This window comes from Dermatophagoides farinae, chromosome 3, assembly GCF_024713945.1.
Source record: "Dermatophagoides farinae isolate YC_2012a chromosome 3, ASM2471394v1, whole genome shotgun sequence".
In the NCBI taxonomy this organism is placed as follows: Eukaryota; Metazoa; Arthropoda; class Arachnida; order Sarcoptiformes; family Pyroglyphidae; genus Dermatophagoides; species Dermatophagoides farinae.
This window is the reverse complement of record NC_134679.1, coordinates 3,217,313-3,780,092: the sequence shown is the minus strand read 5'-3', so window position 1 is coordinate 3,780,092 and position 562,780 is coordinate 3,217,313. Positions and strand designations below refer to the sequence as shown.

Sequence of the window (562,780 nt, the reverse complement as noted above, 5' to 3'; positions counted from 1 at the left end):
CCGGTTGCATAAATTTCTTTGTTCGGATTGCTCAAACAAACATGTCGATATTGTTGAACGAATATCCTCAAGTATTAAACAAATTGACAGAATATTGTCGACAACAACGAGCCGGCAATACCGAGCTTCAATTACTGGCCATAGAATCAGCAGCTTTTCTTTGTCAACAAAGCGAAGGAAAATCTAGTTTAGCTGATAGAATGCCAATTTTTTTGGATACCATCATTATGATGATCAACGGTGGTCATAATGATTTGAAGAGTCGTGCAATCAGTGCTTTGAATGGAATCATGCAGATCAATGGAGGTGATCCCGGCAATAAAGCAACTGAATTGACCCAAACCTGGTATGACCATTTAGATTCATCCGGTTGTGGATTGGATCGATTCATGAAACTTGTGCTCGAACCTTTCATCGATGTTCGAATCTCAGCCATCAATTTTATCCGAATTCTATCTACGTCACTTTGGGGTCAAAAATTGCTATCTGAATATTCAGGATTCCTCGATTACCTACTTGATCGTAGCACAGAGACCTGCAAACAAGGTCGTGAAGCTAAATTTGAAATTGTCTGTGAATTGGCCATGTCTCCTTTCATAAGGCTTTCGTTTCCACCAGAATCGGTTTTACGAATTCGTGGTTATTTGAAAGATGGGCCAATCAACAAAGAAGTTAATGTTGCTTTCGAAAGTTCATAATTTCTGTTTTTGATTTTGATTTTTGTACAAATGTATTTTTTATTATAAAAATAAAAATAAAAAACAAATATAAAGTTTGAATTCTATATTTTTTAATCGCTGCTACTAGCATCATCTATTGGCAAGAATAGTTACAACGCGGGCAATTTCTTTAAAATGTTGCAAGTTATATTTATGGAATTTTTTCAGAAATTTTTTCTATTTATGTTTTGAGCTGTTTATGGTTGCGACAAACTAATTTATTCAAATGTTGTTTAATTATTCACATAAAGTATATTGTTATTGTTATTATTAATTTTTAAGATTCTTCAGAAAGCAAAACAATTCAACGCTTCGCCAAATGCAGTGAATTTTTGTGCACATGAATCAAACGAAATGTGGTATGACAAGATTTGATGAATAAATTACTCATAATCATCTTGTGGTTTTTTTTGCAAAAATTTTAGGCTGAATCGAAATTCTTGAATACGAATACCATAAATATTGAAGTAATATTTTAAATATTCATAGCAAACATAACGAATTAATCATTTGCTTTCTATTAAAATTATATGCAACAATAGTGTAATTTAAGCCACGTCTTGACGCCTCAATAAACATAAACTAACAAGAATCTCGATTAGCTGACCTGTTTTCGATTTTAATCTCAACAAGATTTGTCATCAGCCTCTTTAAACAATAAAGCGATCACTAAGGCAGATTGTTTGGAGATTCATTGGGCTGTTTAAAATTTTTGTATACTTATAATCAAATGATCACGTTTTAGAAAATCTTGTGCAAGAATTGTGGAAATATTTTGTTTTCTATAAGAGGCCAAAAATAGAACAACAATAATTACATGAATAGCAATAAAAATAAAAGTTTTATTTATAATTCACGATTTTCTGGCTTGATGACGATATTGCTCTCGTAAGTTGTTGAACAGAAAAAAAACGCCAGCTATCTTTTATCGCCATCATTCATTATTCAGCAAATATGTACATTGCGTTAAATCGTCTTCAAAGAGTTGTTGATCTTCAATGCATATACACAGAACACAGAACGGTCAGCATTAAACATGGCATCATCATCATTGATCAACGTGAATTCATTTAAATTTATGGTCATCATACCGGCAGCCGGTTCAAGTGAACGTTTTTGTGCTTCCAATTCTTCATCGATGATTACCAATGAAGCATCGACAAAAAATAGAACTCGATCACAATCGTTGCCACCATTTTTCAACAAAAAATCAACATCATCATCTTCGACGGAAAAACAATATACGGTCATCTGTAATAAGCCACTCATCTATCACACAGTGGCCGCTTTTCTAAAGTTCGTCCATTCATTGGTATTGGCTTTTCATCTCTGACTTTTTTCAATTCAAGGTTAAAATGGATCGATCACATTTTGGTGATGACAGCACAGAATTCCATGCCTCAAATGCAAGAGATTCTGTTATCGTTGGCTAAACAACAGCAAAAACGATTCAATATAGTACCCGGTGGTTCAAGTCGTCATCGTTCGATTAAATTTGGCCTTGACTTTATCGAAGCAAAACGAATACAACCCGATTTTATCATCGTACATGATGGAGCGCGACCTTACCTAGATGAACAGGTTCTCCATCGTTTAGTCAGCGAATGTTATCAGCACGGTGTGGCAGGTGTATTTTGTCCTCTCACATCGACAATCATTGAGCCACAAAAGGAAACATTCATGTTGAATCGAGTTCTGGATCGTTCTCGATATGTGGCGAGTGAAACGCCACAAGCTTTTCGTTATAATTTATTGGTCAATGCATATCAGAAATGTTCGACCGATGATCTGGATAATAATACGGAATGCTTAGATCTAGTCAAACGATATTGCAAATTTGATGCTAAACTAATACCAGTCGAACCTTCTCTTTATTTTAAAGTCACATACCGAAAAGATATTTATGCAGCTGATCATATCTTGAAAGAACAGCGAAATATTCTACTCCATTGCGATTTTGATTGTGAAAAGCCTAATGTTAATTATAAATTCATCAAGGAACTTAAAGATGATCTGATATCTAGCTTTGTCAATGTAAGAAATGATTATTCATCACTTGGATCTTTTGAATATTGGATTTTATAATTAATCTGACATTTTTTTTGTGACAGGTGAAATATTTTTCTGATTCTGTAAAGCTCAAAAATACATTGGTTGCTCATTCTCCTGGAACGGTTCACGTATTGTTACATTATTGTGAAAATTGGAGCCGAGTTATCGAACAAAATTTGGCTGCATATGAAAATCTGGTCTATATTGTGGTCAATTCAGATACCGATGAGCATAATCTCAATGATTATGCCTCTAACCGTTTGTTAAAATGGGCTCGTTCAGCTAAATCGAAAGAAATTCGAAATTTCTATCTAATATTCGCTCATCTAAAGGTTCGTGATAAACATTTATAGCAACCTAATCGTTCTCATATGATATTTCGCCATAGGATTTGGACCAGGAAAGTTCACGAATTCGTAATATTGCCGTCTACCTGAGCAAAGAGCTACCATTTGAATTTTCAGGGCAAACTTTTTTCATCTAACATTGAAAACAAAAAAAAACAATTAACACAGACAGAACATTCCAGAATGAAACATTTTTTAATTCCCATCAAATCAATTTTTCTGTTTTTTTTTGTTGATTCACAGGAGAAACAAATATTAATTTAATAAATATAAATAGAATCATACATTTGATTGTGATGTGTAAGTGATAAAGTGAGATAAAAAAAACAAATACATAGATGTCTATGGATTAAATTGAAATGAAAAATGTAATGATGGCTATCTGAATTATTTTTTTTTGTCAGATATCAGATATACAAGTGTAAGTTCGAAATGTTTTCATGAATCAAAATGTGACTGAAAATTACTCTATATAGTTCTATATGGCAATCAAATTTATTTTGAATTTTGAAAAAAAACAAAGATGTTTAGTGATAGGAGAAAAAAAATGATAAAATTTAATAAATCCTAAATGGATATGGATGTGTAAAACAAAAGAACGTTGAGCTACAGCTATGTCTCATGATAATGAGTACGATGATTTTTTTATATTAATGATGATAAGCGATAGATTGATTAGATCATATCATTGGATGATAATGGTAATGAATTATCATCATAAATAGTGTTCATTTATGTCGCATCTTCGGATTCCATTATGTTTGATTTTATAGATTCAGATACTGCAACTTTGTTGAGTTCAGCAATATCGGTAGAAACATTAGCTGGTATTTCACGCTGTTGTTTTTGTTGAGTACGTAATATTTCTTCCAATTCGACCAATTGTCCCATAAAATTTAAATTGGGTGAGATGATGGGTCTTCGTGATTTAACATAGCTATATGCTTCGGATAAAGTCATGTACAGATGACGCATAATGTAAGCAATAGTTATCGTAGCTGAACGAGAAATACCGGCTTGACAATGTACCAGTACGCGATGGCCTTTTTGTCGGGCTTCATCTGTGATCATGAAAAGAAAAAAGAGAGAGAGAATGAATAACGGTAAAGTCAAATTAGTCAAACAAACAAATGAAATAAAATGCCCAGAGCACGATTAAGAGCAAATTCAATTTGTCATATTATTTACATCGCAAGGCCGTTGTCCAGTATGTAAACAATTCTGAAATTGCACACACACAAAACAAACTTGCACTTAACTCTTTGACTCTTTTATTTGTTCACAATGAATGATGATTGGCTTGCTCACTTGGGAAATTCTCCAAACACTTAGCAAGTCCATTCAAATAATTAAAATTCAAATGCAAAAAGCAATAAAATTGTTTAAAACTTTCAATGAGATCATTGTGTTCCGCTAATGTCAAGCTGTTGCCCAAAGAGGGAAGAAAGAAACCAGATTCTATTTAAAAAAAAGAAAATCCAAGTACCAGTCAAAAAGTCATAATTTGGACTTTTATGAAGAGAGAAAGAAAGAAAAGAGGACAAGTGGGTTATTGAATGGCACAGATGCCAACTAGAATTCGTGTTGGTATACTAGAGGTCATCATATCCAATGAGATGTTACCAATAATTTTGACAATAACATCTGTCACGCATCGAAATTTATGGAAAAGGAAAATGTGGTGCAAATAGGCCTATTTCTTGTCCATAATACACATCATCATCATTAATGATATTGGCCATACAAAAAATGATTGATTCATTATGTCCACCCATTAAACAAGTAGCGTAAACCACACACACGTTTGGTGACCAGAAAAATCAAAAGTAAAACAAAAGAAATCTTTTTCTAACGAATTGAATATCGAACGAGCATGCCATTAATTTACCACCTGGATGACTAAATAAAACAAATGGCCAGGTGTTAGAATTCCAATCAATTTATTGATGACAAATAGGTAGAAAATCCAAAGCGTACACATTAAAATCAAACAACACGCAAACATCGAATCCAAAATGAGTCATGCTAAATCCCAATGATATCGAAACAATCGATGATGATGAGGATGATGGGAAAGTTTCCCAAGGCCTGAGGCCTATGTATAAATTGAAACGCTGAATGAGTCATCATTACCACAATTGTTCTGATTGTTGTTTGGCAACCAACATCACCGCCAACAACAAACAGACATACACACACACACACACTCACACACAGACTTTTACACTCGATCAACGAGCATCAATAGATCAAATAACGTGCATTCAATTGCATTCATTGAAAGATTTTATGAACCCAAATAAATCAGAGCACATGCTAGGCCTTGGATCCGATATTAGGGGGACATTATTACTCATCATCATAAATGTCGCATATACCGAAACGAAGCCAGAGACAGATGGACCTTAGATGGTTGGTCACACGTGCGGCTTGCCTTGCTTTTGGTCCCTAGATTTCTGGTCCAACATGTGTGTGTGTGTGTGAAGTTGAAAAAAGCGGCTGAGATTCAATATAGATCTTTCTGGGTGTAATGTGTGAGTCATATGACCTAATAGCTATAGAATATGCACATCTTGTGACCTAGAAGCGGAAACAGTAAGCAAAGGCAAACTATTGATCTCAAACACTTTCAGCAAGCAGGAAGACAAAAAAAATATAGTGGCCAGTCAATCATCATCACCACAAACATTGAATTAATCGGTCGAAATGTACACAATTTTTAACTGTGAGGATGTTTCAAACGGTCTTGACATGACTGATGAATGATGTTAGTCATTCAAAGGTCACGCGTTTTATTGAATGTAGTTCTATCAGATTTGTGTCATCAAATGAACACACAGCCGCGCACATTTAAAGAGACAGATTGATTCATATAATTGAGTAAATGGAAAAAAACTAACTAAAGCTAGAGGTTGATCAGATTCTGCATTTATGGTGATGATTCAACATATGAAACAACAATTGCAGCATTATGGTTCAATGAATCGATTCGAATGCATTATGTATAGAAAAAGCAAAAGAGAATAAAACACTCACCGATAAACTGGAAAGCTTCTTCAAAATATTGTTTTAAATTCTGTTGATAATTATCTGATGCTGGTAGCCACTTATAAAAACGATTCATAGTTTTGGATGATGGCAAATGTTTGGCAGAATCAGATTCATAGCATTCTGGTTCTTCATAATTGGTGGTATTATCGATATTTTTATTTTTTCTATCACAGTGATTAGATTGACTATGGAATTGTGATGATGAATCATCATGACTAGATTGATAAGAAAATGATTCATTCACATTTCCGGCTACTTTACTATGATCATTAGTGGTTGTCGATGATGGTTGAGATGTTACATTTAAAACATATGATATAGAAAGCTCATCTAAACGTTTGACATCGTTGGCATTACGTTCATTACCCAAATACAGGAAAGGCAGTATAGGTGTTGCATTTGCTTCCATTACTGATGATGAGGAGCCAATTCCTCCATCACCTTCATCACCGAAGCCTGAGGGCGTTTCATCAAAAGTAAATGATGATGATGTAGCCATATTATCCAGTGGATCAGTTGCCGCCATCAATAGACTACGTCTGGTACGTTTGAATGCGGATGAACCACCACAGAATAATGATGAAGGCGATACTATTGATGACATAGATGACGATGATGAGGAACTTGAAAGAAATGAAGATGGTGACATTGATGATACCGAAGATGAACAAGATGATGATGATGATGAGATCATAAGATTACAACAAGAATTGACTGAATTCAATAGCAGAGAATTCTTTGAAGACTGTTCATCATCATCGCCCGTCAATATTGGTGCACTTGATGGATTGGAATTATAATCTGGATCTATAGTTTCAAGAATGTCCATTTTGAATTGTGATTGTTGTTGTGGCTGCTGCTGCTGCTGTTGTTGTTGAAACGAATTTTGACGACAAAATTGTATCCGACAAGTTTTACAACATGGGGATTGCTGTAATTTTAAATTTAAAGCAAAATTTTCAATAGAAACATTTTTCAAAAACAAATGAAACGATAATCTTACCGATTTTCCAATTTTCAATTTTCGACTATTATGTTCTGCATTGGCCATTGTGATTACCATTGGACTTGCATGATGATGGTTATGATGGTGATTGTAGTGATGATGATTTATTCCATTCATATCCAATGAAAGTCGAACTTTTTGTGACAATAACGATGATGAATTGACTGTTGTTATGTCTAATTTGGGACGACGTTGTTGCCGCCGCTGAACAATAGATTGGAGGTGGTGAACATTATTATTATTATTACTGGAAGTGATCATTATATCAGCGGTTGTTTTACTACTATTCAAAGATGGTGATGATGATGGTGGCAACGGTGGTAGCAATAACATCGATGTTGTTTGTGTTTGTGGACAAGATGATGATATTGAATCCATCATGATGAGATCATGAGAATCATTTGATGATGATGAAGAGGTAGATAATAATAAATCATCGGCAGCAGTATTTACGTCAACTGATGTTGTAGCTAACGACGATGATGATGGTGATGGTGATGATGATGATGATAACGAACTAACAAAAGAATCGACCACTAAATGTCCGTTCGTGGCACCTGAATCCAAACTGACCATTGCCACTGCCATGATAATATGTTGTAGAGCAAATTAATGAAATTGTCGAAAAAAGGTCACAGAAAATTTTTTCATCAATTTCCTATAACAAGATAAAAAAAATTCAAACGATTCATCATTATATATAAATATAAGAAAAAAAATCAAAAATTTTCAATTTCAATTTTGACTAGCGACGATTATACACAAACTCTGGATTACAATAAAATTAACGATTTCCATGTGTCATACGGCATTTATATACGCGCGTGTAATATTTGTATATGGGGTGTTGTAACCGATATCATTCGTCATATACCATCATTACATCAAGGAACCAGTTTTTAGTAACAGACGATCATCAGAGAATAGTTAGAGTAATAGTAAACCAACACATAAAATAACAATGGTCAAGTCATCGTCATCGTAATATATAAGAAAAAGTGCAATAACCAAAAATCATTTACAATGGTGGAAAATCAAATACAATACAAGTTATTATTATAACTGTTTGTTTGGGTTATTCCTTGTCAAAAATATCCAAACATGAATGAATAACATTCGACTAGCGGCTATACTAAGAAATTATGATGAATGAAATGACTCAATATCAATGACTATGAATATTTTTTAAAGTTCATTTAATTATCTAATCAATCATTTTCAGTATCGGATCTTTGTTATTGATGATAGATATGAAAAAAAAATCATATGATAGACTAAAAACAATCTTTATCAATAAATAATTACCAATATTGGACTTGGAAATTCGAACAAAGTTAAAAATTAGATTACAATCATCAATCGTTTAGATGATGATGATGATGATGAGTAATAAAACGATCAAAACGAAAGCATTTTCAAGAATACAATCAAGATTTTAAATAAAAAAAATTATAACTACTCACCAATGGTGGTTAAAACAAATAGTGGCATGATGCAAATGGTATTGATTGTTACAATATCGCTATCACAAATGGATAGAGGTTATGACTAATTAAAAAAAAAACTTTTTTTACCTCTTAAATACCATTTCTCGATATGATAAATTATATTGCCATTAATGATGATATGTGATTCTTGTTGACCAAAGAATTGATATGTTAGATGCACAGATACACATAAAGATATTGCACACAAAAATTTTAGTTCAAAAAAGACACCGACAAGAATTGTCGTCGAATGCCGAGGAGAATAAACGAATATAAGAATGACTCAGACATATAGACCCAAATATATTGAGAATACCATAAGCAGTTTCAGAAACAGAATTCAAGAAGCTTCATATATATACACACACAACCACCACCACTATTTCGTTGATGACTAAGAGTCGATCGGTGACGACATTCGTGAGTCATTTGTATATTTTATTGTGATAAAGTCAAGGTGTATCCACAAATATTGGTATAGTATAGTTTCAAGGCGATTTCTATATATAATGATGGTACCATCTTTTAGGGCCACCACTACCAACAATAATAAAATGTTTGAAAATCGTGTTTCATTGGGATCAATTCAATGTTCATGTATTTTCATTCTCATTCAATTGGTCATTCTTAGTCGGCGGGCGTCATGTTAACCACGAATAACCAAGGTGCCTACGAATTAGTCATTCAATTCCATAGCGATACATGAACCTTTAAACTGACGCCGCATGCGTGAGTATGTGCCAATTTTTCACAAGAGATTCTGAAACTCAAAGAATCTAATGTAAATGTGTAAACCGTTTGGTTGTAGTGGTTCAATGGAACAATGTTCAATGTCGAAAAGTGTGGATTTGGCGCCTTGAACACCAGTTTGTGCATATGTATGTACATGGATCAGAGAGGACTGAATGATTATTAATACAAAATAACTGACTGGTCCAAGATGGGCGTCTGGATTTAGCATAAATAACCACCACCATGATCAAACGATAAAAGAACATTAGTGGTCATGGGGGGGGAAAATTCTCTTCAATTCTCATGGATGACTCATCCAATTCATAAGATAATCATAGGATTCGTGATATGATTAGAGCTTTCTAACTATGTGTTCCAAGTGGAATATCGAAAACAATTCTATTGCTAAAAATAAATATTTTTCTTGTTTTGTCCATTTTTGTTGCTAGAATTCCATGAAATCAAAATGGAATACAAAACAACAATGCAAAATACTACATTTATGATCAAATGCACACACAACAACATGAAATTGGAAAACTAAAGAGCAAATATTCTAAAATTTATTATTGAGAATGAATCCAAAAACACGTGCATCCGAGAAAAAATTAATGAAAATAAGGCCATAATGGATACAAATGATGATGATCATCATTATTCATCTGATAGAAAATAAAAAATCAAAGATCAGGTATCAGATTACAAGCTGATTCTTTTTGTATTTTTTCTCAACAAAAAAAAAACATAAATCATCATTGTTAAAAACAGAAAAAACACACAGTGAAAAAATGAAATACCAGTTCCATGTTGAATATATATAGTTTCAATCAAGTAAATTACTATTTTGCTTCAAAAAAAAGACTGGTTCCACAAAAGTTCCAAAAAAAAAATTCCTTTTCTCTTCCATAACAACAATATCAAATGATTTGAAAGAATAAAAAAAGCCAGGTCAAGAGCAACTTTGTTTCATTAAATTACTGAACAATATATAATGGCCATGATCATTATATATTATTCAATTCTTAGAAAACAAACAAAAACTATGACAATCAAGAATATTTTTGGCAATAAAATCATAAGCCAAAAATATCATCTACACAATAACAACAACAATCTCTAAAGATGGATAGAATGAGAGGCGCATGGAATTATTATTATTTAGTTACAAATATAGAACGCTTCTTTTGATCTTCATATAGACTTGACTTGATGTAAACCAAATATTTGTGAGTCACCAACACACCAGATTCCTATCATATGACCTGACCACATATATATTACCATTAAGTGACGTGTCTACAGGCAGTCTAATGTTAATGGAATTTTTTTTTCAATTCTATAATTGTTCAAGTTTTTTTTGTTTGTCTTATTTCGTCACTTTTCACTTTCACAATAAAATTCCTGTGCGGTGATTTGAATCATTTCATTTGAATGATTATGATGATGATGATGATGATGATTGGCTTGAATTAAGATCTCAACCAAACTAGTCAACCTTCAAAAGAAATTATGACTCATATCCTTGACATTGTCTAAGACATGATGATGATGGTAATCAGTGATCATTAAAAAAACAAAGAAACCCGATATCCGGGGGTCAATTTGAATCGTAACCGAAACGTTCAAGCTCAATGATGAGATGAATCATCATCATCAAGGAAATCAAATACATCATTTATTAAACGGATCGACCTAGTCATCATGGTGATGGTCAAAAGAATACAAACGACAATCGGAAATGATAGGATGTTTGTCATGCCATGACAACCCGATGAATAAGTTATTATTCTGTGGTGAATGACCTGGTATCGTGACAATAGACAAATCATCATTGCAGATCACTATAGTGAATGATGATTTCAACACATCATAGATGATTGCATGGAATTTTTTTTTATATTTTTTGGTTTAAATGAATGAAATCATATAGTCATGGAAAACCGAGTTACTATACCCGAATATGGATGAATCACACCTAACCTAAATGGAGTAATTGAATAATAACAAAAAGAAAGAAGAGAGTGTGTCTTCTATGCAACTCATTACTAAAACAAACAACCAAAGGTAGGCGGCATACTCATACACACACACACACACAAACACACAGGCAAACAAATACAGGATGTCTTATGTATAGGATTATGAGGTAAGTAGTAGGCTAGCTGCAATAACATCGTATTTAACAACTTTGAATTTAATGACATTTCAATGGAAATGCCCATTCACATAATAATAATATTGATTATTATTAAGTGAAAGGCTAAGGAAAAAAAGAGGAAATAAACCGATTGTGAGTCATAATATATTCAACACAAAAGAAGGGTTAATAATCTATCATTTCCGTTCAAAATGTTTTTTTAATTAATTATTAAAAGTGCCTAAAGATTAAAGCTTGTATTATTATATATGAACAACAAGTTGAGAATTGAATTTGAATATAGTCTGTAGAAATATATTGATAGGAATGAGATTCATTCCAACTTCAGTGTTGTGTATCATCAATTACTTGAAAATTTTTTTTCAAATTTCTCCTTCATACACATATGTATTTGCACCATCATTTTACCAAATGCATTCATTTTCATACAATATAAAACGAAAAATGTACCAACAATTTTATGAAACCGTTTATCAAATAATACAACAACAACAACAAAAAAACAAGCCAAGGACAAATTGGGGCGTCATATCATCAACATTATCATTAATAGGTAATACATACACACACACACACATACATTATATCGACTTAAGGCATATTACATTAAAAGAGAAATTAAATAGTAGTATATATCGAGAGAAATTTAAAAAAAAAGACCGACAGGTGAATGAGTCATATGAGTTGTGTCACTAAATTTAAAAAAAAACAATTGATCCTTACAGTTATACAAAAAAAATAATGGATCGCATATTTAACATTTTCATTTTCAACAAAAAATCATCAATGAGGAATGTAACATCAATTCTTATAAGAAACGTATGGAAAAAAAAGAATATCTAGAATCTAGATCCAAAACTTACTTTTCATTGAAGTTTTAATAGTTTTATTACCGTTCAAAGTGAATTGTAATTGTATAATAATTAAGTTATTAGTGGATTCCAGAGGCAATAACGGTTTTATTTTGAAAGCTTCAAACTTTTATCCAGAGATTCGAAGATATTTTGAAGAAATTTTTTTTTTGTTTTATTTGATATGTATTCAGTATGAGATGATTGATTATCATTAATTTTGGTCGATAAATAGCCAGTATATATTAATCAGTGAAGTACAACATTGATTCACACATAGATTATGGCAATGATGAATGGGAATGTGACCAGAAGAACAGAATGCAGGTGTCGCAATGAACAAAATTAAAAAAAAACACTCTAAAAAGGAACAATTTTGGTTGGCAAAATAATAGACCAGAATCGAATTTAATGAATCAAAATAAGATGATGATGACGAAATTGAATGAATAAATGAATTTATTGTAAATGGATTAAAGTATATATGAAGATATGAAGATGATGAATCCCCGATTGATGTCGTCAAATTCTTAGAATTCGACGTAGTCGTTTATAATGTTTTATTATTATTATATACAGACGATTATATTATGTCCATGTCAAGTTTATGTGTATGGTTTGCGTATGCAACAATTTTGAATTGGCAAAAATGCCAGCATAATATATAACAGAATCGAATTGAATCGAATCGAATCAAATGAAACCGATGCCAAAATGTTTACTTGTCGCGTATTATGCGCGCGACTACAAAATGACTTTATGTTAGTGAGTTGTATATTTGATGACATCAATGTGCATTTTTTTTTCTAATTGATGATGCTGGTTCTCAGTCACAGTGGTAGTGGTAGTGGTAGTGTTCAATGTAACTCAACAGGTCTAATATATATATATATATTGTATTTACGTCACTTGTGTATGTGATAGAGAGAAGGACATATTTCAATGTGGTCATTCTCATTGATGACTCATACGAGCATTTGTTTATATAAGTAGCGGTAAAGAAAAGAAAGGAAACCATTGATAAAATACAGTATATGCACGAATCATGATAATTTGGTTCTGATTTTTTTTTGGCTAGCTAAAGTGATGATTCACTGTATATTTGTCGTAATCGTAGTTGCAATATAGTTCATATATATATTGAAAAAGAATCCGCGGATCGGAATTTTTTTTTAAAAGCCAAAAATATCATCTACACAATAACGTTTGTACTAATTATGATTTTTTTTTCATCATCATTACGCAGACTAAAATAGAATTTTGCATATCGGGATTTTTTACTGTATATATTTATAGCAGATGTGTGAATATCCCTCAAGCAAAGAAATCAAAGAAAGAAAGCCGGGTGTTGAAAAAAAAATTGAAATTCAGTGCCAAGTCTATAGGTTTTTTTTTATTGTCTAGTCAAGCATCAAGAGTGGTCGGTTAATTTTGTTGGATATTTACCAGCTGGCAATAGCCTGTGAAATACAGAATTTTTTCTATTATTGTCAAGAAAAGTACTTGAACCTGATAAAAAAAGGGTTCAATCCTGGAATAGATTCCATCGAAGCAATCGTGCGGAATTATAAGAGAATTTTTTAATCGTATCATCATAGATTCGGTTTATCACAATAAGAAAATATTTCAAAACGGGTTAGATTTTTTTTTTAGATATACGAATGGAATTCTATTGTTCGATGATGATGGTTGCAATGCAATGATGCATGTAATAATAATAATAACAATTGTAGAATTCCACGTGCTAAAAAACTTTTATTAGAAAAAAAAGAATTTGTATTTTTTTTCCTAAATAAATAAATTCAATAAAAATTATAAAACCTTTTTCTCATTGATTCTATATTATATTTTAGTGGTAGTTTGCTCTCCATTCATGAGGTGTTCAACCATCGAATCGATTCAAGAGAGTGGGATTGAAATGATGCGATTTGATGATGATGATGATGATGGAACAAATGTTACAATTCACATTTGAAATGAAACCAAATGTGTGTGTGTGGGATGAAAAACGAACATTTTGGCAATAATAATTTTCATTCGAAAAAAGAATTATTGCTGACACAATCATATGAATGGTATAGGTTTTCGTCAATTCATCAATAAGCGGCTTTTTTTCTGGCTAATTCTCCATGTTATATATACACAACAGTCGTGTGTAAATATTTGACAATCCGTTATTCCAATATTGTGTGTATTTCAAACACACAAAAAAAGTGATTGTTTAACCAACGGTAATGTATGTTTGTATCATTTTAATTTGTTTGCTGTCCAAAATGAATAGAGGGATGAATTTTATTCTATATTATTTGTTTGCCTGTATATCTAGAAATTGAATCGATTCCAAACATTTTGCAAAATTTTTTTTCTCTGGCCATCAATTCCCTTGATGTTAGTGAAGAGTTGTTCATCACCCCTTTTTTCCCTGCTACATTGATTGAAACAATCATTATAAAACCATGGTGTAGGTTAATTTGATTAGAATTCCAAATAGTAAAAACATCCATTGTTCAATATTTAAAATTAATATAATGACAAATGCTAGGAATGTGGATATAATTTGATTAAATACCAAAAAAAAGTAAAGTTTTATAACAACTTTGATGATATAACATTTATTTATTTATTTATTTATACAAAAAGTAAACTATGTTAGCCAAGCAGAATTTTATATTGGATTTTTTTTCAGAATTTCAATTAGATTCATTTTGTTTACGCTATATCTTTGTCATGTATGTGGACATTCAAAATAAAATCCAAGTTAATTTGTCAACTCAATGTCTTTGTGTGTGTGTGTGTGTATTCGATTTTACCAATGATTATCATCATGTTTCTTATGATGATATTCAAATTGTTAAAGCTTAGCACGTACCATCATAATACAATGTTGGACAACGGATGAACACGCGTTTGTTATAATCATTGAGCCAGACAATCCAATTATTTCTGAATATCATGGTTTTAATTTCGTCACACACACACACACACACACACACACATGCAAAGTCCATCATATTGGCACAGATGTCAATCAATCGTACATACATACACACACAAATAAATACATGACATTGACAAATAAATCCGCTTCGGTTATTTTTGATGTATGTTTTTTTTTGGATAGTCGAAAATCTAAATTAAATTTTTCATTCGAGTCCCATACATAAACCTATAATAAAAGATGAAAAAAGAAGAGAGCATGCCATTTCCGTTACTCCATAGGTAGTAATGATAATAAAAAAAACCTAACCACAATCGAATTGTGAAAACCAACCAAAACCGGAAACATCTTGACTCTCTCCTTCTCTCAATCATTCATTCAGTCTTGTAGGTTTCCCATGTATGGGTCATTCAACCATTTTGGATTTGAAGAGATGGATTGTTGTTGTTGTTGTTGTTGATGTTGTTGTTTCAGAAACTTTTCACAACAACAGCAGGGTTCTTCTCATATAAAAACAAAACAAATTTGTTTGACCTATAGGATATCGATTTCCATTCATTCTGTGTGAATTTGTATTTATTTGTCCATGTGCTTTTGTGTGTGTGTGTGTGTGTGTGAATATTCTGTATGATAAAGATAATGGTGAGTGTGGCCGGAAATCGGATTCAATAGAATTTAACAAAAAAAAAAAGAAAAAGAAATCATGTGTTTGCAATATGAATGAGTCATTCAAATTCATTTTCTTTCAACATTAGTACAACCAATGGTCAACAAAAACAACAACAACAACAATCCGATTCTGAAAATCTAAACGATAGAATTGTGAATTGAAAATTACGAACAAATTTTCAATCATGTACATATAAATACAACATGTCAACAACATAACCAAAATGACGGCAATATAACATATATAGAGCATGCAAGCATTATAACGATCAGATCAAATCAAACAAAAATAAATTCAACACAACAACAACCAATGACAATGATGACAATGACAATAGTAGCAGACACGTGGCCATTTTTTTAAGAACAAAACGGCAAAAAAAAATCCCATTCGAACGAAAATGACAATCTAATGAAAATGACAATTAGTTTCAAATATATATGGCATGAATTTTATGTGAGAACGAATCTAAACAATTTTAAAATTGAAATTTTTTAATAAAATTCTAAACTAATTTTAAAATATTTGATTCTTACAGCATTTTTTTTGCCTTTAGGGCGTTTAATAATATTCCTGAAATTCGTTTTAACCATAAATGGAGAGAAATTCCGAAAAGAATCTCAAATAACTAACTCAATCATCAAATAAATGAAATGATGATGATGATGATGACCTCTGAATTGTATGTACGAAATAAAAAGAACGTTCCAAATTTGTATCTATGATTCAAGTGCATAGGAAAAAAAATTGGCCAGATTTTTTTTTCACTTTCATGTCGATCTAAAATTGAATTTGTGTAAATTAGAAATTCGATTATTTCGAATCAACAAGACTACGAGAGAGAGAGTGTCCACATTGAATGAACAATCGAAAATTTTGTCAAAAAAAAAAAAAAAAAAAATAGTGACAGATTATATTGTTGTTGGCAATGGTGATGATGGTGAAACAAGCCGTCTGTCCATTGAACGTTTTTCTTCAACAATACTGAAATTCAGATTCAGATGTTTTTTTTGTGGTTGAATGATGTGATCAATTTCATTGTCGAGGCCATTATCATGTCTGTCCTACACACACACACACATACACATTTGACGATTCGTTTTCAACTAGTTTTAATTGAATTGTCTACAATCTCTTCTCGAGATCTGGATCATCATCATCCCAAACACAATGAATGAATGAATGAATAGTGATTGTCTCTTTTGAACCGTGTATATTTATAAATGTGTGTGTGTGTGTGTGTATTATACGTAACGCGTGAATCATCCTTGATGATCGTATATATACGATGACGAATCAAAATTACAGACAATTTGATCCATGATATGGAGAGAGGAAAAAAAACTTTGTCGCACTATATCTAGCTTTATCATTTTGCTTGTTTAATTCGTTTAGTTATTTGGTTCGGTTCATTTAGTATCATACACCCTTGCTGCTTGTTTTTTTTTTTGGTTGTCATCATCATGATCATCATCATTGAAAACAGACAAAAGCAATATACAAAGTTGAAACGATGGATCACTTCTCTTTATAGGATGATGATCATGATGATGATGGACTATAAATTCTATGTGAATCATGTGATTATCCATTTTAAAAACATTGAATACACACACAAAAAGATATTTTTGGTTGTTGTTTTTTTTTGCCTTTAGGCCAAAAGAAAAAAAAATGGGCTGATGCATTTACAATGTTTATTGCAGATTTGGAAAAAAAACCAGATGGATGACTAATTCTAATTGAATAAATGGATTCAAAATGACAATAGAATTGAAATGATGATTCTTTTTAATTTAAATAAATTAAGAAACAAAAGTTTTTACGTGCATTTATGATTTGCTAAATGGAAACAAAGCCTCGCGCACACACACACATATTGTAGACGAATCGATTTTTTAAATTAAAAACTCTAATATATATACCATATTATAATTGAGCTAATTTTGACTACTAAATGTGAAAGATTGCCATAGATTCATTCAACTATATAGATGGAATATAGAATATTTCCTTGCATTCATATTAACATCCATATTTCGAATATATCCAAGTAAAATAAGGCCAATTGTAACGAGTTTTTTTCTGGAAAGAATTTTTTTTTTCAAAATTCTTTCCATTAAAACACACAAAACACTTGATAAGATATTGCCTGGTTCAACACATGAATTGCCGATTCTAGAACGAAGCTTGATCCAAAAAATGTGGATGAATGAATGAATGAATGAATGTGATGACAGAAAAGCCCACTTGAATTTTTTTTTTCATTAGAACAAACAAATAAAATAGGAAATATTTACCGTTAGCATTGCACACACACACACACACACACAAACATGAACACCATTATTATTAAGGTCCTCTTTATTGAGCTGGTTCGGTTGGATGGCTGATTTTGTCGTTCAGGATGTTCAAGTGGTTTTGTTATAATTCAATTTAGATTGTTTCGTTTCATATTATTCTGAAGGATTCTATTCTTTCAATGTTTAAACACAATTGCTGCTGCAGATGATTTGCATAACATCACAAACTTACTAACCATCGTTGATCAAAGAATATTTGTTTTTCGTTGGTATTTCACCGTCAACATTAAACCAAAAATAAAAGCTCTGCATCTGTTTGTCTGTCGGTTTGTTTGTTTATGCTGAAAAAAAAATTGAAACCAAATCTGAATGATTCATCACTCATTGTGAATGACATTTTTCATCCTGGAAACATGTAATAAAAACAAAACAAAAACTACTACAATCACGGCAAAAACCTATATATGAATGAAAACAAGAATATTAAACTAGAACATCACTAACAAATATTTTGAATAAATCTTACAGGCATGGCAAATTCTCAAGAGAGAGAGAGAGAGCTAAGCAAAATCAGTGGATAGAACCCAGGATCCAGGAAAACTTTTGTTTCAAGGACAAGGACCTAATGTTTTAGATTTTAGCCTTGAATATTATATTATATATGCTTAGATTCAATAAATGGATTCATCGATGATGATGATGATGATAATAGTGATGATAACAATTTCATAAGTGGGCGATAATGGTTTCGCTAATAAATTGTTACCGATATATACACACACATACACACTATAATCATGGATGTTTGATGAAGCCAACAATCCTAACAAACTTCTGTATGTATATGTTTACGTTAGCAATTATCTTTGTTGTATATGTGGGTATACATGGTCGTCGAATATCACAAGGGAACCGACCACCAGGGACCTTGACAAATGGATCCGAATATATGAATGTTTGTATAAGTGGGTGATGTATGAAAAGGCGTGCACATATAATTTAAAGGCACATCCATTATTATGGACTATGAACAAAATGATCCACAGTGCAACCATTTTAATACAGGGTTAATGTTCGCCAATGTATCTTGAAAGTTTTATATTGAAACAAAAAAAAATTGATGAAGTGGCTGATGGTTGTTGAATAGAAAACGGATGTATACGGTATTTGGAATCGTAGGTGTATTGAAGTTCATATATACAAAACTTAACGCACTATTCGATTCTCGAATATTGAAAGTTGCCACTAGAGAATTTCCTAATTTATAGCATTTCTAATGAAAAGTTATTCTTCATGGTACGTTTTCAACAAGACTATTATGATCATCAAGAATAAAAAAAAATCTTGACCTCGAACACAATCACTGGGTATTCTTTAAAAAAAAAAAATTCATTCTTTATGGTAAAATTCTATTTTATTGCCAAAAGCAAAAAAAAAATCTAACAACAACAGTAGAATCGACAAAAAGCCAAAAAATTGACAATTCAATTTGTGAATAAAGTTGATGATGTTGACAATAAGGATTACAAGAATTCGATTAACTAATATTCAATTTTGTGTGTATGTATTCATTTTCCAATTCCAATGGTATCGTCAGAATTCTATGAATCACAGAATGTGAGTAATTGAATTTTCCTAATGAAATGATGATCATTGACATTGACAATGATGATTGCAATATCGTTAAGAATTTAATTTGTTTCACAACTGAACGCAGTGATTTTCGTCAAATAATAATGAAAAAAGAATGCTAACAAAAAAAAGTCGGTGTTCAATTTTTTCCTTATCATTTTCAAATATTTGCTCAATCAAAACATTAAACATCATACAAGAAAAAATGCATGTTTTATGTCTAAAATAGTCATAGATTTTGGCTGTTTTTGTCAAAATCATTTTTTTTTTGGATTTTTTTCTCGAAAATAATTGTTGACACAAACACGCACATATATAATCTTTATGTTTACAGTATATCTTAAGGATAAACAACCATGATGAAAAAAAAATAATGAAAGAAATGTGAAACGAGAAAAAAAACTAGAAAGAAAAGAATAAAACTTTGGACATATGAATATTTTTTTTTTTTTTTGGAATATAATACAACCACCAGAAATCTACAGATGTAAACATGAATGATGATGAATCATCATTGCGTTCTTTTTCAATTTATTTGGTTTTTTTTTGGATTTTCTTTTATATTTTATAATAATATCCATATGGTTTGTCCATTTTTGTTGTTGTTGAACGAATCGAATATACAGAAAAAAACAGCTTCGAGCGATGAATTACACGCCGATTATATATATATGGAAAACAGAAAGTGATCTAAAGCAAAAAAAGAGAAGAATATCAAATGGAATCGAAACCAAAAAAAATGGTAGAATCCCCCGGCGGCATTTGCGATTGATGACGGAAATTTGAAAATTCTATTTTTTTTTTTTTTGCTTATGCACTTATGTTCTAGTCATTTTCATTGCCACAATCTGAAAAACAACAAAATCAAATTCAAACATTACTTTTTTTGTTATTATTAGATAAAAATCCATGCCTTTCCTTTTTGGTTAATCTCAATGGTACAGATTTTTTTCCGTTGTTGTTGTTGTTGTTGTTCCATGTCACAATAATACTTTTGGGATATGAAGAGGGAAAAAAATGGTTTCTTTCACTTGTGACAAGTTGAAATCATTTTATCAACATTCGAACATCTACAAATTCTATATGTTTATATTCATTTGTCACAGTCCATTTTATTACAAGTGCAAGCAAAAAAAAAAAAAAAAAGACAAATGGATCATTCTGGTTCATGATCACACATAAATACAATCACTTTTTTTCGCACTCATTTTACAGATTCTTTTCATCATTATGTTAGTGATAGATAATTGGAATATTATTGCAAAATAATGGATCTATAGTATTTATGGCAAAAAAAAGAGGAGTGAGCCATTTGTCGAAAATTTTCAGGGAATTATTATCCAATGTCGATATACAGAATATATAAAAAGCAGAGACAATGAAAATTGAGGAATTATCATTATAGGCTATATCTATAGTATACTGACTGGTGGTGATAATAATCGCTATGCGAATATAATTTATGAACTTCAATACAAAACAATGTGTATATGATGGTAGTAGTTAGTAGTGGATTAGAAACACGCGTAAAGAAAAAAAAAATTTTCTCGTATTTCCAATGTGATAATAATAAATGATGATTGGCTGATGCGTTTTTTGGATCTCAATTCTAAAAGTTGTCACTGTGTTTTTCTATGATTTTTTTTTCGTAAATCACTTGCATGATTATCATGAGACCAGATTTTTTTTTCTTTATTTTCACACAAATTATCTATAGCTTATTGCTATTAGAAGTGCAAATTATTTCTTCCTTATCCATAACGTTTTTCATTCGAATGAAAGAGTTTCCATTGTCATTGATCATTAGCGGCCATTTTTTTTTCGTTGTTGAAAAAATTGAAATTGTAAACACTGATCATTATGGCCTAATGATGTTGATGATGATGATGATGATGAATCAATAATTTTTAGACAAAATGAAATCAACATTGATGATTCAAACATTTGAAATGCATGCATGCATACTTTTGTGATATAGTCATCCTATTAAACTTAAAATAACACATAATGATATAATATAACTCAATAGATGAAAATATCCGCATGAATCATCAATATAATCATCATTTTATTCTATATAATAGTTGTTTTATGATCTCAAATTACCATTCCATGATGATTGAATGATTTACGGAAAAACGGAAATGACTTTAAAAAATATTATTTTTATTTTTTTTGATTGTTTGTTTGTATCCAATTTTTTCAATTCGGAAATACTGTTTATACGATAAAACGTGCAAGTTTTTTTACATGAAATTCATCATATACAAGATCAAGTTACCTGAATGGAAAAAATATTTTTTTTTTGGTCCGTATAGATGCTTTATAGGAAACTATCATTGCATTGAATGAATCATTCTGGTGTAGAATATTCAGCAAAAAAAAAAAATCAAAATAAACAACTTTTTTCTTCTTGTTTCATGGTAAAGGCGTATCATTTTTTGCTTGTGCATCATGTCGAACATTTTCAATTGGACAATGTCCATTGAATTTTTTTTCGACATGTGTCACATTGTATGTATGCTATAAATATGAACGGAAATGTTGCTAAAATGTTGTGTTGTAAATAATTGGATAACGTAACATAGTTGTGATTAGAGTTTGTCGCTAGTTTGTAGATTTTATCTCCATACATCCATTCATCTATCCATGTTTCTTATCCCTCATCATCATATACCGTTTGTATAATGTATTTCATTGTTCACAGTCATCAACCTATTGTCTGTTAATGTCATTTTCATTGACAATTACAAAAGGAAAATAATGGTGAATGGAAATCAAAATGACATTTTCTGCTTTTTGTAAAATGTCATCGATCGTTTGTATATCTCGAATATAATAATGATCATCATGATGATGACTAATATCTACCGCTTGTTTTTTTTCTGGATTTCAATATAGAAAAAAAAATCGAGCAAACTATACAATAGAATTTCATTTTGAAATGGCATTAAATTTCATAACCACCATCACAACCATTTGACGATCATTCACTTATTCATTCAATTGTTTGGTCATTTATTGTTCATACTCTTGTCATTCGGGAAATGTTTTTTTTTCTTCTGTGCTCTTCACATACAGAAGCCAGATTCAATTTAAGCTTCTTGTTTTGCAACAATCCTTGCCATGAAATACTACATTCGATTGCGTGACTATATGAAAGGGACAAATTTTCATATATTTCCATTCTTTTTATATGAATATGAATGATGAAATTCTAAATTCTCAATTGTAATTCGAATCGATTTTCAATAATTATTTTCGATAAATAATAAGGTCATTTTTTTATTAATTCTTTTCGTTCATAATATTCTGCAATATTTGGATTATTCATGGTTTTAATCTTTATGACATGATTATTATTGGTAATGATGAAAAGTTGATCCACAAGTTCGTATCAGTGTTAGACACACACACACACACACACATTGGTTCAAAGTCGACACGTTGTAGCATTTTTTTTTTTTTCGTTTTGCTTGTCAACAAACTCACACACATTCATTCATTCTAAATCGAATTGATCCTGTAGAATAAATCGAATCATAATGAATGCCCCGTTATCTATTCGCATGATAGGATTGTTTGATTTGTTTCGAAAAAAAACATCAAAAAAAAGAGAGATTTTCCTAAGTCCATTCGTGTGTGCATTTGTTGTGTGTGTGTCTTATAATAATAATAATAATCAGTGCATCAGTTCAGCTAGTCATTCAGTTATTTGTTTCGTCTGGGAATAATCTCGGATGACCGAACAAATACCAATCAATGTGAATGTGTTTTCTGGAAATAAATTGGACGCGTGTCATGCGTTTGTCTCTCTCTATCTTTTTTTTGAAAAAAAGAAACGAAGGGCGAAGGTGAACACAAACGTACGGCGGAACAAACAAACAAACAAACACAAACACACAGAATACAAACATAGAAGCGATAAGATAGAGCGGAAAATCAAGAGAATTTTTCAAATGGAAAAAAAGAACTAACCGTGTCATTAGTGAACAAGAATTATTGTTAGCTTTCATCATCATCATAATCATAATTATCATCAGAATGCATCCATCATTATTTTGGATAACAAAAACCCGATTATATGTTAACGAAAAATTCTAGAATGTACACATAGGATAAAATAATAATAATGATGACCTTCAGGACAGATGCCTTTTTCCCCAATTTGAGATAAATAGAATAAGAGAATAAAAGCTTACTAGCAATCATAAATAATCCACTTATGATCGTCACAAAAATGAATGCTCATCATCATCATTATAATCGGCATTGACAAGTTTGAATGACTCAAATCCTAGCTGGTACGTCTGTTTTTTGTTTTGTTTTGTTTCATTTCAACATTGTTTACATCTTTGAAATTCTGTAATTGTTTTTTATTTTCAAATTCATTTTCTATATAAACATAGTACAACCAATTTCACGATACATTGTTTCATCATGTAGAATCTAAGTAGAATCTGTCATTGAAGTTGATCATCGATGGGAGAATCTTTTTTTATTCGTCATTATTCTGATTTCAAGTTAATCTTGTTAACTTTTATGTGCTATTTTTATTTTTGTTATTCAATCATCAAAGGAAATTGTTTTTCATTCAAATGACGACATGGACAAAAAAAAACACACACACACATAGATGAATGGTTCCATTTGAAAGAATGAATCGTTTTATTATTTTCATTTGTTTGTTTGACGATTTTGTTATTGTCAAATTTAATAAATTCAAGCACATTCTATCTCTCCCTAAGATTATTGTATCCGGTTCCCTAGGTTTTTTTTTCTCGAAAACTTGAAATGATAATGTTTGTAATAATAAAATCTCGATTATATGTATACATTTTTCTGGTCGCCCAGACAATAATGTTCGGCTGTCAAGTTAATGATATTGAATGACACTTTATGAACGTGTTGCTGCTATACGGGATACACACGAACATATATACTTGACCCGAACATTATTTCTCTGAATCCATGGAATTATTACTTTTCTACCTTTTAAAAACAATATTGTCTTGGTGTTCATGAACTCATTATTTTTCATGGTCACGTACTAATCAGATGCTAAGTTAGATTTAGTGATTGTTTTTTTTTTGACATTAAACTTTGTTTTGACATTTTGTTACAACGAAAAATGACATTATATTAGTGCATGCATCGAAATCGAAATCGTTATATAGCACGAAGCGGGAAAATTATCGATAGTATTCGTCCATCACTTTACCGGCTCACATGCTTCTGAGTTTGTTTCTTTGTGTTGTGTTTTTGTTTCAAAATTATTTCAAACGATTCATTCTGATTTTCTTTGATTTGTTTTTTTTTTGTTTATAAGATAAAAAAAACTTTATTAAAAATGTCTGGACGTCAAAAAATCCAAAAAGTGATGGTTCAACCCATCAATCTGATTTTTCGATATCTACAGAATCGAGCACGAATTCAAGTTTGGCTTAACGAAAATATCAATCTTCGAATCGAAGGTCATATTATTGGTTTCGATGAATATATGAACCTGGTGCTTGATGATGCCTACGAAGTGAATCAAAAAAGTAATACGAGAAAAAAAATTGGTTGTATCCTGCTCAAAGGCGAAAATATAACGTTGATTATGAATACCGAACAGGCCAACTAGCATCACATTGGTATTGGATCCAAGATTATCATCAATATTTTCTCATGTTTATTTCGATTAACAATTTGATGACCTCATCCACATCAATAACCCATCTTCATATTATTGTCATTGTAATCGTATTTCATTTTACATACATCTTTCAAAATTCAAATAAATTTTTTTTTCTTTGTAACTTTTATTGATGAATGATTGCACTTATATTTGATCAAAAAAAATCCACATTTTTTTCTTTCTGTCAATTCCATCCAACACCATTATGATTATGATTGATTATGTGATATGATGATGATGATAGCAAAGAAAAATTGGTCACAGATGTATAATAAGTTCATGATGATGAGTTGTTCCAATTTTGATTCATTTAATTTCTTTGACATACAATATCTAGTGTCAATTTAAATTTAAAATTTTCCTCTTAAAAAAATTTAACTTTCAAACATTAAATATTCATCATGATGATAACTAGATGTTGACATTCTTTTTTTTTTATTCGTCTTGGCAGTAATTTTTATGAAATTCTCAAAATAAATTAAACCCATATAGTCTATTAAACTGCCTGTTTGTTCGTTCGAAAATAATAATTATATAACAGCTATAACATTGCTATCCGATATAGAATGCGTAGACGATTCATTGACATGATGATTTCAATCAATTTTAATTTGGATCCATTTTGTCTTGTTTCAAGTTATCAACAATGAAAACACGTATCCCTATCATACATCAGTCAATATGTGAATTTCGAACGAACAAATTTTTTTGTTTGTTTCAATAATGATATGATAGTTTAAATGTGTGTGTGTGTGTGTGCGTATTTGTGTTCTCGACATAATTTGATGGATGCTATAGTTCATATTGATGAAACATTTGGATTCGAATTGGAAACAATTGTTGGAACAAATAACAAATACACACGTGTGCCATAGCAATTTTTCTTTGAACCCAAAATTACTTTTGATTGGATCCAAATAGATTCAAGGATCCTTAATTTATTTCATTGCTGGTGGCAACCAGCTGGCGACCAGTAACTTACTACTATAACCAATGACATTTTGAGTAAAAATGATCGATCGTTGGCCATATAACAGAATGTTTCCGAAACAGTTGAATGAACGTTCGTTCATTTGACTGGTGGTGGTGGATGGCTGGTTACTGCATTGGTTAATTGGAAATGAACGGGCAAGCAAAATTTGAACTCAATAACGAAAAAATAAAACGAACAGCATTTGTTTCAGGTAAATGTTTCAGGATGAGACAAAAAAAAATTCAAATGTAATTCATCTAATGAATACAAAATTGTATTCACTTGGTTCAAATTGATTAATTTTAATGATCAGATAAAAATAGGTTCCAAAAAAAAGTCGCGTGCACTGGTAACGGAGTAAAATAACAGTTAGATTCGAATATTCTATTCAAAAATGAAGATGATGCTACCACCACCACTAATTATCTGGGACTGTTTTATCGGAGAGAATGTCTGGATTTCTATATTAATGACAGAAACTTGAGCAATTTTTATGTCTATGTTCCATAGAGTCTTATCGAATGAAATATCGAAAAAAAAATTCGGGCCGTATGTAAGAATAAAAAAGCATTTGCACAACTGATAATTTAGTCTAAAAGAATAAAAAATGAAAACCATTATTCAAATTAGATTCTCTTGTGTTTGTGTACATAGCAATCATTGCTCTGAAAAATAAATGAAACGATGACTGTGATTTTTTTTCCACTCAAATTCAAACACCAAATTATCATAATCATCATGTCATTTGATCCATAATCCAAATATTTCAATGCTGGTGATGATGATGATGATATTCAATCATCGATTGATGCATCGAAACGACGCATAGGATTATCGAAACTGTGTTTTCAAAAATAAATTTCAAAATTATTTATTTAAAAAAAAAATTAAAACTTTTGTCATTATTTCAAAGAATTATCATATTTCCATAATAATATTATCATTTGAATAAAGTTTTTCTAAAATTATGGAATATGAATATCCGACAGTCGATAGTCGAAACTTTTTTATGATGTGGTAAAAAAAAAAAATAAAAATAAATAATGAATGTGCCAACATCACATCAACACAATAGCCACACATACACAGAACACAGAATACAACAAACATCTCTTATCTCTGTGTGGTTGATTCCTGAATATATTTTCATTTAATTGAATTTTTCGTTTTTTGTTGTTGTTGTCATCTTCTATTTCTTTTATACAAAAGCAACGAATCAGTCTAGATTAGGACACGTGTCTGCTGTATCCATTGTATTTTTTTTTATTTTTTTTTGCTGTTTGTGTGTGTGTTTGTGAATAGAGAATTTTCCGTTAGGTATATCGCTTTAGTGTGATATCATCAATAAAAAAAATTATTTTCATTCATTAGCAATTGAAGAAGAATACACAAAATAGACAAGACCACAAATGAGCCAACGATTTTATTTTGCGATTCGATAAAAAAAAACGAAATTCCAGAAAAAAATTTTGGCTTTTGACAATATATGTGTAATGCATTTTTGATCAATCATCACTAAGCATTTTTTTTTTGTTCGTTACCTTGACATTGGCATCATCAAATCCCAAGTGATTTTTATTTCATTTTTAAAATTTGCTCTCCACCTTGGTTTGTATCCATCATAATCCATCAATGGTTCAGTATTTTCTATTCAATTCATCGATATAAATAATGTAAATCAAATGATGATGATTATTATTATTATTATGATGAGGCTGTTTGATAATCGACGTATTCGATCTATCTACACAATGATGATATGATGAATTCTAAATTAACAGTGGACACGTGTCTAGATATGATGATGATGGCGAAAATGTCGATCATCGTCATCGTCATCGTCATAGTCATCATCATAGTTGGATGAAATAAATGGATCGATCCGAAAAAAATGAATTAGAGATCGGTATGAAAAAAAATATGTTCACTATCGTTCTCTTACTATGCAAAGAATATAATTAAAAAAAATAAAAAAAATACCAGGGAGATCAATGTGCCTGTCAAAACAAACATGGCCCCTATTCTATTCATGCTTTTCATTTTGATATGACATAATATCCAACACAGTGTATGGAGAGATTGGTGCATATATGCATCATTGTAAAATCAAACTATTCGGTTGTCAATGACGTATATTTACGAATTTTTATCAAACATACAATGACAATGACAATGTCAACATCATATATATATCTCGTCGTATACGTCAATCAAATATATATAAAAAAAAGAATTTTTCCAAATTTTGACAGCAAAAAAATTTTTTTTTGTTTGAAAGAAAAATGTCAGTTTTTTTTCTGGATTAATTCGCCTATATCCTGAACTAATAATAATAAGTAATCATATCTTGAATGTGAATGAATTAATTATGAAAATTGTATTGTCCAACCGATGATTGGTTGAATGAGAATGCATGCACGGTTAGCATCCATAATCCAATTAATCCTTTGAGACAAAGCACTAACACACACACACACATATACACAAACGAACAAACCAACAGAATTATCCATTATATATGGATTCGAAAACATCTGGTGATATATACAAGTGTGTCTTTGGATAAAAAGTAATTTTTTTTTTTTGAAAAAAAAGTTGCAAAAAAAACAATTTTCACAATAGTTTTAATTTACAATTTCGAATTTCAATGTGACACGCGTTGCTGACTGACTGTTGTTGAATAAAAAAAAAAAAAAGAATTTCAAATATATTCAGAGAAATTCATCGGTCTGTGACCGATTTTGGAAGCTTATCAGTATTCGAACATTCACACAGATCTAACACTAAACACACGAGTCATATACAAGAAAAAAAAATAGAAATTCCCAAAAATATTCAATCCAGTTATTTTTGTTATTTTAATTTTCAATTAAATCAAATTTTATCAAGTGTTATTATTTAACATTTAATATAACAAAATAAAAAAAAATCGAAATTAAAATTTAAATTTAATAACTCAAAATTCCAGCATATCATTGGCCAGAAATTTTATTTGATCACCATCGGCTATGATTAATGTATCACCTTTGATTTTTGGTTGCGATTGTCGATCAGGAATACTTGCATCATACAAAGAAAAATCTTTAGCAAAATAAGCTTGTCGAAGACGATAATCATTATTCGTACCAAAATAGTCGGCTTCATTCAGATTTAAACAATAACATAATTGGCCATTATCAATGTTCCAAAATCGGACAATATCATCCGAACCTGAGCTTATGATTAAATTTCTTTTTCGATCAATATTGATTTGATGAAAATGACTAGTGTTGTAATGTTTTCCATATTCGACGACAGGTTTAGCCTTGCGACCAAACATTCGTTTGTCATATTGTGCTAGATAATGATTGGTAGCGGATATAATCATTCGATTCTCGTCTAGTTTACATATGTCGAGTATTCTTGAATTTTTTCGAGGTTGATGTGAATTTCTCCATTTTGGACGACCATTGCGTGCCCAATTAAGACTGACAAATTCGATTATTCCACCAGGATAACCTATGACAGCACAATCATCGTTGGAATTTGGATCGCTTTCAAAATCTATACAACAAGCATTTTTAGGATGTGCTGCCTGCAGAACCAGATGTCCAATCGTGCAATGACAACATGTGTAAGGATTTGTGCCCAATCTAATACGATTTGACGACTTTGAAACTAATCTATCATCAATAATTTCGTATAGATCATGCCTAGAAAAACTTGATACGTCTTTATATGTTTCAATTAAATTGATCGTATTGAATTGTGTGACAGGATCATAATAAGGCTTCAACAGATATGAAAAATATTCATCATCATCATCATAAGGAATAGTAATGTTCATTTGAGGTTTTATATGAATTAAATTTTGATTATTATAGACGGCCACTAGTTGAGAATTTTTCGGTCCAGAATCGGTTGATTTAGGATTGAAATGAAAAAATCTTCGATGTCTACAATTGTCAAATGCATTATCCAATGAACGATTAGAGACAACAGAACAAAATCTAGAGTGAAGATAAGTGTTCACACCGGCAAGTTCGAATGTACGACGTTTTTTTGGATAGTACTGAGATTCATAAAAAGTTTGTGCTAATGGTTTCAAGTTCGATATGATTGTTTGACGATAATATTGCATGAATTCACGAGCACGTCGTTCACGTTCCAAACGTTTGAATCGTTCACGTTGATCTGGCGTCATCCTTGATTGATCAATATTGTACCAATGTGGTTGATCACCTTCCATAATCATATGATAATTATACCTGGTTAGATCGGTCATTTTAAAATTTAATTTCGAAGTTTATTCTTAATTTTCATACGCAATCACTTGAACTTTACGCATGTGAGTCAAGAATCCAAAACAATTATCACTGCCATCTATGTTCGACTATCTATATTGTTTATGATTGCAATATGTTTCCATTCTGTTTATTGAAAACAAACTATGTGCATCACAGGTGTATTAATTATGTTGTTAAATCGTTTTTGAAATTTTTATCATTAATCTAGTTCATATGTCTTTAAATGAATGTTGGCTTTATATGCATAATATATGGACACTTCGGTGTTGGAGAATGAAACGAATTTTGATCTTTTCATTGATCATAATGTTCATCATTATAATCATTTATTTAGCTATAGTGTTGAATAGCAAGAATAAAAACTCAATTTCAGAACATTCAACCACAATTACTTATGAACGACAAGATAGTGGTGATAGTGAGATAAATGATGATGGATTTTCATCTTTACGTCGTCAACATCGATTGAAAGAAACAAATTCGAATTTGGGAGATGATGAACAAATTAATAGGCCTTCATTGAACATTGATCAATCTTTGAGAAATTCCACGTCAAAAGCCAAACATTTGGTTGTTGGCAATGGTGACAGCAAGATCTTTTCTCGAATTAAATGCCGCAATTCGGCACAAGGAAAACTTTTAATCACTGATGATCGTGGTCATGTTTGTCAACGTCAACATATAATCATCAATGGTTGTTGTGATGATCTACATTTTGAAACAAAGAAATTTGTTTGTGATACATGTCAGGTATGTTCTACAATTGAATATTTTTGAAACATTTTTTAAATTATGTTTGTTCAACATTCAGACTAACGGATGTTGTGAGATTTACGAACATTGTGTATCATGTTGTATGGCACCTGAAAATCGTGATCACTTGAATCGAATGATTAACGGCGATGCTGATTTCGATGAAGAAGAAAAGAAAATGCGTGAATCATTGCAAATATTTTTTTCATCCATAACTGATTTGTTTGAGTTATGTTTAATCAAATGTCGTACATCATCTGCTTCGGTTCGACATGAGAATACATATAAGAATCATCGAACAAAACATTGCTATACACTCATGGTAACAGTTAATCATTAGCGGGTGTCAAAGTTCTGTAAATCAATTATTTACTTACATAATAATCAAATTAAAACGAGAAATGGAAGTATTTATGATTGCTCCACTAAATAATAGCAAGTTAGCAAACTGAAAGTTTCAATGTCACGAAATTCTCATTACATTTCCGGTGCTGGTAGTAAAAAAGGTACCAGCACCAATGTGTCCTGTTCGTGTTCATGCTCAACATCAGGTTCACAATCAGGCAAAAGTTGTTCGTATTGTTCATCTGTAACTCAAAGTAAAGGGAAATCTTCGGCGTCAACATCTTATACGACGACAACCGATTTTGAAGAAGGAATTGAATCTACTATTGGTTCGAAAATATTTCATGCCGTTGACGACATGGTAGATGTGGCATTGTCGCAGGCAAATCAACTTGATACTCAATATGTTTCCGGGTCAGGAACAGCAAGCTCTTCATTTCAGTCTAAACAGCAATCATTGAACACGACATATGTCTCTGGATCGAGTGCGATATCGAATCAACATTCATCGTTAGTGAAAAATGGCCAAAGTGGCCGCAATTTCAGTCAACTAGGACTACAATCAACATCAAGTAATCAGGGTTTACCAAGTATATTCGGTCATTCGTCTGCTAAAAAATCTTCAATTAACACTACCTATATTTCTGGTTCGAGTGCAGTAAAATCTACTAATCCAGCTTCAAAAGTTCAATCGAGAACAGCATCATGTAGTGGCTTTAAATCAAGTAATAAATCAACAACGCCGACCACATCCGGTATGAACGAGAACAAAAACAGAATGCATACAACAACTGGCCGAAGATCATTTCACAAATAAAACCGGTCAAACTTTATTTTAAAATTTTTAGTAATTAGATAAATTGTCAGCTAATTGATATTTCTAGAAATATACTGCACACCACAAATATGACATGAAGTAGAAAACAAATGAATGAAAATCTTTTAGATATTTTCCAATCGCATTGTCGAAATGTCAAATATAAAAGAGCAACGATGACCAACAATAATATGGATGTATAGGGCAACGCACTACTCTGTAATGTAATCAAAGATTTCTGATAGTTGCCAGTTTTAATCCAATTCAAAGAGAATTGTATGGCCCATGGTAGACCTAGACCTAATAGAATAGCGAAAATATTTGAAGCTATAGCTGCACATATTCCCATGGAAGCTTGGCCAGTTTTTTTGATGACAATAATCGATGTTACAAGATCAGGTACAGCAGAACCAGCAGCTAAAATGGTCATCCCCGAAATGGTCGATGGTATAGAGATCATATCACCTATAAGAAAATTTCAAAGTTATAGATTGAATGAATGATGAAAAATCATTATAAAAATACATACTTAGACCGCTTATTGACCATACGGTTACATATGATAAAAGTGATAACCAAATAATAGAGAAAAAGAATGTGACTACAGGCAATTTTGCTGGCATTGAAATTGAATATATCAATATGAATGGCATTAATAATATACGAAGTATAATATTATCAGTAAATCCAACACCATTATCATCGCATTCATCGCCAAGTTTTTCATAATCAGATTTTGATTTGGTAAATTTCGCATTCTGTTGCTGTTGTTGATGAATAAGGTCTTCGATAAATATTTCAAACATGAATTTATCATCGAATTTGTCATTGCCATCAGATTGTTGATGATTGTGATTGCTTATTCGATTATCTTTAATCAGCAATTTGTTAATCATTGCAATTTCATTACATTTGTTTAGGTACTCTTTCATGATCTTATTTTTGCCATTTTTCGAGAGTGACGATTTCTCAATTTTAGAACTATGATCGAAATTGATTGTTAGATTAGGAAGTTGGCCACCACCGAGAAACAATGTTTGATGCTGTTGATTATTGTTATTTTGTATATATTTTCGATCCTTTTCAATAGGTTGCCGTTGCATCTGTAACGACTTTTCATCCGATTGAATTGGTGTCTGATTTTGTGATTTTGTCTTATCAGATTGTTCATCAGGGCCACTAGCAGCACTGTAGAACATAACACCAATATATACCACGAATAATATCGTGAATAGTAATGAATCAATACTATATATTCATATGATAATCAAAAGTAAATGAATGAACGTTGATAAAATTGAAATAAAATAACTTACAAATCGACAGTGTTGTCTTTAATAGCCAATATCAGGACAATAATTGAAATAAAATAGAAAGTAAGGTCACGAAGTACGGCACTTTGTTCCAATCGGATCGATTGGCCAATGAAATATGCAGCAGCCAAGCCAGATGCTGCCGGTATTGCCAATATATTAAATACACCGCTACCAATGATGGCTCCAGTACCAATATCATTTTCGGTGAAAAATACACCGATAGCAGAAGAGAAAATTTCAGGACCAGATGTACCAAATGGTATAAGTATAGCACCGATAAGGTCGTCTCGTAAATTTAATGCTGTAAAAAAATGAAAAAATTAAAAATTGTAAATAACAGAACAATAAAATTATCAATGAACGTACTTTGACCGATGCTATTTAATGAAGGAACAAAATATTCGTCACAAAGATAACCAATAACCAAGCAGCAATAAATGAATATGACGATTCTTAGCAAAATTTCGATTATAAATAAAGCCTTTTTAAAATCGACCAAGAAAATAAAAAAAAATATACTTTATCACGAATCAATGAGAATCAAATTTACCTTTGAGTTATCATCTTTTTTTAAATTGCTGCCAACAACTATTGGTGATGAATTATGAATGACCGAATTTGTGTTTTCTTTGCTTTTATCGGCAATGATATGATGATGATGAATGTCGTTATTTATGGTGTTCACTTTTGATGGAATCGAATCATTCGATTTGACGACGAATCGATGATTGTTATTCGGCGCCAAAAGAAGTGTTTGGATTACATTTGTAATTTCATTTGATGAAGGCGTTTCCTTAATAAATTGCGATTCCTCTTTTGATGATACGATCGATCGATTCACCGATCCACTGGTCGAATTAAATTGATTGACAATAAAATGATCAACAAGTTGCAAGCCAATGGGTAATGCTTGCACCGTAGACAATTCAGGACATCGATTCACGAAAAATGGCGATGGCAACAACAAAAGCAGAGCAATAATTATCACTCTGAATATTGGTGCACGGAATTGAGAAGAATAGTTCAAAAACTGTTGGTCTTTTGTTTGCCAACCGTTAAAGGCTTTGGCCATCACTTGGTATACCAATTGTAATTGGTTAGAGTAAATCCGATACTGTTATTTACCAATCAATATATACTGAAAATGAAATGAACACGGAATGTATTTTAAGAACATATCAGCAACTGATATGGCAATAATCAGTAAAAAAATAAACTTCTTATATATATTGCCTGTTCGTTCATCATGATTGTATTCCATTATTAATGTTCATCATACACTCATACAATAGTGGACAGTTCAAGCCCACTAGATGGCAATAAGATTTTATATTGTAAGAATTACCGTTTATCGTTCGTTTTCCGCTTGGACATTAAAATGATGAAAATTTTTTTTGCGAACCAATTTGGATGCCATTTCCGTGATTCGATGATCATGCCACCTAGGTCTGATGATGATCCGTGGTTATTTCTAAAATCAAATGTTTGTGTTTTTCATGTCATATCAATGTTCTTCAAAACGGCAGTGAAATGCAGTGATTTGAATTGATGTGAAAAATTTCCATCGAATCCAAAGCTCTGTTTTATCTTCTGAATGAATGATCAAAACAAAACAATTCAATCCCTCTCAAAAATGATTGACAGCTCACACATATATGCATGGCATCGATTTTGATGATGATGCCGCTATGTGGATACATTATTAGTTGGTTCCATCATGATTGATAGATGAAATGGTTGTTCAACATTTTTTTTCCTTGAAATTGGCTCGCGATCATACATTGTCGTGTGCCGATCAGATGTGATGAGATTATTGAAAAAAGTACAAAGTTTAAAAGATGAGAAAGAGTACAATAGGCAAAAATGAATTTATCCTGCTGACCTTCGTTGTCGTTGATATTTGTTTTTTTTTGTTCACATAAATCCACAGATTCATAGTCATGCATCATGTATCAATTGTAAATCGCATCAATATCATTTTCTATCAATCGCTACTCTTTTTTTTACTATGTGGATAATGATGATATTAATCATCATTTAAATTGAAAAAATGGAAGTTTAGGAGAGAGAGAGAGCGATTGATCGATTCAAACAATGGATGGCAATCAATTGACCCCATATACTCATCATTTGTAAATGATTCGACTACAACGATGGTTGACAATGTCAAATCAATGTCATCATTGTATTGCTTTAACATTTCCATTATCTTATCTATCAGAAAAAAAGTGTAAAATTCCATTAAACATCAATGTTCATGTTTGTTTGTTTTTTAATGTATAAAAATCATTCATAATGTTTATTTGATTGATTGATATTTGTTGGATAAAGATCCTATATGGATAAATCGAGAAAAAAAAGAGAGATAAATATATGTGTTGAGAAACCCTGCTTGTTAATAGTAGTGGTGGAAGGAAAAAATTTTTTTTTGCTTCCAACAACAATCCACGTGACAATATTGTTGATCATCATCAATATATTTAAACACTTTGTAGTGTATGACGTGGTAACGTCAATTTGATTATTTATTTTGATGAAATGGATCCATGTTTGTAATCAATCGTATTCAAGTGAAAGATACAATATTTTTTTTCCATTGGCGATAATTCATCAACACAACAAAACTTGACCAATCATTCGATTAGATGTTTGTTTGAATATAATTGTAATTTGAGAAAAAAAATAAAAGTTTTTACCAAAGAACAAAAAAAAACAAAACTTTAAAAAAAATGAAAAAATTCATAATTCACGTCGGAAAAAAATATACGGAAATGTAATAAAACACACAATACATATATTAATGGATGCATTTGTAATAGATGTACACACTTGCATCGTTTTTTTTTCTTCTTCTTCAAGTACAAACAAGTTTCAAGTTTTTTCAAAGCTGTTCAACTTGAAGAGAGAGAGAGAGAGAGAGAGAGAGAGAGAGAGAGAGAGAGAGAGAGAGAGAGAAAAGAAACTGAGTTTCATTCTATTCTTTTTCACAGTTAATCTTTCTGAAATAATCTGAAGCTTTTAGCCACCTTGTTCATTACATTTCGGACAAACGACGAAACGACTGACTTTTTTTTCATTCTAGTGGCCCGACAACAATTGAATTGTCTTTTTTTTTCTTTTTTTACATTTCACCATCATCATTCATCATTTGGACCAATGAAACAATACTGATATCTATGAAATGTGTGTACAAAAGATGTTGGCAATTATTTTGTTTTGATTTAATAATTTCAACTTGTCGATTAGAGATATACTGAAACAGACATACATTCAGCTACTTTAATTATTATTATTAAGGGCGGATAAATGTTCAACATGTTCTACAATGAAACAATTCATTCATTCTATCTATTAAAAAAATGTTGCCATTTCAAAGATCAATCAAGATTGAATTAAATTAAATTATTATTCGAAATGAAAAATATTTCAAAAATGCAGCAAAATTGATTATAATCAGAAGTATATTTATTGATTTTAAATTTTCAATATGGCGCCATCTTGTGATTGTGATTATTTAAAAACAAATAACCGATTATATAAATTGTTGTTGCCCGTTCGGCCAAGTGTACTATTTGTTGTTTTATTAAACCCGAACAACCTTTTTATTATATCGGCGAATAATTTAAAACATTGATAGCTGTCAAGGCTCAAAACAACCACCACTCTCTATAGAGCTCAACAGGTGAGTCAACGAATGAGTGAATGAATGAATGCTGCATAATGTTGATGATGATGATGATGATGATCGAATCGAATATCAATCCATGCAAGAAGAGAAATAGATTCGCACGAGGCGAGAAAAAGAGAAAAACATAACAATATAATAGAGTAGTAGAAAAAAGTTCACTTTTAGCTTGAATCAGATCTTTGAAGGATCAGTTAGTGTTTTCATTTAGTCTCAAGGTTTTTGTTAGATTGCTACATTGATCCATCATCATCATCATCATTATGAACATCGTTAACACGATATACGAGTCATTGCAGCAACACAGACATACACACAACACACACACACGCATTTCATCATCATGTTTTATGAGCATCGTATATGACAAGATTATTGTTTCAAATTGTTTTACAATGAATGTTCCATCATTTGATTCTGCTTACAATATATCTGTGCTCTAATTTTATCTTATACAAATATTCAAACAGACCGATCCCTGACAACGATAGTTGTATCTGGGTGAGTAATAGGAAGTAAATGTTTGTATTGTCTACCTACCTCAAACAATACCCATCTCGATCAGTCAAGAAACTGTGTGTTTGTAATTATGTGTGTGTCTGTGTGTTTTTGTTGTGATATACCGTCGTAGAGATGTGTTTCAACTCAAATAAACACAACCACGATCAAAACAACAAAAGCTCAATGATCATTATAATAACGAAAGAAACACAACGACCATGATGCCAACACCAACAATATCTTTGGCGGCCACTGCATATTCGGCTAACAATAACAATAACATGGCCACCACCAACGCGAACAACAACCACGAAAAAAATAATCGAATCATAACACAAAATAATCATCTTGGTTCGATGATAATAACAAAATCGAACGGTAATAATAATGACCATTCCGACCAAAAATCAGTGATGGCCCAATCTTCGATCGATTCAACAAATGGTGGTCCACAGATTATGAATAATGATCATCAATCTCGTTTACGGCGACATATGACTGAAGAAATTAATGAAGATTCAATCTACAACGTATATCTGAAAAAGATAACCTATACTTTCAATAATGTTCTTAATAAACAACAAAAGTTAAAAAATGATAATTTCATCACCCGTTGTGATCAGGTGGATTATTCGTCATCAACTAAAGAACAACAAGAAATAAAAAAGAATGGTGGCAATAAATGGAATCATCATCAACAACAACAAGAAGATCAACAGGTAATTTTTTTAAAAATATTTTGAATGGTAATGTTTTATTTAGTTTAATGATGAAAACTGTCATTATTAACACCATCCAAATCGATTGGCCGAGATTTGAATTTAGAAAATAATTTATTTGATGATCCAGTTTTTTTTCTGAATGTTGTTTATTTATTTTTTTTCTCTCTGACCTGAATGTCTTCTATTTGCATTAACGTTCGAATAGTATATTATGTGTGTATCTATGATTATAAATAAAAATAATCGGTCAGAAGCTAAGATGAAAGTGTTTAGATGAGTCTTTTAGCATTAGCAGCGACGGCATTATACAGATGAATATTCTCAGGTAATAAAAATAATCAATATGGATAGCTATTAATATCATATATCGATGATTTTAAAGCAATAAAGCGCCCAAAGGGCTTTTTTGATGTTAAATAACAATGTACAGTTTAAATATGCTTGTCCTAAACGTCATTCATATTTCAATTGAACCCATCAATTCACCACAGTTATTTTATTTTATTTTTAATTTTTGGTCTGCTCGGTTATTTTTTTTTGTGGTGGTGATGATGGTTGATAAGAATGGATACACTTATCACAGAGAAAAAAAGAGAGAAAAGAAAAATAATCATCATCGAACAAAAATGCTATTTTTAGCAATTTTATTAATCAAATCAATCCTGTTATTATAAGAAACAAGTTATGTTGGCACGGTTCTCCAATTGATCAGTAGGTTTACCTATGATTGAAAAAAACGATCCATATGGATCACGTAATTGTTTGATCCATTGTAATTTTTACCATATACCATTATAAATGGTTTTTTAAGTTAACATTATATGACCGCACTATAACTATGATGATGTAGTCATCATCATCATCATTTGCCAACTTTTTTTTTAACTACATTCACCTTAACTAAACATCCGATAACGAGCTATTCAAAAGTTTATTTTAATTGCCAAGAAAAAAAATGTGATCATTTCCCGAACATAAACATTCACACAAACTCATCTGTCTTGAGAATGAAACCATAGCAAATAGTTAACAGCTTGTTGAAAATTTCAAATTTACGACTTCCGTTTGTTTAAATTTTAAAATGAGAAAAAACTTTTTCTAAAAAATAATTGCACTTATTGCTTTGATGGCTGTATTGATTTTTTTTTCTTTTTATTTTTCGAAATGTGTTTTTTTTGTCACATAACTCTAATATGTATAGAGTTTACAATGGGAAACAAGACAATTACGACAGATCAAAGCTGCCACTTTGGAACACTTAGTTCAATACATTCTACTACAAACTGAATATCAACAACAGCATCATAATCATTCGAAATCTAGTCAACATCATCATCACAGCGATCATAGCGATAGTGATGAAGAATCCCAGCTGGAATCAAGCGATTTGATAGAGGAAAGGAATAACGTTGCCCATGTAATGCATGTATTATTCGCAACTTATCGGCAATTCTGCTATCCATGGCAATTATTTACCGAGATCATCAGACAAAAACCGTTTGCTAGTTCGAAACAATTCAATTTTATTCTATTCTATTGGCTCAACAATTATCCCGAAGACTTCTGGACTCCATGTCAACCATCGATGACCAATCCGAATACGAATTACATAGATGATCACACCTGTAGTCCTGATCATGGCAATCAAATCCATGATGATCAATCTTCATTGTGTAGTGAATACGCATCTTCGTCATCATTGTCATCGAATCTCGTTAGCTACACGGCAACAAGTCTATCATTGTCATCCACATCAAACAATGTATCCACCGATTCATCCCAATCATCAACATCATCATCATCATTATCAAGATTCTCGCCATTAACTTTAGCCGATCAATTGATTTCCATGCGACATATCGATGAAGAGGTGAAAAAACATTGCCTTCATTTGCTTGATATGAAAAAAGAGAATACATTCAATTCATCCACACTCAATCATCATCCTTATTCTTCCATACATGTAAGTGTTCCTTTTTTTATTATTATTTAAAATGAATCGAAATTGAATCCTATCGTGTTGTCCGATAGTGGATTTTAACTCTCCAGTTACTCGTCTACATTGTTTTTCAAAATCGATTCTTAACCTATTTGTAGCAATAGTCTAAAAATAGAATTTCTGATCTAATCGTTTTTGTTGTTTTCGTTGTTGTTGTCGATCTAAAGAAATCGGTAAATAAATCATCATCTATCATTGAATTGGACGCCAAATTCGTAGCTCAGCAATTGACCGCCATCGATCTGGTTTGTGATGCAAATCATCATGATGAGTATTCGTTCGCTAAATTTTATTATTTTTTCCTGTTTTAAATAGGAAAATTTTTTAGCATTAAAACCATATACATTATTGTCAAGTGTAAGAACTAAAACAAAAATCGAAACAATGATTCGCAATTTTAACCTATTATCTCGACATGTGATCATCACTATCCTGCAACATTCAACGTAAGTATTGCCCACTTAAACTAATTTGCATCATAATACTCTGATAAATAAATATAACCACTTGTGTAGACCTCATCTCGTCACAGTACATTGGATCGAGATAGCACAACAACTTAGAAAAATGAGAAATTTTAATTCATTAAAAGTAAGTTTGTTTATTGTGATCGTGATTGATAGTCTATATCAATTCATTTACATAGGCCATCATAGCCGGTTTGACTAATGAATCCATATATCGATTGAAAACAACTGTCTGGAATAGATTGTCTCGCAATTCAATGACAACTTTTCAAAATATGTCTTCGATTGTCGACGATGTGAATAATCAGACTATGTTGCGTCATACACAATTATTCATTGAGGGCACATCCAAAGTCAGGTTTGTGTGGTTTTATTTTGATTATAGTTATCATTAATCAATCATTATTACAATTCATCATTATCATCAAAATTCATAAAAAAAAATTCGTTCATTCAGTCTCGAAGATTCATTCGGTACAGTGCCATATCTGGGAACATTTTTGACCGATATAACCATGATCAACACACGATATGACAATTATATTAAGGTAAATTATTCAACCGAATAGTTATTTGAAAATAACCTTTTCTTGTTTTGTTTTGTAGATTGAAAAGGGCAAAAAATTGATCAATTTTGAAAAATGCGCTAAACAATATGAAATTCTTATGCAAATGCATTTATTACAAAAGAATGCAATCGCCGCCCTACAACAACAGCAACAACAAAACTATCAGCATCAAATCTATAGCCTCAATCATTATCTGTCATTACGATCACAATCGGTACCATCTATACCTCGTGTGGCAAGGATTTTTCGAAATTGGTTCCAGCTCAACGAATCCGATCTACCCAGTGATCGTGAATGGTAATAATAAGAAATGTATATCTTAATGGCAAATAAATAACCTTTTGTTTCTCTATCAGCTATCAGATATCCCTTGGAATTGAAAGCCCAGCAACGAAGAATGGCAAAAAATGATCACCAACAGCAAAAAAAAAATTTTATTAAGAAAATCACACTTGTCACAAACAAAGTCTAAGTCACACATATTATGTTTTTTTGTAATCGTTTTTTTTATTATTTTCTGTTATTTTTCAATAAATCTAAAGCTAACTAAAATCATTGAGTTTATCAAGAAAATTCAGGTATTGTGGTCGAAATGATGTTTGTGATGGAATGGTGTGACCACCCGCATGTTTGATTATGAATGGACAATAAAAATAATCGTTTGCTAACGATTCAGAACGATCGTGATCCACCACTTGATCATTTTCACCGATTATATGTAACGAGGGAATACGTATCTTTTGATCTGCTAATCTATCAAACATGGCCACATGACTTGATGTCAGACTTTTGAATCCAGAACATAAGATAACAAATTTAAAATCGTATGGAAATTCTGGTTGCATTTATACAATCGGCTTAGAAATTATAAAAATTTTTAAAAAATTGAATCATTTACCATTAAAATGTTTGAGAATACATATTAAAGCAACCAATGATGCCCCTTGACTGAATCCCAATAGACCATCAAATGGTCCCTATTTTCAAAATGAATAATCATTAGGATTTGCGATAGAGATTTCGATTAAAAACTGACCATTTTTTCAAAAGAATCACATATTTTCTTCATCGATTCATCATACCCTTTAACATAATTGGATAAGTGTTTAGAACTAAAATAATCGGGATTTTCACCAGAAAACCACCAGCTTAGACAATCTTGTTCATTGTTGGGATTTTGTTCACCTAATGGTATTTGATGTGGCGCATCGATGATGACTTGAAAAAAAATAAAATTAAAATTCACATCATGAACAAAAAAAAAAGATAACACATGTTCTTAAAAACTTACCAAACTCGAAATGATTTTTGAGAACTTTACGAAATCCTCCCGATTTAGCCTTGAATGATTGTGAATTTTGCCTGTATCCATGAAGGCATAAAATCTTTTCAACAGGAACAATAAATCAGAAAGAATGAAATTTTTTAAAATTCCAATGAAAAACACTTACTTTGAGACAATTTTTATCGGACATATGAATGATTTGTTGGAAAACAAAAATAAAAAACAGTTTCACACATTGTTTCAGTTGATTGATGCACGTGTAGTCATCGTGTTCAAAGTATACGTATACGATAAAATATGAATTTGAATTTTTAATAGCGCGCGTCAATATAAAAAAAATGCCGTTATAAAGCAATCATAAGGCTGTCCATATTATTATTAGCCCATATTAGATTTCTGTTCATTTAAAATGATTGAAAAGATGTTTTTTTTATCGTAACCTGAAGATCAACTGTCAATATAATAATGTACGAAGAAGCAGAGTGGAAATACAAGTTTTTATTTTGTGATAAAAATCAAATCATTGAATGTGATTTGATTGCAAATGTCTTGTTGGAAAGTAAAATATTTGCTTATCAAACATTAACACATACACACATACACACACATATATATATAGACAACTTACAATTTGAAAAAACGAAACATTCCGGTCAATATTGTTTTGTTGATTTGATTTCAATTAGATTTTCTTGAAAGTTTGTGTTTATTCAACGCTAGAACATTAGATACGCTAAAAAAAATGTTGATCGGTTTTATTGGATCAGGCAAAATTGCTCAGGCTTTGATTAAGGGTTTCACCAGTGCCGGAATATGTCGTGTTGAAAGTATATTGGCAAGTGCTCCAAAAGAGGATTATACAAATCATTATAAAACTCGTGTAAGTAAAATGAATCCAAAATTTCGAATAAAATCACATCGGTTTATTTGTTTGTGCATGGCCAGGACATTGGCTGCCGTACTACATATGAGAACAAAGATGTGCTCAAACATTCGGACATAGTGATTTTAGCTGTAAAACCACCGATTGTACCTCAAGTATTGGCTGACATTAGTAGTTTTGTCACACCTAAGCATCTGATGATTTCGATTGCTGCTGGCATTAAATCGAATTCGATTGAAAAATTATTACCGGAACAATCCAAAGTGGTTCGAGTGATGCCAAACACCCCAGTATTAATCAAAGAAGGTGCAAGCGTATTTTCATTAGGACGTAATGCACAGAAATCCGATGGAGATGTAGTAAAAAAATTGTTTGAAAGCGTTGGTATTTGTGACCAGGTACCAGAAAATTTGATCGATGCATGCACGGCTCTGAGTGGCTCTGGACCTGCTTACGTAAGTCAAGACTATAGTGTTTAATCGCTCAATTCTCAAATTATCTTTTGATCATAGACTTATATGTTTTTGGAGGCATTGGCTGATGCTGGTGTACTGCAAGGATTGTCTCGTGAACTTTCCTACAATCTGGCTGCTCATACTTTGATTGGGTAATAAAATTTTTTTTTTTTTTAATCAAATCTAATCGATAAAAAACAATGGCTCAAATTTATAGTGCAGCTAAAATGGTTTTGGAAACAAAAAAACATCCAGCTGGATTAAAGGTAAGTCATATTGATTTATCGAAAATCATCATTGATATTAAATTTTTATCGACAAGGATGATGTATGTTCACCATCTGGCTGTACGATTAATGCCATGTATAGTTTGGAAAAGAATGGTTTCCGAACAGTACTTATGGATGCTGTTGGTGTAGCCACAGAAGTAGCACGAAAAGATGAACAATAATTTTGGTTAATAAATCAATTATATAAATAATGACTAACAAAATGTACTTAGATTGATCGATCAGACAATTTTATTTTTGCATACTTTGCAAAACTGATACGATTATCAACAATAATATATATTCACACACACACACACACACATACACAAAGACAAGTAAGCAAACAAAGGAGCCATTTATTTTAATTATTAAATCAAAAATATTACATAATAAATAATCTTGATCTTTTTTTTTGGCGATTAAATTTACTTGTGGACGTCATCGAAAGAAAAAGCAATGCTGTTTTTTTCTTGTATTTCGTCAATTCGTAGTCAAGAAGTGGTTCAACAACAGTCTAAAAATTTTAAATTTGTTTACAAAAGATTTTGTCAACTTGTTCCATGATGAATATTTACAAAATAAAATAAAATAAAATAATCGAATAGAAAATTATCTTTAGATTTGAAATTTATATTTCGAATGAGAAGCTTGATGATGAAAATAGAAAATAAAATGTGACAATTATTCAAAAATGGATAAAAACATAAAAGGATTGAACAAAAGAAAAAACTTGTACAATTTATTCGGCTGTTAATGACTGATTGGAAAATTGAAATTAAAATCGACAATCATGAAAAAAACTTAGCAGAGAATGACATTTTTTTTAATCATCATCCAAGTCTAAGTGTGATAATTCGTCCAAAATTGCTTGAATGCGATCGATTTTTTTTTATCGAAATAAAGCTATCTGTTGGTTTTTGTTGCGAAAAAGAGAATTTTTTTTTTGATTCAGTTTATGGTTGTGGGCAAATTGGTCATCAATTATGAATGAGACCAGAGTGATTAGTGAATATGAAGTTATCACACCGAAAAAGCAAGAAAGAAAACATATCACTAGTGAAATCAAGTAAATTCAAATCAAACAAAGATTTGTTGAATGAACAGGAAATGATTGATTGGTATGATTCTTGCATTATCGTTGGGTTGATTGATTAATGTCTGATTTAAGAAATGGATGATACTACGTGGTTGCTGGTCGATTCGGATAGGCATTGACACCAATCGATGACGATGAAAGGAATGGAAACAAATCCAATACGTATAGACAATTATCATAGAGTTTTTGTCTCGTCCACATATCCAATTCCGGCCAATGTTGAAAGACGAATGTGAACATTATGATTACAAATACGCTGGTAAATATTCGAGCTCTGTACCAAATTATAATGAAAAATGATCAATCAAAATAGGAAATAAACATAACAATGCTCACCGTGTCTGTAAAAATGGTGCCAAAATGTTAGCTACGGTAGCGACCAGCAATAGAATAACTTGTAAAACGGTCAACAGAACGTTGATCAATTTAAGTACGAGTGCTCGGGCATTCGAATTATCCAATGAGTCAAGATTGACCAATTGCTGTAAATGTTGATGTTGTTGATGCTCCATTCGTGATATCTGATGTATGAACAGAATTTATAATTGGATTTATCTCTAGAAATCGACTATCAAACATACCCTTGTCTGGAAGCTTTCCAACATTTCATGTACATCCCTATGTCGTTCATCGGTTTGATATTGAATCTTTTCCTCGAGATCTGAAATTGTTTGTTTGAGATTTTCAATCTCCTTCTGGTGGAGCTCGGTTAAATCATTAAGCTGCTCTTCTAATCGCTATAATGGCCATATGATACGAAACAAAATGTTTAGATTATCGAATAAAAAGACAAAAGTGGAAAGTAAACATCATTATTATATATGATACCTCGACACGATATTTTTCATCCTGAAGCGTTTGATTGAATAGCAAACATTCGGATTGGAATTGATTTTTTAGCGTATCAATTTCTTCACCAAAACGTAAACAATCTTGTGTTCGTTCATCGATACGATTTCTTAGCTGATCAATATCTGCAACAGTATAATATCCTATAGGATGGTGCCAATTTTTCAAGGATAAATGAACATTATTATTACTATTGTGAATTATCATATTCAAAGATCTTACGTTTAAATGGTTTCATTCGTAATGGACTGCTACTGTAATGAGCACTATTAGTATGGCTATTCATACCACCCAATTGACCAGATTCCGATGTAATACTTGAACTATCATCATCATCATCTGATGTACATTTCGTACTATGACTATGTGAATGACTATTCGAATTGAGCATCCCGGAATTACCACCTACCCCGCCAGAAACAGTTGTTGGCTGTTGTGACATTTCCGGATCAATTAAATATGTGACAAAAGTACTGGTTGGTTCTTGTTCCATGCTATTCTCTGTATTATAAAAATATAATAAACTTTTAAGTTTATTGTCCAAGAAGATAGGGCAAAAACATACTCTCTGCATTATCGGCAGTGGTTCGTTTGAAAAATTCTTTCGGTTTTGTAATCACAGTCCTAAATAAAGTGAAATTGGTTAAAATTAATGAGAAAATTTGTGTTGAAAACTTACTCTCCGGCCGTATGTATACCCGATTTGATGCCTTCGATTACACCACCGGAAAGACCACTGATACCTTCTTTGATATTTGTTCCAACATCACGAAGTCGTTCTTTCGGATGGCGATGATAGATGCCGCCGTTCTTTATCCGTTCAAGTTCCTGATCCAAACGATTCATCTTTTTCTGACAACGAGCAATTTTTTGTGAAGATTTTTGATTTTTCTTTTCAAACACTGTTTTCAAACGTTGACTTTGATTTGGCTGGGCACTCGATGTCAACTTGAGATATTCATTTACATTATCATTACAATTGATTTGTTCTTGAGCGATTTTTTTCTTAAATTTCCGAATTTTCTGTTCGATTTCGGCGATGGCACGTTTAGTTTCATCATTCGGGGTCAGAGTAGTCGATGGCAGAGCAGCTGTTTGTGACGGAAGTTCAGCACCTGAATCGACTTGTTCACTTGAACTAGATTTCATAATCGATCCGGATATTGCTGTGGTCACTTCCGAGGGATTTAATAAAAAATTTCGATTTCGGGTATCACTAATGTACGACGATTCTAACAAATTGTTATGTGCACGTCCTAGCGATAAGTAATTGGATTGTGGGGTTGGTGGTGGTAGATGAGAATGATGGTGATTCGTACTAGTCGAAGATGAGGACATAATATCTCTAATGGATTGGGGGTTTAGCGTACTAAATGAACCATGGCTGTATCCACGGCGATGTGTCGGCTTCAACCCTGCTGCTGCTGATGAGGATATTGTTGTCGTCGATGCGGTCGAATGATGTGAATGCGTGGGCGATGGTTTCGGCTGCTGTGATAACAACTGAAATTGAGCATGACTAGCATTCATAGTATTCGATCGTTCATTATCACTAGTCGATTGTTTATGGATGATGATATTATTCCTATCATCATTACCATCATCATCAACAACAATTTTATTAGTTTTATCATTATTAAATATTCGATTATGATCAACGGACAATGTACTTGGCGATATGGTGGTATCGATATTTGTTATTTGATGATCCGATGTGCATACAAAGGCCTTAACAGCAGCAGCAGTTCGAGTATTATTATTGTCGTTCGAGTTTCGTAACATTATATATGATGCTAATGATGAGCAGCCACAACATGACACAACGACGATTATGATGAATCAAATCAGTATACCAGCTTAAACACCGGATTAAAGAAGATTCATACATCAAATATATTTATGATATGCGCACAAGTACAAGTCAACGTATACAAGAGATCGATTGGTTTTTTGGAATTTTTTGCTTCATTACAGACCAATCGATCGGTTATGTGTTGGATGAGAATGAATACGATCAATCAATATAACATTAATTTATCATGACTGATAACACATTGATTTATGATAAAAAAAACAAATAGGCAGGTGAATATGGAGCCAAATGATATATATTTTTTTCTGCTTTTAATCAATGATTATTATTATAACACATTGACAAAATGAACGCAACATCATATAAACAAGCACAAACACGATGTATTTTGTATTGAGTGGAATTAGGATGCTGTGATATGATTTCGATGATGATGGATGAATATTTTACAAACGAATCAAAGCCAAATGCAATTGCACATTTGAAATGAGGGGGGCTAGTAAAACTTGACTACGGGCAAAGACAGTAGCATTTGGACTTAAATCAGAACGTGTTGGATTTTAGCTATAAAGAAAAAAAAATGAAAACGTCATATATAAATATAAGAGAGCAGAAATAAACAAATAAAATAATAATAGTTTAAAATATATAGCAATTAATACTGTCAATCAACATTGAAATCAATTAATTATGTGTGTGTGTGTGTGCATGCATGATGAAAGAGAGTTTACCGGAGATTTTGAACCGGAAATACGTTTCTGGAACTGTCAAAAGAGAAAATTGGATCGTCATTATTTTTCTCCAACAAATAAATACGCATCAGTAACGTCAAATGAATGCAAGAGATACTGAAGAGTTTTATCATGCACTTAATATATGAGTCATGCACATTGTATCATCATTATACAGAGTCTCTTTTATTTCGATTAAGAAAGTTTGGAAAATTGGCCACCAACTTTTTTTTATATATAAAGGACAAGGACAACTTCACAACGATAATGACGAAAAAAACATACACACACACACATAATCATATGTAAGCATACAAGAATAAGTTATCAAAATAAAAAGTCATTTCATTTCATTAGTCATACCTGTTTGGTCATCAACATCAGAGTGAGATCAGATGATATTATATACCATTGTGATGTATGGTGTAACGGTGGTGCAGGGTTGAGCAACACCGAAAAGAGATTGATGAGAAAAACACCGGAAAAAATAGGGACTAATTAATTATATCACTAGAGGACAATGAGATAGAATAAATATGACTTATGGATAGTAAAAAAATCATGCAGTATGAAGAAAGTATGGTCAAATAAAAACAACAATAACAAAAAACAAAATCGAAATATTGACGATGATCGAAAAGATTGGAATAACTGGCAACAACAAATGTAGCCATCCAATCCTCCAATATACACAGTTATAGACTATCGGTTGTTTAAATACATCGTATGTATACGATATATGGCATGCAATGTCTGCTCGAACTCAGCTCACTTTAGTTCATATACACACAACAGAGTTGTGCATTTTTCTTTCATTTCTGTCAGCCCCAACATATTACAATACACCCCCCTGATCACTTACTAATTGTGAATTGAATGAATCAATGAGTTACTCCAAGATACCACACTGTGGCGTTCTTGCTAGAGTTTTTTTTCTGGTTTCGTTCGAATAAACGAAATTATGCGCAGGTACTATTTTTTTTTTATTTAGTTTGTTTTGGATACATTCGATCTTTGTTTTTTGAAAATGACGCCCAAACAAACAAATGTACCAAGAGGGAAAAAAACTTTTTCCATTTATGCTTAGAAAAATAATGTAATGATTTTTCCTCAAACCAATCAATGAGCATGAATAAAATGTGCATATTAAATTAAAATGTCGATTTATTTTAAGTATAATAATAATCATGGATGGAATGTTTGCTATGGCATGGTGGTGCACCAGAGAAGAGAAAGAAGCAACCGTAATAAAAACAATATAACTATACGTTAATTACCATGATTTATTGTTATAGATTGTCAATAGTATTGTTGTTGTTCATCAAGCGATTATCGTGAAAAAAATTGACTTGGCTGTCCATCATTATCGTTATTTCAAGCTGTTTAGAAATTTCATCTCTTCACCTCGAACTAATAAATTATCGACAAGTTTAGTCTCAGTTTTGACCTATAAAATATGAAAGAAAAAAATTAAATTATTAGAAATTGAACGATGAGTATTTTATAAAATTTTCTCACACACATTGATCATTGATGTACGTTCGAATGAACTAGCTCCACAATGTTGACATTGATTGACCGGAAATAACGAATCATATGTAAAACGACGTTTTTTGCAATGTTTGCATTGGAAAAATCTTTTTTTTACCTCATGAAATCGTACCAAATGATTACGAGATTTACACAAGTCACTTTGTGATGGAGCCGTATATTCACACATTCGACAAGTAACAACTTTGACCATCATTTCAGTTATTTCAGCCAATCGATTTTCATATCGTTCACGTTTTTCTAAGGCCTGAAAATGTTTCTCACAAGCAATACGTTCGATTAAATCTACAGCACCACTGTTGATTGATTTCCGTTGCATAGCAGTTTCGATCAATCGAGATTTTTCCTTGTCAGTTTCTGCCTGTTCTTTTTTCAATTCTTCATTCGATTCGTCGAGACTTGCGTTAACTTTTTTCAGAATTCGTTCAAGTTTTTCATTCTTGCTCGTAATCGATTTTGTACTTTGTGCTTGTTGTTTCTTTTTAAATATTTCAATCGCGCGTTGTTTAGTTACATCAAGTTGCTTTTGGTTGTTAGAAATCTTTAAATCAATCATTTGTCCAGGTTTATATCCTTTTGCCAACAAGGGTGAATCACTTTTGCAATTTTTTGTATTTGGTAATTTGGTTTGAGAATTTTTTAGCTGCATAAAAATATCTTGAGGACAGATTGGTTTATTTGGTTCTGCTTGTACACTAGTTAGTGGTAATGATGACATTTTTTTCGATAATGAGCTTTTTGGATTAGTTTGTTGTAAACTTGAAATTACAGCCAAACTTTTGGCTGATCGTGACAATGGATTGAGCATTACTTTTTTAAGATTCTCCTTTTCAACTTGCTTTTTATCCTGCAATTGAGATCGATTCACTTTTGTCATTTCTAGTACAATATTATTCTGATTTAATGTAGCATTCGGTACGAAATTATTGGCAAAATGATATTGTTCAGGTTCTTTATCGGAAAACGTCGATTGAATTTCGGCTCGTTTCGAGCTAAATTTTCTAAATGCATTCTTAATATGATATAAACAAAATTCATCATCCGCTTTCATAATTAAACTGCCACAAATATCTCCATTCTTTTTAATCGCTTTACAATGGCCCAAATCCTTGGAAGTACCAATATGCAATAATTTATCAGGATCATCAATGGTTAAAGGACCAATTTCTGAACCTTTTTGATTTTTATTGTTCTTGTCCATGAAAGATGCATTCAATAGACCGATGACAGCTCCGACCGGTAGCTTCCAATGTTTTTCGTGTGTCTTTCCAAATAGGAAAAAACTAAAAGTAGACTTTTCTGAACTGAGATCGCTTAGGTTCCAAATGGAATATTCTTTGCCGTTTCTGCTTGTCTTGGTCATTTTGTTTAAAACGACGCCGATTGTAACCCAATCACCATCGATATCATGAGTAGATTTATTTATGGCAGATTTAATCTGTGACAACTTGATCATTTTACGACCACGCATCGATTCACGAAGCTCATCACTTGATACTAATGGCTTGGTCATGCGAATTCCCGAATACAGCTCTTTCACTACAGTTTCATCTTTCGAATGAGACTGATTAGTGCTGGAGTTTTTGGATTTCCAGTTGTCTAATGAAATTTAAAAAAAAATTAAACAATTATCATCAAATTGCGACATATACCTCGACGTATTTTCTTATTCGAGTAAAAACCACCGACATCATCATGATTGTATGATTGGAAATTCTGTTTACGTTTGCTAGTGGCACCAGCCAAATTATCATCATCACTGAATCCATCTAGATCGTCAATATTACCAAATAAATCTTCAGCTGAGAAAGACATAGTCTGAAATTTTTTTTATGAAAAATCAATCACGATCACCATAAAATTTGGGCGGCAAATTTTTTCATGCACACATTTCGACCATTTTAACGTTTGTATGTGCATGCGTCAAAATGGAAAAAATCAACAATTTTCTTGTTTTGTTGTCTTGTTTGTGATTCTGATATTAATATCTGTAGAAATTTGAGGATTCATTGAATCGATACGAATTTCTTTGATCCAAATCCAAATATTTTTTTTTGTTGAGTTAATTTTCTTGTTTAGAGTTCTTCTCTTTGTTTTTTTTTTTTTGGCCTTCATTTTCCCATTAAATCCGTTCTCAATTTCATTGCTTTTTTTATCATCATTATTGGCCCAAAATTATCACCGTCATTGCCCTCGTACATATTTGTGGCGCGTTGGCCTTGTAATTTACAAATTTTTTTTCATCTCCAAAATAAAATGAATGCATTGTTGATGAAATGAAAAAATCTAATTGTAATGAATTTGTATATTATAATTATATCGCGTTGATAGAACAATGATTTGCATGAAACAATATGTTTAGTTTGACCGAAAAATCAACAAATTTTCAATGAAAGGTAAGTGAGATTTATATGATGGTATATGCAAGTTAATTTTGTATTCAATTTTTGTACAGAATAGGCGTAAATATTTCGTGATATCATATTTTGATCTTCATCATCGTGATGATATATTTTTATATTAATTTTCCTCACTCACAATACATTCAACTCAATAATCAATGGCCATTCGTTCAATATGAATATTGCAAATAGTCAACAATCATTATTCGTTACAAAAAATGGATCCATTGATACAACGACAGATCGTCAAATGGATGATGGTGAAAGTAAAAACAAGAGCAAAGAAAAATCAGAAACCGAAATGATGATATGTAGACCTCAAACGCCAATGCAACAATCGTGGCTTCTTAGGCTTTTTGAGTCAGAATTATTCAACATGAATATTGCAATTACGTATCTATTTAATTCCAAGGAATCCGGTGTATTATCCTACTTGGGTAATCGAATGTTCACATTTCCGCCAGATGATGTAGATTTTTTTCTACCACAATTAATTGTTTTATATATCCACAATAACAACATTGCTGATGCTATACATCCCTATCTGATACATCGATGTCGTCACAGTGTATATGCATCGACTAAATGTATATGGCTTTTAAATGCATTTTGTCCAGAAACACAGACATCAACAATAACCCCGATGTTACATTCCCGTAAGAATAAATCCCTGGGACATAGATTACGAAAGTCGATTCTCAACGAAGAGTTCCGATTATCAACTGCTGCTAAAGCTGATGCTAACCTATCAAACGACATGAACAATAGTAATAATTTAAATCATTCCTTGGCCAATGCAAAAATTGGCCACAATCATCTTCGTACACATTACCGATCATTTAGTGATGCAATGACCAAATCACAATTATCCGGTACCAATCTGAACCAAACGGTATCAACAATCGGTTGTATCCATCATCAACAGAATCAAAAGAATCGTTTTCTACGTATTCCGTCGACGACTACAAACGTAATAATGAAAAATTCAAATCCTAATGAGCAAGATAATAATCTGAAACAAGCATTTCCAAGCTGTCTTTGTGCAGCTCTAAGAATTAAACCTGAATATGAATTTATACGTTGTCTGATGAACATTGGATTGAAAATGCAATCGGTTCCTAGCAAAGAAATAAAATCACAACTTTTGATTAGCGAATTATCCACCTTGAACATTCAACTACCTGCTCGTGTTTGGATACCAACTTATACAAAACATTCGCATATGATTGTACGAATACCGCCACATGCAGCAGTCGTGTTGAATTCTAAAGACAAAGCACCATATTTGATTTATTTCGAGATATGTGAATGTGATGACATAGAAAAATCGCCAGTTCCAGTGAAACAAGCACTAAATAATAGCAGAAATAGTCTCAATGGCAGCAGTAATAGCATCAATTTTTTAATGATGACAAACCATAATCATGGTGGTAATTTCAATTTGAATCAGCAGCAAAAATGTCCATTAGAATCACAATCATCTTCACAAACTCATTCGACATCTATCATTCGACAGACGAAATCTGAAGAGAATCTTATCGAATTTTCTATAAAACATGGAACAACGGCTACGCTCAACAATAATCTTGATCAAAAATTTCCAATTCCATGTGAAGATTCTGGCAACAGCAAAAGCAACGCTGTTGTTGTTGTAGTTGGTGGAGATGATGAAGAGGAAGAAATGCTGATGGCAAGGCAATATGGTGCATTTAATGTTTTCCGACGGTTGCAAAATCAGCAACAAGCCAATGATAATTTATCACAATTTTCCACGGATTCTACGGCTAGCAGTGAAGGTATATTGATAGCTGCTGGTGATATTCGCCGTCGTTTGAATGAATCAGTCGCTTCAAAGGATAACAATTTCAATCGATTTTGTCCTGAAGATCCATCCGCTGCTGCATTAAAAGAACCATGGGACGAAAAAGTGTCCAGAATCCGTGAATCGTCTCCATATGGCCATATCAAATCTTGGCATCTTGTTGCTGCTATAATCAAGTGTGGCGATGATTTACGACAAGAAATGATGGTATATCAGGTGTTGGAAACATTGAAATCAATATGGGAACAGGAACGGGTTCCATTATGGCTGAAACCATATGCCATTCTTTCTACGTCGCCGGATAGTGGTATTATTGAACCGATTCTCAATTCTATTTCATTACATCAGATCAAAAAACATTGCCAAATTTCATTGCTCGAATATTTTGTCCGAGAATTTGGGGGTGGTTCGATGAGTTCAGAATTATTTCTAACAGCTAGAAATAATTTCGTACAAAGTTGTGCCGCTTATAGTATCGTTTCTTATTTGATGCAAGTAAAAGATCGGTAAGTAGTAGTGTCTGAATGATGTGATTGTTTGTGCTTTTACTAATCGTGTATTTATCTTTTTGGTTAGACATAATGGCAACATTCTTCTCGACAATGAAGGCCATTTAATTCATATAGATTTTGGTTTCATACTGTCAAATTCTCCACGAAATTTGGGCTTTGAAAATTCCCCATTCAAATTAACTCAAGAATTTGTTGATGTAAGTAAATATTCCAGATAATGACATTTCTTTTTAAAATATCATCTCGACTATAGGTGATGGGCGGCAACAAAAGTGATATGTTTGAATATTTCAAGATTCTCATACTACAAGGTTTAGTAGCTGCACGTAAACATACGGAGCGTTTGGTGACTTTGATCGAAATTCTCATAACTAGTCCATCGATGTCGGCTTGTTTTTCCAACACGGCATCGATCTTACGTTCATTTCGTGATCGTTTTCATATGAATATGACTGAACAACAATTGCAACAGCATGTCGATACCTTGGTTGATACTAGTATCCATTCGATAACGACCAAACTCTATGATGGTTTCCAGTATTTCACCAACGGTATCTTCTGATGATTATACCCACTTGCGGCGATCATAAAAGCCAGCCGAGAAGCCAAAAACGAAAATTTTTCGATCCTATTTTTGTTATCAGATTATTTACATTGTTAATTATTTTATACATGAAATATTTATCATTAGAATATTTGAATTACTCAAATGAAAATTATCATTAAATTTGAGTTGCTACATTATGTATTTTCGCGCTACTCACATTTTGTCACGTTCTTTATTGATGGCATCTTTAGGCGGTGAAAAACAGGGGTTGCCCGATGTTTTGCCGATTGTTTTTGTCTCGGTTTTTTTTGCATTTGTAATTGTTGTATACAAAATAAAAACATTGGAAAATTAATGTTTTTTTGCTTTTATCAGAATTCACTTTAGCCCTTTCTGTAGTGATTAAACTTTGAAATTCTGAAAATGATTTTGAAAACTATTATTTATCCTGTTTCCTGCATGAGCCGTCATTTCTTCTGAATTATTTGGCATTATCGTTGAATACTTTTATTCATCATAATTTTTGCATTTATTGTGTATGAGAACACTCATCTAGGCTTTATTGTCGTTCGTAATTTCAAGTTTCAAGTTCTGTGATAAAATACAAAAATTTACATGAAAGATTTGTTATAAAAAATTAATCGGAATCGAATGCAAATTTTCATTCTTATTTTTTGACGTCAACTTTGTTTTCTCATCAAAAAATGCCTCCCGATCATTCTTTTAATGTCAAAGACTTTATAAATGAAGCCAAAGATGATTTTCATTCACCAACAACATCGACATTTTATTCAAATATTTCCTATTGTAAACAATTGGTCAACTCTATTGAAGAGGTTCGACTGCTAAACCGCTTAAGCACTGTTTATTATTATTTTATTTTTTCCAATCCTTAGGGCCTTGATCTTGATCGAAATGGATTGTCCAAGATGAAAAAATCTGTTAAAGCTATACATAATGGAGGATGTGGTAAGCATTTTTTTCGATTTGAATTTTCAGATTTTATTTTTTAATTCTTTATTCTTTATAATCGAATAGCTAATTATGGAAATAAAATCATATTGTCCGAATCTTTAGAAAAATTGGGTATCAATTCGTCAAATTTACGTGAAAAGGAAGAATTTATTGGAGCTGCATTTGTGAAATTTTCATTCATCGTAAAAGAATTGGCCGCTTTGGAAAAAACTTTAGTATGTCATTTTTTTATTTGTAGTTTAATGATTGTTTTACAATGTTTATCTTTGATATCAAGATGCAAAGCTTATGCAATATAATTATGTTTCCCGTGGATAACGTTCTCAAAGGTGATCTTAAAGGTGTGAAGAATGAGTTGAAAAAACCCGTCGATAAAGCGTTAAAAGAATATGAAATTAAAATGAGCAAACTTGAAAAAGAGAAAAAAGCTCAGGCCAAAGAAGCCGGATTAATACGGACTGAAATAACCGGAGCTGAAATGGCAGAAGAAATGGACCGTGAAAGGAAACAGCTCCAATATCAGATGTGTGAATATTTGATTAAAGCGAATGATATTGAGATGAAGAAATCTTTTGATTTGCTACTGCATTATATCGAATATTTTAATGCTCAATGTAAATATTTTCGTGCTGGTCTTGAAGCAATTGAACAATTTCAATCATTTATCAATGATTGTACAGTACAGATACAGCAAGCACGACAACGAAAAGAGGAAGAGAAACGAGAATTGTTCGAACTTAGATCATTGCTTAAATCATCCAATGCATTATTTGATACTTATTCGATGAATACTAGTTCAATAATGAATGATTCGCATCATTCGGATCAATCAAATAGGCGATCGGTTGGCTATTATTCTTTACACCAACCTCAAGGTAACAAACAATATGGGTGTTATAAATCGGGATATTTGCTGAAAAAATCCGAGAGTAAAATGCGTGTCAAAGTATGGCAAAAACGTAAATGTGAAGTCAAAGACGGATTCCTTTACATTTGGCATTCGGATGAATCAAAACCACCTACTAAAGTAAATTTGTTGACATGTCAGATTAAAACTTGTCAGCAACAACAGAATGTGCAATCACAATCGATAACAGGTGATGATAGAGCACAATCATCATTGTCACAAACATCCAATCTGACCAATCCGGCTAATAATCAACTTAAAAATTTTGGAACTAATTTTGATCTCATCTCCTATAATCGTACTTATCATTTTCAAGTAGAAGATGAACATGATGCCGAAGCCTGGATATCCGTTCTAATTAACAACAAGGAAGGTGCTCTTAAAAAAGAGTTTGATAACTCCACGTCTGATAAAGTTGCAAATTCTGAGCTAGCATATTCATCGATGGCAATGACCAATTCTAATAATCGAATAATAGATTCATCAAATGATCCAAATTCCAATCTTCCTAAACTTCGTCAAAACATAATTGAACATATACGAAAACTGCCTGGTAATGACTGCTGTGTAGATTGTGGTTCAACCCAAGAACCAACTTGGCTGGCTACCAATTTCGGTGTATTAACTGTAAGTTTTTTTTTACCTAAATGAACATATTTTTATTTCAAGTTTTTATAGTGCATTGAATGTTCTGGAATTCATCGTGAAATGGGAGTCCATGTTTCACGGATACAATCACTAACATTGGATAATATTGGTACATCACAGCTGCTGATTGCAGCAACAATGAGTAATAATGGCTTCAATGATATTATGGAAGCCAGCTGTAATATTCAAACATTCAAACCTAAACCAAATAGCACAATGGATGAACGAAATCAATTCATTAGGAATAAATATCTACATCGCAAATATATTATTAAAACATGTACATCCGAATTGGAATTGCTAAATGATCTCGAACAGGCTGTTCACTCCAAAGATATATACTTTCTGTTACAGGTTTGGGCAGAAGGTGCTAATCTTAGTGCGCCATTACCATCAAATACTTTGATGGAAACGGCATTACATCAGTCGATTATGCGGGAATATGATGGCAGTTCCCTTTATATCGTTGATTTTTTAATCCAAAATTCGCCCGATCTCGATGTGATAACTAGGCCGGATGGCAATACGGCTCTACATTATTGTGTCATATATAATCGACCAGAATGTATGAAACTATTGCTTCGCTCAAAGGCCAATTATTCTCTAAAAAATAAAATGAACAAAACCCCAATGGATTTAGCTCGAGATGATCAGAATATATTTTTGATCCAATTGGTGAGTTGAATTCTTTCGATTTAGGGAATTTTAATTGATTGTTTCTTGGTTAGCTGGAATGTGCGGAAAAGAATCAAAAATCATTGTTTGAGAACATTATCATTCACTATAGTGTCCAGACGGAAGATCCATCCACCGATTTTTCCGATGATGATCTCGATGAAAAGGTTTCTATTCGAGTGCTTTAACATTATGTAGTCTTTTAATAATTTTGTTGTCATTCCTCTTAGAATGGTGCAATCAGAAATGCTGATGAAATTCGCCGTGTGAATCAATTGATGTTCAATCAGAATGAACAATCATTGACAAATAATCGAATTCGTTCTAGTAATCGAAAATTTTCATTTCGCTATCAAACTGAAAGCGAATCGGATTCCAATGAATTGGTAATTCTTATATCATTCAATTTTTGGCTGATTTATTAACAATATCATCATTTAATATATATAATTGCAGAAGAGTAATGCTCAGACATCAAAATCATCTCTTTACAACAATTATTCTACAGCCAATCATACAGCAGGAACATTTACTTCCTCAGCTCAAAATTCTCGACCATCAAGTGTAGTTGGAGATTTTTATTCAACTGTAGTGAATATTGATACTTCAAATACAAAAGCCACAACTATTGTTAACAGTTCAGATCCAGATTCACTTGTTCGTGGTAATGTAGTTAGAAATAGCCGACTTAGGTTTTCGGCCGAATCACAGCAGCCTCAAATACCGAATAAAGATGGTATGTCGAAAATTATTGTCGATACGAACATGTATGAAGAAAAATATAACATTTCCGGCTCACGACCGTTTTTGGCAGGTCATTCTCGAGCAGCATCAGCTGATATAAGCTCCAATTCAAATTCCTTAAATTCAACCTCTATAACCACTCACAACAATCTGCAACAAGTGATGACATCAAAAATGAGTCAACACATACGTAACAATTCTGTTGATAATTCACTTGTCACTTCCGTATTTTCCACTCCTGGTTTATCTGTTAAACAATCAAGTACACTGTCTACCAATAATAATCAGCCACAACCAAACAAACCTGCTGTCCCTCTTAAACCAGCAGGGATAGTTTCAGTCTTTGTTCCAGGATCGAATACAACAGCTGCAGGAACAGCGTCATCAACTACGAATACCTGTAAAAAAGTTGGAATATCAAACATTTATGGAAAAGTGATGACCACCACTCCTGCTATTCCAGCAAAAACAGACAATTCAGACGTTGCTCGATATCCAAATGAAATGTCCGTACAATTACAACAAATGAGTGAAAGCAGCGTTAATCATCCCGTACCACCACCTCGGAAGGTAAAATTTTAACAATCGTTTGAAATATTGATTCTAATTTCTTTTTCAGAAAATTCACGATTCTCATGGAACACCTGGAAAATTCCGTCGATGCTTAGCTCTTTACGATTGTGATGCGGATCAATCTGATGAGATTTCATTTAAATCTGGAGAAATAATCACAGTCATCAACGAAGTGACCAATGACGATGACTGGATGGAAGGAATGATTGAAGGCGATCCTTCCAGGCGTGGATTATTTCCAGCCATTTTTGTTCAATTCATTGAATAATAATGCAGTCCTCGATCATCGTATACCAAAAAGACCGTCATCCTGTTATTTAATGATTATATTTGTTTAATTCCTACTAATGTTATTTTCTAGTCACTTTTGAATTTTTTTCAAATAATTAGAATTTGTCAATTTATTGCTTTGCTATATCTTAAAATTTTCATCTTGGGTTCAAATCACTGACGCATTTATAAACAAACTCATCAATTGAAAATGATTTTTTTTTTTTGAATTTATTAAAATTTGATTTTTGTGGTAAATAAATTTATGCGGATAATTTGAATTAACCAACACATCAAATTTTTAAAAAATGCGGTATAGAATGCATCCTCTTCATAGAGAACGTATTCGCGCGTTTGAGGCATGTTGTTGTTGATTTCTGGAGTGTTTTCAATTTCATTTATATTTATCTAATTTTGAAAATAAAAATGAAACGTAATTTTGAATCCATGCCGGTAGCGATCTTTGAAAAAAGATCAAGAAAAGAATTGTCAGTCATCGATAACGAACCTGGAAATGGACAACTTATATCTGTAAGCATATTCAATTGAAATTATTGATTTAAATTCTATAACCGGCATACTTCATTAATTAGACCGTGAATCGAACTTCTAAACTTGAATCACCTATCATGTTATTGACTGGACACGAATCCGAAATAAACACTTGTAAATTCCACCCTAATGGCGAAACAATTTTATCTGCTGGTTTTGATCGAAACATATGTAAGTGTTTAATAATTTGTTCATTCCTTTCGTATATTATTACCATTCTATGATTGATAGTTTTATGGAATACATACGGTGAATGTAAAAACTATGCTTTACTGTCTGGCGGGCATAAAGGAGCCGTTTTGGATGCTCATTTTTCGGGTGCCGGCGATTATATTTATTCAACTTCGACTGATAAAAATTTGATTATTTGGGATTCAAAAACTGGAGCTCGAATGAAAAAACTCACTGGACATCAGAGTATTGTCAACGCTTGTTGCCCTTGTCGTGACCAATCCAAAGCATTGCTATGTAGTGTTTCGGATGATAAAACAATTAGGATATGGGATACCAGAAAACGACAAGTTTCATCCGTCCTCAAGGAAGAATATCAATTAACCGCTTGTACTTTCAACGATTCAGCTGATCAAATTATTGTTGGAGGCATCGAAAATTTAATTAAAGTGTACGATCTCCGTAAAAATAAACTATTGTATTCAATGTCTGGACATTTTGACACCATCACTGGTTTGTCTCTTAGTCCGAACGGAAATTTCGTTCTTTCGAATTCGATGGATAATTCACGTAAGTGTCTTTTTATATCCTTTGATATTACATTCAATTCATTTGAACTTGGATCGTTTTTTTCACAGTATGCATCTGGGATATTCGTCCATTTGTACAATCGGATCGTTGCTCGAAAACATTGACTGGACATCAACATAATTTCGAAAAAAACCTTTTACGTTGTTCATGGTCACCCAACGGAGATCGTGTAACAGCCGGTTCGGCCGATCGGAATGTTTATATTTGGAATGCTTATGACAAACGAATCATATATAAATTACCGGGCCATAATGGTTCAGTCAACGAAGTTGTTTTCCATCCAAACGAACCTATTAGTAAGTTATATTAAATGTTTTTTGTTGCTTATTTTTAATCAAATTAAATTTTTATGACAGTTTTATCATGTTCAAGCGATCGACAATTGTTTCTTGGTGAAATTGATCCATAATCATATTTCCTCATAATGGAATATTTTATCTTATTTTCATTCTTTTGTTTAAATATAATTGATGACACAACCATAATAAAAAATGTATTCATGATTAAATTCTTTTGGTTTTAAGACGCATGCGTTATTTTTGTTCTGTATTGTTTAGGAGACATTTTATCATTTATTTGTTCTCACATTGAAATTGACATATTGATACATTGAATGAATGTGATCGATTATTATTATGTAAACAAAAGATGCGTCCATTAAAATTATGGTCAATCTATCAATTCATTTGTAGATATGGTCTTTATCGAATAATCAAAGAAAATAATGTCATTCTATATCTAACTGTTATATTCATCATCATCATTTTTTGGTACATAACTGGCTGCCTCATCACTTTTTTATTGTTATTTTCTTGTTTTATCTGTAAGTTTTGTTGAAACGATGCTTATCAATTCACTTATCGATTACATGATATAGATTATATTTACAATCTATGTGATAGATTATTGTATAGCCCACACAATCCCGAGGATAGCCGTGTCAATGTTCCAACGCCTAAATCTTATGGTCTTGATTATGACAACTTATTCATTAATGCTCAGGATGGGACGAAAATTCACATGCAATTCATTAAACAGCCAGTGACTGCTACTAATTGTGCTACATTGATTTATTTACACGGAAATGCTGGTAATATTGGCCACCGGTTAATCAACGCAATCGAATTTTATAAACAATTTCAGTGTAACCTTTTGATGGTTGAATACCGTGGCTATGGCCTTTCCGAAGGCCAACCTTCTGAAAGTGGCCTTTATCAAGATGCATTAGCCGCGATTCAATTTCTAAATAGTTGTAGACAAATTGATTCTTCAAAAATTGTTCTATTCGGTCGTTCATTAGGAGCTGCTGTAGCGATTGGTTTAGCAGATCAAATCAATAACGATTCTCGAATTGCTCATCTTCGGCCTATGGCCATGGTGATCGAAAATACTTTTACCAGCGTGCCTGATATTTCTCGCCATTTATTTGCCCATCATACACATAATAGTCCATTGTGGTTCACCCGTTTTCTTCAATTCGTACCGGATTGGTTTTACAAAAGTCGTTTCAATTCCATTGACAAGATTTCGCGAATAACTGTACCGACTATTTTCATCTCTGGACTATCAGACGAATTGATTCCACCGAAGATGATGATACAATTATTTAAAGTTAGTTTTAATTCAATTTTTGTAACTGATTGAAAAAAAAATTTACTTTTATTTTAGAACTCTCCAGCCGTTTATAAAGAATTGCACACATTTGAATCTGGAACGCACAACTTCACTTGGAAATGTCCTACTTATTACGAAACGATTGGCAATTTTTTAAAAATTGTCCACGAGAATAAACCCATGATGATGTCAAGCGGAAGCAATATTAATGAAACTGCCACCGATACTTCTTGTCTGGATTATCAATGCATTGATTTAGAAGAAATCGAAAAAATGCCTTTGATTGCTTCTCAAAAGCAAGATAAAAATGATGATGATTCTTCTCATAATACGTCTAATTTAAATGTAATTTAGATTTAGAATTCTAAGAAAAAATAGTTTTTGTTTTATTTAATTCACAAACCGCTTATTGTCGTTTGACCGTACTATTCAAAAGATAGCGCCACTAGCAACAACTTGTAGAATGCAAAAAAAAAATCAGGATACAATGTCGACATCTAGTGTTTAATAAAACTTATAATTTTTAAATTTGATTAGAAATTGATTTTCATCATTCAATGAAAAATTTTAATTTAAAATTTAATGGAAATCAAGATTGAAATTTTTTGAGCTTTTGTGCTTTATTTAAATTCCTTTGTTTTTTTTCGTAATTTTTCCACTAATTACCCAACAATTTGACGGTCCTACAAATACAAAATCAAAGTGATTAGAAATGTTTTTTTTACATTTGAATTATAAATGAAATTTTTTTTTTTTTTGAGACGAAATCTTATTGCAAAGTGCTGAAATCATTTTATTCATTTATATATATATGAATTGCGTTATCATCATCATCATCATAAATCATAAAACATTGTTCAAGATAATGATAGAGAGCAAGAATATCTAGATGTCAAATTACAATTAAAATGATAATTGGAATGATTCAAGTTCTGGACATTAATATGTGTGTGTGTGTATGTGTGTGTATATATGAATGAGTGTGATTGATAGATTATTAATGGTACATCTAATAGTAAAAACATTTATTCAGACGATTGATATTGGTAATGATGCACAATATAAAAGATGTATCATGGTTTTAGTTTTTGCATTATTTTTTTTTTTTGGTCATATTCGAATTATTTTCAAAGTTTCAATTCAGCCTTAAATTTATTTGACCATTATGATTGAAACTTACAAAAAAAAAGAGAATATCGTCATGAAAATTGCATTCATCGTGAATACGAATTGATAAGTATGTATTAATGATTAAGGATAAGACGAAGATAAATATAGGGACAGAGCAAGAGCTCAACAATTGTGCAAATTGCAACATTCTAAAAGTGAAAATTCAGACCTAAAAGTAAAATAAATGGTAAGTGATATCATGTGTCAACTATGCAACATTATGATCATCAAAATCATGAATCAATACATCTATATAAGTGTTTGCGTTTTTTGTTGTTGTTGAAAAAGTGTACTTTTTGGACATGTTGGAATCACAATTTATCTTGAAAAGGTGAGTTATCTGAGATTGCCATTTGTAAGAATCTAAAGAACTTGGTAGTTGGTTTAAATCAGATAAAAGATCGAAGATCAATATTCAAGATGTTGAATATTATTTACAAATGATGAATTGATACAGAATTCATTGATGTATCGATTTGTTGTCATTTTGTTTGTATTTCCAAAATAGAGGACTAGTGTATGCGTGTGTGTGTGTGTGTAAAATATACAAAATATAATCAAAATTGAATATTAAGTAAAGATTCGGTAATTTTAATCTAATTATCATATATTATTAATCAAATAGAATAACGGGACAACTTGCATTGAATGTCAACGTTTTCAAAATGATCAATAAGAAGAATTGTTTGTGTGTGTGTGTGTGTGTGTGAATAATGCTGATACTATAGTAATGATATAATAATTTAATAAATAATTAAAAAATAGAAAAAACAGGACATTCATATTTTACTTGGGTGTAAATTGTGTGTGTGTGTGTGTTAAAAAAAATTGTGGAAATAATAATTTTCAGGTAATAAGGATATGTTATTGATCAAGTTATTTTGATATATTTGAGTGATGTGTGTGTGTGTGTGTGTGTGTGTGTGTATTGTATAAGTGAATTGAAAAATTATTTTTTGGTTCATAATGTATAGTTTCAAAAGTCAAATGAGGGGAATGTATTCAGTGAATGATTTTTATCAATTTGTGATGACAATTATTTTTCAAATACACAATCACTGTTTTTTTTTTTGCTATTTGTTACAAAATAGATAATGAAATAAAGCTTAGTATTAATGAGAATGAAAACAATTGTTTTTTTTTTGGTGGACAACAATGTACGATGACAGTATTTGGTATTTGTGATGATGATTAGTGCAAAACCCTGTTTGGTGAAAAAAAAAATTAAAATCAGCAGCGCTGATCGTGCAAATATCAGAGTGAAACAATAAGTGGATTCGGAAGGAATTAAAATCTGAAGAGAAAGCAACGATTCTATCATTGATGTCATTGAATGAATTGTAGATGCAACCAATCTGCAACGATCATGACAGCAGCATTATCATGTATTTATCATCATTAAAATCAATGAGCATTGATCAAACGTTCGATATTCAATGCAGATGAATTATGAATTGATGCATTAGAAAGTGATGGACTTGTACCAGATGCATTAGAGGCAGCCGATGATGTTACAACTGCCGAATTCGTTGACAGATTCATGGTTAAGGTATTCATACCCGATGTTCGTTTAAATTTAGCCCGTCGATTTTTGAACCAGAATTGAATGTTTTTTGGCTCAAGTTTAGGGAATTTTTGTCTATAAGGCATTTTATTCAATTCGTCTGTGTATCGTACGATTTGACTATGAGCTGGATGTGTATTGCTCATGAACCAGCTTTCTAGTCTGGGAACCTATTCAGAGAATATTTTTAACATTAAAGACAAAAATGATAAAAATAGATAAATAACAATCATACCTCAGACATTGGATCAATGAAAGTACGACTTCTTCGAGTTCTACGCCCTTCAGGACTTTCTGGATTATGTGATGAATTGCCGCTATTGTTATTGTGATTGAGGGCTGAAAACGAACTGGCTAAACTATGCGATGTCATTGAATTATTATGCCCACAATTATTATTATTGTGTGTCGCTTCAGTATCATCATCGCTTTCGTCGTCGATTGAATTACAGTCACTACCGTTACCGCTTACAGCACTACCACCATATTCGCGAGGTTCTATTTTAAGTTGTACATCCGGTTCTAGTCGTAAATCACTAATGTCGTTCAAATCATGGCGTTTTAGGTCGTCGACAAATTTGAAATCATCACAATCATCACCATCATCAGGCATTTTATCTTCTAATGGTTGATGGGGACTATCGGACAATTTTGTTGACATGCATAATGGATTACGAATGGACAAATCAAGTGTCTGAGTCTCTTCATGTGAATCATTATCTTCATCAAAGCTATAATAATCATCGAGATTGGAGCCGTTTCGAGATGTATTTGACATGGGCTCGTCATTACATTTACCACTAACGCTTGCATCTGAACTGGCTTTACCTGGGCTGTGATTACCACCATTGAGAAAAAATTCTGTAGCCAATGCATTTGCAAACGAATGATTGCTTAAATTCGAATCATTTGAAACAAATTTTAATTCGGCTCTTTTATGGGCAGCACGGGCATTCTTGAACCAATACACCACATTGTTCATATCCAATGGTTTTCGACCTTTTCGAGATTCCAGCGAATTAAGCTCGTTTACGTATTCTTGTACTTGAATACGAGAAGGATGACGATTCTCTGCAAACCATTTATGCAATTTGGGAAGTTCCAATTCGGGATCAAATGAAGTACGGATTCGTGTTCGAGAGCTGGTGCCCGATGAATGGTGATGGCCTGATTGGGAATTTTGATTTCCAGAACTATTCTTGCTATGTCCAAAGGGTTTATCCTGGCTAGAACAGCTATTGCCACTAGGACCACCGATATTTCCATTTACGGCTGAGGGACGAACTCCAGCAGTGGCAGCTGCTGCTGCTGCAGCGGCCAGCGATGGATGTAGACCAGCAGCGGCCGCTGCCGCTAATGTTGTATCATTTCCATTGGCTAGATTATTTATGTCCATAAATAATGGATGATTAGCAGCAGCAGTTGACGCAGCTCCTGGAGAAGGATTTCCAGATCGTAATCCAGATACCGAGACTGAATGCTGTTGAGCTGCCAATGCAAATTGTCGATACTGGTTAAATACTTGTTGCAGATACCATTGATCGAATCGGCGGCGAGCATCTTCATTTAATTCTTGCTGTTGTTGTTGTTGTTGTTGATCACGCCCTCTTATCAATGAAGATAGTATTTGCTATTTTATGCAATGATAAAAAAGAATGAAAAAATGACGAAATTAGTAAAAATTCACAAGAAAATATTTTTAAAAATGGAAAAATTTCATTTATACACAGAATAATAAAAGAACAAACAAAGCTTGTGTCAAGGGCAACAAAGTTTGTGAAATATGCAAATTATTTTGAACATTTCTACAATATAATTTGATTGCTTTAAATTTCAAGATTATAAAATCAGATTTATGATCATCGATCGAACAAAAAAGGTTGAATACATTTACAAGTTCATCATTAACAATATCCGATTCCATCGCACTGAAGGTAATGAAGATTGACAAATATGATATTTTTAACAAGAAAAGATTGATTGCTCAAATTCGTTTGAACTAATAGTTAAAAAAAATGTCGAAATGATGATTGTTCGTTGTATGAGAAAAATATGAGCAAACACAATTGGCTCCAATATATATGCACATGGATACGGATAAATCAATGTTTGTTTAATGTTTTCAGGCCATGATGATGATGGTTATTATTATCATCATAACAAAGTAATAAAATAAAATGAAAATGAAAATAGACTTCGATGTTGAATTAAGTGAGTGTGAATATTGTGATCATCCAGAAACAAAAATGATCTATATGAGGAAATTTTCATTTTATTTATATCAAACAAATCTTAACAAAAAAAAAATTCAAGTTGTAAACATTACAAAAAACGACACAGGTGACAAGAACATTTTTTTTTTTTTTTAAAGCTTAGCTTGTGAGATTAGCATTACTATTCGTTTGTCTATTTGTATATCGTATATTATGCAGATGATAAAATGCAAGGTTTACATACAAAGCAAGGTGTGAAGATAATTTGAAAGCACATGTACACACACACATACATACAAACATACTACCGACCATGACCACTGTGATCATGGAATTGTAAAATCAATTCGAATCGATCAGGAAATTTTTTTTTTTTTTTTTTGCATGAAGAAAAAAAGAAGACATGATTGCATTGCAATTGCATTCGAGGTCGAAAAGATAACGAACGATAATGAACATCATTGTAGAACACAAACATACATACACACACACACACACACACACACAATGAGATTATATCGCGCGACCTGTATTTGTCTATTTATTGACTTGTTTGAATTTTTTCTTTTTTTATTATTATTATTTCATTTTATGGATCGGCTCGAATTGAAGAGTCAAGGTAAATGAAAAAAAAAGATGGGAAGAAAAAAAAATTTTCACTTTTCATTCGATTGAATAGCAATTGTCTTTTGTAAACAAAAAAAAAATATTATACGTGTATATACCAATCATGTAATTAAAATTTATTATTGAAAAAATATTTCTGTGAAAAATTTTCCTTTCCCATTGTTAAAAGAACGAACGCATCATCATCGGATATATAAGATTTCTGGTGGTGTGCTTTGCCTTTTGGTTTGAATCACACAATAACAACGAATGAAAAGGCAAACATTAATATGAGATTATAAAGATGATGAGTTATGATTATCATTCAAACACACACACACATACACACAAATAAATAAATGAAGCAACCATTTAGAGAGAATCGGGAATCATATGTAATAAATATAAGAAAAAAAAGAGTTAACAATCCTATTAGGTTTTTTCTGTGCTTCAATACATGAAAACAAAAATCATAATTACGTTCATCATAATAGAAAAAAAACGACAAGGTTTTATCCATCATCAAGAAAACCAAGTACTATAAAGCTATATGGCTTTGAGCCAAATAACTGCCCGAAACAACAAATAAGAAAGACCGGATTTGTGTGTTTGAATGCATTTTTGTTGTTGTTGTTGTTGTTATCGTTAATTGTACGATAGTGTAGTTTAAAACCAAATTCAAGACAAATAAGCGAGTAGAAGAACATTAAATTTTCAAGTTTTTTTTGCCAAAGATTTTGTTCAATAAGGTATTAGACTACAGCCAATGATTATGATGAAAAACAACATAAGCCCAATGAGTGAATCCATTCATCCATCCCATCATCATAAAAATAGAAATCATAAAAAAAAAACCCAATTTCATTTACCAACAAAGACTTTCACTATCACAGTAAACAAGAGATTCAAGGCAACCGTTTTACTTTTATTTTTTTTCATTCTCAATATGTATAAGCAAAAAGAGAGAGAGAGAGAATTGAAAAAAAATCCGCAGAATTTGCAATTTGGTTTGGTTTTAACTTTGATTAAAATGATTAATATTTGATCAATATCTAGTATTTTGTTATGTACATTGTTTCAAATAAATTTGAAGCAAAATGTTTCGAACATGGAAACAACAATCAGAAATGAGACTCCGAGATAGATCATAGAAACCAGAAAAAACAATATTCGAATTCAAAATTGAATTTTTTTTTCTTTTTTTTTGGAAAAAAAGATGCTTTTTTTCTAATAACAATAATGGAATTGATTTCTGATTTAAGATGATGATATTGTTTTTTGTGTGATCATCCACATGGAAAGGCTGAAAAGTCATGTACTACAATGATGATGATGGTGATGAGAACAAACAAATCGACAAAGGTGTGAGAATATATATATATTTTTTTTTTGTAAAGAGAAAAATTGAAAAAAAAAACAAAATCAAAACAAACCTAAACACACACAATATTCGAATATAATAATTTTGTTGAAAGCAAATCGTTTTTCATTCAATCACACATCTTTTTGAAATTAAAGTGTTTTGAAAAATGGTTCGTGATTTTTCGATCAGAAGAGAAATGGAGGGAGATGGAGAGAGAGAGATAGAGAAAGAACAATAGATTTATGGTGAAACGAATGATTTATTGATTTCGATCAATCGGATTGAAATTTCAATATTTCTAATTGAAAAAATATTATTTGTTAGTTTTGAAAAAAAACATTCTTTTATATGGAAAATCGGGATTTCCTAATTAAAATCTCGAATGATGATAAATAATAATAATAATAATAATGATGTCATCACACAGTGTTCATCAAAAAGGGCTCATCATTTTGCATTTTGCCCGCCAGTACTCTGTGTGTGTGTGTGTGTAAAAAGATTCATTGAACGGAACATATTATTGGTAATAATAATATTTTTTGTTGTTGTTGTTGTTTCCATCTTTATCATTCCAGTTATTATTATTGTTATTATTATTATTATCGATAATAAGCAGGATTCTCTATGATGGTCGTGTGTCTATTTTGAGCAGAGAAAAATCATCATCATCATCATCATCATAATCAATTGTTTGTGAAAGAAAATGTAAAGAGACAAACAACAAATGTTCCAACTAATTTATTGACAAATTTTGAACATTTGGATCGATCATCAATGAAAAAAAATTGCAGAAAACGGGCTCTTGTCAATTTTTCTGAATTTTCGGTTTAATTAGAAATCCTGGAATCAATCGGAAAAAAACGGAATAGAATGCTTGAACTTGAATCTAGTGAAAAAAAACATCATCATGATAATGATGGAGAACATCATCATCATCATCATCATCATTATCATCATTTAGCGGGCAATGATTATAGCAAATAAAATAAAAATTGAATGATTCTTGTGAAAAGCATATTGTTTGTTGGTTGTTTAGCATTTGAAAATGAGTATAATGATTGGAATTGACAAAAATAGAATGAAAACAACATTATGATCAACATTAAATATAATAGACGGAAAATTTTTATTAAAAAAAATAGACCGAATAGGTGAATTTTCAATGAAAACTAAAATCAAAAAAACAAGATAAAATATTAAATCTACAGGTGTTTGCACACATACAAATCGGATATATTTCGAATAATCTTTATTCCTTTCACTTGTAAAAAGAAAAAATAAAAATAAATCATAATGAATGACGAAATATGTACAAATAAAATTCATTTTTGATAACACTCATTGGATAAACTACTGCTTGCAAAAAAAATCTTGATGATGATGATTATTGATCAGATTGATTGAAAGTTTTAAAGATGTGAGAATTGTTGTTTACTTTTTAATTTTTTTTATATACATATTCGAATCGATGTGCTAAGAAAAAAAAGTCACACACACACACACACACATAGTTAAACAAAAAAGAGAGACTAAAGAAGAATAAAAAAAAATTTACCGCCAAAGTATTTACGAGAGAATTGATATTATCGTTTTGTTCAATCTTTCAGATTTTAGAAGATAAACGTTTTGATTATCAATAACCAAAAAAAAAAAACACATAGAAAAAAATGTTGGATCATTGCTGCTGCTGCTCATCATTATCATTTTAGAATTTCTCGAATAATAATAATAATAATGATAATATGATTGCTAATAAAAAAAATGAATGTTTTGAAGAGAGCAAGCAAGAGAACGAAATTTTTTTTTCCTCTATCCCTTATTACTATATACTCTTATGATGATGATTATGAAGATATTGAATGTGGCTTCCTTCGAACCAAAAAAGCCATGTGAATTTTTTTTTTCTTTTTTTGTTGTTGAAAAGTATATGTTGATGGCGATCAAAAAGCAAACAAATTTATCTGATTTTGTTTTTTTTTTACCATCATCATAATAATCATCGCCATAGAATTGCCGCCATCAATGATGATCATTTTTTTTGTTGTTGTTGTCGTCATCATCATCATCATCATCATCATCAACATCGCATCATAGCATCGATCGATTGAGGACGACCGACAGAAAAAGAAATTATTATATCCGAATTATCATACCGACAGAGTCATACAAAAAAAACACACACACACATGTGTGAGAGGATAAAAAAGAATGTAATGAAAATGTACATTACACATAATGCTATGGTCAATTTATATAATTTTTTTCTCTCATTTTTTTTGGTGTGAAAATGATGATGAAAAGATTAGAATAATCTAGATATAATTAATATTTAGTAAAAGCAAACACAAAAAGGCAAATGATGGTGGGAACTGCTAGATTCTATATTATATATATATGTTCATTATATTCATTGCATTTTTTTTTATTCAATCTGGCTTGACTAGTCATGATTAATTCTTGTGATAAAGTTTTAATCAACAATTTTTTTCCATTTAAATAGATTAAGAAAGACAATGAGAAAAAAAAAGTGAAAAAAAAATTAAAAATCATTCACTTACCTGATCGATGGAAGATCCGGAATTATTGGTGGTCAGCAAATTGTAAGAATGTGCTAGTAGCACTTGAAGAAGTTTATCCTTAAGCTCGTGTGCAGCACTCATTCGTGGCCTACAAAAATTAAAGCAATTAAACAATTACATCGTATATATCGACACAAAATTTAATTGTTGAGGGTGTATGGTTTATATCGATTCATATTATTGAAATAGTGTAAGAAAAATCATTAAGAAAAACCATATGTCAACGATTTGTTCATTATGACATCACGAGCAGTTTTGGTATGAAGTAACTAATATCAAATTTGCGAAATAACGGATATTATAGAAATTGATAAACTATATATATTGTTCTATTTAATAGTCTGCTAATGATTCCATTATAGACAAAGATTCGTGATAATAGAAATGACAGTAAATTGAAAATTTTTTTTATCTTTAAAGAGGCTGTTAGTAGTTAATCTTCAATCAATTACTGTCAATTATTGTGGTGCTTTGTGGCCCATTACAAATCTAACACTCAATCGATGCTAATAGCGGACAAGCACAATAGGTCAAATTATTATGGAGAATTTTATATTTTCATTTAGAATGACAGCATAAATTAATTGGCCTAATTATCAATTAATTGTTAATTTATGCACAATTAAGCAATGGATGGCTGCTATGAATGCTATATGTTATGTGATAATGGTTATTAATACTACTACCACCACTATGGAACTGTTTGATGAAAAGAAGCTAGAATTCCGTGTCAAAATAAGGCCATAGCTATTTTTTTTTTTTTTTTTTTTGGTAATTTTGGTGCGTGCGACCGATAATCGTCGACTCGTTTCGCATGGGTGACGATAGATACAACCTTTTCTTAATTAACTCATCATCAAGCATTTTACCAAAAATTCATTTGAGGGAGAATAAAAAAAAGAATAAAACCAAAAAGACACGTACCTAAATAGACGAATTCGTAATGTGATGAATGAACAGATATCACCGAATAGATCGCCAATCGTGATTTCGTTGTTGGCCAGATCGCTTATTTGATCCAATGTTAATGGTTTCCAATTACGAAGTTGTATGAAAGCTGAAGGATCGTAAAGAAGAGAGAAAAAAAGGATGTGAATGATGAGTGTTTAAAATGATTATCCAATCGATTTAATTGTGGTTGTAATCATAAACAATGAAAGTGATGGTTTCATTATATAATAATAATAATAATATAACTTAATTATCGATGCGATATTTGGATAACATTCGTTTACATATAATCGATCGATCATTAGCTAACTGGCAAGGTTTAGATCATCATTATAAACAACAATGACATTGATGTGATGCAATTTTAGCGTGATGTCAATCATAGAAACACTGTTGGTCATCACGTTGAAACGAGCAATAAATATGCAATTGTGGATTTACTAACTAACTAACCTGGAATAATGATGATGATGTCTAGATTGATAGAAAACTCATTTAACAATAAAATAGAACACGAGCAATGATTGAATCGACAATGGGCAGAACATTCGAAATGGCGAATATCCACACAGAGTAAATGGAATGAAAGATTGACTTGGATATTTGCGCGCTTTTTACATTCAAACAGACATGTATTGAATCTCGATCGAGAAGTTGGAAAAAAAGTATTTAAATCAACCTCAAAACTTTAGCCTGTATGCTGCTAATGCATTTTTTTTGTCTTTCCTATGCCATCCATGTTAAATTTGGAAAAAAGGCGGGCAGGTAAGGTATCAGATGATGATGATGATGATGATGAGACATAAAAATGAGAGAGAGAAAAAGACAGGAGTTAGCATCATTCGTATAGCTTTCCTTTCTAAATTCGCTTCGTCGCCGATGGTATAGCCACATCAACTCAAGTTGAATCGATACACACGCAAATACGAGAAAAAAAACAACTTTACAACCAGCCTTCTTGTTGTGGCTGTAGTATGAATGAATGAATGAATGAATGAATGAAATGAGATGAGATGAGATGAGATGCTAAAGCCAAGAAAAACGAAACAGGAAACATTTTATGTTTTAGGGCAATGTAATGTAAAAAACCATTGGATGCTCTTTCTCTTCATTCATTCATTTCGTTTGGCTCATTCTTTATCGATCACACATACACATAAAGACATATACACATTTAGTAGAAGAAGGCACACCTCTTCATCCATGTCTATGCGTATACAATAATCATTATCATCACCACAGCCACAGCCTCTCATTCTCTCTCTCACAGTCAAACACAAACACCAGAAATAAAAATGATCGTTTTAGACGCCGGGCGCCATACAAAAGCAAAATAAATGTAGGTGTGCATGTGTGTGTGTGAAAGAGCATCAAGTGTAATATCAGCTTCAAACAACACCCATAAAGATCCTGGCATTATAAAAGCATTTGGTTACAGGGTTTTAGGTGTGTGTGTGTGTATATGTGTTTGTTTTCGTTTTTTATATCATTTCAAATCTGATCGATATACAACAACATTACATGCATATTTGGATCGTATTTAGGAATGGAAAAGAAAATAGAAAAATTCAACACCAAAAAGAAAAAAAATGTCTGATTTTGACGAATAAACAAATAAACAAATGGTGGCCACCAAGTGCCACTTTTGACACACTGTGTGTGATGAAAGTGAAAACACACACACACACACACACACACAACAAAAACGGATATTTTTCTGCTAATTTGGCATATTCTCGATTCGCATTATGTCAATAATAATAATAATAAAGGGACAAATCGACAACGGAAAAAAAGGCCAATGGAAATAAAAGGTGAAAAATATGTATAGCATCATCGAACAATCAATTAGATGGTGAATAGCATAAAAAGTCATATATACACACACATAAACACACGGGTAGCATTTGGTCGTCATTGAGCAATCGAACAAAACAAAACGACAAACAAAAAAAAACCACAACAACAGAAAAACAAACGACGCCATTTAATTTCATCAAATGGTTTGCATAATGAAAGAAAAAAAAAATACATGAATGTTCCAACAACAAATGTATGTCCTTTCTCTCTCTCTCTCACTCTCATTTGGTTGGTAAACAAAAAAAAAACGAACAATACAACACCACAAACATATACCAAAAACAAATCTTGATCAAGTTTTCGGTATGGTTTATGGTCAATGGAAACGCTTGGTAAGTATGTGTAACTATGTGTGAATTGAAAACAAAAAAAAAATTGAAATTGTTCCAACATATCACATTGTCACAATAATAATTTTTTTTATATTGGCATCAATGTATTATTATTGTTATATCATATTCAGCCATTTGTATGTTTGCATGTTTGTGTGTGTGTGTGTGATAGCATATCAAACATCATTTAAAGATCAATATGGCTACAACAACAACAACAAAAAAAAAAATTTGATTCATTGGTCTAAATTCATTGAATGAATGAATAACTAAAAAGGTCATTTTGTTCATTAACACAATTTTTATTTAGACTGCTGTTGTTGTTGATGATGAGGTTAAATTAAATTATCATCAAATGATGATGATGATGATGATGATGAAATTCATTCATTTATTCAATCGGTTAAAAATGGAAATAAATTTACAATAATAACAAAAAATAAAAATAAAAATTATTGTCACATTAATTGTCACACACATAGGACATAGATTTAAGTGAAAGTTGTTGATTTGATTTGATTTTTTTTTATTCAAGAGAATAGCTTATTTTTTTTTGTTTTGTTATTGTTGTTGTTGAGCTAGTGATTCTGTATGGCTTTTTTTATGCAATTGTTGTTTCAATTGTGGTCGGTATTGTGTGTGTGTGTATATATGGATGTATTTATTATTTGCCAGACAAGTATATGAAGTCATACAACTATCAATTTGTTGCTCATTGATTTTCAACCAAACAATGTATTACATTGTTGCCATAGGATTTGATAGTAAAAAAAAAAATTTGGGGGAAAAAAATGTCATAAATAAATGATTCAGAATAGTCTATTGAATCAAAATGAAAAAAAAATGAACGATCCGCATCAATTGCAAACAGGCAAGCATCGGCCATCAAATGAAAAAAAAAACCGAAACGAAACGAAATCAAACACTGAATAAAACATAAATGAATTTAGTCATTACAATTGAATGAATGGCTGAATAATCCTATCTGTCCATTATTATTTTCATGTCCTTTGTTTTGTCTATTCAAACCATTAATAGGAGAATGATAATTGTAAAAAAGAGAGATTGATGGAAAATGACAAAACAAAAATTTTCCTCGATTGACAATCAAAACAAAACAAAACAAAACAAAAAATTGTGTTTTTTGTTATTTTCCCTTGTTCAACTGAAATATATGAATGAAATAAACCAAAGTGTGTGTGTGTGTGTAGTGACGGAATATTAGCTTGGATTTTTGTTTTCTTCTGTCTACTATTTTTTTTTTTTTTTAGTGGCCAAACATTCATTCGCTATTCCGGATCATTCGCCATTAATCATTGTGATATTGACCCGAGAATGACAATAGTAACATGTCGTAAAGTTTGGATTGTCTTGAGTGTCGAAAACTTGTGGCTTTTTCATTTTATTTTATATATGTTCGAATCCTACAGTAGACAATGTAAATATCATTCTTATCATTTTATATATACAACAAAGATAGAGATCAAGTGTGCAATAAATGATTTCGGTTATATGTTTCCAAAATGGTTTTCATAGATTACAATCACATTTAGTTAGGGAAAAAGAGAAAAAAAACATCAAAAAAAAACTCATTGCCAATGTCCGGCAGGATATGCACGAGCCATCATCATCATCATCATCATATCGCGCGTATCAGCAGTGTGGGTGACCCGAATAAATGACCGATTCATTCATTGGGAAAATATCAATCATAATTGTCTCGTTTGATCATAAGATTGTAATTGAAAAAAAAATATTACCAAGATGACGATTGACGACAAATCGATCGATCGATCGAATGAACAGGATTTCGAGTTAATTTACTTTGATAATAATGGTTAGTGTTCGATGGCCATACATCTTTCAATTTCAATTTTTTTGTTTCTTTTTGGTTTTTTTCATAAACGTTAACAGCATTTGTCAATCAGATCAAAAACTTTTTTTTTTGTTTCGAGAAAAAAAAATCACACAGATTGATCATCATCGTTGTCGGATAGCAAGAAATGGACAATAAAAAAAAAATATATTAGACATGTGCATGTTTATAAATGCCAACAAGATATTAGTAGATGGTTTTTACAATCTCTCTCCCATTCTCTTTTTTTTCAATTCATATAAAATTGTAATTGTAATAATAATAAAATTATAGCCTATAGGCCTACCATTGTCATTTCGATTTACTCTTATCGATATCATTTACTTCCATCCATCCATCCATTTGCCATTGGAATTTGTGAATATTTTTGTTTTCTGATCACATTGAGAAAAAAAAATCTCATCGATTGCGGCAATAACCATAGTTATTTTTATTTTGTTGATAAATAAAAGATTTTTTTTTCATTTTGACCAAAAATCTATTTATCTGTGTGTGTGTGTATATTGTACGATCGCAAAGAAATTGATTCATCTTTTTCGTATTCATACGCACGGTTTAATTATGACGACGATCAAAACAATACAATGATTCACGATTGGCAACAACAACAACAGAAAAAAATCAGTCCATTTCAACCAAAATTTTTATATCTATTCATCTATCTATTAAATCTATATATTCAAATGAATAGTGGACATCAGACATCATTGGAAAAAAAATGATGATCAAGAATGAGAACAACAACAAGAAATAGTTTCTTTTTTTTTCTTGGTCGAACAACTAAATGTTATTGTTTAGAATATACTTTTTTTTTGATTGATAATATTATCAATCCAATAATGGCGATAACAACAAATGAAACGAAACGAAACGAAACAAAAACAAAAAAGAAACAAAAAAAAATGAATAAAATAATGAGATTGTTCTCATCATCATCATCGCTCTGTTGTAGTGAATGAAAATGAAAGATGTAAATGTGGTGGACAAGTCCAATCAAACAAATGTCAAATGATGAAGAAAAAAAGAAACACTATAAATAGATTAGAATTTACCAATATAAAGACAATATAATATATAACAACAACGACTTTATTCGATGGCCATCATTTTGTCCACACAGACCCCACTCAATTAAAAATGACCAGTGAAAAAAAAGTGATACGTTTTTTGTTGTTGTTGTTGTTGTTGTTATCAACATCAATGAATGTGTATGAATGAATATATGAACAAAGAAAAGACAAAAATTCAAATTTTTTTTTTCATTTTCGTTTTGTTGATGATCATTATAATCAATGTATATATATTGTCAACATAAACACACACACACACACACACATACACATATGACAAGAATATTATGATGATGGACTGAGGAATAAGAAGAAGAAGAAGAGGATTTATGACAACTTGTGAAATGAAGAAAGAAAAAATGAAAAAAAAGATTCAAAAAAAAAATTCGTTTCACTTTCATCAACAACAACAACTACAACAACAACAACAACAACAACATCAGAATAATAATGAATAGTTTTGGATATTTTTGACTATTCGAATGACAAAAGTTTTATTTTTATTTTTTTTTGTTCATCTATATACAAACACAAAAAGTCTTCATAGTAATGAATTGTTTATGACTGGATTCGCGTTCGTCTTTGTCAATAATAATAATTCTACCTAAGCCGAGAATGAACAACAATTCTTTTTTTTCTTATTTTTTTTTTTTTTTTTTTTTTGTTCAAAAATACAAGGCCAGACACAATTCTATTCTAAAGCTATAGAAATGACGAACGACCGCCAATGATGATGATGATGGTGATGATGATGATGAAAATGAACGGATTATTCATTCATTCATCACAAATTCTAATAGGAATCGAATCAGGAATATAAGTTGTTTATATATGTGTTTTTCAAAGTTGAATGAAAAGTTTGATAATGTTTTCATATAATACATGAATACGATAAGAATAAAATGGAAAACAAAACAAAAAGAATAAAAGTTATATAATAATAATAATAATAATAATGGAATAATTCTAAAGTTTAAAATTCGATGAAGCTAGAAATTGAATTTTTTTTTTGTTTCCATCGGATTTGAAAAGAAATAGACATACGAATGAATGAATGAATGAATTCAAAGGGTTTTTTTTGTCTGTTGCGAAACTTAGCTATGAAAATAAGATGAACAAAATGAATGGATTTTTTTTCCTGTTTAATAAGAATTTTTTCCCCTTTTTTGTTTGTTGTTCAATGATTGACAAACAACAAAAACATGAGATTTTATTTTAAAGAATCGAAACGAAAAATAAATAAATAAATAAAAGAATAGATAATGTGCAAATATGCAAATGATTACGATAAAACTAAAGCTAAGTATAAAAAAGAAAAGAAGATAGAGAGAGAAAAAGAAAAGAATATGTATGGCAAAATGTCATAATAAGTAGATCTAGATGCCAAGAAGAGTTGTGTGTTGTGTATGTCTTCAATGATAAAAAAAATTAGTCACATTGTATCAGAAAATATGTCTATGGGGTAGGTAGGGAAAATAGCAAAAAAAATGGCATCAGAATCCATAAGTAGAGAGTTCATTCGGATTTTTGTGCGTCGTTTCCATTTGACAACAACAATAACAACAACAACAACAACAACAACAACAACAATAACAACAACAACAACAACAATAACAATGACAATCAATAGAATAATAAGAATATTCAGGTTTGTTCAATGGAGGAGGCAATGAAAGTAGTTATCGTTACACACACACACACACACATTGATAAATTATAAGAGCATTAGCCCCAACATATATCTATGGAATTCGTTTTTATGCATTTGTTTTTCGATTTTTTTTGCATTTTTTTTTCATTTTTATTCTGATTCACAATAGATGGTTATTAAGAATTAGAACTGCTGCATCTCTACTGATTTGGATATATAATAATAATAATATTTCGATTGAAACATTGAAAAAAAACATTCACTCTATTGTTCACTGAAATATTTTTTTTTTGAAAAATCAAATTTCAATGGAAAGAAATCAAACAAACTGAATTAGACAAAAACAAAACCATTAAATTTTTAAATCCAAAAATGATTTTAAAAAAATTTTTTTGCATTCATTTTCCAAACATTTGGTAACAACAAAAACAGAAAAAACTCATCGTTCCAAGGGTTAATGGTATGGTAAAAAATTATTTATCTGATTAACAACAAAGGATGTCCTATTACATTTCTAATCGACATTTGACTTTTTCATTAGCTTTTAATCAATAGATAATTATTAAAAGTCTTGTGCCATGTTTTTATTTGAACACATTGATCCAAAAAAGAAAAACTTTATTCTTTTGATTTTGGTTCGAGTTCAGATAATTAATTGAACGTATAATTGCAACAACAAAGTGGATTCATCATTACAATGAGCATATATGTACTGAATATAACGAAAAGAATCATGTACGCTTGCTTGAGTAAATGGTAGATAATTTGGTGTTTAGTTGTCTGGTGCTAACTGAATATATATATCCCATTGAGAGTATTATAATATGTTGAAGAATGAGATTCAAATTAGCTGCCAAAAAATGCTGTTATACTGATGTTGCTGCAGTCTGTCTATCCATTGCCTGTTAACGGAGTTCCAACAGAACCCATAGAGCAATGTTCCAGAAATGAATGTAATTATTACAAGCTCAATGATAATGTTTATTATTAAGCATCACTTTTTGAACTATTCAAAAAAAAAGACAGCACACACACACACAAGCTGACAGTGAATATAAACAACGGTGATCATGATTATATCATCATCAAGATTTTGGTCTGATGGAATGATGATGGTGATATAAGGAAAATAAATTCGTTATTAGAATGCCAGAATAAAAAAAACAGTGTATACAAGTTTGTGTTGTAAAATGAGAAAGAGACAGTGGCATTTCAAAATTTATATACACTATATTTTTTTCATTTCAAAGAAAAGGGTTGATGATTGAAAAAAGAAAAAAAATTTACTTATTTATACCCCTTGAAAATAAATAGAGGAAAAAAATGAAGAGATAATTCAAATTCATTTAAATTCATTTTTTTCACATAAACACACACACACACACACACATATTTATTTTTCGTTTTCAATGAATGGGAAGGGGAAAAAAGATTGAGCTAGATTGGATGGATACACACAACATGGCATAGGCTGAATCCGTAACAAACTAGCTACTGGAGAAACTGGAGGGTTTGTTGATATGTTGAAAAAGATATTTCTCATTTCTCATTTTTTTTTTGCTATTTACCCAAACACACACGCACGCACATCATCATCATCATCATCATCCGTTGGTAATACACACATGAATGAGTTAATAATGAGAATCGATGTAAATATATGAACAATAAGTATAAACACAATCAAAAAATGTGTGAATGAATGACTGACGTTTTTTTCCCTTTTTTCCCAAAATATCAATTCTATATTCACATACACACAAACACACACACACACACATACATACATTATGACTATGATAACAATAATGATGACGATGACGACAATTGAAAATGAAACGAATAAATATAATATCATTATACAGTTATTATTATTATTATGATTATGATTAAATACAATTTTGATAAATTTTAAATTTGATATTTTACACTTGATAGTCGTCGTTGTTTTGTTGATTCGTTTCAAATTTTTTTTTCTTCTACATGCCATATTCTTATATCATCATCATCAACAACAACATCAGTGAAATCGAAATTTTTCATTTCTTATTCTCGATATATACTTTTATATGGAAAATGTTTGAATATGATATGCATAAATCTCATTGGGAATGGGTGGTAGACTGTTGTGTGTGTGTGTGTGTGTGTGTGTGTGTGTATTGTATGTATTTGATAGACAAACACACACACACACACACATAGTGATCATAGTGGAAAAAATAAAATAAAATAAAATCTCAGTACTATACTACTGAATGCAAATTGTGGTCGATATAATAATGATGATCAACATCATCATCATCATCATCATACACATTGATTCAGTAAAGTAACGAGAAAAAAAAGTGAATACTTTTGGCAAGTGAAATTAGATTTATCATTTTCATCATCAACACCACCGCCAACATCCATAACCAAGAAACATCAACACGACACACACACACATACACACGATTCTCTCATTTACGAATTTTTAGTTTGATGTTGTTGTCATTGTTATAAATGAAATTTCAATTGTGAAATAATTCATAAATTCGGGTTTCAATGGCGTGTGTGTGTGTGTGTATGTTTGTAGGAATTATATAATTTTTGAATACGATACAATTGAAATTCATATATAGAATCATGAAGAGAAAAAAAATGTGAAAAAAAAGTTTTATTTGATTATTTTAATGTTTTTTCTCCATGAATTCAACCCAATAATAAATGAGAAGGAGGTTTATTTGATGAGCAAAGAACTATGAATCGAATCGATTGAAAAACGAGAGGCGATTCTTGTTAATAAGATGATTAAATGATGTGTAGCTCTATCAAATGGATGTATGAATTGAGAAAATGTGAAAATAATAAGTGTGTTCAGCGTTATGTGAACATGCACATGCCTATTGTAACTTGAGATCATCAAGTATTATTCTCATTATCACATTGTGTTTGTTAACTATAGCATTGATTTCAATCTTATTTATCATATACTCTCTCTCTCTCTCTCTCTTCTTAATGACACATTGATATAGTGTGACGATTTAGGCCGCTTGATTTTTTTCACAAAATTCCATAGATCCATTTTTCCAAAAAAAAAAAAATTATCACACCATTGACCCCTCAAAGTAATTGTGACCTAGACATTGATTTTTTTTAAGATAAATTTTTCTTATAGATGTGACTGTTTATTTTCAATTCAATTCTGACCATGATCTAATTAATGACCTATGATGACGGCATTGAAGGAGATTGTTTATTGGCAGAAAGTTTCAATAAATTTCAATATCGCAAGAAATCTCTAATATGAAAATCTATCTCTATATTTGTCCATTCATAGATGGTGGTGAGTACAAATAAAAACAGAATAAAAATGCAATATTTGAGTAAAATAAAAATATTTGATTATTTCGAGTCAAAGAAAATCGTACGAATCGAATCAAATGGAAATCTAAATCATTCAGCCTTTACATTGAATGATTGTGTGACATATGGTAAAGAATCACACGGTATCGACAAACCTGACTAATGATGATAATGATGAAGTCAAGTTGAATATTTGACTCTAGAATCGATCGATACTAATCAACTATAGCGGCAGTCATTACGATTTATGAATGTTTTTTCATGGACAACAACAACATATCAAAACTTGGTTGAGAAATGGAGGGCAAAAAATGAAACAAAAAAAAAGTTGATTGCACGGCAAACACTAACAATCGCTTTTTCAAATAGACTGATGAATGAATGAACTAACTGAAACCAATGACAATCAAAATCTAATGCAAGTCTAAGGATTCAAGAATCTAGATCTTTTATTTTTTTTTGTTGTTGTCTGTAATGAAATGTTGAAAAAAAACTTTTGCATTGCCGATTCAAACCAGTAGGAATTAAAGACTAAAATGGATCGAAAATCTTGAAACCAACCAGCAGAAAAAAGAACGTTTTGTGGGAGCAAGACAAGAACAGCAATAGAGAAAAAGAGAGCCTTCATAATAAGAAAATGGATGAAAATTTTTTCTGTGGTAACCCAGAAACGATTTAGAAATTTGGATATTTGAATATGAAATAAAGGAATGAATGTATGTGAGAGAGAGAATGTCACACTAAATGACGTTCAAATTTTTGGAAAGAGTCGAAATAACTAGAAATCATTAGGAATTAACTTATCATTATTGTGTGTGTGTGTGTATACGATTACTGTTGGATCGTATTGGATCAGATCGGGAGGGTGAGAAAATTGAGAGAGAAGATCAAAATCGAAAAAAATGTTGCGCATATGAATAATGATCAAATATTCTAATAATAAACCTTAGTTAATTACGCTTGCGTAACGTAAATTTTTTTTTTCGTGGGGGGATAAGATCAAGGTTTTGAATATTATCAGTAAAAAAAATGAAGAACAAATAGACAATGATTATCTATATTATTGAATCTGTTTAGATCATTTTCTACCCTGGTATATTAGAATTACCAATTCATTTTATTCATTAATTCATCATCATCATCAGCATCAGAACCAATATACATATATGGATTGGGAAAGATCTTTTTTTTTGGCTGCATTTATTCGTAAATATTTACTATTCATGGTCGTCATTGGACACGAAAGAAAAAGAATACTAAAATTGGAATAATATTATCAGAGTTTTGGTTCGTTGATCGCAATACCATACGATCGATTCAATATTCAAAACCATTTGAATGAATAGAAAATTTTCTTTTTTTTTCCCTTCCTTAGCTTTAGATCGAGTGCTATTAAGCGTGATTAAAATTAATGGATATAACATAATATACATATATACAAGCTATTATGGATCATAATCTGGAATCAACATTCATCATGAATGGCAATCATCGATCTTTCGTCGTTTGTCAAAGAGGAATAAACAAGAAAGAAAAAAAAATTTCTTCTATTATGAATATAGAAAAAAAAGTTTAAAAAATCGATTCAATTTTCATCATCATTATTATTATCATCATCAAAATAATCGTAATAATCATCGACACGAATAAGAAAAAAAAGAATGATATGAGTCATCATTGCCAAGTGAGGAATAAAAAAAAATTCAAACAAAAAAAAAGAATCGTGAAAAAATGTCCAAAAACAGCAGCAGCAGCAGCAGCAGTAACAACAACAAGAACACTCCAAAGACACTTGATGCTGTGTGTGTGAGTATGATTGCTGCTCAAGAAAAAAACAAGCCGATCAAATCTTATTGTTCAAACATTTACCGAATATATTGGTTAAAATGATGAAAATGGGAAAAAAAATTTGTATAATTCTATAAAACAACAGTAAAATCAGAACAGAACCGAAAAAAAATCATAAAAAGAAGAAGTGGGGAGAAAAATTCGTCCAAGAATTGAAAAAAGCTAATCCCAAATGATGATTCATGCGAAGACGGTGAGAAAAGGTAAAATTAATTTGCCAACAACAATGTGAAAGAATTCATCATCATCATCATCATAAAAAGGGTGTCGTGGCCAAACACCCATAATCGTTTTTTTATTTTTTTTTTCCAAATGAAATATGAATCAAGAATGATTCATACAGAAAATAATTTCTGTTTTTTAACGTTGTATGAATATAGACAAAATATGAAACGGAGACAAAATTTAAATCTATAATAATAATAATAAAAACGAGTTCTCCAAGTTTTCTCAATTAATATTCGTAGCACATACATAAATCGTAGTAGAAGAATCATCAACATCATCATAGATTGGTTCTATCCAAGAAAAAAAAATGGAAAATGATTATTTTTATCATCGTCAATGTGATTTTGACAAAATGAAAAAAAAATAATTTTTAATGTTCAAATCAAATCGCCCACTGTCTAGTGTGTGAAATTGTAATGAATAATTATCATTATTCATTGAGAATAAAACATTCGCATTTACGTCTGAATTTCAAATCTGAAAGAAACATTTTTTTTTTGTTTGTTTGATGAAAAATAAAAAATCGGAAACCATGATGGCCGTGATTCAGCATACATGGAATCAAATATCATTCAGGTGATATTGTGTTAGTTTTTATCGTGTTATCGATGATTAGGATAGCCATATATTAGAGTGAGAAAGATCAATTATTTTTCATTTTTTATTTGTTTTGTGTTATTTTTGGTACTACCAAATTTCATCACCTATCCAATTGTGAATAAATGAAGTGTATGAATCCAGAATGAAGTCGTTGGTAAATGACTTGACAATTTTTTTTTTATCTATAGACAAACAATAATCAAATGCATACTCAACAAAATTAAATCAATCGAAAAAAAACTTTTTTTTGTGATAATTTGATCATCGTGAAAATATTGTTGATGGATTCGTTCAAAAAAAAATTGTCACGAACATAGAAAAATTGAATTCATCAATCCAACAAGATGCCTGATGGTCTAATCCATATTTACTCATTGACGATATATGACTGATCAGGAAAGCTATTCTGCCTGGATTCGGATTTGGAGTACATCCATTCATTGATGAAAAAAAAGAAAAGATAATAGCTTTTAATGGGATTTGAATTGTTGTCTTTACACATTCGATTTTGGACAGATTAAATGGCTCGAACACACAAACATAAGGCCGATCGAATAAATTTGGGAAATTATTGCCAACAACATCGTGTCAGTATACAATAATGCATTGATTGCTGAGTTTATAATTTCAAAACTGTTTCAAAATCAGTTTATCAGCAGTAGCATGGAAAAAAGGATAAGAAGGGGTGGTAAATGGGAAAAAAATAACATTATCTGTTTGTATATGAGGGGTATTGACAATCAACATATATAGATCCATAATGTATTTCACATTAGTTAAAATGCAGATTTATCCGCACGCAATCATTATCTCATCGTTATCATCAACGTAAGTCGACATCAATGAAAAAATTACAATATGAACAGGATCGTCATATGAATCAAAAAAAAAAAAAAAATAGAATTCGATTATGGATAGGGTTTTTTCAATGATGGATGCATTGTTGATGTTGCAAGAATAATAAACGCAGGTAAAAATCAAACGGGAAATGGTTAGACATCGATATGGATTCCATATAGCAGAATTGAAGAAAAGCAAAAAAAAAACAACAACAAGCTGTAAATGGAATGTATTTATGTAGAATTTTTTTTTTCATGAAAAAAAAATAAAACATTGTATATATTTCAAAAACGATATATATATTAGTTGCTAAGGCTACAATTAAAAGTTTGCATTTCAAGTAGCAAAGAATTAGATAAAAGGGAGGCAAAGAAAAAAAAACATTTTGCTTCAAGGCAAAAAAATTGGCTGAAAATTGAAGCTTTTCATTAATATTTCACAATGAATGAATCAACCATCAATTCCGATTCCATCTACCTACTAAATACATAGCAATATGCATTTGCATGATGCACAACATTTGATTGTTGCTTTCATGATTTTATTTTATAGAAAAAAAAACGAAAAAAAACTCCTAATCATTACGTACTTTGATAATAATGACAACATAAGAATCAAAGAAAAAAAATGAAATTTTGTTGTATGGCCAAAATAAAAAAAAAATTGATGCACGGATCACATATATTTATTTAAAATTCGTTCCAAACAAAGTCATTGATAACGAGCATTTCCAAAAAGATTTAGTGATATAAAGAAGAGATGCATGTGTAGGAAAAACTATGTTATGATGATGTGACAATTATTTAGAAAAATGTTATAGTTTTTACTCAGGAATTGTTTTCATTTTCACTTTATGTGGATGGTAAGAGAAAAAAAAATAAAAAAGAAAAATCTTGTCGAATTGACGGACCGATCTTGATTTGCATAAATTGATTCGCTGATTCATTTCATTGAAAAATGGAGAAAAGAATCGTTTTTTTCTGACAATCACCAAGATAAAAACGATGATAAACAGGCAAAACAAAGCGATTTTCATAACGAATATAGAGAAAAAAGATAAGGCAGTTTTGTTTAGGATTCTTATTCGTTTATTCGTTTATATATGTGTGTGTTTGTGTGTGTGTAATATATTAGATTCTTCATCGATTCAACCATTTTTTTTCTTTCGTTTCAGAATCGTCGTCGTCGTTGTCGTATCAATTATGGCATTGTCAAATTGAGAGGTGGCACATACCAAAAAAAAATCATAGCCAAATCTGATGTGCATCTGTCGGTCGGTCGGTTCGTTGGCTGGTTACCACACTGGAAAATTGACACAAACAAATGGACAAAAACATAAAAACTTTTCTTTTTTCTACTGTCTACCATTATCGGGTTGCGTTTTTTTTTGGCTATTGTTGTTGTTATGCCAAGTTGAAAAAAAATGAATATTATTTGGCAATCTACAATTCTGATATACAAATGCTTGCATTAAATTTCATTTCATCTTTTTTTTTCCTTGGTCCAGAATTACATTTCTCTCTCTCTCCTTTTCCCTCTGTTGTTACATTCAAGAGATGAGCCACCAGAACTGTATTTCAAAATCAAATTCATCTTTGTTTTTTATCGAGCCGGTCGAATAACTGTGAGAGACTTACTAATGCCAACTAACAAAGAATAAAAAAAAATTGATAGACAAGTCAACCTAAAAACAATCAATTCTTCGGTTTCAGCACTACTGTTGTCGTACTGGACCGTATACCACAAACCTATTATTTATCTGTTCACAAGGGAATTAACTAAAAGAATCTCGATGACCGTAACAAAATGCAATGCTTTAATAGGAACACTGAAAATCTTATATTTTTTAAGGACAAAAAAGATGTGAAAACATTTTTTCGTTATACCAAAGGAAACAAAACTATGACGAATATTCTAATCGATTCAAAATGAATACCGTTTTCTCCCTCTCTCGTTTGTGTGAACCACATCAAAGATTGGAGAATAAAAAAAAATTGAAAATTCATAAAAGAAAAAAAAATCATGTTATCATCTATTACAACGCACACATACACATTGTTATAGTGGAAATAAAAAAAAATTCATTTCAAAATGAAGAGCCCAATAGTAATTGTTATTAATTACAAATAGTCTTATTGTTGTACAAATCACAGTCTGAGTTTTCAGTAATCGTACAGGCAAAAAAAAATTCTAAAAGTTATTGAAAGTGAACGAGGCTATCATTTAACAACAAATGACACAAATTTACAGAACATTACAGATAAATAGATAAAAGAAATAGAATTGGAAATGGAGAGAAAACAAAAAAAAGACATCATCATCATTTTAATGAATATGAACTGATGTTCGTACAAACGTCATTACCAAACAAAACAAAACAAAAAAGTTGTCATCCGATTTCACAAGATTTTCGACCAAAAATCAAAATCCATTTGAAATAAAATCAAAATGGACAAAATGGACAAAATAAAAAGCGAAAAAGGACAAAAGTAAATGAGAAGGTAAACAATAATCAATATTGATTCATTTGATTTTTGTTGTTGTTTTCTTGTTTTTACAATAAAAAAAAAAATTTACTCGTTAAAAGAAAGTAAAGTGATCATCATCTATTTCAGATACTGATAGCGTGCATCGATACAATGAAAACAAATACAAGCGGCGATTCAGTCTTGTTGTTGTTGTTGCAGTCGTTGTTATCCCATCAAAAGAATCAAGAGGAAAAAAAATCAGCGACGAATTCCAAATTAAACATACACGCACACCATTTACACACACAAAAAAAATGTTGTAGTTGATCTTATTGTAAATGAAGAATTAATGAAAATAAATTAAAAGTTTCCTATTACGATTGGAGTTAGTTATGTTTGAATTAATGCCCAGACATACGACACAATGAACAAACAAACCAAACAAACCTGGACTGGACATATATGATTCTGTTTTTGGTTTGATTATCTCTCGTGAGATATAGTAATTAAGAGTCAAATTTATACTGTAAAGATGATCTCAATCAATGAATTCAATATTTTCCCATTGATTTTTAATGGATGTTACAACTTTTGTGAACAAATGAAAAAAAAATCCAAAATCATTTGAAAAATATTGTATTGTCCACATGAATTGTAATTGTTTCTCGTGATCAATTTTTATTACAATATGATGATGATGATGATGATGATGAATGTTAAGAACGATAGATGATTGAAAAAATTTGATAGCATAATCTCGATTCGATATCGAAATCATCAAAGACTGATAATACTAATCATCATGGCCATTATTTGTCGTCATTAATACCGTTATTATTATAAATGTATGTACAGATTTCAATAACAAACAAATGATGATGGAATAATCGAATTCGAATAAAGAATATACGAATTATGGAATCCAAATAAAGCAAAGCAGCAATCATCGAAACGAAAAAAAGGAAAGAAAAAAAAATGCGAAGATGCGTCTATATTAATGACAAACACATACACACACACACACACGAAATATAGAATATAATACAATAATGTTATTATTAATAAAGTAGAAAACGGTCATCATCATCATCATCATGACGACATCGAAAAGAAAAAAATAATAGATCTTATATTCTCAGATTTAGCAAAAGACATATTATACATACACATTCACTTGTAATGGAATAGAGCGATTAGCATCATCATCATCATCAAAATGAGATGAGATATTTTTTTTTCTTCATAAAAATTCAGTAGCTCATCATCATCGTCATCATTTCTTTAATATCATCATGTATGTATTACTGGTCCTAAATGGCCCATAGATTCAACATGCCCGATAATGGTATGTTTGTCGTGGTGTGTATTTTGACGACTACTAAGACGATGATGCTGATGAGAAGAATATAGTCTCAAAGAAATCGAAAGTGGATCAAATGAATGTGAAAGAAAGAAAGAAGAAACAAGAGTAGAGATTCTTAAAGATTTAACTAACTACTCTACATGTACATGAAAATGATACAAGCATGATTTTTTTTTCTCCTGAATGTAATAACATTAATCTTAATGTTCCGACATTTAACTAATCCACATTAATTTATTAAATTAAATACAAATAATATACACGATGAACAAATAACGAAGAAATAGAGAAAAAAAAGATTGCAATGTACTCTAAACAACCATAGAAATCGGCCAACAACAACAACAACAACAAGAGATTAGCAGCTTAACATGTAGATGCATGTCATGAATTGAAATAAAGAAAGAGAGAGAGAGAAAAAAAAAGAGAGAAAATGGGATGGGATTCGATTCTAGAAACACAATATTCCATATTGAATGAATCGATCGTTCCATTAGTTGTTTATTGCTAATCATCTAAATTGAATATCTCAATTTGGCCATCATAATGATAATTATACCCATATAATATATAAATAGAAATTTTTCCATTGAAATAAGCTAACATTAAAAAATGGCGATGATCTCAAATTGCAAAGCAAAATTACATTATAATTCGTGTACTAATTAACAATCGATAAAGGATTCTAATGAAATGAATACCGATTAACGAAAAGAGAGAAAGAGAGAAAGGGAGAATAATTTTTTTTCTTAAGTAAAAATTTAGGACTAAACAACAGTCATAAACAGAGCGAGAAACGATATTTGTAACATACATTTTGGATCGATTTGTTCATTTTGTTGCAGTTGTTTTTTTTCCACAACAATAATGACATGAGTGAGGGATAAAGTTCATCATGACGAGGATGATGATGATAATGATGATCCTAAACACGAAACAATACGAATCGTGTGTTTGTGCATGATACGAATGTATCGATTGATCTAACGGTTGTTAAGACGAAAAGCAATATAAATTCAGATAAACAACAAAAGAAAAAAAACATCGATTGATTGATTCATCATCATCTTAGGGACAATAATTATGAGATTCAAAGCAAAGATGATGAAAAAAATAAAAATAAAATTCATTGTTTAAGAAAGTAGAAAGATAGAGATTTGTAATAGAATGCACAAATGACAACAACAACAACAATCCGTCAGTAACAAATTAGATCAAGACTAATTAATGAATCGATCAAATTGTACCGGAACCGTGATTAGATTTTTCCATTTCAATTCTTTTGCTATCCAGTTTATCCATTTGAATTGGAAATTACAATCGATTAGTTTCATTTGATTATTATTATGACAAAAAATTTGCCACTATAAATAAGCCAATAAGAAAAGTAATGAATGCTTATGCTTTATTGAATGAATCGTATCAATTTAAATTTACTAAAAATCACAAATTCGATCAATAGTCAATTTGATTTGAGAAATGTGAGAAAAAAGCTTCGATTGACAGAGTATCAATGTTTTTTTTTTTTTTGGTTCCGGCAAATTGCTACCGATTGCATTTGATTTATTGAACTGAATGAAATAAACAGAAAACAACAACAACAAAAATAACAAAAGAAAACAAGACAGAATGAACTAAACGAATGAATAAAAAGAATTAGTTAAAGCCCAAAAACAAGTAGTAGAATCGAATGTTAGAAAACAAATTAACATGAATGAACTGAATTGATCACATTGACGGAACAAAACAAAGTGCGAACAAAAAAAAAATCCAAAGACAAATTGAGTGTTAATCAAAATCATGTTTCACCATCATCATCATAGATAATGTATCTCTGAACCAAAGGGACCATATATAGAAAGTAAGTCTGAAAAAATTGAAAATATTGCAAACATCAATTCTCTTTTTTTTCAAAGATCAGTATAAAAAATTGAACTTTGCTTTGATATATACCAATTTATTTCGATAAATTGTAAATTGTAGCTATAGAATTTGATAGAATTTTTATTCTTTGCTCATCGGATTGGAATCGAATTGTGTGTGAATATATATTTTTTTTTCATTTCGTTTATTTTCACTCCATTCATGCATGTGTAGTATATTATGTGATGGATTGTTGATCATCATTTGATGATGATGGATAAAACAAAGCCAATTTACACAATTGTTGTTTGATAAAATCAAACATTGACAAATTCGAATCGAATAAATTCACTTTTTTCAGCCATTCTTTGTGATAACATTATTCTTTTCCGATTTTTTTTGTGAAAAAAATAACAGTCGGATTAAGCTGAAATAGATTTTTTTTCTGTTTCTACTAAATCGAATTTTTTTTCGTCAAGTTTAAATGTTTTATGAAAGAATTCAATGTCGAAAAAGTATCGATAATCATGATTTCTACCTATATTGATAAATGTAAGATAGTTGCAAAAAGATTTTTTTTGCTTCTCGATGAAAAAAAGTAGTTTTCATTTTTTTTAATTGCATAGGCAATCAAAAAAAAAAAAAAAACAGATTGGATCAAGATCAGTAGAAGAAGAATAGGCAAACATCATTATCAGTAGAGCATCAGTAGTAACGAAAAAAAAATAACTTCCACTTGAAGAAAAAAATTTAATAAATCCAAATGTGTCATTCATTTTGTTACTGTTTCGGTGAACAGTATATGTGACCATGGAAAAAAAATATATGAAAAGAGATCATTTTTTTAAGTGCTAACAAAACAAAACAAAAAAGCATAGTTTCACTATCTATCTATACTGGATTGATCTTTGACCAAGAATGAAGAAGATAACAGGAAAAAAAAGTTGAGCTTTTTTTTCGAAAACACTTTTATGAATAGAAATGTTATATATATTTTTTTATTATTAATTTCAGAATCAAGTGTAGAATCAGAATGAAAGTTGATAAAATCAATAAAATAAGGATTGTGTGTAATTCAGATATGATGATCACCATCTCTATATGATGATGATTTATATAGATATCGATATTTTGTCCACTTTTTTTTCCGTTCAAATATTGTCAACCTTTTTATTCTTTATGGATGAGATTTTTTTATTTATTTATTTGTACGAATACACTAAACACTATCCAAGCCCTTACTTTGTTACATCAAGCTATAGAAAGTTAATATGAAAAAAAAAATAATTTTGCTCATAGAAAAAAAAATTTATCATTTTCAATAGCCAATGATGAACAAAAACAATGGACAAAAGTGAAGAGTCTCTTAACTGTGTGTGTGTGTGTGTTTTTTTTTTTTTTGTTTTCCCCTTTCTCTCTCGGTACCTGTCTTTATTTTATTTTATTCTTTTTCATATAACGTGGCCACCACACTCAAATCTTAAGTGGAGCCTACCCAATTTTTTTTTTTTTTTGATTTGGCCAAATGCCAAATATATAAATTGTTGTTAGAGTAAGAAAATGATTTTTTTTCATTTCATACAAACAACAAATCAAGTAAAATTTTGTTTTTTTTTCTACCATTTGAATTCAAATTGTTTTGACAGAGATCAAGTCAAGCAAAAATAGACAAATCATAGCGATTAATTTGTCTAAAAGTAATCAATCTAAATGTCATTTATATATATATGGAATCTAAAGTTATAATTATTAAAAGATCACAAATCGCGTATCAGTCATCACTTGGTTAGATGGATGAAAAGGCAAAAAAAAAATTAGCATAAATCCGCCTAGTCGTCGAATCAGATTTTTTTTGTGATCAAATCGAATCGAATTGTCAAGCCAGAAAAAAAAACGAGCAAATGAAATGGCAATTAAGCTCGATGTTGATGAATCGGGTAGTTTTTTTTTTGGGTTCATTCTATTTTTTTTCCTTAAATAACTTGAAAAAATCGATTAGATTTGTCAGTGATCACAATTAAATAACAAGTAAAAAAAAAATTGATTTTAGTACATTTTGTAATGATGATTACAAGTTACTACTGGTTTTTTTTTTGTCTATGTTCAACGAACAAAGATATATATGGAAGAGATTGAGATTGATCATCATAATCATTGCGCTCGAATGATTATGTGTGTGTGTGTGTGTGTCTTCATGTATATATCAATGAATATGGATTATCAACTTGATGATTGCTTACTTGGGCATCCCGGTTATTATAAGTGATATAAAATGAATGAATCCATAGGATATTAAATGCACAAACACATACACACACATATATCCAACAAAACAGCTAAATCATTAATTCATCAATAATAATGAAAATGTTAATATTGATGAGATTTGATTAAATTACCTTTTTTTGAAAATCCAAAAAAAATATATCTAGACATGACAACAATTTGAGCAAAAACCTTAAAATCATTATTATTCGGTTGCTTGTACTTCAAGGTACGAATGTTATTGATTCATATATACAATATACAATTATAGAAATGATGATGATGATAACAAATAAATCCATTCGATATATTTTCATTTCATTTTAGCCTTTAAAATTGTTTTTTTTCATATTTAAAAACATTTTTCTCTTTTTTGTGTTGTGTTGTTCAAATATTATTAACGAAAAAAAAACTACTAAGTGAATGAAAATTTTTTTTTTCAAGTTCTTGTCAGCTAATATCCTTCATCACTAAAAATGGTGGAAAAAAAAGTAAAATACATTTTTAATAACTGTCAAATACCTATTTAGTCATTTCATTTCTTTTCTTTTTTTTCATTTTCTCTCTTTCGCTTTATCAACATCTTTTTTTGTTACTATTCAAAGTTGAAATTTAATGAAGAATGAAATAAACAAAATTTATGTTTATAATAAAAAAAGAGGGAAGAAAGACCCTAATGTAAAATTCATCTACAATAGCATTTGATCATCAACATCACCGTTCCATCATCGCTAGAATCGTAGGAAATGTAAAAAAAAATGAAAGAAAGAAAGAAAAAAAAATCTTTTCTTCTCACTACTGAAAACTGGTAGTTATCAATGAGCACTACAATAATTAAGAAATTTGACAGGCAATATGCGACATATTTTCTGAAATATAAAAATCACTCTGGGCATATAACTATGACAAATATAAATATATAAAGAATGATGATTCGGATACGTGAATGTATAATGTTGTCTAGAAAAAAAAAGAAAATATTGAATCGAGAAAAAAAAATTTGAGATCGTTAAAAACTTAATATATCTCGAATACAACCTGACCACTAGAAAGGATTCTATAGTTGATTACAAGTGTGTAAAATATTCAAAAAAAAAAATGAATATCATTGCCAAAATAAAATAATCAGAAAAAAAGAGAAAAATGAGGCCGGTCAAAATGAATAATAATGATGATATATGAATGGCACTTGAATAATTGTTTGAAAAAATTAAATATCCTGGACAATATTATCCCGGATTCATCATTTTCTTCATCTTCATAATCATATCCGTCCTTGGAACAGAATATCAAACCCCATTCACTGAATATTATAATGAAAATCATCTCACATTACCAAAAATGTTCACAGTTTTTTTTCTGGTTGCTCAAATTTCTTTCGGTTATTTTTCATATTCTTTCATTCAATCACGAGATGAGAATATAACATATTATTTAGCAAACAAATCTAGTCATCATCATCAACAAGATTTTGATGACTTTATTTTTTTTTTATTTGTTTGTGCGTGTGACTTTGTAGCATCATTCGAACAAACAAACGAAATCTTGAGATATGAGCGAACAAAGAATCCATGGAATTGTCTTTCTGATTGTCTGTATCTGTGTGTTATTGTATTTAATGTGGTATGACTATGAGAATTGTATTGCTATCTAATTTTATTCTTAGTCCAATAAATTCATTCATGGTCATATAGTCGTAATCATAACCCCTGTGAATACAGAATATTCAGTATTTGTTTGCACAGGACTAACATGACGAAAGAGAGAATCTTCTCATTGAATATAATTCGTTTCTTCATTTATGTCTTACAGATATATTTGAGAAAGAGACAAAGAAAAAAAATCGTCCCTAGTGAGATAAATTCAAAGATGAAATGTTACAAAAAAAAAGTAAATTTTGATTTCACTTTTACGTTTTTCTTCCCTCTATAAGTTCGTTTTTGTTTTGTTTTGTTTCTTTTTTTTCAGTATTCACATCGAATCAACTATGTATGAATTGAATTGAATGGAATGAATAGATGGATGGATGGATGGATAGATAGATGAATGGAAAAGAATAAAATTTCTATATGTTGAGGGGAAAAAAGAAGAAGGAATGGGAATATTATCCAGATAGATAGACCAAACTAAAAATTTGAAAGCAAAATAAGAATTTTTTGTGGTGGAGTGCAACCAAGACAAGCGGACAATACATATACAAAGTATACATAATACATTGTTCAGACAACCGACCGATAGACCGAGGGAATAAGAATATATAAAAAAAAAATAAAGCAAGCAAACGAAATTAGTTTAAATTCTCGTTTTCGAGTTCTGTGATTCTTTTTTTTTTTGTTGACTTCCTCCCCCCATCACCAACCATGTTTCTGTATTTTCCCGATATCTCATTGTTTCAAATTTGCTTGGTTTGTCTTTTATAATCATTCTTTATTCTTTTTTTTTCTTTTCATTTCCACATCTCAATTTTTCGTTTCATTTGGTCTTTGTCTTCGGCATTCGTTTTTTTTCCTCGATTTTTTTTTTTGGGCATCGCTTGATTCGAATTTGTTTCAGAAAAAAAATCATTGAAAGAATAAAGAAAGGAAGAAAAAAAACGAGAGAAAAAAATCCAAGTCTCATTAGAAAAAATAAAGTCAGAATATTGAGTATAGTGATTGTAATATCATGACCGTCGTCGTCGTCATCATCGTCATCATCATAGGCTTCTAATAATAATAATAATAATAATAACAATAATAGTCATTCAGAATAGAGAATATTCTATCTTCCGCTCTCAAAGAAAACAACGAAATCAAAGTGATGAGAAAAATTCACCTCCATCTGTGATTTGTTCTATTTGTCTTTTGTCTTTCATTTTACCTTCTTTTCTGTTTGCTATGTTGAAATGATTCTTTCTCATGTTAAAGTCTTTTTTTGTAGAATTTGGTTGCTTTTCTCTGAGTTACACATGTTTTTTGTCTTTTATTCAATTCAATTCAATTCAATTCATTGGATTTCAACAAGACCAAGATCAACACGTCAGTACACATTTCATTTTTTTCAATGGACCAGGTGAATTCTGTACACTAATTTTTTTTTTCGATTTTATCATTCAGTATTGCGGCAACAAACATGGATCGAATTTTTTCACATTAATAATAGTTAGTAAACCTAGTTTAAGAGGGGAAAAGAATTTCTAACTTGAGTTAATCGATCTTGATTTTCGATTACAATTCACTTCGTCAAGAATCAACTTTAAGAATTGTTTTGTGCCAAAGAATAAAAAATAAATTTCGAGTAGCAATTATTATCACATTAATAATGGCTGTCAAATCTACATGGTAATAGTTCACATTCTCGATTATATGAGAGAGAGAGAGAGAGAGATATCTCATTCACTAGATGAAAACCGAAATGAATCGAAATTTCGTAACAATTAAAAAACCCAAGGTGAAGCAGAAAAAAAGCGGTTAATTACAGTTTTCAATCGAAAATTAAGTCACTCAAAATATAGTGCTTAAGAATATAACTACGCATATGGTTTATGATTCTAACTTTTTGAGAAAAAAAAACTTGGAAGAATAAAAAAAAATTTCAACTTGTCATTCAGTAGATTCTTATTTGAATAACAATGACTTGACTCAAAACTGCCGATACACACACATAGGAAAGGGAGAGAAAAAAGCCGCAACTCAAATTCTGATTAGGAGCTTTCTCTTGCACTTACACACATATTCTTACAGTCATATATAAATAAAAAAAAGGAAATAAAAGTTGAAAAATAATAGAGAAAAAAGTTAGCTTCGTTTCCTTTATTTATTATATCTGTCATTTATCTGCTTGTTTTCTATCCACATTCCCACCCCTTCTCTTGTTTCTGATTGGACAGAATGTTAGTTCGAAACGAAAAGTTAAAGTCAAGAATATTATAGATTCTTAAGGCTCACATTCTATTCATTTGTATTTAGTTGATGATGATGATGATGATGATGCTGATTATGATTCATTATTCGAAATTCTTTATGTGGAAAAAAATTAAATCGATTTGAGTTTTTTTTTGCTTTGCTATTTTTTTCTGTCATGGCAGAAAAAAAGAGGGGATAGAAACTGTGGACAGGATAGATAATAGATCCCGGTTTGGTGAAAATATGGCAAAAAAAGAAAAAAAAATTGGCACAATACAATGATGAAGGAATGATGATGATGATGATGATGAATTTATTAATAATGGCTTCAATTCAATGAATGTTTTAAACGGTGAACAAGAGTGTGAGAGAGAGACAAATGGTTTTGGATATGAAATATAAAAACAGAAAATATGCTTCTTGTCATACATTGAACAATGATGATGAAATGATTCAAAGCAAAAAATAAAAAAAAAATAAAATGAGACAAAAAATATATAAAGTGAGCTTATTATGATGAACAAGTGGGCCATGTGTTTAAATTGGCCCGTATACTCTATATATATATTACATATTCTGTGTTAGGGAATATATTTTTTTTTCTCGGCTCGTAATTAGCCGACTAGAATATATATTTTTTCTTTTTTTATTGTTGTATATAATAGGTTGCTGTCGCCGCTGCCATCGTCATCTTCATCCGAGGTAATGGTCTGTAAGAGAATCATCATCATTATCATCAAACTTCAAAGAAAAAAAAAGAAAAAGATCATTTTATGCTAGGATGGAACAACAACAACAACAAGCAAAACGGTTCCAAAATAAACATATATATATAGACGACATATTATTTGGTCACGTGTGATCAACCAATTGCCATTGCATTTCATTGCATTCATTGCATTCATTCATTCATTTATTCGAATCGATATTTGTTTTACTCACTCTTTTTTCTTTCACACACACACATGACATAACATAATATATAATTTTTTTTATGATGATGAATGGATAAAAAATGTTTTGTTTCGACATTTTCATTTTATATTTGTTTCATTAATAAAAGATCTCTCTAACTATATATACATCTGTATCATATTGATGTCAATCATCTGAATATATAAGAAAATGGAAAATGAATCACAAAAAATGATCCATTCATTGAATGTGAATTTTTTTTTTTTTAGTTTATTTGAACAACAACAATAAAAACAGTCATCATCATCATCATCATCATCATCAATATATACTGACTGACTGACTGATAGATGATCTTACATTAAAAGCTAGAAATATCTTTTGTTTGTGGTGAATAAATATGTTGCTATTAGGAATCTAATAGTTGAAAAAAAATACACAATTAGGTAAACTATGACAATGATGATCAATAAATTCATAGTCATTCAGTCAAATGTAATTTGAAGAGAATATATAATCAGCAGACTAAAATGAACTTTGCCAAAAAAAAGCCTGATTTAAAAGCCAAGATAATTAAAGCAATAACTTTCATCATCATCATCATCATCATCATCAGTTAGTATTGATTATGGTACATTTTTTTTTTATTCACGAAAACTTAATGATTATATGAACTAATGCAAATAATGAAGAAATGAATAAACGAAATGTTTTGAAACCAACAATAATTATGGTTATGATTATGATTATGTATGATGAAAATATTTATGAAATAAAAAAAGAAAAAGAAAATGGTCATCTACCTTTGGCGCCAACCATTTCTTGTGATGCATATCCCAGTTTAGTAAGTACGGCTCGTATTATATCCGCATATGGAATGGTTGATGGTAGAATAGCATAGGTATCCTGTTCTATTATAGTCCCGGCTGCAAGTGTTGATGATGATGATGATGTTGATGAATTCGATAAGTTTCCTGCCGTTGTTGAAGTATTGGATGCGGAAACAGATAAGCTAGTTGTGGTTGTTGATGTTGGATTGGTCATCTGAGAGAGATCGTTTGTATTCGATTGATTTGAAATATTAACATTTAATGGTGGTGGTGTTGATGATGAAGATGAAGTTGATTGTTGATGGCAAGATCCAGATCCGGTTACTTGTTGTTGTTGTTGATGTTGTTGACCCGATGATGATCCATTGGTCGATATTGTGCTATTCATTCGTTCAATTATACAATGAATGGGTAACGTGTTTCGAGCTACAAATATAAAAACAGAATAAAAAAGAATGACATTAATTCAATACAAGCGTCTTAATGAATATATAATAGTAGAATAGGAGATGTAACAGAATATTTTGATTGATGAGAAACAAGAAAAAAATGATCAAACAAGTATTGCCATCTATCGGCCAACTATTTTGCTACAATGATTTTTTTGCATCATTTGGACAAAAAAAAAAAAATTTTACCATCATTATTATTTAGATGAAACCAATTTAATTTTTAATATCATGATGATTAACGTGTAGAAATTGTAAAAAAAAATTGAACCGATAAAACAAAAATAGAATCGGATAATCAAATATGCATCTAATCTTTGTGAGAAAATATTTAATATTGATTTTTTTTTCGATAATCATCAATTGATATTTCATCGTGTTAAATTTTCGATTCGATTTTCATTTGTTGTTAAATGAAATTTTCCAAAAAAAAATAAAATCAAAATTCGAAAATTTTAAATTTATTTTAAATTAATGCGATGAAAAATTTCAATAAATTTTTTTATTTTCAATTTTTTTTGTTGTTGTTTTTCTTAACAAACAGGCTTCATGATCTTTGATTTCAACAATTGAAATCGAATCAATTGAAAAAAATCGGCAACAATCAAAATTGCCGGCTCTTATGATCAAAGTGTTTCTGTGTGTGTGTGTGTGTGTTTCTTACAAAAAAAACAACAACAACAACAACAACAACAACCACAACACAACAACAATAACAGAAGAGACAAAATGAAAAAGTAAATAAACTAAAGGCGGTAAAGTAATAAGACAACAAACGAGAGATAATCGACAACGACAACAATAAATGGAGACAGATTGAAAAAAAAATGTGTAAGATCATTATATAATCGGCTATGAAAAGTGATCATATTGAAGCGGTTCATACGAATACGATCGTGTTCGATACTCAAATTCTTGTATCGTATTCTTTTTTCTTTTTCTTTTTTTTCTGTTGAAAAGTTATCATCATCGGGTTTTATCAACCAAACAACATATTAGTGTGTGTGTGGTGGATAGATTTGTTTGATTTATTCGTAATTGTTGTATGTTTGAGTGTGTGATGTACTAGTTAGTGAATAAGCTTGGAATCATCGTCATCATCATCATCATCATCATCATCATTAGGATGATCATCATTGGAAAGAAAAAAAAACTGTCATTAGTGTCACTTCATTTTCACTTCTTACTTATATATCATCAACACATACATTAATGTATATAGAGAAAGAAGATTCTTATTCTTTAATATGTTGGCACCAAAACAGACCACTGAAATAACAAATTGTAACAACAACCAAATACACACACGTACACATATATATACATATAGAACGGTTTGCATCATTTTACAATAGTAAAAAGTATCATTATACATACAATACAGAAGGACAGTTATTATTATCATCACCATCATCATCATCATCAACAACAACACGGCTCTGATACATCTGATTTTTTGGGTTTTTTTTCTATTATCCATTTAAGTTCTATTGAAGATATTTGAGTGTTTTTTTTGTTCGTTTCTCTCTCTCTCTCTTTTTCTCTATCAACTAATAATATTCGTTTGAATCTTGAATCTAATCGTTCTAACACAAAAATGCATTACTGCTGCGTGTTAGTGCTAATCATCATTAGTAACAAACACACACACACACACACCACTCAAACAAGAAGATGTTTGTGGATTTCAATATAGAAAAATCAACAACAAAAGCAAAAATAAAAACCGGACAGACCAGAAAAAAAATCTGGTATCTGTGGAGAAAAAAAGGATAAAAATATCATGGAACTATCATTTATTCATTTGAAACAAAAAAGATAGACATATTAGACAAGTGTGCTAATAACCAACAATAACGGAGAAAATGAAAAAACTACCGATTGCTGATGGCTAAAAAAAAAGATTGAAAATATCAAAAATGGTGGTGGTGGTGGTGGTGATTATATTCTCTTGCGATCCATATGGCTTTCTTTTCTCGTTTGTTTCAATTGGTTTTTCTCAATTCTATACTCTGTTCTGTTGATGTGGATCACATCATCATCATCAATGATTATGATGATGATGATGTGTCTGATGTGACTATGTTTCTATAATAAAAATAATAATCACCAATGACAAGCAAACAAGATTGAAACAGGAATATCATAATCATCATCATCATCACAGTCATGATGATGGCGATCATCATCATTACACAATTGCCTATGTTTGTCATTGTCGTTTTGAGGCAAAAAAAGAAGCAATGACAAAAAGAAAAAATAAAGGAAAAAAAACGCATTTGGCGATGACAATTTAAATTGTATACGAAAAAAAAACTCATCCACAGATCTTATTAGAGCAAGAAAAAAAAAAAAAAGAATCAATGCCTAGGATATATGACGGGAAAGAGGAGAAACGAAAAAATTTAATTTAAAACACATCCATTAAAATATATCTATATGCGTTTCATTTTCATTCAAACATCAAGATTGTTGTTGTTGTTTCTACACACTCATTTCTTTTTTTTTCTGAAAAAAAAGCAAAAAAAAAACTTGTCAATTTTGTCTTACAAAGAATTCTCTCTCTCCCTTTGATGATGATTATTATTATTATTTCAAAACGTTAGCTTGAAACTTCCGAAACCCCAGAAAAAAAGCAAAGAGAAAAGGAAAGCAAATAATCATCATTAAAATCGTTTATTATTATTAAAAATATGCATATGAAAATTATTATATAAGACTGCCACCAATGATGATGATGATGATGATGATGATGTTGATGAGCATCCATTGGGTAACAAATGGAATGGAATTTTCTTCTTGCAATGATCAACCAATTAATATCCATCAGAAAAAAAGAAGCAAAAACAAGAATGAATCAAACAAAATTCAACAAGAATGTTGTCTCTCACACTTCAAATGCAACGAAAATTGACGAGAGAGAAAAAAAAAATCTAATCGTCACCATAACCAGAAAAAAACACCAAAAAAAACGAAGAAAAAAGTAACCAGAACCATTTCCGTTATGATTCGGAAAGAAATTTTATGAAAAAAAATTTGATAAAAAAATCATTAATAATGAAGTAATCAGGATAAATTTCAATATGCTTTCATAAATGAAATCATCACAATTTTTATTCAAAACAACAAAAAAAAATGTCATCTGGTTAATCTTGATCATTGATTTATAATAAATTCCACAAACAAAGAATCCGTAAAAGACATTTGTGTAAAAATCTATTACTAGACATAGACACTACTGACACAGAGACATGGCATTTATTTTATCATTCATCAACGTTGGTAATGGCTATAATGATGATGATGATGATGAGCTAATTATTCATCCCGGGTAATTAAATCAACACCAATTGTTTGTGTGTGTGTGTGCAAATAGTAGCCGCCGTTTTTTGTTTGTTTGTTTACAGATACAGCTCATTTTTTGCTTTTCTTTTTCGCTTTATTTCATTCTCTATGTTGTTTGCTGTCTTTATCCGAATTGAATACATACATGAAATAGAAAAAAAAGAATGTGTGTGTGTGTCCTCGAAAAAAAAACACCAAATAACATAAATATAGACTAGACGGGAAAATCCCGGGTTATGGGCTTTCATTTATTCAACAAACCGGCAACAACAACAACAGACATTGGATATATACACAAACACATATAGACTAACATATATGATGATGATGATGATGATGACGGCGGCTATAGTCTCGTTGTTGCCGTCGTGCTCCCGAAATTATGGGAGCCATTAATCTTGACACACAAAAAAACATACTAAATATTTCAATGTGTGTGTGTGTGTGTGTGTATGTGTGTGTGTTTGTATGTTGATAATAATCACACATAAAGACATTTATATTACATAACAACAACAAAACGATTATGACAATAGTGACGACAGATAGATTGATACTGATGAGATGGATATAATCATCATAGACAGATAGACCAATCTTTATCAATATATATCGAGTAATCAAAAGGAAAAATTTTCAAACGAAAAAAAAAACAAAACGAATTCACGAATCAACCGGATGATGGTGAAAAAAAAAATTATTATTAGCCTTCTCTGTTCTCACTATAAAGAGAATCTTTTTGCTTGATGATGAAGGCTGTAAAGATTGGTGAATGAAAAAAAAAGAAAGAGAGAAAAACAAAACTTTTCAATTTACAAATCGTTAATTATTTAGACACACAATACACACAATGAGCTCAAAGATTTCAAAGAAATAAGAAATAAAGACAGCTATCAGTTGAATGTATGTCTATAAAATACAGAATGGCAACAACAACAACAAAAAAAAAACAAGACCAGGTGTCGACAACGAATTGGGGGGGCGGCAAGAATTCATTTGTTCAATGATTTCAAACACATCCATAAGAGAAAAAAAAGATGTTTTTGTATTTACCGGATTTGAAAAGCTGCTCATTAGTTGCCTTTTAATTAATACCCATAAAACGAAAAAAAAAGCAAAATAAAAACAACTTTCAGCCGAAAATATCATTCCACATTCTTGACATTTAACATTGGCAAGTCGATAAAATGTGTGCATGTGGAATCTTTATAAAAAGATTGTCCAAATCGGTAATTAAAAGATGGAACCCTTGGAAGAAAACAAACTTTTTTTTTATTTGGAATCAATTTCAATGTTGCCATTGATGATTGTCTTTTCAAACATTGTATTTGGTTTTGACATTTATCTGGGAAAGAAAAATCAACGATGATGGTAAACGATATAAAACCGTGGATAATTTTGTGAATGTGACTTATCAACATTTAAACACAAATCAAAAAAAAAGAAAAAGAAAAATATGATCCTATCCAGATAAATACTGTAAAAATGAAAATATCCACGCATCATCAGTGCCGCGGGGGGATATATCAAAAAGTAAGGATCTAAGAATATCTAAAAGCGATTCGCATTTTCGATCGTTCGGGTTCTTTTCGCTAACGAAAAAAAACCGTATATCGAATGTGTAAATGTTTACGCTAGTATGTTTGTGTGTGTGTGTGTGTGTATGTGAAGAAATCTGAACAGCTAAAGATATTATATATGGTCAAGAGTTTACAATCTAAAACCCAACCAATAATGATGATGAGAACAATGAAGCAAATAAGATGGTTTCGGTATTTTGGTAGCCATGTGTGTGTGTGTGTGTGTTGTGTGTTGTGTGTGTGTGTTTGGTCGAGCGATCAAGTTGATCGAGTATGAGACAAGAATTAATAAATGAATTTTTGTCTATTCTACTTTCATTTATTCGTATCGATGGGCTGCCAACAAACAAAAAAAAATGTTAGCATAGTCCATAAGAATCGTTTTGATTTACTTTTTTTCTTTCTATTTTTGGTCGGCAACTGGCTGGCTGGTGAATAAAGCAATAGAAGAGCCACAGTCACTAAATTCTGTAAATCTTTCCAAGTCAAGATAAGAATAATTCATAAATTTTATAGCTTATAGCTTATAGTCAGTAAAGCAATAGTTGTTGCTGTTTCTAGTTCGGTGGTGTTCAATCTATTTTTTTTTTGTTCGATATCTTATATTGTTTATTGTTGTTGCTTTCCATTTTCATAGATCTTTTCGTCGTCATCGTTTGCTTGTCGAGATCGAAAGAATCGAGAAGAATAAAATATCGAAAACAATAGTGAAATTAGAAAAATGATAAAACGATGCTACCGTCGTCATCGACAATGAAACGTCAGTGAAATGAGAGAGAGAAAAAAAAGATGAGAGATGAAGCTTGAAAGGCTTCCATAGGCTTGTTGTATATATTCTTTTTTTACATTGGCCAATGTTGGATATATTATGGTTTTGGGCCTATGAAGAGCCCGTCAATAGATCGTTAATCATCGAACGAATACGCCAAGTCAACACACACACACACACACACACACTATTCAGATTAATGTAAGAAAAAATACGGCACGGCTAGAGAAAAAGATTTACAGGCCCAAATGAAAACGATGAAAACGGAACTTAACAATGGAAAGTTTCAATGAAACATTGGTAATATTTGTGAAAAAAAGGAAGATGAAGAATAAAACTCCCTCAAAGTAATATTCGTTGTTTGTATGTGTGTGTGTGTGTGTGTGTGTGTGTATGGAACATCATCATCGTCAAATATACATACAACATACGTAAGAGAAAAAAAAATTGTAGGGGAAGAAAAAAGTTGTTGTCGTTTTTAGTTGAAAGAAAAAGTTTATTTAGTCTAATTTCTGTAAATGTTCAAGCTAAACAGCAACAGCAGCCTGTAATACGGTTTTGTGTTCATCAACATCATTCGACATCAACATCATCATCATCATCATCATTTTCGAGTTTTCGGTCTGTCGGTCTTTTTCAGCAGTCGGTGTATGTGTATCAATAATAGATCGTAAGAGTGAAAAAGTGATCATCATATATACATAGAATGAGAGAGAGAGAGAGAGAAAAAAGAAGAGTAAACTACTATTCAATAATAAGTATTATACCGATCGAAAGAATTTTTTTTTTTGCTTATTCTCTTTCTTTACGGATTCGCTTCTTGAATCAAACCGTCAATCGGACAACCGAAACGCAGCAATAATAGTATGTATGGAAAATGTAGAGAAAAAGAAAACGAAAAAAAAGTGAAAAATAATGATTCAAACATTAATAATATTCACTTGACTACTACGGTATGTAATAACGGTGTCTAGGCCAGTGTGTGTGTGTGTGTGGTGAGAATTGTTACAAATATTTTTGCCTTACATTATTGTACATCTTACATATTGGATAATATAATTCGATCATACATGCATCGAGGATGCAAAATGCAATGAACACAATAACAACAAAAACTTGTCCTCACATTGAATCACTTCCTCTCTCTCTCAATCTCTCTAGAGGATAATAATCAAAGTGTTACACCTTCTATAATATAGTTTCTATTAAAATCCAAAGACGATGCTCATAAAAGTAGAAAAAATGGTCCATAGAGAACCAAATGGAAAATTTATCCAAAATAATCTAATGTTGAAGAATCAAACAGAAAAATGTTCAAAATTTTGAGTCATTTGTTTCAATGAACCGAATCAGTCGGAAAGAGAGAGAGAGAGAGTGAGAGAGAAAAAAAAATATTAAATTCAACGGTATTCTTCCGTTCAGCCAAATAACCCAACATGAAAACAATTATGTCAATTTAGAACAGTTAAATCAACTTCGAATTTGAGAGTCACCATATCAAAAATGGAATATTCGGGTTATCTGCCTGTCATCAATAACTTGTATATTTGTTCAGTATATGTCAATAAATTTTTCGTCCAGAAAATAAGTTTTGAATAAGAAGTTAGAAAGGAAATATTTTTTTTTCGTGATAAACTTCATCGCTTTTATTTGGTCAGGAAAATTGTTGTAATGAAATTGGTCGATCGAAATGGCAGAAAAAAAATTGATGATGCCCACACTACTCGAATCAAAGATGGATGGCAGCAGGTGTGTAAATGATTGGCGATTGGTTCCGACCAAATTCCCTGATTCAATTGGAAGATTATTCGATCGTGAAAATAAGAGACGAATTTTTTTCTTCACACACACATACACACACACAAGCACTAAGCAAGGATAGAGATGATTTTAATGATTCCAATGAAAAAAAAGAACTAGAAAAGAAGAATACTTTCTGCTGAATGTCACCCAATAAGTTGGAACTAAGGTATTTTTACACTTAGCTTGCAAATTTATAAACTGTATGGTAAATCAAAAAACATAAAGCAGACAAACAAGATGAAGTTTCCGCCACCATCATCTTTGCCGATTGATTTGGATGTTGACATTTCAGTTGGACAAAGGTATAGGGACAAATAAAATGCCGACATCATTTATCGAATTCTGTTATCAATAACAACATCGACAAAATTGAAAACTATCTTGATTTGAAAATAAAGATGACCAGCCAACATGATCGCATACATACACAAACATTGAATAATATTTGAAAACTTTGATTTGCACTTGATTAACAACGCGTAAATAGAGATAATGATAAACATAAGCCGGATGGTCACACTTTAATTATTATTGTCATTATATTTACAAAGAGGATATGATAGAGACAAACATATAGGGATTAAATTGAGATATGAAATTATTGTCATGTCAAATGACATATGAACATTATTATTATTATTATTATTGTGGGTCACAATAACATCACCACTACAACGAACAAGAACAAAAATATCTTTCTCTCTGTGTCACTTCAGTGATGATAGAGGGGCCAGATTAATTTTAATGGGTATTACTACAAGAATAAGAAAAAAATCAACAGACCAAAAAGAAAAGCTAGTAATAATGAAAAATCTCATCGAAACGATTGATTGGTGACATCTCATTGATTCGATGGAATGGCATCATCATTGTATTCATCAATGAATAGCTAAAGAATGAATTTTTTTTTTTTTTTTTTGCTTATAGACAACGAATCTCCATCAAATGAATGAATGAGAATGTTTGAAACTGAAGTAAAAATTGATATTTCACATCTAGCTGGATATCACATTTATACACACACCCACACCCATGAAATCTACAAGACAGAAATGATGGTGAAAAAAAATTTAGAACGGAAAATGATGATTACAAATGTGAATAATTGAATAATTTTTTTCTTCTATCGAAAATCTTGTTGTTATCATGATCAATTGTGTGGTTTTTCTCCTTCATAGAAATTGAATGATAGCCATTCGATGAACAAAAGCTGCACATTGAATAAAACTTTTTGTATTCATACACATTCACAAGAACCGGAATCTCTTTTCTGCCTTTGAGAATGAATGAAGATATTTTAATTATTCTGAAAATATTCGATCAAGTTTAATACTTATACTAGTGAATAGACAAAAGGATTATGTAAAAAAAAGCCCGCGAATCGATTGTGATTAATCAATCAATCAATCAATCAAAATCAACCAACAAGAGTCATATTGTTACAGTAAAACTCTATCCGACTAATTAATCTGGAATCTAACAAATCTGTTTGATACGAACAACAATAGAAGTATTCTCAAAGTAATCGAATAAACATTGTACAATTTTTGTCTAATCTAATTATACCCAAAACCAAAAGAATCAACCACCAATATAAACCAAAATTGGAAATCGGTAATCTATCAAAAGGCAAATGTGAACATCATGTGTGAGTGTGAGTGTGTGTGTATGCGTGCATTAAGGGTAAAATAGATTGTCTGTTTGATGTATGAAAGTTTTTTCTTTTGGTTTTGTGTGAAGAAGTGAAAATTGTCATACCCACATACACACACACACACCCATCAAAGCAATGTATACATCCAAGTTATTTAAATTAATTAAACAAAAAACTGAATGTGAATTATTCAAAATAATAATTGTAGAATTTCGATTGATGATTGAGTGAAGAAATGATAAAAAAACAAAACTTGTTTCTCAGAACATCAGATTTAATAATAAGCTATGTATTACATAACATTATAAATCTAAACTGTCCAGGAAAGGAAAGAAAATGTAAAGAAAAAATATCGATACATACACTACTAGGCATGATTAGTGAAGAATGAAACTCAAAAACCATAGACAGAATCGATTGAAAATGGTGACAACTATGATTGTTTGATGATAAAAAAGGAAAAAAGGAAAACCAGTATTGTTTTTTTTTTGTTGTAAGCAGAGATCGGGAATTGAAATAAGTATGAATAAAGCGAACAGAATAGAGTTTTGATTTGTTTTTAATTAATATGATACGATTGAAATGTATTGAAAGAATTGAAAAGAAAATGTATTAAGCTCGATCCAAATACAATGAATGAAGAAACAGAATCTTTGAATACCCAATTTCTCATTCTTTCTATCTTCAAATTGTGAGCAGTCAGCCAGCCAGTCAGCCATCCAGCGGAACTGCAGCACATATATCATCATTCTCAAATGATTCTTTTTTGAAACAAAAACTATGCATCCATACATTCATCAGTCCATAGTATTATTATTATTATTATTATCATTATCATTATTTTCCAAATACTGGAATTAAATTTTTTTCCCCACAATCTTTGATTTGATGATACTTTGATTCAAATATTGAAACAATAGTATAAGCCAAGCAGCAGGCTCTGTTACAAAACCATTAGTAATGAGGCTAAATACATTCTATATATAATAAATATGAGATTAGATCCAAGGCAACCGCGCGGTTGAAACTCAAAGAATCATCAATCGAAATTTCAAACCAAAAAAAAAAAAAAACCAAGAGGAAGAATATAAAGAATAAAGTGAAATGATAGGAACAAAAATCAAGATAGAGACAATAGATAAATGAAAGAAAAAGAGAGAGAGAAATGGAGAAATAGAAAAAGAAAAAAATTATTAATGTATTAATTCATGAAAAAAATTCGTTAGCGTTCCAACAATCTATCTATCTATCTATCTATCTATAGCCATCCATCCATCCATCTAGTATCTATCTATCTATTTCAACTTTTCGGGTCTTTTTCAGGCTTTTCAATCTTAGCGTGTGTGTGTGTGTGTGTGTTCACTATGCTGCAATCTGATCTATTTAATAGACGAATGGAATGCTATACTAGACTCACTTGAAGAATCTCTCTCTCTCTCTCAATGGTTGGTTGGCATTAGTGAACGAAATGAGCAAGAAAATATTGAGAACGGAAAAGCATCGCTATCCTTCATTCATCATTGGTCACATCGAATTAAGGGGAGAATCTTTTCCCTATCTTACTTCCCCAATTCAACCAATTTTTTCTGGTATTTAACAATTGAGACAAGCAACCAAAAAAACCATAAACCAAGAAATAAAGCATCCAAATGAAAAAGAAAAATATCATCATGAAAACAAAGACAATGAAAATGAAAATGACATTCATAGTAAAGAAGAAAAGAGAGAGAGAGAGAGAGAGCAAAAAGATTAGTGTTGTGACAGCTCTCAATGCTCTGCATGGCAGCAAACAATATTGTTATTAATAAACGGAGACGATGACGGCGACAACTAAAAAAGGCCAGAGATCCCAAAGACCAATTATTATTAAAGAATCAAAAAAAAAAAAAAAAAAAAAAAAAAAGAAACAAACATACACGCACACACATAGACACATCTTCGGAATTCATTTTCAACAATTCTCATCCAATTTTATCATTATTCTTCTTTCTTTCATTCATGGTATATAAATAAAAGAATGGAATACAAGTAACGACAAAAAAAAAAGAAAAAACATTCAGCTATTGGAGAGTGAGAAATAATTGTAATTGATAAACCTAGAAAAAGAGAAAACAATTAATCTCTCCACTTGTGATGACGATAGCGGCAAACACTATTCGATAATAGATTGTAAATGGTAATTCTTGACACACACACACACACACACACACACACACACACACACACACACACACACACACACAGAGATTACATTTAAGAAATATTTGCTATGAGAATCATAGAACCGTTCAGAAAAAGGCTTATTCCAAAACCGATCAAATAAACACTCAAAAAAAAAAAAAAAATAAGTAACACTTAACTAACTTCGAACTATGCCGCTACTTCTTAAAAACCAGGGTTTTTTTTTGTTCGATCTAGGTAAATTGAAAAACACCATAATTATTAATCAATAAAGCAAATATAAATCATCAATCCTGGTCAATGTTTTCAAATGTTATACACACATTGAATGAATGGAGAGAAAAAAAAATTTGCCACAATTTATGATATTCTTCAATTTCAAATTGGAACAACTTCTGCTACGTACACAAGTGTTGTTTGTGGTTCCAAAATGAAATGAAATGAAAATACAATTTTAAATTGTAATGAACTCAACTTATCCAGTGATGAATGATCGATTCAATTTTCCTTTTCATCTGGGTGCATGTAGAAAAAATGAAATGGAAAAAAATTTGTTTGTGTTTTGAAGGTAGCATAAATTGAAATTCAATGACCATAGTGATGACGATTAATAACTTTCAAATGATATTATAAGGAATAGTAAAGAAGCTAATTTTATTCTTTTTGATCAAATCAAAGGGAAAAAATGTAGACTTTCAATAGGAATAAAAGAAGCAATTAAAATGAATCTGTATACAGGAAAGAACCATCAAAAAAATCACCGATTAAATTTGGGCATAACAAAAAAAAACAAAAATAGATAAAATTAGATTTGTTACCAAGCAAGTAATAGGTTTGGTTTTCATTTTATAGATTGATTGATTGATCGAATCTCATTGGAAAGCATCCATTTTGACATGCAAGAATTTCGAATGGAATCCAAGCAAAAAAAAATTGGCAATAACAACAAAAAAGAGAATTGTTGAAGTTCATCATCATCATCACATTGAATTTGAATTCAATGATGGCATTCAACACCATCACCATATTATTGAGAAAGATGATAAAGTCAAACCAAACAAAACAAAACAAAACAAATAAACGACCGACCACAAGCAAGACGATTAAAAAGCAATTAAAAATATAGCAAGAAAAAGATTCATGTCAAGAGATCTATCTGCTCGCGATAGTAATGGCAACAACAGACATAATAATAATGGCGATGATGATGATGATGATGGAAGCTGCCAAGAATTTGTTCAAAAGTGAATCTACCATCATCATTTGTATAGCTAAAAAAAATCACTGAAAGGAATTGAAAGATAATCGTTTTGCATTTTAAATAATAAAAAATAGTCGTATTGTTTTTTCTGTTGTTGTTGTTGTTATGCTTTTCTAATCTTGCCATAATTAAAAGTAGCTAATTACTACCCCTTAAATCGTTGAGAAAATAAATATATGCATGTGATATGGTTCATAGTATTTGTTTTCAAAGTATTAGAAATAGCAAAAAAAAGAAGCTTTGAAACGTTATCGAAAAAGCCGAAAGCAGCAATGAAAAAAACAATGGGCCATCTTAAATTTGTTTTAAAAAAACAAGCAAAACAGCAGAAAAAAATGGATCAGAATCGATAAATTTTTTTCTGCTGCTGCTGCTGTTGTTGTTGTTGTTGTTGTACGACTATTAAAAAGAGATTTTCCCAATAATTCATGTTGTTTGCTATCAATAGAAATTCGAACCAATTTTCCTTCTTTCGCATAACATAATCATATAACAAGTTAGCCATCGAATGGGTTATTATCATCATCATTATGAATGGCAACGAATGAACAAAAAAAAATTTGGCGATGGATGGATGGATGAAATGTAATAAACAATTAAATAATAGATGGTGATGAGGAGGCTTGCTGATCGCTTATTGGAAAATATCGACATTTTGCTTGAGACTTGGAATTATCTATTCAAAAATGATGATGATGACTACCAACAATAACAAGGCCGACACAGCTGCCTTAATAGATAAATCTGGATGCAACTTGACCACCACCACCACCACCATCACCACTACAATCAACTTCATCATCATAGGTTGTGTCATAATCAACATATGTGTTTTTAAAGACAAATACATGTCTATCAGATATGAACGCCATAATGATGGTGACTCAACTTTTGGTTATATTTAAGCCAAATATAAAAAAAAATTGGGGAATAAACATCGTAAATAACATTTGGTCCTGCCATAAGACAATACTTAAAATAAAAAAGAACAGAGAAAATCTGTGGCCTTATTCATTGGAATGGCCGCCACATAGCTATCGCCACCGCCGACGTCGATAATTACGTAATGACATTAAAACAATAACTGCCTGATCATCATCAAATGTTCGTCCTTGGTAAGCCAAGACAATCCAACAACGAAGGATCTCCAATCCACCGACAATCTAAAATCTTGGTCTCTAAATTAAAAACTTCAAACAAAACAAAAAAAAATTCTTAACCAGTCATTCAGTCGGCTTTTTATTATATTAACCTCCCTCTCTAGCTTGGTTTGTCTGTGTTTGTGTGTTTGTTAACGACCTGACTTTAAGAACCCCAAAAAAAAACGTTTGAAGGCACAGAACATTTTTTTTGTTTTTTCATTCATGCCAAAGAAATGTGCAATTACCGGTGGTGATTGGCGTATTTTGTAGGCGAGGTTTTCCTTCTATTTTTTTTTGATGATAATCACTTTGAATAAGATGGACAACAATCAAATAAGGAAAAAATTAGATCTTTACTTATAATATGTGATCTATTGAGTTGTACATCATCATACATCATCATTGTCCATAATCATCATTGTTCACCAGAAAAAAAAATCGGAAGAAAAGGTTTAATTAAGGGATTTCAAAGTCGTTCTTAGTTATGGTTGAGAAAACAGCCAACGACAACCAGACCTTAAAGCTAAACCAAACATTATTCAAACAGAAATGGATTTTCAAATGAAAATTTATATTATCATTGAAATTATTTATGATGAATCAACCATCAACAAGTTAAATTAGGGCTGTAAAAATTTTTTTCAATTGAAAACAACAAAAATATTGAATTAGGCAAATGTAAAACTTTAACAATATTGCCTCTTGTTGTGTACGTTAAAAAAAAAATTTCTAGTTCTGCCCATCTGATTCACCTAGAAAAATTCAGGAATCTTTTTTGGATCATATTTTTTACAATCTAAAAAAAATCAGAATACAGTGCAGAGGCAGAAGTAGAAAACGAAAAAAAATCAATCAAACATTTGTATTTGAAGTTGGAAAAAAAACTGCTTTCAACTTAGCCGTTTTCATTGATTAGTCAGTTAAATTGAAAAAGCTAAAACGAAACGTAACGAAAATGGAATGGAAAATGAAATGGAGAATGGAGAATGGAGAAAAAAACAAAAACAAAAAGGCCATAAATCGTTTAGTTAAAGTTTATCAAAATCTAATAGTGTGTTCATAAGAATCTACTAGAGATTTTTTTTTCTTAAAAATACAAAAAAAAACGCGAATGGTAATGATGATGACGAAGGCAGAAAATTTGAAGCAATCAAAAAAAAAAACGAAATAAACAGAATGTCTGTCTGTATTTTGTGTCGCTGTATTTGTATCTCAGGCCTTAATCTTGTAACTAAATAATAAAAATTTTTCAACATTCAAACATCATTGCAACAACTTTAATATATAGCAACAGGAAAAAGCTAATTCTGAAGTGGAAAACCATTGAGACGATTTAGGGAAAGAGAGAGAGAGAGAGAGAAAGAGATTGTGATTAAAAAAAAATATACAGACATTTGGCAATTTTTATGGCAATAAATCTCAACGACCAAGACCTTAGAATTGAAGAAAAAACATTTTTTTTTGTCCACAACATTCTATCATACTAGGTAAAATTCAATGAAAGAAGCAAAGAAATTTCGATTTCATTTCTAATCTAGAAGGATTGAAAAAATTAAAAAAGTCATTCGATGAGTAAAGCTTAAGATAAAACTCTATCAATTCATCCGATATATCTTACATCATAATATCCATCGATTTTGGGTGTTTTTTTTTGATTATTCATATGCCGATCGAATCAAAGTGATAATTGAGTAACTGTATTACTGAATGAATGAATCGATGCCACTGTAACTATTTAGCTTTTTATTCTCAAATATAATCATTAATCGAAAAAAAAATTGTAGAAAAAACCCAAACGACAAGACAAGAAAAAATGATGGTCATATTGACAATATTGTTTTCATTAAAGCCAAGAGGATTGATTTACGTTTATGATGGCTGACGATGATCATCTCACAGGAGAAAAAGACATTGAAAAGGGAGTCGTCCAAAAAGCAATTTATCTAACATTAAAGATACTTTTTTGAAAGATGAATAATCAAGTGGATAATGACGATTGAAAATGAGATATATATTTGATAGATAAAATTAATCTCTTTTTAACACACAAACACACACACACACACACACACAGAAAAAGAGATAGATAGAAAAAAATTCAGCCATATACAGGGAAAAGATCAAATAGCTTTTTTTCTGGATTTTTAGCTCTATCTTTTTGTGTGATCATCCTCATCATCATCATCATCATCATGAGCTAATCTGGTAATGAATCAGATGACAAGTTTGAATTGAATAATGGATAAATGGCAAGATGGTATTAAATCAAATGATAATGATGATGATGATGATCATTTGATCAATATGAGAACCAAAACTAAACTAGTCATCGTCGCTACCATCGTCGCTAGATAGATGTAAACGAAAAAATAAACGACCGACGACCATGAACATCAAATAAGCCACTCATTAATAATAATATTGATTATATATGGTTTTCAAATAGTTCTGATGGATTTCCTACAAGGCGTATGTGTATGTGATCGACTAGAAAATGATGGCCACAGTGAAAAAAAAATCAAACAATCGGTAGTTTTATTTAAAAAAAAAAATCTTTTTTTTTCTAATGAATCATCAATCAATCCTGAACACATAAATGACTTTGATATATTATATATATACTCTAGCCGGTGCTGTTTATGTTTATTGAAAAAAAATTAAGTTTACTCCAAATCCCCTGTAAATCGGCGATTGATTGGCCATTGTACTCGTGGTGGAAAAAAAAATTCATAAAATCAACAATAAGAGAAATTTTTGAAAAAAAAATTCATCATCAAAGTGATGGAGATGAGCATGAAAAGTTTCCTTTTCCCCCCCTATCATTGGAATATGAATAGAATTTTCTCACATTTTTTCATCTTTTCATCTTGCACAGTGTTTAGTAAAGTGATTTTTCAATACTAAAGTAAATAATGTGTGTTCGGTGTATATTTCAAATCAAATAATAATAATAATAATAATAAAGGCCAAGATCAAATCAGATTAGATAATATGATGATGATGATGATGATGATATTCATAACTATCATACACACACACACAAACATCAGGATGATCAATCGAACCACACAAGAGACAAGATATTATCATCATCATCATCATCATCGTTGATTTCAGGGGAAAAGCTTGCGCTTTATTTTTCATTTATTTTTTTTCCAACAATTTTTAATCACGACTAATCTTCAGTGTTTGTATAAAGCAAAACATACGATAATGATTAGATGAACTTTTTTTAAGGTTTTGAAAAAAAATCAAGAATTTAGACGAATGTACTATTGATGTAATACATATAAACGATAATCTCTTCATCATCATCGAAACAACAACAACAACAAAAAAAAAAATACCGAGATCACCTGGTGAAAAAAAAATTATTCGAGTTTCCATATTCAACTGGATGATCAACAACTAAAAATGAAATTTTTTTTTCAATATTTAAATATTTTTCAAAGCTTAAGATTGAATGGCCTCTAAAAAGTCTCTAAGTATGTGTTGTGATAAATCTTGTCGGGCTAACATAACACAACAAAGATGCTCGATGACATTCTGCGACAACATCACAACGACAATCATCATAATCATCATGGTCATAATGATGATATTAATTAACCCATCAACCATGATGATGATTTTTTTAATTTTTTTTCTTCTTTGCTTTTTTTTCGTCTTTACGTACTCCTTTTTTTTCATTATCCGAGGTCGTTTAGATGATTATCCAAGCATATGAAAAATGAGAGAGAAGAATAAAATATTTTTCTAGGCTTTCGGTTTGATTTGTCTCATTATAATTTGAAAGGTAGTCTCGTAGTTGTTCCAATGTACACTTGTCTTTTGAATTGATTTCTTTTTTCCGTCTTTTTTTTTATACCTGGATGACCGATTTGATTTTGTTGTCGTCGTCATCGATGAAGCAAATATATCTATTCATTAGCACCTAACCATCGACTTAGTAGGAAAAAAAACCAGAACAACAACAAAAAAAAAACTCTGGTCTAAAGATCCAAAATTGAAAGTCACTGCAATAGTTTTTTTTATGACAAGCCAAAAAGAAAAAAAAGACATTCATGCATTCATTCATTCATTCATTGATAATTCGTCTTGGAAATCAAATACGAACAAATGTATAGTATAATAATTTGATGGTAGGTGAATCAAGAAAATAAGCCAGGTAACATAACAAACATGAATGATCCGATATGAAACAGTGATCATTAATTCAATGGGGTGGCTAAGCTAAAATCTATGCATATTGATTTGTCCACAAAATCATTCTTATTGTGTTAAATCGTTATTTTTTTTTACTAGCTTAGGCCGATACAAAGATGAAATTGCTTATTTCAATGGCTCATAGACTGACGATAAGCTACTTGGAGCCCTTATTCATATATATTATGTGCATGCACCCAAAGATGTAGGTTTCGGTTTTTTTTCTCATAGCCAATTTTTTTAATGTCGTACACATTTCCATTGAAGCTAAATACGATATAAAATAAAAATATTTACATTCTGCAGCAAACAAAAAGGAAATGACAAAGCAATTGAGAGAGAGAGAGAAAGAGACTAGAGCTAGATTCAACATCTAATACCAAGACCTATGAAAAATACCACTAATAGCCGTCATGATTGGACTTTATTGGCTTGAGATTTTCTTTTTCTTCTTCTTCTCCTCCTCTTCGGTGACAACAACAACGGGCCACAAATCCACTATGGTCAATGAAATACATACACACACACACACACAAGGAAAGTATATTTATTACTATTATTAAACACGAGACACAGATATACGTTATTATCGATTCCATTCGACGACAGACGACAAAAAAAAAGAAAGAAAGAAATCAAAGCTGTCTTTCCTCGAATTCGAATATCAATAGCAATCATAATAATAATAATAATAATAACCAGAGACGACGACGACGACAACGACAACATACAATGAATATTACTTTTCCTAGAAACGACAAAAATGATGAAGGAAAAATACGATAATATTGATTTGAAGATTGAGGACAAATAATCGAATAATCAACTGTCAAATCGAATAATGCTAATCGCGAGAAAGAGAGAGAGAGAGAAAAGAATAAAAGACCTTCGTTTTGATTGCTTATGGAAACTATTTATATAACGGTTTTGGTCAAACAAACAGATTTTCGATGACAGACTAAAATAAACCCCCCACGACAACATTGAGATGAATATTAATATTCTAAAAAAATAGGAAAAAGGGGCAGGAACAGTGGTGAAAACGATCATAAAATTGAGATTATCATAATGCAAAAAAAAAAATCTTATTGCATTAGCCAATAGGATATAGCTTTGAATGTGGATAACATCACAAACACACAGATACACCTTTTCTTCTCACCAATGATCATAATCATCATTGTGTGTACCATTCATATTCATATATGAAAATGGTTGATACACATTTGATTTTCCCTACTACTTATAACAGCGAAAATGATCATCATCCATCTTAATACTCTCACATTCATGCAAAGATGAGTCAAGTGAACAATAATAATAATAATACTGATGATGATGATGATGAGGGGTGGTCATCGAAGAATGGTTCAAACTACAAAAAGCTAGATAATGATGATCTTTGATTTCATTATAATCATCAACTTATATCGATCAATGAATCTATTCTAATTATGTAATCGTGTAATGTAGCATCTTTTGATGCATGTATTTAGTGTGTATAAGATATATGTAGAAAACATCAATTTATCATATAATAATAATAATTGGTAGTTGTAATATATACCATAATAATGTTGTTGACTGATACTATTTTTTTTTGTTTGCTGGTCAATCCGATAGTTTCAGTTCAATTCAAATGCTTGAAATGGAAAAAATCTGGATTGAACACACACATACACACACAGTCAATAGTGGTTACAATTTTTTTTGTTTCGTTTCGTTTCATTTTTTTCAGTGAATAAATGAGAACAATTATCAGCTATAAATGGATATTTGAATCGTTCTTGAAACACAAACAACAACAACAATCCAGAACAGTGATAATGAAAAATTTTTTTGTGAAAAAAAAATCAAAAATGAAATCTCTATAAACGCCATGGGCAGCAAATAAAACAACAACAACAAAAAAAAAATGAAAACGATCCAGGAACACAAGTAAAGAACATAGTTAAAAGCAAAGCAAAAAAAAAAACGAAAGACCATAGAGATTGAACTAATCAGATTGTCATTAACAGCAGATTCTTGTTTTGTCGAACAGCCACCACTTTCAAACATTTAGTGAGTGAATCAAAAGAAAAAAAAATTCGTTTCATTGTCATTTTACACAACCAGTAAAAAACAGGCAATTTTCACGATTCTCGATGGTGAAAAAAAAATTGAAAATTTAGAAATTCGGATTTTTTTTATCTTTTTTTTCATTTCATTCTATTTTTTTTATCAACATCATCATCGACATCATTATTATTATTGTTTGCAGTATGTGTTAACGAATTCTCAAAAAAAAAAAAAAATTTCACTTACTTAAGGATTTAGACCATTTCCATCTACTATCTATCTATCTATATATAGAAAATGTTAACAAAATAAAAAAAGTTCCATACAGATTGGCATCATCATCATAATGATGATGATAATCACCTCATATCATATCGGTGACTGACATCATCATCATCATCATCATTTTCATCGACACTACATATTATTATTATTACAATGGATATATATCTAAAACACATAAACTGCCCTCCAGTTAGAATCATATATTAGTAATAGTAGTAGTAGTATATTTAGTATAAGGGGATAAAGAATTTACCGTTTAAAAGATATGATCTTCATCTGATGACTGATTCGTATTCTATTCTTTTTATTATTATTATTATTATTCTCTATCTCATTTCGAAGAGCTAACCAAATCATACCCCTTAAGGCTATACATACACAATGGATTTTAAAAAAAAAACGAAATGGAAAACTTTTCTATTCGTCTTCGATTCAACAAAAAAAAATCGCCATCATTGTAGTTGTTTCGAATTTAAGCTCATCACACCTCACTAAACATTTCTCTTTCCTAAACATTGATGTGATATGTGATATTTGATCTTAATACTTTATGATATTAGAAAGTGGAAGCGTTTAATACATTGCAGCTTTCAAGCTCTCAGACATAAACACACCGAATTGGTAACCGAAAAACCGTCTTTGGCAATCTAGAAAAAAAACGACAAATATAGGAAGTAAGCAAAAAAAGAATAATGAAAAAAGAACACTATTTTCGATGCTATTTTGGATCGTTTGGCACATGGCGTTGATGCCTTTTGCCATTGCTAAAGCTGAATGAGTTGCCGTTTTTTTTACAATTCTGGCTAAAAATTGTGAGAAGGAAACGAGGGAGGATTCAAGTGAGAGAGAAAGCCGTCAAAATTAATAAAGTGCAAATCAGATTAGGGAGAGAATGATGAGATGAGTAGAGTAGTATAAGCAAAAGAAATGAAATGAGAAAAAAAAGCAAAAAAAAAATTTGTTCAAATATCGCGAAAATGAGCTTGAATGAATCCAAATCCTTTCGAGTCGTCGTCGTCGTCATATTCATCATAGTGATCTTCATATATGACTATAAAAGGATGATGATGATGGTACATCTTTCGTATTTGTATTTATACATTTTCAATAACAATATCATCCATATGACACTATTGTAATACACAGATTTATTGGATTCTATCTATTCGATGGGGGGATGGAAAAAAGATTCGATTCTTATTCTTAATGGAATCAGAACCTAAAAAAAATAATGATCATCTTAATATTAGGGCACACACACATATACATCTATTGTCACTTGTGCGTGATAATATGTTCATGTTCTTCTTTTCTTTTTCGATTGGATGGCATCAAATTTTATTTTTTTTTTGCCATCCATAAATCCATTTATGCTAAATAATATAATGAAAAAAAATACTCTTTGGCATGAGAATCAATGAATGAATGAGAATCTTTCACTATCAATTTTCTTTCTCTTTTGCAATCAACCAGGATCATAACGGGCTACTAACAATGACCAAAAATGGATGGATCCAGAATCCGAATCATTATTCATTAATAAATAAGCAGCTCATGAATAGTTAGGAAAAAAAAGCGGCCGGATTTTCAAAATGTGCTATGATATAAAATCTGGTTAAATGAAAGAAGTTTTTTCTTTTGATGATGAGAGGGGAGAGGGAGAACATTGAGCAATTGGAGAATGCTGAATAAAAATAAAATTGAAATTTATACAAACTCTTACACAAAATGTACGCGTACATAAATACCAAACGCACACACACACACACACACCATAGTATGGCTGAAGTAGCGGTCAAGTCCAGTCTAGAATGGCCAAATAATAATGAAAATGATGACAATAAAATTTTTTTGACAATTAAAATGCAACCAACTTGGAACTTGAGCTCATATATATATAGATTAGTATATTCAATCTCCTCTTTCATTCATTTTCAATTGTATTACACACAGCAAGGAGCAGCCATCCATTCGGATATTGGCACATGCATCGTGGATATCATAGAATCGGATCATTGAGAATCATTATCATTATCATCATCATTGACGCAATCACAATTAATGATGAGCAAATGAGTATCTATAAAATAAAAATGAAATGATACGATATTATATTGAAAATTCATTACGGAAAGCTGAAAAAGCAATGGTTGTTTTTTTTTATCAACCATTAATTTAATAGATGAAAAAGGCCTTGAAGAAGGTGATAGCTGCTATAGCTAATCTCAAATCAATCACTAGATTTATCTAAATGAGCTGGCTGGCTCATTCATTGAAATCATTCAACCAGCCAATCGAACGATCGACCAACCGGACACAGGATTGTGGCAAGATGTTCAGATGATTTGTTCCAATGACATAGGGAAAAAAGACACACTACACACAACACCCACATACAACTATAGAATGGAATGAAAATTGGCATTTCATATAATTCAAGTATAGTTTGGCATGTGTCACAATGTGATCATCATCATCATCATCATCATCAACAACAACAACAACAAGAACAATAATAATATAGATGAATTTTATAATAACGCGCGTGTCATTGCATTTTGAAACAAATTTTTTTTTTCTTTTGGTTTTGTTTTGTTTCCACTAACAAATCAAAAGTCCAGCTTTTGATATCCAACTGATCTGAGATTTTTTTTCGTTGTTGAAGCAATGACAGAAAGAGACAATAATGAATGAATGAATGAATGAAAGAATGAATCTATGTACCAGAGATATTCGTTTTTTTCCGCCCCCCACTCTATCTTTATACGTTCGGAAGTAATTTCAATCTACAAGCACACGCACATGTGACACTAAAATAAGAGAAAAAGAATGATGAAATGAAGAATGTATTATATATAAAATAAAATAAATCCAAAGCAAATATAATCCAAAATAAAAACTGACACGAATCGAAGCCAAATACGACGTCAAATGTATAATATAAAAGAGAATAGAATGAAAAATAAAATATTTTCAAGTGTCCCTGCATATATATTGGATCAGATATTGAAGATCAAAGAGAGAGAGAGACTAAACTCACTCATAAACACAAATATATCAAGCATAGAAAGATTTTGAATTTATAGCGTGAAATAAGATTATTTATGTTGAACAACAGGAAAAAAAATTCTAAACTTAAATGTCGTCATCACTGTTGTTGTTGTTATTATTATTTAGGTTCATCTCGTGTGTGTGTGTATGTGTGTGTCCCATAGCCCAATCGAGAAATGCAATTTTGTCACTTGAAAAAAAAATAAAATAAAATCGGGATCAGCAAAAAAATCAAACCAAACCAAACCAAAAAGCAAATGGGGGATATAAAAGACTTTTAACATTCGTTATATATAGCCAATGAATTGGATGTTTAATCAGAATCAGAAGAAAATAAAATTGCCGTGAAAAACTCATCATCATCATCTAAACAAAAAAGAATCCACAAACATACAAATTTTGAATAGTTTGATGCAAAAAAAACTGTGTATAACTTGTGATTTAATTAATTTACCAATTGCGTTCATTTGTGGAAATATACTAGACACACACACACACACACACTATTATATATCAGGTTAGCTCATCACATGGATTCCCTACCTACCCACCACCACCAGCCGAGGACCCTTTCTTTCTCTCATTTAATAATGATATACTACTAAATACTGGTGGTGGCACATACACACACACACAGATAATCTTGAAACTATTGAAGTTTTCATATTTTGATGATGAATCCACTCAGCCAAAAAAAAAAATTCGAACCAAAGATAGAATATAATTGTCGCTGTTATTATCAATGCCATGATGATGATGATGATGATGCGACTATATGTGTAAGTTAGTTTCTTACTCCCCCCTTCCACATTATAAAACTGACATAGAGTTTCATCTGACAAAACCAGATCCAAAGACAAACACACATAGGGGATAGACCAATCAACACACTAGAACAGAAAGATGGATACAACGAGATGATGATGATGACTATGGTAAAATAAAAACCTTCTGATACACATTGTGACTATACCTCATTCATTTTTTTTAAATGATGATAATGATGTCGATGAAATAAAATATTCGCTGAAGTAGCAGCTTCCAATCAACGAACAAACTGAATCAAAATGAATGAATGAAACAAAAAAAGAAAAAAATACGAATTCACAGCAAAAAAAAAATATAGGGAAAAAATTTTGGAACTTGAACAAATCTTACAAAAGAATAGTGGCTGGCCAAGTTGACAATGACAACAACAACAACAATAACAACAATAACAAAAAACCTAACCTTGTTATTAACCTAATGACACTTCATTAGAATTATCATTGTCATCATTTTCACATTCACAAATAAGCAAAAGAGTTTAGCTATGAAATCCTATCATGTTGTTGCAAGGTAACTTTGTTCAGACAGAAAACAAAAGAATCGGATTTCTGTGAAAAAATTCTTGTAACATTTTTTCGTGGTTTACATGATTTTTTTTTCTCTCTCTCTCTCTCTCTCTCTTGTGTTGACAATCCATATCATTTTCATACGTAAACACTTCCGCCGGATGTTTTGTACGAAAGGTGTGAAAAAAAAACGTTTTTTATTCACTTATACACACACACAAATGGAAAGTGAAAATTATCCAAATGAAAGACAGGAAAAAACAAAAAGTAAAAAAAAAATGAGTCAAAATAGAAAAAATCGTAACAAATTAAATGGCAAGACAATAATAAACGCCCGAGAAAAAAAAGAGATGCGGTTCTCATCTTTTTTTTATTCATTCTTACACACAACCACAGCCACAATGAAACCGCTGCCAAGCACACTTTGGACAATGAATTGAATTGAAGTGGAACTATCGAGAGAATTATTTTTCTGTTTTTATTCTTTTTCTTCTCAAAGCCAGAAAATCTTTAGTTTTTCTCATACCACAATGAGAAAAAGTAAGTTATAGAACGAAAAGCCATCAAGCCGTGGATCGAAATAAAGCAAAGAAACAAAAAAAAATCATTCTGAAGCCTAATTCATTAAAACCAACTAAACTGAAAACGATAGAAAACGAAAATAAGTCGGTCGTCGTAGTCGTTGTCGGTGTTTGTGGGTAAAAAGCTAACAATCAATCCCAGTTTGCCTGGATACACTACATACAATTAAAGAATACAACTACAGAATTGAATCGACAAAACAGCAACAACAACAAAAAAAAGGAATCAAAGACTAAGCGGGCCGTTTTTTCTGTTTAGCTGATTCAACTTGGCAAAAACCAAAGATTGAGTGAAAGAAAATGAGAAAGAGAAAGAAAAAAAATGGTAACAATTGGATAGGAACAAACATTAAATTTAAATCCAAATGATGATGACAATGGCTAAGGCGTCAAGTGAATGATCAAGAGAAAAAAAAGGATCCTGCAAAATCAATTTACCAGACACCCTGACACACACACACACACACAATGAAAAGCAATGGTAAGATTTTTTTTTCGTTGTCATTACTATTATTTTTTTTTACTGCCTTTGATTTCTTCATTGGCTCATTTTATCTCATCGCTTTGCTTTGCTTTGCTTTGTATGTGTGTGTGTGTGTTCGTTTCTGGTATTGATTGGAACAAATTTGCAACTTTCAATTAGTTTCTAATGTGTCGTTGACACATCACATTTATCTCAATATATTTATTAAATGAATGTCCTACTACCACCACCACCACCACTATCATCATGATCATCATCATCATCATTCCGGTTGCCACCATTCCATAAATTTATCCAACAACTACAAATTAAGTTGCAACGTATATAAATCGTAAAAAAAGCAGATGATTCCACAGTAGCTTTATTCATTCATTGTCATCATCATTATCATGTTGATGAATTCTCCTCTGAAATTGAGGCCAGAAATGAAGAAAAAAAAAGTATCCTTTTCTATTCATCATATACGAACACATGCAAACAACTAATCTTGCAAACAATGACGAAGAAAAAAAATCATTCGACAATTGTAATAACGACAACAATGAACAATGATGATTATGATGATGTTGTTGATATTAAAGATGACATTCACACTTATACACATTAGTTTAGATCAAAAGAAAAAAAAATCCATAGTCAATTGATCAGAAAGGATAATTTTTTTGATTGAATGTCAATTGTTGTTGTGTTAACACTATTTAGATTATTAATTATGTTTATTATTATGATTATCATCACCAATCATCATCATCGTCATCAACACCATCACCAATAGATAATGATGATGATGATCATAATGATCATTACCCTCGCCCTATCATTATGATGATGAATTACATATGCCATCATCATCATCATAATCACATTCAATTGGAAAAAAAATTATTTACATTTACATTCAATTCGTTAATTTGATGCGAAATTAATTATATTTAGGGGTTGTGGTTTTTTGGATTTATTCCACAAGATGATCAGAAAAGAAAATTTCAATCTGTAGGCTTTTGAATTTTACAATTTAACAACAACAACAAAAGATGTTCATTTTCATACATTCATCATTGATAAAATCGATTCGAATGAATTGACTTTTCAACAGAAAAAAAAATTGATCAAGTTCAACAACCACATTCACATGGCCAATCATCATCATTGAAGAGAAGCTGAATACCACACGGTTGTTTCGTTTTTCAATTTTGTTGAGAAAAAAGCAGCCAAATTACCTTGTTGGTGAATGTAAAATGAAAAAAAAAACAAATATCTATCCTCTTATTTGGATATATAGTGGAACCGAATTTGTTTTTTTTTCACAAATTTTACAAATCAATGAATATTTTATAAATTATATTTACTGGGTTCCACATAAAAAAAAGATGACTCGCGGCATACCGACCGATCGACTATTTTTTTTTATTTCTTCTCTAATCTAATCCAGAATAATAATAATAATAATTTTCCCTCTCTCTATCTGTCTCAAATTTAAATTTGATTCTTTTCAACATGACAAGAATGAAAAGAAATAAAATCTAAACGCCAAAATCTTTTTGGCGATGAATGAATTGAAGCAAAAAATAATAAATAAATAAATTCTTCAAGTGGTCATATATATATACATGATGATTGTTATAAGGTTATGCTACTGTGTATATATGGCTATGGGCAATTCCAATTGATTTTGGTTGGTCAAAAAAAAAGGAAAAAACTTCAAATACTATTAATGGACAAAGGCAATCAAAATTGTCATCGAATGAGCACATGAAGAAATTTTTTTTTCTGTTCATTTCAATGTTTGAATCGTTCGAGTGAAAAATAATAATAATAGTAATCGGTAATACAATTTAACGAGTAAAAAAAAGATGAAAAGAAATTGAAATTTTTTTCCATCTTATAAACTAGCCACTAATGCTTTTTTTGAGGGTGGTGGTGGTGTTGGTGTTGGTTCTTTAACGAATAATAATTGTGGGATAGAAAAAAAAATCCTGTTACAGTAAATAAGTAAATAAGATGCTAAGATGGAAAAATTTGCAAGTGGGGAAAATTAATTAATTAAAAAAATATGGGGTGATTAAAAGAGTTGTAGTTTTTTTTTCTGGGACAGCGGCAAGAAAATTTTTTTATCTCCATCCTCAATAACCCTTTATTAAGCCATAACACACACACACATATACACATAAATTCAAGATTTGTTTTCGTTATCGAAAAACAACAACAGCATTATGGGCGAATAATTGCTCTAAAATGGCTTTTCGTTTATTCCATCTCCATTTCTCTTATTTTTTTTTTGTTCGTTAAAAGAAAATTCTTCTTTTCATTTTAGATTCAATATTATTTTTGCCATGTTTTGGTTTGCATGGCTGAGGCTTAAATTTAATTTGAATATTAGATGTTTTTTTTCATTCTATGGGAAATATTTATTGAATTATATATTTTTGGACTGTGAATGTAATCATTATGCACGAGATAGAAAGAGAAAAAAAAATTCGGCCAATAGCTACTTGAGCTACTTTACTTACTGTAGAGTGAAAAAAAATACTGCCTAACCAGCCGATCGTCAAAAGCATCAAGCAATTTCCCTCTCTCTCTCTCTCTCTCTCTTTCAATTTCAATGACCAAAATGGATGTTTAGAATACATCAACGATGATGGGTATAGCTATAGCTTGTTCAAGTGAGAACATGACCACAAATTCAAAACATGCTCGGTGGCTGCATTTGTGTGTGTATGCAAGATATTAATTCATAATTTACATTCGATGGACATACACTCATAATAGACACACATAGGATGAGATGTTGGGAGATTTTCGAATGGGTATAATCCATAAAGTATACGCATACAATTTTTTCCGTACCACTCAAAATTATCATTGTATATTGTATATTGAAATCTAACATGAGGCTTTCAATATCCATTTATATAAAAACAACGAAAGAAGAACAAAAGAATAAAAAAAAAAATTCATAAACGCCAAAAGGCATTCATTCATTTCAAAATGTTTATTCCCTAAAGCCATTCTATAGTACAGTTTAGGATCATGTGATTATCAAAATTGAATGAATGTTCAATCGAAATGGATTTGTACAAATGATTATCGTCAACATTATTTTCTACCTATCTCTCTCTCTCTTTTTCTCTAATTGTTATCATTTGCCCCACAAATATCCAGATACTATATAAAATGGTCAAAAAGAAAAATAAACTCAACAAACACAAATACACACATAAAAGAATGATGATGAAACAAAATCTACTTTAGAATTAGAATCTCAAAATATAGAGTAGCTACTTCTCCATCAGCATATACACACACACACACACGAATAGACGAATTCACATTCGGATAATCTTTACATTGAAGCAAGAAGCACGATGATTATGATGATGATGATGGCTATGATGATTTGGAAAAAGAAACCATATAAGCGGATTATCATCACGGTCCGACATTATCATCATCATTCGAATCGGAATTCGATTTCGAATTTCTCTTTCTCTTTTTTCTTTTTGTTTTTTCTTTGTCTTTTGATTCAACTAAACTTGTTAGCCAAGTTGGACAAGAATTCATCCAATAATGTTCATGTTGATTAGGATTCGGATTTCGAGCATCGTTTGTACAATTTGAGCAAAAAAAAAGAGAAAAAGTATAAAAGTCGTATATTTAGGCTAAATTTGAAACCAACTTTACAAACATCATGGCATCACAATCATCATCAATGGATTCTCTAAAAGCGTTGAGCATTCAATACGGAATTCGATTTTTCATTTTCAGTTATTTGGTGCATATTCAATTTCTATATATATAAATCAAGCAATAATAATAATTCCGAATGTAGCTTAACTTGGCCAATACACATTGAGACTTTTTTTGGGGAAAGGCATTTATTTGTTAAATTGTCAATGACGACAACAATAACGATTTGGTCATAAATCCAGCAAATAAATATAATACAATCGAAAGTTAATGACTGACTGATCAAGAGTAAGACTGGGGGGGATGGAAAGAATTTTCTAAAGGATATATAACTTTTTTTCGGGTAAGGCAATTTTCAAATGAAAAATCTCTCACTAACCCCGAAAGTTAACCAAATCGAAGCACATTAATGCCGCCTTTGCTCACTCTCATTCATAGATAATAATGGCGACAAAATGAAATGAAGATCAATTTGTAATGGGCATCATATACACACATACATACACACACACAAAAGGATCATCCTATATCATCTTATATTGATGTATATACAAATACGAGTCAAATCGATTTTGAGAAATAAAATTCGTACCATTACCACACACTACCACCATCATTACCACCACCACCATCATAATCGGTGGATGACCAATTTTATTCGCACTACTTCTACAAAACGAATGAGAAATCAAAAGCTAATCTTAAATCCAAAGAAAAAACCATTCCTAAATATAATGGATAATAAATCTAGCTTCTCACTCTTTCTCTCGACTTGTTTGCATTCTTTCTCTTTTATTCTTGGTTGCTTATTTGGTTTTGCTTCTATCACATGAAATGATTGCATGTGTTCCTGGAACGTGTGCGTGTGTCTGTATGTTCTTTACACTCAACTACTGTCCCTGTTTCGTAATTCCTTTGTCGTTCACTTTTTGACTGAGTTTCAATTCATTTTGGATAGTTGAAAAACCGATGATCATCATCGGTATATACACCGGATTGGATAGGATTTCGGGCAGAAGCATTGTCAAATAATATTCATTTTATACACACGACAACATGATAACATTGACACAATGGATGAATGGACGAAGGCGAATGAACTAGACAGATATTGTGAGATCGAATGAACAAAATCCGACTAATCATTGGTTAGTACCGGGGAAATGAAATACAGAAAAAAAATTAGACAGCAGGATTCATGATTCTGATATGAAGAGGAACGGAGTGAGAATAGTTCGGAATTTGCTATAGAATAAAAAAACGAATTCTGGGTTTAACCAATCTACAATTCGGGATATATACACACACACACAATTACAAACGTAGATATTAGGATGAGAATAAAGCTAAAAGAGCATGGGGACAACAATGAGACAAGACAGATTCTGGCATATAAACATCCACAGTAGAAGCTAATCTATCCATCCATTCATCCATGGGCAACCACGTTAATGCTTAAAGTGATGTCTGTCATTCTCTAATGCTGCTGCTGCTTCTATTATTTGATGTTCGAAGATCATTCGTTTTTTTTTGTTTGGTGTTATGTTTATTTGATTCCTAGCTCTTTTCTGGTGAATATGTATAGATAGAACCCTAATCATTTGATGTTGGAGATGTTGAATTGTCAATTTTTCTCAAATTAGGTTCAATGTGAACAGAAGGGGCGAAAAACAAGCTCAAAAACCAAGATGAGCCGAAATAAAGCATAAAAAAGAAGATTGAGAGGAAAAAACTGGCATCATCAGCTTAATACCCAAGCCGATGAGATGAGATGAAACCAAGAAGAACCCACCACACCAGTAATAATAAAAAACGAATGGGAAAAAGATGCATCATTATACAGATCATGAGGATCATGAGCAGCAGAATCGAGATAATAATAATAATAATAAAAGCTTCGAGTTCAATTTAAAACTAATTCCAAAAAAACGAAACGAAACGAAAAAGAGAAATGAAACCGACCGACCAACCGACAAACAACAAAAGCAGCATCCCAGCAGAAGTAAAAAACAACAACAAATTTTCATTTGCCTCAATGGAAAGGATGTAGGTTGGTACACAGGATGAAGCACATGGATAAGCTTTTCTCTCTCTCTCTCTCACTCATTCTTGCTACAGGATTCGAGAATTTTTTTTTCATCCTAGAAATGAGATATCGCGAAAAATTTACTCACACACAAGAGAGAAAAAGATAGAGAAAGCTTAAAAAAAATATTCGCTCTCCTTTATCTCACTGGTTATTATTAATGCTATAGATGGGCCTGTGTTTGAGCCCATGAAATACAATAATGCAGTAGCAATAACAATAATAACAAAAATGAAGATGAAAAGAGTTTTTTTTTTGAATGAAAAATAATAAAAATGGTGAAATAAATTCACTAACCGAGCAAAACCGAAAGCTTAATCCGTATTGTGTAGTGTATGAGAGGTATGGATAGATTCAAAAGACAAGATAGCATCATCATCATCATGAGCAGCTTATATATAAGCTTAATGATGATGAGCATGATTGAAACAAATGGCCAACAATAACAACAATCTGGCCCCTTTATCCCTGGTTTTTGCGATTTAGAATGAGAAAAAAAACAAAGACTTAGAAAAAATTCTAGTGTAAAGGCCAATTTTTTTTGATTATAATTTGACAAGGACAATGGATATGAATGAAAATACGGTTGAAATGAACGAAATGTCAAAATTGCAATGAGTTTTATATTCATCAAATCCTAATCCGGGGCTCATACTTTTTTTTGTTGCTGTTGTTGCTTAATTTCGGTTGATATCCTTCGAGATAATTCGTATTTGCACAGAAAGGCACACAAAAATACATAGATAGAGAGAGAGAGGCAACGAGTTTTGAATGGAGTTACGAAAATCCCCTATAGGATGCTATGTCCGTTTTTCAGGAAAAGGGAATGAATAGGGAAAAAAATTTCAGAAAGAGATAAGAGCAGGAGTCTAGCTATATCCATCAGCTTTTGTTGTTGATGCTGCTGCCGCTAATCTGCTTTCGATTCGACTTGCTAGACTCCTGCTTTTCCCTATGGACGGATGAATGGATAGAAAGATGAGATGAGATGCAGCTGTATAGCCGATAAATGTGCATGTGTAAAATGGCTAAGCCGCTCAGGCTAAAACCAATTCTGTAAATGTCGTTGATTGCAAAAAAAAGGGCTAAAAGGCGCATGCAGGCCATCCAAATCATCCTGGTTCGACGATTCAAAAATGCTGGACAGACAAAGTGGAAGTGTGGGGATAGGAAAAAAAAGAACCTTAGAATTTCAGAAATGTACGAATCTTTCCTATACGACTTATGGAATTTAACAGGCACCGATAGTATTGATAACACACACACACACATACAACATTCGGATAATTAACTGGTTGTGAACCATTGATAAACACATATACACCACTCACCGGAAAGATAGATGCAGATTTCGGATAGTGGAAACTGTAAAATAGATTTATTTGCTTTCTATATAATCACTATCCACCATATATGAACGGATAAAGACCGATAAAAAAAGATGCGAAAAGGAAAAAAATTCTTCTTTCATCGATTGTTATTACAGAAACCACTATAGTCAACATAAACATTGGAATCAGAACTTAAGAATTCAATAAACACAAATTATAGCCTGTTAATGGTTGATATTGTCCAATGAATATGAATACCAAAAGGGAAAGTATAATGACAAAAAAAAATAAGATTTGAATGCATGTAAAATTCGGAATCAAATAATGAAATCTATTATTCATCGATACGCATGTGCATCAAATATTATCATCACTCAAATTCTGTGGAATGGATTAACGAAAATTTTCTAACCAGTCAACATGCACACACACACACATACAAACTTATAAACGAGAAAAACGAACAAAATGGACCATAATTTCTAATAGATCGTTATTCGATATCTATTGGGCTATATAATAACGAAAATAGCCTCTTTATATCGATTAAGTACCCATGTATGTCCTGTGCGACTATTTATCTTTCTCCACTTTTAGATGGAAAAGAAATTGAACAAAAATATGCTTACCAAAAAAAAAAAAAAAAATTTTTTTGGAATATGGTCCATATGTTTGTAAGATATATTGGTCTTTGGTATCAGTGATTTTTTTTTTGGTCAATGGTATGAAACAATTAGAAAATTGAAACAAAAATCAGGCACATCTCAGGTGTTTAACACAGCAGCAGCTAGAATGGTATTTTTGGCATTTCATTTAAATCTCAATGTCAATGAATCTCATGAATGAGGTTCTGTCACAAATTGTCGAAAATAAAAATGTCGAATACAAAATGGTCGAAAATATTTGATCGAAAACAATAAAGTCGAAATGACAAAAATGTCGAACAGACAAAAATGTCGAAAATAAAAATGTCGAAAATTGAAATGTCGAAATGGCTTGAGCCCTTATCCCTTAAAATTATCACTAACGAAAAAGACTCAAATATTATTTTTTCATTTTAATTCTGGATACACAGTGGCGACTTTTCCTTATTTAATGCAGAGAACGTCAGTGTTAACTTTACTTTATTCAATGCAGATAACGTCAGTGTTGACTTTACTTATTGTCAAAGACAAGGAAATTTTCTGAGACAAAAGTGTAAAACATCGATGAACCGATTTATAGTATTTTAGACTTTGATCTCTATTCTAGATTGTTTGTCAATACAATAGTTTTATCCAAACCTCACCTTCGGTGAGGTTTGTATTAATCTAATGAACCGAGACCACCTAACCTAACCTAACCTAAACTAGAAAAAAAAATAAACATTTTTGGCCCTGTGAAGACCGTTCATAACATTGAATGCTCCTTTTATCACCCACTCTTCAATAATTACTTAAAGATAATTTTGATGCTGTAGTAACTCGATAAACAATCAAATAATAATCACAAACAAATTTGAATGAAAATATAAAGTGAATTGATAATAATATGAATCCAAATAGTTCGAATAAAAATAAAATTTTATCATCTTAATGTGTGATTATCCAGAATTGAAATGAAAAAAATAATATTTGAGTCTTTTTTCGTTAGTGATAATTTTAAGGGATAAGGGCTCAAGCCATTTTCGACATTTCAATCTTCGACTTTTTTATTTTCGACATTTTTGTCTATTCGACGTTTTTGTCGTTTCGACTTTATTATTTTCGATCAAATATTTTCGACCATTTTGTATTCGACATTTTTATTTTCGACAATTTGTGACACAACCCATGAATGATGTGTGAAAATTTTTTTCCCTTAATTATTTATTTATTCATTCAGTTTATGGACATTTAATTTAGCGATAATCGTTTGGCAACCTGACTCTTTTGATCAAATGATTGAATTTTGAAGAATAAATTGCCACTTTCATCGGCTAAATTCAAGTTAGAAAAAAAAGGAAAAAAAATCATCCAACTATCCATCTTGAATAATCATATCATAATCATCATCTTCAGAATCAGCAGGCAAAAAAAAATCCACATGCTTTAGATTGGTGAAGACATTTAGATTTAAAAAAAAATTTTCTCTTTCAATTTTTCGGTTTCAACTTTCTCCGAATGAAATGTTGAAAAAAAAGAAAGTGGTTAATTCTCTAATCTCATGAAATTATCATTGCAATTTTCCATGATGATCATCATGTTTGTTTGTTGTTTGTTATTCAAAAAAGCTTGAAGCTATGGCTTGTCGTTATCGTCATTGCTGCCAATTTTCTTGTTATTATTGTTGTTGTTGTTGTTGTTTTACAGAAACAGAAAAAAAAATTCGTTTTTTTTTCATTTAGCCTCACGAGACGATAACCAATTCCAGAGATTTATGAGATTGATTTTAGGAAACAAAAAAAAAAGAACTAAAACTGAACTAAAATAGTGAAAACAGGCGTGCATTTATATATATATGTAAAAACGCCATAAGGAGATAGAATTTTTTTTTCTTCATTTCAAAGACAAACACCATTATGAGTTAGGCTGGTCTTTGTTACTAATAAAAAAAAAATTGCAACAAAAAAAAGGAAAGCAAAAGCAAATAATACAAGGTCATGGCCATATACTAAACACCAGAAAGACAAAATATAGAAAAAAGCCTTGTCGTTTTATTAGATTTTTCTTTTTTAATATATGCAGGGAGAGAGAGAGAAAGAGATTAGCTTAAACTATACATATAGCTAGATAAACGAAGAAATCAAAAGATTTGCAAATCAATAATCAATAATAACAACACCAGCTATAAGCGAATTTGGTGGCCAAATATAATGCGACAACGACGACGACGACGATTAAAGATTAGCGCTTAAACGATATGGTCTGTCATCATCATCATCATCATTTTCATATGGTAAAAATCTAAAATCTCGAAACGATGAATAAAATGACATGAAAAAAAAACAACAACGACAACGACCATTGTGGCGGTCGAGAAAATTATAAAACCAGCAATATTGTGTATGTGTATGTGAATGTGGCTAATGGTTTGACATTGAAAAACATTTGATTACAAGAAAAAAATAACACACACGCACACACAAAATAGCATATATTCAATTCAAATCGAATAATTTAATGATGATCGTTATCTATAATAAAAAAAAATTAAATTAAATAAAAAGCTTATGAAACATATCGTCCATTGACAAAATTGTAGGGTGTTTGAATCCAATAAAAGAATGCCTTTTTTCAAATTGGTTAAACCATTTTGTTTTGTTTTGTTTGTTTTTTTGGTGTGTGAAATTTTCAAACAATTTTTTTTTTCATTTCTTGCCAATATAGTGTAATTAATAATAAGGTGACAAACAATCAGAGATAATCTCAATGGTTTTTTTTAAATAATTAATGATTCCATTTTTTAATTATATTTTTTTTTAAAAAAAAAACGTCATCAAACACGTATCATCATCATTTGTTTTGCTCCGTTTTTATTTTAATCTGTTATAACTTATATATGTTCATGTTCATTTTGCAGCGTTAACATTCAAGCAATGATAATGGTGATAATAATAATAATAATAATAAGTCGATTTAATTCATATCCAAAATGGCTTTATGTGCGAAAAAAATGAATGTATGTGTGTCTGTGTGTGTGTGTGTGTGTGTGTTCACATTTAGCTATTGCTAAAGAAATCTTACATACACACACATGGACATAGTTTTTGAGATGAATTAGAGATTAAAATATCGTCATCATTTTTTGGATATGAGAACGAAGAAAAATAAATGGCAAAATCAAGAGATAGATAAAAACAACGAGCTAAAGAACGAATGAATGAATGAATAAATGAATGGATGGATGTGTATATATTCTCCAAATCCAAAAAAAAAAAAAAAAATATATTGTCGTTTTTTTTCCTATTCATTTCAATAAATAGTGTTTTTTTTCCTTGTTAAGCTATCATTTTATCATCACCATCTCCATCATCATAATCATCAAATATAATCAACAACCAAATCAAGTATTTCAAGTGAAAGTCACAATATATTCAATAAACAACATGTACAAAAAAAGCAGCTGGTGACCATGGTTATAACCATTCAACCATAATCCTCATCTCTTAATGTGTACATTACATAATCAGACATTCAAGACATCATAGGTTAATTGGACTTTGTCTTAAAACGAGATTCTTATTCTAATTTTTCTCTCCATGTATGTTTCGGTCTAAATATAAAAACGAATATGTCGACTATGTGCCCCAAACGTTCATACAAACACATAATTGGCAACAAGTGTATTTGGTTGGATAAAAAAAAGGAATGAAAAAAAAAATCGGGCTTAATGTACTTTTCACAAACACAAAATGAGATTATAAAATTACAATATTCATGATGTGTTGTTGTTGTTGTTGTTTTTGTGATATGTGAAACATTCAACCAAATAGACCTTGAGATAAGCAGCTGAAAAAAAAATTGCAAGAAATCAAAGGGTATAGGTGTATGAAGAAGAAATAATCCACTACAAAATCATAGTCCATATTTTATTTATAAATAACAATAATTATACAAAAAAACTACCTATACAAAAATGATCTGGTTTTTTCAACTCAAATGCAAATCATATGCCAAATTTATTGGAAAAAATTTCTCTGATATTTATTTTTATCATGTGAATAATTCCAAAGACACCAAAAAAAAAAAAAAACATCGACATTTCAAGTCATAGCCATGATCACGTGTAGCCATATTCGTATATCCGAATGGCCGAATAATAAAGTCATTATCGACTCGGATTTCATTGTCATTTGTGTACTTAGAGCCAGGATATTATACACACACACACTCAACAGTAAACAAAAGAAGATGATGCAATATGAATCAGCCAATTCGTATATTGACTCATATCAATTGTATAAATTCATTAAATTTATTCAAAGATATATACATCCACAATGGTTAACAAATATTTTATCTACATTCGTATATTAATGTAAGAATCTAGCACCCACCGTTTAGTTGTTGATCACAACTACCCCCATTAGCAGCGCCGATTACATCCTTGATATCGAGTAAATGTGTTGCAGCAACAGCAGCCTGTCCAAATGCAGCCGTTAATGATTCATCGCATGTTACGGCCGATGTATCTGGATTTGTTGTCGAGGTCGTCATTGTCGTTGCTGTGGTTGTTGGCGATGTACCATGTTGATGTTGATGATGATGATGTTGTTGTTGTTGTTGTTGATGAAGGTGATGATGATGATGATGAAGTGATGATAGATTTAACCCTGGTGGTGATTGATTCACAGGTGATGAAGCCGTCACCGATGATGATTGTGGAGCAATATTGGCTGATGATGCAGGTGTTGATAGGGTTGTTGAACGGATTCCACGTGATTCCGTATCAGAAATAAGTGGTGATCCACTACTACCAGTACTATTATTCGTAGCTGCGGCGCCAAGTCCCATAAACAGATTGGCCTGCAAAACACGAAGACAAAAAAAAATTTCAAATCACAATGTTCATTTGAAAGTGTAAATGGGTGGGTTTAAAAGACGACATCAATAAAAAAAACAACAATGGTAACAGAAAAAGGTTCAAATATTATTGTTATTGTTGTTGTTGCCGATGATGATGTTGACGAATTAGGTAAATATTTAGCAAGAATCAACCAACCAATCGATAAAGTACTGACTACTTGATATAAAAAAAAAATTCGGCAAGCAACAACAACAGAAAAGCAGCTAAAACTCGATAAAAAAGAGGCAAACACACCCAAAACAAACAGACTACGATCCAAGATTTGGAATCAAACACACACACACATCATCAAAAGTACGGCAATACGGGCGCCAAATTGTCTGTAACAAAAAATTATATTTATCGGGTAATTGTTTTAACATTCCTCGAGAATTGTCATGATGTATTCAAAAAAGAATCCATGATAATGTCTCATGAATAATCATCCTCATTCAATCAAGTCATATTATTGGAATGAATCACAGTAGTTCATATCAACAAACAAAAAAACATCTTTGAATCCTTTTTCTTTTCTAGAGGATTATAAGCCTGAATCCAATGTGAATGTACGAAAATTTCCATACAAACTAGCATGATGATAATAATGATTATATCTCAAATAGTCTAGTCTATATCGAAAATATCAATCTTTATTGCCAAGCAATGTTAGCATCCAAACAACTACTGTATACCACCGACCGATGAAACAAGTGGTGGTGGATAGTGGATAGTGAAAAGTGAAGAATAAGAAGAAAAAACCGACCGACCGATCGACTTACTAAGATTTGAATTGAATAAATTAACTCAAATTCATATATTTACTCACTATAGTGAGTATCCAATCTGGTAGCCAATTGGCTTCCAGATGATGATTATCATCATTAGGATGAATGAATGGTGTACGAGAAAAAAAAAACAAATCACAAAAAGGTCGAGGTCGGCCATTTGTTATTATTACATTACTTTTGTGTATGTGTTTTGAATAACCAAGAAAAAAAAATATCATGGACCATAATAATAAAAAAAAGGAATATGGAAATCTCATCGACCTTGATCTTGATGTTATGTTTAATTCACACACACACATGTTGCATACATACAAAAATCTGACAATCAACACAGTTAACGATGTTGACCATAAACCTAAAGATAAGAATTTTTTTTTCTTCTAACACAACGAACAAATCGAAACATGACATAACCATTTATATACAGAAATAATAACAAAAAAAAATGACAACAACAACAATAACTCTCTCCATTCATTTCTTTCCTTTTCAGAAAAAAAACGAATGAATATGACAGGTGAATTAAAAGCCCATTCATAAACTGAATGGACAAATCTAGTTTAGCTAATAATAATAATAATTCTTAACGCCCAATAACAAAGTAACAAATAAAATTTTGACGAAAAAAAAATCCATAAGAAATCTTTATTCAGATAACTAACCAAAGTGAACATTGTAATGATAATAATAATAATAAATAATGTCGTGCTAAACTGACGATAATTTCATTCATCCATCCATCCATATAACCACAAAGCGCAAACGAGCGATGAACCAAAAATTTAGGCTCGTGAGTCCAGAAAAAAAACGGGAACAGTCAATCCGACAACCAAAAGAAAAAAAAAATACACGATATACATCACGATTACATTTATAAAAGCAAATGTCATCGGTTGGCGTTTCATTTATTTATTCATAATAATAATAATAATAATGACAACAAAATCACATTCAAAATTATTCTCCTCCGACAAACTACTACCACCAAGATGAAGACGATATATAAAATTGTAAAATGGTAATTTAACAATGTGATCATTGGACCAGGAAAAAAAACGTCTCAGATTTATATCAAATTAAATCACATTGGAAAAAAACGGGTAAAAAATAATTTCAATTTTACAGGTATTCTAGTGGTAGTGGTGGTCAGTCACACATTAATTGATTCAAGGAAAATAAAATTTTGATGACAACTATGGCCACCGCTATTTATATTTTTTTTCCTTGTTGTTACTATTATCATCATCATCATCATCAACACAATTGTTGTTGGTGTATTATCAATCAATTCAAATGAATGACATTTAATCTATTTGATCCAATCAATAGAAACAAAACAAAACCAAAAAAAAAGAAATCGAAACATATGAATCAATATGACATTGTTGTTTAGCCACTTTCATGATCTACTGTCATCATTGATAATCCAATAATAATATCATGGCCATAATAGCATGAACCATAAAATGATTTCATCACAAACACAAACGTCAAAGGTGGTGTTCTATTCAAAAAAAAAATCTTTATTTTTTCATCAGAAAATGAGAAACCTCCGCTTGTCATATATATATGTACAAAACATTCATCGAAAATGTAATTATTTGTTTTACATTTTTCTTGATCTCTCTTTCCCTCTTTTGTTATATCAAACACGTTTCGTTGGAATGAATTTTAAATTATCTTATTATATTACTTTTGTGTATGAAGATGATTTTAGGATTTTCTTACTTGAAAAAAAAGGTGATAACTAGGACACCAACAAAGTAATAATAATAACAATAGAAAAAACAACTTCAAACCTGGACAAGCTACAAAAACAATTCATGCAAAAATGATTTGGATTCGAATATGTGTGTTGAAAAAAATATCGAAAGCAAAAGTCAAGATAGTAAATCCAGTGATTTAAAGAAAAAAAGAAATTCTTTTTTTTAAATTCGAATCGAATCGACTAAGTACAGACCGTTTTTATATGTCGGATTTCAATGTTTGTCTGAATTTTTTTTCCTTTCTTTCTTCAAAAATCTCCTAGACAAACATTTTTCACTTTTTTTGACTTGTTTTCGCGGCTTGACCAAAACGACTGTTCAGATATTCAGAATTTACGGCTTCTTTTATTCCCATGCTTTTTTTTCTCTCTCTCTCTATCTTACAACAACAATATATCTTTACATTTGTGAGGATGAAGACCATAGAATCCTTCAAAGTTCAAATATACAAGATATGATATAACCCTGCCAAAGATGATGTGATGTTAAGCAGAGGGAAAAAATGAAAACGAACAAAAAAAAAATTTTAGCCAGATCAGGGCGGCTGCTGTATATATGCTAAATAAATGCCAGGAAAAACATAAATCTCATCATCAATACTCTTCATCATTTCAGGCCACTTAACTTGAATCGAACCATAAAAAAAATTACCCATATAGCCACCTTGTGTCAATGGACCATCCATCCATATGATGATCCATTGTTTTGATAAAGAAAAACTTGGCTTGAATATGTTTGAGACATGCTTTTCACATTGAACATCCTAATGATGATGATCAGTGATCAAACAAAAGAAAAATCTTGGAATTTGGTAGTATAGCAAAAAAAAAAAAAGAAAAAGAAAAGTTTTCACACCTCGGTTCATCGTCAATCGAGGAAAAAAAACGGGCCACCATCGAACAAAAACGAATACGAATAACTAACTATTAACAGCAACATCAAGATTATTGTCAGGAGAAAAACAAAAAAACAAAAAAAAAATTCACAAATCCTCATTCACACTAAACAATCGTTATTCATTAATCCCTCGCCAATAAAATGAAAAAATCTTATTTATCCATTCATTCAATGTTTGATTCGATTATCATTTAATACTATATACTACATTTCATTAGATGGGTGAATCCTACCAAAGAGCCATACGAACAAACAAAAAAACAAACAAACAAAAACAATCATAAAATATCGATCGACATTCCAAGGCCGCATAGGTACACACAAATACATTCACAAATGTTACATGGTCATTAAATCCGAATGGCAATCCTGTTTAAGATTTTTGTTTCTTTTCATTATTTATTACTAAGTGAAAAAAAACGGATTAAACTTGTCGAATGATTGTAATTGTTGGTAATACGAGTTGCAATGTTCAGTGTAGTGATTAATGAATATCATCATCAACATTAACATCGCCGGTGGTTGAAAAAATTTCATTGCTACATAATTTGTGGCAATGTGATTTTGGTGTTGATGGTGGTGACCAAAAGCCAAAAAAAAAAATCTTTGATTTTGAAGAAAGAGGGAAAAGAAGAAAATGTAACTTGACTAGCTATGATAGCGATGATATGGTATCAAGTCAATCAACTAAATCGTTTTGGACACATTAAATTGGGCATCCGGACCACACAACTATAGAGTAGTATAATATATAAAAAAGGGCGCCAAAAGGAGTGGGCTTTCTCAATTTAATTCTCGTTGATTTTTTTTTTCTATTGTCGCTGACCAAATTGTTAATATATGTGTGTGTGTGTGTATGACATAAAGACATTAAACAATCATGATGATGATGATTGAAAAGAAACTGACACAAAAAAATAACCACCTCCCATCAATAGCAAATCACAAGCTTAATAAGCATATTGTTTGTATTTGGCTTAAGATTTGAGAATTTATGATGATGATGATGATCGGAAAAAAGGTAATCATCAAAATTCTAGAATAAAATAGGGAATAAACGGATGAAGAAAAAAATGTATTTGCTTAAGCTTGTCCATTTATTATCTGCAACATAATAATTTTGGTTGGAAAAAAAATTTGTCGACAAAAAGCCCAGTGTGTGTGTATGTTGTACATTGTTATTGTAGAATGAATCATTTCATTTCAATTAGACACACCAAAGATTTGTCTTGTATGCATTTCTATCTATTCTGAATAGGGAAAAAAAATCAGCTCAGCTTTACATACACACAATCAAATTCACAATCCTTGTGAACTAAAGTAAGGCGATTCATTCTAGATCGCTTTGGGACCGAAAAAAAGCCAGTGGTTTCAATTCAATCCAACCATCATGATCATCATCATCAGTGCAGAGTAAATTCGTATATTCACATATATATAAATAATAAAATCGACGGTCGGGCGTACACCATGTCACGCAAATTTGCATTCCAATTCGCTCAGCTTTAGTTTTTTTTTCTCAATTTAAAAGGAAAAATTACGTTCATACACACACACATACACACACACACAAACAACACACCAAAATCTGACTTGGATTTCATTTAACATTGTCATCAGCTATAGAATTAACCTCAGTCTAACACAAAGAATCATGTAAAAATCAGCAGCCCGATCATCATAATCAAGCGATTCTTTTTTTTCACATATTTCATATGATATGATTGGATCGAAGAAAGCGAGAGAGAGAGAGAGAGAGAGGATATCATCATTAGATTACCACCTTGTTGATCATCATCATCATCATCAATTTAGTAAAAAAAAAGAAAATTCTTTGGTGAAAATTTTCCTTTCCTCAAAAAACATTGATCATAAAGATGATGATCATATGAACGATATAAATATAGACACTTTTTTTGTGTTATCGCCAAACCCATCATCAATCCTATAGAATTCAAACCTCATCATCTCATCATCATAATCATCATCCATTTTTTTTATTTCGTTATAGTTAGGTTGTGTTTACAAATCAATGGAGACACAACAACAACAACAATCATCTTCGATGCTTTTGTGTGTGTGTCTGTGTATCATAACAACAATGACAATCCATTACATGTAAAGCACACAAATGTAAAGAAAGGATAAGAAAAAAAAATTGTCACATTAAAAAGGAATGAATTTTTATCATCAAGGTATACGCCAAATCGGTTTTGATTGTTAAAGAGAAAAAAAAGTCATCACAATCACAAACATGCATAGATTTTTTTTTCTTAATATTAAGGTGGTGTTCAATTGTTTTGTTTTTTTTCCTATTCAATTGTGTTTATTATTTTTTTTGTCAAAGAAAAAAAAATCTTGACAAATTTAAATCTAATCACTATACACTAGGTTTTTCTATTCAGAATGACATCCGATATTCACACACACACACACACACACTTGCACATATGAGACAATTTCAGTGGTCACAGATCTCAGTTATTCATTCATTCATTTTATTAAATTTTTATGCCGGTAACAATGGCCTTTAAACTTTTAACAATTAACTAGTCATTTTATATATTCATCATTCTTTTTCTTTGTTCATCATCATCATCATCAACACTGAATATCTAAAAAAGAATTTAATCACATCACTATTCACAACATTATAACATAAGTAACATTTGAATCCCTTGTGAATAAAAAAAAAAAAAAATAGAAAAATCTTTACAAATGATCAACATCCGAAAATTCCCAAAAAAAACTATCAGAAAGAAACCAAACATTTCAGTGATTGTGTGTTGATTATCATCACCTTAATCATGATGATGATGATGATGATGATGATGATGATGATGATGATGATGATGACTGTCAACAATGTGATCATCATGAAAATAAATAGGTAGAGTAATAAAAACCGGTAAGAATCGAATTGAAATCATCATTAAGGTGTGTGTGAGTGTGTGTGTGCATTCATGCTATAATCATTTAAAATAGCATCCTTTTTTTTGTCGATTCAAAACGAATGAAAGAACAATTAATGTATTTAGTTGTTGTTAATTGTTGGCAAATAATCTATCTCTTTCTCTCTCTTTTTTTCTTCTTGTTTACGTATCTGAATTTCTGACTAACTTGCTGAATGAATGTTTATTTTCATCATCAATTTGGCCAATTTGTGTTCCTTTGTGTGTGTGTGTGTGTGTGTGTGTTGTAATAAATCTCTGCATCCTGCAAATGTAAATACTATGCTATTTTTTTTTCTTACATACAAATCAAATCATTTAAATTTAGACAAATTGATGTGATGCGTTTAACAACAACATTTGTTGGAATATAATAGAAGAAGAAAATAGATACGAGAGATAATAACGATAATCATATGGCAATGGTTGAAAATCGATCGTCACACACACACACACATACATATGCTAAGATATTATTGACACGCTTGTTAGATTTTCAAGACAATTGAAAAGAATAAAGAAAAAAAAAATAAAATAAAAATTATTTCCATTGCACGCAATGATTCAAATCATTTGTGCATAGATTGCACCATTGACAATCGCAGGTGTATACATTTAAACACAACAACACCAACACAAACACACATAAAATGGAAATATTGTTGATGCTGCTGTTGTTGTTGTTGTTGCACGCGTTAAAACATTCGTTTTATCCACCAAACATGACAATAACAGCAACACATTATAAAATGAATCCTCTGAATAACAACTACAACAACAAGACGATCAATTGGCTGTTGCCGTTTGTTTAAATTTGACAAGCCATAACAAAATCGATATTTTTTTTTGTCATAGATTGTGATTAGAAAAGTAAGTAAGTATGTAAAATGATATGGACAGATGCTACTCATCATCATGGATGAATCTATTTTTTTTTCTTTTTCATTGGATAAAATAAAATTTACACGTGTAAAAGATGAATACAATAATCATCATCAATATCATCATCATTTTGATATGGAATCAACATAGTTTGATATAAATAAAGTAATTTCACTAATTAAACGAACAGAAAAAGCCATATTTATTATTTATCGATGGCTTCCATTTTAACAGGTTTTTTTCAATTATCATATAATGGTGAAAATGGCCGATTTTTTTCCAACGTGAAAATCTCAGCAGCAAATATTCAGTTGGATTTTTTTTTCTTCTTCTTTCCTGGATAAAAAAAAACACATTTCACCTAATAACTGAAAGTTATTTGAATAAACACACAAACACACACACTTAAATATATCTTCAATCGTTCAAATTCGATCGATTTTAGATTGAAATCAAATTTAAGTGCGAAAAAAATAAACCAACAGAAAAAAAAGGTGCGAAATTGAATCCGGCAATTTACTCTATTCATTTTCATTTTTTTTTTAGAAGCATCGATCTATCCAATTTGATTTTTTTTTGTCGATTTTCTCTCACTCGACCATATATATTTTGGCACAGAACAATATATGCCAAAATTGAAAACTTGGGATTATTACACACAAACACATATGAATTCATAGTCAGCTGTTTGTCTAAAAAAAAGAAGAAAAAATTTCTTCAGTGTCAGTGTTAATGGTCAATCATTTTGTGGCCACGAAGCTATCTATCTATATATTATTTAGTTGCAGCTGTTCGATTTTTGTTTTTCAATCAAACAAAACACACATCAAATGGACAATCAAGGCATCAATTAACACCTAATCAATTACATGTATAAATATATGAAAACAAAACAAAACGAAACAGAAAAAAAATATTATCATTATTAATAATGACATTGAAATAAGCATATGCTTCCAGGGTTGGACAATCCATATATCTGATTCATTGGTTGCATTAAATTCATTGATGTATAACGGGATTGTTCATAAGAATCGGATATTTATTTATATTGATTATAATCATGTTAATAATAATAATAATAAAACAACAATCATTCAAGGCTCCAATACATACATATATAGAATATTATTATATTAATTTCAAATGCCCATTGCTATTATTTACGCTTTTGATGATAATGATGAAGAATTAAATCTACGTTTTTTTTTATTTTCGGCCAAAGTCCACCATCTCACTATCAAGCGTATATAATATGGTGAAAAAAAAGGAAATCTGTTCGAGTTTGATGATTATGTTGATGACGATGATGATGATGATGATGATGATGAGATGCACAACATGCACCTGTCGATAACAGGGAGACGCAAGATGTGTCCATATGATGATGATCCGATCGAATCGAATCGTTGATTGTATTTGTATTTCTAACCTTGTAATGTCGCATCATCATCCAACCATGAGATGATCCTGATGTGTATGTTTGTATGGTTATTGTGTATAGCGATGATTATCAATTAAACAACAAATAACTCAACCTCAAACATTGGTTAACTGGTTTCCGAGCAAAGTTAATGGAAACAATCAAGATGGATATAGTCGAATGAACCGAACTGCCATCATCATCATGATTGAGATTGCAATCAGAAACTAAACAGAAGCTAAATGCCATCATCATCATTAAAGGGATCTAGAAATCATCTATGTGAACAAATTATCCATCTCAACATAAAAAAAAGACCCATTAGTTTGACAAACAAACCGATTTCATCATCCAGAAAAAATGGTCAAATTTCCATATTAAACACACACATAGAGTGGATATTCATAATCTTGATCCTGAGCCTTGAAAATAAGAAAAACTCATCATCATAACGATGGTTTATAATAAACAGCTTGATTAATAACAAATATTGTAAATAAAGTGGCCAAAAATAAAATACAATAGATGAATGTGCAAAACAAAAAATGGTGCTGTCGACTGTGATTGAAGATTTTTACACAATTTATTAAAATGAGAAAAAAAACGAGATTATTATTGTGAAACTTGAATAAAAATTCTGTAAAAAAAAAGAGATCTAGACTTTTAAGATGAACGAAACTGGGAAAACTCTTCTGTTTATCATGTAAAATAAATATGTTGTGAATATATAAACATGTAATAGAATAGAATAGATGTGGATATCATGTGGAGTGTGTAAACGATATATATGTCTAGTTGGAGGATAAAAGACAACAAAAAAAAAATGAATGCGGCTTTTCATATCATTTTATTATCATAAGTTATGTCATAGTAATTAGATGACAAATTGTTTCCAATATATCATGTCAAAAAACGATAAATGGTATTTAAATAAATATATATGACCACCAAAATGGACAAAACGTAAGGATTTTCATACACCATATTAAGATTAAGATTAAAGATTTGAAAATTCATACATCGAGAATTGATTGGAAATATTTGAACAAACTTAATTTGCTGATTATTATTATTGAAAAAATAAAAAAATTGAATTTGATTTTATGATCACAAATTATTTTCTAGTTGTCAGTAATTACTCAATTTGATTTGTATGGACAGAAATAAAAAAAAAAATCAATTCAAATCAAGAAGAAACAAATATGAACAAAGTGTAGCAAGCAAAAATTGCTTTTTTTTGCCTGTCAAACAGAGAAATCATAAAATTCAACATACAGCATCTGTTCGATTCTAATTCTACGGTTCTTAATAATATGATGATCGGTGAATGTATGTATGTATGTATGTATGAATGTATTATTCGATACGTATTCAATTCCAATGAATGAATTTGTATAAGGATTCTTTTTCGCTTCGGTATGCACAAAAAAAAATTGAGACCAAACCACAACCATATTTGTCATCAACATTTTTTTTTCATCTATTACAATCTCATTGTTGTCACCATCATCATCGGCGATATCGTTATGTTCGGCATCTTAATATGTAGCTGATTATTATTATTATTATTTTGAATATCTATGATTCTATCCCGAAAAAAATTGGTTCTGAAAAGTAAGGAAAAGCAAAATCAAAGAAGAAAAATTGCTTACATCTGTATGATGGTGACACTTATAAGATGGAATATCAAATCAAATCAAATCAGAAGCAAATCTTTCGTTTCAAAAATTCAATGAAATATAAAAAGGGAAAAAATGTATATATGGTTTTCATAAGTGAAAATTCATTCACAAAACAGACCAACAACAACAACAAATTTACACGAATATATACAACAAAACACAGATGACACATCATTTGCATCTCAATTGATTCTCATCATCTTGTATGCGTGTGTGTGTGTGTGTGTATGTACCGTATGTATTTATGATTGCCTCATAAGTGGCGACCAGCATATCGAAATACGGAATAAATGCTAAAAGAGACAGGCATTTATAATTTCATACATAGCCATTTTATGCATTCATACTTTTTGGTTTATATTTGAATTCATCATCATCATCATCATCATACAATACAATGAATATGAAATTGAACGCCTTCAGGCTCCATATATATCAAACGACGATCCCGATGGCAACATATTCTATAAAAACTTTAACAGACATCACCTAAACCAATGAACAAAAAAAAAAAATAATAATAATAATAACCGACATTGGTTACAACATCGAAATCGACAAATTAAGGATTCGATATGCTACAATCACATAGAATTTAATGAGAAAACACCTTTTTCTTTTTCTGATACACAAACACACATACACACACACACGCACACTTAAATATACATTTTTCCACTTATATCAAGGGCTTGATATTTTTTTTTCCATCCTCCAATCAATCAGCTCTAAAATATAAGGAATATAATAGACCATTGAATCCAAATATGATCATGATGATGATGATTATCATCATGATAAATAAATGATTTGACGATTCAATGGATATTATAAACTTGTAATATATATATTATATAATGGTGTGTAGTAGCTTTTATGATTTTGAAAATTGAAAAAAAAACAAAATAAAATCACACTGTAATAATAATAATAATAATAATAATAACCAGTAGCAAAATGATTGGACCAATGAAAATTATTTTGTAATGCTCCCTACACACACGAACACATGGATTCACTTGTTTGAAATTTCAATCTCAAAAAAAAAAAAAAATTTTCCAATCTATCTCTATACAATCTGCCGATAAAGATAGATAAGTCTTTTGTGTTTTTTTTTCTTTTCATAGATTTTTTTTTTATTGGAAACTCTCTCTCTCTCTTGTTTTTTTTTGATTAACCGGCAGCAGCCACATTTTCACTTAAACTGTCAAGAAAAAAAAAATCAGTACAAGTGTTGTTATGGTATTTCTGTGTTAATAATCGAATCGAATGGGTAAGCAACACAGAATGAACGATTGATGAAACAAAAAAAAAACCTTTTCTTTAAAGTCATCCAATCTATCTATCTATCTATCTATTATCAATACTAAATAAACAATGACCATCATCAATCCATCTATCTATTGGAAATGCAAAAAAAAAAAAAAAATATATAGAGAGATGAGTGATGCCAATAAGTCATTACACGGCGACTTAAATCTCTTTGCTTGCTTGCTTTAACATATTTGGTCAATTTAAGCAATAGCCATCATCATCATCATCATCATCATCATATCGAATCTTATGGGACCATCATCTTATGAAGATGAATTTTTTTTTTCATCTTGATTTTTTTTTTGTTATCATAAAGGCGCTAATAACAATCATAATCATCATCATCATCATCTCAAGTTAAACCAAGATGATGATGATGATGATGAATCCATGACAGTCATCCATGTCAGTCATTGCATCCATCACCATCATCAAGTAGTTGCTTGTTCAAATTGCTACTGGCTGAAGCTTTGGGTTTAAAATTTTTTTTTTTTTTTGTTTCTACCAACAACAACAACAATAACAACAAGTCGACCGAAATTATCGATTAACAGACATAAAGAGAGTGAGAGAGAGAGAGAGAAAAAAAAAATCAGCCGAGAGTTTCAAACTCATCATCATCATCATCCAACAACCATAACAAAGGATGGATAGACATATACACATATTAGACGGCTTTAGACGACATAGGGCAAAGTGCCAAAAAAAAAAGATGAAAAAGAAAAAAAAATCAAAAGCCAGATCAGATTTGAAAATTTGTATGTGTGTGTGTGTGTGTGCAAGTGTGTATAAGCGAATTATTATTAAACTGAGAAAAAAAAGACAGGTAGTCATGTTTAGCTTCAGCTTGTCTTTTTTAGTCTATTGTCCGCCGATTTTGATATCAATCAAGAAAATCAAGTAAGAGAAAATCAAATCAAGCTTATATATATATGAGATAACACAACATTTGGGTCGGTCGTCATTATATAATCATATACATCATATGGTATCGACATTCTGGATGGATTGGATTTTATTTTATATTTAATTCAACTATAAAAACGACTTTTTTTCAACCTACCAAGGGGTGACACACACACACACACACAAACACAATCCAGTTGACACTCGATTAGATGGTAATTAGTCAAACGAGTGAATATTTTTCAACTTTCAACATCAATCAATCAATCAGGAAAAAACCTTTACTATACATTGGTAAATATGCGAATAGAGAGTCGAAATTGAATTCCGAAAATAATTATTCAATCAGTAATAAAAAAAAAACAACAACAGCAACAACAATCATCATCATCCCAACCAATCGAATCGATCGTTCGTTCGATCGATTGATTGATTCTTTATTTCTTTTTCATTCATTGATTTATTGAATACAAGAAAAGATTTCACCTAAACAAAGATAACAACAACAACAACAACCACAGATGAATTTATTCTCTAATTCTCATTGTGTTTAGATTGGAATAGATAGATAAAGCCAAGGGAATCACCATCATCATATAACCTTAGTTGCTAGTCATCAAGAGCAAAAAAAACCAATTGAATTGTATCGTGCCTATGTCATAATGTTTGGTTTCTTTTTTTCTTGCCGGTATTTGCTACGAACAGTAATCTTAGCTTGGAGAAAAAGATTTTAGGCTAGAGATCTTTTTTCCTACACATTCACAGAGCAGGAGAGAGAGAGAGAGAGAGAAAGTCATGTTGAGTGAGAAACACAGAGAGTTAGGTGTAAAGCTCGAACAAAGAAAAAAGAAAAGGAAATTAATTTCATCCGAGTGTGACAAATTGAACACATACACAAAAAAAACAACATAACAACAACAGCAACTACTATTTGGCCTGGAATTATCGAGAAACGATGAGCAAAAAAAATTGTTGAAGACCACCGAATAATAATAATAAGAATGGATATTAGCCATGTGTTATAGCTTAAAATGAATGAATAGAATCAGCCATCATCATCATCATCATCATCATCAACAGCAATGGTGTAATTAACGTACATTCATTGTATATGTCATTGTGATATATGCACTTGTAAGAAAAATAATATTCTTTTCTTCTTCTGTTGTTCTTCTAGATCTCTTTTTTACAGTTGAAAAAGGTATACACTGAGTCATCCACACAAAGGTGGTAGGTAATTACAATATCTTCAATTCTATATTTATTTATACAAGATTTGTGGGCAAACAAAACGACCATGTTCATATTCATAACACGTGCAAAAATCAATATATTAAGAAATATGTTGTCAAAATATATTGACAGAAGTGTAGAAAAAAAAAATCAACACATTTGCATCGTGTTTGTGTATATCACTGTGTTGTAGTAATATAATCTACAATGAAACACGAAATCCTGAAAATAGAAGGCAACAAAAAAAAAAAAATTCATCACTGACAGACAATGGCAAAAAAAAAAAAAAAATTTGCACAGGTGTTCACTTCCTCAATGATGTGATGATGATCATCATCATCATCATCCACTAATCATCAACGCGCATCTAATCAAATAAATAAATTGCTATTTCTTTTGTTAAGGTTTTTAAACAAATGATGATCAAAACAAGCACATTTAAAAGTGTCACCACAATAAGCAATTATTGAAATATAAATGAAAATTAATAAATGTCAAAATTATGGATAAAACAGTTATATATATCCAAATATCATATAATCATATATAAAATAGAAATAACCACTCATTTTTAATCAATAACATCGATCAAATTGGATTAAGCAAGAAAAAAATAAAATAAAATAAAAGGGTTGAATCAAAAACAACAGAAAAAAACAAAAAAAATTATCCAAGCCATATCTAGCCAAGCGTATATTTTTCATTACCACTATCCACCATCGACTAAAAGTACAAAAGTTATATTTGATTCGAGAATGTATTATATTCCCATTACCATCATCATCATCATCATCATACAGGTATGAGAGTGAAAATATTTGGACAACAACAGCAACAAAACAAAACAAAAAAAAATTCATTGAATGTGTCATCGTTAGTGGGGGGTGGGGGGAAATGAAAAAAAAGTGGCTCGATGTTTCAATTGAATTCTATGTGTTCACACACACACACACATAAATGAGATGATTCGGATTCGAATGAATGAATGGTGGCCAAGAAAATCTATCTCATTCAATATACAAGACATGTTTCTTTGTTGTTGTGACATGAAAATTCTTTTGGCTTCAACTTAAACACCACAACGACGACGACGACGACAAAGATGACTAACAAAAAAAAAATAAAAATAAAGATTTTCTGTGGTTGGATGATTGTCACAATAAACGACGTTTTTTTTTATTTAGCTGATAAACAAAAAAAAAACCGCTTCTATGATATTCATCTGTAATGTATGAATGGACGATGGCTGTTGAAAAATCGTTGCTATATTGCTGTTAAAGGATTTGACACATTATTTTTCGTTATTGTCCTTGCCATGATAATGATTGAAAGCATTTCTCATCAGTCTCGCTTTATGGATGTTTTTTTTTTATTTTCTTGGTTATAAGATTTCTTCTTTTTTCAAAAAAAACAAAACAAGAAAACCTGGACTTTATTTCACCTTGGACAATAAAAACAAAACAAAGAATGAAAAATTGAAAAATAATAAAAAAAAAATACTTGGATCTATCATCTCACACACACACACAAAGACAATCTTATTATGATTAATTCGTCATGCATACACATGTCATTTTTCGTAGCACATCCATCCATCCGTTTTGTAGAACAAAAAAAAAATAAAAAATAAAAACTAAAACACAAAAAAAGACCATAGGGCTATACACCCAAGGGGATATTTGTATGGATGAGGGGTGGTGTCAATTGTTATTATTATTATTCGGTTGGCCGATAATAATGCTAAAGCCAGGTAGTATTTAGCCAACAATAACACAAGAAGCAAATGATTGTTACCATTTATTATCAAAACATTAATATGATAATAGTTACCATATATATTCATGATGTTGATCCTCACCACAAAATGATGATCGAAGACTATATATATGTTCAATGGAATAATACACACACACACACACACACACCACAGGATACACATACAAATAGACAACACCAAGAATCAACAACAATAATGAAAAGCTCAGAAGCTGAACAACAACAACAAAAAAGGGGAGAAATGATTCAATTATATTATACAATTGAAATAAACCCAAATGTCTGGCAATACAAAAAATGAAATGAAATGACGAATTGCTAGCAATAGTCAATTGGACAGGCATATTGTATTTTTATGTGTGTGTGTGTGTGTGTGTGTGTATGTTTGTTTGTATCAACATACCTATAGCATCCGTTGTCATCATCATTGTCATTTCGTTCCACATATTGACTTTTTTTTTTGCTTGCTTGCTTATATTCAAATTGGTCATCTCAAATGGATTTAAGAATAATGATGATGATGATGATGATGATGATGATGTTCATATACCAAGTGTGTGAGTATATTTGTCTCTGTCGGTGATAAGAGATATAAAACACTAGAATAGATAGGTCTCATTCATTCATTCTTGATTTGAATGAATGAATGAATGAATGGATGATGGACAAATCTCACGCCGTGTTGCTTTTGCATGGCCACAACCACCACAACCACCACCATCATCATCATCAATCCACCGTATCGAAATGTACATATCGAATTGGAAAAAAACATACCCACACATGCAAACCAAAGAAACAAAAAAAAAAAAAAAAAATCCAAACTATACATTTTCAATAACAAAATGAAAACGAGATTTGCAACACAACAACCACAATCGAAGCATAAATTGTTGAATTGAAAGATAATAACAACAACAACAACAAAAAATCAGACCGTAGGAACAAAAACTCTCACCTCCTCCCTTCCTGTTGTCGTTCTTGTTGTCATCGTTGTTGTTGTTGTTGTTGTTGTCTTGTCATATTTGCTCAGATTGAAAAGCAAAAAAAAAAAAAAAAAAAGACTTTCACCCGAGAATCATTGCGAGATCGATGGAGAGAGAGAGAGAGAGAGAGAGAGAAAGGAAAGAAAAAAAAATTCGGCAAATTGATTCACATCAATTTATACGGCACAATGTGATTATTATGTGTACAATGTAATCAATATATAAATACCATAACACCATAATCAATGGTCTAAAAGGAACCTATGTAAAAGTTTATAGAAGAAATAAGATTTATAAATTAAGGAAATGGAATCCAAACACACACACACACAGTGACGACCTTGCATCTTTTTTTTTATTTCTTTTTGTTTGTTTGTTTATTGTCACATAAAGAAAAAAATTTAAAAAAAAGAGAAATGATGTATACATGAATTTAAAAAACATTTTATTCTCAAACATGATGATGATGATGATAATGATGAACTATTGAAAATTGAAATCAAATTTGTCGGTGTTATTCAAACATGATATTGTACAAATATAATAATATTGAGAAATGGTTAATGTCATCATCATATTACGCACAAACACACACACACACATAGACATAAATCAACTGAAGTGGACATGTGAAATGATCCATAATATGTGTGAGATCTGAATATCTATAAGATTTATAGGCAATGATGATGATGATGATGATGTCTATCCATCTATCTATTCATCCATCTTGTTATTGATGTTCTGTTTGCATTCAGGATGAATGTCCATGTTATTCTTTTTTTCTTCTTTTCCATGATTTGGATTTCAAATTCGTCAATTTGTATATGTGTGGTATGTGTGTGTGTGGCAAAAATCAAAATTAAAAAAAAAAATGAAAAAAAAATCATCACACACCTTTATTGACAGAGTCTCGACAAACCGAATAATAAACCTATTGAGATTTGCAAACACACTCATATACAAACACAAATTTTTTCAACTTCACAAAAAAAATATATGTCGTGTCCTTGTAAATATATACATATATAGAGATAGCTATCGGACTTGTTGGATCGATCATTCTTCATCGTCTTTAGGTTAATCGCGGCATTCAAGTTTTTTTTTCACTTTCACGTCTTAACGAATGACTAACACAAACGAAATACATACACACACACACACACACACACACAAATACAAGATCAATAAACGTTTTTTTTCAACATTAAATATTTAGTCGACAATCGACGATGAGTGAATGGTAAAAGCCCCTTTTTTATTCTGGATTTGTAAGCTAGCCACGGCATTAGATTTGGCTTTTCGGGTTTTTTTTCCTTATTGGACAAGGTCAGTCAGATTGCCATAATCAGTCGCGGTGTTTTTCTCTCTTTCTCTCTCTCTCTCACTTGAAATCATTCGACAATCAATCCACTAGGCCAGAGTGAAAGAAAAGGTAATTCAAATCAATCTATCCATAATAACAACAATCGATTGTACCGGACCTAGTCAAGTCATGTGTGTAACAAATCAATGACAGAAATGGCAAAAAAACCGACCGAACCAATTGATTCGGAGCCATATAAGCTATAATGAATGAATAACATGAATGTACAAAAATATGACTCTTACAATCTAAGCTGATTTAGCCGTCAACGATTTTTTTTCATTGATCATCAACGGTTGGTGAGCCTTACATTTACCTGGTACCTTGTTAAGTATATATGTGTGGCCAAAATACCTCAAGGCAATGAAAATCAGGTAATATTCAAAACCAATTAACCATTCCACGAGCTACAATGATTCAAAGCAATCAGCTAGGCTTGGTTATTATTTTTTTTATTGGATTGTCAGTCAATCTATCCCAAAATTTTGCTTGCTTTTACTTTACGCTTACGATTGATTCTTGATGATGATGGTTGTCAAAATGCCAAAAATGTTGTCGAATATGAAAAAAAAGATCAAAAGTAAAAAAGTTGAGAAAAAGGATTTCATTTAGATTTCGAATGGTCTCAATAATAATAAAATACACATACATATGCACAAAAAAAAAACACTAACATACAAAAAAAATAGAGAACCAAAGAGTTTCAATAATAAATGTTGGCAAGATTTGTGAATGCAAAAAGAATTTATATATTCATTCAATTATAATTATCAAAGGCAAAGTCATCAATAAGAAAAATAGAAAACTCTAAACCCATGTAATCGGTTCGCCTGTATGAACACATCTTAAAACTTTTATCCAATTCTCTCTCTCTCTCGCATTCTTTTTCTTTATTCAATATTGGTCCAACAACCAAATGAAGATATAAGGTCTGTGCATGTTATTAATAATATCATTAGCAACACAAACACACACACAGATATAAACAGACACAGCCAGACAAAACAGCAAAGATGATTATCTAGCTCTAAGATTAAATTAGCACTTTCAACGAATGATGTTCCTGTTGTTGTTGTTGTTGTTGCTTCAAAGAGTTTGGCCTTTTTTTCTCTCAATAATTCAAGTATATAAATGAACAAAGGTAAGAGTATAGAACTGAAAAAAGCGTTAGCGATGGGGAATTATAATTCGAATAAGATTCTGAATATATACTACTACTATACTACTATAGAGAAAAAAAACAAAACATACAAACATATAAATGATGTAATGGATGTAGAGTCCATAGAATATGTATGTATATGTAAATCGCATTCTTTTAGTAAAAAAACAAAAACAAAAACAAAATGGAAATGGTTAGAATAAAATCCTTAAGCTTGATAATAGCAGCTTTTCATCAACATACCACCACAAAAATATTACGATGACATGAATCTTATTTGCTATCTCATCTATAATCTTTCTGTCAGAGATTAACTAGAAAACAATGAGATTGTGCAATACAAATAATAAAAAAAAATATCGCGTGCACATATAATAAATACATGAAAAATCTTTCACTTGGGATTTTTCGGGATATACATTTTGTGTTCATCATTGTGTATATACCGTTGCGTTTCAACATATCATACAAATCGAACAATATTTGATTCAGTCACATTCACATAATTTCAATAATGGTAATTCTTTTTTTTATTATCTAGTATGAACCGCAAGAATTGTCTTAATTCTTTTCAGATTTTTTTGCTACTACCACTGTTACCATTATCGTATTCTATACAATAAATAAATCAGGATTGAATCGAATGGAATCTTATGGATTTTATCTGGCTGTATATGGATGAATGAAAAAAAAAGAAAAAAAAATAAAAACCAAAGTAAAAAAAAACGACCATCAAAGCACATGACGATCATCATCAACAACAACAACATCAATGGAATCTCGAAATAATCGAATTCCAAAAAAAAAATAATAATAATAATACAGGAGAAAAAAGTTATATAAGCTTGCCAATAGCAGTGAAAATCTGCGGAAATGGAGTTTCTTTTTTTCATCTTCTCTTTCTTTTTCTCATACACACGATTCAAAAGGATATAAGATTAACGATTACTGCTGTGCATCTACACACACACACACACGAACACACGAACACATAGATCCATCCATCCAAGAGAGCAGCATAGCAACCCCGACGAAGAATATCGGATCAATTTCATTTTGGTTAACGAGAATTTTAGTTGACACTGGCATGCAATGCCAAAGAGTATGCGCTATTTGAGACCCGAGAAAAAAAAGGAAAATGAACGGGCAAACAGGAGCCAAAACGATCACATGGATGGATGATCAATGATGAGGATCATCATCATCGGTTTCTCAATTTTGACGGTATCAGGTTCGTCATCATCATGTAGAAAAAAAAAATAGGAATTAATTCATACCGATAGCTTCAGAGGAATAGCTCTGGGATAACAAGAGAACCAAAAGGTAAGGAATTGGCAAACTTATTCTAGAAATGTAGAACGCTACAATCGTTTTTCTTTCCAGATTCCATATTCACGGTCGAAAGATTCGAGTTAGAAGCACGAATCTGGATTTTAATGGATGAAACCAAAACCAAATCAACCAGCCAAATATAACCACATTTGTATGATGGATATATTAGAATCGACTGATGATTGTCTGTTTCATATATTTTCAATTATGGATCGATTTTTATTGCAAGGTAGATTGAAGATTCTTTTTTTTCCATTATTTTTCTATTTAGATCTCGAATTATCAATTTTGAAAATGCATCAACCGAAAAAACCTGCATTGGGATTGAAATGACGGGATTTTACAGGACGAATCTATTCACAGATAGATAGATAGATAGATCTTTCTCACTCTTCATGTATGCGTGTGTATATCAATTGATTGAATCGAATCGACGGAGAAGACTGATAGTAGAATCCGGGAAAATTTAGTAAATCCGACAGCTGTTGTTTATATCCATGCATTCAGCCATCCATTCATCTATGTTTGATGCATGTAACCATATATATCGTTAATCGTTGAGGACATTTTTTTTGTCTTATTCACTATTACCATCAAAAACAATTGCAATGAAATGTAATGGAAAAAGAGGAAACGATCTTTTTTGAATCAACGGTACTTATGATAATCATGCACCGGAAAATGGAAGAAATAATAATTTAATTCTATTTTAACTCACATGGTCAGTAGCAGCAGCTGCCGCAGCAGCGGCTGCTTCCGTTAATGGTGTCTGAGTGTTGGCAGCTACCCATGCTTCAGCAAAAGTTTCCATCATTGATTGAAAATCCATTTCGAATTGAACGTGTGAAAAAAAAATAATAAGGACTGGAAAATCAGTTCCGTTTTTGATTTTTTAACAAATAAAATCTGTTTGTCACTTTGAACAATAAATATATTGCATCACAAAAAACACGCACTCACAGATACAAATAAAAAAGACCAAATAAGACACGAACAATCGAATGAATGATGTTATTGAATCTTTCTTCGGTAAAAGAAACAATAATATTGACTGGAACACAATTTCAACACACAGGTTGTATTAGTTGTTAAATCATAATTATTTTGATTCATGTATTGAAAATGAATTTATATCCAAAAAAAAAAAAAAAAATGTATTGAAATCGGATAACCGGGTCGGCGGTCGAAAAAAAAACAGTATGAAAGAAAGAACAGACGAGTTTTTTTTGTTTTGTTTTTGTTTGTAGACTTATGGAACAAAATGAAGCCGAACGATAACCAAGAATCAGAAACTGTTATAACATGCGAAAACAAAATAACACACCACTGCCAATCACGTTCAAACTGAACTGAAAACCGATTCAATTGTGCCTGTTAAAATGAAGAGATAAAATAGCGCGCCAACATTCAATGTTGTAGATGATAGCAGCAATGTTTTATACAGTATATTTTCAAACACGGATCGATGATCAACTCATATTTTAATGCTGCTACAACAACCGGTGAACAACTCCTCTTTCTATCTTTTTTCTTTCTTTCTCTCTTTTCATTCTCTCAGAAGATACGTCTGTATCCGTGCTTTATCAGTGTATGCCTGATTGTGGTTTCGATCTTCATCATCCTCCTCCTTATCATCATCATCATCATTCTCATCAAAAGAAAGAGGTATGAGTATACCTGGACACACATACGAAGAATAAGTCAGTAATACATATACGCATGCTGAATTTGGACAACACTCACAGAAGTAATTAGATGCAATTAGATGGGTGGGCGTTTCTCAAACGGAATACCTTAGCTTAATAAGAAATTCATTCGGAAATTCTTAGCTACCGCTCCCCAATTCCATATATATCGATTTATCGTCATCATCATCATCATCATCGTTGGTCTGAAGTTCCAATTGCAACTCAAAGTCACAGTTAATCCTGTCAATCAACTCGATTCTACTGGGCAATAAAAGGTTTCGGTGTAGATGTCGCCTTCTGGTGTGACGTTCCAGAAACAAATGATTATTTATATTGGTAGTGGTTGTTACTTTCAATTCAGTATCAATATTTTGAATGATAATTATGGACATAAGCCATACGTATTAAACAAATACGATCATAATGGCCAACTAGATCGGTCGATAACAAAATGACAAATCACGAAATTTGAGTAGAAAAGAAAAACGAAGAAATGAAATGACGACCAAATATTCTCTTAGAGTGCTGGAATATTAGAATCAATCGATCAAATGACGATCGATCAAGTCAGGTTTGGTCGGCGCCCAAAACTTATCGAAGGTCTGAGATCTTAATCTGAAAGAGCAAAAAAAAAAATCCAATCACAATACAAACATGGCCAATGAATTGATTATAGCCGATTAATTATCCGATGGATTTCTACAATACTCATAATGACAGCCCGATAGATCTTTTTGTCTCTTCCTATCTTTAAGTCTCATCGGTCATCGGCGAATCATCGTTATCGTTAACGTAATGTCATGTTGAAATATCTTGGCTAATGCATCCATCTATCATAATCCATTATGGCAATTGAGATTAATCACTTGTCATTCATTCATTGGATTCAAATCAATTGTAATTATTCATTACTCATTGCTCATCAATCCGATTGATGATGATCCTCCTGAGCCATTGTCTCCTTTTTTATTTGTTGTTTTTTTTTTCTCGAATCATCATCATCTTCATCATAGAAGAAAAGCTAAAACCCAACCAAAATCTAATCAATCCGTTCAGCTAAAGTTCAGATAGTCATACACTTACAATTGGATGGACTTCGTGACTTAATCAGGCTTCAAGCACCCAAAAAAAAATTGTTAAGCCCGAAACGATCATCATCATTGAATGAAATAAAATAAAAAAAAAATTCGTTTCAATTATCACGCAACATATATCCTCTCTCTCTCTCTCTCTCTCTCTCTCTCTCTCTCTCTCTCTCTCTCTCTCTCTCTCTCTCTCTCTCTCTCTCTCTCTCTCTCTCTCTCTCTCTCTCTCTCTCTCTCTCTCTCTCTCTCTCTCTCTCTCTCTCTCTTTCATTCATCCGTCGATTGTGGTTGTCAATTGACCTAACACAATTGAGCCATGGTCATCGATTCTCTTACACTCACATTCATTGACTTTGATCCTCTTTCATTGTAAATTGTGCTCAGGTTACCTGTAGTTGTATTTTATACAAAAGATGTTTGGATTGACTATTGGGTGATCCATTTTTCAAATCATTATTATTATTATTATTCTCATCTCGGTGACCTTTGCCAATGATCATTATTATGATAACGATAAACATATTGTATATATTTTATGGTAATCGATGTTCGTGTTTTAATAAAATTTATTATTATTTACTTGGTTCACACACCAATAGCCAATGATTGTAGTTGATCATCATCATCGTTGACCACCGTCATAATGGAAAAAAAGATTCAAGAATTCAAAAAAAAAAAAAAATAAATAAAAAAATTTCAATAATAGCCATAGTAATAACACGGGCATATTAAAAGCTATATATCGCCATTGAGCATTATTGTCCATTCTTCGTTTTTCTATTGTTGTTGTTGTTGTTGTTTGGCTGCCGAATCACATCCAATTCATCATCATCATCATCATCATCATATGAATCAATGGTTAGATTTTATTTTATTTTTTGCTCTTATTTCAATCTATAGCCATCGGTTATGTAAACAGATTACCGAATAGCATCAGAAAAAAAATCAATGTTGAACAATGAAACAAACAAACAAAGCTAGATACACTCTTACTGAATATTCATTTGCCAATATTATCTATGTTATTGTATAGATGATTCCATCATCATCATCATCATTATCGATGAGAGAAAAAAAGCCGGTCATTCTTCTTCTTTTTTTTTTTTGGAAGCAAGATTGAACGAGGTGTAATTGGTCCTATCATTCAGATTTAGCTTTGTGGATTGTGGAATCAAAATAAGAGAAAAAAAATCAATTTATACAACGGGCCTATTACAATACACAGTTCTGTAGCATCATCACCATCACCCATGTGATTATCGTGATTGATTGACGTATAAGCAGCGAATGATCACCAATTGCAAACAATTTCAAATAGATTCAAAAAAAAAGACGTGAACATCCATAAAGAGAGAGAGAGAGAGAGAACAAATATAATCTTCTGAGCCTATAATAATATTCAGTTCAAATCATACGCACATAAACACACACACACATTGAATCAATTTTAAATATGAAAAAAAACTTCCCCTTTACACAAGACATTAATTTCATCATCATCATCATCATCATCATCTTGTCTTTACGTATTTATTGACAAAAAAAAAATAAATAAAAACAAACGCTAATCAAGTAAATGAGCTTTGCCAATTACGAATCATTTTTTTCTCTCTCTCTCTTTGGTTTTGAATATAATAATTTTATATTGATCATGGTGATGGTCATTCATTTATGATATTATTATAATGGTGATGTGTACACTATGGTTTTATACCTGTGTGTGTGTGTGTGTGTTCAAGTTTATTATCGTTTTTTTTCATTCTGATGCTTCAACTTGATGATTCAGGCTATAATAATAATAATAATAATAAAATGACAATTGATGATGATGCTGATGATGATGGTCATATTGTATATCCTACATGATGATGATGATGGTGATATGATCTTTGATTTCATAGCCTTTACGACTAATTAAATCAACTATATTCACTATTGATTCACTGTGATTGTAGGTGGAATTAATGATGATGGCAATGGCACTATCAAACTATCATAGTAGCTTCTGATTATTATTATTATTATTAATGATGAACAAATCAACTACAGCCTTATAAGATAATAAAAAAAAATATCATGAATCGAATAAATAAATAGTCATAAACCATTCGTTTGGGTGAACGTTGATGATGTCCATTGTCAAATGATTTTCTTTTCCTCTGATTCACATGATGATGTTGATGATGACCATGGAAACAAAACAAAACAAAACAAAGAAAAAAAATCCGATTCTTATGATTTCTTTGGTTCATATATGAATAACAAGTATGAAAGCAATGAAAAAATTCTCATTTTTTTGTCAACACATTACCTTTAATATTGCTAGCTTCTTGAATCACCTGAAAATGGATGTGAAAGAATAAATATTTATTAATTTTTGTCGTATGCATGCGAATAAGTGACAGTTTTGTTTGTTTGTTTGTTGTTGTTGTTGACGAATCTGGATTCAGTGATGTTTGGACGAATGAATTATCCAAACAAGTATGATGATGTACAAAAAAAAATTAGCATTTGAATTGAAAAATTTGTTTTGAATTTTTTTTTTATCGTCGACTATGATGATGATGATGATGATGATCAGAATAGAATGAAAACATGAAAACATGATACGAATGCTGCATATTTTCGATGTTTATTGGACAAAGTTTGTTTGTGATCGTTTGTTTTTTTGTTTTATTCATTCATACATTCATCATAATCATCATCGATGAACCCGAGAGAGAAAAAAAAACAAATTATTTCGAAAGAATTTTAGACAATGACAAAATACGAAAAAAGATTTTCCAAAGATTCTACTATACCATTGTGTGAAAGTATGTGTGAACTAATTTACATATAAATACAAAACTATATCAATGTTCAAGTGAAGAGGATTGAATCATCACAAAATAAAAAAAAGGAAGGAAACACACTACTATTAATGCTGGCTGGACCATATAAACCCGGCTACATGACCCATACATACACACAAACATTAACTATTCGGGCAAAAGCATTCCCGTGTTTATTATACTCGTGGTTATTATTAGTTTTGCTATTATTGTTGTCCAAAACTCTCTTTCTCTCTCTCTCTTTTTCTTTATGAATAGACCAAACAAACACGACCAGTAAAAATGAAAACCATTGATAATGTGTGGTGATGTTTATTTGTTGCCTTAATGTTTGAAACGGTTTCCAGTGTGTGTGTGTAAGTATCTGAATGTGTACTTATGATAATTTTTTGAATCCATTCTGGTGTCAACGTGTGTGTGTGTGTGTGTTTATTTATTTCGTTGATTCAAGGCAAGATTCAATTTTTCCACTATATCGATCATGAATTACTTGCTTGTATTCGTATATGTGTGTGGGTACAGTATCATGTCCATTTTTAAAATTATAGATTCCGAATGAAAAGTGATTCAAGTTTTTTTTCTTGCCTCTCTTATCGATTATAATATTTATGAGCACCAAACGATCATCAGTTTAAAACACGTGTTTTATATTTTTCCACCTAAATGATTATTGGATAAAAAGCTAATTCAAAATTTTGTCTTAATGTCATCATCATCATCGTGTAGGATGGATGTGCCATGAATAGCCATTTTTTTGATTTTGTCATATTCACGACTATTCACATTTTCTTTCTAATCATGCATAAAACCCAATGATGATCATGATGATGACGATGATCAACTATCTTCATTCATAAATTTATCATCCGACGTAAAACTTTTTTTATTTTTATTTTTTTTTGATTCAAACCAAAAATTCAATTTTTATTGTTGAATTTTAAGTTTGAAACCACATCATGTCAGCGCCTACGAATGAATTCCAATGATTGAAATAAAGTTAAGTGTTTTTCTTTTCCCCTTCTCAATATTGTACATAATGATAATATGGACAATAATAATAATAATATAATAGCAAAACGAACCTAATTGCTACAGGTGATGATAGTGATCATTCATTCAATTGCATCGTTATGTTGGCCATCAATTGGACGACAAAGTTCTTTCCCCTCACAGTCTTCTTCTTTCGTCGTCATCATCATCATAATCATCACTGGGGTCACCACAACACACACACATTTGTCACCATATCTATCATTGGCAATCTTGCTTTTTTTTATTCTCTGTTGTTGATTCAAGCGAAAATAGTTTTATCGCCATGGTGATGATGGCCACAATTGAAGTTTTTTAAAGTGAAACATCACATCAACTGGACACTAAACTGAAACTTCCTTTTTTCTCTCTCTCTCTCTCTCTCACGTTGATGATTGTCATAAAGTTATGCTCGGGTTTTTTTATATTCGAATATTTCAAAATTTTTTTTCGGAATGGCTTTAAAAATTCACATTCAAAAATTTTAGACAAAAGACATCATCATCATTGGTCAAATTGGATCTCTATTTGGTAATCATTATGATTATTATTATTATTATTATTCCATCATTATCGCCACAATGATCATATGGATGCTTTTATAGTGACATCTTCTCACATTTATGATACCGGTACAATGGAAACCATAACATTATCTATCATAACAAAAAAAAAGAAAAAAAATGACTGAAATCAATATAAACATAGAATATGATGATGATGATCATTGTTACTTGGCAGAAGAATTTTATGATTTCTTCGTTTTTTTTTTTTTTGTTTTTTGTTTTTATTTCACTAAACAACCATGGCATCATCATCATCATCATTCGGGTATTATCTTCAAGCTTGATCATTCGAATATCTGATCGATGCCGGCCGAATCTTTTGTTCTTTTTCTTTAGTCATCAAAGTTATGTCGTATAATATATTTCGGACATGACATGGGAGCATTGGTTTGTTTTTGTTTTGTAAAACAATCATTTGTGATTTGTGTCCCTATCAACATTATTGTGGACAAACGCATACAAAAAAAAACCACTCGAAACATTGTCTTGTTGAATGAATCAATCATATATATATATCAAATATATGACTTAATGAAAACTATATCTAATAAACTTGTCTTTATTTATTTTGTTTGTTTAAAATTCGAGAACAAAGAATTGAGCTATCAATTTTAAATTTTTTTTTCTAGTTATGTTTAAACCGATGAGGAGGATGATTGTTAATGATGAATACGAATATGAGATATGATATGATATTGTTACTATAGTAACATTAGTATTATTGCCTAAATTCATTCCCATATAGTGCTCTGCTCTTAATGTTGATGATCGATTTGAAAAAAAATCGGATTGAAATGAACAATATTTTCAAAAAAAAAAAAATAAAATAAAATAAAAATATTATAATCAGATAACTTTACCTGTATGATCAATTTTTTTTTTGTTTGTTTTGTTTCGGAAAAATAATTACTATTACTTTTAAGCGCTTTTGTGGCTTCATAGATTTATATTAATAAAAAAATAAATTGAGCCTTTCATCATCCTCTTTTGAGACATAGACACCATATACACAGAACATAGAACATTAATTTATATATATTATTTATATTTATTATTGAAAAAAAAATTGAAATGAATTTTGTTGTTTGTTTGTTTGTATTTATCGATATATTCATTCAATAATCTCAATCTCCGGTTTTATTTTTTATTCGATATTTGAGATAGTCAAAGGATATTGACAATGTGAATATTATTGAATTGATATGGAATAAATTGAAAAACAAAAAATATTTTTTTTTCAAAAAATTGTCAACGCTTATTGTGACTACAATTGTTAAAAGATAAACAGATAGATAGAAGAAATCAAATCGACCACAGTTAGTGAAGTGCAGCTTTAGTCAATATAACTCTGTCGTAATGACAATCAAAACACAAGCAGCGGATATAGAGAAAGAGACCATAAACCATCCAAACATTTCTAACTCAAAGCCGATAAGGCCAAAGCACACTACAACAGAACAAAATGAAAACTGTAAATTATTAACGATTATCTTGGCCAAAAATCTACCCAAACATTGCTGTCGCTTGGAATATATTATGGACGTATGGATATAAATGAATAAATGGGTACTTGTCGACGTTCACGATCTGTTTTCATTGATCATACTCTTTTGGAGAGATGGAATGATAAATCCAAAAAAAAAAAAAAAATGAAAATTTCTCTTTATATGCAATGGGCGACATCTAATATCACGAATGACAACTATTCAAAATAGAATTCGAAATTATGAAAACAATTAGATTATTTTATAGATTTATTTATTTATCAAAAAAAAGTTCATAAAGTTAATTATTTTATATTTTATTGATGATATCTTCGATTTGAACACCATAATAATCGAATGGAATTTTTGAGTCATTATTCTCTAGCTGTTGTTGTTGTTGTTGTTGTTGATTACAATATTCAATGTACCATTTTCGTATTTGTTCTTGTAGGTGCATCAATCGTTTCTGGGTGCTTCGTTTTTTATTCGATATCTGCAACATGATTCCGCCACGATTTTTTGTCTTATATACATCTCGAGATTTTTGTTCACATTCGATTATTTCTTCCTTTAATTTTTGATATTGTGTGATGAGCATGAAAAATTTCTCATATTCATTATAATATCGTTTCAATTGAGCCAATTCCGCTTCATGTTCTTCAAGCAATTGAGCATTATAGTTGTCCGATTTCTGGAACAATTGCCTATATCGGTCATCCGATTCGATAAGACTTTCGAAATCAATCATACATTTGGCTGAAAGAGTAACAAAATGTTTTCTTACAAGTTCAATTATTTCTTCCATTCTTGATGATTTCATTTGTTCATAATGGTTATAATCATCATCTAATTGTTTTTGGATACAAGCTAAGTCATTGATAGCTGCAAAAAATGGGAATGAACTGTAATTTTCAAATAAAAATCCGGTAAGATCTTTTTTATCTTGATGCTCTTTTTGATAAAGATCGTATTGGTTTAATATAGCTTTAACCAAATTAAACGCATCATTATCTGGACATTCCAAATCAAATAGTGAATACATTTGATCGAGCTGTTCGAATTTAGATTGAATTGATTGCCAACTATTTTTAAATTCGACTTGACATTGATTCAGATAATCTTTTAAAATTGTGATATTTTCCTCGGAATAGATAAAATGACGCCCGATACAATAATCTTCAATTGGATTTTTATTGAAATCAAGATGATCGATCAAAAATGGTTCGTTTTTAAATCTGGGCAACGGTACTAGGCCAACTATAAAACAAATCTGTTTAGCCATTTGACTGCAAAGAAGTTGTCGTTGATGCATCAATATATGAAGATTGGCTAATTCATTACGAAGTAATTTTAGTTCTTCGATATCTAACAAATGAGTTGACAAAAAACGAGTATAATCATTACTATCATAGGAATCGATGCCCAATATTTTGATCAACTGCCGTAACTTTTCCTGCGAGTCAATCACCTTAGACACGTGTTTATCTCGACATTCGATTAATGATTGTTGCATTCTTTTCAATTCGTCCAACCGATCTTCAATGCTTGATTCTTCTTCGTGATCAAATGTCGATCCAATCGATATTCGGAGATATTTTCGCAGTCTTGATTCAGGCATAAATAAAATCACTTGGCTCAAAATGGTTTCAATTTCTCTTTTCAATGAATCGATTTCTTCCAAACGTGATTCATAGATCGATTTCTTACGTTTTACAAACGATTCCATTTCATGTAACAATTTTTGGCTAAATTCTCGCATTGTTTCCTCTCGACATTTGCTTGATCTGGTCATTTTGGAACAAATTTTATACAACCGTTTTGCTTGACGTCGAAAATGATGAAGGAACTCTTCGGACATTTTTCGCCAACATTCATCATTGTCATAATGTATATTTGAATCCGTAATGATTGTTTCATCATTTGTATTCATTGGTTCCGGGACAAATGCTTGATCATCACATTGATTTTCGTTCGTATCCAAAAATTGTTCAGAAAAACTAGCACTAAGACTTCTTTGAATCGATTCGATGCTAGACATATTAGTTCGACGTATTCGAATAACAACATTATCATGCCCATATTCATCGGGCTATTTTATATTGAAAACTGTTTGAAATTTGAAATATTGTTGGATCAATAATGGAAAAAATTCGATTTGAATTTGGTGACAAACGTTTGACTATTGGCTATAGCATAACAACAGCATAACAATCAATGTGTATGGAAACTGTGGTTTGGCCATTCTGTTAATTGTGATGAATGCTACTAGCACCATTTGCCACGATTAGGCACAGGTTCAACATTGTGACTAAGGCAAGAAATTGTTTGTTTATTTCTTGTTTAGAATCCAAAGTATCTGAATTCGTTTTTGACTATGTTGGAATGTGTTTATGTTTCATATCATCATCGATTATAATTATGAATTGATTGATTGATAGGTACTATATCTGTGATCAAAGACAACATCTAAATATAAACATGTGATTCAAACCAATGTAATAAATAAAATATATGATCTAATGTGAAATGATTATTTACGCCTCAAATAAACAAATTCATACCCCATTTATCCGTCCATGATCGTTGTTTTGATGTAATTGCCATGTCATCATCATCATCATCATCATCATCGTATCTTTTCCCTCATTCATTGGCCATTTTTAGCCAAGAATGTCGATTACAAGCAAAAAATTTACGCCAAGGAAAATGTCAACTTTGCATCGACGGTTTATTGTTGTTGTTGCGTGTACCACAAAAAATTGTCAACCATCAACAAGAACAAGATGATGAAATCATAACGCCCAGTAACAAATGTCCATTAGCTTCATGTGGTGATGATTTTATCCTCTCATTAGCTCGTGAATGTCCTTGTATCAAAATTGTTTATCCGTCGAACAAGTCATTTAGAGGATTGATCGATGTATCATTGTTTGAGTCTTGTCAAGCACTCGAATTGATTAGGATTCCGTTTCATCAATTGGTCGGAACGGAAAAATTGAGACAAAATCTGCGATCCTTGATATGGATACGTGGAAATTATGAATCGCTCAGTGAATCAACATATTCACTGTGGCAATTATATCGTCAGCATGAAAGTATTGATTCAAAAAGGGATAATTTCAAACCATTCAGAATTGACGAACTTTTTTGGGACAAGTTCGGTTCATGGCCTTCACTAACTTACCTCTGTATATCTCGTAGCAACATTACTGTAATGAATGCATCAACTATACCCAATTCAATCGTAACGTTGGATCTTCGCTGTAATAGGATATCCCATTTTAACAACTTGGCCAATTATTCATCATCCGGGACAATCACTAAATTGTGTTTAGACTATAACTCTTTAAGAGAATTGCCGAAACTAAATAGTAACACTTTATCATCGTTGGTATATCTATCCCTTCGTGGCAATCTTATTGATTCAATTTTTGGTCTCAGAAATTTCACTTCGTTAGATTACCTCGATGTTTCTGAGAATAGTATTACCAATACTAGAAAATTTCTTTCCGAAATGGTCTATCTTTCATCAACATTAAAGACACTATGGATTGAAAAGAATCCCATTTGCTGTGATCATTGGATTAAATCGAAATGTCAAAGTGTCCTTTGTCGATTGGTCCGTTTCAATGGTAAACGAGTAAGCAGAAACAAGACTAGCGAAACATTGCAACCGTTACCAGTTATATCAAACATTGTTGATCAAACAATACGATTATCCAACGATTATGCAGCCGATCAGTTATCAAATACAACTAATCAAAATGCAAATATTCGAAAAATGAAAAGAAGTAAACCATCCAAAGAACGGTTTATTGTAATCAGTGACGATGATGAAGATGAAGCTATTGAAGCTTTTAACAGTTTAACTGATGTGTCACCCATCATTTTATCATCCACATCTGTTACTAGAAATGAAAAACGAAATGAGACAGCTATAAAGAATTATTTTTTTGGTGGATATACTGGAAGTTATAGCAGTATTCCAAATCGAAACGAAAGTAGCTCAAAGTTGTTTGAAGTTTATGTAGAACAGGAGGAACAATTAGAAGATGATTCTGAAAAAACTATTGTTGACAAACCAAATGAAACCATCGAAAACATGGCAAAAAAATCTATCTCACCTGAACCACATCAGTTTTTGAATAGCACTTCTGAATGGGCAAGCGAAGATACAGAGGAAGAGAACACAGTGTTCTTGGTCGAAATTTATCAAAGCCTTTCTGAATTCGAATCAATTCTAGAAACTCCAAATCCGGATATTGATTATTATTTTATTCGTATCAGACCACATGATGGATTAATCTACGAAAAAGATTGTACATCAGGCAAAGTTTTACAAACACTTGATCTAAAAGTATTGGAAAAATATGAATGTCTAAATGTAAATACAGCAATCAAATTATATTTTGACACTTGTGTTGTATCGAAAAAAGAACGTATATATCGTTTTTTGGATGAAAAATCTTATAAGAATTTTGTCGAAATGTTTCTTTCCAAATTAATTGATTATCGAAAACAATATCAATCATCTTTTGGAAATAAGGATGGCGGTGGTATCGATCAAGCTAAAACAAGTGGAAATAAGAAAACAGCAGATGCACCTTGGTTTTATATGTGTTTACGATGTGGTAATCGAACGCATCGTATCATAACTGATTGTACTAAATGTGGCTCAGATTTGATCATCAAAGATGAAAGTTCAGCTTATAAAGATGTTCAATTACAATCACTGTTAGTCGATTATCCACAACAAAACACTTCCATTCGTAACGATTCTTCTGATTTGAACGATAATAATGACCTTCTTAAGTTGGACGAAAACTTTTTCCGCTACAACATTGATCATTATCTTAAATTACATATCGAAATCTATTTGTATGAAAAGATTGGCGATGAATCGCTCAAGTCGGAATCTGTAGAAGTCCTATTCTATTGTTATTGTTTCGATTTTCAACAAAATTCATTTAAACCGGCTCTTGCTGTTCTTACGTCAAACTTTTTTTTCTTGTTCGATCATCTAGCTGTGCAGCAATCGATTCCGAACAAGGAAATACCACTTAAGGAGCCATTATCACTAAGAAAAAATCTATCATCATCTAGTTTCCGATCCACATCCGAAGAAAAGAAACACGATCTAATATGTTTGATTTTCTACGTTCCGTTGGCGCCAAGATCGAAACGATTAAGTTCGCTTCATATTTGTCATCTACCTTGGCCAATTAAAAATCTTGGCTATTGGATCGAATATAAACTTAGCAATTCGCAGAAGAAACTATTGGCTAAAAATAAACGCATCAATCGTCAACAACCAAATTATCTATTAGAATTTATAATATTCGGCGATGATACTGTTGGCAAAGCATTCCTCGAACTATTATTTGAATTTCAAAAAATTTGCATTCGCAATCATTCCAAATCTGATCTAGTCGGCAATATGAATGGATTGATCAAAGTGAAAAATAAACTAATTGAAAATAACGATAAAGATGACAATGTCGATTGTTTGAAAGTGGATTTCGATGAGACTTGTCGATCATTGCTACACCATGGCGAACCACAACCATCTCAAGCATTCCAAAATGATGACATTAAAAATGATCGATCTTATCGGATGTTTTTTCTTCAATCATTTCGATTTCTACAGAACGCTTCGACATCCACGATTACTGCATCTTCATCTTCACCATCATCATTCAATAATGTATTTACAATCAATGAAAATATTGGTCTAATAATAGCAAATGATCATCTGATCATATTCGAAATGTTTTGTTCGTTGCCCAAAATAGCATCGACTATCAAAAAAGCATCTTCAAATGAGCAATCAATTTCGAAAACATTGAAAGACCAATGCAAAAAAGATTTCAATGATCATATCGAAATTAAAACGTTGTTTAAAGAATCCATTAATAACCTGTTGCCCAACATTTACGTTGATAAATCAAAATCATTACTAGTGATGCGTTTTCGTGAAGACGATGAATCTACAGCCACCATCTGCTTACCGCCATCTTTGGCCAACAATAAAACGGCCTCTTTATCATCATCAACATTGACCAATAACAATCAACTTATCATTTATGAATATAAATTGACATTTCTTAATCAACAAAGTCTTATACAAACTTGTCGTTTAATTTGTTCGGCATGGGAAACAAATTTCGGTGTCGCACTTACTTTGTCTAAATATAGATTTAACGATGAATTAAATTGATTGACAAAAAATAAAATATCAACAAAAAATTAAAACAATTTTATTTCAAATTATTTATAATTATTAAATTCATCGATCTTTTGATCAATTTAAAATGGAATCATTTTGTAGCGTGTTGTGTGTGTATGGGGGTGGATGTAATTCATTTTCACATCTTGCCATATATAAAAAACAATGATAAATTTGAAAAAATTTGAAAAACAAGATGCTTATGTTTGTGGACTTTGAACATAAACATTTAGCATAAGCTCTCGAAGGATACCAAACGTAAATCGAATATCATCATTCAAACAAAACGTCGTTCCAAAGGACCATTCGTTGTGTAATTAGTAAAAACATTGGGTGAATGTTGCATTTTGTTTGTATTAGATTTACTTGCCATGTTCATTGTTGTTGTGGTCGTTACCAGATTATTGATACTAGTCTGGTGATTGGGCAATGAAGATGGAATTGTAGTCGAAGGTAGGATGGCCATCTTTCGGCCTGGATGATGATGATGATGATTAGTGTTGCTTGGTTTAAAGTGCGTGGCTGTTGTTGCTGGTGATGTACTGGGCGTTAATCGATTGATTGGAGTCGATGTTCGTTTGTCACCAAGCATTTCATTCTCCAAACTATCCAAATCTGGTTCGAGATTATTATTTATCATCAATTGGTGATGATGGTGATGATCATGATCGATACCTTGAGCGTTAGATGACCCGTATGGTGTTTCTATAACACTATTGTTATTGTTATGAGACATTCGAGATTCGTTAATACGATAAAAAAAGACATCTTGAATTGATTGTCGAAAACATTGAAAATTATAATCGATCAATCCTTGTTTAGTGAAATTTTCTTCACGTAGGATGCAAACCAAGGCTAAAAATTTGTTAACCTCACGCAAATAAAGTACAGTACCAGAATTTAACCGGATTGAAGAAGACGAACATTGATCGAATGTACTGCCTTCACCATCTTCGTTTATTCTATTTGAAAAAAAAACATGGCAAACGATATAACAATAAATTCTATCTTAATCTTAATAATAATAATAATAAAAAAATTGAACCTACCCATAAATACAAGAAATGTCGATTACAACATCGATCATATCACAACAAAGTTCATATGATTGCATATCGACAGGAGATGAATCGGTTGCAATAAATATTTTGGACACTACATCAAAGAGGAACGCTTTCTCGATGCCGGAATTCTAAAAGAAGAGGTAAAATTGCATTGTATAACAAAAACATTGTTTGACAATTAATTACCGAGATAAAAACATTTAGCAAATTTTCGAGTATAGGCATTTGAGGTATCAACTTTTGTACAACTTTCGAGAAAGCTTCGAATATCGAATGGTCATAAATAGATGTTAGATAAAAACTAAGCGAAATGTCTTCACCACTTTCGAGTAAATCTTCATTGGCACGTTGATGAATTTCTTGACGAGCTTCAATTTTATGATCGTCGGATAGACCATCCACTTTGTGTATAAACACTTCAAAATTGATGTTAGGATTAACGTGATGGGCTTTTCGGACAATCTGATTCAGATGAACGAGCGCTTCACCATAATCGTCCTACAAAAAACATTAGTCATTAAAAATTACAAACAGCAATTAGCAACGAATACATACTTGTGAATCGATGACAAATACAAGAGCACCACAACTAGAGTTATTATCAAATTCAAGTTCACGATCATCAAGTTGGCCAGGAAAGTCCCAGATAGAGAATGAAATAAATGAATTGTTTGTTATATCTACATGAAGAGTAAAATGATTAATATATGAATGTATGTATAACTCTTTCATGTAATTACCATCTTTTACGATCTTGTTTGTACTCTCTAGGAATAGCGTCTCGTTTGGTGACATTTTATGGAAAACCACCTTCTGTATGGAAGATTTTCCGCTTCTAAACAAGTATAATTGAAAAAAAATTGTAAATAGGGCGTTTTAAATTTAACTAACAGACCTCTTTGGGCCCATGATCATGATTTTCGGCTTGATATCATCGGTAATATGACGCATAACATCCATTTCATTATGTGAATGATGGGGAATATGATGAATATGAGAGTGATGATCATTCTCCTCTTCGTTCGGATAATTGTACGATTTTGGGAATGATTCTGGAACCATATAGCTTTCTTCTCTATATGAATCCTATTCAAATTATAAATAAATAAAGTGAAATTAATTAAACGTCAAATACTTACCATTTTTGAATGAATAAATAAGATTTGAGATGAATTACTCAATTGTTATTGGTGGGTGGTGGTGATATTAACACAGATGATTTTTTGATTTTGATTTGTTTATTATATTTTGTTGATAACAATCAAAAGGTCGAATCAAATTCGGAAACAAGATGATTTATTTTGGAGAAGAGGAAATTACCATCTAAATAAATAAATTATTTCGTATAAAAAAACATCTGTAGATCAGTAGAAGCAAATAGCACAAACAACAAAACAAAACAAAACATTTAATATAATATAATAATTACAATTAAAATCAAGGCAACAGGAAGATTATTGTTTAATAAAAATTATTATTGTGATGATAAAGTTGAACAAAAAAAAAGCATAATTGCCTGGACTGCAACAACTATAGTTACACTCTTGGTTTGTGAAACAAAACTGACTGGAACTTTTAGAATTCGATTTAATTCGAATGTCCTATGTCGCTAGATCTATGATGATGATGATGATGCTGATGAACACATATCATCATCATGGCTCAATTGCTTCGTTTGGCTTTGCTTTTCTATCGTCATATGAGTCATGAATGATCATATCATGTGACTGCCTCACTGCATGCAGAAAAAAAAACTCCACACATAAGCAAAAGAGATAGACACACACATCATCTATAAATATATACAATTGAATACAGCAAATGGTTATTGTGGTCGAAGCAAACAAATATATGATGATTATATGAGCTTATAGCCCATCATTTAAAGATAGAATATTCAAATTTTACCATTTTTAACACCATAAATCGAACACAAATCAATCAATCATAAAGAAAATTAATCAATCAACAATCAATGTTGTTCGCGAATCATTGATTGTTTTATAAATACATTATGCATTATCATTAGTTTACAGTTGAATGTTTACCAAAAATAAAGTTGTTGATGAAATAAACATAAATGTTGATGTTGATGTGTTGATACTTAATTCTTAAACATGTCAGTGTGTATCATCAGAAATATTACGATTTTGCGAGTTTTGTTTTTTTTTCTTGGAGACAAACAAACGAAACATAAATAAACAAAATAATATGACAATGAATGATATACGATTTTGCCTCCTCTCTATATCTCACTCTCTCATGTATTCGTGTTAGCAGTCACGTTCATATAGGACATGACTACAATTGGCATTCAAATATTTGAACTCAATGACAAAAAATTTAATGTCAAAGTTCAATAAAAAAAAATTATAGCAAAGTTATTAAAATTAAAATATATTATTATTATTATTAAAAATTTTTACAAAACAAAATATCATTACTTATTTTTTGCTGTATTGAATCAATTACAACAAAAAAATGTCCATAAATATGGATTTGTTTGAATAATAAATCAGATCATGAAGAATCAAGATAAGGATGTGCAAATTTGTTTGAATATAGCCTGAATAGTCAAAATCTTCAGAATGCTCAGATAAAACGACCGAAAGAAAAAACAAAGTCAAAAGCAAGAGCGTGAATGGATGAATAATAATGAATAGAATCCAAACAACATTTTAAAAGAAAAGAAAAAAAAATTCTATCAAATTAACAAAAAAGAGGTGTGAAGCTAAAATATTGATTAGGGTTTTTGTATGAGTGTGGGACGATTTAAAAACATCAAACATTTTGGTTGGTAATTTATCGTTGATAAGAGAATTTTCTTCTGAATAAAGAAAGAAAATGTTTATAAAACAGAATTAAAACGGATATATAAATGAAAATGAAAGTTAAGTTGAGGGTTTAGTTTCGATTTTTTGGAGAATTATTTTTTCTTTGATGAAAAATTAGATTTGATGAGGCGTATCAATGGGGATTTGAGTGTGAATAAGATACATGATTAAAATGTGATACCATTTTTTCGGCGGATAATATTCAATAATTTTTTTGTCTCTTCGTTTGTTTATGTCGATCATATATATCATCATCATCATTAAAAATAAGATTGTTTTCAGATGACCAATCGGTAACATTAAAGTAATCTCTTATGATGATACCAATGATTTATCCATCACATTAACATGAACACATACACACAAAAAGACAAACACAAACATGTGAGCTTTTCATTTAAATGTCTAGAGAAAAATCATTATCATCAAATAGTTCAGCGATGCCTTCATTGTCACAAAGGGTAAAATTATAATCATCGGTATCGGTTGTTACAGGTGGCTCTAATGGAATCATTGCTATGGGTGATGAATGACAATGTGATAATGGTGAATGATGATATTGGCTATGATGATGACTGGATCGATGAGTTTGATTATTATTATTATTATTATTATTAGAGCTATGATCATGATTATTTGGCGTTGCAGAACTGTTGCCACTTTGTTCGTTCTGCCTTGATATCGGCGACGATGAGGAAGACTTTAATGTTATTTGATCTTCAGTCTGTGTCATATAAGTCCGAGATCCTAATGGACCAAATTCATCATCATGACAAATGAATGCATGTGCGTAACTATCATGGCAAGATGATGGTTCGCCTATTATTTTGGAAAAAAAATTATAATTTTTATCTAATAACAATTATAAAATCTATTAACTCACTTTTGACAATAATCGGGCTATCATTGACGTTGTATACTGAAGAACATTTAGTAGGCGATTGAATTACGTGTTGTTGTGACTGATGACTTTTAGGGATACTTCCATTGCCCATAGTGTTTATCATTTTATTAGGGTTGGCCATCGTTGTCCGTACAGGAGTCTGAATTGAACCACTACCGTAATATGAATGATAACCAGATTCGGTATTCGCATGACTTTGAATATCTGAATGACAAGCTGCTTGGCTAGTAGCTGTCTCAGTAACTAATTCCTCGGAATCAATCGGAATGATTTCGTTGACTGTGGGAGAGGAAGAGGAACGTCTGGCCAGCGTAGGCACTGTCTGCAATGGTTCGTCGAGATGTGATGATTGGAACTCATAATTGGCCATTGTCGGGTCGACAATACTGGTTTCATCATCATTAGTAGGCGGACAAAGATAGACTTCGATCATTTGACATCGAGAATTTCTTAACCGAATTTGTAAGCCCTATATATAAGCAAAATACAAATACACATAAAGTGGGTTGTTAAGAAACGAATTTATCGATTAGAATTATAAACGATTACCTCTGAAGGATCAGAAATTTGAAGTTCGGTATCGGGAGGCGGACGAATTCCTATCACAGTTTGATCGTGGAATTGGGGAACTCGACGTAAATCTTTATAGCTCGCATAAAGATAGGGACTACGCTTAACTGTATTGAGATTTTCGAGAGCAACACTTAAAAGATGATCTAAACGATTTTCATCGTTTTCGAGTTCACTTAATCTGTGATCAATCGATGATGATTGGGAAGACGATGAACAACCATTATGAAAACCACCACCACTATTAGAATCATTGCTATTTTCATTGAATAATAACGATAAAGGCGGTGGCCTACGATTGCGATAATGGGAGGTTTGATCACTAAAATCAGCCGGATTACGACCCGAAAAATAATCGATAATACCGCCTCGCCATTGAATATTATTTTTGGATGTTTTGTGCAATAGGCCAACGCCTTCAAGCACATTTGTTATATCATAGATTCGACGTTTTTGTACTTGTAGGACTTGGGAAGCATCGTTCAAATTGATCGAACCGTCTGACGAATCTTCCAATAATGAGATAAATTTACGGGTCAATTGACCTAATGAAGTTTCATAGCGTGTACGTCCAGATTTACGACCAGTTGAATTAGATGTATTTGTATGTTGTTGATGATGAGAGGTGGTGGTGGTGGCAAAATCACTTGATGATGATGACGATGGACTATATGGATATGAAGATGATAAAGATGACGTACTTGGCAAACCACCATTGCCATAATATCCGTTAGTGGATCCTGAGGATGTATTAATAAACAAATCTCCACCATTCGACCCACAATCATCACCATCTTCATTCATTACAATTGGAGATGAAGAAAAATCTTTAGATTGTGAATATGGCAATGAAGATTCCGAAGAATTCGATATAGTTCGAATGGCACCATTAGATTTTCCATTATTGGTGCCATTCATTGACCCATTTGAAGGCCGTATACGAATATAGTTTACACGTGGCAAATTGCTATTGGTCGCAGAATCTTCAAAATTAGATTCTTCTTTTTTCACTAATGGTGTTGTGGTTCGAGCACGTTTGTTTGATCGCTGATTCTCTGATGACTGTTGTTGTTTGACTACTGAATTTGCCAATATTGGCGTCAATTGAATTTTTGAAGTTGAATTTTTTGATTTGATATTTAAACAATGAGTTTTCATGTCGGACTCACCGCCAGTCATACCATCATTGTTTACAATGTAAAAACGATGAACAGAATTTTGCTGAGACTGTGAATGACCATTGGATGAAGACGGAGCAGAGGAAGAAGGAGTAAGAGCCGTAATCGATTTGTTTGGTGCTAATGGTGTTTTGAATATTCCGTTTTGGGCCTGTACAGAATCCGTAGCGGTAGCTGTTTGATGGCCACCAAGCTGTACAAGTGGTGTATTGTTTGGATTCACAATGGCAATGGTTGGTGATGCTTGCGATAGTTCGGAAATGTTAGCTACAAACTGTACAGCTGTCGGGGCCACAACGGATGACGAACCACCAACGATGGCAGGTGTGATTGCTGCTGTAACGGGACAAATACCGGTGTCAGAACCACAACCAGCAGCTGTTGCCGATATTAATCGATCGGGTGAATGATGCTGTGATTGTTGTTGATTAGCACTACCACCATTTGCATTTGTATGAAAAGCAGCAGCTACAGCAGCAACGGCAACAGCTTTCGAACAGCCGGATGCCACCAGGCTTTGTTTCATTGCATTCGACAATTTAAACGTACGAACACTGACGGGTTTTCCATTTACTGCTGTCATTGTTGTTTTGGCCACTGTAATTGTCGTAGTTGTTGCTACAGGATTACCATTGATTGCATTGGATGATTCGGGTGGCGATGCAGATGTGGGGGGTGAATCCCAATCTAATCTTCTTTTCACCTACAAAGTACAAATAAAACAATGAAAAGAATTGATGATTAGATGAATCATAATCAAAGACATCAATAAATCACACACATACACACAAACATCAAGCAAAAATAATAATGACCTTTAAAACAACATGCGGCATTGTAAATCAAATGATCCAACATTTGAAAAACAAAGATATTGATTTCGTTCGGCGATTCATGAGGCAAAAAAAACTGAATTAAATACACAGAAACATAACAGTTACTAATGAAAGAGCTCCTAAAACAGTATAACCACCACCACCACCACCTTCAGTCAAACTTTTATCCATGGTTTTATTATTATTGAATACAAAGCGAGCACACACTCATCAACTGCAACTTTGGATATTGTCGTCATTGTTGCGTGTTGCACATATCACATCGATGATTGATGATAAATAATCTCAAAAAAAGAGAAAAGGCAATTTATTATTGCTCATAAGAATAAAAATGAATTCTTAATACTGAATCGAAACAATCATATAAAAAACAAACACTATAGGACACATGTGGAATTCGATAGAATCAACTTTAATGCTAACATTTACACTAAAAAAAAGAGTATCAGAATGACAATTTGACTTTTTCTTTTTCTAAGTTTTGGCGCGAAATTCACAACTAAGCATCATCGAAACGGATGACCTGTTGAGTATTGGTTACATAAAAATTCGATGGTTAAAATGATGATGATAATAATGAGGTTACTGGTTGCTAATGGCAGTCAATATCATAATGATTAAATAATCGATTCCGATGATGAGAATGGCATCCGATTGTCGTTTTAATGCCCAATGGCTAAATTCCAAGTGATAGTCACCACATAATCATGATAATGATGATGTGACATGCACGACGAGAATAGGAAACGACTTTCGTTATCATCATGCAAAACAATGGGAAAATCTCAAAATGATGATGATGATGATGCTCGACTAATGATCACTGAACTCTATACTCGACTCTCTCTCTTTACACGCACGGCTAAGCTTGTTACTTATATTTCCGAAATGCTGAAACAATCGTAAAAATGTAAAATATCCCCTTAAAATTTATTTGGCCAATAACATCATCATCATTCCATCGGTGAAATGGGCGGACGTTATAAATCGAATGTGTCACACAAAAAAAACACTACATACAGTAGATCGGTATGATACAAGCCAAAGAATACCGAGAAAAAAAGACAGGACAATCATTGAACCATCGAGCCTATCCCTGGTATCTTCCCCATTGCATGGCAATGCAATTTTTTTCCTGTTTTTTGGCGCCAAAAAAATATCTCATTGAATGAACGGACCTACATTCATCCATTGTGTGAGCATATGTGTGTGGTTGATCTGTGGTGGCGGTATACATCCATCCACATTAATGTTTATGAATGAATATAAAGTTGCATACATTTATGCATATACCAATGGGGATGCATATATTTAACAAAATAGAGCAACAACTATGATTCAATTCAATTTGTTATGAATTGGCTTCATAGTTTAGTTTTGTCGGTTGAGTTTTTGTTGAAAAAAAAACGAAAGGAAAGCCGATCCTTCAATCTAGTCGCGATCTACCACCACTATCACCTTTGTCCAAGTTAATCAACATCATCATCATCATCATCAGTGTTTGTGAACCTCTCTCTCTCTACACACACACAGTAAGCAATTGAAATTAAATTCGAAACAATTTTCATTCATAAAAAAGCCCCGAAGCTATAGCAATAGCGATGGTAATTGTTGTAGCTAGAGCAAAATAAAGTCAAAAATTTGAAAGAGGACAACACCCCCGGTAAGGCCAAAGTTTAGTGGACCGTGCCGAGTGTATGTGTGTATTCAATGTTATAACAGGGTCGTCGATCGTTTGGCGGGAAAAAAAAGAAAATTTATCCCTAGTCTTCGAAATGAAGGATGCAATAGAGGGCGCAAATAATCAGAGAAAGACTTGTTGCATATTTTCAGAAGGATAATCATTCACATTTATTATCTATATATGTGGACCTAACCTAATCAGACTGGCTATCGCACATAAACATTGATGATGGTAACATCATCCATGCATGGCATTTATTAAAAAATAAAATCCATGAGAAAAGAATCAAAAGATGATGATAAGTTAAAGATTAAAATGTCATTTTTCGAATGTATGGATGTGTGCAGCTATGCGAAGTAATAATAATAATATTAATAGTCATGAACAATACTCTGGTGTCTTACAATTCAGGCGGTAATCGCAAAAAAAAGTTGAAAAATAGTCTTATACTTAATAGTTACTTTATGGAAAAAAATATCTGCGTCTTATAATCGCGATTTTAGGGTAATACCGCTTGTATGTCACCACGATGACATATGCAGGTGGTACGTGTCAACTTGTATCTTTCAATACAAAACCATACAAAAAAAAAAAAAATAACTGAGATAATAATGAATTAAAAGGAAAAATAAATTTTAGATACCAATACAGCTGCGTCTCTTGAACAACAGTACAATGAATTAAATAAGAAAAAAAAATATGGTCACTTTGAGGCCTAGCTATAGATGATATAAGCATTCACAAATGATCAATTTAAACTTCAAACTTTTGTTGCTCATGCGCGTAGAATAGATTAAAAAAATGAAAAAAATGTTTCCCGTACAGTTCAACGATACGATGATGATGATGGTCACGTCACGAATATGGCCACTTGACTGACCATCATTGCCATCATTAGAATTTCAAAGCCAACAAAAAATTGGCTTCAGCTATTTTAATCCAATTCGATCCCGAGTTTTAAATGAATTGAAAAAATATCATTGATTATTCAACAAAATTAAAATGAAATTCCAGTAAGAAAAAATGTTTTTATTTTACCCGCCAAAAACTAATTCTAAATATCTAAATATATCTCACTATGGTGGTTGTTGTCACGAGCAACTGGACCGAACTAAATTGTGAATGAATAAAAAATCAAAATGGATGGATGTATAGAATGTCTAGAAAAAGAAGGCACAACATTTATCCATACCAATGATAATTTTGATTCTTAAAATCTCAAATTAATATGAAAAATTAGTGAAAGCTATGCTTTTGGCTTGGTTGATGTGCCCAGGGTTGCACGCATACAAAAACCCACCATGGTTTCAGCCATAGGACCGGTTAGTTAGCTTGTCGATTTTTTTCTTTCTCATTTTAGCTGGTTGTGCGCGCGCGTTGTTCAAGCTTTACACTGCATTTTTAGAGTTTTTTTTGTTCATTCTCTATTTCCTATTCCTATCTCTCTCTCTCTTTCCCTCTCTTTTAATCAGTGATCACAGTCTACTTTCTTTATGAATATGAATCAGAATTGAATATTAACGGATATTTGATAATGATTCTAATATACTGAATCATAGTAAGCAATGAAAAATCTATATATATAAAGAATTGAGCTGAAGCAACTCACGCTTATCAATCAATAAAATAATAATCAGAAAAACTTACCTGTTTGGGCGTTAAATCTTTAGTATAATGGCAAATGTTATTATTGGTATTTGTTGAACCATTTGATTGATGTTGTTTTAGAATATTTTGATAACCGATTGTCGTTGTTGCCGTCAATTGTTGTTTAATTGAATTTTGATAATTATTTAATGATAGATGTCGATTAACAGAACCAACCATCGAATTTGAACTGCTAGAGCATCCTGAAGAACTAGAACAACTTTGAGTATCCGTATTGGAATCTTCATCAATGTAATCATCATCGATAAATGTACTGGATGCATCATCTGATGATTGCAATGCATTATGATTATTGTTCAATGTATTTTGATGTTGTTTGAGAAAAATCTGATTATTTCCATGATGATGGCCATTACCATGATGAGAATGAGAATGTCGAGAACTAGAACTACCTGTGATCAAAAATGAAGGCCGTGTTGTATCGACAATGAATTCCGTTTCTAGTTTAACATTATTCATCGCTATTCCATTTGATTTATAACGAGTTTGGTTATTTTCATTTTGCAAATGCTGTTTGGATCTTTTAGTTTTCGAATTATGTTGTTGTTGTTCATTATAAAATTTTGGTGATAAATATAAATGATCATCATGAGTTTCATTGGTAATATTAGTGATGCTCATTAGATTCTCATTTCCATGTACATTGATTGTAGTTGTACCATTCGTTTGTCTGGCCATAAGATCTGACATCGGTGTAGTTGTAACAACAATGGATGGCGTTATAGCGGAAGACGCTAATGGTGTAGCTGCCATACGTTAATTTTTTTTAATATTAATTTTGATTCGTTTTAAAATCAAAATCGAATCGGCCAAATCAATGTGGATGATGATAGCCTTTTCGTAGATGTGATCGAGTGATTCACGTTGCATTTAATAGTCGTTAAAAATTTTTTTATTCTTCATTTGCGTAATGATCTATAGTTTAGCCATAAATCAATGAAAATAGTCTTGCTAATCAACAACAAAGAAACCTGAAAAAAATATAAATCAATTAGTTAGACAAAAAACAAATTTTTTCCATTGCAAACCCTTTTTTTCGAAGTGAAAAATCTCACCGATACAGCAAAACGGTCCAATTATTGAAATAGAATTTTTTTTTAAATCACAACACCAGTCACAATTAACAATCTCATTTGAGAAAAAAGAGAAAAATCCTCGATATCAGAAAAAAAACTCACGCCGGGATAAACACACACGCCAACAATTCATATAGTGTATATTGAAGATGGAATTAATGGATGAATTGGACACAAAAAAAATATATTTCATTTCTCATTCATCATCAATTATCTATTTTGGAATTGGCAATATTAAAAAAAAAATTCTGGTATTGTCGTCGTTTTTTTTAGTTGATATGAGTAGAACCACTAGATTTCGACATAGAAATTCACATTTTTAATGGAGCAGGAAACGCTAGCCCAGCGAGAAAAAAAGAAAAAAAAAGCTTCTCGCTTACATACATGCACACAATATACAATCAAAAAAAGAAAAAAACTACGAGAACAGAACACACAAACAACAGACACACGGGTATAAACAGAGAGAAATAGAAAAACTAGAAACAGGCAGAAGCATATATTGAGACAAACCACAGTAGCAAGAGTGTATATACAAAAATGATGATGATAGAAGATATATTCCCAATGTGTTAGATTTTTTTTTGTTGTTGAAAAAAAAGTCCAATAGATCCATCCATCGACCAATCTATGCCTTATTATTATTGCCTGGGCATACAAAACATACACACACACATAAAGCATAAGGATAGGATAGTTAACACACACACACAGGCAAAAAGGGAGAAAGAGAATGTAAAAGCTGATGATGATAATAACTATTGGTGTGCCTTCTGTTCGTAATAATGAAAAAAAATTCACCAATCGTTGGTGGTGGTGGTGGTGGTGTGGGAGAGTTACTTATTTTGATCTGGCTTGGCAATCTCGATTTGCAACTCCACCACCATCATCATCATCATCAAAAACATTTACCAACCATGATATATTTCCATTCTTTTCTTCTTCACTTCCTTTTTTTCTTGTTCTTTTGTTGATTGAAGTATTAAGTTTGAGTTTATAAGCTCAATTCTATCGGTGTCGTCTACCGTAAATATAGTAATTTTCATTTTTTGATTAACAATATGGAGTTTAATCAATATATAAAATAGTTCACAATGATGCAAGTAAAAAATCAAAATTCGGTATGAATTCAAGCATCACATATGAAATCAATTTGGAATAAAATTGTGACATACCAATGTGTCACAAATGGATTTTATTTTGGTAAGAGTACAACATCGACACCTGGTCGATTACCCGTTCAATAATACGACTACCACCACCACCACCAACTGCTATGAATATTTTTGATTCGAATCAATCAATCAAAAAAATCCTTTCATATGTCCAGCCGACTAGCAGTTTACGTGAATATAAAGCGACCTCGTGGTGAGCAAAAGCAACATATCACCACGGCCATATGAAATAGTAATTATCATGGCAAAAAAAAAATTAGATACAGTACTCATTCTGGATACTCTGATTCAGATTATACTCATTTATTATTATTATTGGTCGGAAAAAACGAATTTATCGAAAAATTGAAACAAGAGAAAAAAATTCCGGTCATCATAACAAGAGATAATCCAAAACCCGGATCGGATCGGAAAAAAGCGCGCCATTACCGAAGATTGTGTTGCATATTACCACTTCCACTGTTATTTATATTATATTAAATCTTTTTGACCAATCAGACGACGTTTGTAAAAATGTAAACAAATACAGACGACAGAGAATATATTACTTTTAATGAATGGAATGAAAATTGTTAAACTCATACTGCTATAGTAGTAGTAGCATCAGCTGTGAATGAATAGGTGGAGCTAAATTAAAATTGACACGCGTCGACGTGCAGACGATTCTTTTTTTTCATTGACAAAAAAAAATTTCAATTCGTGACTTGTCTATGCCCTCCCTCATATAAGCAATGGAATAAAATTGGTGTTGCAATTTTCTATTATAAAAAAAGCGTAACATTCACAAGCATAGGCGATGCTGAAAATTACGCGCCTTTTCTCTCTCATTCATTTGGCCAATCACTTTTTGCCATGATTTGATATCGTCTCCCCTTCTTAAACATTCATGTACGTTCATATAAACACAAAGAGCGATTTTGGTTGTTGTTGTTGTTGTTACATTTCATTGCATTTATATATTGTTATAATAAAATATAAAAAAAATACACTGCCATTGATGATTATTGTCGTTCATTATAGCCATATTTTGGTTTAAATGGAACTTAATGAAATGAAATATATACTAACAACCTGGGCGCCATCTGTCCATGTAATGTTTTGCCGATATGTTTTTCTTTTAATGTATGGACAGAAATGTCATAAAGGGCAATCGATACGCACAAGGTCAGAGTCCATAATCCTTAATTAATATATATGAGAATTAAGTTCAAAATCTAGATACGTGCATTGTTCATTAAAAGAAACAAAGACAAATCTCACTTACCTTATTTTATTATTGATATATGATGATTTAAAAAAACAAATCATGGATTTGACCGGTTCACATAAAGTAATATATCAATTCAATTCAAATCAAATCAATTATATAACATAAAATTCATATATATAAGAATTAAGTTTTTTAAAAGGGAATTAAAATTTTAAAGAATTTCATTATTGTCTCTAAAATGTACACTTGCTAGTTGTGGAGAGTGTATTTGTTCTTTATATGTATGTGTGCTATTTATGAACAGACCAAGAACAAAGAAGTTAAGACAAGTCAAATCAAGTGTAGAAAACCAAAGAAAAAAATTGAGTTTCCAGTTAGGTCTGGCATAGCTTCTTTTTTTTCAATAAATCCACAACAGCAGCACCAGCAACTTTTTTCTTTTTGAGTATTGACAACTTTTTTCTTTGAACATAATAGTTGTAGTGGTAATATCAGGAGAAAACAAGACCAAAGAACTAATGGGCTGACCATTCTAAGACATTTTTTCGATTCAATTCACATATATACAATTTATGAATTTAAAAAACAACGAAAAAAAAGGTCTAAAAACATTTTATTTTAACCCCCTTTTTCTCACATATACACACACACACACAAAAACACAAAGCTAAGAAAAAACGAAAAAAATGTCAAGCAAACTTGGAACATAAACTGGGACTTAATAGAAATCAAACACACACACACACATACCAGATTCAGTATTGAAGATTGATCTATTTGAATGTATGACTAGAAATAAAAGATAACCAAAAGACAATCCAAGACAAATACAAACAAACGAGTGTGTGTGTGTGTGTGTGTGTGTGTAAATTTGGCAATTCAAGTGGATCTCGGTTGCACAAATAAACAGTGACAAACACACACACACACAAACATATAATGCATAGAAAATTGTATATAAATCGGAATTGAACAAACATGACGCCCGAGAGGATCATTTTGATAATCAATGGATAGATTGATGGCAACCTAAACCAAAAAAATAAAATAAAATTCTATTCCTATAAATACGTGTGCGCGCACGTTATATTTATCATCATCATCATGATAAATATATGGTCTGCTATTCGAAATCATACGGCACACATTTTTTTCCGTTGCTTCTGCTTGTTGATTTTTAATAGATAAAATTTTTCTTTCCTTTGTAATAATATAACCATTTGAAATTGAAACAAGAAACCCAGATCCAGCTGTACATGGATAAATATCGGTTGAGTAAAACAATAACAATAACAATAAGTTGGTAGAAAGAAAATTCAATAGCATTCCATCATCATCATCATGCCAGGTCATCAAACGTTTTACAAACACACATACACATCTGGTGTTTAGAATCATCGAACATGATGCAAATATGATGATATTCGACATTAATCAAAATCATAAATCAATAATCGAAAAAAAAGAATAGATCGATACGAAAACAACATTAATAGAATTGAATTTATGAATCTTACCTTGATTATTGGAATATGATCCAAGAATTATGCAATAATCGGTCTTTGTAAACAATTCATCAAACACAGCTAAAGAAAAGAAAGAGAACCATGAAAATGAAAAATCGAAACAACGATAAAAATCCAAACCATACATCAAACTTTCAATGCACGAGTAATGAAAATGAATGTGTAATGAAAGAACCAACCAATTTCGACGACAGCAGTAATTGTCTCTCTTTCTTGTTTTCGGTTTGATGGTGGTGCTGAGGTGTGCGCGCGAGTCGGCGGCTACCAAACTAACCAAAATGTTAAAACCAAGCCACCAGCCAGAGCAGATAAACACTATTGAATTGAGCACAGATTTGCCTAACCCCCCTTATACTCCTCTTATTATGTCGATGTGTATACGGCCGCCATTAAGGATTCAGCCCTGGATTTCTTGATTGGATGCTACATCATCACTCACATTCATTGATCAGGAATGAGGGGAAAATAAAGGACCTTCGAATGTTGTTCCTACAATAATCGATAGTGTTCTTCTTCACTTTATTGATCGTGATGGTAAACACACTAAATGGAAATTTCCTAAGAATTGGAAACATATCAAATCTAACCAATTTATTTTAACTTGTTTTACATGTGATAATCTAATATTTTTATTATTGTATAATAAGTTACAATATTATGATCTATTCATTACTATGACCGGACAAAAATTTCGAAAGGAAATCTTTAGGATTTTGATGTTCATTGAAATAGGCCATCACATGCATATGAGATTTAAATTTATTGATTGTATCATTCAATTCCATTTGACCACGAATGACCAACATATCGATCACACGTACATCAGTTATATGTCGATTTGCTAGGAATAGTTCACGAACTTTATTGCGCATCTGTTTATCATTGACTGGTAATTCCATTTCATAGCAAATATATGGTATTTGTCGATACCAAGCTCGATATAGATTCAAAACACGACGACGAGCTTCCGTTTGATTCAATGATAATACCGGCTTGACTTTACCACCCAAATGTTTGACCAGTTGATTTGAAGCCATCTATACAAAGAAAAATGTTTCATCTATATTGGAAATTTTATCATAATCAAAGGTTACCTTTTTCGTTGTTAGCTAAAAAATTGAGAATATAAACCAAACAAATGACATCAAGTTTAATATATAAACAAAACAGCTCAGCTGCATTCACTCACATGTTTTGCAGCACTGTAGCCATCTATAGCTCAACAAAGGTGACATTCGATTCCATTCAAATACAACGTATTGTTATATTTTTTGCTGCGCATGAATTTTCATTTGTTTTCTCAGCAGCCATTTATAAATGCTAATAATATGACGCAATTAATAAGAATTTATTTATTTATAAACAAATCTATTGAAAACCTAAATCCACGATGAAAGGATATGAAACCTTTTTTCAAACGATAAAGCCAATTCTAAAAAATCAAACAGATCTGATTGTTTCGGTCATACACTGGGTTTTGGTACAGGATTTTGATTTCAAATGCATCGCCGTCGATAATCAGGTATTTAAAAAGACGTTTATATGACGATTATTGTATTAATACTTTCATTCTTTTTCAAAGCTAAAAGCTGAATATCAAAACAAAAGTGGCAGTGAATTATTACCGATCGGATGGAATAACAATTGCAATCAATATAATTTGATTTATCGTTCGGCCATTTTGGAAACAGAAAACATTTTTTTGAATTGTGTCGCCGACGAAACTGATACCGATATAATTAAAGTGACCGTTTCTAATGCTTCATCCACTTCAAATGATGATCAATACCGATTTTCAATCGCTAAAAAATCATTTCTCAATTCGAACGACAAGATTTTTGAAACATTTGATAATGATAAGGTGAATCGTCTGGCCACACTCATTCGTCAAAACATGTCAAATTTCAATTGTCAAAAAAAGCCTATAGTTGCTCCTTCATCATCAACAACTGAAAATTCATCGTCTCGTGATGATCACGGTAATCTCCCATTTTCCAAATTTATTCCTACTCCCGCTCAACCTCGATCGATTCTGGAAGATGATCCAAATCGCTTAATTTATCCACCAATTGGCCGTGGTGATTTAGGTAAATCTTGCTTATTTTTGTATTCTCATTAGAATTATTATCATTCTTTTTTTTAAATAGATCCTTTCGGACAAGGAATCGGTGGTGGGATGTTATTCGACCCATTCTCTGGAAATCGTTTTCGACCTGAACGTGGTCCACCTGTGAATATGCCACGTGGAGCATTGCCGCCGGGTGCTCGTTACGATCCTGTGGGGCCTCTACCTGACGCTCGTTTTTTTAGGTAATCGATTTTTTTTCATTATACTAATACTAATAAATTGCTAAAAATTTATATAGACCTGATCCTGACCATTTACCTCCGCCGCGTGGACCTGGTTTCGATAGAAGCTTTTTTTGATTTGTAAATGTTTGCAGTTTTCACATCGATACAATCGATTTTCTTTTTAAAATATCGAATAAAAAAACATGTTTAATCAATTGTAAGTTGGAAATTTTTTTTTCTTTCAAAGTTATATTATCACACAACAACTATCGCGCTTCAGTCTTTGGCTGTTTTCCAGTTTGGCTATTTTATATCACAAACCAAAGTTGTATTTCATTTCATTTTTTTTTGAATTTAAGTACACACACTATTCATTTGCGTAACTACGTCTATAAGTTGTTTTTTTCCTTTCAATGTTCGAGCTTTAGCAATCGCGTCATTAGAATGCTAAAAAACTCATATTACTTGGTCGAAAACTGGTTTGTGTTTGTTGTCAAATTAAAAGACAACATTTTCCTCATATTGTCAATTGTTTTTTCAATAAATTTATTTTTTAATTTTTATTTTTTCTATTCTCAATCAATTCAAATCAGTCAATTTTTGCTCTAAAATGGAAACTAAAAAATCTCAAACTCGACAGCAATCACCACCAATGGTCAAACATTATTTGGCCATTTATAATGCTGTACAATTTATTGGGTTTGTTATTATTTTCAAATATTGATTAGCTAATTCATCGAACTTTATTCTCATAGATGGGCTTATGGATTATTTCTGACCATACGGTTCTTATTGTTTTCGCCTGAACGTCATAATTATCGACTACTATGGGAACATTGTTCCATTATTATAACTATTTTTCAAACTTATCAATTAATTGAAGTATTCCATGCCATGATTGGTTTTGTTCGATCAAATCCGTTCACAACATTTACCCAAATTTTCTCTCGTTTAATGTTGGTTTGGGGAATATTAATTCCGTTGTCCGAAGCTCGATATTCGATCGGTGTACCGATGTTATTGATCGCCTGGTGTATCGCCGAATGTACACGATATGCTTACTATGCCTTAAACATTTATGATGCCGTTCCGTACATTTGTACCTGGCTTCGTTATACTCTATTTATTGTACTATATCCAATTGGAGTTTCTGGTGAACTATTTACCACTTACGCTGCTCTTCGACCGATTCGCCAACAAAAATTTCTCTCGTTCGATTTACCAAACAAATTAAATTTCTCATTCCATTATGATGTGTATTGCATAATATTCATGCTTAGCTACATTCATTGTAAGTATTGCCATTTGAAACCATATAGTCCATTTGTTTATTTTCTTTTTTTAGTTTTTCCCCAGCTTTATCTTTACATGTTTGGGCAACGAAAAAAGATTATTGGTTCATCTAAACAACCGATAAAGCAGGATTGACTAGTGGACCAAACCAATAAAGAAGTGAATACTGATGATAATACAAATGATGATTACATCGAATGATTTTTGATCAAATTAAATTGAATAAATTTGAATAACCATTCCATTTATTTCATTTAAATTCTGTTTAAATTCATCGAATTTAATTTAATATTATTTCTGTGTGTGTGTGTGTGAATTAATATCATATATTTGATCTAATAATTATGGAATGATGATATGTCTATGTAAGCTGAATGTAAGGAATATTCTAACTCAATTCATGCGGGTGTGATTAGTTTATAAACTTGAATAAATATGAATTTTCTGACGCATGCTATTTCGGAAATTATATTTTTAATGCATTCTTTTCGCAAACGATGATGTCGATGATGCTGATGATAATGAATGTTTGATTGAATGATTGAATGCAAGCATATTTTACTTTTTACTTTTTAATGAAAATAATGATGATTAATAAGTTCCCAGTTGGTCAAACAGACCCTTGTTGTTTATCGACCGAAACGATTTGACATACGTAGCTTATCACGTTTACCAAAACGATTGGCCATATTCAAAAGTGGTGTACGGGCCACACGACGATCCACTGATTGAGATGATGATAATGATGACGAGATTGAACTACTTCCGTCACCTTTGCCATTGCTCACAATGAATGCTCGAATCAATTTTGGTGCAGTAATCGGTGATGAACCTGACAATAAAAATGATGTTTGGTGTGGTTGTTGTGGTATTCGATTCATAAGCCAATCTAAATCGATTGGTTCCTGAATTCTCATTGATGATTGTTGTTGCGATTGTTGTTCACCATCGCCAAAGTTATTAGATCCTATGTTTGTTGTTGGAACTAAAAGTGCTGAAGCCGGATTCTGGCTCAAAGATAGTGACGATGGCATTGAAAAAATAGATGGTTCGACTAATTGAATAGATGACGGATTTGATCTTTGTGTCATCATCATCGTTGATGGATTAGAGACTTCATTGCATTGAATATCGCTTGGTGCACATTGTTGGCCAGCTAATTGGGGCTGTTGCTGTTCAATATCTTCGCCTATTGATGATGAAGATGATGGAGATGATGAAGCACAAATGATTACCATCATCATACTAGAGGCCATCATCAATAAGGTCAACGAGAAACTTTCCGTTGACATTTTTTACCAAACGATTGAATTTTTTTTAAAAGAAAACTTTCAGCTTCCGGTAGCTAAATAGATATTATAATATAGCGCTTTTAAATGATCGCTTTTTATATCATCTTCAATCTGATATTGCCATTCGAATTTGAGATCCATCTTGAAGGCGGAGACTAATTCTGGAATGTTATGATATTTTGGAATTCATGCGTCGTACGTAATGGATAGGTTAAGTTGGATGTTTTATTATTTACTGTATTTATGCGTGTGTTTCTTGATTGGTCGATTCTTTTCCATGGAAAAAATGAAACCAAATCGTGAATAAACGATCCTTTAATGATAGATTTCATTTTTATCAGAAAACTTTCAAATAATATAATTTATGGATAATAATTTTTTGGCAAAAAAAACACACACACACAAATCTCAAAAATCTGAAAAACTATAAAAAATGCCTGTTCAAATAATTCTATGGAAGGTTGTTGTTGATGATGATGATGATTATGGGTGGATATGGATTTGAAACGAAAAAAGAAAAATTTAATTTTTTTTTTTGAAAAAATGAAAATACAAATTATGAAAAACAAACAAAAAAAAACAAAAGAATATTGAAAAATATTAAGATCAAATCGCAACAATCTTCAAATTATGGCAAAGTAATTGGCCAACAAGGAACAATCTGTGAGACAATCTCAGATTATGGGAATGGATGTCACGTATGTAATTTTAAAAAAATCGCTACATTTGCCGTTTGTTTTGATTAACCACGAAACTTATCGATCATCAGAAAAAAAAGTTGCTCTATGAAATGTTTCATTTCTCTCAAAGGATTAATTTTCAAAAAAAAAAAAATTTGAATATTAAAAATTCAATTTTAATCTAGCTATATATTTTTTAAAATAAATGCCATAACCAAACATTTTCTTGATTAGTTTGTTATTTATCAAATTGATGTAAAACAATCAAAAAGTAGATCCCGGTATATAACTTTTTTATAATTACTCAGAATTTATTTAAACTTTTATTTTTTGGCTTATCAATTATTGAATCAAGAATAAAAACCAGAATTCAAGTTATAATATAACTGATTGAAAAAATTCATCAAACTAAAACACACACAATCAGAATTCCGTTTTCGTATCGTATCGAACATTCACTATGATGGGCAAAGATTTTTCATTTGTACCATCGACCAAACATGTCCATTCTCCTTGATCTTCATCGATTCGAGCTCCCTGAATCATCAGACTACAATCACCACCATCACGACCAGAAATAGCGTATCGATACCGGGAATCCACTACAATGGATTGGGAATCTTTCATCCAACTACATTTCAAATGAGGAAGAACACGACATTCTAACAGGAAATTACCACCTTGTCGTACGGAAATCGGTTCAGGTTCTAGAACAAAAGTAATTGGAGCACCGGTTGATGAATCATTGGTAGCCGATTTCATTTCTCGGTCAGTAACAGTCAGAATCCAATTACGAACCAGCCAAATGTTCTCCTGATCGGTTCGTCGATCACTTCGTGTCAAATTCAAGCCATTCAAATCAAACCATACTGAATCCAGACCTTGAGTAGCAATAGCCGTTGATGGTGAATGAATGAGGCCAAACCAAACGTTCTGAACCGGTTCTATTTGATACAATTTTTGTAAGTTCAATGCAGTTGAAGGAAATTGTTGTAAATCGATCCACACAATTTTGATATCGTCCAAACGGATTAAATCAACGGGTTCATCCGATTGAATATGATTCTGTATGTCCGAATTCTGTTCATCGTCATTATCATCAGATATTGACGACGGATTTAACCAGATTTCATTTTCACGACTTATATTTTGTATTGTTTTGGTGAGAATCTTGAAGAAATACAATCCAAGCGGTGATGATTTATCACCAACTGCAACCAATTGATATTTGTTGGGGTCATGAATCTCTGGCTTATAAAGATTGGTATCTTTGAGTTCATGCATTACTAGTCCACGGTTTTCTTGTATCCAATTGATGATATCCTGAGCCATGATAGCCTGTGTTGGTTCCAAGGACATCACCGACGATGATAGTGGAGGGAAAAATATTTGCGATTTTTCTAAACGACGAACTAGAGACATTTGTCCCGGTTGATTGAGTCGAAATTTGGCTGCAAGCTATAAGCATTATTAAAAGATAATTGTATAGAATAAAAATAACATTGAAAGTAAATATTTGAAGGCAAATTGGCCAATGTCAGAAAACTATTTACCTGTGGATCATGAACGACAAAAAACGGAGGACTAGGAGCCATTAGTTTGGCAGCTTGTTGAAATTGTGCAAATGCAGGCGCTGTAACATCGGGATAATAGGCGATAATTTTAGGCTCTAACACGTGCTCATAGGCTTTCTTGTCTAATTTGCCTTTAATCGTTTGATATGGCGATTTGGAAATACGTTGTTCCAAATGAGCAAGGAAACGAACCAAAGTTGAGGGATCTCGGCGACCATAATAAGGTATGGCATGTCCGTCATTGTTGACAATTGTTATGTTAGTTAGAGCAAGTGAAACTTGTGATAATTTGAATGAACAAACACGATAATCCAAACCGGATAATTGCGATCGAACATTGTTAATAAAAGAATCTTCGTTTTCATCAGTTTTGATCAAAATATATTTCTGAGTGTTTGTAGATTGTTCGGACAAAGTCAACAATGATTTTACGTCATTTTCATTTAATTGACAAATCATAGATTGATCAGATGCTGCTAATGATGGCCGTGTTTCAATCAAATCAAGAATGTTATCGGCTCGAACTGATGAACAAATTATAAGAATTACAAGAACAAATTTATAGACTTCCATCACAACAAAGTTTAAAAAATCAATAATTAAGATGAAATTTTTGTTGAAGATGTGAAACCAACAAAACAAATTTTGAGAAATAAAAAAATTCAACCGGCTTTAAGCCGAATTAAATAGTGTAATCAGTTCATAAAGTCATTCGACCATTTAAAAATAAAACATGAGTGTATGATTCAATATCAAAGTGATAGATATGGTCAAATCATCATCATCATCATCATCCACATCATGAAATGCAACTTGTAATCATAAATAATGAGAGGGCGATAAGTTTGTTGTTTTTGTTGTTTGCGTTACTCATGATGACAATCAAATTATGATTATCACCAAAATGCTTCATTAGCAACAACGGAAAAATCTATGAATGATGATAATGGGCTATAAACCATAGAATATCACATTACCTCCCATGGAAAGGAAAAAAACGTAAATATTTTTCAAATAAATGAGAAAAATATAGACTCTCAACCAATAATTCAAATTTCACTAATTCAGTGTCCAAATATTTATGAGAAATCCTTTACCAAGAAAACATAATTTTCACAACCCAGTGGCAGATATTGCCAACTGTTTTTCTGTTTTTAAAAAATTTTAACCAAATTTCACATTGTAATCGACATGATTGATGGCTTACCAGAGAGAAAAGATAATCAATTGTGTAAGAGACCAAATGGACCGAATAAATGATATTTGAGATATGTCAAAAAAAATGAAACAAGAAACATATCTTGTTTGGTTTCAGTTGAATGGTTACGTCGTTATCATTATCATCAACAGGATGAAACGAGAAAAAATTATTAATATAAATGAATGGTGATTGGAACGAAAAAAATTGTCATCTTGGCATGTGTTGTTACACAACCGGTCTGTCATTATTATTACTGACAATCCGTTCACTACTATTCACTAATTTTTTTGTTCATTAGCAATCTTGATCACAGATGAAAAGAACAATCTCGATTGATTCAGTTGGTTTTAAACTTGTTTGAAATATTGTGACATATTGGTGTTGGATCAATCAATTCGAATTGATCGTATCAAAGTCAAAACAACAATAATCTAAAACATGTGGAAACGGCTACAATATTTATGGAAAAAAGTTTTACCGCAACAAGTGATTCGAATTGTTATTTTGTGTATTGCAACAGTGACCGTTGTATTCGATATAATTACTTTGCCCATCTATTTATTATGGCATAAGCCATGGCGTCTATGGCATCTCATCTATCGAAATCGTTCGCTTCAAGATGTTGATTATCCAGATGATTTGGTTCGAAAATCTACGCGCACACATTTACCTGAATTTTACCTAGACGATTGTCAAACATTGGATGAAGCATTCGAAAAAGGTTATGAAATTTTCGGACCTCAACATTCATGCCTAGCTTGGCGTCCTATTCTACAGCGTGAATCGAACAAACAAAATGATATAAACATACCGTATCGATATAAACTAGGCGAGTATCAATGGATGACTTGGAAAACATTAATTGATTCTATCAATCAATTCGGTAGCGCCTTACGTCGAATGCTTTCAGCTCAAAAAGGAGACAGAATCGTCATTTATGCTGAAACAAGTTATCGATGGTTCATTTCAGCTCAAGCCATTATCAAGAATGGTTCTGTTGTTGCCACATTATATCCGACATTGGATAATCAAGGAGTTTATGATGCAATTAAAGAATGTGAAACCACAATCATTGTAACCACTAACCAACTTCTCAAAAAATTGATTGAACATCCACGTAAAAGTGAAATTTTTCAACAATTGCGTTATCTTATTGTTTTAGACCAAAAGGAAGGACAATATGAAAGTAACAAGGACATTGAACGTTTCAATTTGGAATTGAACAATAATAATCAAAATGATGTTCAAATCATCACTTATGAACAGATGCTCCAAGCTGGTGAAAAAAATTTTAATTTTACAAAAAATGACCCGGATGATTTAGCAGTCATTATGTACACTTCTGGTTCTGGTGGCCGACCCAAGGGTGTTTTAATGACACAGCGAAACATCATAGGATTGTTCAAAGGATGTATCGGATTGCTCGAGTTTTTCTTGCACGAAACATGCCGTCACGTATATATTGCATACCTACCGTTAGCTCACATTCTCGAATTCGGTGTCGAAACATTTGTCATTTTACTTGGTGCTCGCATCGGTTATTCAAGTCCACATACATTAACCGATTTGAGCGCAGCATTAATGCCTGGCTGTAAAGGTGATGCTACATTGTTGCGACCTACAGTTATGGCCTGTGTTCCTTTGGTTCTAGATAGAATACGAAAAACCATCTTGACCAGACTAAATCAACGTGGGTTGTTGGCTGTTAAATTATTCGAATTCATTGTTGAATACAAATATTTCTGGATGGCAAAAGGCTTCCAGACACCTTTATTGGATCACATTTTCCTTCGTAAGTTCAACGAATTATTGGGTGGCAATCTGATTGGTATGTTATCGGGAGGGGCTCCATTGGCCCCAGATACTCAGAAATTGATTCGAGCTTGCATGAACATCATATTTATACAAGGCTATGGCTCAACCGAGACTGTTGGCGGTGGTTTGTTCATGGATACACATGATTACTCATTGGGAAAAGTTGGTGGACCACAATTTGGTACAAAAATCAAATTAGTAGATTGGACGGAAGGTGGATACACAATAACCGATAAACCGAATCCTCGTGGGGAAATTCATTTGTCCTGTGAATCATTATCGATTGGTTATTTCAAATTGAAAGATGTGGATCGTAAAGCCTATTATGAAGATCATCTAGGCATTCGATGGTTTCGAACAGGCGATGTGGGTGAAATGTTCCCGAATGGTTCGTTCAAGATAATAGATAGGAAAAAGGATTTTACTAAGCTTCAATTTGGCGAATATATTTCCCTTGGTAAAGTGGAAACTAAACTTAAGACTTCGTATTTGATCAATCAAATTTGTGTGCTTGCCGATTCTATGCGTGATCATTTAATCGCTATTGTTATTCCAAATCAAAAAGCAATTGAACGGATTTGGACAAGACAAATTGCCAACAAATGTCAAAACAATGAACGTGAAAATTTGAATCTAAATAATCAAAAACTACTGCAAATATTCAGAAAAAAGATGATAATACATGCTCGCCTGAATGGTCTACGTCGTTATGAAATTCCTAAACATTATCTGTTGGTGCAAGACGAATGGACAGCTGAAAATGGTTTAGTTACCGCAAGTTTCAAATTGAAACGAAAACAAATTCAACATTTTTATCAAGAAATGATTGAACAAATAATAGTTGAAAATTGTGAATGAATTATCTATTGTTAATGATCAGAATTCGTTTTAAATTTGAATTTTGTTGACACTAGACTTCATGCAAGAAGGGGCCGTCGAATAAACGGCTGATAGCGTCATCATCATCATCATCATCGGCTTTACATTGATCATTTTGAATTTGAATTTTAAATTTCATTATTATTATTTGATCCATTGAGATTGTATTATGTATTCCAAACATGTTCATGTGACGGCTACTGCTTTGGAAAAAATTCCATGTTAACGATACTTAAATAATAATATTTAGCAAAAAAAAAACTCATGTTGATCTTGTCAATTTTTAGTAAATCCTTTTGGATTTATAAGTTTATCAAGAATATCGAATTTCAGACATAAATATAAAAATGATTCTGAAAAATTTGCCGGACATTATGACGCGATAACAAGAGAAAATAAACTTGAAGTAATGAAACACCAAACAAAAAAAAATTTCTCGTTGATTATTTGAAAAGGGAATTTAAAAATAAAAAATTATTGTGATGTTTTAGTCGAGGCAAGATCTCTAGAGATTTTCATTCCTTTGGTGGTACCAAAAATTGTTAATTTAAGCGAATCATTAAAAGTAAAGTGATTTAAAAAACATAAATAATTTTTTTAATTAATATTTAGCTAATTGAAAATATTTAAAATTTTGTAGTACATTTTTTAAAAATTTATTGTTACCAAAAGATAAGTCTTGAATTGTTGGCTTATAAGTTGAGGTTGGAAAATAATTTCAGGGTTAAAAATGAACAGGAGGCAACGGCGCATACAAAAAACAAGTCAAAGTTGCAAAAAAATTGGGAAACGGGTGTATAATGGGGTTTGTGGTACAATGACAATGACCAGATACCAAAAAAAAAATTTGGCTGTTTTTTGTACAGAATGTCCATCCAAAAAAGGGAAAAAGGGTCACGATAACAAAAATAAAAAATAATGAAAAAGTGGATAAAATATTTCACAATATTGATAAAGAATAAATCAATGATGTAATAAGTGTCAAATTTTAAGTGAAATCAAAAAAATCTTTTTAGTCTTTGGCAACACAACAACAATAATAAGCACAAAGATTCAATTATCCATTGGCCGATATGAAGAAGCTGCCCATGTTTGTCACATATAAGATTATGGTTCGATAATATTCTCTTTACTAGGATGATTGTTTTGAAATTGTATTAAAGTGCGTCGAGCATCCTCTTCCAAAGATTGTAACCGTGCTTGACGCCATTCACGACGTTTTTCGGCTTCTAATGCTCTACGTTGTACAGGAGAAAGGCAAGCATATTCTTGTGATTGTATATCAATGCCTAAGTTTAACATTTTTTCAATGTATCGTTTTTCAGCTTTGGCAGTTCGAAACACTCGTTTTTGCTGATGTTCGCTGATCACTCCATCTTCAGTGGTAGTCTCCGTGTAGAAAATTTCTTTCGTTTCTTCATCAAAAGGCTTATTCTTATCAAATTCATCAAGATTTTCCTCATCATTATCATCATCGTTATCATGAATATCTTGATTGGCCAAATACTTTGATGAATTAAGCACGCTGTCTTTGAATTGTTGTAGCTCATCGTTGGAAAGAAGAATTTCTTTTCTTGATTGGGAATAGGATTCTACTTTACGTACTGTTTCCTTGGTCGTTATTTCAGCTTCAGGTGTATCGACTAAACGTTCTGTTTTGGTGATTGTTTCTTTGGTTTGCTGCTGATGGTGATTAGGTTGTGGAGGCGAAATTGGTACTGATTGTTGGCCAGAAGATTGCTGTGAACTCGCAGGACTTGTAGCGCGTTCGAAATGGCGTTTTTTTTCACTGAAGGACATCCACTCTGGATGCTCTAATTTAGTGTTGGGCGTCAAGTTTGTTGCTTTATTGCTAATAGCAGCATTCAATAATAAGTCTGGTTTTTTCGGTGGCACTGGTGGCTTGGCTCCAGGCATTTTTGATGTCAGAAGCGGATCCAATGCTGGTGAAGATTCTGATGTTGATGATGGGTGTTCCGTAAATGGATTGATGGGCGATCTAGTAATCGATGGCGATGACTATGGTATCGCGGTTTTGTAAGCCAATGTATTAATTAGGCGATCAGCAATGACAGCAGAATCAGGCAAGTAAATTTCAGGCAAAAGGCAAGGAGAGGAGAGGTCATCATATATGAAATCATACAACAGAATATCAAAAAAAAAAATTAGCAAACAAAAGCTAAACTACTTGAAATAACAAAAGTTAAAAGGCACTAATTCTAAGTTTGTCAGGTAAAAGGTCAGGAAAAATGAAAAGTAAAGGCAGAGAAAATAACAACATAGAAAACAAAGTATTTGGATAAGAAACGAAAGAAAGCTGAAGAATCGATTGTTAATCAACTTACCATTGTCTGGTGTTTTTTCATAATGACTGTTGTCGTTTTTTTCTGCTCTGAAGAAGACTGTTTGTTAGACAAAGATGGGCTGGTTGGTGTGGTAACAAACACTGAATCTTGATCATCACCCGAACTGGGATGTTGCGGGGAAATGACAGGTGTGTTTTCTGGTGAGGACATATCATTTGCCATAAACGATGGCGAGTCGTTCATAAATGGAGATTGATGATTATTATTAATTACTGCATAATTACTGTTGGTATTAATGTTATTCTCATTATTTGCAATAGGAACCTGTTGTGGATCATAACCATCACAGACAAGAACACGAATACGTAGGCCTTGATTTCTCAATTCTTGAACGGCTTGATGATGAGAGACGCCCAATAAACTAGCATCATTAACTTCGATGATACGCATACCTGGTTTTAAACGGCCATCTCGTGCAGCTGCACCACCAAGATTTATTTGTGATATGAATATTCCTTCATCTTCTCTGTCAAAAGGATTTCCAGGTTGGCCATTCGCACCGCCTTTGATTTTCATACCCAATTTTTCGTTGGGCGATTTTTGAATGATAAATTCCTGAAATGATGACAGTAACGTGTGAATATTATTCATGATCGGAAAAGGACAACATACCTTCCAACCAGGTGGTAAAGGTTCATGACGGATTTTCAGCATCACCTGGTTAGGTTGTGAATTGGAATTCGAAGTTAATGCTTGAACAGCTTCAGCATGGGTTGCATTGGACATATCAATATCATTAACTTCAAGTATGCGATCTCCTATACGAAGTTTCGCCGTTTGTGAAGCTGCACCATCAGCGACAACTTTTGATACGTATATTCCGTGTTCACGACCATTATTACCAAAAGGATGACAAGAATGATCTAAAGTAAGAGAAAAAATCGAATATTCAATAGAAAGAAATCAATGGATTATAACGTACCAGAGCCACCAATGATACTTAGCCCCAATCCGCCATTATCACCTTTTTGTATGACAACTGCCTGAATTTGGAAAGTTAATCATGAATGTTAGTAAATTGAACCATCTCGAAAACACGAACCTCTTCTATCGTTGGTAGTGACATATTAGAATTATTATTCGTCACGCGTGTTACGGTATTCTCTGTGTAGGTAGTTTTGGTTAATACTTCAGTAAACACACCCAAATCATTTGGTGCAGGTGGAAACTGTGCTGCTAAAGATGTTTCCGTCACTGAATTATTCATGTTATTTGCAATCAAAGTGCCATCAGCATCACCTATAGGACTTCTTGATTCTAATAGTTAATTATTATGTTTAATTAAGAAAAAAATTAGAAATATGGGTTAGAGGGAATGAAATACAAACCCTTGTCATCTGAAACAGATGATCTGGCTACAGTGAGCGGCCGATTTTGTGGTGGTGGAACGGATGAACTTCTCGATGAAGATGTATTTGATGAATGATGATTGGTAATATTTTTTACAGCTGATGTTTGTAAGGCACTATTTAAACGATTATTAATAGATCGATTCGTTGATGATGATGAATAAGGATTCGAATCGGTATTGCCACGAAGACCAGGTAATTTAGCGTTAAAAATGGAACTCAATGGTTTGGATCCATGTGTAAATGATGGTGTAGATGGAGTGGAAATGGTACCAGCTGAACCAGTTATTCCACTATCTAATGCATTTGAATGTGAAAGGCTCGATACGGAGCCCAGTAATGGTCGTCGATATGATCCAGTGTATGATGGTCTATTGGCCATGTACGAGTTAGATGAATATGTTAGGCCAGTAGAATATTGTTGATAAGGAAGATTCTTCTCGGTAACTGGCACGCCTTCTCGTTCAACAACCAAACGAACAAATCTCTCCAGGCCAGTGATAATACCGATCACTTGATCATGATCAAGACCATCACAGCTAATACCATTAATTGATAAAATTTTGTCGCCAACTTTTAGTTTGCCATCCGATTCGGCTGGCCCACCTTCAAATATTCGAGATATGTAGACGCCATCATCATTTGGCCGATTGGATTCATCATCTTTGATGCCTGGTTTACCAGATGTTATACTGAACCCTAGACCGCCATCACTACGAATTAATGTTGTGTAAATGATTTCTTTACCCAATTGTTGTTGACATAATGGATTAGTAGTATTGCCAATATCTCCTGATGAATGTCGATTCAGATTTAATTTCGATGGGATTGGTTTAGCAGTCGTGGACGGAAGTTGTGATGATGAAACTGAAGATGTTGCTGATGGTTTTTTATCTCCGAGAGGAGGTCGTAAGACCGATTTCAATGGTTGCTGTGCGAGCGTACTACTATCGTTTGAATTGGTCGTACTTTTTGATATGACTGATGTTCGTACCGGAGGTACTGGAGGCACTTTATTTATTCCGGTTGATGGTGCAACGGCTGGTGAAGAAATCGAATGATTAGTAATCATTTCTCGCTCGACTAATAGCCAAAATTCTTCGCCAGCTGACTTTAGTCGCTGCACAGCATCATGATGGTCGATCCGTGAGAAATCATAATCATTTACGGCCAGAATTTTGTCACCAACTTTCAGACCAGCAATTTCCGCTGGACCATTTTCAGTAACACGTGATACGAAAATTCCTTCATCATCACCTTTATAAGGAGAAGAACCGAGGCCTCCTGCTATTGATAATCCCATTGATTGACCATGTTTTTTTAATTTCAAACGCAGTTCTTTTGTCACATTGGCTAATATTGGACCATTTTGAATTTCGATTATAGGTTTTATTGTTATTGGAGGCTGAGGTTTCTCTACATTCGTCTTGGATAAAATGTTTACAATTTTTTCTTTTTCTTCTTTTGTTGAATTTGTATTGACACGTTTGTTTTTGAGATGATGTGGTGTATCTCGACGATGTAATCTTGTGTTCAGCTTTTCCACCGGTGCATCGTCATCCTCATCATCTTGACGTTCATGGTGATATTGATGAGGATCGATGGAATTGAACGATTGAGTGTTTGATACAATGTTTAAATCGTTTTCAAAACCAACATGACGTCCTACTTTTTGTGTGGTGCTTGTATGATTTGAATCAGTATGGACAACATGTTCTTTAGTTTGATCAGCTACAGTAGAATCGAGACCAGAGGCATCGACAAAATCCTGAAAAGCTCGATTGTGGAAATATGAACTGCTAAGAGCAGCTGCAGTTGCAGCTGAATGGACAGGTTTCTGTTCCATTGGTTCGATAGGTTCATCGGCATTAGTATCATCATCTTTAATTATGACAGAAGATTGTGAGCTATTATCTGTATCTTGGTGATGATTTTTGAAACGATGTGGCAGTTCTAGTTCGTCATTCTGATCAACACTCGATTCTTTCTGATTTTCATATTCAACATTTGGCGTTTCTAGCTGATGTTGCTGTGTGGCATTATTGTCACGATTAGCAAACAATTTCAAATGACGTGCTTTCAATTCTCGAGGATGTGGGGTATCGTGACGAACAAAATTTGGTTCAGCACTGGTTCCAGACGCAGAAATTAATGGGTCACTATCGTCATCAATAACATCATCACCTTCTTCGTCGTCTAGGTCGACATCAAATTTAACAGAAGAATGCCGTGGTTGATCCCAGTTTAATGAATTCACACGTTCGAGTGAATTTTCTTCAAATGCATCTGTAAAAATGAAAATTATAAAATTCATAAAAATGATGAACAAGGAAAAAATATAAATACGTACCGAATTGCAAATCAGTTTTGAAATCTTGTTGTGGTAATAGAAAACAAGTGAGAATTTTCTGTCCAGTATTCTCATCAACATCCGTCTGGAATTTCAACAATGGTTGTGATTGATTTTCGGCTAACCAAAGAGCTTTCAAATTTAATGCAGTAATCGAATATGGAAGAAATGGAATCTTGTTGCCAGATATATCCAAAACACGAAGTTCTTTAAGTTGGCCTATTTCAGGAGGAATGGATGTTATTTGATTTTCGCGAAACGAAAGAACACCCAGACGAGTTAAATTGCCGATTTGTGGCGGAATTTCTCTAAGAAAATTTCGATCAACATTAAAATTCGTAAGCATGACCAAATTTCCAATCGTAGGTGGTAATTCGGTCAGTTTATTTTCAGTAAGAATTAATTCTTGCAAACACGAACAACCGCCGATAGTCGGATTCAATGATTCGAGGCGATTCTGATCAATTTTGAAAATGGTTAATTTACTTAGCTGTCCAATGCCATCGGGAAGGGTTTCAAGTAGATTCTGGGATAGATGCAAATCCGTTAGCGATTCACAACCAGAAATTTCTTCAGGTAAGTATTCCAGGCGATTATCACTAACATCCAAACAAGCGAGTTTTTTTAGCCGACCAATTTCTTTAGGCAACGTAGAAAGCTCATTTTGATCGAGCCACAATTCTTGCAAATTCGGTAGTTGACCAATCATGGCTGGTAGTTCACTGAAATCATTGGCACCCAAATCTAATCGTTCTAAATTAACCAACATGGATAATGTTGGTGGAAGTTTTTTGATTAGATTATCACGCAATTCCAGCGATTCAAGATTCTGTAGTGAGCCAAAATTATTGGGAAGCTGTTGTAAAGATATATCATTCAACGCCAATGATTTCAGTGCATGCAATTGGCTGAATTCCATTGGAAGTCTAATCACATGAAAAAAATATAATGCAATTAATACAAATATATAAAAAAACGGAATCATACTGCATCTTACATTTGAACCGGATTTGAACTAAAATCAGCAATCTGTAAGTTTTTTAGGTTTCTTATCGAGTCTGGTATTTCAATAATTTCATTTTTCGATACATTTAGCTCTTCTAATTGATTGAGATTTCCAATTTCTGATGGTATCTGTGATATTTCATTATCACTTAGTGTTAATTTTCGTAACTTGACCAGCCGAAACATGCCCTAAAAGAATAAATCAAATATTCGATTAGTTTATCATAATCAATGGTTGTTGCAAGAATCAGTGCATTTCTAATAATGATTTTTTTTTGGTTGTTGACCATGATGGTTTTGATAATAAACACATCAAAACTTTTCTAGTATTTTCAGTAACAAGAAACTAAAAAGTATAAAGTTTAGAAAATATTTTTTATGTAAAAGTTTTAGAAAACTGTACGTGCCAAAATGACGCTTCCGAGATTGAATCGAATGGAAAAATTTCATTATTTCTAAAGGTGAGACTTATATAAATACAAATCTACTCAACGACAAATTTATTTTTGTTTTGGTATGTTCAAATTTAATAATTTTTTCCCTGCAGTGACCAAATAATAAAAAATGGTACAATGGATTAGCATCCAAAATTCGAATAAAAATGAAAATCTAAAAATAACGCATTAGAAGCAAATTTATTTTGGGAATTTAAACAAAGTGAAAAAATTGATTCATTTCAATTTTCAGGGATTCTCAATAATAGAAAAATTTCGATTCCATGAAATTCTTGTGAATGTCGAAATGAAGAGGAGAATTCGTTAGAAAGCGAATAAACAAACTGGTCCATCATCAGAAGATTATTATGTTTTAAATTCATTTTTTTACCCAACGAACTCAATTAAAAAAAAAGACAATTTAACTTTATGCAAATCTGACGTTTTTAAAATGGACAAAATATTTTAATTACACATAGAAAAACAAACTAAATAGAGAATCAAGAAGCAACAAAAATAGATTACATTTACCAAAATTTTGTGATTCAACTATAAACTTCAGATAGCATGTTGACAAGCTTTATTGTCAATTACATTACACATTTTTTTTATAATCATTATTGCAAAAAAAAGAAAAAAATAAACTTAATGAAAATTGATTGTTTAGCCAAAAATAAAATAGAATACTCTTACTAGTCGCGAATCAAATAATTTTCAATTTAGATTGTCAACATAAAATTGACGAGAACAAAATTGAAAATTTTACCATCAACTGATTGATAAAACAAAAAAATTCTAATTGTCATTCGTATTCAAAAAAAAATGAAAGACAATTTTCATCATCTGTGACCATAATTGGCGATCAAGGATATCATTCATTCAATTATGACAAGATCATGATGATGACAATAGTCGCTTTTCTAGCCTGACAAGACATACGTCTAATGACAGTATTGTTTTGTTTTTTTTTGTTGTTGTTGCTCAAAGTGAAAATGAATGATCAATCGAAAGTCTATTGTAAGCTTGTCACTCACATTCAATCGGAATATTTTTTGCCAGAAATGGCTGCTATGAAAATATCTTATTTAGCTATAAATTGAATTTGAACGAATTAAATGTGATATATATTAACGGGGAGTTTCCCGCCGGCAATAACAACAACAAAAAAAAACAACATACTTTAGCATCAAGTTCAACAACTTAACACGGCCGAACACAAATGACAAGCTAAACCTCTCATTTCATCAGTTATATATTTTTATTAATCATCATTCAGGAAATAATTCATCAAAATTCGATTATAAATTAAACTCTATTGACATGAGAATTTTGAATTGAAAAAGCATAAAATTTAATCTTATTCGTTAAATCTACAAATGTTTACAAGATAAATAAAACTTGACGTCATTTTCAATTCTATTATCACTCTGTGTGTACAATGAATGGATTCTATAATAAAAAGAATAGTGTTGAATATTCAGTCAGTGATATTTGCTATACAGTTAGATGACCGATGAATCAACACTGTTTTACCCATATTATTCGTTTTCTAGTCATATTATCATTAAATTAATTAAATAAATAAATAACAAAGAGCTACAACTAAAACAATAAATCGAAAAAAATGAGAATATTTTGAGAATATGTAATGTGCAATTGTTTGAAATGAAAATTGCATGAATCAAATAGAATCAACATCATTAATTTAATTGAAATAATGATGATGATGATAATAAATCTGAGTTAGAATCAAATTTATTTTGCCATTTGCAAAAAGAAATGAAAGACAAAAATATCAAACCAATGCCATTGTTTTTTTTACTAGAATTTATGGAAATTAAAAAAAAATATTCGGGTCGATTGTTTTTTTTTGTTGTTGTTGAAACAATATATTCATTTATCGATTGAAAAATTCAATTTCAACAAAAATAAAGAATCAAATTCATGAGAACCTAAACTAAAAAAAAAGTCGATTAAACTTGTTCCAACATTTTTTTTAAGATTATGATAAAAAACAGGTTTTATTTTTTCTTCATTTCATTTCATTTTCCATGAAAAATAAACTTGCAAATAATCGAGTTCAAATTAATAAATATAATTTCCAGACCAGATGAAACATTCTAATTGTTTAGTGTTATCAGGAAAAAAAACCAGAATACACCACACCACCATTGAGCGACAGCAACTAATTTGGATTTTTACGCCAACAATTGAATAAACGAATGACTAAAAATCTGCTGCAAATGTACTGAAAATTATTAATAACAGTTGAAGATTGTAATAGGACAGTTGGCACACTTTTTTGAAATGTTCGCATACGGTAAACATTATGATTATATGAGATTTGAGACTATAGACTTTTGCCAACATCAATATTTATATAACCATGAAATGATTAAAGAGATAATTGTCGATTCACAATTGAGTCATCGAATTTTAGAGCACTCATCATCTGTTTAGATAAGGAATAAATCATTATTGAACTATCATGAATAATAAATTTTTCTTCTCAACACTCTAATTTGCTTTATTTTTTATTATAAACAAACCTATCTATTGATACGTAAATAAAACAATGTTGAGATCTCCAATAATCGGTAGTAAAAAGAAATCAAAATTCTCATCTATAATCTTGAAACAAGGAGAGGTAAGGTTGTGACTATGCAACTAAAAGATAGATATTGTGCATTGATAGAATAGTGCAAGTATACGCCCAAACAAAGCTCTGTCATAATCTTCAATTAGAATTTTGAAAAAAAATCACCTCGTCCTATCATTCATCAAGATAGTAATCTTTTTTCATTCTGTTATATCTGTTGTATTTGCATTGAGAAATTTTTGTTTTTCTCTTTAATAATTCAAAAAAAAAATGAACACAAACCTTAGGCAATGTACGTATATGATTGGCATCAAGCTGAAGTTCTTCCAATGTTCTTGCATAACGGAATATATCTTCCGGTACAATTGGCAAGCTGCTATGGCGTTTATCGATTACTTCAATTTGGCGGTTACAGCCACGAAATATCGGTATACATTTGAACATTTTCGTATGTTGATGGGTTTAAAGATTTTGATGAATGATAAAACTTGAATTAGATGAAAGATTATTGCATAAATTGCAATGATGAAATTGAACGAAACAAATTGGTTAAAAAGAATAAATCAATTTTTTTATTATGAAAACAAAGTCAATCAGCCATGTCCATCGATTGTTTGTTTGTTGTTCGAATGAATCGGATCACATCACTTGAAGCTACCAACTACGATATATATACACTGACAATTCAGTGCCGGTGCTGTGGTCATAATCACAATGATGATGAGAATATGGATCTGATAAAATAAATGAGAAAGAAATTATTTATCAAGAATTCAGAATTCAAAGAAAAACATGCTTCTTAATAGACATAGAATGGAAAAAAATCGAAAAGAGAACTAAATGGATTTTGTTTTGCTGTTTTGTAATTGGCTTATATGAAAACAAACACTCAGTCAATACACACCATGAGAGAGAGACAGCAGCAAAAGGATGCAACAGAGAAAGCCGCAGATTGAATTTTGATGTGTCTGTATAGAGGTGTGCAATAGCAGCAGCCAAAATTTTCATCAACTGATTGATTGTTGGCTGGATTCAATTCTTAACAAGCAGCTGAAATTTTCTGGTCGTTTTCTAGCTGTATATTGCCACCAAGCAACCAAACCAACATGTACAACTGTGACGACTGAGCTGTACTGATATGAACTGTATGGCTATGTATAAATGTGAAGACGACCAAGCTGAGATGCCAAGAGGATTCAAACATTTGATTTGTCGTATGATAATATTGCCAAAGTTTTTTGATCTGGTCTCAACTGTACATCATTTAATGGTTAACTTGACAATTCATAAAATGACGGTTTTCTTTTCGATGGTATTTTTATTGGTTTTCTATAGTTTTTTTTTGATGTAAAGAGTTTTTCGAAGTTTCAATTTTCAGTAATCATAAAAACTGGTTCACGAAGAGTCGGCGTCAAAACATTTTGGTTCACCAGATATCACATCAATATGGTATACATCTCTTTTCATCAAACACTGTTTGTTGTGTTGACACGCGCGTATAACACTTATATACATGCACATTTCAATTGAATTCTGAGAAGGAAATATTTTTCACGGTCTATGTGTATATTTTTCCTGGTAAATTATTGGTAGTATACTATGCTGCTGCTAGTATTCACGGTAAATCGGTGTTGATTTACATACATTGTGAGATTTGAAAAAAAACCGATTTATATAAATGAATGAATTTCTATGTTATATATAGTTTGGGGAATTGATTTTGGAATTGTTGTGCGAGATGATGCATCTATTATCAAAAGTATCAATTCGAATATTCCGATAAGAATAAAAATAACATACATTTATCAAAGCATAATGGATATATTCGAAGAGCCGAACAATCTGGTAGAACAATAGCAGAACATTGGTTGTACCATAAATCAATGCTCATAGATTCATCAATGGATCATATGTTTCAAATGCAACAGATTCAATAATGAAAACGTGGAAATCGATAAAAGCCAACCACAATAAAAACAACAGGCTTGAAATGACACAAGAAACCATAATCACAAATGATGATTAAAAGGATTGATGATGATTAAAAGTTAATTGCATCGTCAAGGCACATTACACACACACACACACGCACACAAATATGCAAGTTGTCTTGCATTAAGAGCTATAGTTGAAACCTATGATTTTTTAAATCCATTCATTCATTAGTTGATATATTGATTAGTTATAGATGAATATAATGACTGTGATTAAGTATTGACAATAATAAAACCTGAAGGTTATTGAAAAATGACTTTCTTGATTGTTTGAATCATTTCAATCAATTCATCAATTCATTTAGAGCGATAAAAAAAACAAACTTTGATCGAGGTCGCGTCATCAAAGAATAACATCAACATGTTTGCAGCAGTATCGATCAAAAATGTTGATAATGATGACATATACAAAAAGAAGTGGCATGAGTGCTTCATATGAGTCATTTATTTAGCCCTCAGCTTCATTTATAATGCTACTACTAATCAAGAAAAAAAAGGGTGGGAAATTGAAATTCTTTTGACGCATGCTAGCTGTATGCAGAAATACCACATCGATAATGAATAATAAATTGTATATTCATCTTTAAAAACCAGATGGCGACTATTTTAAGAATAATTCGTTTTTTTTGACTGATGAAACCGGCGTGCATGTTCAGCTGATATTCATTATCAAGTTAAAAATTCAAATATTGTTCAATCAACAATGGAACAAATTCTGATTGATGATTCGTTTGTTGATTCTGATCTCATTAATCATATGGTAAATATGACATTAATTTTATTGTTCATTTATGACCATTTTCATTACAGGGACAAAAATATCCTCGAATTTTAATACAAAATGATGATATTGTGAAACCAGCATTGGCACCCGAACATCTTTGTCGTGATATATTTGTTGAGCGAAATGATCAAAATCTTTTTGTTCGTCTATTGCGTCATTATCGCACAAAAGGATTCATCTCTATGTTGAATTTTATTAAACAATCGTATCATGAATATCATCGACAATCAAAACAAAAAAGTGATGACAATCATTCTGGCAAACCAACGAATAGCAAAAATTATGGCCTATTATTGTTGTACATATTTGCCTTAATCATCCTACAAATTTATTCCATATATCTTGCAATTCATATGTATTTCTATCCATTTGATACGGTAATTATAATTTCGATAACAATTGTGTTGTGATTTATTAATATCTCCTCGTTCCATCATTAGTATTCCGATGATGATCTATTAAATGAATTCAATTTGAATTCCGGGTGGAAATCTGGTCTAGTACGTACGTTTGTCTGGCATCCTAGCTCGCTTCGATGTGCATTGGCATTAGTCAATGATCTTATTTATGTATATTCGGCCGATCATAAACGGCCATTAAATCATATAACATGCGTGAAAAATGTTCATCAAAGACAAATATCCTCAATGTGTTGGCATCCCAAATTGGATAATGTATTGGTTGTGGCTTGTCGTGATAAGATACTCATCTGGCGTTTTGAATCCCTATCGACGAATGTTGTTCAATCATCCCCAGCTTTACTGGCTCAAGTCAAAGCAGAATCTTTATCTACCAGGCAGCAGCCTTCATTACAAATCGTGAATACACATCTACAAAGTCCAATTACCAGTTTAGCATTTAATATGAATGGCAATATGTTGGTCAGTTGTTCACCCCGTAATGCTTCACTGTCGTTGTGTCGATTCGATGATAAATGTCAATTGGCAAAAATCGAATCTATTCGAATGAAACAACTTTCATCATTGATTCATTTGCCTCAACTGACCTCACTTCAATGGTCACCTGATGGACGACGGCTATTGGCTTTGACAACCCTACGCTCTAAACCAATTTGTGTATTCGAATCGATTAAATGGTCTTACAAATTTTGGACATTCCCCCCTGAACACAATCGACAACTCTGTCAAACTGCAGTATGGTTACGACCAAACGGAATGATCATGTTGTTTGTGCCTAAACAATCATCCAAAATCTTTGCATTAACATTTTATGATCGAGCCGAAGCCGACGACGTTGGTGGCGGTTCCAGTGATCAATGTACATTAATACTTGACACACGACAATTTTTCAATCAGGATGGCATAACTTCTCTACCGATTATTCACCAGTTATGCTGGGATATTAAATGCACCAAATTGGTGGTTTCATTTCAAGGTATTGTGTTTTATAAAGAGAATTTTTGTAACATTTGTTTATTTTAGATCCTATGGAAACAATAGCAATATTTAGCACCAGTTTAAATCCTGGCCTAAATATTCAACCATTTCGTATTCTCAAACCGGCATTCACTTCTGGAAAAAACGTTCGATGTCTATCGATGAATTTTCATGACAATTACGTTGATCCTGGTTGTTTGATTACTATTTGTTGGTCAAATGGTATTTTGACACATATACCACTAGAAGACACTGATATAGACAAAAACGATCGTACACCAAACGAATCGATTCGTTCGCTAACTTCATTGTGCACCAGTTTTGATGAATCCAGTTTTGTTCGCCGAGCCGGTGAATTTTCTTTAAGTCGTTGTTCAATTGCCTCGCCACTTCAACACAATGGTAATGGTTCGATTATATTATCACAAACGCATACTGGAAAAAAATCTAGGCAACCAGAGAAAACAAAATCTTTTGGCACATCCACACCACCATCAACACCTTTTCGTCGATCTGTACTTTATTCAACACGTGTTCAATATGATTAGAAATTTGATTTTGCATTAGTTTAATCATATTTGTTGTTTTTATTGATTGTGGTTGAATCCAATAAATTATTATGTATCCATCGAGCCAACAAACTGCCGACCATAGCTCCGAACCAATAAACTTGAAAATGTTCCCAATATGTATTGCCTTTACAGCCGATCATCAAAGCTGAAGCCAATATTGGATTGAAAAAACCACCAGTTGTATTGAGTGCTATTTTAATTTTTATTAATTTTTATGTTTATTAATATAATTTCGTACGATCGATTGATATCTTACCGAATAAAACGAGTAATACACTTGTCATTGAATTAGCCACAGTTGAAATGATGTGATTCCATTTTTCCGATTCAAGCGCAACGATACGGCTAATAAATGTGATTAGACCTTCGATCAAAGCACCATATAGAGGTGAAACATATAACGATGCTTCACATGGGGCCTCATGTAGATGATGATGTTGTTCGGTTAAATGCCAACACCAGATCCAAGAAGTATATCTAAACAGAAACAGATTTTACAACTTAATAAATTTTGTTTATGTTTATTTTTTTTAGCATTTACTTCCAAGTGAGCCATGCGCCTAATAATTGTCCCGTTAATTTTTTTATCAAGTCTGGCGAATTAATCGATCTTCCCATTATGAACATTTCTTCTACCGGACCACAAGGACAGGCTTCTGCATCTCCCCATGCTTGACACCACCAAACACATAAAAGAAATAATGCTATAGCTATACCATGATTACCATGTAATTCCCAAACTGGTCCAAGTTCAGCACAGCAGGCACATAATTCTATAGTTGAAATTAATTCATTTATAATAATATGAATGTTAATAGGTAAAATGCGAATTGAAATTGATCGAGCTAAATGTGCTATAAACACGTTAAAAATGAGCACTAGATATGGGATGAAATGATCTTCGACCGTAATTTGTATGGCCATTTCCAATCGTTGAAAAAATCACAATCCCGTCACCACGGGCGACATCCTTATCATTAGCCGAATCCTTTGGTTAAAATTCGCATCTTATTACAATGCAATGATTTTGACAAAATATTCAATGACAATTAAGCTACAATTTTGGGTACAATCCAATTGTTGATCATTTTATATGTATATATAGAACGAACTACATTCAACTGGAGGCAAAGCTAAAAAATGCGATCATCATCATACACTTCGAATGATATTTATATCAATAATGGCCATGAACATCATCAACATCAATCTATTTATATCACAATCTCCTAGACATCAGACAATCATTCTAAACATTCCAAGCATTTTGTCAATGAGAAAAAAATAACATAACTCAACGGTTCAATTAACTGAATTTTTTATTATTAAGAAATTTAATTTGTAAATTTACTCAAAAATATTGATCCGAAAATAAATGATTCGAATTTTTTTTCGCTTATATGGTTGATTTTTTCTTTGATTTTGTACATAAACACGATATAATAGTGATTGAAAATCTGAAAATAAATACAAATGAATAATTATTAAAAATTAATCGAATATCCAATAGTTGAAAAATCCAAATCGTAAAAAATAGAAATAAATAGAATGAAATTAAATGGCCTTTCAATTTGTTTAAAACAGTCATGTTTAGATTTAGGCACTTTGAGCTGGCGTTGGAGCTCTTCGTCCAAATAGATTTGGCCTTGGTCGATTTCCAAACAATGCAGGTCGTTGTCGTCCACCACCGATTTTAGGCCGTTCAGTTGATGATGATGGGGTTGATGATAAAGATGATTCACCTAAAGCAGGTTGTGATTCTAAATCAGAATCACTATTTCCAGATGCTGGCTGTGAACCCGATTCTATAGCAGCTGCTGCTGCTGTTTCATCGTTTCCACCAGCATTTCCTTGGTCGTCTGAAGCTGCAGAAACAGAAGCGGCCACAGTGGTTTCCGTTGTAGATGAAATGGCTGATTGTTCTTCAGGTTGATTGCGATTTCGATTTCGTAAGAACGGTAATCGACCACCACCACCACGAAGTTGGGGTCGATTACGGCTTGCATAAACGCTTGGACGTCTTGTGGTAGATTGTGTAGCAGTATCAGTCGTACTTGATGATGCTTCTGTACTCGGCCGTCCAGTACTTGGTTGTGGTTGATAACTACCTCGTCCTCCATATCGCCCTCGATTACCGAAACGTCTAGATGAAGGTGATGATTGATCTTGTGCTGTGCGATGTGGTGCGGCTGTTGTTGTTGTAGTTGTTGTAGACGTTGAAGAGGGATTTTGTTCTTTGCCATCACCTTGTTGGTCATCTCCAGAATGGCGTTCATCATTTATGGGTGAACCGAATCCCGGGCGTTGTGGACGACGGAATCGATTATTAGATAATGGACGATTACGGCGAAGATTAACGGCCGCTGGATTATTATAGCTAACAGGCGGAGCTCGTGTAAATGTTCGTGGTGGTGCTGAAGTGGTTGTAGTTGTAGTAGTTGTAGTTGATAACCGATTTCTATATGATGGAGTAGAACGGTTTGGAGCCCCGAATCCAGGTCGGCGATTACCAAAACGTCTACGTGGTGATTCAGTTGTTGTCGATGCTTCCGTTGTACTTGGCGTAGGAGTTGTTGTTGTTGTTGTTGTTGTGGTAGTCGTGAATCGTGGTCGGGCGGAAGTGGTAGTTGAATATTGCTGTAAAGTTGATGTTCGTGAAGTTAAGGTTGGAACTGCAGTACTGGCCGGTATTTGAGGCGAAGAAATACGAGGTTGATCGTGTTCTGGTAATTTTTCGATACCTATAAACTGTGGTTGAATTTTTTCTGGTTCAAAATGTGATGGCAATTGAGATGGAGCTTGAGGAGTAGATATTGTTACAGGTTGTGATTGTTGCTGATTTCCATATCGGAAAATGTTTGACACAAGGCTCGTATGATTAGTTATTGGTGGCAAAATAGAAGGTTGTGACGGTTGTTGAATTTGAGCTGATGTCGATGTGATTGGTTGTGATGATGATTGCTGCTGTGGTTGAGTTGGCTTTCTATGTTCGGAATTTGACGTAGATGGATTTAAAATTGCCGATATATCAAGTGGTTTAACGTTGGCACCAGAATGTAGATCTGTCATCATTTTATGAGAATCAGCCGGTTGTTTAACAAGGATTTTACCCGGTGGATTACCAACAGTCGATTGTGAATGTGATGATGACGGTGGTTGTGATTGGGAATTAACACCACCATCAAATCCTTCTAAAGAAGGAATAGCATCTAGTTCATTGTTCGGATCATTTTTTGCATTTTTGTCATCATCATAATAATAGTAATAATAGATAACGACATCATCTTTTTTATTATCGCTACTATTTGTTGGAGCTGTCTTATTGGCTATGGCTGGTGTTGACGATGGTGGAACTGTTGATCGAGTTGGTATTGGCGTAGAATCTGGTGCTGGTGGTGGTGGTTCGGAAATCGGGGCCAATAAATTATGATTACCCGGTCGAAAATTTATTCTCGATTTATTTGCATTTGATTGCAAATCTTCATATTGGAATGGATAAGCGGGCTGTGATTGTACTGAAGATTCACTTGGTTTTGATGGCGAAAACGATTGAGACTGACTTCGTGAATTTGTTCGTTGGTTGTTGGAAGAATCAACCAGCTGAGCATTAAATTGATTGGCATTCGATTGTGATGATGATACAATTGATGATTGTGGAGAATTTTGTGGAATATTACTGATCGAATCGGGCAATGATGATGGTGCTTGAGCTGAATTCAAAACTGAAGATGATGAAGATGATTGAGGTGGCGATATTGGTGGTGGTGGAAAATGCGTTGGTGGTGGATTCCATGAGACCGATTGAGATGGATGAAATTGATTTGCACCGCTTATGACTGAAATCAATGGCTCATTATTTGTTAGCGGTTGATTTTGTTGAAACTGTGGATAACGACGAATCGAATTGAATTGATCCTGGTTGCTAGCCGATTGTGATTGTGGTTGGATATATTGTGGCTGTGGTTGATGATATTGCGCTTGTTGTGGCTGCTGATTATGATGATTAGAAAGTGAATGATGACGATGAACAGGTTGCGGCTGTGTTTGATCACGTGAAGGCTGTGATTGTGGTTGATGATAATGGATAAAATGATCCTCAACAGGTGGTAATTGCTATGAAAATGATAAAATGAAATTGTATTAAATTAAATCTCGACAACAATTTGCTAATAACTTACAAAATTCGTAGTGTTTGTATTTGGCAGCTCAAGATTATAATATTGATAGTTAGGATTATTTGAAATTTGTCGCTTGATCGGTGGCGATATTTCATGATGCAGATGTTGAACTTGCGATTGTCGTTGTTGTTGATTATGATGAGTATGAGTATCGGTTTCGGTTTCGGTGGGCAACTCGAAGCTCACTATTTCGTCATTTTTATTATGATGATGACTATTATCTTGGCTATTGGCAGATGAACCAATGATAACGGCAGCTAAAATGGCTATAATTATTGTGAATGGCGTCCGATGAGGTAACATATTTGCCACCAATGATCTAAAGTAGGAAATGAAAAAAAAATTAATAATTCCATGAGAACAGTCAGGAAACGCTGAATGAAATGGCATAAATATTTAGATTTTAAAATTATATAAAATTTTAGAAGTGAAAACAGATTTTAACTTTCCACACCTATCACGGTAATTTAAATTTTTGATCGTGACGAAAAAATTCACAATATCAATAATGACGAATGTAAAGCCAAAGCAATCTATTTGATAAATTTACAATGAATGAATATTGAATAAAATTGATTAGAAATTGATTGATACATGTCACAATCAAAACGTGATATCAAAATACGACGGAAGCATTGTATAGCCCACCATCATTCAAATGTTTTGTCATTTAAGTTCACGTTTTAACCAAATCAGAGAGTAAATTAGCCAAAAGTATCGTTTCATGTGTTTCATTTGTTTGTTATTTTATTTGTTTGCCTGTCAGCATCAATCTTGAAACTTCCGTTTTTATTTTATTATTTTATCGATTGAAAATTTTTTTTCTTATTGTCATTGCAACGAATTGGATGAAGTAGGCCTTTTGTTCAGCAATCTTGTTTTGTCGTTTTCGTTATTAATAATTTTCTCTTCAACATATGAAATTGTTGGATTGTTGTTGACTAGATATAAGCTGTTTTATACAAGGGCACTTTGGGTCAATTAGATGACCAAAACGTCCATATTTCATGAGTATTAAGATTTAATCTACTTAACATAGTGGAGAGCTGAAGAGAATTATAGATCCACAATCAAAAACAAAAAAAAAAATGGACATCGACAATGAAATTGAAAACAATATCGTAAGGGAAAAAAATAAAGCTTACATTACACATGCCACACAAATCAGATGTAAACTACGGCAAAAAAACAACAAATTTTTTATGAAATCTGAAACTTGACCATCTAGACCTTGGTTATATCACATGAAAGCAGCAGCAGCAGCAGCAAAAAAAAATGCCTGTGATGGTTGAGATTGTGTTATACAAAAATAAAACATGTGAAAATCAAGAATTTAGGAATTTTGTTCAATTTTGTTTTTGTGGCCCTGTGACTTGCTTGCTTGCTCTCTTTATTATCATTATCTATGATTTATTTCATCATCATTTCTTCATTCAATCAATGAAACAGGTTCCTCTTCTGCTGATGAGTGGTAAGGCTTGAGGTTTTTTTTATCTTTTTGAAATTGTTGATCAATTTTTTTTTATTTGAATTTCACACAAATTCACTAGCACAAATACTACAACAACAACAACATGAATGAATGAATGAATGAACAACAACAACAACAACAAAATTGTTGATGATTGTTTCGAAACAGTGAACTAATGACGTTTTCGACGGTTCAATTACGTTTAAATGTATGTCAAATTGAATGAACAAAAAAGCAAAAAAAAAAATTATTTATTACCTTTGATGAAGAACCATTGTCGTTTATGTGTGTTTGTGTATGTATGTGTGTGCGTGTGTGAATACGATGGTTATCTTGAATGAATTTTTTTTTTTGCTTTTAAATGAAGTAGACACGATGTGTTCCAGATGATGATAATGATGATGATGATGATGAACAAAAAAGAAACAAGAAAAGAATGCTTTATGAATTGCTTCTTTTTTTGTTGATAGAAAATCAAATGAATAAAATTCGATATACAGAAGTGAAAAAAAAACTTATCAAGATACCAACAGCATCATGATTTGATGGTACACATGAATTATGGTGAAACGAAAATGAATCAAAATAATGAGATTGGTGTTGAATTTTTTTTTCTTCTAGATCTTCACAATAATTATGATTCGATAATGATCATCTATGACAATCGGATCATCGTCATTATTAAAATCATAATTATTCATCAAAAAAAAAACTCAACCAATGAAATGGATAACAAATCACTGACTGACTGACCGAATAACTTAGTCAATATAGACCGCAATATTCCAGTCATCAAAAAAAAAAAAAAAAAAAATCTCTTTTCATTTCAAATAACTTTCGTTCTCTTTTCAATTCACTCTGATATTGTTTGTCTCTCTCACCATCTGAATTACTGTTGATGATGATCTTTATAGATGTGACTATAGATGTTTGCGTAAATTGAAATTTTTAAAAAATGAAAAGAGAACAAAAACATGTAGAGAAAACACAGAAAAAAAAATCATCAATTGGCTAATCTTGTCTTACGATATATGATGAGCATGAATGTTCCATAAATGGCCATTAATATATAAAAATATCATCTTTTTTGGAATTTAATTTATCATCATCATCATCATCACCATCAGGGTTATTTATTCGAATCAAAGTGCAAAAAAAACCACACAGATGAAAGTCAGATTAAGTGATTGAAATTTCTAGGTCTTTTTCATTTGATAAGATCGCCATTATTAGATACAATGATAAATGATGGAAAAAATCCAGTTATTTGATCGTATTGATCTGGTAACCGGAAAAATGAATGCCGGTTAAATGAATTCCTATTGGATTACAGTGTTTTTTCTTTTTTTTCTCACAATCTAGGTTAATCATATATATGTGTGTGTGTGTGTCCTATGGATTTGATATATCATTCATTATGGATAAATGTAAATTAAATATCGAAAGAAATTCATCGTTATATTTATAAATCCAATGATTCCATAAACAATCATCTCGTGCCGTATGCATGCACTAAAACCGGATTTAGATTTTTTCACCCATTTAAGAACAGAAATACTCGACAAGTGAAGAAAAAAAATGAAGTTAAAATGCCCGTTGCGGTTATCATCATCATCATCATCATCAGTCAGCCATTCCAAATGTCAGATGAGTGAAAGTCGGCTTTAAGCCAGAAAAAAAAACTCAATACAATCGTAAATCAATGAAAAAAAAGAAAAAATCGTAAATGATAATCAGTTTTTTCCACTTAACAGATGACGAATAAATCAACCAACAAGATAAAAGAGATGATTGCAAAATCAATGAATTAGAGACTACATTATTTAGGTTTGGGTAATCAGAAAGAAAGAAAAAAACTCGAATTATAAATACACAATGTGCAATGGTACGTGAAACGAAAAACAGTCAGGCAGCAGCAGCCAGCCATTCATTCAATCAGTCTTGACCAATCGCTAGATACTATTAGAAAAAAAAGAGCTAATTAAAATTCCGTTTACTCGTTCCGTTTGTTTCGGGCACTAATATTTTGGCCTATGAAGATTTTTTTTTATTAAATTTTTGTTTCGTTGGAAAAAAATGCCTTTTTTTGCATTCTCAACAGTCAAAACATTTTTTTCTATTTTGTTCTATTGTTTTTGTTTTATTCCTTTACGCGTGGTTGTGATTACAAAAAGGATTCAAGTGAACAATTTCATTGAGGGGAGAGGAGGGGGAAGAAAGGATTTTTTTTTCCAATTCATCCGAATTCACTTATCATGTTGCGTATTTCGTGATTGGGTATAAATGATCTCAACAACATCATCATCATCATCATCTTACTAACCGATCATATCGTGTTCAAGAGATTAAATTTCTATTATAAATCATAATAAATAATAGCCAAAACAACAAATAAAATTACCTAAACCACACAGAAAAAAAATTGAATAGTCAAATGAACAAATAAATAAAGAAAACTATAAATTATATATATCACACATATAAATGCATTCATTCATTCAAATTTTTTTTTTGCTTTTCTTTTCAAAATTCAAGTTCATTGATCCATTATGAGAAAATAAAATTTTTGGACTATTCTCTGCTTGTGTGTGTGTGTGTTTGTATATGTCAACAATCCATTCATTCATCATTCAAAACTAAGTTATGTCAAGGGGATGATCCATATTTATTTTTTTGGTCTGATTAAATTTGAAATGTTATCATCATTATCATCATCACAAATCAAATAAAGGGTTGAACTTGTTTCTTTGTCATCAGATCGGTCATCATTTTCGATCATAAATCGGATTCATTTTTTTTCAGAAAAAAAATACATTTTTCTTTCTTTTACTTTAACATATGTCTAAACTAATGTAATAGAGTTGTATATACAGGGGATAGCAAAAAGGAATAACATGAAATCTGAAAATAGATTTCTGTTCTTTACATTTCTGATCGCTGGTCAAATGCTCTTGTTGGTCATTCAGGTTCTTATGATCAGAAAAAAAAATAAGAGTGTGTGTGTGTATGTGATCAAATCATTACATTCAAATTTTGATGGAAAACAAGAGCAAGATATAGAAAGAAAAGAGAGAGAGAGAGAGAGAGAGAAAGGAACACTTTTGTAGATTTGGTTTTATGATGTTATGAAAATGATCATAACCATCATCAACATGGCTATATCATAATCATCATTCACATGAAAGAAAAATGCTTTGACCATTCTCACACACACACACACATACACACAAACATATCAAGTCGATCTATTTTTATCTTGATTTGGATATCCAATGGTGTTCGATTAAAGAACCGAGAGCTGTGTATGTAGCAATCTATTTTTTTTTTTTTTTTTTTGATGAAAAAAAGGTGTGCTGTGCGGTGTATAGTCCAGTGTCCAGAGATTAAAGTGAGAATGTGTTTTTTTTTGTTTTGTTTTGTTCTGGGGTTGGTAGTTCAGATATGACCAAAAATAGCTTTCTATATTTTTCTCTAATTTGAATATATATAAACAATCTCAATCCATTTTTCTTTACATCCCTGAAATCATCCTAAATAATAATAATAATAATGATGATGATGATGATGATTTGATGAGATAAACAACAATAAATAACAATAGGATTATTCAGTCAATCAATACTGTTTGTTGACATTTTGAATACAATTCTACTAACCTTGATTTGTTTGAATTGATTTTCAATCTTTTTTTTTCAATGACAAAACCTTCATTCAAAACAAAACAAAAAAAATCAACAAATAATTTCATAGAAACCAGGGCAATAACCAACATTGATAATCATCATGATGATTAATTATTAATAATAACTGTGTGTGTAATGTTTAATATATAAAAATAATAATATTTCCAAGAAAACAAGAGTTTACTATAGTATAACAAGAACATTGACTTTATTTTTTTGTGTTCAGATTTTTTTTTCTTCTTTTTTCACTGCTGTTGAATAATTATTACGATATCTTAAAAATTATGAATAATAATGATGATGATGATGATGATGATGATGCGAAAAAAAAAGATTCTCATAAACATCATTCACATCTCAAGATTGGTGTGTATACATAAATATAATAGTAGTTGTAGTAGGTTATAATGTTATATAATATCAGCATTGCCAATCAACAATGTTTTTTTTTTTTTGGAAAGTGAAAAAAAAACCAACATTACTTGATTTCTCTCTATCTCTCACTTATCTTTCATTTGGTCATGTATAAATTTTTGATGTTTTTATATGATCTAAATTTAGAAATTATGAAAAACAACAAACAAACAAACAAACACAGACACACACACACACACAGACAGACACAGACAACAGATACAATTGAAATTGTCTTAACAATAATTTTAAAACATCAATGAATAAAAAATTCTGGGGAATTTTTTTTTTAATCTTTGAAAATTGCCACCGAGATAAGAGATGATGAGAATTTTCAAAGATAAGAAAAAAATTACAATTCGAAATAAATGTGAAAAAAAAACAAAAATCTAAAAAGTTATCATTTTTTGTAAACAGAGAAAAAAAAATCGAATTGATTGAGATTTAATTAAAAAAAAAAACTTACAAATTGATCAAAAATACTTTTGGAATATAAAGTTTTCATCATCATCATCATGAACAAAAAAAAATAGAAACAAATTGTAATCAAATATGGAAATTTCAACATTATTATTATTATCCAAGTATGGTATCATCGACCATTTATAAATGATGAATGAATGATTTATGGATGTCATATTTGAACTCAATGATGATTCAAACAATTTATTACAAATTCACATGATGATTCATCCGAATGCTATATACGTACGTAGTGTTTAAATTGGTTGATTATATGCATATATAGAACAATTCAATTTATTATTATTCGAGCAATATTTTGATAATATTCAAATTCACATTGTTGATTGTTTCAAAAACGCTGCCACAGTGTGTTGTTTTTGATGATGAATTTATTACTGCATATGTGCATGCCATCTATTTTTCGCTATACGAAATACATTCTTGGTTTTCTATTTTTCTCTCTTTCTCAAAGTGATTATTACACAAAAAAATATATCGTCATTCATCCTTTATATTATTATCCATTAAATTTTCTTTTGTCTGTGCTCAATCCATCCATCATTTATGAAAACAAATTCCTTTTTTTCTCTTCTTCTTCTTTGATTATCAAACATCAAATGACAACAATTGATTGTACTTTTTTCGGTTGTCGTTATTGTTTATATCGTATACTATACATCATTGATGAACAATCGAATGATTATCCATTCAATCGAATAAATCGATGTCTGATCAATTATTATTTTTTTTTGTGTTCATTGTTTGGTAACAGTATAAATGCTAAAACTTTCAATTCATCCAAAAAGATGTTTCACTATTCTCTTTATATTTTTTTTTTTCGTTTGCTTCATTCTTGTTCTTTTTATTAAATTAAACTTTTTTTCCCATCACAGTCTGTCACCGTAGCCATAATTGAAATTTTCAGGTGCCAGACTTTCAAAATAAAGAGAATTTCGATTTTCTTTTTCTTTTTTTCTTTTTTTTTTTGACTTGAGCTGAAAAACCAAAAATAAAAAAAAATTTTAAATGTCAAAATTTTTTTTTTCGTTCCAACTTTCGAATAACAAAAAATACTTTGTTTCGAATTCGAATTCAAATTCTGATTGTCTGATTCAATAATAATAATAATAAAACCATCATCCACAATCGACAACTGCAATAATGATATGAATTCAAATTTTTTTAAACTTCAAATTTAATTTTGACACCACCGCCTTTCATATGTTGTTGTCTGAATGAAAGTAGAATTGATAAAAAATGCCATCAAGGTATACTCTACCTACATATATTTCCGACTAGACACGTCTGTTTTATTGTATTTTTTTTTTTTTTTTGTTTAAGACTTTCGTTATATTCACCCTAAAGGGACATTGATATTTTCCCTTTTAGTACTAAATAACAATGTCTATGGAAACAATATATTGCCTATTTTATCCAAAAAAGATTTCCTTTCCGGATATTGAACCACAGAATGACAAGTGCAAACTCCATATTCTCCATCCACTCAATTGTTCCATATATATATGAGAGAATGGTTTTTTTTTGACAAAAAAAAATAAATAAAAATATTTCATCATCATCAAAATTACAGGTCACGTTTCGTGTCATTTTCATTTTCGTTTCACATTTCAAGTTGTTATTAGCAAAAAAAAAATCCTTCTCATACTGACCAAATAATTTTTTTTTGTTTATTTATTTTTAGACCTGTCCATCCTTCTTCTATCCATCCATCTAATGTCTATTTATCTTTTCAACAAAATGAAAAAAAAATGTACAAGTAATAAGTACATATAATCTCATATCCTATAAATAATGGACTTTTTTTTTGTTTTATCTACTTATTTATTAATTTTTTGTTGTTTCTCGTATTTTTTTTTGTAATATAAAATGAAATGACCAAAGATTCGAATCATCATCATCACCATCTATAACAACATCCTTGTTTTTTCAAGAATTTTTGTCTTTTTTTTTATTAATGAAATATAAAAGTTAACAGCGATTGTTTCTATAAGCAGAAAAAAAAATAAAGGCAGGGGTTTCAAACGTGAACAAAAAAAAAAAAAAAAACGGTTGACTTAAATTGCATATATACAGTATAATACACTGCCTCGATTAACGTTATTTCGCTTTACGTTCAAAATCAATTTTGGAACATAACCAAAATGTACTGTATACAAAATGTTTATTGTCAAATTTTAACCGACATAGTGATGCGATAATCATGTAATGTAGCTCTTTATTTTTTTTTCTCTCTGGTAAATGTGTACAATAATTCAAAATGAACAATGTTCAGTGATGGTAAAGAATCATGATAGATTTAGCTCTTGTTTAATGTATTTCTTTCAGCTTCATTTAATTATTTTTCGGTATATATGTGTGTGTGTGTGTTTGTGTGTGTCAACTTTGTTGATTTTTTTTTTGTTACAAGTTCATGTACATCATCAAATTCTTATTATTCTCATCATCATTATTTGATGACCACACTATAATGATAGTACATTTCACAATTTTTTTTTTACTTTATCGGAATTTATTCTGTTTTTTTTCCTGCTTGTTTGTTGTTTTTGTATTTGAAAATAAAACCAACATCTTGGTACATAATTACAATAACAACAACAACAACAACAACAAAAAACAGAAATCAACTAACAAAGATTAGGATTAAAGATTATATTCATTTGATTGCAATTAAATAAATGAATTCGAATTAATGTTGACATTTGTAATGAATTTGTTTTTGCAAGTTTGTCATCATATATATAGATAGATCAATCATTAATTCAGTATAAACATACTATATACATTCGTATGTTTATTTTGTTAAATTCGGATTTGATCAGTTTTACTGTTTGATGTTTGTGTTTGTCATGAAATCATTATTCATTATTATGCATTTTCCATTATTATTATGATGATGAGATATATGCCACATTGTACATTGAACACTATGAATAAGATATTTCAATTTTTTAGCCATTTTTTTCAATGTTGTTTCTGGAAATAGTTATAGCTGCAAATTCATTCATCAATTTCAATGATAATCCTTGAATTTTTTTTCTCTCTCTCACTCTCTCTACTATCTTATCTATTCAAGTATTATGTATTTGAATAGTAGTGTTTTTTTATAGAAATTTTTCCACCTTTCTTTCGGTGATGATAATTCCATTTTTTTTTTTTTTTGAACATATTCGAACAAAACATCCATCCGGATACTGCCCAGTAGATAAAAATTCATTTTTAAGGCATAAAAAAAAGTTTTTTTTTCTTTTGTTATTATTTATCTATTTATCAATCTTATATTCATCACTAAAATGGGGCATATGGTTTAGAAAAATTCTTTTTTCATATATATATCAACTTTATGAATGAGTTTTTTTTCAAATAACAAAAAAAAAATTCACAAATGAAATTCTTTTGGGACTACTATCATTATTATAGGAAAAAATATTGTCGTTGCCAATAGAAAAAAAATGAAAATGAAAACCAATGACAATATTCTTTCGCAAGTCAAGAGGAAAAATTGAATATATTTTTCACAGTTGGTTACAATTGATTGAAATATAGTGGTGATTCATTGTTTCGAAAGTTTGTGTTATGTAGAATCATGAATTTTTAATTAAATTGAAACTTGAATTGGAATTTAAAAGAACCAATACACATCTATTTATATCAAACACAATAAATCAGTATTTCAACTATGAAATAAATCTCATGAGAAAACAAAAATTGAAACACTGAATTCACTATTGTAGTGGTTTGGTCAAATATTCGTTTGAAATAAATGTATGATGTTGTTGTAGACGTTCATGTTTGCTTGTTTATATTCTTTATGTATACCATAAATCGTTTCGACTTTGATTTTGGTTAAGTGTTAACCATTTTTTTTGTTTATTGTTGTTATCTTGATTCAACTGTATTTCCGTTCTATTTATGCCATTTTGTCAACATTTTTGCCATAAGAATCAATAGACATGACATGACATGACATGTTGATGTGGCTATTTTTTTCAAAGTGATTCTTTCATGATGTAGTTAGATTCTAATAATCTGATTTTTTTTTTATTTCCTCTTGACGGAACAAAAAAAAAGAAGAAGAAAAGTTTCTTTGAATATTTTCAGTGAAAAACCAGAATTATTATAACTGAAACAATATCAACAAAACAATACGTACAATATCCATCATGATCAAAATATAATAGCCATTATTGAATAACAAAAATTTCAAAAAATCAAAGCTAATCCAAAAATAAAGCAACAAAAAATAGCGTTCAGAATATGGCCGGATATTTTATTCTATCCGGAAGATATTTTTTAATACAAAAATTGTTGAAACAAGAATAAATTTACATGTGAATAGTATGAATGTATTGTACATTATTATTATGAATAACATTAATGAGAAAATATTCATTGAGGAAAAATATTGCTGAATTTCGAAATGCCTCTTTCTACTATAATATTTTAGTTTGTTTGTTTATTTATTCGTTTGTTTGTTTATTCCTTTGTTGATGCTCAAATTCCCCCCTCAAAAAAAAATTAGTCCGAATTTTATATTTTTTAAATGTTACGTTTTTCGGTCAAGTTTTAGTTTGTACATGTGTGATGAAAATGGGTACAAATTTATGACGTGATTGCTTTCAATGTACCCAAAATAAAAGTGGACGAAAAACTTTTTTTCTGGAGAAAATTTATTTCGTACACTTTTTTTTCATGACCAGAACTATGGTCTGCATTTTTCTTCATTCTTCATTAGCATTTGTTTCAATTTGTTCGGAATGAAAATCATTATTAAATCTTTATTGATTTTCTGGCCAATTGTATCGTGATTACCGGTATATGAGATTCAAATGTTATAATTAGTATATATCACTTTTTTTTGGAATCAATATTATGATTATAGAACGATGATCAAAGAATAAAAAAAAAGTATAACCAAAATATAACCAAAATCACTAAACCAATTATTTATTATCCACCAATAAAAATAATCAATTCAGATAGAATCCTATTTTCTCTCTTACTTCATGTTCATCAAATGTTTTCAAGTAAAACCAACATTTTATAGATTGAATAATTAAATTCAATTCATTTCCACATTTAACAATGTTTGCCGTTTATAAAACTACTTACTTATCTATCACTAAATTGTAACTTTTTTCTCGTATCGAATACACACACACACTAATACAAACGAGCATTCGTTTCCCGGTAAAAAACCTCAATTCAAATCTTTCATCTACATATATAAATGTTTGCCTGAAACCAAAAACAAAAGTATTATTCTATCATCTCATTGTCGTCAACCACTTGATATGATCATTCGATTTGTTTTGTTTTTCTTTTCTTCACGTTCTGTTCATGTTGTTGTATTAGTACTTATATACAAGATTTAATTTGGATAATATCAAAGTTTGTCCCGTTATGTGTTTGTGTCAATGGTCTTTTTTTTCCTGCCTTTCATTGTACTACCAATAACAAGTCATCACAAGTGCAACTAACCATTTAGTCTCACTTTTATACTATTGAAATCATTGTTTGAATTCTTCTCTTTTTCGTGCTGTTTTGTGCCACTATCGTTATATGCAAAAATGTCCCTTAAATGTAAACTCGACTGTATTAATTCTTTGAAAAAATAAAACATTACAGGTGATGTCCGAATTGTATTTGCTTTGAAAGAATTTTCGTTTCAAACACTTTCTTTTTTTTTGTTTCACAGTTTGTTATTATCATTATTTTTATTTGCTCACCATTTTCTTCAAATTAGACCAATATCTTTAAGATTTTTTTTTCAACTACATGCTTGCTTGTCAGATTTATGTCTATTTGTGTGTGTGTGTGTCTGAGTGTGAAACGCGTTGTAAAATAGCCTTATTGCTTTTGTTATATAATTCTAGGTTTCTTGCATGTTTTACAAGTTGTATTCTTTTTTTTTCTTTCTTTTTACATACAGAATGTAACCTACGGACATATAATATACAGTTTATCGAAGAACTTTGACTAAAATATAAACCCCTGTCATTATATTTATTTTTTCTTTAAGTGTTTTACACTTTGAAATAATGTTTAAATGAACTGATGGAATTTTTTTTGTGTTATTATTCTTACTATCAATTTCATCATCAATTTTTTTTGTTGTCATTACATCCATAAAAATGATGATGTAAGATTACAAGGTTGCGTAAGCAAGCTAAATAAATTGCCACCAAAATATGATGCCTTTATATATATTGAACAAAAAGTAACCAAGATTTTTTTTTAGCTGATTCAATCATTGCGCAGAAGCATGCATGTCTTCATGATCTCATCAATGATGATGATGGTCGATGGTTGGGTAGTCGTCGTCGTCGTCTTTAAAATGGAGAATTCTTTTTTTTTCTTCTTTGCTTTCAGTTGTTTATTTGATCTCATCGGCGTGAGACGACAAATTTCTTTGCCAATTTTTTCTGTTGTTTCGTATTATCTTCATTTATAGATAGCATTTTTTTGTTTTCAATGATAATGGATACTTTAATTCTTTCATAATTTTCATATTTCAATATAACTTATTTATTTTTTATGAATATTCATGTGTCAACAAAAAAATATAATTTTCATTCATTGGTCAAAATGGCCATCATAATTAATGTAAACAAATCAAATCCATTATCAATGAATAGTATTGAACAAATATTTTCCCACGTTTTCAATTGTTGTTACAGTTATTATAATGATTACCATAACATTCAATATAATAATAATATGATTATCAACAGCCACCATTATCATCATGATTTATTTGCCGTGTCTAAAAAGATTTTGTTCGTTGTCCATCTGCCATTATTTTTTCTTTGTACCTTTTTTCCTTCATGTTTTCATTGTTATTTTCGTCGTTCATTTGTATGGTTCTCTTTTTCTACATTGTTTTCTATGTTTGTTTCGTTTATTTTTTTCATTTCATTTTCAATATTCATTTTTTTCGTTTATTATTACCGAATGATTGATTTTCTTTTGGCTATCATTCTTGTTATTACATCATCATCATGTATTTGTATCGTCATCATCAAAGCTTTTTGCATCACTATCAACAATAACAACAAACAAATATTACATGATTCAAACCATAGATATCTGGACAGTCCTTTTTCATGTGCCTTGTCCATTTCGATGTCCTTGTTGTTGTTGTTGTTTTCTTTATTTTTTTGTACATGGACTTTGGAATTTATACCTGTTTTTCAGTTACTGAAACTAACGAATAATCGAAATGTTTTTGTCATCGTCATTAACATAGTTGTTTATGTTGTTGTTGTTGTTGAAATTTTTCAAAAATTTTTTTGCTTCAATAAATTTCACTATCTCGATTATTTACAGCCATTTCATGAGAAGACTTGTTCATTCACATGGTCAAAGTTTCGAACAAATTTTGGTAAGTTTTATAATCTATAAAGTAATTGCTATCACATGATATATAAATGAGAACATGATCACTAAAACGCTTTTAACATTGGTCAAATTAATGGAAAAAAAGGAATTTGAAAAAAAAACTGGAGAAGGAAACAAAAAAATTCGGAACAAAATAGAACAAAAACTGTAAATCCATTCCTGTAAACGATGAAACCACTTGACTTATATTTATACAACGATTGTCTGCTTACGACATGACTGATGTTTGAAATCATTGAAATTGGATCTGATTCAACTTTCTTTTTCTTATTTTTTTTTCATTTTGTTTTAACGATTAAATGTTTGTTTGTTTTGTCTACAAATTAATAAGATTATCATTTTCTTTGATGACATTTTGTTTTGATGCAATCCTCTTTTCATTCCATTTTTTTCGATTTTTTTTTCTGATGTCAACATTCGAATTCAATGTGGTGGTGTGTGTGTATGTCAGTTTTACCATCATTATCGATTATGTCATTATCGATTATTGTTAATCGTTTTGCTTTCCATCGATTTTTTCAAAAATTTTATAGAAAAAAAAACAAAGCAAAACAAATTTTTTGAGCTAATGATGCTAGCCCATTTTTGTTTTTTTTTCTCAATTCTTTGATTTAATTATTTTTAATCTTCTTTACCAGAATTATTTTTTTCAATTTTTTTTTGCACGTTTATTTACCAACTAATTATATGCTTCACAGACATTCGTGCATAGAATTTGATTTTCTTTCTACTTGTTTTCATTTTATTTTGTTTTGATTTGATTCGTATTCGAATTACACATAAGAGATCATTTTGTTTTTTTTTTAGTTACGTTTTCTGTATTATTATGGTATGAAAAACAGAGCTTTTTCAATTGTTGGTCTGTTGTTTTTTTTTGGCTTTTTGAACTTGAAACCATAGATTTACAATTCTACAAATGCTTACTAATAATAGATGATCATATCGTGTTTGTACATATTTTCATCTTGTTAATAAAATTGACATTCAAACAACGAACAAAATTCTGTGGAAAATAATATTTCGTATTTGCACAATGAAAGATGGTATCCAACGCATACTAATGTCAATTTTTATTCTGTATTTAAATCTCTGCTTGTTGTGTGCCATCATCATACCATTTGTATGTTTTTTCTTCTTCTCTGTTCAAATTCATTTGAAACTATTGCAGTCTTTTTTGTGCATAGTAAGGAATTGCTCAATTCTCTTTAATGAATAGTACATCTGGAATTTTTTTTTACAGATGAAAAAATATTGAAAGAATTTATTATAGCCATCGGTCTCCATTATAGCTGTGTGTATCTTTTTGCTTAATTTTCATTCTCATTTTGTTGTTTGAAGCAATCAAGAATAAACGCTTGAAAGGAAAATGGAGAGAAAAAACAATTGAATATTCAATGAATATTCACTGGAAAAATTCTGATGATTGATCGGTTGTTTGATTCTTTTTTCTTCATTTGATCCCAAGTTGTTTTTTGTTCTAGGACAATTCGTTTTCGCATGAACCCTATATCGATTGGTCGATCGATTCTATTCGATACAATTCAATTGGACAAAAAAAGGATCGACAATTTTTAAATTCATTCTTTTATATATGATAATGGTGATCATTATGATATAGTATATATTGTAAGTTTATTAATATGAATTGCAATTTGATGGCTAATGGTTCTTTTAGATTTATTTTTTTTTCTCACTTTTTTTCATACTTATACCAATATACACAATATTTTTCACACCAAAACGAATGATATATTAATTGATTGCTAAAAAGACTTGACAATCATCGATCATCATCAACAGACATTAAATCGATCGATCAGTAAACCTGAATTTAATGACTTGAAATTCTTTTTAAAAAAAAATTTTAACATTGAGAAAAAAAAGATGAAATTTTAAAGCTTAAATTTTCAACTTTTTATTCTAGTTAATGACGATTTTTTTTTGTTCCACAGTAGATCAAAATTGATGAGAAAATAACCAAAATATCAAGAAAAAAAATTTCTCAACGCTTTTAAAAATAAACGTGTGTTTAATGATTCTATAGAATTTATGCTTTTTTCAATTCAAACTACAAATTTTTATCAATTTTACTTATCCAATCCAATGTGTCTATTTGTTTTTTTTCTATATTATTCATTTTCATTTGTTTTTGTCGATAATCAAATAACACTATATTGAATTTGTTCCCAAAATTAGATTGAAATAAATCTTAATAAATGTTGTTGCAACAATCACAAAATGAAAAAATATTAATTAAAGACAAAAAAAATGAGAACAAAATGAAAACAATTTAATTAGAAGCAATCTAATTTTTTTCCACGTGGATCATCATTGTCATATATATATATGTTTTAATCCTATACGTTTTTTTTCATTTACAAGCAAGTACAATTACACATGTATTTTGTACTTGTAATTGTGATTTTATAATTCATAAATTTGAAAAATACAAAAAAAAAATCCATTTTAAACATAGTTTTTTTTCAATACACAAGTATATGCTCCATCTCTGGTGCTGTTTATAAATAGTTTTTTGTTCAAAATATAAAAAAAAAGAAAAAAAGAATAAAAAAATGACGTCAGAAGAAAACTTCGATTTTCTATTTTTTCATATTCTTGCGATAGAACTGCAAAATTGATGAGATTTTCTCTATTCTATCTATGTACTTTCATCTATCGCATAATACATCCATAGCATATGTACCCATTTTTTATGTTTACCAATTCTGTCACCATAATGTTTTCAGTATTTATATGTGTGATATGCGTGATAGAATTCTAGTTGATTGGAACAAAAATTATATTTATCGGTCCGATCAAGAATATTATAGAAACATATAATAGTAGCAGCCGCTTCACAAGAATTTTTTCACTCATCGTAATTTGTTTTATTATTAACATCATCTTTTTTATCTAAATCTATATGATGATGATGAAAAAAATATGATTTATATTCTTCAACTTTTATCAGGTGAAATTTTTTTTCAATTTTTTTTTTTGTTAAAACTTTCCTTTTACATTTTATTTTTTACTTTTACTTCTTTATGTTCTTAGTATTGTCGTTTTGAGGATATTCTTGTAATCATGTACTAGATGACATGAAAAAAACTTGCCTCCAGTATAACGAGCAAATCAAATATTTAACACAGCCATATGTAATGATGATGCGAATTATTTTTAGATATAGATTTTCTTTTATCATTATCGATCTTGATGTTTATTCGAGTGTGAATTTACACATTTCTGTGATATGATTTGAAAATTCATTCTTTTCTACTATTTTATGTATCAAAATTTTGTTCACAAAATATAAGATTCCCATTATCAATTTGATTGGATTCTTTCTGCAAAAGAAAAAAAATGATGACTCTATTTTCAGACATTTGACAATTTTCTCGTAACCTTGGAACGATAAGTTTTTTTTCCTCTTAGATAAAACTTTTATTTTTCCTTGTTTTTTTTGTTAACCTTGTTTAGATATTGTTAGAGATTGAATACAATGTACAAAGTGCTCTTACAGTATGATACAATGTTGAAATTTTGATGATTCAAATGATTCCAACATTATGTTCTTATGTTCTTTTTTTTTAGTTGTACGTTATGTATTAGAAAAAAAACAATAATGATCATAAAAAAAATCTTATTTGTCACAAATAAAAAGAATTGTTTCTCTCTTTTTTTTGAAAGGCTCCATTTTTTATCAATTTATATCTTTTCAAGTGTAATAATCAATAATCTTTCAACATTTTTTTTGTTTTCATTTTACGATAATTGATTTTCACATTTGTTAATGATCAATTTTCTTAACATCAAAATTAAACGACAAATTGTAATTTGTTTTTATTAATATTATTTATTACTTATTCTATTCACAATATTATAGATTTATTACTACAATTTTCTGTGATTTATCTTATCGATTGCTGCCGATATTGTTATTATTATTGCTATACAACAATTCATCACCATATTTATCAATATCAATGGCTACTTAATTCAGTGAAAAGTTATCAAATCTATTTTGCTCATCTAAGTCATCGATCTTTTTATCACACATGTTTTGTATTGTCCATTATGTTAATCATGACCAATATGATGACATTTGCAATGTCGACCATTGATACAAAGAATGATAATAACATTTCCATTATTCAACATTACGATGATTCTCATTTAAATGATTATAGTAATACAAGATTTATCAAAAATCGCACCAAACAAGATGATTCAATAATCAATAAAATGAATATCGTTAGTAATTCGGATGATGATGGTAATTCGGATGAAACGCATTCAGATGAATTACATGTTAATCTATGTGAATTGATGCGACAACAACTGAAACAACGATGGCAACCTAATGTTAAGAATGATCATAATTATTATTATTTACAGCATAATCAAGCCACTTTGATTACAACTACTGAACATTTTCATCGACATAGCCATAATCATTTTCATTCACACCATAATCATGTTCATCAACAAAACAGTGAACAACAGCGTTTGCAACAACGTGAAATCATTACCTGCGGTAAAGATGATTACGATGATTCGTGTTTCTATTTAGACACCAAATGTAACGGTGTTTCCGATTGTCCAAATGGTTTCGATGAAAGTATCGAAATGTGCGGTATGTATTTTTTTTTTTTTTTTTTTGAAGTTATGCAGCATAAAAAATCATCACCAGTTTTCAATTGAAATTCATCATTATTTAGATTAATCAAGATAAAAATAGAAATTAATACTAATGGATGATTTTTGTATTTTTAAATCACTAGCTACATTTTGTTTTTGTTTGTTTTAAATTACAAGAATTACGAGAGAATGATGAATTCCCTCCCTCTTCAACAGATTTTGGATCTGGTTTTTTTCGAATTTAATTGAGCCTAAAAGCTTTAAATCAATCGCGGCTCTTTCAAGCCATAATAATCAATTAAGCTTTTGTTATAAGTTTTTTTTTGTTTGCCATTCTTGATAAAGATCAAATAAATGAATTTTCTTGTTCTTTTTTTTTAATTCAATTTAGAGTTGAGAAAAGAAAAAAAAATCCAATCCCTATAGATTCTTAGAAACAATAATGGTTGATTATTGAATTCCTACAAGTTTATTGAAAACTTTTTCGATTCAATGTTGAGAAAAAAATTGATTGCATTATTAAAACTAAACTATTTCACATCGAATTATTATTTTTTTTGGACATTTTCTGAATTTATTCAATGTTTGTTCATGAAATGTAATTATTTGTAGTAAGCATCAAACTAATTCTCAATCGATTTCATTTTATCTATCGATGAAATTGATGATTGTCTATAATTTTCATAATTTTATTTTCTAAATGTTTACTTGTTTTTTTTTAAATATAATTCAATGAAAACAAAAACAAAAAACAACAAACCATTTTTTATTAACATCACCATCATTGTTGATGGTTTAATGTTATTAAATAATAAAATTCACTCTTACTCTTCCTGCTTACAATTTTCTAATCCGATCAATCGATTCGATGGCACGACATATAAATTTTCAGACAAATGAATCGATTTGATATTTTTGACATTGAGAAAACAGAATTAAATATTTTCCTTTCACATTTTCTCAGAATTCGTGTGCGTATGTGTATGTTTTTTTATACTTATAATTCGATGAGCACATTTAATTGCATTGTTTTACAGGTTAGCAAATAGAGAAAAATAAAAGCTTTTCCTCTTCAGAATCAAATTCTGATAATGATTCTATGAATGTATTTTATGTGGAATGATTCCATTCTCAACATGAATGATGATGATTTGTTTAAATTATTCATGAATAAATAAATGAATTCATCATTTCAATTTTTCTCTTTTGTGCAATATAACTATTTTCAGACATTTGACATCGATAAGTTTTTTTTCCTCTTAGATAAAACTTTTATTTTTCCTTGTTTTTTTTTGTTAATCATTATATATGGTAGAAATTGTACCACAATTCTTATCATCATCAGACTAATCAGAGCAAATCGAGCAAGTTTTCCAAATTATCATAACAATTTCTTAAATATAAAAAAAATTAAGCTCTGAATTTATCGATTTATTTATAATCATTATTTACCAAACATTAACAAGTAATTCGCTCGAATATTTTGGAATTATCGTTATTTTGTTCAATAATGAAAATGTGATTCTTGTTACCTGTTTGCTTAAACTGTTGACGAATCAGTTGTGAAATTGGAGAAATTTATTCATTCATTTTAATTGGAAACTTTTTCAGTGTATTCTCCACCCAATGATTATGATTACTATTTTCCGTGAAAGCATTAAAATCTAAATCATTTCTCTCATTTCCATTGTTTTTTGTGTTCTCGCCATTCTATAAATTCATATATTCTCGATGACCTTTCATGGCTCCAATAATATGATCTTTCATTGTACATTTTTGTCATAAAACAGCTTCGAATTCATAAGCGCATGCACAACATAAGATATATGTAACTTTCGGTTTGATGCCGAGTGCAAAGGGTTAAATATAAAAAAAAATTAAGCAACAGCCTTTAAAATATGATTTTGATGATGAAACAAATCAAAAGCTCTTAGTTTAAGTATTTTTAAGCTTTTTGTTCTCGCCATTCGATTGGAAGTTATGAACATATAGAATATAATAAGATTTCAAGCCAAGAAAAAAAAGAAGAAAAATTGTTCATGTACAATTTTTTTCTTAGCATTTTAATTGGCCGTTTTTTGAACAAGATTTTCTATGAATTATGCATTCTGTAATGATTGCTTAAAATAAATTTCTTGGTTATGTACGAATTTATGTATTTTCATGATTAAAGTGAATAAGCCATCACTGACTTGTCATCTTTTTTGTACACCTGAAACATAACTGATATTGATTTTGATTTTATATTTTTTTTAAATAAAAATAGGTTGTATGGAACATGAATTTGAATGTAATCAAACATGCATTGATTCATTGCTGATACGTTGTGATACAAAAATCGATTGTCAAGATGGTGGCGATGAAAATAATTGTGGTATGTATCAATCGTTTATAGTGAAAATTCAATTTTATTTTGATTTTATGTTATTTTTCAATCGATATAATCGTTCATCACACAGTCATCAGATAAAACATTTTTTATCATCAAAATCAAATGCGTAAAAGTGAATAAAAGCAAAAAATGTTCTCGAAAATAGCAAGCAAAAAAGAATATCATATCATATGATGAAAATTGAAAATACTTTCTTTATAGTTTGCGTGATTGATCGATTTGAAATTCGATGTATTAGTTTCTTTTATGGACAACCATTTACTCAAATGGAATATATACCCAGCAAAAAAAAAAAAATTCAATTCCAATCCATTTTATTCTCATTACATGCAGCTTGGTGAGTTGGATTCGATGGAAACCATAATATCTGAAAGCAAAAAAAAAAAAAAAAAATAAAAAAATGAAAATATTTGCGAATAAACTCCCGAATCCATTTTCGGATTGCTTAGCAAATTACCTATCTCTTTTTATCGAATACCTTTTTTTGATCTTTTTTGTTTTGTTTTACCCAATTCCTGGATCATTTACATTACTATCATCAGTTGGCTTTTTTCCCATACTAGATATTATATACCCTATAGGCTATTTTTAGCAGAAAGATGTAATGTATTCCTGTGTGTGGTTCATATATTTGACCATCAAATGACGAAAACAACTGTTCATTATTATTTTGTTTGTATCGGTTGTGTTGTGTTGATATTTTCATTTCCATATCTTCTTCAAATAAAAGCCATTTATCATTATTTTTTTTTGTCTCATATTGTTGTATTAGAAACGTATGTTTGCCCTGAAACACATTTCAAATGTAACAACCATTTTTGCATACCAACGGAAAATGTATGCGATTTTCAAGACAATTGTGGAGATAATTCGGATGAAGAAGCATGTAGTAAGTATAATTTTTGATTCATTAATATGTTTAAAATGTATTTTCTCTCTGTATTGGTTCTCATTTTTGTGTATAATCTATTTCCGTGTGTTTGTGTGTATGTGTGTCTGTGAATATGTATGACGATCATTTTCGAAAATAATCCCAAACATTAATCAGGAACAACAACAACGGTTTTTATTTCTCAAAGTCAGTTAGACAATTAACAACGAATATTAATGTGAATGGAATATGATTTCAAGGAAAATAAATGGATTAAAAACTATTTCCTTAAATTTTTTGGAACTCTTTTTATTTTTCATTTAATTTTTATGGCAAAAGGAAGTGTTGAAATTTTGTTTTTATTCAAATCAATTTATTGATTTTTGTTTTTCTTAACATGCAAACTAATTCTTTTTGACAGTCATCATCATCATCATCATTAAAATGAAATTTCTCTCTTTTGATTCACACTCACTAATAATGAGAATGATGGTAGAAACGGAATTCAAAATAAATCTTCTAGCAAATGGACTTGACACAATGGCTTTGGCCTTTCATTATCGCCTATTTCAAAAATAGAAAATTGGGTTATTTTGAAAAAATGCACTTTACCACTATTCCAAGATCGAAACTATAGTTCATTTTCAGCATATGATTTTGAGCACAAAGGAAAAGTTCCAAACAGGAAAACAATTCAATCTAAAACAATTTACTCTAGGGAATTTTTTTATAGATTTTTTTTCCTCATCTTGATGATGATTATGACGCAACACAACCATGGTTATGGCAGCATGATTAATCCTCTCATCATAATATGGGTTTTTATCCTCTTTAATTTTGGTTTTTAATTAAAAATGTTGATGCGGACAACAACAGAATCATCATGGAATGTTTCAATTTTATCTTTTATTTTTTTTTCACCCACCACTTTCTCACGGGATTAAAATACAATGTGTTTATCCAATCAACTTTAATGTTTTGCTAGACTTTTATGTATATATACATGATGAACATAAGCGAATAAAAATTTGTTTTCATGTTCGAAAGCTATATTTTATCACTGCAAATTGTTCATTCATGTACAAAGTTTTTTGTAGATCATATTTGTTCCAAAAAATGATCTACAAAAAAAACAATAATAATAACGAATTCGCTTGGTCGATTTTTTGAAACGACCGGTTTTCTTGTTTCAAATTCATTCGTATTCATTCATATAATATTCACATTTATTTGATGGTAAATGAACAAATTAAATGAGATTTATATTATTATTTCACTTTTCAGCTCATCGTGCCTGTTGGTTTGGTGAATATAAATGCGATAATGGCCAATGTATTCAAGCGTATGGTGTATGTAATGGCCAAAATGATTGTATCGATGGTAGTGATGAGAAACAATGCAATCCTATGGGTATGTTCAAGCATTTTATCCCTTCTTTTTTTATCGATTTTATTTTTTATTTTTATTTTTTTTTTTTTTGATAATGAAACAAAACAAAGATTTTGTCACATGCAACCAGACCGGTATACGTGTACATCGTAGTCTTTGGTGTGATGGACAACCAGATTGTTCAATGTTTCATGAAGATGAACTTGGATGTAAGTAGCTAATATTTTTTTTTCTTTTGTTATTATCACTTTAATGACAAACATAATCATCCAATTTTAATGTTAGATGATTCTCTCAGCTCATTTAATTGTATATACATCAATAATACATTCTGGTTTTTATCATTCACATTATGCCACAATATTATCTCTATCATTAAATTTCATTCATATTATTGTTTTGTTTTTGGTTTGCTTGATGGGCATTTATTATCATCATTATCTGTCACTAATGAATAATGGAATATATGAGAATTTCTAACCTAATCTAATCGACAGTCTTTTGATAATAGCATTGCTTGCGACATTATTCTTCAATTTAAATTAATTATTGATGATTTTCAGTCTGTTCATTCTGAATATGTTCAAACCACAAATATATAATGCCATAGTTATTGTTATTTTTACTTGTCCAAATCATACATTTTTTGCTGGTATTAAAAACATTTCCGATCAATCTCTGTTCAATTCACCAGTCATTCAATAATGTGGAGAAAGAAAATGCAAACGCCCAGAATAAACGATATTTTTTCATTTTATTTTTTGTTTTGTTTTGTTTACAAATAGGCTGACTATTAAATCGGTTGGCAAATTGGATGAAAATTTTTTTCATTCTGATTTTTATTTGTATTTTTCTTGATTATTTCTAATAGCCTTAGTAATTTAGGCAACGAATATCAAAGATTATAGCATTTTATCATTATCATATTTATCTTTTTCAATTTTTTTTCATTCATTTTGGTCGTGGTACATTTTCGTTGAATTCTCCTTGATAATTACCGGGTGGATCATAGTTGGCTACCACAAAGATTGAGGAACCTTGTTTAGCATATGCAATGCCCAATTGTTTTGATTTACGCCAAACAACTTGAGTAAAATGTCCGATACCCGATTTGAAACCCGGCGAATTAAAATTATATTTATGAATCTCATCATACCATGCATCGACGGCATCATTTCCTATTGAAGAAAAAATTCTAGTTTATTAGAACAATGTATTTTATATTGGCAATAAAATCTCACCATGAATTGTGACATTGGTACCGCCTTTCATGAAGATATTTTCTCCATATTTCTTATCCGGTCGATGTTGCATTGAATTATTTTTAGCAAGATGATTGGCCCATTCTTGAGCATATTGACAAAGCTTTTTTATGGTTTATCCACTGATTAATAATATCTATTTTGATCCATTGTACTTACCTGTTTAGATAATACCAAATTAGGTACACCATGCTTAGCTCGATAATGATTATGTCGATTCAATGAATCTTTCTCGAATTGATTACGGTCATAATTGTCTTTGGAGGAATCATTCGTATTATTCTTGGATGATGGAATGTGTAATAATTGCTTCAGGCCTGAACTAAAACCACCACTATTACCCGAACCACCACTACTTCCAGTGCTCATAGTTGCATTTGCTGGACGAATTCTACGTATAGTTGTTGTTTCAATTACTTCAGTTCCATCTGATTCACGCCATTTTTTTGTCTTTGTTTCGGTTGTTTCCATTTTTTTTCTGGTTGTTCGTGATGTGTTAATTAATCACTTTTACAATGTTTATAATTAGTTAATAATATATGATTGTTAGTCGGTTTTTTCTGTTGTTTGTTTATTTTCAAACTAGATGAATTTATTTAAACAAAATTTTAAATTTGAACAATGTTTAGACACAATCCTTACCATTAGTTTCATACACGTAATGAGAGCAACAAAAAAAGTTTTGATTTTAGAAAACGTTAATTTTGTTTCTGTTATTAATAAAAATTGATGTTGATGATTGATTGAAACTACTAATCAGGCTCCATGGTAATTCTTCTGATAAAAATGATCCATAAATCCGCGTTATGTCAAAAACTCCCGGAATGCGCGTTGTAGGTAATGATACTTGACTCAAACAAAATTCCCTCTTTTTGTGTGTGTGTGTGTTAGTAAACCACTTGAATAGATCTGCAATAGATCTGTTGACATTCCATCATTATTGTTATCGATACGTTGATGGTGATGATGATAATGTTATGATGTTGATATATGTATGCTATATCCATCATTGATGACAGATTTGATCACACTTGTATTTCTCACTTTTAGTTATCAAAAATCCTTGTTCCATAAATGAAAAAAAACCACTACCGTTGTACATTGCCAATGTCAATGCTGATGATTGTTTTTTTCTTCTTTCTTGCATCATAACGATGATGATGTACTGTAGATTGAGTACTATATTCTTGACATATGAAACAACAATGACATTAATTGATTACTATAACAATGATTTTATATTCCATACATATTGATTGTGTTTTATTTGCGATTTGCGATTGTATTTATTTCTCTAATTTTGTTGCAAGATCAATTTAATCTTAACAGATGTGAATGATGATGAATAATGAATTTTAATTTTTATTACTATCAAAGATTATATTCGAAAAATCATGTTACGTTAAGCATTTACCATGATATTCAAAATATTTTGAACAGAACCGAATTTTTCTTGTCATTTTTTTTAGGCAATAATCCACCCTAATTTCACAATACACGAAAAATTCTGAATATATTAAGAAAAAGTGGAATATTGTTGTTGGCCTGAATTATAATAATTTTTTTTGCATTTTTGTTTGCAAGTCAAAACGAAAAAATGCAAAATAAAAAAAAACTTTGTACAAGAATTCGGCACATAATTTGAAAGTGAATTCTGGGATCGCAATAACATTACAATAATAATCATATACAGAACAGTCCCCATCTCCTTTCTGACACTCCCATAGAAGATAAAATTGAAATCTCATCATTGGAATGAATAATAAAAGTGATATAATGGAAAAAATTGTTATATCTAGATTCTAGAATTTTACATTTCGAATTTTCATCTTTTCATTGAAATATCATATAAAAAATGCAATTGACAAACTAGCTTGGGAATTTGGTCAAATTAATGATGATTACGTATTTTATGTATGTTTACAGTGAAATTACAATAATATCAAAGTGTGCCATATGTGATAAAAAAAAAACAGAATTAAAACCATCGCCGTTAATTATCAATTGTTTTTTTTTGCAATGAAAATGAAACTACACAAACCATACGCAATGCTTAGAATATTTGTCAAATGTGGATTATTATATTTTGGATTTTTTTTGTTTTCTTGCTAAAAATTATGATGATGATGATGATGATGATTATTGGATTATTCAAGGCCGAGAACAATGCCAACCAAATGAATTCCGTTGTACGAATAGCAGATGCATTCCGATGGGAAATCGTTGTGATACCATTTGTGATTGTGCTACCCATTGTGAGGATGAACTTGATTGTGATGAATATTATACAAAAATTGATGGTAAGAAGATATTGGTGTCTAGCTAATAACGTTGGATTCATTTAATAATTGAATTTGTTTAGGGGTCACTTATTGTTCGCGTACAACAACCATCAGCTGCTCATTATCGGATGATGACCAATACATTGACCGTTGTTTAAATAAACAATATGTCTGCAATGGATATAATGATTGTCCGAGATTATTCGATGATGAATATGGTTGCCCTTTTGGTGGTGAGTAATTTTTTTCATATTGCTCTTCTGTATCTATACTGGATCGGTAATTAGATACAGAATCCTATGATTTATTTTCTGCATTTCAGATGATGAAAATCTAATCAGTGAAAAACATCTCTTTTTTTCTCAGGTTACACAGAACAAAGCTGTTTGAAAATGAATGATCATTTTTGGTGCCCTGTCGAACATCGTTGCCTTCCTAAATCTGTCCATTGTAATCATATCCAAGAATGTTTTGATGGCTTTGATGAATTGAACTGTGGTCTGTATACCCTGTCAGCGTTTTTCATTTATAATATGATTTCAATCATATTAATGCATTCTGTCATTCTATATCTTAAAAATTAGACACAAAACCTTGCAGTTCAAATGAATATCAATGTCTGAATGGACAATGTATTGATCAACAAAAACGTTGTAATTCTAAATTTGATTGTTATGATAAAAGCGATGAGATTGGCTGTCGAAATCATTCATGTCCAATAACACATCGTCGTTGTCATTCGGGGCAATGTATACCAGCATCTTCATGGTGTGATTATTTCAACGATTGTCTTGATCATTCGGACGAACAGAATTGTAATACATCTTCTACTTCTCAATCATCTTCAAACGACTGTGATTATCAAACACAATTTCGCTGTGATAATGGCCAATGTATATCGGCAGAATTTCGTTGTTTGCTCACATCAGATCCACGAAAAATTTGTGCCGATCGTTCAAATTTGAATGGCTGTAGAAATTTTTCCTGTCCATCAAATAGTGTTAAATGTGCTGGTAGTTTTTGCGTCGATTCTACTCTCAAATGTAATGAACGTCTTGACTGCCCAGTATTGTCAGATTGGGCTGATGAACAACTTTGCCGTGAGTTTATTTATAAAATATCCATAAACAAACATACTTGGCCTGAGACTTGAATTTAGCGTAAAATAAATTTAATGGTTGTTAGTTGTCATTTTCAAAAGTAGAATTAGCTGTATTTCGAGTAAGAGTATATAATTAAAATTGATTATTGGGCCGAAAAAATCTTAACATTCTTTGATTTAGTATAGTAAGATATAGGAAACAAAAACCGATTACTTATTAAGTTGAAATTTATCCAAACATTCTTAATCATAACAACATCATATGTTTAGTTTGTGTTCCAATTTAGTGGCCGGTCCATCGTAAATGTAGTCAAAAGATTTTATTATTCTGTAGGTTTCTTTTCAAATTGTCAATGAGCTAATTATTTTTTTTTTAAATCCGATCATCATTTATTTTGAGGAAAAATATTCCTTTTCCTTTCAATTAAAATACGAAAAATTTAGTGTATAAATCGTGAGATCGTATACTAAATCTAAATTTATTTAAAAGATTGTTTTTATTCTGTAACTTGTGTTAATATCAATATTTTTATTTTTGTTTTTGTATGAGATCATCTTAGTTGATTCACTAAAATTATCTTTTTTCATTAGCATTCTATTGTTCGGATAGCCGTTTATGTCAATGTATCGATACGACAATTAATTGTTCTGGACACTCATTGCTCACAATACCGGGATCCATAGAGGATCAAATTCTTCGAATGTAAGAATTATTCTATAATGATTAATTAACTGAAATTGAATTGTATTTGATTTATTGATTAAATCATCAAAAAAATTGGTTCAAGGATATTGAAAGGAAATCAATTGGGTCTCAATCTAACATTGAACATGTTTAATCGTTTAGATCGTATGCATATGATTGATCTTAGTGATAATCAAATAAAATTCATTCTACCAGGATTATTTCGTAAATTATGGAAATTAAGAATTCTGTAAGTACATTTTTGTCCTTTCTTACAAAATATGTTGATCTTTTGTTTTTTCACTCAATCTTGAAACACTCCTACACACATAAACACAAAAAAAACACGCACGCATAATCACTATTCGAATCAAGACATTTACGAAAGAATCTAATCGAAACAATCGAATCGTATACATTTACCGGTCTGCCAAATTTAGGAACATTGTAAGTATATCCATATGTGAATATTTAAAGAAAAATAAAACTAGAATAATGTCCATTGTTCATTGTTTGTGGTCGATTTAGGTGTTGTTCATGTAGAGGTTATATGCGTGCGAGCCGAATTCCATTATTAGAATTGTGCAATCATCCATGAGAGATTATGAGCAAAGAAATATAATTCACATTTTTTTTTCTTATTCTGACATGCCAAAATGATAAATGATAGATTTTAGTGTTAGTAGTCGTATATATTGATTTAAAATAAAAAAAAATTGAAACAACGACAACAAAATAAAAACAAAAAAAAATAAATACTGAACATATTGTTCTAAATAATGATATTAATTAATGAAAATAATCAACATCCAGTTTAGGCTAACTTATTTGTGTTACTTTTATATATATTTTTTTTTGTCGATTATGTTGATAATGCTCATGTTATTTATCATCATCATCATCAATGATAGTGAATTTCTGATGAGTTTCTATTTATTTTTATTCTAGCAGTTTATTTATTTATTCTCATAATTCACGAACGAAAAAAAAAACGAAAATTTCTGATAACAACAACAATCCGACCAATAGTATTCATATATATATATTGAATTCTGTAAATAAAATTCGATGCACACATCTTTTTTTTTATTTGATTGAATAATTCAACACATCTATAGAATAGATGATGAAAAAGGAAATGAAGAGGAAAAAAATCCGTTACATTTTCATCCAATCATCATGGCATTTATTCTCACCACTCGAATAAGTAATATATCAATTTACTTCAGGCAATAATGTACAACAATATGCTCAACATTATTACGTATACTGACCATCTTGATTTATCTGTCTGTTGGTCATTTAGTCTGTTAATCAGATGGCTGATTATGGCCTGAATAAATATTTATATTATATAACCATAATGACGTTATGTGACAACTACAAATAATATACTAAAAAGGGAATTTTATTATATAAATAAAATTATTATTATTATTATATTGATAGTGATAGATTCTAAATTATTAAAAAAAAAGAAGAAAACCTTTCATTAAAACCAAGAAAAAAATAATCATATTTCATATTGATTGGAAACGAATTTTTTTTTCATTTGTTCAATTCAATTTTGATTTCATCCGAATTCTTGACATTCGATCTGTTTATTTGAATCAGGCAAATTCTTTATTTGATTCATGAGTAGTTAACATTTGAGTTATTTGAAACTCAATTGGTTTGATTATGAATTCGACCACATTTGAAATGACAAATTCAATATTCAATATTGTTAGATAGAAAAGAAACTTTGTATTTATGGAAAAATTATTCTCATTGGTTTTTTTTTCTTTCTATTCGTTTTGCTATATATTTTTTTTATATTAAAAAAACTCATTACAAAATTCACTGGATGGCTCAATGTTTTGTAAAAAATAAAAATAAAATCTTTCTAAAGAAGCTTAAACGGAAACCATATACGTCTGATACGTGAACATGCATTCAGTGGTTTGGCATCGTTGAAAACATTGTACGTAATCTAAATTTGACACATCATCATTGGAATAAATCCCCACGAGAATGATGGTGTTTATTTTTTTTCTCGATCATTCATTCATTCATTCATTCGATTTTTTATACATTCTTTTTTTACATTTTTTTATATATATAAATTGCTCCATACGAACAACGAATGATGAATAAAATTCGTTCATCAGAGATCTAAGTAATCAGCATATAACTTCATTGCAAAAGAATTCATTTTCAGGCCTTCGTTCGTTGAAAAATCTGTATGTATTTTTTTTCCATAATAAAAATATCGAATGGATTGAAATTTAAAATCAAAAAATTTTTGTTTTCTCCATAATATTCTATTCGCTCTTTTATTTTTTGCCATTAAAATATTCTATATATCCTGATCGTATTTATCCTTCTTTATTTAATGGAAACTTTGATAATCAATCATTTTATCATTATTGTCACTATTACTAATCAATAATAAATGACTTAATGTCTTGACACACCGGAATCATATTGACGAATCCGAAATAAAAAAAAAGTGATTTGTCAAATAATCAAATCAACGAGCTTCCTGATGGCGTATTCTCCGGTTTATCATCGGTTATATCAATGTATGTAATGATTTGAAATGATTTTTTTTTTCATTTATTTGTGTTTATTTTACAAACAACAATAATATCGATTGAACAACTCTCAAACAAATGATATTCTTTCATCAATGACCAATTGTTGAAAATAGAATAATGATGTACAATTAATCTTTTTTTTTGTCAATAGAGATCTTCGTGGTAACAAGATAAAATCAGTAGGTTCAAAAGCATTTCAAGGAATGAATGCATTGAAACAGATGTAAGTAGAAACTTTTGTTCAATAACATAATTACTGATAATGGATGTATTATTTATGTAGTACATTTGATGAATTTCATTTCTGCTGTCTGGTACGACATGTAAAACAATGTTATCCTGAACCGAATGAATTCAGTTCCTGTGAAGATCTCATGTCTAATACAATTTTACGCATTTGCATCTGGTGTCTCGGGTCTATTGCATTGATCGGTAACATGTTTGTCATATTATGGCGTCTCCGTTATAAAACGATCAATCGTGTCCATTCATTTTTGATCATCAATTTGGCTCTTGGTGATTTATTGATGGGCATTTATTTATTAATAATTGCCAGTGTCGATTCCTACTATCGGTATGTATATTTTATATATGTTTTTTTTGTACATTTATCTGAATGGTTTTTTTTGAACAAATAGGGGCATATATTTCATTGTCGATGCACGATGGCGTCATAGTTCGCTATGCCATTTTGCCGGTTTTCTTTCCACGCTATCATCGGAGATTTCCGTTTTCTTCCTCATCGTCATCACTATTGATCGTTTGATAACGATAACATTTCCCTTTCGTATTTATCGTCTCCGTTCTAAAGATGCCAAATTGATCATCATTTCCCTATGGCTAGTTGCTATCATTATTTCTGGTTTACCCCTTATACCTGTCGAATACTTTGATAATTTTTATGGACGTTCTGGCGTTTGTCTTGCTTTACACATCACTCACGAACGTCCAAATGGATGGGAGTATTCGGTGTTTGTTTTTCTTGTTCTTAATTTAATTAGCTTCACATTAATATGTGGCTCTTATCTTTGGATGTTCATCGTTGCCCGAAAAACACAAAAAGCAGCAAAATCAAATGGTCGAAGATTTGTAACTACCGAAACAAAGGTGCAAAATCGTATGGCACGACGTATGATGTTCATTGTAATGACAGATTTCTGCTGTTGGATGCCGATTATTGGGCTTGGAATCGTTTCGTTGTTCGGTGTTCGAATTCCTCCACAGATATTTGCCTGGATTGCTGTTTTTATCTTACCTTTAAATGCGGCCGTAAATCCCACTTTGTATACACTGAGTGGATTACCGCTTCGTCGATCGTCGAGTAACGGTTTCAGCAATCATATTTATTCCACACGAAAACCTGGATCTCCTAATTATCATCAGAGCCTAAGTAGTCATGGCAAACATATTGGCAGCTGCAGTAACAAGGACACTAAATTTTCTTCAAATTCGACACGTACATCAAATAATGGGGAACAATTTGGTGGTTATTGTAAAAATCGACGACATTTTACTGATCATAATCATCAAAATTCAATGGTCAAATCACCATTGCTTCAATTACCTTTAACTTCACTTATTGGTGATCAGCAAAGTAATAAAAACAACAATGAATTTGAACAAGATGAAAATGATGATACAAGCTATTTATGAGTAAATACCATCCAATTATAATAATCACCTCTCTCCACTTTTTTTGATGAAATAACTAAAATTATAACAAAATGTATATGTAAATGTATATATTATTTGTAAATATGTGTTTTATATTTTGGAAATAATAATTTATTTTATGCATCTTTATTTTTCACTTTTCACACGTCGATTTGTTTTTCCTAATAATTAAATGGATACGTCAGGATACAGACAATCATCGGATATGTGGCATAGATATGTATCATTGCACATTTTGAATTCAAGGTTATAAACTTTTAACGCTTCGTGCCTGACGGTGGATTTATATTTTGCTTATTAGGTGCAGGGTCAGCCATGACTTTTGTATTGTACCTGACACCTTTGAAAATGTTACGTAAATCCAACATCAACTTATCGATCAAACAGCATACTTATTATTGTTCATCGATATCGATAAGTTGGCGGAATACGATATTTTTGGTGTAGATGCTGCGATCGTTGTTGACCGTCAGCAAAATAGCACCTTGCTTTTCCTCAATTTCCTCGACAAAAATCTTAAGATTATTTGGATTTTTGCATCGGGAAAGAGCCACATACATCATTCCATGTTGGAATACTGGTGTGGGAAGTTATACACCTACTTTTTCGAAAGATTGCCCTTGAGACTTATTAATTGTCAGGGCAAAACCCAACACCACAGGAAATTGTCTACGCAACAATTTGAATGGCAGCTCAGGATCTTGATCATTTTGTTGGAAAATGATCCGAGGAATCAGAGCCTCCGTGTTTTTGTGCGTTCCTGTCAATATGCGAGCTTTACTGGTGCGTCTATTTAGTTGTGTGACAACTAAACGTGTACCATTAAGCAAACCGCTTTGTGGTTCAACATTGCGGATCAACATTATAATGGATCCAACTTTTAATTCCAGTTTGTGTCTAGGATAACCTTGCGGGTTCATCGCATGAAGACACTCAACATTGAATTGCAAACCGCTGTGGTTTTCCGCAATATTGTCAATGCTGTAATAAATTGTATTCTCACCAATGAATGAGTTTGATATTTTTGTATTGAAAAAATGTGCTAAATCATTGGTGGTGGTGAGAATGACCTTTTTGGCCATTTCCTCTGCCTGATCTTGATAAGCTGGATCAAGTTGACCATAGATTTCAGTTGTTAGCTCGTCAACGCTATTAACTAAAAATTGATCTGGAACACGAAAGTATTCTGGATCTGTGATTCGAGATGATTCAGCTCGAAGTGTACCGTTGCCCAATTTAAGAAGCCATTCATTGTATTCAGCAAAATTGGCTGATCTCATATTGGTGCTAAGACTAAACCGTTTTGCATATATCCAAAGCGGTGACTTCTTAATGCTCAAGTCTGCAGAAGAAACACAAATTCCTCTGGGAACAATCGGAGATATTTGACGAAAATCTCCCCCAAAGATGATTAATTTACCACCAAAAACTTCTTGCGACTGCATGAGATCTTTGAGCAATAAGTCAATTATGTTAATCACATGAATCGACATCACTATAACAATCACGTGGTCGCTATCTAAATTCGAATTCGAACTCTTTCTATGTTCTATTGAATGACTGCACCATCTATTGGATTCAAAAGCTGCGGCAACGTGTGCTGAGCTAGAACAATTGAAAAAAAGCTTTGTCGAAGCTACATACCACAGAAGTGACTTCTACTTCTGAGCTGGACGAACTGTTTCAGCGGCATTCAAAAGTTTTCCCGCATGCTCAGACACACACACACAACACACACTGAGTAGCTCATACTAAATAGTTATGTTTGTACTGAAAATAAGCAGGAATGGCCGGCTCAGCTTCCCCGCATCAAATGCCAAGTTAATACCCATTGCAAGTACACAGTGCAAGCACTTGGCGAGTGTAAAAATCGCAGTTACACACAAAACGCTTAGCCTCATAGACTTGTAGATATTGCACATTTTGAATTCAAGGTTATAAACTCTTTATATTATTAGGTGTAATCATACAAACTGTGAGCATTAATTTGATACGTAAGATTATTTAGCACTGCTATTCTAAAGAAGCTAAAAAAAACTTGATCAAATTTGATTGGATTGATATGATAAATAAATTCACCATCAAATCTATTGAAAGCAAAATGTTTTTTTTTAACTTTGTTGTAGACCTTTTCTATTCACAAGAGGCCGAAAATTCATATTTTAATATCCATGTTGACCAGCTATAAACCAGATCATATCATATTAAATAAAAAAAAACTAGAGATATTGAATCGAAACGTTTCGGAATTATGTAACATATAAATTTCCATGATTATTTAGATGCCATACGTTGGGTAATGAGCCAAGAATGTAAATGTTTATGTATATTCTCTCTATGATGATAGATACGATGAACTTAAGAATAAAACCGGTTCATTTAAGATACAAATACGACCTAAAAGTGCACCCATCATGCACGAGTTATTATAACCATATGATAAGCAGTTGTTTTGATTGCATTATCTTCTATACATCTTCATAAGATTTTATTTTATGATGAGGTTGTGATGAATGATATTCGGTATTAAATTTACCGCACACATTATATTCGATTTATGATCAGTTTGTATCTTATAAATCAATTCGAACCAAACATGTGGAATTTCATCCGCCAAAACAATTATTTTTTATTTGATTTATACATATTCTTGTTTATATTTTCATATGGCATCTATATATTAACAACTGGCTGGTTGATTCAGGATAAAATTTGCCGAAATCTTTTTAATCAAAGTCGAACATTTTGTGAATACATTAATGAAAAAGATCGATTCGATGAGAACGAAATTATTATTCGTGATGAGATTCTTGCATTCGGAGCAATGTTCAATAATTATGCGTAAGTCAATAATTAAATGAAATGATCAATATAATTTAAATAAGGATCGTTTTTTAATAGAAATCTAATTAAAACATTGCCAATGTTTGCATGGTCATTATTTGTTGGTTCATTTCTGGATCGATTTCCTAACGCTACAAAGATCTTATTCATTTGGATGAATATCATACAAATTTTCGAATATATATTCAACATAGCCAATGCCTACTATTTCGAATTGAGTCCTTATTATCTTCTTTTGGTTAATCTAACTGTGTGTCTGACCGGTGGAATGACAACTTTTCTTGCAGCTATCAATCGTTGCATTGTCGTCAATTCTAGTCCTGAATTTCATGCAATTTATTTCACTATTCTACATGTTATATTAGTAATTGGTATGTAATTATTTATTGTTCATTCTGATTCTGATTTTTTTTATCATTATCAAGCACCATCATTGGGAACATTGATAGCAGGCAGTAATATCCATTTTTTGGATGACAATGAACAAAATACACAGCTAAGAAACTATAACCAAAATTTTATCATTATGCTTGGAATAAGTTTGGTTTCATTATTGATGATTCTATTAATCAAAGTCGAGAGAGATGAAACTATGAAGGAAACAATCGGCGATTCCGATTCTGAAGCTCTCATCAGCCCGGATATGAACAACAATATTTCAGACAATACTAATCAATCAGTGAATGGAATTTCGCAAAGATTGTTTACAGTTCGGGAAACAAAATTCGGCAAAATCAGAAAAATTATTCGGACATTTTTTGATTTTGAAAATGTTCGCCAAACTTACCATTGTTTCATTAAACCTCGCCCTATTCATGCTCGTGAACAAATATTTTTTATGGTTTTCATTTTATTTCTGTTTTTAACTAATATGACAGGAATCGATTCAATATTCTTGCAATTTTCACAACAAGTCTATCAACTAGATGCTCAAGAATATTCCTTCATTTCAGTTTATATAAAAATTTTGCCAACAATAGTCTTATTGATTAGTTCATATGTTTTGATCAATAAACTGCAATTGAAAGATGGAACAATGTTTGCCTTGACCATAACGTCCGGTTTTATTAGCCAAGTTTTGATCGGAACATTTCCGAATCTACTTATTTTTTTGGTCGCCATCTTCATAGGTTAGTATATTATCAAATTTTGTCCCTTTTTTATGATTGTTGTTTGCTTTTTTTAGGTGCTTTGTTCAACTTGGCAACCATAGTAATTAAAACAAAAATGGCAAAAATAGTAGCCGCTGATGAAGCGGGAAAAATATTCAGTATGACCTCTACATTGGAATCATTGTCACCAACTTTAGGTGCATTGATATTTTCTACCATTTTTGCTTCAAGCATTTCATTTTATCCTACAATGTGCTTCCATATTGCAGCTTTAATTACTGTAATATCATTAATTTTAGCCTTGTTTCAAGATGTTTATTTTAAAAATTATGACCAATAATAAATTATAATAGTTCTTATCTGTGATTATAGATGGCCTTACTAGATGAAAAACATATGACAATTCTTTATTGTTGAATTTTGTTTTGTTGATTTTGAAAATTATTCTGGTAATTTTTTTTTCAAATTTCAACAATCATGGCTAAATCAATAAAATCACCGGCTAATCTAACGATAGAATCCTGGATTCAAAAACAACTCAAACTAATTAAATTGGATTATGATGAAGAATTGGAACGAAACCAGTGAGAATATTGTTTTTGATTTATAATTAATAATTTTTTATATTTGATTGCTTTTTCATCAGAGAATTACGATCCAAACATTCATTAAAACAGTTGGAAAAAAGTGGCCATGCCGTACGTAAGCTCGTGATTACTAATCAACGAACAGCATTCGCTAAAAAAGTTATACAATTTTCCGTACGTCCTGAAAAACGTGATCTCGTTAATCTGATCAATAGCGGTATGTCGCATGGTGATATAGTCGGTGTGACCACTCAAGAACAAACTTCGGCTCATTGCACCGGTGTAGTGCTTCAAGTGAAACGTCTAACCTGTGAGATTGCTTTTAATGCAGATACGACTTTGTTCGATGAAGAGAAAGACCATTTGTTCAATCTAATTCAATTGACCAATGATATAACATATCGCCGAATTAAGTATGCGCTCGAAAACCTATACGAACGATCTATACGAAATTATTTGGTTGGATTGCTTTTTGGTAGCGAACCACTTCTTGATCCACTGACTGTTTTACCACCTTATACGAATGATTTACCTTATCCATTGGCTGGTCAATCCAATATTGTGTGGTTCAATTCGAATTTGAATTATTCTCAAAAGAATGCAATCGAATTCGCCTTGTATCAACGTCATTTAGCTGTAATACATGGTCCACCTGGAACAGGTAAAACGACCACATTGACTGAATTGATTCTACAAATGATCACTCGTGGCCTTCGTGTGTTGGTATGTGCGCCTTCGAACGTAGCTGTGGATAACATTTTTAAACAATTGATACATTCTTCACAAAAAAATATTTGCTTGAAATATCGCTTGAAACGATCATTTAACTTTGTTAGAATGGGCCATCCTGCGCGTATGGACTCAGAAATACAGCCATATTCATTAGATTCAATTGTTATGAGCGAAGGGGCCGATGTACTCGGTGACCTAAAGAACGAAATCAACCAGATAAAATCAGAAACTAGACAGAACAGATACACACGTGGACAGATTCGTGAACGAATGAAAGAATTTGACCAGATTGAGGAAAAGGTATCCAAAGAAAAACTAAGAGAAGCTCATGTTATAATGTCCACATGTAATGGTGCGGTTATGAATGGCCAATTACGTTATCTTTATGATGACCTAAACACATTTTCATTTGATGTGGTCATTATTGATGAGTGTGCACAAGCATTAGAAGCATCTACCTGGATACCATTATCATATGCCAAGAAATGTGTTCTGGGTGGTGATCACAAACAATTACCAGCAACAATCTGTTCACAGGAAGCCGAAAAGCAAGGTCTTGGCATTTCACTAATTGAACGAGTTGTTGATCAATTCCAAAATTGTCCAGATAAAGTTGTTAGAATGTTGACCGTTCAATATCGAATGAACGGATTGATTATGAATTGGCCATCAAATTTTTTCTATGAAAATCGTCTCAAAGCAGACGATTGTGTTGTTGATCGACGATTGAAATTAAAAAATATCGACGAACTATTGCCAGTTATTCGATTGATTGATACGGTCGGTTGCTCAATGTATGAACTGGAATCTGATCAACAAAGTTTGTCTAAAGGAAACATTTACGAAGTAAAACTAGTTTGTATTGTGATCAAAGATCTTTTAGATAATGGCCTATCGCCTGCTGATATTGGTGTCATCTCACCATATCGACTCCAAACAAGCTTAATTGAAGCCGGATGTCGACGAATGTATCCGGAAAGCGTCACCGATCAACTGGAAATTAATTCTGTCGATGCGTTTCAAGGAAGAGAGAAAGAAGTGATTATTTTATCATTAGTTCGATCAAACGATGAAGGAACAATTGGATTTTTAATCGAAGAACGGCGTTTAAATGTAGCCATTACTCGTTCTCGTTCTCATTTGGTTGTTGTTTGCGATTCTGGAACAGTGACGAGAAATTCAACTGCACTAGAAAAGTTTATTGATTATTGTTATGAATACGGAAAAGCAGAAAGCGCTTCCGATTACGAAGAATTGTTGGATCAAATAGTGATGGATCAAGTACCCCAGGCGGTTTCGACCAATTCACAGCAAGCGGTTGATGTAAAATCGAACAAGAACAACAAAGATTTGAAGAAAAATTTAAAAGCAAACCGAAAACAAGATAATAACCATAAAAACAAGAAAAAACAAAACATTAATAATAATAATAATAATTTTCATTCATAATTTTCATATCTGTAAAGATATTGGCGCCGAATAAACGAATAAAAGAAAATGAAAAACAATTATAATTACAAGATTATTTTTCTCTTAGGTGTGTGTATATGTGTTTGCATAGAGTAGTGAATTTGGCGTGTGTATGTTTGTTCTGTGTAAATCGTTCTGGTGAGATGATATGTTCCAAATTTAATTGTTGTCTAATGTTGTTGTAATTTGGGCAGTAGTATAGTAAGAGGTGTGTTGTGTTTTGTGTAGTGTCCGTACATGTACATTTGTCTGTGTGGGAGGGTGTGAATCTGTGTAGGTATTTTTTCGAAGTGTCCGTGTCCTGTGTAGAATTGTGTGGTGACAAAATTTATTTATTATTATTTCATATTATATCATAATTCTTCTGTTTATTCTATTATGATAGAAATGCCGCTTTGGCAGTGTATCTATTTATATTAATAATAATAATAAAGATGTCAAAAATTGAACTTGCTTCATGAGACAAAAATTTTGGATGTCAATACGGATCCACCTCGAAAACAAGTGATTGTCCGTCGGTCATCATGATATTGTTAATAACAAAATAGAATTTTCTCATTGAAAATTCTCAGTCTCAGATATTTTTATTTCATTTTTCTATTACGTTTGATAATAGAATACAAGATTTGTAAAATTGTGAAAAAAAAACAACTGACACGATAAAATTTCAACTTGGCCCACTTTCGGTTGATGACATCTGTGATAATGATTTCTTGACATGCTATATGAACACTACTAAATAAAACACATAAATAAATGAATAAATTTTCACAAATAAAATGTTGCCTTTTTCAAAATTTCTTCTTATAAAATTATACTTGTTGACTATGAAAAATTTTTTTTATTTTTAAAATTTACAAATTTCAACAACAAATTCATTACAAAATTAGAATCCTTTTATTATTATTTGTCAGAATTGTTTCTCTTTATATTATATCATTAATTCATTTAGGTTTATTTAGGTAAAATCTATGTAATTATCAAACACTCCATTAAGGATGATAAATGGTTGAGAACATTTTAAAAACAAACAAACAAAAATAAGATTTGAACCAGTAAAAATGATGATTTTACTTTAGCTTTTTTTTATTTGAAATAAAAATCCAAATTACAGAAAAGGATTGGCTTTAAGAGAATCATCCCACATGTTTTGCCACTTCAAACATCTTATTTAAGTATATTTGTCTGTGCAAGTGACATTTTTTTTCATTAATAAAATAAAAAAAAAAATCAAAATCAACAAGAAAAAAGTGTTTAACATTTCGACGGAAACGGTTAAATATAAATTTGTTTGATGAATATTTGATGATTGGTTGATTGAGCTAAAATATCCAGCTCAAAATGAAATATATTTATTTATAAACGGTTGACATATTATCCAAATGATATCGAAGAAGGTGAGGAAGGCGACAACAAGGTGATTCACTATAATCACATATAAATTATATCTTCAACGAAACTAAATGGATATATGGAGTATGAAAAGAATCTCTTTTCTGATTTCTGATGATGACAACAAAATGCTTATACCAATTTTGACAATCTTGTCGTCGTTGTCGTCGTCGTCAAGTTTTCTGTGATAATTATAACACCGGATTGATTGGTTGAATGAGAGTGTGCATGACGATCATTATGTGATCATTATGATTATGACAAGATTCAAGAAAATTTATATGTGATTTTTGTTTGTCTGTATACGTACATACATGTGTATGATGATGATGATGATGATGATGGTAGATAAATTAAATAACTGAAAATGAAATGATATAAGAAAAACGAAAGAAAGGAAGGAAATGAAGAAGACAAAAATAGTGAACAAGAAAAAAAATAAAAGTAAAAGTTTGCAGACAGTATATATCATCAATAGATTCATGGAAAAAAATTATTACAATTATTATTATGATCATTATTGTTAATTAGATTAAAATCATTATTAAAACAACAATTGTATATTTACCAACCGATTGATGATTTAGATACGTCGTCAATGATAGCAGCATTACCGTTTCCTTGTTTATGTAAGTTTAACTTTGTGTTTATGTGTAAGTTTGTGTTTATAATCGTTATATATAATGATTATATTTGACAACAACATTTAATCCCATCATACCGTTCGTTCGTGCATTTTGTGTGATGATCTTGCAATAATTGTTGAGTTGATATATTTTAAAAAAAAGATCGATGTCTGCCAACATGATGTAGATATTGAAGTGGCCATCGTGATCATCATTTTTCAAGTCTTTTTATTAGGTTTGATTATTCGTTTTGTAATGATAATCATGATGATTTTGATGCGTAATTTATGGACATTAATTCGTATAATATGAATAAAGGAATCATTTTTCAGTTTTCACTTATTTTTGACCATCTTTATTCGTGTGAATGAATCGATGATCGAAATAATGATTATGAATATATATGTGCTAAACACCATGAAATATGATGATTATAATGATGAATGTTCATAATGAATGAGATGATGAATTATATTGTCGATTCATTTGAAACAAATTTTTCCCCTTTGGCTAACACTTTAACACTTTATTTCCCTATTCGTTTATTTATTCAGTTTATTTTGAATCCATTTGGCCTGCCGTTTGGATAGTTGTTGTAGTTGTCACTGTATCGGCAGCAACCGTTGGAACAACCACAGCTATTGCATTGCTTGTGGATGAATCGGCAGACATGTAATGATCAACTGGTGGCATTCGATGATGATGCCTTGGTGGATCGAAATGTGAAGAAGGATGTCTTCCAGACATGAGCATTCGTGGATGGGGATGCGAATGCATTGCATGCATTGGACCATGATGATGGTATGATGGTCTATTAAAATGGGGAGGTGGATGTCGAGGAACTTGAGCATGATGGTATTGACGAGAGAAATCTTGATGGAATGCTAACGGAGGTGGATCGTTTGGTCCGTGAATTGGCTGTCCAACTGGTGAATGTTCTTCTGAATCTAGACTGCCAGCAGGTCTATATTCATCATGTTCCCGTGGATAATTTGATATGCCTACCATATTGATTGCTTCGTATTTTGGAGCATGGCCAGGGTTTTGATGCTGTTGATAAGCCTCTGATTCAGGAGTTGGACGCCCACCATAAATATGCGTTTGTGGCTCATTATCATCCATATCGCTCTCTCTCAATGACAAATGTCTCATTGATTCTGGATCTGGTGTATAACCGGTTTCGAATACTGGAGTACGATGTGCATCTGAATACTCATCGTGATGACTTCCGCTGCTCATTATATCACTTGGACCCCGTTCTTCTGGTTGATAATGAGAATGTGGCTTATGCATTGAGGGTGGTAATGGTGGCAATGCAGATGATCGTATAGATCCGGCTGCATAACGTTCGTTGTGATCGGTTGATTGATGTTGATACATTGGAGATTCTTGATGAGAAGCGCTTGGTGCAGATGACATTGGATGATGATGATGATGATGGTGGTGATGATGATGATGTTCATCGCGCATTATTTCTGGTCCACTATGAGGATTCTTGTCTGATTCTTTTGTCCAATGTTCCGGTCCTTCATAATCATGATCAGTATTTGGCGGATGATGATGATGTGGACCACTACTAGTAGCCATTGATTCAGCAACCAATTGTGCAAATTCAGCTTGGCTTATTGGCAATGTTTCATGATTTATGCGTGCTATAGCAACAATCACATATATAAAATGCCAAGAAATGTACGTTTTTACAAGAATAAAATTTTTGAAAAAACAATTTTTTTTTCAACTTTGATAAAAACATACCTGGATGATATGGTGAAAAAGCCATTGGTGAATAATTTGGCCGATATCCATGATATTGACCATACACAGTATTTGCCATCATTGTAACAACAATGGCTACAATTGCGATGAATGGAGAATGAAATTCGACCATTTTTGACATTCTGTTTGATGTGAAATAACAACAATGTAATTTTAGAGCAAATGGCAAAAAAAAACACGGACACACCGATCAAACAAGACCGACAGTCCAAATAGTGAAAAAATGATAATCGACAGACGAAACTAATATATCGTGATAAATAACAAGAGGAACTAAAAAAAATTAAAAAAAATTTTTTCTAACAATTTTTTTGGTACTGGTTTGTGTGTTGTGGGTTGGTGACACCGACACACGCTGACACGCCAGAAAATTTTCGTTTTGTCTTTTTTTTCCAACAAAGAAAATGATCCAGAACAACAATGATATTTAAGCCAGTTAAAATATTGAATGAATCATACACATTCGAATGCACAAACACTTACACAAAATTTTTCAACCAACCGAATAGAAAATGCCGTTTATCGGTGAGTGACCTGAAACTACTCTTCATTTTGTTGATTGACGACAAGCTACTTTTATAGGCAAAAATGATGATTTTTTTCCGCCTCTATCGACAACGACAACTTCCATTGCTACATTCAGTTCCAGCAACGAAGATTTTGTTTCGGGTACAGTACAATATAGTTTGTTAGTCTCTCTTTCCCACATTGGATCAGGTGTCTCTTGGACAATCTTTTTTTTCATTTAGCAACAACCAAACAACAATTATTTGTTCCAGAGAAGCAAAACAACGAGCACTTACAATTTCTATTCTCACGAAGAGTAGTCAGTTCCGCGGCATTTTTCTCTATGTGATACTATCTCTCTTTCGTTCTATCTCTTCACGTTTGGCTCACTGAATAGAAATTTTCCTTAAAGGAAGGTCCGAACAGATATTACTATTATCATGATAGAAGACAAATGAATTTATTCGTTTCTTATTGGACCGACACTGTGTGAGGTTCAACGAATTTGTTTTAATGTAAATCATTGATATAAAGAAGAGAAAATCCAATTGTTCTCGAATTTTTCCAAAAAAAAATTAATGTTTAGCAATGATTTTGATTTCATTGCTGTAAAAAAAAAATTTATTTGAATCGAAATGATCAATTTTCTGCTAGATTGGCATGGACAGAAACGTTATGAAAAAAAATCCACATTGCTTTCCAGCCTACATATATTGCAATAATGGACAATCACCGGCGGCGATATTTATCCAATTTCTTGTACTTTTATTGGATGATGGCCAAATTGATGATCCATCAACGATTATCATGATTATGACTATTATGATAACATGTACTACAAGCCAACACGTTTTTTTCGTTTGGTTGATCATATGGCTGTGATTGGTTTTAGACTTAATTCGAACAACTGTTGTTCTTCTTCCTCATCACCATTACCGCTGCCACCATCGTAATCAAATCGTCATAATCATTGAAATTCCCTCTTCCTTTTTTTTACATTTATTACTTATATATTAAAAAGAGGAAAAAAATCGATCTAATTTTTTTATAGTATATTTTCAATTGGTCAAGTCGATCAATTTCAGTTCTGTCAGTCTTTGCCAATTTCAGGAACTTTTTTTATGGACCAATCTGAAAACGATATTTTCAATCATCATCATCATGTTCGAGAAGAAAAATATGTTTGTCGTCGCGGTTTTCGAAAAAAAAACACTATCATACATGATGATGGAAGATGTTTTGATTCAATACTTTCAAAACAAGTAAAACAAGATGAAATTTTTGTTTTTGTTATTATCGTTCCTTTTTCCTATTTTTTGAATGTTGTTTTTTTTTAATCAATCAAAAAAAAATTTTTATCATCATTAGGTAAACCATAATTAGGTTTTTGTTGTCAACACTCGTTGTCGGGAAGTAGAAATGTTGATAATGCCAATGTTTTATCAACAAATAGATCGAAGTAGAATCGTTTATCGAGAAAAAAAATTAAATATACCGAAATAAATCACACTTTGATGATCAAATGAGAAAAAAAAATTTCATTATCACTTAATCAAATTCCGTTTATGAATTATTCGATTTTTTCAGCTCTTTATAAACGCAAACAACTTAATTGTGAAAGAAAATTAACTCATTGGCTACCACCATATAGGAAAAAAAGACGCTACCCTTTGACCAGTGGCATAAAAAAATTCATGGAAATACAGCTCATATGTTAACAAGTGGTCTATGAGGAAAATTTGATAGTCAATGCGTTAAATATACAATTATGGTGATGATGATAAAAATCTCACACTTTTAATGATGCATTTCTTCGTCAATATTGATTGATTATTGACGAATGATTGATTTTTTTCCGGATAGATATGCTGTAATTAAATTCAAATTTTGATTAATCATCATCATTATGAAAATCAAATCCAATGAAAAGTAATCTATATTCTGAATGACTAATAAAAATATTTTCAAAAATACATGAATTGAATGTTTATCATGGTTACGTACAAGCAACAGGTGTACACATTTGCATCTAAATTTATTTGATATTTTTAAAAATTAATCAAACACAAAAATTGCTCATTAGCATAAAGTTTTTAAAGATCAAATGTGCGCAATTTAATCAAATCATCTGCAACTTGATCCCGTATTTTTATAAAGATTCCCGGGTTTTCGTTCATATTTGATAATCAAAAAAAAAGTTCAAATTTTTTAAATTCAAACAAGGAAAATCAACATGAAATTGAAAAGTTTTTTTTTAAATAGCCCCCAAGTCAAAACCACCATTGAAGAGAAAGACGAAATGGATCATGAACCATAGTCCGCCACAAAGGTCATTTTTCGCGGAACTTATATTTTCGTTTTGATCGGATTTTGAAAGTAACAAAACTTTTTTCTCACTTTTTTTCTTTGTTGGTTGCTCGGCCGACATATAAAAAATGCTTTTATGACTGTAAAGGAAATGGATAAAATAAAATTGATATGATTGACTTTTACCTGACCTTTTTTGGGTTGTTGTAGTTTTTGTCCGTTTTTTACCATTTAACTTCATAGGAAAAACTAAACGCAAACAAAACATCATGAAATGGAAATAAAATGACAAAAAAAAAAAAAAAAAACAAAACAAAGCCAACTAACAAAGACAAAGGTCTCGGTGTCATCGGCTTTTCAATCATGAGCCAATTCAATTTTCGAAAAAAAACTTAGCCTTTTTTTGTTATTCATCAGTATTATGTAAAATCAGATCATACATAAATCACTTTTGCAATTGATACATATTGTTGCCTAGCTGAACACTAACAAAGCTCATCATTGCTCAGTAAGAGGCAACCAGGAACAAAGAAAACAAAATCTTAATCACATGAAACTTGAAGTTTTCTTCAAAAAATGATATATATTTGTATTATTAATCTCTTTCGTTATCGTCTGTGGTTCGAAAGTAAACAATGTTCGATGTTTGTGTTCTCCAGCAAACGGAGATTTATGAATTAATTAGTATGCATGAAAAAAAATTATCAATTAAACAAAGAAATCTGTGTTAAAAAAAAGAAAAAATCAAGAAAATTATAAAGTTCTAATTAAATCAAATTTCGTGACTAAAACGCGACATACGGAAAAAAAATATTCACATATAGGTAGGAAGGGGCTATGAGCATCTCAATTGAGTTTTATTCCCTTTTTTCGGTCGGAAACAAACAAACGCCGGTCGCTATATAGAATTATTTCATAAGGTTATGACGCACAAAATGGTGATCATATAGGAACATATCGCGCGCATGGAACATCCAAAATATTTTTGTCAATTTGAGTGAACGATCGAGTTCCTTGGTTCTTTTGGATCATCATACTACTACTACCCATCAAACTTAGAAAAGTGAATATGAAATAAAAATGATAAGAAAACATCAGTTACAAAGGAAAAAACTAGGCCGCACACAATACATTTAATGAAATTGATTTCCCTTTGAGTTTTTTTTTCTCTGGCTCTGTGTGTATTTTGTGTTTATATATGTATTTTATTCAGGATATACCAAAAATATGACAAGTTACATCACATGACTGGATAAATAATCATCAGCATGGGCCATTGTAATGATGAATCATTATCAAACGATCAAATTAGAAATGAACAAAAATCAATATTTTCTCCAATTAATTTTTAACGAAAAATACAATAATACCTTTTACATTGCTGCTCATTATTTTGTCCCATTTCGAATGTTGTCAAAGATTTTTAAATTATTACATCATTCATCTCTCATCCGAAATCATCACACGTTTTCTCATCAATCGTTTTCATCGATTTGTACAACAATCTTTCTGTTTTTGATCATAGCCATTTTGAATCAGAATAATAATCACCATGTGGCTTCACAAGCGATGCCAGCTTCACCCAGCAAGTATGAATTTATCACATATACATTTTCTTTCTGTTTACAAGAAATGTTATTGATACATTAATGCTCATTTAGGGCTCAAACGGAAATTGGCCGTAATATAACGAAAATCTTAAATACTATTTTGGATAAACGTTATGATAAACGTGTCCGACCAGACTATGCTGGGCCACCAGTCGAGGTGGGTGTCACTATGTACATAATAAGTATTTCGTCCGTTTCCGAAGTTCAAATGGTATGTAGTAATCACTTTCTTTCAATGTTTGAATATCTTTAATAAATACTGACTTACCAATTTTTATAGGATTTTACCGCCGATTTTTATTTTCGTCAAGGCTGGCGTGATAAACGTTTATCATTTAAGCCACGTCCAGGTATTGATGCCTTGTTTGTTGGTTCGGAAGTTTCTGATAAAATTTGGGTACCAGATACTTTTTTTGCCAATGAAAAATGGGCCCAATTTCATCAGGCAACAACATTTAATACTTTCATACGTATCCGTGCTAATGGTGATGTATTGCGATCAATTCGGTTAACGGTTACATCAAGCTGTCCGATGAATCTTCAATATTTTCCAATGGATCGACAATTATGTACAATTGAAATTGAAAGCTGTAAGTTTGAAAATTATTTCCTTACAATAATGATTTAATGATTTGAGACTTCCGCAGATGGCTATTCTACAGCTGACATCAAATACAAATGGGGCATAGACGGTAAAGGATCGGTGGGCATATCGAACGTGGTCGAACTACCGCAATTTAAAATCAAAGGTTTTAAAGAGTTTTCCAAGACTGAGGTTCTAAGTACAGGTATGTTAACCTAACCTAACCTAGCTTTTCTAAATCATTCGACATGACTGACGGATTTTTATTGTGACAACAACAATAAAAAAATACTCAGGAAATTATTCACGCCTGGTTTGTGAATTGGAATTCGTTCGTAGTATGGGCTATTACCTGATACAGATTTATATTCCTGCCAGTCTGATTGTCATAATCAGTTGGGTATCATTTTGGCTACATCGTGTATGTATATTGAAGCATTTATCAGTTAAAACAATTTATTAATCATCAATTTCCTATTCCAATTAAATATTTGCAAAAAAAAGAATGCATCTCCAGCTCGTGTACAACTGGGCGTAACCACTGTGTTGACGATGACAACATTGATGTCATCGACCAATGCAGCATTGCCGAAGATTTCCTACATTAAATCAATTGATGTCTATCTGGGAACTTGTTTCGTCATGGTATTCGCCTCCTTATTGGAATATGCTACAGTTGGTTATATGGGGAAACGTATTGCAATGCGTAAAAATCGTCATACACAAGTAGCCAAATTCGCACAATCACATAGGATATCAACAATGATGGCAGCAGCGGCAGCAGCAGCCGCAGCATCATCAAAATCAAGCGGTGGACATCCACCAAATAGTATAGAAATGATGCCCGGACCACCACCACCGGGTACACCACATCCTCCAATCGCATTCGCAGATACAACAACAACAACAATAGGAGAATCACCACGAGCTCGAATGTCGATTGCAAACACAAATAATCCACCAGTATGTCAGATAAACATATTTTTGATATTTAAATTTAAAATTTCGCATTTGCATGTATAGGAAATGCGATTCAGAATGATTGGCAGTTCCAGCGGCCAAAGCCAACAGGGCCAATTAGATCCAAAATGTCGACCATCGTATGATTTCAACAAGAAAAAAATATCATTAGCTATGGTCGAAAGCGATGTGGAAGAAGGTCAGCAACAGCCCCCACAAACACCAGGTACACCACCACCACAGATACCGATACCGGGAGCAAAAAATCAGAACACATTGTTTGGTGTTTGTCCAAGCGATATTGATAAATATTCACGTGTGGTATTTCCCGTTTGTTTTCTTTGTTTTAATCTTATGTATTGGATCATTTATATGCACATTAGCGAATTTCTGACCGGCGAATTCGATGAAAATTGATTGGCAAATAATACATTCCATAATTGTTTAAATCTCTCTAAATGTACGCCCATATATACTACAATCGATTGTTGGCTATTTCGTTTTTCATATAAAAAATAACGATCAATTTGTTAAATCAAAAAATTAACACAGACACACACAAACACACATATATAGACAATTGAGTGTGTCAAATTTGATATATTTAAATTATTGTTGCTAACCGGAAAAAAATCATAAAACAAGTTTTTGTTTTTCAATAACCAATATCGAATATCCATTTTTAATGTTCTATAGGAAATGAATAAAATTTTAGCAGCAACAACAATAACAATTGATTTGATTTTGATTTCAAACATCATAAGATAATAGTTATGATGTAATGTACGGTTGGTTTAACGTGTATCAATGAATGTATGTACATCTCATTAGAATGATGAAAATTACTACTGTGGCTTTTTTTGCAAAAAAAAAATCTATTATTCGATCTGGCAGAGTAAGGTATTTAATGCCACATTCAAAGACACATGGCATACATGCGTTGCATATATCGAATCAAATAAAGAAACTCGATCACACCAATATTTTAATTTCAATGTATGATCAATGTTGTGAATTGTCGACCTACCATCTGATTGGATACAATCTGTATTTCCACATTATAATTACCGTAAATTTAGCCATCATTATTCACACGATTTTTTCATCATAAATCAAATCGGATCGCGTGCTGTTGCAATCCACGTATAAGGACAAATCAAACCAATCAACCCACAAGTCATAGTGAGATAAGAGAACAAATAAATAAACTGGTTTCAAGATAATTATTATCATCCTATTCTGAATTCAATTCATCTTGAAAAAAATATAGCCATGATTCGATGAAACAAATTTTGAACATGAACAACTTTAGAAAAAAACTAATTAATTATAAACCATTGATTTAGGATTGTATCATATTCAATGATGATGACCAATGTTATCCGATACGATTTTCTTTTCTTGAGATTCTTCATATTTTTAAATATAATGGCTCTGCACATTTTATCTTTAATTTCAAATCGAATAAAATAATTTTGCTTAATCAAAAAGTGATAGATAAATCAAGATCAGATATATTTTTAAAATCCAAAGAAAAACCTGGCTCATGATGCAACCGACCAGATCCATCTGTCAACATGTTGTCGCAAACAATTAGCAACAATTCGATCATCATTAAAATTGAAAAAAGTCAAAACAATTATTATCGATCCATCGGCAAAACAATTGATTGATTAATGCATCGATTGTACCAAACTTATCATTTTTTTCGTAACAAAAGAAGAAAAGAGCCAAATTCAATCACGATGATGATAACAAGCTTATGGTTTATTAATGATCATGTTTGTCAGTTGAAACCAAATTTCGAACGAATTGCTGCAATTATCATTAACGACTATCATGATGATCATCATTTGAGAAAAAGAAAGTTAGTGAAAGTCATTTGCTTCAATAATCATCATCATCATTATTATTATCATCGGCAAAAAAAAGTCAATACGGAAAACTATTTTTCACCTAAACGGAAGTTGTCAACTAAATGATTTCATCGTTAAATTATTTTATTTTGTATTTCTTGTTTAAATTGAAATTTTTTTTTTATTTAAATTATATCATTGAGCAAAAAATCAAAAATTTTGTTGTTTAAATTTTAGCAGAAAAAAGATGAATTTTCTATTTTTTTTTGCTTCCGGTTTTTATGGACACACACATACTATGATAAATGTATTTCTGATATTCGATTCTAATAATTGTTACATATATATTGCACTATTGAATTTGTTCATTGTTTTCAAAATTTTTTATCAGAGTATTGTTTCAAGATAATGAGAACAAACAAATAACAGATATTTGTTGAAAATCATAACGAATGAAAAGCAAAGGCAAACTTAACAATTGAGAACTTTTCTGGTCTCATTCGACAAAAAATAGAATAATGAGCTTTGATTTGCTTTGAAAAAAAACTACAATGAAAATGGGGATTCTAAGTGATTTCAAGGAATTAAATGAGATCAAAATTTTCGATCAATCATTTGATTATGATTGATCGATGCTTTTGGTGGTAATGAATTCGTCATTGGCGATGATGATTCGGAATGGTTTGTTTGTTTTGGCTGTGGCTGTTGAAATGCAATCAATTGTGGCTGATATCTTGCTAGTACTGGTTTTAAATTCATCGAGGATGATGTAACAGTGTTTGATTTATTAAGTAAATTTTTTGGCTTCGGTGACACTTCAGGTTTTTGTTGATTCTGCATTGATTGTACACGGACAGGTGGTTTTGGTTTCTGTTGTGATTGCTGCTGTTGTTGTTGTTGTTTGGAATCTGGACGAGTTCCAGTACTTGAATTGGAAGATGCCGTAGATGATGAGCGAATCGGTGGAACAGGTCGATTCTCTTTTTCATTTTCATTCATTTGTTTCTGATCGTTATTTACCTTGGGTTGTTGCTGTGATATTGGTAATTTTGATTTAGTCTTTCGACTTTTATCTACTACAGCGTATAATTCTTCAGGTCCAACAGTAATGTTTTCTTCAGTAGACAGAATCGATTTGGATGTTATTTCATTTTGATTTTGATCCATTTCAACATACGATGATGATGGCAACGGTGATGGTGGTGGTGGTGGTGATAATAATCTAATTTCTTGATCAATATGTCTACCATTGATTGATACATCATCGTTCAATAATTTTTGTACAAGTTTGGAAGGCTGTCGTATTGAATCATTTACTGATGATAACATTTGTTCATCTGATTTTTGTGGCTGGTTCAATTTGACAAATGTTGAATATGAATTATTGTTTTGGCTACCATGATTTCGTGTACCAGACGTTGAAGTTGATGAAGAATTTTCTTGTTCTTTTGCCTGTGGCGATTGATTTGTAACTGAAGTTATTGTCGTTTGCTGTTTTACATGTATATTATATTGTTCCAAAACAATTTGATAAGCAATCTCGAATGCTTGTCCCAGTGTAAGAATAATTTCCGCAACTAGATCCTGTGCGTGTTTATGATTTAAAAAAATTCATTTAAGGAAATTCATTTAAAACATTCTGAATCAAACGAACCGTTTGTGCTGACATGAAGACGTGACAATAATGATTATTTGTTTCAAAATCTTTGGTAATATAAGCGAAATAATTTAAATCTTCGCTATCTTGACAAATACAATGGATATTACGAATTTCGTGTTCACATATTAATCTCTGTCGAAAAAATGCATAAAAGATTAATTGTTTTCGATGTAATATTTAAAATCTTTTGAAAAACTTACATTCGATTTTGAATCCTTAAACTGTACACCTTGACATGAGATTGACAGCAAAATTTTCAGTATTTTTTCATTTGAAGTTGCTGTTGCTGATTTCAATTTGCCAATTGATGCTCGTGTAGAATCGATTCCGCGTAATTCGCGTACCAATGTTGATCCTAGATAAGTGACCAAATAATTACATTCTCCATTGATCAATTCATGTCGTGCATGTTTCCAGCCTTTCCATGGTATTGTAGGCGGATTTTGTTTTTGCTCATTTCGATCTCGTTCTCGTTCAAGATTAGTGCACGTACTAGCATTATCCGTTGATAGCCATGGCGATAGAGCCTGAATAGAGCAGAAAAGCAAAATAGTGAGAAAATTTGACCTAAAAGGTTGCCATATAACAAATTTAAAATGTTTACATCACTATTATCCGAGACGATCATAGAATCACGTTGATTAAAATCAGATAATGAATAAAGAATTCGTCTACGGTGACCACATTTATCAATCTCCAGCATTGTTTCCAATTCTACTTCCCAAATGTTGCGAATTTTTCTCAATTCTGTAAGGCCATTATTATGAAATATATCAATATATTGCTTTAGATGAATGAATGCAAGCCATTTAGCAATCGATAATTGTTGTATTTGATCATGAGTCAATTTAGGTGTACGATAGGGTAATGATTGAGCGGCACGAAGGAATGGCGTCTCGATGCAATGCTTGAATTATGCCAATTTCAATCAAATCATTATCATCCATGACGTTATTATCCTGTTTAAATGATAAGTATGTATATTTGTGAGGAACAAAAAAAAAATCGTTATAGCAATGTTTGAATTAAACGAACCATAAAATCCAGATTATCGTAGCCATTCTGAATCAAAATATCTTTATATTGTTGCATATCGATCTCTTTGAGCCATAGGAAAATTTGTTGACTTTGATCCTGAAGAATACTACTAGTTTTATTGCTCAATAATTGATCTTTTGAATCGGATGAATGGAGACCATCACCGTTTTGTTGATGACCTCCATCAATGTCAATCACAGTCAATTGATGGTCTCCATTAAGACTTTTACTTTTCTTTTTCTTTCTTAAGGTTGCATAGATATTATTTGGTTGTGTTATCATGGCACCAGTCATTGTTGTTGAAGATCTCTGATCGATTGATTTTGACTTTTTCTTTTCCTCGTGATTGCCATCATTGCTGGTGTGATTATGAATAGAAAGTTTGCCACCGCCACTGTTCAGTTTGGTCAAGGATTCAGCACGGCCACTCAGGATTGATCTTTGTTTTCGCAGCGATTTTCTCGCTTCGCTTAATTCAACAATTTTCTTTTTCTTTTCCATTGTTCCATTTGATGATGATGGTGCTGGCTGTACGGTCACATTCCGGTTATTTCCACTGGATTTAGCCGGCGTCAATCCTCCTCGACATAATCCAGCAAAAGGATCCTCTTTTTCACCTTTTTTATCAAATTTTAATGTTTCACAATATGCACTATAATAATCGTTAGTTGATCGTTGCTGTTTTTCAACATTTTTGGGCTTTGGGTTCGACGGTTGTTTGATTATTTCAGGCTGTTGAGAATGTTGTTCAAATTTTTGTTGTTGCCGTTTACTCTGATTTCGATGGTGACGACTACGAGCATGTCCATCTACTCCACATCTTGTTACTAATTGGGCATTTTTGTCTATATTTTCCAATTGAACAAGTATTCCGATTGATTTTTTATTATTTCCATGCATCATTGTTTCATTCTCATTGAACTGTTCGCCATTATCTTGATCAGTCAATGTCCAATTATCACGACAATCTTGAACATGGTGACAAGTTTGCGTCAAAATCGAAACATTTGAAATTTGTCCGGCTTTTTTCCTTCGTTTCGTTCGTTTCGGTTCAGCAGAAACAAAATTATGGCCATTTGTCTTCAAAATTGTATTGTTATGATTGTCATAAAATTGCTAAAATCCCATCAAATCGAATCAAATTTAATTCGATTCAATTCAATAAGGGTATAGTAAGCATACATACCTGTCTCAATGGTTCGATTGTATGAATGATTTCTGTTTCGGCACTATTTGGACTTGGTGGATCATTTTTCTGCATTAAATAGTTGTTGTCTTTATCATTATTGCCATTAGGATTGTTCACTATCGATTCAAGTTTATCCATTTCGGTTGTTAATTGTCGTACGTTTACTTCCACTTTCGATGTTGTTGGCTGTGATGACAATTGCAAACGTTGTTGTTGCGGCTGCTTTTGATCCAAAAATTGAGTGTTTACCGAAAATCGATGATCTTGATGGTGGTAGTTGGATTTCTCCTTTTCATATTCTTCACGTGCAGCCTGATCGTAAAGAAGATAAAAATCGTCAATGGAATGATGTGTAGCCGATGATAGTAACGATGACGTCATATGTGCAATATCTTGGCCTTTCGATATTTGGACTCTATCTTTATCACCACAATCGGCCGATTCGGTTGTTTGTTTTTTTGTTTTTTTGCATTTTGTTTGATTGTTTTCTATATAGTATAATAATAGCTTAGTTTCTATCAATTTTTTCAATCATGATACTTACCATTCTTGCTTATTACGCTGTTCATATGTTGCGAAGTACTATGATCACTTGAATCAACTAAATCCGATGATCGAGATTCGGTGCGATTGGCCGTTATCGCAGCCGAAGGCAACTGTTGTTGTTTTTCATCACCACCAATGCTATTCATTCCAATAGCTAATTTAGTATTATCATTTTTACTACCTAAAACGGACATTTTTGCTGTCCTCAATATAGATAATGGGCATTGATCAACAGATTTTGCTTTGGAAATTTTTTTCGCATCGATGGATTTACGTGGTGGCTTTGTTGGCGGCTGAATTTTGGAAGCCTTGTTCATGTTAGCGGTGGAAGATGCAGCCGATGAAATAGAATAGTTTGATGAAGAAATGGCCATCGGATCATTGTTATTGTTCACAATAACATTCTCGAGGTTGGAATCGGAATTTAGCGATGTACTCATCATCATTGATAAATGATCATTATGAGTTAGAATATTCGAAGAAGATGAAACACCCATCAATAAATTGGGTGTTGTCATTCGACGTGATGGTGAATCACGACAATATGTAGCAACATCGTTGAATGATTGATGATGATGAAGATGATGATCCTTATTATTATTGTTACCATTGTGATCATCATCAAAAAATCTATTATTCGATGTCGTTGATCGATATATCAGCTGATCATTATCAATCGTAAATGAATTTGAAGATTTAATTTGTGTTGAACATGATTCCATTGAGCCATCGATCATCAATTGATTAGGATCTAGGCATTTTGGTCCTGCTGTTTTTCTTTGATTGAGATGGTCATCAAAAATGGATGCCAATTCTGAAAAGATTGAAGTAGAAAACAGCGATGAGGAAGGAGAAACACAATCGAGACGACCGTCTTGTTCATGATTCGATGGATAGAGATGATCAGCATCGTGATGATGATCGATATGATCACCATCAGTATAGCCTGGTGGCGGTGAGATGCATTGAATATCGGTTCCATCTTCATCATCCATTATAAGATCATCAAAATCCTGATTGTTATTGTCATGATGATTATATAGTATATTCATATCTTCTTGTAACATTGAGTCAACAATAGTTAAATCTTGATCTTCCGAATGAGAATGATCACCACAAATTTGGCCACCTCCATAACTGTTTGTATGACTAATATGACTAATATGACTAGTCGTAGATTCGGACATGGGAGAAATTAGCTCGTTCGTACGATTCATGATTGGATCATCATCATCATCATCAAAATTATCAACATTTATTCGTTGTTTATGTTCTACAAATATTTTGTGGTGTAAATGATCATCATTGAATTCAATTGTTTGTAATTATTAACATTTTTAAGCTAACCTCTAATCAATTTTTTTGTCTGTTTCGCCACCGACGTGTTTAGGCCATCAAGTAGTTGTTGAACTTTTTGTTCACGATCATTACATAATTGTATATCGGTACCTGCTTCTAATAGCAAACGGACAACTTCATTTTTACCGCACATGACCGCTTCATGTAATGCAGTTCCATTCACAGTCTGACCGTCATTCCGATTGAGAAAAGAGAAAAAAACAAAAAAAAAATTATATCCAATAATCACAAGGTAAATCTATTTGGTTAATTAAAGTATAAAACTACCTAATTCTAATCAAACTAAATAATTATCATGCATTATTGATAGAAACGGCCATTACCAGGTAATTAACATCGAATCCTAGATCCAATAATAATTTGACAATTGGTTTATGTCCATTTCGTGAAGCTAAATGCAAAGGTGAATGTTGCCTTCGTATAACAGAATTTAGGTTACCGTTGTTATTGCTAGATTTACTCGTTGGTAAGTATTCATTAAGCAAATCAAAACGTATTCTTAATAATAATTCGATCGTTTCCAAACGACCATATTGACTGGCCAAATCTAATGGAGTCTCTTGACGAATATTCTGTACGAATGGATCGGCACCTTGGGTTAATAATAACGAAACGACAGGGGTATGACCATATTGACAAGCAGAATGTAAAGCTGTTTCATTGTCTTTGTTCTGTGATAAAACAACCGAATTGTTTGTGAAAAAAATATAGAAAAAACAATTGTCATATGAGAAATAAAAGTGAAATTTATCGAGAGTATACTTTGAGATTAATATCCGCAATCGTCTTTTTAATAGAATTATCGCTCTGTTGACTGCTATTGTTACCGTTGCTGGTATTGTTGATCGAGATTAACATATCTACAATTTCATAATCTCCGGTCCATGAAGCCAGGTGTAACGGAGATGATCCATTATGATCCACTACATTTGGATTGGCACCATGTTCTAACAATATACGAACAATGTCCCTATTTAATGTTGAAAATTAAAAAAAAATGATAAGATTTTCACATCAAATTAACTGAATCTTATCGAAATCGATCAAGCAAACCGGCAACTTACTTATGACCATTAAGTGAAGCATAATGTAAACAGGTAAAACCATTTCTAGGATCGGTTGTATTCGGACCGGGTAATCTTCTCAGGCTATAAATCATTATCATGTTGAAAAAAAAGAGAACAAAACGATTAATCGATTAATTTTTCATTAAAAATGTTCAACTAATTAATAAAGAAGAGGAAAAAACTTTTACTTTTTGTCAACAAAATGAAATAATGGAACCGTGAAATTTGTATATTTTTTTTCTTAAATAAAAAACAAATTTTTTTTCAATTGAAATAGCTACCGGTACGAATTTTTTTCAGCCTATTAGATGAATGAAAAAAAATTTTCAATATTCGATCATGCAAATACTTCCTATGTCAAGAGATTATTATTTATGAATTATCAGGAAGAAAAATTTGATTGAAAAAAATAGCCACAACAAAACATGAAGACCGGTGGAGAAAATGAAAAATCAACACAAACAGTAGGAATGGTTTATTATAATTTTTCAATAGCAAGTAATTTGTAATTGCTTTTATATTCAATTATTATCGTCATGATTTATTATTATAGAAAAAAAACATGAATATCGTCATGAGTTTTCAAGTTGTTCAATTTGTTGATAATTAAAGACAAGACGGTCATTGGAAGTTTTTTTTATAAAGTGGAAAATGAAATAAAATTCCTAAACGGATGAGTTTGCATTGGGGGAAAATAAATCGAAATAATAATAATAATAATATGGTAGCCATACATAATAAGAGGATTTACGATCAACTTTTGTAATTGCATGATTTTTGATTGATTTTTTTCAAATTAATTATTCTAACTTTCTAAATGTCCAGTCCTTTTTGAACTTTTTGAAGTATGGCAAAGAAAAATTCTCTTTTTCTTTAGTTGTTTTCGGAAATCGGGCTTTAGTTATTATTGATCGTAATTAGGATTTCATGAACGTTAATGAAAAAAAAAACAGTTATTAAAGGCTCAAACCATTAAATCAATGGTTACTATTATATATTATTTTCAAGTAAAATCGTCTGTCAAATTATTTATTATAAAAACAAAATATATGGGAGGAAAGCTTCATGAGAGAATTTTTGTTGTTGTTGTTTCAATTTAATAGAAATTGGTTTTTCACATTTTAAAATACCTTGTTAAATTGAGCGGACCACTTTTTTTCACTCTGGCCATAAGATTTTTTTCAATAATATGATAATGTCCACTTCGAGATGCTTCCAGTAAGTCTTGTTCTTTACCCATTGTTTGTAGCCGGTGCGATTGATTAATTTGAATAAAAAATCAAATAATCTTGATTCAAAATTGATTCAGATTTTGGATTTTTATGTTAGCGAAAAAAATGTTCATGTGGTTATCAAACACCGACATGATTGATGATTCAAGCCGAATATAAACAAACAAAATAGGAAAGAATGTAGGCTTGTATGACTATTAGCTTATGATGGCAACCAATCTGTCGTGATGATAATCGACAAAAAATGTCAAACATATACTTGTTTCGCAAATCATTTTTTCATCAAACAAATAATTTTCTGATGATCATCATAATCATCAATGATTCATTATGATGATTGCCGGCAAACCAAAATCAAAACTGAATAACAAGTGGTGGTTGTCGAAATAGACTGTCAATCGAGAATCACTTGAACAAAAACAAACATTCGATCATTCGTCTTTGATTGTTGATAGACTGATCAAAGTGATGATGATGATGATGATGATTAAAGGAAATGTTTGTCTTTCTTCAAATATATAGGCCAAAACAAATTTTAATAATTTACATCATTGATCCTGTTTTTGATGAATGAACCGTGAGCAGCAGCAGCTGTCAAAAGATACATTGGCCAATGAAAATAATTATCGAATACAAATATTTTCGCTTATTTTATATCGTAATTTTTTTTCAAAATTGATGTTGATGATAAATGAGAGATGTTACTATAGTGTGGCATTGGTTATAATATTTGTTCCGTATAATAAGCTAGAAATTCAATAATTTTGAAAATTTTACATTTTTTTAAAATCGGAAAAACCAGACAATAAGACATCAATATTTTCACACACATACAAACACACACCAAGCAGGGGGGCGGCGCAAAGTTATATTGACCGTCAAAGTCATCGAATACAAATATTTTCGCTTATTTTATATCGTAATTTTTTTTCAAAATTGATGTTGATGATAAATGAGAGATGTTACTATAGTGTGGCATTGGTTATAATATTTGTTCCGTATAATAAGCTAGAAATTCAATAATTTTGAAAATTTTACATTTTTTTAAAATCGGAAAAACCAGACAATAAACATCAATATTTTCACACACATACACACACACACACCCAAAGAACATAAAACGTCAAACTCAACCATGCACTAAATGATGATTAAAATTCTTTGTTGATTTTCAGTAAAATTCTTCACAATGAATGGGGGCGCACTCGCTCACTATGCAACATAGAGTTCATAGTCATTTCAAAACGAACATAGAAAGATTCGGATAAGAATTCCTGACAATTCATCGCGTCCTAAAATTGGATGAATTGTTAAAAGACAACGACAACATACAGACAGTAAATCCGAATGGCAGTGTCAAAATACTTTAATGTAGTGGCAGTGTTAGAATGTTATTTACAGTATCATCATCATCATTTCTATCATCATACTATCTACAATTGGTGTAAACCGTTTTCCATTCGTGAATACTTATCATATATATAGCCTGGACAATATCTTTTTGGGAAAATATTTGATTACACAAAAAAAAATATAGAAACCAACAATGAATGAGTGGGAGTACGAATGGGTCCTAGCACCCTCTGTATCGATCCAATCATCTATTTGGATCTCTTGTTTCAACACACTCACCAACTTTTTCCAATGGATGGATCTCTTGAATAAAGGCGCGTCTCCTACTTTTTGGAACACTATAGTCAAAAACAAAAATTTCCTTGAATCGTGTGCTGCTATCTTGTGTTGTCTAATTCTAATTATTGAAAATGCGATTTTTATGCCATCTTGTACCAGTGAGCATAAACTATCATTTTTTTCAACGGTTTTTTTTAATAATAAACAGTGTCGACTATTTCTATTCACATACATTTTGAAATATATTGTGGTCATTTGTGAAAAATTCATGGCGTTTTTTTGGCGCCACATTTTATTCTAAAAAAATGGCACAATTTTTTCAAATCATTAACTTATTTTTGTTGGTCATAATGCTCAACATGATTATTGTACCTAGTCATTCGGCACCGGTTCAATTTGTTAACATCTCCATTAGTATGGACAAACTTCAACTTCAATTAACCAATCGAGTCATTAATCATAAGCTAATTCAATTAAATGATAGTGAACATGAATTAATCAAAGCCAATGATGATAGTTCTAATGATTCCGATGGATTTTTAACCATTTTCGGAATTCACACACATAAAAATCGTAACGTATCATTATGTCGTTGGCAAAATCCTAAATCCATTGTGATGAATGGAACAAATTTTGGCCTAGCATTTGGCCGAAACCAACATTATCATCGATCATATTCAATCTGCTTGTACAATCCTAATGTCAATCCATTGAATGTATTGTTGATTGAAAATAAATATCATAGTATATATGGTATGTATAATTTTTTTCACATTGATATTGATAAATGTATTGTTTTTCGCACAGTTCCCGTGCCAGGCGGATGTAATCTAGAATTCCCATTGGAAATTTCTCCATTCATTTATATAAAACCAACCACTTTTCCTTTGATCAACTATTTGACATTTCAGCATGCAGCTTTTGGTAATGAAACCGATTGGAAATATCAGTGTGGCCGAGAAAGTCGTGATCAGATTGAATATCTTATCTATGCATATTATACCAACGATAATAATGATAATGATGATGAAACGGAATATTTTCATCGACTAATCTCAATGTCCAATTATGATTGGATTGTTAATCATTGTTTGCTTATAGCCAGAATAAATTCAAATCTATCACCACTACGGTTGTATTTTGCTTCCAATTCAAAGCAAACAATTTATTTTAATATTGTGGCTCGTTTGAAAAACGAAGCGATTCTAAATGACACAATTCATTGGTCATTGTATATTCCTAGTCATAACATCAATACAGACTCAAAATCGGTTGATATTGTATTCATCATTGTGCTAGTCTTCATGGGCATATTTTCAACAATCGTTTCGATCATAGGTTATCGATATTTTATTCTCGGTATTTTTTTTACATTGATGTTTAAATTTAACCTATAATAATTATCTGTTTAAATTTTTTCTCTCAGAAATATTTTATTTCGCTTTCATTCTGGTCTTTGCTTTTTCGATATCATTGATGGCTACTATTTCTTCAAAATGGCATCCAGACAATCCTAATCGAAGTCATCATCGTTCATACGAGAATCTAATCTATGCATTCCTGATAAGTATGATTCTATCATCCATATGGACAATTGTTTGCCGATGTACTCGAAATCTTCGCCTAGCGTTATCACTACATTCAATTGTATTATCATTTTGGTTAATGGCTACTCTATTCGATGTGTATATGCTAAGTTATGGCGGTGGAAAAAGTTATTCATTCGATTATAGCGACGATAATGAAAATAATGGCGAGCTTTATCTCAACATCGCATTCATATTTGGTGTCTTAGTTTTCCATCTAACAATGTTTTATTTTATCGATTTATTCTGGGTATGTGAATGCTTAACAAATACAATGATCATTGAACTGATTTTCATTTTTTATTCAGATGAGTGCCCTATCAACATCAATCATAACTGTCTATCTTCAATTACTTCCATTTGATTGTTGTTTTTTATTCAAGAATTATTCTCTTTTTCGTATCATATATAATCTATGGCTTTATAATAATTATCACATTATTAGGGTATACCCATTTGTCGATTTGATAAATTTGACCAAGAATGGTAAGTGCAATTTTTTTTCAGATTAATTCATGCTAAATCTATCATTTTCTCAATAAAAAGATTTGCTGACATTCATATTATTCTTGTTCATCACGTCATTATCGGTTGCTTGGCAATTATGGTCCAAAATTGGAAATATTACCTATGGTTTCGCCTGTATTACAAATAACATTCCGGCAACTTTATTAGCAGAAAAAGCATCAACCATATCATCATCACCATCATCAGTGAAAACATTCGATTCAAAAGATGTGATCAAACATCAACAGCGTAAATATCGATACCGTCAAAATCATCATCATCATCGAAAATATCGATCAAAGATTTTATTTGGAATTCGTAAACAAAACAATAATGATAAAAAACAAACAAATAATCAACAACATAAACGAAAATATTATCGTTGTAAATATTGTCATAAAATATCGGATAATCCTAACAGTACTAGAAGTATAAACAAACACATTAATGGACTAAATCAAAATTCTAAAAAATTTCAGAATAATAATCATATCTGAATTAAAATTCTGGGCATAGTACATAATATAAACTATAATGATGATGATGATTAATTCTGAATAAATCGAAATTCACCTTACATCATTGGTTATATGTACAGATCGTTCAGATTGATGTGCACACATTTTTCTATGCTATATAAAAACCGGCTTTTATTTGCTCATTTATTTTACATGTGTGTATAAATAAAAACACAATATAATATTTCCCTGAAATATTTTCAATTTTTCTTACCAAATACATTGTACATTGATTTTCATTCCGAATTGGACATTGTCATTGGTTTCGGGTATGTGTTTATAACAAATAATACATTGGTTTCGTTTGATAAACCAAAAAAAAAAAAACAATTATTTATCGATATTGGTTACGATCGAGATTTTATTTCTAGCAAAACACTTGATATTTAATGCAATGATAGACAGATAATTGTTTAATAAATAAAATTTATTTAGTTGCTATGGTTTTGTGGTTACATTCATAACTATAGATACCAAGCAAGCATTTATCACTATGACAGCTTTTTTCCGTCGCTGTTCGATTTTTTTTTTCTAATTGAAAAGCAATTCAATTATATAAGCTCTCATTCTTCCATAATCAACAAGCATTTAACTTTCAACAATCGTACGATTTTGACATCATAAAAACAAGATAATAAAAGTGTACTTATTTTTAGAAAGAATGGCTGATTCAAAATTTGTCACGTTCAACAATGGACAAAAATATCCAAATCTTGGTCTTGGTACTTGGCAATCACCACCTGATGGTTCCGTTTATCGTGCCGTGAAAGGTGCATTAGAAAATGGATATCGTCATCTGGATTGTGCATACATCTATCAGAATCAAGAAGAGATTGGTAAAGCTATCACCGAATGCATTGAAGCCGGCGTGGTGAGTTTTTGAATGAATCAAAATACTAAATCCATGTTTAATATGTATGATTTTTATTTTTATTAATATTAAAATAGTTAAAACGAGATGAATTGTATGTAACATCTAAAATTTGGCTAACTTTCTATCGCAAAGATCGTGTGCCGATTTGTTTGGATAAAATTCTCAAACAATTACAGCTCAAGTACATGGACTTGATTTTATTGCATTGGCCAATGAGTTTTGAACAAACAGATGATTCATTATTTCCTAAAGATTCAAATGACAAATTAATTGATGGAAAAGTCGATTTTATTGAAGCCTATCAAGCATTAGAATCATTAGTCGATCAAGGTTTGATCAAATCGATTGGAATTTCAAATTTCAATGTAGAACAAGTTGAACGACTTTTGAAAGTCGCTCGAATTAAACCGGTGGTTAATCAAGTTGAATGCCATCCATATTTGAATCAGGAAAAATTGCGAAAATTCTGTGCCGATCAAGGCATTATTTTGACTGCCTATTCACCATTGGGTAATCCCGGTTCGACTTATTTTCCCGATGAGAAGAAAAAAGATTTGCTCAACGATCCTGTCATTGTTCGTTTAGCTCAAAAATATAAGAAAAATTCCGGCCAAATTCTGATCCGTTTTGCTATCGATCGTGGCTTTATCGTCATACCAAAAAGTGTTCGCCTCGAACGTATCATTTCCAACCTACAAGTGTATGATTTTAAATTGACCGATGAAGATCTTAAAGAATTGATGTCATTGGATCAAAATTATCGTACTTGTCCATTTTCGTTGGGTCCACATTTGACCAATTATCCTTTTTGAAAAAGTGCTAAATCCTTTTAAAATTACATTTGAAACTGAAATGGGAATAAAAATTTAATTCAAACATTAACCTTTATTTAGTTGAGATTTTTTTTTGTTGTTGTTTAAAACGAAAAATAATTTAAAATAAGTATTTTATTTATTATAGCTTTTTAAGCTTGAGTTGAAGCTATTGCTTTATTCAGAATAGCTTCGACACTACCATTATCATCATTATTTGTTAGGATATCACGCTCAACATCAGAATGTACGCTATCATCATCATCATCTTCTGATGAAACAGGTGATGGTGCTCGTGATGAGGCCGGTGTTGCCGGTGCAGAAATTGGTTTCGGAAAATTAAATGAAGCTATAGTACCATCTTCAGTCATTATTTCTGGATGCATTCTATGCAGTGCTAATTGTCGTGCTTTCCGATAATACTTTTTTTTAAAGAGAAAAAAAATAAATTTTATCATTCATTTGTAATTATTTCAATAAACTTACTATTCCAAGATTTCTCCAATCTAAAAGATCAGATAAACGTTCAGTACGATTACGTTGAATAATTCGTTGTCGTCTCGTTAAACAACTAAAATCAAACATGTATTGAGCCAATTGTTGAACACTTTCTTCGGGATTTTTATGTAAACGATCGACAATATAGATTCCGTATGATATGGGATCAGCAACATGTTCCTGTATGAAACAACCGAAACCGGAAAGATTGGTGGTTATTGATGGTATGCCCATTACAGTGCATTCAGCTGGTGTATAGCCCCATGGCTCATAATAAGAAGGAAAAACGCCCAGATGACAGCCCCGAACAAATTGATCATAGCTAATTGGGAACAATGGACTAGTGGAACTTAGAAATTCTGGATGAAAAATAATTTTAACACGATCAGAACGATTATTGAACAATTGTGTACGGCGAATATGTTGCAAAACGAGATCAGAACTATCATCTTGCATATTATGTGTGATGACTGGTGGTAATGTTGATCGATGAGCAGCATAAATGCAACGTTTCAGTTCGACAATGTCCTCCTGTTTCATCAAATCGGATGGACCGGGCAAACGACCTTGTAAAAGAATGTCAAACAAACGTTTGCCAATATTTTCCTGAACTTCATCAACGGTTTCTTGTAATTGTTTAGCGATAGCTTGACCACGTAATGATTCGACATTAAAATTATTAGTTTTTCCGGGAAATATTAGGAAAGCAATCACAGTAACGTCACTTTGGCTAGACTAGTATCAATCACATCAAGATCAGAAACTAAGAATCAAATCTTTTATTAAAATTTACCTTGAGATAATGATTAAGACGAGCCAAAGATTCGATAAATAAATCTGCACCTTTGTTACTAAATTCATATCGACCAGCGATGAAAAAATATAATGTCTTATCCAGATCGAAATCATAATGACCATAAAAATGTCCACGTACAAATTTATGAATTTTTTCTTTGGCTAATGCATGTAGATTTTGAAATTCATGGATGGCACTGAATTTTTTCACGTTTAAACCGTTTGGTGTGATCAGACATGGTTTTCGCTTGAGTAGATGTTCAGATTCCATTGCTGTTATATCCGAAACAGTGGTGAAAACATGAGCCGAATGAGATGCAGCTCTTTCCATACAATATCGATGATAGATTTGACGATTGCCGGCTTCACGATCCAAATGGAATTTATCAAGATTGTTATAGAAATCAACATTTCCTGCACACAAATATCGCCCAAGTAATGTTGCGTGTGTAGTGAAAACAGTTGCAATATCCAAATGTCGCGTTCTACATAATATCAAACCGACACCGGCTTGCCATTCATGAAATTGTGCAACCATCAACGGTGTTCCATAAAGTTCTTGTATACGTTTGTAAATTTCTTCAAGAAACCAGGTAACACAATAACCAAGAATCAAAGCATCATTAGATTCACGATCCTGATGTGGTATACCTATGTGGGTGACTTCATAAAAATTATGTTTCCATTCATTCAATTTAAACGAAGCCGATTCAATATCGAACAAGATGACTGCCGGATAACCATCTATTAGCCAATGGCCAAAGACTACTTTGATTCCATGGTCACGAAAGATTTTAATCGTTTCACGAAAACATCGTTCGACGGGTTCTTCTTCAATTTCCACTTCGGTTCGAACCATTTGTTCCATATAGGGGCCCATCATGAAATAACGATTACCTAATTCTTCAACAGATGTTTGGGCTTTGGTACGAATTACGGTATGAATACCACCAACTGTAAAAGTGTAAAATTTTTTGAAGTGACTGAAAAAATCAAACTTTATCAACCTTATTTTTTTTGTTCAAACCTTTATTGACCACTTCCCAAGCCACTTCAAAACACCATTTGTTTTCATGTTCAGCTGTAAGGCCATGATCACCGGTCGGTATTGAATCTACACGATAAAATCGACGATTTGATCGATTCGAAGCGGTTTCTGTTGATTTCATCAATGAATTCGATGTCATCATAATACTTAATTTAGCTCCACTATATATTCAACAACTTTATAATTTAACGAATAAAATCAGAAGAAAACAACGATGCTGATGATGATGATGATAACGACCATTCAATGGCAATAAAGGACAGGAAGACCTTGTTATTGTTGTTGTTGAATGTTGGCGGATGGCGGTGGTGTACAAATTTAAGATATATATTCTGATAAATGAAAACTAACTAGAAATGATATTTAAAAAAAACTGCACTAAAATAAGTAAAGCTATATATGAATATGAAGACGAAATTAGAATGTTAAACTCGAAATGCGGAAAAAAAATGAAAATGATGATGTTGATAAAGTGATCTGATCATATGATTCAACATCAATTTATGTCAATATTTTTAATCCTGAGTAATAATCTAATTTCTGATCAACAACTAATCATCAAAAAAATGATGTTTATAATAAGTCGATATTTTTCGTATTATAATAAGATTTTTCAACATGGCATTTTGGTGCTGGCGCTATTGACTGTTTCTAAATTTTGTTCATCGTTTTTCGACTTGTTCATCATGTTGATGAGATGATTTGTCGAGTAGGCAGTCAAACCAATTTGAATGGCTGGATGTATTCCAGTTTATCAGCCGGGTGTATTCATGGATGTCTAAAGCCATTATATTATATTAAGTATATATTTTATAATGTACAAATGAAGATTAGATTATGCAATAATCTTATAAGCATCACAAAAGTTTGTTGTATTTTTTCTCAATGGTATCCATCGAATTTTTACTATGATGATCTCAACTAACATCGATGTTATAACGTTTCAAAAAAAGACATTTCGGTTCGTAGATGGCGTTCAAGTTTTAAATACAAAATTTTTTAAACAATTTTTTTTTTGCTAATACCTGTGATAATTATTATTTGGCATTGTATTGTGCTTTGGCCAATTGTTTTTCATTTTTGTCATGATGTAAGAAAAGCTCGTTTCATTTGAAATAATAAATACATGTCAGTAATGAATAATAAGGGCGAAAGGATAATGAAAGATAACGAAAAAAAAACACCGATTTTGTTCATAAATCTCCATCAAAATAGAGACCGAAATTAAAAATCACAAAACCAAAACAAACCAGACAATATATGTTCAAACTTTTCGACGTCAGATTGTCGTCGGCGAATATTATTTTTCTTGGAAGTGGTACATGAAGACAGCAGCAGAGACAAAAAAAAAATGGAGACCACTTTTTTTTTATCCTGATCACACAAATTTTTACCGCCGTCGTCATTTTATTATTAACAGCTGCACATACGCGGATTACTCTCTTTATTTATATATTATAGCCACATATAACAAGTTTGGATTTTTTTTTTGTTGTTATAGCCATCATATAATGTGACGTAGAAAAATTTTACATTGCTTGTTCAGAGAAAGTGAATTGAATGGTAAATAGAATGGGACGAAAGAAACAAATAAATAGCAGTATATTTCATCGAAAGAAGATATTCAGTTCTCTTTTTTTTATTGTAAATGATTTTTAACAAATATCCAATTCGTTCGAATACAAGTTCTGTTAGCTCTTCGTTTTGTTTTGTGTATTGTGTTGCCAAGATTTTATTACAAATCTGTAAATCTTGCCAAGATAAACAGTTGTTATGATAAAATTTTTCATCATCGTCTTACAAGGGTAGCTGTTATTTGGATTATCAAAAAAAAACACTCAATAAAGCTTTGCAAATGTGGTATATGATGTTCATTATCATCATCAAAATATTATCGAACATAATTGTTTTTGTTGATGCAATCGATCAGTAATAAAGTGCCAACATTTTATTATTCGATGATAATTGAACTTTCGTTTAGTCTTCGTTTTGCTACTTGTTCTCTCTTTTGAATTCAACTTTGAAATCGAGTGTTTATTTTTCTTCAATAGCAGTGTAAGCTTCGACCATGATCATCATCATCAGCATCATTATTTGAAAACAGCAAAGACAACGTTTGTAGCTTGTTGCTCAGTTTTTGTTGTATGAGTCATCATTCAAAGCTTTTTACCATTGTCTCCATATTGATTGGATTTTTGAAAATTTTGTTTATTACTTTTCTGCTCGTTGAATTGAATCTTTCATTATTATTCTTCGAATTCAAATTGTTCATAGTTAATCTGGTTTTCAATCAAATATCAAAAAAATGAGTATGTATCCAAATATTTCGGCGGAACCATCCGCTCCAAGTGCTCCAGGTTTCATTATTGAAGATCAACATCAACAAAAACCACAATATGATCAACCACCACCTTATACTATGTGGCCAAATTATGATCAGCAGTTTCAACAACCACAACAAGGACCGCAACCATCATCCGTTGTCGTTACACAGCCAACTTCTCAGAATGGTAAGCACTGGAAAACACGAAGGATAATCATATATTTCGATGATATTCATGTCTCAACTTTTTTTCCTGATAAATTTTAGCTAATACAACAGTCATTATGGATAGATTTCCATCAAAATCGATACATGTAAAATGTTTTTTTTGTCACGAAGATGTTAAAACGGTTACCCAAGCCCGATCGAATTTCTGTACATGGCTATTATGTGCCGGGCTTTGCTTCATTGGGTATGTATTGTTTTTAACTATTCTAAATCATCATCATTCAATCATTAAAATTTCAAGCAAATCAAAATAAAAATTGTTCGAAAATTGAAAAAACCGTTCCATTTGTGTACAGACGTTTTTTTGCTTAATTATCTCAAGTCACGAAAATGTCAATGACACAACAAATAATATTTCAAAGCATTCTCACACCTACATAATTATTGAATAATTTTGAATTAATTAAAATGTTTTTATTTTTGTCTTGAAACACAGTTGTTGGCTCGGATGTTGCCTGATTCCTTTCTGTACCGATTGTTCACGTGATATGCTACATTATTGTCCTAAATGTAAAAAATATTTAGGAGCACATGAACGTTTCCGTATCTTTTGAAATTGGAAAAAACGAATTTTGGATGATCATATAACGATTCGATTCTTTTTTTTTTTTTTGACCAATTGCCATTGAGCTATTGTCTTAATCATTTATATGTTAAGAAAAAAAACAAATGACTTTTATTCTTCTGATCTGACTTCTGAAACTATATATATTTTGATAAAAGCATATATCATATCCTTGTTTTTATCCTATTTTCTCTGAAATAAAAATTCAAATCAAATTTTATTTGAAAATTTCCATCATTTTTCTTCCACGATTTCGTTTGATGCCGTTTTGTTGACGATTTGAATTATCAATCAATTTGAATTTGATTATACATCTGCGGCGATCGACGTTGAGCCAAGAAAGATTCAGTTCTTTGGCTATTTTGTCAATTGAGTCAAAACAATTTGTTTTGATGATGTGATAGAAGAATTTGCGAATTAATAAGCGAGTAAAATAATATTAACAAAAACTTTGATGGCAACAAAATTTAATGTATTAACAATGTCATTGTTATCGATTCGGACAATGATTATAACGAATCAGACAATGACAGTGACCATGATGACAATGAATCCGACAGCGAAAATGACTATAATAATTTTAATTATAACGCTTCGGAGAGTGATAATGATAATGAAACCGATAGTGCCTATCCCGAAGCTTTCAAAGAACTGGAATCTTTGGATTCGTTCAGTGGAATTGACCATGACGTTGCTGAAAATTTGGAAGTATTTGAGTAGATTCTTCCATTGAAAAAGCATTGTGACTAATGTAAAGTCTATGGCAGACAATGTAATTCAATGGGATAGTGGTTTTTAAAGTTATTCAAAAAGTGTTGACCATTTTTCCAACTATTTTGCTTTATTAAGCTTCAACCTCCTCAAAGGCCCCAATTTTTTCTTTTACTGTAGTAGTGTACAGGTGTGTGAATCGTTCACAAACTTGGTAACTCCATATTTTTCCCTGCAATTACCACTATTTTTATGGAATTCCGCTCATTCCTTTATTCAATGGGGATGTAGCTCAGTGGTAGTAGCGTTTGCTTTGCATCAAATCAATCAGTTTCCGGCTGTTTATTTACAAGTATGTAAAAGGTCGAGGGTTCGAACCCCTCCATCTCCATTTTTTCCTCCCCTACCCTTTGAACCCCTCCACCTTCATTTTTTTTGAATTTATTGAATTCAAGTTTTATTAAACTCAAATAATATCACTCTCAAAACAGAGAAGTGAAGAAGAAGCATAGAAAATAGTTACGATAAAAAAATGGGAAAAAATTTATACAGTCAAAGTAATAAATGTTAACCCCTCCACCTCCAACTTTTTTTTGAATTTTAGTCTTGAAATTCAGTCTTGAATGTTGCAATTACAAATTAATTTTGAAATATATTTTTTATTTGCCTCAATGACCTACCTAATTCATACAAAATCTTATCTACAGAAATATTACGCAATTGTGGTTCACTGCCACAGCGTAACATTGTCAATGTGAAATGCATTTGATTAGAAGCTAAATGTGCGGTTAAATTGAATACGATGATCATAATATGAATGGCCATTAGTAACCAAATGCCAATCATAATAATTTTGAGCAGGTTTCAATGTAGTTATCTGAGCTGTTGATCGTCGTAATCGTCTTATTGATTTCAATTTAAATAATGAGTCTATATTGGCCATCATTGAATCTGGATATGATTTATTCTGGTCCAAACCAAAAGAAAGTTTTGCTAAATTTTGATAGACTTTTCATATAAAATTAATTAATTGAAAAATTAATTAATAGAAAAAAAATACTAACCTAGAAGAATAGATTCAATGTTTTGGGATTCTTTTGAAGACGAATCTTCAGGCATTAATATTTCACGATGAAATTTTAACGATTCCAATGCTAGTAATAATTTTTGTCGATCATTCGGTTCATGGAAAAAGTCTAACATTTCCTGATTCAAACATTGAAACCAGATTTCTGCACCATCTCCGTTTGGTAAAAAACGTTGATAACACGGTCGTATATTTCCAGTTAATTTATACAAGGTAAAATTGAAAGAAATTTGTATCCAATCCTCGGCAGATAATTGAAATTCTTTTTCCAACATATCTAATCCATAATCAACGAACTGAAGCATGGACAATTGAAAATATCGATTTGAACAGATATTCAAGTATTTTTCCATTGCAAAATGATTTGTAGCCTGATTTATGATCTCGGTTAATCGTTTGGATTTGGAATCAAATATTTGAAGTTTTTTAAATTGTATATCTCGAGATGTATATTCTTCTTCGGTTTTTGGCTGTAAAAACGAAATTATTTATTTAAAGCATTCAAATTCTCATGTGCCAATTCAAATACCTTAAATTTTGTCAGAAATTTAATGGAATGATCCATTAATTGTAGAATGGATTCAATTTTAGCATGTGATTGCTCAAAACAAAGGCCATGTGAATAAAGTTGATTGAAATTTTTGTTCAATACAAATACCATTTGTAAGGATTTATCGTACCATCGATTGCCAATGTTTTCTTCATTTGACAATAGAATCTGTTTGGCCATCAAACCTATACGATGATCACGTTCTACATTGTCCGTTTCTTGAGGAATCATATCGAGTTTTTCGATAGAAATCAATAATTTTGATTGTCGAAGTTTTTGCAGGTCCGATTGGTTTAAAAATTTATAACCGTACATACAATCATTTCGAGGCAATGTGGATAAGACACCCATAGGGAAAGGATTTTTTAACATTGACGTGGATGATTGTTCAAATAAAAATTTGAGAATCTGCCACAAGGCTTGGTAAGAATTTTCAAATTGTCCCAGATCAATAAGATAATGATTCCAGCCATAAGCTATAATAATATAATTTGTTTTCGTTTGTTGTTGATTAGATGGCCTAGATTCTTCAATGTAATCATGTCCTAATGAAGGCACCCGAGAATAGTGAAGATTTTCGCCATTTTCTAGATAGTCTAAAGCGCCCAATATAGTTGCGACCATAAAATCAAGTAAAAATTTCTCAGGTAAAATTTTATTCCAAAGACCTAGGTCAGGATATATTAGACAAGAAATTGATCCATCGGCTAGAATCGACGAACGACTTTGTAAAAAGCGATCGCGTAATAATTTTTGTGAATCAACAAGTGTTCCATCATCGATTTTGTCGATTCGTTGATGAAATTCGGGCATTGATTCAAGACTAGAACGAACTATGCTTAAAGCCTGATCGAATTCTCGATATTCTTCACTATTAACGTCACCGACAAACAATCGAACAGATTTTTCCAAATAATTCAACACATTTTGAAATTTTAGACCAGAAGTCTTGACTTGTTGTTGTGATATTGCCGGTTGGTCCGATGATAGATCATCGCCAGAACCAGAGGATGATGATGATGATGATGATAACAGGCGATTCCAACACAAGTTTGTCTTGAAAAAAAATTTTCCTTGTGAAATCAATTTTTTTGCTTGTACTAAAGATAAAAATTGAATCACCATCATAAAAATTTTAATTTAAAATGATGATTATAATTTTTGATGATTAATTAATGAGCTCATTATTATCGATATAATGGATAGAAATTTTCAATACAAATCTGAAAATTTAATTTAAAAATCATATGCATCAATTGCATGAAAGAACACGAGAGAAAATTCTCTAAAAATGTGATAAACGACATCATCGATAAAATCGATAGCAAAAGCGAGCAATAGCAACGCCTTGTTTTTGTTTTTTGTGTGCGGAATTTTATTAGGTTTTGAATTTTAATTTTTTCGGATCAGGTTTATAAGTTTCATGATAAAAATCTTGAAGCTATAAATCAGACATTAGATTTTAATTTATAAAATTTGAATTATAATTAGATTAATCGAGCATTTTTTTTTTTGGAAACTTTCTTGAGACTTTGTCCTTTTTCAGTGGAAAAGTTTCAACAAGTCGTTTTCTGTTCGTCTGTCCATGCCACGTGTGTGTTTTTGGTTCCGGTTCTACACATTGTAGCTGTTGAGTTGAGCACATGGCACCATATCGTAACAGTGCTCAAAACTCTCTATCATCGAATGTTAATGATTCGATTGAACCGACTGATCGTGACATTTGGTCATCAATATTGAAACAAGTTCAACAGACTGCAACGAATAAATTACCTTCGAATAAATCTATTCTTGTACTCGGTGACAATGATTCTGGTAAATCATCACTCATTGCTAAGATGCAAGGCATCGATACAACGTGCAAAGGATCCGGACTTGAATATCATTATCTAATGGTTCGTGATGAATATCGAGATGAACAGACACAATGTGGTGTATGGATATTGGATGGCAATTATAATTGGAAATCTCAATTGTTAAGATTCGCATTGAATAAAGATAATTTTGAAGATACAACCATACTTGTTGTATGTTCAATGACTAAACCATGGGAGATGATGAATTCACTTCAGTATTGGATGAATTGTCTACAAAAACATGTACAAAATTTAAATTTGGATTCGAAAAAATTTAAAGAATATCAAGATAAAAGTAAGTTATCGATAAGTGTTTTTTTCAAAAAAAAAAAAATATTCAATACTTGTATAAATGATGAGTTATTTTACACAGACCTGTCATGATTTTAATTCTATGATAATAATACGTAAAAACTGACTGTGATAATTATGATTGAATCATTTGTTTTTTTTTTGTAAAAAATTATATTTGATAAATTTGAATTTATTTTCTTATTTAGATACACGACGATTCCAGGATTACATTTCACCTGGTGATGAAATAGAAGGATTAACTTCGATGCGTCGTTCGCAAAATGGTGATCACTCAACAACATCCACAACCGGTAATAATGGCATTCCAATTGATCATATCGAACCTGAACGAGATCCATTACCTTCTGATGTACTATCACATAATCTTGGCCTGGACATAGTCGTAGCCATTACAAAAACAGATTATATGTCTACATTGGAAAAAGATTATGATTTTCGTGAGGAACATTTCGATTTCATACAACAATATGCTAGAAAATTTTGTCTTCAATGTAAGTAATTTTGTGTGAATGATTTATTTATTTATTTTGTGATGAAATTTGACGATTATGCTACAGACCTCATATGAATTTTTATAATGATCTGATGTGAAAAAAAACTGAATATTATCAAATTGAGAGAAATTGTGTGATTTTTTTGCACCCATAATAATTTAACCACATCATTTTTTTGTTTTGTTTGTAGATGGCGCAACTTTGATGTATGTTTCTGCTAAGATAAACAAAAATTGTGATCTATTATATAAATTTCTTATACATCGGATTTATGGATTAAAATTCAAAACTCCAGCATTGGTGGTCGAAAAGGATGCTATTTTTATGTAAGTTACAAACTCTTGTTTTTTCTTGTAAATCATCATCATCTTATTTATTTCAATTAGACCATCTGGTTGGGATAATGAGAAAAAAATTTCCATTCTTTATGACAATATACAATCATTTTCACCTGATGATAATTATAATGATGTGATAATGCCACCACATAATGTTAATGTAAGTTAATATGAATATGTTTTTTATTTTAATACTTTATTCTAAATCAGAATGATGCGCCTTTTTCATATACTTTCGTTCTCCTGAACATTTTGATGAAACATTTTGAAACTGACTCTTATGTTTTCTCCATTTAACAAAAAGATCTTTCAAGAATATCTAATTAATCATACATTTTCTTCATTTTTTTTTTGACATAGCCTACTATGAAAGAGCCGGAAATTGTTTCCGAAGATGATCAGATTTTTTTGATGAAATTACGAACACAACTGAATCAACAGGTTCCATCCAATATTACTAACACGGTAAATTTTGGCATTTCTTTTTAATAATAATTTTTAATTATTTTTTAGTCACTAATGCAGCCACTTCGAGGTACCCCCACTGGTGGTAGTCAATCATCATCGTCCAATACAGCGACACCGGTTGGTGGTAATACTGGTACCCACAGTGGTGGATCGGCCAATAAATCAGATCGTCGACAATCACATCAAACACCATCAAGTCATAGCGCTAGTCCAGCTGCTGCGGCTGCTTTTCTTGATGCATCCGGTAAAGCATCACCCGGTGGTGAGCGTGTTTTGCAAACGTTTTTCAACTCACTATTGAGCCGAAAATCGGTTGGAGGATCAGGAGGAAACAGTAGTACACCTAGTAGTGGTAATTCATCTGGATCTGTTCGTAATAGCCAATCTGGTGTCACAACACCCAATTCAGCATCATCAACGGCTGTCGAATCATTACGTACCCGTGATGTACAAGCTGAATTAGATCGCATAATTGAAGGTACAAAATCATCAACAAACGATGAATGATTTGATCACGTGTAGTAAAGAATCATGAAAGATGGCAATTATTTATGATGTTTTATTTATTTTTATTCTTTTCACAAAAATTACAATAATAATAACTAATATTTATGTGGGAAAATTGTTTCAAATTGAATAAATCAATTCATTGAATCATTTGTTTTTGCTCCATGTGATGATGGTGATGTAAATGATTCAAGTGATGAATTTTTTAAATTTTCCCAAAATGACTTTTATTTTTTTACTTTTTGTTTTATTGTTTCATTGAATTTAAATTGTTACTTGGGCAATTTTATTTGACAGTCTTTGCTGTATGCAAATTCTGTTTTTCTTGGAACTTTAGCACTATAAAAAATGTTAGATAGATTAGATATGTGTAAATATTTGTTATATCAGTAGATGACTATGATTATTCATTGATGACGACATCAAATATTGATTGTTTGTCAATAAATCAAACAGTCATAAATTCCGATTGCTTTCAAGCCGGATAAAATGATAGAGTTTTGATTTTATCATAGGTAACTAATAGTAATATGTGGCTTCCATCTATCAACACCAATTCATTCAGTACAGTAGTCGTTTGCCCAAAAAAAATTGCCAAATTTACGTCATTTACTTTTCATGTAAAATGTGTGAAACAAAATAAAATCCAAAATAATAATAGTAAAAACCATGAATGTAATAAGCTTTTACTATCGAAAAAAAATGCTTATTGCATTGCAAACTGATAAAAAGGATCGATATTTGGACGTTATAGGATTAGGATTTCACATCTATATCTACATTAAGAATCAAGAAAAAAAATGGAAAAATAGAACGCAACAGGTGAATTTTAAATTAAAAAATGGAAAAATTGAAAAAAAATTCTTACCTTGAATTCTATTCAATAAATCAAAGGGAAAAAAATTTCATTCATTGACATTGAACTTGTATTGATTGCATTTTTATTTTTTTTTCTGATAAAATTTATTTCATATTCGATTTGGTTTATTTATTATTTTTTTTTTTTTTTAATATTGAATTTGACAAAATTAATATTAATATACCAATATCAAATGAATGCCACCATTTAAAAAATAATAATAATAATAAAGTCCACATGATGATGATGTTGTTGATAATGATTATCTTGTTTTTCATTGATCCATTTCAAGGATGACAAATTTCATTTGAAATAAAAATTTCAAATTTGTTTTTCTTCTCTTTGACATATTGATCATATCATATCCTATATACAATCATGTATCAAAAAATAGTTTCAAAAAAAAGAAATACTTTTTAGAAAAATAATTTTTTTTCCGAATTTTCTAATCCATCCACAATGATGATGTTGAGAAACCTATAAAATAATAAATAGTGCGTATGTATACACACGGGACAAGCATACAGTGAGACAGACAGGTAGGCAAAACGGAAATATCGGCAGTGATTTTTTTTTGCCTTCCACTTCATTTCAAGGAAGTTTAGTGTTTTTCCCATTTTACATTTTTTTTTGACGATTCAATCTTCTCAATTAACATCATCTCTCACTTTCTCATTCAATCATTCTTCATTCATTTTCTGTTGTTTTTTGTTTTCACATCGACCGTATCGATGTTTTTTTTTGTCAGGTGGTCACCATTTTTGTCGATGATTACGACCAATCGATCGGTTTTTTTCTGTTTTTTTTTGAACAACGATTGGACAACAAGAAATTTATGTCAAGAGAGACAGAGAGAAATCATCGACAACAACGTTTTCATTTTTTATTATTATTTTCACAAAAAAAATTTAATGCGAGAAATTTTTTTCAAATATTGAATAACTGAGGATGGTGATTACAACGATAAAATCATAGCAAATAGTAAAAAATGATGTTGAAAAAGAAAATTTTCTTTTCTTTTTCGAATGGGTCCTATTGCCATCGCACTTATTTACCATTTCCTATTTAAATGATTATGGAAGGATTTTTTTTTGCATGAAAAAAATATCTTTTTTCTCGTTGATATCATCATCATCGTTCATACACTTCTGTTGTTATGAATCTCAATATATAAATTTTTTTTAAGATCTTCAAGTCAAAAAAAAAATCAAATAAATTTGTGTAAATATTTGTTACAATTAGATATGGCGTCAAACACATATTTAAACATTTTGGTTATATGGCAATCAATACCCGAAAGGCAATTATCATCATCATCATCATCATCATTATGATTACCCGACAAAATACTAAAATGAAATGAGGATAGACGTTCATTTTTTTTTCTTCTGACTGCATTGACGGATAATCAACACAACGATCGATCGACAACATTAATCAATCACCGTCGATCAGATCATTGTGTTTAACGAACAAACTAGATGGAAAAATTATTTATTTTAAGTAGATTGGAAAAAAATTTCCATCACAAAAAAAACATGCTTATACAAATGAATGACGACGAGCAAACGGATTTTCCGTTTCAATGTCCGTGTCCGGGACCATCATTACCCGGGAAATGAAGATGTAAAAGAGAAAGACATGTTTTACGTAGTAGTCTTTCTGGAACAATCTTCGGTTGTATCTCTTTATGTGTCTGTTTGCATAGACTCTTCTAAAAATTATTATTCATTTCCGAATCTCTTCCGATCCAAATTGTTATTTGTACAGATACAAACAAATAAACACACACACACACACACACATCAATGTTCAAATACTTTAATGGAAAATGAAAATTACAAGAAAAAACATGTATGCATGTGAGGAAACCAAAAAAAAAAATCATAAGATTGTCCAGAAACTCGTTGTTGTTTTTGTCGTTGTTGTTGTTTTTGTTGTTATTGTTCATGAGAGTCATGTGATATTATCTATTGGATCCATCGAATCCATTAACAACAACAAAAATGTACAGGTGAATCCGGCAAACAAACAAACAAACAAACATGCAGACAGACATACAGTGTACATTTGAAGGGTTAGAATGTTTCGAATAAAAGTCGTAGAATGAATTTTGGATCAACATAAAATAACATTATCAACTACCTTGATTCAACTATGGATAGGATGATGTGGTGGATTGGTGTGATTTTTCCAGGAAAAATGTGCTACTAATACTTCTTAGTGTACAGATAAATTCATCCAAATGCCAAGTGTATTTCCCGGTTTTTTTAATCCAAACGTGTCATTCAAAAACTCTCCAGTTCATTTTTGTAAGTGAAACAAGTTTTTTTTACCGATTGATCGATCGACCATTACGTGACATCATTGTGGGCAGCGAAATACGTTTTGTTTTAATAATTGAAAATAATTTTAAACGTGACAATATTTTTTCATTTTCAAATCATATGCTTTTTTCTATCTGATTTATTTGTCTGTAAGCCTGTTTGTTTTGAATATATTTCAACGAAAGCAACAACAACAACAACATCGAAACAAATATCTCAAACATTTATATCTTGAAAAATAATGATTATCAAATCGATCGAATTAAGCATTAATTAATATATATATTGATTGATAAATTCCGAATCCGATCAAAACAGATTCACAATGATTGATGAAAACAACAATATCTGGATTTCCCACTGAGAATTATATATTTTTTTGTCATCTTGCAATCGCTTTCACACTCTTCAAGCGAAATTAACAACTTTGATTTTATCTTTCTTTCGAATAAAAAAAAAAACATAACTCAACGGAAACTACCGGTGATACCTCTTATTTATCATTATCATCATCATCTTTGAATTTCAAAGAAAAACAATTCACAAAGCAAAGCTATATATTTTAGTGTCAATATTTGTATATTGGGAAACAAACAAAAAACCGGCAACAGCTGTACTTTGATGTTTGTAAATTCATGTGCGACAATAACATGCGACATAAAGAATTTGTTAAATAGGAGGAGATGAACGAATAAGTGACGTGTGTATTATATCTACATATGTGTGTGTTTATTATTCCTTTCAACATGTATTTGTTTCTTATCATCAAATGCAATATTTACCTTGACAATGACAATGAACCATTTTCATGATGCCACTTGTTGGTTGATGTTTGTGCATCGTATTTTGTGTATATGTCAATCGTGCATTCTACGAATATTTTATGAATTTCTTAGGTGTGTTAAAAATCCACTTGATCGTTCATTGATCAATTATAATGTGATGTGATGTGATTCTCTTTGTACAACCCATAAATTTTTTCGTCGGTTTGTTGATTTCTCATTTCAATTAAAATTTATTTGATAGCATCATAGCAAAACGACAAGAATGATAATGATGTATATCGACATCGAACAACAGCAGCGGCAACAATATCCATTCATTCAACATAAAACCTTTGATCATGTTCAATACGGCTCGTCAAATCAAAGTTGACTATCCATGAACAACAACGACGACAACTAACAATGATCACAGACATCAGTTATCAATATAACATCTCTTTTTGCAAATTGCCATCACAATATAGTTTGATGAATTCGTTTGAATATTGAATTTTTTTTTCATCATTTGTTCAATTTTCGACTCAATTTTCAAAAGAAGTAATCAATTATTAGTGATTAATTAAATTGCAATAACAATGTCGCCTACATCGCCAAAATTATTAAGGACAAAACTTTTCCTTTCATCATCATCATCATCATCATCTTCGCAAAATGATGATGATAAATCAGTGACTAGCAATAATAGTACCACAACAACAAAATCAAAAACATCCGATATTAGTTTGGATATTGATTCACAAACCAATGTTTGTCTTGCATGGCGGAATCTTCGATTTGAAATAAAAAAGAAACGTTTCTTCCTGCCTACAAAACAAACCAGCAAAGTATTACTACGTCGACTCAATGGAACACTTGAATATCATCACCTAACCGGATTTATGGGGCCATCCGGTGCTGGAAAAACTACATTGCTCAATTGTCTCAATGGTAATGTTCGTGATTCGGGTCTGACAAGAGATTCGGAAATTTATCTGAATAAATTCGAACGACAATCCCCTAGGATTGGATTCATTGAACAACATGTAAATGAAACAATCATTGGTCGTTTGACAGTCCGTGAAATACTTCGTCATGCATTCCTTTTCAAAAATGGATGGAAATTTCGTTCTAGAGCTCAGATACATATCGATTCAATAACTGATGAATTAATGTTGGATCGATCCGTATTGGATCGACGTTTCGAACATTGTTCAGGTGGCGAACAGAAACGTATAGCCGTGGCACAAGAACTTATGTCATTGGTACCACCATCTTTACTGTTTGTCGATGAACCTACTACAGGCCTTGATTCGAATGCAGCTTTTTTGGTCATGCGATGTCTTAGAAAATTGGCCAATCGTTATCGTATGACTGTTGCTGTGTCTATACACACACCGAATGCGGAAATTGTCGAAATGTTTGATAAACTATATATATTGGCACGTGGAGGCGTCTGCATTTATTCAGGCACGCCGGCCATGTTACAAGAAAATCTTCAACAACAATTAAATCAATTATCAGATATCAACTTTAGTGAACATAATCAATCAAGCCATGCAATGGAAGAAAAAAATGATAATCATCATGAACGACCACCAATTGAGCAATACCTAAAAATTGCTTGCACTGGTCTAGAATCAGATTACGTTCGTTTATTGGCCGATCGAACATTGGAGATGGAAAATGAAAAATTACTACCTCACATATCACGATTAGATTTTCTACCTTGGGGAACGCCTCGTCGTTTGAAGCCCTTTACTATTGGCGATTTACTTTTGCAATTATCTCGTCTCTTCCGGGTGGTGTTTGTTGTTAATGGCCACGTTTTCTTATTACAAATCCTAATGTACGTTCTATCATATCTATTTCTGACATTCACCTATGATCCACAAATGGTACGACCAAGTGGTTGTTATTCAATATCATCAGAAAATCAAACTTGTGGCCAAAAACTTAATGATGATGCATTAATGGAAACATATGTTAGCTATCAATCATTTTGTATAATGTACACCGGATTCGGTATGGTCGGCATGGCATCAGTTGTTTTTTCTCCACTTCTCAAAGTGTTCCGTAATGAACATCGCAATCGATGGTATTCGCTTGGAACATTTTTTTGGTCATATCTTTTTGTGCGATTCATCGAAATGAACATGTTCACATTGGTCACAACAATACTCGTATATTTTCCCAGTGGTCATCATACAATTGAACCTCTCTCTATGACTGATGCTGGAATGTTTCAGATAAATTGGAGTCGTTTTGGTCATTTCCTTGGTCTTTTTTGGCTTTACAACGTCTATATGCAAAGCATTGGACAATTGGTTGCCGTCATATTCATGGATAATGCTGAACTATCGTTGATCGTATCGTACGTTTATTACATAATACTTTGTCTACTCAATGGCTATCTCATCAATCTCGAACATATGAAAGATCCGTTTGTTTTGAAAGTTGCGCAATTATTAGCATCAAATGTAATATCAAAAGGTCTTCTTTGGTCATTTTATGGACTTGATCGTTGTAATCAAGAAGATTTTTTTTCAGTCATCCTTTACAAATATTACGTCAACCCGGAAACAGTATATTCGAGTCTGACGCAAGTTGCATGGAATACATTGATTTTACGGATGGCAACATTGGTTTTTATGTTCATAAGATTCGATTTTTCATGGCAATTACGACCAATGATCTGTTCGAAACGTTCTAAAACAAAAAAAATTGATTATCCACCTTTAGGACCTTCATCGATAATATCTATTGTAAAGAAAACACCTCATCTTCCAAAACGAATCAAACACAATTCCGAATTAGAATTTGAACAATTTTCACGCGACAAGATTATCGTAGCATGGCGAAATCTTACATTATTTGGTTCTAGTTCAATACATGAAATACGTTCGGTACGTCATTCTAATTCGAAAATAATTCTGCGCGATCTGAATGGACAATTTCGTTTCGGTACAATGAATGCGTTGATGGGAACCTCAGGCTCAGGAAAGACCTCGTTGCTCAAAGTACTGAATGGTCAATTAAAAACACGGCTTAGTGTCGAAACAAAAATCTATTTGAGTCGATTTACACCGATCAGAATTTGCTATCTTACTCAAGAAGTTTCTGGCCACCTGTTGCCTGGACTAACGGCTAAACAAAGTTTGATTTATGCATCAAGATTAAAAAATTACTCGATGGGCATACATGAAGCGATGAAAGTTGATCATGAACAAGTGGCAATAAATTTATTAGACGAATTGGATCTTACAGAGACTGCCGAAACAATGGTACAAAATTGTTCAGGCGGTGAACGTAAACGCTTAGCATTGGCATTAGAATTGACATCAATGTGGATGCCCAATCTAATCTGTATTGATGAACCAACCAGTGGATTAGATTCAAATTCGGCTGAGATTGTTATTGGTTGTTTGCGTGAATTTGTACATCGACATAACGTAACGATTATAGCTAGCATACATCAGCCAAACACCGATCTAATGAACATGTTTGATCAGATTTACGTGCTGGCCAAAAGTGGTGTTGGCATCTATTCTGGCCCACCATCTATGATTCGACAACATTTATCACAAATAACTGGCTATAATACATTTGGCACAACTTTTCCCGTTGAAGAATTGATTAAATATTCATGTATGAATCATGATGATCCAGTCGTGCAAAAATTGGTTCAAAACAACGATCTCAACATAATCACGACAACGATGGCTAACAAAAGTTTGGAAACGGAAACTCAATATGTACCGGATGGAATTCCATTGAATCGCATTCGTTTTTCTATCGGATCATTGCCAATTCTTTGTTCACGTTATTTAACGTTCATTTATGGCTACCTATGGCAAGAATGGGCAATGTTTTTCATTATTTATATATTCTATGGATTTTTTCTTCGTTATTTTTTCGATCCAAAGATTGCTTTGGCTGATGGATGCATATCGCTAGAGGAGGATTTCAATCAAACATGTAATCGTTCAACAGCCAGTATTGAAGAGGAAACAAATCTGACAAGTAATGGCCGATATAATTTTTTTGCTCTCAATATTTTTGCCTTTTTGGTTATGCTTCAATGTGGACTTGCTTTTGCTAAAGAGACCAAATTTTTTTTCAATGAACATCGTAATGGTAAGTTTTTTTTGTTACTGTAAATAGACAGTCATTCTAAATTAATCATCTACATGTATTCCGGAAAACAGGTTGGTATAGCACGGGAATATTCTATCTGACAAAATACCTTTACGAAACTATTACAATGGTGGCCATTGTGGCTGTATATTTATGGATAATTGATATCTATGAAACTGTTCATCCAGGCATTTATTGGTGGATGTTTTTATTGCTCAATCTTGGTATGCAAGCATTTCAAGGTCTTAGCCATTTTCTTACATTGATGGCTGATGGAAATTCATTCATATTCATTGCAATGGCAAATTTTTCATACATTATGATGTTATTGACGGCAAATTTTTTCAGCCGAATTTCTAGTCTTCATTATATATTTCAAATTGTATCATTCTTTTCTATTTGTCGCTATATGAGTGAAGGTAACATGATATTACAATATGGATTTGATCGATGTGGACCTAAAGAAATTCAAGCCGTCCTATATAATCTAGAGATTCCGGGCAACCATTATTTTCATCATTGTATCCAGATGTTATTATTACATATATTTATTTATCGTCTAATGGCATTGGCCGCTTTGATTGCTAAATCTAATCCATTGGAAAATCGTCGTAGACGTGCTGAACGTATTATAAAATATCATGAAGAATTGAAACCATCCAATGCCATTATACCTGGTCTTAGTTCACATGTGGAATTTCATATTAAAAAAATTCATTACTAAAACAAACGCACATGAAAAATAAGATGAATTTTTTTTTGTTAATAATTTTTTTTAAATACAATTTTCTTATCAGTTTCTCATTTTTTTTCCATTTTGAATTCTTTCAATTCATATTATTATTATTATTCGGTTTAGGTGTTTTGTTATAATTTTTTTTTTCTCGTCTTTTCAATCATTGTCTCTATATAAATAATTTTTTTTTTGTTTTGATCAAAAATACATAAGAACGTATCATTTGAATAGGATATGATTTCACATGCTTGGAATCATACGCGTACACATGACAGACGATAATCATCTTCATCAAATCAATCAGAGAAATGTTTTTGACAAAAATTATTGATAATAAAATTATTATTATTTACAAACAACAGTCGTTCTGCTTAGTATATAGATGATACTGTGTTTTTTTATTCAAACAATGTTGAAAGTGAATAGATTCTCAATAATCCATTTGATTGGAAAACGTAATCTGTCATCAACAAATATTAAAGATGACCAAACATACATAATATCGGCCGCACGAACACCAATTGGATGTTTTCGTTCAAAACTTGCCCAATTTACAGGTCCACAATTAGGAGCAATAGCTATTCAAGGTGCAATCGAAAAATCGACCATTATCACTAAAGATTGTAATTTTTTTGTCTACCTTGTTTGTTGAACTTTTAAATTTACTCTTTTAAATTTTCGTAGTAATCGAAGAAGTCATCATGGGAAACGTACGGCAAGCTGGTGTTGGTCAAGCACCTGCTCGACAAGCAGCATTAGGAGCTGGTCTACCAGTGACTGTTGCAACAACCTCATTGAATAAAGCCTGTGCATCCGGAATGAAATCTTATCAGATATTAGCACAGGCTATCCAATGTGGTCAAATTGATATTGGTATTGCCGGTGGCCAGGAAAGTTTTTCCAATGTACCTTTTTTTCTACCTCGTGGTGATTTACCGTATGGAGGCATCAAATTGATCGATGGATTACAATTCGGTTTTACCGATGTTTACTATAAAAAATTGATGGGAGCATGTGCCGAACATACGGCCAAAAATATGAACATATCTCGTGCCGAACAAGATGATTATGCGAAACGTAGTTATGAGCTAAGTGCTCAATGGGCATCTAAAGTAACCGAATTGGAAATTGTACCAGTCGATATACCAGCAACTAAAAAAATGCCAAACCACAAATTTGGCGAAGATGAAGAATATCGGCGTGTAGATTTTTCGAAATTTTCTAAATTGAAGCCGGTATTTGAACCGAAAAATGGAACAATAACAGCTGCAAATGCTAGTAAAAGTGAGTAAATGGCATATATTTGTGTTAGAGTATAGAATTTAAAATATCTTTTATCAACATTAGTTAACGATGGTGCATCAGCTGCTGTTTTAGCATCGGGACGAGCCGTTCGAAAATATGGTCTTAAACCTTTGGCCAAGATTGTTGGATTTGCCGATGCAGCTGTCGATCCGATTGATTTTTCCATCGCTCCAACATATGCAATTCCAAAGTTACTTGAAATGACGGGTTACAAACAAAATGATATACATCTATGGGAGATTAACGAAGCATTCAGTGCCGTTGTGTTGGCTAATCTACGATTACTTAAAATAGACATTTCTAAAGTAAACATTCGTGGTGGTGCTGTTAGCCTCGGTCATCCAGTAGGAATGTCTGGTTCACGCATTGTCAATCATTTAGCTTTACATTTGGAACCTGGACAAATGGGTGTTGCAGCTATATGTAATGCTGGGGGTGGTGCATCCGCATTAATGCTCGAAAAGATGTATAATTAAATTTTATTTGCATGATATAATTGTTATTGAGATTTAGATTGTAAAATTTTGTAGAAATATCTGCATTATTTAATTGTTAGATATAAATGTCATTTTTGAGACAAATAAACATGATTCAAGAATTGATCAATGATTTATGGCCAAATATCGACAAGTTGGTATAATTGAATCAATGTATTAACAAATCGCCTTGACAATGACATTTGGAAATTTGACAATTTCAACATCGCGGCAATCATTAGTGATTTATAGCTGGACAAATGCAAATTCCAATCATGACCGATTCGTATAAATACGATGTCATTTAATTCGATAAATCGATTTGTTTTTTTCTATTGGCTTCAAACATACATACACAAATTTAAAAAAATTGTTTTCTGTGATTGACAAAAATCTTGATCCATTTCAATCTATATCGAGAATGAAATCAGGTAAGAATTGAATTATATACATGGAATATGACTTGAATTAATCTATTTAATCCATAGGCTCTATTCATTTTCTAATACTGGTTTTACCAGTTATACTTGCCAATCAAAATCTCACAGTAAATGACACCGAACATTTAAAAAAATCGGATTTGGTAAATAATTCAACAAAAGTCGATCAATACAAGGAAAAACCACAAGAAGAATCACTAATGATTGATGAAACATTCCATGATGAACAACAGGATGATGATTTGGCTGAATTCGAATCACCTGATTTTGAATCCGAAGAAGGCATTAAAACAGGTGATGATTATTATAATGATTATATGACTCATAAAGGACCGGCCACTACCCATAAAGGTGATAAAGGAACTACCAAAAAAGGTGGTGGGGCAACCACCCATAAAGGAAATGGAGCTACAACTCACAAAGGTGGTGCTGTAACAACACATAAAGGTGGTGCTGTAACAACACATAAGGGTGGTGGAGGAACCACACCCCATCGTGGCCACAATGGAAGCAACAAACGTAAGTTATTTGATTGGAAGCATTTTCTATGTGTGATGTAAATTCTTGATTAAATTGACGAATTAGAATCGGCGTACAATTTAGGAACAATTTTTGTCGTATTGGCCATCACATTCGGGCAAATCATCGATTAACGTGTTTCGTTCTTTTTTTTCCAAATCGAATTTATATTTTCTAATTATTTATTTATCGAAATGTTGAATTAAATAAATAAAAATAGCTTGAATCATTTTTTTCTGATTGATTAATTTTTTGAACATAAGCCACTCGAATGGAAAGTGTTAATTCTTGTTGGCATTTGAATCTAAATAATAATTGGTATGGCCAAGAGTCGTTGCCATCAGATTTTAATATCGGTAATTTTTTACGAAAAGAAAAATTATTGGCTGCAGCTAGAAAACTTGATCAATCATCATCATCATCATCATCACCAAATAAAAGTCCGATTTCCCGATCATCAAAAACATTGAATCGAACAAGTCCGATAGATTCATTCGTTAAATTCGATTATTGGTCATTGGATCTTGAATATTTGATTTGGTTTGACTCATTTCTTTATAAAGAAACTTTTCGGTCATTTTTTTCTAATAATTTGCCACTTTATTTAAAGTTGTCTAGTTCCAATCATATGGTCATTTTGGGGCGTTTTACTAATTATTGGTTTCATCCTAGCCGATTGCTTTCAACAACATCAACTCGTTTTTACACTATCATCCGTATGGTATATCATTAATATCTTGGAACAGATTCTAACAATTTTGGCATTGACCTACGCTCGAAAGACGGAGGAATGGCTGAAAAAATTATACATACTAGATACAACTATTGGTTCGAAAATTTTCCTCACTATCATCCATTTCATATGGATGATGATTGTATTGATGGTCGAACCTTGTGGACATATTTGTTCCAGTAATTATTTCAACAATGATAAAAGCGACGATAATGAATTTTTTGGACATCGTCTAACTAAATGGATACAATTCTATGATATTCAAATGGTTGCCATCACACATGCATGGTGTTCATTGGGTGAACTAATCACAGCCATGTTATTATCAATCAAACGTAATGATCTAAAAATCTATTCATTATGGCGTATGGATCGTTTAGATGATTATATTAAAGAAATCCAAACTTTTATGTGATCATTCTCAATTGTTATAATCTTAATTTTGCTTTGACCGCTGAAAGAACCAGCGAAAAATTATTTAGCAATCATTTTGACATCAACTGTTGTAATAAACATTTATAAAGCAATATTATCGTCCATATTTGAGTAACAGCTCATAGGCGGAAAATAGTTTGAAAATTTTATAGAATTCCTATAGGAATAAAACCTTGAATGTTTATTATATCACATATTTCGATTGTTTAGTATCGATTGTTTGTAAGTTAAAACGCATTTGCGCTTGCTCATCAAACGCTCTTTTGATTGGCTGATCGAAAAATCATAAAACGACCGTTGATTTCTAAAATTCGTTTGAACTCATCCAAAGCTTACAACAAGCATTTTCGTGTGTGTAGTTATTGTCGTCGGTTTGAAAAACATTTTTTTTTAATATCATGTCAGATCTTTCTTTTCTTGGTTTACCGGTTTCTGGTAGCCAAGATTCTAATCAAGATAATCATCATCAAAACGATTTAAATCATACGACTAGTTATCTAATCAATTTCAATGCAAATTCAAGCTCAATATCAAACCCCATCGATTCGAATATAACCGAATATCTGCCAGCGAAAAATCTAATGGATTTTTCTTTTAAATTGGTCAACATGTCTACCGATTCTAAGGATGAGTCTAACGATCAAGATAATGAAAAAAATCAAGTTGTCGGTGAGTTGATTGATAATTTGATTGAACATGTAGAATCGAATGAATCGATCAATTATGCTGACGAATGCAATGAAATAGATAACGAACATCTTGATTCAAAAAAAGGTGAACATGAAAATTCATCAGAATCAATCGATACGAGGATTGAAATGAATCAAGAATTAAATGATAATCCTGGAACCCAGAATCAATCTTCATTTGATGATTTTTTCAATAAATTTATGGATCCAGAACACGATATTTCATTATTTTCTGGACCATTAGATGGTACGATTTTTGTTTTGTATTTTTAATATTATTATTAAACTATTTTCTTTAGGTATGAATGAATCCCAATCCGAACAATCATTTCCACAACAGCCATATAAATATATTTCTGTCGAATTGGACGATGTGGAAACTACATTTACGATTCCATTTACGTTCTCATTGGACAAAATCATATCAACAAGTAGAATGAATTTCCAAAATAGTGACGAAACTTTACCAATGATGAATGATGTTAACAAAACACCCAAAAAACAGCTTTTGAATGAATCCTGCAAAAATGATGAAAAGTCAGTCGACTTAAAAAATGATACGGAAATTGGCAAACCAGATGACGACGAAATGACTCACGAATTTGACAATCAGAATAACGACGAAAATACTAGTGCAATTAATGATTTTTCAAACACCTCATTTGAGATGAACAAAGGAAATGGCATATTAAGTGAATCCGTTTATCGTTATATGACGTCATTGATGCGTACTCCACCACCCGATATCGTTATAATCTCAAAAGATGAAATGGGGCAGATTCAGAGTAGCATCGAAGAAAATGCAGCTTCATCCGAAGTCGGTACCGATAGCTTTGTGGATGCACAAGAAGAATTACTTGACCAAACATTGACCGATCATTGTGAGGATGAGGATCATGATGAAAAAGATTTCGAATTAGTTTCAACACCAACATCCAAATCGCCTGACCATACCATATCTAATAATCGACTATCATTGAATATTGACCAACTTAATGTATCACCTTGTTGTACATTATCCAACAATGGTACAGTTACAAAATCACCTAGCCTATTGGCTCAAATTTCCGCTGATGATCAAGAATGTTCGTTTTCCTACGAAGATCGTTTAGAATTGTTGGAGACCAAAATTACATACGAAAAAAAAATTGTTGAATTATATGAAAGACTTGATCAACAAAAAGAAGCTATTTCAGAACAGGTGTCAAAAGTTCACATTGAACAAATCGATCACATTCGAAAGGAATACGACGTTCAATGCCAAAAATCTCGTGATGAAGTTGATAATTTGCGCGCTCAACAACAAATTTTGCACGACAAATTAGAACTACAAAAAACTCGATATAAAACAGTCGTTGGTGAATTGGAAGAAACAATGGAACAATTGCGAATGGACAATTCTAGTATGAAGAATCAGTACGAAACTACCGCTTTCATTCAAATCAACGATTTAAAACAACGTCATGAACAATTGTCAATTCAATTATATGAATCACAAAATGAAAATCAAATACTTAATAATGCTATGCTTGAAATGGATAAAGATCGTCATGATCTAAGAGAAACTATTCAATCTTTAAATTCAAATATCATTGAATTGAATCATCGTCTTGTGGAATCGGTTCATGACCGGGAAATCTTGACTGTTCGTCTGAATGAAACATTAGCACAAAAATCTACTTTTGAAAATGAATTTCAGTCAAAACTAACAGAAGCCAAACAAAAAATCAATTCTCTGGAATTAATTGCCAATGAATCAGAATCGAAAATGGAAAGTCTGGTTTCCGATCATCTCGAAGAATTGAATAAATTAAAGCTGGAAAATGATGAAACTATTACCAAACTTCAAAATGAAATTAACAATTTGAATTCTACACTTGAATCAAATCTTTTCAATTTAAAGAATCTTAATGACGAATTTGTTCAAAAAAATAATGAGCTTGAAAAGAATCTTCAAGAAATGAGCAAACAAAACAAAAAAATTCTCGAAATCGAAACAAGTTTAAAACTAATTCAATGTGAAAATGAAAAATTAAAATTGAATGATCAAAAAATTGTACAATTTGAAACAAAAATCCATGATCTGGAGACTAAATTGTCCAAATTGAAAAATGAAAATGACTCTTTGAAACAAGATGTTCAAGTGAGTTTGACCAGAGAACAAAACCATAAAGTAAAATTGGCCAATTCGAAATCAGAAATATCAAAACTTATGGCTGTAAATCAAGAACTTTTGGATGCTAAAATCGAATTAGAAGAAGCGCGATCCAATATAGAAAGTCGTCTTTTTGATTGTGAAGAACGGAATATTTTGTTGGAAACAAAATTAGAACAAGTCGAACAATCTGAAGTAATCCATCGTGATCTACAAAAGTTGTATGATGATTTTCAAGCTAAACACGCGCAATGTGATCAAATCGGTGATGAGAATCAACGATTGCATAACGAAATGGAACAGTTGCGAAAGCAAAATAAAGAATTGTTTGAAAAATTTGAACAATCGCGACATGAATGGACAGAATCGCGAACAAAATTATTGGACAACAACGATCGCCTGCTACAATCAAATGACACAATGGCTGGTAAAATCGTTGAATTGAATGATATGGTTCAAAATTTAACGAAAAAGAATGCTTCTTTGGATTCTGAATTGAAATCTGGTCATGAACAATTGAAAAGAAAATTCGATGAGACATGTCAGCGTTTAGTGGAAACAGAACGAGCCAAATTTGAATTAGAAACAAAAATATCAACAATTATGGCGAAACATGAGAAAATGGCCGATGAGTTTAAAAAAGCGGAAAAACAATTCTCGGAAGAAAGGTAAAGTGTTTAACTAGTTTTTTTCGTTTTTTAATAAGAAATTTCATTTATCAGATCCCTTTTAGAACAAAAGCTTTTAGTATTGCAAAAACATTTACGAGTGGATAAAGACGAGAAAGAATCTTTGGATAAAGAGCTTTTATCGTCGGAAAAAAATCTGCAAACAGCACAATTGAATCTGGAACAAATGCAAGTCAAACTTGCCGAATGTAATGATGAATTTGTTCGTTGTCAAAACGAACTTGGCCAACAACGTGAACATGTCCTACGTCAACAAGAACAAATTAATGTTTTGAATGAAGAATGTAAAACATTGAAAAAATCAAATTTTGAAACGGAACGATCTCTCGATCAAGCTTGTGAGCAGTTGGGCGTGACGTTGAAAGAGTTTAAACAAGTCTCACATAAATATAAGATTTCTAAATGTTTGATTCCGGCTCTACAGAGTAAAATTGATCATCACAAAGAAGGTGGAGAAAAATTAATTAGTGACATTACCAGTATGATGGCCAAAATTGATTCAAACAAAAAAGATTCGATCAAAAACGAAAAAGTCAAGGCGATTTTGAAAAATATTACTGATAGGTAAGAGACAAACAAATAGTATGACAATTTATTTAATGAGATTTTACCGTTTCTTAGGCTTTCTTATCTGACAAAAGAAAAAATATTGGTGATCGATTCCGAACAAACTCCTGTTATTAATGCTGATGAAGCTCGAGTTGCTGAAGTCAAACATCAAATGCCACCACCGTCGTCATCACTTTCATCATCACAATCAACATCGAAATCTGCACGGGCCTTCAAACCGATTGAATTGACATCAGCAGACGATCAACAAATATCTGATGGTGTTCGTCGTACAATGGTTCCTAAATCATTGAATGTGACAAACAAAGAAAATATTCTTTAAACATACATACGTATTTTTTAAAATTTGAAATAAATTAATTAATAAAATAAATTAATAAATAAATAGATGGCACTGTTGTACTTTTTTTAAAAAAATGGAAACTGAATTTTGGAATTCAAAAATGTACAATTTATGACAAATTCCGTCATTCATGTCTATCTTTATTACATTACTAATATTGATTAATGAACCAGGCATTGATTGTCATTGACGTGCAGATGCTTGTCAATGTGTGTCTAGATAGTGAATTAAACACACCCCAATTGGCAGTAATGATTGCGTGCCATCTATCCATTTTACGTCTATAGAATTGATATAATGGTTATAGTGATGGAACCTTGAAACGAAAAACGTATTGTTGTTTTATAGCAAGAAATGAAGCTATCTAAAGTTTATTCATGTAACCAACTTGGTCATTTATTAATGATACGTGATTGCTGTTTTCTTTTGCGTGTCTTGCCATTTTGGATTGATTTTGGATCGATCGATCAATGAATGAAAAAATTAAGTCATTTTGAGAATCGAGAGAACAAAAAAATCATAGGTCATTCACAGGAACGATTTATTCTAGATGAAAAAACCTATTGAACATTGTTCATTGTCAAATTGATCACCGTTCAAAACGGAAATGATGGTAAAAAACCATATTCGGATTGACAGCATACATTTTTTTTCTCAATCTATTTACTCATTGGACATTAGAATCGAATCGAATGTTTTTTGCGTATGAGAATGTTAATGATGATGATATGATAAATTTTATGATGCTAGTTATTTTTTTTCGTCGTTCAATCTATTCACTTATTTTCCATATATACTTGTTTAATATTTGGTTATGCATTCACCCTCTCTCTCTCTCTCTCTCTGTGTCTGTCTATTTCAATTATATTCCATTTATGGCCAATGCTTTCGATATGGTTTTCATAAACAAGGAAAAGTTGAATGAAAAATTTATCCCTTTTGATGACGACCATTCTTTCAATTATTCTTGATCAATCAATCAATTTGTTTGATCAGATCATGACATTTCTTTTGATAACGATCAAAGTTTTTTTTTCTACACAATCATATGACACCGTCATCATGATCATGATAATGATGATGATCATAAATTGATTTTTTTTTTTGATCGAGTGTACATGAAAAATATATGGTTACTGTAAGCATACATGTAACGCAAGTTAAGTAATAGCATACCATTCTCTAAAATAATAATTCACTAACAACAGAGCATTCGAATTCAAAATCAACAACTTGACTGGTTGAATATTATTATTATTATTATTGTTGTTGTTGTTGTTGTTGTTGATGATATCTGTTCGTCATTCGTTATTAAATTTTCCAAACTTTTTATACAATGAATGAATCATCTTTCGTTGTTGAAAAACAATTACCGGTACATTGTAATTTTTTTTTCGATGGAAAAGAATTTTCTTTTATGCATGCATATCAAACAGATTGGGCAATATTGTTGTTGCTAAAATTATACAAACTTTTCAAAAATATAACGCTGAACAAGCGCATCCAATCAAGCTTGGTCGATTTATTTAGCTGTACGAATATTTGCCAACAATTGTTTCGGGATTTTTATATTCAATCTCGACATTTTCAAGAATAAAAACAAAATAATATAACAAGAATAATGCATATGCTAATCTGCTGATCTACAAAAGCAGCCATGGCAATAGGATTTTCAAATGTATTCAAATAAGTGGAAATATTTGGATTCTCTAAAAAGTGAGAACACCACACTCGATCGAATAGAATCGATGAGTTTTAATTGATTATTTTTTTTATTAATCAGTCTGTCTCTCTCTCTCTATTTTTTATGTATCACTGCAGTAAAATAAATACGCATTTGTATAATAATCATATATCTCATGATAACTGGCGATTGCAACTAAATAATGAAATATTTTTCTCCTTTCCATTATAAATTTTTATTTATTTATTGATTTTTTTGTTGTATAACGTATTCCAATATCTAACTATACTTTGTATTTGGGCAGACTTTGATCCGTTCGATTATAAATAATTTTTTTCTCAATGTCTCTGACTGAATGTTTGTCAACTGTCAATGACCAACTGACTGACAATGGTTTATGATTATGAATCATTAAATGAATCCATTCATTATTACAGTATAGTAATCACGTCCGTTTTACTGATAATGATGATGATGATGATCTAAATGGAAAGTAAAAGAATGGCGACACCGCCCAAAAAAACTAAAGAAAATAACAAAACCGAAAAATAAACCAGTCACCTTGATGTGTGGTGGATACACTAATGCCCAAACATCTGTTCATCTGCCTGCATATTTTTTTTCTCACCAATAATCACCAACCGAACCAAACGTTGGTTCGATGTTTGTTGGGGGAGGGGGGATAGTTGCCTGACTGAATGAATATTGAATTTTGATCCTATATATTTTGAACAAAAATTTTGCACACACAATACATTCATGAAATCATACATTTCTGACATCCTATTTGAGTCGTCGTAGTCGGTTGTCGTGGTGCTAACGAAAAAAAGTTTCCAAAACGAAAACAAATACAAAATTCAAAATGGCAAACAAACAAAATTTTACATTAGCAACTACCCATATTACATTGAATTTAAAAAGCCATCATCCATCCATCCGTGATGAATTGACAACGATAATCATTATGAAAACATAAAGTGTATGGAAACAACCCTGAACATGTGGATAGAACAGAAAGAAAGTTACATTCCAATTCATTGATAGCAACATCCATTTGTCCAGTATTCACTTTTTAAATTTTACATTCGATCCATTCTACAATTAGCATCCTCCTACACACACACACAATAAAAACTTGTTGAATTCATCCATACACACATATGTTTGTATGTGTTTTTCTTTTTTTTCCAATTTCGCTTTGGATGGCTGAGATTCATCGTGACCTTGGAACATCAACAACAACATCAGCTATTGCATTTCGTGACGCGCCAAAAAAGAAACGTATATATTTGTAAGTGTGTCACTAAACTATTCTACGTATATAACATAAATACTTGCTAGTTTAATTTGCAAAAAAAAGTGTGTGTATCTCCCATCCCAATAGTTGCTACTACTTGGCATCTTCGACACCATCAAACCACCACCCAATCCTTCTAAAAAAAAAATATTGGCAAAAAGTCTTCATTTCATTCATTAGTATAATCTTGTGTTCACTGTTGCTTATCGAATAGTTTGTTCGCTTGGTTTTTTCCGATTTTGTTTCGTGAGATCTTTTTTGTTTGTTTGTGTAATCATACGATTTTTCATTTGTACCAGATATCAATATAGTCTTGACGATCTGATATAATTTAATTATGCCTTCATCCAAACATCTTAACTATTATGGCTTTTTGGGCCTATTTGTCTGTGTAAGTTCCGTTCTAATTCTAATTATTAGATTTTTGATTGATCACCGATCATCATTAAATATTTTTGTGTCCAATTTCCTGTGTTTGTCTTTGTACTTTGACTTTTTTTTTGACCATTTCTGTTTGAATGAATGAATAAATTTTGTGGTTTTTTTTTGTAATAATCATAGCTAGCAACAGCAGCCAGTTTTTTCATCCTTAAAAATGCTGATTGTAATATCGGCACTGGCCAGAATTATGACAAATTATCACCAATACAAATAGCTGGTATCATTACCGGTGGTATCCTTTTCATTTTGGCCTTTTTCAACATCGCCAATGTTCTTTATGATATCAAAATCGTTTTCTTCCTAGTAAGTTGTCAATTCAAATAATATTCGAAAAAAAAATCAATGAGTAATTGATTTTCAGGTAGTAATCGCCATTTTGGGGGTAGCCGGCGTTATGTTTTGGGGAGCATACATTGCTTTCAGTGAACCATGCAAAAGCGTAATAGGAATCAATACATCTATCTTTTCGAAGAATGCATTCGAAGCTGAAGATGGTAACAATATTGCTGTCATGGTAAGTTTTATTATTGCCATTCATTTGTTTTCATAAAATTCGATTCTATATTAATCTAATAATAACCCTATCATCATCATCATCATCATAGTTTTTGGACATTATTGCCGGTTTAATGTTATGTTCGGTTGGTTTCACATTTGCCAAACGACTCTAGAGATGAAATTTATTGGTGGCCATTTGTCTTGAAAACACCACTTGATATGATGATTATTATATATGACCACAATATATCTACACACGCCTACTCACCACACCCATTTATTATATACACATCTATATTTTATAAAAAATTATAAAAATGGTTAAACAAAACAAAACAAAACAAAAAAATTATCTACACCCACACTTATACACATTTGGAAATTTTTTTTTGTGGTTGCTTTACGTTTTTATTTCAACTACTACTATTTGCAACTAATAGATGCCTAACACTTACACACACACACACACAAATTTGGAACAAAATATGAAAAAAAAACTGAAATCTTATAATTGACAAAAATTAAATTTCGAAAAAAACGTACATACTCTGAAAAAAAACAAAACTTTGATATGTTGAAAAACAAAATAATGTAATAATCTATGCAAAATCCCAGGAATAAAAAAAAATAGTCGTCAAATGAAAAATCATACCATGAAACATACCACCATACACTCAATTTGTAATCATCATTTATGACGCCAAAGAAAATAAATTCAAATGTGGATAAAAATTGAAAAATTTTTTTTTCATTGCTTTAAGTTTGTTCATTTAATTTTATTTAATTTCAAAATCGATTTTATTTGTATTGATCTCATTTAATCAATCAATCAATCAATCAGTCAATCCATACATCGAAATTTTCCTGTGTGGTTGTTTCGATAATATGAAGATCAATATTTTTTTCTTTAGCAAATTCTTCCAATTGATGATGATGATGTTGTTGTTGCTGTTGTTCATCATTACGACGATGTCGTCGTACAGATTGTTCAGTTGGTAATTCTTCCTTTATTTCTGCCGTTGTTGATTCAATTACATCGCGCACTGCTCGATGTTGTTGTTGTTGAGGTTGAGGTTGTGGTTGTTCATTTTCTTCTTTTGGTCGTTCAATCGATTTATATGCACAGACTTTTCGTTTTACATCATATATGGTGTTTGGTGGACATTTAAAATCATATGGATAACCATTAACGCATTCATGAAATTTTGTAGCATCATTTTCATCCGGATAGAAACCGTCCTCTTTACCGGTACAATTGTATGTAGAATTACCATGATTTGGTGGTCGTTTTGTTGGAGAATTTGGATCAAATATACAAACACCACGTGTTTCATCGAAAATCAAATTCGATGGACAATGGAATGGAAATGCCAAACCATTTGAACATTCATAAAATAATGTACGATCATGTTCGTCACCAAGCAATGTACCATCTTTTTTATCCACACAAATGGTCAAATTAGTTGGTTTATTATCATCGACGTTAATCATTCCTTCGTCCAATTGATGCATGCCGGCCAATTCGGACACTGGTAACATCCATACTGAAACTACAAAAAAAAATTTGAATAATTAAATGTTAATCAATGAAATAAGATTATGGAAATCTACCGATATAGAATGAACAAAATAGAAAATAGAATTTAATCATTTCGAATAGTTTTTCAATTTATCAAATGTCGTTGTGATAAAGTAATGATTACGATTGATATTTAAATTGATGATCGATTTGTCTTTTATAGTTTTCTATGGATCATAAATCAGATTATTATAATTACGACGACATTCTCATTATAACTGAATCTTGATATCTTTGTTTTGTTGGCCACCACTTAGTAAGAAATCAAATCTATTTATCTCATAAGCACATAATACTTAAGTGGAATAGAATCGAATCATCACATATTTAAGACAAAAAAGTATCAATTTCTAACCTAGAAAAACCATAGAAAATCAGAGAAAGCAACATCAACCAAGTCATTGCACGCTATGTTCTGTATATTATATTTCGGGAATCCAGATCATCATCATTAAACAAGTGTTCAAATTACGGGCAACAACTAGAAACCGGATGGTCGCGATGAAGACACAAATACAAATATAGGATAATCAATATTTAATAATTATTACAAAAAAACCCGATTGTTTTTGCATCATCTCATTGTTAAGAAAAAAAACCATTATATTTGATCTTAAGCCAACAACAATGACAACGACCAAACACGATGATAATTTGATCCAATTGATTGGCCTTTTTAGACTAATTCGATTGAATTTTACTGACATTTCAATTTTTTTTTAAACCCTACAAGCTCTCGCCATCTATCGGTAATGAGAAAAAATCTTTAAATTATTTAAAAATAATTTAGAAAAAACATTATTCATGTATAATAATGGAAAATAATTAGTTGCAAATATTATCATAGATCATAATAATAATAATAATAATAGATAATGGATCAATTGTTCAAAAAAAAGAACAACTATTAATGTAGTATATGCTTGTTTTCCATATATTGCTGCTGATGCTTGTTGTTTGCTAATTGTAATGAACATTGTGATGATATTGATGCGATTATCGCAAAGTGGAAAAAACTCAAATAAAAAAAAAGAAAGAATTGAACATCAATCTGGAATAAGAATCGAAGCAGTAAATGTTACTTCGATATTATTATATCGTGAAAAACGAAACAAAGAGAAAAAATTTTTGAATAGAAAAAAAAAATTAAAAATATGCGACATTATTTCAACAGCAAAAATTTGAAATCAACATATTTTAAATTGTCGGATTAGGTGTGTATGTGTGTTTTCAGGCAAGATGTATAAATGTGAAAGGAGATAATTTTTGTGGAAAAAAGGGAGAAAAAATTGTAACAATTTTGTTTTTGTTGACCTTTGCTTCCAGTGTTTTTTTTGTGTTTCTTCGTGAAGAAAATAGGAAGTAGGGGTTTTATTATCAAGATAGATGATTGGGGATTGGGAAGTGTAATGACAAATGAATAATGAATGACAATGAATAGATGGAAAAAACGACAAAGCTGAGATTGCGATGGAAATGATCATATGATGATGATGATGATGATGATGAGAAAATCCTAGGCACCAAAGACATCTGTTTGTTTGCTGATTGGTTTGTTAAATAATAAGTTGGTAGAGAATCGTACAATCAAAATCAACACACCTTCGTACGTAAACAGATCGACATACAATTTGCATGTGAATGCAAAGGTATGGATAAATGGATGGATGGGGCACGGATCGTTCATTCATTAATTAGATCGATCGGTTGGATTACTTTAGTATAATTTTTTCAGAATGTTGTTCCCTCAGGTGGTTGATTAAGTTTCATATTCTCCTTCAATGTCATTGCTCGTCGAAGCTCTTGCAAAATGGTCTTGATTGAATAGTTACGTTGCCATCGATTCAACACTGATATGGCACGACGATCGACCTATGAAATTCAAATTTATTTAATGTTTAATTTTCAAATCAAATAAATCAACTTACAGCTCCACTGGAATCATTGACACCGTTCATCTTAATTTTCGATATAAAACGAACGTTTGGTGGTTCTTCCGGATAATTTGAACCACATTCAACTTTTAGGCTATAAATTCGATTTTCATATGGCGTCTGAAAATATATGGGGAACAAATTTATAATCGATTCAATAATGACCAGAAAAAACTTACTCTTGGTGGTCCAATTATCATACCGGTCCAATATGTTAAAGTCATATCAGAATCGTCTTCAAGACCCCAGGAAATGGTCCCATCACCAACACCTTTTTGTCCTTGTTCCAATTCTTCCAAGAGGCGAAAATTTCGCGGTACAACTACCGATGCTGCGGAATGAATAATTAAATTACTTGACAATGATATACAAGAATTAATATTCATTCAGACTTACCTCCGGATGAATTCATAGCAATTTGAAAATTGAAAAAATCAAATCGACTAAATGTGGATGAGTTGTTTGATTTTATTTATTTTTTTTAATTTCAAAAAATTTTTAGTTTAAAATATGGTCTATTTTATTTGAAATTTTGAGCAGCACTTTTTAAAAGTTTGAATTTTGTGAAATTCCCTACTTATTTTTGGAACGAGAAAAACAGGCTCCAAATGAACCCGATTAAACTTAGGACAAGATAATCTTTCTCTACTTTAAAAGTTGAAAATAATTTACACATATAAGCAGAAAGAGAGGAGTGATCGACCAAGCAATAATCATTGATTTGATCAATAATCAGAAATTTCACTTCTTTCTTTTCATTCACATTGTCTGGTTGGTTTCTTGGTGGTTCGACGATACACACACACACATAAAACACGATGTTCGCTAACGATGAGCGGTCACAATGTTTACATGGTTTTACTTCTTATGATCTGGGTAGAAGTAGACTAAATGTTGTGTCATAGCAGCATACGATTGTGGTGGATCAATTTTAGATCATTATGCAATAACATTCACAAATATGATGTGTTTATACCATGCTATTGATTTTTTCTATACATATCACAGTTATAGTCACAAATATAAGCTTATGGAATGCTAACATAGCATTGTTTATGAGGTACCCTAATGTTTATCGAAACGTTAACAATTATGTTGAGATTGTAGCCAATCCTAAATCGTGATGAGCCATCATTGTGCCGGTGCATGACCATATCGGCTGTTCATAAATGAAATGTTTTAAATAAAGTATGTATGTCAAAAAAAAGCTCTAATTTATCGCCAGAATCGATCTATAGATTGTGTATGAGGTATATATTCTTTATATCATTCATAGTTAGAATCACAATCAGAAGAAAGAATGAGTATCCTAACCTCTGACGATAATAACAAAGCGTTAACTTTCATCAAGAAATTGGTCAGATTCAATGTCATCATATCTTTGATATCATATTTGGCTGGGTGGTCATTTTTTGCCTATTTAATCCATGAACCACAGAAAACATCATTCCATGATAATTCATTACTACCAGGATTGGCTAGCCGTGAATTTGTTGCCGCTAATCAAGCCGAACGGCTTGTTCATCAGCTTACAAATCTGAGTGCCGAATTTCATGAGAAATATTTTCCAGTGAAATTTTTGCGAAAACAATTTGAAGACATTGGTCTTGAAGTTTATGAACATAAATTTCGATTCACATATCCTTTCGGTTATGAAAAGCCAGCCGTGGAAGGTCTCAATCTGTATGCCATCTTTCGGGCACCAAGAGCTGCTAGTACTGAATCGATTGTAATTTCGGCACCATATCGATCGCCATCCAATCCAAATGGTTCAACACTGCCATCGATCGCTTTAATGTATTCGTTGGCCAAGTTTTTTAAAAGTAAATATAATAATTTTACCTCTATTTACTGCTTTTAACTTTTGCTTTACTCTCCTCTTCATTCATTGCACTTAGCCAAAAATTATTGGGCCAAAGATATTATCTATCTGATTTCTGGTAACGAACTTCTTGGTATACAAGCCTGGCTACAATCTTATCAGGGTCTAGAGAATCGATTCGATCAGTATCTACAATCGGATGTTCTCCTTGCCAAAGCAGGTGCCATTCAGGCTGCATTGAATCTTGAGCTCCAATCATTTTCGCCGCCATATGTACAGGTGAAACTCGAAGGTCTTAATGGACAACTACCGAATTTGGATTTGTTCAATGTTGCTGTTGAACTATGTAATCGTGAAGCAGTGCCCGTAGTATATCATGGCGAATCTTTCTATATGACTGAAAATGAATGGGAAAATTGGAAGCGAAAAGCTCGTACGATGGTATCAATGATGGCCACGCAAGCTACCATGCTGCCAACAGGTGCCCATGGTTTATTTCAAAAGTATGCCATTTCAGCCATCACCTTAGAAGCGTCTGATCGACGAGCCAAATATGTTATGGTAAATGGACTACAGCTAGGTCGATCCATTGAAGGCATTGTACGATCATTGAACAATATGATGGAGAAATTTAATCGAAGTTTTTACTTCTATTTACTTGCTTCGACTCGTCGATTCATATCGATTTCATCGTATATGATCGTATTTGGTCTTTTGGCATTGCCCCTCGCATGTCGTTCTCTTTTCTATTATTTTCAAAGTTACAATAGCATCGGCCAACATATCACCGGTGATAATAATTTTGATTTCTGGGCCTCTTTTAAGCCTTGTGTTCTTGCACATTTGTTTGGTTTGTTAGCTGTTGGTATCGTTCCTTTGGTTCTTACACGATTGAACATTTTCAATATGATTATGTTTGATGTTCCGGTAGCAATATTGGCCTACGTAATTTTTATCATATTGGCCATTATTTCATTGAATTTACCGGGATTAATGACAGCACATGCTAAAAAATCAATTAACCAATATAATCTACAATCAATGGTTACTCTTCTAAACACTTTACTTTTGCTGACGAGCATATCTTTGATCAATATTTCATTAGCCATAGCATTGGCATCAATCTATGTGCCATTATTGTCCATCTTTTCGATACAAGATCACCATCGATCAACGAAATCTTCAACATTGTTACGACGCATATGTAACCTTTTCAAAACAATAACTTTATTATTAATTCATCCAATCACACTACATCTTATTTGTCTGTTTGGTTTGTCCATTTGGATGGATCCAGATTTCAAATCATTACGTAAACTGCCAATCAATGATTTGCCTTTATTACTATTGAAACATTTGAAACGTTCTTTTCAATCACAACCACGAACAATGATGAATTTCATTGAAGATTGGTATCTTTTTGATAATTGGGCATTTCCAATCGTTTCTCTATTCCTGTATCCAGTTTGGTTACAATTATGGTTTCAATCTTTTACAATAGTCATCTAAATTTTTTGAACTAAAAAATATTTTAAATCCAACATAAAGACTGTTCGTAAACAATGTATTCGAATAAACTAAAGTTCAGCTGTTTTTTTTTGAACATTTTGATGAAAAAAAATGAGCCAACCAGTTTTACGATCAGAAACTTTACGATGCTATAAGCAAATATTGAAAACTATTAATCAAGTTTTTCGAAACGATAATGATGCAATTCGTTTGACGTATCAAAAAGCACGAGAAGAATTTCGAAAAAGATCTCACCTTCAGAATCCAGATGAGATTCGTGAATCTATTCAGGTTGGCTATGATTCGGCTGAAATCCTTAGACGTACTGTGATACAAGCACGTTTGAATGAACGTGGAAACTATGGTAAATTATTATGATGATTATGATTATTTATAATAATTAATTGTGGTGACATGGTAATTATTTGTATTTGATTTTTTTTTGTTTATTATAGAAGCAAAAATTCAAACTGAGAACATTGATGGCAGTGGGAAATGATTTTTTTATGGTTACATTGTTCACTTTATTGGGCAAAAATGATGATGACATATATTATAAGCGGAAAAAATATTTAGATCAAAGTCAATTGATTTTGACCTAAAATGACAACACTGCAAGGTAGTTTCGTGATTAATTGTAGTTTTACATATAAAACATACAGTAAATTATTTAAAAAAAGTCATTTCAAATCATGTTTCGGCACCATGTTATATATTTGTTCAAAATCAATATATATTCAGTGATCCTTACTTATTGCTATCTTTATTGGACAAATTATCCAAACTCGGTTGTTGTGTCGAACTAATTGTCTGGCCAATAATTCCGTTTGATTCATTTAGAAACATTCGTTCAATAACCTCATTGACATTTGCCGTTGAATCATGCGAATGGACATGATGAGCTCGGAATGTCTTTTCACAATCGGTGGCAAAATCACATCCCGAACAGAGATAAACATGATGGCTGGAATGTTTTGCCGATTTCATTATATGACGTTTGATTTCCACTAAACGGTTGGCAACAAATGTACAATATGGACATTTGTATTTGCTCATCAAGTGAGCACTAATGTGAAATTTCAGATGGCTTCTTGTGGTGGCCGAAAAGCTGCAACCTGGATATTTACAATTAAGTGATTTATCGTTATCCAAATCAGCCATAATTTGCTGAATATTAGCATCACGTTTCATAGATTCGAATGTCTTGCTCGCTTCACTAGTCGATGAAGATTCTGACCTGATATTGTCTTTCTTCGTAGAAACATTCGAATCTGAAGTTTCGCAGACTAATCGTTGAAAAATTTCACTAATGCTTGCAGGTCTTTGATGGTCCGTACGGCTTCGTTTTACAGAGTGATTAAATGATTTTTTCAAAAGTGTACTACTAGCCGTTAATGGTAACGTTGAATTCATGCAATCAGCGTTTGAAACTGTTTGAATTGAGACGGTTGAAGCGGCCATTTTATTTTCATTGCGATTTCGACGATTTTTTGCATGATCTCGCGTAATGTTGCTACTATTGTTTGGTAACGAATGTTTTTCAGCCAGATGATCATTAAGATAGGCATTGGATGTAAAAAATAGAAAACAGAATTTACATTTATATGGCACATCGAATGTATGAAACTGATAGATGTGCATGTAAATTTCATGCCGCTGAAATTCTCGTTTGGAATCAATTTCACAGTGATGACATTGGTATTTGAATCGTATTGAATCATCGGGCATTGTTGTAAATGAACGAGTACATAGTTGAAGATGACGAGGAATACCCGATCGCGATACAAAACAGTGATTCAATTTATGAATGAATAGTGCAACCTGAGATTTGATTTCGAAATTACATTCATCACAATATTGTGATTGATCTTCGGAATTTCTATGATAAAAGGGCTGAGAATGTTGCTCTCGTTTTTCTTTTTGTAGTTGCTGTATTTGCTCCCAATAGTTGGACATTTTAACATTATCAGTCATGGCTTGATATTGACATTCGGTGTATGCTTGACGAAGTTTTTCAATCTCGTCCTGTAATTCAAGATTTTGTTTCTTCAGTTGTTCCAATTCTCTTTGCATACAGGCGACATTCTTTAGATGACCGGTGGTTGATGTCGACGATGATGATTGATTCGTATGCCGCTGCTGTGGTTGTACAAATGTGGTAAATTGATTGTTGGCAAACTGTTGAATAGTTGAAGCGGTAACCGCTGCTGTCCCACGTACCGCTGTAGTTGCTTGTTGTTGATCTTGCGGTTGGACAAATAAAATCTGATGGGTATTCGAAGTTTGTTGTGGCTGCTGCTGCTGTTGCTGATAATTAACAGTGGTCATCCCAAAAGATGGTTGACCTAATGTATTTGAGAAATTATTATTCATTGGATATTTTTAGAATTTTTCCAAATATATTCAAATTCGAAAATAGAATCAGGCCTTGTGAAATTATAATAAAAAAAAATGTTGCTCAGTTGAGAAAAACAAATAAATTCTTTGACATGAATGCCATCTATCATTGATAACTAAAATATTTTTCTCCCTTCAATGTTGACTTCATTTCAATGCATTTGTTCATTTTTAGGTTAAACTTTCCATTGTTGACGTGTGTGTGTTCACATGTTTTTTTTGTATGTTCGATATATTTTGTCGGTCGAACAATTTGTTTTTTTTTTTGGATTTTGATTTCTGATTAAAGTGAAATATTTATTTTTTTTCTACATCGCAATTTTATTTTTCATCAATTAAATCGAGGGTGTCGTGTTTATGGCTAATTATCATCATCATCACGATGATGACAAAACAATATTATAGAAAATTAAAGAAAATATATAATACTTTGAATACAATTTACAACCGTTTGAATGATGGCTTAAAATCATGCCATTTTTTGTGACTACATTGATAATATAATTGTTGATTATTTATTGCAATACAATCTGATTAAATTACCTCATATAACAATAGTAAGTGAAACTTTTTTTTGAAAAAAAAATTTACAAGATACTTATGCCTAGTTTTTACTATTTGCCATCTAGATCTTGCCGTATCTAAATTGCATTAATAAAAAATTGGAAAATAGATGGCAATAAATATTTATGGATGGTTGAAAGAAGATTCATCTGAATAAAAAACAAATTGTCAAGCAAATGTATAGCATTTTATTTTTTTTCTAAAATTTTTGATTTCGAGTTTTTTCCGTGAATGTCTAAGAATTCTGTCAATTCGTCAACGCCGATGCCATCGAATGAATTCATTTTGAATGCCGAAGCTCAAAATATGAATAGAAAATGTTCGAATAATGTGCAAATCTCTTTGGAATATCGATTTTCATTCTATTTGGAGCGCTCAATGATCGACGCATTTCAATCATTTCTTTCTGATTTATTTCATCAATTATATCCAATGATGATTAATGGAAAGCCTTCTATTTCATATACGTTCACAATCATTGAATGTTTTGATTATTTTCGCAATATTCCGACAGATTTACTACGTTTATATGAATTTGACGATAAATTTATTGGCAATGACTACGATAAATATTCTAATTTAATCAAATGTCAATTCTTTTATCAAATTAATTCGAAAGATTCAAGTGATGATAATCAGGATCGACAAAAATTTGCCTGGATACAAGCTCATGTCCGTCATCGAATTCGTCAGCTTTCATTACAATTGTCTCTTTTGAATGATAATTTTCTCAACTTTCTACCTTCGATTCGTTTCGATTCCCGTGATTCCTATAGACGATTGAAACAATTGGCCGCGATCGATACGAAAGTACATGGCCTATTCGAATGTTGTCGGGAACAAATTAAAAAGGTCCATTCTGATCCCAAAAGATGGTGCCTTAGTTTCAATGGTGGTAAAGATTGTACCGTGTTGCTGCACACATTGGCTACCATTCATCTTGCTAATCTCAATGACAATCATTCAGATACTTTGATAAATTTATTGTGGATAAAAACATCCGAACTATTTCCAGAACAAGAACTCTACTTGAGACGTATTCAAGCATTCTATGGTTGCCGAATGAACATTTATCCAGGAGAAGATTTTAAATCTGCTCTCTATGATGTCCGTAAAAATGAATCTTTTGAGTTAGTTTTTATGGGCTGTCGTAGAACTGATTTTGATGAAAAAATTGGCTCTACATTAACCACCGTACAGCCCACAGATGAGGGTTGGCCCGAATTTATTCGTATTAATCCATTATTAGATTGGACATATCAAAATGTGTGGCAATTCTTACTCAATCTTCAAGTGCCTTATTGTCCCCTTTATGATTATGGTTATACATCGATTGATCGTCCTGAAAATACACATCCGAATCCATCATTGTCGATACGAAATTTTCCTTGTAGTAGTCTCAAACATCATAACCAACAGACATTAATGAATGATGAAAATAAAACATCCGAGCTGTCAAAAAGAATCGACCTTGATGATGATGATGATAAAAACAACAAAATCTGTCGCACAAATAATGAAGAAATATATTTGCCTGCCTATCTACTTCGTCGTGATGATATGGAACGATGTTTTCGACATTAAATTGCTTTTCATTATAAACATTTTAATAATAAAAATTTTTGTTATTAATTCTTATGAATAGACTTGTGATTAACAACAAAACAAAATGGATAGTAAACATTTTTGTTGATAGAAATGGATCCTCAAAATATATTTACCATGTTTATTTAGATCGAATTTTAGTGAGACACAAGAAAAAAAATGAAATTTATTTTTAGGCCAAGCAAAAGGGGATATATAAAGAGCGAGGACGAAGGATCAACTAATGTTTACTGGTTTTTTTTTATTGATGTTTATGATTACACATGTATACATCTACATTAATTTCTCGATAATCGTTATCGTTTTTTTTTCAAATTTATCCTTGTTAAGATTTAAATTTTGATTGTTTATTTGCACTTAATTTACGATCGCATAGATCGATCATCTTCGGGTTAACTTGATGATCAACTCCACCACACCCCACCAAAAAAAAACAATGCTCATTCATACATGGTTACTGTGACCAGACGATTACGACGGCTGAAAATTAAAAAATAATTTTTTAAAATGATTTTTTGTACTTTTTATGTTCTGTACTTTGTTTGTATTTTTTTTTTTTTTTTTTTTTTTTGTTGAAAAAAGAGGATACGTGATCAGTACGGATAAAATATCATTGAATTCATTTTATTATCTAATCTTGATTTTTATTTTTGCATTTTTTTGTTTTGTTTTGTTTGTATAAATGACATTATGCAACGCAATGCAACCAATTGAAATTTGATTATAATTTATCATCATGTTAACAATGTTGATAAAATGTAAACAAACTAATGGTTCATGAACCAAAAGGACAGCTAACATAACTATGAACAATGTATAAAAACTCTTCCGTTTTTGGATAATTATCATTTTTTTTTTTGATTAACAATTGAAGGATTAAAAAAAAAATTGTCCTCATTATATCGTGATGATGATATTGGATAAAAAAAAACTCTATCAATTTCGATATAATTCATTTTTTCAATTTCCATAGCGACAAACCTGTACATGTGTATCGTTCCAAAGTGGGACAAACAAATATAAATAGCAAAAAAAAAAATGAAAAAAACAAACTAAATTAAAAAAAAAACAGATCAATAACGAAATCCAATGGACAGGGATCTTGTTGAACATTCAAATCAATAACAAAATGGCGATGGCAATTATATGAATCATCATCGTTATAATCATGACGATGACCTTGTTTTTGTTTTTATTGTAACTGTAGTAGAAACAATAATATATTATTATTATTATGAACAAAGAAAATTAAAATCCAATTTCAGTGATGAAATGCATTTATTATGTACTTTTCGATTCGATTCCGTATATAAACAGACAGACAAAACAGGAATATTTTTATAGAATATAGTATCACTACTACTAATAATAATAATAAAAAAATCAATCTTTCCGATGTGGTATATAACACACATAGTTTGATACATGTACATTGTCACTTTCGGTAACAAATATGTGGCAAAATGTAGATGAAACAAAATTTGAAATTTGAAGAAGAAGAAGAAGTCAAACAGCATGATACAATAAATGTAAACTTTAGCTATATATAATAATCTACTATGGTCGTACAGTTTTATCCAAGTTCGGTTTGTTTGCCACATTTAGTCTCTTGATTATAGTGGTGATTTCGTCGTTTCGTCATGTTAGGTTTTTTTTTTGGTTTGATGTCTTCGCTATTGATATAATTATTTACTCTCTCTCTCTCTTTCTTTATTCCATAATCTTCAAGTAAAGTTTGAATATATTCACTATTATCTCAATGAATTTTGATGATGTTCACATCGAAAAACAAATAAAAAATTATTTTTTCACTAGAATTACCAACGAATTTGCCATCAACCGTTACCGGTTACATCTATATCTTGTCAACACTTGATTTAGATTCGTGTCGACAGAAATGATGCACAAATTATTCGAATATTGATGATGTATATCCGCATTAATATGTAGATGTTGTTCGATCGAAGATCGGATTGCGCATAATCGTTTATCCTTTTTCATTTTTTTTTCTGGATTTTTTCTGGGTTCTGGTTTTATCAACAATCCGACAATATCAACTGACTGATCAGTAGCTAAATGATGCATGTCATTTTCGTACAACTTGTGATTTAAAATCAAATATATTGCCGTAATATCATTTATTGATGATATGATTAATGTTGTTGTGCTGAATTCACATCACTGTTTTATCCTCAGCATCATCAGCAATTGCCGCTTCCATATAAAAACTGCCGGCAGTCATCGTCCTGACAGACAGTCCTAATTTCGTTTGGTTAACCCGATTTTTGTTTCTGTCTGAAATTCTTCCATAATTGAATCGTTATGGCCAAAAAAGGCACATTAACGCTGACTTCTCATAAACACAATGATTCATCGTTTGATCAAATCGAATCCACTAATGTATTGGTTATCGGTAATGGTCCATCTGCGATAACTTTAAGTTTTTTATTAGCCGGTCATTGGCCTTATTATTCACCAGAAGATTTTCAATCACATAATGAGAATGGAGCAAATCCAACATTGCAAAATCTACATGATCGACTTTTATATCATTGTGCTTCGGATTCTTGCCATCATGATGATTATGACCAAGAGTCCATTTCGAAACCAAAACTACGATCATTAATGGAATCCGACTTGAAAGAACTTAGTCAAAATCTTGTAGGACGTACTGGAGCCAATCCAGTTTCCGTATTGATGGATCAACTTCAACATCCAAATGCCGATTTCGGTGAAAGAAATCCTTCCACATTGAAATGGACATATAGACCTGATCGTCATGTTGATCACTTGGTGATCGGTTCGTCTGGATCACCTGGAGGTATTTGGCATGCCATTGCCAAGACTTGTTCGTCTAAACTTCGTTCCAGTCATACTACCGAAGTTCTCACATTATCACGTCGGTCATTGATGCAGTTGCCTGTGTTGCCTATATATGATGATGAGAATCATCAAAACGATAGTGACGGTGAACTTCCTTTGGATAATCGTATTCCTTATCGAGTGGTTGCTGATTATTATCGCCGATACGTTCATCATTTCGGTTTGGATCAACATTTTCGCAATCACACCCGTGCAACACTTTTAGATTGGGATCCAATAAGTCAATGTTTTATTGTCGATACTGTATGCAGAAAATTGTCAACATCTGGGCAACAAAAATATCGTGTCCGATATCGAGCCCAGCGAGTAGTGTTGGCCAAAGGCACATCGACATCTCCTAGTATGTTGAACATAGCAGGCGAAACATTTCCATTTGTGTTACATTCATTGACCAAATTAGATGTGATCATACGACATACACAATTGTTGCCATATTGGCGTATACCAATGCTGTCGACATCGCGAACACATTCGTCCGATCCAGTATTGATTGTTGGTTCTGGACTTTCAGCTGCCGATGCTTTGATATCACTATCACAACGCTGTCAACGTCGTCCATTACGCATCATACATTTATTTAGGAAATCCATTCGAGATCGTTCATTAATATTCAACCAATTAGCTACAAATGATTCAAACTATCCCGAATATTTTCAAGTATTTCAACAGATGAAACACTCTGTTCAGAATAGCATCCATTGTTTGTCATGTTTACCGCATGGCCAACATCATTTACCCTCTTCTTATTCATCATCATCATCATCATCATCATCCTCAAAACAATCAACATTGCGATTCGAACATTATCAAGCATATCAAGAATGTATTTTGTCTTCCATACAAACGGCAACCAATGGTCATCGTACTGCAACATTAGAGTTTCTGGATAAAAATAAAGCCGATTCAACACTGTGTTGTCGTTGTCATCGTCCTATAAGACATCAGCTAACTATTCGTATATCGTTTGCATTAATTTTAATCGGTTCAAATCCTCAATTAGATTTTGTCGATGATAAAATTCGTCAACGATTGGCAAACGATGCTTCGTCTCCTATTGATCATCGCCTTAATCCAATTGACATTGATCCATACACTCATGAATGCAAAGACATTCCAGGCCTATATGCATTAGGTCCTTTAGTGGGTGATAATTTTGTTCGTTATGTACAAGGTGGTGCATTGGCAGCTGCTAATCATATCTACCATACAGAACAACAAAACATTTGTGGCAATATAATCAACATGAATCATACATTATCCGACAATGATGAAGGTCGCTAATCTGAATCGATAACAATTTTATCAACCTGAAATACAAAAAAAAATCCAATAAACATATCATGATTGATTTAAATTGTTCATTTTTCATATTTTATGTTTCGAGAATCCCTAAGAATAATATATTTATTTTGTAGTCTTTAACATTTATTTTTTTTTGTTTCAAAATTTTCTATCGGATTATTATGAGTGAAAATAATGAATATCAAGATGTTTACATATTACATATATAAACAAAGACGTTTATTGTTTGGCTATTCGTCTATGTAATTTTTTTTTGATAATTTTCACTATAAATTTGAGTATATTATGGTATGGGTGATATTTTTTTTTGTTTTGTTTTGTTTTTTTATATTTGGATGATCCAATGTGGTTTTTATTGGATATAATGTATTTGGTGAATCGAAAAAAAAATTATATAATGATCCTATCGTGGCTTATTCATAAATCGATGGCCATTAGAATGTAAATCATAAGAATGATGACGATGACAATGAATGAACGTATCAAATGAATTGATAAACAGCACGTTTCGATGCATATATGGGTGGTGTGTTTCGTTTCGTTGTCGGTTGGTTTAGATTTTCATGAATTTTCATCAATATGGTGAATAGCCATACCAGCCAGTACGGGATCTATTTTTTCATTTGATCAAAATTTGAAATTGATTGAAGATATATTTTTTTTCAGAAAATTCAATACCTGAATCCCCGACCACCACGGCCACCACCACGTATCCATGGACTACCACCGCCACCTCCACGAGGAAAAAAACCACCACGACCACGTCCCATTAGACCTCGACCACGTGGTGGACGATTTGTGGTCGATAATCCCGGACGATTAGTTCGTTTGGCATTCACCTTTATTTGACGACCCTTGAATAGGGATTCGTCGAGAGCTGTAGCCGTCTCCACTGAATCTTTGTCAGCAAATTCTATGTAAGCATATCTTTATGAGGAATTTGAAATTATTATCTTGTGGAGAAAAATAAATCGATTTCATACCCTTTTGGATGTCCAGTAAATCTATCACACAGAATGGTCACACGATTGATTGAACCACAACCATGGAAATGTTTTTCGAGATCATCGGCAGTAGCCGTATAATCAACCTGATAAAAAAATTAATCATTATTAGTTAAATTTAACAAGAAATATAAACTTACGTTTCCGACATAAATGGACCGACTATCTATCTCAGCCCGTTCTTCGGGAGATAAGGTTGAATGATCATCTGAAAAAGTAGAATGAATTATTGGAATCGAAAAAAACATAAATTGATCCTTACTTGAGCCAGTATTGCTTATCTGTGAGGTAATATCATCTTGCATTTGTTTTAGCTTTTCCGCTTCTTCTTCCATCTCTCGAACGCGAGCTCTTATAACTTCTAATTCTTCATCATCGCCTGTTCCACCAACATCATTATCTTCATGACCACCACCATCACCATGTGCATCTGATTCTATATTTTGATGATTGGAATTTTGACCATCATTGAGCATATCTTCAAGTAGATCATCAGAATCATTTGGTGGTTGTTGTTTCTGTTGTAATGATGATGATGATGGAGTTGATTGTGCTGTAACATGATTATCATTTACAGCAGATAGTGTTGATGTCATGATTGAACGACTTGTTTCTACCAAATTTAATTCTTATGGATTACAACTAACGGACAAAATTGAAACCAACAATACGAATACAGGAGTTAGTAATAATGGTATTGTCTTCGGATTTCGGACCACTTTCAATATAACATGCATGCAACCAAGCTTCAGTTTTTTCATTAAATTGAACGTTGCATTCGAAAGGCTTGTCGGCTCTTTCTACCTAAACAGCTTTTTCAAATTATGATACTAAATGAATTTTTTTAAATAACGTTTACGATAAAATGAAAATTTATTATAACAGGAAATAAGATTTCTCCAAATAAAAATGATGGCGGAAAAAATATTATTTGTTGATATCCAAAAATTTAAGAATCAATTTCAAACAATAAAATAAAAATTAGTGGTGACAAAATAATTCCAAAAAGAACATGCCGGTCGAGTGTAAATAGATGCTTTCATTGTTTGTGCTCAAAAAAAAAGAATAAACGACGACGCTCGCTATTCATCGACTTCATTGACATCGACATCAAATGAATTTTTGATTGTGTTGAAAAGGCCAACAGCATAAAAAACTTTTCGTATATTTTTTTTTTGATTCATGCTGTTTTTTTTACATTCCTTGAATGATTGATCTCATTCAGATTTTATCATCGTAATCTTCATTGACAAGATAAAATTAAATCATTGATAATGGCTTCGACGCCATCAGCAGCAGCTTCGGCAGCGGTACCACCACCAACATCATCATCAACGACATCCAATATTGGACCACTGCCACCGCCTACACCACAAGGACAACATCATCCATATTCATCATCGATGCCTCCACCACCTCCTCATCATCATCATCATCATCATCAACAACAACAACAACAGCAGCAGCAGCAGCAGCAACCGCCTCAAGGATTACCCGGAGGTAAATCTGGTGGTCATCATCATCATGGTGGTGGACATCATCACGGTCATCATGGTCATAGGCAACATCCAATGCCACAAGGTCTGCCACCACCCATCAGCTCGGCTCAAGTTCAAAAGGTTTGAATACGATCGTAGTTTGATTTGAACATTTCATTGTCTGACTTTAATTTAATAGATTTTGGACGAAAACAATCATCTAATAAATTGTATAATTGAATATCAAAATCGTGGCCGTGTACAAGATTTTTATCCATTACAACAAGCATTACATAGAAATCTTGTCTATCTAACATCGGCGGCTGAAACCAATCCAAATTTATCACAAATATTACCGCCACCAATGTTTCCACCACCACCAACAACGAATGGTCCGCCTGGACCTCCGAATCATAATTCTACAACTCCAGGTGCGGGATATCCTCCCAATATCACAGCTACTGCTGCACAAGTACCACCACACCCACCACCTCCAACTAATCATCATCCGCCAATATCGACATCGACTACATCACATTCTCAACGTACCACACCCCCAAATATTTTGGAAAATAATAATAATAATAATACTATTAATACTGATCATCACAATAATGTTAATAACAATAATAAATCCACACCAGAAACTGGTGGTGAAAATGCTGGTTATCCACCTCGTTCAGCAACACCATCATCATCCAGAAGAGAACAACTGCAATCACAAGAATCGATACCACCACGGCCACCATCAGTATCAGCATTACCAACATCGCAATCATCGAACGTATCAAATTCCAATCCATCCAGGCCAAGTTATGGTGGTGGAAAATCACAGCCATCTGGTCAACAACAACATCCGATGTATCCGCCTGCTTCTCACTCATCAACGTGGATGCCACCTACATCCTCTCAACAGCAACCGAATTCTCCTTATCCACACACAAATCAATATGGACAATATGGACCGCCTGCAGTTGGTCCTTCTTATCCCCCACAACAACAACAACAACAACAACCGCCACCACCACAACAACAACAACAACAGCAGCAGCAGCAACAACAACAACAACCGACTGCTCCACAGCAATATCCGGGCCACCAGAATTATGCGAATTATGGCTCGAATTATGGCCCACCACCACCTCATCAAAACCATCATGCACCACATCATTATCCTAATCAATATGGTCAATATCCAAATTATCCGCCACAAAGTGGCCAGTGGTACGGCAGTGGACAAGCTGGTGGTCCCCAATCAGCTGGACAACAAACAGCTGGACAACCAACACCTCCAAATCAACAATATCCACCACCACAAGGTGGCTATATGCCCAACTATTATCAAGGTTATGGCCAACCTCCACCACCCCCTCATCAATCATATGGTCCACCTCTTCCTAACATGTACGGGGGTCAACCGCCTTATGCATCAACTCAAGCATCAAATGGTTCTGGTGGTGGTGGTGGTGGTTCACAACAAGCACCAACTGCAGTTAGTCAGGCTGGTAGTGGTCAGCCAAATCGATATCCAATTCCGCCTCAACAACAAGGATATCCTCCAGCTGGTCAATATCCACAACCGCCACGTGGAGCACCGCCATCAATGCATCCAGGCTATGGTCCACCACCTTCATCAGGTGGTTATCCTCATAATGATCAATCACAACAATCGAATCAACAGCAACAATATCCACCATCAACAGCAGCAGCCGGACCACCAGTTTCTGGAGCTCCAGGTAGTGTTGGTGGATATTCGATGCCTCCTCCTCCCCCCACATCATAATCCACTTTATATGATAGAAAAAATCATTGTCATTTTCAATTTTAACAAAAGCAAAAAACCCAAAAATAATTCCATACATAGGAAGAAAACAAATTCATTTAATTGTAAATGTATACGGACGTGTTTGTGTGTGTGTGTTTACATGTTTTAATCATTATTTTTCATAATATTTTATTCATATTTTCTATATTATATGTCCAGATTTAATTTTCGATCCACAATCAAGATAATCATTTCGTTCCAAAACTAAAATTTTTTTTTTATTGAGAAACGACATCTATGGACGGTATTTGCAAATGTTAAAAACAAACTATCAAATAAATATAAAAGAGAGGGGAAAATAATGTGAAAAGGAGAAAGTGCGCCTAAAGTTAGCTCTCACTCTCTCCCTCTCCCGCTCAAGAAAACTTCGTAGCGAGCGAATCTCAAACTGTTTCTGAAACACACATTTACATGTTCATAATCAATGTGTACAACTAAAACGAAAATTCAACCTTTTTTATTCTGGATGTTCTAAACATTGATTGGTTTAAATCGATCGATTGTACTATTTGATTGATATGATGAATAGATGTCCATTTAAAATCATCAATCGAATTAAAGAGAAGTGGTTTTAACAACTATAAAATATATGTAAATGTTGAAATATAATTTAGAAAATTGGCGCCAAATTTTCTTACCAATCTTTTGTAGATTTGTTTTTGTTTTATTGTTGTTGTTGTAATTTTCTAGTGAACAAAATGCCATCATGTTTAAACAAGAATTAAAAAATACGTGAAAAAAGTAGCAACATAAACAAATTTTGGCGCCAATTCTTTATTCACCACATGTGCGATGAATTACGTAATCTTTATGATTTTTTCTTTTTATACTACAAAATACTCATAAAGAATAATAATAAATAATTATAAACAAGTGAAAAACTTTTACTAAGATCTCATGAAGAATTTATTTAGTGATCGTTCACATTCGGCCAAACATCAACAATCATCTTCATCAACGTCGACTATTCAAGCATCGAGATCGACCACGACAAAAGCTACTACACATCTTAAACCAATCCATCGAAATCATCATCATCATCATCATACAGATGAACATAGTAATAGCAGTAGCAATGATTCTATATCACGTCGATGTTTGATGACTACAACCAGCCATAAGGTTTGTGTTTTAGACTTTTTTATGGAAATGATTCATTGATTTTTCTTTTCATTTATAGAAACTTCGATCAACGAAGCAATATTCCACAACATCATCATCGTTGTTAATATCAAGCGATTCCAAATTGACCACTTTCAACAATAGTTTACGTCAAAATCATCACAATAATAGCATTAGTAGTGGTAAACGAAAAGCTGTAACAAATAATTCACAACGTACAAATACTATAAACGGTAAAGAATATCAAAGGAAATCTCAAACGGTCAAACGTAATCGCATAACGGGTTCATCTTCATCATCACGTCGACGTTTGACATTTAATGATGTTGTAACATTTGGCAGCAATCATAATGATAATAACGATGATGAGGTTGGCATTCAAAACTTTGACGACGATGACCAAGATCATGATGGTGATGATGAAAATTCTATGAATGCAATCGAAAATAATGGAGAAGAAAATGAATCATTTAACAATTCATCACATGATGAGCAGCATGAAGTTATGATTGGTGATCATGAATCTTGTTCATCATCATCCAAAAAAGGAAACAAAACTGAATCATTCAATACTAACAAATTATCATCATTATCCACATCTATTGTCGGTAACATTACGGCACCGTTTTCATTGAGAAAACAAATTGAATTAGCCGTACAGCTTTCAATTGATGGTAAGTTTAATTGTAATGAATTTTTATTTATTCATTCATTCTGAGTAGCTAAGATACAAATAGTTGTATGTATGTATGTATACAATATTTGATGAAAATCTTTACGATTTCGAAAGCAATCGATTGATTTTACTTCTTTTTCGGCTTGACTATCAAATATAAAACACCAACAGCAACCAAACCCAATGTGATCGCTGAAGCACCAGCTCGTCCTGTTCGGGTATATGAATTATAGTATTTACGCCATCCTTGAAATTTAGATTCATCGATTCCTTCGTCGTGAGCCATTTTAATATATTATCGCAATTTAATTCAATAATTTCGATTTCGATTAGAAAAAAACAACACGATATCCAACACGATGAGAAAAGAAAGATGTGTGTGTTTTTGTGTGCCAAAATGTGCGTTCTCATTTGTCCTTTGTTGTACTCTTTCAACTTATTGGAACTAATCGAGTGAAAATAGTCTCGTTTTTTAGTTCTCAACATTTGAATTACTTGCTATGTATGAAAAACAAATTGATTTAAAAATTATCAGATCGAATATATTTGATAGATTTTCTTGATGATTATATTCTTGTTTTTGAACTTTGTAATTCAGTGTCAACATTGTTCATTTAATCTGGTACACACATTTGTCTTTATAATGTATTCATTTGTGTGAACTGGTTTTTGTTTGGTTTGGTGTGTGGTTGTGTGTGATCAGCATACCCAATATTGTGGGGAAGAGGTACTTTCATAAGCTAAAAATGAGAGAGAGAGAGACAAAGACAGTTGAAATCAGTGAAAGTTTATCTTGAGCATTTGGATCCCCCTTTCTCATCATCATCAATTCATGAAATTAATGGTTTGTTTTGTATGGGGCAAGCAACTTGAATATAATCCTAGCATGACTGCTGCTTGCAAGATAAAATTACAGGACAGAGTTTCGAGTTTGGAGCTGGTTTGTCCAATACAACCAACTGATCATCATTGATGAGAAAGCAAAAGACGAATACTGAGAGAGCACAGAGTTTCTTTGTGCTTGTTGTGTGAACAGACGCGTTGCAAATAATGAATTTGCTTTTCGCCGTTTACTGTTTTTCATTATTGATGTTGATAATGTTTTTTTTATTTTGTTCTTTTCGATTGATTCTAATTTTTGATTAAATTTTGACCTTTCTTTCTTGATTCGATTGTGATGTGATGTGATTTTTTTTACATTGTAGTGAGAATAAGAACCGTTGAATCATTTTTTTCATTTTTTCCACTTTTCTTTTTTATATTATAAACATTCTTTAGAACTATCCGTTGATAACAATTCGATAACATTAAGTCAAACACCATTTATTGAATCAAAATCTCGATCGAATAGTCCTAAATTATATCATCATCATCATCATAGTCAACAACAGCAGGCTGCAACTACGATATCATCAAACAATAGATTATCTGATTCAGAATCATCGAATCTTTCAAATCAAGACGCACATTCATCATCGTCATCATATCATCATTCACAAAGTTGCGAAGAATCGTCAATTCATAACCATAATCATCAACATACACATCCATCGTCGTCGTCATCATCATCACCAGCATCTTCGTCAACAACGGCATCAAGAAAATTTTTTCGTAATAACAAAGGTGAAACCGAACTTCATTTGGCTGCCATTCGTGGCGATTTTGGCCGATTGGAACATTTGCTTCAATTAAACAACGGAGGCTTCGGCTGTGGTTCAAAAAAATCAACTCGATCCAATCCGGTTGAGCAACCAACATCAACTTCATCATCATCATTAGATTCACATAATTGTACAGCTACATCGTTTGCTGCAGCGTATGACATTAACATACAAGATTTTGCTGGTTTGTATAATTATTATTCATCGATCGATAAGCCAAACAATTTTTAGAATCTAAATCTAAACCCGATTAATTTTCACAGGTTGGACAGCCCTGCATGAAGCCTGCAATCGTGGCCATACACAAGCAGTACGCGTATTGGTTAATCATGGTGCCAATGTGAATGCTTCGGCTCAATGTGGAACAACTCCTTTGATCGATGCTGCATCAAATGGTCATCAGACCATCGTTAAGATTTTATTGAAACACGGTGCGAATCCATTACAACGAAACAAACGAGGACAATCAGCCATTGATTTAGCTTATGACGAACACATAGAAGGATTACTTCGAAATCATTTAGAAAATAAACATCAATCAAAAACTATTTCATCATCGTCCTCGAGCAAGAAAAGTGTTCAACCTTCTGATGACGATAGTGACGAAGAATTATTAGCTTCGAAATTGGAAGATCAAAACGATTTGATTAACCAACAGCAATTGAAAGAAGACGAAAACGAACAAAACATTGGAAAATCTTCTGTAACATCAACATCTGAACAAACAATCCGTTGTGACCGACACTCATCCATTAGAACATCCGATAAATCGATTATGCCGAGCCAACAAACCACATCCATCACGAATACAACATCGACAACCACAGTAACAACTGCATCACAAACGCCATCAACAGTATCATCATCATCACCACCTCTGCATGTATCATCATTTTCTTCCCCAGTGTCTACTTTATCATCAACAACATCTGCATCAGTCATTACATCAGCAATTAGTTCCGGTAATGGAACAATTACTACAGCAACAACTACAACGACGACTGGATCAGAATCATCGAAACAAATATCATCATTGGTAACGACAACATCTAATAACAATGATTCTTCTGAACAAAAATCAACATTGGAAAATGATGATTTAAAAAAGATTGCATCGTCGATAGGCAATGAAACAAAAAAATCTTCAGGCGATGGCTCTGGTTCAAGCGAATCCGGCCTTACAAGTAGCCAAGTAGACGACGGTAATAAAAGCGAAACCGTTGATAATTCGAAAAACGATACAGAACAACAAACATCATTGTCAGTGGTTGAATCAGGCAATATAACAACATCAGCAATAGTATCAAAACAAGATGCTCATGTTAATGAAAACATTACAAAGGATTCGGTAAACACACCAGCTTCACATCAGCTTCGAGGCCGTAAAAGACGTCGTAGTGGTGATTCGGTTAATAATAGTGCTAAAAAGACGCCCAAAGATTCATCAAAATCATCAAAAAGATCTCAGCAAGATGATTTAATTGATTCAGGATCCACACCAGTGAACAAAATAGACTCAAACAATTCATCAACAGCTGGAGAAGATGGTGGTCAAAGAAATAAAGATAATGATGATGGAAAAAACGTGGATCCTTCTTTTGCTGGTTCGTCGCATACAGCAACATCCAACGTATCATCTAACAATAGCGAACAAATGATGATGAGAGTTCCGCCCATACGGATCGTATTGCCACCATCAAATTCGAATTCGGTTTCTAATTCTTCAAGTGCTGTTGTTACAGGTGGTGGTGCCAATAGCACTGTAAATAGTGGGCCTTCTGGATCCAATCCTTCGATGATCGTGATCAATCCAGTAAACAGTGGTAATGGATCGCAAACTGTTTCCTGTGTTGATCAGTATGGTAATGGCAATACTACAATCGGTGGAAACAATGTTATAAATGGTGGTGGTAATGGTGGTCAGCCAGCACAAAAATATCCTTATGTTGTTACTTCGACTGGTGATCAGCAGCAAACCAAACAAATGGAATCGGTAGATAATTTAAATGCTGAATCACTGACGAATCAAAGCATCAATACATCGGCTGTGATATCATCAACAATATCTAATTTGAGTACAACGTCGTCATCAATTTTTGCAAGTTCGGCATCTTCATCGACAACGACCAATACTACTGCAACAACCACCACAACGTCAAATCATCGTATTACACGAAGTAGTCAACGTGTAGCTCAACAAAAACATCATCATGATGATGATGCACCTGTTTCAACTGGTACAAGAAAAAAGAAAAATCGAGCACAAGCAAACACAGATCGATCATCATTGGGACATGCAGTGGGAAATACGGCCACTTCGAATACGACAGCTGTTGGTGGTTCTGGTAATTCTAACAATCCCGCAAGTGGTGGTGGGACAAATACAAATTCCAACTATTACAATTATTCAAATGATCGTGGATCGGGCGCCAGTAGCGGACAATCTAATTTAAATCAATCAAATCAATTGGCTGGAACAAATTCTAGCGGACAGATTAGTGAAAATGCTGATGGTGATGGTAACAATAATAATAATGAGAATGGTGGTGGAGGTGACGGTAGTGGTGGGCCTAATGGTACCGGTAATACAATCGGTCCGAACGGATCAAACGGAGAATTCAACATGAATCTTTATCAGTATCAACCGGAACGTAGTTCGCATCGTATGTTCATGGCTATTCGTGATCATGTACTCCGTCGACGTCGGACAATGCCAATACCTACAATGAACGAATCAAAACAACCTCCTGGATTTCAGAACTATTTATTAAATCGTTGCGATTACCTGTTAAGAACAACTCCACAGCCAAAATTACCCGAACATTTGCAAATGACTTCACCACCTACTAAATTGGCCAGAGATTCGCCATTGTATTCATTGTTTATCGAACAGGAACGAGAACGTCATCACCTACGATTGCGACATCGAGTTGAACAAGATAAACTTTGTATGGTTGTACAACAGGAAACATTACGTCTTTATAATCGTGCCGATATGTATAAGAAAAATCAAACAATGCCATTGTCAGTGTGTACATACTTGAAAGATGAAGAACTTTATAACAAACTTGAACTTGAAACGGACCATTCCCAAGACAACGTGATCATTGCACAGATCAAAACAGACAATCCATCATTTTTAAATGATGGCCCATCAGCATTGACCGGTTGTGGCCGTATACGTTTTAATGGCCGTGTTTTTCTATCATGGAAAAGTGATGATGATGATAAATGGAACAAGATCAAAATAGATATGTTGAATCGTCAACAAATGGAAGCAGAATCATTAGCATCAATTCAACGATTACGGTGGCAATGGAAACTGGCTGAATTAGAACCAAGTAGTGGTGGATCTGGATCATCCACATCAAACCTAACAGCTGATATAAATAACTTACCACCAATGCCCAATGTTAGTGAATTGTTTGTGCCGATCGTACAAGTTGTGAAAGATTTTGAATTGAAACCTAATTAATATAAAATTATTATTTACTTTTTCAATTATTTTTCCAAAGAAATTATTGATTTTCTTTTTTTGTTTCCCAATGAAATAAATTGATATATTTTTCATTTTAAAATTATTATTATTAATTAATAAAAATACAATCAAATTGACTAAACGTTTGATTAATAGGGAATGTACTATAGATTTTATTATTACATGTTGTATTATGAAAATTAATATGGTTGTTGTTGAATGATTTCAATTAATAATCGGAGGAAATTTTGTTCGTCTGATCCATGGCTATCGATTAGATGATGTTCTAATGGAGAAATTTGTTGCTCGAGACGTTGATCTTCGAATAAAGTCGATGATGACCTATTATGATTTGCCCGATGTGATTTAGCCAATTGTTGATGTAAGAATTCATGTTCATCATTGAGTATTTGCTTGATGAACATTTGAATTTTGGGCTTGGTAAGTAGTGTTTTTAAACGAGTATCGTTTTGTAATCTATCAATTAATCGATAGCTATTTTTCGTATTATTATCGTTGTCATTCATGATGTATGAATTTAAATGTACTAATAATAATAATAATTAATTAAACAAAAAATGCAATGATTCTAATTGGCTTTGGTTGTTGTGATGTCGGATGATGAAAAATTATCTTCTTGAATTATATTCTGAAGTAAATCATGTAATTTTTCTTGCAAATCATTTGCCTGTTCATTCAATCGATTTACATACATTTCAATGACGTCCATATCATTATCAAGTTTTTCAAATTCTGATTCCAAAAGATCTTGATCTTCGGCCAATAATTCTGGTGGAATCTGATGGCTTCCAGTGGTCGAATCAAAACGGATTTGATTGATATAATGCTGCAATTGGTCAATATTTGAATCGTCTTGTTGGTCTGATGGCAATTCTGCTTGATTATTTGATCTTACTTCTTCAGCGATTGTCGATTCAATGTGGTCTTGTGGTGTCGACGTTGATTGATCTGAATTTGATTGATCAGATTCTTCGGGATGATCTGCAGTATTGTTTACGTTATCTACGTTGATTGTATTAGATGATGTCGATGAATGCGAAGTTGATAATCGTTGTTCATCTTCTAACGTCATGATTTAAGTGAACTCGCACAAAATTCACTGAGCCTGTAGATTATAATCAACAAAAAAATAGATTTTGAAATTAATTTACACACATCAATCATGCATACATACTCATCGTATACGAATGAAACACCTACGCATTAGAAAAAAAATCAAATGAAATAAGTGGACATAATTCAATGGTTCATCTACACGTTACAGTCCGCTTATTTTATTTTTGTTAATCTCACACCGAAAAAAAAGTGATCGACTGTTCAAATATAATAGGATAAAGAAAAAATAGTAATAAGAAAACTTTATCGATTACAAAAAGCTTGTATATATAACAATGTTTTGCAATAAGATTTTACAAATTACTATTGACTAATAAATGATCAAATTTTGTAAAAATTAAATCCAAATTAGTTATCATCATATCAAAAGTAATTTAATTGATTGAAAAAAAAATTTCCAGAAAGTAAAATTGAGCAAATTCAAGAAAATGTTTATGGAATTCATGAACCCCTGTTTGTGTGTTTTGGTTTTAGCATATATCTTCAGAAATAAACATGAATGAAGGCGGCCAGGCTTGCCAGCCAAATCCTCTGTCATAGCCGTATACGTTGGTGTTATAGTTACGCGTCGTTGGCCAAACACAGATGATTCATCAATATCATACTGATAAAAAGTGATCATAATTATTCAAGGATAATTAATATACGATCCATCAACCTTGCGGATATTTTTGAATCATTTTGAAACAATTTTTTGATTTTTAACTTTGATTCTTTCCTTTTTATATTCAATCTATGGTCAACGCCTATATCCAAGTTCGTCTGTACTTTGTATATTCTAAACATTGCCGCTTGTTTGATTCCAATTTTATTTGAATACATTATTTTGTACGATTAAAATTTGGAACCCAACATCCAAAAACGGCAAAATGACGGATCGTCGAGCTGAGCTTGAAAAAAAGAAGCTTAAACTTCAACAGCTTCGTGAATTAAAAGAACAACGACGTAATGATAAATATCGCGATCGTGATTTTATGTCCGATCTTGGACTTGGTCAACATCAAACAAATCGAACGATAACATCAACATCATCAGCCATGATGACCAATATGATAAATAATAATTCTACCAATGTAAATAGTAATAGTTTAAATAATAATAATAATAACAACAATTCAATGTCATCATCATTAACATCCATTCCGGGTGATTCATCCATTCGAGATGTTGATGAACTGCTGGAATCGGTTGGTATTATAACGAATAAGGGTAAGTCATTCCAAGTGAGAAGGAATCTTTATATATGCAATCATTTGATGTCTGATTTATGAATTTCAGGCAATGCGTTATCAATATCCAATCACCATCAAAATCAACAACAGCAACAATCCACGGCCAACGATATGACCATATCGGAAGATGGTTCATCATCACTTTCTTCATCGGTCGTTTCGAATCAAACTATAACGTTGGGCACAACTTCATCTGTTGCTGTTAAACTTGGCCTAGCATCATTCCCGCCCGTATTGATTGCTCCCAAAGAGCAGGTAACTTATGAAAAACAGACCCAAACGACGGCAACATCTACTGCCAGCAATAATGGTTCGACTGGGTCGACCGGTAATGATGGCCGAAGTGGGCCTGTTGATTACTATGGTAAGTTTCGGATTTAGAATCAATTTAAAGCGCTCAAGCAGTAAGCTTATTTTATAGAATAGATATAGTTTTAGCTTAAACTTATTGTATTCACATCCTTGACAAAAGAAAACTCAATTTTTTTCAATAATTTCATTGATCGCATCCACACATACATACAACTAATAATAAAATTTTGAATATCATACCGAATAATTGATCCTATCTAACTAATTTGTCTTTTATCTTTAATTTTCTCTAAAATATCTTCATTTCTTATATTAATCAAAACTTTACAATACAGTAATTCATTGGGATGAAGGTAATCTATTTGTTTTTTTTTATTTAGCGATAAATTATATTGATTGTTCATAAATTTCATAAAATCTAAATTATAAATAGAAAACAAATGCATGCAAATATCTCGTTTTTTAATTCTCATTTTAAATTTAATTGAATATATATTGTTGACACATGTCTTTTTCCATCTGTCTATACGTTGATGATAATTTTAATGATGTGAAAATTGATGATTTTAGAATGGGACGACGAATTTCATGGTGAGTTGTTTTTGTCCTGTTTTCTGTTCGTTTGATTGATCCATTTTGTTTTTGTTTGTTTGTTTGTTTTTTTCGTGTCAATCATTTTAGCAACACACATACAAAAATACCCACACAAACATATAAATTCATATTGCTTATCATATACAGAGAAATTTGGATCTTTTACTTACTACCGGTTTTTTTCAAAAAAAACCGTCATAGATCCATGTGCTGTGTGGTTAATTTAAGATTTATTTGAGTTTTCTTTTGTTGTCCCTCTTGATTGTTTTTGTTTTTTCATTTTTTATGTTGTCATTATAAGCTTTTAATCTAGTCTTTTTTCAATAAAAGACTGAGTTTTTTAAACATTATAAATATGATTTTTTCTTTTTTTTGTTTCTAGTTTTGACCTATGATGATATTGGCAATGAAGATGATGGTGATAATAGTTCTGGCCTTTTCACGGTAAGTAAAATGTTGTTTTTGAATTGATTAATTGATTGATTTTTTTCAAAGAATGGAGCCCCGACTCATCAGAATCAACATGGTCATCATCATCAACTTCCACAACAGCAATCGAAGCAAGCAAAATCGTCTCTGCCAACTGTTGAAATGGTTCGACCAGCAACGACACCGCAAGATTTACATCATCATTTGCATCATCATCATCTTCACCGTAATCATTTATCACAGCAGCCATTAACTGATCATGTGGATATGCAACAGGAAGAGCAACAACAGCAAAAGAAAAAGAAACGTTTGGAATACAAGGAAGAAGAACGCCGGCATTTAATGCAAACAGAATCATTTCGAAAATTTCTCGATCGCGCTGTACGAATTACAGAACGTGCTCTTTCCTGTACCGATTCGATGGATATATTTGTCGATTATACTGGTCAAGTGGAATGTGGTCATGACAATGAAGACAAAAGTGGACTACGTTTAAGTTTAAACACAACCTTTTCGGATGATCGCTGGACCCGTGGTCGTACAGTGACCAGTTTTGATTGGTGTTCGCAATTTCCAGAATTGCTAGTCGCTTCTTATAATCAAAATGAACATGCACCAAACGAACCAGATGGTATATGTTTGGTTTGGAACATGAAGTTTAAGAAAAATACCCCCGAATATGTATTTCATTGTCAATCGGCCGTTATGTCTGCCTGTTTTGCTAAGTTTCATCCCAATTTGATTCTTGGTGGTACATATTCCGGTATGTATCTTGCAACCCTCAAATAATTTATTTGATTTTTTCAAAATTTTTTAGGTCAAATCGTACTCTGGGATAACCGTTCTGGAAAACGTGTTCCTGTCCAACGTAGCCCTTTATCGGCTTCCGTACATACTCATCCGGTTTATTGTTTAAAAGTCGTCGGAACTCCTAATTCTCATAATTTAATTTCAATATCGAACGATGGCAAGCTATGTTCGTGGAGTTTGGACATGTTATCGCAACCACAAGAAACAATGGAACTATGTCAGCAAAAACAATCCCGTTTGATTGCTGTCACATCAATGTCATTTCCACACGCTGATTACAATAATTTTATTCTCGGTAGCCAAGATGGTGCTGTTTATTCGGCCTGTAGACATGGTGCTAAAGCTGGTATATTGGATGTGTTTGAAGGACACCAAGGTCCTGTAACGGCTGTTGATTTTCACAGTGCTACATCGCTTACACATCAGGTGGATCAACAACTATCGCATCTATTTCTTACTGCATCGTTCGATTGGACCTTTAAACTGTGGAGTATGCGTGATAATTCAACTTCCACGAAATTGTTGTATTCATTCGAAGATGGTAGCGATTATTTATATGATGTTAGGTGGTCACCCATTCATCCAGCATTGTTCGCCACTGCCGATGGCCTTGGTAAACTTGATCTTTGGAACTTGAATCAGGATACAGAATTACCAACATTATCAACAATCGTCGAAGGGAATCCTGCCTTGAATCGACTAATATGGTCTCCTAATGGACAGCAAATAGTTGTAGGCGATGATAACGGAAAAATCTGGGTCTACGATGTAAGCGAGGTAAGTATAAGTCTCTTTTTCTTTGAGAATTCAAAATTCAATAATTCGTTTTTCAAATATTTCAGCAATTGGCTTTTCCCAAAAGTGATGAATGGACACGATTCGCTCATACGTTACAGGAATTCACAAATAATAATGTCGATATCTAGAATCCATGGTTGCTATGCAAAAAAAAATCTAGATTAAAAAAAACTCAAGTGATCTTCATCTTTTTTCCGGTTCATTGAAATATTTTTCTATGTGAAAAATCATTGATGTTGTAATCATTTTTTCCGCTTACCATTACCGCTTGTTCTATATGTCAATCAGCCAGCAAGCAGAAATCAAAAAAAAAAATTCTATTGGCTCGATTCAACTTATGGGACAGTTGATGAAATGTTATGATTTATACATCATTTTATTGCCCCTATATATTTTCTTATTTTTCTCAATAATAATTAATTGATACTTATTTATATACATTTTAATTATGTAAAAATGGGCAAATCGAAACGTATGTATCGCCGGATATAAATAGAAATATTATTTATCATCATTATTATTAAAAATTTAAATTTATAAAAGATTTTTGCTATCTACAAGAATGAACCAATTATTTATTAACCAGCCCGGGAACAGGTGCTTCGCGCCTGTCCTGGTTTGGCCCTGCGGGGCTGACTCAGCTTCGCCGCATTAAATGCCAAGTTAATACCCAGTGCAAGCACTTGGCGAGTGTAAAAGTTGCAGTTACTCACATCCTTAGCGTCATAAAGAGATAGATATGTTTGGGCATAGATTTAAGCCATTTATTTCGAAAAATTTTCTGGTTGTTAATTGTTTAGAAATTGTTTAAAAATTCGAAAAGGCATTTTTTTGAATTTTTTTTATTGTAAAATTTAAAATATCATTCGATCGGGTGACAGAGAGGGACATACATTATTTGATTCATACAAAATATGAGATTGAATTGTTTTGGTAGCAATCGGTTCACATATCTCTTTCACAATACAACTCCGATATATTTCATTAATCATTGATGTAAAACTTTCTCGTCAAGTCTTCAGACAAGTAGATAGGCAGATTGTATGATGATGTTATCGTAAGGAAAGGGATCAAAAGGAAAATGGTAAAACTAGTTTATTTTTTTCGGATTGGGTAGGCATCACTGCTATAGGTAGTGTAACCATAACCAGTTCCGTAGCTGGCTGGTTGTACTGAATATGATGATCCATATGAGCCACCACCAATCAAACCGCTAGTGAGACCATATCCGGTTCCGTATTTAGCAACACCATAACCTGTTCCATAACCTGTTCCATAACCTGCACCATAACCGATGTAACCAGCAGCTGGTTGAACACCAATGACACCAATGGCAGCTGGTGCAGCGGAAACAGTGGAAACAGCTGGAGCAGCATAAGCTACTGCGGGAGCAGCGGCTACTCGAACGGCGCTAATAGCAGGTGCGGCCTGTACAACTGGTTGAACGGCAACAGCGGCTGGTGCGGCAACATGTTGTGCGACTCGAACTTGTTGTTGTTGTTGGTAAAAACCTCGTTCTTGGCCTCGTGGCAAGATTTGGTGAACTGATTCTTGAACTGGTTTCAATTCTTGGGTGATTCGTCGGAATGGGACAATGGTTTCGTGGACATCTTGGACAACTGGTTTTACGATGTCTTGTCGCAAGAGATCTGGTTGTTCTTCGTATGAAGATTGTTGTGGTTCAGCTGGGGCTGTTGGAACGTGGTTCTAATGAATAATAACGAGGTTACAATCTGACCAAAGTCATTGACTGAAATATCCTTACTTGGGTTGCGGCCAATGGTGAGGCTTGAGTTTGGAATTCCAAATTGATTGGTTGAACATTTGGTCCAATGACAACGGTGCTAGCTACTGGAGCGTCCCCAGTGGATGGTCCATCGATAACTTCAACGGTTCGTCGGGATTCAATGGCAGCATGAATTGGACCACTGACTTGGGCGGTATGGGCTTGGACAGCGACTGCGGGAGCTGCGGCATACGAAACAGCTGGTGCTTGGACAGCGACGGTTTGTACTGCGGGAGCTGCTGCGGCATACGAAACAGCTGGAGCTTGGACAGCGACTGCGGGAGCTGCTGCAACATATCCTACAGCTTGTGCTGGTGCCAAAGCGACAGCTTGACCATAACCCAAACCATAGCCCAAACCATAACCAAGACCAGATCCATAGCCATAACGAGTTCCATAACCTAGACCAGTACCATAAGCGAGGCCACCAAGACCAGCTACACCAGAGATACCGGCACTTCGGTAATATGAACCACCCAAGTTTCGCAAACCGCTAGTATGGTAGTATTGATGTGATTGGCCATAAACGGTAGCAATCAAGCTTGCAACGACGAACAAAGCGAACTAAATAAAATGACAAATATTAGAATATATTCAAAAAGGATGTAGATCGGGTAATAATGTTCGAGAGAACATAAATCGAATCATCATTATCATTATTGATAATGAACGATCGAATCAAAATGAATCGATACTAACTTTCATTTTGGTGGATTTGTTGTATCGATGTTTTTCCAAAAGGGATTGAATCGAATGATGATTTTCCAGTGGTGATTCTATCCATTTATATAGGAAATGAATCACATAAAGACATTATGGTAAAGCTTAGCCGCTATCGTCAAAAAGCCGGTGCCATCATTCGACATATAGAATTATAACAACATGCAGAAATAATGAAAGGTAAAAATGGTACAATAATTCATATGGAGGATGGAATCATCCATTATGTTGATGATTATGGTGATTCTTTCTATAAGAACAGCAGCAGGTATTGATTTTAATGTACATGAATAAATACAAATGTATGGAAATGATGGCTATCCAACAAAGAACGAAAGACACCTCTTTCATCTCATAATAAAATACTTTCCAAAGCCATCTAGTTTTTCAGTTACGAAGGATATTATATTATGTTGAAAAGATGTTCTTCTCAATAAAGAACATCATTTTTTTTTTTGGATTGAAACATGTTCCAACAAGACACGTTGATAAACACTGGATGATATCACAGATCATCGTTGCATATCGATTGATCGATATTATTTGCAGATGAATTTACTACCTATGCACAATGATAGTGATGAAGAAGTAGGAAGTTTTTTGTTGAATTTGTTTTTTTTCATATCAAAATAATATTCATCCATTAACTTGAATTATAATTTTCATTGTTGTTTAAAAGACTGGTCGATTCATTCAATTATTCTTCATTGCTATGGTGGTTTTTTTAGTAAATTAATTTGTTTAAAAGATTACGATTCATGATGATTGGATATGACTAAATTTAGGGTTTCAAGTGCACATTTGAAGATATGAAGAAATGGTTAGAAAGATGTATGTACTTAATTATGAATAAGGCTTCGATTTTTTTTTTGATGACGATTTCGCATCGTATCTCAAGAATATATATATAAAAAAGATGATGAAGAGAAAAAAAAATTTTTTTTTTTTTGAAAATATCAATTCAAGGTTGAAATGAACATCATCGTTAGAAATTTTTTCTTTTTTTTTAAATAACTAGAATTGAATTGTGAATCCCATTCTTTCTACAAATGGAAAATACGCCACAAATTTTTTTTTGTCTGAAATTGAAATGAATTTATTTGAAAAAGATCAAACTATGATGATAAACATTACAGGTGAGGACAATGTTTAATTTAAAAAAAAGAGAAGAAAACAAAAACGATATTGAAAGTATTTGTCGTCGATTTGTTCGAAATCATGAATTAACACATTGCCTTGTTGGAACCAAAAAAAAAACTAAAATTCAATGAAATCAAATTTTTTTTTTTTGATCATACTAGAAAGATAAAAATAAAGTGATGATGTGTAAGTTGGATCAGAGTTTTTTTAGAATCTATCCGTTCAACGAATATATACAGCATTAATTTTTTCTTTTTATAATGCTGGAGAATTTATTTATATGACATTAAAATCTTAATTTGGAATTTTTTTTTTGGCTTCAAATATTCATAATTCTTTATTTTTCAGAAATTTTCATCCGATTTCACCGATTCATTGGCCATAACTATTGATCTTTGATGAAATGGAATTAATTTTTTTTTCTGAAAAAAAATAAATTTAAATTAATTTTTTAAATCTTGAAAAACAAGTGATTTTCATCTTTCATTCTGTCTTTCACTCTTTCTTTTCTAGTTGATACATATATGGGGACATATTAACAAAATTGAATTGTAAAGGAGAAACGATTTCAAGATTAAACAGTATCGATTTGAAATCAATGATAATTTTCAATAAATAAAACAAAAAATATCATTTCCAATACAGAAGGTGACCTTGTTACATCTTTTAACCGTTCTCTTATATGGATAGACGTCATCATCATCTTACAGTTGTGTCATTTTGGATCGCGGGTACGTGATAAAACACAGTGACAGTTTTTTTTATACGGAAAATCTGATCCTAATTAGTAACATCATTGCATATGTAATGTAATATAATATAAAGAAAAATCAAAAAAAAAATTATTGGAAATTTACATTTGATGGATTGATTAATGAGGCGATTTTGAACCAAGGAAAAAAAATTATGAAGTAAATTTATTCCTGTTAAAATCATCATTTTGTAAAGATTTTTTAGATGCTCAAATACTTCAAGTATTACCTATCAAATGAATGTAAAAAAAATCGAAACCAATGTGCTACTAATGTTACACGTTTGTGAGCCCAATGAATTGCGTAGGATTGGAATCATAATCATAATGATCACAAGAGGCACCTAATATTAAAACATTTTGCATCATTAATGGCAAAATAATAGTTAACAAAACAAATTGATAATAAAAAAAATGACAAAATTCCAATTTAATTCAATGAACATTAGTGTATTTCATTTCATTTCGATTACTTTCGATTATTATATAAATCAATCATTTGAAATCAAACTGTCTGACATTTCAATGTCTCGACAGAATTTTATTACTATTTTCCATTAATTGATTTATGATTTTAATAATGATTTAACAAATGTGAAACTATATTCATTGATGGCAATCACGAACACCACGATTAGCTTTTTGTATTAACGTTTCATTTTTATTTTATAACTAGAAATTGTATAATAGGATGATAATAACAATAAAAATATCTTTTTTTTTCCTTATTTGATGTCATAATATAATTAATTATGAGCAAGAAGGTAGAAAAATAACTTTTTTCTGGCTCAATTTTAAAAGAAAAAATCCATGAAAAAACTTTCTCCAATCGACTCAAGATGGCGTTAGGTTCGATTATTGTTGTCTTGTCATAAAAAAAATTGCTGATAATCTGAATTTCTTTTAAGAATTTTATATCCAAAGAAAATAAATTGAAAAAAGAAAAGGACAAATTTTTGATGGTATGATATGACGATATCGAAGCTTTATTCATAGTTTTCAACTGACACCAACACACACGATTCTTATTAATTAATATTTGAATTTTTTTTTTCATTCGAAACCAGTATAACCAATGGTAATAATCATAATTGATGAGATATAAAATTTTTTTTAATCAATCCATTTTGTATCTAGAAGCAACCAGACTGCACATGATCATCATCATCATAATCATCGGAATTTTTATCATAATCAATGATCATCATTTTATTGAATTTTTGTTTTTATAATCACTAATTCAACTAACTATAGCTTTTGATTTAATAAAATGACATCCGTGAATTCAATTCAATAATTTTAGCTAGCCATGAATAAGCGTTTATTATGGGCAGTTTTTCATTTGATTTCTGTATCAATTGTTTGTTTCCCATAGTAATCTCACATAGATACAGATTGAATGAATGGAATAAAGATAATAATTAACCTTGAAAATGTCAAACCATTTTTTTCTCATCATCATCATCATCATTTTGTTTTCAAGTAAATGATTATAATGAATCTTATATATATTTTTTTTATTCGTTTAAATTTTTGTTCGAAAAAAAATAAATAATAAGAACAATTTATGAGTTTTTTTTTCAAAAACATCGATCAACAAGTTGTAATAATCAATATACAATATATGATTCTTGATTATTAATTTCATTATTATAATTATGTATATACATTCGAACTGGTAATAATATATCATTCTATTTCTGTAATTTAGACAAATGAAGCAACTGATTAAATCTGGATGATAATAATTGGAAATTTAAAAAAAATCATTTGTTTCAAATTCTTAAAATGGAAAAACCCAACGTAATAATGACGATAAGCTGAAAAAAGGAATGAATTCAAGATTAACAAAATTGATAGTGAAATCAACATCATCATTGATTTTCAATACAATCAATTCATTTTTTGCTCGATGTATTTCCTATTAGAAAAGATGAACAGTGGCATATCATCAGTCGTCAATTTGCATTTAAGAAATTGTCAATCGAATGCAAAAAAAAACCCTTTTTAGAAAAAAAATCACACACATTGTATGTATGGAAATTGATTGGTAAACTGTTGTTTTCATCAAATAATTTTTGAATCATTCCCAAAAACGGTCAACGTTTCCACGTGTACACGATAGAAAAAATTTTCTTTATTCACATGTTTCAAGGTTACGCACTCTCATCATCATCATCAATCATGTTGGATGTTTGTGTTAAATGGGTAGAATTTGTTTCTTCGTTCCAGAAGATTCATTTTATTTATTTTTTGTTTTGTTTTTGAAAAATTTCAAAGTCATATTGAATGATGATTTCAAAAACGAAAAATTCCAACAACTGATTATCATTAGCATTTGTAAAACAAAATTTTCTAATCAGGATTAAATCCATCATCATTAGAAATGATTGTTCAAAAAAAAGAAAGATAAATAAAGTCATCATGTATGATGATTATCAATGGCCATAAATCAGTAAAAAAAAAATAAAATGATTATTATATCGACGAATTTATTTATTCAATTTTTTTTCAAAATTTTTTCTCACTTTTGGAATGTGTAAAAAAGAAAAATCCCTTTTCATTTGCATTATGACAATCGGAATAAATTTTTCATTGATTTATAACTTTTAAAGATTAATGGCTTATAAAATCTGTATGTGTATATTTGTTTTTGTATTTTTTTTCTGAAAATGACGCGGTTAACTCATTGCGGTGCATAAGACAATTGTGATAATGTACGTTGTTTAATTTTGACCAACATTGCTGGATTTTTCATTAATCGATCCTGTATTAATTTTACTTGTCGTTGACGGATTTTTGTTATGAAATGCATAACAACGAATAATAGTAATGCTAGATTCGAGCAGAAAATACTCAAATATATCAGATACAATGGTTTTGAACAAATTTCAGCCAAAAGAATGGGGAATATTGCCGTACCAGCTCCTCCTGCAAACAAGAATATTGATCCAATCACATTCGTTACATTAATTTGATGTTCGAGAAAAGTGTATGCAGTAGCATAACATGATGAAAATCTACAAATGAAAAAAATTGTTGAATACAATTCAGGTTACTTTGTACAAAAATACATACCCAAATCCAATGACAATATTACCGACCCAAAACCAAGGCAATGATGTTTCAGAACATTTCAAAAGGATGTAGTTACCAATGTTCATCAGAATGAAATTCAAATAAATCATATTTTCAGGATGAATTTGAAAAGAAGCCCATATTGCTAAAAGACCACCGATTGCATATGCAGAACCGGTTGCTGCTTCCAGATTGGCCGACATCGAACCATATATTGGTAATGGAACAGCGTTTGAAAATTGAGCCAAAAATTGAAAAAAGGTAACCTCAAGTCCATAGTAAGACCAAAGCATGACAGAGCCAAGAATGATAATCGAAATAATATAAAAGGATGGCAATGAACGCTTCCAAAGTTCAATCTTTTCCGATCGTGTAAGCTGCTTAGGCATTTGTTGATCAAACGAAGCTGGTAATTTTCGTTCTTGTGGAGGTATATAACTTTTGTATAGGTAGAGACCAAGAAGAATAATGCCACCGGCAGATACAATTAAACCGGTAATTAAATATGGTATGAAAAGAGTCTGCCGTCGATGTTGAATTTCATAATCAGACAAAATAATTTCATCATTGACTGAAGCAGAACATCCTTCTGATTCGTCTAAAAATTGAGCTGAAATTAATGGTGCACTAGCAATACCAAGCCCAAAAGAAAAATGTAATGCTTGAAGTAATGGCCCACCACCATTCTGGAACATTTCAAGAATCCAAACATGAAAACCAACATCACATGCACCGGCAGCAAAACCATTCACAACGGCAATCAGGAAAAGCCAACCAACATCAGGTACATATGGAGTGACCATCAACGATGCACCAGATAAAAGCAACAAAGCGATCAAAAATAACTGCCGATTCACATAATCAAAAGCGATACCGCCTATCAAGAGAAAAATTTTCTAAAAAATATGAAACAAACAAAAAAAATTAAACAACACTCACCCAATGATCCAAACGTATACGCCAATTGGCGATATACGACAAAATAGGCAATACGATCGAATGAAACACCCAATATTAATGAAAGATCATTAAAAGTGGGACCAAAAATGTAATCATTCAATGCAAGCGAATAGTAACAAAACCAAAGAACAGCTGAGGTAATCAATTTATAACGTTTAGTCATAACCTGTGTTTGTGCTGGACCAGAACCCCATGATACCATTGAAACAGTACGGCGAAGATCTTCCCGTTGATATTGATGAAAAAATGCTTCATCACTACTGGCAATAGATCCGGCAACCGATATCGAACCTAAACCATCACTTATTGATCCAGAACTGATATCAGGCACTTGTTTCTTACGTTCATCTTCAGCCGATGGTTTAAAAATGTTCATATTGCCTACGATACCAATTTGTTGGTTATGTCGTACAAGCATACGAATCATAGACAATTCATTTCGTTCGGCTATTTCTTGTTCTTCACGTAACCGACGTTCTTCATCGGTTTCCACAGAATTCGATCCATTTTTTTGTTCCATTTTAGAACATTCTTTTCCATTAATCACCAATGGTATGGCGATCTTTGATGAAGTAGATGACTGTGGTGGTGGTTTAATTTCATCCACCATACTCACAACAGGTATTGTAGATCCAATTTCGTTGTTAATTTTATCCATTGCTCGAATTCAGATTAATAGCATATATTTTAAATTTAATCCAATTTTTTGGATAAGGTGTATGATATTTAAAACGTTGTTTACTTAATAACCAATCAACAATACGATCGAATATAAATCTAATAGTTACACGACCGATAATACATTGATCAATTATGATGATAGGGTGACAGGCTCCACCAAAATTAGTTCGAAACGGAACTATTCTAATTGATTCGTTGATTCGATGATTCGAACGTTTACAAGTAAATTTTCTCTTCCACTTATTATAATTATTTATTTTAATATTGAAATTAATCGTTGGCATGAAATGTAAACAAAATGACCAGAATTTAGATGAACAAAATGGCGAAACAAAAATAAAATTGAAACAAATAAAATCAAAAGAACATTATAATACGGGCACTGCAGATATAAAATGATCGAAAGAGTGACACCATAAAACAGATGAAACTCGATTATGACCAGATTCGTCCTAATTAGACATACCTAAATACTGTGAAAAATCTAAATAGTAAAAAATAAAATACACAGGATTAATTGATATTATAAAAAAAATCTTATCATCAACAAAGAAAAAAAAGAGGGGACAAACGAAGATGAAATCAAACTTAAATTGGGTTATTATACATAAAACAATAGAGCTTCAGGATTTCATGCTGTCTGGATCCACATCACATCACACCGCAATGACGATGATGATGATGATGATGATGATGATGATGGGCCATAAAAAATCGCCATCGATACTTTTTGTTGTTGTTGTTGTTGTTTAATGTTGATCATGTGTTTGATATATGTTACATTTAATTTAATTTTATTTTCATCATATGTATTTTAACTCAATAGAAATTCTGTATTTTGGTTATCATAAAAAGAAATATTCAATAAAATAAAATTATCAAGGGTATGAATTGGATAAAATTTAACCTTTCAAAAATGATCGTAATAATAATGAAAATGATGATTGATGGATGAATGGATGATCCACAACAAACAACAAAAAGATCAAGATCAAACTATAAAATCAAAAATATAATGACCTTGAATATAAAAAATCTCATTCATTCATTCTATTCAATGCAAAGATCAATTCATAAAGATAATCATAATCATTTTTTTTGTATCAGTAAAATCTATAGCATTTTTTTCCCATGTTTCATATTTTGAATATGAATCGTTAGCAATAGCAATAAACAAATCATTAACTAGCCATCGTAATATATACATGTATATTGACAACCAGAATTGAAACATCTTTGGATCACCTTGGATAATAACTAAACTAGACCTCCTACAAACTAATACATTTTGAAAAATTTTGAAAATTAAATTTCAACAACTCAAACTTAAACAAAAGCAATAGAATATTTTTTTCAGCCTTTTACGGACATCAACCGAAAAAAAACAAGAAAAAAAATCTATATAAAAAAATAATTTATAACTTTAATGATCTTGAAACGTCATCAAGCAAACAAAATTTTAAAAAAAAATCTAAAAAGTGTGTGGGTGATTATTTTCCATCCAAGATTGATGTGTCGTTGATTGACATTGTTGGACCATTTTTTTTCCAATACTTTTAATTTTATTATGGCAACAACAAAATAAAAACGAAAAATGATCTAATCGACGAATGATATGCAGATGATTAGAATGTATGTCATAAAATATTTCTAATTTTTTGTTGTTTTTTTTCTCAATTTAATGACGATGTTTTTCTATGGTTTAAATGTTTGTTGCCATATATGGCTTGAATCTGTTAATGCTCATAGATTTCGAAATCAAAAAGCAAAAAAAAAACTTTGTGAATATCATGCAATGATAAATTGAATATTCCACTAATTATGATGAAAATTTGAATCGATAAATTCCGTGATTATGACAGTGAAAAAAAATATTAAAGAATTTGGATAATAAAAAAAGGTGATAATTACAGAAGAAACTTACAAACGAATATATATATGAATGATGAGCGTTTTTTTCCACGTTGTTCGATATTGATTGATAAGTGTCAGAAGACATAAATTTATTAGCTGATGAAAGATGTAAGGTGATAAAGGAAAAGAAAAATAGACATAAACACACACACACACACATCCAGGAAACAGATGATCAAATATGTTGACAATTACAAAATAAATGAAATATATGATGGTTTTTCTACTTGATTTTTTGGGTTTATTTCTACAGCGTGTGTTTGTGCTGTGACTTCATTGATCTGATAATGATGGTGATGATAATCAATTGTTGTTCATATGAAATGTGTGCCCTCAATTTTGGCCTTATAGTTAGCAAACACATAGTTGGGGAAAAAACTATAAAACTTTGATTTGGATTTTGTTTGCAACAAAAACAAAACAACAAAAAGAACTTGACCCAAATCTGTTTCATATATACGGTTGCAAAATATTGAAAAAATTGCTTTAGAAAATCATTTATTTTATTCATTTCAAATTTAAAATTTTCTCAAAGAAGCTCAATAGAATGGAACAACAGAATTTTTATACAGATGTTGTTTTGATGATGAGTGCCAGAAATTTTTTCTTATTTTTAACGGCGTCGTCCCAAAATGACATTACCATCACCAAATGCACCAAATAGTGAGCCCAACGTTAGAATATGACCAAAATGGCCAAAATCATGTCCGTGTCCATGGCCATGACCGAATCCCCCAAGAATGATAACATCACCACCGCTTCTAGCTTCGACCAATGAATTTGCCATTAGTGATATGATAAAAATGGTAGCCAATATGAATCGAAATTTATTTGAATTCATTTCTGATTAACGTGAATGGTCTTGATATTATAAAAACAGATAGTAGATAAGAAAAGATAGTGACAATGATCATAATCAAAACGTCGGTTTTTATATAAACCGAGCGGATTGAATTTGACAGCTAAAGAAAGAAAGAGAGAGAGAGAGCCCAACGAACCATATCAAAGATTATTTCTTTTTCAACATCAAAGGAAATGAATGTCCCGGACATTTATATGTCCGTGAATTCGTCGATCAAGTGTAAATATTAAATAATTACATTAATTATTGTTTATGTATTTGATGATTAAAGGTGTGTGCTTACCGAAACTGATGAACATCATCATCATTATATTTGTGTCTTTTTTTTAATAAAATTCCACTTGGCATCATTAAATTTAGATTTCAAAATTTTAAAATGATAATTTAAATAATCATTCAATCCAATTGAGTCATAATGAGTATTGTTTCATAACCTATGGCCATGAACTCGTATCAAGAAGATAATTTTTTTGTTTTTTAAAAACATACACAAAAAAAACACAAATCTTATTTGAAATAAATGTCAAATGATCCAAATCAACAAGTGTTGCGTGTCAATTGACACTATAGCGTGTCTCTATGTATATCTGTCAGGAATTCGATCATTATTTGAAGTGTGGCGGATAATGGGTCGGTCAATCATCAAGAAAGTTTGAGTGCATACACTTTAATGATGGTCTTGATTTTGATCACGTTTCAGGATTTCTTTCTATACAGAATATTGTCTGGTGATTCGTTTTTTATATTTAAGAAAAATTTTTCCACAATTCTTTACTATGAACAAGAGTAGGTCAATATTTTTCCATTTATGGAGAATATTCAAATAAAATTGTTTTGAAACTGTCCTGCTAGATGACGCGATTAGTATAAAAAATACTAAAATCAAATATCCAATTTACAAAAAAAAAAAAAAAAATACAAAATACAAATACAACAAGATTGTTTCTATAATAATAAAATCAAAAAATACTTTCTATGCAAACCGCAGATGATAATAAAATGCAATGATCATTGATATAACCAAAATTGGAACTTAAATCTATCGCAAATACCCAGCCAAACTAAATTGATCCGAACGAATAAAAACGAATGGTTGATAATACAAACTACAAACAAACCATAATTCCAAATCAAATGAAAAGAGAACCAAAATAAAAATAAAAAAGTGATCCACACTTTTTTTTGGTGAAACTGAATGGTTTCAACAACACAATAACAATTGGTAATAAAAATAAAAAAAAAATTGTAACAATTGTAGTTAGATTTGAAATCGGATGTATCATGTCATGTCAGCCAGTTAGTCAATGTATGTGTGCGTGTGTGTGTGTGTGTGTATCTGTACAAAAAAACAATACGACAATAAGACAAACGATGTTTCAAACCAAACCAAACCAAAAAAAAAAAAACAAAGAAAAGAAAATGTTTGACCAAATTGTCAATTGTTATAGTCGCATTATTGTTTTTTTTTTTGGTTTATACCTAAATGTGTGGTAAAATTCACTTCGTTCCAGTAGGAGTTCCAGAATTACTTCTTTCTTTATTTTTTTTATCATTGTTACTTCATTCTTTTGTAGGTTTTTTTTTCACTTGTATTTCAGATTCTTGTATTGTGTCTGTTTAAGAATTGTGTATATTAAGAAAAGAATATAAAGTAATAATAATAATGAAAATACAAAGAAAATTATAAAGACAACAATGATTTGAAATCATCACGAAAACAGAAGAGTGAATTTATTTTTATATTTTATTTCACATTTTCAGCTACAAGAATACCAATGAATGCACAATGAATGTGGTTGAAAGAATAATATTTGTCTATTAAAGAAGGAACCAGAAAAAGGAATACCAGAACCTGCACATGACAATGATGATGATGATGATGATGACGATGATGATGATGGTTGGTGAGAATCGTCGAACCAAAGAGAGATCATTATTTTACCAGAATTGAAAAACAAAACAAAACAAAGCCACATGCTACAGTTTTTTTTTGTTGTTGTCTATTTTTTTCTTGCAAATTGTGTATGTGTTTCGATAGATGTGTTTTTTTTCCGAAATGAATAACAAAAGAAATGGTAGAACATTCTCTGGTAATATTGTAAAATCCAGTGAAACAAGTAACTACATTAAACAAAAACAAAAAAAAATAGAAACAACAGAATTTTCTATATGAATACGAAAAAAAATGATTGTCCATTACTGATGCAAAATCAGTTACAATCAAAATTCGAATCATTTTTATTTATTTGTTTTTATAACCGAATCGATCGACAAACAAAACATCATCATCTCATATCATGTCGATTATCGTCATTAGACTTTTTTTTCAGTCCAATTGTCGATTATTTTTTTTTTGGTAATTTTTTAAAATTGTAAAATAATAATAATGAACAAAAAAAATTCTGTCATTAACGCTGATGATGATCATCATCAACAACAAATTATGGATCGTTTTAGAACAAAAAAAAAACATGACCACAAAAAAGTCAGTGAAACCAAAACAAAAGAAAAAAATGAAAAATCAAATGATTCGACCAGCAAAAACAGCAAAAAAAAACACCATCAGGGCGAAAAAAAAACATTAAAAAAATTCAAGCAATGATGATTCTGGAACTTGGGATTTCTTTTCTCTGCATTCATTTAGACCATATCTATGTATATATGTGTGGATCACACACTCACAATGATAATCATCAAATGAATGAATAGAAAAAAAAATCTAATCATCATTGTTCTGGTGTAAGAGTCGACAACAACAACAAAAAATGAATGAAATAAAAATCAATAAATAGAAAGTGCAACAAAAATATTCTGTTGTCCGGTTCTAACAACAAGTTCCAACGAACAAGAGTGCATGTATGAAGGATATTTGTTTGTTTTACAATATCATAATCGCGATATAATCGTCATAATCATCATCATTATGATGATGATGATGATGATGATCGTTATTAAATTCCCATTCGACCGACCGACCAAACAAAATGGCGGGACCAAATGGGACCATCACCATATTTCCTTCCCATTAGCAAAAACCAGACTAAAGGTTCGAGGTTCAAAATTAGGAATTAAAATGGCGCCTGATGTTATTGATGGCAAACTCTACGATAAATGTGTATGTGTGTGCGTGTTATTTGTTAGTGCGATCTTATTCTCTTGGTTTTTTTTCGGGAAAATTTCAAACTCGGCCAACCGAATAGGCAAAAAAAACCACAATAAATTCATCATCATCGTCACCGTAGTTGCCATCATTATCATCATCATCATAATCATCAAGAACAACACATCCGAAATATTCAAACCCATGAGAAAGAGAGAGAGAGAGCGGCCAGAATACCGTAACCAAAAAAAAAAAGTTGAGTCATTATTTCTTTTTTCATGTATGCATGCTTGTGTTTATATCTATAAATCGAAGCTTACAATGTTGTTTGCCATCAACACTGATAATGTCGAATTTTAATTTTTTTTTGTTTCGTTACGCTTTTATAGTACATATATATAATGAATCGTAATTCTACATGATTTTATTTGTGTTATTTCATCAGTAAACCATCCAGATAGCTAGCTAGCTAGATAATATGAATGAATGAATGAAAAAATATCGATTAGTTTCAAAGATATATAACAATAAAATAGGAAAATAAAATAAAAAAATGCAATCCAACATAAAATATTATTTTTTTTTACTCATTCCATTTTTATGGTCGGATTTTTTTTTGGTCACATTCGTTGAACCGAAATCGTGTTTGTGTACGAGAGAAACAAACCAAAAAAAAAAAAAATCATGTTCATCCAAGCATCTGGGTTCATCATTGTATAAGAGAAATAAATAAAAAAAAATGAAAAGATTCCAACAGGATTCATCATCAGACAAGACGACCGATGATTCAAAACCAGATGATTTAGAAGATCAATAATAATAATAATAATATACAATCTTCATCATCATCATCGTCATCATCGTGGATAGTAAATGATGATCAATACAAACATATACACATGGTGAGCATAACAAACACGGATAAAATAAAAAAAAGGAATCAGTTTCAAAATCTTTATCTATAGTTGTTGGATTGTAAATCAGTGATGTTTTTTCCTTTCTTTTTTTTCACATTCACCATCCACATTCGAATGTATCTTATCGTCGTTGTTATTTGTTGGTTAGTTAGGATAGTACCACCACAACCACCACCACTGCTAGAATAGAGAAAGAGAAAGAGAGAGAAAAAAAACATTTCAGATATAATAAATCAACGAATATGTGACTTCATTGTATTGTATGTGGTGGTCGGTTTTAAATGCCATTTCCAAAACATTGGCATATTAGAAAATGTCGGTCCGTTCGAACCAAATGAATGAATGAAGTAAATTAATGATTCAAGTTCATATCATAGTCTCGTCCATTTTGATAGAAGAATCTTTTTTTTCCTTCTATAGGATATAGAGATTTTTTTATGAGATAGCTAAAAGAGAATTTTTCAATTGTTTTTTTTCAAATGACAATGATGAAAAAGAAATGTGAAATGTCAAATGAGATAATAAACCATAGAATCAACAAAGATCATAATGATTATCATCTAATAATAAAAGAAAGTTGACCGAATTTTTATTTTCTTTTCATTGAGAATTTTACTTTGTCCAAAGAGAGGAATTTAAGAAATAAGAAGAAAAAATAAAAAAAATAGTATCAGCTATTTGCCAGATTGTAATGATTGAAAAAAAATGAATGAAATTAATTGATTTCTATTTCTATTGGCTTTCGATCATTTGGAACAAAACGAAAAAGAATCGTATACCTTATTGTTTGGAAGATTGAATGGTCGAACAGTGAAATATAAAACGAAAAATGATACAATGATCCTCATCATCATTATGAACATTTGTTATTATAGCAGTTTGTTTGGTCGTTTGTTTGATAAATGAAACTTTTCCGTTACGAAAGTTTTTTTTTTGAACCGGAAAATGTTCAACTGAAACAACAACAACAACAACAACAATGAACACAAAAAAAGCAAACGGAAAATGACAACAAAAACAACAACAAAAAAAAATAATTCTGGTTGACAATGAACCCTTTTTCTATATGCAAAAAAATTTTCACTTTATCACAATGACCTTTTAGGTCGATGTCGATATGACCTTATTGTGTGAATAGAAAAGCAAAAAACTCTACTAGTAAAACAGACGATTCTTTCGTTTTCAAATTTCATACAGGTACAGAATGTGATCCAAAAAAAATCGAAAAGTCGACCAGAAAAAAAACTCATAATGATTGATTGTCACAATTATAATCATTCATTCATTGTGAATGAAAAACAACAGGCAAATTGTCACCATGAATATATATATGGATATGAGAATGGTCTAATTGATTAGAAAAAAAATTTCACCATACTTATTCTTGACACTTTCTACATTGAATGCATTAGAAAATATGAAATATAAAATGAATGTCTTCACACAGCGGGTGATGTTGAATGGAAATTTATAAAATGGTTAAATAGAAACAGCCAGCCACAATTGGAATTGAAAACATGGTTTTTTTCTGGATAGATGTTACGTGTACGTGCTATGAATTAAAATTCAAGATTCAGATGAAAAAAAAGAACAAAAGAAAGCAAAGAAAAAAACCAAAAACAACATGAACAGTCGAAATATAGAATCGAATGTCATACACACATAAAGCGCTTACATTACATCAAATCAAATTGAATGATCCTGAAGCGTTTTATTCAATGTTCAAGACAAAAAGAAAAAAAAATTATAGGTGTGTGTGATCGTTATTTTCAAAATGATGATAGAAAAATAGCTGCTAAATGTCTTCAAGTAAAATGTTTCATGAAAATAAAATTGATTGTATTGACAATGACAATTCTGTGTGTGTGTGTGTCGAGAATCAATTAAAAATATATTTCCTTTATAGAACAATTGATTCAAGAATAAATGACGCGATCATAATCATTACTAGCGGCTATATTTATAGCTATAGAATACATTTTTCGATATCGTCATTGCTGACAGCCAAAATCAGAAAGAATAGGAATGAATGAACAAAAACAATGATCAAAATATGAAGAGAAAATTAGATTCTAACTAGACAGAAAATAAACTGAGAAAAATAGAATAAAGTTAGTGAATGAAAGAAATGAACGAATTGTATAATATGATGTTGGTAAATTAGGTGCGAAAAAAATTGCAATCATATCTGGGCAAAATTTCATCATCATCATCAACATCATCATATAAAGAATAATGATAAAAAAATCATGAACAAAAATTATTCACACACATGGATGGAACATCTTTTGTGTCACCGCATCAAATCAAACGAGCCAAAAATAACAAAACGACAAATCATAGCACTCTTTTTTTTCAGCACATCTCAAACTTTATTTGCAATAATGGTTAGGTGTGAGTTTGTGTGTGTGTTTGTATTATATGTATTATATAGAGCTAATTATTTGGCAATTTTCTTTGAAGTTGCTGTCACAATTACTTTTTTGGCCAATTTTTCCGCTATTGTTGTTTTTTGTTATTCTATTTTTTTTTATTTTTTTTTTTTTTTGATTTACATTCTTCGCGGTTCCAAGGAATACACACAAGCACAAACATCCATGGTGACTTTTTTCATTCATTTCTCTCTTTCTCTCTCTCGTTATATGTCATTGTCTCATGTTCATTTTTTTTTTTTTTTTTTTTTTGGTGATGATGACGATGGGTTCCAACACCAAAAAAAAAGTTGATTAATTTTCTTTCATTTTTATTCGACACTTTTCTTTTTGTTTTTTTTCTGTTCATATTCATCAACATCTTCATCTTTGAAGCAAAAAAAAAAAAAAAACAAAAAAAATAGATCCAAACAGTAAAGAAGGCGGAAAAAAAGACTTCATTATCCAAAAGTGATGGCAAAAGAAAAAAAATCCCAGAAAAAAAATAAATGATGAATGTATTCATGAATACAATATGTACACATATAATATACATTTTACAATGGAGACATTTGCCATCATTCGAATGAGAATGAATGAATGAATGAATTGAAAACATCCCTTTAATTCGGAATTTTTTTTTGTTAAAGTAGGCGTTGAAGTAGCTTATAAACACACACAGAAACAGAGAGAATTATAAAAGGAAAATTCAATCACATCCAACAACAACCCAAAAAACAAGGTATAGTTAAGTTTGCACAACAAAAAGAATGATGATTCAATGATGATGATGATGAAAATTGAATTTTTTCTTTTTTTTTCTTGGCTGTTATAACCAAGCAAAACAGAAATACAATATACGAGGATAAGAAATAAAATAAAAAAAAAATTGTCACCGACAGAAATATTCTCCATTTGCATGTCTTTTTTGTATAGATTCCTTGATCATACACTTTGTTAATGTTGTTCTGTAGTATCTTTTTGTTTATCTCGAAAATCTATTGCATTTTATTTTCTATTCTCACTGAAAATCTTAAATATTATACAATGTTCAAAACAGAATGTTTCAATGAGGAATCAGACATTATGAAATTATTATATCATGTGATTGTATTCGATATCTTAATATTCTTTTGTGATTTTGAAAAAAAAAATTTGAAATTTCTCAATTTGAACACAATAAAGTTCGATTAATATCATGCTGCATTTTTATTTGATTTATATATCTTTGATGATGTCTTGAACTTAAAATAAAGTATGATATAATAATGTTTGAGTTGAGAAACATAACATAAAATGATCTAGATACAAAATGTCCAAGTTTGTCAATCATGTTCATCATCATTATCATCAAAAATGAATCATTATCATTACGAATAAATACTTTCCAATACTACTATTGCATTAATGATAATGACAATCAATTCGTTTGTTCTTTTTTATCCATCATTATTTATCGATATATATACAGAAGTAGATATCTATCTATATCTGATAAAAATAACAAATTCTTGAGATGAAAACTCATCATCATCAAGGAAAAAAGAGTACACTATAATGGATATATATGGTACAAATGACTATGATGATATATAAATATATGATTCTTTAAATAGATGGACCGAAATAAAGAGTTTCCATGGATGGATGAATGGATAGATGTTTTAAACAATATGTGCTGCATGATACTACCAAAATCATCATTGTCATCGTTATTATTGGCATTTAGACATTGCAATCATCATCAAATATATATATATGGGGCTATCATCATCATTGATTTCAGAAACCATGATTCATCTAGATTCTAGAAGAATAAACAACAACAAAAATCTGATATCCACTTACAAAAAAAGTGTATTACTTACACGAATCAAAGCATTTTGAAATGTTTTGGTCGTCATGATCATCATCAATGCCATTTTTTTTTGTCGTCCAACTTGGAATTTTTGGTCGGTTGATTTTTCAATGTTTTGATATGAATGAGCCAGAAAAAAAAGAAATAAAAATAAAAATAAAATGACAACAACCAACCAACCAACCGACCGACCAACAATCTACGAACGATCAGAGAATGGTATCACTACCGAATATGGATACAAGAATTGAGAGGGGCAAAAGAGAAAATGAAAAAAAAATTTCCTGCCTCTTTTCTGATCCATCATGGTGGTGGTGTGGAGGGGATAAAATTTTGTATTTTTTCATAACCAGGAAAAAAAAGGGAATTTAAATGTCGTTTTTTTCTGGTTGTTGAAAAATAAAATGTTGTTCGTCGTCGTAGTCGTCGTTTTCAACACATAACAGCGGGCCTTACCACACACTCACATACATAAACAGTACGAATAGTTATTTTTTCAAACCAACAAAACGAAAAAAAAAAATAAAATGACAAAGACGACATTAACAACACACAATGTATAAAAAAAAGAATATAATTCTATATGTGTGATGGAATAAAAAAAAAATTTCATTCTATTTGCCTGTCTGTTTGCCTGCTTGCTTATATCTGTCTCTGATTGTGTGTGAAAATATTTTCAATTTTTTGTCATCATCATCATCATCATCATCAAAATGATCGTCATTGTCGTTTAAGTTTCAAAATTCGTTTTGTTTCGTTTTTTTTTGTTGTTGTTGTCATTCTATGTCATGGCATCATCATCATCATCATCTATATTGTGGGAAAGATCTGTTCCAGAATCTAGATCTAGATTCTAGATGATGATGACAATCATTGTCGTGAAACGTTTACATTTGATTCAATTCTCAAATTGCGATATCGCATACACACACATAAAATACAAGATATAAAGCAAAATATCTTCGTTTGTTTTTTTTTTGAAATGTTTGAAACCGAATGATTGCAAACGAATTGAAATCATATTAATATCTATATATATATTGAAAAGAATCAATGAAACATTACATTACATTAGTGATCCGATACAAATTTCTTGGTATCCATATGTTTGTAGATTTATAAAAATGACATATGTATCGATTTTATTTTCATTTGTTCAATACAAATCGATTACAAATTCCAACATATAACTTATATGATGAAAAAATACACAGAATGTCAACGTAAACAATGTAATGTATTTGGAATCAAATTGATTCATTGGTGACAAAAAAATATCATTTGTTTTTTTTTTCTTTTTTTCGTTTCTTTTTTAGATAACTATTATTATCATATATATAAGTATTTAGATTTAGATTATTTTTTGGACATAAAAATATTAGCTGTTGATGAATGAATGAATTAATGAATGATATGTGTATGAATTTGTGTTTACATTCGCCATCATTAGATTTGATGAAAAATTCAGCTAGTCTATGTGTGATAAATTATAATTGAAAAGTGATCGATCATCCAGCTAGTAATTATAAGGTTTATATATAAAAAAAAATAAATAAATCAATACAAGTTATTACAAATGACAACTTGATTCGAAAGAAAAAAAAATTCCCGGTACCTAATCAAAATCGATCAACAGAATCATGAAAAAAAAGTCAATAAAAGAAATCTTATTTCAACAGAAAAATCAATCAGTATTTGAAATTTTAATCAGTGAATGAATAGAAAAAATCAGATAAAATTTGCAGTTGAACAGATTTTGTTGGAATTAAAAAAAAATTCTTTCGGTTAAACGGCAAACCGAAATTTTCAGGAATTGATTTATATTTTCGAATCATTCGTTTCTTTTTTTCGGGAAAAAAGAATCAAGTCTAAATTAGGTGGTCTCGAAAGTAAAAGAGAGAGAGCAAACAAATTGAAACATCTGAGCCAACCAATATCAATGATGATGATGAGGGCCATCATTATCATTATCAATGGAATTCATATAATTTACTCGATAGACAGAGAGACAAACGGACGTGAACAACAACAAATCATCATATCGAACCAAATACTGAAATTTACGAGTTTAGTAAATGGGGCAACACAAATGTTTCTGTTTCATCGGTTCGTTTTGTTCGAGTGAAGATGTTTGCCGTCTTTAAGAAAAACACACACACACATACACATACAAAGACAGGAAGGAAGAAACTACTAAGAGTGTATGAAAGTGTCTAGTGTTCTTCTTCTGAAGATACGATTGAGAAAAATGATTCAAATGGTAACCGATTCGTGTAACGGCTGGTGGTTTTTCTTATGTGTAAGTGTATGGTATTTGGTAGTTGAAAATGGAATCTTTCGGTAAAGGTTCATCGTCTTCATCGGTTCGATGAATGAAAAAAAAGAACCTTGTAAAGTCATAATAAAAAAAACCGAATTTTGAAAATAAAATAAAATAAGAATTCTAGAAATTCTAGAATAAAAAAAAGAAAAGAGATATATTGAACAGGAAAGAATCAAGAAAGAATATATCAAAAATTGAATCGTCTTTTTTTCTGATGGGAATGAGAAATGTAAAAAAAAAGAATCACTTCCAATCGAAGAATCAAATGGCTGGAAAATGATTCAAATGAACGAACAGCAGGCATCAATCGAGCAGCAGATGTGCCAAATGGTGCCCAAACCAAAGAAAAAAAAATCCAAGTCTTGTTTATATGGAAAGGAGAAGAAAAAAAATTTAGAAATACCCGAAATACATACACGTTTGGCCATCAAACTAAACGGCAATCGCATCAATGATATATACGTGAGTTTTGGTATGTGTGTGTGTGTGTGTCTGTTTGTTGTGTGTTGCATGTGTGTGTGTGTGTGTGGACCCGAGAGATTCTTAGTATTTTACGCGAAGAAAAAATGTGTATGTACAAACTGTACAATCGTCATCATCATTAGTAACGATTTTCTTCGGGATTCAGGATTTTTTTTATTTCAAAGTTCGATCTCTCGGCAAATACGAAGTAAAAAAAAAAGAAAAATAAAATAAAATACTGTTTTCAATGTCCATTGAGTAGAAAATTATTATCAGAGAAAACGTACATATACATCTAGTGATGGATAGTTTTTTTTATATATCTTCCGACTACTATATAACGACTATTGGAACAATATTTGACAAGTTTTCAATTGTCTCCTGTGGCTATTTGTTATTATCATTATTATATGAGACTTATAATGACAATAAACATTAGAAATCTTTATGGAAAAGACGAAAAGGGGTTGTGGCCAGAAAAATGTTCTTGTTTTTGTTTTTGGTCCAGATTTCGTGCTTGATTTTTCGATTAAATATTCCAAAAGTGTTTTTCTTGTTTCTCGAATGACGAAGAAAAAAGAAAACAAACAATTTCAACATGCCTTCAAGGATTTGTATCATTTGAGAATGTATGTGTACCAACAACAACAACAATAACAAAAATAACCATTGAATGAATCATTCAACATTGGAGAAATATTCATTCAAGAATTCAATGTGTTAGAACATGACATTCTTATCATTTTGTATATACAATGAAAGAAAAAAAATGAATGTTTGTTCAACAACAAAAATAAAAAAAAACCGAAATTCAACCAAAATAAAATAAATGAATGAATGACCAACGGACCAAAAAAAAAACTATCGAAAAGGAATCATAAATTCAACAATTCATACCAACACACACACACACACACATAAATACTGGATGCAATAATCGTATTTAAGATCGTTTCACGTGACTAGAATTTTATATTCCATAAAATGGAAATTGAAAGCATATTATACTAGGTACATATACTATATATACTACTAATATATGGAACATCCAAGAATATGAATTCACCTTTTTTTCTCATTTTTTTCAAATATGAAATGTTAACAAAAATAAAATAATAATAATAAATAGTTATCATATTCTATATATTTATCCAGAATATATTCAGTTAAAGAATTTCTGTGAAATTTCGGTTATTGAGACTTTTTTTCATTCATTCATTCATTAAAATTTTAAAATTCGCAAAGTCTTTGTTGTTGTTTTATCAAAATCATCATCATCGTCGCCGTTGTCAACGGTGACAGTAACAATAACAAAAAAAAATAAAAGGAAATCATTGAAAATGTCTAAAAGTATCTTTTAAAGTGAAAAGTTTTTGAAAAGCTGATTGTTGTTGTTTGGATTCTCAAAGACAAAAAAAAACTATTAACGACATATATGAGGTTTGATTCGTAAAGTTATGAAAATTATGATCCACAAAAATACAGTGCAAGTGAAGTTTTTTTTTGTCGTTATTGTTTGTTTAGTCGAAATAAAGAGAGGAAAAAATTAAAAAAAAAATTGGAAAAAAATGCAAGAGTTTTGATATATTGTACTTGGATAGTCGCAAATGGAGAAATGAACTTTTTTTGGACGTTGAATCTGAGTGATATGTTTTACCCAAGGTTGGTTAGTTTGAAAATGAATTTTTTTTTCTTGATTCCATACTGATTATTCAGCATTGAATAAATGCACACTTCTAGCAACGACAATAGAAAAAAAAAATTCCTGCCAATGTCAATAAGTTGCAAATTATCAAGTTGGTTTCAGATTTCATCGATCATTAGTTAGTCAATAAACCAAAAATAAAAAAAAAACCAAAACAAATTACTCGACAAAAGAAAAGAAAAAACCAAAAAATTTTCGTGTGCAACAAATCATTTATATACACACACACAAACTAGATCACGCAATATTGTTTGATGACATGTGGTGGTGACAAAAAATAGTCTCTATTTTTTTTACAGGTAAATTTTTTTTCTTCAAATTCGGAATCATTTACACACACACACATACAAATCCAATTGATTAAAACACTATCCATTTGCACATAAAATGAGATCCAATAAATGTAAATTTGTGTAGCCACATTTACACACATATTTACTATAGAATTTGTCAGTTAGACAACTAGGTTTTTGAAAATGAAAAAAAATTGCTAGTGGTGCAAAATTCGTCATAGAAGCATGTAATAACCGTAATATAACCGGCAGGCGGCCATTTGACTACGCAAGACAATGACCAGAAAATAAAATATCCACAATATATTCGATTCAGGTTAGTACAAGTGCCGATAAAAAAGATTCTCAGAAAACAGTTAGACTTGTTCAGTGAATGATCGAATCATCAACAACAGCAACAAACAAAATTGATATTCAAATTCTGATTGTGAACATTTCTACAACAGACGTGTTTTTCACCGAAAATTCATTTAATTCAATCGTTTATCAGCCCTAAAATATTCATATTTAAAATTTCTGCCATTTTATTCTCAACGTGTATTTGAGTGTATGGACACAAGAAAAAAAATACGACAATTTCTTGATTCTGCACGCAATTTTACCTTTTTCGTGTCCATGCATTTTGTAAAAGTTTAAGTGATTCACACACACACACACACACACATCTAATTGAAAATTCTGATCACATCGACATAAAGGATACTTGAAAAAAAAATTTAACAAAAAAAAACATAACGATAGTCTGCAACGTTTAACATTTGACTCTTGTTGTTATTGTTGTTTTCTAAACAATTTATTTTTCAAAAAAAAAAAATTTGCATACTAAAAATGAATGAATATCAATAAGTTTATTGATCGAATCAGATCGCACAAAAAACGAAACCACAACAATAATAAATCAAAACAGAAATGATGAAAAAGCTACGAAAACGTTTAGTGAATGATGAACCAATCTGTCGAATGTTATTGTCATCTTCATCATCATTTTCTATTGTAATTTTAATGATCATCATCATCATCAATGTAATATTTCATCATGAACAAGGTATAATTTGAAATTTTTCACTTTTTCTCTTATTAAATCAACTCTAGAATAAAGATCAAAACAAAAATAGAAGAATTTGATAATTTTTTTTTTTTTTTTTTTGAAACTAAACAAAGTAATCCCTTTCAGATGACTTTTTTATATTTTTGACAAAGAAAAAAAAACAGAATTTGATACGAATTACGAAGCAAAAGTTCAACATACTACACTATTCTATAGAATCGAATTGAAATGAATTACATTGATATGATGATGATGATGAAACTAATTCAAAAGAATCACATTAATATTATTAGCGATATAGTGGAAATGTTAATCCCATATAGACATGAGAAACAGCGATAAGAATAAATTTTTTTTTTTTGAAACCAAAAATGTCGAGAATGGATCAAATGAAACAGAAATGTTGATCCCAAAAATGTCATCATCATCATCATATAATATGACCAACAACAACAACAATAAAAACAACAAAACACAACTCTGAATCTGAATCTGAATCATCAACAGTGTTTTTTTTTTTGAAAATCGAAATCCAAGAATCCAAATGAACGATTATCAAAATGGATATTTACACAATATCACGATTCTGTTTTCAATACAATATACAAGTAAATAAATAATAAACCAAAAAAAATAAATAAATAAAACGACGAAAAAAATGATGTGGCGATGATTAATAACAATTTAATTAGAGAATCCTATTTCATGAATCCCGTTTTTTTGCCTTTCCCGCACAGGAAAGCTAGCGAAGAAATTCAAAGAAGAATATAAATGAAATTTATTTTGGCAAATTTTAAGCACAGGCTATAATTGGCTAAACTTATAACTATAAGGTTCTCAACATCTTAACTAATATTAATTGTTTTTTTTCTCATTTTCTTTCTGCAAAAGAAAAAAAGAAAGAAATTCGACTTGATTTTAGTCAAATTCCTCCTTTTCGTTATTTTTTTTGCTGGTTTGTCATTTGGGTTTTGTGTTTAAGGTTTTTTAGTACATGCATTTCAAACGTATACGTACATTAATTCATTTTACCACTAAAATCACTTTTTCAAAAAAAAAATAATCTAAACTAAATAAAAAAAAACTGCAAAAAAAAGTTAAACTTAAGACTTTATCATCATGATTACCATCATCATTATTATGACTAAATCATTAGAATAGAAGACAACGACATTGCTGATAATAAAAAAAAAAGAAAAAAATTCGTTTGTCATTAGTTTGCATGTTGTTATTCTATGCAGCTAATTTGTTATTTGAGCATCATGATGATGGTGATGGCGGTGGTCGTTGTCGTTGTCGTTGTCGTCGTCGTCGTATACCACCAATTCCAATGGGATGAAAATTAATGATGAAATTTTTTAAATTTTTTTTTTTACTTTTTTTCCCATATTAATAATGAGAAGATGATCACAAAGTTAATGTTGCAATATTTTCTTTTTCTTGTATATTTTGTTTTGGACTTTAGTTTTTTTGACATTTCATTTTTTTTTTTTTTTTGAAAATGAATCAGAACCTATAGTTATAATGAACTCTAATTTTGTTTTTGATTTTTTCATTTAGCTCAAGCAACATCATCACATTCATCATCATCATCATCGTTGTTATTATCAAGTAAAAATCAATTAGAAAAACGTGGACCAGAATTTTTGGTTGAACCACCTAATTTGGTGATATTTTTAAATGATACTGGCAGTATTCTAACCTGTAGTGCCAAAGGTGAATTGTTTTTATTAGACACAATTGATGATTAACTGAAAAATTTTTATTAGGAATACCAGCACCAACAATCACATGGACAAGAGCCGATGGAACACCATTAATACAGATAAATGGATTACGACAAATACGTAAAGATTTACTTACAACACAGCTTGTATATTTGCCATTTTCAGCATCATCATATAGACAGGATGTTCATTCAGGTATCGTACGTTGTGTGGCCACCAATCAAATTGGATCCATTCAAAGTCAAGATGTACATATTCGTGCCAGTAAGTGTTAAGCAAAAATTTTTTCATTTCTTTCGTTTTTTTTATGCAAATTTTTTTTTGATAATAATAACAATTTAAAATGGCAATTATGTGTGTTTGCATGAAAAACGATGTAAATGTCAGTAGATGTAAAAAATGTGTATATAGCAGAGAAAATTTGAAACAAATTTTTTTTTATATAATTCATTTATCTTGTAATATGGAATTTACCATTCAAACAAAAAAAAATGGCCATACAATCTGTTGGTTATTCGGTTTCTTCTGGAAACGTACAAACGTAAATTGAATATAACTACGATAGAAAACGTACCGGAAATTCAAAAATCAAGATTATTATTGATTCTGTGATCAAATTATTATAAATCTATCTTTGTATGATTGATTAGAATAAAATTCAATCAAGTACAAAACCTAACTGATAAAGCGAATAGAAAATCTTTATTTTTTGCTTCACGTTCTATCAAATCATATTGGCCATTGGCAAATGAAAAACGAATCGAAAATGAAAACATTCTTACATTAACACTTTATTGCCTCTAATTCATTTCTATTTACGAATTCCTCATTTTGATTGGAAATTCAATCAATGTTCAATATATATTATATAGAATAGTGAGAAATGTATAACTTATTGTTCGATATTCAAATAGCCAATCATTATTATTATTATTATCATGATCACGAATTGGCCAACGGGCCAAAAGAATTATTATATGAATTCTTTTCCAACAACAACTAGAGAAAATGAATGAATGAATATAATTGAAGTTTTATTCTATGATATATCAAATGGCCCAAAAATAGCCAAATAAATCCTAGCTAGAGATTTTTGAATGACAGGCTAGAAAAAATTCATTAATATATATGAAATATACGAAAGGAACAAGAAAATTAGAATGTAGAAATTATTATTATTATTATTATTCTCAATAATAACAATTATCATTTCGGAAAAAAGTTTCAATGAACATACATTAACATGGTGGCTCTCTGGTGTTCTTTAAATTTACAAAATGTATAGTTTACGAATCTGAGAATATATCAAATAAGAATATGTCCGATCAGAGGTTTTTTCTTGGTTTGAAATGAATGATTTTTCGTTAAAATGAGGAGGTGGAGTCATTACGAATGATGATAATGATGATCAGTATTTTTTTTTTTTTTGAATCATTCAACCACAGTTATTGTGTGTGTGTGTATGTGGATCTATTGAGTTGTTATAAAAACTTTTTTTCTCCCTCGTAATTCTTTTAATTCCACAATTTGACATGTCAATGAGACGATGAGAGAGATGGCACCAAATTGGAAATTTCCAATTTTTTTTTGGGTGGTACGTTGTATGCAAACCAGTGTACTCTTTTCAGTCATCGTTAGTCAGATTCTAGTAATAACGTAAAGTCAAAAAAAAATGATAGAAAAAAAAAATATTTGTCAATCTCATCCATCTTCTTAAAGGTTGCAAATCGATCGATCTATGAATATTTTTTTTGTCGTTGTTTTTTTTTTTTTTTTTTTGGTTGGGTTCGACCAGAAATAAAAAAATATTTTGGTTTGCGGATACATCAAAGAACAACATGCAGAAAAAAACTTTTTTTTATTTGTTTCAAAGAAATCAATTCATGAATGTCAACTATTTTTTTTTCAAAGAGATGAGATATTTTTTTTGTTTTTTTTGTTGTTTTGTTTTATTTGACCTATCCGAATAACGCAAAAAATTGAATGCATGCATGCATTTGTGTGTGATGTGTGTGTGTGTATGTTTTGCCATTGCGTTTGACTTTACGATTTTCCATAAATTTTTTTTCTACCCCTCTATGAACGATCGACCGTCATCATCATCATCAGAATGTTTTGTGCTAAACTGAAAAAAAAGAAGAGAAAATTCATTCCGAACATTGAATGACAGCTTTTTTCCAAAAAAAAACCAGAAAATAGAAAAAAAAACTTGACAGTGTCATGTTGAGGCCATAGGCACACACATCTTCATACGCTTCTTTTTTTTGACTATCACTTAACCATCATCATCATCATCATCATCATCGTACTTTCGAATGGACACTTTGACGGGTAATGGCATTTTCGATGTGTTTGAACACGAGAGTAAAAGAGGCCAAAAAAAAAAGATAAGAACCAAATGGATGGATGGTTGGATCGAACATTGATTGAGCTAGAGAGTGAGAGAGAGAATAGAAAAAACAACTAGAAAAATCATTCACAAATCATTGTGAATCATTCTTTCTACCGTGTGTGTGTGTGTGTGTGTGTAGCTATTGAATGAAGAATCGAAAAGCTTTTTTGAAACAATTTTTTTTCCCAAATGACAACAAATTTAATTAGTTGACACTTTTTTGTGTGTTTCGTTGAAATTTTTTTGTTGTTGTTGTTGTTGATTAGATATTTCAATTTTTGTTGATCTCAGAAACTTAAATGATAACATTCGTTTTGTGCACAACAAATGACCAACTATAGATAGATATTTCTATTTGTATATAAGCCATTTATAATAATGATAATAATAATTCCAAATCCCATACAGTAAAAAAAAGTCACAAACATTCAAAGAACCTTTTTTTTCGTTTAGTTGTTAGTATAATAGTAATTATAATAATCCAGGATCATCATATATACATTGACGACAACATTAGAAAGAATCATACATCCAGATTCGAATATTATTATTGCTACTGCAAAATTTTCTTCTTCTTCAATATATATATAAAAATCTATAATCATTAATTTTCGATTGCCAAAAACTCTACTACTAATAAAAAAAAACACCATATATATTCGACTACCATAATGGCCGTTACTTTTTTGATATTCAAGTATATTTTACCGTTTAAGTTTATCCATTTTTTTCTGGATGTTTATAATCCACACACACACACACACACATACGATATCTACATTATAGTAAACAACAACAACAACAACATACTATAGATAAAGAATTATGAACTTTCCCCTGTATTATATACAATATATAAAATATAATAATCGAAATAGAAATACTACATCAATATCAATGAACGATTTTTTTTGTTCGGGTCTTGAAGGCTTGATATATACACAGACCACCAAAAAAAAACAACAATATATAGGATTTCTTTTTTATGGATGAGAAATGATCATCATCATCAATTTTGTTACTATCGAGAGAAAAAAAATCTAGTGAAAAGTCCGGAATTGTATATTTGTAAGCAATGAAAGAGAAATCCCGAATAACACAAAAATGGTCTATAGATGATGATGATGATGATGGTGGTGTTCTGAAGATCGTTATTATTAGGGCAATTAAATGTGTATATGACGGTCAAGTGTTATTATTATTACTATTATCCAAGATCGGTTATTATTATTATTTTCATTATTACCGTAATCATCAGTATCATGAGGACAAAAAAAGCCGTATTTGTGTCTTCTCTATTTTTTTCAGTAAATTTATGTGTGTGTGTGTGTATATGTAATCAATGATTATCAGATGATCAAATGATCAGACATGTTGTGAATAAGAAAAGAAAAACCAGAAAAAATATTGCGGTGGAATCGGAAAAAAAATTCATAAACTAACGAAAATATAAAATTGAATGAAATCTCTGAATGATCTAAACAATAACGACAATAATGATAATATAATTAGAAGAAAAAATGCCATCATCGAATGAAAAATTACGGATAAGAAAATATGGAATCAAAATGGCAAAAAAAAATGGACCTACTGACAAGATTCAATTCTTTCGTTTCATGAAAGACGACGTACACATACGCACATCATAATAATGAATCGTCAGTCATTCGAAAGAGAAGAGATGAAAAAAAAGTCAGCATGAAATCTAAAAAATTCTATAAAAGTCATGTCAAATCAACAAACCAGCCAACCGACCAGGCGACTATGAGAAATATACTACAGTTATAAATGGATCGTTTGGTTGAATGGACTCCGATGAAATCGTCAAACAAAAAAGACTAAGAAAAAAAATATAAACGAATTCAATCCAATCGAATTGAATCGTACCCAACCGAATGAATGAATCAAATGGAAATCACAAATAAATGGACAAATAAACAAAAATGGAATCGACTTATTGAAGTGGTGATTCAATGATGATGAAATGATGAAGATGGTGACGGTGGGAAAAAAATAGGTATCGATAGCAAAGAAAAAGGCACACTTTATTTACAGTGGCACAACAGAAATCAAATGAAGCGTTAAATTTCGAATATTTTTTTCATTTCGAAGAAAACTGATGGCCACATGGAAATCGAACCATAATTTTCAGCATCATCTCTTCATCATCACCATCGTCGTTTGGACATATGGCTTTTTTTGCTTTTATGCCGAAAAAAATAGGGAATCATTATATTTTTCACTTTTGGAATATTAACCAGTACATAATAAAAATATATGAGCAGCTTGAGATCAGTGAATGAATTCTCTTGCATACAATTTAGCGATAGAATTTGAGAAAAGCAAAAGATTTTCCTGGTTGACTGGATTTTCAATATTTTTCCATTTGATTCTTTTTTTTCATATTCTACTCTACTGGTGGATTCCAATTTGAGTAGAAAAAAAAATAATATCAAAAAGCAATCAACCAACAACTTATCAGCCAATCGTCGATAACAACAACAAGAATAGAGGCAAAAAAAATATGATTTTAAAAATATTTTCTCGCTTTGTTCGTTAGAAAGAAAAAAAAACAATGCATGACTTGAAATTGTTGAAAATTTAGTTCATAAGAATGAAATTAAAACAAAAATAAAAAAGAGAATAAAAGAAAAAATAGGTAAAGTCGTTAGTAAATATTTTTTCTTTTGTTTGTTTCATAATAGGCGTTCGACAGCCATATGAAATTCAAGTTTATGATGATTTCGCCATTGAAGGAAATACTGGAGTAAGTGTTTATAAATTTTAATCGATCTCTAATTCTGAACATTTTTCATCTTTTTTTTTGTGCAAACAAGATTCTTCGATGTCATATACCAAGCTTTGCACGCGAATACGTTCATGTAACAAATTGGTTACGTTATGGCGATGATGATCATCCGATAACTTCGGATTTAATTAAAGGTGAGCGATTTAAATTCAATTTATTTAATAATGCAAAAACATTTGATTGATTTGTCTGAAATAATATGAAAGAATTTGGTAAATAACAGAATCAATTTTCTTGGTTTTATTCAGACACAAATGATGGACAATCAATTTTTGTTGTTGTAAATAGTATTGACAAACACACAAGCACAGAAACACAGAAAATCGATCCAAAAAAAACCTTTCAGATTTTTTTTTTGTGTTGAACAACACTGAAAGAGATGAGATCCATCACTATATACGATGTTTTCTCAAACAAACCACAATGAATGTCTCTAGAGAGAAAAAAAGAATCTGGTTTTGTCTTGTACCAGGTTTCCAAGATATTTAGATTTTGCAGAAAACTTTTTTTTCACTCATATACACTAGAAAATAATGAAAACTATTCATTTCGAAATAATTGAAAAAATCAATCAATGAATCAATATGTTGGTAGGTGGACGTTACAGTGTTATGCCCAATGGCGAGCTTCATGTACATAGAATCTACAATGATGATGGCATCGATGATGAAAATGATGATGATGATGATGATATGAAAAAAGATCGACATCATCATAGTCATAAACGGAAGAAAAAAATGATGTTCCGGTGTCAAACAAAACACACTTTGAGTGGAATGATTAAATTAAGTGCCAATTATGTACGACTGATTGTCACAAAACCACAGACAAAAATGCCGCCAAAAATTATGGCCAATAGTCCTGGTAGACAAAAAATCATAGCTAATGTTGGTCAAACAATCGAGTTGCCTTGTGTGGCCCAAGCACAACCTTGGCCATTATTTACATGGTATCGTGCCACACCAACCTCAAACGATTTCCAGTCTTCCCATCATAGTTTACTATCGTCGGTAATCGCTGTAAACAGATTACAACGGCTCCAGGTATGGAAATTTCAAGTTCCACCAAACGACAAATCAATTGTTATCAATGACAAGAATGAATTGCTCAACGGAGATCAGTACATAACACCATATCGCCTTAGTCGTGCTGGTCGATTCGTTCAAGTGGATAGTTCGCTTTTCATTCGTGATGCAACCGTTGCCGATTCTGGTCTTTACGTCTGTGTTGCCAACAATTCACTGGGCGAAGATCGCATCGAAATGGAATTGGTTGTCAAGGCTCCGTTGAGTGTAACCATGATTCCATCACACATATTAGCTTCCGATGGCGACACTGTCACATTCAATTGCACGATAACCGGAGGCTCGCCTATTCAACAAATTCATTGGCGTAGGAATGCCCGGCCATTAATGGTGGCTCAAGCAACAACAACGAGTGCTCGTCAACATCCTAACCATCGTGTGCATTTATTGCACCAGGATCGAATGCTTCAGATCCGTCAAGTTCGTCGTGAAGACCGTGGCATGTTTGTGAGTATTTCAAAAAACGTAAAACAACATCTAATTTATGTTTACGTTTTATTCTCTAGCAATGCATCGTCAGCAATGAATTTGAATCGGTTCAAGCCAGTGGTGAGTTGGCATTGGCTGATGATCCTCCAACGTTCATCACGGTTTTCACGATCACGGAACCACTGCGCCCTGGTAAATCTTTCTCGATCAAATGTTCAGCTACGGGAACACCTTTGCCGCAGATTGTCTGGACGCTTGATGGTGCTCCATTGGTCGAAAATGGACGAATTCGAGTTGGTGATTACGTTAATGGCGACGGTATTGTCAACAGCTTCGTCAACATAAGTTCTCTTCGTGCAGAAGATGGTGGCATGTAAGTTTTATTGGTTCTGTAATATGCAAATATCCACTTTGCTTGTTTAGATATTCGTGCACAGCATCCAACGACGTCCACTCGATTAGTCACTCTGGTCGCATTAACGTCTACGGACCGGCATTCGTACGTCAAATGAAAAACCTGACTGTCATTTCCGGTCACACAGTCCATCTGCATTGTCCGGCGGCTGGTTATCCACTTGAATCGATTGTCTGGTTCAAAAAGTCGTCGTCTAGTGATCAAGGTAACCGTTTGCCACAGAACCATCGCCATAAGTCGCTGCTGAATGGCACGCTGGTCATCGAAAAAATCGAACGTAACACGGATGAAGGAGCTTACCGTTGTGTGGTGACTGGGCCCAACGGCTCCAGTTCGGCCAGTGCTGAGCTGTTCATTCGAATTCTGGTTGCACCCGTCATCAGCCCTTTCAGTCCACCACCCAATCTTCGAGAAGGCATGCGAGTAATGCTTACCTGTTCGGTAGTCGAGGGGGATTCTCCAGTGCTAATCCACTTCCTGAAGGATGGTGAGCCTATCCACGACACCCAAAGCAGAAGTGACTCACGCAGAATCAAGTTGGATGTAACCAACGAATTTTCGGCCACCTTGTTCATATCTTCAGTGGTTGCTGAAGACTCTGGAAACTATACCTGCATCGCATCCAACATGGCAGCTGTCACAACATACTCGATTGTCGTCAAAGTCAACGGTAACTACATTTTTAGAAGCTGAATCTGAATGCGTTACTTATTTTTTTATCGGTAGTGCCTCCCAAATGGAAAATTCCGCCTACTGATACCGAAGCCATTGAAGGCCAAAATGTGGTCATTGATTGTTCGGCCAGCGGTGAGCCTCGAATCTGGTGGGAACGGGCTCATGACAAATCCCAGAGCTTAGCATCCTTTTCCGGCCTATCTTCGTCGTCGATAAGTCCAACCAACGGAGAACAAGCGACTATCGTTCATTACTTCCGCACTGTGGTCAGCAACTCTCACATGCATACCCTGGAAAATGGTAGTCTCATGATTCGTGACGTGACTGAAGAAGATTCCGGCGTCTATCTCTGTCAAGCCAACAATGGCGTAGGCTCGGGATTGAGCAAAGTTATCACACTCAAAGTCCATGGTAAGATTTGACTAGGCAACCACAGTCACTTATCGTCTCATTCTCACAGTGCCTGCACACTTCAAAAGTAAATTCTCGGCTCACACCGTTCAGAGAGGAGATTCTACAGAATTCTCTTGCGATGCCTATGGCGAATTGCCCGTTTCGATGCAAGTTGCCAAGGACAGAATGCCACTCGACTTTGGCTCTGTGTTTGATCGGTTATCATCGGATCCGTCGCTTGAACAGCAGACACTGCACACAGATAATCGATATCAATTGCTGAAACGAGTTACAGGTCAGTCGGATAGAGCAATCACTTCATACATTGTCCGTATCACAAACGTCGATCGCCGTGATTCTTCACTGTTCACGTGCTTGGCCACCAATAATTTCGGCAAGGATGAATACAACTTTCAACTGATAGTCCAAGGTAACTTTGACTAGAATCTAGATTCTAGAATAACCTTCCATTATTTTGATTTATCCAAATTTAGAACCACCTGGAAAGCCGGAAAACGTGCACGTGTTGGAACTAGACAGTCGGTCTGCTGTTATTGCTTGGTCCCAGCCATATTCTGGAAACAGCCCGGTCATTGCATTTCATGCAGAGTATCGCCAATGGTTGGAAACATTGCCCTCATGGCATCATTTGGATGCAACAGCCGAACTACAGCAGCAGATTATAAACGAACAAAATGGTAAACTACACCAGCCATCATCGAAGACGCCAGGCACAATATTCCGTCAAACTTTGGTGGGAACAGAATCGTCAATCAGTCTTCGTTCTCTCAAGCCAATGACCACCTATGAAGTTCGAATTCAAGCCGAAAACAAATTGGGTTTTGGTCCATTTCAGATGCCACCACTTAAGATCACGACTAAAGAAGAAGGTTAGGATACACTAATTCGATATTGGGATATGCTGATGATTTTATGCTTTTTCTAGCGCCATCTGGTCCTCCGTTAAACATTCATGTGTATCCATCAAGTGCACATTCGCTACAGGTTACATTCCAACCGCCTCGGGTTGATCATCAAAATGGTCAGATTCTGGGCTACTATGTCGGCTACAAAGCGGTCGATCTGGATGAACACTTCATGTTTAAGAAAGTTGTTGAGGAAAAATCCTTACAGCCTTCGACTCAAAGCAAAGAGGTGAAGATTACTGATCTTCGCCGCGCGACAAAGTATTTGGTCATCGTCCAGGCTTTCAATAGGTTTGAATTTCAATGATTTTTGGTTTGAAACTCATGCTTTATCGTTTCAGAATCGGTCCTGGACCACAATCAGAGGAGATCATCGGTGAGACTCTTGTGAACGATCCTCCGCGAGCACCCATTTTGACATCGGTCAACGTCAACTACGATTCAGTTGAGCTTAGCTGGTCGATAGAAACAACCGACGATTCGTACGCTGCAGAGCAGCAAACATCCAACTCGAACGTACCAGAAATTACCGGTTACTTCCTGTATGCGAAGTCTTCCCAATCTGGAGAGTGGGAAGAGCGACAAGTTGATTCGCAACAGAATTCATACACGTTCACGAATCTATTGTGTGGCACACAATATCAGTTCTATGTTATTGCCTACAATAACGTAGGTAAAGGCGATCCTAGTCAGGCGATTGCTGTTAGAACCAAAGGATCTGGTAAGTTTTGCAAAAGTGGTTCAAATATTGACGATTTTTTTCAGTACCGATAGCGCCTAAAAATTGGAATTCTTTCATTACGGTCAACTCAACCGTAGCAATGATTCGTCTGGATGCCTGGCTCGTGAACGGATGTGAGATCAAATACTTTGTGCTCAAGTATCGACCGAGAATTGATTCCGATTGGCTTGTCGATTCATCGAAAATCTCACCTCGAGAACAACGTTTCGTTGAATTAGTGGATTTGCGACCAGCAACATGGTATCTGCTTAACATGGCTGCTTTGACAGACATGGGAACCACTGAGGAAACCTACATGTTCGCTACATTGACCATGAATGGTGAAACGATTCCACCAATAGAAACTATTTCACGCACATTAAAATCGGCCAATTCTATATCGGCATCTTCAGGCTCTATGGATCCAGGCGGTGGAGCGAATACGCTTAGTTCAATGCAATCATTGACCATTGTCATACCGGCAACTTGTTCTGTGATAGTTCTTACTGTGATCATTCTAGTCGCCTGTTTTGTAACAGGAACCAAACACCAACGTTCATCTCTTCAGCATCAATTTGAACAACAGCAACAACAACAACAACAATATGACGATACACTACATGCAACTATGGGCAGTAATAGCGGTGGATTCACATCTACACATCCAAGCATTAACGGGACACCTTTACGTCATCATTCAGATCAATATTGTACTCCATATAGTACGACAAATCTATCACAAAGTGAACCACGATATTGCCTTACGGCGACAAATGTACAACAACAATTGCCATCATATGGGTTCTGTGTGTCCAATGAAAGCGTCTACGAACTACCCACTGTTATGCCATCAAATAAATTTGAATTGGTATCAACAACGACAGCCGCAACATCGGGCAATGAGATAGAATTGTTTAATCAGAATTCAGCACAAACTATGAACTATGCTACTCTCAAAAAACGAAATATTGTCCAAAATGAACAAATTATAAGTGATGTTGACGATGAAGATAATGGACCATCATTCAAAGGAAAATCAACGGTGACGGCGATGATGACAACGTGTTTGGATTCAAAATTGATCTGTGATAATGATAATAGCAATAACAATAACAACAATCAAATTGCGATAAAATCACAACAGAAACTACCACAATCATATAATCATCATCATGGTATACTTCAAGCAAATAATGCAGCCACGAAAAATATTCTATCGCCAATGATATGGCTATTGGTTGGCTGGTGGAAATTGAATCTGTTAATTTTCTAATCATCATCATCATTTATAATTTCCAAAAGCAATCGAACAAATTCTATAATGTCCATACTATGTATCACTGCCAAATAAAATCGAATAAAAGATATTTTGCTCGTTTTTTCACACTTATCCAATTCATTTCGATACAAAAATTAAATGAAAAATAGAGCCTTAAAAAAATAAATAAACAAATAATGAGTCGAAACCGATAGAATGAGATTCATGGCAAAATAAAGATTAACCATGCAATTGATGTTGACATTTCGATTTAGCTGATTTTCGAGCTGATCATTTAGCTGGACAAAGAAAAATTGGTTTTATGTTGAACAACACAGTTTAATTCTTTAATTAGGAAAATTTCTTCAAATTAAAATTAATCAATTTTCGTTCAGAAAAAAATGAAAACAAAAGGTATTCGTTCAGTAAAAAAAAAATTCAACTAAAAATATAATAATCATCACTAGCCAGTGGTGCATTTGGCATGGTTGCCGGCGATGATGATCCATTGGCTGAACGATCCAGTGGTAAACGAAGATCCTGTAGTAGATCGAAATCTTCATCAACGATAGCTTCACCATTAGCTGGTGATAGTTGATTACGATTACGAATGTTTGATGGCTGTGATTCCTCACTATTACGATTTCTTGTTTGATGATCACCAATAATCGATAAGTGCTCTCGAGTTGATGAAGCATATAACAACTTTTCATTATCATCGTATATGAGCCATGACCAAATGTTAGCCGCATGTATGAGGATATTTTTCAAATTCGTGGTCAATTGAAGCGTATTGAAATGCTGCATTATTAAATTCAAAGTTAAAAAATCATAAGAATTTTTAAGCTTGGTCAAAATCACTAACCTTCAATATTTCTGTAGCATCAAAGCGTTGGACCATGATTAAGTCACGTTCACGACGAATGATAGCTAAACATATGCATAACACATATAATTCAGTGTCTGAAAGTCGTCTAGATCCATCGCTATAAGTGGTCGTCATGGATTCTTGCGATTCTGTACTATCGATTGACTCTGACTTTTCATCGACAATTTTGCATTGTTCGTCAATTTTTATAGCTAAATCTGATGCTGCTTTGGCTATACAATCACCTTCAATATTACTATCATCTTCGACTTGCAGATTTACAACATTTGTTTGGGATGTCGATGGCTCTTGATCGTCTGATTTCGATGTCTCTTCGGATAAGGATTGTTGTTGTTGTCGACGTAAATTTTTGAAATATTTTTTTATCGATGAACAAGTCCATATTGATTCCCATAATAATAAAACTTCTTGATAATCATCAGAATTAGATTTCATGAATTCTCGTTTAAATTGACACACAATCCAACGGAATGCAAAATAACAATTGACTGAGTCATTATTAGCTGAAAAAATATAAGTAATATGCAAACAATTCATCAAACATTCAAACAATAATCATACCGAGGTATTGGGCAAAAATTGGATCTGTCAATTCAATCAATTTCCACAGCATTTCCAATTGATGTTTGATTGTCAATTGTGACATTTCAAAATTATTGTTCTACAGATTAACATTACTAATTATCACTAAATAAAGTCAGAATTTTCTATAACTCACAGTGAATTCCATGGTCTGAACGAAAAACCAGAATGCTTTACAGGTATCACCTTCGGCCACATATAGTAATGGTGAGACCAAATCTGACATTCCTTGCACGTACCCAGTATCAAAATCATACATCATATAAGTCAATAAAATTTCTTTCAATTTCTCCAAATTTTCATTGCGATCACCATGATAGAATGGATGAGTTCGATCACAACGAATCACATCACGTTCTGTGTGATGAAAGTCAATATATTCATCATATATCAATATATCAGGACATAACTATATGTAAAATACAATAATTACCAATTAATGATTTACGCTCTCGAAACAGCATGAATCGTTTTTCCTGTTCAGGCAAAATGGATTTCCACTGTGATCGATAACGCTCAAATAGTTTTTGTTTTGATGACCAATCAAATTGCTCACGACAATCGTCAACATCATTATCACCATCATAAAGTCCAAGTATATATGGCCAAAGTCGCAGACGAAGTTTCTCAGAAATTCCCTAATAGTTTCATGTCATGGAATAATAATATCAATTATAATTATTACCATTAATATTTCAGTTAATTTTATCAGTAAAATACATACACCATGAAATACACGTTGTCGAAGTGTTTCGATTGTCCAAGTTTTTACATCAAATTCTTCCGAATCCAAAGGCTCAAGACGAGTCTGTTGATGTGTACATTGAATTAATGGCAACACTGGTGGAGGTACCGGCATCTCGTCATCATCTTTACGAACGATACGTTCAGCAGTTCCTGGCGGACGTGGAACAGTAGGTGATGTCGAGAGCTGAATATTAACTGGACTGGCCAGATTGTTGAGTATATTATAGCCATGTGAATAGATTTGAGATGTGGGAACACGGACCAAATTGGTTACACGATTCAAAGTGTTCAACGATGCGTTCAATGGATCATGGAGAAAATCTCTGATGGGCAGAATGCCCGGTTTATGCATTGGTGGTGCATATGGATTGTGCGATGCATAATAATGAGGTCGAGATCTCGATGAATGTATATTGGATGTCATTTGTTCTGATTGGGTAGGATTAGATGAGCATGATGGTCTATTGCTAGTGGCTTCAAGATCGGCATCAACTGATGAAGTCGTAATGAATTCATGCATTTCATTCATCATTTGTCGTCCACTAGCCGGATTCGAGTTTTGATTGGAATTATTATCATCTTGGTTTACATCCAACACTAACGTATCGTGTACTTTTTGATAATATAAGGACATTTCTGTTGGCAATGTTGCAATTATATGATCATGCATATGACCTAAAGAATTTTTAATGGCTGAGCCCAGATAGTGGCGAAGTTCACCACTTAGATTATCTTGACGTTGTACTTTTTTTTCTTGCTTTTTTCGATGCGCTCGACGTTCTTTTTTTGTTAATGTTCGATAACGAATGTTTCTTGTATTAGATGATGATGATGATGATGTAGCAGCACTAGTGCTTGCTACTGGCAAATGAACATTTCTATTTGAAAGGCCTTGATTTTGTTGTTCACGATTGATTTCATCCAATGATTTCGGATCATATTTTTTCAACAAATGATTTATATGACGCAATTCACGAAGCTGTCGACGATCCAGATCCGAGCCCGCAAATGATGATGACTGCCTGGCCTGTTTTCGTTTATTGTCTATTTAATAAGAAAAAATTCCATCGAACAATGAAAAGTCAAAAAATAGAGCCAAAATCAATCTTTACGGGTAGATGATGATGACGGTGTATTGGATGATTGAGATGGTTCCATCAAAAATTGATTTTATTCAGGGGGTGGTTTTGTGCAAAAAATTGTCGCAATCAAAGTCAAAAACAACTTTCACGATTTTTCAGCTAAATTTTGTTACATGTATAACAACCAATAAAAATAAAAATGAATTGATTAATGAACAATCAATTAATCAGGTAAACAAAACAAAACAAAAAAACGCATACTTTTGAATCAAATCGGTGTGTCAATAAAAACTAAAACAGTAATAGAAAGGATCGAAAAAATGAAATGAAAACGAGTCTAAAAAGCAGAGAATAAAAAAAAACGATGAATGAGATAATTGCCATGAAAAAAAACATTAGATATGATTGAATTGAGTATTCAAATTTATAAAGCAAAATTAGAAACGATATCACATGATGACTCATTTAATTTTTATTTTTATTTTTCAAAAGCAATAGTTAAAGAAAACAAATAATAATAAATAAATATAATCAAGATAATTGGAGCTATTTTTTGCCTAATTGGTCATCATCAATATAGTAAAACGGATTCATGCTTACCACGAATTTTTTTCTCATCAACAATATGAAGTGTCAAATTTATTGTGTACAACAGTCAGAAGTAAATAATTATCGCCACAAATTATTTTCAATCAAATTCGATAATCAAAAATCAAAAAAAAAAAAAAAAATAATTAAAAAAACAAAGCAATAAATGCGGCGTAGTTTGTCATCATCATTACAATCGATCGGATATATCCAATCCAATGATGATGAGTAAATATACTTTGGGATGTTTTGATTCATTTAAGGGGAGAATTCTTGTATCACAATTTCAGCGATTTTTATGTTATATCACGTGATAAAAACTTGTTCCAAAGACCACGCCTTTTAAATAAAGTTAAAATATAGGATACAGTGTATCATTGTTTAACGAGAATCTGCTCGATATACAATAATGAATTTAGGATTGAAGGATCCAATCAAAACCGAGCGTTATCTGTATTTTGATCAATCTGCAGTTGTACTAGTTGAATGATGATCATCTATATATCGATATCACGCGAGACTGTGTAATATTTTAGCACCGAATGGTAAATTATAAAACCAACTAACCAACTCATTTATCGAATTCATTTTTTATAAATCATTTTGTAATTTATCATCATTTCTCATTGTTTACTATAAACTGATTCATTTTTAAATTCAACTAAATAGTCAAAGGAGATCCAATATAATAACCGGTATGTCGTGAATTTAAATCGGTATAGTGTCAAAAAAAGTGTATCAATTCGTATCATTAATAATTTACCTCCTATCAATCGTTCCGAAATCATTTTTGAAGGCGCGCATGTTGTGTTTGTAATCTACTCAATTTCGGGACAGATTTCTTAACTATTAACAGTTTAAGTTCCATGTCGATCATATATGGGCAATGGGTTTATAAAGTGTTAAAAAAATTGCATTCGTAAACATACCTCTACTCATATTTATGGATTCTGGTTTTTACTTACATGCTCATACTCTATAGAATGGATAGAAAAAAATATGGATTCTATATATTTAGAAAGAAAGAAAGAAAGTGAATAGAAAAGAAGTGGTTTTTTTTTCTCTGGGCTTATCTTGGCATGTTTATGTATGTGGCCTTTTTCCATATATTAGATAACGATAACCACCGGAAAATAGTTGTAGAGAAACAAATTCACTTTTTTGACATCTCGTACATTGCACACAGACACGAATACAATAATATTTAGTGATAAAATCATCAACTACCAATCGAATTCTCAACAATAATATTCATTGGATTCATTATTGAATCATTCAATAAAATTTGTGAAACTTGGTTTAAAAAATCACATCTGATATTATCATTGAAATTGAACAAAATATTCGAAAAATTTTCTATTGGGCCTGGAAAAAAATATATTACATATATAAAAGTTAAACTTGTGTTTATGACAACAATTTATTGGTAAGTCGTATTGTGTTTGTGTATGAAAAGAAAAAATTTTTGTCTAATGGATAAAATATTGATGTCTATTCATAGATTTTTGTTTATTAATGATAATTTCACTCTAGCATAACCAAATCGATTTGACAACAAACACACACACACACACGCACAATAAAAAACCAAATTTCTTTTCTTTATTCAAATTCGTTAATAATTCATTGAAAATTCAAATTTTTATTTTGAATTCAGTTTTTTTAACATTTCTCTTTCTTTATTTCTCCACATGACCGATTCGATATTTGGATTCAGTTTCATTATCAACAATGGACGCCAATAATCAAGATGCCAATAATAATCAACAAGATCAACAACAACAACAATCTCAGGATGAACATGATCAAGATGGACCATTGCCTAAAGGATGGGAAAAACGAGTATCACGATCCACTGGCCAGGCATATTATTTAAACATTTACACTAAAGAATCACAATGGGATCGACCTACACAAGAAGCCAATACAAAGGATAATGAAAAGATACGATGTTCGCATCTATTGGTCAAACATAATCAATCACGACGTCCTAGTTCATGGCGTGAAGAGCATATCACACGAACCAAAGAGGAAGCACTAGCATTGATTCAAGATTATCATGAAAAAATTTCAAACGGTGTGGCCACATTAGATGAACTTGCATCCGAACTATCTGATTGTTCATCAGCTAAACGTGGTGGTGATTTAGGATTTTTTGCTCGTGGTGCTATGCAAAAACCATTCGAAGAAGCTGCATTTGCTTTAAAAGTTGGTGAATTATCGCAGGTGGTTGAAACGGATTCTGGTGTTCATCTAATACTACGTACAGCTTAGAATTTTTTTCGTCAGCATTTTCTTTTTTGTGCTTGAGTGTGTGTGGGCCTTTTGAGTTTGCTGTGTAAAAAAAACTATTACATTTAATACATAATTACAGGTAGTAAAATGGTTCTGTTTTGTACTATAGGTAAAGTATCATATCGATTGTCAAATATTTCATTTTACATCTTGTAGAAATGATTTTATGTGTCACATTCAACGTGCATAAAAGTGTGTGTGTGTTCTCGAAGCTTAATTATTTCATTTTTTCAAATTGTCCAAATTGCTTATCAATTTAGCGAATTCACATTTTGTCAAATCGAAGCAATAATCATCACAAACTTGAATTTCATTCACGAATTTCTGTTTTTTTTTAAACATTCAAGACACACCCACACGCACCTGTTGAAACGCACATAACACCTTCAGAATTAAAAAAAAACTTTTCATCACGTTTTTACATAATTATATCAAAAAAAAAATGTATTTATTATTATATCACACATTTCAAACGTTTTAGCACATACACAAACATAAAGCATTGATAACAATTTCATCTCACATTTGATTCATATATATTGATTATCATCATTAAAGATTAAAATAATAATTTTTTCTTCATTCACAAGAATAATACAGTGAAAATAGAATTTCATATTGACGATCAACTATCATTCATTCGATTATCTTTGGCCAAACTATGTGCACACCAATTAAAACTGGTTTTCCAGGAATTTTTTAATGCTTCCATAAATTTTGTATTAAAATGGCCACGTGCTTCTTCTTCACTTTTATCCAACACTAATGTTTCACGTAAATATTGAAGATCATTCACCGATGATATTTCCGGTATTCCTGTCGATAACATCATGGCAAATAATGATATGAAAAATGAACCACGTCTTCGAATGATAATGAATGCCTCTTCACAATAGCTTTGAAAACGGCGAAAATATTCCGATTTTTTAGATGATTGTTCACCATGTGTGATCACATAGACAAAATCATGAGTCAAAACGAATGGTACACGTTCACGGCGAATGCCAAATTTTTCTTTAAACTTTCCAAGAATATGACCAAAATCAATATGAAATAATTGGCCATTCTTTTTGACCATAATATTATCATTATGACGATCAGCCACACCTAATATGTAGGTGGCAACACAATATCCAGCGCAACTAAGTGTAAATTCTTCAATCGCACGATTGAGATCTGATTCCTGAGGATTATGGTCACGTAACCATGCGAGTAGGCTGCCTTTTTTAAAAGCAGCTATGGCTGCATTACCTTTATTTTTCTGTATATTAGCAATAGTATCGGCATTTAGAACTACTTCAATAAGGCCGACACAATGCTCAACCGAAATGCAACGATAAGGTGTCATACGGAAATCATAGCCAGCTTCTTTCCATAGACGATCCATTATTCGAATCATTTGCAACGTAAGCATATCTTGACGAAGATCTACAAATGCAATTATATATTATGATTAAAATCAATCATTTATTAACATACACTTACCGTCACCATTCTTGAATATCAAATAAATATCACCGGCACCTGGATCGTAATTTTCAAATACTAACCACAAAGGTTTCATTTTTGAATCCATGAATTTACATTTTTTTATTTTTAATCGTCCAAATTTATACACCGGATTCAATGGATTAATTACATTCGTAAAGGTTTCCTGATAAAATTTCTGCTCCAATATTTCCTGCATCCAGCAAATCTTTTTTTCTCGATTTTCACGACTACGATCATCACGAATGATGATGTTGACACGTTTTAATTTGTTTAGACATTCCATTTGACGACTAAGAATCTGTATTAGTTTTCAGAATAAAATAAAATTCGATGATTATAATATAAAGACTTAAACATGAATAATTATTACATAGATATGATCAATGGCTCCACGACAATAGGCTTCAAGTATTAGCCCGAACGTTACGGAAACGGCTGGATTATGCATTTCTGATCGTAATAACCAAAATAAATGGTGTCCAATACGTTGACTTTCGAATGCACGTTCCAATAGGAATTGAACTAAATCATTGTATATATATGATTCATATTTCAATGCCTGTACCAATTGTAGCAAATATTGTGAAAGATCTTCATTAGATAAAGCTTTTAAACATTCGATGGCATATTTTCGAACTAAATTATCCGCATAAGCATAATCAAGTAATTCTAATGCTTTACCAGGTGAAAGTTTTGGCCATGATTGTAATAATGATATAGCATCGCCGATCATACGTTGATTATTCCATTTGAAACTAATCAATAATTTACACAAAGATTCCGGACATTGTTGACAACATTCAAATCGAAGACGCCATAAAAGTTCACGATGTTTTTCTTCGATCCGATGTAGAAGATCTTCTTCGCTTATCTTTTTAATCAAGGCTAGATTCTGTTCATGTTCTTCATGTGATTCTTCTTCTAATGATTGAGATGTTGTCGAAAGAAAAGGAAATTCTTCTGGTGATGACTGTGCGGAAATTTTTCTCTCTCTTGGATCATATGTTGATTCATATTCATTTTCTTCATACAATATCTGTGTTGAATTTTGTTGATGATTGCATGATGACTCAGTTAATGATATGCCATTGCTTTGTTGTTGTTGTTGTTGTTGTTGCTGCTGCTGAATCGGATATTCTCGAAGAATTTCTCTAAGCGTTGGAAATCTTATGACTGTATTATCACCTTCCGAATATTTCGTGAAAGAAATAGTAAGAAATATAGTTTGATCAATGTTTGGGTTCGGTACGACCGTTTCCAAAGGTTTGAACACCGATTGTGCATCATCCACACATTCGTTTTCGTTATCATGGAGCCACATTGATAATGTTGTTGAGGATTCCCAAAGTTGACCACGATAATCAAAAAAATTAATGTTAGCCCATGCAATCGGTATTGGTTTTTGCCTTAATTGTGCTATCTTTCTAGCTGATTGAGATCCAGTAAAACCAACAACCGTGAATGCGATACGAGCCATTCGGGGTAGATCGGATACCTTCAAATTAAACACAATGTCCTCTTCCCATGGGATAGTATCGAAAATTTCCATATTTGGGTTTTGTGGTGAACTTTTGACCAGGTCAGCTAATGTTATTGGTGTGGTAATATGTGAATCACAGAGCATCTCACCGCCATGAAATATGCCAACCATGACGGCCACACGTGTTATATCACTATTAAATTGAAGTTGATTAATATGGGCGGAATGAATTTTTATTAATAGTTTTCGATCTAATGACCATGATGAAATGACCACTTGTTGTGCGCGACGGCGACTAGTAGTTGCTGTCGTCGACATTGCCACGTTGCCTAATGAACCCAAAGAAATGATTGAATGTGAACGTGGACGAAATTCTCCAGATATTGTAGCATGTATCGCATATATGGGTTCATCTTCGAATTCTATTGATTGACGAGGTATTGCTAACAATTGTAGAACCGAATCATTGAGCAATAAAATCTCTTGAATCATTCGATATTGAATCAAGCGATGATTATCAAGTAGATATTCTAAAGTTCCATTAATTTTCAATAGATATTGACTTGGATCCATAAATGGATTGGCCAAATTTTTTGGCCATTGAAAATTATTCGGACTTTTAGAAGGAGTATTGGATGGAAAACTTGCTTCATAATAGGACTCTTCTTCTTCGTTGGTTGGTTGATGATTATGATTCGAATCCAAAAGGAATGTATCGAATGAATTAAGTTCGTTATTAAGTAATTCTTTTGAATGTATTGGATCGTTTAAAATTAACTCGATTGACTCTCGCAGTAATTCACCAGGTGTTATCTGACAACTGACTGCAACGACAATAGAAAACTCTGGTTTATCAAATATGATCTGTACATTAATCACATCATCTGGCGGTAAACGATCATGAAGATAATCGGGGAGAATCGACGAATCGGATGGATCGACACTGGTAGGATAAGCATAACGCATTTTATCTAACCAGGAATTATTCTGACGAGTTTTGACGATCTCTTCGCACAGTGAACGCATTCGATAACGGAATTCATTAACTTCGGGATTCAGAAGAGCATCAAAATCTTTCAATGCTATTGACAAAAATTAAATAATGAAAAGAACAGAATTTTTCCAAATTTTTTTGTGACTTACATTTGCCTATAAGTTGGCCAATTTGTTCATCAAGCTCAAGATCATCGATATTTTCCTGATGTTCGATCAATTTCAAGACGTTTCCTACAGGACATGCATCACATAATCGAATCTCTTCATCAACACATTCTTTTTGTGAACCAAATTCATCTACATAATAGAATGAATAAAGTTTACGATCACGTAGAGCGCCATACATTGGACCACGTTGAGATAATTCAAATACTTCTTCTTTGATTTCAAAGAATGTGGCATTTTGAGCTACATTAATGGGAATTATCGTCCCATTTGGCATCAATACATCCAAATTAATCGGTCGATCTGAGTCTTCTGGAAAAGAAATGAGTTGCTGTAAACGAGCTGCACTATCATCGCGAAGTCGGGTATTAAGTCGATCAAAGCCAAAAGAATCATTCGAATTATTCGACATGGTTGATAAACAAGATTGATTTCTATGTAAATGAAAATGTACAAAAAAAAAATATGAAGGATTAAAACGAAAAGTGACAATATGTCGCACAAATTATAGATTTGCAGAAAAAACCCAAACTTACGGACATGATGTCAGCCAGGGATTTCCTGCCTGATGATTGTATAATGGCAGTTGAGCATACTGAAATCCTGTCTTTGTCGATGATGATGATGAACCTCCGGCCATAACTGGTAATGGAAGATAAGACCAATACTGGCAAAATGTTGGTTGAGAATATGGGTCCATTGCATAAAAAGGAATGGCAGCATTGTATGATGATGGATATTGATGATAAATACATGACATTGGTTGGGGATAATTTTGCGGCTGTTGAAGTGGTCCTAATGAAGAATGATGACCGAATGATGATTGACAAAATTGCTGCGATTGTAATGACCATTGCATTCGTTGTTGCTGTTGATTTAAAAACATTGCCATCAATGATGTTGATGGTTCTTGATCGGATGTAGATTGAATGGATGGATTTAACTCCATTTGGTTTTTATTTTGGCAGCAGATTATCGCAACATTGGGTATAAAAAATTTTGAATGAAAAAATAGACCTCAAATTAATGAGGTTGTCGTATCATTTTTTCTATAGAGTGAATCAGATTGAACAAGATTTAGAAAAAAGTCTTCAGCTGATTGTCAGAACACTTGTTTCAATATATGAAACACATGAATCACACAATATATTTCAATATCTACTATCGCCATCTTTTATACGATTGTGTAATTCTTTGAGAATTTTTTTTTTCGAAAATAAGAGATGAATATAAAATGGTTTTTTTTGGAGTGTATTTCCTTCAATTTCCTTCAAGATTTTGTAGGTTATCATGGTCAATGGTGACAATGCATATTTCATTGCTGAAAAAAGACAATTGTTATTTTATTAACTAAAATGACATTTAAATATTATGATGATGGCGATTTGTAAGGAATGTATGAAAAAACCTGGATTCAATTTTTACATGTGAAAAATAATGTTTCAATTTATTAGAAATAAAAAAAACGATACTGCTATTGCTTGAATATTAATTATTTTCGATCGATCGTTTTGACAATTTGGGAACAACATGAAATGGGCGAGTACTGGAAATTCGTTCATTATGTTTGATCAAGATATGGGCCGATCATATTGACCGCAAATATTGTTCGAGAACAAAAGAAAAATTCAATTAAAATACAACAAAAATCAGAGTGTTTGTTCTGAAATTCGCATTAATGTTCGATGTGCTTAAACATCAAGATCAAAGTATCTGGTGGTGGTACTCGCTGTATCTATTACTAACGAATCTAGTAAATTATATTGTCCAATAAAGGAATCGGTAATAATGATCATTAAAATATATACGGGTATGATATATTTGCATGAATGATGAATGATTCATTCTCAATCAATAATGAAAAACAAACATGTCAATAAACTTTGAATGAAATAAATAAAAACGTTATACATTTTATTACATTATATGTTGGCATGTTTCGATGTGAATACAGTTATTTGGTTCACCACCCATCATTATTCATTCATTCATTCTCGTTCGATTCATTAAACATGTTCCAAAATTTCGCTCTAGAAATGGTCATCAAACAAAAATGAAAATTTTATTTTACAGCCATCGATTGTCCTTGCGATGAATGAAAAGACAATAATTTCCTAATATTTGTTTATTATCAGATATAAAAAATGGCGTTAAAATCGTATCCTTCCTGAGGAAGCAAAAATGATGATGATAATTATTGATAATAATTACAAAACAAAAATTTTGATGATGGTGATAATTCATCCACTTAAATATGCTCATTTTTATTCACAAACAATACGAATTTCATCATCATCATCATCATCAAACATGAATGTCTCCAATGTCATCGCATAATGATTATCAACTGTTAAAAACGTAAATTTTCTAAACCACGTATAAGAAAAAGAGTGGAATTCATCTGGCCTTGTCATCGTTATCGCATTCGGTATCATTGGATGTCCAAAAATAGAACATGTACGAGCAAAATGAAAAAACCTTTGACATTTTTTTTCGATCATCTTCATAGTAGCATGGAACAAAATGAAAAAAATAATCCTGGCTTTTTAAACGTTTTTTCATATGTTTAAAGCACATTTCTTACAATCGCCATTATAATATATCTAAATGTAATTTTGGTAAATAAAATAACAACTTTTTTCAATAACAACTCTCTATTTTCAGCAATAGAATATGCATTGTCACTATTGACCATGATCACCTGAAAAATCTTGAATAGATTTCAATTTTTTTTTGTTATCATACATTCGAATAAAATATCTTCGATCATACCAGTTTTTCATTTTCGTTCTCGTAATTCGATACACACACACACACACACACACATAGACATCGTTGTGGATGATTAATTTAATAAACCATGACGAATAAGCCGTGATGATATGATAACAACACCAATCATCTTCATCATTCCGGACATTAGTGCTTCGACAATCATCGTTGTTTCACAAGTTTGACAAGTTTGTCGCACAACAAGTTCTAAACAACGTTGATCCAATCGTAGTAATTTCGTTGTTATAATGAATGATCACAAACATCACACCATGTGCTCGATCTCAGTTTGTGTATGTTGGTATGGACCTGGTATAAATTTTTCAATGTGATCCATCAATTAATCAATCATTCGATCTATCGATCAAGTAATCAACATGATTTGATTTCAATTCCATTGAACTTGAAATTTCTTTTTAAAACTTTTTCTCCTATTTCATCTTTTTATTTCGGCAAAAAACTTTCATCCCTTGTTTTCATGCAATTTTTTCAAGGTTAATTCTCATTTTTTTTCTCATAAATACTATGTTTATATAATCAGAAAAAAAACATGGTGAAAGTCAAAAAATAGCAATAATTATTATTCATTTCATTTGAAAATATAAAAATCGTCACTTTGTTTGAACAACAACATTATCCAGGTCCATATCTAGCCGATATAGATTTTTTTTTGTTTAAATTTCTTGATCTGATCTTTCATGTTTGATTTTTTTTTTAAATTTTGACGTTTTTATATTTGATTATAAAAAAATACATATATTTACTACTGCAGCAATCATCATCGATCGATTCGTTTACATTTTTTTTCTCTTGTTTGTTCGGGTTGATCAAAATCCGATAACAAATCAAAGTATTGACTGAATTGACGTGAATAATCATCATCATCATCATTCATTCATTCATTCATTGATTGATTGTCTGATCCGATTGCATTGTATATGCAACTGAATAAACATTTAATGTAAAAAAAAAACAATGAAGAATTATTTGATTTAGACAACTACGTCAATCATCATCATCTAATACAATTCGAATACATTCCATTTCTATTTATTTGAAAAAATAATTCAAGAATGCTTTTTATTTTAATAAATTGTTATCGGAAATAATCAAATTGCAAAAAAAAAAAAATTTATTTGAATTGCCATATCGTTCTCGATCACAATCAAAAACTTTAAATTTTCACTACAATTATTTTGTTATTTTGTTTTCGACTGTCAACATACTGTCTATTCTACATATCAATAAAATCTAATCTTCCCATATGATCATGAATATCGGTATCTTCAGATTAAGTTTTAATTGGAATGAAAATTCATTCTTTTCTTTTTATGGAATTTTTGTCATTATACATGTTTTGTCTATTGTGTCAGCCGTAACCATAAGCAATAATAATGAAGATTCTGATCAAACAACAAGCTCGTCAATAACGGAACAACAAGATGATCAGATTTTTGCTGCCGAATCTTCTCATCATGATATCTATGGTAAATGTTGTTAGATTTTTATGTGATAAAAAACTTAATAGCAAAAATTTCCGAATTTTATTATAAATTTCATTAATACATCTTAACAGACTACACACGATACAGTGAGAATGATCCTCGATATTGGTATAGGATGGCACGTGCCGATATTCGAGAACGTTTACAAATATTGCGTCCAATGCATTATCGTGCTCAGAATGTGATCATTTTTCTTGGCGATGGTATGGGTATTTCCACTATTACAGCTTCACGAATTCTCAAAGGACAGATTCATGGACATCATGGTGAGGAAGGATCCCTCGAATTTGATCGATTTCCGTATTCAGCATTGATCAAGGTTTCTATTTTTGTATTTTAATAATCTTAACTACTACTAGATTTACTTTAATTTTCTCTAATAGACGTACAATCTTGATAAACAAGTTCCGGATTCAGCCGGTACTGCAACCGCCTATCTAACTGGTGTGAAAGCAAATTTTTACACATTGGGTGTAGCAGCCAAAGTTAACAAAGATCATCCTGACTGCAATCTTGTACAAAAAAGTTCCGTTGATTCCATTTTAAAATGGGCAATAGATTCTGACAAGGCAGCTGGTTTTGTCACAACAACTCGAGTGACACATGCCACTCCAGGAGCATCATATGCTCATACACAGAATCGTGATTGGGAATATGCAATCGATGAATCAGTGGTAAATATCACCACTCGTCATAATTGTAAAGATATAGCTCGACAATTGATCGAAGATGAACCTGGAAAATCATTGAATGTGATTCTAGGCGGTGGACGGCAATCATTCATTCCAGATCAAGAATTCGATCCTAAAGGAATGTTACAAGAAGGTAAAATACATTCAGCTCCTGGAAAACGAAAGGATGGTCGAAATCTGATTGAAGAATGGAAACGAGCTCATTTAAAACAAGATAAGGATCGCAGACGTTTCGCCTACGTGAATGATACACAAAGTTTACATGGTATTAATTACCACAAGATACGTTATCTTTTCGGCCTATTCAACTATACAAATATGGAATATGAAAAACTTCGTGATCGAAGTCTAAATGGGGAACCATCCTTGACCGAAATGACCGAAGCAGCTATCAAAGTTTTAAGAAACAATCGAAATGGATTCGTTTTGCTAGTAGAAGGTGGCCGTATCGATCACGCTCATCATGATGGTTTCGCTACACTTGCCTTACATGAAACATTGGAAATGGATCGAGCTATTCATCGTGCAAGAGAATTGCTAGACACAGAAGACACATTGATTGTCGTCACGGCTGATCATTCACATTCATTGGTTATCAATGGATATCCTAATCGTGGTAATCCGATTCAAGGAGAAAGTCATATGCGTGATTCTTTTCAGATTCCTTACACAACATTAATGTATACAAATGGTCCCGGATTTAGGACAATGAAACAACGAGCCAGTCAAATTCATGATAATCTATGTAAGTTGAAATTTGTTTATATTGAACATCTCTAAAATGATCCGTATAGACCAGCTCAAATATCGTGTTCATTCGGGAATATACATAAAGGAAGCCAATCATGCCGGTGAAGATGTTGGTAAGTATCTGTTTTTTTTATTGCTGTTGTGTTTTTTGTGATAATGTTTTATCATTTTTGAATTTTATAGCCGTATATGCAATTGGTCCGATGGCACATCTTTTTGGTGGTACTCATGAACAATCACATATTGCACATGTAATGGGCTTTGCTGCCTGTATTGGTCCATATCAACAAGAATCACATTGTCAAGAAGATGATGATATGTTGCAGAAAAAACAAGGATCTGGATTCCATAGAAACAATACTTCCGATAGTAGATTAGGAAGATCTAAAATTTTAGGCAACGGAAATGATAGGAATAGACTACAACTGAGCTTAATAGTCTTTCTATCTATTATCACTATATGGTTTTATAAAATTTGGGACTCAATTTATCTAGCATAATCTACAGAAATTTGTTTCAATTATAATTCAATTAATATTTTTTTTTTGCTGTTTCTTTAAATTTCGAATTTTACTTGAAATAAATAAATCAAACAATCAAATAAAAAAAGGCAATGATTGATCACAAAAGACCATGTCGTTTGTTACAGAAATATCATGGGTTGAGAAACCAATCAAAATTGATATGAATGGATTGGGTGAGTAGTTCATTTAACTATTCATACGAGTATTTAATATCGAGTTATTTATCAATCCAGTGATCATAATAATTGGAACAGTTTCCATGTTCATCATACCATTGCTTTATTTGGCTTTGTATTATGCGAGAAAAACTCGTCGACCATATTCACAATTGATACGAACATGGTTAGATATTTACTATCAAATGCAGAAAGAACAATTACAGATGATCAATCAGAATCCACCACCACCACCACCGCCACTCACATTGCCAGAACAATTGATGCCATAAATTGAAAACTTTTAATGAAATTATTCTTTTAAATTCAAATTAAAATGTTTAAAAATAAAATAAATTGTTTTTTTCCACATTTATTCCGAAAAATATGTTCCTCGAAGTGACGAAAACGATCCAGAATGATAATACTACTTTAAGTAGTATTCGTCCAAAAACATTGTCTTGGATATCTAGATCGAATGGCTATAGCTATACAGTCTATGGTGAGTATGATTATTGTTCTTTTGGTTAGAAATCATTTTACATAATTAATTTAATTCATGTAGTTATTCTATTGATCGGAACGATAGGTATGTTCATAATTCTAGCCATATGTGTAGCTTATTGCCTATTGAAAGCGGAAAGTAATGATGAAAATCCGGATAATCGTGCGCTTATACTTGAGACATTTGAACAGATCTATGATTTCTTTCGACGTCGAGCCTATCAACAGGCATTAATTGAATATCAATACAGATATGAGTTAAAACGATTACAACAACAACAACAACAACAACAGCAACAAGCGTCATTAAAAGAAAATGATGCTGAAGCTAAATATAGTGGCCACAAGCGAAAAAAACCAATAAAAAATCCAGATATAGATCGATGGATACGGAAACAAATGAATGAAGCTAAAATGGAATTGATGATGGATAATAAAAAAAGACCTGTCATACAAATCAAAAAACCTAAATTAAGTAAATATGTTCAAAGCTTTATTGGTGATGTTGCTTCTACAGCCATGCGACGAAAACCAAATCGGCCACCACGTCGAGTTGTACCACACCCAACACCTGCCACACCAATCGATCAATTAACAGTAGCCAGTGATAATCAAAAATCGAGTATCGAATATGACGATGAAGACGAAAAACAACATTTACAAATAAAGAAACCAAAATCCGTATATCATAATTTTTGAAATTAAAAATTAAAAAAAGAATTTATTCACTTTTATTTCAATTAACTATTTTCCAGTTCTGAAGTAGTAAAATCTTCGATATTACGAAAATTTTTCATTGTTGATTTTAATGCAAGTTGCTGTGATGAAATTGTCAATTTTTTGCATTGTTCATCACATAACTTTATTTTAGAAACAGAATGATCATCATCAACTACGACGGCATGAGGATGTTTCAAATTTTGTTTGGGAAGTAAACGACCAACTGATGATATAAAATGATCATCGAGTATGGATGATAATTTCACCATTTGTTTACCAGTCATAAAAAGATCCTCGTTTTTGTTTGGTTTTTTTCCTTTCAGATCACGAAAATTCGAATCCTTTAACCAAAAAACGAATAATAGGAAACATGCGAAAATGGTCAATACAAACAATAAAATCAGTTCGACTGAAAATAATCAATCATAAATTGATTTGCAATGAAAGCTATGAGAGAAACTTACATTTTATACGTCTGGAATTATCAAATTTGTTTAGTGATGTTAGTTCCGAATGTGATGTCCATCCACCACTATCATTTACATTGGTTTGCAAAGAAAAATTCATTTCGAATTACATGCAGAAAAAATGAAGCAAAAAATTTTCTATTTATTCAATTTTGCGTTTCATTGTTGCGAGTGAGCCAAGTAAGATTTTTAACAAATAATTACAAATGAATACATTGACAGAATTGCCAAGCAAACGATAACGTTGTTTAGTATTGAAATCTTCAGGAAATTCTAGATAAAAATAAGATAAATTAAAAGATTTTTGGAAGAATTTTTTTTTCTATACCTAAACATTCAGGAAAACACATAAGATTTGCGATTTCTTTTGGAGTGAAAAGCCTTAGTTTCAATTTACGTAATAATTCAAGAATAGTAGCTGAATCGGAAGTTTTTTGTATATCAGAATAAATTTCATCAATCGAAAATTTTGTAGAAGTTTTTAATATGGATCCACAACCTTCAAGACGATGTCCATAAGATTTTGTGAAACAGTTTGTTCTGCTCATATGGTTTTTGATATCGACAAGATCGATTATCATATGATAACGTAGAAGCTGTTCATCAGTTAATTGGAATTTTTGAACATTGAAATTTTCATCATCTTCCAGATAATGTTCGAGCAAGGATTCTTTCAGCTGAATTTTATCCTTATATTCAACATTTAGATCATAGAAAATGGAATTATTTTCTTGCAACAAAGGAATCTGAGTTGAAATTTCGTTATTTTCTTCATCTAGAAATTTTTCGGGCTCTTGTTTGGCCAACAAGTAATATCTAAGACGAGAATTTGGTACACCAAATTGATCAGGTGAAAGGAGAAATTCTCGGATATGATATTTACAATCTCGTAAAGTAGAAATAAGCAATTGGTGAGCATTTGAAGTTTCGAAACCTTTCACATTTTCCAACATTAAAAATCGAGGCTTACTTCGCATACTTGAAGATTATTAAAGAACAGTTACAATTTTTTGTAATAAAAATTTACATTAATATATACCTTGGAAACAGTTGCATAAGGTGTTTAAATGAAGAACTACGAGAATCCTGAAGATCCAATTGATTGCCTAACCTCGAAAATGGTTGACAGGGTGGACTCATTGTCAATAGATCAAGATTCATTTGATCAAAATCATCGCTGGTGAGCGATTCAATATTACGTTCCAAGAGTTTACAATTTTTTGTGGCTTTGTGATTTAATCGATAAACTTGATTTGCTGAAGTATTGATATCAATGGCTGTTACTTGATAGCTGATGCATTTTTCGGCTTCAAAAAGGTCTGATTGATGAAAGAAAAAGATTCGTGAAATTATGAAAAAAAAAATTTTATCTTCAAAAACCTTTAATGGCAAAATGAAATCCACCTATACCACTATATAGTTCCAAAATCTTGAAACATGACGTATCCATCGTGAATTATGGATCCACGTGTGTGAAAATTCTCAAATTGTTACTCATTGATTAACTTTACACGTACAAACAATTGAAATGGCGCAACAAGTGGTTTCGAACGTGATTTCCTCTTATAAAAGTCGAATGGTGTTTTATTATTTTCTTGTTTGAGTTGAAAGTCTTAGGAATGAAAACTCCTAAAGAAATATTTAAAATCGACAACAATATGGATACAAAAATTGAAGAATTTAAATCAATCAAAACGATACCTTCACCAATTTCATTACATGCCCCAAGGATGCAAAAAAATCATTCGATACAAGAATTTTACCGCGAAATAAATTCATCATCCGAATCGGTTGAAGATCGTTCGGAATTTATTTTATACTACATGATGGGTGCTACATTTGTGAGACCAATGGGAATTTTTACCGGTAAATTTGATAGAGAATATTCTGAAATAAATCAGTATATTCTTCGCCGAAGTAATGGACAACTTACATGGCTTCCATATCGATCATCAAATCCTGCACTCAAAGCTGATTACTTATACGTTATAGAACATGCATCTGCACGATCACGGCTGTATAATTTACTTATCACGCCAGATGGACCGAATAATCCTGAAATTTATGTTTATGGTGAAATGTTTGCCGGTTTTTCGTTTCAAGCCCCCGGTAGCCTGGAACTCAAAGGTCATTTATTCATGACTCATATGTATCCAGAACCTAATGTTTGTGCCATCGAAGATCCATTGGAATCCGACATTATCATTGAGATTACTTCTGGAACACTCATCGTATTCATATGTGATGATAAAGATATTGTCATTTTACCTGGAGATGATTGTAAAATGAAATTTACTGCCGAAAATGAACAAGTTCTGGAACAATTCCAAAAAACTCAAAAGCCTTTCTCAAGAATATTGTCACCATCTTTATCTTCTAGTCGAGTTGAGTCTACAAAAATAACAGAACTTGAAAATCCACCAAAAAAAGAAAAGATTATTAAAAGACGGAACGATTCACTTTCAGAATTGTTGGATTTAATCCATCAACAAAAATCCAAAATCTCAGAAATAAAATCATTGGATAATCTCAAAAGCCACGTTGAGATGAAAAAGAAGTCTGATGATCTTATTGAATTGAAAGAAAAATCAATTTTATCGCCACAAATTTCTGAAGATTTTCAACTACAATCAAAAGATCCACCCCAAAAGATAAGTTCAAGTATAGAAAGCATGAAGAAAAAACGTAAACGTAAAAGTAGTAAGCAATCATTAAAATTAAAACGAATTCCTATCAAAGATTCTGATGGGTCACCAAAATTGAACCGAAAAACAGATATGGATTTGTTATCATATGGAAAACAAGCAAAAGAAGATATAATTCTCAAACAACATATGTCACCAGAACGTTTAAAATCCAAATCTTTGATGAAACAAATAGAGGAGTCCAGTATTTTATCGCCTTCAAAGAAATTGTTGATTCGATTCGAAGATGATGGCCAACAAAATGAATCGTTAACATTTAAAAAAACTGAATCTTTTTCGCCGCCATTATCTTCGTTGAGTAAGTCTTCAAAATCTGATGATGAAAAAAAACTAAGCAATGAAAATGGTGAAAAAAAATCACGATCCAAGGAAAAGTTGTCTTCATCGAAATCGAATTTGAGAAAACGTAGCAAGATATCTACCCGAAGACGGAGGCGACATCGTTCACGTGAATCAATGGTAAAAATGACAAGATCAAAATTGGCCGATTCAATGCTACAATCACGATCATTGGCAAGTAAATCTTCATCATTTTATCCAATTGATTCAGATCTATTGAAACGTGTGGCAAAAAATGTGCCTACCGGAAAAAAGGGTAGTAGTAAACTGAATCAATCACCATTAGAAAAATACAATGAAAATCAAAAGGGAAAATCCTCAACTGATTTATCACCAAGTCGACAGAAATCAAAATCTTCAAGGTCATTGAAGAATACATTCGAATCTAGGTTATCGGCTGTGCGTGAAGCACTTGAATCATTTAAAAATGATCCTTCATCTATAAAAACATTACGACGAACAATTCAAAAATTATCCAATACTGGAACACAGTTATCCACAAGAACATTACAAGAAGGTTGTTTGGATGAAAAAATCAAGCCTAAATTAGACTTTTATCTACGGCTATTACAAGAACAAGTAGTTCATTTAGAAAATGGTGATAATGAAATGAATAAAGATGAACAACGAATCGAAATGATATCATCAATGTTTGAATGTGTTCAAAACATTCAGGAGATAATCCGCAAGATTAAACTGAAGAATACTAAGCCATCACCATCATCGATAAAAAATTGAAAAAAAAAAATTAAAATCTTTTATAATATTTTAAAAAAGATTATCATACATATTTTGAAGAGTTAATTCAGATTATGCCTGGCTTATGTGGTTGTTGATGATGATAATGATGATGATGATGATGATGATAATGATGGGGAATAATTTTGTCCGTTCAGGTCAGGTAAGGAAAAATTTTTGTGGTAGTGGCTCGTATATCATTCCATCCACAGCATGCATTTATGAATGTGTATACAAAATCCTGACATTTCAGATCTTATGAGCACACACACACACAGCTGCGTTTATCGAATTGTTTTGTTTGAATTTCATTGATGTGGTTGTGTATATACATGAAATTATTTCTCATTCATTCAAATGATATTGAGTAGATTGGATTTTGCAGTATACTGGCACCACACAGCTGTATTTTTGTATGATGAATAATAATATAATAAATACAGTGAGCTCACCATATGCGAACAGACTCTGTTTTTGTGTCTTGTTGTTTCTTTCTTTCTTTATATCTCTTATTAAAATAAAAAATCCAACAAAAGACAAGATAATGTTTTTTATTTACAAAAACATTGCCTAATCATAATAACCACAAATCGACAAGATTTTCTTTCTCAACCAAACGATGAAAATAAACGACGATGTTAAATGATATCAAAATCATCAACAACAACGACAACAACTTTGATTTCTTCTCTGAATGATCCAACATGAAAACCAGATGATGACGATATAAAATAATTATTACTATAGTATTTCTTTCAAATCGTATTCATTAGAGTGGTAAAAGAGTTGATGATATAATATTATTTATTACAAGGCATTAGATTTCGAATGAGTGACAAAAACAATAAAAAAAAAATTTGTCATTTTTAAGACGTTTGATGATCAACCAAAGAGAATCTGAATGTTTTTTTTTCTCTCTCTCTCACCATCCTAATTATCATCATCAAATCGAATCATTGAAAAAGTAAACCCATTTCCTTGTATTTATGTGAAAAAAAATATCTGCAACAGCTAAACAACAAAAATAATAAAGCAATCATTCAATTATGTATATCATTTCAGTAGTTTAATAATATCCGTTCGTTTTTGTCGTTGGTGCGTGTGTCTTAAAGAGTTGTAAAAATATCTATATCATTGTACAAAAACGACGAAGACGACGACGACAACAACAACAAAACGGTACTACATCTCTGTGATCCGTATGAACACTTGAAATTATGATGATGATGATGATGATATAAACTATCAGGATGATAGCTGCTAAATAAAGAGTTTATCACCACAAATATTTGAACATTATTATTCACTCTTCACATGCAATGAATTGAATTTTGTTTACCAATTCGGAATTTGTTTTTGTTCAATACTTTCTTTAAAAACAACAACCAAAACAACTCTGATTATAATAATTGTATACAAATTGTTTTCAAAATATTTACAATTATCAGGATTGAGTTGCGAATGTATTACGTTTTATTAACCTATTGTTTGAAAATACCAGCAGATGGCCGATTTTAAAGAAGGAAAAATCATTGATAATTCAACAAAATCTTTTACCAAATCGACTGAAACAATGGATAGAATTAATTTTGAACAAACATCAACAGATTGTCGGACAAACACTCAACAAAAAGAAGAAGTTAATAATAATGAAAATGAAAACAATGAATGGAAATCAAAATCCGAATTAAGGACAACGAGATTGTCATCATCAATGTTGGAAAAAGAAAAAGCATTAGATATTCATGTTAGTGAAAATCATTTTTTAATCAATCATCAACAACCTTCCACTAGTCGTATTGATCATCATATTGTGGACATATCATCATCATCATCATCATCACCTAATGCTGCTCCTGTGAATGCTATGGTGGCCATATCTTTGTCATCAACACCATTAAAATCTCATTCAACATCTCTGTCAAAAATTGTCTCAATTTGCCTTGACAACCATAAAGATAATAATATTGATAGCCAACAAGTTGACTCAGTGGTCGTTTGTAACAGTGATAATCATGCTCAACAACTACAACAACCACATTATCCTTGTCATCAGCAACAAATGATCCGAACAATATCGAATGGCCAACAACCAAACAATATTCTTGAAATTGAACGAATCAATTTGGACGACGACGACGATGATGATGGCATTGATAAAATTAACAAAAGACATGGTAGTAGTTATCGACATCAACATAAACATCAAATGAACAGCAGTGATACGGACGATACAGATGACGATGATGCTGGTGTTCGTGATAATATTCGTCGATTGAACCCTGTTACAAGTGGTGATGCTGGTGGCATTACATCGCTCATTACCACCAGTGGTTCCAGGCGACAGTCTCAACAATCATTATCATCAAATCAGAATATTGATTACCTATTGTCATTGTTACCACCGAATGAATTAAATATGGAAATGCCATTTGAAGATCCTATACAGATTCGTGGAAATGGTAACATTACATTGTTTGGCCTCTCGAATTGCTATCAATCATCATTTCCATCGGCATTGTTGGGTCGTGTTTCTAAGGAAGAATTTGAATACACTATTGGCCGTATCAATCATTTGTTACAACAGCAACATTCCACCAACATTAAATTCTTGTTACTTGGATGTCTTTGTTGCTGTTTTTCATTGGGATGTTCATTATTATGGCCCGGATTTGCCTTATCACGACGAACGAAAAATTCATTGGAAAAGGTTAGTACAATATCAATATTTATTCATTCATTCATTCTTTATAACATTTATCAATTTTCTAGCTTTTGGCCATGGAAAATTCTCGTTTGTACAACAAATTAGGATTAAATTGGCGGCTATCGAAACAACCATCACATACAAATCATTCATTTATGGAATACATTTTGATCATCGATTTTCTACCCAAAATGCACATCTATCAACCAGATTGATTTTTGTTACGATCAAATCGTAGTTTTCACACAGTAAATGATCATAATAATTATGTTAAAAGTCAAACTGTTTATACCTCCTACCTCTCCTATATTTTTTTTTCTTTCTTTCACCTTTTATTTGTTGCTAAATGTTTTAAAAAATATGAAAATTATTATTTGTCATTAAAAAAAATGTCACAAGTCTAATTGTGTATATTGCAAAATATTAATGGATTTATCTGTTTAAAAAAAAAATTTCATTTTATCTTTGATTTGCGAAAATATCTTTTAAAATTTAAACTCTAAATGCATGAAAAGTTATGTAATGTTAAAAAGGTTTCCATGGTAACCGGATTTTTTTCAATCGGTCAATCATAACAAATACAAAGTTCTTCGTGGTTCTTAGTCATTGAACGCACACCTAAACACACACAGAGAGAGATTTCAACCATCACCATGTTTGATATATCGAGAATATCGGCAATCGATATTCAATCGTTAAGTGAAGAAGAGACCGATTCTTGGTGCAGAAAATTGTTCAAGGTAAGTTCTAGAAGCCAAGATTTTTTCCCAAATTTATTATAATAAAGTATTGCTATAGTATCCAATCGATAATGTTGAACAAGATTTGGATAAGAACAATCTCATACAATTGTTTAAATTCACAAGGTCCTTGTTAAACGTTAAGCATATTCAAACGGATGTTCTCTTGGAAGAATTACAAAGCATTGAGCAAAAATATGGAGATATTGAAAATGAATTGGATGCACAACGAAATAGCAAACCTGATGCTGAACTAAAACGATTACAGGAACAATATGATGATCAAGAACAGCAGCTACAAAAAGCTATCGAACAACGGCAAGAACTAATCAATGAGCTTGAACAAAAAGATAAAGAATTAAAGCAACTTAGGACATCTAGTTCGCATAGCTCCGACTCTACTATAAATAGTGATCACTTGTCTGATTCACGATTTTCAACTGATGAAATGAAACTTCGATTAAGAGAAAAAAATGAACAGATCGAACAACTGTTGGATAAATTATACGATTCGGACCGTATCAATCTTGATCTAGCTGAACAAGTGGTCCAAACTTCGTGTTGATTTGGCCAAATCGGATAATGAGTGTCAATTATTGACGGCTAGACGACAAATGCTCGAACAACAAATCCATGAATTAGAAAAGCTCAATGAAAGTTTATTATCAGATCGGCAACGACGCGATCAAGAACTTGATCGCCTTCGTAAAGTACTTAATCAAAACCAGAAGAATTCGACTGATGATCAGGCACATTCATCAGATGTGGATATTTCATTCTATCAACAAATGACAAAAGAATTAGACAAGCTAAAATCATTGATCAAAGTCAAAGATTCCGAAATATATGAACTTCGTGAAATGATCAAAATGTTACCCAGACATTCAAATGCAGAACAGTTGGAAGAACGTAGAGATCAAATTGAACGCCTTGAAGAAGAGCTTAGCATTCTAACTGAAGGTATACGACAAAAATTTGAAGAAGAGGAAGAACAATGTAACCAAAACGAAATAGCTGATCCAATCAAACTACGTAAACAAAATCGAAAGGTACGAAATATGAAAAAACAAATCGAATCTCTTGAAACGAGAATCGATGGACTTGAACATGAAGCCCGTAATAAAGACGAAGCTTTAATACGTCAGCGTAAACGAATGTCAATGTTGATAGGTGGAGATGAACGGATAAGAAAGTTGTTTGAAGAAAATGCTGTTCTTACTCGAATGTTGCGATCACGCGAAAATCGTATAGAATTCCTTATTAATCAGCTCAATAAACATAATTTAATTCCTGAAAGTCCTATCGGATCTGATGATTTGAGTGGAACATCAATGCAACAAGAAATGGAACTCTGTGATCAATTGATAGCCGTTACTGTTGAACGCGATGTTCTGCAACGACATCTTGAAGCCGTTCAAACACACATGGAATCTATTCATAATGAAAACTTGGAACTTCAAATGGGTATGAAGGAAATTCTTGATGGCCTACGTCAGACAGATGTCACAACTGATCTGGTACTGGAATGTCCAAGTTTAGAAAGAGTTTGCCGTATGCTTGAAAATCGATCAATTTATTCTGGATTGAATGGAAATCAAAGTGGTGGGGATATTACACAAATGATTCTACTTAAATCTGAATTGGATCACGTCCGAGGACAAAATGAACAACTTCGAATTGAACTGAAAAACTTGAGAGCAGATTTTCTTTCAGTTATAGACGAATACACAACTGATATATTGAATAATTGGACAATGAACAGTGGTGAACGGGATTCAACTATAAACGAGACCAATTCGATGTCGAATTCCAATTGCCAAGACATAAATGATGTTAATGATGACAATGAGGATTTTGATGATGACATGCTTTCGCACTCAAAGGATGAAGACGAATTAGTGGACAAAATTGTAGATTCTAAATCGACCGAAGGATCGACTTCCAGACCGCGATCGAGAATACAAAGAAGACAAAACGCGAAAGAATGTGAAGTAAAAACCTCAGCCGATACGGAAAAAATTCCGAAAATGATTTCTATAGGCACTATGATATCATCAGAATCCATTGAAACTTGTAGTGTTGGATTAGACCCAATTTTTCCAATAGAATCCGAACAAGTAAAAATTCCAAAAGTTCAAATCGAAAATAGATCTACACAAACATTTATAGTTGAAAAAGTTGATGAAAAAACACTCGAAACTGAAATTTCTAAGCCTTACGAAAATCAGTTGTCCGAAAAAGTTACTTTGAATATTAGCGACGAGGACGATCAATATGTATTGATGGCCGATGTTCAAGTGCAAACTGTTTCACCTAATTTTCAATCTCAATCTGTACAAACAACCGAATGGAAACAAACCGTACCAGAACCAGTTCAATGTGAACAATGTCAAAAACATTTGACCATGTTGAATTCTGTTCGCCGGCTAATCGAACAAGAGCGTCAACAATTTCAACACCAGGAAACCAAATACTTTGAAACAATAGAATCTTTACGTCAGAATCTAACGGTAAGCACCATCATCAATTTGATCATTATTTTATTTTTTCGATCCATTTTTTATGTTAGTTGGTGAAAAAAGAATACAAGTTGGATGTTGATGCCCGAAATGAAGAAATTCGAGATTTGCGAGACAAAATGATGAAAATGACTAACTCATTGCAAACGATTCAAATGGAAAAAAATCAGAAACAGACCTCATTAATAGTAATCAAACCCAACAGCAAAGACGAAGAAGAAATGGTCGCAAAAATAGCACAATTTCAACCTCAACAACAGCCACCAGCAAGCCAATCAATCGAATCGAGTCAAACGAAACAGAACAAAGCGATTCTTGAAACTATAATAGAATGTTTGCGAAATTGTCTTAAACAAAAAGATGAAGCATTGGATGAATATCGTTCGATGCTAGAACAAATGCGACAGACATATGGTGCTGCAGACAAATCTCGTCAGCAAACTAATTCAATGAGCATAATAGAACCGAATCGACAAAGTTTATTCAATCAAAAGGATGGACGAAAATTTGTCCAGTCGAACGTTGAAGATGAACAAATTAACATTTTGGAAATGGAAAAAATCTATGAAGATTTATTCGTCAAGCCAAAAGTTCAAGAGAATGATCAATTGATGGAGCTATTACGGTCAACTTTACATCAGCTAGAATCGTAAGTTTATTTAAAATAGTTATCAATATTGTAAATTGTAAAAAATAATGCATTTTTCCAAAGTGTTCGAACGAAATCACGGGAACGCATCAAACAATTGGAAATCGAGCTTCAAGCAAAATCAAATCTGATAATTGAACTAGAATCAAATCTAAACCATACCACAAGACAGTTAGAATTCAGCAAAGCTAAAATTCAATCCTTAGAATCTGAATCACGATCTAAAGAAGAAAAGATTCAAACATTGACGACCAAATTGAACGATATGATCAGGAGAAATCAACAGTCAATTCAAACTGCAACAGCTTTAAAGAAAAAAGTTGAAAACTCTATCTTTCAAGAAAGTGCTGATCTTCGATCGAAAGTTGCCGAACTTAATGCCGAGGTACGGCGGATAGAATTGGAAAAATGGAACATTGAAAAACGTTTATCACAGGAACGTCAATCTGCACGTGAACGTCTCAATGAACGTGATCAACAGGTAACTCAACTTAACGAACAATTGTCAAAACTCCAATCACTAATGGCCAAAATGGAACGTAAATTGATTGCTACAAAAAATAAACAAACTCCAAAAATCGAAACTAAAGATCAATCCATACAGACTGTAGATGACGATTCACAAGCACAATCCAATCGGTCTGTTCGATTTAGCCAAATTCAAGTGCAACGAGAACATTCTTCACGTAAAAAGAAAATAATAAAACCAGATGACCGAACCACCATGTTCGTAAAAGACGATCTAGAAAAATCCAAAAAGACTGAAAAACTGATTAGAGCAAAAAAACTATTACGTCCAGAGATCAAGAGCATCGACGATCTGGATGACAAACAAATAAAACGAATTGACCAACATTTCCGACCATCTAAAGAATCCTCCCTTCAAGTAATTGGCGATGATCTCGAACGAATCGAAATTAGTTCTGAAACTGAAAATGCAATAGTTTCAATTGAAGATGATTCTAGCCGACAGATCGTCATTCATCCAATAGATCGTGATCAAATGTCATCAATTGTCAATGAAATTGCTATTATTGACCGAACGACACCGACAACGGATTTAAATCAAGATATCACGTTGATGGATAAAATAAAAAGAATTAGTCAACGAATGAAAAAATCATCCTCAGCTAGTTCATCAATGGCTACAGCCACTTCATCTTCCTCGTCCTTTTCATCGATGAAATCATTGGTATTGAATGAAATCGATGGCTATTGTTTCGATACAGCAGACAATGTTGTGCAGAAAAATGAAAATCGATTGCAAATATCTAATAACTGTCGTGATTGTGAATCAAAATTACAAGCACATCGTATTGAACAACAATTAATTGATTTACGCTTAGAACGTTTATTGGATCAGAATGTAAGCCGTTTGAAATCATCACTAAGCATTAGCGGAGCAACAATATTGGATCATTCAGCTAAAAAGAAATCAAAAGAACAAATTCATCATAATCAATATGACCATGCAGAATTAGATTGTGATCAAATATATCAGTAAAAGTAATGAAAATAATATATATAATAATATATAAACAAAATGTCATTAAACATAAAAAGAAAATTCTTTTTGAGAAATTAATAGTTTGCATAACTAAGATATTGGGTTATCGTTACTGGTATTTGTTGTTGCTGCTGAATAGATGTCGTTAAACTAGAATCTTGTCCTCCATTTTGTTGCGAAGAATTCGTTGATTGTTGATGGTGGTCACGATTATTATTTGATGCTGGTGGTTCTTCAACACTGATCAATGTTGCATGGTGATTTAATAAGTGATTCAAATTAGCATCTGAAGGAACGGACAAAATGGTTGCCGTCTGTGTTTGTTGGCCATGAAGTTGGTGATGTTGATGTTGTTCATGACCATGTTGTTGCGGTACGATCGTCACAGCAGACAATGGTATTGATTTAATTGTGTTTGATAATCGTTGATTACCACCAGTATCACCACTACTAGACGTAAACAATAATGGTACATTTGAAGAAGAGACGGCGGCTGCAGCGGTTGTCAATTCCAAATTGTAAAAGGTTTGACTATTTTGTCCAACATCTCTATCATCCCTTGCAATTTGAATGTTCAGAGATTGTGGCTGATTTTGATTCGTAATATTGTTGTTGGCAGTTACAAGACTTTGATGATCGTTTATTCCGGCTAATTTTTTGGCAGGTGGAGGATTTAATGATGCATCATTCGATGGTTGTTGGCCAACGTTATTGTTGTTAGTGCCCATAGTTATCGAATTGATGATTACCGTTTCAGCTGTATCATTACTGTTGGTCGTTCTGTTGTTGATACTTTCGCGATCATCATTACTGGCACGTTGTTTGTTCTTGTTCGAGAACATTTCTTCGATAAAATAATCTATGACATCGTCATTTGATTCATAGCCAAAATGATAAGCACGCAAGTGCTCTTTAAATTGTCGATCACAATCAGCAGCAAATGAACATTTTTGACATGAATACATTTTCATTCCTTCGTGTTTTTTGCTCTTTTGAATGTGCCGTTTAATATCAATGATCGTGTTTGACACGTATGGACAATATGGGCATTTATACTAAAAAAACAGAATTAATTAAATGTGTGAGAGAATGTATATAATTACCTTTGTCATTAGATGTGCTTTCATATGAAAATCCAATTTATCGTGGAATATTGTTACGAAATTACAATCAGGAAATGTACATTTTAAATCGATTTGCGGAATATTTTTTGCCGACGTTGTTTGTTGACGTCTATTTCTGCTTCGATTTGATGATTCTTGAATTAAAAAAGAAAATTATTTCAATTGAATAATTCAATGTAAACGTTTTAATAAATAAAACCATACGCATTTCAGATAACGGCGATGATAATGAAGAATCCACTTTGGCGATTGTTGTTGTCAGTGGTTGGCTATTATTATTACTGCTTAAATGTGAATTTGAATTGGTATGAGTGAGACCATCACTATGATGATTGATTTGAGCTGATTTTGATGATGACGATGATAAAGACATGAATGTTTTTTCATGTTTTGCCGGAATATGTTGCTCGAGGTAGTCTTTATGTGTGAAACTAAACTCACAATATGGACAGCTCAATGGTTTTTCCGTAGTATGTAAATCACTATATATATTGTTTAATTATCGATAAATATTATTTGAAATTCTCGAAATAGGGTTAACTTACTAGATATGACGATATACTTGATGACGGGTCAATGTGTCGGTATCACAGGCCGAACATTTGTAAATAGATTTTGAATTAGAATTTCTTGTCGTAAAAAATGCCGTAGATAACATATAATGCTGATCAGTAATTTGATGGTTCATTTTATGCAATATAAGCGAAACATTTGATTTAGTTTTGAATTGACATTCATCACATTCATGTATATATTCGATTTGACGTTTCAACTGTGACTGATCGGTTGTAAGTTTACAACTTTGATTGCTGTTGTCGATGGTCATATTTAACGTATTGATTAATCGTTTTTTGATCGATTCAAGATGATTATGTTGCATTGATAAGCTATTCCCCTGTAAGGTTTTTGCTTCGGAAATTTGTAGTTGCAATTCGGTATATTTTTGTTTCAAAGAAGTCAATTCTTTTTCCACTTCTATTCGTCGAGCCTGTTCCTGTTGTAAGGATTGTTGAAGATGTTCAATGAACGCAACAGAACTGATTGTCGTTGTCTGATTTTGTGGATTTAAGTTATGTTGTTGATCTGATCCGTTATTATCATTGTTTTGTTGAATCAATGATGAATTTGTTAACGAAAAAAATGTGCCAACATCCATAACGTTAGCTTCATTCCCTCCGTTACCTACACGATTCACAAACCAAGATGATGATGATGATGATGGATGGTCCATGAGTCTTCAAAGAATGTTATAAAAAAATCAAATTTACGAATCATATAATACTCACTAGAATTATATATTTCAATATTAATTATTAAAATGAGGTTCAGCTGCTTTGAATATATATATTCTCAATCGAAAACTGTAACACTCATTATCTGCAATGAATATAGGAATGTTGAATTTTTCTGAATAATAAAAATGTGATTTACTAAATTCAATTCAACAACTATATATAACTATTTACGAATGGAATAGTTTAACAAACGACTCGTGAATTCATGAATCTGTCTATCGAAAAATTTGATAATATCGATTGTCTACAATCGATATCCATAGAATTTTATCATTCTTTCAGGAATTATTATTATGTACACATTAGTTTAGAATTTTGATATATTTTTTAAATTTTTTTCCTAACTTTCTGAAAAAATGTAAACATTGATGATGCAAATAATGTTCATTATCATCATTAAAAATAATATAATAATCTATCTATCTTCTCTACTAGTCTATGTCGCTTGTTTGTGTGTAACTGCAATTTTTTACACTCGCCAAGTGCTTGCACTGTGTACTTGCACTGGGTATTAACTTGGCATTTGATGCGGGGAAGCTGAGCCGGTCATTCCTGCTTATTTTCAGTACAAACATAACTATTTAGTATGAGCTACTCAGTGTGTTGTGTGTGTGTGTCTGAGCATGCGGAAAAACTTTTGAATGCCGCTGAACAGTTCGTTAAGCTTAGAAGTAGAAGTCTCTTCTAAAGAAACGCATTCTGTGGTATGTAGCTTTGACAAATCTTTTTTTCATTGTTCTAGCTCAGCACACGTTGCTGCAGCTTTTGCATCCGATAGATGGTGCAATCATTCAATAGAACATAGAAAGAGTTCGAATTCGAATTTTTCGAATATAGATAGTGACACACGTGATTTTCATTTTGTGTGCCTGTTTGAGTGAGTATTTGATGATGAAATCATTTTTTATGATTTTGATTCCGAATTTGAATTTCGAACTATTATCATTCCATAGCATTTCATTTTTCATTTCATTCTATCATTCATTCATCATCATCATCATCATCTCATTGCTTCATCATCATCGTTTTTTTAAATCCTTTCAAATTTAAAATTAAAAAACATTTAAATTTTTTTAATTTAATTTTAAAAATTGGTAAGTTATAAGTTATTACATAAAACCTGATAGTAGCTGAAATTAATCAATTAATCAATCAATCAATTTTTTCAATATATATAATATTTCAATTCCAATATTCTTCCAATGATTCCAATGTGATGATATAAAATCCGATTCCAATTTTTTTCAATTTTCAATGATGTTCCAATCCAATGAAAATGAAAAAAAGATTAAAATTAAAATGGAAAACAATGGACGATATCGTGATGATCGAAATGATCATCATCAACAACAACAACATCATATATTGATTGATATCGATGATATCGATCATCATCATCAACAACAAATTGAATAAAATTGATTTCTGAGAACCGTTGATGTTACAGAATTTTAAAAACTAATCAATTCGCTCAAAATACCAACCAATGAAATTTATTCGGATGGAATAAAGAGAAAGGAACACATGTATGCCCAAGTGTTGGCTGTGGAAAAGAATTCCAACGGAGAGATACATGTGTAGAGCATTTCAAATGCAAACATAAAAAAAAAACAATATTATTGCCCAATTGATAAATGTGGTAGAATTTATTAATATGAAAGAAATTTACGGAAACACTTGAAAGACAATCACTATGATGATGTTGAATAATAATGAAATTATGAATGATCAATACTCAACAACATTTACGATAACATCATCATACAATCTGCCTATCTACTTGTCTGAGGACTTGAAGAGAAAGTTTTACATCAATGATTAATAAAATATATCAAAGTTGTATTGTGAAAGAGATATGTTAACCGATTGCTACCAAAACAATTCAATCTAATAATAATTGCTAATAGCAAATTCGATAAGGAAAAAGATAAACAATTTAAGCATCTTAGACGAAAAGTCTAAACCAAATAATGCGTCAATTCTTATTGGAGACGATTCAGATGATAGTGAAATTGGAATTAAGTCCATCATCTGAATTTATTCCATTATATCAAATAATGTATGTCTCTCTCTCTCTCTGTCACCCGATCGAATGATATTTTAAATTTTACAATAAAAAAAAATTCAAAAAAATGCCTTTTCAAATTTTTTAACAATTATCAATCAGAAAATTTTTCGAAATAAATGGCTTAAATCTATGCCCAAACATATTTATTTATCCATTCATATATTGTTCCAAAATTAATGTTTTTTCCTTTAAGATTGATGAATATTTTTTTCTTGGTAAAAATAAAAGTAGTCAAAATCAGTCATCAATATATCATTTCTAAATTCAGCAGTAAGTTTTCCCCCCAAAAAAAATTTCCTAATATAACCTAGACTTGGGATATAAACAGTGATAAAGCTGCTTACTTTCGATTTCAACTAAAAAAAAAATTATCAAAAATAGATTGTCGTCACAACTCAAAGATAATTTTCTATCTGAAAAAAAGAAAAAGTAAAAACCGTCAGACTAATCATGAAAACTTTTCCGTCATAATCATGATGAATAATTTAGTGAGATAACGGAAGTAAAGCGAAGGGTTGCCGCGCTATTTCAAAACGGCAGCCATTTAAGCATTGGCTAATGAATTTTTTTTTCTCCTGAATAATAATGTGATCAATATTTGGAGAGAAATCAACAAGTGGATTGACACATACATCTTGACATGTACTATTTATATATAATCATTTAAAATGCTGAAAAAGTCGGTTATAAATTACTAAATCCAAATTGATAGATGATTGTCGAACCCCGAATAAGATTTAAGTTGAAACACACACACACACACTTTCATATGATCTATTCGATAAAATACCACCTCTCACACATTCAGATCATATCAGAATGTTTTTCAATTTTTTTCTCTTTAATTTGGTCCATAGTTTCGGTGTTTTCCTTTTCACTTGAAAACTCTCAAATTGGTTGAATGGAAAAAAATGTTTATTTACCATTATATCCTGATTATAATTGTTTTTATCACGTTACCACACACTCTACTCCTCTTTATTTCTCTTAGAAGCTTCGAATGGTAAACCAAATGATCATTCATCCGTATACGATATATCTGGTTATTTGAAATATGTTTTCCGCATATGAAATTAGTTTTGTTTCAAAATTTCTTACAACTATATCATCGTCATCATCATCAAATAAACATTTATCGATCCGATTCCAATGAACATATTTTTTTTGTTGTGTTCATCATCATCGTATAGAGTTGGTTGTTTTGAAAAATTTCAACAATTGAAATGTTCATTCTACGAAGATCTCAACAGAAATTAAAAGTGCCATCAATATGGTTTTTCATCTTTGGCTTTTATATCATCATCCTCATGAATCACAGCATATTAACATGTGCTAAACCAAGTAAATCGAAAAAATCTCAACCTAAAACTAAATTCGTTGTAGTCGATACAGCCAAATATTTACCGTTAATAAAGGAACATGCTTCTCCCAATACATTAGCAGCAATTGCCGAAGCCGAAGTACAAGAATCAGCAAAACATTATACGCATAAAAAACCTAAATATCATAAAATGTATCCAGAATCACCACAAGCTGTGCCACATTCATTGAAACAAATTGCTGGACATTATTCAAACATTTATCAACCACCATTTCCATATAAAAAAGTCAGACATCATCATTATCATCCGATAGTGTTGTATAAAAAGTAAGTATAATGTTCGAAATCAAGATGTTTTATTTATTTACTTTGTTTTTGAAATTTTTTTGGCAATTCGTCCAACTTTTTTTGATTTATATCAACCATCATTGACATTTTCTCAATGCTTTCTATCATTCTATTCATTTCGGATAAATTCACTGTCACTTTACCCGATTGATCATTGTTAATTGTTCGATCAGATATATGAAGTGTTTTTGTTATAGTGACGCTTGGTTGAGCTGGTTGTTTTTCAAAAATTTCCTTATCATTATTTGTCACTTGAATATCTAGTTTTTGTTTATTGTCTTCGTCGTCTTGTTGTTCCACTTCTTCTTCCTCTTCATTATTATCTTCACTATTCTGTTCTATTTCTTCTTCGGTACTTTCCTCATCTTCTGCATCAGAAGATTTTTCCTGTGGAGCTTGATTTAATTGATTGAATAATTTACCTGCAGATTCCAATGATGATTGTATCATATCTCGTACAGGATTGATATAATGCTTTTGAATTTCTTCGAATCGGCTTTCCTGATAAGGTGTTTCTTGTAGTTTATCAGGATACAATCCAGCCATGAATTTTCGTAGTTGTTCTTTTGGTATCTTTCGAAATTCTTCTAAATCTTGATCAATCAATTTATCGATTTTATTTTCCAATTCTCTTCGCCGTTGAGTTGTCGGAGACGCACAACGACGTTTCCGTTTGTGTTTTTTTGGTTGTTTTTTGAATGTTGATTTCTTTGATCGTCCAATGATTGAATTTGAATAGGTTTCAAAATTTTCCCACATATCCAATTGAAATTTACAAGTGCCCGTCCTTCATATTAGAACAAACAAGTAACATTGTTAGCATTCTAATTTAATAATTAATTTCATTAACAGGAAAAAAATACCGGGCAAATATTGGCACGAGGCTCAACGACGATTAGTGACCAAACATGGAGGCTTAGACATACTTGGAGACATCGTTCAATTGCCAAATGGCCGTGTATTGGATGGAAATCTTGGTCAAAATGTTCCCAATTTCAATGATGGCTATTTCAAACCATGGGAATTGAGAGCTCGATTAATGAAACAACAACGTGAATTGGTCAAAAGTCTAATCAAAGCATTAATACGTTTGGCAAGAGATCCACCAGCAACAGGTTCATTCATAGTGAAAGAGATTGATATGCTCGATTAGAATACTATCGTGACAGACACCAATTTTGTAAATATATTACTATTCATGTTATTAGCAAAATGAATTAAGATTTTTTTTTCAGTATTCATTATCAACACTCATATTTAGTGATTAAATAAATAAATAAATAGAGTAGTTTCAACATAATAAGATAAATATTTTTTTCTCAAAATAAACGAAGACGATAATAGCCAAGATTGATGCGATTAAATAACATAGCCGGTATATTGAAATAATTATCACACATTATACAGGCATAATGTATGATAGTAAGAGATTGATCAGATGGATGATACATTTCAATCAATACATTACGTCGGATAGCATCCTCTAGCACCATGTTCAACATCGATTGCTGACTCTCATCATCATTATTTAGATTGGATGGTAAAATCAATCGATAGCTCGATAGCTGTGGATAGTTAAGAGTAGATTGTACTTGGAACGAATTCAAAATTTCCAATAATTTATCGTGAAAGGTTTCAATGGAAAAACGACGTCGAATTTGTTGAAGATATTCTTCGGTGAAATATTGATCTTCAATAAGTGAAGAACAATTTTGATCATCATTGTCAACGCATTGTTCGCTCAATAAATCATCAATATAATAGACTAATGGATGTTGAGCTAATGTGATCCAAGGTATTTCTTTGGACCATGGATTCCAATAGTCACGATAGTTTAACGGCTTGTGAGAGTCCCATTGAAATCGTATGGCGTATTTGGATCGATGACTAGAGCTGATAATGGAACCAAATTGTAAACAAAAAGTTATCGAGAAATACTCTTCCAAATTTAATTTTAACGTACCAATTTAATGCCATTTGTGGATAAATTAATGGACCGATACGTATTGAATTGAAACGAGAATAATCATAGATGAATAATTGCCGAATCTCAAGATGTACAAAATCAAAATCCATCAGAATAAGACTACGTTCACAGAGTAAAACATGACGTTCCAATTCTTTATCCCAATGATCTATACTGTAAAAATTAAAAATTCAAATTATTAACAGCTTATATAAACACAATTCATCTCACAATGTCAATATGAACACATCCAATACTTGTTCTTGAATCTCATCCGAAAGACGATAACAAATGTTCCAAATGTCATCGTAAGATGATGTACGTGATGCAAAATAATATTTTATTCGATTCAATTTTTCAATGATTCTTGGATTCATTATTGTATTTGTCATTGATGATGCTTTCAATGATAATCGTGAAGTTTGAAGTAAAAGGTTTTCCAAGGTTCATTCTCTTTTTTCGATCGATGATATTTAATTTATTCTGGTCCATCAATAAAAGGTTTGAAAAAAAAATTGAATGACTAGAATGGATTGAATAATTTTATAACAAAAAATAATTTTTATTTTAGATTCTCAATATTGAAACAAAACATTGTTGACAGAATCAAAGCAAGTGGCCATTCATAGAGAATGTGTTCCAGAAACTGTTCCAACATACAATATATTGGCGCTTAATTTAGAATCGAATTTTTTAATTAAATAAAACTTGAACTCAAATAAAGACGTAAAATTGTAGTTAATCATTGAATTGAGTTGAAAATAGAAATCTTGAAGAATGCCGGAAATAACCACTGCTGGATATTGTAAGTATAATAATGATATTTTTCAATTATCATAAAATTTCTGTCAGTATTTTTGCTCGGAATGACTATGTGTAGTGTAATGCTAAGCTTGATTCTATGCTTTCGGTTTTTCGCTATGCCCAAAAAGGTCAGATGGAAAGCCGAAGAAGAACTAATACGAATGCTTCTGGCTATACATGCACGACATCAACCACAGCAAATATTTAAACCACAAATGCAACCTACCATAACCACATATGCTCCAGCCACAATTCAATCACCATTTCAACCTACTACCGGAACAATAGGAACAGGAGTTCCAATGATAATTGGAGAAACACAAAACCCTATGGCACAGCAGCCACAAGTAAAATTTACAGGAATTCTTCCATTACCACAACAACCATCACCAACAATGAAATTACCATTAATGTCTCCAATGGGAACAACACCACATCCTGCGATACCAGGAGGAACAATCTTTTATCAAGCTTAATAAAAAAAATGACAAAAAAATTCATTTTTTTTAATACTGTGTACCAAGTACTTTTGCCATGCTAAACATCAAGGTTTTAATTATGACATTCGTCCAAATATGTGTCATTTGTATGTTCGAATATGAGGAAATATAAAGAAAAAAACAGAGACACATATCTGCATTGATAGAATGAAAAATAAGAACTCAAAAAAAGAAAGATCCAGAAAACAGAATTTTCGAATGAAGAAAAAAAATGATTTATCGATCTGATCCATTCTCTCTGCTTTGCCATTTTTTCTCTGATTATTTATGGTTTCACAAATATTTCTGCAATCCTTTCCATAAATTGAATGTATGTATTTTCTGGTTTGGCGTCATCATCGTTTTGATGACAGTTTTTGTTTTTGTTTTTGAATTTTGTGAATGTATTACTCTTAGTAAAATTATGGTTAATAATTTTTTTCTTAATGATAATTAGGTTATAATTTTTTTTATGCTGTTGTTCATACTCATACATAATGTTGAATGCTTATAACTTTCAATGTTTTCATTAGCAAAAATCTGATTTTTATTTTTGTTTTTAGATAAAAATTGATGATAATATTTTGATATACAGAATCGAATAAAGTAAGCTGAACAATGATGATGATGTCATTGATCAAAATGATTCTTTTGAAACAATGTGTATGTCATTTAATAATAATTCAATATTTAAGAGAACAAAAAAACAAGTTTAACGTATTGATTTATCGAATCGAATTTCATCGAACGCGAAATTCTTCAAGCAAAAAAAACTAGAAAGTCATGATTTTCCAAAAATAGTCTGTCGAAAATTTTAGACATATGAAAAGTTGATTGAAATAATAAATAAAAAAAAAGACTTGAATATATATTGTTTTCAGTGGTTTCAGATTCTCATTTTTTTTTTTTTTTTGAATCAATATAACTTTTGATGATAATAATTGACTCTGTTTATAAATCAATTGAGTAAAGAAATTGTAAATCGAGATCGAATCCTACAAAAAGGATGGCCAACTGCCACATAAACTATCATTTGGGCATGACGACGAAGGCAATAATAAGAATCATCATTGTGAAATTTTCGAAATGGCGCCAGCGCCATAGTATAGAAAAAAAAATACATTTCATAGACATACCGAACATTTTTCTAACTAACTTTGCACACACATATACAAAGTTTATTAATACTAGAGTTGAAAGGAATTTCACATTAATCGTAGTAGCATTGAAAATAGAGATGAACAAAATATTTATTCTGGATCAAATCAATGATGAAAAACAGGAATTTTCAGAAGATGACAGTCTCATCGTTTCATACATATTCGACCAGTAATGATCAAAAGTATGAATGTGGACCAAAACACATCTAACACCATTAACGTCATTATTTGCTCGGTGGCGCCAAAAATAACCAAACGAATTTTATGATTTTTAACATTAGTTTTTTTTGTGTGCGTGTTTGTGATGTGAATTGTGAACTGTGAAGTGTGTGATAATATAAAGGCTATCATCGGGTAACATAGAAAAATCGGCCGTCCAATCTAGCCTATATTTTTTTTGATTGAATCTTCCTCGTGGAAGGGTCAATAACGCATTTTCACCATTTTTAGGTTTCCAACCCCACCCACTTCCGCTATAGCCATACACGCCGCTTTTCTTCAAATTGATCCTGAACAGCCGCCACTTGGAATATTTTCGTGAAACTTCGAACAATTATACGTCGCACCACAAGGTACAAGAATCCTGACATATGAACTTTATACCTCTAGTCTCTAGAGGTCAAAGGGCAAAAAATTGTCACTCCTAACAACGAAGAGGTATTACAAAAATGACTTTTTTTTAAAAAAAATATTCCATTTTTCTCTCAATTCTGAAATTTTGATCAAAATCCAATTAATGGAAAATAGTTTTCCGACCCAAAAACCACCAAAAAATCGACCAAGATAGCTGTTCCGTTTCCTGAACAGCCGTGTACACGCCATCATATAGTATATCATTCATTATGAATGATCTACTACAGAACAACCGATAGTATATCTTTATTTTTAAATATATTTTTTTTAAACAAAAAGAATAAAGCATGATTCATCTATTTATTGCAAAAAAATCAATGATGAAAATAAACAGGAAAAGGAAAGAAAATGTACAACTTCATATTAAAAAAATAACTGCAGTTATATATACAATATTTGAAAAATCATGACTAATCCAGATCACTATCGTCTTCCGATCAAAGACGGTCATACGAGTGGCGGAATTATCCTGAACACTAGGTCTACGTAACAAGTGGCAAATAGCTGTACATGAAATGTTATATGTTATAACATATGCATATATATATATCGCATAGCTATTTCTTACATAGGAATTCATAATGTTAATACATGGTGTGTACACGGCTGTTCAGGAAACGGAACAGCTATCTTGGTCGTTTTTTTGGTGGTTTTTGGGCCGGAAAACTATTTTCCATTAATTGGATTTTGATCAAAATTTCAGAATTGAGAGAAAAATGGAATATTTTTTTTTAAAAAAAGTCATTTTTGTAATACCTCTTCGTTGTTAGGAGTGACAATTTTTTGCCCTTTGACCTCTAGAGACTAGAGGTATAAAGTTCATATGACAGGATTCTTGTACCTTGTGGTGCGACGTATAATTGTTCGAAGTTTCACAAAAATATTCCAAGTGGCGGCTGTTCAGGATCAATTTGAAGAAAAGCGGCGTGTATGGCTCTAGCGGAAATGGGTGGGGTTGGAAACCTAAAAATGGTGAAAATGCGTTATTGACCCTTCCACAAGGAAGATTCAATCAAAAAAAATATAGGCTAGATTGGACGGCCGATTTATCATTGTTACCCGATGATAGCCTTTGTTTACATACCTGATTCATCTTTTTGTCATTGTCAATGATTCTGGTTGATTATATTAATATACTATGACATGTTTCACATTTATTATTTTGCTTCATTTAAATGTGATGATTAATATTTGTTTATGTGTTTTTCATTGAATTGTTGTTGTTGTTGTTGATTTGATTCAGCACTTGATAGGCTTCATAATAATAAATATTTTTACTTTTATTCCGTTCAATTATTTTCAATATTTCAGTCCTTGAATCAATGTTATCCATTTTAATGAAATATCATTATCAATTTTGAAATTATGTATCACCACAAATCAATTAATAGTTGTAATCGTCACAAATGTTTCATATTTGATTGGAGTGATTTTCCGTTGGCCACTTTCATCATATCGTTATCATCAAATAATCCATTTAATTTATGGCTATCATCATTGATTTATTGCGCAAATCATGAACTATACAATAATATATAAGATTTTTGTAATAATCAAAAGTATTGATGATGAATGTGAGAAACAAATTTCATTTCGGAAACATTATTTTCATATATTTGATGATAATAACATCATCATCATTTTTAATGGGCAATTGTTATGACAATACAATGATGATTGAATTGAAACAAACAACAAGATTATTACTTCAATCAATCAATGATGACCTGTCTAAACAGCAAAAACAAACAAATCGAATGGCTGAATATCCTGGAGATATTATGTTGGGTGCTGTATTCCCTATCCATCAACATGATACAACAAATTATTCATGTGGAATTTTGCAGGTATGATGATCCGATAGGAAGAAATTTTTTTTAATCTAAAACTTTCTTTTCTATTTACATATCTCGTATGTATAATTCATTACAATTCTATGCAACAAAGACCGAAGGTATTCAACAATTGGAAGCAATGATTTATGTTCTGGATCGAATCAATAATGATCCTAATGTAAGTTATTCATATATTGGATACATTCAGTAAATTTTTTTTTTTGAGTTAGTTAAAAATTTGCTGTTTATTTTTTTGTTAACTGAATTGTTTGTTTGTTTCATTGTTGTTGACATAAAATTACAGAGCCATATGAAAGAAAAACAGATGACAATGAAATATGATAAGCAGAGATTTCTATACCGGAGAAAAAAAAATCAAACATCCTGGACACACAATCGGAAAGATTACAATGTGAAATGGTTCATAAAAGAGACAAAGAGAATATATGAAAAATAGACAAAATAAATTATGTCAACTACAGAATTCCTATGGGAAAATATTGTCGTTGTCGTCGTCGTTGTTGTTGTTATTGTTGTTTTGGTCGTTGCCCAATAATTTTCTACTCAACCAATCTAGTAAACCAGAAATTTTTAGAATTTCGGCATAGATTTTTTTTTGTTGAACCCATAAAAAACATTCGTCTCAACAGCTCGTTAAAAAAATTTTGAGAATGAAATTAGTGAGAATAACAATTTGATGACGATGTGTATCGACACACACACACAAAACCAACAAGGGAATATCTTATGAGGATATTATCGACATCAGTTTGAGTTGCTCAAAAAAAAAAATTCAAGGTCTTGCAGTCTTGAATATTTCAACATGCAAGACATACTTTAATTATTTTGAAAGAAGCGAACCAAAAAAAAAATTAAATTATTAAATCATCAAAATGTATTAAATGAGCCGGAATAAATTCCTGTATCAATGGGGTGAAAGTTTGTTTATAATTAAAACTCTGTATTATAGAACTTTTAATATGCCGAAAACTTTTTTTCTTTCATTCCTGAATCCTGAAAAATGATGAAAAAAAATTCTTTAAAGAATATTAGCCTAATTACATATTTTGAAACATTTTTTTCCCCTGAAAAATGACCAAAAATTTTTTTTGTACAAATTTTGTTGTCGCTGTTGAACTAAATCAACTAAATCCATAATTTTCGTATGAAATGCCATTACGGTCATTTTAGGAGAATTTTTTAGCAGAAATTATAACACAACAACTAAACAAATCAGAATCAGTTCAAGGAAATAAATATCGACGTCGAACATTGTTCAACAAACATTTTTGATAAATTGATTCGATTCGATTCTATTTTTTTTCTAGAGTCAATTGGTGGTTATGATTTGAATGCAAAAATTGATCGATTACGATCTTGTTCATCAATCATACGCAAGAACGCACACCCACACACACACACACACATAATGATTATTTTGGCTTATTTATTTTTAATTTTTGTTTAAGAATAACAACAGTATAATAGAGAGAATCACACACAAGAATAAAAAACAAATTTTTAAAAAACAAAATTCAATTAGATTTTCTTTTCATCATTTGCCAAATTCATGTTTTTTCTCTCTTTCTCTCTCCATTTTTCATATATGATCATGATTCAAAAAACAAACACAAACAAACGACGATTCGATTTTACAGACCAGAAAAAAAATTCAAACAGAAACCAAATTTAGCCGCTCTTTATTGAATAAATTTACCAGTTAAAACTTATTTTTAGATTTTGATATCGTTGAAAAATTCTTTATGAATTTAAATATGTTATTAAAAAAAACTAATGATTCAAAATCATCATTTCCTATATATATAAGAATTTAATTTATAAAAGACATGTTTTTAAATTAAATTTGCTTAAGGGTATTATTTCGTGCTTTTTATCAGTGACATTAGCATAGACGAATATTCTGTGAACTTTGTTTGGAAATCCGATATTGTTGGATAATTCAATGTTTTCATTGAAATTGGAATTCATTGGTTGTCAGTTTTAAAATTTATTTGTTTGGAATTTAAAAATTTTATTTTTTTTTTTCATTATTATTTTAATCAATTCTTTGGCTGGATTATTGAATATCTCTTGCTTTTCTCTATTTAAATGAAATTGTCATTTTTTTCGAAATGTTACAATTTCAATTTTCATTTGAATATATTTGTTTGAAAAATCCTAAATGAAAATTGAAAAAAAAACTAATAGGAAATCCCAAAATAAATCCGCGAATGGTTGTGGAAACAAATGTTCTTTTTTTTTGATTATCGTCACACGTTTAGATTTCATGAAATTAATTTTGTTTTCATCAGTTTTTTTAATTTTTTACAAACGTCAACATTCTATCATCATTATCATTTCTAATAATTCTGTATCATACACAATTTAGAATTTGTGATTTAATCCTATGATATGATGAATGTGACGAATTTTTTGAAACACATGAACAAACAAACAGTATATATTTAGAATATTCATCTAGAAGAATAATAATCTAGATGAAAATTATTAATTTTCAATAATTCATTTATTTTTTTTTGTGTATATAACATGATCAATAGATATTACCTGGAATACGTTTGGGAGCATTGGCTGTTGATTCATGTGATTCACCACATCATGCCTTGGAACAGACTATTGATTTTATAAAGGTTAGCCGATTGATGTCGATGATTGATTTCAACTAGTGAATATGTGTTATTACATTAAATCCAATATTTGAAATTGCAGGCAAATTATTTTCTAATGTTGTTTTTTGTTTTTTCGTTCTCTCATTTTCATTTTCATTCTTGCAACTTTCTCCTATTTCCGTAAATATTTGTTTTTATACATAAAAATGCACTGATGCAAACATCATGCCATTCATCCGGATAATTACAGAGTTTTGTGGCTCGTTCAAATCGTCGCCTCATTCGACCGGAATTTCATTGCCAAGATCAAACGGCAGCTTTGTACAAAAATGGTGAATTAGATCGTATTGTTGGTATAATTGGTGGTCAATCAAGTGAAGTATCGTTACAATTAGCGAATTTATTACGGCTTTTCCATATACCACAAGTATCGTATATGTCAACCAGTTCAACATTGTCGGATGAGAGACTTTATCAATATTTTTTGCGTACTGTACCTTCGGATACAAATCAAGTGGATGCCATTATCGATATACTGAGGCAAGTATATTGTTCATTTTCTATTCTTCTATTTTTGATGTCGAACTCATATTCAATATTCATGTGTTATGTATAATGTAGTTCATTGACTAATATTCACAAATGAATTTCCGATGAAAAGATCGTGTGTGTGTGTGTGTGTGTGTGTGTGTTTGTTTGTTTAATTTACACAATACAGGGCCAATGACATTTTTCCGTGTCATTATTCATCATTAAAATAGAACAATAGGTATTGATTCTGATGTCAAACTCGATTCACAAAATTGAGATTCCAATTTGCCGAACAAAAAAAACAACAACTACAATACATTAACAAAATGAATGAGAATCAATTTATTCTTGAACTAAATTGACTCACAAACAAACACATACACACATTTCAGATATATATAGCTTTATAACCTGATTGATTTCAATTCAAATTCGATACGACAAGCGACGACAAATCCATTTTTTTTTTTTTTTTTTTTTTTGGTAGATGGACATCATAGATTCTAGGCCATTGATCGATTGCCACTTGTGTATGCTTTTTTCGGTGTTTGAAGCCGAAAAACTTTTTTATTTTTGATTATTAAGTGATGGGATCAATTTTTTTTTGATGTCGACCGAGTAATAATCATAATTGTTGTTATATTGAAAATATTGTGTGGCTAAAATAATATCCGCTAGGATTATTTTTTCAAAGTTATAATCAATATTATTCGAAACATGGACAATACCAATTGAATAGTGAATGGATGTCAAAAAAAAAAAATTTCAATTAAAATGGCAAAAGTTTCTTTTAATCTTGTTTGGCCGATAATGTAAAACTTTTGACAATTATTTTATTTTATTTTTTTCTTGTTAATACAGAACAATTGACTATAAAATAATAACTTGTATGATAACAAGAATGAATTGAATTTTATGAAATTTATTCTGTTTATTATATGCTATGAAAAAGAATGATTTTATTGTACAAAAATTACAACAGTAAACGTATTGGCTATAGAATGGAGAAAGATCGAATGAAGAAAAAAAATCAATAAACATTTCCCAAAGTTGTAATCATAAAATTGAAAACAGCCATTGGTTACTAATAGAATCATTTTCTTTGATTCTCACATTTTTATATTCATTCACACATATAATTATTATCATCTGTTTTCAAGTCGATCCAAACACATAAACACAAATGTTATGTTATATATTGTAGACATTTTCCAAGATAAAAATTGTTATTACTTTCCAGATAAATCTATTATGATCACACAGTTCTTTTTGTGATGAACAAAAAGTGATACATTGATGTTCACAATACTTGATGATGTGTTTCCGGAGAGATCAATTCGATTCAATGTTATATGGATCAATTCTTTTCGATTTTTTTTCTTTTTTGATTCAAACATTGAGATCAATTCTCTTGTGGCAAAAAAAAAGAGGTTGACGTTGTTTTTTTTTCTTATTGATCGATTTCATTAATTTTTCTTTATTTTACGTAATATTTCAAATGATTGTTCCTTTGTGGTTTTTGTTTTGTTTTTGATTTACTCAAAATCAAACCTTGAACATAGTTAAAGTAAGACACTAATGACAATTGGTTTGATTCTCTTGATGATGATGATGAAAAAAACCGGCATTCTATTATGCTAAAACCACAAATGATTTGGATTGTGATTGCAGCTAATATTTAATGATGATATAGAATTTCCATTGTCTCAGAACACTTTGTTAATGTTGTGTTGTGCTAAATAAAAACTAAATGATCCTGCTAGAATTCAAACAAGAATTGAAACAAAGTAAAAAAAAGAATCTAGTACTAGAGCAAGACATGATTAAAAAGATGTTAATTATGATTGTCAAAATAGACATATATTTTGTTGCATAACAAAAAAAAATGAAGCAGAATTCATGCATGAAAATGAATATTCGGGAAAAAAAGCAAATATGATCATGTATTTATGTGTGATGAACAAATGATATTTCCCAGTTGCATTTTGATTGTTTTCATTATACATATACAGTGGTTACGGAAAAAGAATAACTAGGTCTAAAGGTCTGGGATACATTTTCATTATGTTCATTTCATCACATTTTGTCATTTCTTAAGAAATCTTTTTTCTTCTTAAGTATTTTTTGTTTGTTTATTCTGGTAAAATCGAGTATTACATGACAGTTGTATTTCTGTACCAAAAAAAAAAGTAATTGACGTTACCACGTCACACACACACACACACACACACACACACATAGCTATGTAGTCAACCAAGACGCTACATATAATTAATATTTCCCTTGGAAACAATAATAATAATACTCACTATATTTGGATCCGAAATTCAATGTACATGGGTGAGAATATAGGAATAAGGATGTGAATGGAAAGAAAAATTTGTTTTATTCTTTTAGCCTATTTCTATATAGAAGAAATCACAATAATGAACCCTTAACATAGTTTGCAAAAAGTTCACACACACACACACGCACGAAATTGTGCAATCAATATTTAATGGAAATTTATTATAGAAATTATTTTTTTTTATCTTTGTTCAATAGAAATTGATTATGGAGATAATGACGACAAATTCTAATATTTGTCAAGGATTACCCCACAAAAAAAGGAGCAAATAACATTAATTTGTAATTAAAAATAAAAGAAGCTAATCAAACAAGATTTATTTTTTAGATTTACATTTAAAACATCAACAAACAACAATACAACATCATAATGAAAGTTGAAACAACTAATCTCTCCAGTGATACAATTGCATGCCTCTTCACTTCATGAATTTCATGTTATTTTTGGTGACGCTTTCCTTTTAGAAAAAGAATAGAATGTTCATCAAACATTTCAGGAAAAAAAACAAAACAAATAAGAAGAATTTTTCACACGAAATTTGAAAAAAAAGTATTTTCAAAACAAATTCAATTGCAATAGTTTATCGATGAAATAGTGTGCCATTTATTATTATAATCGAAAAATTATGTCCTTTTTTTGCTGCATAAATTCTTTGTTTTTTTTGTGTGTTTGTACAAAGCATTAGTCATTAACAGTTTCCAGATTATTAATAATTTATAGAACGATATACGATTTGAAACGAAAAATCATGGCAACGAATATGTCTCAAATATCTGGTAGCCTGGTTTTTTTTTTCACCGAACAAAATAAAGTATTATGCATTTGGTTTAAATGTTTGTTTTTGTACTTATGTATATGATTTATATGACGTTTATGTTGTTAAATTGTTGTCTCAAGTAATATATCGAAAAAAAAGGCAATGACATATGAACACAATACGTGTTAATTTAAATATTTTTCTAAATATATTTGAAATGACAACAAAATTGTGTAGCTGTATATTTTTTCCATACATCTAATAATAGTTAGATGATTTGATGAAATATGATAATATAGAAAAATTCATTGATTGAAATTTTCTTTTATTTCCATTTTGTTCAAATAGAAAATTCAATTGGACATACGTATCAGTTGTTTATTCGGATACAGAATATGGCAATAATGGCTATGATCTATTGACAACAGCAGCTGCACGTTATAATATATGTCTATCATCACCACAGGCAATCAATGTTGAACGTTTTCGACAAATCGATTATGATAATTTGATAACAACATTGATGCATAAAATAAATGCTAGAGGTATGTATATATGAGGCAATAGTCATTTTTTTCTGAGACAACCAAAATCTATGGCCATAGAACCATACAATGCAAAAAAATGGCAGATTCCAACAAGAACAAGACAATTGTTCAAAAGAATTTTCTTCTATTTTTTTTCCTTGATTCTAGGAAAGTTTCAATGTTTTTCTGAAATGATGATTGAATTCAAAGCAAAAAGGAAAACTTGATACTAACAACAGAATTTGGTTGGAAAAATAATAGCATGTTTGGTAAACCCATTTCCAATTACAATTTTTTTTAAGGATTATGCTTGGTTGTTTTGGTAATGGTTCAACAACAACAAAAAAAAGAATAGCATCATCTTACTTGAATATATCTTTGTGATTCATTTGATAGCAAAAAAAAACTATTCTATTTTTTATTCACCAGAAACGAAACCAAGCATCATTAAAACTAAATATATTCAATGGAATTCGGGTCAGAATATCAAAATCTTTCCCTTGAGCATGGCCATAAATCAAAAAAAAAAAAAAAACACTAACTACTTTGATCGACATTTGGGAGCTAACTTGAAAAATGAAAAAAAAACTTCAAGTATTCCATCAGATATCACACAAAGAGCGACCATTTCAAACCACGTTGCATAACACAATAGAATTCTTATTTTAACAAAAAAAAATTTTGAGTACTCAGCTTGATTTTAGTTATGTAATCGATAACTAAGTAATAATTTATTCAGAAAAAAAAAATTTCTTCCTAAACATTGAATGATTGATACGATTATCGAACAATCATCTTCTTGAAACTTCTTGGAACATAAGTATAATAATAAATTATTCTAATTTCATTCAATTCGTGATGATCGCAAAAAATAAACAAACAATTTTTTATGTTGACGTATATTTTCCGGTATATAAAATTCAATTTGTTTCAAATTATTATTGCTGTCATCATTGATGATTGATTGTTGATCATAACCATTCATTCATACGTTTAGTTTAGCATTTGATTTTTTTATATATATTGATTTATAATTGTTATCAAAATTTTTTCTAATTTAATTTTTTTTCAGTGGTTATTGTTTACACGGATTCACATGTAGCCAGAAAAATAATGAAAGCAGCAAAACGTCGTTTGAATAAAAATGGTGGCCGTTTAGATCGTTTTATTTGGATTGCATCAGATGCTTGGTGTTGTCGTGATTTTGTTGTACATGGCCTTGAACCGGTGGTCGAAGGAACCATTTCTGTGACACCATTACATTATCCACTAAATGGTTTTGCCGATTATTTTCGTTCATTACGTCCAGACTATCCACCCGAACGTGATCAATTGAATCCATGGTTTCGAGAATTCTGGGAACGTCATTTCAGATGTAAGCTAATGATTGATGAATCATCGGATAATATAAATGGTGATGGTGGTACGACAACATCTTCAACGGATTCAGAATCAGAATCAAAAGAATCGCCCGAAATGGTCTTCTGTAATCAATCGTTAAAGTTAGATGTAACTAAACATCAACATCATCAACACCTTCAACAATCACCATCATTACATTTTGTCCGTGATGCATTCTATTCATTTGCAATGACATTGAATCAAATTCATCAGAAAGTTTGTAATGGTACAGCTGGATTATGTGATGAGATGAAAGAGTTGATCATCAGTGGTGAATATATAATTGAACAACTAAGAAAAGTACAATTTCGAGGTTAGAGTTAATTGATAATCCGTTGATCATTATAAAATAATAATGAATTTTTATTTCATATAATCATTCCAAACAAAACCATCAATCAACCACTAATTAGATGAAGGAGGACGGTTATTTCGTTTTCAAAAAAATGGTGATGCACCACCTCGTTATACAATTGTCAATTTTCAACGTCTTTCTAATGGCACATATCAATGGCGTCCAGTTGGAAACTATATGAGTAAGTGAAATTGATAATGAATTATTTTGAAACAAATTTGATTTGATTTTCATTCAATATAAATATAGTTAGCGAAAATGACAATAGAGCACGATTGAAATTAGAAATGGAATTATTGCAATTCAAGCATGATATGAATCGATTTCCAGAATCATTTTGTTCAGAACCATGTTCAAAGGGTCAGGCAAAACTTCAGCTTGAAGGTGATACATGTTGTTGGCTATGTACGAATTGTTCGCAATATCAATATTTATTGGATGAATTTCATTGTGAAGAATGTCCATTGGGAACGTTACCGGATGTGAATAAAACGAAATGTCATTTAGTTCCCACCATTTATCTTAGTTGGACCGAATGGTGGACCATATCATCGATTATATTTGCCATTGCTGGCATGTTAGCTACTATAGGCACGTGGATTGTCTTTTTCTATTATGCTGAAACGCCAATCATGAAAGCTAGTGGCCGTGAATTAAGTAATCTACATTTGGCTGGTATATTTCTTTCATTTGCCGTTACCTTTGTAATATTGGCCAAACCTACACCATTAACATGCGGATTGACTCGATTTTTTCTTGGATTTTGTTATACCATATGCTATGCGGCCATAGTTACCAAAACAAATCGTATTAGCCGCATATTCACACATCGTAGTTGTCAACGGCCCAAATTTACCTCACCACAATCACAATTGGTTATCACTTCTTTACTGATATCAGTGCAGATACTAATCAACATATTCTGGTTCTTTCATACACCACCTGATACAAAATTAGTATATTCTAATCGCGAGATTGCATTGCTCATCTGTAGCGGATCTGATCATCTTAACTATTTGATTAGTCTTATTTATCCATTCATATTGATCGGTTTTTGTACGGTTTATGCATTTAAGACACGAAAATGTCCGGAAGGTTTTAACGAAGCACGATATATAACATTCACCAATTATACAACATGTGTCGTTTGGTTTGCATTCCTTCCGTTATATGTGATGCTTTCGATAACCACTCCATTACGGGCTATTACTTTATCATCATTGTTGAGTGTGTCTGGTGCCGTACAATTATGCTGCCTATTCGTGCCTAAGGTAAATATATTCTTTATATTATGGTGAAGGACAGCATAATTGTTATCTATTTTTTGTTTTATTTAAAAAAATGTTCATAGATGTATATTGCATTGCTAAAACCTGAAAAAAATACACGTGAAACGGTCATGTGCGGCGGACATCGATCTTTGGTGTTCAATATGCCAGTAGCTCATCATCATCGTCGTTATCATCATCATCATTATCATCATCATAACCATCATCATCGAAGTAATAGTCATGAAATGCACAAACAGTGGCATCATTCTACAAGGCCAAGTGCAGCTAGTACCGATGGTCAAATAATCACGGCAATGGTCACTGAAACAAATGATAATGATAAAAACAATAACTATGTTGGAAGCAATATCAATAATAATGTAGCCAATGGTAATTCGATCAAAAATCCATCAACAATATCAAATACTTCAATGATGATGATGATGATGGCTAATGATGAAACATCAGCAACGATTGTTAAAAATGGTGATTGTAATAGCAGTGGAAATTGTAATGATAAACAAATCATTATGATTGAACCATATTCAACATCATCCGATATTGATACGACAACTACCGCATTGACTGCAACATCCCTAAAATCGATGAATATAACTTTCTCGAATAACAATAATAATCAAACACTTAAATTAAATAATTCTCGGTTGAAAAGTGGCAGTATTGTATCGATGCCAGATAAATTATCCATTCCTGAAGAAGAACAAAATGATTGTAATGATGGAAATATCGAAAATTCGGTAATTTCCAAAAATCCAATATTCATTTCCGATGAACAACAACATTTTAATCAACGTTCACAATCAGCTTGTGCCGCAGTCATTGCCAATGGGCAAACTAAAGATAATGAATTCCATAGTTCATTATCATCATCGCCATCATCCACTTCATCTTCATCATCTAATAATCGATCCAATTCATCATCAATGTCGCTGATATTTTCACCACCACCAACTCAATCATCGCCATTGAATAATGGTTTAATTAAGATCAAAAAGCATAATACAAAAGCAGTTTTGAAAAATGGGCATCAATGTTGGCCGTCAATTAAATTGGATGGCAATTCATCATCTCCAACATCCACAATAAATGATTCAGCACATCATTCACATACTCAAACAACTATAGCAGATGATATTGAATAACAATATCATCATCATCATCATCATAATAGAAATCGAATAATACACCTAGCACATTTTCAACAGTAGGACATTTTTTCTCCTGGATCATTCCAATACCAATGTGAAAAGGGATTGTTAGCTTTGATTAACTGGTGCTTTTCACCAATTTACAATCAATGATAATGATAACCAATCAATTTTTTTCTCCATTGATTTGTTTTCTAAGTTATTTATTTTTATACTTAATGATCGTTACTCTTATTGATATTGTTTTCTTACTTTTTTTTATTATTTTTAAAAAAAGAAACAAAAATGAAAAATTTCGTTTCCTATAGACGCTGCTAACTTCAATAATAATAATAAAAATCAATTTCCCAAGTGAAAAACATATAAATGTATTGGATATATTGTATTTATTTCAATCAAATATAAGTAAAAACAAAAACAAAAATGAAAAACAGTTTTCCATCAAATGAAAATAAAAATTGGAAGAAGAAGAAGAAAAAAAAAACTTTAACAACAATTTCTTTGAACAAAAATAAATGATTGGAAAAAAAGGAAAAGAAAACAATGAACCAGGAAATGATTGAATGATGATGATGATGACAATGACGATGATGATGAGGATTTATATTATGGATCATTAATGTGGATGATGGCAATGAGCATATGAAATGATATATATGTTATTAAGATTGTAAGAGAAGGAATTAGGAGGAGGGGAAAGAAATTAGATGGATAAAAAAAAAATTTTAAAGGCCATATATATTGATAAATAAGGGAAAAAGGGTAATTATAGACTTGTTGACAATTGAAACTTCAGTTATATAGATAGGAGAAGAAGAAGAAGAAGAAGAAGAGTTATAGAAAAAAAACTACATTTGGCAAGGAATAAAAATTTGAATAATTTTTTTTTTGTTTTTGTCTGCTACGTTTGTTTATGGAATGGGAAAGCAAAATTTTTGACACATTTTTTCTGAAACTATTGCACTAGAAATTTTGAGATTCCAATTGGAATCGTATAATGATTTGGAAGAAAATAATTGATAAATACCACAGAATTTGAGATTTTAGATTTGAAATAAAAAAAAGCGGAAGGAGTGTAATTATGATGATCATAATTAATAATTAAGAGGAATTGTTGAACATTTTTTTTTGCTATAAAGACTTGAAAAAATTCGAGGTCACAGGAATAAAGCTGTAGGAAAAAAGGGAATATAAGAAGGAGAAGGAAAAGGAAATAGGAACTTCTTCATCTCCATTCCAATCACTGAAATGAAGACAGAAAAAACATGAGGAAGGAAAGAAGTGAATTTGATTGGGACATAGAGGGGGTGGGAAGAGAAAGATTAGAGGAAAAATTTTGATGCGGCAAAGACATGTGATGTGGTTAATATGAACATTTTTTGATTTGTTGATTTGCGTAATAATTAAGACTCAAATAAACCAGCTATTTGATAGTTGAAATGAAAATGTTGATGATGATGATGATGATTATGATGTTAATGATGATGATGGTGATGGACTATGATATTGATGATGATGATGAGCATGGCAAAAAATGATGATAATGAGCATGAAAGAAAAATAAGAGGTGTTCGTCATTCATTAGTAATGAGCTTGAATATTTTGTGATTGATTCGTTCTGTCAATTAGCAAATGTGGAAATATTTAATATCCACCACCACCACCACCGCCGCAATCACTACCACTCATGCTCATTTTGGGCATTTTGTTCATCATATCGCCCATCATATCTTTTATACCATCCATCATTCCACCCAATTTATCCATGCCGCCCATACCCATATCAGGCATATCTAATGTCAGTTGAATTTTCTGTAATAATTGAAACAAAAGTTTTAAATCAAATAATAAAATCTATCAATAAATGCTTACTTTGCCACCACATCCACCTCCGCAATCATCGCCGCCACCACCGTATCCACCACCACCGCCACCACCGTATCCACCACCACCACCACCACCGTACCCACCGCCACCACCTCCGTAACTATCTCCTCCTTCATCTTTCATTCTGTATGATTGATATTATCGTTGATCGATGCAAAAATATGAAGATTGATGTGAAATATCAAGGAGGTGAAGGTTATGAAATTGGGGAATGGGTAGAATAAATATTGCAACATATGGATAAAAGGATAGGAAAGATGTGATTAAATGGATGTGGTTTGGATGAACGAAAAAATAATAAGTATAATTATAATACCAATTAATTGTTATGGTTGTTCAGACAATGAAAAATAATTAGTTTGTTTTCATTTCGATTAATGATTGATTGATCGATAGAGTTTTTTTTTGGTTAAATGAAATTTTTGAAGTAAGATCAGTAGTAGTAGTAGCAGATGAAGTGGTAGGAGGAATAAGAGGAAGAGGAGGAAATGATCATCCAATGAAGATGGTTATGATTATTGAACGTATCGCAATCAAAATCTTCCTTAACTTGTGAACAAATTATGATGATAGGGGATGCGAGAGAAAAACAAATGAAAAAAAGGATATAATGAAATATGATGATGAGGTTGATGATGAATGATTCATGATAAACACTAATAATGGTTTACTAAATAGAATTTAAATATATGCAATGCGATTAAATGGAAAATTAACGATTTTTTAAAATGATTATATGATCCGGATGTAGATTATATGTTTGATTCCAAGTTTCTTCTTGATGGATGTTTAGTAGTTGGTTTTAATAACCACCTCCCCTCCTCCCATACCATAATCGCCACCACCATGACAACAACCACCACTTTCTTTCATTCTGATTATATCATATATGAGATTTTTTTTGTTCGATAAGAATGATAGATGGTCAAGAGGTAGAGATAGAAGTAAGAATTCGAGAAGGAGTAGAAAACAAGGACAAGAACAAGAAGTAGAAGAACAGGAGTTTGGTTTGGTTGGGTAAATTGTTTTTTTTTTTGGTATGCGAACAATATTCGTAATGAAGTGAAAGAGAGAGAGGGGCACACACACAAGCAAACACACGAATACATGGACGCAATCGTATGGGGATAAATAAACCAACAAAAAAAATATGAGAATAAAAAACAATAACAATTAATAAATAAAACCATCAACCAGATAGAAAAATAAAAAACAAAAAAAATGACCAGATAGATAAGATTAAAGGGGGGTTAAGGATAGATGGGTGGATTCGAAATTTCAAATACGAAAAACAAATTTATTGAATTGCTTCCTAATCAAATCAATCGGCTAAATAAATGAAACAAAACAAAAAAAACTTACGGAATAGGAATTGGAACCGGGATGATCATCTTCTTTTTGCCCTGTAAACAAAAAAAAATGAAAAAAGTTTTAAAAAATGATTCTTAAAGAAAGTGAAAATACATCATCATGTACATACCATCATCATCATCATCATTGGTAACATTTCTTTAAGTTTTTTCATGATCTTCTTCTTTTTACCAGCTTGTACGGAGGTGATGTTATCGGAAATCAATACAAGTTCCAATACAATGATAGCAAGCAAAAATAATCCCGATGCCATACGGGTACGATACGTTGATGATGAGGTTGAAGCCATATTTTTTTGTTGTTTAGATTTTTTTTTTTTGGTTTGGGAAAAAAATTGATGTGAACACAAAAAACGCGAAAATTAAAAAACACTGATACACTAGTGTGACACGAATATGATGATGATGAATGAATGAATGAATTGAACGAATGGTGCCCGAATCATAATGATGGTCAAGTTTTTATATCCAACGAATGATGATTTCATTATCTCTCGGTATGACGAAGAACTTTCTTTTCGAATTTCTCTTCATCTCTCTCTCTCTCTCTCTCTCTTTCTATCGAATTCGGGCACAAAAACTTCATTCGGTAAGTCGAATTTTTTTTTTTCGTTTTCGTGATGATGATCGTCACATCACGCCATCATCATCACCAAAAGGATCATCATTATCATCAACAGAAGAAGAAAAAAAATAGGATTTACCCGACTCTTTTTCCGTTTTTCAGATTCAAAATACAAGACAAGAACTTTTTGTTGTTGTTTTGTTATTCGAGACTCTCAATTTTTCTCTTTTACATTTGCATAGTCTTTTTTCTGATTGTCAGCCGATCATCATCATCATCATTCGGGTCTGATAGGTTCGGGAAATGTTCTAAACGTTGGTGTTATTTGTATGAATTTTTTTTCACTTTTATTTTTCATTTCAATTTTTCAAACAATACATAGAATGAGAAAAAAAAGAGGATGACACTACTATAGTTTTTAGTTTTCGTATGACGTATGAAATTTCAAATCATCTGCTTTCCAAGTGTATGCACGTGTGTGGCCCAAAAGTATTTTACGAAATAACAATAAAAAAAAACAATTTTTTGGCCCGAAAAAAAAACAATTGACCAAAACAAACAGAATGTGAAAGAAGAAAAATTTGACCTCGTAAAAATATATCCGATCAGATAACGTTTCTGATGATGAGCTTTATGAATTAAGTAAGAAAAAAAAATGTTAATAGGGAAATTGTTTCACATTCCAATGAAAATATTTTCAAACCAGGTAGTGAAAGATAAGAAAATGAAAAATGTTTGTTTTGCTTAATAATCGTTCCTTTTTGGATAATTATTGAAAGAATTATCACCATTGTCATTTGTGGTATATAATTATTGTTTAATTTTTTTCTTGTGTAAAATAATAATTTCCTACTTGAATATATGGACCGTCTGAATGAAACCATATCGTTTTGCTAATGATGCATAATCACAAAGGAATGTTGAACTACTTGTTGAAGTTTGAAAATTTACAAACCAGAATTAGGATTTTTTTTCTTTTGCAATTTTTCAACTTGGCGTTGATGGTTAAATGTGGATAGCAATTAATGGAGAAGAAAAAATTTGTAAAATTTAAATTTTCACAAACAAAATTGTTGATGGTAGTTTATATTTCTTTTTCTTGTGAAAAAATTTCAGAAATAACCAACCGTTTTGGATATATATTTGGCTTGTGACGGTATATTATTGTTGCTATGCATATACATCTGGTAAGAATAAAATAAAAATGAAAATAAATTCAAGACAATGTTTATGTTGATGAGCATCTTACTTTTGTTGTGGTTTTCCATCTACAGGTAAAGAGGTAATGAGAAGAAAAAACATTTTTCGATTGGGTTGCATCCGATGGGCATAAATGAATGGCTAATTTCAACCTGAAACAATCATTATCATCATTATCATCATCATCATCATAACCGACACAATGGGAATATGTCATTTTCTCTTGTTCAAGTTGAGATGGGCAAAAAAGCCAACTATTGATATTGTCCATCATGATGTTGATGAAAAATTTAATTAATAAATGAATGAAATACGATGCGCGATTCTCAGAAACATTGCATTGTTGAACATTAATCATCATGAATTTTAAATTTTTTTCTTCATTATTTTTTGATGAATAAAACATATATATATTTTCATCAATATGTGCAATGAAAACCGCATCTGAACAATACAGTGTTTATGAAAATCAAAGCCAACCAAATGAATGATAAACATGACAAATTAAATCAAATGTTAATGAATAATGATGATAAAGGCTACATCTTTATTAGGCAAATGTATAATTTATTACATGATATGATTCATCATAATCAACCTCATCATTCACATCGCACACATCATCATTTATAATCATAATCATCATCATTTCTTATTTTATTATTGTTGTTGTCATTATGTTACAATGTTTGTATTTTATACAACGGGAAGTAAAATAAAAAATGATCAATCTAACAATTTTTTTGTAATTTATTCCAATTGAATCCATTGACCACCAATATATAATATATAAATGTTTTGTGAATTATCATTCAATAAAGAAACAATAATATAGTCTATTCAACTGTAATGAAAACAAAACAAAAATCCGCAAAAAATTGATGAATAAAAATTGAATTAAATGCCAAGGTTTCAACCATTTGATTTGGATTCATATGGCGAAAGATGTTCAAAATGTAAAACAAAACAAAAAAAAACAATTGAAAAATGCGGCCATCATAATCACCACTGTCATCGGTCATCATCATATGAATCGTTCACGGAACCAAAACAAATCGATCAATCAATCAAACAATCAATCAATCAATCAATCGATATCAATATATCGATATTGATACAAGTTCAAACTGATCGAAATATATAAACAATAATAATTCCAACACATTTATCCACAAAAAAAAGTAAAATAAAAAAATCTTGACCAAACAATCGGAACATTTTCATTTTCATTTTTTTTTTTTTCACAAATCAATCTCATCATATAACGATGATCGGAATCTATATAATTATCTCATGGTATATTGAATTGAAAAACGAGATAATCACTTATATGGCCAGCTATACATCAAATACACAAAATGTAGGAAGAAAAAATTTCACCACCCAGACAAAACGGTTTGTGTGTGTGTGTGTGTGTTTTTATCATGAATAGATTCCAACAATGGATCACCTTTGATTCCCCATCTTCATCATCATCATCATCATCAGCCATTGTTAAGTTTATCATCATCATCATCATCATCATCAGCGACATTATCGTTTCATTGAAATTTTTCTGCTCAAACATAGATGAAATATTTATGAGTATGACAATTGGATTGGACAATCTTGGTTATAGCCATTATTCATTATTATTCCTGTTGCTGGCCTATCATAAATACTATTACTATTATCATGATTTTCATCATTTTTGGAATTTAATTTTTTTTTTTTTTTTTTTTTTGGATTAAAAATTTGAATTTTTAATTTATCATTTGAAAACCGTACGCAACAGAAAGAAAGATCTTTATGGATTTATGATGGTTAATGTTCAAGGCTTGGTCAATAATAATTGATATATTCATAACAGGCTGTTTGTGGTTTTTGTCGTGTATCAAAGTCAATTTAATGAAATTTCAATGGCTAAACGATTTGTTCATTTCATGTTTTCAACAATTATATTTCTTACATGAGAACAATCATCATCATCGTTATTTCCAAATTGTAATTGTTTGAGATAAATTTTCCATTTTGAAGAGAATTTTCTTTTCAATTATTCCATCCATGAATAAGATTTATCAACAGTTTGTAGAATAAATAATTTTTTCACATAACACACACTTACACAGCATAAATACATTAGCCGGACATTCAGGATCCCACGCATTATTATAAAATTATAATTAAAAGCTTGCTTATAACTACATTAGATGTTATTTAATTGAAACTATTATCATCATAAATCATCATGATCGCAATAATAATGATAATAATCTACAGATAATAAATTGTATAATACAAATACAATTGTGTTTTCATAAACATGAAGATGGGAATAAAAATGACCACGTCAAGATCAAACAAACAAAAAAAATTTCTGTCCATGATGATTGCTTTCGGAAACTTTTTTTAATTTTATGCTGGTGTTGTAGCGTGATTATGTATCGAACAAATTTAATTAAATTAAATTTTTCTATTTTTCTATATAATTCATCAACATATTTTCAACATTCATCTATGGTTAGCTTCAGTCTTGCGATTTTTATGAATATTGATGTCTAATGGGCAAGTAAGGATTTGACCAGTTAGCATTCGACAAAAATCTATGGTTTGTTTAATCTTTTGTTCTCTTTTTTTTCTTACTTGTAATAAAACCCATATCATAATCATGGTAATAATCATCATTGTTCTTTTTCAAATATTTCAATCAAAAAAAAAATAAAATAAAATGAATGATGACAATATGAATAATAAGAAGAGGTAATTTTTCTCGTTCATTTTCATCTTCATCATCACCATTATCATCACATAAATAAAAAAAAATTGTTGAACAAAATGAATGATGACAAAAAGTTTTCAAGTAGTTTTATTTTTCGTTATCATCATCTTTGTATATACAAATGAAAATGAAAACAACTCATCATTGTGGAACAAAGAATGGAAGTTTATTTGTTTGTTTGATTTTTGTTTTTTTTTCATTCGTTTGGGTTCTTTCTAAAAATAATGTTGAATTTCTTGCTAAACAACTAATAATATCCAAAATACACTATTACTAATGATGAAAAAAGAAAACAAAAAAAGTTTCAGAACTTTTCAATTCAATGTGATTCATTCATTTATTTTTTGAATATATTTTTTTTATATAGTGGAAAAAAATACCTTTTTCTTTCCAGTATGGTTCAATTGACAATTGATGTAGATAAATTTATACCCATACATACACAATTGATGGAATACTCTTAATCTGTGTATATATCTGGGTTATTTTTTTTTTTGTTTTTGTTTCTCTAAAGATTCTTCAACTAGAGATAAAAATTATGATTTTTTTATTTTATTTTATGTCCTCGTCATATCAAATGTTTTTATGGTCCAAAAATACAGCCGACCGCTGATCACATCACATCATCATTGAAAAAAAAATCTTTTCATTGTGAAAGTTTGAATGAATGAATGAATGAATGGAGAAAAAAAAATATTGAAAACAAAACCAAAAAATGAAAATTTTTTACATGAGAAATTCTCCAACGATATTTCCCATACATACACACAAAAAAATCTTGGAAAAAAAATCATTTAAATCTTCCTATGTAGATTGTATGGTTCTATAGATCAATATCGGAAAATTTCAAATCGTTTTTTGTTTTCACTTTGCATTATGCTTTTTCTTCTTTTTTTTATCATAATCTTTCTTTCAGAGACACATTAGTTTAAATTTCACATCAATTTTTTTTAAAATTCCTATTCTACTTCCGTTTTGGATCATTGTAGTTATTATTATTATTTGTTTGAAATAAATAATGAAAAAAAACAGAAAATAATCTTCGTGGTATGAAAATGTCAAAAAAAAAAAAAAAAAAAAAACAATGAACGGTTTAGATTTGCACCGAAAGATATTAAATAAATTTTTTTTTCTCCTCAATCATCGTTATAACTATGATGAATAAATTTTTCAATTTTTTTCCCGTTTGTCCATCGTTTACTTTTAACATACAGGTGTGAATCTTGGTATTTAAAGTGAAAAATTGAAGAAATTTCACAAGAAAAATGATGAAAAATGAATCAAAGTGAATGCGTTTGTTTTTGTTGTTGTTGTTTTCCTTCTAATTGAAATTTATTGATGATGATGAATACCAGTGCCATCGATTTGTTTTTCTCCGGTTTTTTTTTTTTTTTTGATTTGGTACACACAAAAAAATACAAGAAAAAATGGAACTTTTTTGGCTTGTTGTTGTATTTCCAAAGACGGTTTTAAAACCATCATCATCATATTATCATCAAATGGATGGAACTTTTTTTTTCCTTTTTAAACATCGAAATCATCAAATATTGGCTTGTGCTCAATTTTTTTATTTTTTCACTGTATAATACTGTATTCAATGTATGAGCCACTATAATCATTTGACCGAATATCCAATGAATGAATGGATGTATTTTGATCGATACAGAAAAAAACTACCTGTATTTTTTGTTTTCTTTACACACCCAGGTCGGTCATCGTTTAACAATGTTCTGTAATACTAAGAAAACAACGAGTCTGGTATCTGTTGTATCGATAATGATGATGATGATGATGATGATGATCAACAACCAACGAGAAAAAAAAATCTGAAAATCAAAATTTGGCTGTTAAATTTATATATTTTTTTTTCTTGTTTTGAATAAAAAAAAACTTTCGATTGTATGATTTACAAAACAATCGAAAGTTTTCATTGTGTTCATTCAACCATCCAATTCATTCGAATGAAACGATCTTGTGACGATGATGGTATTCATGAATTTTTTTTTCTCCCTCATCATTGTTGATCGATTAGTTTTGGTCAAAATTATAAATTGGTAACGCCATCACCATCACCATCATCATCATGAATTTGTTGAAGATTGAGAAAATAGCAAAAAATAAAAAACAACAGGAATTTTTTTTTTTTTTTTGAATTGAATTTGAATTCATTTGTATGGATTGATTGATAATGATTACTGTTGTAGAGTATATTCAGCAAACCATATATACGTACAATAATAATCATGCCTTTCCAATCAAATCAATCTAATATTAACGATTTGATTGGGTTCAAATAAATTCAATTGATGACGATTATTTTTATGTTGATGATAATGATGATGATGTGCAGATATTTTTTTTCAATCATCATACAATAATAGAAAATCCGAATCGGATAGAGACATCTTTTTTTTATGATCAGGATTGGAAATTGGAATTCGAATTGAATATAAAAAAAAAAATTTCATGAAAATCAAATCAAAAAAAAAGATATGCATCGAGATCCAAATCATCTGATTGGGGTATATAAATAAGTATGGGTTTTGGTTAAAAATTATGACTGTTTTCAATCATCAAACATTGATGGTTTATTTGTCATAACGGTTGAAAAATGGAGAAAAAAATTCATTTTTTTTTGGTCATTTCGTTTCTCTTTTCTGCTCCATTCTTAATCGGCTACGGAAGTCGGAGATTGTCAATCGATTTCTTTTAATCAACAACAACAACAACAAAAAATGTTTGATTACAATTATGATGATGATGAATCTTTAAACAACAACAACAACAACAATGACAATAAATGGTTTCATTCAAAGACCAATTTCACTATTTTATTTTATTTTTTTTTCTCTTGATATTTTAAAACGTATTGTTTCCTTACAACAATGGTAATGATTACAATTCTTTTCCTATCACACATAACTGTCGTTGATTTGTTGTACGGAAAATGATAATCAAACCAATTGATCTCTATTTTATTGCTGTGAAATAAAGGTGATTACATTGATAACTAACTGAGAAAATAAGCTATCTGGATCATCATCATCATCATCATCATTGGACATTATCCACATGATCAAGAAAAAAAAATTGATTTTATTTTTTGTTTTGTTTTGTTTACAGAAAGTTCGAGTTCAACAATTGTATATAAACTAATGAAACAACAATAGTAGACAACATCAGAAACCGAGGTTCTTTATTTTTCAAACGAATATTTGAACTTATTCTCTTTGTTTTTTTTTTGTTGTCCAATTTAAATCCATTGTTTAATTCACATTTAACATTGTCAAGTGAATAAATTTTTTTTTTTTTTGCATAAAAAAATTTCCATGTAAATAAACACATGTAATTTCATTAAATTATTTGGGATTTTTTTTTTTTTTTTTTTTTGATTTAGACAAACAAACAAACACACACGCAAACACAACTACTATAATATTGACCATATATCTCCATTCATTTCAATTATTCACACACACACCGAACAGTTTATTTTCGCAAAAGTGGGAAAAAAAATAAAATGGGAAAAAAAATAATTTTCTTCAGCTTCCGCCTTTCCGGAAACAACCTCGAAACAAATAAAGAAAAAAAATATTATCATGACGATTGTGTGATCATCACACAATCATCATCACGGCAATTTCGGCTCATCATCATCATCATCATCATCATCGTTATTGTTGTTTTCTATTCGAATATTGTTGATGTTGGTCACAATCAGTGTTCGTGGTCGTGGCCATCATCATCATCGTCATCATCATCATTTTCATTTTTAATTCTCATGTGTGTGTGTGTCCAATCCTGGCAGTTGATTTTGATTTTTTCATTGTTTTTATTTCAATCAATGAAAAATTGTCAGAAGACAAGAAAAAAAAAATTAAACAAAAATAAAAAAATTCCAATATTACTTGAAATGAATTATTATTATTTTGAATTTGATGATTACATATATAGTGAAAAAAAATGGAAAAAAATATGAAAAAATCCTCAAAAAGTTCACCATTGATTATTATAACAATAATCGATCGATTTTGATTATTACGATTAGAGAAAACATCACTATAGTAGAAAAAAAAGATCAATTATTTTGATTGATTCGACCGGAAGATTCATCATCATCATCATCATTTTTATCCTTTTTCATCACTAAACAACGACAAACAACAACAAAATCAAAAGAAAAAAACAAAATTATAGTTCAAGTTTGATTATCCGATTTGGCCGTGAAATAATCCATTTTTATTTGCAATTGTAACCATTATTATTATTATTATCAATATTAACAATTGGAATTAGCCATTATCATCACAATCCGGAACAATTCATTTATTCAAAAAAAAAACATGACAATGAATTTAAGAAGAAAATTTTACATGAATAAAAATTCACTTCCTATGCAATGTTTGAATGTTTTGTTGACCCAAAATTTAAATTTTTTTATTATTATTATTATTATTGACAATGATCATTATGAAAAGAATTGGCCCAAAAAACCAATGATGCTTACAATCACTATATTCTTGTAGTGTATCTTGTATTGTTTGCAGGAAATAAATTTTAAATAAGATCAAGATCGAAATTATTTTGACCTGATCACATTTTTTAATATGTGTAATAATACTATGGACAAAGTCATTGTCAAATTTATTTACTTGTCATTTAGTTACCGTTGTTGTTCCATTGTCCAAATGATTTATGTATTTTTTCATTTTTTTTGTTGTTGTTGTTGTTGTTATGATTGTGTCTGTATACCTGTTATACATACACTATCGGATTACAATCATCATGAAGATTATTATCTGATTAGAACGATAAAGAAAAATCTAAATCTTTTCAGTAGTAGTATTAAATAATATATAATAAATATATAAACAACACATTGAACAACAAATAAAGGTGGAAACAAAAATCAAATGTAAAGGAAATGAAAACAAACTCACGTGTACGAAATAGATTCATTGATAATCGAAATGATGATCATCATTATATTGATTATTATTATTTATTCAAAAACATATATCCGTATATGCATGGATAGATCATCATACACATACATCGATCAATAGCATGTGTGTCCATCAAATATTATATATGTTATATGTAAATTATAATAGGATTATCATCACGAGAAATAATGATAATTGTTTTTTTTTTTTTTTTTTGGTTATTACAACTCGTGTGTTTCATCATCATTCATCGGGTATTTGCATCATGCAAAATATTACCACAATAAATGATAATTGTTCAATCATTTGATTGGCTGATAATTCATAATTCATTCATCGATATTTTTTTTTCTTTATTTCTTCTCTTTTGTTTTGTTTATTTTATTTATTTATTTATTATTGTTATATGAAAAATGTTTGCAAATTACGAATAAATCTTACATACATACACAATGGTATTTCAACAGATCAATAATAATGATGATGATGATGATGATGATGAATCGTCGAGGAAATTGAGTTTTTTTTCTTCTTCTTCTTTCAGTTTGGTCATATGTATGATGATGATCATCATCATCATATGTCGACCAATGGCATTTGGTCATATAGCTCATCATCATCATCATATTTTTCGGGATTGTTCTCGTAGAAACGGGATAGATCTATACAGAAAAAAAAGAAAGAGAACGAAAGTCGTATCATTCCCCAAGAATGAAAATATCAAAGAAAATTGGCCAATTTTCGGATTTTTTTTTATTTCTCGAAATGCAATGGAAAAATAAAATCGTATTTGGCCTAGACTTGAATCGTTTTTGTTGGCCATCAACAAACACACACACACATATATATGTACACTTTCATTCAAACAAACAAACCACCAAACAATCAAAAAAAAACGAATAAAGGCATGAAATATTGAAAAAAATGAATGAATAAGGTGAAGAACAAACGGATAACGAACGGAAAATCTCTTCCGTTATTTCATCATACATTTTTTGTTGGAATAAATGGAAGGACAAGACAAGCAAGTAAAACTGAAATGAAATGGCCGATTGGCTAGTTTGTAGATGACTGACATGTAGATGGACATCTTTTTTTCTGTTGCCATTATAATAACAATAATATCTGACAGTCGAATAACGACGGAAACAATAAAAAAAATGCACTCAAACTATAAACAAAGTCAATAATCAGAAATGATAAGGGTTTCGAGGATAGTCAATCATTCATCGAACTTTGATGACTTAGCGGACATTTCAGTTGTTCATTTTGATCAGTTCTAATCAAAAGAATTAAAACCACAAAACAATTATCAAATAAATCAATCGATAATAAGAACAATGATGATGAATGCATAAAAATCGATTTGAATTCGAACAAAAGAGTTTGTGTGTGATGGATTTAACGCCATCTATAATCGAGGATAAGAAACTTAATTTTAAACTTTTTTTTTAAATTTTCGTCTCTTTAATCAAATGATATATACTAAAATTTAAATATAAAAAAATGAAATATTCATCATATAAATTTAAAATTCAAAGAAATATTAAAATTTTCAAAAAAAAGAAATACATAAACAACAGAGGAATAAATGATATGGCACGGGAATGAACTGAGGAAATCGAATGAGATTTGGACAAAAATTGGGACTATTTTAGCCAATGAAAAAAAATGTAATCGCAGATCAATTTGGATTAAAAATAATGATGTGATAGAGGCAAAAGAAATTCTTGTTTTGGATAAAAAAAATGAATGAGGGGTGTTTTGGAAAATTGAAAATCTTGGAAATGGCTATACTATTGGGAAGGAGAAATAGAATGGGTAAGGGTAGAAATCGTAAAAAGTCGTAAATATAGTTTTTTTTTTGTTAACAAAGAAGGTTGAGTTTGGTTGAATGAAAGATTTAGACAGTTTTCTATTTTTTTCAAGCTAAACAATATGGGGATGGAATATTGGTTGGAAAGAGAAATTTTGTTTTGATCATAGATTGATTTGATGAATGGAATACAAAAATGGGATGAAAATGAATCGGGTTGGGAAAAATAAAGATGAGGACATTAAGAATATTTGGACAATTTGACAATGATGATAAAAATCGAGAAAAAAATTGATGGTAAAAAAATGAAATGAGAACAATGAGAATGAATGATGAGCAATATATTATGATGACAAAAAGACATTGAGATTTTTTATATTCAAAGCAATGAGGAAGGGGTGGGATGCACGATAAACAAACAAACAAAAAATGATAAACAGTAACAAATGATGATGATTATGATGAGGATGAGTGATGAAAATGATAATAACGAAGACAGAAGTAACGAATAAGCATAATAAATTCTTGCGCACAAACAAACAAACAAAACAAAAAAAAATTCTGAGGTTTTTTTTCCAGATTGCAATCATGATAATAAATATGGATTTGATGCAATTTAAGTAAACATATATAGTTGATTCATATAACAAAATCTGAAACGGATGATCCAGCCATCGTTTTTTATTTCGTAGTTTTTTTAGAAATCATTTTCACAATTTCAGCCTCAATATCCGCCACCTAGTGTCAGAAAATCAAATGATGAAACTTTAAAATTTTATTCAATGAACAAAATATAATTACCACCACCATTATAGCCGCCATTTTCACCACCACCATTACCCCCATATCCATTATTACCTCCATATCCACCATTACCTCCATATCCACCATTGCCGTTATTGCCACCATAACCGATGTCCCCACCCCCTCCGTTATAACCACCACCTGAATTGCCTGCAAATTCATTTTTATTGTTCATATATATTACATATAAAAATGAATTTTCACTTACAATTTCCACCGCCACCACCACCAAAACCACCGCCGTAACCACCTCCACCAAATCCACCACCGCCGTAACCGCCCGAATATCCACCTCCCTGTGATAAAATCAAACCTTAATTTAGATTTTGGATTAGTTATTATACACAACTTACGTATTCAGGACATGGATATGTTGGTTCCTTTTTGACGATAGGCAAAGGAACGGGAAGTGGTACAGGCAATGGAATAATCTTCTTTTTCGTTTTTAAATATGTCAACAATGTTAATATTGGTGAAATTTTTTTCAGGATTTTTTTAGCTTTCAATTTTTTAAATGCTTGGGCTTCGTTCACTTGAAAGCTTAACAAAAGGAATGATTCCAATACGATCAATGTGAGCAACAATAAACCTGGTGACATGAAACACCTTAATGGTGTGATGGCCATATTTCTGGTCAACATTATAAAATTTTTCAAAGATGGTGATGATGATGATGATGATGGCAAATGGAACAATTATGAAAAACGAAATATGACGACAAACGATCAAAATGTGATTTGGTCGGAATATGATTTGTCCATTCGAATGAAACGATCATTTTATACTCAAATTTGTGGTCATCTACAAATCCATAAACATTCATTGTAAAAATTATCTTTACCATATGAATCGGGAGTGTTGCAAAAAAAAGGTAGCGAACAATGAAAAAGAACAATTAAAAAAATGAAACAAAAGAGAAACAGATCCACACCAACATCATCACACTTTGGGTAAAAAGCATGTGAAATTATGTAAAAAATGAAATTGAAAACAAAATGAAAATTCAGGTTACCTTGCTCCTCATCATCTCTTTTTTTTAAGAGTTCAACTAAATCAGATGAAAATATCCCGGCGAGATAAAAAAAAATTCAAATGATGATGATGATGATGATGAGAGAAAAAATCGTTTATTTTTTTTTCTTCTGTTCGTTTAAACAAAAGTCTGTCAAGATGATCGAAGATGTCTCAATAGTGTGAAAACGTTTGATCAAAAAAAAAAAAAAAAAAAAAAAAAACATCCACAAATCAATATAAAGCTTTGTGTAGAACAAATAACAATGACATACAAGACTCACTTGTCGGGTTTTTATTCGAATTTTTAATTTCTAACAAACGATGTGAAAATTAGAGAAAAACACACACACAAATTCGACGAATTTTCGCGGGTAAGTGAGTTTGGACAATCTGGACATAACCACCAGAACAATATTATTATCAATCGAATAAAATTACAATGATGAATTATGTATATATGAATGGACAAACAAGAGATTTTTTTCTGATAAATTGATCCATCCATTCGGTTCATTATTATTAAAATTTTCAAATTTCTTTTTGTTTTAAGTGGTTGTTTTTTTTTCTTGTTCATGCGGTTACAAGTGGTGAAATATTCAAGTGGATTATATAGACAATGTTTGGCAGGTAAAATGGAGAGGAGATGATAATTTGCGACCAAATTATTCGTTGATGATGATGATGATGATGATGATAAAGGCAGCGTAGGTGCTTGACAAAAAAAAATATTAAATCAAAAATAAATAAATAAATAAATCAGTCACTAACTCAAAAACTAAACCAAATGTTTACCGATGACAAAAGGAAAATTATTTAAATGAATAATAAAGAAAAAAAGATTTCGAGCGTCCGGTCAGATTGTTGTCATCATGAAAAAAAAAATTTACTTCCCGAAATCATTTCATTTCGAGGTAAATTCGATCATCCACTTGTTGATCTTTGTTCTGAGCTATTCATCATCATCATCGCCACATTTATGTCAATCATAACCGAGTTTCAAGATGCAATAGGTTTCCTTGTTGATGTTATTGATCGATCATACTTCCTGGGGAATAATTCGGTATATACTATTCGTTCACAAACACATAGACAACATTGGTTGTTTTTGTTTTTCTTTTCATTGGCGCCGGTAATTCGTTTTTTTTCATTCAATCAAAAATTTGACAAATTTTTGATTTAAAAATTTATTTTTTCTTTAATCTTCAATCACCGGCACATCAAAACGATTAATCTTTTTTTTCTCTGATGATTGAACACATTGATTGAGACAAAAAAAAATACATAACATGGATTATAAACAGTAACCAATCACAATTTCAACAACAATGTCCTTCTAGAAAACATTCAAATTGATCAACTATTTTATATAAATCAAATCCGGTACGGTCTTATGTTTGTGTGTGTGTGTGGCTTATCGATATCAAGCTGTGAGATACAAACATTTGTCCGATTTGTTTCGGAAGAAACAAAAAAAAAAGTAAAAACTAAATGATTTCAATCCAAAGGAAATTTTCATTCACTTCTGGATCGATGATTGTGTCAAAATGTGATGATCTATGATGTTGATAATGATTAGTATTTCCTGGTATGTGCCAGTGTTTGTATATGTTGTCTGTATTGATTGAGAAATTCATGGCTTTGTTGAACAACCCATAATATTCAAAGTTTAGTTTCCTTGTACATAATTGTAAATATTGTCAGCCGATTCCAATCAGGAATTGTCCGATTGATATTAGAGTGAGGTTGATAAAGGAAATTTTTTTTCTATAATTAAATGAAATGTATCATGTATGATAATAATAATCCACTGTGGTCACTACACCACAATATTTACACCAACATTGTTTTGAAATGATTTTGCTTACCATATATTGATTATTCGTATGATTATTTAATTTGTTATCTGTAATTGCCGTTGGACACGTATTGTTCAGTCTGGAACGAAAATGGACATCAATGAACTCAGTCAAATTTTTTAAATTAAAAATAACATGAATTACATGTAATGCAAGCCTGATAAGCCGAATATGGATTGATGATTACACTAATATTTGTTCTGTGAAGGTTTAAAATTTATCATTTATTGATTAGCTTATGGAATTGATATCCGTTACTATGGTAACAGAAAAAAATTATCAATAATGTATATGATAGACAAATCAGGGTATTTTCAATGGCTTATCATTTTGTCATTTTTATCAATATATTTGATAAGTATTGCTAGTATAAAATCGGTTCGCAAAAAAAAAATCATTCACTGTCAGAAAAAAACAATGTCACCGAAATCGTTGAAAATATTGTTCAAGCCTGCTGAAGGCATGGGCCATATTAATGCTGCTATTGGCCTTGCTCAAGCACTTGCAAACCGTGGTCATCAGGTGTTTTTTTTCACCTTACCCATAGAAGTTGGCACATTTAAGAAGTTTGGTATAAATGAAATTCATCTCCAATTAACAAATGAAGAAAAAAAGGATTTGATTGAAAAAAATGATGCTGACAATGATCATCCAATGAAATCGGCTCAAGAAACTTTGGAACGTATGCAGGAAGCTGGCATCTTTTCACATCGGTCATCCATTGAAAAACTGGATTCATATCGATCAATGATGGATGTTCGTGTTCCAAATTCGATCGGTTATCGGAAACATTTACAAATTAAAGAATTATTTCCCCAAATGGTAGCGGCTATAGACGAACTAAAACCAGATTTGATTATAGCCGACTTATGTCATTTTAGTTTGGCGCCATGCATTGCTTATGGAAAAATTCCTTGGATCTTTTTGTACAGTGAAAATTCATTGTCATTGTTTGATTCGCCAAAAGTTCCGCCACCATTGTCGGGTAAGTGAGATAGATATTATAATCATCGATTAAAAATTCATGGTTTTCAATTTCTTCGATTCAACAGGTTATCCTACATATGATCAAACTGGATGGAAAGAGTTTCGCGATAAATTCGAAAAAGTTTACTGTGAAAGTCATCGTTATGCTCAAAATTTGATCAACAAAGAGTTTGGCTATCCAGAAGTGGACGAGAAAATGTTTTTATTAACATCACCTTATTTAAACATATATGGCTGTCCAGAAGAATTAGATTTTACCGATTTAGCTAAACTACCGGATAATTATGTTCGTATTGAAACTTATTGCCGGCAAACTTCAGAAAAATTCGAACTTCCAACAGAATTCAAAACGAAAATTAAGCCTGGAGATAAACTTATATATTTATCACTTGGTTCAATGGGCGGATTTGATGTTGAATTGATGAAAAAATTGATAAAAATACTTGGAAAAACACCCCATAAATATATTGTTTCAAAAGGTATCTTTCATGAACAATATCAATTGGCTGATAATATGTGGGGTGGACCATATGTTCCTCAAACCGAAATCTTACCGATTGTCGATTTGGTCATAACACATGGTGGCAACAATACAGTGGCCGAAACATTGTCATTTGGAAAACCAATGATAGTAATGCCATTATTTGTGGATCAATTCGATAATGCACAACGTATCACCGAAAAAGGATATGGATATCGTATCGATACCTATGGATTCAAGGATGAAGAACTAATTGAAATGATTGATCGAATATTCAAGGATCCACAAATAAAGGAAAGATGTGAGAAAGCATGTGAACGAATCAAGAATTCAAATTCCAAAGATAAAGCTTGTGAAAGAATTGAGGAATTAGCCGAAAAATTATCAAAAACTAAATAATCTATGATGTCAATGGATTTCTGTCAATTTTGTTATGAATATTTAGTTAATAATTAACAATATATAACAATCAGATACTTCCGCTATACATTTATAATGTTCTCACATAATAAAATATAATTGTTTTGCTGGTTTATATTAAATTTTTTATCACTAGATCGATTCATACTAATAAAAAATGTTTTAATAACAAATTATTCTTGAATTGCACCAGAAAGTGACCGATTTACACAATTTAACTTTGATCTCAGTGTCCATGATAAAAAGATGCGACTTTATCTTATCTACAAGTGGTTTTAAATACTAAAATGATGAAACAATTGGTAATAGACATTGAAAAAAATATTGTACTTCAAATGACAAACGAGGAAAAAAAGTACCATTTTAATGAGTAATGTAAATACTGGATATAACTGGATCAACAATTGACATTTGGCTGAAAAACATGAGATAGTCACGTTTATATCCACCAAATAACAAAGTGAATTATAATGGCAATAGAAATAACTATCTTATCAGACAAATCAATTGCCAGAGAAATCGCTTTTATCAATGATTAGAAAGCATTTTACATTAACAGTTATGATGGGTATAGTTTTCATGGAATGAAATAAAAACTGACAATTTAAAATTCTAGCTTGATCAACAAGTGTTGTTTCTATTTGTTTTTTCTCGAATAGTGAAAGGGTTTCAAATTGAATGAAATTGAAAAATATGTCATCTCAACCGAAAAAAATTCTGAAAATTTTCTTTATGCCAATGGATGGTGTTGGCCATATCAATGCCTGTGTAGGAATGGCTCAAGCATTGGCTAAACGTGGACATCAAATTTATTTTCTATCGAATCCAATGTTTGCCGGTACGTATGAGAAACATGGATTCAAAGAAATTGTGTTACAAAGTGATGTCAAACAAAAAATGCTGGAAACAACAAATGATGAAAAAAGTGATAAAAAAGCTCATCCAATCAAGGCATTTGTTCCAATGTTGCAAAAATGGCGTGAAAGTGGCATGCTGTCTGGTAAATCATCGTTTGAAAAGCTTAAAGTTTTCGACCCCGAAGAAGATCATTTTCTTGGAAAAATTTATGAAGAATTGAAAGAAGTTCATCCAAAAATTGTGGAATTGATTGAGCAAGAAAAACCTGATTTAATCATTGTCGATCACTTTTTAGTGCCGCCTTGTATTGCATATGGAAAGACACCTTGGGCATTTTTATTTAGCGGTAATCCGCTATTCATTTTAGAACATCCAGATTTACCTCCCATAACATCAGGTAGATGAAATAATTTAAATTTTAACTTAAATTTATTCATAGCGAACATTGATTAGGCTATCCAACAAATGATCGCAGTAATTGGGTGGAATTTCGTGAAAAATTTTCCAAAGGATTTCCGACTGGAATTCGTAATCAACAAAATAAGCTGAACAAATATTTTGGCTATCCAGAAGTTAGCTCCAATCAATTCATGTTCAAATCACCGTATATGAACATCTATGGATATCCGGAAGAGTTGGATTATACTGATTTGATGACGTTGCCGCAAAATTTTGTTCGTCTTGATGCATTTTGCCGTGATTCACCCGAATCGTTTGAATTACCAGCCGAATTTAAAGCTAAAATCAAACCTAGTGATAAATTGATCTATGTATCAATGGGTTCAATGGGTTCGATTGATGTTGACCTGATGAAACGATTGGTAACTGAATTATCGAAATCACCCCATAAGTATATATTCTCAATGGGTCCGGCTCATGAACATTATGAATTGGCAGAGAATATGTGGGGTGAAGCATTTTTACCACAAACGAAAATTTTGCCAATTGTCGATCTGGTCATAACACATGGTGGTAATAATACAGTTACGGAAACATTTAATCACGGCAAGCCAATGCTTATTATGCCTTTGTTTGCTGATCAATATGACAATGCTCAACGTATCCTAGAGAAAGGTTATGGTAATCGTATGAATGGTTATCTATTCAAAGAAGGAGAGCTTTGTCAAATGATTGATCGATTACTTGATGATAAAGAAATGCAACAACGATGTTTAGCCGCAGCAAAACGAATGAGTGCTTCGAATTCAAAGGAAAAAGCGTGTGAAAAAATTGAACAAATTGTTGAGCAATTATCATCTAAATGATAACTACACTCGAGAAAAAAAATTGCAGTTATCGACAAAATAAGCGACATAAAATATAGAAATCAGATCAGATTTTTCAGTGAAAAAACTTTAATTAAACGTTCATAGATGATGAAATCTAAATACAAAAATTAATATGGACTGAGCTTTGATCCTATACACACAAAATTAATAAAACTTTCCAATGGTTTCCATATGATATGTTGTATTGATAAACAAATGACAAATGCATTGATAGATTTGCAATTTCCTATCAATCAATTAAGCTGAAAACTAAAAATATTAAATGCAGAAAAAATCGACCAAGTTTACAAATGTAATTATCAATTCCCAATTTAATTATTTGTGAGTACCAGAAAAATGCAACAAAATTATCTAAACAAACCTAATCATTTGAAATTGTTTATAAATATGTTTACGATTTCGGCCATCAGTTTATTGATTGACAAATCAAATGGTTGGTCATTTCTCAACTGTCATTTGAATGTGTGTGTGTGTGTGTGGATATGCTTCTGGTAACACGTAGCTGGCCAATAACAATTTTTTGGGTATAAAAATACTCCAAACAAATAAAAAAATCGGTTCAAGTTTCAAAACAAATGTATCAAATACATCAAGCAACTTATATTTTATAAAAAAATGGTTCAACAGAAGAAAAAATGAAAATATTTTTTTTGTCGTTGGATGCAGTTGGTCATATCTATGCCTGTGTAGGACTGGCACAAGCATTGGCCAAACGAAAACATTCGATCCATTTCCTAACAAATTCATTGTTTGCCGGAAAAATTAAACAACTTGGTTTTAATCAAATCATATTGATTGACGATGATAATCATCAAAAGATAATTGCCGACAAAGAGAATGAAAAAAAAGATGAGGCACATCCACTTGAAGCTAATGCGGCCAATTTAGAGCGATTAAAAAAAACTGGCTGGCTCAACAGTAAATCATCTTACGATAAGATCCTTCCATTCAATCATGATTCATCGTATGATTTTTTACGAGCGAGATATGAGGAACAAAGATCAGTTCATCTACAAATTGAAGCTTCAATCAAACAAGAACAACCAGATTTAATCATAATCGATCGATTTCTTGTTCCACCTTGTATTGCTTACGGCACGATTCCATGGGCATCATTGTTCAGTGAAAATCCATTACATCTATATGATTCACCTGATGTTCCGCCACAATCTTCAGGTATGATGAACATTGATAGAAGAATCCATGTTTATACTGATTTCTATTCAAAGGCTATTCATCGAATGATCGTACTGGATGGGAAGAATTTCGTGAAAAACATCGAAAAGGATTTCCAGCTGGAATAAGATATTATCAAAATAAATTCAACCGAGAATTTGGATACCCTGAAACAAGTAAAGACGAAATTCTTCGTATATCACCATACATGAATATCTATGGCTATCCAGAGGAATTGGATTATAAGGATATTGCTCAATTACCAGATCATTACATTCGATTGGATACATTTTATCGTGAAACATACGAATCATTCGAATTACCAAAAGAATTTGAATCAAAACTTTTGCCAGATGATAAATTAGTGTACGTTTCACTTGGATCAATGGCATCAATTGATGTCGATTTAATGAAACGTATTGTGGACGAATTGTCAAAATCGCCACATAAATTTATTATTTCAATGGGACCAGGATACTCAAAATATAAATTAGCCAATAATATGTGGGGCAAAGCTTATCTACCACAAACGAAAATTTTGCCAATTGTCGATCTGGTCATAACGCATGGAGGTAATAATACAGTTACGGAAACGTTTAATCATGGCAAGCCAATGCTTGTTATGCCTTTGTTTGCTGATCAATATGACAATGCTCAACGTATCCTAGAGAAAGGATATGGTGATCGTATTAATGGATATCTATTTAAACGTGGGGAATTATGTAAAATGATTGATCAAATTTTAAACGATCAGCAAATGATTCAAAAGTGCAAAAAAGCGGGTGAACGTATTTGTTCAAGTGATTCTAAGCAAAAAGCTTGTGAAAAAATTGAACTATTTGTTGAAAGATTGTCCTTCAAGGGTGCATTGATAAAATAGATAATTTACTAATCAATCGTTAATATCAAGTAATCACAATATATGGCTGGCAATGATTTTTATATGAAATCAATTTTCAAGACTTTATTATTATTTATCTAATCTTAATTTTTTACAATCAATCACTCCAAATAAATTGATTAATTTTCATATAAATTATCAAGTTTGTCTATGTTTAAAATTGTATAGCTTAAAAGAAATCTAAATACGTGTTTCGATTATGGCTTCTACAGAGACTCGATTGAAAATTATTTTCTTTTCTATGGATGGTGTTGGCCATGTTAATGCTTGTATCGGGCTAGCACAAGCATTGGCAAATCGATGTCATGAAATATGTTTTTTAACTCGTAAGAACTTTGCTGGAACATATGAACGATTTGGTTTCAAAGAGTTGATCTGGGGCATTGAGGACAACACCAAAAACAGTAATGATCAAAGTAAAATTCATCCACTCAAAGCTCAACAAGATATGCTTGATGGAATACGTAAATCTCCATTTCTTTCTAACAAATCACCTATCGAAAAGCTGACAGCATTCGGCTCAGAAAATGATTTTATGAAGAAAATGAGTCTTGAGATTCAAGAAGAGCACCCAAAAATTAAAATGTTAATCGAACAAGAGCTACCTGACTTGATAATTGTCGACCATTTTATTGTGGCTCCATGCATTGCATATGGTCAAATTCCATGGGCTTTTTTGTTTAGCGGCAATCCGGCTTTCTTTTTCGAATCACCGGATATACCACCAGTTATGTCAGGTTGGTCTTAATAATTTAACAATTGAATTGATATTAATTTTTATAAAAATATTAAGGTTATTCATCAAATGATCGCACGGGCTGGGATGAATTCCGAGAAAAATTCAATAATACATTCAAATTTGGAATGCGTAGTATTCAGAATTCACTTAACAAAAATTTGGGCTATCCAGAAGTGGATGAAAATCAATTTCTTTTCAAATCCAAATACATGAACATCTATGGGTATCCAGAAGAATTGGATTATACTGATTTGATTACGTTGCCACAAAATTTTGTTCGTCTTGATGCTTTTTGTCGTGATACACCCGAAACGTTCGAATTACCGGCTGAATTCAAAGAAAAAATTAAATCAGGAGATAAATTAATCTACTTATCAATGGGTTCGATGGGATCTATCGATGTAAATCTGATGAAAAAATTGGTAGCTGAACTATCTCAATCTTCTCATAAATTTATTGTTTCTATGGGCGCTGCTCATGATGAATATAAATTAGCAGATAATAATATGTGGGGAAAAGCATTTTTACCTCAAACTAAAATTATACCATTAGTTGATCTAGTCATCACCCATGGTGGCAACAATACAGTTACTGAAACATTTTCTTTTGGAAAACCAATGATTGCAATGCCATTGTTCGCAGATCAATATGACAATGCACAACGTATCAAAGAAAAAGGTTTCGGTGATCGATTAGATCCTTATTCATTCAATGATGGTGAATTACGGACAATGGTAGACCGAATTCTCAATGATAAAGCCATACGAGATCGTTGTGAACGTGCTAGTTTACGAATGTCGCAAACTAATTCCAAGAAAATTGCTTGTGAAAAAATTGAAAAAATTATTCAAGACCTCAAAAACAAAAAGTCTTAAATATGTTTGCATTGGATTTTAATGGAATGATCGATGATAATGATAATGATTCTTCACGAATCGTTTAATGATGATTAGAAATAATAAAAAGTTTCAAAAGATTATATCACAATTTTTTCGCCTTCAAACAAAAATTATCAACATTATAAAATATTCTCATTGAAATTAATGTAATAGATAGATAGATAGATAGTTGATGATGATGATTAGAACCAATGTCCCATTTTCAAACCCATTTTGGTGGAAATGGCAAATCATATACATGGCTATGATGATTATCACTATGATGATGTTGATGATTTTTTGTATTTGGTTGTAAAGTATAGGCGTTATTGGCAGTGTATGCAGCATTTAGACATGATAGTTCAGATATTTGATCATTTCCCATGTCAGTATTAGCATTATTATTATTCACGGTGTTACATTTATTGATACATTGGTCATTATTGTTATTGTTGTTGCTGTTATTAGGCAAATGTGATAGAGCATATGGTGTTTGAAAGTAATGAACCGTATTATTTGTATCGTTAGTTTCGTTAGAATTATTACCGCATAATGTTGCTTGTACCGTCAATAAATTAGAGGAATCTGATATTTTATTCATATCACAAAGTTTCGAATCCAGGCATGTTGTTGTTGATGTGGCCATAGTTGTTGCCGTAGATGTTGTTGTAGAATTATCTGCCAATGACAATGGTATGGATAGATCAAAATTTTTAATATCTGAATCTAGCATTGATTTCATTGTTTGCAGATTGGAACGTTGTTTTTTCAAAGTTGCATAGCCCAATGTAGCTGAATGTATCATTTCAATTGAATTAGTTGAATTATTAGTAGCCAGCATCGTTGGCGTTCCATTAATCATACATTTAGCTGATGCAATCTCATTGTTTACATTATTGTTTCCGTTATTCCCAGTACAGAAACCATAATGGTCAAGATTGTTGTTCAATAATCCGGTACTATAACGTGGCTCATTACTTAAATCACCGGTTGCCGGCGTTGGACAATATGTTGTGGATAATTGATCAGAAATATGGGCATGAATATGAGAAGGCGTTCCATTAAGACTCGTATGATGATGAGAATTGTTACTACCGTTTCGTGCACCAATGGCTGTAAGAATTGTACTTTCAAATTGTTGAGAAGAACGTTTGGTGCCCAAAACAAAACAGGCGACTAGAATTATCACAGTGAGAACTATCACAGAACAAGTTGCCGGTATGACAATGGTCAATGATTGCATTGAACTAAGCGTATTCGCTCCACCGCCTGGGTCCATAGAGCCCGAAGATGCCGATATAGAATTGGCCGATTTTAATGTGCGTGAAATAGTTTCTATTGGTGGAATCGTTTCACCATTCATGGTCAATGTAGCGAACATGTAGGTTTCCTCAGTGGTCCCCATGTCTGTCAAAGCAGCCATGTTAAGCAGATACCATGTTGCTGGTCGCAAATCCACTAATTCAACGAAACGTTGTTCTCGAGGTGAGATTTTCGATGAATCGACAAGCCAATCGGAATCGATTCTCGGTCGATACTTGAGCACAAAGTATTTGATCTCACATCCGTTCACGAGCCAGGCATCCAGACGAATCATTGCTACGGTTGAGTTGACCGTAATGAAAGAATTCCAATTTTTAGGCGCTATCGGTACTGGAAAAAATCGTCAATATTTGAGCCACTTTTGCAAAACTTACCAGATCCTTTGGTTCTAACAGCAATCGCCTGACTAGGATCGCCTTTACCTACGTTATTGTAGGCAATAACATAGAACTGATATTGTGTGCCACACAATAGATTCGTGAACGTGTATGAATTCTGTTGCGAATCAACTTGTCGCTCTTCCCACTCTCCAGATTGGGAAGACTTTGCATACAGGAAGTAACCGGTGATTTCTGGTACGTTCGAGTTGGATGTTTGCTGCTCTGCAGCGTACGAATCGTCGGTTGTTTCGATCGACCAGCTAAGCTCAACTGAATCGTAGTTGACGTTGACCGATGTCAAAATTGGTGCTCGCGGCGGATCGTTCACAAGAGTCTCACCGATGATCTCCTCCGATTGTGGTCCAGGGCCGATTCTGAAACGATGAAGCATGAGTTTTAAACCAAAAATCATTGAAATTCGAACCTATTGAAAGCCTGGACGATGACCAAATACTTTGTCGCGCGACGAAGATCAGTAATCTTCACCTCTTTGCTTTGAGTCGAAGGCTGTAAGGATTTTTCCTCAACAACTTTCTTAAACATGAAGTGTTCATCCAGATCGACCGCTTTGTAGCCGACATAGTAGCCCAGAATCTGACCATTTTGATGATCAACCCGAGGCGGTTGGAATGTCACCTGTAGCGAATGTGCACTTGATGGATACACATGAATGTTTAACGGAGGACCAGATGGTGCTAGAAAAAGCAAAAAATCATCAGCATATCCCAATAACGAATTAGTGTTTCCTAACCTTCTTCTTTAGTTGTGATCTTAAGTGGTGGCATCTGAAATGGACCAAAACCCAATTTGTTTTCGGCTTGAATTCGAACTTCATAGGTGGTCATTGGCTTGAGAGAACGAAGACTGATTGACGATTCTGTTCCCACCAAAGTTTGACGGAATATTGTACCTGGCGGCTTCGATGATGGCTGGTGTAGTTTACCATTTTGTTCGTTTATAATCTGCTGCTGTAGTTCGGCTGTTGCATCCAAATGATGCCATGGAGGCAATGTTTCCAACCATTGGCGATACTCTGCATGAAATGCAATGACCGGGCTGTTTCCAGAATATGGCTGGGACCAAGCAATAACAGCAGACCGACTGTCTAGTTCCAACACGTGCACGTTTTCCGGCTTTCCAGGTGGTTCTAAAATTGAATCATAATAATTGAAGGTTATTCTAGAATCTAGATTCTAGTCAAAGTTACCTTGGACTATCAGTTGAAAGTTGTATTCATCCTTGCCGAAATTATTGGTGGCCAAGCACGTGAACAGTGAAGAATCACGGCGATCGACGTTTGTGATACGGACAATGTATGAAGTGATTGCTCTATCCGACTGACCTGTAACTCGTTTCAGCAATTGATATCGATTATCTGTGTGCAGTGTCTGCTGTTCAAGCGACGGATCCGATGATAACCGATCAAACACAGAGCCAAAGTCGAGTGGCATTCTGTCCTTGGCAACTTGCATCGAAACGGGCAATTCGCCATAGGCATCGCAAGAGAATTCTGTAGAATCTCCTCTCTGAACGGTGTGAGCCGAGAATTTACTTTTGAAGTGTGCAGGCACTGTGAGAATGAGACGATAAGTGACTGTTGTTGCCTAGTCAAATCTTACCATGGACTTTGAGTGTGATAACTTTGCTCAATCCCGAGCCTACGCCATTGTTGGCTTGACAGAGATAGACGCCGGAATCTTCTTCAGTCACGTCACGAATCATGAGACTACCATTTTCCAGGGTATGCATGTGAGAGTTGCTGACCACAGTGCGGAAGTAATGAACGATAGTCGCTTGTTCTCCGTTGGTTGGACTTATCGACGACGAAGATAGGCCGGAAAAGGAAGCTAAGCTCTGGGATTTGTCATGAGCCCGTTCCCACCAGATTCGAGGCTCACCGCTGGCCGAACAATCAATGACCACATTTTGGCCTTCTATGGCTTCGGTATCAGTAGGCGGAATTTTCCATTTGGGAGGCACTACCGATAAAAAAATAAGTAATGCATTCAGATTCAGCTTCTAAAAATGTAGTTACCGTTGACTTTGACGACAATCGAGTATGTTGTGACAGCTGCCATGTTGGATGCGATGCAGGTATAGTTTCCAGAGTCTTCAGCAACCACTGAAGATATGAACAAGGTGGCCGAAAATTCGTTGGTTACATCCAACTTGACTCTGCGTAAGTCGCTTCTGCTTTGGGTGTCGTGGATAGGCTCACCATCCTTCAGGAAATGGATTAGAACTGGAGAATCGCCCTCGACTACCGAACAGGTAAGCATTACTCGCATGCCTTCTCTAAGATTGGGTGGTGGACTGAAAGGGCTGATGACGGGTGCAACCAGAATTCGAATGAACAGCTCAGCACTGGCCGAACTGGAGCCGTTGGGCCCATTCACCACACAACGGTAAGCTCCTTCATCCGTGTTACGTTCGATTTTTTCGATGACCAGCGTGCCATTCAGCAGCGACTTATGGCGATGGTTCTGTGGCAAACGGTTGCCTTGATCACTAGACGACGACTTTTTGAACCAGACAATCGATTCAAGTGGATAACCAGCCGCCGGACAATGCAGATGGACTGTGTGACCGGAAATGACAGTCAGGTTTTTCATTTGACGTACGAATGCCGGTCCGTAGACGTTAATGCGGCCAGAGTGACTAATCGAGTGAACGTCGTTGGACGCTGTGCACGAATATCTAAACAAGCAAAGTGGATCTTTGAATCTTACAGAAACAATAAAACTTACATGCCACCATCTTCTGCACGAAGAGAACTTATGTTGACGAAGCTGTTGACAATACCGTCGCCATTAACGTAATCACCAACTCGAATTCGTCCATTTTCGACCAATGGAGCACCATCAAGCGTCCAGACAATCTGCGGCAAAGGTGTTCCCGTAGCTGAACATTTGACCGAGAAAGATTTACCAGGGCGCAGTGGTTCCGTGATCGTGAAAACCGTGATGAACGTTGGAGGATCATCAGCCAATGCCAACTCACCACTGGCTTGAACCGATTCAAATTCATTGCTGACGATGCATTGCTAGAGAATAAAACGTAAACATAAATTAGATGTTGTTTTACGTTTTTTGAAATACTCACAAACATGCCACGGTCTTCACGACGAACTTGACGGATCTGAAGCATTCGATCCTGGTGCAATAAATGCACACGATGGTTAGGATGTTGACGAGCACTCGTTGTTGTTGCTTGAGCCACCATTAATGGCCGGGCATTCCTACGCCAATGAATTTGTTGAATAGGCGAGCCTCCGGTTATCGTGCAATTGAATGTGACAGTGTCGCCATCGGAAGCTAATATGTGTGATGGAATCATGGTTACACTCAACGGAGCCTTGACAACCAATTCCATTTCGATGCGATCTTCGCCCAGTGAATTGTTGGCAACACAGACGTAAAGACCAGAATCGGCAACGGTTGCATCACGAATGAAAAGCGAACTATCCACTTGAACGAATCTACCAGCACGACTAAGGCGATATGGTGTTATGTACTGATCTCCGTTGAGCAATTCATTCTTGTCATTGATAACAATTGATTTGTCGTTTGGTGGAACTTGAAATTTCCATACCTGGAGCCGTTGTAATCTGTTTACAGCGATTACCGACGATAGTAAACTATGATGGGAAGACTGGAAATCGTTTGAGGTTGGTGTGGCACGATACCATGTGAATAATGGCCAAGGTTGTGCTTGGGCCACACAAGGCAACTCGATTGTTTGACCAACATTAGCTATTATTATTGGTTTTTCACCACCTCCATTGGTGGATATAGCTGATGTGGTAGCGATAATTTTTGGCGGCATATTCGTCTGAGGTTCTATGAAAAGAAATTAACAAATTTCATATCAAATATAAAAAACAAATCATACCTGTGACGATTAAACGTCCATAATTGGCACTTAGTTTAGTATTTCCACTGAGCATATGTTTAGTTTGGCAACGAAACATTAATTTTCTATGTCGTTCATTATTATTCTGATTTTGTAGTTGTCGTTGAGGATGATGATGGTGATGATCATTGTTATTATTATTAGCAATATGGACATTATCATCAGCATTGTCATCATCATCATTTTCAATACGATGTACATGAAGCTCACCATTCGGCATAACACTATAACGGCCACCTAAATGTATGTAATAATAAGATCAATAAAGACAAAAAATAAGTGTTTGTGGAATTTGTTTGAAAATAAATCTGAAAAAAACAGCCATTGTAAATCGAAAATTGTTGATGACAATCTGTTTGATACATGAAAACCAGACCATAATGTGTGTGTGTGTGATAGGCATCTTATGATGTTTTTCTTTTGCACTTTTTTTTCGACTTAAATTCACTATATTTTTCTGGTTTTCTTGTCTTGTCTTGACGTATGGTGATTGGCGAAAAAAACAACATGAAACCAGAATAGTGAAAATAGTGAAATGAAATTCTAACAATCAAGATTGATTGGCTAGATATGATATCATGTCGTGTGTGTGTGTGTGTGTGTGTTCGATTGTTGGTTAACAGAATTTTTTTTTTTCGTTTCTCAAAAAGTGAAAAATCAATTTTTGTTTTTATATACACAACACAGTATAGTTTGTTTGCCTTGATGTGGATGTATTTATTTATTTTTTATTTTTTGTATTGTTTGCCAAGTTTTTTTGTTTTGTTTTCAATTAAACTCATAGCTTGATTCGGTCAATAAGATGAAGCAAAAAAAAAAAAAATGCCAACCAAAATGATAAGAACTTGAATAAAACAAAAAAAAACTGAAAAATATGAAATTATGAAGGCGTGTCTGTGTTATCATTTTAACGCCTTTTAATATTTGCTGTTTATTTAGTATTGCCATATAAGTTATCTGAAATGAATAACTTGCTTCTTGGATTCTATATTGAAAACGCCTATTTGGCCTGGTTAGTTTTTTTTTATCGTAATTATCATCGTTTCCATGTGTTTGTGTGTGTGTGTGTGTGTGCATTTATAATATCCATCATATTCCGTATGTGGGAGGATTATTGATTTTACTCAATCTTTTTCTTTTCGGTTTTTTTTTGTGTGTGTGTAATTAGAAAAAAAATATATGAAAGAAAAACTTACCTTTAAGTAGATCGGAAGTAATTGGATGATCATCATCATCATCATCATCATCATCACCATAACGTAACCAATTCGTTACATGAACATATTCACGAACAAAACTTGGTATATGACAACGTAGAATCTAAAATGGATCAAATTAACGTACAGTGATATTTATTAAAACAAAAAAAATCGAAAAAAGAAAGAATCCAAGAATCCAAAAAATCAAACACTTACGCCTGTATTTCCTTTGATAGCAAAATCATCATATACTTGGATCTCATACGGTTGACGTACGCCTATTCATATATGAATGGAATAATAAATAAATTGAAAAAGTGTTGATTTCTTTTTTTTGGAATTTTTACAACCAAAATAAAATCATAATAATAATTTCAAAAAATTGGTAATTTTTCAACAACTAAAAGAATAATAAATTAATATATACATTTTGTATATCATCATGTCTACGAGTTTGTGTGTGTGTGTGTGTGTGTAATGAAAGCGAAAATCTTTAATTTATAGCTTGTTTTATAAATTAACTTGTGTAAAAAAAAAGAAACAAAGGCCAAATATACAAGAAATGAAAGAAACAAATGAATGAAAATGTATGTAATAACTAATTGCTCACTATTTATCAAAATGAAAAAGTATGAGATGAGATTTTTTTTTTTTTTTTTTTTTTTTTTTTGTAAAGGGTGTTGTTGGTTGTTGTCTCTTGTTGCTGGTGTTGTATGTAATCATCATTATCATTTTTGATGTGATCATTGATGATGGTTGGTAGTTTGAGCCGTAAAAAAAAGTTCATACAGAATGAAATGATCTTGTTGTCGTTTCATTCTTTCTTGTTGAAATATACTCTCAATTAAGATGATGATGATGATGATGGTCAATGTATCACAATTTTTATTTCTTTTTTTTCTGGTCTATGTTTTGTTCTCATAGTTTCGATTTGTTTCTGGCAGTTGAAATTTCCGTTTCATGTTATTTTCTACTTCATATTCAATTCATTCATTCATTGTATTTAGTTGATGATCTCAATGATGATGAAGATTGGTTCATTCATTCATTCTATTCTATCGAACCAACAACAATTCGATGAAGAAGAAAAAGAAAAAAAAAGTTCAGGAACATTCCGTTTCCGTTTTTATATTTCACAATGAAAATGATGTTTATGGTGTACATTTATTAGTATTATTATTATTATTATAAAACGTAAAATAAGGACAAAAAAAAAGAATAAGAATCCAAAGTTTGAATTTGGTCCAACAAAAGACAATGACAATGATGATGATGACGTCCGTCGTTTTTATTCTTTGTCTTTGTACATTCTACATTTCAATTTTTTTTTCTGTTGTGTTTTGTTTTGTTTTGTTTTCGTCTTGTCTTGTCTTGTCTTGTCTTTGCCACAAAAAGACAATATCAGAAACAAAACAAAAAAAAATCGGTGATTTGATTTTTTTTTCGAGAATTGATACCAATTTCCATTCGATTTGTGGCAAATTCTTTAATGTTCTAAAGAGAAACATTTTGTATGTGTGAGTGTGTGTGTGTTCAGTTGATGATAATATAATTTTTTTTTTGTTGTTGCAAGTTTAACTTTTGAGTTACGTTATTGTTATGTTGGAATAATATTATCGATAATGATAATTGCTCCCGTCAAGAATACACATCATCATATGTGTGTGTGTTGGAGAGTTGAATTTGCTTTTCATTCGAATCATTTCATCATCATCATCATAATTATTTTGTTGATGATTTTATTACAATTGACACATAAGTTTTTTTTCCATAAAACATTTGATGATGATTATGTTATGGCAATCAAACACCAAATACAAAATTTCATCCGCTGTTTTTGTCATTTCACCAATGATTGTTTTGTAATCTTCAACGAAAAAAAAAATTCAATTTTTTTTTGTCTCCTACGTCATTATCATTATTCTGTTTTTTTTTCTGTATAAAAAGATTTCTGCATATTTTTGCAAAAGAATTTCCGATTCTTCAGATTTTAATTTTGCAAAATTTGATTCTTCACTTTGCTTGAGGTTGTATTTCGATGTTTGTATCTGTAAGTTATTAAAACCAGAGTGTTTGAGACTTTTTCTTCTTATCTCTCGATCAAGTCAACGAGTTTTGTGTGTGTGTGTAAAATAAGACATCCCTTTATGTTTTCATATCAATTTTCAACCAGAAGTTGACAAAGGAAGTTAAAGCAATAATAATAAAAAGTTTAGCCTGTTCTGGTTGTGAAATCCCTCTTCCGGTTGTGTGTCAAACACATTTTATAAAGAGAGTACAATGAGAATATGATCATCATCATGAGGAATTTTGAATTTTTTTTGCCTTTTAATTTTTTTTTTCACTCTCAAATGTCATCAGCATTGTAATAAAAGAAAAAGTTATATAAAAATTCTAGTTAGAGGTTTCTCGTATTTTTTTTTTTTTTTTTTTTGATGTTACAACACTATCTACTGAACTTTGACTGAATTCTATTTTATTATTATTATTAGGTTTTTTGTTGTTGTTGTTGTTGAACAATGTATATGTGATGATGACGATGATGATGATGATAATTTGATGAGACTTGGAAAAAAAACTTAACGAAAAATTTTCCCTATTTTTTCTTTTTCTTTTTTTTTCTGTTTATTTATTTTCTTGGCCATACTAAGTTACAAGTTGAGTGGGGGGAGAGTGGTAGTTGATGGTGTCATCATTGTCATTATCATCAAGTCAACTTGATGATGACGACAATGAGTTTTTGAGAAAAAAAAATTGTCATTTGGTTTTATGTCTGTTTTTGGCTCATAATCATCATCAACATATCAGACATACACACACAGACATATACTTTGTTCTTTTTGCAAAAATGTTAACAATTTCTCTATAGAGAGAATGGAAAGAAAACTTTAGATAATAACAATGTTTCCATCGGTATGATGCACACATATGCATCGGTGAATAGTTTGTTTATATATTGGCTAGTCGTTGATGGTATTCGTTTTTTGGATTCTTATTTATTTATCCAATAAATACGCTTTAACGCGCGTTTATTGAACGATAATGATTTAAGCTATTAAAACCTAAGGTTTTATGAGAAAAGTGGAAAGCACATAAATGATGTGAATACATATTGAAAGGGAAATATTTTTATACGACTCGATTTCTCTATATATAGTTTTATTATCATTGCAACAAGAAATTTGCATGAATATTTTACTATTTGTAATTGTGAATTGAAACTAATTATTATTGTAAACCAACTTGAAAAACTCGGTCATCTATTATGATGATTGTCTTGTTTGTGATTGTTAAAACAGGTTTGAATATTCAGACAAAAAAAAATATTGACATTTTGTTACCAGATTTTTTTTTTTTGATTCTTTGAAATTGAAAAGATGATGATGAGTGAAGCCATTTGTTGTTGTTGAATGTCTGAATGCCATCACCAGCGTGATATTCGACATTTTTTTTTATCATTATTCGCTAGCAAGCAAAAAAAAAAAGATTTTTTATTTAATGCTTCATTTGGTTCATTCGTCCACGATCGTCATCATCATCATCATCAGTATGTATAATGGTGAAGAGGGTTGCAGAATTTAGAGATTTTCATTTGAATCATTCATCCGATCCATTCGTTTTCGATTAGATTTGTTTTTTTTTTTTTTTTTTGATTTCATCGTCAACAACAGCTGCAGCTATTGAATGCCAGATTCCATAATGTTTTGGACCATGTCCATCCATCCAAAAGATGGGACCCGAGAATTTTTTTTTTCGTTATTATTATTATTATTGGATGACCGGTTTGACTTTGATGGTTGTCTTTTTTTTAAATATTATAGTTTTTTTTTCTGAATGTGAAACAATAAGGTTGTTCTTCCATAGTTTTGGGTGTCTTTTATCATAGATCTCAATGATTTTTGAATCTATCCCCTTTCCATTGGATTCGAAAGATTCTTGGTTAAAGTGTTTTTCGGTCACACAAAAGACACACACATATAAACGATAAGTGTTTTTTCTCGATCTTTTTTTTCAATTCTTGATTCTGTGTGTGTATATTTGTTACAGTGAAAAAAATACTAAGTGTCAACATCAACATTGATACAAATATAACAACAGCTATTGTTCAAGAGAATGATGATGGCCTCTCTCTCTCTCTCTCTCTCTCTCTCTCTCTCTCTCTCTCTCTCTCTCTCTCTCTCTCTCTCTCTCTCTCTCTCTCTCTCTCTCTCTCTCTCTCTCTCTCTCTCTCTCTCTCTCTCTCTCTCTCTCTCTCTCTCTCTCTCTCTCTTTCTTTATGTGTGTGTGTATGTGAGAGCGAGAAAAGAAACTTTTCACAATAAACACTTGAACGAATCAAATCGAAACTTAACCAAACAAGAAAAAAATTCTTTATGTGTGTGTGTATGTGAGAGCGAGAAAAGAAACTTTTCACAATAAACACTTGAACGAATCAAATCGAAACTTAACCAACAAGAAAAAAAAATAAAAGAAAAAACAACAGAATCATTTTAAATGGAACTATTTGAAATGCTACCGAATGACAAAAAATTTGTTTTTCTTTCCCTTGTTTTTGAATGCCCACCATCAAAATAAACGAAAATTCCTAACTTTTTCTTTTCATCTGTTTTTTTTTTTTTTTTTTGGTTCAAAGATTTTGGATTCGATGAAATTTCAACAATAGATGACATGACATGTTATGAAAGAAAAAATAAAAAAAAAATATTCAGTGCTAGATGAAATGAAAATCAATTCACAAGAAACAATATATTTTTATAGAAATAAGAATGGGGGAGGGATAAAAATAAAGGCCAGAATTTCACTTGAAACTAATGAAATATAGAAATTCAGAAAGAATTGAACATGACAATATCTTTTTTTTTCTCGAACGATGGTGATGAGTAAGCAAAATCATTGATCCAAAATTGTACCCACTATCTCCTGTCCAGCTTTCTTATTCTTGTCATTTTGTTTTCCTTTTTTCTATTTCTGATGACTATCTTGTCATCATCATCATTGATTTTCGTAACAATATTCTATATTACATCAAAATTATTAATTTCAAAAAATGTTCTTATGATTATTATTATTGTTTTTCCAAATTGTGGATTTATTCGCAGAGGATTCGGGTAGATTTTCGAATGAAAATAATGATCCACAGATGTATATGAAATTGGATTTATCCATCCATTGAATGGAAGATCGTGTTCGTGAAATAAAGAATCGATCAATAATGAAAATAAAAATAAAATTCTGAAAGAATTTCAGAATTGGCAACGATATTATTATTATCACTATTTCATAAAGTTTTTTCATCGTATTTATATTTTATTATTTTTCAGAAAAAAAATCGCATAAAAATTAATTCAAATGTGATGATGGCAATAATAATAATGATAATTACAGGCCATAATACTGAACCGGACATCATGTCATGGTCAGGTTTTTTTTCTATCATTATCATTTTGTCATGGTCATAAAAAAATCAAACCAAACCAAGCTTAATAGTCAAAAAAAAAAAAAAATTCAAATAAATAAATGAATTCAACTCATTTACATCTCCCATCATCATCATCATCATCATCATTGTTAATGTTTTGATGATGCATAATTGAAATGATGATGACAATAGCAGAATGATGATTATTATTATGATGGCACATAGAAGGGGGTGTTAATTTCTTTGGTTGGTATATTTATAATTATCATGTTTATAGGCGTGTGTATGCAAAACGAATCAACGAATGAACAGAGTGACAGAAAAAAAAATAAACTTTCATCATCATTCTAACATCGTAACAATTTTTTTGGAGCGACAAAAATTTAATATGATCTCATCGGATATGCGGAAATTTTTTTTCACTGGCCAATTTTTTGCTGGTTTCATGTATCCACACACACACACACACACTATAGTAATATATTTGAATTTTATGATTATATTATTATGTAATGAAGCCTTAATATATAATAATGAAACCAAAACCATATGATGATAATAATCATAATCATCATAGATGATAATCAATTGTCCTGTTTGGGTAGAAAAAAAAACACCCACTCTCATCAAAGGCTGGTGGATGATGATGATGATGAACGATCTTCGATGGCCCCGGTACCAATTGGGCGCTAACCGATGATATGATCATAGGAAAAGGCGATGTGTGTGTGTGTGTGTGGTTACACTATAATATTAGAGAGAGAGAGAGAGAGCGAGAAAAAAACGAATATCGTACGCTCTAATTGAATTGATTGATTAATCACGCAACTGATCGATACTAATTTAGTCTTTTTTTCTGGTTTTTTTTCTCTCATTCGCTTGGTTGGTTGGTTGCTTTTTTTTCTTGTTCAATTTCTAGCTTTACTTTTAATACGTTTTTTTACGCAATCTTGAATTTTGATACCACTTTTGTGCACATCATCATACAAACACGGCAAAAAAAACGGTTAAAATGTATACCGATTGTATTTAGTGAATGGCAACATGGAAAAAAAAGTCGGATCTCTTCAATTTCTTGATTTTTCTTTTCTTTTTGAATGTTGAAAAAAGAATCGGTGCAATTTTGGTTTGGATACAATTGACAATATTCGCATATAGTCAATGATAACGAAAAGAACGAGAGAAAAAAAAACCTTAATCTAATTATTGCTTTGTTCTGGTTTTCCGGGCTACAGATTCTCTCTGTGGATTCTAGTGTGAGCAACAATACAGAATCAAGCGTAGTTTTCTTTCAACTAAATGAATAAAATAAGTGTGTGTATTTGTGAGTTTCAATGAAAAAAAAAAGAAAATTTTTTCATTTCAGATGTTCAATCAAGAGCTCTAAATTAATGTTTGTGTGTGTGTGTGTGTGTTGTATTGTGTGTTTGGTTTTTCATCATTTTTCATATTGGTCCGGTTATTATCATTATCCGTCTTGTATATAATATATATCATGTATTGATTAATTATGTCAACTTTGTTTCGATTGAATTGGTGGACAAATATTTTTTTTTTCGGGTGACAAATTTGTTCCGACATCTCTGTTGTTTTGTGTGTGTGTGGCTATTTTTTTTTTTTTTTTTTTTTTTTGTTATGATCAATTCGTTTTTTTTCCACTCTTCGGGAGCCGTAGCCCAAAGCCAGAATAGAACGTGAGGTCACGTTCAATGTGTTTTCTATTTGTCATCCTTTAATACAAAGTACAATACAAATGAATACGTTATTTTGAAGAATGGTTGTTTGTTTGTTATCCAAGACCAAAAAAAAAATAACTAACAATTTTTTCCCATCAAAATCATTTAAGCTATGGCAAAAAAAATGATGATGATAATAATAATGATCTGGAAAATAAGTCTGGATCAGAGCAAGAGAGAGAGAGAGAGAGAAAATAAAAATGAAAAATTTGAGTTTTGTAGATTAAATCGAATCGCGAATCGAGTAGAAGAAAAAAAAATAGAAAGTTTCTGTATCATCTCGTTTATCCGGTTATTTATCTATTTATTGATTAATAATATATATCTAGGTTGTTGTTGTTGTTGTTGTTGTAAATCAATTATAAACTACATCGATGATGATAATGTTCATATAAAGTGAGATTTTTATTTTGTACGCTTCTACTTTTATCTATATATATATAGATAAAATATATATGGTCCAACTACCAAACTAAACAAAACAAAAAAAAAAAAAACAGAAACAGTAAAGAGATTATTTCAAGATTTGATTCATAATAAACACACACACACACACACACACACACACACACACACACAGTAATTCAACCACCTCATATATATATGAGAGATATCACAAAAAAAAGAAAACAAAATAATAGTTTTTTTTTCTATTTTGAATTGTTGTTTGTGTGTATGTGAAAAAATAAAAGTTTCATTCTGGTAGATTTTCACTATTATTGTTGCTGTTGTTGTTGTTGTTGTTGTTGATAATATTATGTTCATCATCATCATCAACAACAACAACAAAGTCAAACTGGGTATTGTGTATCTAGGCTTTAGTGTGTGTGTTTTTTTTTCGTTTCTTGTTTTTGTTTTGTTTTGATTCTGTATGATGATGATGATGATGATGATGGTTCAAGAATCTAGATTGTATTGTTCTCTCTCACTCACACACACACACACAGTATGTGTAAAAGAAAGTATATTAAAACGAATATAAAACGAGTTGATTTAAAGACAAAGCTGCTAACAGACCAGGCGCCAAAAAAAAAAAAAATTGATGCTACTGATGTTTGGTTCGTTGATTACAGCTGTAGGAATTATTATCATTATCATTATATTATTATTATTATTATTGTTTTTATTGTTGTTGTTGATGTCATTCTCATCATCTACGAATTTTTGATTCATAAAGAGCAATGAAACTAAAATCTTTCTGTCTACTACCATACTTCCTCTCGCGATTTTAATCGTAAAAGTGTGAAAGTGAAAAAAATATATAACAACAATATCTTCAGCATTTTTTTTTTGATGATGCTGTCTTTTTTTCTTTTTTTGGTTCCTGATTCTTGATTCAAAATACATTCATTTACTCTTTCGGTACATTTTTTTTTCGGGACTAAATTTTCATTATTTCACGAACGAGCTTTTCGTTTTTTTTTTGTTGTTGTTGCTCTTACTCATCGTTTCTGTTTCTTTCTGAATATAAGTCCATTGGCTAACTTTATTATATTATTATCATCATCAGTATACATAAATGTTACCGCATCATACACACACACACACATTCATTTACGTATACACTTGATCCAAATGGATATAGTATATATTGAATGATGAATACTACGACAGTAAAAAGCAGATAAACTTTGTTTGTGTGCATCTGTGTGTTTATATGTCACCAAACGAACCCAAAACAACAATAGTTTTTTTTTTTTTTTTTTTTGGTTTATTTTAGGATCTCCCATTCATTCGGGTATCTGTAATTTTGGAGGTTTTTTTCTGCCATTTCTTTCTTTTTCACACATTCATTTATTCTTTGCAACATTGAGTTTTCATATGTATGCGTCAGCTGCTTCAATCGCTTTATTTTTATCATCATCATCGTCTGCTAGAGATTCTCTTGTTTCATTTTCTATCCATCCATTCATTCACTTCAGATGTGTTAATTTAGTTTTACCGAATTACTTCATTTCAAATATATAAACACATTTACTGACTGAATGAATGAATGACTGACTGACGCCTTTGGATTCACTTGGACAATAGTAGATTTTTATTTATATGGGGGTTCTTTCTTTTGCTTTTGTTATGAGAATAATTTCTGTTAGTTTGCTAGTACGCACATCATCCATTCTATTCATTTATTTGTTTATTTTCTCACTTTATTTTCATTTTTCATCAAGTTCTATTCTTCATTCTTTTTTTGTCGGACGGTTTGTTCATGACGATGGGTGGGGTGGGGGGCTGCAGAAAAGGAAATTTTACACATAGAAAAAAATGAATAAATGTTTCGCCAGAGCAAAAATGATACATACGTATGTAGAAAAGTTTAAAGTTGATAATATGTCAACATTTTTTTTTTTTTTTTTTTTTTTGGTAAAATTCTTTCTTGTCTTTTCTGTTGATCACTTACTTAACTTCTATTCATTTCATTTCATTCTATTTTTGAACAATAATTTCATAATTTGATTTAGAATTTCTTCTTTTTTTCTCTCATGTTTTTAAAGGTTAATTATTCTCATTTTTTTTTTTTTTTTTTTGGTTAGTAAGCATACGCCCATCAATGCATGATTTGTTATTTTCTTTTTCACGGAATGAATGATAAAGAACAAGAAAAGGATCAATCTTTATTTTTTTTCTAGTAATCTCAGTTCATGTATGTTTAACATGTCAAAATATTTTTTTCTTGTTCTAATTTATACTGTAGCAATACTAGTCGATTGGTTCGAATCCAATTGGTCGAACCGGTTCGTTTATTCATCGTCATCGACGGCTGTCGTCAATACGTCGGAATCGCCACATTGAACAATCATGTATACAGAATGTAATAAGTGTGTGTGTTTGTGTGTGTTTGATGAAATATTAGTAGTTAGAGAACCAAGAAAAGGGAAAAAATGGAAAAAAAAGTTTCTTCGTTGTTCGATCCGTTTCTGGATCGAGAAAACGTTAGAATCAAATCCACACATAGTGTCGACATGTGAAAAATCGATCATAATTATTAGTCCTCCTGTCGTCGTTCGTCATCATTCATACGTAAGTCCAATAAGGCAATTGGGTAAAAACAACGATAACGACGACGACGACGTCAGGTTCAAAGATGACCTAGAATTATTATATAATTTTCTCTACTAATACTTGCAACATTTATTACGATTTTATTCTAAGCTTTAATACGACAATTTATTATCGAAAACTAGAATTTTGGACAATAATAATAATAATGATGATGATGATGATGATGATTTCGATTTCTTTTTATGATTGGATTATTACAATTTAAAGAGAATGGTCATTTCGACAGCAATGATTAACTCTTTTTGGCGTTTTGATTTGCTTTTTTTTCTTTGTTTAATTTTTGTTTCAAGATTTTTCATGTCAGATTAGTTATCTAACAGAATTCACTACTTTTATTTGTAAAGAACCACTCCTAAAGAGTCATGAATGGTTATAAAGCAATTTTTTTGATTTATATAAGAGATATTTAAAAAAAAATTCTAAATAAAAACAATGAAAAATTCATCACTTACTAGCACGAATATGGACATCTTGGCTTTGAATGGAACCAACGGGATTTGTGGCCACACAACGTACGATACCTGAATGGACATCTTGCCGATAAGCGGTAGCTACAAACGGTACATATACAAGTTGTGTCGTAAGTAAATCTTTACGTATTTGACGTAATCCAGGTATCTGTAATAATGGTGTTCCATCAGCACGTATCCATGTGATTGTTGGTGCTGGTATTCCTGTTCATACAATGCACAATTTTTGTTAATTTATTTTTTCCACTAACATTCTATATCAAAATTAAAAAAAAAAATCAATTTACCTTTGGCACTGCAAGTTATAATACTGCCGGTATCATTTAAAAATATCACCGAACTAGGTGGTTCAACCAAAAATTCTGGTCCACGTTTTTCATTATTATGATTATTGATCAAAGTTTTCGATGAAGAAGGCAATGATGATGATGATGATGATGATGATATATTGATTGTGATGACAAACTGTTTGTTATTGTTATTGTTGATTGAGCTATAAAAAAAATACGAAAAATGAATGAATGAGATGAAAAAAAAAAATAAAAATATCCGTTTACATTGATATTATGTAAACACACAAACGTTTATTGTAGAGAATATAATATAAAATTCATTGATTCTATAGGATTTGGAATTGGTTTTTTTCTCCAAAATTGTTTTTTTATTTCTTATTTTGAATCGTTTCATTTTTTTTGTTCATGTGTCTCTGTGTATTTATGATGTGTGTGTGTACACTATTTTGACCATGATAGACCATAACAATTTTGCGTTCGATTAATGATATGATTATTGTAACAAAAAAAAAACATTTGAACGATATGGATGGTAACAAATAAATAAATAAAAAAATATTTATTTACGACGTAAATAAATAATATTTAAGCTCATTTCGTTTCATTCATTTCATTTCATTCATTCGTTCATTCATCCTTAGAATAGAGAACTATCGGTATTTATCAGCAGCAGCAGCAGCAACAACAACCAAGAGGATTTTCCGTCATCACTTCCTTCATTATACACCCCCCTGTTAAACCTTTGTGATGTTGGATCCATAAGATTTCTGTGTTGTTTCGATTGCAAACGTTTTTTGTTGTTGTTGTTATTATTATTATTGATGATGATGAAGAAGAAGATAATTTTACCGTTATAAGCGGATTATTTCTATACGGTCGTTTCTTTTCTCTCTCTCTCTCTCTCTCTCTCTCTCTCTTTGCTCGTATTTTACCCTGTTATACCATTGCCATTTCATCATCATCATCATCATAATCATAATCATCATTGAATAACGTCTTCCCTTTTTCTTTTTTTTTCATAGATATTCTATGGTTTGATTCCTTAGTAGTACATATAATAATAATAATAAAATCATTCAAAAACCTCGATATATAGCTCAATATAATCATTATTGTCATTATATATTATATATTTGATAAAATGTGGATAAACATGGATGTAAACAAACTATAAAACAAAACAAAACAAAAAAATTACAATAATCTATCCATTTCAGCATAGATGACTGTGTATTTAGTAGATTGTTTGTTTGTTGATAATCCACACAAGAATTTTACAATTTTTCCTCTCAATTCATGAACAATATATGGATTGATGATAAATTTTTTTTTTTGTTCTTTTCAATTATCCAATTTGAACAGAGAGTAGTTTGAATTGGACTATAAATTTATTTATTTATAATAAAAAGAAAAAGGTAAATTGAAACGCCCATCAATGCTCATAAAGTATTGAACATTAAACATTATTGAATGGATGTGATGTCAATGAATTCTTTTTTTTTCTTTTTTTTTTTTGGTTTATAAAATTGAATTTTCAAAAAGTTTTTTTATACATTGTCACCATTTTTTTTTTGTTTCCAGGTTTCAACCAAGCGTTATAATGAAAATAATTTAAAAGCCACACACACGCACACACACAAACAGATACACTAGGTTTGTTGATCAATTCTGATTCTTGACATTGTGATGCTTGACAAAGATTTTGTGGTATAAAAAAAATGGCTCATTCTCATGACATTGTTAACTCTTTCTCTCTCTCTCGATTTCCATTAACATAAATATTCAATTAATTTTTTCTGTAAGTTTTGTCGGATTTTTTTTACCCCAACTATGATGCCATAATATTTGTGGCTTGTTTTTTGATGGAATTTCATTCTTTTGTATTATTTTGGCTATGTGATGATCATCCGATGATCATGGCAGCAGCGGCTGAGTGTAATCATTCGAACGCGGATGAATCGGTTTTTGAGAGCATTGTGTTTAATATTGCAAAGTTTTTTTTCCTCAGTTAAATAATAAGAATTGAACTTTTTTTTTGAAAAAAAAATTGAAAATCACAAAACTTTTTGCTTTTATTTTTTACTCCATTATTACATTGTCTCAATGGCTCATTCTATAAATGTATGATGATGATGATGATGATGATGATGATGAGGATAAGGATGTCATGTCATATATGATAGTGAGTGTGATCGATTGCCTAGTCTTATTTCCTTTCATTTTTGATTTTATTCAAAATTTTTGATTAAAAAAAAATTTGTATCATATCATGTAATTTTCAATCATCAATTCTCTTACCAATATCAATGACCGTTGCTAATATTATCAATAATGCCAATATTCTATGTATTTGATAATGTTGTTGTCGTATTTCGTTACAAACATTTGAATATATTTGATTATTTTTGATCATTTTTTTTCTTGCTTGTTTGGTTGTTGTTTTTTGGTTTTCATATATATATGATAAATGAAAATGACAAAAATTCCAATCGTTCATCATTCAGCAGATGAATTTATTCATTTTTCTTGTTGTCTTTGTTGTTGTTGTTGTTGAAAATTTTTCAATTTCATTATAATTAATTGTTGTTGTTTGATATTGATGATGGTTAATGATGATGATGATTCTTGTTTTGCATAATTTATCAAAAAAACAAAAAAAAAATTCTTCAAGGTTCTTTTTCAATGTGATGATAAAAAATGTAGATGGATGTGCACAACAAGAACCATGTACCAGTGAGAATATATGTTTACAATTCAATATTATATGTGGATATATAAATAAAAACAAAAAAAGATGGATAGAGTTGTTTTTCGATGAACTATTGAATAAACAAAAAAAAACACTCTCAGTTTTAATGAAATAATAAACGTAACGTAAAATAACAACAAAACGGTGGCGGTGAAAAAAAAACAAATGTGACCGGAATTTTTAACCACCTGGTTTCCGTTCATACGAAGTGAATATAAGTGAGAAAGAGAATAAAAAATTCTGACGTTTTTTCATGTAAATGGATGAAAAATAGACATAGATAGAGAGTGAGAATAGATGAATGGTTTTCAGTACACACAAACATACACAAACACGTAAATGACAGACGAAATTTCACCAAATCCAACTGTATTTTGGTTTTCCACTGGTCAATAGCAACCAAAGATTCAACTGTTAGAATTGGCACTTTTTCGACTAGCAATAAATTGGCCAAAATTATTTATTCATCATATCTTGAATGTATGTTGTATACATTTTATTTAATAACAAGCTTCTCGTAACAAGTTTATTAGTTCTAATATAAATATAATATAGTTATATATCATCATCATCATAGGTACAACACACCGATGTAGTTATATTCTCTCTCTCTTTTTTTTCCTATAGGTCAAATGAAATTGGTAGTGTTTTGGCTGAATTCAATTTATCAAAAAAAAATATATGCTCTAATCATTATGATAACACAAAATGAACAAGACCTTGGTATCTATAGATGAAAGGAAAAAAAAGAATATATGATTCGCCGTTTATACACAAACAAAATACACATCACAACAGAAAATTTGTTTCTGAATACCAAAAAAAAAAAAAAAAAAATGATGCAGGTAAAATTAATCATAGAATACACTGACACTGAATAACATGAATGAACAAACTAAAGAAAATATTATCAAATGTGATAGTGAACGGAAAAACGAATGAAAGACGCAAACGATATCATCATAATTCATGTTCCAAACATAAACTGAACGTTCAATATGCCAAACGAATTTATTTTCCATTTCATGTTAGGCGCCAATAAACCTAAATAGTGCCAACATCAATAACAATAACAACAAAAATGAATGAATGAAGTAAACGAAACTGAAACTTCAGAAAAAAAGACCGGGTATTTCGAAACATTGTGACGGCGCGATCCAATATCCATGTATGTTCAAATACACTGCGTGATTCGTTTGAGCTTCAACACAACAACACCACTAGCAAAAAAAAAAAATTATTTTCGTCTTTAGAACCGGACTATCGGATGAAAATTGTCGGCGTGGTTTAACCAAAATCTAGCAGCATTTTGGTTAGTTATTGGGTACTAGATGGTTTACAATACACCAGAAAATTTTTTTATTATTTTCCTGAACATAAAATTCATTCTGTTGGCCCAGTGATTGACACAAATGATACACACACATGTACACAACACCTTAACCAACGATATATTCTCCTGTTTTTTTTTCTTAGTGCAAATTCTTATCATTCAGATTAGATGAATGTATTGATTTTTTTTTCTTTTGCCTTGACACCATAATATGTTTGTTCAATGTTCGTTTTTCATCAATAATTTTCTTTTTCTCGTTTTATTACTTTTTTTTCAAAATCTTAATCTCATACGGTATAGGTATCCAATGCAAAACATATAGACCATAACAGAATTCATCCAAAAAAAACGTGTGTATCTATTATATCAAATCAATCTATTTTGAACCTGAAAATTTTCTCACTATAGTTTTTTTTGGTTTAATATATATATATTTTATATATTCAGTGTTTACATGGCGATTATAACCAAGATTCTACATTCTGGTTTTGTGTGATAATAATAATAATCTCTTTTTTCTGGTTAACTCTCTTGTTATAGCAGAAATAATGTAACCACGAAAAAAAATGAAGAAGAGAAGAAAAAAATTACCAAAATAAAAAAAAATTTGATTGCGTGATCTAGTCGAGTTTTTATTATTATTATTATGGTTAAGGTTTTTTGGATTTTTTCATGGCTCACTTCGATTCTTTAGTGTTGGTCATGGCTTGTGTTTTTTTTTATATTTATATACAATCTTTATTTTCAGTTAGATGAAAATTCAATTGAATTTAACCACACACTATACCATGCCAACAGAATTGACCATCATCCATATATATACACAAATTTAATGCCGTTTTTTTTTGGTGTTGTTAAACTGCCATCGTTTGCTTGTTTTTTTTTTTTTGGTTTTCTTCTTCCTCTTTTTTTCCAAAATAGATAGATCGATTTATTGAAAAATCCAAGGTAAAAATGTCAGTGAATCTCTCTCTCTCCCTCTCTCTTAAAAGATTGATAATATTTTGATCTAATAAAATTAAAAAGAAAAATATAAAAGACGATCCAATGATTAGATCAAGGTCTAAAATAGTAATAAATAAAAAACATAAACATAGGCGGCATATATATTCTGTTTAATATCTGAAACATATGATATACTACGTATTTTGGCGTGATGATAAACTATCACATATCGTTTGGTTACAATGGGATCGCGTGGACATTGTTACAATATGTCCACGCGAAATACATGTCTACTATGTTGGTGTGTGTGTGTGTGATATTCGATATATGGATCAAATTATGGCAAACGATTATTTTTCAATTTTGTCTTTTTTTCTGCTTTGGTTATATATACGACAGTTATTGTTGTTATTGTGTCGTGCGATCGATACGATCCGATAGCTGTTTTGATTTTTCTTTTTTTTCCCTCGCTTTCACTATTTGGATTGATATTGGCTTTGATTTTTTTTTTTTATTCGTTTCGCTCTTGTCTTTTTCCCTGTATTGTGGATCTCGAAAAAGAATGAAAAAAAAATCAAACAAGGGAAAAAAATTATTTTTGTGGTGGTGTTATAGATCCAATGTCACTAAATTATCATTTAATGAAATGAAAACACACACACACATCTACAATAATACGAAGTGACAGTGTGTGTGTGTGTGTGTGTTAAAAAAAATAGTACCCGGACGCCCGGCATGACGCCCGTTTTCTTGTCAGTAAAAAAATTTTTTTTTCAAATATTTTACACATTGTTCCATGTAGAAACCCTTGTTGTTGTTGTTGTTGTTTTTTCTTTGTATTTGACATTTCATAGACATGGCCTTTCATTTTTTTTTCGGCTTCTGATTCTGATGATTCCAATGAAAAAAATTCAATTGTTAATTTTTTTTTACCAATTTTGTGACCCTCGTTTCCGTTATTTATTTATTTATTTGAAAACGTGCAAGTTCAAATTTCCGCATTGCTTGTACTATTACGGTATTCATCAATGATTATGAAATTGTTTTTCTTCTAATAAAGTTAATATTCATTAGATTCTCGCACATACACACACACAAACAATCCACAAAAAAACCTTTTATTTCGTGTTGTAAATTTTTTTGTTGTTTTCTTCAATGAACAGGAATTCTGAATATTTGTTTGGTTTTTTCAATCTGTTTTTTTATTATTTGTTTTCAACACAATGAAAAAAAAATAGAACAGAATGTAAAAAATGAAAATTCAATTCACAATTCAATATTCGCCTATAGGCTTCTCATATGGATTCTCATTTTTTTTCTCTCTCTCTCTCTTTCATTCAAATCAATTTGTACGTTTTTTATCCTCCCTTTTTTTTATCATTTCGTTTTCCATATACAATAGCAACATTCGCATGATTTGATTTGATTTGATTCGTTTTTCTATTTTCATATTGTCGATACTTGTGAATGTTGACAATTGTTGTCATCATCATCATCATCATCATCATCCTAGTCATCATCATGGTCGGATATTACATATCCGATTCGATTTTCGATTTGTAGAAAAAAAAACCGATACATTCACAGGAACAAAAAAAAACAAGATTCACTACTGATTTCTCATCTTTTTTTATATATATTTGTGTTTGGACATGTTTTTTTTCTTTATTCTCTTTTTTTTTGTTGATTTTTTTTCAATCAAAATTCATCTCATTCAAAATATAATCAGAAACGGTTTCCTAACAGGAAACCTCAGCTTTGGTATGAATAGTATGGATATTTTACACAATGAAAGAAATGAAAAGTGATGAAGTAAATGAAAATGAAAAAAAGAAGAAAAATTCACCGTAATCATCAAGATTCGTCATTGTTGGTGGATGTATGCAATTCATGATTTTTTTTCACTAAATCGTACATTTCACAATATGCAAATGATGATGATGATGATTCAATTCTTTTTTGTTGTTGTTGATTGACTCTTTTCCCTTATGACAACAAGATACAATGTTTTAAATTAATTCTTGTGCTTCAGCATCTTTGAAAATGTCATAAAGCGTCCAGTTTATTTATTTGAATGAAATAGACATTTATGCAAAAGACAAAAAAAAAAGAAATGGCAAAACAACAAAATTGACACACAAATCAAATGTAGTAATTTCGGATTTTTTTCTTAGAAAAATATATATATATAAAATCAACGAATGTTTCGGAATTATAAAGCCAGATGAGTTCCGAAATAATACATAAGTATGTATTAAATTATTGCATTCTTGGTATTCGTTGGCGTGATTACCGATTAGGTATGGAAAGAAATCATAATCATCATATATAATGATTGTGAAGAAAATTGTCATCATCATACCTATAGAAATTTTGTCGTTGTTGTTGTTGTTTGCTTTGAAATTTATTTTCGGATCATTCATTCAATTTTTATTATTTCATTTTGTGTTTTACTCATAAAAAACGATTATTTTTACTCATTCATACTATAGAAATAGAATTTTTTTTTGTAATAGATGATTACAATACATTCGTATAATTATTATTTTCCTTGAATGAATAAATGAATGGCTACTAATAAATGTTGAAGGGGAAATTTTTTTTTTCCAAGAAAAACAAAAAGATCATTGACGATGATAAGAGAGCATTGCATGAAAGGGAAAAGATTATCCTCATTTTGAAAATGTCCACACCATAACATATTACACTCATTTATATACAACATATAGACACCGTGTCATATATTTAGTATGAGAAAATTTTGAATTCCATAACTTTTGCCATTCTGGTCACGTGCTCAAATTTTTGTTCTTGGTTGTCATCTTTGTTGTCGTTACAATTTTGATATTGATGTTGCTTAAAAATGTAGCGATATATATTGTTTGAAAAAAAAGTTACGTTGGTAACAATTTACAAACGGTTTACATCTGGGTTCTTGTCTGTTTGTGTGTGTGTGTGTGTGTGTGTCTAGAATCACTTAGTTTAACTTTCAATCTTGACATATTCTGTTTATGTGAATGTGAGTGTGTGTATGTGTGTGTGTGTTTAGAATAATATCTTGATGGCAATAAAAATAAAGAAAGAATGCTAAATCTTCTTCAATGTCCAAGAATGTGTGAATATTCTAAGAATTTTTCTTTTCATTTCGTTGACCAGCCAGGCATTGATTGACAATTTTCTTTGGTTGGATCAAATGGATCATGTGTGTGTGTGTGTGTGTCATTCTTATGTGACATGACAAACAAACAAACAAACAAAAAATCATGAAAACAAATTCTCAAAGGCATTCTGAAGACTAATTATGTTTACAACAAATTATGCTCTGAATCAATATCCTGATATTTGTTCGTTCTGTTTGTAACAATATATTTTTCAGATGAAACAATGTTTTTCCATTGATGAACAATTTATTTTAATCAGTATCAAAATTTTCAAATTTAACAATTCTTCCCAATGATGTATTTTTTTTCCTCTGTATATTTGTGCCCATAAAGCTAATGATATTTGTATAAACACGTATAACCTGAATAGATACAATTCTTCATATACACTATTATTGTTGTTTCTTTTCTTATGAAAATGGACATGTTCATATGTTTTGGCTGGAAAAAAAAACAGCTGCTGCCTATCTCATTTTCATTCTTTTCAACATGAATTCTTATTTATCAAAATCAACATATTTTCAATATCTTATTATTACTATTATTATCAAGATGATTTGGATTCTGTTTTTTTTTAGTTTTGATTTTTGATTTTCAATTTTTGGACTACCAAAATTGTTCGTTTATATAGAAGAGAGATTGAGAATTTTCAAAAAATTTTTTTTCTTGATAAAAACGAGAAAAAAAACGATTTCTATGTCTACGATCGAATGAAATGAAGCGGATACTATCCATTCATCTATCTATTCCGGATATCGAATAGAATTGAATATATATAGTCAAGTTTCAGTTTGAAATAGGCCAACCACCAGCCGTTACAATTTGCGGCATCATTTTTTTTTCTTTCTTTTCTAGTTTGTTTTCCATCTTCTTATTTGTATATCTTTTTATATGTGTGAGAATAAGAAGAGCGAGAACAAAAAACGTTTCATTTGTTCTATGTATCGTTTGATTCTCTTATTCTTTTCCTTTTTCTTTTTCTTTATCCATTTCAAATATTTTTGTGATTCACAAACTTCATATTTATACGAATTCGTTTGTTCATTCTTTCGAGTGAATGATTGTGATGCTTGTGACTGATATATCAATGACGATGATGATGATGGTAATGTTATACAAAGTTGTTGTCGTCATCATAATCATCATCGATGATCATCATCATAGTCATTGTTTTTCTTGGCTCAGATGTTACTAACAAATTTTCCTTTATTTTTCATTTGTTTCAAAAATATATACAATTCAATTCAATACAATGAAGACGTGTTAGACAAATGGAATATTTATCTAGGGCAGAAAAAATTCCTTTCTTATCGATATTTTTTTTTGATGAAATTGAAAAAAAATTACTGACTGAGCCATGAGCATTCATTCATTCATTCATATTCGATCCAATAATAATGATGAAAATAATAACAATAATGTCATTTTTCTGTGGTTGATTTCATTTATAATATGACACACAAACACACAAACACAAACACACACAAACACAAACATAATTGCAAATAAGAATCGATTCCATTTTGAATCCAAATTTTTCTCTAGTCCATCCAATCATCATCCATCTGATTGAAACATTGTCACATTGGATTTATATTGAAATTCAAATCATCAAAAGAAATATCGTTTCAATTTTTATAATTAAATATTTCAAATAGTTATTATATGGAAAATATAATGTGAAATTCATGAATAGTGACAAAAAAAGAAAATTTTTCCTGATCACACATATTTGGACATATTACACAAATATCGAAAATGTTGAAAATGAAAATTGATTAAATGATGAATATTATCAAAATGCAATCATTGAAAGTTATAGTGAAATAGTGATACGCCCAAACAGGAAACCAACGTCTACAACGTATTTGACGAATCTGTCTCTCTTTTTTTTATTTTTGGTTTTGGAAATGTTATTTGGTCGACGGTATTTGGTGCTGGTTCAATTTGACTAACATTGATTATTATTAAATTTTATTCTCATCTCATTCTCATCATTTTGTGTTTGATGTTTTTTTTCCCACACACGTTTTAGATTCAAGAAGGGAATGCAACCGAAAGGAGAAAAAAAAATCGTTCAGTGATTTCTAAACTTGTAAATGTTGAATTTGGCATTCAAATTCTCATTTGCCCAAAATACCAGAAAAAACCCCGACAGCAACAACAACAACAACAACAATTCGAAACAAATCAAGCAAATGTACCAAAACGGTGTGCGTATATGTGTGTGTGTGTGTGTGTGTGTGTGTGTGTGTGTGTGTTTCCTCTGGAACGAAGCAGCAACCAGATGTGACTTTTTGAAAATTTTTCGTACAAACACACACACACACACAGACATTGTAATAATATAATCAAAAGCGAATATAAAAAGTCCAACAGGAATAAAAAAAACAAAATTGCAAAAATCGAACCAACCAGTCATATAGACAGCCATCAAGAATTTGTTGCTGGTTCATCGAGTGATCGTCAAAAAAAGAAAAAAAATTGTCCACCCCCGCTACCAAATAAAAGCCAATAGGAAAGGGAAATCATAAGATTGGGAAAAGACAAAAAAACTGTAGCCTGAAAAAGCAGGAATTTTTCAATTTTTTTTCCATTTTCTTGTTACGTTTTATTTTGTTTCGTTTCTTCTTGTTCTTCATCTGTATTTGTCGATCGAAAATTTTAAAATTTAAATTTTTTTTGTTTGTTTGTTTGTTTGTTTGACTTACAAGAATTCGGTAATAGCATTCGCTTATTGCATTGCCTTCCCTTTACCCACCACCAAATACGAAAAAAAAGAACTAAGCCAAAATTAAAGCATTTTTTGTTTTTTTGTTTCCGTTCGTTTTCTGTCAAAGAAAAAAAAATTTTTTTTTTCATCGAAATTAGAATTGTAAACGAAGTTGTTGACATTGTTAAATTGTTTTCAATTTTTCTTTTTTTTTTTTTTGATAACAAAGTGTGTGTGTGTAATATGGTCAGAAAAAACACAATGAGGCAAATTGAAAGTTGCTGATGTTCCAAATGATAAACTTGTATTCCGTGTGGGTTGAATTCATTTTATTTGTTGTTAGATTAGATTAGATTAGATAAATGAATGAATGAATGTATCCACTGGGTACCATCAATGAAACTATATGATATGTTGACCTGTTTTCTGCAGCTATTGCTATTAATAAACAAAAACAAATGAAAAGTTCATATATTGACCTTTGACGCATCCGAACTGGATTAAATGATTTTTAAAAAAAGAATTTGACCAATAAAAATAAATAACTATCAAGTAATTGTTCGAGTGAAAATAGTTCATTGTTCTGTCATTTTGCGTAGACATTTTGGATCATTTACTTAAGTTACTTAGTTGCCATTTTGATTGATTACCATCATTGGCTCCTGTTGTGTGTGTGTCTGTAGATATATGTGTCGATTCGGGTTCAATGGTGGATCGGTTTATATCGACTAGATCAAATTGAATCGAATCAGGCAAAGAATTTTTTTTTCAGGCGAAATAAGTATCCAACTGTGTTGATGTGTCATAGTCGAACAAAACAAAATAAAACAAAACTTGTGCTTGTTTGTTTACTTGCTTGTTTTTTTTCATCTTTTCTGGTATCTGTATTTTTTCGGGTATCATTCTTTACATTGTACACATACACACAATTTGAATTCAATTAACGTTCTTTTTCGTTGTCTTCCATCCTCTTTCTCCTCGTTTTTTTCAGCTAGGTTTGTTTTTAGTTAACGCAAAATAATTTTATTATTACAATGATGATACGACAAACTTTGAGTACCCAATTTTTCTTTTTACCAGGGCTATGAATCTATCATGGATTCGATAATACGATGATGGTAGTAAGGATATTATGTATAAAAACATAGAGGGAGTTTACCAATATCGAATGTTTACTTAGCTGTGGCTGAATTTATCGATATCATTCAATGATTCGTGTGTGTGTGTGTGTGTGTGTGTGTGTATGTGATTATCATATCGGTCCCATCATCAGGATCATCATCATCATCAACATCAACATCATTATGCATTACATTTATTGATTCACTAGAATCTAACCGACTGGAATATTCTTTCTTTTTTTTTTTGCTCTTATTGGATAATACGATTATTCTCATTTTTGTCATTGATTCTAATGCAAACATCAAAATAAACAAATAGAAATAAAGAATTTGGACAAAATGGACTAAATAAGAACAACAAGAATAAAGATGATGATGATGATGATAATGATGAAAAAAAACGATGAGTCCTGATCATCATCATGTTCATGAACATGATGATAGTCATCATTATCATAATATCAACAACGTTCTCATCATCATCATCATGACATCAAGATTTTTATTTTGCTGACAAACAATTGTAATTTTTGGACAAGATAAGGTCTGGTTCTCTCTTATTTCAATTTCGATTTACAAATGTAATTTTAGTTGATAAAACAACAACAACAACAACAAACAAACAAAGATAATTTGTTTTTCCACTTAATAATATGTCTTTGTCCATCAATTTGATTCATTATAGAAATGTTTGTTGTATATACCTCACATTCGAATTCTCATTTTATTCTCATTCTCATTATATATTACATGTATCGATTATATTAATTAATTTCAATTTACTAAATTTGGTCAATTTGATTATAATCATACAAAACAAAAACCCTTAACCCAGTTGGGATCAAAATAAAATGAAATCTATTCTGATGATTTCGTTCTCTCTGCCACTAATAAATATCAGTTTGGTTTTGTGTTCGTTTTATAAACACAAAAAAATAAGAATCGAATATTTGCAAAAAAAAAAAGAAACTAATGTATCTTTCATTCTTTCTTTTTTTTTTACTTTGGTCTTCGTCTTTTTCGTCATCGTCGTTGTCATCGTCATTGTCGTTGTTGAGAAATTTTTTTTTTATTTTTCTACTTATTTGTATCTTCGTTTTTTATATATATATACAATTTGTATGTTTACAATGTTTGTCAAGACATTTTTGGGTCGGTCGTTTTGTCGGATAGATGTTGGTTGGTTAGTCGTTGATTGTAAATGTTCATCACATCTATCTATCCATCTGTCTATGGTATGGTCCACGTTCAAAGTTTCATAAGAATGATGACGATAGCGAATAGATCGAAAATGAATGTCGTTGTTGTAAAAACAGAATAATAATGATAACAGAAAGAATAAAAGTATTTCTAACGAATGAATGAATGAATGAATGAATGACGAACAAACAAACAAACAAACAAACACGGGTCGTCTTAAATGATGATGATGATGATGATGATGGTTTGAACAGTATAGAATAGTATCTTATTTCTCAAATTCTTATGTATGTTCTAGTGTATTTGTTTGTTTGAATAAATTATTTATTTTACGACATACGAAACTAAAGAAAGGGTCTAACATAGATAGATAGATATTGAAACGTTTATCTACAATAGTTTTAGTTTGTTGCAACCCCCCCACACACAAATCACCACTTCCATTCTTCTCATAGTTTCATGATATAATGATACACATATGATGATCGAAAGAATAATTGTATCCCGATTCCTATAGCCAACAATATATACATTCGAATAGCCGATGATCGTAAATTATCAGTGAAAGCATTTTTTCCATTGGTTAATTTTATCTTTGATTATAAGGTCTCTATTCATTTGTAATCGAAGGTTTTTAATGGATGAATATTTAAACTATACCATACATTAAGAATTCCCAAGTACTTCTCAAATAGAAATCTGGTGAGAAAAAAAATCTGTTCACAACCATGGGCCAGAGAAGTGTTGGATGTTTATTATTACTGTTATTGTTGATGATGCCAAAGAATGAAATGAAGGATTTCAATCTGGTTTTAATTTTGATTTTCATTTCTTTCATCTTGGTTTTCGGTGATCATTACAAATAACATTATCATCAATGTGTTTGTGTGTGTGTACGTAATTTCCTTTTTTTTTAGGTTTTTAAATTTTCATTTCGATTCTCTATTCACGCAAGGCTCTGGTAAAAAGTACAAATGTAAAGAATAAAAAATGAAAAAGTTATCGCCATCGACAGGAAATTTTTATTTTTATTTTTACCATTTTATTATTATTATTTTGATTTTCTCTTATTCTCATTCTTTTTCTCTTTATAGGATGATGAGCTTCTGTCGACTAATTTTAGTGGTGTTTTTTTTTGTTGGTTCAGTTTATCATTGAAAAAATAATCTAAACCAATAGAATTCTGTCACTAAATTGAAAATATGCACACACACACACTGATACAGATGTTGTTGTGTAGAATGCATGTTCCTGTGAAGCATAGATACAAATTTCATTTCATCCTATGGAATCCGTTTTGTATAAAATGATGATGATAATAATGACTTTTTTTTGATGTTTAGGGGCTGTGTTAATGTTGGCGAGTGAAAATGAAAAAAAAAAATAAAATAAAATTCTTTTTTTATTCTAGTTCAGCTATTCTGACACAATATGGCTACCATCATCGCCATCGCCATCGTCATGATCATCATTATCATTTGGTACATCATTTCGCATTTTTTTTTCTTTCGTTGGTTTCGATTAAATCATCGCCCATCACAACCATCATGGCCATTACTGCCATTGATGATGATGATGATGATGATCATTGTCATCATCATTGGTAAACGTTAAGAATAAAATTTTTGAAAAAAAAGCAAAAAAAAAATTCAAAACATTTGCCGAATTTTTTTTTGTTGTTGTGTCTGGATTCAATTGATTTACCGTTCTTACAGTGTAGAGAAATGAAACAAAAATTTCGATTTGAAAATCAATCAATTTTCCATTTTCAATCGTCCCAATACACAAACAAGACAACATAATGGAACAAACAAAAAAAAAGAAATATTTATCTCCCAAGGATATAAACGATATCGAATGAAGAATCGATGTCGTATGTTTTTATAAGATGGTGAAATCTTCTAGAATATTCTAATAGTTGGAAAATTTATACAATCATTAATTTGAATGGCAAATAAAATTTTCTATTTGATTCTAGGATTTTTTTTATGCATGAAAACCAGATGAAGATGTATCAAAAAGATTTATTATTCGTTGTGGAATCAAAAAAAAAAAAAAAAAAATCATCATGATTTGTTTCCGGGGATAAAGCATATTCAATCAACCGTTCTATTTTTCTATAATAATAATGATCATCATTATCGTGGAATTTTATTGGATTGGATGAAAAATTAAAAACAAAATCATAGCGTCATCTGTCATTGTTGATATAAACAAAAAATTCTTCGATTCGAATCTTCTTCAACAAAAAAAAAACATATTCTTTCGAAGAAAAATTGATATTTTCTTTAAAAATTCAAATGTTCTGTCACAGATGGCGCCAATATGTGACCAGAAATTTTTTTACCGGATTCTCACTATTTTTAAAAAAAATATCCGGTTAAAAAATGCGAAAAGGAAATTAATAAGTTCGTCTTTCTTCATTCATTCGGGCCATTGGCCATACGGGGAAATAAGTTTACATAACGATAAAACAAAATACGTCATTTTATTGTGTGAACAAACAAAGAATATGAGGAAAACAAAAAGGAAAAAAAATATCAATCACAATATGAATAATTGAATTGATAAAATCAGACAAAAAAAACGACTATTTAATAGAGAACATCATATACGTCAAACTAATGATATAATGAAAATTTTACGAAAAAAAACAACAATGAATAATTTCATAACGAGAAATCCATGTACGCATGATCAAGCGTAAATGATAATTGATAATTGTCATGTGGATGTATATTGGATGATAAAATGAAAAACCCGAATACGTATGCTATAGCCGACAAAATATACTTAAAAACTTTCCCTATGTTCACATTTCCTCCATGAATTTTTTTGTTACATGCATTTTTTTGTGATCGAAAATTGAATTGATATAAAAAGGAATGGATTCATTAATCGTTCATCAATTTTTTCGAAGTTTTATTTTTTTAGTCCATTTTTCATAATGTTTGACCATAAACCGACAAAAATTCTTACAGCCAATAAAATCAATATTTTGGCTATATGGTTAGTAATTGGTTCGATTCTATTTTATTCTGCATCCAAATATCCGTTACAAGAAACATTCAAAACTGTCTATTCTCACATACCCGGTTGGATTGAACCTGATGATGATGTTGGTCGTGATATTGTAAGTGTTAAATTTTTTTTTATTCTCTCATCCATTATAATTTTGCTTATTAGTTTGATTTGATTAACTCAAGAGGATTCGAATATGAATCACATTTTGTTGAAACCGTCGATGGCTATATACTACAATTAGTTCGTCTTGTAAATCCATTCACCAAATATAATCAAACACGTTATCGTCCTGTAATCCTTTCACATGGTGTTGAATGTACAGGTTCAGAATTTCTTATCAATAATCCTGGATATTTAAATTCAGATGGTACTTATTTGGAATGGGATGAAAATGATAATCTGATCAATGGTTCGGAAAAAATAACAAACACATTGGGTTTTACTTTATGCTCATATGGATACGACGTATGGTAAGTTTTGCTAAACCGAACAAAAAAAAATTTTTAACCATTGTAAAAATGTATATAATTAAGCGAGTTTTTCAATAAAAATTTTTTTTTGTCCTCTTCTATCCTTTGGCAACACAAGGTTAGTGAATTTTCGTGGAACAATTTATTCTTTGAATCATACTAAATTGGATATTAACGATCCAGAATATTGGAGATTTTCAATGGATGAAATGGTTAATATAGATCTACCATTAATGATTGATTATATATTAGCAACAACAACATCCGATACATTAACATATATAGGCCATTCACAATCGAATATTCTAATGTTGGCATTAATGTCTGAAAACGATCATTATCAACAATTAGTAAAACCATTCATAGCACTTTCACCAACATGGCATCTAACCAATGTTCGAAGTAACCTAGTTTTTTTCAATTTATTTGAACCTTATCTAAAGTAAGTATTAAATCATAAAATTGGTTTTAAATGAATATCACACATTATCCTCATCATTCAACTTATTCAGATTATCACCGGGTCCATTGGTATTTCATGATATGAAAACCGTACGATCTGTTCTATCAACACTTTGTTCAAATCGTATGATACGATGGATTTGTTATCAAATTTATGATATGTCAGTTGGTTATCAACCTTCCGATATTCGTTTGGATCGTTTTCCTGTTCACATTTATAATATACCATCAGGTGCATCCAATGATAATGCTATACATCATATGCAAACATGGAGAACCGGTAGAGTTAGCCATTATGATCATGGTTTAGAGAAAAATTTATTATTATACAATCAATCTGAACCACCATTGTACAATGTTTCACGTATCAATTCAGCACATATGGCATTTTTTCAAGCTTCACATGATCGTATCAGTTCAATCGAAGGCAATATACAATTGAAGCAACAATTATCAACACCATTACTTGAAGATTACGTAATTAATAGGCCAGATTTTGATCACATGAGTTTTGTTTGGAGCAAACATGCTGGCATTTTGGTAAATGAAAAAATTCTACAGCTCCTATCATTGTACGAAAATGATAATCAAACTTGTTAAGTGATATTGAATAGAAACTTTTGTATCTAAATAAATCGTTAATTTTTTGTTGTTGTTGTAAATAAATACATTCACATAATAAAACGTATTTGATAATTATCATTAAATAAAGTTCAATAGAAATTTTGATACGCATTCAAAAATGAACTGTTTTTTTTTTTTTTTGTTCAACATTATTATGGTGAAAATAATTGAGATAGTAGGCCATTACATAGAATATTAATAAGTACACTATATTGGATGCACATCCGGATTATCAATTGATCGACTTTATCAATCGAATGTTGAATAAATGATCATAGAGGCTGTAATTATGAATTGTTAAATATTTTCATTCATTTTGTATACAATATTGATATTGTTGTTGATAAATGATGTTCAAGCACCCATTTCTCTGAAATAATAATTACGATACGATTTGGTGGATGAATTATTTATCCGACTGAGAACCCGGCTGGGATCATTTGACATTCATCAATTGAAAATTTATGTAATATTTTTATAATTATTTTCGTATTCAATGTAAGTTGATTAAAAAATTTAACTAATAAACATAAACTATCAAGACATAAATTGTTTGTGTGTTTCAAAACATTTTGTTGAAGTGAAATTAATTTCAGCACTATTTCTACAGATGAGTGAGGGTCAAATGACTTTTTTTTTTGAATGTCATTAACAATGTACAATCAAAATTCCTGTAGAAATAGTTAAAACTGAATTAATGTTGACCTTGACAAAAAAATTATTTTAACTTTGTTGCCTTTTGATGAAGGTTTCATTCATCTGTTATTATTTGTTAATAGAATTTTTTTTTTTTTTTTTTGAATAACAATGGTCAAATCGGATTATACCAGCTAATGGCTTGAATGATATAATCATATGAAGATAGCTGAAAAATAACAACAACAACAAATACAAAAGAACAGACGAATGTATGCATTAATACTGATGAATGTATAATAAATATTATGAAGAAAAAATAATCAATGACGTTCAAAAGATTTCAAATGAAGATAAAAACAAACGCAATTTCTCAATTGCAATTCTACGTTGTAATCGATTATGACAACAAATCGACCAGTGGTGGTTGAAGTTGAATCTGAAAATTCTATCGATAATGTTTTGGGATGATTATTTGTGGAAATTATATATGACCGTATCATTATGGTCATATTCAATGTACCAAAATTTACCCGGATCATATGAGAATGAAGATACTGACCGTGATATCGTAAGTAATCATTACTATGTTACTTTTAATGATGATTTAATTTGATTTTCAAACTTTGTTCATTATTTTCATATATCAGTATCAATTGATCGAATCACGTGGATTCAAATATGAATCTCATTTTGTACAAACAAAAGATGGGTACATTTTACAGCTTGTTCGTTTGATAAATCCGTTCATAAATGGTACAAAAAGAAGACGATTAAAACCAATATTACTACAGCATGGATTTCAATGTACTGGATCATTGTGGCTAATTGCTGCAAATGGAACATTGGATCGTTATGGAAATTATATCGAGTACATTGTAGATTCGGAAGATCGTCCGATTGTAATCAATGGTACGAAAGAAGAGGCCAATTCACTAGGTTTTGTATTGGCATCAAAAAATTTTGATGTTTGGTAATTATCGGGTTTAGAATTTTCGATTCACTATTACTAAAAATTTTTATTAAAGGTTGGCTAATTATCGTGGCAGTGTTTATTCATCCAATCATACAAGACTAAATATGACTGATGAAGAATTCTGGAAATTTTCAATGGATGAAATGATACATTATGATTTACCGGCTGAAATTGATTACATTTTGAAGCATACTAAACGTTCGACATTATCTTATATAGGTATCACGAACAAAATTTTTCCTTATCAAAATATCTATTTTATCGATTATATTTTTCTCATTTTTGAAACAGGCCATTCACAAGGATCTCTGATGATGTTGGGATTGATGACGATAAGTAATCGATATGCAAAAAAAATCTCTCCATTCATCGCTTTATCTCCAGTATTCTATAATCTAAATATGTCATTGGCGATAAAATTTGTTACTCCAATAAAAACCATACTTAGGTGAGTTAATATATACCAAATGACATGAATAGAAATAATTTTTTTTATAAACCGGTATAAAGAGCATATCCTGGAATGGTGCCATATTCGAATACGACTCGATCATTGCTTGCCCATCTATGTCAGAATATCTTCATACGGAAGTGGTGTTTTCAAATCACTTATCCTTTTTTCGGATCATTTACCCACAAAATGATTTTAAATCGTATTCCTGTCTATTTATCAGCTGCACCAATGGGCTCTTCATCATGGAATGCAGGTTAGGTGAAATTAATTCAGCAGGTTAATTTATTAATAATTCAAAGCAGCACATTTCATGCAAATGATTGAAGCTGATAATGGACAACCAGAATATTTCGATCATGGAAGATGGAGAAATCTGGAATGGTATGGTCAAACAAAACCACCAATCTATGATGCTAGCCGTATAAATTCAACAAAAATGGCTTTTATATATACAAGTGGTGATTGGTTGAATAGTATCGAAAGTGTTGAATTATTAAAATCAAAACTTAAAGGTAATTAAGAGCATTAAGTTATTTATAACTTGATTAGAATTTTCTAAGACTTTTTTTTATTTCAGTAAAATTATTGGACGATTATTGTGTACCAGATAAGAGCTATAATCATGTTGATTTAATCTGGGCCAAAGATGTCGGACAATTGGTCAATAAAAGAGTTTTAAAAATATTATCATCAGTATAATTTTTTCATGAAATTTTTAATTTAAATTCAATATAATTTGTTGCTGAAAATATTCGATAGATACAGCATATGTACTCACAACATTAATGTGTAGTCGAGCTGATTAAATTATTTTTTTTTTATATTAATACATAGGTTAAAATCATCTGCTACTTAAATGAAAGATTAAAAATTCTTAAAACATGCTAATTATAATGACGACCGGTTTTACTGTATTTTTTTTTTTTTTTTTGCTACTGCCTTTCAAACAACAATACTATTTGGTGTTAACTTGAAATAACTTTAATAATTATATATCTTAATATATAAATCCTATTTCAAGGACAACTAGCTGATATGATTGCTATCTTATATCTGTATACAATTTTCGATTGATATTCTATTTTGATAACAAGAAAAAAAAATCGAAGAAATTTCAATTTCACATTTTTTTTCTCTTAACATAAATATTGATCATAACCACCAAAAAAAAAAAAAATAAATTGACTATTCTATTCTACTGGTGAAATCTTAATCTTTCGTCTATAAAAAAAAACACATTACATTATTAAATTAAATGGAATCCAGACCAGAAGCATTGATTACAAATCAAAAGACAATAAAAAAAACTAAAAATGTCTTTCTCAATAAAATCAACATTTCAATTGTTATTGTGACCATCATTTTATATTTAGTATGTTATTACACCACCGCTTATCATTGGATCACATTGATTCGAGCGATGCCTGGCACAAAACTGCATCCAGATGTTGATCGAGATATAGTAAGTGATTATAATTTTTATAAAGTCTATCAAAAAAATTGACTGATAAAATTTTATTAAAAATAATAGTTTGGAATAATTGAATCAAGAGGTTTTAAGTATGAAAAACATTTTATTACCACAACGGACGGATACATTCTGCAATTGATTCGATTAATTAATCCATATTTGAAAAATAATCAAACAGTTTCTAAGCCAGTATTGCTTCATCATGGATATTTTTGTTCGGCAACAATTTGGTTAACAGCAGCAAATGGTACACTTGATGAACATGGATTTTTTAATGAATTTTACGATTTCGATAATAAAATCTTGACAAATGGCAGCCAACAGGTCGGAAACAGTCTTGGTTTTGTTTTATCAGCAAATTTTTACGATGTATGGCTAGCTAATTACCGTGGAAATATTTATTCTTCTAATCATACTACACTGACAATCGATGGTGAGTGTGTTTTGAATCCAAAGATATTATAGAACTATCAATATCATTTAAAATATTAGATCCAGAATTTTGGAAATTTTCAATGGATGAAATGATCAAATATGATTTACCAGCAGAAATTGATTATATATTAGCCCAAACCAATCATTCTACATTAACGTATATTGGACATTCACAGGTAAATAATCACAAAAAATTAAAAGTAGAAAAATTTTAGTAATAAAAATAGTGTAGTAATAATAACAATCAAGTGGTATTTTAAACTGAAATTGTGCTTATAAATATATAATATGGTTTTAATAATTGAAAAACTAATTCAATAACAGGGAAACGTAATGATGTTTGGATTAATTTCATTAAGCGACGAATATATGAAAAAAATCGATGCCTTTATTGGTTTATCACCAGTTACGCATGGCCTCAAGAATACATCAATTCTCCGTTTTTATTATTACATACGAGGATTACTCAAGTATATGGAATGAATCAATTTCTTATCCTTGAATAATAATAACTTTTATTTATTTATTTATTTATTCATTTACAATCTCAGAGCCTATCCAAATTTGATAATATTCAGAAATCCAGCTCGACTTTTGATATCGAATATATGTCAGAATATAATGATAAAACCATTCTGTCAATATTTATTATACTTAACAGTTGGCATGCAAAAACATAATATGCTTTATGTAAGTCATTCATAACGAGCTCATACAATTAACCTGATTTTATAATGAATAACAGGAACGAATACCTGCTTATATTGATGCAATAACTATGGGTTCATCACCATGGAATACTGTTCAGTTTTATGGTGAACCACTTTGGTTACGTTATTTTGATTATGGTGAAGAGAAAAATTTACAGCTTTATGGCCAATCAGATGCACCATATTATGATTTTAGTAAAATCAATTCCACTAGGATTGCTTTGATTTATTCCGAAGTTGATTGCTTGAATCATATGGATAATGTTGAAAAATTGAAAAATGAATTGAAAGTAAAATTATGGGATGATTATTTAGTCCCGGATCCTACATACGATCATAATGATTTTTTATGGGCTAAAAATTCCGGACAATTAGTCAATACAAGAATTTTAAAATTGCTCCAATCAATACAGTGACGATGATTACTATTCGTTTGGATAAATAAATAAAAAAAATTTTTGGATTTATTATGTGGACAAACTATCAAAAAAAAAAAATTAAAATATTATTGTCCATTTTGTTACTATCAAGCATAATGTAATTTTTGAGATTTTTTTTTTGATGAATAAATAACAATTTTTTGATGATATAAATAACAAACATTTTTGGATGTTTGCCATCATCATTACGATGAAACGTGAATATGTCAAAATCAATTATATATCAAGATACCTAAGAGTATCAATCAAACATGAATGAAATGATTGGACATGTAATCAATTTTTTTATTGCTTTAAATTCATTCATCATTCATGAATGAATGAATGATTTGTTTTGAAAGCTATATATCCACATATTGATGCAAATAATTTGTTTCGATTATCAATTGTACATGGGCATAAAAAATCAATTGAAGATTTATGTCACTTATTTCTTAGAAAATGAACTTCAGTCATTTGATTCATCTTTTTTCCTGAATTCAGTTGCCGACAAATTTTTTACTCGTTGATTTTTTATCAGAAAAAAAATTATATCACTAAACAAGTATTAGATACAAATGAATGTTCGTATTAAAAAAAAAGCGAAATTGACAAATCACGCGATATTATTATCAGGTTTAAAAAAAAAAATTCAGCGCCTACAGAGAAGAGAATAGAGAGATAAGATAGTCTTAACTATCTAATAAACAATATGGTGAGGGTGGAAAGAGGAGGTGGTTGTAATGAATTAATTCGGACATGTATTCATTTTGCTATGGCAATTGGTACGTGCTATAAAAATGGTTCGTATAAAAATTTTTTTTCCCGAATCAAATGAATGATATATAGGTGATGTATCGCTGGTACCACAAGTATAATGTTGGTTGGTGATGATCATATTTCATTCATATATTCACAATTGCCATCATCATCATCATCATCATCATCGTCATTTGTCGTTGTGGTACTAGTGATACAAGCAATGATTATTTCTAAAAACGATTGAATCGATCGATTATTTTGTCTCAATATTTTTAGTGATTGAATTATTGTGGAAAAAAATACGTACACAAGATGTGGAGTATAATTTTTTTCATATTATTAATTTTATATCTGGGACTGGCTAGTGTTGGTCATCGTTTTTTTATCCATCAATTATATGTTAGCCGATTATTGAAACTTTTCGATTATGGCAAAAGAAAAATTCGAAAAATTCAACAAAACATTCAACAGGAAAGAAAAATTCAACGAAAAATAAGCCGAGCCATGTCGGTTAATGCTAATCTCGACCAATTGGCAGATTTAGCCGCAAAAGCTGCAACGATGCCAGATTCAGATGAATCCGATGCTGATTCAGCTTTCTGTGAAGATTTTGATTCATCCGATGGTCAGTTTTTTTCATGTTTTTATTTTTATATCTATTTGACTTTGGTTTTGATTTCACAGTTCCTGCTGCATTTGCTTATAATAAAGCATTATCAATGGAGATGGATAAAACCAAACATAAACTTGATATAAGTACGGTAATGAGTTTAACAACAATGGGAATACGAGCCATCATTGATGATTCGGTCACAAAACGATTTGCAGCTGAAGAATTAAAGACATGGAATCTTCTGACAAGAACTGATGGAATTTATCATTATAAATCATTGCGATTAGCTGTTGTTTGGATGGCTGGATTGATTGTTCGCTATATGATACTATTTCCTTTAAGAATGGCCATTGCTTTAATCGGTATTTGGTTTCTAGTGACTAGTACATTTCTAGTCGGCCTCATACCGTTCTCATGGATGAAACGATTAGTTTATCACTATATATCAGTCATGAGTTTTCGAATCATATCTCGATCATTTTCGGCCGTCATCACCTATCATGATTCACTGAACAAAGCCAAACCTGGTGGTATATGTGTAGCCAATCATACATCACCTATAGATGTAATCCTTTTACATTGTAACAATGCCTATGCATTGGTTGGCCAACGTCAACCTGGTGTTCTTGGTTTTATTCAACGAGCATTGAATCGAGCTACACATCATATTTGGTTCGATCGTTTTGAAACAAATGATCGTAATTATGTATCACATAGACTTCGTGAACATGCGGAAGATAAAAGCAAATTGCCCATATTGATCTTTCCTGAGGGCACTTGTGTAAATAATTCAGCTGTGATGATGTTCAAAAAAGGTAGCTTTGAAATTAATGCACCAATCTATCCTGTAGCTATTAAATATGATGCCCGATTTGGTGATCCATTCTGGAATTCGAGTAAATATGGCTATGCACGATACATGCTAATGATGATGACCTCCTGGGCTATTGTCTGTGATGTTTGGTATGTTTTCGACAAAACAAGTGAAAAATTTCGAACCTTAACCTTTTTCATTTAAATTTAGGTTCCTTCCACCAATGTATAGAAGAGAAGATGAAAGTGCAATCGAATTTGCCAATCGTGTAAAAAGTGAAATAGCTAGAAAAGGTGGATTAATCGATCTGGAATGGGATGGACAACTGAAACGTCAACGAGTCAAACCAGAAATGGTAAAACGACAACAATATAAATTGAGTAAAGCACTTGAAGTACAGGATAGTAGATAAGATTAACGGATTGGAATGATGGCTGATGTGTTTCGATAAATTTTGGCATAAACTTTGGATCGTACAAAATTTACCTGAATTCATCAATCAAGAAATTTTCACACATGAATATTGGCTGGCAACAATTGATTATTTGGACTATATATAGTGAAAAAAATGAATAATTATTGATTTAGTTATTGCCGATTGTATATCAAAATACTATATAGTGTTTTTGGGTTTACCCTTATATTTAGCTATAAAATTTCTAATCAGATTAAATTAGGCAAATATGCCATATCGATTTATATTTAAAAAAAATTGATTGAAGCGTTCTGTTGTTGTGAAATTCAAATTGAAGAATAAAAAAACACTGCGCAGAAGATCAATTAACGTGTATCGAAAAGATTTTATTGATGAATAGAATATAGAAGAACAAACAAACAAAAACAAGAATATATCAATGTGCGCATAACCAACCATATATTATCATCAAAACGCAAATTTAACCATAAATCATAATTTTTCATCAACATTTGGAAATAAATTTTTCTTGTTTGTTTGATATTGTTTTCATTCCTAACTAAAGTAAAATAGCTAATTATCAATTCTAATGAAAATATCTAGATTCCAATCATGATTTTACTGAGAGAAAATAAAAATGTGAACATTATGATCATGAAATCATAGCCGGAAAATTATCAAATTATGAATTGAATTTTGTATGATCAAAATTTGTATATTCTGAATATTTTCGATCCAAATTTTATGAAATTTTTGTGGTATTGATAATAACACAGAGTCGATTTATAACCAATTTATATGTCGAAATAATTGATGAAGTTGAAACAAGAATATATGAAAAAATATAGAATCGATATTTTGGAAATAAAAAGTATTGTTTTTTTTATATAAAAAAAACTTTAACAAATTATTGATTTTTTCCATTATCATTAGATGGCAAAAGTCATTTCTATCATTAATGAAATTCATTCATGTTAAATTGAGCTAATTTTATATTATTCAAATTTTCGCCACTGCTACCCTCATCATTATTGGTTAAACCTCTGGGAATTTATACATTCTTGGCATTCTTTATTTATACGTTGTTCACTAGACTTTTGATTTGCATTTGATGTATTAAAAATAACGACAAACGATGGATTTATTGGAATTTTCTCCATACAAAGTCAAAAAAATTAATGAAATTTTTCATATTTTCTTCAACAATTCATCCTTCTATGTCCAACGTTATTATTATTCAATGCAAGAATATGTCAAACATAATATAGCATTTACATGGCGAAGATTATTGTTACCAACTTGGTTAGCAGTGAATGCCTGGTCAATGATCATATTCTTCATATTAGTAGTGTTTAGAAAACTACCTGATTATACATTTCTTGTGGAAATACCACTTACAGTAATGAAAATTAATAATTTTGATTTGCTTGTTTATTATGTTCTGCTCACGTACAGCCTATGGGAAATCAAATGGATGTCGACATTCAGATTGATTATCAACTATAAACTACCATTCAACAGCATATGTTTATCATATTGGCGTATTCGTGATTGTCGTCTAAATCGCAAGAATGATGAAAAATATCTTATAAATTTTTTCATAAAATCATCCTATACATGTGGAACTATTTTTCGTCTAAGTGTTTTTGGTTTGATTCCCCTATGGATAATGTTTCTCAAATATTTAAGCTCACTCTATATGAAGCAAGTAATCTCATTGAGACAATTTTTAGTCTGTTCGACAATGCTTATCGCTTGTTATATTAAAGCTGTACATATTATTGGTGAATTGATAATAGAGATGCTATTTTTGTTGTTCACAGCCGAATATCTCAAAATACACATACAACGGACCATTAAACTATTGTCATTGTGGATCATCTTTGCAAGTCGATATCGTATGTTACCACAATATTATTGGCGACAATATGTCATTGCATTCTCTCGTATTGGACGATTTAGAGTGGCAAGCAAACCATTTCTAATGCAAATAGAAATGGTGACCAAAATATCGTTCACTATGGCCATATTGTTCTATTGGCAACAATCTCAGATAAATATTTTCAATGGATTCATCACTTTAGTGTTTGTGTCAATGTTTTGTTTTCCACAGTTCCTCTATTTACGGTTAACCATGTTTCCTTACTATAATGAGTGTTTCTATAAATTAATGTTTTCATTGAATGCCCGTAAACAATTACGTATGCAACAATTACAAACCAATCGTAACATATCGAAACGTTCACAACGTGTTTATAAGATAATGGATCGTTTGAATCTACGAGAAATGATTATGCGTAATTTACAGACACAAATAGCTTGTAAAAATGAATTTGGTTTCTATTGTGGTCCTTTCTTTTTCATAACTAGAGCTAAATTTGCTGAAATGTTTATTGCAAATTTTGTTTTCGCTATTATGGTTTATAAAAAAATTTGTTTATATAACGTAAATTTAGATATTTTAAATAATTGAATTCAATATATATTCATGAATGATTCAGATATGGTGAAAAATGAATAAAATAAAATGTTTATTTATTTTTAATAATCAACCAAAAAAAAAAAAAAAAATTTCAAACATTCAAAGAGTAATACATAATGTATAGATATAGAATTTGTTGTGGTAAAACTGGTAGCAAAAAAAAAAAAAAAAGAAAAAACCGATAAAACACTCACTGAATAAATGAATTCAATTAAATTAAATTGGATTATAGTAGATAATCTGATAAAAGTATAATTATTTAGCACAAATACTTAAAACAGATATAATTAATAATTATATAAGTTGAATAAAAATACTAATAAAAATGATTGGATATAATTCAAAAGAAAATTATGATCATCATCATCATTATTTATAATAAATCGATGATCGATGCATCAATCAATTGATAAAACAACAATGACAAGCACAAACAAATAATGATCGAAAGCCAGAATCATAATGATGAGGAAGAAACAAAACAAAACAAAACAAAAAAAAACGATGACAATCAATAAATTTGTCCATTTAAATATTCGTTGTATAGGAAGATAGGCATAAAATTATCATTAAAAGTTAAATATGATGTGCATGGTTTGTGAGTATACATGTAATCACTGTACTGGTGAAGATAAGCAAAAAGAAAAAAAAACCAAAAACAGAAAAATTGTTTGACTCGTCAATAAAATTGTAATTTTTCAGAAAATATCTGGTGGGTGTGTATTTCTATTGTTTACATACGTCATATGTATGTGGGTGTATATGAAAGAGATGTATACGTAATAATAATTAATAATGAATAATAAGAGTATAACAACAAATCATGATCAATAACCAAAAAAAAAAAAAAAAAACAGAAAACAAAAAAAAACAAGATAAAAAGGAAGAACATGTTAACACATTATTTCTCATAGAATTAGAATGAGAAAAAAATTGAGAAAAATAAGTTGAAGAGAATAAAAAACCGAAAACACAAGCCTACTACTGATGATGGTATTTTTGTTAAATATATGTTTCACTTGTTTGGCACGACTTTTTCCATACTAATTTTGTCGTGATACATTGTTTGATTATACAAAAGAAAAATTAATATATAAAGAAAGTAATAGAAAAAAAAATGAATCAAAATCAGAAAATAATTAACATCCTAGAATATTGTTATGTCATCATAGGAGATTCATATTGATTATTCAAAACAGGTTCCATTGAATTGTTTGTTCAATTGAAAAACTCGACTAGAGATAAAGAGAAAGAGAATGGTGAAAATCCATTTTTTTTCAATAGAAAACGATTCAATTAAAATCAAGAAGAATACTTTTGTGGATAAAATATGCAAATATGTCAAAGAAAAATGGCTCGAAAAAAAAATTTGACAAATTTAGTGCACACTATGGCCATTTTGATGTTTTTTGTGTGAGATAAACAAATTTATAATGACAAGATGTTTCGTTGATAATAAACAGCATTGATAAAGAAGAAGAATAAATTTTAAGATTGAAAGAAAAAAAAAGTTATTAAAAGAATTAAATGTATAGAAAAAAAACCAATAACAATGATAATAATGAGTTTGGGAATGCATCGATCCATTTGTGGATCGGTTCATAAATTGAAGACAAAATTGAAAAGGAAATGAAAAAAAGGAAAGCATTTTTTTCTGAACGGAAATACAACTTGAAAGAAAAAACAGATCATATTTAGATAGGAAAAAAAGACAGTATGTAAAATTCAATAAATTGTGTTTGAAATGTGCGAAAAGTGTCTCACATTGTCAATGAATATTTCTTCATTTACAATAATAAGAAATTCAAACAAACAAAAAAAAATTATGATAATAATAAAACAACAATTGATAACGACGATAGTTTAAGTAGATGGTATGGTTACTATATAATTTCTATAAATGCGAAAAAAAATTGCAGCAAATTGCCGATGATCACAATGATGATGAATGTTTTTTTGCCAATTATTGATATCATTTGTTGAGATGTGATGTAAATTTGTCGAACAAGACGAACCAAATATTCTGTATGAGTTTCAACAATTCTAGAAAAAAATAATAATTTGTCTTGGCATTATTGATATCTCACAATGACGGTTGTTGTTGTAGTTGAGTCGATTGAGATTGTTGTTGGAAATTGGGATTCAAGACCAACACATGATGATTATTCTTAGCTAATGTTACGATATTATTGTCTTTGGTCAATTTTAAACCACAACATCGTGATACTTTACAATATGGGCATTCATATTCGGCCAATAGGCGACCATCACGATTAAATACTACGACATGGAATTTATTACCATGTGAATCGCCAACAAATATATCACCAGCCGGTGATATATCAATACCATTAGGAAACGAAGTCAAACCTTCCATTCCAATTTTTCTAATGAAATCACCATTCGAATTGATGACAACGACACAATGACCTTTGAAATCGCAAATGTAATAATCATCTTCATAGATGGCTACATCGGAAGGTTCGCACATATAATTGCCACAATCACGCCATTCGATTAATGTGCCATTATCGATCGTAATGACATATATGGTTGGCGATACAGAATCTACGACAACTATATGGCCTCGATTATTGATAGCGATACCGGCTACAATATCGATATAACGAATCGGTATTTTTCGAACAAAACTTCCAGTTCGTGTGAATATTTGCATCCGAGAACGTTCCATTCCACGATCACATATTACATAATAGGGACTGTTAGTATTCGAACGGACAAAGCTTGGAGGAATCATCGCAATCTATTGAAATATATGGATTGTAATTAATACCAAAATGACATGATAAACGTTTACCTTTCTGGGATACCAAAGTTGACCTTCATCTTTTCCAGGATTTCCGAACATTTGTTTGCAAACGCCATTTTTATCATAAACACATATACGATGATTGTTCGTATCTGCGATAATAATCTCATCGCTTATTCCCAAACAGAATCCATGTGGCGATGAAAATTGTGATTTCAACTGACCAAGACTACCAAATTTATGGACAATCTGCATGATCTGATGGCTTTTCCCTTGACCAGTTGTATGAGAAGCAGAAGGATGTCCTGTAGGCGATTTGATGGTCAAAGGAGATAGTGATAAAACATTATTGTTGTTGGAAGCTGAAGCCGATCCGTTTCCATTGCCAAGCGTAGACATTGTGGCCATAGCTGATGCTGAACGGCCAAACATCAATGATTGATGATTGATGGCAGCAGCACCATGGGGACCTTCACAAAGTAAATGAATTGATTAAAAATTAATAAGCTTATCATCGATAAGATTGCTTTACCAGAATTAAGTTTGGCTAATTGATTCAAATTTTTCAGGCATGCATCAGTCAAAATCAAATCATTAGAACCAGTAGCGACAGCCGATGCAGAACCGGTCCCTCGATTTCCGCTCATGACCAATTGTCTTTGCTGTAAATCTGTCGATTTTCCAAACAAAGATGCTGTTGCATTCATTCCTGATACGTCTGGGCTTCGATTAGCTGAAAAGTAATCTATTGGACCACTTGATGGACTATATAAATCTATAAAGAAAGCGATTTTAGACAGTTGAAACGAATACGATTTGAAACAAACCTGTTGCCGAACTACTAAGGTCAGCATATGAATCCAAAATCAATGCACTAGCACATTGAGATTGTGGTGTATGAGGTGTAACAATTGAAGGTGAAGTAGCTAAGCCACCATTCCTTGCAGGAAACATTGGATTTGATGAACCAAATCCGGCCAGGGTGTTCGATGAAGAAGATGATGGATCACCGAAAATGTTTTTTACAAATTGATTGCAATCATCCATACGAAGAGGATGAGAGGCTTGTTGCGATACGGATGTTCTTCCAGCTAACAGCGATTGTGGTGAATTTAGTGTAGGAGAACCATTAGAATCAACCATATCGTAGAATGGACCAGTAGCGGAATTGGTCGTTGAACGGACTGTTGCAGGAAAGCTTGTATTGTTTACATTATTTGTCATAGTCATTTGGATCGGTTTATCAATGAGAATGTCCTCTGCAAAACATAAGAATTAAATTCAAATTGCATAAACGATAATTGAAAACAAACCCTTCTTTTTAGCTTTAGCAAAAGTGACCAATTTATGAAGCTCTTGGCTAGGACCAATTAAAAAGCTATCGCATTTAATGTGTTCAGCATTGGAGATATGACAAGCAATATTTCGATGACCATCGAATAATAATTGGCTAATAATCAAAGAAAAAATTCATCATATTAATAATCCCCTTGACTATAAAACCTGGCCATACCTAATAATTAAACGATATAATGTTTGTCGTTCACAGAATTGTTCCTCTTGTTGTTGAGATTGATCCAATGGTGGATGAATACTTGGAGAATGGCCAACTGATGATGTTTGATGTTGTTGACCAGCAATTATATTTGATGGATTTGTCAATGTTTGATGTTGTTGTGGCAATGTCGATGCCGGTGACATATATTTTGACATCATGGACATTTGTTTATTTGCTGCTGACTGGGGGATAGGAAATTTTGCCATCGACGTTTGATTACGAAGTTGTTGTTGTTGTTGAGGTTGCTGATGTTGTTGCAATTCGTTTCCTTCCAACATGGTCATTGTGAAGCATTGATTCTGCAGCTGGACACTCGGATCATTGTCTGGATATTGTTTTAAAATCGATGTTGGTTGTTGATTAGTGGATTGTATTTGTGGTTGTGGTTGACTAGTAAAATGATCGGTTATTACTGTAGCAGATTCGACTGAAGAAACATTATCATCAAATGATGAAAACAATGAAGTTATATTGAATTCATTGAAAAAATTATTGCTGCCACCATTTGATGATGAGCCATTCTGAATAGTTGAACTATTGGTATTATTGAAGCCAAAATTGGATGATTCATCAACAATTGGTTGTTGTGGTTGACGTTGAGGATTTCGATTGATTGCTGTACGATTTGTACTGTTCAAGGAATTAAAATCAAATCCAAATTGATTGGAAACATTCGATGTCGGTGACTCTTTTGATTGAGTCAAAATTTTATTGTTATTGTTAGTAAATTGAGACTGATGTTGTGGAGCTGATGGCGGTGGTGTTATAAGTTTAGGAAGTCCATCAACAAGATCATCTATCAATTGACATTGATTCATTTGCAGTAACATTGATAAAGCATTTTCATCGGTAGTAGATCCACTATTACCGATTGATACTGTCGCGAAATGGGCTGGTGACGGTGCCATTGAAGCCGATGATGATGAGACTGACCCAACTGGGAGAAATTTATTAGGCGATAATGATGATTCTGGTGATGCTGGACTTGTGTTGCTATTAAAAAGCATGTTGGAATTCTGTTCAACTAAGCCTAGTCCAGAATTTCCGTTTATCCCTACACTGCGGGAATATGAGTCAGAAAGAGATCCTACACCGCTCGAAGGCCCACTTGAAACTGATGCAGCACTTGAACTTGTATTACGTTCAACTTGAGTACTGCTATTAGTATTTGTCTGTGTTCCACTACCATTATTAATAATGGCCATCTTTATTGAACAATCGGATGGTGATTGATTTTGATAAATGGTAAATTTTCGCAATTGTTGCTGCTGAAACAAAGAAGGTTCGACCATTGTTGCCGATGAAGTTGTTGTATCGTTTGATTCGAATTCGTTTAGTTTAGTCAAAGTTGGGATTGGCGATTGAAATGATTGAAAACCATCCGTCACAGATTGATGTGATTGATTTTCAAAATATTTTATTGAAGCAGTTAATTGATTATTGTTGGAAGTAATCGTATCATTCGAAGGCGGAATGATAGATACAGTCGATGTTATTGCCGAACATTCATCATCATTATTCTCATCGCCATTAATATCATCATCATGATCAACATTGTCTTTGGAGTCAACATTCAATATAATTGCTTTATTGTAATTATTATTAGATGGCAATGTTGATGTTATGGTTTCATTGAATCGATTATGATCAAGAGGAGTAGGATGTTCAGATTGGGTAGATTGACGCTTACAATTATCAAGGTCCTTGAGAGCATTGTTGCCAGAATTATCATCATTATTCTGATGTTGATAATTGGTCCCATATTTTATTAGTATCATCAATAATGAATTCAATTGTCTCATCCATTGATTATACAATGATGTATGATCAGACGATAATGATTCGAATCTTTCGAAAAGTTTGGAAAATATTTGAAAAAATTTCAAACGATTACCCACAACTATATTATTAATGCCATCATCGTGGTGGTGGTCGGATTGATTTAATTTCATTAGGATCTCATATAAAATTCTCAACAAATGTTGCAAGATTGAATGGAATAATTGGTGCTGTTGTTGACAATTATTACTACTATTATAATTATGGCTAATTATGACATGGGAAGACAGTTTTTCTTGTTTTTGTGGCTTATGATGGTTGACAATGTTATTGTCGATCAAATCAATTGATGATGATTGTGGAGACAGCGATGAGAATGGGGATGGTGATGATTCGTCATTATCATTGCTACCACAAACTTTAAATCGCTCATCATTAGTAATCCAAAAGAGATGTGTACGTATCTCTCTTGCCAATTGTTGGCACAGATCTTTTTGTTCAGCATGTACGAATCTAGCTTCGATTGACATTAATAGTTCACAGAAATTATATAAATATGTCATTGCATCTCGATGTTGTAGCCATGTAGGTGATGAATCAATATAAATTTCATGATCGTTATCATTATCATCATCATCATCATCAGTATTAATAGATTGATGATGAATCGGCCAATAGACGAATATTTCATCTACAGACGTCATTGAATTTGATAATAATGTTTGATCAAGAATTTCTCGTACACGTAATGTGCATTGTTTTTCATGAAATGATTGTAAATATTGCTGTTTGAATCGTTCAAGCCAATTTTCATCAAATGTTTGTGGACAACTGGAGAAGAAAAAAAAAGAATTTATTAAAAAAAAACAACAATCTATGTCAGTGTGTACAACAACAAGGCAGCTATCTATCCTATAATTCCTTCTATGTCATTTCCTTTTCAAATGTAAAAAATTCCATGTAAAAAATCGATAATAAATAAAATGTCGCTGTAAACATTATGGACATTAATGAAAAAAAAGGATGACAGCTTAATAGAAAATTAAAGCAAATGCAAAAAAAAACAATTAAACAGAAATTCGGGTTCATAAACAACAAATACATTGTCTACTGGATTGGAAACAAGGAAAAGATTATTTCCTTTTTAATAATAACAAAATTTTCATGATGAACAAGTCTCCATAATGATCATAATCATGATGACGATGATAGTATTTCAGATAAACAAGATTTATTTTGTGTTATTTTATGATTATCATTTGGGATCCAATATGAGAAACAAAAACCTACGCATCTTTGAAGTAAAACAACTCTTGGATTCGACTAGCTGTTTGGCATGACCATTCGATATGTACATTAAAGTTGGTTATATTGTCAATAAACACCTACGCCATTATTGATACTAGGAATTTTGAAATGCCTAAAGAATAAACATTTCGAAATAGTTGAATAATATAAAAGTAATCTTGAAATTCACTTTCATTTATTCATGTATTTCATTATTAAACATACAACCAAGGCATAAATTCATTTAGGTTTTTATTTTTCGAATTCCAGATAGTAGAAAATTCTGGATGTTTTTCATTGGAAAATTTCAATAACAACTTTCTGTTTTTAGAGTCGATCGATCCAATGTCAAGGATTTTAGATTCCTAGCTAGATTTGAATAGCAATGAAACAAAAAATTCAATGTCATAATCATAATCAATCTACAATCATTGTTCTACTTTTGTTCATCTTTCCTGGTTTTTTATTCCGATTGTGTATCATTATGTAGGATAGGAACAAATGGAAAAGGCAACCTTCAAATTTATTCTCAAAGGTCGAGGCCAAGTAGTGGTAGTGCAGCGAATTTCAATGGCAACGAATTTCTAGTGATGACGAAAATCAAAGACCATAAATTCAGCCACAAAACTACATTCAAACATTTAGCAACAGACAAGGAAAGACAGCAACGGCATTGACGCCAATCGCCGGCGCACGAGTTTTCATTATTCTTTGTTCAAAATTTAGATTCTCTATAGTTATTCATTCTTTGATTCTGTTCTTCAGACAAAATATTCAAAATCTAGTTCAATGTTATGCCATTGAAATCGGTTAGTGGTAGTCGTAAATTGGGTGTTTTTGTTTGTTTGTTTGTTTGCTATATAATACATGACGCCCATACACCCACAAATAAAAAATAAACAAACACCAATAAGAACCACATCATCACTTTCCAGGGACCCGAGATTTATTTCTGGTTTTTTCATTATATTCCACTATTTCGTAATGGATGCGCTTACGCATAACTAAATTATATATAGCACATGACTCCCTGATGTTCGTTCGATTATTATTGACTATATGGATTGTATGGACCTTGAAACAATGAAAGGAACTTTCAGTGAAGTTTTTTTTCTTCATTTCATGTTTTCATTTTCAGTGTCAAGTTCATGACATATATTTTCTTGAAGCAGTAACCGTCTGAAATGTGGACAATAAAAAGAAAAGAAAAAGATGGCTGCTAGTAATCGTTACGAATTTCAATGAGCAGTAGGAACATAACAGTTGTTTGGTGATATGTGTTTTTTTATCGAACATTTTCTGAGATAACTTAGAAGAAAGTAATAGAATTTGACGTTTACAATGGATTGGATTCAGTTTGTAATGACATTCGTTTTTTTCTCATATATTTAATTTGATTGATCTTACGTGCGTCATCTACAATGATTAACCGACGTCACTAGGCGATTAAAAAATTCCTGAAATTTCATTGGAATTGTGGAAGAAATTTTATTGATAAATTTGCTAGAATCTACTAAACCCAATGATTTCATTATTGGTTCATTAAGAATTTTAAACGAACCTTAGCAACCGATCATTCATTCAAATAATCGAATTAGTTCACATGAACCAATGAGAGATCGAATAGATTTTTTTTCAACAACAAGATGAAAATATCCATGAAACGAATTTAGAATTCAAAGAAAAAAAAACAATGACAATTATAAGGAATATGATATGATATAGTGTTATATATAGAATGAATACTATACTATAGAGGCAATCATCATTTCTATTTATCATTCATGAATATCTTCATAACAAAAAATAGTACAATTCGATTCGACAATAATACTTATGATGATGATGATGTTGATCATGAAAATGACGATCTAATGACCTTCAAACATGAAAAAATTGAAATTTTCTTCAATTTTTGTTGCACTAAATTTTTTTTTCATGATATACGTTTGTTTAAAAAATAAATATATGGACAATCGATCATTCACAAATAATGAATGTTTGTCCATATAATTCATTCATAACATAATCATTATGTAAGGTATATGTATGTTGTACCAAACAACAAAAATACGCATAAACAATATTTTTCCTTGGCATTGAATTGCCCATACTCTCTCTCTCTCTCTCTCTCTCTCTCTGGTAAATACACATCATTAAGGAGCTATATGTGTATATTATAACGCATGGGCTTTCTTTTTCATAAATTCATTGAAAAAAAAAAATTTTGACATAATAAAAAAAAATCCGTTTACGATGTATATGGCCAAATTATTGAAAAAAAAACACTACAAATGAAATAATAATTGCCTTATCGATAACAGACGAAGGCAGAAAATTGAAAAAAAACTAATCTTTCATCAATAAATCAGATATTTTTTTTTCTATTTGAAATTGCATAATAAATAAATAAATAAATTCCATTGTATCATATTAAACCATTATTAGAAAGAAGAAAATTTTTTTTTGAATCAAAATCCAACTACAAAAACCAACAAACACCTGAACAACAGAAAAAAAACGAGCATCCTTTTTCTTTCTATTTTTATTGTTTTTTTGCTTCGTTTCAGTTTTCATTCTACTTTTTCATTCAATTTTTTTTCTGTTGTTTTTTCTTCTAATGGTTTCAGATTTCACACTTGAATTTTTTTTTCATTTTATTTACTATTAAAAAAACACTTGAACTTTTGATTCTTCTCTCTCTCTATCTATCTAGTGTGTAGCCACATCGTAAATGATACATTCATCCATTCATTCATTTTATGAATTGATGAAATGTCGTCAATGTCAACTCATGATGATGATGATTATCAATTACGAAATTTAATGCCGAAAGAAAACAAATATGAAAGAGAGAGAGAGAGAAAGAGATTTTCAGCAATAAATGATGCCATTATTTTCTTTAATATATTATAAAAGAAAAAACATTTCCAATTCATCATCATCTTTCAACTTTAATCATCTTACACGTATATATAATATAAAATATATAATATAATCAACGTCATCATCATTATACATTTACTATGGGTACCGTAATCAATCAATCATTCGATCGATCAATTTGAACAATCAATTTATCAATCAAAGAATGAATGATAATAATAATCCTAATCCTAACTAAATTTTATAAAGAGTACATATGTTATATCCGTACACACACACACACACACACAAAGTGTTGTTGTTGTTGTTGTCGTTTTAAATTTCTTGTTACAATGAAAAAAAAAACGAATGTAAAGACAAAAAAATTCAATTCAATATCAAAATATCAAACTCAACTAAATTAAATGATATTCTATGAATTCAAAAAAAAATTGGACATTCAAGAAAAAATAAATGTCTATATAAAGAAACCAAAGAAAGAAAAAAAAAATATATTTGAAACCGACAGACACTAGTATAGACAACAACAACAAAATAACACTGAATACAAATGTAAAGAGAAATTTTTTATTATTATTTTTTTCGGAGAAACTCAAATTGTGTTTTTCAACCATTTTGAAGGTCAATCATCAAAGTAATATATTACTATTAGTATATATTCAAAATCTAAATAACCAAACAATTGAATGGATGGATTCTCTCTCCATGTATATATGTGTGTGTGTTGTTAAACAAATGGCGTTTATATACGAAATGAACAAAAAAAAAAAACTTTACATCATTTTATGATGTGATGATTTTTAGTATTACAATGTAATAAACATAAAGACAGAAAAATTTTTAAATATTTTTTCCCACTATATATAATATATATACACATGTGTGATGTGTGATTTAATGACAACTAAAACTAATCAAAAAGTTTGTAAATATATACACATACAAAACAGGTATATATATATAGATGATGGAAAAACATTGAAAAAAAATCGTTATCAGTGTGAAATAATAATAATAATCATATATTTATAAAGCAAGAAACTTTCATTCATTAAGGAAGACTGAAAAAAGATGGATATAATTGAAATACTCTCATTTAAAAGCTACTTAGACATTAAAAATGTAACTGGTCAAAATGCAAGAAGAAAATTAACTTACATTTGATGTAATAATTTACGAATAAATAGATCATCAATCATGATTGTATAATTTTTATTCATAAATCGTTGTTGTTGTTGTTGTTGATGATGATTTTTTCTCATCAACATCATTGTCGTCGTCGTCGGCGTTGTTGTTGTTGTTGTTGTTGTTGTTGTCAAGGTGTTTTTGTTGTTTATTGTAGCCAATATTGAAATCGTGTCGTCGTCCTGATGATGTTTAACGTTTATATCACTACTATCAACAACAGCAATAACGGCATCATTATCGTTTTCATTATCATTTAAACATTTCAAATGATGATGATGATTCTTTTCATTGTCATCATCATCATTCATTAATAATTGACTAGTAGAAGTGTTGTTAATTTTATTCTTCATAATTGTTGTTGTTGTTGTTGTTGTTATTGTTGCACATTGTTTTTGTTGATGATCAGATTTTTGATTTTTTGTATCAAATATCTCGGTAACCACAGGTCCATTATTATTCACTAATTCGGCAGCTGATTTTATTGTTGTTTTGGTTGAATTTGAAAAATCCAATTCTAAACTAATTGTTTCCATTTCATCAAATACGTAATAATAATTTGTTACATTACATTAAGAATTATTATTATTTTTTTTTGGTACATTTAAGATTATATAAATTTTTTTTTCATATATAAATATTTATGTTGACTAAAGTATTTTCATCATTGAAAAAAAAAGATTGTAAAAATTAAAATAAATTGGTCATCAGAATCGATTTGTCCTAATAATAATAATAATAATAAAGAAAGAAAGAACAAAAATGTTGTTCGTTTTCAATTGAAATATACGTTTACATATAAAATGAGGTAAAGAAGATCAAGAGAAAAAATCAAAAAAAAAAAATTCAGATATATCTTAAGTAATAGATGGAGAAAGTAGATCTACAAACGAAAGAGAGAGAGAGAAACGTTTTAAGTTTTCAATTAAATTCATTTGAATAACTTACCTATATATTTATATCGGAAATTCAATCAGTACCATCATCATACACATGTGCATAGCAGAAAAATTGACAATTGATTGATTTGGTCAATTTTTTAAAATTGAAAGACCAATGCCAGGTGTATTTGTTGAATAATAAACAAAAACCCGTGAATACGATACGATATGATAATGGGTAAAAGGGGAAAAAAAGTCAACAAACATTTATAAACAACAAACAAATTATCAATAAAAAAACACACACAAATGTACACGATTGAGAATAACAACAACAACAAAAAAGAAAAGTGAGATGAAAAAAAAAAATTTTCAATTTGATTTGAAATTACAATGGGTCAATATAATGAAAACAAAAAAATTCCTATATTTTCAACAATATTGTTATGTGGCGGTGATAAAGTGAGAATGTTTTATGCGTTTTTTTTTGCAAGTATATAATGATTGTAAACATTAGATTATAGATTTTATATCGTAGAATTTGTTTGTAAAATATCAAAAAAAAAAAAAAAACAAAAAACAATAAAATGAAATGGAAAATATTAAAAACAGGAAAAAAAATTAAATAATTGATAAAATTATATAATAATTTGTCTAACAAAAAAAAAAAAAAAAAAATTAAAATTTTAAAACTGGCGTGGCAATTCGATTGATGAATGCAATATATGTCGTAATTTCATTGGTTGATCAGTTTTTATTTTCTTAGTTATAATAAATTTGTTTTAGGTACGTAAGGTAGGTAGGTAGATTGGTTGATTGGTTGAAAGCTGCAGCAGGTGTATTACGGATTTGGCATACATTTCCGACCGATTAATTTTTTTGATACATATATCAAATTAATATATGCTGACGTATTTCATTATGTTTGTTTTTTTTTGATTTCAAGCTATTTGTAGTTTGTCATTGTACAACATTGAAAACACACTATATTATTATCGCTGTCACATTCATACACACACACACACAAATAACATTCATTCATGATGAAGTAGAATTTTTTTTTTGCAAACAAACATCGCCAATAAAAAAAGGTATGATGTGCGCGTGAGAATCATTTATAATTGAATGATCTATGTATTGTATAAAGAAACAAAACAAAACAACAACAACAACAACAAAAAAATCATTAAAAAGTTTTCAAAATATTGTATTTTATAAGAAATAACAGAAGCATATAAACAAAAAAAATGACAATTGTCAAGACGAATTGTCGAATTTCGAAAATGCAAGTAAATGCTTTCTAATATTTTGTATTTGATTGCCAATACAAAAATCTGATTGATTATTGTTCATCATTTTTTTTCCTTTTTCTTACAACAAAAAAAAACAGATGAACAATTCAATTCAAAAATATTATTTCTGGTATTTGCATCTGTAAATGATCGTAATGATGTTATAAAATTAAGCTTACGTTACAATAATGATGATTGAAAAAGTTTTTTTTTTGGATAAAAACTATTCACATAAACACACACACACACACACGTAATGATGATGAGCATGATGATGATAAAAATAATAAACGATATATAATTCGAATTAGAAAACAAAAAAAAAAAATTTGATGACTTGTTGGACTGGTACAAAATAATACAATTCGATAGTGCAATTCGATGATCATCACAATGTATGAAATTTTTAAATTTAAATTTGAAAGAAATAAATTAGAATAGATTTTTTTTTAAACAAAATAAAACTAAAAAAAAATTCTGGCTACTGGTTTGAACATTCTTTGGTATTCAATCATCAATCATTATTTTGAAAAACGGCCGCGTCCACACACTAATATACACACACACACGCACATACATTATAACTCAACACACACACAGTACACGATTCAAAATCCAACTGACGGCAACCAATATCAAAAGACGTCGATGACGACAATAAACACGCATCCATAAATCGACAGAGTAAACAACAATCATGGAAAAACGCGCCAAATCGGATGGAAACACGTACATGTTTTTTGTGTGTGTATATTGAATCATTGAATACAAAACTGAAATTAGAGCCAATCTTTGAAGAATGTGTATGTGAAAGGCGTCAAAAACATGTAGCTGTATTTTTTTTTCTGTTGTAGTGGTACTTTATTTTGAGTTTGATCATCATTGTATCCAAGTTGGGAAACGAAGAAAAAGGATATATCCATTTAAAATTGATTTGAGTCGACTCTATTGATTAATGATGGATAATAACACATTTCAAGGATAATGAATTCCGAATCATTACGCCATCTTTTGATTGTTATTTAAAGTTTTTTCTTTAATTAAAAATTATGAAGTTTCCCGAATTTGTAAGAACAGTTTGTTCTCTCAAAATACTTGACGAATCGATTTTTTAGATATTTTTTGTTGCCATAAAATATTCAAAAAATTTTTTAGAAAAAAAAACAACAATAACACAACCTTGTAGCTCATTGAATTAAACAATAATTGAATGAATGAAATTGAATATACAGAAACACAGACAAATCATAAGACTATCTAATCAATAAATTGATTTGATCATTGTTCTTTATGCCATTCTAATCAAAAATAATCATTATTATTTGAATCATGAAAACAAAATTCCCAATAATAGTCAATTTTTTTGAAAAGCTAGTATCTAACAATACTTTAGATTTTCATTCATTCTTAAAATTTTCACATTGTCATATGACCAATGATTCTGTTTCATAACAAATGGTTGTTCGTATGTACATTATTTATAATACATTTATTATTCATAGTTCTATACTAAAGTACAAATGAATGTACCACACATTTCCTTTATCGATTATGACATTATTTTTTATGTTATTGTCATATGACCAATGATTCTGTTTCATAACAAATGGTTGTTCGTATGTACATTATTTAATACATTTATTATTCATAGTTCTATACTAAAGTACAAATGAATGTACCACACATATCCTTTATCGATTATGACATTATTTTTTATGTTATTATAATAATAATAGTGACTGAGAATTTTAATATTATTCACAAACAAAATCTCTCAATGTTACTTTTTTTCAATTTTACTTTTTCTAAATTTTTTTTTAAACACCAACATTTAGCCATCGAAAGCCGTAACAAACGGTCATAATAACTAAACATGAATTTTTCTGGTATTTGTCATGATGAATTAAAATTTATAGTTGAAAAAAATGGCGATCGTCAATATCGAAGGAAATGTCGATTGGATTCATGTGTATTTTATATAATTATCACTCGTTTAGTATCGTGCATCATAAGCTACGCAATTGATTCAACACCATCTGATTCCAGATTATGGCAAATTGATCCATATAGTATAAACATCTATGTAGATCATAAACATCTTTACATTAATTTCATGATATTGATTTTAATGATAGTGCTTATTTTATTTCGAGCACAACTATCACTTTATAATCAACCAAATGTACTTTCTGTTTCATTTCAATTACCATATGATCTGATCGTTATCAATCGACAACAATATAACCAATGTTTGTTGTCAGAAGAGGAATTGCGTGACAAAATTGATGCCAAGCTGGCTAATTTTCACGAAAACATTGATCGAAACAATTTTAAAAGATGGTTTTATCGTCATTTGATAATTTTACAATTATGGTTCAAATTAGAAAATGTTGACCATAAACGATTGGCATCCTTTGCAAAATTTAATACTTTAGCGACCATGTCAATGAATTGCAGACAGAAATTAATCATTACCCAAACTATTCTTGAAAAATGTTTTCGATTTTTTAAAATCGCTTACGGTAAGATTAAATTTACAGGATTAAAGTCAAATAAAATTGTTGACCGATAATTTTTTTAGGTCCATTAACATTACAAATTTTTTTCCATTCATATGAAAATCTCTATCAACCATTTAAAATTTATCTATGGAATCGATTGCTGCTATTTATCGGAGAAATGTTCCTGATAATCTATTTCGTATGGCTAATATTACGATTTATATTCTTCATTTCCACACTACAATTGTTAATCGTTACCTATGTCATTTGTCAGATCGCTGAGATGAAACATCAATTGCGTAATATTGCAACCAATTTTTCAATGAAAATCTATTACCTATTCATACCAACAATTCGTGGTCGATGTTTGCCTATTAAAATGATACAACAACTATGTGTAATACATCGTGAACATTTACGACTATCCATTTATTATTGTAAATCATTTCAAGAAGTATGGGGATCATTTTTTTTCGTATTCATTGCATTTAGCATTCCAATCCATGTGATGAGTTTGGTTTCGCTAAGATCGACGAGTAATGATTCCCATCATTTGCGATTACAAGTATATATTACGTTCTTTGTTCATAGTTTAACATTAATCGCTGCACTAAGCACTCTGGCTATACAAACAAGTCTTCTACATAGTGTCTCTAAATATTTGCCAGCCATCATTCCTGAAATCAAATATACTAGATTTAAATTACGTTTTGGAAATTGGTTTGATAGATTAACGAATGGAAAAAAATATGGACCTAGTTTCGAACCAATTGGTACAATTACTGGTCATACTGTACTCAATGTATGTATAATAATTTAACATCAATTTAATGAAAAAAAATTATTAATTTTTTTCTCTCATCCGATTAGATTCTTTTTATTTATGTAGGAATGTTATTTTTCATTTTAAAACATATAGAAACATTCATGAATGAATGACCAATCGAAAAACAGTGTCCTTAATTAAATTTTGTAATAAAAAATTTTTAAAAATAATCATAAAGCAACATTGATTTTCTTTTTCTAGTTGCAATGACAGTAGAATCTGGAATCAAAGGCCTAGTCGATGATGAGTTTTTTATCACTTGATATCACAGATATGATGGTATAAATAATAATCTGAGTATTGTTTTCTTTAGTCGAATCTATCGTTATTACAGTAATACCCCGCTTAACGCGGGGGTTACGTTCCAAAAATTCTGAGCGTTAAGCGAAACAGCGCTAATCGGGGCTATCTTTACATAATGCATTTTTACCATTCATATACAATGTAACAATGTAATGTAATGTAGGGTAATTATACAGCGTTATATCGAATCAGCGCTAAACGGGGCAGCGTTAAGCGGGGTATGAGTGTATTTCGGATTGTTTTATGGGTAACATGAAATTTTGATGATTAGAAGGATTTTCGTCATTATTATTAAATTCTATTGGACGATCATGAGCTGGCGGTTCCATTTGTTTATGATAAGATGATGATGTCTTCGGTCTTATGGACATTATCAACATTTCATGGCCCGATTGGGCATAAAATTCTTCACACCACTCATGTCAATTTTACTCATTAACCGTAAAATTGACGGTATCTTTTCACAGTGTTTATAAATGTCCAAAAAATGTAAGGAAAAAAACATTAACAACACAACCTTGTAGCTTAATAAATTGATCGTTGAATTAAACAATAATTGAATGAATGAAATTGAATATACAGAAACACAGAAAAATCATAAGACTATCTAATCTATAAATTGATTTGATCATTGTTCTTTATGCCATTCTAATCAAAAATAATCATTTTTATTTGAATCATGAAAACAAAATTCCAAATAATAATCAATTTTTTTGAAAAGCTAGTATCTAACAATACTTTAGATTTTCATTCATTCTTAAAATTTTCACATTGTCATATGACCAATGATTCTGTTTCATAACAAATGGTTGTTCGTATGTACATTATTTAATACATTTATTATTCATAGTTCTATACTAAAGTACAAATGAATGTACCACACATATCCTTTATCGATTATGACATTATTTTTTATGTTATTATAATAATAATAGTGACTGAGAATTTTAATATTATTCACAAACAAAATCTCTCAATGTTACTTTTTTTCAATTTTACTTTTTCTAAATTTTTTTTTAAACACCAACATTTAGCCATCGAAAGCCGTAACAAACGGTCATAATAACTAAACATGAATTTTTCTGGTATTTGTCATGATGAATTAAAATTTATAGTTGAAAAAAATGGCGATCGTCAATATCGAAGGAAATGTCGATTGGATTCATGTGTATTTTATATAATTATCACTCGTTTAGTATCGTGCATCATAAGCTACGCGATTGATTCAACACCATCTGATTCCAGATTATGGCAAATTGATCCATATAGTATAAACATCTATGTAGATCATAAACATCTTTACATTAATTTCATGATATTGATTTTAATGATAGTGCTTATTTTATTTCGAGCACAACTATCACTTTATAATCAACCAAATGTACTTTCTGTTTCATTTCAATTACCATATGATCTGATCGTTATCAATCGACAACAATATAACCAATGTTTGTTGTCAGAAGAGGAATTGCGGGACAAAATTGATGCCAAGCTGGCTAATTTTCACGAAAACATTGATCGAAACAATTTTAAAAGATGGTTTTATCGCCATTTTATAATTTTACAATTATGGTTCAAATTAGAAAATGTTGATCATAAACGATTGGCATCCTTTGCAAAATTTAATACTTTAGCGACCATGTCAATGAATTGCAGACAGAAATTAATCATTACCCAAACTATTCTTGAAAAATGTTTTCGATTTATTAAAATTGCTTACGGTAAGATTAAATTTACAAAAGTCAAGTCAACTTAAATTGTTGACCGATAATTTTTTTAGGTCCATTAACGCTACAAATTTCTTTCCATTCATATGAAAATCTTTATCAACCATTTAAAATTTATCTATGGAATCGATTGCTGCTATTTATTGGAGAAATGTTCCTGATAATCTATTTCGTATGGCTATTATTACGATTTATAATTTTCATTTCCACACTACAATTGTTGATCTTTACCTATGTCATTTGTACAATCGCTGAGATGAAACATCGATTGCGTAATATTGCAACCAATTTTTCAATGAAAATCTATTACCTATTCATACCAACAATTCGTGGTCGATGTTTGCCTATTAAAATGATACAACAACTATGTGTAATACATTGTGAACATTTACGACTATCCATTTATTATTGTAAATCATTTCAAGAAGTATGGGGATCATTTTTTTTCGTATTCATTGCATTTAGCATTCCAATCCATGTGATGAGTTTGGTTTCGCTAAGATCGACGAGTAATGATTCCCATCATTTGCGATTACAAGTATATATTACGTTCTTTGTTCATAGTTTAACATTAATCGCTGCACTAAGCACTCTGGCTATACAAACAAGTCTTCTACATAGTGTATCTAAATATTTGCCAGCCATCATTCCTGAAATCAAATATACTAGATTTAAATTACGTTTTGGAAATTGGTTTGATAGATTAACGAATGGAAAAAAATATGGACCTAGTTTCGAACCAATTGGTACAATTACTGGTCATACTGTACTCAATGTATGTATAATAATTTAACATCAATTTAATGAAAAAAAATTATTAATTTTTTTCTCTCATCCGATTAGATTCTTTTTATTTATGTAGGAATGTTATTTTTCATTTTAAAACATATAGAAACATTCATGAATGAATGACCAATCGAAAAACAGTGTCCTTAATTAAATTTTGTAATAAAAAATTTTTAAAAATAATCATAAAGCAACATTGATTTTCTTTTTCTAGTTGCAATGACAGTAGAATCTGGAATCAAAGGCCTAGTCGATGATGAGTTTTTTATCACTTGATATCACAGATATGATGGTATTATTAATAATCTGAGTATTGTTTTCTTTAGTCGAATCTATCGTTATTATTTCGGGTTGTTCTATTGGTAACATGAAATTTTGATGATTAGAAGAATTTTCGTCATTATGGTCATTATTATTAAATTCTATTGGACGATCATGAGCTGGCGGTTCTATTTGTTTATGATGAGATGATGATGGCTTCGGTCTTATGGACATTATCAACCATTTCATTGCCCGATAAAATTCTTCACACCACTCATGTCAATTTTACTCATTAACCGTAAAATTGACGGTATCATTTCACAGCGTTTATAAATTTCAAAAAAATGTAGGGAAAAAAACATTAACAACACAACCTTGTAGCTTAATGAATTGATCGTTGAATTAAAGACAAATCATAAGACTATCTAATCTATAAATTGATTTTATTATTGTTCTTTCTGCCATTATAATCGTAAATGATGATTATTTGAATCGTGTAAACAAAATTCCAAATAATAATCAATTTTTTTTGAAAAGCTAGTATCCAACGCTACTTTATATTTTTATTCATTCTTAAAATTTTCACTTTGGTTTCGAATTTTGTCGCAATGATTCTGTTTCATAACAAACCACGTGCCCTTAGAGGAGTATATAGTATAATATAAATGAATGTACCATACATACATTTCCCTTATCGATCTTGGCATTATTTTTTAATGTTATTTTAATGATAACGGTGGCTGAAAATTTTTTTATTATTCACAAACAAAATCATTACACAAAAATTTCCATTGTTATAATATTACAAAATGATTTTTTTCCCCAACATTTAGCCATCGAAAACCGTAACAATCGGCCATAATAACTAAACATGAATTTTTCTGGTATTTGCCATGATGAATTAAAATTTATAGTTGAAAAAAATGGCGATCGTCAATATCGAAGGAAATGTCGATTGGATTCATGTGTATTTTATATAATTATCACTCGTTTAGTATCGTGCATCATAAGCTACGCGATTGATTCAACACCATCTGATTCCAGATTATGGCAAATGGATCCATATAGTTTAAACATCTATGCAGATCATAAACATCTTTACATTAATTTCATGATATTGATTCTAATGTTAGTGCTAATTGCATTTCGAGCACATGTATCACTTTATAATCAACCAAATGTACTTTCTGTTTCATTTCAATTACTATATGATCTGATCGTTATTAATCGACAACAATATAACCAATGTTTGTTGTCAGAAGAGAAATTGCGTGATAAAATTGATGCCAAGCTAGCTGATTTTCATGAAAACATTGATCGAAACAATTTTAAACGATGGTTTTATCGTCATTTGATAATTTTTAAATTATGGTTCAAATTAGAAAATGTTGACCATAGACGATTGGCATCCTTTGCAAAATTTAATACTTTAGCGACAATGTCAATGAATTGTAGACAGAAATTAATCATTACCCAAACTATTCTTGAAAAATGTTTTCGATTTATTAAAATTGCTTACGGTAAGATTAAATTTACAAAAGTCAAGTCAACTTAAATTGTTGACCGATAATTTTTTTAGGTCCATTAACGCTACAAATTTCTTTCCATTCATATGAAAATCTTTATCAACCATTTAAAATTTATCTATGGAATCGATTGCTGCTATTTATTGGAGAAATGTTCCTGATAATCTATTTCGTATGGCTATTATTACGATTTATAATTTTCATTTCCACACTACAATTGTTGATCTTTACCTATGTCATTTGTACAATCGCTGAAATGAAACATCAATTGCGTAATATTGCAACCAATTTTTCGATGAAAATCGATTACCTATTCATACCAACAATTCGTGGCCGATGTTTGCCCATTAAAATGATACAACAACTTTGTGTAATACATTGTGAACATTTACGACTATCCATTTATTTTTGTAAATCATTTCAAGAAGTATGGGGTCCATTTTTTTTCATATTCATTGCATTTAGCATTCCAATCCATGTGATGAGTTTGGTTTCTCTAAGATCGCTCAACAATAATTCTGAATTACGATTACAAGTATATATTGTGTTCATCATCCATAGTTTAATATTAACCATTGGACTAGGCATTCTGGCTATACAAACAAGTCTCTTACATAGTGTCGACAAATATTTGCCAGCCATCATTCCTGTAATTAAACACACTGGATTAAAATTACGTTATGAAAATTGGTTCGAAAGATTAATGAATGGAAAAAAATATGGACCTAGTTTCGAACCAATTGGTACAATTACTGGTCAGACTCTTCTCAATGTATGTATAATAATTTAAAATGAATTTGATGAGAAAAATTATTAATTTTTTTTCTCTCATCCGATTAGCTTTTTTTTATTTATGTAGGAATGTTATTTTTCATATTAAAACATATAGAAACATTCATGAATAAATGAGCAATTGAAACACAGTATCTTTATTTAAAATTTGAAATAAAAAATTTTATAAAAATAATCATAAATCATAAAGCAACTTTAATTTTCTTTTTAATTGTTTTGATCCAATTTTTTGAACGATTTGTATCGACATTTTTCATCGATACTGTTTGACTACTAGTTGCAATAACAGTAGAAGCTGGAATCAAAGGCCTAGTCGATGATGAATTTTCATCATTTGATATCACAGATATGATGGTGTTATTTATAATCTGAGTATTGTTTTCTCTTGCCGAATCTATCGTTATTATTTCGGGTTGTTCTATTGGTAACATGAAATTTTGATGATTAGAAGAATTTTCGTCATTATGGTCATTATTATTATCAAATTCGATTGGACGATTATGAGCTGGCGGTTCTATTTGTTTATGATGTGATGGTGATTGCTCTGGTCTTATGGACTTTATCAATCGATTCATTGACCAATCGGGTATCGAATTCGTCATACTACTCATGTCAATTTTACTCATTAACCGTAAAATTGACGGTATCGTTTCACAGCGTTTATAAATAATCGGTATCAATATACGTTGACATTTCTCGATTGCCAAACCAGCAGCAAACATGGATTGGAATTTACAATCATGAGATTTAAAAAAATCCGGCGACAATATAATGATCATTCGACGACATTGTGTTTCGATTAGCCTAGCGAATGTTTCATATACCCAATTTCCTACCATAAGATCTCTATCGCGAACAAATAAACGAAATCCAACAGCAGGTGTTTCAAGGTATTCAGTAAGACTACGAACGAAATCCAAATCTGAATCAGCATAACAAACATATGCGTCATACCAAATGGTTGATTCATGTTGAATAGGTACAAGCTTTTGTTCCGATTGATTATGGTCACGGTTAATCCGAATGATCACATCGTCCAAAATCACTGGAATCATGTCGTCGAGAATATCGAATCGGCCAATCGATATGAGCAATTCGAACAGGTCAAATACGCTTAGTTTTGCAACCTGTTGATAGCTCAATAATGATCCACAAGGATCGAATAGTTTTTCCAATTGAGTAATCTCGGAATATGATAGATTTAATTGTTGTGCTATACCTCGATAATCACGAGCAAGACCACAATCAGACATCAAAATTTGTTCGACGTTTAAATATGAGGATAATTGCTGCCGTCGATTCAACGGCAAATCTCTTACAGTCAATTCGGTAAGACGTTTATCGATTTCATAAGCCATAATTTATATGCGATGGCGAAAAAAAATTAAAAAATTATAAATATGAAACATTCATTCATGAAAACAAAACTGATTTTTCCATCATCATCATCAAATATATTTACTGTTTACACTCACGAAATTGCATCTCGAAATTTCAACCACTACACGATCTGTACATAGATAACGTGATCGAATAAATTACACATGTGTTTGTCCATCAAGCTTTTTGTGGAAAAATCTAAAATGAAAATCTTAACCAATCTAGCCTTTTCCGGTGAGCATATTGTTAATACCGATCTTTTTGTTTTAATATAATAATAAAAAATACATTTTTCATTTTCATAGTGTTACGACAAAAATGTTGGACATCAAGAATAATCAATACGAGTCGTATGATGTGTTCGAACTCATCCGAACCGAAATCTTGTCTAGATGAAGATCTAGTAAGTTAATAGTTCCGGATATTTGATTAAACTAAATCAACTTTTTTTTTACAAAGCCGGATCCAAATATGATCAATCCATATCTAAAAGAAAAACCACAATGCATTTTATGTCGTTATGGAATTGAAATTGATTACAAGGTAAACACATTTTTTCGCAAAAGTTTGCTAATTGTCACAATTTTCACTTTGTTTACAGAACGTTCGTTTGTTGAGTCAATTTGTGTCACCATATACAGGACGTTTATATGACAAACATATTACCGGTCTTTGTGAACATCAACATCGAGCTGTACGAAAAGAGCTTTCCCGTGCTGTTCGATTTGGTTTTATGTCGATGTTCTATCGTGATCCAAAATTTAACAGTGACCCGAAATTGTTTGATCCAACCAGACCTCAACGTGCTAATCCATATTAAACTCAAAAATCATCATTGTAGATTCATTTTTTGCATCGTTTAAAGTTTTATTATCCCAAACAAAAAAAAAACTAGAAAATTAATTGCTTTCCATTGGATCTAGATTTTATCTCTAGTGATGTCGTTTCCACTTTACTTTCTATCGCTTGTTGTTTTCGTGTACTTGCCATATCATCCGTTTCTGATTGTTCAAGATTGCTATGATAGAATGGTGGCAGTTTTACTGGTTTTGGTCTATTGGATTCCATCATGGCCACAACTACAGGTGATATAAATGGATTAGGACTATTGGGATTATTCAATAATGGATTGTTCGATGCTGAATTGGCCGTTGAGCATTCAGTAGGACTTTGTTCGTATTTGACACGGAAACCTTCTTTCAACGTTACCGAATGTGTCGCATCAGAATGAAATCGAATGACAATTGGCCCATTGGCTTTGGTTATGACAGGAGTTTCAGTAGTCTCCGAACTTGAATAGGCAAGCTTTCCACCACAATATCGATCTTTGGTCGTCCCTTCACCGGTTTGTGAACCACCAACAAGCAGTAGGTAATCATTGACGCAAAGCTGATCACCGACACCTGGCATTGCTCCTGTTTGTGATGATTCAATACCAAAATTTAAGTCGGTCGCCGAATAAATAACACGACAAGTATCCGGTTGACGTTCGATGCATATTGCATAGTCTAAGTTGTTGAGATAATGACCAAAATTGAAACTTTCAAATGTTCCTGTTGGTTGTGTATAGTATTGCAGACAACCAGTGGGTGCAGGATATGTCAACTGATTAGGAATCTTTTGATAGATGGTTCGTGATTGTCTTGTGGCCAAGGTGGAAACCGAAGAAAACGGGCCTGTTTGAGCAGGAGGTTGTCGCACTCGACAGTCGATTTGAGTAATTTTTAAATGAAAACGGTAGTCACCAAGTGCGTTGGTTTCGAATACGATTGATACAGAACGTTTTTCTTGATTTGTCGGCAAGGAAAGGTAGACTTTTAACATGAAAATAAATAAGAAATAAATCAAAAGTTGATTCTTCAATACAAAACCACTTGATACTACTTACTATGTTGATTACGATTATTACCACAAAGCACTGGAACAGCTGTAGGTGTCATACCGGAAGCTGTTGCAGTGAATTTATCACCCAGACAATTTCCTTCAGTTGGAGGATCAATTTGAAATTCAAGAAAATCGATTCGTAATTGACAAATATCAGCATCGACAATATTGACGCTTAGGTCGCAGAAATTTTGCTCCGAATCAGTCAATGGATAGCTAGGATTTTTGAAATAAACCACTTTATTATAAGTGCTGTTATGACATGTTTTGGACACTGTAACAATTATATATTAGTAAAAATTATCTTAACGAAACCTCTAATCATATAAAATCACATACTGATACAACATGTTCCAAGACCTTTGGCACATTTTGAACTTGGATTTCCACCAAGTTTTTTACATTCCAAAGTGGTATAACATGTACCACTTTGATTACTTGCGTCCAGACATTCTTCGTTTGGGAATCGAACAATGTTAAACAGGGTAGGTCGAAGAAAACCCAACTCGGAAAAGAATGCTATAAATACAATAATACAAAAATTTCAATAAAAATAAAATTTAAGATAATCTTACTTCTTCCATGACGTGTATCATTCGTAACCGTTGATATTGAATCAATGTCTTCTAGTGGCGTGTTTTGTTGTTCATGTTCCAAGTGACTAGAATATGTTTCTTCATCGGCATTAACTTTGACATTTTTCACAATGAACAATATGAATAATAAAATAGTGAAGAAAATATAACGAAAAAAACTAATGGTAATCATTTCGCATACGATATATTTTAGCTAACACGTTGAAAAAACAATCTGAAAAAATTATCATCGAAACATTACTGACAACGGCTTTTATATAACCTACTCTAATCATTGAGTGTATTTACTTTTTCCCGAAACTGCTATTTTTGGGTACAGGAATTTATCGAATCATAACCCAAAAAACCCGAAGCTTTTTTACTTGCCAATAGGTTTTTTTCTGTCAATATTTGATCATAGCTTTGAAAAAGAGGAAAAATTCTCATACTCATGATCTATTTTCCGTTGACTATTTTTGACTTGAAATCATTTATTAGAAAAAAAACCAATTGAATTGAGGACAAACTACAATGACCATTGATTGAAATGAGTTTAAGAAAAAAAAATTTACAGGTAAATTATAATTATAAAAGTTAATAGCAAACAAAAACAAGATTCGATTTCATCGGGAATTAGCAAACGATACGATAAGTTTTTTGGCCATATCCATTTGATTCACTATTGGCAATAATACCGATGGTGTGAAATGGAATAAAGTTTGCATCGAATGAATGGCAGTCATCATCGGTATCAATTTTAATACACGACACCTTTCAAAATCATATAAAGCTTGACTGAGAGCTTCATGGGAATCTGATCTTGATGCAAAAAGTTCATAACCGGCTGATAATTTTGAATCTAAACAGGAAAACAAGGTACTAGCATCGCCAAGACCAAGATTGAGACCTTGGCCAGCTAGTGGATGAACACGATGTGCTGCATCACCGATGATCGCTGTATTGACTCGTTTATCTTTGTTGATCAATGCTTGTAACAAGGGAACTTTTGCCTGGATTGTACCGACCATAAAAGGTATGGTAGTACCGAATCCCAGTGGAAATGCAGCTCTTGACCCAGTAACTATCGATCGAATTGTTGCGGGTGATCGTATCTGAGCGTTATCATAATTGAATTGACGGATATTAAATGTGGATGCCAGCTTATCTAACGGACTTTGTATTTTCGGCTCACGGATTAATTCATTGTTAAGTCGAGAAATGAATTCTTGATCGGATAGTTTCATCCATTCCTGTAAGGATTGCTTAGGCACTGACAATACCAACGATGAATGACATTTATCGAGTGGCAGTAATGCAATTACTAATTGATCATTAACGAATCGTTGAAATGCTATATGATTATCGTTGTTAAGTGTTTCAACTTCCAGAGTTCCTACTATGCCCATTTGGTTTAAATCAGCCTCAAAATACGGCAATGTCGATTTTGAACGTACAATCGATTTGTATCCATCACAACCAATCAACAGTCTGGTTTGAATAGATTTTTGCTGTTGTTGAGTATCTTCCATGTCGACAATCTTCAATTTAATAGTTGTCGCTTGCGAATCGCGTACATCAACATCTTGGTTTATATCGACTACAGATGTTTTGTAAGATATATGCTGCAATGAATTCCGATTCGATTGAATAAGATCATGTAGTGCTTGAAGTATACGATTATTTTCTAAAATATAACACATTGCATTTTCATAAGGAGAGTCGTGGCCAAAATTGATACCATTTTGATAATGTTCAGACCATACATACATCCCTTGAATCGATTTAGCATAAGGCGATAAAGAATCCCAAATCTTTAGTTGTTCAAAAAATTCTTTAGATGAAAGAGTTATGGCAGATACACGATTGCTGAATTTACGAGCTTCTGGCATCACTGAGGTAGATGGCTGAGGCGGTGATTGTTGTTCGATCAATAAAACACGTTTAGCTGACAAAAATGGTGAAGATTTGATTGCGGCAAACATTGAAAATCCGACGATTCCACCACCGTTAATGACAATATCATAAGCATCATCTTGAATGATTGAATTTTCTTGATTGACAGCCTGATTAGACAACCATCTATGATGTTGGGGATGTGAACAACAATATTTTGATTGACGGGCAGGCCATGATTTCGAAACCGAATTGATGAAGCCAATATCAGATAAGAATATTTTCTGGGCATATACAAACTACATTTAGAAAAATTGAATGTCATCACTTAATTGAACATTTACCTTGAACATGTTGGCTCTGAATATTTTGGTGTAATACCTGCCGTACAATAGTAGATACGTGATAATAATAATAACCAAGATTTAAAATATTGAATATGAATTTTCAATCAAAATATAGCAACAAATTGAAATTCAGATTGACAGCTGCTTTTTTCACTGCAAACACACACACATGTGAAAAGAAGAGTTTAGTTCATAAAATACGAAACAAAAATTTGAATTTTTTTTCGCACAATTTTGTAGAATTCAATTGATATTTAATTTTCAAATAATTTAACATCGATTATTAATTTATATCCAGTTCGGATAAGAAATCCCACTGATTGTTGTAGAATTGTTTTGATTGTCACATAAATTGTGGACATTAGAAACAATGTAGTGAAGAAAATAAATATCCATCGAATGGTTGGACTGGATCTAGAGAAGATATTTTCCATAGCTATTTTTTGGCCACTCAGATAAAAATCAATGAAAGCCAAAAATGCCATGTAAAACATTAACCAAAATTGTAGAAATGAATTGATAATTAAAGAATAGCCACGCCAACCTGAACAGAATAAATATTGACACAAGGTGATAGGCTTATCTTGAATCGTAACATTACGGAATTGTTGACGACAATCCGGACAATTTCGAAGTTGCTTTCGAAGAATATATCGACGAACATCTCGAAACGACCATCGTTGTTCATGGCATTGGCAGAATCGAGGTGACTCCCTTATTGATTGATTGAAACTTTTTGAATTCATAGTGTCAGTCGTTGTTGTCGATGTGGACATTCGAATTGCGTTGCAAAATACAAAAAAAAATGTAAGGCACAATAATGATTGAATTCGACATTTTATTCAATAAAATAAAACAAAATCCACTGAAAAAAAAACAAATAATTCAATTGGCCGATTGATAATTATTTACAGATGAATTATTTACAATGGTCAAAAATTCGAAAAATTCATTAATAACCAATAACATTACGACGTGTACCGGGTGCATTAAGAACAACACCAGCAGAAAGAATTCGAGCTGAACGAGAATATCCACTAGTTTGCGCGGTAGGATACGTGGAAAAAGGCGCTAACCAAAATGGCTTCACAATACCGTATGATGGCCAGCCATAATTTTCAAAATAACCAATCGATTGATCACTTGGTGAGCATAAAAATGTGATGATTATATACAATGTCAACATCAGCATAGTCGAAATGCTTGAACGACGAAAACACTGAATATTTGGTGATTAATTTTCTTGTTTTAAATGGTAGAATTTTTAATAGAAAAACTCACCTCGATGAAATTCATTTCGGTTTACGATTTCGACAATTACGATCGCAATGAATGATGTGATAAACAGATAAAAATGTTTTGACTAAGAATGAGACAATAAAAAACAGACACGGATCAATGACGTTTGAATTATTAAATCATGAATGTTTTCCACAAGAATGGATTGAGATTGATTCGTTTGAATGTCGTATTTATATCGATGTATACCATTCGATCCATGATTCGATATTCATAGATGTGTAAATAAAGAACTCTGATCACTGATCCATGGCTATGATCTATCACTTGTCTTTGTCTTCTTCTTCTTCTTTATCATTAAATTGTTGATGTTGTTTAATTTCAGTTGTTTTTAGAATACATTTCACGTGAGACAAACACAACAGAAAAAAACGAGTGGTCATTGTCAATGTTATGGTCAATTGGCTTTCGAAGGTTTCATGTTACAAATCATTGATGATGATGATGATGATGATGGTAAAAAAAAATAAAAATATTCAATGTCAATGTCTGCAAAACAGTAGTGATGGTTCTATATTTGATGGATCAACATCAACATTGTGATCAAAGAAACTGCCCACATTTTTTTTCCAAAAATAATATTCAATTGACAGATGATAATGAATGAAACAAAAAAAAAATAACAAACAAGGGTGGTGATCCATGTCATAATAGATGTCAGATTTAGAATCGTACTAGAAATTCTCCTCCCATCACAATGGCTAAAAGTAGCCACAACACTTATTCTCTTACTTTTTTTATCATTTGTTTTGCCGGTCCCAAGAAGAGAGTACGATCTTGAAGATGAAAAAAATTTTCTTTTTTGTTTTTGTTTTTTTGTAGCTATATTTCGCAACAACAACAAAAAAAAATGACGACAAGCTATTTATGTAAATAATTTCAAGATCAATGTTATCATCACTATCATTGATGTGTGATGAAATTATTTTTGTTCTTCATGTGTCTGGGATCGATTTACGCGCGAACACGATTTATGTTGCATCATTTTTATTTCATTCGAATTATTATTGCATAAGCGGCAGCGACTGCCTGAAGATAAAATAAGTTGTGGTCATTTTTTTTATTGCCATTATCAAAGTTTGTCAAAATCAAAATCATGTTGTTCACGATGTTGTAATTTTTCTTTGGTTGCAACATCATAATATCTCTTGCATAAATGTTTTGTTTTTTGTTCTCTCTCTTGAATTTTCTTGAAAACACTTTCACTTGTACAAATACCATGTTGCGTAATTTTATTAACAACACAGTTTAGAAAACAACATTTTTGTCAAGTGTGTGTGTTCCATGATGATGTTGATGATGATGATGTTTAGTGCAACAAATTGTGTAATCATTCCATACATGTGAATTTATTCCGATGATAATTATATGTTTAATATGATTATGCAATTAATATTTATTTTTATTAATTTCAATTTAAAATATCAATGATTTTCTGGTTTCGTTGTGAAAAAATACCAAAATAATTGATTGGAATTGAAAATTCAAAATGGATTCTTCAGGTCAAGGTATAATGTATTTGGAACAACATTATCGTTTCATTCACCACCACCATCACCGCCACCACCAACATTCATTATCGTCGATCGCATGCAAATATTTGCGAAGATCACATCAATTATCACATTGTTGTTGTTGTTGTTGTTTTCACATCTTTCCATCATAAACATTCTTTGTGAACGAGCATTTTAAAAATGTGTCACTTTTGAAAATGAAATTTATTTGGCCAACGTGATTTCATGCACGGCCAACAATCACAATGATGCTTGACAGAAATTTTTTTCAATAGCGGATGTGACCAAATTGAAAAACCGAAATTGAATTTTTCAATTAAATGCCATTTTGTTTTCAAATCGCGAGATTTTATCCATCAACAATTCAGTTTTATAATTAGAATAAAAATTAAATTTCATAATAGCCTCGACCATGATAATGAAATAATATTCAAGTCCAAGTTCATGGATCAAATTTTCGCAACCATGTTATCCGAAGATGCTGTGAATAACAACAACAACAACGACAATAATAATTTGATAAAGATACTGTCCATTTTGATGATAATAATCATCACCGTGTCTATATTTTAACTATAGTTAGTTCGATGTGGAAATCATTTTTTTTAAAAAAGATTCAGATATATTTTCTATAGAAAGCAACCAAACAATAATAGCCTATGCTACAAATAGAGTTAATTGTAAAGTTAACGGCTTTTGCAATATTTGAATCCACCTTTTTTTCTTGTTGTTTTTTTGATTGCTTGCTTCAGGATTCAATTGCCGTATACATCGTTCTTCCATTAATGATCCACTGACCTAGTGAGTAATAAGAGTTACGCAAGAGATTCAATGAAATATTGATCTCAAATTGAATTTCGCAATCTTATTATAAAAAAAAAGAAAAAGGTTTTTCTTTGAATTTTAAGCGCGGTTTTTCTTATGAATTTAGAACCTAAAAACCGAAATCACATATATGAACGGTCATGCAAACGTGGGCATGCGTCAAATATTGGAGTTCGGATTCACCTTGCAGCTGTTGTTGTGGATTGGTTCACTAATTTGAAGATTTTTCATATTGATTTTTTTTATTTTTTTCAGGTAAAAAATTCTTTCTAAAATGATTTAATTATTATTAATCTTTTTCATCAGATACACTAAACATAGAAAAATGTTGAGCAAAAATTTGAAAACAATTCGCTCAATCAATGGTCAATTGAAAAGATATTTGTCGGCCGGTCAAACTCAAACTAAATCGTCATCATCACCATCGATTCAAGTTTCGACGCTTCCATCTGGCGTTGTTTTGGCTTCGGCTGAATCTGAATCACCATTAGCTCGAGTAGCTGTTGTCGTTCGAGCTGGTGCACGTTATGAACCTCAATCTAAATTGGGCATTTCTCATATTGTTCGGTCATCTGCCGGTTTAGGTACGGAAAATTTTAGCTCATTTGGTATAACCCGTCAGATTGAATATCACGGTGGACGATTGACGGTGGCTGGTACTCGTGATTCAATTACCTACCTTTTGGAAGTACATAACGATGAAGAAGTTTTGCCAAAAAATTTTACAATGGTTGCTGATAGTGTATCACGGCCAGCCTTCAAGCATTGGGAAATTGCGGACAACACTGAACGATTAATGGTTGATCGATCCTTGTTGGAAGATACACCATTCATTCAATTGACCGAATTGATTCATCATGTCTCATTTAGGGGTGGTCTTCGAAATTCTCTTTATGTACCGAAATTCATGGTCGGAAAACATTCTGCAGAAGATTTGAAAAAATTTCATCGCGAAACATTTGTTGGATCAAATACGGTAGTTGTCGGTCTTGGTATAGATCATCAACAATTAACTGAATTGGTTGGGCAAAGCCTTGTATTGCCAGCATCGACAGGAATGAAAGAATCTAGTGATTTTATTGGTGGTGAAATTCATCAAGATTCATGTTCACCATTGACCTATGTTGCCATTGCTTGTGAAGGTGTCAGGTATTATATTGAAGATAATTTTATATCTTCATTGGATTAATCAAATCATTTTAGCATCAATAAATCTCTAAAAGATTATATTGCTGCTGCTTTATTGCAGAAAATCCTTGGTGCTGGTAGTCAAATTAAAAACTCGTATGAACTGAATCAGGCACAACGCCTAAGTCAAGCTGTTAAAGCTCAACTTAGTGGAAAATCTTCGGAAAATGTTTCAGTAGCTTCTTTCAATTATAACTATGAAAATACCGGTCTTTTTGGTGTCCATTTAGTTGCACCAAATACCTGTGACATTACTGCGATGGCTAAATCGGTTGTAAAAGAATTCCGTACTACAATGACTTCGATTTCAGATGCTGAACTCAATGATGCTAAGTAAGTACTATTTATCTTGGTGTTTATTTACATATATCTAATATATGATTAAAATTAGAAACAATTTGAAAACATCGGCATTGATCGCTCTGGATGATGAAGCTGCATTGGTATACGAAATGGGCACACAATTATTGATGACTGGCCAGAAATTTTCAATTGAAGATTATCTCAAACAAGTTGATTCAACAACCATGGCTGATGTCAAAAGTTTGGGTTCTCGAATGATGAAATCAAAAATTGGTTTGGCCACGATCGGACAAAATGCTCCATATTTGAACGATATTCAATAGATTTTATAATTAGATGAACATTTTTTTCCTGTGAAAAAAAAATGAATGATAGATCAATTATTAAACTTGTTGTAAAAAAATAAAGAAATAAAAAATTGAAATTATTAAGCATCAAATCGGATCATGATTTTTGAAAAAAAATTGTCGAGATTTGATTGTAAAAAAAACAAACAAACTCAAAATTCGGGTCAATGATATTGATTACGAATTAACATGGATATTGAACAATGAAATTGATCCCAACGAGACCACCCACTATGAATACGATCGAAACTTTTAATTAAATATCGACTATATAGGATACCTTTTTTCATTATTATGACCGTTGTATACAATACCAGTATAATAATATTAATTGATGTCCAATCGGCCAATATCAGTCATTGGAAGATAAACGATCTTGTTGCAATGTGTATGCATTTTCGAAACTAGATCCACATCTTTTTGGGATTGACTTATGGTTCAATACTTTTTTTAGAATAGATTAATAAAAAAAATAGGTGATCCTGAACGATTGGAACGGAAAATTCTGAAATAGGATTTTTTTTCGTTGTTGCTGTTACAAAAAAAAATAAAGGAAAATTAGAACAAAAGACAAGTTAAATTACAATGAACATCTAACCGGATGAGTTCATTGTTCTTGGGGAATTCGTCTCGTTTTTTTTAAAATAAATTGATTGCAGCTATAGTTTACAAAAAAATAAACAAAAAATAAATAGTGTGAAAACTGGTGTAAATTGGATAAAATTTTTCTTTCGTTTTTATTTAAAATACATTAAACTGGTAGCAAGCAATTTAGATTTTTCAAAAAAAAAAAAAAAAAAAAAAAACAAAACAAGAATTTCAAACGAAGAAAAAAACCTAGAAATAGAATAATGATACCCATACAATAAGAAAGAATCGATTCAAATCAATTCGATTGAAATAAAAATTAAATAGTCGTATTGGGAGTGAATTTTGGCCAATTCAATATAATCAAAACGTATTGCACAAATAATCAAATGTTTTTTTTATTTATTTGAATTTAAGTGACAAAAAATTTTGTATTTTTAAAATTAAGAGGAGTGGCGACAATGTGTTAATTTCCGTCGGAAGACAATTAAGTTTAGTGATAATCGATCAATTCTTCATCATAACCGGAACCTTGACAATGATTAAAGTTTTAGTGATTAGGAAAACAAACGATTGGCAAAAAAAAACATCAAAGGACAACAACCAATCTAATTTGACACGAATAAATGAGAAAAAAGGAGAAAAATGCCAAACTTAGGCGGTGTATTTTATGCAAATGTGAATGCATTTTTTTTATATGTCTATGCAAGCACAATAACATTTACATGAAATGTAGTTAATACTATGATTAACCGACATTATATTCGGAATTATGCATACATACATTCGCGATGAGAAAAAGAATGAGAAAAAAAGAGAGGGAAATACTTAGAACATGAACACATATATATCCCACCGGAGAGAGATTTGCTAGCTATGATTATTATGATTATTATTATGGTACTTTTATATGTAAAGCCATTAATTGCATTCATAACTAACACTAAGGAACAATGAATTCTGGTTCTGGTTCGAAGAATTGAACAAAAAAAAACAACATAAACAATAAAGGAAAATTCATTTTGTTTATATGTGGAAAGAGGGAAAAAAGATATTCAGATTAATAAAAATATAATATGGAATGTGAACGATCTAATTTCCATTCTGGAAATGAAATTGGAACCAAACATCAACAGTGTAAATGAGTAAAAGAAAAAAAAAATGGAAAATGTAGAAGAAAATGGCTGTGATGTATATAATAGGATTACAAGACAATTTGCATTAAATAATAATGTCATGTGTTATGTCGATCCAGATTAGACAAAGCGACAAACGTAAAAACAACATACACACATTGCACAGGTGGGCGTAATCTATTTTCGAAACAATTTTTTTTTTATATTCTATAGTTGAGAAAAAAAAGTTTTGAAAATCTATTCAATCTTGATAGCGGTTCGATTATGGGCCATCATCATCATAACGATGATGATATTATTGAAACAACAACAAAAAGGAGCAACAATAAATAGAATTTCATCTCAACCCCCCATCTCAACACACACACACACATATATACATTCTTTATGATCATAGGAAGCGACCTACAAAAAAAATTGCCATCATTTTGAATTGTAATATATCTATGTATGTATATCATTTTTTTCGGGTCTCTAATGTTATCATTGGATCATTTAAGGCCTAACATTGCAATAGTGATTATATGAAAGTGAGAATGAAAGTAATCGAAATGGTTGCCGAATCGAACAGCTTTTTTTCGCAACCAGAAACAAACAAACAAAAAAAGATGACAATGACGTTACCATCATCCAATGCTATCATCATCATAATCAAGACAATCATCTTTAGAATGAATGGTGATTGAATGACACACACACATATATACAAATGAACACATGATTCAACACACTCAATGAATCAGAAAAAAAATTGAATGGAAAGAAAATGATGGTTCCTATATATATATAATATTGAGAAAAAAGCCTATAGTCATCATTGTCACCACGACCAAATGTGGTCTTAGTTGCTATTTGTTGTTGTTGTTGTTTCAAACTTTTGATGCGTCCATAGGCATACCCATCAACCCCCCACCCCATCATCACCATTATCAAGCAACGATGAAAGATGTTGACAAATTTGTTATAGTTTTTTTTTCTTTCATTCATTTAGTTTAGTTTCAAAATGGAAACGTTTCTGTTTTACATTGAAAACGAACGCCACAATGTTGTCATGTTGGTATAACATCATCATCACAAAGATGATCATTTTCAAAAAAAAAGATTGAATTGAATGAACGGATGAACATTGAAAAAAAATGGCAGATAAGAGAAAGAAAGAAAGCTCGAAAACAATAAGTATCATCACACCAGACGTATTTGACACCATCAAAACATACAGTTCTACAAAACCTAGTGAGCAAAAAAAAAAAAAAAACAGTGATTGGCTTCAATGCCATTACTATTAAAAAATTTCACTATGTTTTCACGATTATCCAATGATTCTTGGTTGATGATTTAATATTCAAATTCCTATAGAACATTGATGATGTTTTTTTTTTAAAAAAAAAACATTAAACATTCGAAAATGAAATGAAATGTCATATATGCATATGTAATGAAATGAAAATTGCAGGACATTTTTTCTTTTCCCGTTACTGTCACAAATATTTCAAAAAAAAACAAAACACAAATTCCGGTGTAAAGGAAAAAAATGGGTAAAAATCACTTTTCATCGCCATCGTTTACGATGATGATCATCATAAATGAATAAAAATTCATAAAATGAATTTTTTTTGTTTTGTTTTTGTTTTGTTTTCAATGATTGACGGGAAATTTTAAAAAGGAACCCAAAGGGTTTGTGTGATCACAATCATACACAAACACATGACAATAATGTAAATATATGATTTGAATAATTAATTTGAAACGAAAAGAATTCATCAGCAAAAAAAAATATACATAAAATAAAATGAAGAAAAAACAAAACAAAAAACTTGTTTCATTCATTCATGCTGGATCTTCATCGTTAACAGAATCATAATTTTTCCCTTGTTCATCATTCATGATAAAAAAAAATGTCGATGATTATTCAACTAATTAACATGATGAATATTAATTAATAATTAATCAAATCGATGATGATTCATGATAAATGCAACAAAGGTGTGGTGTGTGTGTGTGGGAACTTTGGTTACATTTTCTTTCATTTTTGCATATAAATTGATGAATAGGCGATTTTTCTTTGCTTTCAGTCATGAATGACTTGTGTATACACACACACACACACACATTATGGTTCAAACAGAATTCAAGATGATGATGGAAGTAAAAACAAAATCAAAAACTATAATTATTTCTCATACATAATTTGATCGTTATGATGAATAAACTTTTTCTTTCTTTTTTTTGCTATTGAAACTTGGAAAAAAAAAGAAAAACTTACAATTTTTATTAATAACTCTCTCGTTCTCTCTCCCTCTCACTCAAAAACAAATTGACATGAACAAAATATTATTATTAGTTTTTTTCCTTCACTGCTGTATTCAAATACTTTTTTTTATGAAATGTTAATGTAAATGAAATAATTTTTCTATGACGATTCCAAATATGTGGTGAATTCTGAATTTATACTTTGAATTTTTCAACTATATATAAAGAATATTCACCCGAAAAAAATTATTGATTTATCAAACTGAATGTAATTGAATTGATGAACTTCAGTGAAACCATACAATCGAAATGGAAAAAAAATTGAGTATAAAAAACCGGAACAAACACGTGTGTGTGCCCGTCATTAGTATTCAATGTCAATAGTAATGGTGAATGAAAGGAAAAAAAATCACTCATTTGTCTATATGGTTTTCAATTAATTATAATTCTTACAAATATAATAAAATATTGATTCGTCTCGTGGTTTCGTTTTTTTTCGGGTTAAATTTCTCAAAATCGATTCAAAACGAACGCTAGGGAATGAGACGAAAAAAAAAGAATCCCAAAGGACTGAAAATGGAGAAAAACGGGATGAAATAAAATGTGAAAAAATAAACGTTATATGTAGAGAATCAAGAATATTTTTTTGTTGTTGTTGTTGGTTCCGTTATCGAACTATCATTGAAAAAGATAAAATGGATGACGAAGAAAATATGAAATATTCATTAGATTTCGTCAGATATGATCTGGTGTTGGATTTTTATGTTTTTTTTATATTAATATATATTCAACCAGAATCATTATTTTGAAACAAAAAATGATACAACATCTATGCAGTATAGACGGCATTTTTACCGTTTGAACACAGATAAAAAAAATGATGATATCGATTGATTAAAATTAAAATAATTTTTCATTTCATTCAAATTGTTCACACAATACTAACATTACTTTTTTGGTTAAATTTATATTATAAATCGTGAATTAACGGTAGAAAACGGTACTTCCTGTGTTTAAAAATTGAATAGATGACAAAATAAAAAAAGAAATGTAGTGACAACAAAAAAAAAAATTCAACAGACAAACATTTAAAACTAGAAAATAAAACTCAAAGATCAATATAATACTTTATCATGCATTGGTCCCAAATGGTGATGATAGAGAATGATAAAAAAGTTTGAATAAGAATTTTTTTTTTGTCCATGTGTGTTATATACATCATCATGTTGATATTTTCAATATTTAACAATTGCCTGAATAAGAAAAAAAAATGAAGAACAAAAAAAAATTCAGTTCAAAAAGAAAAAAATTTAAATCTAATAATCAAATATCGTCGTATTCGTAGTCGTTTTCTTACATGTTTTTTTTCCTTATTCCATGGAACAATTCAATGAATTTGCTTTTCAATTCAAGTAATATACAATTCATTTCAAATATTGAAACCAAACGATATATAGAGATGGATATTTGTTTCGACACATTCAATATTGAATTCATTTGAATATGTTTGAACAATTTTATATGTAGAATGGCAGATTCTCATTTTTCTTTTGGTATGGAGAGACCATGATTCTTTTTGGATCAGATGGGTCGTCGTCGTCGTCATCGTCGTCGATGATCACGACTGATGAAAATGATGTTGATGATTTCAGATCGAAACTATTAAATTTCCAAACAAACTTTTTTTTTCTTCTTTTTCAAAAAAAAAGTCGTAACTATAAAATGTGAATGGACCAAAAGTATAAATTTAATTTACGTAAAATATTTTCTGAATTCTATGTTTTTTTCTTTTCTTTTCTTTTTTTTCTCTTGTCGATTTCTTGGCTTTTTGGAAAAAAAAGGAAAAATTCTGGACCTCTCTTTCTTTATCTTTTGAATTTCATCAAAATTTATTCGACAACAGCAGTAGTTGTTTTTTTCACATCTTATTACAAGAATAACGAATAAATGAATGAAAGTTGATGCAACAAAAAAAAAAATAAAATATTGACATTTCGGTTGCATAATAACGTGGCACTTTCTGCTTTTTGCTGTTTGGTAGTGTGGGGCTAAAACTTGAATCGCAATTTTTTTTCTTCTTTTCCATTTCATTTTATTCTTGGTTTTTTTTCTGTAGTATAATTTTTTTTGTATAAAGTGAGGTTTTAAGCAAATTTTATTTGTTGGTGAAATTTTTCCTGTTTTGTTTTCCACATCCGTATAATTCGTGTGTGTGTGTGTGTGTGCTTTGAATTTACAAAACTACTAGAGAAAAATAAAATTCTTGAAAATTTTTTTTTCCATAGTTTTTTTTTGTGTTAGTTAATTCAATTTACATCGTGCATAACATATTTGCGTTTTTTTTGTTGGTCGTTTAAATGGAACTGACTTATATACCACATCCTAGATTCAAATCCATTATGAATATGATTTTAAATTGTCGAACTATTTTTTACTTAGCATTCAGATAAAACATTCAGATAGCTGATGAAAATAGATTGTAAAGAGCCTTGATTATAATCATAATTGTGAACGATTGATTTATGTTTGATAATTTTAATGACAATGATTTTAACACTATTATCGCCATCATCATCATCGTCATCGTGTTTGAATCATCAAATTCTTTCCCTTTGTTCCCATTAACTCAAAGCAATGGTTGGATGGTTACAACCTCATTTATTTTTGTGTGTGTGTGTGGTTATTTTTTTGGGAAAAAAAACAAAAAACCTTTATGTAAATGGATTTGGACACGCAAAAAAAAAATTTTTTTTTGCCAGAATTTCAATGTTTTCTCTACATCTGTGCAGTACCATAAATGGCATATACCCGCATTTCCCAAAGTGTGGGTCGCGACCCAGTACTGGGTCGCAGAAAAATTAAAAAATAAAATTTGCAATGTAAATAAATTTTTTTCTCATAGGGTCGATCGCGAAAAATCTCGTACTGGGTCGCGGTCAAAAAAGTTTGGGAAACGCTGGCATATACGATTCTTGTTTTGTTGTTGTTGTGAATAACACAGATCTATTAGAATCAGAAGTGGTGGTTGCTTTGTGCCGAGTTTCAGGCAAAGGCAAATAGTTGACATTATATTGTTATTATTATTATCATCATCAAAATTATGACGACAGAAATAAAATTTTGTACTCGATGATATCAATAATCAATTTGCATTTCTAAATCACCACACACACACACACACAAAAAATGAACAAAATGAAGCCACTAAAAAAAAACTTTTGGTCTGGCATATGAGAAACTTTACTTTTTTCCTTCATTTTTTTTCATCCATTAGACCAATTCATTTATTCATCCATTCATTTATTCAAATATTCCGAGTTGTAACTAATATAACTAACTAATCATCATTGTCATATATTTATCCTAACCAATAAATGGTGTGTGTGTGTGTGTGTATGATTATCATATTATTCTAATTAGTCTCGGTAAGTTCGGGCCTCAGAAATAGAAATGCAAAAAAAAAATAAATGGCACAAAAAAACTATAATAATAATCACCATCACCACCACCACCGCCATAACCACCATAATAACGACCATATCGGAAATAAATTTTTTTTTTGATAGTTTCGTAACTATAGTTTTTTTTCGGACGGGTGAGATGAGATTGGCAAGGATGATAATCATCGATGATGATGATAAAATTACGAACAAAAAAAAAGAAGAAATAATTTTGCTGCTACTACTTGTATTATATGTTGAATACATTTCTTTTTTTTCCAGAATTTTCGGTTTTTTTTCATTTAGAAATATGGATGGACCACAAATAAACCCAATTTCGATTTATGATTTTCATTCCATTCACTTTATGTCTTATTGGCCATAGTAGTAGCCGTGGTTGACGTTGGTTGTCATAAAAAAAATTGATCGAAATAGTGTGAACAACAATAAAAAAAATGTAATAATATCCAGTTATAGAATTTGATTCGATTTGATTTGATCGCTAAAACGAAAGATATATCCAGCTTTTCATTGATTTGGTGTTTGCTAGATATTTTGTTGTTGTTGTTACCGTCATTGTCGTCATCATCATCATCATCATGATCATTCTTTTCATTGATGACTTTAATAACTTTTCAATTTCATTTCATTTGACAATCAGAGTTTGTTTTCAATCGTATCACAGCAAAGATTTTATTTCGGATTCAAGCTTATGGTCATTTTTTGTCGTTTTTTTATAGGAAAAAAAGTAATTTTTTTTGATTCTTTCTCAGAAAGATTTTTTTTTTTACACTGGTTGTCTTTTTTTTCTGGTTGTCTTTTCCATTCGACAAGTTTGTTGTTGTTGTTGTTGTTGTTTGAAAATGATGTCAACAAACACAAACACCAAGACAAAGTTAACTTTTGAACATTGAAAAAAAGAAAAAAAAAGAAAATCAAATTTTCGGACGACGGCAATGACAACAACTATCACAGAAAAGAAAGTAGGGTTAGTACTAACCAAAAAAGGTTAGCATTATAACCCAAATTGGTTAGTACTAACCTTAAAAGGCTAGCGTTGCAGGACGAATAACCCAAAAAGGTTAGTGCTAACCTGCAATACTAACCCACAAAGGTTAGTGCTAACCTTCTTGGGTTAGTTTTTAGGGTTAGTACTAACCTTTGTGGGTTAGCAATCACCCGAATTGGTTAGCGCTATCCATTATTTTAAAAATTAATTTTTTTTGTATTATAAGATAAATTATTATTATTAATAATCAATAAATTAATATTTGTAGTGAAAAATAAATCAGAAAAATAATTTTCGAGCAAAACAACAGAGTAATCGATACATAATGAAATCAATTTATAACTAAATTATCCAGATTTATTATTATTTAATGAATATTATATCAAATACCGAAATGGAATTATCAAAATTTTAAAAAAGATGGTCATCATAAATCACTTTGGAGTGCGAAACAACGATGATGATAGCGATAATGATCAAGATGGTCATCCAATTCAACAATCAATGGCTACAAAAATGGCCATCTTGAATCGTAATAATCCTGCTACAATGATTGATTCATCATCATCAATCGAATGATACACCAAATATGATGATAATGTCGCCACAATTACAGCATCATAATTTTCAACGCCATCAACAACAACAACGGAATAATGTACATGTGCCACCAAGTTTTTTAATCTGTAATCATTCATCCATGAATGCAAATATTCCACCACCATCATATCATTGAGATAATCAAACTATTGAAGTTAACATGTCAGCAAAATCTGAATTGAACTCGAATTAAATAATCAAATATATGCAGATTGACAATAGTAGTAACGTTATTGTTTTTGAATTCAACTTTGATTCAATTTTGTTGGTCATTATTTCGGTCTCATAAAAACCAAACATTTTTCAAAATTGATATATGTCATGGTTTTGTTTTGTTTCTATGAAAATCATAACAATACCAAAAATGGAAATTGAAATGATCGATTAAACATCCGATCATCAGAGGATGTGGTGAACTCCAGTAAACATCGAAATGGAGAATTTCAATAAATGTAACAACATCCTATCATACAACAAATGATATATTACCAGAATGATAATGTGGCATTTGTACATCCAATTGTTAAATCAAAACAAATTATGAATCTAAAATTATTATAAAAGCGAATTTTAAATAATAATAAGGCACGATATTTTTTATATTTGAATATTATGTGTTATTCTCGTCTATTTTGATAATCCAGCAAGATTATCAAGTATTTGATATATATTTGTTTTTACTGGGTGCCATTTCATTGTATTATTGGCAATGAATTGGCTGACCAATATGTAAAAGATTTTTCTTATATTTCTCACAATCTTCGTCCAATTTCTTTGGCTTAATATCTATTGAAAAATATAGAATAAGATGGATAATGAGTGAAGATGGCAAAGTTACTAAAAAAATTCTTCCATCTGTATATGATCGTAAAATAATTCTTTTTGATCTACATTTTGTGTTCACTCAGTTTTTATCGGGACATGGAAAATTCAATGTTTACCTGCATAAAATTGGCTATCGTTATAAGTCGTCTTGTTTTTGTGGTAATTTGTGTTCAAAGTTCTATTCATTTGATTTGTTTATTTGTTGCTGAACGAACTTTAATTGAAAATCAATGTGGTGTAAATCTACATGAAGAGAATTTATGTATTTGGCTATAATTCTTTAAATATGATTTTAAAAATTTATAATTTATTTTTCCCCCTATCTTTGAGGTATAGGGGCTTTTTGTTGGATAAATAAATAAATAGCTCGACTTGGAATGAAATAACAGTCCATCAATCAATTAATCCTGACAAATTGACACCAATTTGTCAAACAGTGGCGAAAATTCTTTGGCCCAAATCACTAATCATCAACATGTGATAAAGAACAATTTTTACGTTCCATTGAAATTACATAATTTTTTTCATCAATTATGCATCTGATATGATAATATCTATCATATCATGAGTTGATTTTTTATTCATTTTTCATGCTAACTCTATGGCAAAAACAATGCATTCATTTTGCCGCCTAAAATTCTTAAGTCCAACTAATGAGCAACTGCGCATAGTCAAGCAGTGGTAGTGCAGCTAACTATTTTCAATGCAAATGCTGCGCGCTTCTATTCCCCATACAAATTTGAATTTGATCGTTGGAAAAATCGAACATTAAAATTCAACGGTCGTCGAAGACGGTTGTCCTCACTCAACTTTGCGCTATTTTTCGTGATCATGTCGTGATATTTTTTTCATTTTTTTTCTATTTTAATCGTGGATTTTTGTACTAAATTTTGGAACAAAGACTTTAATCGATTCAAGATTATCGTTGTTCATAGTTATTGTGGTCTAAGATCAAAAATTGCCCCCGAAATCGATGAAGATCGTTTGGTTCGGTCATGTAATCATGATTCAAGCTGGCTAAAAAATTCCATTTTTGATGACTTTCAAATGTATTTATGACATTTTGTTTTTCACCAAATTGTATTCATTCACATTCCTTTTCAAGTTTTCTTTTTCAGAATCCATTATATCTAATGTATGATAATTGGAATCCAGATTAATATATGAAAGCTTGGTCAATGAGGTAATTTGCAATATGCTTTACATTGAAAATGCTAACAATTTTCTTTGTCTTTTGAAGCATAAAATTTTCATTGATGATCAATGATCATCATTAGACATATAATTGGTGCCGTCTTTATAAAAACGATCATGGTAATGATGCCGAACATTACAAATTTATTGGTGGATATCTGGTCACTGACATGGTACGATGTCCAATGAAACATCATGTTCACCATCAGGTAACTTTCTAATTTCGCTATCGATCAATGATTCTAACACTTACATTTCTCAAAGGCCTGAATTGGATTGGATTGTTGGAGCAACTTATTCGGTAAGTCGGCATATTCATTCTTCATATCTAATAAAGACTGGTCTATCTTTTTTTATTAGGTTTGTTCCTGAAATTTTACAATCATCAAATTGAAATTCGATTGATGATTATGTTCGAGATCAATTCGGCGGTTCCATTGTTCATCAGCATTCAATTCAAGAATAGTTTGGCCATGTTCAACACATTATAACAGGTTAGGCTAGGGTTAGATTAGGAACATGATCTGAGCTATTTCCTATTGAATTTGATGCTGATTGAATCTTTGGAATCAATGAAGCGATCGAAAACATAATTATAAGTCGAAGATTCATTGGATGGAACACATACTTGAAAGTGATCATGGTAAGAAAATGAATAGATTAATTAAACAAACAACTAATATTTATCTTCACTTAGGATCGCCGGCGAACAATTGGGAAATTGAATCTCGAACCACGGATAGAATTTGGACATTGTCTTGTAACATGGACCGCGAATATTGGATCTATTTCAAATGATCATGGTAAGCAAATGAATAGATTAATTGAACAAACAACTAATATTTATCTTCACTTAGGATCGCCGGCGAACAATTGGGAAATTGAATCTCGAACCACGGATAGAATTTGGACATTGTCTTGTAACATGGACCGCGAATATTGGATCTATTTCAAATGATCATGGTAAGCAAATGAATAGATTAATTGAACAAACAACTAATATTTATCTTCACTTAGGATCGCCGGCGAACAATTGGGAAATTGAATCTCGAACCACGGATAGAATTTGGACATTGTCTTGTAACATGGACCGCGAATATTGGATCTATTTCAAACGGGACAATTAACGTTGTATGGCGCAATTTGAATGTGAAATATGGATGTATTTTATTATTTCTAATATTTTAATAAATTAATATTTCAATAAAATCAATTAAATTTCAATATATATCGATTAAATTAATATGGGGGTAAAGGAAATAAAAGGGGGTTAAACTGCTGCAACAATCGTGTGATGAACGTCACAATCGATGATTTCGATATATTGTTGCAACAATCGGTTGACAAAATTGCTCATCACCCCAATTGGTTAGTACTAACCTGAAAAGGTTATTTTTTGTCAACGAACCCAAATGGGTTAGTACTAACCTTTTTACTTTCTTTTCTGTGATCAAATCAAATAGATTGGTCTTTTGAAAAAAAAATTCACTGCATTTCTGACCATGGAACATGAGAAAAGAAAAACAAACTTTGTAAGGTGTTTGAATAAA

The 562,780-nt window shown here is 31.2% G+C and overlaps 100 protein-coding genes, 3 long non-coding RNA genes and 1 other non-coding gene across 165 annotated transcripts in view; 59 read left to right on the top strand and 45 right to left on the bottom strand.

The window, feature by feature from the left end:
- Positions 1-794, top strand: part of LOC124495204 (26S proteasome non-ATPase regulatory subunit 5) — a 1,803-nt gene extending 1,009 nt beyond the window's left edge. The window contains exon 1 of the mRNA XM_047058535.2: positions 1-794. This exon is cut by the window's left edge and continues 1,009 nt beyond it. Coding sequence (XP_046914491.2) covers positions 1-698 — 698 coding nt within the window. The 3' untranslated portion in view covers positions 699-794.
- A 104-nt stretch (positions 795-898) lies between these two features.
- On the top strand, positions 899-3,402 carry LOC124495205 (D-ribitol-5-phosphate cytidylyltransferase). 3 transcript variants are annotated; one of them, XM_075729712.1, is made up of 7 exons: positions 903-1,078; positions 1,145-1,186; positions 1,262-1,607; positions 1,669-2,015; positions 2,069-2,753; positions 2,831-3,103; positions 3,160-3,402. In XM_075729712.1, exons 4-7 carry the CDS (start codon positions 1,756-1,758, stop codon positions 3,253-3,255), a joined length of 1,314 nt encoding a protein of 437 aa, XP_075585827.1. In that variant the 5' UTR covers positions 903-1,078; positions 1,145-1,186; positions 1,262-1,607; positions 1,669-1,755; the 3' UTR covers positions 3,256-3,402. The 3 variants fall into 3 exon arrangements, with proteins under 3 accessions (XP_046914492.2, XP_075585827.1, XP_046914493.2); XM_047058536.2 differs by having other exon boundaries at positions 899-1,078; positions 1,262-2,015; XM_047058537.2 differs by having other exon boundaries at positions 922-1,075; positions 1,262-2,015.
- Positions 3,295-13,151, bottom strand: LOC124495203 (uncharacterized). 4 transcript variants are annotated; one of them, XM_075729711.1, is made up of 5 exons: positions 8,761-8,985; positions 8,639-8,697; positions 7,173-7,833; positions 6,155-7,100; positions 3,295-4,179 (listed from the first exon to the last, which is right to left on the bottom strand). In XM_075729711.1, the coding sequence occupies exons 3-5, from the start codon at positions 7,761-7,763 to the stop codon at positions 3,851-3,853; spliced, it is 1,866 nt and encodes a 621-aa protein (XP_075585826.1). In that variant the 5' UTR covers positions 7,764-7,833; positions 8,639-8,697; positions 8,761-8,985; the 3' UTR covers positions 3,295-3,850. The 4 variants fall into 4 exon arrangements, with proteins under 4 accessions (XP_075585826.1, XP_046914489.1, XP_046914490.1 ...); XM_047058533.2 differs by lacking the exons at positions 8,639-8,697; positions 8,761-8,985 and adding an exon at positions 12,416-13,151; XM_047058534.2 differs by lacking the exon at positions 8,639-8,697 and having other exon boundaries at positions 8,750-9,058.
- A 16,279-nt stretch (positions 13,152-29,430) lies between these two features.
- Positions 29,431-30,924, bottom strand: LOC124494505 (uncharacterized). The gene has a single exon (XM_047057683.2). It carries the CDS (start codon positions 30,858-30,860, stop codon positions 29,553-29,555), a length of 1,308 nt encoding a protein of 435 aa, XP_046913639.2. The 5' UTR covers positions 30,861-30,924; the 3' UTR covers positions 29,431-29,552.
- A 103-nt stretch (positions 30,925-31,027) lies between these two features.
- Positions 31,028-32,819, top strand: LOC124494506 (uncharacterized). The gene is made up of 2 exons (XM_047057684.2): positions 31,028-31,632; positions 31,694-32,819. Exons 1-2 carry the CDS (start codon positions 31,096-31,098, stop codon positions 31,973-31,975), a joined length of 819 nt encoding a protein of 272 aa, XP_046913640.2. The 5' UTR covers positions 31,028-31,095; the 3' UTR covers positions 31,976-32,819.
- On the top strand, positions 32,096-32,819 carry LOC124494507 (uncharacterized). Its single transcript, XM_047057685.2, has one exon. The coding sequence runs from the start codon at positions 32,096-32,098 to the stop codon at positions 32,795-32,797; it is 702 nt and encodes a 233-aa protein (XP_046913641.2). The 3' UTR covers positions 32,798-32,819.
- Positions 32,786-36,273, bottom strand: LOC124494504 (sodium/potassium/calcium exchanger 5). The gene is made up of 5 exons (XM_047057682.2): positions 34,664-36,273; positions 34,480-34,594; positions 34,114-34,414; positions 33,327-34,045; positions 32,786-33,262 (listed from the first exon to the last, which is right to left on the bottom strand). The coding sequence occupies exons 1-5, from the start codon at positions 35,183-35,185 to the stop codon at positions 32,844-32,846; spliced, it is 2,076 nt and encodes a 691-aa protein (XP_046913638.2). The 5' UTR covers positions 35,186-36,273; the 3' UTR covers positions 32,786-32,843.
- A 148-nt stretch (positions 36,274-36,421) lies between these two features.
- Rgl (Ral guanine nucleotide dissociation stimulator-like) lies at positions 36,422-42,608 on the top strand. 2 transcript variants are annotated; one of them, XM_075729709.1, is made up of 11 exons: positions 36,422-37,296; positions 37,360-37,795; positions 38,098-39,018; positions 40,223-40,984; positions 41,188-41,265; positions 41,336-41,466; positions 41,536-41,611; positions 41,667-41,845; positions 41,945-42,035; positions 42,094-42,353; positions 42,413-42,608. In XM_075729709.1, the coding sequence occupies exons 3-11, from the start codon at positions 38,518-38,520 to the stop codon at positions 42,465-42,467; spliced, it is 2,133 nt and encodes a 710-aa protein (XP_075585824.1). In that variant the 5' UTR covers positions 36,422-37,296; positions 37,360-37,795; positions 38,098-38,517; the 3' UTR covers positions 42,468-42,608. The 2 variants fall into 2 exon arrangements, with proteins under 2 accessions (XP_075585824.1, XP_046914010.2); XM_047058054.2 differs by having other exon boundaries at positions 36,422-37,795; positions 38,269-39,018.
- On the bottom strand, positions 42,539-44,051 carry LOC124494793 (esterase CBG03338). The gene is made up of 6 exons (XM_047058062.2): positions 43,970-44,051; positions 43,508-43,737; positions 43,348-43,441; positions 43,093-43,274; positions 42,955-43,033; positions 42,539-42,891 (listed from the first exon to the last, which is right to left on the bottom strand). Exons 2-6 carry the CDS (start codon positions 43,529-43,531, stop codon positions 42,599-42,601), a joined length of 672 nt encoding a protein of 223 aa, XP_046914018.1. The 5' UTR covers positions 43,532-43,737; positions 43,970-44,051; the 3' UTR covers positions 42,539-42,598.
- Positions 43,978-45,560, top strand: LOC124494792 (pyrroline-5-carboxylate reductase 1, mitochondrial). The gene is made up of 5 exons (XM_047058060.2): positions 43,978-44,221; positions 44,287-44,679; positions 44,737-44,831; positions 44,897-44,945; positions 45,002-45,560. The coding sequence occupies exons 1-5, from the start codon at positions 44,084-44,086 to the stop codon at positions 45,128-45,130; spliced, it is 804 nt and encodes a 267-aa protein (XP_046914016.2). The 5' UTR covers positions 43,978-44,083; the 3' UTR covers positions 45,131-45,560.
- Positions 45,561-45,663: 103 nt separating this feature from the next.
- On the bottom strand, positions 45,664-50,200 carry Dmtn (transmembrane and coiled-coil domain 2 protein Dmtn). Of its 2 annotated transcripts, XM_075729708.1 has the most exons (9): positions 49,804-50,148; positions 48,677-49,273; positions 47,576-48,265; positions 47,462-47,520; positions 47,119-47,397; positions 46,876-47,039; positions 46,629-46,784; positions 46,384-46,568; positions 45,664-46,321 (listed from the first exon to the last, which is right to left on the bottom strand). In XM_075729708.1, exons 3-9 carry the CDS (start codon positions 48,232-48,234, stop codon positions 46,132-46,134), a joined length of 1,692 nt encoding a protein of 563 aa, XP_075585823.1. In that variant the 5' UTR covers positions 48,235-48,265; positions 48,677-49,273; positions 49,804-50,148; the 3' UTR covers positions 45,664-46,131. The 2 variants fall into 2 exon arrangements, with proteins under 2 accessions (XP_075585823.1, XP_046914006.2); XM_047058050.2 differs by having other exon boundaries at positions 47,576-49,273; positions 49,804-50,200.
- Positions 50,201-50,584: 384 nt separating this feature from the next.
- On the bottom strand, positions 50,585-52,901 carry LOC124494789 (protein MCM10 homolog). The gene is made up of 3 exons (XM_047058056.2): positions 52,644-52,901; positions 50,963-52,590; positions 50,585-50,887 (listed from the first exon to the last, which is right to left on the bottom strand). The coding sequence occupies exons 1-3, from the start codon at positions 52,804-52,806 to the stop codon at positions 50,810-50,812; spliced, it is 1,869 nt and encodes a 622-aa protein (XP_046914012.1). The 5' UTR covers positions 52,807-52,901; the 3' UTR covers positions 50,585-50,809.
- A 61-nt stretch (positions 52,902-52,962) lies between these two features.
- fwd (phosphatidylinositol 4-kinase beta fwd) lies at positions 52,963-56,471 on the top strand. Of its 2 annotated transcripts, none has more exons than XM_047058049.2 (4): positions 52,963-53,387; positions 53,452-55,721; positions 55,792-55,924; positions 55,981-56,471. In XM_047058049.2, the coding sequence occupies exons 2-4, from the start codon at positions 53,569-53,571 to the stop codon at positions 56,287-56,289; spliced, it is 2,595 nt and encodes an 864-aa protein (XP_046914005.2). In that variant the 5' UTR covers positions 52,963-53,387; positions 53,452-53,568; the 3' UTR covers positions 56,290-56,471. The 2 variants fall into 2 exon arrangements, with proteins under 2 accessions (XP_046914005.2, XP_046914004.2); XM_047058048.2 differs by having other exon boundaries at positions 52,969-53,387; positions 53,447-55,721.
- A 58-nt stretch (positions 56,472-56,529) lies between these two features.
- Positions 56,530-61,278, top strand: Asap (ArfGAP domain of ASAP). Its single transcript, XM_075729707.1, has 10 exons — positions 56,530-56,590; positions 56,650-57,110; positions 57,171-57,243; positions 57,313-57,464; positions 57,527-58,783; positions 58,835-59,479; positions 59,533-59,646; positions 59,710-59,865; positions 59,936-60,793; positions 60,843-61,278. The coding sequence occupies exons 2-10, from the start codon at positions 56,979-56,981 to the stop codon at positions 61,062-61,064; spliced, it is 3,609 nt and encodes a 1,202-aa protein (XP_075585822.1). The 5' UTR covers positions 56,530-56,590; positions 56,650-56,978; the 3' UTR covers positions 61,065-61,278.
- A 138-nt stretch (positions 61,279-61,416) lies between these two features.
- LOC124494791 (U5 small nuclear ribonucleoprotein 40 kDa protein) lies at positions 61,417-62,903 on the top strand. The gene is made up of 5 exons (XM_047058059.2): positions 61,417-61,597; positions 61,660-61,789; positions 61,850-62,359; positions 62,428-62,676; positions 62,737-62,903. Exons 1-5 carry the CDS (start codon positions 61,493-61,495, stop codon positions 62,787-62,789), a joined length of 1,047 nt encoding a protein of 348 aa, XP_046914015.1. The 5' UTR covers positions 61,417-61,492; the 3' UTR covers positions 62,790-62,903.
- A 41-nt stretch (positions 62,904-62,944) lies between these two features.
- Positions 62,945-64,527, top strand: Bem46 (abhydrolase domain containing 13-like protein Bem46). The gene is made up of 3 exons (XM_047058057.2): positions 62,945-63,203; positions 63,258-63,991; positions 64,049-64,527. Exons 1-3 carry the CDS (start codon positions 63,029-63,031, stop codon positions 64,346-64,348), a joined length of 1,209 nt encoding a protein of 402 aa, XP_046914013.2. The 5' UTR covers positions 62,945-63,028; the 3' UTR covers positions 64,349-64,527.
- An 836-nt stretch (positions 64,528-65,363) lies between these two features.
- On the bottom strand, positions 65,364-162,310 carry dve (SATB1_N and homeodomain domain-containing protein dve). Its single transcript, XM_047057686.2, has 7 exons — positions 161,674-162,310; positions 139,983-140,451; positions 101,652-102,104; positions 74,414-74,546; positions 73,469-73,577; positions 66,964-68,358; positions 65,364-66,898 (listed from the first exon to the last, which is right to left on the bottom strand). Exons 1-7 carry the CDS (start codon positions 161,782-161,784, stop codon positions 66,569-66,571), a joined length of 3,000 nt encoding a protein of 999 aa, XP_046913642.2. The 5' UTR covers positions 161,785-162,310; the 3' UTR covers positions 65,364-66,568.
- A 7,631-nt stretch (positions 162,311-169,941) lies between these two features.
- LOC124494466 (protein regulator of cytokinesis 1) lies at positions 169,942-171,756 on the bottom strand. Its single transcript, XM_047057638.2, has one exon. The coding sequence runs from the start codon at positions 171,674-171,676 to the stop codon at positions 169,949-169,951; it is 1,728 nt and encodes a 575-aa protein (XP_046913594.2). The 5' UTR covers positions 171,677-171,756; the 3' UTR covers positions 169,942-169,948.
- Positions 171,757-171,930: 174 nt separating this feature from the next.
- LOC124495284 (uncharacterized) lies at positions 171,931-175,955 on the top strand. Its single transcript, XM_047058632.2, has one exon. The coding sequence runs from the start codon at positions 172,241-172,243 to the stop codon at positions 175,853-175,855; it is 3,615 nt and encodes a 1,204-aa protein (XP_046914588.2). The 5' UTR covers positions 171,931-172,240; the 3' UTR covers positions 175,856-175,955.
- On the bottom strand, positions 175,872-179,210 carry RagC-D (Ras-related GTP binding C/D). 7 transcript variants are annotated; one of them, XM_047058505.2, is made up of 8 exons: positions 178,837-179,210; positions 178,068-178,251; positions 177,824-178,014; positions 177,669-177,763; positions 177,484-177,608; positions 177,115-177,426; positions 176,914-177,056; positions 175,872-176,826 (listed from the first exon to the last, which is right to left on the bottom strand). In XM_047058505.2, the coding sequence occupies exons 2-8, from the start codon at positions 178,068-178,070 to the stop codon at positions 176,142-176,144; spliced, it is 1,554 nt and encodes a 517-aa protein (XP_046914461.1). In that variant the 5' UTR covers positions 178,071-178,251; positions 178,837-179,210; the 3' UTR covers positions 175,872-176,141. The 7 variants fall into 7 exon arrangements, with proteins under 7 accessions (XP_046914461.1, XP_075585818.1, XP_075585817.1 ...); XM_075729703.1 differs by having other exon boundaries at positions 178,068-178,285; positions 178,977-179,196; XM_075729702.1 differs by having other exon boundaries at positions 178,068-178,285; positions 178,837-179,182.
- A 102-nt stretch (positions 179,211-179,312) lies between these two features.
- Positions 179,313-192,084, bottom strand: LOC124494747 (uncharacterized). Of its 5 annotated transcripts, XM_047058004.2 has the most exons (6): positions 191,715-192,084; positions 191,581-191,649; positions 186,582-187,573; positions 181,216-183,117; positions 180,646-181,135; positions 179,313-180,581 (listed from the first exon to the last, which is right to left on the bottom strand). In XM_047058004.2, exons 3-6 carry the CDS (start codon positions 187,353-187,355, stop codon positions 180,160-180,162), a joined length of 3,588 nt encoding a protein of 1,195 aa, XP_046913960.2. In that variant the 5' UTR covers positions 187,356-187,573; positions 191,581-191,649; positions 191,715-192,084; the 3' UTR covers positions 179,313-180,159. The 5 variants fall into 5 exon arrangements, with proteins under 5 accessions (XP_046913960.2, XP_075585808.1, XP_075585810.1 ...); XM_075729693.1 differs by lacking the exon at positions 191,715-192,084 and having other exon boundaries at positions 191,581-191,702; XM_075729695.1 differs by lacking the exons at positions 191,581-191,649; positions 191,715-192,084 and adding an exon at positions 190,118-190,479.
- Positions 192,085-192,179: 95 nt separating this feature from the next.
- On the bottom strand, positions 192,180-192,806 carry ND-B14 (NADH dehydrogenase (ubiquinone) B14 subunit). The gene is made up of 2 exons (XM_047058009.2): positions 192,684-192,806; positions 192,180-192,626 (listed from the first exon to the last, which is right to left on the bottom strand). Exon 2 carries the CDS (start codon positions 192,624-192,626, stop codon positions 192,252-192,254), a length of 375 nt encoding a protein of 124 aa, XP_046913965.1. The 5' UTR covers positions 192,684-192,806; the 3' UTR covers positions 192,180-192,251.
- Positions 192,807-192,876: 70 nt separating this feature from the next.
- On the top strand, positions 192,877-195,433 carry Hacd1 (3-hydroxyacyl-CoA dehydratase 1). Of its 4 annotated transcripts, XM_075729698.1 has the most exons (5): positions 192,877-193,111; positions 193,172-193,676; positions 193,737-193,899; positions 193,956-194,098; positions 194,475-194,580. In XM_075729698.1, exons 1-4 carry the CDS (start codon positions 192,980-192,982, stop codon positions 194,014-194,016), a joined length of 861 nt encoding a protein of 286 aa, XP_075585813.1. In that variant the 5' UTR covers positions 192,877-192,979; the 3' UTR covers positions 194,017-194,098; positions 194,475-194,580. The 4 variants fall into 4 exon arrangements, with proteins under 4 accessions (XP_075585813.1, XP_075585814.1, XP_046913964.2 ...); XM_075729699.1 differs by lacking the exons at positions 192,877-193,111; positions 193,172-193,676; positions 193,737-193,899 and adding exons at positions 194,637-195,172; positions 195,227-195,433 and having other exon boundaries at positions 193,965-194,098; XM_047058008.2 differs by lacking the exons at positions 192,877-193,111; positions 193,172-193,676; positions 193,737-193,899; positions 193,956-194,098 and adding exons at positions 194,131-194,360; positions 194,637-195,172; positions 195,227-195,433.
- Positions 195,434-197,436: 2,003 nt separating this feature from the next.
- LOC124494749 (calsequestrin-2) lies at positions 197,437-199,803 on the bottom strand. Its single transcript, XM_047058007.2, has 2 exons — positions 198,700-199,803; positions 197,437-198,604 (listed from the first exon to the last, which is right to left on the bottom strand). The coding sequence occupies exons 1-2, from the start codon at positions 199,291-199,293 to the stop codon at positions 197,570-197,572; spliced, it is 1,629 nt and encodes a 542-aa protein (XP_046913963.2). The 5' UTR covers positions 199,294-199,803; the 3' UTR covers positions 197,437-197,569.
- A 157-nt stretch (positions 199,804-199,960) lies between these two features.
- Positions 199,961-202,800, top strand: LOC124494748 (long-chain-fatty-acid--CoA ligase 4). Its single transcript, XM_075729268.1, has one exon. The coding sequence runs from the start codon at positions 200,360-200,362 to the stop codon at positions 202,592-202,594; it is 2,235 nt and encodes a 744-aa protein (XP_075585383.1). The 5' UTR covers positions 199,961-200,359; the 3' UTR covers positions 202,595-202,800.
- Positions 202,801-203,189: 389 nt separating this feature from the next.
- LOC124494746 (protein lap4) lies at positions 203,190-215,087 on the bottom strand. 5 transcript variants are annotated; one of them, XM_075729267.1, is made up of 10 exons: positions 214,519-215,087; positions 213,001-213,452; positions 209,678-209,874; positions 208,681-209,606; positions 206,310-208,616; positions 206,024-206,238; positions 205,904-205,964; positions 205,594-205,844; positions 204,961-205,536; positions 203,190-204,834 (listed from the first exon to the last, which is right to left on the bottom strand). In XM_075729267.1, exons 2-10 carry the CDS (start codon positions 213,160-213,162, stop codon positions 204,829-204,831), a joined length of 4,701 nt encoding a protein of 1,566 aa, XP_075585382.1. In that variant the 5' UTR covers positions 213,163-213,452; positions 214,519-215,087; the 3' UTR covers positions 203,190-204,828. The 5 variants fall into 5 exon arrangements, with proteins under 5 accessions (XP_075585382.1, XP_046913959.1, XP_075585379.1 ...); XM_047058003.2 differs by having other exon boundaries at positions 203,190-204,634; XM_075729264.1 differs by adding an exon at positions 213,623-214,465 and having other exon boundaries at positions 203,190-204,634; positions 204,961-205,844; positions 214,519-215,074.
- Positions 215,088-215,287: 200 nt separating this feature from the next.
- Positions 215,288-217,756, top strand: Aladin (aladin WD repeat nucleoporin). The gene is made up of 4 exons (XM_047057695.2): positions 215,288-215,472; positions 215,523-215,873; positions 215,937-216,891; positions 216,939-217,756. The coding sequence occupies exons 1-4, from the start codon at positions 215,416-215,418 to the stop codon at positions 217,439-217,441; spliced, it is 1,866 nt and encodes a 621-aa protein (XP_046913651.1). The 5' UTR covers positions 215,288-215,415; the 3' UTR covers positions 217,442-217,756.
- Positions 216,905-218,668, bottom strand: AQP (aquaporin). The gene is made up of 3 exons (XM_047057696.2): positions 218,007-218,668; positions 217,722-217,942; positions 216,905-217,655 (listed from the first exon to the last, which is right to left on the bottom strand). The coding sequence occupies exons 1-3, from the start codon at positions 218,387-218,389 to the stop codon at positions 217,462-217,464; spliced, it is 798 nt and encodes a 265-aa protein (XP_046913652.1). The 5' UTR covers positions 218,390-218,668; the 3' UTR covers positions 216,905-217,461.
- Positions 218,669-218,766: 98 nt separating this feature from the next.
- On the bottom strand, positions 218,767-227,953 carry LOC124494516 (uncharacterized). Of its 2 annotated transcripts, none has more exons than XM_075729376.1 (3): positions 227,678-227,953; positions 221,644-221,962; positions 218,767-221,578 (listed from the first exon to the last, which is right to left on the bottom strand). In XM_075729376.1, the coding sequence occupies exons 2-3, from the start codon at positions 221,944-221,946 to the stop codon at positions 219,062-219,064; spliced, it is 2,820 nt and encodes a 939-aa protein (XP_075585491.1). In that variant the 5' UTR covers positions 221,947-221,962; positions 227,678-227,953; the 3' UTR covers positions 218,767-219,061. The 2 variants fall into 2 exon arrangements, with proteins under 2 accessions (XP_075585491.1, XP_046913650.1); XM_047057694.2 differs by lacking the exon at positions 227,678-227,953 and adding an exon at positions 223,373-223,849.
- A 4,999-nt stretch (positions 227,954-232,952) lies between these two features.
- LOC124494598 (G-protein coupled receptor GRL101) lies at positions 232,953-256,071 on the top strand. The gene is made up of 20 exons (XM_075729261.1): positions 232,953-233,322; positions 238,979-239,728; positions 242,000-242,107; positions 242,898-243,014; positions 244,281-244,406; positions 244,496-244,594; positions 247,804-247,947; positions 248,010-248,162; positions 248,296-248,427; positions 248,514-249,029; positions 249,623-249,734; positions 249,820-249,966; positions 250,092-250,163; positions 251,608-251,679; positions 251,867-251,938; positions 252,209-252,280; positions 252,447-252,518; positions 252,579-252,869; positions 252,934-254,189; positions 255,881-256,071. The coding sequence occupies exons 2-19, from the start codon at positions 239,170-239,172 to the stop codon at positions 253,946-253,948; spliced, it is 3,879 nt and encodes a 1,292-aa protein (XP_075585376.1). The 5' UTR covers positions 232,953-233,322; positions 238,979-239,169; the 3' UTR covers positions 253,949-254,189; positions 255,881-256,071.
- LOC124494605 (Golgi-associated plant pathogenesis-related protein 1) lies at positions 245,121-246,450 on the bottom strand. Its single transcript, XM_047057812.2, has 4 exons — positions 246,290-246,450; positions 245,807-246,229; positions 245,627-245,750; positions 245,121-245,563 (listed from the first exon to the last, which is right to left on the bottom strand). Exons 2-4 carry the CDS (start codon positions 246,116-246,118, stop codon positions 245,337-245,339), a joined length of 663 nt encoding a protein of 220 aa, XP_046913768.1. The 5' UTR covers positions 246,119-246,229; positions 246,290-246,450; the 3' UTR covers positions 245,121-245,336.
- On the bottom strand, positions 254,560-255,462 carry LOC142597372 (ATP-dependent DNA helicase PIF1-like). Its single transcript, XM_075729102.1, has one exon. The coding sequence runs from the start codon at positions 255,460-255,462 to the stop codon at positions 254,560-254,562; it is 903 nt and encodes a 300-aa protein (XP_075585217.1).
- A 108-nt stretch (positions 256,072-256,179) lies between the features above and the next one.
- LOC124494602 (uncharacterized) lies at positions 256,180-258,284 on the top strand. Its single transcript, XM_047057808.2, has 4 exons — positions 256,180-256,810; positions 256,871-257,184; positions 257,239-257,943; positions 258,000-258,284. Exons 1-4 carry the CDS (start codon positions 256,527-256,529, stop codon positions 258,263-258,265), a joined length of 1,569 nt encoding a protein of 522 aa, XP_046913764.1. The 5' UTR covers positions 256,180-256,526; the 3' UTR covers positions 258,266-258,284.
- A 14-nt stretch (positions 258,285-258,298) lies between these two features.
- On the top strand, positions 258,299-260,749 carry LOC124494599 (DNA-binding protein SMUBP-2). Its single transcript, XM_047057804.2, has 2 exons — positions 258,299-258,509; positions 258,572-260,749. The coding sequence occupies exons 1-2, from the start codon at positions 258,403-258,405 to the stop codon at positions 260,691-260,693; spliced, it is 2,229 nt and encodes a 742-aa protein (XP_046913760.1). The 5' UTR covers positions 258,299-258,402; the 3' UTR covers positions 260,694-260,749.
- A 1,011-nt stretch (positions 260,750-261,760) lies between these two features.
- LOC124494603 (uncharacterized) lies at positions 261,761-265,104 on the bottom strand. 6 transcript variants are annotated; one of them, XR_012832114.1, is made up of 4 exons: positions 264,992-265,104; positions 264,488-264,630; positions 262,675-264,384; positions 261,761-262,467 (listed from the first exon to the last, which is right to left on the bottom strand). XR_012832114.1 is itself a non-coding variant. In XM_075729217.1 (4 exons), exons 3-4 carry the CDS (start codon positions 264,627-264,629, stop codon positions 263,288-263,290), a joined length of 1,239 nt encoding a protein of 412 aa, XP_075585332.1. In that variant the 5' UTR covers position 264,630; positions 264,813-264,891; positions 264,992-265,043; the 3' UTR covers positions 261,761-263,287. The 6 variants fall into 6 exon arrangements, 4 of the variants coding, with proteins under 4 accessions (XP_075585332.1, XP_075585329.1, XP_075585333.1 ...); XR_012832115.1 differs by having other exon boundaries at positions 264,813-265,059; XM_075729217.1 differs by adding an exon at positions 264,813-264,891 and having other exon boundaries at positions 261,761-264,384; positions 264,992-265,043.
- A 3,338-nt stretch (positions 265,105-268,442) lies between these two features.
- Positions 268,443-271,201, top strand: Rdl (Resistant to dieldrin). The gene is made up of 7 exons (XM_075729213.1): positions 268,443-268,911; positions 268,984-269,143; positions 269,213-269,522; positions 269,580-269,720; positions 269,812-269,936; positions 270,020-270,478; positions 270,539-271,201. The coding sequence occupies exons 1-7, from the start codon at positions 268,604-268,606 to the stop codon at positions 270,890-270,892; spliced, it is 1,857 nt and encodes a 618-aa protein (XP_075585328.1). The 5' UTR covers positions 268,443-268,603; the 3' UTR covers positions 270,893-271,201.
- Positions 271,202-271,351: 150 nt separating this feature from the next.
- Positions 271,352-281,225, bottom strand: LOC124494754 (uncharacterized). The gene is given in 13 exon segments (XM_075729210.1): positions 271,352-273,915; positions 273,986-274,123; positions 274,192-274,518; positions 274,596-274,877; positions 274,879-274,950; positions 275,027-276,145; positions 276,216-276,706; positions 276,763-278,037; positions 278,112-278,289; positions 278,447-278,794; positions 278,886-279,093; positions 279,188-279,271; positions 280,321-281,225. Coding segments are annotated over 13 exon segments (5,622 nt in total). The 5' UTR covers positions 280,431-281,225; the 3' UTR covers positions 271,352-272,925.
- A 1,003-nt stretch (positions 281,226-282,228) lies between these two features.
- LOC142597383 (uncharacterized) lies at positions 282,229-284,883 on the top strand. Of its 2 annotated transcripts, XM_075729212.1 has the most exons (5): positions 282,229-282,807; positions 282,862-283,413; positions 283,481-283,890; positions 283,949-284,126; positions 284,187-284,883. In XM_075729212.1, exons 1-5 carry the CDS (start codon positions 282,360-282,362, stop codon positions 284,642-284,644), a joined length of 2,046 nt encoding a protein of 681 aa, XP_075585327.1. In that variant the 5' UTR covers positions 282,229-282,359; the 3' UTR covers positions 284,645-284,883. The 2 variants fall into 2 exon arrangements, with proteins under 2 accessions (XP_075585327.1, XP_075585326.1); XM_075729211.1 differs by having other exon boundaries at positions 282,314-283,413.
- LOC124494604 (aldo-keto reductase family 1 member B10) lies at positions 284,786-286,421 on the top strand. 3 transcript variants are annotated; one of them, XM_047057811.2, is made up of 3 exons: positions 284,786-284,934; positions 285,322-285,536; positions 285,614-286,421. In XM_047057811.2, the coding sequence occupies exons 2-3, from the start codon at positions 285,327-285,329 to the stop codon at positions 286,349-286,351; spliced, it is 948 nt and encodes a 315-aa protein (XP_046913767.2). In that variant the 5' UTR covers positions 284,786-284,934; positions 285,322-285,326; the 3' UTR covers positions 286,352-286,421. The 3 variants fall into 3 exon arrangements, with proteins under 3 accessions (XP_046913767.2, XP_075585334.1, XP_075585335.1); XM_075729219.1 differs by lacking the exon at positions 284,786-284,934 and adding an exon at positions 284,951-285,269; XM_075729220.1 differs by lacking the exon at positions 284,786-284,934 and having other exon boundaries at positions 284,951-285,533.
- Positions 286,405-290,082, bottom strand: Glys (glycogen [starch] synthase). 2 transcript variants are annotated; one of them, XM_047057806.2, is made up of 4 exons: positions 288,672-290,082; positions 287,643-288,627; positions 286,838-287,584; positions 286,405-286,773 (listed from the first exon to the last, which is right to left on the bottom strand). In XM_047057806.2, the coding sequence occupies exons 2-4, from the start codon at positions 288,525-288,527 to the stop codon at positions 286,504-286,506; spliced, it is 1,902 nt and encodes a 633-aa protein (XP_046913762.2). In that variant the 5' UTR covers positions 288,528-288,627; positions 288,672-290,082; the 3' UTR covers positions 286,405-286,503. The 2 variants fall into 2 exon arrangements, with proteins under 2 accessions (XP_046913762.2, XP_046913761.2); XM_047057805.2 differs by having other exon boundaries at positions 287,643-288,598.
- Positions 290,083-290,311: 229 nt separating this feature from the next.
- Positions 290,312-292,036, top strand: LOC124494606 (lipopolysaccharide-induced tumor necrosis factor-alpha factor homolog). Its single transcript, XM_047057813.2, has 3 exons — positions 290,312-291,202; positions 291,283-291,427; positions 291,680-292,036. The coding sequence occupies exons 1-3, from the start codon at positions 290,998-291,000 to the stop codon at positions 291,795-291,797; spliced, it is 468 nt and encodes a 155-aa protein (XP_046913769.1). The 5' UTR covers positions 290,312-290,997; the 3' UTR covers positions 291,798-292,036.
- A 764-nt stretch (positions 292,037-292,800) lies between these two features.
- On the top strand, positions 292,801-292,910 carry TRNAA-UGC (transfer RNA alanine (anticodon UGC)). Its single transcript has 2 exons — positions 292,801-292,837; positions 292,875-292,910. It is a non-coding gene; the product is annotated as a tRNA-Ala (tRNA).
- A 245-nt stretch (positions 292,911-293,155) lies between these two features.
- LOC124494601 (uncharacterized) lies at positions 293,156-295,448 on the bottom strand. The gene is made up of 3 exons (XM_047057807.2): positions 294,136-295,448; positions 293,584-294,076; positions 293,156-293,527 (listed from the first exon to the last, which is right to left on the bottom strand). Exons 1-3 carry the CDS (start codon positions 295,282-295,284, stop codon positions 293,289-293,291), a joined length of 1,881 nt encoding a protein of 626 aa, XP_046913763.2. The 5' UTR covers positions 295,285-295,448; the 3' UTR covers positions 293,156-293,288.
- A 45-nt stretch (positions 295,449-295,493) lies between these two features.
- Dlic (dynein light intermediate chain) lies at positions 295,494-298,347 on the top strand. 2 transcript variants are annotated; one of them, XM_047058571.2, is made up of 6 exons: positions 295,494-296,307; positions 296,513-296,818; positions 297,012-297,147; positions 297,208-297,319; positions 297,520-297,624; positions 297,685-298,347. In XM_047058571.2, the coding sequence occupies exons 1-6, from the start codon at positions 295,800-295,802 to the stop codon at positions 298,132-298,134; spliced, it is 1,617 nt and encodes a 538-aa protein (XP_046914527.2). In that variant the 5' UTR covers positions 295,494-295,799; the 3' UTR covers positions 298,135-298,347. The 2 variants fall into 2 exon arrangements, with proteins under 2 accessions (XP_046914527.2, XP_046914526.2); XM_047058570.2 differs by having other exon boundaries at positions 297,673-298,347.
- Positions 298,348-301,288: 2,941 nt separating this feature from the next.
- On the top strand, positions 301,289-307,310 carry LOC124494716 (uncharacterized). Its single transcript, XM_047057971.2, has 2 exons — positions 301,289-306,218; positions 306,290-307,310. Exons 1-2 carry the CDS (start codon positions 302,681-302,683, stop codon positions 306,940-306,942), a joined length of 4,191 nt encoding a protein of 1,396 aa, XP_046913927.2. The 5' UTR covers positions 301,289-302,680; the 3' UTR covers positions 306,943-307,310.
- On the top strand, positions 307,133-308,865 carry LOC124494720 (acetyl-CoA acetyltransferase, mitochondrial-like). The gene is made up of 3 exons (XM_047057976.2): positions 307,133-307,577; positions 307,639-308,238; positions 308,302-308,865. Exons 1-3 carry the CDS (start codon positions 307,337-307,339, stop codon positions 308,733-308,735), a joined length of 1,275 nt encoding a protein of 424 aa, XP_046913932.2. The 5' UTR covers positions 307,133-307,336; the 3' UTR covers positions 308,736-308,865.
- A 185-nt stretch (positions 308,866-309,050) lies between these two features.
- LOC124494722 (uncharacterized) lies at positions 309,051-309,927 on the top strand. Of its 2 annotated transcripts, XM_075729260.1 has the most exons (4): positions 309,051-309,166; positions 309,224-309,469; positions 309,527-309,694; positions 309,761-309,927. In XM_075729260.1, the coding sequence occupies exons 1-4, from the start codon at positions 309,157-309,159 to the stop codon at positions 309,826-309,828; spliced, it is 492 nt and encodes a 163-aa protein (XP_075585375.1). In that variant the 5' UTR covers positions 309,051-309,156; the 3' UTR covers positions 309,829-309,927. The 2 variants fall into 2 exon arrangements, with proteins under 2 accessions (XP_075585375.1, XP_046913934.2); XM_047057978.2 differs by having other exon boundaries at positions 309,224-309,694.
- Positions 309,928-309,965: 38 nt separating this feature from the next.
- On the top strand, positions 309,966-310,898 carry LOC124494755 (uncharacterized). The gene is made up of 2 exons (XM_075729651.1): positions 309,966-310,234; positions 310,305-310,898. Exons 1-2 carry the CDS (start codon positions 309,966-309,968, stop codon positions 310,840-310,842), a joined length of 807 nt encoding a protein of 268 aa, XP_075585766.1. The 3' UTR covers positions 310,843-310,898.
- Positions 310,899-311,181: 283 nt separating this feature from the next.
- On the top strand, positions 311,182-315,352 carry LOC124494717 (uncharacterized). Its single transcript, XM_047057972.2, has 4 exons — positions 311,182-311,798; positions 311,851-314,374; positions 314,429-314,959; positions 315,017-315,352. The coding sequence occupies exons 1-4, from the start codon at positions 311,261-311,263 to the stop codon at positions 315,285-315,287; spliced, it is 3,864 nt and encodes a 1,287-aa protein (XP_046913928.1). The 5' UTR covers positions 311,182-311,260; the 3' UTR covers positions 315,288-315,352.
- A 2,475-nt stretch (positions 315,353-317,827) lies between these two features.
- Positions 317,828-319,968, top strand: LOC124494723 (uncharacterized). Its single transcript, XM_047057979.2, has 4 exons — positions 317,828-318,680; positions 318,851-319,033; positions 319,092-319,244; positions 319,336-319,968. The coding sequence occupies exons 1-4, from the start codon at positions 318,627-318,629 to the stop codon at positions 319,399-319,401; spliced, it is 456 nt and encodes a 151-aa protein (XP_046913935.1). The 5' UTR covers positions 317,828-318,626; the 3' UTR covers positions 319,402-319,968.
- On the bottom strand, positions 319,969-321,023 carry LOC124494721 (uncharacterized). The gene is made up of 2 exons (XM_047057977.2): positions 320,840-321,023; positions 319,969-320,778 (listed from the first exon to the last, which is right to left on the bottom strand). The coding sequence occupies exons 1-2, from the start codon at positions 320,877-320,879 to the stop codon at positions 320,066-320,068; spliced, it is 753 nt and encodes a 250-aa protein (XP_046913933.1). The 5' UTR covers positions 320,880-321,023; the 3' UTR covers positions 319,969-320,065.
- Positions 321,024-321,592: 569 nt separating this feature from the next.
- Positions 321,593-323,551, bottom strand: Uev1A (Ubiquitin-conjugating enzyme variant 1A). Of its 2 annotated transcripts, XR_006959236.2 has the most exons (5): positions 323,138-323,545; positions 322,921-323,072; positions 322,736-322,861; positions 322,410-322,679; positions 321,858-322,351 (listed from the first exon to the last, which is right to left on the bottom strand). XR_006959236.2 is itself a non-coding variant. In XM_047057980.2 (4 exons), exons 1-4 carry the CDS (start codon positions 323,151-323,153, stop codon positions 322,539-322,541), a joined length of 435 nt encoding a protein of 144 aa, XP_046913936.1. In that variant the 5' UTR covers positions 323,154-323,551; the 3' UTR covers positions 321,593-322,538. The 2 variants fall into 2 exon arrangements, 1 of the variants encoding a protein (XP_046913936.1); XM_047057980.2 differs by having other exon boundaries at positions 321,593-322,679; positions 323,138-323,551.
- Positions 323,552-323,873: 322 nt separating this feature from the next.
- Positions 323,874-326,207, top strand: GAA1 (glycosylphosphatidylinositol anchor attachment 1). Its single transcript, XM_075729364.1, has 2 exons — positions 323,874-324,564; positions 324,640-326,207. Exons 1-2 carry the CDS (start codon positions 324,042-324,044, stop codon positions 326,070-326,072), a joined length of 1,956 nt encoding a protein of 651 aa, XP_075585479.1. The 5' UTR covers positions 323,874-324,041; the 3' UTR covers positions 326,073-326,207.
- Positions 326,184-326,822, top strand: LOC124494726 (complex III assembly factor LYRM7). Its single transcript, XM_047057981.2, has 2 exons — positions 326,184-326,436; positions 326,528-326,822. Exons 1-2 carry the CDS (start codon positions 326,184-326,186, stop codon positions 326,569-326,571), a joined length of 297 nt encoding a protein of 98 aa, XP_046913937.1. The 3' UTR covers positions 326,572-326,822.
- Positions 326,572-328,445, bottom strand: LOC124494718 (uncharacterized). Its single transcript, XM_047057974.2, has one exon. The coding sequence runs from the start codon at positions 328,443-328,445 to the stop codon at positions 326,820-326,822; it is 1,626 nt and encodes a 541-aa protein (XP_046913930.1). The 3' UTR covers positions 326,572-326,819.
- A 245-nt stretch (positions 328,446-328,690) lies between these two features.
- LOC124494719 (putative FAD synthase) lies at positions 328,691-330,665 on the top strand. Its single transcript, XM_047057975.2, has 2 exons — positions 328,691-329,026; positions 329,099-330,665. The coding sequence occupies exon 2, from the start codon at positions 329,265-329,267 to the stop codon at positions 330,615-330,617; it is 1,353 nt and encodes a 450-aa protein (XP_046913931.2). The 5' UTR covers positions 328,691-329,026; positions 329,099-329,264; the 3' UTR covers positions 330,618-330,665.
- On the bottom strand, positions 329,558-331,839 carry LOC142597397 (uncharacterized). Its single transcript, XR_012832126.1, has 2 exons — positions 330,755-331,839; positions 329,558-330,621 (listed from the first exon to the last, which is right to left on the bottom strand). It is a non-coding gene; the product is annotated as an uncharacterized LOC142597397 (long non-coding RNA).
- A 417-nt stretch (positions 331,840-332,256) lies between these two features.
- On the top strand, positions 332,257-335,056 carry LOC124494972 (oxidative stress-induced growth inhibitor 1). The gene has a single exon (XM_047058267.2). It carries the CDS (start codon positions 332,961-332,963, stop codon positions 334,800-334,802), a length of 1,842 nt encoding a protein of 613 aa, XP_046914223.2. The 5' UTR covers positions 332,257-332,960; the 3' UTR covers positions 334,803-335,056.
- LOC124494973 (polyadenylate-binding protein 2) lies at positions 334,925-336,631 on the bottom strand. Of its 3 annotated transcripts, XM_047058269.2 has the most exons (5): positions 336,090-336,631; positions 335,968-336,035; positions 335,807-335,913; positions 335,502-335,750; positions 334,925-335,434 (listed from the first exon to the last, which is right to left on the bottom strand). In XM_047058269.2, exons 1-5 carry the CDS (start codon positions 336,421-336,423, stop codon positions 335,398-335,400), a joined length of 795 nt encoding a protein of 264 aa, XP_046914225.1. In that variant the 5' UTR covers positions 336,424-336,631; the 3' UTR covers positions 334,925-335,397. The 3 variants fall into 3 exon arrangements, with proteins under 3 accessions (XP_046914225.1, XP_046914224.1, XP_075585374.1); XM_047058268.2 differs by having other exon boundaries at positions 335,968-336,583; XM_075729259.1 differs by lacking the exon at positions 334,925-335,434 and having other exon boundaries at positions 335,495-335,750.
- Positions 336,632-336,872: 241 nt separating this feature from the next.
- Positions 336,873-339,440, top strand: LOC124494970 (uncharacterized). 2 transcript variants are annotated; one of them, XR_012832117.1, is made up of 3 exons: positions 336,917-337,446; positions 337,505-339,192; positions 339,290-339,440. XR_012832117.1 is itself a non-coding variant. In XM_047058266.2 (2 exons), the coding sequence occupies exons 1-2, from the start codon at positions 337,102-337,104 to the stop codon at positions 339,086-339,088; spliced, it is 1,929 nt and encodes a 642-aa protein (XP_046914222.2). In that variant the 5' UTR covers positions 336,873-337,101; the 3' UTR covers positions 339,089-339,361. The 2 variants fall into 2 exon arrangements, 1 of the variants encoding a protein (XP_046914222.2); XM_047058266.2 differs by having other exon boundaries at positions 336,873-337,446; positions 337,505-339,361.
- A 33-nt stretch (positions 339,441-339,473) lies between these two features.
- On the top strand, positions 339,474-346,167 carry LOC124494968 (uncharacterized). Of its 2 annotated transcripts, XM_047058262.2 has the most exons (5): positions 339,574-339,721; positions 339,782-340,252; positions 340,311-340,926; positions 342,207-342,773; positions 342,853-346,167. In XM_047058262.2, the coding sequence occupies exons 2-5, from the start codon at positions 340,028-340,030 to the stop codon at positions 346,062-346,064; spliced, it is 4,620 nt and encodes a 1,539-aa protein (XP_046914218.2). In that variant the 5' UTR covers positions 339,574-339,721; positions 339,782-340,027; the 3' UTR covers positions 346,065-346,167. The 2 variants fall into 2 exon arrangements, with proteins under 2 accessions (XP_075585373.1, XP_046914218.2); XM_075729258.1 differs by having other exon boundaries at positions 339,474-340,252.
- On the bottom strand, positions 346,115-347,256 carry LOC124494974 (uncharacterized). Its single transcript, XM_047058272.2, has 3 exons — positions 346,777-347,256; positions 346,656-346,703; positions 346,115-346,597 (listed from the first exon to the last, which is right to left on the bottom strand). The coding sequence occupies exons 1-3, from the start codon at positions 347,158-347,160 to the stop codon at positions 346,268-346,270; spliced, it is 762 nt and encodes a 253-aa protein (XP_046914228.2). The 5' UTR covers positions 347,161-347,256; the 3' UTR covers positions 346,115-346,267.
- Positions 347,257-347,614: 358 nt separating this feature from the next.
- On the top strand, positions 347,615-351,939 carry LOC124494969 (cytoplasmic dynein 1 intermediate chain 2). 3 transcript variants are annotated; one of them, XM_047058263.2, is made up of 8 exons: positions 347,615-348,413; positions 348,483-348,800; positions 349,084-349,101; positions 349,319-349,339; positions 349,725-349,786; positions 349,838-350,534; positions 350,589-351,358; positions 351,424-351,939. In XM_047058263.2, exons 1-8 carry the CDS (start codon positions 348,074-348,076, stop codon positions 351,505-351,507), a joined length of 2,310 nt encoding a protein of 769 aa, XP_046914219.1. In that variant the 5' UTR covers positions 347,615-348,073; the 3' UTR covers positions 351,508-351,939. The 3 variants fall into 3 exon arrangements, with proteins under 3 accessions (XP_046914219.1, XP_046914220.1, XP_046914221.1); XM_047058264.2 differs by lacking the exon at positions 349,084-349,101 and having other exon boundaries at positions 347,616-348,413; XM_047058265.2 differs by lacking the exons at positions 349,084-349,101; positions 349,319-349,339 and having other exon boundaries at positions 347,621-348,413.
- Positions 351,940-352,335: 396 nt separating this feature from the next.
- Positions 352,336-354,757, bottom strand: LOC124494578 (uncharacterized). Its single transcript, XM_047057773.2, has 3 exons — positions 353,865-354,757; positions 353,145-353,729; positions 352,336-353,086 (listed from the first exon to the last, which is right to left on the bottom strand). The coding sequence occupies exons 1-3, from the start codon at positions 353,868-353,870 to the stop codon at positions 352,475-352,477; spliced, it is 1,203 nt and encodes a 400-aa protein (XP_046913729.1). The 5' UTR covers positions 353,871-354,757; the 3' UTR covers positions 352,336-352,474.
- A 3,494-nt stretch (positions 354,758-358,251) lies between these two features.
- On the bottom strand, positions 358,252-361,464 carry LOC124495293 (sodium-dependent glucose transporter 1). 4 transcript variants are annotated; one of them, XM_075729374.1, is made up of 5 exons: positions 361,403-361,434; positions 361,103-361,326; positions 359,794-360,979; positions 358,855-359,731; positions 358,252-358,796 (listed from the first exon to the last, which is right to left on the bottom strand). In XM_075729374.1, exons 3-5 carry the CDS (start codon positions 360,470-360,472, stop codon positions 358,463-358,465), a joined length of 1,890 nt encoding a protein of 629 aa, XP_075585489.1. In that variant the 5' UTR covers positions 360,473-360,979; positions 361,103-361,326; positions 361,403-361,434; the 3' UTR covers positions 358,252-358,462. The 4 variants fall into 4 exon arrangements, with proteins under 4 accessions (XP_075585489.1, XP_046914603.2, XP_075585490.1 ...); XM_047058647.2 differs by having other exon boundaries at positions 361,103-361,464; XM_075729375.1 differs by lacking the exons at positions 361,103-361,326; positions 361,403-361,434 and having other exon boundaries at positions 359,794-360,734; positions 360,962-361,049.
- A 1,445-nt stretch (positions 361,465-362,909) lies between these two features.
- LOC142597358 (uncharacterized) lies at positions 362,910-363,305 on the bottom strand. Its single transcript, XM_075728956.1, has one exon. It carries the CDS (start codon positions 363,248-363,250, stop codon positions 363,023-363,025), a length of 228 nt encoding a protein of 75 aa, XP_075585071.1. The 5' UTR covers positions 363,251-363,305; the 3' UTR covers positions 362,910-363,022.
- A 13,390-nt stretch (positions 363,306-376,695) lies between these two features.
- LOC124494757 (cell adhesion molecule Dscam1) lies at positions 376,696-390,427 on the top strand. Its single transcript, XM_075729256.1, has 14 exons — positions 376,696-377,385; positions 378,949-379,104; positions 379,158-379,379; positions 384,213-384,274; positions 384,345-384,450; positions 384,911-385,848; positions 385,908-386,203; positions 386,254-386,915; positions 386,972-387,331; positions 387,381-387,743; positions 387,808-388,203; positions 388,260-388,530; positions 388,581-388,960; positions 389,005-390,427. The coding sequence occupies exons 1-14, from the start codon at positions 377,250-377,252 to the stop codon at positions 390,231-390,233; spliced, it is 5,577 nt and encodes a 1,858-aa protein (XP_075585371.1). The 5' UTR covers positions 376,696-377,249; the 3' UTR covers positions 390,234-390,427.
- A 109-nt stretch (positions 390,428-390,536) lies between these two features.
- Positions 390,537-395,144, bottom strand: LOC124495311 (uncharacterized). Of its 4 annotated transcripts, none has more exons than XM_075729257.1 (9): positions 395,072-395,144; positions 393,780-393,809; positions 393,549-393,677; positions 392,414-393,480; positions 392,123-392,327; positions 391,826-392,046; positions 391,669-391,768; positions 391,084-391,610; positions 390,537-391,019 (listed from the first exon to the last, which is right to left on the bottom strand). In XM_075729257.1, the coding sequence occupies exons 3-9, from the start codon at positions 393,592-393,594 to the stop codon at positions 390,657-390,659; spliced, it is 2,529 nt and encodes an 842-aa protein (XP_075585372.1). In that variant the 5' UTR covers positions 393,595-393,677; positions 393,780-393,809; positions 395,072-395,144; the 3' UTR covers positions 390,537-390,656. The 4 variants fall into 4 exon arrangements, with proteins under 4 accessions (XP_075585372.1, XP_046914623.1, XP_046914625.1 ...); XM_047058667.2 differs by lacking the exon at positions 395,072-395,144 and adding an exon at positions 394,119-394,340 and having other exon boundaries at positions 393,780-393,855; XM_047058669.2 differs by lacking the exon at positions 393,780-393,809 and having other exon boundaries at positions 395,036-395,114.
- dod ((peptidyl-prolyl cis/trans isomerase) NIMA-interacting 1 dodo) lies at positions 394,515-396,993 on the top strand. Of its 2 annotated transcripts, XM_047058679.2 has the most exons (3): positions 394,515-394,651; positions 394,776-394,801; positions 395,824-396,993. In XM_047058679.2, the coding sequence occupies exon 3, from the start codon at positions 395,838-395,840 to the stop codon at positions 396,378-396,380; it is 543 nt and encodes a 180-aa protein (XP_046914635.1). In that variant the 5' UTR covers positions 394,515-394,651; positions 394,776-394,801; positions 395,824-395,837; the 3' UTR covers positions 396,381-396,993. The 2 variants fall into 2 exon arrangements, with proteins under 2 accessions (XP_046914635.1, XP_046914634.1); XM_047058678.2 differs by lacking the exons at positions 394,515-394,651; positions 394,776-394,801 and adding an exon at positions 395,394-395,532.
- Pi3K92E (phosphatidylinositol 3-kinase 92E) lies at positions 396,828-401,689 on the bottom strand. The gene is made up of 5 exons (XM_047058666.2): positions 401,070-401,689; positions 400,516-400,967; positions 398,263-400,454; positions 397,887-398,190; positions 396,828-397,829 (listed from the first exon to the last, which is right to left on the bottom strand). Exons 1-5 carry the CDS (start codon positions 401,480-401,482, stop codon positions 397,027-397,029), a joined length of 4,164 nt encoding a protein of 1,387 aa, XP_046914622.1. The 5' UTR covers positions 401,483-401,689; the 3' UTR covers positions 396,828-397,026.
- A 1,809-nt stretch (positions 401,690-403,498) lies between these two features.
- Positions 403,499-406,861, top strand: LOC124495314 (alkaline phosphatase). Its single transcript, XM_047058671.2, has 5 exons — positions 403,499-404,792; positions 404,882-405,129; positions 405,194-406,247; positions 406,297-406,365; positions 406,436-406,861. Exons 1-5 carry the CDS (start codon positions 404,570-404,572, stop codon positions 406,750-406,752), a joined length of 1,911 nt encoding a protein of 636 aa, XP_046914627.1. The 5' UTR covers positions 403,499-404,569; the 3' UTR covers positions 406,753-406,861.
- Positions 406,862-407,318: 457 nt separating this feature from the next.
- LOC124494758 (uncharacterized) lies at positions 407,319-408,136 on the top strand. The gene is made up of 2 exons (XM_047058015.2): positions 407,319-407,433; positions 407,497-408,136. Exons 1-2 carry the CDS (start codon positions 407,319-407,321, stop codon positions 408,132-408,134), a joined length of 753 nt encoding a protein of 250 aa, XP_046913971.1. The 3' UTR covers positions 408,135-408,136.
- LOC124495316 (tRNA (cytosine(38)-C(5))-methyltransferase) lies at positions 408,128-410,144 on the bottom strand. Of its 2 annotated transcripts, none has more exons than XM_047058674.2 (5): positions 410,003-410,144; positions 409,662-409,941; positions 408,951-409,600; positions 408,620-408,895; positions 408,128-408,564 (listed from the first exon to the last, which is right to left on the bottom strand). In XM_047058674.2, the coding sequence occupies exons 1-4, from the start codon at positions 410,070-410,072 to the stop codon at positions 408,765-408,767; spliced, it is 1,131 nt and encodes a 376-aa protein (XP_046914630.1). In that variant the 5' UTR covers positions 410,073-410,144; the 3' UTR covers positions 408,128-408,564; positions 408,620-408,764. The 2 variants fall into 2 exon arrangements, with proteins under 2 accessions (XP_046914630.1, XP_046914631.1); XM_047058675.2 differs by having other exon boundaries at positions 408,128-408,496.
- Positions 410,145-410,241: 97 nt separating this feature from the next.
- Positions 410,242-412,404, top strand: LOC124494759 (uncharacterized). Its single transcript, XM_047058016.2, has one exon. It carries the CDS (start codon positions 410,242-410,244, stop codon positions 412,402-412,404), a length of 2,163 nt encoding a protein of 720 aa, XP_046913972.2.
- A 444-nt stretch (positions 412,405-412,848) lies between these two features.
- On the top strand, positions 412,849-415,538 carry LOC124495315 (uncharacterized). Of its 2 annotated transcripts, none has more exons than XM_047058672.2 (3): positions 412,849-413,368; positions 413,467-415,114; positions 415,177-415,538. In XM_047058672.2, the coding sequence occupies exons 2-3, from the start codon at positions 413,909-413,911 to the stop codon at positions 415,324-415,326; spliced, it is 1,356 nt and encodes a 451-aa protein (XP_046914628.1). In that variant the 5' UTR covers positions 412,849-413,368; positions 413,467-413,908; the 3' UTR covers positions 415,327-415,538. The 2 variants fall into 2 exon arrangements, with proteins under 2 accessions (XP_046914628.1, XP_075585370.1); XM_075729255.1 differs by having other exon boundaries at positions 412,857-413,368; positions 413,438-415,114.
- A 152-nt stretch (positions 415,539-415,690) lies between these two features.
- On the top strand, positions 415,691-420,604 carry LOC124495309 (uncharacterized). The gene is given in 5 exon segments (XM_047058665.2): positions 415,691-415,851; positions 415,910-416,401; positions 416,403-418,361; positions 418,421-419,019; positions 419,083-420,604. Coding segments are annotated over 5 exon segments (4,578 nt in total). The 5' UTR covers positions 415,691-415,764; the 3' UTR covers positions 420,524-420,604.
- On the bottom strand, positions 420,355-423,406 carry LOC124495313 (uncharacterized). Its single transcript, XM_047058670.2, has 5 exons — positions 422,937-423,406; positions 422,196-422,885; positions 421,855-422,132; positions 421,630-421,784; positions 420,355-421,581 (listed from the first exon to the last, which is right to left on the bottom strand). Exons 2-5 carry the CDS (start codon positions 422,879-422,881, stop codon positions 420,601-420,603), a joined length of 2,100 nt encoding a protein of 699 aa, XP_046914626.2. The 5' UTR covers positions 422,882-422,885; positions 422,937-423,406; the 3' UTR covers positions 420,355-420,600.
- Positions 423,407-426,030: 2,624 nt separating this feature from the next.
- Positions 426,031-428,011, top strand: LOC124495318 (uncharacterized). Its single transcript, XM_047058677.2, has 2 exons — positions 426,031-426,661; positions 427,535-428,011. The coding sequence occupies exons 1-2, from the start codon at positions 426,237-426,239 to the stop codon at positions 427,833-427,835; spliced, it is 726 nt and encodes a 241-aa protein (XP_046914633.1). The 5' UTR covers positions 426,031-426,236; the 3' UTR covers positions 427,836-428,011.
- Positions 426,681-427,528, bottom strand: LOC142597390 (uncharacterized). Its single transcript, XM_075729254.1, has one exon. The coding sequence runs from the start codon at positions 427,439-427,441 to the stop codon at positions 426,695-426,697; it is 747 nt and encodes a 248-aa protein (XP_075585369.1). The 5' UTR covers positions 427,442-427,528; the 3' UTR covers positions 426,681-426,694.
- On the bottom strand, positions 427,972-431,154 carry LOC124495317 (uncharacterized). The gene is made up of 4 exons (XM_047058676.2): positions 431,068-431,154; positions 428,880-429,131; positions 428,646-428,822; positions 427,972-428,575 (listed from the first exon to the last, which is right to left on the bottom strand). Exons 2-4 carry the CDS (start codon positions 429,038-429,040, stop codon positions 428,002-428,004), a joined length of 912 nt encoding a protein of 303 aa, XP_046914632.1. The 5' UTR covers positions 429,041-429,131; positions 431,068-431,154; the 3' UTR covers positions 427,972-428,001.
- Positions 429,393-430,067, top strand: LOC124495320 (uncharacterized). The gene is made up of 2 exons (XM_047058680.2): positions 429,393-429,453; positions 429,501-430,067. The coding sequence occupies exons 1-2, from the start codon at positions 429,426-429,428 to the stop codon at positions 429,926-429,928; spliced, it is 456 nt and encodes a 151-aa protein (XP_046914636.1). The 5' UTR covers positions 429,393-429,425; the 3' UTR covers positions 429,929-430,067.
- Positions 431,155-431,237: 83 nt separating the features above from the next.
- Positions 431,238-444,906, top strand: LOC124494458 (metabotropic glutamate receptor 2). Its single transcript, XM_075729252.1, has 10 exons — positions 431,238-431,434; positions 432,794-433,571; positions 433,672-433,737; positions 436,121-436,210; positions 436,440-436,729; positions 440,173-440,369; positions 441,424-442,065; positions 442,166-442,288; positions 442,357-443,378; positions 443,459-444,906. The coding sequence occupies exons 2-10, from the start codon at positions 433,290-433,292 to the stop codon at positions 444,539-444,541; spliced, it is 3,795 nt and encodes a 1,264-aa protein (XP_075585367.1). The 5' UTR covers positions 431,238-431,434; positions 432,794-433,289; the 3' UTR covers positions 444,542-444,906.
- A 16-nt stretch (positions 444,907-444,922) lies between these two features.
- On the bottom strand, positions 444,923-448,298 carry LOC124494459 (uncharacterized). The gene is made up of 4 exons (XM_047057626.2): positions 447,915-448,298; positions 447,797-447,837; positions 446,420-446,558; positions 444,923-446,359 (listed from the first exon to the last, which is right to left on the bottom strand). Exons 1-4 carry the CDS (start codon positions 448,092-448,094, stop codon positions 446,192-446,194), a joined length of 528 nt encoding a protein of 175 aa, XP_046913582.1. The 5' UTR covers positions 448,095-448,298; the 3' UTR covers positions 444,923-446,191.
- Positions 448,299-458,717: 10,419 nt separating this feature from the next.
- Positions 458,718-460,728, bottom strand: LOC142597389 (uncharacterized). 5 transcript variants are annotated; one of them, XM_075729248.1, is made up of 4 exons: positions 460,247-460,728; positions 460,102-460,189; positions 459,891-460,043; positions 458,718-459,827 (listed from the first exon to the last, which is right to left on the bottom strand). In XM_075729248.1, exons 1-4 carry the CDS (start codon positions 460,532-460,534, stop codon positions 459,814-459,816), a joined length of 543 nt encoding a protein of 180 aa, XP_075585363.1. In that variant the 5' UTR covers positions 460,535-460,728; the 3' UTR covers positions 458,718-459,813. The 5 variants fall into 5 exon arrangements, with proteins under 5 accessions (XP_075585363.1, XP_075585361.1, XP_075585366.1 ...); XM_075729246.1 differs by having other exon boundaries at positions 459,897-460,043; XM_075729251.1 differs by having other exon boundaries at positions 459,966-460,043; positions 460,247-460,720.
- A 2,418-nt stretch (positions 460,729-463,146) lies between these two features.
- LOC124494626 (UDP-glucuronosyltransferase 2B31) lies at positions 463,147-464,824 on the top strand. The gene is made up of 2 exons (XM_047057848.2): positions 463,147-463,748; positions 463,816-464,824. The coding sequence occupies exons 1-2, from the start codon at positions 463,181-463,183 to the stop codon at positions 464,628-464,630; spliced, it is 1,383 nt and encodes a 460-aa protein (XP_046913804.1). The 5' UTR covers positions 463,147-463,180; the 3' UTR covers positions 464,631-464,824.
- Positions 464,825-465,208: 384 nt separating this feature from the next.
- LOC124494628 (NDP-glycosyltransferase YjiC) lies at positions 465,209-467,094 on the top strand. The gene is made up of 2 exons (XM_047057850.2): positions 465,209-465,906; positions 465,963-467,094. The coding sequence occupies exons 1-2, from the start codon at positions 465,330-465,332 to the stop codon at positions 466,772-466,774; spliced, it is 1,389 nt and encodes a 462-aa protein (XP_046913806.2). The 5' UTR covers positions 465,209-465,329; the 3' UTR covers positions 466,775-467,094.
- A 129-nt stretch (positions 467,095-467,223) lies between these two features.
- LOC124494629 (NDP-glycosyltransferase YjiC) lies at positions 467,224-469,010 on the top strand. The gene is made up of 2 exons (XM_047057851.2): positions 467,224-467,974; positions 468,028-469,010. The coding sequence occupies exons 1-2, from the start codon at positions 467,434-467,436 to the stop codon at positions 468,852-468,854; spliced, it is 1,368 nt and encodes a 455-aa protein (XP_046913807.2). The 5' UTR covers positions 467,224-467,433; the 3' UTR covers positions 468,855-469,010.
- Positions 468,261-470,593, top strand: LOC124494627 (NDP-glycosyltransferase YjiC-like). Its single transcript, XM_047057849.2, has 2 exons — positions 468,261-469,612; positions 469,669-470,593. The coding sequence occupies exons 1-2, from the start codon at positions 469,075-469,077 to the stop codon at positions 470,487-470,489; spliced, it is 1,359 nt and encodes a 452-aa protein (XP_046913805.2). The 5' UTR covers positions 468,261-469,074; the 3' UTR covers positions 470,490-470,593.
- Positions 470,594-470,715: 122 nt separating this feature from the next.
- On the bottom strand, positions 470,716-488,467 carry LOC124494630 (cell adhesion molecule Dscam1-like). The gene is made up of 14 exons (XM_047057852.2): positions 488,279-488,467; positions 487,974-488,195; positions 477,523-477,584; positions 477,304-477,427; positions 476,087-476,344; positions 475,298-476,034; positions 474,943-475,238; positions 474,231-474,892; positions 473,815-474,174; positions 473,403-473,765; positions 472,947-473,342; positions 472,620-472,890; positions 472,190-472,569; positions 470,716-472,145 (listed from the first exon to the last, which is right to left on the bottom strand). Exons 5-14 carry the CDS (start codon positions 476,325-476,327, stop codon positions 470,716-470,718), a joined length of 5,136 nt encoding a protein of 1,711 aa, XP_046913808.2. The 5' UTR covers positions 476,328-476,344; positions 477,304-477,427; positions 477,523-477,584; positions 487,974-488,195; positions 488,279-488,467.
- A 15,869-nt stretch (positions 488,468-504,336) lies between these two features.
- LOC124495322 (gastric triacylglycerol lipase) lies at positions 504,337-506,205 on the top strand. The gene is made up of 4 exons (XM_047058683.2): positions 504,337-504,639; positions 504,693-505,000; positions 505,119-505,442; positions 505,513-506,205. Exons 1-4 carry the CDS (start codon positions 504,454-504,456, stop codon positions 506,060-506,062), a joined length of 1,368 nt encoding a protein of 455 aa, XP_046914639.2. The 5' UTR covers positions 504,337-504,453; the 3' UTR covers positions 506,063-506,205.
- Positions 506,206-506,278: 73 nt separating this feature from the next.
- Positions 506,279-511,401, top strand: LOC124495323 (uncharacterized). The gene is made up of 13 exons (XM_075729245.1): positions 506,279-506,584; positions 506,917-507,293; positions 507,373-507,695; positions 507,751-507,917; positions 507,990-508,146; positions 508,209-508,405; positions 508,455-508,664; positions 508,730-508,812; positions 509,684-510,056; positions 510,116-510,234; positions 510,383-510,528; positions 510,610-510,748; positions 510,804-511,401. The coding sequence occupies exons 2-13, from the start codon at positions 507,180-507,182 to the stop codon at positions 511,182-511,184; spliced, it is 2,409 nt and encodes an 802-aa protein (XP_075585360.1). The 5' UTR covers positions 506,279-506,584; positions 506,917-507,179; the 3' UTR covers positions 511,185-511,401.
- A 615-nt stretch (positions 511,402-512,016) lies between these two features.
- LOC124495298 (glycerol-3-phosphate acyltransferase 4-like) lies at positions 512,017-514,332 on the top strand. The gene is made up of 3 exons (XM_047058652.2): positions 512,017-512,574; positions 512,634-513,525; positions 513,587-514,332. The coding sequence occupies exons 1-3, from the start codon at positions 512,262-512,264 to the stop codon at positions 513,786-513,788; spliced, it is 1,407 nt and encodes a 468-aa protein (XP_046914608.2). The 5' UTR covers positions 512,017-512,261; the 3' UTR covers positions 513,789-514,332.
- Positions 514,333-516,309: 1,977 nt separating this feature from the next.
- Positions 516,310-530,513, bottom strand: LOC124495297 (uncharacterized). The gene is made up of 9 exons (XM_075729244.1): positions 530,091-530,513; positions 528,687-529,749; positions 527,712-528,621; positions 520,557-523,211; positions 520,357-520,493; positions 519,871-520,302; positions 519,576-519,818; positions 519,092-519,513; positions 516,310-519,037 (listed from the first exon to the last, which is right to left on the bottom strand). Exons 3-9 carry the CDS (start codon positions 528,272-528,274, stop codon positions 518,357-518,359), a joined length of 5,133 nt encoding a protein of 1,710 aa, XP_075585359.1. The 5' UTR covers positions 528,275-528,621; positions 528,687-529,749; positions 530,091-530,513; the 3' UTR covers positions 516,310-518,356.
- Positions 530,514-531,715: 1,202 nt separating this feature from the next.
- LOC124494468 (uncharacterized) lies at positions 531,716-533,405 on the top strand. 2 transcript variants are annotated; one of them, XM_075729635.1, is made up of 4 exons: positions 531,716-532,433; positions 532,493-532,611; positions 532,687-533,214; positions 533,283-533,405. In XM_075729635.1, exons 1-4 carry the CDS (start codon positions 531,785-531,787, stop codon positions 533,349-533,351), a joined length of 1,365 nt encoding a protein of 454 aa, XP_075585750.1. In that variant the 5' UTR covers positions 531,716-531,784; the 3' UTR covers positions 533,352-533,405. The 2 variants fall into 2 exon arrangements, with proteins under 2 accessions (XP_075585750.1, XP_046913595.2); XM_047057639.2 differs by having other exon boundaries at positions 531,718-532,433; positions 532,493-533,214.
- Positions 533,406-534,902: 1,497 nt separating this feature from the next.
- LOC142597388 (uncharacterized) lies at positions 534,903-536,241 on the top strand. Its single transcript, XM_075729243.1, has 3 exons — positions 534,903-535,262; positions 535,322-536,043; positions 536,112-536,241. Exons 1-3 carry the CDS (start codon positions 535,181-535,183, stop codon positions 536,178-536,180), a joined length of 873 nt encoding a protein of 290 aa, XP_075585358.1. The 5' UTR covers positions 534,903-535,180; the 3' UTR covers positions 536,181-536,241.
- Positions 536,242-537,644: 1,403 nt separating this feature from the next.
- On the top strand, positions 537,645-538,764 carry LOC124495226 (uncharacterized). The gene is made up of 3 exons (XM_047058562.2): positions 537,645-537,835; positions 537,895-538,613; positions 538,682-538,764. The coding sequence occupies exons 1-3, from the start codon at positions 537,754-537,756 to the stop codon at positions 538,748-538,750; spliced, it is 870 nt and encodes a 289-aa protein (XP_046914518.2). The 5' UTR covers positions 537,645-537,753; the 3' UTR covers positions 538,751-538,764.
- Myd88 (myeloid differentiation primary response protein MyD88) lies at positions 538,632-539,999 on the bottom strand. Its single transcript, XM_047058565.2, has one exon. It carries the CDS (start codon positions 539,989-539,991, stop codon positions 538,816-538,818), a length of 1,176 nt encoding a protein of 391 aa, XP_046914521.1. The 5' UTR covers positions 539,992-539,999; the 3' UTR covers positions 538,632-538,815.
- A 114-nt stretch (positions 540,000-540,113) lies between these two features.
- Positions 540,114-540,924, top strand: LOC124495229 (mitochondrial ribosomal protein S18C). The gene is made up of 4 exons (XM_047058566.2): positions 540,114-540,247; positions 540,319-540,416; positions 540,473-540,556; positions 540,615-540,924. Exons 1-4 carry the CDS (start codon positions 540,178-540,180, stop codon positions 540,831-540,833), a joined length of 471 nt encoding a protein of 156 aa, XP_046914522.2. The 5' UTR covers positions 540,114-540,177; the 3' UTR covers positions 540,834-540,924.
- Positions 540,905-542,710, bottom strand: LOC124495224 (uncharacterized). Its single transcript, XM_047058560.2, has 4 exons — positions 542,473-542,710; positions 542,237-542,416; positions 541,902-542,171; positions 540,905-541,827 (listed from the first exon to the last, which is right to left on the bottom strand). The coding sequence occupies exons 1-4, from the start codon at positions 542,663-542,665 to the stop codon at positions 540,905-540,907; spliced, it is 1,566 nt and encodes a 521-aa protein (XP_046914516.1). The 5' UTR covers positions 542,666-542,710.
- Positions 542,711-542,945: 235 nt separating this feature from the next.
- On the bottom strand, positions 542,946-544,878 carry Coq6 (ubiquinone biosynthesis protein COQ6, mitochondrial). The gene is made up of 2 exons (XM_047058561.2): positions 544,710-544,878; positions 542,946-544,649 (listed from the first exon to the last, which is right to left on the bottom strand). Exons 1-2 carry the CDS (start codon positions 544,716-544,718, stop codon positions 543,096-543,098), a joined length of 1,563 nt encoding a protein of 520 aa, XP_046914517.2. The 5' UTR covers positions 544,719-544,878; the 3' UTR covers positions 542,946-543,095.
- Positions 544,879-545,532: 654 nt separating this feature from the next.
- Positions 545,533-547,973, bottom strand: LOC142597387 (uncharacterized). Its single transcript, XM_075729242.1, has 2 exons — positions 545,994-547,973; positions 545,533-545,931 (listed from the first exon to the last, which is right to left on the bottom strand). The coding sequence occupies exons 1-2, from the start codon at positions 546,006-546,008 to the stop codon at positions 545,665-545,667; spliced, it is 282 nt and encodes a 93-aa protein (XP_075585357.1). The 5' UTR covers positions 546,009-547,973; the 3' UTR covers positions 545,533-545,664.
- A 483-nt stretch (positions 547,974-548,456) lies between these two features.
- On the top strand, positions 548,457-550,280 carry UQCR-C2 (Ubiquinol-cytochrome c reductase core protein 2). Its single transcript, XM_075729241.1, has 4 exons — positions 548,457-548,605; positions 548,657-549,499; positions 549,554-549,871; positions 549,930-550,280. The coding sequence occupies exons 2-4, from the start codon at positions 548,676-548,678 to the stop codon at positions 550,162-550,164; spliced, it is 1,377 nt and encodes a 458-aa protein (XP_075585356.1). The 5' UTR covers positions 548,457-548,605; positions 548,657-548,675; the 3' UTR covers positions 550,165-550,280.
- An 8,298-nt stretch (positions 550,281-558,578) lies between these two features.
- Positions 558,579-558,890, bottom strand: LOC142597392 (uncharacterized). The gene is made up of 2 exons (XR_012832122.1): positions 558,762-558,890; positions 558,579-558,728 (listed from the first exon to the last, which is right to left on the bottom strand). It is a non-coding gene; the product is annotated as an uncharacterized LOC142597392 (long non-coding RNA).
- On the top strand, positions 558,720-562,454 carry LOC124498838 (uncharacterized). 4 transcript variants are annotated; one of them, XR_012832121.1, is made up of 8 exons: positions 558,720-561,085; positions 561,142-561,219; positions 561,277-561,427; positions 561,495-561,531; positions 561,591-561,873; positions 561,928-562,033; positions 562,088-562,193; positions 562,248-562,454. It is a non-coding gene; the product is annotated as an uncharacterized LOC124498838 (long non-coding RNA). The 4 variants fall into 4 exon arrangements; XR_012832118.1 differs by having other exon boundaries at positions 561,277-561,531; XR_012832119.1 differs by having other exon boundaries at positions 560,649-561,085; positions 561,155-561,219; positions 561,277-561,531.
- The last annotated feature ends 326 nt before the right edge of the window (positions 562,455-562,780 follow it).

What these genes read in the sequence shown, in the direction of transcription:
- LOC124495205 (XM_047058536.2), top strand. Translation starts at nt 1,756, where the DNA reads ATGGCATCATCATCATTGATCAACGTGAATTCATTTAAATTTATGGTC. An exon ending in TGATATCTAGCTTTGTCAAT is followed by an intron (nt 2,754 to 2,830) that starts GTAAGAAATGAT and finishes TTTTTGTGACAG; the next exon opens with GTGAAATATTTTTCTGATTC. An exon ending in TAATATTCGCTCATCTAAAG is followed by an intron (nt 3,104 to 3,159) that starts GTTCGTGATAAA and finishes ATTTCGCCATAG; the next exon opens with GATTTGGACCAGGAAAGTTC.
- LOC124495203 (XM_047058533.2), bottom strand. Translation starts at nt 7,763, where the DNA reads ATGGCAGTGGCAATGGTCAGTTTGGATTCAGGTGCCACGAACGGACAT. An exon ending in AATTGAAAATTGGAAAATCG is followed by an intron (nt 7,101 to 7,172) that starts GTAAGATTATCG and finishes TTAAAATTACAG; the next exon opens with CAATCCCCATGTTGTAAAAC. An exon ending in AGAAGCTTTCCAGTTTATCG is followed by an intron (nt 4,180 to 6,154) that starts GTGAGTGTTTTA and finishes TCATGATCACAG; the next exon opens with ATGAAGCCCGACAAAAAGGC.
- LOC124494505 (XM_047057683.2), bottom strand. Translation starts at nt 30,860, where the DNA reads ATGACCGATCTAACCAGGTATAATTATCATATGATTATGGAAGGTGAT.
- LOC124494506 (XM_047057684.2), top strand. Translation starts at nt 31,096, where the DNA reads ATGTCTTTAAATGAATGTTGGCTTTATATGCATAATATATGGACACTT. An exon ending in TTGTTTGTGATACATGTCAG is followed by an intron (nt 31,633 to 31,693) that starts GTATGTTCTACA and finishes TTCAACATTCAG; the next exon opens with ACTAACGGATGTTGTGAGAT.
- LOC124494507 (XM_047057685.2), top strand. Translation starts at nt 32,096, where the DNA reads ATGTCACGAAATTCTCATTACATTTCCGGTGCTGGTAGTAAAAAAGGT.
- LOC124494504 (XM_047057682.2), bottom strand. Translation starts at nt 35,185, where the DNA reads ATGGCCAAAGCCTTTAACGGTTGGCAAACAAAAGACCAACAGTTTTTG. An exon ending in AAAAAGATGATAACTCAAAG is followed by an intron (nt 34,595 to 34,663) that starts GTAAATTTGATT and finishes GATTTTAAAAAG; the next exon opens with GCTTTATTTATAATCGAAAT. An exon ending in ATGGTCAATAAGCGGTCTAA is followed by an intron (nt 33,263 to 33,326) that starts GTATGTATTTTT and finishes ATTTTCTTATAG; the next exon opens with GTGATATGATCTCTATACCA.
- Rgl (XM_075729709.1), top strand. Translation starts at nt 38,518, where the DNA reads ATGATGCCAACACCAACAATATCTTTGGCGGCCACTGCATATTCGGCT. An exon ending in ACTATCCTGCAACATTCAAC is followed by an intron (nt 41,467 to 41,535) that starts GTAAGTATTGCC and finishes CCACTTGTGTAG; the next exon opens with ACCTCATCTCGTCACAGTAC. An exon ending in GAGGGCACATCCAAAGTCAG is followed by an intron (nt 41,846 to 41,944) that starts GTTTGTGTGGTT and finishes TCGTTCATTCAG; the next exon opens with TCTCGAAGATTCATTCGGTA.
- LOC124494793 (XM_047058062.2), bottom strand. Translation starts at nt 43,531, where the DNA reads ATGTCCGATAAAAATTGTCTCAAA. An exon ending in CCGATAAAAATTGTCTCAAA is followed by an intron (nt 43,442 to 43,507) that starts GTAAGTGTTTTT and finishes CCTGTTGAAAAG; the next exon opens with ATTTTATGCCTTCATGGATA. An exon ending in CAAAAATCATTTCGAGTTTG is followed by an intron (nt 43,275 to 43,347) that starts GTAAGTTTTTAA and finishes TTTTTTTTCAAG; the next exon opens with TCATCATCGATGCGCCACAT.
- LOC124494792 (XM_047058060.2), top strand. Translation starts at nt 44,084, where the DNA reads ATGTTGATCGGTTTTATTGGATCAGGCAAAATTGCTCAGGCTTTGATT. An exon ending in CAAATCATTATAAAACTCGT is followed by an intron (nt 44,222 to 44,286) that starts GTAAGTAAAATG and finishes GTGCATGGCCAG; the next exon opens with GACATTGGCTGCCGTACTAC. An exon ending in GTGGCTCTGGACCTGCTTAC is followed by an intron (nt 44,680 to 44,736) that starts GTAAGTCAAGAC and finishes TTTTGATCATAG; the next exon opens with ACTTATATGTTTTTGGAGGC.
- Dmtn (XM_047058050.2), bottom strand. Translation starts at nt 48,678, where the DNA reads ATGTTACGAAACTCGAACGACAATAATAATACTCGAACTGCTGCTGCT. An exon ending in CACTGCCGATAATGCAGAGA is followed by an intron (nt 47,398 to 47,461) that starts GTATGTTTTTGC and finishes TTTATAATACAG; the next exon opens with AGAATAGCATGGAACAAGAA. An exon ending in TGGAAAGCTTCCAGACAAGG is followed by an intron (nt 46,569 to 46,628) that starts GTATGTTTGATA and finishes TTCATACATCAG; the next exon opens with ATATCACGAATGGAGCATCA.
- LOC124494789 (XM_047058056.2), bottom strand. Translation starts at nt 52,806, where the DNA reads ATGTCTTTCTCAGCTGAAGATTTATTTGGTAATATTGACGATCTAGAT. An exon ending in GAATAAGAAAATACGTCGAG is followed by an intron (nt 52,591 to 52,643) that starts GTATATGTCGCA and finishes AAATTTCATTAG; the next exon opens with ACAACTGGAAATCCAAAAAC. An exon ending in AACGTACATCAATGATCAAT is followed by an intron (nt 50,888 to 50,962) that starts GTGTGTGAGAAA and finishes CATATTTTATAG; the next exon opens with GTCAAAACTGAGACTAAACT.
- fwd (XM_047058049.2), top strand. Translation starts at nt 53,569, where the DNA reads ATGAATATTGCAAATAGTCAACAATCATTATTCGTTACAAAAAATGGA. An exon ending in TTGATGCAAGTAAAAGATCG is followed by an intron (nt 55,722 to 55,791) that starts GTAAGTAGTAGT and finishes CTTTTTGGTTAG; the next exon opens with ACATAATGGCAACATTCTTC. An exon ending in TAACTCAAGAATTTGTTGAT is followed by an intron (nt 55,925 to 55,980) that starts GTAAGTAAATAT and finishes TCTCGACTATAG; the next exon opens with GTGATGGGCGGCAACAAAAG.
- Asap (XM_075729707.1), top strand. Translation starts at nt 56,979, where the DNA reads ATGCCTCCCGATCATTCTTTTAATGTCAAAGACTTTATAAATGAAGCC. An exon ending in CCGCTTTGGAAAAAACTTTA is followed by an intron (nt 57,465 to 57,526) that starts GTATGTCATTTT and finishes TTTGATATCAAG; the next exon opens with ATGCAAAGCTTATGCAATAT. An exon ending in ATATATTTTTGATCCAATTG is followed by an intron (nt 59,480 to 59,532) that starts GTGAGTTGAATT and finishes TTTCTTGGTTAG; the next exon opens with CTGGAATGTGCGGAAAAGAA.
- LOC124494791 (XM_047058059.2), top strand. Translation starts at nt 61,493, where the DNA reads ATGAAACGTAATTTTGAATCCATGCCGGTAGCGATCTTTGAAAAAAGA. An exon ending in GAAATGGACAACTTATATCT is followed by an intron (nt 61,598 to 61,659) that starts GTAAGCATATTC and finishes TTCATTAATTAG; the next exon opens with ACCGTGAATCGAACTTCTAA. An exon ending in TGGTTTTGATCGAAACATAT is followed by an intron (nt 61,790 to 61,849) that starts GTAAGTGTTTAA and finishes TATGATTGATAG; the next exon opens with TTTTATGGAATACATACGGT.
- Bem46 (XM_047058057.2), top strand. Translation starts at nt 63,029, where the DNA reads ATGCGTCCATTAAAATTATGGTCAATCTATCAATTCATTTGTAGATAT. An exon ending in GTTATTTTCTTGTTTTATCT is followed by an intron (nt 63,204 to 63,257) that starts GTAAGTTTTGTT and finishes TACATGATATAG; the next exon opens with ATTATATTTACAATCTATGT. An exon ending in TGATGATACAATTATTTAAA is followed by an intron (nt 63,992 to 64,048) that starts GTTAGTTTTAAT and finishes CTTTTATTTTAG; the next exon opens with AACTCTCCAGCCGTTTATAA.
- dve (XM_047057686.2), bottom strand. Translation starts at nt 161,784, where the DNA reads ATGGATTTTCAATCAATGATGGAAACTTTTGCTGAAGCATGGGTAGCT. An exon ending in TTGTGATCAACAACTAAACG is followed by an intron (nt 102,105 to 139,982) that starts GTGGGTGCTAGA and finishes TTATATTTGTAG; the next exon opens with CTCGAAACACGTTACCCATT. An exon ending in TTACGAATTCGTCTATTTAG is followed by an intron (nt 73,578 to 74,413) that starts GTACGTGTCTTT and finishes TAATTTTTGTAG; the next exon opens with GCCACGAATGAGTGCTGCAC.
- LOC124494466 (XM_047057638.2), bottom strand. Translation starts at nt 171,676, where the DNA reads ATGTCTAGCATCGAATCGATTCAAAGAAGTCTTAGTGCTAGTTTTTCT.
- LOC124495284 (XM_047058632.2), top strand. Translation starts at nt 172,241, where the DNA reads ATGTCATCATCATCATCATCATCATCATCGTATCTTTTCCCTCATTCA.
- RagC-D (XM_047058505.2), bottom strand. An exon ending in AAACAAGATCGTAAAAGATG is followed by an intron (nt 177,609 to 177,668) that starts GTAATTACATGA and finishes CTCTTCATGTAG; the next exon opens with ATATAACAAACAATTCATTT. An exon ending in TGCTAAATGTTTTTATCTCG is followed by an intron (nt 177,057 to 177,114) that starts GTAATTAATTGT and finishes CTCTTCTTTTAG; the next exon opens with AATTCCGGCATCGAGAAAGC.
- LOC124494747 (XM_047058004.2), bottom strand. Translation starts at nt 187,355, where the DNA reads ATGGCAGCTACACCATTAGCGTCTTCCGCTATAACGCCATCCATTGTT. An exon ending in AAGATTTAACGCCCAAACAG is followed by an intron (nt 183,118 to 186,581) that starts GTAAGTTTTTCT and finishes TGTACTTTGTAG; the next exon opens with GTGAAAAGAAGATTAGATTG. An exon ending in AAATTTCTGATCCTTCAGAG is followed by an intron (nt 181,136 to 181,215) that starts GTAATCGTTTAT and finishes GCTTATATATAG; the next exon opens with GGCTTACAAATTCGGTTAAG.
- ND-B14 (XM_047058009.2), bottom strand. Translation starts at nt 192,626, where the DNA reads ATGGCTTCAAATCAACTGGTCAAACATTTGGGTGGTAAAGTCAAGCCG.
- Hacd1 (XM_075729698.1), top strand. Translation starts at nt 192,980, where the DNA reads ATGAAAGGATATGAAACCTTTTTTCAAACGATAAAGCCAATTCTAAAA. An exon ending in GCATCGCCGTCGATAATCAG is followed by an intron (nt 193,112 to 193,171) that starts GTATTTAAAAAG and finishes TCTTTTTCAAAG; the next exon opens with CTAAAAGCTGAATATCAAAA. An exon ending in CCTGACGCTCGTTTTTTTAG is followed by an intron (nt 193,900 to 193,955) that starts GTAATCGATTTT and finishes AAATTTATATAG; the next exon opens with ACCTGATCCTGACCATTTAC.
- LOC124494749 (XM_047058007.2), bottom strand. Translation starts at nt 199,293, where the DNA reads ATGGAAGTCTATAAATTTGTTCTTGTAATTCTTATAATTTGTTCATCA. An exon ending in TTGTCGTTCATGATCCACAG is followed by an intron (nt 198,605 to 198,699) that starts GTAAATAGTTTT and finishes TAATGCTTATAG; the next exon opens with CTTGCAGCCAAATTTCGACT.
- LOC124494748 (XM_075729268.1), top strand. Translation starts at nt 200,360, where the DNA reads ATGTGGAAACGGCTACAATATTTATGGAAAAAAGTTTTACCGCAACAA.
- LOC124494746 (XM_075729263.1), bottom strand. Translation starts at nt 213,162, where the DNA reads ATGTTCAAATGTATACCGATATTTCGTGGCTGTAACCGCCAAATTGAA. An exon ending in AGTTCAAATCCGGTTCAAAT is followed by an intron (nt 209,607 to 209,677) that starts GTAAGATGCAGT and finishes TCATGTGATTAG; the next exon opens with ACTTCCAATGGAATTCAGCC. An exon ending in CAAAACTGATTTGCAATTCG is followed by an intron (nt 208,617 to 208,680) that starts GTACGTATTTAT and finishes TCATTTTTACAG; the next exon opens with ATGCATTTGAAGAAAATTCA.
- Aladin (XM_047057695.2), top strand. Translation starts at nt 215,416, where the DNA reads ATGGAACAAATTCTGATTGATGATTCGTTTGTTGATTCTGATCTCATT. An exon ending in CTGATCTCATTAATCATATG is followed by an intron (nt 215,473 to 215,522) that starts GTAAATATGACA and finishes TTTTCATTACAG; the next exon opens with GGACAAAAATATCCTCGAAT. An exon ending in ATTTCTATCCATTTGATACG is followed by an intron (nt 215,874 to 215,936) that starts GTAATTATAATT and finishes TTCCATCATTAG; the next exon opens with TATTCCGATGATGATCTATT.
- AQP (XM_047057696.2), bottom strand. Translation starts at nt 218,389, where the DNA reads ATGGCCATACAAATTACGGTCGAAGATCATTTCATCCCATATCTAGTG. An exon ending in GGCGCATGGCTCACTTGGAA is followed by an intron (nt 217,943 to 218,006) that starts GTAAATGCTAAA and finishes GTTTCTGTTTAG; the next exon opens with ATATACTTCTTGGATCTGGT. An exon ending in TGTATTACTCGTTTTATTCG is followed by an intron (nt 217,656 to 217,721) that starts GTAAGATATCAA and finishes AAATTAAAATAG; the next exon opens with CACTCAATACAACTGGTGGT.
- LOC124494516 (XM_047057694.2), bottom strand. An exon ending in ATACAAACACTACGAATTTT is followed by an intron (nt 221,579 to 221,643) that starts GTAAGTTATTAG and finishes TCATTTTCATAG; the next exon opens with CAATTACCACCTGTTGAGGA.
- LOC124494598 (XM_075729261.1), top strand. Translation starts at nt 239,170, where the DNA reads ATGTTAATCATGACCAATATGATGACATTTGCAATGTCGACCATTGAT. An exon ending in ATATGGTTGCCCTTTTGGTG is followed by an intron (nt 248,163 to 248,295) that starts GTGAGTAATTTT and finishes TTTTTTTCTCAG; the next exon opens with GTTACACAGAACAAAGCTGT. An exon ending in TTATCATCGGTTATATCAAT is followed by an intron (nt 252,281 to 252,446) that starts GTATGTAATGAT and finishes TTTTGTCAATAG; the next exon opens with AGATCTTCGTGGTAACAAGA.
- LOC124494605 (XM_047057812.2), bottom strand. Translation starts at nt 246,118, where the DNA reads ATGGAAACAACCGAAACAAAGACAAAAAAATGGCGTGAATCAGATGGA. An exon ending in ATTTGGTATTATCTAAACAG is followed by an intron (nt 245,751 to 245,806) that starts GTAAGTACAATG and finishes ACCATAAAAAAG; the next exon opens with CTTTGTCAATATGCTCAAGA. An exon ending in TACCAATGTCACAATTCATG is followed by an intron (nt 245,564 to 245,626) that starts GTGAGATTTTAT and finishes TTTCTTCAATAG; the next exon opens with GAAATGATGCCGTCGATGCA.
- LOC142597372 (XM_075729102.1), bottom strand. Translation starts at nt 255,462, where the DNA reads ATGTCGATTCATGTGATTAACATAATTGACTTATTGCTCAAAGATCTC.
- LOC124494602 (XM_047057808.2), top strand. Translation starts at nt 256,527, where the DNA reads ATGATCAGTTTGTATCTTATAAATCAATTCGAACCAAACATGTGGAAT. An exon ending in GCAATGTTCAATAATTATGC is followed by an intron (nt 256,811 to 256,870) that starts GTAAGTCAATAA and finishes GTTTTTTAATAG; the next exon opens with AAATCTAATTAAAACATTGC. An exon ending in TTTGGTCGCCATCTTCATAG is followed by an intron (nt 257,944 to 257,999) that starts GTTAGTATATTA and finishes TGCTTTTTTTAG; the next exon opens with GTGCTTTGTTCAACTTGGCA.
- LOC124494599 (XM_047057804.2), top strand. Translation starts at nt 258,403, where the DNA reads ATGGCTAAATCAATAAAATCACCGGCTAATCTAACGATAGAATCCTGG. An exon ending in GAAGAATTGGAACGAAACCA is followed by an intron (nt 258,510 to 258,571) that starts GTGAGAATATTG and finishes CTTTTTCATCAG; the next exon opens with AGAATTACGATCCAAACATT.
- LOC124494603 (XM_075729214.1), bottom strand. Translation starts at nt 265,059, where the DNA reads ATGAAGAGTAGTTTCAGGTCACTCACCGATAAACGGCATTTTCTATTC. An exon ending in GGTTGGTTGAAAAATTTTGT is followed by an intron (nt 264,631 to 264,991) that starts GTAAGTGTTTGT and finishes CACATCAAACAG; the next exon opens with AATGTCAAAAATGGTCGAAT. An exon ending in TTTTTCACCATATCATCCAG is followed by an intron (nt 264,385 to 264,487) that starts GTATGTTTTTAT and finishes TTGTTGCTATAG; the next exon opens with CACGCATAAATCATGAAACA.
- Rdl (XM_075729213.1), top strand. Translation starts at nt 268,604, where the DNA reads ATGATGAATCATTATCAAACGATCAAATTAGAAATGAACAAAAATCAA. An exon ending in CCGTTTCCGAAGTTCAAATG is followed by an intron (nt 269,144 to 269,212) that starts GTATGTAGTAAT and finishes CAATTTTTATAG; the next exon opens with GATTTTACCGCCGATTTTTA. An exon ending in GACTGAGGTTCTAAGTACAG is followed by an intron (nt 269,721 to 269,811) that starts GTATGTTAACCT and finishes AAAAATACTCAG; the next exon opens with GAAATTATTCACGCCTGGTT.
- LOC142597383 (XM_075729211.1), top strand. Translation starts at nt 282,360, where the DNA reads ATGGCACAATTTTTTCAAATCATTAACTTATTTTTGTTGGTCATAATG. An exon ending in ATTTTATCGATTTATTCTGG is followed by an intron (nt 283,891 to 283,948) that starts GTATGTGAATGC and finishes TTTTTTATTCAG; the next exon opens with ATGAGTGCCCTATCAACATC. An exon ending in GATAAATTTGACCAAGAATG is followed by an intron (nt 284,127 to 284,186) that starts GTAAGTGCAATT and finishes CTCAATAAAAAG; the next exon opens with ATTTGCTGACATTCATATTA.
- LOC124494604 (XM_047057811.2), top strand. Translation starts at nt 285,327, where the DNA reads ATGGCTGATTCAAAATTTGTCACGTTCAACAATGGACAAAAATATCCA. An exon ending in AATGCATTGAAGCCGGCGTG is followed by an intron (nt 285,537 to 285,613) that starts GTGAGTTTTTGA and finishes ATATTAAAATAG; the next exon opens with TTAAAACGAGATGAATTGTA.
- Glys (XM_047057805.2), bottom strand. Translation starts at nt 288,834, where the DNA reads ATGATGACATCGAATTCATTGATGAAATCAACAGAAACCGCTTCGAAT. An exon ending in TTGGGAAGTGGTCAATAAAG is followed by an intron (nt 288,599 to 288,671) that starts GTTTGAACAAAA and finishes ACACTTTTACAG; the next exon opens with TTGGTGGTATTCATACCGTA. An exon ending in ATTGGAGAAATCTTGGAATA is followed by an intron (nt 286,774 to 286,837) that starts GTAAGTTTATTG and finishes TTTAAAAAAAAG; the next exon opens with TATTATCGGAAAGCACGACA.
- LOC124494606 (XM_047057813.2), top strand. Translation starts at nt 290,998, where the DNA reads ATGAGTATGTATCCAAATATTTCGGCGGAACCATCCGCTCCAAGTGCT. An exon ending in ACAGCCAACTTCTCAGAATG is followed by an intron (nt 291,203 to 291,282) that starts GTAAGCACTGGA and finishes GATAAATTTTAG; the next exon opens with CTAATACAACAGTCATTATG. An exon ending in GCCGGGCTTTGCTTCATTGG is followed by an intron (nt 291,428 to 291,679) that starts GTATGTATTGTT and finishes CTTGAAACACAG; the next exon opens with TTGTTGGCTCGGATGTTGCC.
- LOC124494601 (XM_047057807.2), bottom strand. Translation starts at nt 295,284, where the DNA reads ATGATGGTGATTCAATTTTTATCTTTAGTACAAGCAAAAAAATTGATT. An exon ending in AATTTCTGACAAAATTTAAG is followed by an intron (nt 294,077 to 294,135) that starts GTATTTGAATTG and finishes TCGTTTTTACAG; the next exon opens with CCAAAAACCGAAGAAGAATA. An exon ending in CATTGAATCTATTCTTCTAG is followed by an intron (nt 293,528 to 293,583) that starts GTTAGTATTTTT and finishes TTATATGAAAAG; the next exon opens with TCTATCAAAATTTAGCAAAA.
- Dlic (XM_047058570.2), top strand. Translation starts at nt 295,800, where the DNA reads ATGGCACCATATCGTAACAGTGCTCAAAACTCTCTATCATCGAATGTT. An exon ending in GAAAAGGATGCTATTTTTAT is followed by an intron (nt 297,148 to 297,207) that starts GTAAGTTACAAA and finishes TATTTCAATTAG; the next exon opens with ACCATCTGGTTGGGATAATG. An exon ending in TGCCACCACATAATGTTAAT is followed by an intron (nt 297,320 to 297,519) that starts GTAAGTTAATAT and finishes TTTTTGACATAG; the next exon opens with CCTACTATGAAAGAGCCGGA.
- LOC124494716 (XM_047057971.2), top strand. Translation starts at nt 302,681, where the DNA reads ATGTCGCCTACATCGCCAAAATTATTAAGGACAAAACTTTTCCTTTCA. An exon ending in TTTCAATGAACATCGTAATG is followed by an intron (nt 306,219 to 306,289) that starts GTAAGTTTTTTT and finishes TCCGGAAAACAG; the next exon opens with GTTGGTATAGCACGGGAATA.
- LOC124494720 (XM_047057976.2), top strand. Translation starts at nt 307,337, where the DNA reads ATGATACTGTGTTTTTTTATTCAAACAATGTTGAAAGTGAATAGATTC. An exon ending in GACCATTATCACTAAAGATT is followed by an intron (nt 307,578 to 307,638) that starts GTAATTTTTTTG and finishes AAATTTTCGTAG; the next exon opens with TAATCGAAGAAGTCATCATG. An exon ending in AGCTGCAAATGCTAGTAAAA is followed by an intron (nt 308,239 to 308,301) that starts GTGAGTAAATGG and finishes TATCAACATTAG; the next exon opens with TTAACGATGGTGCATCAGCT.
- LOC124494722 (XM_047057978.2), top strand. An exon ending in CCACAATGGAAGCAACAAAC is followed by an intron (nt 309,695 to 309,760) that starts GTAAGTTATTTG and finishes TTGACGAATTAG; the next exon opens with AATCGGCGTACAATTTAGGA.
- LOC124494755 (XM_075729651.1), top strand. Translation starts at nt 309,966, where the DNA reads ATGGAAAGTGTTAATTCTTGTTGGCATTTGAATCTAAATAATAATTGG. An exon ending in GATCTTGAATATTTGATTTG is followed by an intron (nt 310,235 to 310,304) that starts GTTTGACTCATT and finishes CTTTATTTAAAG; the next exon opens with TTGTCTAGTTCCAATCATAT.
- LOC124494717 (XM_047057972.2), top strand. Translation starts at nt 311,261, where the DNA reads ATGTCAGATCTTTCTTTTCTTGGTTTACCGGTTTCTGGTAGCCAAGAT. An exon ending in ATTTTCTGGACCATTAGATG is followed by an intron (nt 311,799 to 311,850) that starts GTACGATTTTTG and finishes TATTTTCTTTAG; the next exon opens with GTATGAATGAATCCCAATCC. An exon ending in TTGAAAAATATTACTGATAG is followed by an intron (nt 314,960 to 315,016) that starts GTAAGAGACAAA and finishes ACCGTTTCTTAG; the next exon opens with GCTTTCTTATCTGACAAAAG.
- LOC124494723 (XM_047057979.2), top strand. Translation starts at nt 318,627, where the DNA reads ATGCCTTCATCCAAACATCTTAACTATTATGGCTTTTTGGGCCTATTT. An exon ending in TCAAAATCGTTTTCTTCCTA is followed by an intron (nt 319,034 to 319,091) that starts GTAAGTTGTCAA and finishes ATTGATTTTCAG; the next exon opens with GTAGTAATCGCCATTTTGGG. An exon ending in GTAACAATATTGCTGTCATG is followed by an intron (nt 319,245 to 319,335) that starts GTAAGTTTTATT and finishes TCATCATCATAG; the next exon opens with TTTTTGGACATTATTGCCGG.
- LOC124494721 (XM_047057977.2), bottom strand. Translation starts at nt 320,879, where the DNA reads ATGATTAAATTCTATTTTCTATTTTGTTCATTCTATATCG. An exon ending in ATTTTGTTCATTCTATATCG is followed by an intron (nt 320,779 to 320,839) that starts GTAGATTTCCAT and finishes TTTTTTTTGTAG; the next exon opens with TTTCAGTATGGATGTTACCA.
- Uev1A (XM_047057980.2), bottom strand. An exon ending in TGATAATTGGACCACCAAGA is followed by an intron (nt 322,862 to 322,920) that starts GTAAGTTTTTTC and finishes ATATATTTTCAG; the next exon opens with ACGCCATATGAAAATCGAAT. An exon ending in TCAATGATTCCAGTGGAGCT is followed by an intron (nt 322,680 to 322,735) that starts GTAAGTTGATTT and finishes TGAATTTCATAG; the next exon opens with GTCGATCGTCGTGCCATATC.
- GAA1 (XM_075729364.1), top strand. Translation starts at nt 324,042, where the DNA reads ATGAGTATCCTAACCTCTGACGATAATAACAAAGCGTTAACTTTCATC. An exon ending in GTTGGCCAAGTTTTTTAAAA is followed by an intron (nt 324,565 to 324,639) that starts GTAAATATAATA and finishes CATTGCACTTAG; the next exon opens with CCAAAAATTATTGGGCCAAA.
- LOC124494726 (XM_047057981.2), top strand. Translation starts at nt 326,184, where the DNA reads ATGAGCCAACCAGTTTTACGATCAGAAACTTTACGATGCTATAAGCAA. An exon ending in GAATGAACGTGGAAACTATG is followed by an intron (nt 326,437 to 326,527) that starts GTAAATTATTAT and finishes TGTTTATTATAG; the next exon opens with AAGCAAAAATTCAAACTGAG.
- LOC124494718 (XM_047057974.2), bottom strand. Translation starts at nt 328,445, where the DNA reads ATGAATAATAATTTCTCAAATACATTAGGTCAACCATCTTTTGGGATG.
- LOC124494719 (XM_047057975.2), top strand. Translation starts at nt 329,265, where the DNA reads ATGTCTAAGAATTCTGTCAATTCGTCAACGCCGATGCCATCGAATGAA.
- LOC124494972 (XM_047058267.2), top strand. Translation starts at nt 332,961, where the DNA reads ATGGCCAAAAAAGGCACATTAACGCTGACTTCTCATAAACACAATGAT.
- LOC124494973 (XM_047058268.2), bottom strand. Translation starts at nt 336,423, where the DNA reads ATGACATCAACACTATCTGCTGTAAATGATAATCATGTTACAGCACAA. An exon ending in GGTCCATTTATGTCGGAAAC is followed by an intron (nt 335,914 to 335,967) that starts GTAAGTTTATAT and finishes TTTTTTTATCAG; the next exon opens with GTTGATTATACGGCTACTGC. An exon ending in TTTACTGGACATCCAAAAGG is followed by an intron (nt 335,751 to 335,806) that starts GTATGAAATCGA and finishes TTCCTCATAAAG; the next exon opens with ATATGCTTACATAGAATTTG.
- LOC124494970 (XM_047058266.2), top strand. Translation starts at nt 337,102, where the DNA reads ATGGCTTCGACGCCATCAGCAGCAGCTTCGGCAGCGGTACCACCACCA. An exon ending in GCTCGGCTCAAGTTCAAAAG is followed by an intron (nt 337,447 to 337,504) that starts GTTTGAATACGA and finishes TTAATTTAATAG; the next exon opens with ATTTTGGACGAAAACAATCA.
- LOC124494968 (XM_075729258.1), top strand. Translation starts at nt 340,028, where the DNA reads ATGAAGAATTTATTTAGTGATCGTTCACATTCGGCCAAACATCAACAA. An exon ending in CGTACAGCTTTCAATTGATG is followed by an intron (nt 340,927 to 342,206) that starts GTAAGTTTAATT and finishes AACATTCTTTAG; the next exon opens with AACTATCCGTTGATAACAAT. An exon ending in TAACATACAAGATTTTGCTG is followed by an intron (nt 342,774 to 342,852) that starts GTTTGTATAATT and finishes TAATTTTCACAG; the next exon opens with GTTGGACAGCCCTGCATGAA.
- LOC124494974 (XM_047058272.2), bottom strand. Translation starts at nt 347,160, where the DNA reads ATGACGTTAGAAGATGAACAACGATTATCAACTTCGCATTCATCGACA. An exon ending in TGGACGTCATTGAAATGTAT is followed by an intron (nt 346,704 to 346,776) that starts GTAAATCGATTG and finishes ATATAATTCAAG; the next exon opens with AAGATAATTTTTCATCATCC. An exon ending in AACAACCAAAGCCAATTAGA is followed by an intron (nt 346,598 to 346,655) that starts ATCATTGCATTT and finishes TTAAATTCATAC; the next exon opens with ATCATGAATGACAACGATAA.
- LOC124494969 (XM_047058263.2), top strand. Translation starts at nt 348,074, where the DNA reads ATGACGGATCGTCGAGCTGAGCTTGAAAAAAAGAAGCTTAAACTTCAA. An exon ending in TCTTGGTGGTACATATTCCG is followed by an intron (nt 350,535 to 350,588) that starts GTATGTATCTTG and finishes AAAATTTTTTAG; the next exon opens with GTCAAATCGTACTCTGGGAT. An exon ending in GGGTCTACGATGTAAGCGAG is followed by an intron (nt 351,359 to 351,423) that starts GTAAGTATAAGT and finishes CAAATATTTCAG; the next exon opens with CAATTGGCTTTTCCCAAAAG.
- LOC124494578 (XM_047057773.2), bottom strand. An exon ending in CACCATTGGCCGCAACCCAA is followed by an intron (nt 353,087 to 353,144) that starts GTAAGGATATTT and finishes ATTATTCATTAG; the next exon opens with AACCACGTTCCAACAGCCCC.
- LOC124495293 (XM_047058647.2), bottom strand. Translation starts at nt 360,472, where the DNA reads ATGGATAAAATTAACAACGAAATTGGATCTACAATACCTGTTGTGAGT. An exon ending in GTATACGTTTGGATCATTGG is followed by an intron (nt 359,732 to 359,793) that starts GTGAGTGTTGTT and finishes TTCTCTTGATAG; the next exon opens with GCGGTATCGCTTTTGATTAT. An exon ending in AATATTGTCATTGGATTTGG is followed by an intron (nt 358,797 to 358,854) that starts GTATGTATTTTT and finishes TTTCATTTGTAG; the next exon opens with ATTTTCATCATGTTATGCTA.
- LOC142597358 (XM_075728956.1), bottom strand. Translation starts at nt 363,250, where the DNA reads ATGAATTCAAATAAATTTCGATTCATATTGGCTACCATTTTTATCATA.
- LOC124494757 (XM_075729256.1), top strand. Translation starts at nt 377,250, where the DNA reads ATGATGAAAAAGCTACGAAAACGTTTAGTGAATGATGAACCAATCTGT. An exon ending in TCTAACCTGTAGTGCCAAAG is followed by an intron (nt 379,105 to 379,157) that starts GTGAATTGTTTT and finishes AATTTTTATTAG; the next exon opens with GAATACCAGCACCAACAATC. An exon ending in TATCACACTCAAAGTCCATG is followed by an intron (nt 387,332 to 387,380) that starts GTAAGATTTGAC and finishes TCATTCTCACAG; the next exon opens with TGCCTGCACACTTCAAAAGT.
- LOC124495311 (XM_075729257.1), bottom strand. Translation starts at nt 393,594, where the DNA reads ATGGAACCATCTCAATCATCCAATACACCGTCATCATCATCTACCC. An exon ending in TTCAGACCATGGAATTCACT is followed by an intron (nt 391,769 to 391,825) that starts GTGAGTTATAGA and finishes GTTAATCTGTAG; the next exon opens with AACAATAATTTTGAAATGTC. An exon ending in ATGCTACAGAAATATTGAAG is followed by an intron (nt 391,020 to 391,083) that starts GTTAGTGATTTT and finishes TTAATAATGCAG; the next exon opens with CATTTCAATACGCTTCAATT.
- dod (XM_047058679.2), top strand. Translation starts at nt 395,838, where the DNA reads ATGGACGCCAATAATCAAGATGCCAATAATAATCAACAAGATCAACAA.
- Pi3K92E (XM_047058666.2), bottom strand. Translation starts at nt 401,482, where the DNA reads ATGGAGTTAAATCCATCCATTCAATCTACATCCGATCAAGAACCATCA. An exon ending in TGGCCAACTTATAGGCAAAT is followed by an intron (nt 400,455 to 400,515) that starts GTAAGTCACAAA and finishes TTTTGTCAATAG; the next exon opens with CATTGAAAGATTTTGATGCT. An exon ending in GAGCCATTGATCATATCTAT is followed by an intron (nt 398,191 to 398,262) that starts GTAATAATTATT and finishes AAACTAATACAG; the next exon opens with ATTCTTAGTCGTCAAATGGA.
- LOC124495314 (XM_047058671.2), top strand. Translation starts at nt 404,570, where the DNA reads ATGATCATGAATATCGGTATCTTCAGATTAAGTTTTAATTGGAATGAA. An exon ending in TCAAATTCATGATAATCTAT is followed by an intron (nt 406,248 to 406,296) that starts GTAAGTTGAAAT and finishes TGATCCGTATAG; the next exon opens with ACCAGCTCAAATATCGTGTT. An exon ending in TCATGCCGGTGAAGATGTTG is followed by an intron (nt 406,366 to 406,435) that starts GTAAGTATCTGT and finishes TGAATTTTATAG; the next exon opens with CCGTATATGCAATTGGTCCG.
- LOC124494758 (XM_047058015.2), top strand. Translation starts at nt 407,319, where the DNA reads ATGTTCCTCGAAGTGACGAAAACGATCCAGAATGATAATACTACTTTA. An exon ending in CTATAGCTATACAGTCTATG is followed by an intron (nt 407,434 to 407,496) that starts GTGAGTATGATT and finishes TAATTCATGTAG; the next exon opens with TTATTCTATTGATCGGAACG.
- LOC124495316 (XM_047058674.2), bottom strand. Translation starts at nt 410,072, where the DNA reads ATGGATACGTCATGTTTCAAGATTTTGGAACTATATAGTGGTATAGGT. An exon ending in ATTTCATTTTGCCATTAAAG is followed by an intron (nt 409,942 to 410,002) that starts GTTTTTGAAGAT and finishes TTCATCAATCAG; the next exon opens with ACCTTTTTGAAGCCGAAAAA. An exon ending in CTTATGCAACTGTTTCCAAG is followed by an intron (nt 409,601 to 409,661) that starts GTATATATTAAT and finishes ATAATCTTCAAG; the next exon opens with TATGCGAAGTAAGCCTCGAT.
- LOC124494759 (XM_047058016.2), top strand. Translation starts at nt 410,242, where the DNA reads ATGAAAACTCCTAAAGAAATATTTAAAATCGACAACAATATGGATACA.
- LOC124495315 (XM_047058672.2), top strand. Translation starts at nt 413,909, where the DNA reads ATGGCCGATTTTAAAGAAGGAAAAATCATTGATAATTCAACAAAATCT. An exon ending in CGAAAAATTCATTGGAAAAG is followed by an intron (nt 415,115 to 415,176) that starts GTTAGTACAATA and finishes TCAATTTTCTAG; the next exon opens with CTTTTGGCCATGGAAAATTC.
- LOC124495313 (XM_047058670.2), bottom strand. Translation starts at nt 422,881, where the DNA reads ATGGACCATCCATCATCATCATCATCATCTTGGTTTGTGAATCGTGTA. An exon ending in ATCGCCGTTATCTGAAATGC is followed by an intron (nt 421,785 to 421,854) that starts GTATGGTTTTAT and finishes TTTTAATTCAAG; the next exon opens with AATCATCAAATCGAAGCAGA. An exon ending in AAGCACATCTAATGACAAAG is followed by an intron (nt 421,582 to 421,629) that starts GTAATTATATAC and finishes CTGTTTTTTTAG; the next exon opens with TATAAATGCCCATATTGTCC.
- LOC124495318 (XM_047058677.2), top strand. Translation starts at nt 426,237, where the DNA reads ATGTTCATTCTACGAAGATCTCAACAGAAATTAAAAGTGCCATCAATA. An exon ending in CCGATAGTGTTGTATAAAAA is followed by an intron (nt 426,662 to 427,534) that starts GTAAGTATAATG and finishes TTTCATTAACAG; the next exon opens with GAAAAAAATACCGGGCAAAT.
- LOC142597390 (XM_075729254.1), bottom strand. Translation starts at nt 427,441, where the DNA reads ATGTGGGAAAATTTTGAAACCTATTCAAATTCAATCATTGGACGATCA.
- LOC124495317 (XM_047058676.2), bottom strand. Translation starts at nt 429,040, where the DNA reads ATGACAAATACAATAATGAATCCAAGAATCATTGAAAAATTGAATCGA. An exon ending in GATGTGTTCATATTGACATT is followed by an intron (nt 428,823 to 428,879) that starts GTGAGATGAATT and finishes TAATTTTTACAG; the next exon opens with TATAGATCATTGGGATAAAG. An exon ending in CCACAAATGGCATTAAATTG is followed by an intron (nt 428,576 to 428,645) that starts GTACGTTAAAAT and finishes TTCCATTATCAG; the next exon opens with CTCTAGTCATCGATCCAAAT.
- LOC124495320 (XM_047058680.2), top strand. Translation starts at nt 429,426, where the DNA reads ATGCCGGAAATAACCACTGCTGGATATT. An exon ending in AATAACCACTGCTGGATATT is followed by an intron (nt 429,454 to 429,500) that starts GTAAGTATAATA and finishes AATTTCTGTCAG; the next exon opens with TATTTTTGCTCGGAATGACT.
- LOC124494458 (XM_075729252.1), top strand. Translation starts at nt 433,290, where the DNA reads ATGATGAATGTGAGAAACAAATTTCATTTCGGAAACATTATTTTCATA. An exon ending in TCCAGTTGGAAACTATATGA is followed by an intron (nt 442,289 to 442,356) that starts GTAAGTGAAATT and finishes ATATAAATATAG; the next exon opens with TTAGCGAAAATGACAATAGA. An exon ending in GCTGCCTATTCGTGCCTAAG is followed by an intron (nt 443,379 to 443,458) that starts GTAAATATATTC and finishes AAATGTTCATAG; the next exon opens with ATGTATATTGCATTGCTAAA.
- LOC124494459 (XM_047057626.2), bottom strand. Translation starts at nt 448,094, where the DNA reads ATGGCTTCAACCTCATCATCAACGTATCGTACCCGTATGGCATCGGGA. An exon ending in CAATGATGATGATGATGATG is followed by an intron (nt 447,838 to 447,914) that starts GTATGTACATGA and finishes TTTTGTTTACAG; the next exon opens with GGCAAAAAGAAGATGATCAT. An exon ending in GAGGTGGATGTGGTGGCAAA is followed by an intron (nt 446,360 to 446,419) that starts GTAAGCATTTAT and finishes CAATTATTACAG; the next exon opens with AAAATTCAACTGACATTAGA.
- LOC142597389 (XM_075729248.1), bottom strand. Translation starts at nt 460,534, where the DNA reads ATGTTGACCAGAAATATGGCCATCACACCATTAAGGTGTTTCATGTCA. An exon ending in CATATCCATGTCCTGAATAC is followed by an intron (nt 460,190 to 460,246) that starts GTAAGTTGTGTA and finishes ATTTTATCACAG; the next exon opens with GGAGGTGGATATTCGGGCGG. An exon ending in TGGTGGTGGCGGTGGAAATT is followed by an intron (nt 460,044 to 460,101) that starts GTAAGTGAAAAT and finishes ATGAATTTGCAG; the next exon opens with GCAATTCAGGTGGTGGTTAT.
- LOC124494626 (XM_047057848.2), top strand. Translation starts at nt 463,181, where the DNA reads ATGTCACCGAAATCGTTGAAAATATTGTTCAAGCCTGCTGAAGGCATG. An exon ending in AGTTCCGCCACCATTGTCGG is followed by an intron (nt 463,749 to 463,815) that starts GTAAGTGAGATA and finishes TCGATTCAACAG; the next exon opens with GTTATCCTACATATGATCAA.
- LOC124494628 (XM_047057850.2), top strand. Translation starts at nt 465,330, where the DNA reads ATGAAATTGAAAAATATGTCATCTCAACCGAAAAAAATTCTGAAAATT. An exon ending in TTTACCTCCCATAACATCAG is followed by an intron (nt 465,907 to 465,962) that starts GTAGATGAAATA and finishes AACATTGATTAG; the next exon opens with GCTATCCAACAAATGATCGC.
- LOC124494629 (XM_047057851.2), top strand. Translation starts at nt 467,434, where the DNA reads ATGAAAATATTTTTTTTGTCGTTGGATGCAGTTGGTCATATCTATGCC. An exon ending in TGTTCCGCCACAATCTTCAG is followed by an intron (nt 467,975 to 468,027) that starts GTATGATGAACA and finishes TTCTATTCAAAG; the next exon opens with GCTATTCATCGAATGATCGT.
- LOC124494627 (XM_047057849.2), top strand. Translation starts at nt 469,075, where the DNA reads ATGGCTTCTACAGAGACTCGATTGAAAATTATTTTCTTTTCTATGGAT. An exon ending in TATACCACCAGTTATGTCAG is followed by an intron (nt 469,613 to 469,668) that starts GTTGGTCTTAAT and finishes AAAAATATTAAG; the next exon opens with GTTATTCATCAAATGATCGC.
- LOC124494630 (XM_047057852.2), bottom strand. Translation starts at nt 476,327, where the DNA reads ATGCCGAATGGTGAGCTTCATGTACATCGTATTGAAAATGATGATGAT. An exon ending in GTGAAGACCGTGGCATGTTT is followed by an intron (nt 475,239 to 475,297) that starts GTGAGTATTTCA and finishes TTTATTCTCTAG; the next exon opens with CAATGCATCGTCAGCAATGA. An exon ending in CTTTCAACTGATAGTCCAAG is followed by an intron (nt 473,343 to 473,402) that starts GTAACTTTGACT and finishes ATTCAATTTTAG; the next exon opens with AACCACCTGGAAAGCCGGAA.
- LOC124495322 (XM_047058683.2), top strand. Translation starts at nt 504,454, where the DNA reads ATGTTTGACCATAAACCGACAAAAATTCTTACAGCCAATAAAATCAAT. An exon ending in ATGATGTTGGTCGTGATATT is followed by an intron (nt 504,640 to 504,692) that starts GTAAGTGTTAAA and finishes TTTGCTTATTAG; the next exon opens with TTTGATTTGATTAACTCAAG. An exon ending in TTATTTGAACCTTATCTAAA is followed by an intron (nt 505,443 to 505,512) that starts GTAAGTATTAAA and finishes CAACTTATTCAG; the next exon opens with ATTATCACCGGGTCCATTGG.
- LOC124495323 (XM_075729245.1), top strand. Translation starts at nt 507,180, where the DNA reads ATGTTTTGGGATGATTATTTGTGGAAATTATATATGACCGTATCATTA. An exon ending in CTCTTCATCATGGAATGCAG is followed by an intron (nt 508,406 to 508,454) that starts GTTAGGTGAAAT and finishes AATTCAAAGCAG; the next exon opens with CACATTTCATGCAAATGATT. An exon ending in AAAAACATAATATGCTTTAT is followed by an intron (nt 510,749 to 510,803) that starts GTAAGTCATTCA and finishes AATGAATAACAG; the next exon opens with GAACGAATACCTGCTTATAT.
- LOC124495298 (XM_047058652.2), top strand. Translation starts at nt 512,262, where the DNA reads ATGTGGAGTATAATTTTTTTCATATTATTAATTTTATATCTGGGACTG. An exon ending in AGATTTTGATTCATCCGATG is followed by an intron (nt 512,575 to 512,633) that starts GTCAGTTTTTTT and finishes TTGATTTCACAG; the next exon opens with TTCCTGCTGCATTTGCTTAT. An exon ending in GCTATTGTCTGTGATGTTTG is followed by an intron (nt 513,526 to 513,586) that starts GTATGTTTTCGA and finishes ATTTAAATTTAG; the next exon opens with GTTCCTTCCACCAATGTATA.
- LOC124495297 (XM_075729244.1), bottom strand. Translation starts at nt 528,274, where the DNA reads ATGGAAACAATTAGTTTAGAATTGGATTTTTCAAATTCAACCAAAACA. An exon ending in CGTAAATTATTACATCAAAT is followed by an intron (nt 523,212 to 527,711) that starts GTAAGTTAATTT and finishes TTTCTTCTCCAG; the next exon opens with TTGTCCACAAACATTTGATG. An exon ending in TTATATCGTTTAATTATTAG is followed by an intron (nt 520,494 to 520,556) that starts GTATGGCCAGGT and finishes TTTGATTATTAG; the next exon opens with CCAATTATTATTCGATGGTC.
- LOC124494468 (XM_047057639.2), top strand. Translation starts at nt 531,785, where the DNA reads ATGAATTTTTCTGGTATTTGTCATGATGAATTAAAATTTATAGTTGAA. An exon ending in ATTTTTTAAAATCGCTTACG is followed by an intron (nt 532,434 to 532,492) that starts GTAAGATTAAAT and finishes TAATTTTTTTAG; the next exon opens with GTCCATTAACATTACAAATT. An exon ending in CTGGTCATACTGTACTCAAT is followed by an intron (nt 533,215 to 533,282) that starts GTATGTATAATA and finishes TCATCCGATTAG; the next exon opens with ATTCTTTTTATTTATGTAGG.
- LOC142597388 (XM_075729243.1), top strand. Translation starts at nt 535,181, where the DNA reads ATGTCAATGAATTGCAGACAGAAATTAATCATTACCCAAACTATTCTT. An exon ending in ATTTATTAAAATTGCTTACG is followed by an intron (nt 535,263 to 535,321) that starts GTAAGATTAAAT and finishes TAATTTTTTTAG; the next exon opens with GTCCATTAACGCTACAAATT. An exon ending in CTGGTCATACTGTACTCAAT is followed by an intron (nt 536,044 to 536,111) that starts GTATGTATAATA and finishes TCATCCGATTAG; the next exon opens with ATTCTTTTTATTTATGTAGG.
- LOC124495226 (XM_047058562.2), top strand. Translation starts at nt 537,754, where the DNA reads ATGTCAATGAATTGTAGACAGAAATTAATCATTACCCAAACTATTCTT. An exon ending in ATTTATTAAAATTGCTTACG is followed by an intron (nt 537,836 to 537,894) that starts GTAAGATTAAAT and finishes TAATTTTTTTAG; the next exon opens with GTCCATTAACGCTACAAATT. An exon ending in CTGGTCAGACTCTTCTCAAT is followed by an intron (nt 538,614 to 538,681) that starts GTATGTATAATA and finishes TCATCCGATTAG; the next exon opens with CTTTTTTTTATTTATGTAGG.
- Myd88 (XM_047058565.2), bottom strand. Translation starts at nt 539,991, where the DNA reads ATGGCTTATGAAATCGATAAACGTCTTACCGAATTGACTGTAAGAGAT.
- LOC124495229 (XM_047058566.2), top strand. Translation starts at nt 540,178, where the DNA reads ATGTGTTTGTCCATCAAGCTTTTTGTGGAAAAATCTAAAATGAAAATC. An exon ending in CTTGTCTAGATGAAGATCTA is followed by an intron (nt 540,417 to 540,472) that starts GTAAGTTAATAG and finishes TTTTTTACAAAG; the next exon opens with CCGGATCCAAATATGATCAA. An exon ending in GAATTGAAATTGATTACAAG is followed by an intron (nt 540,557 to 540,614) that starts GTAAACACATTT and finishes CTTTGTTTACAG; the next exon opens with AACGTTCGTTTGTTGAGTCA.
- LOC124495224 (XM_047058560.2), bottom strand. Translation starts at nt 542,665, where the DNA reads ATGATTACCATTAGTTTTTTTCGTTATATTTTCTTCACTATTTTATTA. An exon ending in TGATACACGTCATGGAAGAA is followed by an intron (nt 542,417 to 542,472) that starts GTAAGATTATCT and finishes TTGTATTTATAG; the next exon opens with CATTCTTTTCCGAGTTGGGT. An exon ending in TAATAATCGTAATCAACATA is followed by an intron (nt 541,828 to 541,901) that starts GTAAGTAGTATC and finishes TCATGTTAAAAG; the next exon opens with TCTACCTTTCCTTGCCGACA.
- UQCR-C2 (XM_075729241.1), top strand. Translation starts at nt 548,676, where the DNA reads ATGTTGAGCAAAAATTTGAAAACAATTCGCTCAATCAATGGTCAATTG. An exon ending in ATTGCTTGTGAAGGTGTCAG is followed by an intron (nt 549,500 to 549,553) that starts GTATTATATTGA and finishes AAATCATTTTAG; the next exon opens with CATCAATAAATCTCTAAAAG. An exon ending in GCTGAACTCAATGATGCTAA is followed by an intron (nt 549,872 to 549,929) that starts GTAAGTACTATT and finishes GATTAAAATTAG; the next exon opens with AAACAATTTGAAAACATCGG.